Below are 516,597 nucleotides of genomic sequence, written 5' to 3' on the forward strand. Positions count from 1 at the left end.
TACAAGCCAATTCACTAAGATGGGGATTCTTAAACTGGGGTCAGGGCAGGGGGGTGGGGCAGGGAAACATGAGAGTCAGTGAACTTAGATAAGAAAAAAAATCAGCTTTATTTTCACCAACTTCTAACTAAATTTTTGTATTTCCTTCAGTTGTGAACAAAGGCAACAAAATATTCTGAGAAGGGTCCATAGACTTCATTAGACTACCAAAATGGTCTATGCTGCAAAAAAGCTTGAGAACCTCTTCTCTAAGACTGAAAGTTACAAAGAAGGTGCCTACCTGCAGTCATAGAATGTAGGACCTCCTTATACCAAGGAAATCACAGATCCAGGCCCTAATCCTAATCCTATCCCTATCATGGTATCAGGCCCATGCTTTCACAGTGGCTATATCCAAATGACATAATAATATGCCATGTTATGATGGGATTTCATTCTACTATCAATGAAGAAATGACCTCAGAAATCCACATATGTTATTTCCTATTTATCCTATATGTTGTCTCACTCAAAGTGAGAACTTGGAAAGACCTTAGCTTAAAGAGGCCAAGGTCTCCTACTGCATCCTCCTGGGCCATCTCCAGTCATCCTGATTTATATCTGGTCACTAGAACCAGATGGCTCTGGGGGACAAAGTGAGGCTGGTGACCTTGCACAGCTCTCCCTCACTCAAATCCAATTCAATGCAAGTCATGTCATCATCTCTCTGATGTTATGGTCTTCTTTGAGAATGAAGGACTTCCTATACAGAGCTTATTTGTACATATTTGTTTGCCTGTTTTCTCTTCCATTAGATAGTGAGCTCCTCGAAGGCAAGGAATGTTTTGCCCCTCTTTCTATCCCCACCTCCTACGACAGTGCCTGACACATATTAGGTGCTTAATAATGCTTATTGACTCACTGACTGACATCTGCTTACATATTCTAAAGGTGCTGCAGTTCACAGTCAGGTAACAAAAAGAGAATTGAGAATGGTTGTCTTGTTCCTTAGATGATTGCTTTGCTAACAAATAGGCCAGATGAGAGCCATAAGCCTTTTCAGGACTATGTGAGCACTGCTCTATGGTGGAAATGTGATTGACTGGTAGCTATGGAGAGCATGGCTGGGGTATATTCAACTACAGCTCTTAGAATCACAACCAAAGGATGGCCTACTCTGATCAGCTCACTAAATGTCAATGTTAGCTTTTATTTGTTTACATGAAAAGAGGTGTCCATCCCTCCATGAATGCTATTGGTCCCTCCCCCAGCATTCTGTCTCCATCCCAACCCCCACTCAAATCCACTTATGTTGTTTGCCTGTTTTCCATAGGGGTGGGTAGAAGAGAGTGAGTAAGAGATCCCAGTAAAGTGGGCTGCTCATTCTGAGGCCCATATATCTTTTTATTCCCCCAAGGGCAGCTGCCCAGACATGAATGCCATTAATTCCTTTTAGAGGCAGCTCTTTGAAGAGTGAGGACTTTGAAATGGGTGAGTTTTCCAACAGAGTTTTCAAATCATCCTGTTTTCAGATTTGTTTTCATTGATTTTATTGATAAAACAGCAGAGCTTACGAAAATGACGGGGTGACTTCATAAATCACTGTAGATTGAGGATGATAACCCATTTTCTCCAGCAGACCCAATTTCCCCAACCAGCTCAAGAAAGAAATCCTCATTTTGCTCTCTCCCAGATACTGGCCTATTTTCATGGAGGGCATCTTTCTTTCCATTCTAGCTAGATGGTAGCTTTTGCAGAAGAAAAAAGCCCTCTCTTGCTTTCAGAAAAGGAGAATAATGGTAATTTGCCTCTTTGTGAGAGTTTTATAATCACTTCCCACCTGTTGTGCCATGGGCCTCAAGGTACTCAACAGCAAAACAGCCTAGATGAGAAACCTCTTCAAGATGTACCAGGTCTTTGTAGGCTATGGAAGGATAATCCTTCAAATCTGTTAATTGGGGAAAAACAAAGGCAGAAAAGAAAGAGAGAGATACAGCAACAGAAACTGGCATTAGCAGATGTTTCTCAGAATCAAGAGCTAATTGGATGGATTTAAAGAAAAAAATAAAGATGCTTTGCAAGAGGGAGCTGGAGGAAGGAGTTGTGCCCATCTGTCTATTCTCCTAGGACATTGGAAAATGGCCCTTTTTCCCTCTCTCTTTTAAGTCGCCTTCAATTGCTACCAGAGGAAGAAGTTTTGGTAACAAGGAAGTAGAGGAAGGAATGATATTTAGATTTAGAGATGCCACGTGGGGCTTAAAGGTTTTTTGGAGTGCTGAGGGCTGGGAGAGGGGCCTTCTTTAGGATTGAGCTAATAGAATCATACTGAAAAAGTAAAACATGGCCTCCAAGTGTGACAGAGCACACACCAACTTCTCAATCCCCATGCCCTTTCTCCCTAGTAGCTACTTAACCCAACTACAAACTCTTTGAGGGCTGGGTCTATGTGTTACTCATCTTTGCATCCCCCACAGCACAACACACATAACTGGCCCTCAAATGACACTTGCTGGGTTCTATGGAATCAGCAACTCCCTTATGGGCCCATATATGCCACTGAAGAGTTTGGGGAGAAGGACAAGTGAACATGAAGTTCATAAATAACAGCAACAAGGAGTTGAACAGGCTAGAGTGAACTAAGGGAAGAGATGTGCTTGGTAAGTGATGGGGGCACAGAGAGGACCTGAAAAGGAGTGAGGAATATACAAATCCCCCCTCTTGACCTTGTGCGTCCCAGGGAGATAGCAGTGAGGAAGGCAGTACAGTCTGGCAGAGGGTGCCAAGAGGTCAGGTATCTTCAGGGGAAAGCTTGGCTTCGGTGAGTACCAGGCTGGGGTAAAGTGGAAAGTGTACTGACTCAGGAATTAGGGGATTTGAGTTCCAATCCCACTTTTGATCTGAATGACCTTATATAAAGCACTTAGCCTCCCTGAATCTCCACACCCTCACATGTAGAATGAGGCAGCTGGACGAAATGGCCTCCAAGGTCCTCTCCAGCTCCAGAGCAATGATCCTTTATAACTGTTAACATGAAGGTGAGTTTGACAATAGAGGAGAATTTCAAAGTACTCAGTGGAAACAGTGAACAAGATAGGGATGGGTAGGGTTTGGGCTCAGTTTGCCAAGCAGTCCCCATGGTAGTCAGTGCCACTGGTAATATTTACTTCACTCTGCTCTTTACTGTGACTGTGTAACTCTCCAGGCCTGGTGGAAATTTGTGTAGGTGGGACTGGGGAGAAGAAGATGTTTGATTGCTGCAGACCTCGGAAAGCATGATGCCAGGGACAGGGTTGGAGGTAGCATGCTTCCCCAGATGTGAGCCCCTGGGACAAAATCTGGGCTTCCTCATGTTAGTCCTGGCTCTGGGGATGGTCTGGTAGGGATTTAGACCTGGGAAGAGCTAGGCAAGGTCCAGTATCAGTGATCTAGGGGTTCAGCTCCTTGGTGAGGTCAGAGTTTTGAGACAATCTGTGTCTGGGAGTCAGGGATTCTGCAAGATGGAAAGGAGGAAAATAAGACTGAAGGAATCAAGTCAACAAGGGTGTGGAAACTAGAAAATCTATATAAATCAATTATGGGTGGTCTTCATATAGTTTGAGTGAGGTTTGAGATTGTAAAGTACAGTGCAAGAACAGGCAGCAATCTTCCTTTTATGTCATTTCTATTGCCAGGCAAAAGATCCTGGAGTGCATGGTTTGAGGTGGACTTCTAGTCATAGCTCTAGTGTTGAGAAGAAGGGAGGAGGCCCTGCTGTCAGGGCCCAAAATTTCCAGTCTAACTCTTACACTCCACATTCTCTAAGATGTGGCTTGGGATGTAGGGGTGGCTGCCAAGATAGTGCCAGTCCTGGTCAATTGCTTATGAGAGCACTGGGAGGTGAAGCACCACAAAGACGAAGCTCAAGGAAGGAGTAAGCAGAGAAAAAATTAAGCAAGGAAGCAAGCTTTATTGATGAGAAATACTCACAATGTGCAGGGGGGTGGACAGGGAGGATGGACATAGAAAAGATCCACTGGGATATTGGGCAGAATTAGGTGCCCCATAAAAGGTAAAACAGGGTAGATTGTATAAGGTTCTTATGGGGAGGAAGGAGGGAAGAGCCTGACCGTGGTCAAGGCCCAAGAAGTAGTGCTGATTCATGGGGGTGGGAATGGCTAGGGAACTGGTGGTTAGTTGATCATTGAAATTTCCTGCCACTAGGAGAAGGGGCTATTATTGCAGGCTTGCCTTTGACAGGGTGGCTCAAGGGATTGTAGCCTCCCCAGCATCTTCATTTGATCAGGGCAAAGAAACTGCTGAAGCTGCTATATGAGCTATGTCCAATCCATAGATATTGGATGGTATTCACTGGATTGGTACCTTTCGGATAACAGTACCAGAAGATGTAATATGATAACGATTCACGTTAATATTATGCTTTAAATATTACCAAACCTTTTCTCATTAGTCCTGTGAGACAGGGAGTACAAGCATCATTATCCACGTTTTATAGATGAGTAAACTAAAAATCAGAGGACTTAATTAACTTGCTCATAGTCACACAGATAATGATAGATCTAGTGTTGAAACCTAGTTCCAGTTCTCTTCATTCCCATTTCAATTCTATTTCTACCACATCATGTCTGTCTTCACGTCTCTTTCTTGTACCCAGGGAACTACATAGGATCAGGATAAGTTGGTGTGGGACGGATAGCTGGCTTAACATTTCCAAAAAGGCACCGCTGTTTTGAGTCCATCCTAGTGACCTTCATTCTGTTTGCGGCTGCTGCTCTTTTCAGTGAGAACACACCTTGGTTTGGCCTCTCCTGAAAAAGTTGAAATGCAATCTTTTCTGACAACCTGGAAGTAGGCAGAGAAAACTCCAAGTGCACCTAGTCCTAAGCCATTACAGTCTTTGAATCAAATTGATTATTAGGAAATGATACGGCAACAAAAACCAATAGATGGAAAGAAGTGTCCTAGATAGAGAGGAAGATGAATGTGGCGTGTTTCTCTGTCTCAGATTGTCCCTGACAGAGGATGATAGTCTAATATCTCACTACGAGGAGTCTAATATGAGGCCATAAATCACAGATGGCACCTTTTCAAATAATAAAACAGTCTGTCTTTTGGATAATAGATACCAAGTTAGGACATTGTGCTACTGAAAGGAAGCCCAAACCTCATCTCCAAGTTGTTTGCACTGAGTTATACCTCTTTGTATTTAATGGTCCAAGGAGGAAGAAAAAGGGAGGAGGCCAGCTAGGTACCCTTCATATAAATGTGCCTCATTTGTAACCTGGTGTTTAGTACTCAAACATTCAGGTAAATCAAAGGAGAATGTGATTGTATGTATCACTGGATGACATTTAAGCATTGTGGTGACATCATGGTTCTATCAGATGCAAGGGGTAGGTAATACAGAAGGCCTTCTTCATTTCCAAGGGCTGCTTGTGCTTAAAGGAGTTGCCATGGTAAAATTTTTGGGAGAGTTAAGTAATGGGAAATTGTATTCAACCTTAGTTTAATGAGAGAGGGCAGTCTGGCTCACTGGAGAGATAATGGGCCTTGGATTTAGGAGGACCTGGGTTCAAATACTGCTTCTGACATATACTGGCTCTGTGACCCTGGGAAAGTAACTTAACTGCTTAGTACCCACAGGTATCTCTCCAAGAGTATAAGTTACAGGGAATGTACTGACCTACACTGGTAAAGGAAGTTCCTCAGAGGGAGCTCCCTACTCCTCACAAGTCTAGTTAAAAAAAAAAAACAAAACCAAAAACCAAACAACAATAACAAAAACAAATACTGCTTTATTCTCTCATGATACATATAAATATTGATACAGAGATATATATATATATATATATATATACTTTTATATACACATTTATAAAACATTTTAAGATTTATAAAATAATCCTATGAGATAAGTTTGCTAAGCACATATTCTATGTACACCTACCTCCCTTGGGTGAGATTTGGGAGGGGATGAGACCCAATGACTCCCTAGAATAGGTAGTTGTCCTTCATATTTGAAAAGGACCAAAATGACATCACTATGTCAGGGTCAATGTACAATGTTTCTGACTATGGCTGATCAGACCAACTAGAGCTTGGAAAGCTCTACCACAGGTTGAGCACAAATAGGTGATGGAGTGCCAAGGCCCAACCAAGTGGAGGTAGCCATTGGAGGAGCATGTGGCATGAATTTTTAAACCTACCAATAGAATATATCCTTCAGGGGTGGGGGGTGGGAGTGAGCAAGTGGAGGGTGGGGTAGAATTGGATGAAACCAAGTCAAATTTAAGGGTGGGAAGAGACACCATTCTGATTGGAGAGGGACTGATTCCAACCAATCCAATCCAAGAAGCATTTATCAAGTGTTAACTATGTACAGGGCCCTATTCAAGGATATAACAAAAACATTTCTTGATTTCAAAGAACTTAAATCACTGAGCATATTCTATATGTAGTCAGATAAATAGGTAGCTAGGACCTGATTAGTGCGAAGAATGGTGAAATGGTCCCATTAGTCAAATCACACTATCCGAAGTTATAATTATATGTAAAATATGGTAATTGGTTCCAGCCTAATGGAAATACGCAGTGCTGGTCTGAATAATGGAACCACTTCTCTTGGGATTCATTATTTGAGCTAGAGACCTAGCAGTAACAATGAAAAACATTAGGAAAGGCTTTTGTGTGGAGCTGAGCCAAAAAAAGGAAGCTGGGGCTTCTCAGAGGTGAACAGGAAGAAGGGTCTTCCAGATATGGCAGATGGCCTGTGCAAAGGTAGGAAGGCAAGAGATGGGGTATAGAGTTAGGGGAATAGTAAGTAAACCAGCTCGGTTCAAATTGGGTCAAGTGGAAGGATTATTGTTCTTGATTCAAAGATGGCTAATGGCCAGGAGTCCAAGGGGCCCAACCCAAGCATCATCACAGTTTCAGGGGAATATTGAGCTTAAAGCTAGGTAGGTTTGCTAAGCTCAAGAGGGGCTCTGTAAGTGCACTGGGCAACTTAATTTATTTTACCACCCTGGATATGCTGGTCCTCTGTTGTACATGTATTCTTCTCTTGTGAATAAATCATTCTCAAACTCATAAGACTTCAAGTATGTGTAGGAAAGAGGAGCAGGCATTGGAGTCCAGCCATTCCTGCCAGTTTGGGGGTACAGAGTTTAGAGCAAAATTTTCAACTTCTGACTGTCTGCATTTTAGGTGATTAGGTTATTGAATTTCCCCCTTTCTAGCTGAGTGGGTCCTGAGATGTCTTGGTTTGGAGCTGAATCTCCCTCCCCTGCAAACCCTGGCCTTTCCCTCCCACTGCCTCAATGCTTCAGAATTATACCCTAATCCTTAAAGGGAGAAGAGTGGATTGGAAAGAGGCCTGGAACTGGGAGTCCAAGACCTTGGTTTGGCTTTCGGCTCTCACAGCTTCAGTCATAAAACTTCCATTTTATGGGACTCAGTCTCTGTTTATGAACCAAGGCATTAGCCTAGAGCTAGATGACCACTAATGTTCCTTCAACTGCCACATGCTGTGATCCTGACTTGGTAAGGTGGGAGGAATGGGGAGAGAAGGTTGCACCAGAGAATGGAAGATAAACTCATTCTTTGAAGCAGAGGCTCCTTCCTGTCCTGGTGTGGCAAGCAGAGGTGTGGATTTAAACAAAGGTGACTTACCAGGGAAATGGAAACCTCAGGGACATATGGGTGAATTCCAGAAACATCCCATAGAGGCTGAGCAGGTAAACACCTGTCTATCAGGCAGCACTGAAAGAGCTTGGGCTAGTGGTCCAGCTGGGCATTAGCAAGTCCATCCAATTTTTTGCTGCTTTGGAAAAAGCAAACAAGTCAAAATTTGAACTCTGTGTCAAGAGTTCAGATCCTGGTCTAGCTACTCTTATTTCTTGAGCTGTTGGCTTTATTCTATATGTCATATAGAGAGGATAATTCCTGTTAGGTGGCACAGTAGATAGTATACAGAACTTGGAGTCAGGATAGATCTGAGTTCAAATTCTGCCTCAGATACTTATGAACCACATGACCCTGGGCAAGTCACTGAACCCTCTCTTTGCCTCAGATTCCTCATCTGTAAAATGGAGATAAGAAGAAGACCTACCTCAGAGGGGTGTTGTGAGGACCAAATGAGTTAACATACACTTTGTGAACCTCAAAACATTATATACTAATTGTTGTTATCATTTCCCTATAATAATCATAATTTTTCCCAGGATAATGCCCTCTCCTGGACTTCCTCCTAACTACCCATCTTCTTAGACTAATTTATTGGATCATCACCTTTCTCCCATCCCATAACTCAGTGTCCCTAAGCCCCTGCACTGGGCTCTCTTCTCTTTTCTTTCTACATCTTCTCTCCCTGGATGATTTCTTCAGCTCCCATGGGTTCGATTATCATCTCTATGAAGCTGCTTCCCAAATCTATATATCTAGGCCTGGATGAGGTGTTCTACATCACCAATTGCCTCCTTGATGTCTCCTTGGCACCTCAAACTCAACATTTCCTAAAAGAAAATGACTTGTCTTTGCTACAAACCTTCTTTTCTTCTCTAATGAGTGTATTTCTGTTGAGGGCACCACCAACCTCCCACTCACTCAGATTCATGATTTCGAACTCTTCCCACTTATCAACCCCATCCCTCCTCCCATAGTCAGTTGCCAAAGCTTTTCAATTCTACCTCCATAACATTTCTCATATCTGTCCCCTTTGCCTTCTACTCATAGCCTCCAGCCTAGTTCAGGCCCTCATCTCCTCTCATCTGGTCTATTTGCAACAGTCCTCTAACTTACCATTGTGACTCCAGATAGATAGATATGTATATATATAGATATAGATATAGTATATACATATATGTATATATACACATATATATACAATATAAAATACAGCCTGGCATTTAAGACCCTCCATGACCTGTCTCCCACCTATCTTTCTAGCCTTATTTCATACTACTCACTTTCATGAACTCTATGTTCCAGCCAAACTGGACTATTAGTTCTTCTCCTACCACCTCCCTCCTCTAAGCATTTGCAAGAGCTGTTCCTTATGCATGGAATACAATCCCTTCTTCTCTTTTCTCTGAGTTTGCCTTCCAGGGCAGGCACATGTACCACATCTTCTTCAAAAAGCTCCATGTGGCATGCACCTCTCTCCTCAACCCACCCCCAGTGGAAGGGAAGTTTCTTGAGAGCAGGGATTGTTTCATTTTGTATCTCTTATCCTCAGCACCCAGCACAGTGCTTTCTTTGCACATTGGAGAGTCTTGGCTCTAATTTTTTCTTTTTGGAGGGGGGGAAGGCAATTGGGTTTAAGTGACTTGCCAAAGGTCACAGAGCTAGTAAGTGTCAATTGTCTGAGGCCACATTTGAACTCAGGTCCTCCTGACTCCAGGGCCAGTGCTCTATTCACTGCACCACCTAGCTGCCCCTGCGCATTGGAGAGTCTTAATTAAGGTTTATAGAATCAAATCAACTGTATATCTTTTGGTTCAAAAGGGAAAATATACATTAATTCATTTGAGCCTCTCAACAATTCTGTTACATGGGCAGTAGCTGAATCAGCACCCCCATTTTACAGATGGAAAACTAGAGATCAGACACGTCTAGCAACTTGCCTATAGTCATACAACCCATAAGGGGCAGAAATAGGACTCATATGGGGTCTTTTAACTCCAAGTCCAGTATACCACACTCCTTGTCACACAGGGAAGTCATTACAGGTCAGTATTTCTAGTGCTTTCCTAGTTAAAAATGCTCCCCACTGCCATGTTGCTGGTCAGGGCCCAGGTCCTTTGTCCACCTTTCAGCATTTCTCCTGTCCCACCCCTTCCCTGGGGATCCAGGCTGCTGTAGTCCATGACTCTGATCTCGTTTGCCATCCAGAAATAGCAGCTGTATTTGCTAGGACAGGGGCCCGATCACTGCTGCTGCTGTTTCGAACTCTATAATGAAATGGGGGGATGGGGATGGAATTTCATTTCTGCTCCACTGATTTACTTCTCCCTGATGCCTTCCCGATGGCAGCTTCCTGAAATACTCAAGAGCTTTGATGGATGGAGGGTGGAAAGAGGGGGGAAGGGTGGGTGTGCTAATTTAAATAGCTTGATTGGAGAAATTCAAGAAATCTTTGAGTTGGGAGGACAGGTGGAGATCTCTGAGTAATCAGGTGGCAAAGAGCTACCCCCTTCACTTTGTCTTTCTCTATCTCAAATCTGGAATGATCATCTCTGTGCCTGCCCTCTCCATTAAATAAGACACTGGATTATTAAAAACAGATTTTGAGGGAAAACAGGCCAAGACAATAGATTAGCGGGTACAAGTACCAAGGTTCAGAATTTCTGAGCCAGAAAGGGCATGGGAAATGGTTTCATCTAACCACCCCCACCTTCATTTTGCAGAGGAGGAAACTGAGAAACCACTTAGCCAGTGTCACATAGCTGGTTCATGATAGAGCTGGGGCTAGAAACCAGGCCTCCCAACCCCCACTAGGATAGGAGGATCCAGCAAGAAGAGTTATGATAGCATTAAAAAATGGACAGAATGTAAATTCCTTGAGGCCAGGGACTGTTTCATTATTTTTGTCTATGTCTCTAGTGCCTGGAATTTAATGTTTATCGACTGATAATGATAGTTCATCTCTGATAGCTTTCAATTCCTAAGCTTAGTTGGATGTAAAAATGTTTTTTATCTCTCATTATTGTACCTGCCTTATAGCAGGCAAATTTCTTATTTTCCCCTTCCTTGTACAATGTCTAGGCTCAGTCCCTTCTGCTTTCCAAATTTCTATTTGCCAAATGCTTGTCCTTCTTTCATACATATATCCTAGGAGGGAAGGCTGTATCGCCATTCGCATTTTACAGGGATAGAACCTGAGACACTGAATAGTGTAGGTGCCTCTTTGATTATATATTTAATTATGCCAGTGCTTATGGGGGCAGGCTTTTAGGATCATGAGTTTAGAGCTGAAGTGGAATGTGGAAACATCTAACTACTCTCATTTTATGGAAGACGAAACTGAGGCCCATGAAAGTCAAGTGACTTGCTCAAAATCATAGAGATACTAAGTGAAAGAATGAGGATTTGAAGCCAGGTCCCTTGACCCTCAAATCCAGGACTGTCTCCACTGTAGCATACTGTCATCTAGGAGGGGTATCTGTATCATTCTGTCCTGAGGAGGTCCTAAGAAAGAAGAGGAAAGGGAAAGGTATGAAGTGTGTCCCCAAGAAGCCTTTTTCCCTCCTCTCTAATCTTGGGCTATAATCTCTGAGGGTGAATGGCTGAAGAATTGTGGAACCATGGCGCAGTGTTTGCTGGAGATAAACATGTTGGGAAAGCTTAAAAAATCAGCAAGTGTTTATTTAAAATGCCTACTGTGCACCAGACACTGTGCTAGGCCTGGAGGTCTCAAAGACAAAAAATGAAGCAGTCCTTGTCCTCAAGGAATTTACTTTCTACTGGGAGAAATAAAGATGTGGTTAAGTAAGTTTTTTGAAGTTCCCAAAAGAAAATACAAGGTAATTTGGGGTAGAGGAGATCAGGCACTATGGGTACCAGGAGGCCTACATGGGGCACCTGAGTTGAGCGTTGAAGGGAACTAAGGATTCTAAGAGTCAGAGAAGAGAAACTGAGGCGGTCTGTGCCCCAAGAATCAGTTTTCCTCCTTGTTGGGGGAGCCCTGCCTCCTCCACAGATCATCTGGGAATTGCTTATCAGCAACACAGACAGTATTCAGCTAACACCTTAATGAGGGGAAGCCATGGAGACAGATGGCAGGCCTCAATTAGCAATGCCAGCACAACGGTTTTTCACATTGCCTCCCCTGCACCTCCCTTTAGTGTCCCAGGGAAAACATTCCATAATCTCATCCTCTCCCCTCCCTAGACTGAACCATGGGATCACTAGGAAGCCCCAGCTACCATACCTTTGGGACTTGTCCTGGCATCCTGCCTACTGAAGGGCCCAGGCATGGATGATGTAGAGGGTGTGTGTGTGTGTGTGTGTGTGTGTGTGTTAGAATGGGCTTATTAAATTAAACAAACATTTATTAGGTACCTACTATGTGCAAAGCAGTGTATTGTCATAGAGAGCTAGCCTTGGTGCCAAGAAGACCTGAATTCTAATCCACTTTGTGCCATAGATTCTTCATGTGACCTCAGTCAAGTTACCACTTCTCAGTGCTCTAAGTAGCCCTCTAAGACTACAGGTTACAGAGAAGGCATCATTCTGCATTAGTACAGGGATTTTCCTCAACCAGATGTTCCTTGTGTCAAGGAAATCACTACTCCAGGCCTATACTTAAATACAAGACACAATGCTAGATGCTGGGGATTCAAAGATAAATAATGAAACAATTCCTACCCTCAAGGAACTTCCATTCTGCCCAGAGGATACAACATAGGAAAGTGTTCTCTACTAACAACAGAGATAAGTCAGGGATAGTAGGGATGGGAATGAGAGCAGCAAATATCAGCAATGGTCTTGTGTAGGAAATAGCTCTTGTGCTGAGCCTTGAACAAAGGCAGAGAGTCTGAGAGATAGAAGTGAGGAGGGAGTGCATTCCAGGCATAGGGGACAGCCTATGCAAAGAAAGAGAGGTGGGAGAGATGGAATGTTGAATATAAGAAACAGCAGGAAGGCCAATTTGGCTAGAATGTGGAGGGCATGACTAGGAATAAGGTGAAATAAGCCTGGGGATTTAAATGGGAGCCAGAATGTGCATCATCTTAAATGCTTCTCCCAGTAGTTTGTATTTTATTCTAGAGGGAGCCACTTCAGATTCTAGAGCGGGAGAGTAACAGACTTTTTCAGCAAAAGTATTTTGGGAGCTGCATGAAGGACAGATCAGAAAGGGAGGAAACTGGAAGTTGGGAGAACAATTTTGGGCTCTGCAGGTGAAAGGTGATGAGGCCCACAGAATCTCAAAGTTGGAAGGAACCTCAGAGATAACATCTATTGCAACCTGTGTCTAACCTAAAATTCCCCCGTCAGCATCCCAATCTCAGTTGCAATTATCTAGCCTCTCCATCCAAAAAGGGGGAAACCGTTGTCTCCTGAAGTAGCACATTCTGTTTTGGGTTAGTTCTACTCTTTAGAAAGTTTTTCCCGACATAGAGTCTTAATCTGCCTCTCTGTCAAACCCACTCACCATCCCTCTTTTTACCCTGTAGGGCCAAGCAGAACAAATCTAATCATTCTTCCATATCACTGACCTTCAATTATTTGAAAACTCCTATCTTGTCATACCCAAAGTCTTCTTTTCTCCTGTGTCTGATTTCTTCAATCAGTCTTTGCCTGACAGAGTCAAGCATCCTGATTGCCTTCTCCTGGATACCCTCTAGCCTACGTCCTTCTGAAGATATGACAATGCCATCTGAACACACTATTCCAAATGCGAACTGATTAGGGAAAGGTACTGAAGAAGCCTCACCTCCTTTCAGAATACTATTTTTCTCTTGAAAACATTGAATTTGGGGACTGATGTGTCATGCTATTGACATTTCAAGATTTCCACTTACCACAAAACCCAAATGTTTTCTTCAGGAGCAGTTGTCTAGCCATGCCTACCCTATATAAAGTTGATTTTTTTCCTGAAGGGTAAGCACTTATCCCTATTTCATTTTGTCAGCTTTGGCCATCGTTCTAGTCTGTCACATCTTTTTGAATCCTGATTGTGTTACCCAGCCCAACATAATCATTTTTCTTTCAGCTTGGTGTCACATTCCCATTTGATGAGCATATACCCTTTTGATATTGCCCAAATCATTGATAAAAGTCTTGAATAACACAGAGTCAAAGGAAAATCTCTAGGACACTCCAATGGAAACCCCTCTTAAGTTGATATTAACCCACTAATGACAAGTCTTTTGGGCTCAGTCATTTGACCAGTCTTGAATTCACCCAACTGTACTGCCATCTACCTCTTCTTCTCTACCAGGAGGGTGTGGAAGACTTTGTTATATAGCCACCTTTCAGTTTCTTCTTGACACAATCTCCCTCTATTCCCAATTAGCAGCACTAGTGACTGCTCTGGTGCATATATAACTGAGAATACATACAATATTAAGAGCTGAAGCAATTTCTCTAAGACACCAAGTGATTTCTTCCCTCTTGGACCTGACATCAGAATGACACGAGAGAGAGATTATGCTACTTTCTCCTCCCTTTCCCTGATCTCTTTTTCCTATTAACTTCTGATGCCTCTCTCCCATATCTCTAGATCTTCAGCAGCCATCTCTCTCTCTGACTTTGTCTCTCTACTTTTTTTCTTCTTCTCTCTTTTACTCTAAGAGTTTATTAGTAGCTATTTTGAGGGGAGCTGATTAGAGAGGAGGGTATCATCATTATTACTTCTAATTCATCAAAGCCATCAGTCAGCTCACAAAATATTAATTTACAGTGTTCAATACTATTGGGAAGGGCGCTGAATTTAGAGGAATTGTGTGGCCCGCAACCTTGGGGAATTTACAATTGAGTAGGAAAAATGAAAAAGACACAGTTAATGACCCCTTCCATTTCTACAGTGCTTTTCAGTTACAAAGAGCTTTACATTAATAGTTGAATTTCAATTAATCCCACAATAACCCTACAAGGTAAGTAGAGCAGGTATTAATATCCTGGTTTTACAGATGAGGAAACTGAGGCTAAGAAGGTTGCTCAAAATTAAGTCAGTCAAGTAAAAAAAAAGCACTTAAAAATGATTAGTGTATGCCAGGCCCTGTGCTAAATGCTGGAGAAGAAATACAAGCCACGAGAAAGACATCTCCCACCCCCAAGCAATTTATATTCTAATGGCGGAAAATAACACATAAAAGGGAGTTAAAGGGGAAGAGGAAGGGTGCCCCAGGTGGGAACCTGGTGTCAAAATCTAGAGAATGAAGAATGGTTAGTCTGGATCCTTCCAAAACATGGAGGTTCCAGGAGAAATTCATTGAGGACACAAGAGGCCATAGGGCAGAGAGAGAATGAAGTTGGAACATGGCGGCAAGTGCAGAGAGTAAAGAATGGCTGGAGGTGTATAGCAAGTTAGTGGTAAAGTTGGGACTTGGACATAAGTCATCTGGCTGCAGGTGCAATGCTCAGTCCCCTGCATCTCTGTAGGGAGAGGATACACAGCAGTGTGTGGAGGGCTGGACTTGGATCCCAGAAGATCTGGCTTCAATCTGGCACCTACTGGCTCTTTCTCTGTGGACAAGCCACTTAACCTCCCTTTCTTCATCCATAATATATGGACAATAATATCTCTAGTACCCAGATCCCAGGGTTAGTGTGAGGTTGAAATAAGAAAATACATGGAAAATGTCTTACAATTTTAAAATTCAATATAAAATACCAGTTATTTTTATACACAACCACATGAAGATCAGAACACCTACAAAGACACCTAATAATCAGTATAAATCAATACCAATGATGTAAACCAAATCTATAGGTGCTGATGAGATTCAGATTTAGGGAGTACTTAATTAGATGGGGCTAATCAGAGAAACATTCTTGGAGGTGTTGTCTGTAAGTTGCAGTTTCCTCATCTGTAAAGTTAGGAGATTAGATCTGATGTCTCTAAAGCTGCTTTTCGTCCTAACATCCTCTAATCTATGAGTCATGGGAAAAGGCAGAGAGAAGAGTATTGGCAGGGAATCTGTAAGGAAATTAGTGTCAGCTGGTTGGGAAGCCCTGGGTAAGACTGGCAAAGGCTGTGTGGCAGTCCACATTTGAAGAGATGAAATTTGAAGAGTAAGAGAGGATGCATGACTATTAGAAGGTTTAAAGGGTGTACCCATTTTGAAGATGGAAAGGTTGAGGGAGGGAAAAGTGAATTGTATGTTTGGTCTCTGCAGAGGCTATCTGGGCCCTGGAGGGATAGCAGATGATGGAAAATACTTCAACTGTACAGGTGGAGCAGCAGCATACATTGACAAGTGGATTCTGGGAGAAAATCATCTGTATCGTTTCCCATCTTGCAAGGTAATTTTTAGAAATGTAGTCTATTAGGAAATTTCATTCTAAGAGAATGAGATCCTCACTTGGATCCAAATACCTAGGAACTGTGGATTTAGAGCCAAAGGATATGAGTTCAAAGCCTAGCCCTGCTGTTTATATCACCTTGGACAAGTCAATTATCCTCTCAGGGCCTCAGATATTTCATCTGAAGTAAAGGGGGCTGGACTGCAGGTGAAAGGTGATGAGGCCCACAGAATCTCAAAGTTGGAAGGAACCTCAGAGATAACATCTATTGCAACCTGTGTCTAACCTAAAATTCCCCCGTCAGCATATCCTTAATCAAGGGTATTTGAACAGCTTTCTAAGGGTCTATACATTTGGATGGGAAAAAGTTATATTTTTATTTCAGTATTATTGGTCTCCCATGTAATCCTGTGCATTTTATTTTAATTGAATGTACTAAAAACATGATTCTGAGAAAGGGTCCATGGGCTTCACTAGACACTGACAAAAGAGTCCAACACACACACACACACACACACACACTCTCAGAAGTTAAGAAGCCCTAGAGTAGCACTTAACATCAAGCTTTTAAGGTCTCTTCCAAGTGTCAATTCTATGATCTCTTTCCCTATCTCCCAAATAAATACTAACCCAAAGTTGGGAAGATGATTGTTGAACAATTTGCAAGAATAAGAATTGAATCATTAGATCTTAGTGTTGGAAAAGACCACCCTCCAAATTTCCATTAAAAGAAAGTGAAACAGAATTTATTGTATCATTAAGGTGCCAGACTTGGTTTAGTAGAAAGAAAACTGGATTCAGAGTCTATGTACTTGGGTTCAAATCTCTGCTCTATCACTTGCCACCATGTGCAAACCACTTAACCTCCCTGGGCCTCACCTCAGTTTTCTCATCTGTAAAATGGATGATCTCTAAGGCCCCTTTCAGCTCCAACATTCTCTGATGCAGTGAAACAATAATTAAAGATAGAAGGAAGCACCAACAGAGTTAACCATACAGAAAACTAACAGCATTGGAAGTACAGAATACTTTAAAATATCAGCAGATACAAAGGAAGACAAACTCCATGACAATACTAGGTACTTAGAGAGGATATCACAGCCGAGGTAGCACCAGAATGCTAATGAGGAGATTTCATGGCAGTGCTGCTGATATCTAGCATGCCATCGGGAGACGATGCCAAGACAAAAACTAGAGTGCTTAAATGGATATGAAACACCTGAGTTTAGCCCTGAGTTGGCAAAAAAGATTTCGTTAAACTAGGAAGTTGCCAGATGGCAGCCTTCCTCTCCTTGGTGGCCTTGCAGCTAGGCTCCTCTCAAGCCTGCTTCCCCCCAGTCCACTGCCTTCCCACCGTAACCTCCCCAGCCATGCCCTGCGAGCGTTCTGGAGTTGCTGTCATTTCTCTTCATTCTCTCTGCTCTTGCCTTAATTCAGTCCCATTCACCTGAAATCCACCAACTGGCTTCTTACTGGTCTCCCTCCAGGTCCTTACTTCTCTCATTCATTTGACCCATTGTTGCCCGATTAATTAGCCCAAAGCTCAACTCTGATCATAGGATCACAGGATTCTAGATTTAGTGCCGGAAGGTACCTTAGAGATCACTGAGCTTAATTCCCTCATTTTACTGATAAGAAAACCAAGGTCCAAAGAGGTGAGTGACCAGCCTAAAACGCCACAATTACAGAGTCTGTGGTGGGATTCAAATCCGGGCCTTCCTTACTCCGGGACCAACACTCTCTGCACTCAGTCATGCTGCCTCATCACACTCCTCTCCCCTTTGCTACTCTGAATGACCCAATGGATTCCCATTGACTATAAAATAAAATCCAAATTCCTGAGCCTGAAATTTAAGGTATTTTTTGTGATTTGGTCCTCCAAACATCTTTCCTCATCACAGGGAAGCCAGTTAATCTCTATGGGTTCCAGTTTCTTCTTTCGTTAAATGGGCATTATAATGACTACAATGCCTACTTTACTAGGTTGCTGTGAGGATTAGATGAAGTAGTATATTTACCTAGCAATAATAATATAAAAGGTAACATTTAAATTGCATTTACTATGCACCAGGTGCTGGGCTAAGTGCTTTATCAGTCTTTTCACATTTGATCCTCACAATAACTGTGGGAGTCAGAAGCTGTGTTATCTGAATTTTACATATGAGGAAGGAGAGGCAGACAGAGGTTGAGTCACTTGCCCAGGATCACACAGCTACTAAGTGTCTGAGGGTGGCTTTGAACTCAGGTCTTCAGGACTCCAGGCCCAGCATTTTATCCCCTGTGATACCTAACTGCCCTTTTCTTATAACCTATGCTCAGGTCAAACCAGACTGTCCACGAGTGCCTGAATGATCTCCACAACCTTACTCCCTATGCAGGTTTACATGTTTACCTAGGTTGCTCCCTCCGTTGCTGAGCTTTGTCTGTTTGATTCCTACAGATCCTTGAAGGTCCATCTCAAATGCCACCACCCAACAAAAGCTTCCCTGACTATACAAGCCAGAAGTGATCCCCTCATTCTTCTGAATTACATATCCCTTCATGTGTCGCTTATTATGGTTTCACATTTTATTTTACGTTAAAAATTATCCGTGGATATATCTTATCTCCCCTTACTAGACTATAAGCACCTTGAGGGCAGGAGTTGTAGCTTATTCTTTATCTTTGTATTTTTCACAGTACCTTAAACAGAGTAGATATTGTATTAGTGTTATGCTACTTCCCACTCCCCCTCCCCCACCAGGAACACAGCTCATCCAGAAATATGTTTTGTATGACTCCATATGTATCATGTGTCTTGCCTTCACAATAGATGGGAGAGGGGTGGAAGGTAGGAAAAAATTTGGAACTAAATATACAAATTAAATTAAAAAAATTGTGCTGCCTAAATTAACTAAACTAACTTAACTAAATTAACTACTAATTTCTAGGCACAAATGAACCCAAAAGTTCAAATTTACTTATAAATAAATTTCCAAAATCCACACCACAATCCACTCACAAAATACCCCAGTGCCCAGCCCTCTGCTAATGCTAGTACTGTAAGTAATACAGAGAAACATAAAACATGTCGCTCTCAAGGAAAGTATAATCTAGTAAAATGGCATTCTATGATGCAGATTCTATAAGATGCACATGACAAGTAAAATAGCTTCATTAAACAATAATATATGAGATAACATGAGGCAGCCTATGATAAAATGCTATATAAGTGAAACAGTTAATAGATACTTTCAAAGTTCAGAGGAAGCAGAGTTCACTGTGGGCTGGAATCATCTGGGTAGGCTCCATGGTATAGCAGTTAGGGGATAATAGATCCAGAACTGGAAGCTACCTCAGAGGTCCTCTGGTCCAATCCTTTCATTTTATAGATGAGGAAACAGGCTATCTTACCTAGGTGACTAAGGTCACATGGCACATAAGAGTCAGAGGATTTGAAGGTAGAGAGGAATGGGACATAGAATTCCAGGCAGATAAATAGTCCTGTACAAGCAAAGGCTTAGAGGCAGCATTCCATGGGTGGTGCTTAATGGACAATGTGGAGACCCACCTGACCGGACAAGGGCTTTTGTGTGGCAGGAGTAATTGGATATAGGATTTGAAAGGTCAGATGAGACCATATGGAGAGGCCCTTGAATGCTAGGATGTAGAGGATGCAGCCATGTCAGTTTCCACAGAAGCCTAGTGACAGAGTAGTACTAGAAGAACCCCAAGGTCAAGGTCTCTTGATTCAGTATCAAGAGTGTGTGGCATTAATGTGCCAGCAGTGACCACTTTCATGTCAACATCCTCCAGCTGCCTTCATCCTGGATTATCTTGGGCCTCACTGGGGCTGGTGGCTGCCCCTGCCTTCTGCTGGGGGCAGAGAGGTTATCTTCCTGCTTAGGATCCCGCTGTGCTGAAAGCCTTTGTCAGAGGAAATGAGGAAACTGGGAATTGCTTTGGGAGGGCAGCTGCCTCCTCTGTTTGATGATTTGGGGAGAGGCGGAGAGAGAAGCTGTTTGCTAATGGGATCACCAGTTTGTGTGTTCCCAGGGAAAGAAAGTAGAGCTCAGGGAAGCTTTCATCAAAAAGCCAATTCTTTTCCTGTCCTAGATGTGAACGGTTCCCTCCTGTGTTTCAGGAACTCTACAAAACAACACAGCCCTTTGATCCTGAGGGCATCTTGGGGACGATTAACTCCATCGTAATGGCTTTCTTTGGGCTTCAGGTAAGTGGAAAATAAGACTGATGATTGCAAGAGAAGGTGGAACAGTGTTTATGCCCCAGTGTAGTAGAGAGTAGCAAAGCCTCCAAACCTAGATTCCCATCCTCATTCTTACCCGCTCGGTGACTTCATCCAGGGTAAGTTAATTCGCCTCTTGGAGACTGTTTCCTCATCTTTAAGTCAAGTTAACAAGTATGGTAGCAATAGAATGCCCCTGTTTATGTTTATGCCCCTGATCTTTTTTGGTTTCCTATGCATTTAAAAAACATCTTATCACTGCTCTTTTCTTTCTTTTTCATATACTTACTAACTCATCCTTCCTCAAATAGAACTTTAGCCTCCCTTTTAACACATACTCATGTCAAACAAAACAACGCTTTGGCTGTATCCAAGAGCTCATTCTACCTATCTAGTCCATGACCGCTCTGCCAAGAGGTGGGTGGCATGCTTCATCAATGTCTTCTGAAGTCATGACCCAACAAACATGTATTAAGCATGTACTATATGTAGATTAACGAGTTTAGATAAGACACAGTTCCTGCCCTCACAGAGTTTACAATCTAGCACAGAGCTGACACCTGTACAAAGAACTATCATACATAAAAGTACCTGATATATAATTTTTGGACATGGCTAATGCAGAAATTTGTTTTACTTGACTATACATAATTGTTACAAGGATTTTTCCCCCAATTGAAGGAAGTTGGGGAAGAGAAAAATTAAATACTTGTTAATTTTCAAAAAAAAAGAAATTTGAAATGTAGAATGGAAAGGTATAAAACAAAATGTTATTTGATGGGGGAGGGGTGGGAAATGGGGAGAAAGGCCATTACAAAGGAGATCAGCAAAGGCTTACCAGAACAGTTGACCTTTGAGCTAGAATTTAAAGTATCATTACAAATTTAGCAAATGAGAGGTGGGAGAAGATGCTCTAGGCATAAGGAAGAGTGGAAGCAAAGGAATGAGGCAAAAACACAGGAATTGAGTGTAGTCTATTTTGATTGGACCATAAATAGCAGGGGATAAGTTTGGAGAGGTAAAGTAACACCAGATTATAAAAAGCCTTGAACGCCAGATAAAGGTGTTTAAATTTTATTCTATAAGTAATAAGGGAGCCACTGAAGATTTTTGGATAGGCAGAGAGAAAGAAAGGCATTCTGGGCTAGGCGAATAGCACAAACAAGTCTGGAGTCAAGAAAGAACACAGTATATTCAAGGGAAAGGGTAGAAATTAGCCTAGCTAGAACATAGACCAACATAGTGGTGGCTTAGGGGGAGACAAAATTAGGTAGGTAGAGTCTGGCTGGATGGTGCAAGGTTTCTAATGCCAGAATGAGAAATTGGGATACTACCCTGGAGACAGCAGGGAGTCATCAATGATGATGAGCTGAAACTTGATTTAAAAGCACAGACTGGTATAAGCATATGTCCCCACCATGTTGTGTTCACAAATCTCCAGACTCTAGCCCAAGGGGCAGTGATTTTTTTACTGTGGGTGACAGTGGCCATGGTGTTCAAGTCAGGATATATATAAGATGTTTCTCTTCAAGTACTCCATATGCAAAAGGCTCAACTAGATGAATGAGGAAAGAAGAGTAAACAAGGTAAAGCTTGTATCTAGGTAACTAATGGTCCTCTAGAGAACACTCGAGAACTCTTCTTCCCTGCTCTGTTCAGCATCAGTGGAAAATCACTCGAGTACTCCAAGCTCATCCAATGACTTCCCCATCAGCTGCCAGGGAGCTAAGATTTAGCCTCTCTTTCTCCTCAACAACCAAATTAAATGGTTCATAAGCAGCTTCCTGGTATTTCTCTTTTCCCATTCCCACCCCCTTCCCTTACTGTTTTGGTTCATGCAGTCAAGAATTCCACATTAATTTAAAGGCCTCCAGAAAAAAGTGACATCTTTTTCATTAAATGTTTCATTGTCTAGGCTAGGAAGATCAAAGGACCGAGTAAGATTTAAACCTGAGCCCCTGCTCCTTAGCCCAGAGCCAAGATATTGACAGATCCCAAAGTCCATAAATAGAGCCCAAGATAATCCTTTCCATTACCAGTGTGATCAAGGAATGAGTGACAAAACCAGGGTTAGAATTCACATCTCCTAACTCCCTACCCAGCATGTTTTTCTTACAGTTTATGAAGTATTCTTTCTCCTGATGCCCCAGACAAATCCCCAAACCATGAGAGGAAACATGGAATGGTAGAAAGAACACTGATTGGACTTGACCAATGCCCTTTAAACTTTTTTTATTGTATACTCCTATTAGTTAATTTTTTTTAGCACACTCACAATTTTAAGTAACAAGTCATTTACAATACTTACTTGTTTACTCATGTATAATGTATGACTGTAGCAATAATTATAAACATTATACAACTTACACAAAAATAGAAATTTTAGAAGAATGAAATATAGATGAAGTGATATTCGATCCTAGGGTCAGTAGGGAGCTACTGGAGTTTATTGAGTAGGAGATGCTATGGTCAGACCTGAGCTTTAGGAAAATACTTTTAGTAGTTGTGTGATGGACAGGAGTAGAGAGAGACTTAAGGCAGGGAGACTATTCAAACGCTATTACTATAGTCCAGATGAGAGGTGATAAGGACCTGAACTAAAGATGGTGTCTGCATGAGGAAAGAGATGGGATCTATGTGAGAGTTGTAGAGGTAGAAATGGCAAGATTTGAAAATTGATTGGTTATGTAGGGATCAGGGAGAATGAGAAATGGAAAATGATACTAAGCTAGTGAACCAGGGTGAGGTGAAGGAAAGTGCTTCCTTCAACAGTAATAGGGAAATTTTGAAGAGAGATAGGTTGGGAGAGGAGGGGGAAGACAAGGTAATGAGACAATCGAATCTGTCATAACCAATCAATTTCTGCTTACCCGGAGAAATTCTGTCCTTCTGTAGAGCTAGAGCCCATCCACTAAGGGGCAAGTATCTTCAGTAGCAACAAAATGATGGGAGGGTAGGATAGGGAGTCTGGCTTTTTCCCACTGGCATCTGCACAATCCTAGCTCAGAAGGAGCTGTGTGGTCACCTGTTCAGTGGGGGGAGACAGTGAATTTGGGGAAACGTTGGAGATTAAGGGTAAGTGTGGTTATGTTAGAAATAAACCCCTTAACTTGCTCTAGGGAGAAGGGTGGGATTCATCCCAACCTCTGATTGGTGAATCATGCACCCCCTTAGAGTGAAGACATAACTATCCAGTTTAGAACTCTTTGCACTAGATGATAAAAGACATGGTGACTAGGATGGCTGTCCTCCATGCTTGGAATGCCCTTCCTCCTCATCTCTGCCTCTCACAATCCCTTGTTTCATGCAAAACTTGGCCTCTTTTAAGGAAACCTTTCCTGATTCCCCTCACCCCCCCACAATGGCTAGTGTCCTCTCGCTCAAATAGATATATGTGCATATATGAATATACATAAAGTATTACATATATATTCTTATATGTATTAAATCTTATCCCTTTGGATAGAGTGTGAGTTCCCAGAGGGCAGGGGCTGTTTCATCTTTGTTTTTGTATCAATGGTGCCTAGCAAAGCGCCTTTATAATGATCAATTAATATAAAATTGATTGATTGATATAGAAAAATATATAACATGAAGAATGTCAAAAGATGAGAATGTTTATCTTAGAGATATGAACACTTATGGGGTAAGTAATAGCTGTCCTTAAATATTTAAAGCACTGTCATGATGAAAAGAGTGAACTTATTCTGTGTCATTCCAGAAGAGAGAGCGAGAACCAATGGATGGAAGTTACAGAGATACTGGGCTTTGGTTCAATAGAAAAACTGTACATTCTCAGAATTGGAAGAATCCTTAGATAATCTTGTCTAACCAATTCATTTTACAGATGAGGAAACTGAGTCCTAGGGAGGCTAAGTAATTTGCCCAAGGTCACACAGTGGCAAAGCTGAGACCAAAACCCAGCCCCGCCCTCTCTTCCTCTCTCTCTCTCTCTCTCTCTCTCTCTCTCTCTCTCTCTCATTCTCTCTCTTTAGATCAATGTCCTTTCTACTGAGTCATGCTACAGGAAGAACTTTCTAACCACTAGAGTTGACCAAGAGCAGAATGGTCTCATCTGTATGGTAGTGAGATTCCTAATTTCTTTGGTAGTGGGATGCCCATTAAATTCAAATCAATAAGCATTTCTTAACCGATGACTTTGTGCCAGGCCCCACACTTGGTCCTAGGGACACAAAGACACAGGTGAAAATAGTCCCCTCCTTCAAGAAGCTTACATTGTACTGTGAGGAAATCAACCCAAATGCAGATAAGAAGACAAAATATATATACAAAGGAGAAGAGGAAGGGCTAGCAAGGGGGAATAATAGCATGTAAGACAAGAGATATTTACTTTTTTGTGTGTGTCACAGACCCCTTGGGCAGTCTGGTGAAGCCTATGGACCCCTTCTCAGAGTCATGTTTTTATGCATAAAATAAAATACAGAGGGTTGCAAGGAAACCAAATTATATAGAAATACAGTTATCCAAGTATATCTACTTTTTAAACCCAGTTTCACAGACCCCAGGTCAAGAATCCCCAGTGTAAAGTCTGGATGACATAGGTGTGTTGGAGTCAGACCTTAGACAAGCTGAACTGGGAGGACCTGCCCAACTCTGGGATTCCAGCTTCCTTATCTGCTTTGACAGCTGTAGTTCTGGGCTTCATGGCTTGGTGGGCTGGCCCCTTCCCTGGACTGGCATTCAGCTGAAGTTGGCTATCGATAATTTACTGCTTCAGTTGGCAGGGGTCGAGGTGATAGGGAGTTTCTGGACCTCATCAAAGCTGTTCCCTGTCTAAAGCACCCAGGATCCTGAGGCGTTGGGCAGCCTGTGCCAGCAAGGTCAAACTTTGAACTCTGAGCATTTGGAGGGAGAGACAATCAGGATTGAGGGTGTCTCTTTTAGGGATATACTATGCTTGCTTGGTTCAAGGGGATTCTTTTATCTGAGGGAGGGTGGGAGGTAGCCAGAGTTTCTCTTGGAGAGGATTGTTGCTCCAAGGCTTCCTTCCATGTTCTGTGGAATATTAGGGGGGCCCTTGCTGATATGTTTAGGCAGCATCTACCCCCTTGGTTCTCTTCTTTCTCCCCCCTCCCTAATCCAGCAGTTACCTTTTCTAGAATTCTCATATATTTGCAAAACAAAAATTTCTCCTATTTTGCAAAACATCTTGTTCACTGTTCAGAATGCACTAAGGCCTTATTATCTGTCTTCAGCTAATTAAGAGGCTCTCTAATAAGCTAGAGGAACCTCAGTTAAGATGTCAACAGCAGTGATAGCCTCCTAGAACTACCAGCAACTTCTAGAATGTTAGAACTGGACAAGACTTCATTTCCTTGTCTGTAAAATGAAGGGATCGGACTAAAGGATTTCCGAGGTCCTTTGATCCTGGACTCGATAAATGACCTGAACGAGCAGAAGCTGGCTCTGCCTCAAACTGGTCACAAGCCCCCTAGACTGTGACAGGAGGAAGGGAGGAAGGTCACTAGGTCAGGTTGTTTCCAGTGGCACTGGCCTGGCTGTTACACAAATAAGAGGCTTCTTCTCTCTGCTGCAGGCATTTTCTCTGGCTTTAGCCCAGGAACGCTGGAATGCTCTCCCTCCTTAACTCTACCTGTATACTCCCCTGGCTTCCTTTAAATCTCAACGAAAATCCCATCTTTTAGAGGAAGCCTTTCCTTATTCCTCTTAGTTCTAATGTCTTCCCTCTTTTAATTATTTCCTATTTATCATATACATACGTATATATACAGATTGAAAAACAGAGATGGACAGAGAGCGACAGACAAAAAGTGGGGGAAAGAGAGAGAAGAAAGACAGAAACTGAATCAGAGAGACACACACAGAGAGAAACTAAGACAGAGACAGGGAAAGAGAGAGGAGAGAGAGACAGAGACAGATGGGGGAAGAGAGGAGAGACACAGAGACAGAGAGACAGAGAGAGAGTGAGAGAGAGAGAGAGAGAGAGAGAGAGAGAGAGAGAGAGAGAGAGACAGACAGAGAGCGCTTGTTTGTATTTACATGTTTGCTTGTTGTCTCCCTGATTAGATTGTGAGCTCCTTAAGGGCAGGGACTCCCTTCTGCCTCTTTTTGTATCCCCAATGCTTAGCACAGTACCTGGAACTTAGGTCCTTAATAAATTTTTATTGATCGACTTTTAGAGGCCAGCAGAGAAGAGGTAAGAGCCAGAAGTCCTCTCTTTCTCCCAACACAATCCAGGGGCTTGTAAAGGGCTCAAGGCAAAGGCAGCTTCTGCCTATCATTCAGGTTGGCTCTGATCTAAAGGTGCTAAGAGTGCATGGCCACTGCAGGCAAGGGAAATGTCACTAGATCAAGGGCCAGATGTCATGGTCATTGATGCCTTCAGTGATCCTGAATAAATCCTGTGCCTCCTCACGTTTTGTGTGACCTTGGAAAAGCCACATTTCCATGCCAAACGTTTTCAATGTGTTTTATTGATGCCCTTTTCTAAACATCACAACTTTTCTATCTATACCATCCTCCTCTCATCAAAGTATTCCCTTGAAACAAAGAAAAAAAAATCAAGCAAAGCTAACTGAGAGTACCATCCTCTGACAGTGTATATAGCACAATTCACTCATGGTCTCTCCCTGCTGCCTCCTCTAATCAAGGAGAGACATGCTTCCTCATCTTTTCCATGGGAGCCAAGATGGGTCATTTCAATTATTTAGGACATGCTTTGTTTTTGCACAATATGTTTAAAATGAAATCACCAGGAAAACAGAGGAAACCTCCCAGAGCAGGATTCACATCTGAGACCAGATTTTTCATTCAAGAAGCAAGTGGATTCCAAATAATGCTGAATTTCCCGTTAGCAACTCTTCCCTAGGGATACCATGGGAATGCATGAAGGCTCATCTGTGACATGGAACTCAAAGGAGGAGATAGTAACTAGGGCCCTCCTCTGAGAGCTCATTAGACAATCTCAATCATCACCATTCTGGGCTTTAATCTTCAGCCCTTGAAAGGGGTCATTTCTCACTCACCAGATACCCACCTGCTTAGCAGTCTTCTAAGCTGCCAAATCAAAGCTGTCCCCAGTTACTTCACAGACCCAGGATTTGTGTCTCCCCCATCAGAACAAAAAACATTGCTTATTTTGTTTGCTGGATTAGATTTAAATTGTTCCTCAAATATAAAATTAGGATTTGACTACACTGAATTCCTGGGAGGACCACCATCCAGGAGTCAGCAGAAGGAGTGGTCATGTGGCAGAAAGGGGGAAGGCAGCAGATGGACCTGGGTATCTGACCAAGTATAAGAGAGCCATCTGCATATCTTGGAGAGACTATGTGGGGTAGTAAATTGAGGACCAATCTTGGAGTTAGTTACACTTGGATATAGGTCTGCCTCTGACATACTAGCTATGAGACCCAGGTCACTTACCTTCTCAACGTAGTTCTCTACAACTCTGTGTTACAGACCAGTTACCAGTCTGATTCAATGAAGGAATTCTTTATACTGTTAAAAATACAGATTTAGATGCAAAAATACTTGTTTTTACTGATTTCTAGTCCATTGCCTCTCTGCCAAGAGGTGGGCAGCAGCTTCATCAGTTTTCTGAGGTCATGACCCAACAAACATGTTAAGCAAGCTCTCTATGTAGAGTAAGGAGTTTTGATAAGATACAGTTCCTGTCCTTACAGAGTTTCTAATCTAGTGCAGAACTAATTTATTTTTAGGTGTTTGTTTTCATTACCCATAATGGTTTAATGGTATGGGGCAGTGCCCCTTCTGGCTATTTAGTCACATTCCTGGAACCTTCATATGCAGACCTCTACATGAGCAAGATCATCCCCTACCAGTCCTAATAATCCTAATTTTACTTCTATATCCCTAGAAGTTACTCTTAGTGACTAATCTAATCAGGTCCTTAAACTTCCTAGTTTTTCTCATTGCATCTGTAATGCCAATGACTTAGTCTTCAAGTTCTAAACCCAGGTCTGACACTGACTAGCCTTATATGATACCATTCAGTCAATGTCCATTGTGGCAAGCTTTGGAGCCATTTTGGTTTTTTCCCTCTCCCTTAACTCCCCTCTCCAGCTGGTTTTCAAACCCATTTATTTCCACTTCTACACTAAAACACCTCCCATATTCTTCCTCTTCTCTCCATTCCTATGCCTACCATCCCTAGCATAGGCTTTCATTGATGCCTTTCCAGTCTGGAAGATGAACTCCTTGAAGGCAGAGACATATCATTATCATATTCATATTCCCAATGCCCAACATACTGTGGCTGCTTAATAAATGCTTCTTGAAGTTAACTGAATTGAATGGCCTTCTAATTGTCCTACCTATGGGAGTGTGCTGGAGTCAGTTTTAACCCTTTCTCACGAGAGACCATAGTTAAATTTTCAGTGTGAGCATTTACAATTTGGAAATCAGCAAAAACTGCACATCAAAGTTTGATTTATTGTTTTTTTGATTTATTAGACTCAAGAAAGTGTTAACAACACATATTAAATTTAAAAGTGGCTCTTGTGTACATTTCCCCTCCCAAAAAGATGGTTATTAAACATTTATCAAGACACTCCCTGCCTACCTCCACTCTCTTTCTCCTTCTGACTTATCCTGTCTTTACTCACAGATCTGGTCTTATCATCCTTCCGATCAAAACCATTTAATGGTTTCCTATTGTGTACAAAATCAATTCCTCATACTGGCATTCAGTACCCTTCAACAACTTGCACTGCCTTATCTTTCAAATAATAAAATCATAGAGCTGGAAGGGACTTGAGAAGTCATCTAGTACTCCCCCACCATTTTACAGATAAGGAACCTGAATGCCAAGGAGGATAGCATGCCCCAGTCACACAATGACTTGCCCAAGGTCACTGAGTAACAGAGGTGACATTCAAACCTCGGTCATCCCAAATATACATCTCAAACTGCCAGTTTCCCATCTCTCCCCTAACAATCACTATTCCCACACTATTGCTCAAATTTCATCTTGTCCTTGCTGAAATACTACCTGTGTACCCTTTAAGGCTCAGCTCAAACCCCTTGTAAAGACTCTTCTGATCAGTAAGTCATGATGGAAAAGTGTCACAGTAAAGTAGAAAGAGGACTGGCTTTGGGGGCTAGCTTTACATTTATGAGTCTGCTTAGGAGACCTTGGGTAAATAACTTTGTTTCTCTGGTGTTCAGGTAGAAAAGTAGTATGATATTGGAGAGACTACTGTCTCCAGAGTAAGAGGACCTTAGTTCAAATCCCACTTCTGATTCTCACTACCCTTGTGACTTTGGGCAAGTCACTTAACATCCCTGGCACTCAGTTTCTTCATCTGTACAATAAAGGGGATTGGATTAGATGGCCTCTGATGTCTCTTCTACTTGTAGTTCTATACTACTACTGTTTTTTCCTTCTGAAGACCTCAAATAGAACTTAATTTTCAATTCTTTTGTGCAGATGTAACTTATTTTGTATCCTGTTTTGTAGCATAGCACTTTCTAAGCTATAAACTTTATGAGAGCAAGGTTTGTACTCCTTCTCTGCATAAACTTTTCTACCACCTACCCCCACTGTGCCTAGCAGAACCAACTTTTAGTGACTGCTAAATAAAGGGTCGTTAAATGAACTGAATTATCAAATCCCCTAAAGTGCCTAGCCCAGGGTTGACTTTCATAGATCCTCAATATATATTTGTTGATGGATTGAATGAAAGCACTTTGAGAAGTATCTCCATTTTGAAAAGTGTAGCCAGCACTAATCCAGGCTTTTTGCACAAACTAAGTCTTCAGAATACATCAAAGAATGTTATTTTGACCCATTGGTCTGCACCAGGGAAGGCTGCTTGTATTAAATCTCTTGGGGCATCCATCTCTTCTGTCCTCAGAGAAAATCTGGGCATGTGACTCCCATCAGCGCTCTATCCAACAGCTGTGCTCCTGAAAAGTGGCTTGTCAGTCAAATATTTGCAAACTGTATTCACTTTTTCCAATTTACATAGTTTCTGAGGCATTTTATCTTCATTTCTATTGCCACAGTTCCTAAACATTTTACACTTTGGCTCTAGGTTTCTCTGCCTTGAAAGCCCTATTTGTGGTCTGTAAACAGAGGCATAAATACACTAGGAAACCTTCCATCATTTTAAAGAAGTAATTGCCCCTCAATTTTTCTCTTTTTGTAAGTTAAGAGTTTCAGATCAGTTTTTCATAAAGTATACTGTGGGTCCTTGAAGGCTGTGAGAGTGGTGGGCAAATGCTGGAGAGTTCTGAGAAGCTGGTAAGATTTTGAAGAAGGGCCCAACAACAGAACTGTGTCTTTGGAGGACCAGCCTAGCTCGGTTTATCTCTCATCAGACAGATGGCTACCAGGAGATGACTTTCCCCCTCCAAAGTAGTACATGAATTAGTATCTACTAGCAGGGGTTCTTAATCTTTTGTCGTGTCATGGACCCATTTGGAAGTCTGGTGAAGGCTATGGACCCTGTCACAGAATAATATTTTTATTTTTTCTAATTTATGTTATTTTTTCTCCCATTACATATAAAAATAATTATTTAATGTTTGGTTTTATTTTAAGTTTTGAGTTCCAAATTCTATTCCTCTTTCCTCCTTTCTTTCCCTCTCCCCACCCCAAGATGGTAAGGAATCAGATATAGGTTATATATATGCAATCTTGTAAAACATTTCCACATTTGTCATTTTATACAAGAAGACTCAAGAAAAAGAAAAAGAATGAAAGAAAGAATGTGAAAAACAGTATGCGTCAGTCTGTATTGAAACAGTATCATTTTTTTTCCTGTGGAGGCAGATAATATGCTTCAAAATATGTCCTTTGGGCTGATCTTGGATCATTGTGTTGCTAAGAGTAGCTAAGTCATTCACAATTCTTCATTGCACAATATTGTTGTTACTGTGCACAGCATTCTCCTGGTTCTGTTCATTTCACTTTGCATCAGTTCACGTAAGTCTTTCCAAGTTTTTCTGAAATCATCCTGTTCATCATTCTATTTGTTTCTTATAGCACAATAATATTCCATCACAATCATATATGACATATATGACATTCCCAATTGATGGGTATCTCTTCGATTTCCAACAGAAAAATATTTTTAAATGCATGAAATGAAATAGGATTACAAAGGAAACTGTATTGACATAAAGGTATAATTATTTTCTCCCATCCAAGTTCATGGATACTGTATTATAAGGGCAGAGTTTATAATTTCAAAGAGGATCATATATATGTCTGAAAGGTTCGGAACCGCGAGATATAAGGAATCTTCAAAGTAGGAGGCAGAAGAATCAAAGTATATATTTAGGCTCCACAGTAACCAACTGACAAACCAGCATCCCCATTTTGATATTTTGATCAAAAGCTTCCAGGCCCAATAAGTCCGCCTCACAGGAGTAACCGGGAGGCCACAGAGAAGCATGATGGTATAAAGCAAAATCATATACATGCTTCCCCTCTATGGTGAAAAGATTACCCACTGGCCTCAAGTCCTTGTTCAGCACTCCTCAATCCTCACATAGGTCAGCTCTGCTACCGGCAGCTCCTGCTTCAGCTTCGGCTGTAGCTGTAGCTGTAGCAGCCTCTGGCTCCAACAGAAGCTGTTTTTAACCATCTGGCTTCCGCAGGGGTGTAAGGTACGCCAGGGAAAGCACAGGTTCTTTCAGTCTGCTAAAGCAAGGTGAAGGGGTTGACTGGGAAAGCACAGGTTCTTTCGATCTGCTTAAGCAAGGGAAGCAAGGTGAAGGGGCTGACAAGCTTACTCCAATCCAACGTACAAACAGCATTGTTAGTTCAGGGGAAAAAGCAAAACTATTCAAGGGCACTTGTTGACTAAGTGCTAAGGAGCCCATTTTTGGTTAACCAACACAGATACCTGGAAATTTATCCATGGATCCCTGGTTAAGAACCATCATGCTAAAGATGTGTGAATGCATTGATAGAAGGAGAATATACACCAGTGAAATCATAAACCTGACAACCTAGAATTTGGAGCTGAATCTTATAGTATGGAATATAAGGATAAGGACTAAACTGTGATTTTATTCATAGAGGAAACTCCCAGGAGAGGAAACTCCTTCTCCCGGTGCAGGTCAGCACCATCTCTTTAACGTGTTGTAACAGAGAATTGCCTAGTTCATGGAGGAGTTAAGAAACTTGCCCAGAGTCACTCATCTATTATGTGTCAGGTATAGGAGATCTTCCTATTTTCAAGGCCAGCTCTTTACCCCCTTCACTACACTGCCTCTCTGAAGGCCACATAAGGATATCTGATAGAATATTGTAGAAATAAATATAAAAGTCCTTCACCTAGGTTCAAAAAGTAAACTTCCTAATTAGAAGATGAGAGAAATAAAGCTAGACAGAGCACCGGCAGAGCATCCCTTAAATTGTGATCTCCTTAACACTTTACACAGCAACAATATTGTACAATGATCAACTGTGAAAACTTAGCTATTCTCAGAAAAGCAATGATTCAAGACAATTCCAAAAGACTCATGATGAAAAATGCTATCCACCTCTAGAGAAAGAACTAATGGAGTCTGAATGAAGATTGAAGCAAACTTTTTTTTTTACTTTTTAAATTTTTCTTGTTTTTTTTGTCTGTGTTTTCTTTCATAAATGGCTAACATGGAGATACATTTTATTGTGCATATACAACTTATATCAGATAGCTTGCCTTCTCAAGGAGGGTGGAGGGGAGGAAGAGAGGTAGAGAATTTGGAACTCAAAATTTTTAAAAAACAAATGTTTAAAAATTTTTACATGTAACTGGAAAAAATAAAATATTTTTTAAAAAGAAAAAATTGTGATCTCTTTGAGGATAGGGTTGGCTTTTACTTTTCTTTGCATCAGTACTTAGCATGGTACCTGAAACATAGTAGGCACTTAATAAATGCTGTGAATTGACTTGACTGGGAGAGTAAAAGGCCTTGAGACTCAGCCATAGGTAAGAACTGAGGCTATTTAGCCTGGAGGAGATTTAGAGGAGATGAGATAGTTATCTTCATGTATGTAAAGGACTGTCATGCAGGAGAGGGATTAGATTGTTCTCAACAGAAGTTACAGGAAGGTAGATTTTGACTTGATAAAAGAAGGCAATTTTTAGCAATTAGAATTGTCCCAAACTATATTAAATACTAAAATAATCCCTAAACATTCCTAGGACCCCTCATTAAACCTAAATACTCAAATTTGCAAACAATTGCAATGTTTGCCCACCTTGTGTTGCTTGCATTCTCCCTGAAATGGTCCATCCAACATTGTGAGGGCCTTCCTCCTTCCTCTTAACGTTGCACAAATACCAGGAGAGCACATGGGTTGTTTACTTTGATATTATTCAGTCATTTCAGTTGCATCTGTCTCTTTGGGATCCCATTCAGGGTTTTCTTAGCAAAGGTACTAGAGTTGTTTGCCATTTCCTTCTCCAGCTCATTTTACAGATGAGGAAACTGAGGCAAACAGTGTTAAGTGACTTGCCCAGAGTCACACAGCTAGTAAATGTCAGGCTGGATTTGAACTCAAGTCTTCCTGACTTCAGGCTAGGTGCTTTATCTACTGCACCACCTAGCTGCCCCAAGATCTAATCATCATAATGTAACTGGCATTTTATAAGGTTTAAGCTTTGCAAAACACTTACAAGAATTGTATCATGTGATCCTCTCAACAACAACCCTGGGAGGTAAGAGCTATTATTATCCTCATTTTACAGATGAGGAAACTGAGACTGAGAGAAGAAGTTAAGTGACTCATCCAGGGTCACATAGCTCATAAGTGTCTGAAGTAGTTATCCTCTCAGTTATCTCAAGGGCTTTCACTCTCTCAGTCAAGTAAAATCAACAAGCAGTTATTAAGTGCCTACAATTTATATTAAATACTTTTAGGATTTAATTTGTATGATTAATTTATTTGATTAAATTAATTTTGGTTAATTAAATTATTTCAATTTAAGTAGTAGTAAATACTTTCCGTATTTAATATACTGTAGAAGAGCTATCATGATACCCTTAGATGCTCTTGTCAGAGGTAGACCTTGGGCTCATTGGAGTATTGCCAGAGGGCAATTGTGTTGTGCTTGGGACCTTAGCAATTAACTTGGCATCCTTAAATAAACCCCCACAGGAGCATAGAGGCATGGACCTTTGGACCTTATTCATTAAGGCAGTATGGGGCAGTGGATAGAGCTCTGGACTTGGAATCAGGATGACCTGGGTTCAAATATTGCCTCTGAGCCTTACTATGTGACCCTGGAGGAACTGCTTAACTTCTCTGGTCCTCAGTTTTGTCATATGTAAAATGGGGATCTGGAATTGATGGCCTCTATGGTACCTTCCAGCTCCAGCTCTATATTTATAATTTTACTTCACTCCCAGGCCATCAAAAGCACAACTATCTGAGGCTGTGCCTTGCCTCTGCCTGTTTGCAAAGGGGCCTCCTCGGTTTATCAACCTTTTCCTCCTTCCAGCAGAAAAGCAACCAGACCCAAACCCAAGGCATTGCTAAATAGCGATAAAGTCGAGAGGGCATGGGGGAGCCATGATGATAAACTTCTCCACTCCCAGGAACCTCAGAGATGGCTCATTTTGAATTCTCATCAGCTGCAAATGACATTAGTGACTAAATGCCCTTTGCAGGAGAATGGCAGCAGATAAGGAGTCTGGCACGGACCTTCCTTAACTCATTTACCCCCATTCTGAATGGCTGAAAGCATTTTTCATCTCTGAGATTGCTCCCTAATTCCAGGAGAGTTCTTGGTTGAGCACCCAAGGGCAGAGAGCTCCAATGCCAAGGGCTGCATATGGCCGGGGGATAGCCCCAGTTTTTGATGAGCTAGGGATATACAAAACCCAAATGAGAGGGGAGATAGGCTTTGGTGGGAATGTCAGTGCAAATCATGATACTATATTACTGCGCCATAGAATCAGAGATGTTAGAGCAAGAAGGGACCTCCCAGATCCACTAGTTTTAAACTCCTTGGTTTCACAGACGTGAAAACAAGGCTCAGAGAGGATATGCCACTGGCCTCAAGTCACACAGCTAGTCAGTGCAGCTCCATAGGGAAAGGATGCTTTATTACATGGGTATCTGGAAGGGTCGCTTTACTTAGAAGTCTGTTAGCTGGGCTAAGAACAGAAGGGCATCTTTCTCAAAGACTTAGGACAATCCATTTATGGTGGTATCTGGGCATCCTCAAAGTCTACTACTGAGCGGTATATTTAGAAAATTCTACTAATTTAGCACCTTTCTACACATCTCATTCTCACAACACTGAAACAGGTAGGACAAGTACTGTTACTGCCAGGCCACCAATTGCACTGGAAAGCCGTGTGTTATAGTAGGATTGGACTTGGAAGCAGAAAAGCTAGGGTCCAATGCAAAGCTGTGTGACCCTCGTTGGATTTAACTTCCTGTTTGTAAGTCTTAATTTCCTCAACCATAAAATAGGGATTTTAGAGGCAGCTGGGTGGTACAGTGGATAAAGTGCTGGGCCTGGAGTCAGAAAGACCTGACTTCTAATCCAACCTCAGACATTTAATAGCCATGTGACCCTGGGCAAGTCACTTAACCCTGTTTGTCTCAGTTTCCTCATCTGGAGAAGGAAATTTTTGCCAGTATGTTTGCCAACAAAACCCTAAATGGGTTCAGGAAGAATCACACACAACCAAAAAAATGACCAAACAATAACATATTGGTTACAGAGCTGGCCTTGGAATGAGGAAGACCTGTGTGTGTACAAGTCCTCCTTCTGCACATACAGGCTATGTGACTTTGGGCCAGTGATTTAATACCCCACTCCATCTCCATGAGAAGATTCTTGAATACTATAAGTCACAGGGATGGTGCTGACCTGCACTGGCAGAGGTACTTTCAACCCAAGGATTTCTCGATCTTGGTGAAGATCACAGATCTGGTCCTTTAGCTGTGTGCCACTGTATTCATGGCATTAAGAAATCTTGTGACTTGCCCGAAGTGTCATGGTGAGTCAGTAGTCAGAGCTGGGATCACAATCCAGATTTCTTGATGCTTAAGCTTTTGCCCTTTCCATTGGGCTACCCTGCTTCTGATTATGTTGTTGTTCAACTGTCCCAGTTGTGTCTAACTCTCTGTGACCCCATTTGGCATTTCCTTGGCAAAGATACTGGAGTGGTTCGCCATTTCCTTCCAGCTCCTTTTATGGATGAGGAAACTGAGCCAAATAGGGTTAAGTGACTTGCCCAGGATCACACAGTTAGTAAGTGTCTGAGGTCTGATCTAAACTCAGGTCTTCCTGACTCCAGGTTTGGTGCTCTGTCTCCTGCACCACCATACTTCTGATTATGAAAAGGGAATTCCCTAAGAGCTGGAGGATGAAGGAAATGTAAAACTGGTACACTTGGAAATTTTCTTTTTTTTCCATTTTTAAAAGATTCTAAACTTAGGAAATACCAAAAATAAGCACATTTCCATATACATTGTGGAAAAGCAAAAGATTGTACGTAAATCTGCAAATTCCTATTATTTACAGCTTGCTTTCCTTTTTAATTAGAATAAATTCTTATTCCTATTATTACATATTATAAAATTGTGATGAATTCTTATAATTGTATTTTTAAAGTATGACAAATTGAATATGCAATGCTCAAAGTTTCCCTGCTCATCTGTGATTTCTTATAGCTTCTCCTCGTTTTTTTAGGCAAAACCCTATCCCTAACACCCTCCATCCTCTCATCTCCCCACTCTTACTGGAAATAAAAAAGTACAAAACCCTTGTAAGATATATACATAGTCAAGCAAAACAAATCCCCCCAACTGGTCTTGTCCAAATGCACATATCTCATCATGCAACTTGAGTTCATCACCTCTCTATCAGGAGATAGCTACCAGGCATCATGATCAATTCTCTGGAACCATGGTTAGGCATTACTGTAACCAAAGTTCTGAAGTCTTTCAAAGTTGTTTTTTTTACCATGTTGCTGTTATTGTATAAATTGTTCTCCTGGTTCTACTCACATCACTCTGTATCAGTTCTTACTAGACTACCAAGGTTTCTCTGATATCCTTTTAAACATTTTGATGGCACAATAATATTCCATTACATCCATATACCACAATTTGTCCATCCTTTCCCAATTGATGGACAGTCTTTAATTCTTAGTTCTTGGCCATTACAAAAACTACTATAAATGGGTCATTTTCCTCTTTCTTTGATCCATTTGGGATACAGTCCTAGTGGTAACAATGTTGGGTCAAAGGGTATGCACAATTTATTGACTTCTGAGGCATATTTCTAATTGCCTTACAGAATGGCTTATGCCAATCTACAACGCAATAATGTGCCTGTTTTTCCCACAGTGCCTCCAACTTTTGTCTTCATTTGTAGCTACCTCCTGATAGAGAGGTATGCAACTCAAGTTGCATAATGAGATATGTGCATTTGGACAAGGCCAATGCGTGAATCTGTGTTGCTTGACTATGTATTCTTTGTTAATCTGATGGGTATGAGGTAGAGCATCAGAGCCGATTTAATTTGTATTTCTCCATTAGTATTGTGTGGTATTTTTTATATGGTTATCAATAGCCTGGATTTTCCTTTGAAAATGGCTTGTAGCAGGGCGCTAAATTTTTTTTCAATTAACTAGAATTCATTTCATTTCTATCCCCCTCTCCCTTCCCCCTGAAAAATAAAAAAGAAACAAAACCCATATCAAGTGTTCATAATCAAGCAAAACAAATTCTCCTATTGGCCACATTCAAAATTGTGTCTCATTCTATATATTCAGTCTATCATCTTGCCATCAGGAGGTAGGCAGCATTCTTCATCCCTGGTCCACTGGAATGATGGCTTATCGTGCTGACCAGAGTTCTTAAGTCTTTAAAGTTCTTTTCCTTTACAATATTGTTAAGTATACTACAAGTCAGGAAGATTTGGGGTTCAGATCCTGACACTAGTTATGTGGATGACCTTTGGGCAAGTTACTGGACTTCTAAATGTCTGTGTTTCCTCAACTATAAAATTATCATACATACAAATTTCACAGGGCTCATTGTGCACTACAGTGAGACCACATGTAAAGCTTTTTGCTTTACAGTATTCTAAGGTATCTCACGCCTATCCCCTGCCTTGTTCAACAAAGGGTGTGCTTTTTGTTATGCGGTATGAGTTCCATAAATGTCAGTTATTATCGTTAGTATATTTTCCAGACCTCAAAATGGCATTATGACAGGCAGGGATAACATGGGAATTTGAAATAGTGAACAGATAATCTTGATTCAAATCAGATCTTTTGATTTAAATGTCTTTTCCCCTCTAAGTATTTGTGATAAAGACATTACCCCTACAATTTGTTCATTCAGAAATACAGTCTCACAGAAGCCAGGGGAGGAAAGGTCGACAATATCAAGGAAAGCAAGTAATTCAAAATAGCTGAGGACCAGAAAAAAGACAATTGTTGTTCAGTCATATCTGACCCTTCATGACCCTATTTGGGGTTTTCTCAGCAAAGATACTGGTTTACTATTTTCTTCTCTAGCTTATTTTACAGATGAGGAAACTAAGGCAAACAGGGTCAAGTGACTCGCCCAGGGTCACATAGCTAGTAACTGTCTGGGGCTGGATTTGAATTCAGGTCTTGACTCCAGGCCCAGCACTCTTTCCACTGAACCACCAAGCCCTAATCATTGATAGAACAGTGTTAGAATTGTGATGAGAGAAGCCAGTTTGCATGGGGTGAAGACTGAGTGAACACTAAGTAAGTGGAGCAAATGTAAGATGCTTTTTTTTGAAGATTTCGTCATAGAAAGTAGGGCCATCTCTAAGGGGAGGGTGTTATCACACCTGTGCCCCAGGTTAGTAAATACAGTCAAGGCTAAATTTCCAAGGATAATTCGTTGAATAGAAAGTGGGCAGACTGTAGGCTGAACTGAGCTCTGTCCCTACCCCAGATCCATCCCCCATGAGCAGCCAACAAGTATCCCAGGACGTCTCACTCATCTCCCCTGCATTGTCCAGCCAAGGGCAGGCTTTTGGTTAGATAGTGTGAGTATAAGAATTCCTAGTTATCACTCTGATGGAGAGATACTTGTTGGTAGTTTGAAGGGGCAATGGGCTCTAGGGAAAGTTTCTTAGGATAGAGAGGCTCAAGCATGGTTGTTGACTGAAGGGAAGCAGTCAGAAAAGAAGAAGATTCTGAAGTGGTCAGGAAGAAAACAATCAAAGATGGAGGTCCTGGAGAAGAAGACCTGGGCTCAGCTTCTTCCTCTAATAACATTAGCTGTGTGACTCTGGACAAGTTACTTAATCACTGCGAGCCTCAATTACCCCATCTGTAAAATGGGGATAATAATAGTGCCTGTCTCACAGGTTGTTATGAGGAACAAATGAGATGTAGGACTAGCATTTCCCCACTTCCCCACCCTGGGCCTCAGTTTCCTAATCTGTAAAATAGGGGATAGCTTTAGATGACCTCCAAGATCCGTTCCAGCCCCAAACCCAAGACTCCATGTTCTTCTTGGGGAAGTAGGAGGTGAAATTATTTGTTGGGAGCTGAGAGCGGATTGGAGGCCTTGAAGAAAGAGGAAAAGATTTGGACCGATGGTGTCTGGCATTATGGAGGAAGTCAGTAAGAAAAGACTAGAACACCAAGTATTGATTGCCAAGTAGCAGTTAGTCCTCAGCTGGACATTTGCTCTTTTTGACAGCCCAACAGAAGTGCTCCCAGAGACCCCAATCCAATCATCTTCTCTCTGGTGTATCCATGAGCTTTTCTAACTCAGATGTGAGGAAAACTATGGAATTCCAGGACCACAAACAAACCAGATGTCTCTTTTGGGGAGTGGGCAGATGGGAATGGGAGGTTTAATGAAACCACAAAGGTACTGGATTTGATTTGATTAAACCTGTAGTGGTGTTTCTAGATGTCTATTGGAAAACATTCAAAGGTTCTCTGCCTGGAGCAGCACCTGCCTCTCATCACCCAGCCAGGAACTCCTCTCTTAGCCAAGTGGTAACACCTAGAGCTCTGAATATCTACTGACAGATTCCAGCTCTCCTGGCTGAGGGCATAAGGTGTGACGTTTCCTGGTTAAGACAGCCTGAGGCTGAGTAAGTGAAGGCTAGACAATGGAGGGCCTCCCCCCTTTACTCTGTGGCAATTCAGGGGCATATGACTAGACCTAGATGGGGTGAGTGTATACCCAAAGTTCTGAGGGAGGCAAGGTGGCTCAGTGGGTAACACATGTGAATTAGAGGGCCAGGGACATTACCTGGTAATAGGATCATACATTTACATATATATGTCTATTTATGTATGTATGTATGTATATATGCACATATATTTTTATTTATGTAGTTTTAAACACATAGATTATCTCCTTTGAGCCTCACAACAGCCCTAGGGGGAAATAGAGGCTTAGGTTAAATGATTTGCCCAGGGTCACATGGCTAGGAAATATCTGAGGCAAGATTTGAACTCCGTTCTTCCTGAGCTCAGGTCCAGGACTTCTGTCCATTGCATCAATTAGCTACCTCAAGGAGTAAAGTGATAACACAAGATTTGAACTCAGGTCCTCTGATTATAAACCCAGTGGCATGAGATCACAGTTTTAAAATGGAAAGGAACCTCAGAGGTCAGCTATTCCAAAGTCACTCCTTATATTGATGATGAAATCAAGGAACAGAGATTCAGTTTGCTCGGGGGAATGAGTAACGTTTAGAGAGAGGTTCCAGACCCAGCCTCTCACTCCGATCATCTTTTTACCATCCCAGTAGGTGAGACATTTCATCCCATACTTTGGGCTTCAGTATAGAGCAGAGGTTATATGCTGGTGTTCCTGCCAGGTTGTGGGGGGGGGTCTAGACAATGGCTGAGCCCTTCCCCAAGTCCCCAAAGGGTGTGACAAGTGCTAAAAATGATGTGCAAGTGGGAAAGGAATGAACGGTCTCTGCGGCTTCGGTTGGGTGTTTCCTGCAAGCACAAAAAGATGTGTTTGCTTGGCTGTCTGTGGAAAAGTGTCTGGAAGGAAACAAAAAACAAGGCCAGAGGGAAAAGAGGAAAAATAATAGCAGCAACTCAGGATGATTCTCACTCTTGGAAAAAAAAGAGTTTGCTACAAAAAAAAGCGCCTGTCTTTGGCCCGCTCTCCGGTATGGTTTTCCATAACTAACAAGTGCTTGTGCCCGCTCCTTGCCCCCCTTCCATTTGCTTAGTTGACAGGACCACAAGGAAGCCAGCTCCATATCAGGAGGCTGATATCACCCAGCAGGTGGCCTTTGTGCTGACCTTTCTCTCCTGCTCAGACTTGGGGAAGAGAGGCCTAGAATGGCTCTTTCCCTCGGCAAGTTTGAACGGGCATTGCTTCTGAGATTCTCTGCCCAGAGCTTAGAGGATCCTCCCCACCCTACCCCCCCCCCCCAGGAGGTTGGATATTCACAGAGCTTGAGTCGGTCTTGCTGGGCAGAAGCAGAGATGCTAAACAGAGATGCCTGAGGTCACTTAGTGATGGGAAGCCCCTTAAGACAAAGGAAGATTTTTCTGATTTCTTCTGGCACATTCCAGCTGCTGCTGATCAGCGTAGCAGGATTTGACTGGCTTTCTTTCAAAAACTCAGCCAACAGAGAACTAGGGGAATGAGAAAAAGAAATTGGAGGGGACTTTCCTTGGAGGTGTAGCCAGTGATACCATGTCCATTTCCAGGGGTCCTGAGGATGCTCTTTTATATGGACAAAAGGATGAGAAACAGGAACATCAATCGACGACATTTGGTCAATTCTAGTAAAAATCCAGCCACGTGAGGATTCCTGGGCCAGAGTGTTTTCCTCTGTGTATGATATTAGCCATCCACTTCAGCCTTTGTCATGTTTCAACAGACTTCATTCCTATGTGCCTGAATTCATACTGAAGGCATCACATCTTTCATCTATCTCTCTGGACCATTAAGAAAAAAAATAAGGGCTGCAAATTCTCATTTGTGCACAATCCAAGCCTTACCAAGACTAGCAGCTCTCAAATAATCTCTGCTCCCCCTCCCCCACACCCCTTACCTCTAATGGTCATCTCTGAATTGGAAATATGCTATTAATATCATCCGATAATGGTGGCATAACCTCAGATCCTATTAGAATGTGGGCTCCTTGAGAGTGAGATGTTTTTATTTGTCTTTGTATTCTCAATGAATAGCACAGGCATTAATAAATGTCCTTTAATTGCTCAGCAAAGTGTGCCCATTCTGAGGATGGGCAGGTATGGAAGGCTGGTTGAGTTTCTCCCCATCAAGAATGGAGGCAGGTCTGTGGGCCACTCTCAATTCCAAGACTTCTTGCCACAGTCTTCCACTCCACCCACCGTCCTGGGATCTTGGGTCCAGATTCTATTCTATGGCTTCAGATGGGCAGATTGTCCAAGAGATGATTGAGAGACTGAAAATATTTCTGTCTCTACTCCACTACTTCAGAGCCCAGGATGGAAAATCCGGGGTATCTGGGTTCTTGTCCTGACTTCATGATGAAATCATGGTGACTTTCCACAAGTCACTTCCCTTCATTGAATCCATAAAATGAGAGGGTTAGAGTTATGACCAGCAAACTCTGTTCCAACAGAAGCACTGTAGGATTCTAAGATTGGAGTAGATATTTACATGTCTTCTCCTCCATTACTTAGTGACAGGAAGCCCCTTAAGACCAAGCTCCTCCAGGGCAGGGTCCAGGTTTTTGCATTTCTTTATATCCCCCGAATTAAGCAGAATACCTGCTTGTTGATTGACTATCTAAAGTCAGGAAGCCCTTGTGCAAACCGATGATTATACTCCTGTGAGCTCTGAGAGTCATAATCAAACAAGGTAACTTGTGAATCGTTGTCCAACTTTGCCTGTGTGTAGAGCAGCTCTGGTCCCATGTGAGTCAGGCCATCACCCCATGATGTCACTGGTCCTCTTTGGCAGAGTCCATGTCTTATTTTTTCCCTGGATCCCCCACAGCACCTGGCACCTGCCAGACACTTAGTAGGTGTTTGTTGAACGAATGACAGCCAAAATGTATAAAAGAGCCAGAAGGACCCTTTGGAGAAAGAAGCAAGAGGCAGGCTGTACCCTGAGTATAAGGGAATGAAAGAGGAGGGGGCAGCCTGATGACCAAGATCAGACCACACTCTCTGCCCCGGCCCCCTCACTCTCCAAGACATTACATCTAGACTCTTCACCCCCTCCTCCTCTGGCTCTCTCTGGCTCTCCCTGTTAGTTTTAAAAACCCCCTCTCTGCGGAGCAGGAGGGAACAAGCTTGAGCCAATTAGTTAATCTATTTTTATAGCTCAGAGGGGGGAAAGCCTTTCATCGAGGTGTAATTGAGAAACGTGTTAATTGTTTGCCACTGACCTGTCTCTTTTCTCTGCTCCTTAGGGAGGAGAGGCTTTCATGTGTCCCAGGAGGCTCCCTTCCTCTTTTGTCTTAAACTATCAGGGAACCATTCTTGGCAGCTGGGATAGGGGCAGATTCCTGCTGGGAGGAGCCCCAGTCAAAGCCAGTCTTCCCTGCATCCATTCCTTCTTCCTTCAGCTGCAGAAGGGATGTCTTCAGCATTAGAGGCCTTCCTAGAAGTGGAAGAAAGGGAGGGGAGGAAGCATGCTTTCTTCCTGCAGAAATTCATGTCTTTTAGGCCTCTGACATCATTGTCTTTCCTCCTCACCCCTCTGCCCAGCTCAATTTGGCTATATATGAGCTTAGGGAACTGACCCTGGAGTCTCTAGTTGATGTTTTAGTAATAGCCACATCTAACTGGGGTATCTCTGGTATAGATTTGGTGCTGTGCCAGATCGGTCTACCAAACAGTAGTGACAAGAGAGGCAGGCACAGTCAAGGCTCATCTCAAACTTCATTTTTCTAGGAGGCCTTTCCCAGTCCTCCCAGCTCCCAGTGCTTTCCCTTCTGAGATTCCCTTCCATCTACTCTGCATATATCTTCTAGCTAGTTATTTATATGTTGTCTTCCAGAATGTGAGCTCCTTGACTATAGAGACTGGGGTTTTTGCCTTTCTTTGTGAGTCTAGACAGTAGCATAGTGCCAGCAACATAGATGAACTATTTTAATAAATGCTTGTTGACTGACAGATGGAGAGGAAGAAAGAAGGAGATTATTGATCACGTGTAACAAACCTAGAGCTGGCCATGCTACCTTCAGCCTCAATTTATGAACATTGTGAGTTTTTCTTTATTTTCCTGGAATCTGGCTGCCTTTCCTTAGGAGATGTCTCCAGAAATACGACTGCTTTTCCATACCAAAAATAATGTTCAAGTTAAGAGGATATATAGAAGAACCAGAACTTCTGGAACCGTGGAAGAAGAGCCAGAGAAGACTAGCCTTGAGTATGTGTTCACCCAACATCCATGCTTGAGAATCACAGAAACTTCTGCCACCCACTCAGGTCCTATGTGGCTATTCTGCAGTGAAGGACCAAGATCTTTCCTTCCTCTGACCATACTTGGAAAGAGAAGGTTCATGAAGGCTGCAAACCTTTTGAAGCTCAGAAGAATGAGTAGAGCTTTGAGACTCCACCATGGGAAATGGAAGGGGTGGAAGAGAACTCTGATTTTGGGAAAGGATGGGGCTTGCTGTAATTCTGTTCTCCCTATACCTGAGGCTTGATATTACCACTCTTATCCCAATCCAATTCAGTTGTTTAATTTCTGTTACACTATGAGGTTTCAAGTAATTTGCTAATAGCTGGATCTAAGAGAATGAAAGGAGAAGATGAACAAATGCAAGCATCTGGAATCTACTTGAGGAAGTAATAGGAAGCTAATGCATGGGGACACTGTGGACCCCCAACCCTCTCCTATCCATGTTACATAGAGACAAACTTTCCTGAAAAAAGAGAGGGCTATGGGATCTTCACCACTCCTTCTTCTGCCCTCCTTTTTACCTTGTTCATCAACTTCAATCCTAAATGGATCATACAAAGTCTTCAAGACAGGCTGATTGAATTCCCATGATGCCGGGCAGGCTATCAACTCCCCATTAGTGCCAGAAATAAAGGATTCTCTTCTGATGCCAATTTCTGTGCCTTTGTAGGACTTTGGATTCCATATCTTAGATAGAAATGCCCATCCACCTTCTTTCTTACCTATCCAATTAAATTTTTTCACATTCATGAGGTACTTTGTTTTAGAAAGTGCTTTCAACCAAACAATTCAGTGTGGTTGATTGTGAAAGTATCACCACCTTCCCTGTAAATATAAACATGAATTCCAGTGCTGGGTAAGCCACTGCTGATTACACTGGGAGGAGACGGGTGGAGAGAGAACAGGAGATGTTGGTCAAGTAAAGTAACCTACTCAGGGTCATATGGCTCATAAATAGGAGATGTGGTACTCAAACTCTCATCTTCTGGTTGTATCCAATGTGCTTTATACATTGCACATAAGAAGTACTTAATAAATGCTTATCAAATTGACTACAAGTATTTTTTTTCCATCAGGCAGTTAGGTGATGCTTTGGATGGAGCTCTGGGCCTGGAGTCAGGAAGACCTCAGTTCAAGCCTGTCCTCAGACAGTTAGTTACATGACCCTGGGCAAGTCACTTACCTGACTCAGTTACCTCAACTGTAAAATCAGGATAATAGCACCTAGCTCACAGGGTTGTTATGAGAATCAAATGAGATAACATGTAAAGGAATTTGAAATCGGATTGATTCAGTCTCAGAATCTTAATTCCATTCATTGCTTTTCTCAAAGCTAAGTTATGGCTACCCAAAGATGGAGGGGCCTATTCTATCCCCTAGCTACTGAGCTAGCTGCTAAGGCTCTCTTAGGTTTCTGGGTAGCTGGGCATGGCACCTAGGAATGGCCTGTCCTCTACAGCATTGCTGAGACCTGAGATGGCTTGATGCTTCTTGCCTGTGGGTAGTCCCAAGGTTGACTTTCCCTCCTGCCAAAGTGAGTCAGTCAGTCAGCACCATCCCCTGAGCTCAGATCAGGCAGATAGATTTGGCCTTAGGCAGAATTATGAAGTAGGCCAGACTGACCCTCCAGAGTATCTCTCCCTCTCCTAGCCAGATGCCCCGTCCCTGGTTAAGCCTAGCTCCTTAGAACCCTTATATCTCCCACAGAGCCTCATCCAGGCATGCCTTCCCTCTTCAGACCTCCCTGATACAGGCCTCTCCTTTCCCCCTTCCTCTCTTTTGTTCTATTCCCTTAAGGTCTAGTTCTCTGCTTGGTGACAGCTCACTAATCTGATAAACTCATCCATGCTAAAGTGATCATGGAAGCTAATGGGCGTACATTACCTTTCTCAGGCGCCATCTTGAACAGTAAAATTCAGATGCTGTTATAACCACTAATGAATGACTCCAAGGGTGAGGAATTTCGAGCTTCATAATAGACTAGCAAAGGGAGACATTTTATTGCTAGGCTGTCACCCATTTCACCCATGAGAATGGGCACCTCTGCTACAAGTCATCATGAGGGCATATATGAGAAATACAAACATGGTGCAATGAAATGAATATAGGATTTGGAGTCAAAATAGCTGAATTCAAACCTGAGACTTACTCTGCCACTCACTATCTATGGGCAAATAAATACCTTGGGCAAGTCTCTGGGTCTGACTTTCCTCAACTGTAAAATTAGGATGATGGATTGTACAACCTTTAAGGTCCCTTCCAGCTCTGAACCTAAGGTCTCATGATATTATGAACTTGGGAAGCACCTAGGTTATACTTGTCCCCTCTACCTCTGGCCATACCCACCAGAACTCTTAACAACTTCCTATGTCCTCTCAAAGTCAAGAATGCCATATACACCCAAAACTTCAAAGGCATGACTTATGTAGTATTGTACCTCTGGGGACACTGGACATTCAGAAAAGCTGAGATGTTGGTGCCAAGTTGTTCAGTCATTTTTCAGTCATGTTCAATTTTTTGTGACCCTATTTGGGGTTTTCTTGGCAAAGGTACCAGAGTGGTTTGCCATTTCCCCCTCCAGCTCATTTTACAGATGAGAAAACTGAGGCAAGCAGGGTTAAGTGACTCGCCCAGGGTCACACAGCTACTCAGTGTCTGACCCACAGCGACCTTGTAAATCTAAACAGATTGCTATACCTTGCAATGCCTTAGGCAGTTCTCTATGTCTATAAGTTGCAAAAGAAACTGCTAATCTTCATTGGTAGAAAGAGTCTCCTCACCTGGGTATTCCCTACCCAATCCCTTATCCTTTAAGGAAACACACTGACAGGCCCTGAGTCTCTCCTCCAGCTTCCTCTCACAAATCAGCTTCAGAACCAACCTAGCCAAGAAGCACTTTGTTTTGGAAAAAAAGAAGTCTGCTAATACCCATTTCTCTTCTTCTCTCTCCACCCCCCTCCCTTGTTTTCTTCCAATTAACAGGCTGGAAAGATTATCCTAATGTACCGCACTAAGCCATGGAGTATCCTGAAGAGATTTCTCATCTGGTCCATTCTGCTGGTGAGTGTCATGAAGCCTGATGCTGTAGAAAATAACAGGATTAGCCAAGATGCCAGGTTCCATTACTTATAATGGCCACTGTTCTTGCCCTGTACATTGTGCTGGTATTAAGAGGGAAAGAGCGGCCCCCTCCCTCCCTGTTTCCAAGAATTCTGAGCTGAGATGTCTATTGGAATTGGTGAGGCCTTGCCTGCTCCGGTCTGAGGCCACTGACGTTTTTCTCTGGGGTATTGTCTCGCTGAACAAAGCCTACAAGGCAAACAGGGGCAGCGTACATAGCGCTGAGAGTCCTAGGCTTGGAGTCAGGAAGATCTGAGTTAAAACGTGTCCTTCAAAATTTCCTGTTGGACCATGTCCAGCTCCCCCATATGTAAAGTGGTAACAACACCTCTGTTGTAGGGTGTGAGGACCCCATGAGATCATGTATAGAAAGTGCTTTGTAAACTTTAAAAAGCTATGTCAATGTCAGTACCAATTATTGTTAATATCATCATCATCATCATCATTATTATTATTATCTTGTCCTCATCTTTTTCAGTGGGATTTCAATAGATATGATTCTGGGCCAAGTCATCATTCCTTTATTTTCAGTATTGTACGGACTATTGCACAGGTGGATGACATAACTGCTTTTTGTAGCTGAATAAAAATATTAAGGTGTAAGGCACCCTATAGGCTCACTGAAAGCATCCTTAGACTAATTCCAGTAGCAAACAGGACAGCAGGGTTGATATGCACTTTTACCTGTTCCCACATGGTTTTGCTCTCCTCTGCTAGATGTCTGGACAGCTAGGTGGCTCAGTGGATACAGCACTGGGTCTGGAGTCAGGAAAACCTAAGTTCAAATCTGGCTTCAGACACTTACCAGCTATGTGACCCTGAGCATGTCACTTAACCCCGTTTATCTCAGTTTCCTCATCTATAAAATGGGCAGGGGTAGGAAATGCAAACCACTCCATTTTCTTCGCCAAGAAAACACTGAATGGGGTTATGACGCAGTCATGACCAAAGAACAAGCTAGATATCTATATTTTGTGAGTTTTTTATTCCATGTAACTTGGAGATAGAGTGTATCCAGTTTCTACATTTGTTTAAAATGTTTTCAAGTTACTGTTGCTTTAAATGAATCAATATTATATCTGAATGATTATGGGCATCAATGTGGTCTATAATAATGGTCTAATTCCAGGACATTTTATTTGTTGAGTTGTCCAGGTTATTTTGAGGTCTATATTTGGAATTTGGGTATTTGCTGTCCATCAGTCTGTAAAAGATTGTGAGTTTTCTGGTATATAATTCTCGTTAGCAGGACATTAGATATTTCCAGACTCACTATTTGCTTGCATGGTGTATATTCATCACGAAGTCCAGACTTCTTATGGGTAACCCTTCTAGGGATTTTCAGTGCCAATGACCTAGTCCTAAACTGCCATCACAAACCCCTCTATTTTCACAAACAAATCTGCATGACTTAGCCTTTGTTTTGGAATTTCTTGACAAACATATTTTTGGCTGGGTTCATAAGGATGTCATCAGGGTGGGGGTGGGGGACATCTTCCATTCTTTGATATCAGACCGTTCATAGACTCCATTCAGAGTCAAACCAACCACATTTGTTTACGTGTGGCAAATCTAGTGGTATATACCTGTCATCGGCATTTACTACTACTCAGTGAAGCTTTGTCTGCTTATTCAAAAAGTATTTCTGCATGGTTTTGACCTGTTTGTCACATTCTCTAAAAATGCCTATCAATCTTCATCAGTCCACTTCATCTGTACTTATGATTTGCCCACTCTACTGGTCAGAATCATTGACACAGAAGCCTTTCTGGCAAATAGGATATTGGTATTTCTGACATGTTCTGGTGTGTTTGTTGTTGTTGTTCAGTTGTTGCTGTCTCTTTCTATCCCTGTGGACCATAAGGTTTTCTTGGCATAGATACTGGAATGGTTGGCAAAGATGCTGGAATGGTCTGCCATTTCCTTCTCCAGGGGTTAAGTGATTTGTTCAGGGCCATAACGCTAATAAGTGTCTGAGGTCAAATTTGAACTCTGGTCTTTCTAACTCCAGGCCCAGCACTCTATCCACTGCACTACATAGCTGCCCATTTCTGGTGTATCTTGTCTCTTTACGGTACCAAAACACAGAGGAGCACCCTCTATGTCAAGCTGATGACCATATAAGTTTTGAATATTTCCAGCTTGTTGTCCTATGCTTCTCTCTCCCCCCAAGCCCAGCCTATTGTTAAGATTCATGTGAACGCTTACATCATCACACTGGTTGGGGTGTTACAATAATCCATGCTATCACTAGAGTCCAATTGGACCAAGTCTTAAGGTATCTGACAGGCTTCCAAAGCTAGGGGAGTAGTCTCTTTTGCTTGGTGAGTTCCTACCCTGGACCACCAATTCATGATCACTCTCAGCTCCTCCTCCTCCTCCTCTTCCTCCTTCTTCTTCTTCCCTCCTTCTCTATCTCTCCCTGCCTTTGTCTCTATGTCTCTGTCTCTCTATGTGTGTATGTCTCTCTCTCTCTCTCTCTCTCTCTCTCTCTGTTTCAGTCTCTCTTTTCCTTTGCAATTGTCCATTGTCCTCCCTACATGCCAGCATGTTCAGCTTTGAAAGGGTTATTAACCAGAAAGGATACTTGGATATTGTCTGCATTCATAGAAGCATAATATGCAAGATTTGTTGCATAGGAGGTTCAAATAAATATTTGTTGATTAATAATATTCAGTACAAATTTTGTGATAGCCCCATTGTGTTCTGCTCTGGTGAGACCGCATCTGGAATGTTAGGTTTGGTTTTTGGTGCTATATATTTGGAAGGACACCAATCAATAAACATTTATTAAGTGCCTACTGAATGACATACACTTTTGTAGGTGTCAGGGATACAAAGAAGACAGTGACAAGCAGGGAACATATCAAAGCAAGAAGATCGGAAAAGCAATTATATAAGAATGATCTGAAGGAACTGGAGAGGAGAAGACCTAGGGAATGCGGGATTGTGATAGCTATTTTCAAATCTGTAATAGTATGCCATGGAGGAGAGATTAGATTAATTTTGTTTTGCCCCAGAAGGCCCAATTAGAGTCAATGGATGGAAATTACATGGGCATAGGTTTCAATTCAATATAAGGACGCATTTCCTAACAACTGTCTGAAAATGGAATCAGCTAAATCATGAGATCCTCTGAAAGTGATCAGGCAGAGGGCATTTATACTTTGAATGAGGTTGAACTAATTGACCACTAAGGTCTCTGCCGACTCTAAGATTCTCTTAATGGTACAGATGATAAGTGCTACAGAAGTTCAGGTCAAATGAAATAATTAATGCAAAGTGCTTTGTAAACCTTAAAGTGCTACTCTAATGTTAGCTGTTATTATTATTGTTTTTAGAGAAAGAAGTTAGTTCAGTCTGGGCTGGGACAGTGATAGAAGCTTCTCTGAAAGAAGGCGGGTCTTGAATCGGTCCTTGAAAGAAGGGCAGGATCAATATTTTTAATTAACAGAACTAGAAAATTGAACCAGTGGCTGAAAGTGATGTCAATGCTAACCCCAAAAGTGGCTTTTCTAAGTAGAAGTTGATTAAAATTGTCAATAACCCAATAGATAGATTTCAGTTTGAGGCTAGCTAGGGCAGTATGAGGGTCCTACCTAGGAATGGAATCTTATAAATATGGCTAGATGTGGGATATATATGCAGTCACAGAATCCTACAGCAGAAAAGGGCCAGAAAGGCCACAAGTTCCTCATTTTACATGAAAAGCCCAGGGAGGTCAAGTGGCTTGTTGTGACTCACATGACAAGCTAGTGATACAATAGGAGTTAGATACCAGACCTTCTGATGACCAGTGTAGCTCTCCTTCCTTCATGAAGGAAGCTGAAAAACACCCACCTTCCAGGTATGTTTTTCGTCATTTCTTCCTCCTCCCTCCAAAGTTCACAAACTACTGCAAGGTTGTCTGAGAGGACTTCAGAGCTTAGAGGGCAGCCCTCAGAAATTATGGAATTGGGAATGGGGAGGGTGTATTGCAACAGGCTCTAATGGATATAGCAAGGAGCTTTAAATTCTGGGTCAATCCCTCAGTGAAATATATAAGAAAAGACCCCTTTCCCCTTTGGAAATTACAAAATGAACATATCTTTGGGCCCCTATAAACATGATAAGAGTTAGAGTTTCTTCTCCATACGAGAGCTTGGATTTATCACTTTACATTCTACATCTCACTCCTTCCTTTTTGCCTTTATAAATGCTCTCACTCACTGCTCTCCTCTTTTTACAAATATCTTTTCTCGAACCAACTTCTTACTCCTCTTTCCTCCTTCCCCAAGAAGCCAGCAATATTTAAGGCTCTGATGAGTCCTCTGGGGAAGTCTGTGGTCTCAATACTGAAAGCCATGCTATTCTCCCTGGGCCATGTCCCCTGAGGAGCTGGGAAATATGGCACTGCAGCCAGCTACAGCAAGGTTAATGAGAATGTGTTAAAGTCCACAGGCGAGGAGAGCAGATTGAAAACCTGACTGACCAAACCATAAACAGAGGTTAATGATGGATAACAGCCTAATGAGTTAGAGAAGGTATCTAATGGGGTTCCGGAGGGATGAATGTGAGGCCTGGTCTCATTTAACATTTTTATTAATGACCAGGGGAATGCACCATCTGATAATGAACTGGGTGGACAGAAGAATTCAGGGCAGTACAGGGGATTGGGCATGAGAAATTAGCACAAATGAGTGAGTGTGAAAAGCTTTGCAATGTGGACAGAGGAGAAACACATAAGAGCAGTGAGCATCCCAATAATTACTGACATTCATGTAGTACCTAAAGGTCTGTAAAGTGCTTTGCATACATTCTCCTATGAGCCTCACAACAAAGCTGGGAGGTAGGCATTGCTGAGGCGTTACTATCTCCATTTCAATAAGGAAATTAAGGCCCACAGAGGTTTCCTGATTTGCCCGTGTTCACACAGCTGATAAAGGTCAGAGCTAAGATTTGAACTCATGCTTTCCTGACTAAAAGCCCAATGGCCTTTCTTCTGCATTCCAAGCCTGCTCCTGGAAAATGAGATCAAAGCATGCATTTATTTAATGGCCAAAGAATGAATGGCAAAATAACAGAGGAAAAGAGAGTGTTGGAAAGCTAAGTCCAAAGGGGATAAAGATAGGAAGTCAAGATTTTGATGGGGTAAGTTACTACATGTCTGTTACGATCCTAGGGACTGTAAAGGTAACCACATCTCCACTACCAAATACTTTCCCAACCTGTTCCTTGTGTTTGAAATTCTTTTTAACAGAGTAGGATCACGGTATAGTTCAAAGAATGAAGTGAGGAGAGACCTGGATTCAAATCCTACTGTCAATACTTTCTAGTTGTGTGAACACTGACTGATCCTCACTTTCTTCATCTATAAAACGGGAATCATGATAACCCGTTTGCTTATCTGACAAAATGACTGGATGAGATAATAACTAGCTAAGATGATGTCTACAAAGTACTCAATAGACCTTAAAACACTATAACTCTCTAATGACACGGGTTAACTTAAGGCCTTCGAGAGTGGCTTTAGGTACTAAAAGGTTTAATTCACCCAGGGTCACATAGTCAGTATTTGTCAGAGGCAGGGCTTAACCCCAGGTCTTCCTGACTCTAAGGCTCACACTTTATCCACTGTTCCTTGCTGCCTCTCAAAGTAATCTATAAATATGAGATAATAATAATAATTACGAATCTCATCCATCTGGGGCATCTTGCCATTTGCCTTGCTGTTCACCCTTTCTTCTTACCTGGAAAAGTACCCTGTGGTAGCATCTGGCCACTATATGTTACATCCCTACTCTGTAGGGGACCTAATCTATTCAGCTTTGGACCTCTACTCTGGAGCAGAGCTGCCTTGATTGCTCAGTGAATGAATGAGTACAAACTTACTACATCAAGCCAGCCCTAGTTCATGCCCCATATCCCATTGAACTGTTCACTCTGAGGATTCAGTAATCTTGCCATCTGTGCTGCATGGGTTCTCTCTGTCACTCTTTTGCCACCTCTTACTTTGTAAACAATTCCTCAAATCAACACTACAATTGCCCTGTGGCACCAACTCATCCTTCTTGTGACTTGCCAAACCAAAACTTCCATCCCCCTATACATATGTACATACATACATACATGTGTATGCATGTATATGTATATGCACATGCACATGCGTATGTATACATATATATGCGTGCACATATGTGTATATGTATATATCTCTCTATATAAATATATAGTTTTCCCCTATCAGCAGACAGTAGCTCATTTTTGTCACTGTATTCTCAGCATCTAGTACTGTGTCTGGTACATAGTATACAACTAATACATAGAGGTAGCTAGGTGAAGCAGTGGACAGAGCACTGGACATGGAGTCAGGAGACCTGAGTTCAAATCTGGCCTCAGACTCTTGCTAGCTGTATAAACTTAGGCAAGTCACTTAATCTCTGCCTCACTTTCCTCATCTGCAAAATAGGAAAAAATAGCAACTATTTTCTAGGGTTGTTGTGAGGATCAAATGAAATAATATTTGTAAAACACTTTGCAAATTGTAAAGTGATGTAGAAATGCTGGCAATTATTATAATTTGTTCATTATCATTTTCTCCTCTTCATTAGTCTCTTTTGGGGGGATTGTCTTATCCTGAAAATAGAATCACAGTTCTAGAAAGTAGGACCTTTAGTGTTGGCCTTTATAAGTAAGATATTCTCCTGGAATACTTTCCAGGGAAGTGGGGTGGAGAATTTAGTCCAATAAGGTCTAAGCAGAAGGGATATGGTAAAGGAACGGGTAAATGACCCTACGCATCGTACTAATGAGAAGTTAATAAGGACTTCCAAAAAGATAGTGGAATGGGGAGTCAAAAAAAGGGATTAATCCTCTGGTCAGCTCTTTTAATAATAAAAATGTGCAGTCCCACCACAGGTCTTTGAAATATAATTTTTAAAACATAAAAATAACGAAAAAGTTAAAAAATCCAATGCAATGAAGAAGCGCTATGGATTAAAAATGCCAGAAGTCAAAAAAAACCTAGAAGGGAAAAAAAAATCACTGAAACATCAACATTATGATGAGAAACAGAAAATACTTCTCACCATATAGAAAAATGGATATTAAACATACAGATAGAGTTAGCCAAAAAAAATCACAAGAAATGAAAAAGAAACTGAGAAAAGCTAAAGAATTTTGGAATGAGATGATGAGGAAACTCAGCAGTTTAAAAATATGCATTAAAAACATGAAGTGATGAAAAGTAGAATTGCTTTACTGAAGGACAAAATGGCATAAGGAACAGAAGAAGCAGAAAAATGAGCCCAGAAATTAATTCAACTGTAAAAAGAACTGGAAGCAATGCAGATAAAAGTGACAGGTCTGGAGTACAGATCAAGGAGTGGGAAATATGAGAAGCATTAGGCTTCCAGAAAACGGTGAAGAAAATAATCTGACCACTGTATATCAGGAATTTATGCAAGAAAATTTCCCAGATGTGTTGAAAATTAAGGCTAGCTTGCAAAAAAAAATTTCAGAAGTTAGCAAAAAGAAAAACTGCCAAATTCATCTCATGAAGATGCAATATTAGAATTCAAACTACAATGGCAAAGATAGAAACAGTGGGAGAAAGTAAAGGAATAAAAAGGGAAACGTATAAAAATTACCAATTTTAATTTTGCAAGACTTTTCTATAAGCAAAATGAGTGACAGAAGAAGCTGGAATATGACAAACTAAGAAACTTTGATACTTTGATACTCTATGATCTTATGTTAACTCAATCCTCAAATAATTTTCCAGCAAAGTTAACTAATTTTTCTAAAAAGCAAAGCATAGATATTTAAAAATCAATGAGACTTTAAGTAATTTATAGAAAAGTCCTAAAATTTCTCTCTGAAAGAAACCCCTTCCTTTTAAACATCGATGTTCTTCTGGTGATATTATAGTGCTATTCATGGAATACTGTAATCTCTAAAGAATTAAAATTGTGCATCACTCAAAGGCATGTTAGACATAAATAGGTTATATAGTACATTAATTTAATGCAAAAATAGAGTAAGAGATAACATCAAAAAGATGAAAAATCATAAAAAAGAATTGGCCCAATCATTAAAGACAGTGAAGTATGCCAAATGGACAGCTCTTCTTTTACACTTATGCCAGCATAATGTCAAGAGATCAAGAAGAAGGCCTCTATCATACTAGATGGATCCCTTGTGGAAAACTTATTGGATGACATGGACAAGAGTTATACAAAATGATAAAATGTGGGTAGATTGTAACCAGTACTGTTGTTGGAATGTAATTGTCATATCAAATGAGCAGGTGAAAAGCATTTATCTAGCACACTGTATTCCAGAAATTGTGCTAAGTGTTGGGGATATAAATATAAATAAGTAGAACAGTAATTGCCCTCAAGAAGCTTACATTCCAATTAAGGAAGACAACACATAAAGAGAAGCTAAAAGGGGAGGGGTCCGCATCAGTGATGGCACGAGATCTTTGAAATATCAGAGTACACTCTGCACAAAGTTTATCTTGCCAAATAAGATGACTTCCCCCCAAACCTCCAACTGTTTACCATAGTCATATTTGTGGGCTTCCATGTAGTTATCAATCCTCGTAAAAATTATATTCTCAAAAGTCTCTCCCTCACTTTCCATTGCCACCTTACTGGTGGACTAGGTAGCTATGGTTATATAGTATATAGAGACATACTCTCATCAGTTCTTACTCACACATTGTTTCTGTGAAGTAATATGAGCTTTGTTATTTTCCCAAGTAACAACTGAGATGATTGATACAGTAGCAAAGGAGCCCACAATTGATTAATATCCTGCTTTCCCCATGTTTACATAAAATCAACCAGCAAAACAATATTGTACATAATTTGACCACTAAGTGGTATCACTCCCAAGCCACCAAACAAGTGGTTTTGGCAACAGGTAGTCAGTCCGCATGCACTGGCTTCCCCTAAGGCTACATCCCTACAGCTCGCAAAAGGATGCTTACGTACAGAATCTTAGAGAGTTCTCCCTCCCATCAGAGCCCACATGACTTATAGTACCCTTAAGACTCAATATTGATCTAGGGGCATGAAAATGAAATATCAGTGTGGAATATTAAAATTATCTACTCTTGGTTTGGTCTGTCTCCAAAGATTTGGACATGATTCAGTTCTCCTTCAATCCAACTGACTGTATTCTTTGTTAGGCAAATAATTCATTCTGTATTTGCATATATTTTATTGGACCATGCAAATTAAAAGCAGAAAGATATTGCTTTGCTCAATTGTCTCCCCTATACCAATTTCTAGCCTCTAAATCATGAGAAAGATTAAGGAGGGGACTGAATGCATGGAAGAAAATGTATGCCAGAAAAGATATCATTCTGATCTCCAAACCTGGAAAATATAAGACAAAACCAGAAAATGATAGGCTAGTATTATTGATGAATATCAATGAATATTTTATATGAAATACTAACAAGCATAATATAACAAAGTTCCTAAAAAGTATTCATTATGATTAAGTAATATTTATACCAGAATTCCAAAAGGGCTCTTGAATTTATTTTTTTAAAGTCAGTATAATGATAGCTAGCATTTAGATAGCACTTTAAGGTTTTCAAAGTGCTTTACATGTGGTATCCTTTGGTCCTCCCAACACCTCTGGGAGGTAGGTGCCATTATCCCCATTTTATAGATGAAAAAACTGAGGCCAGGAGAAGTTAAATGATTCACCTAGATTAGTTCAGCTAGTTAGTATCCAAGGCAAGATTTGAACTTACTTCATCCTGATGCCATCTAGTGCACCATCTACTATATTGCTTAACTGCCTCAATATATAATACAATAAGTTATATTAATGAGAAAGTCATAAATATAATTGTACATTCATGTAATAGAATACCACCATGCCATTGAGACAAATATATGAAGAATACAAAGAAATCTGGAAAGATCTTTATAGGGAAAAAAAGTAAAGCTAAAAACATTACTAACTATGGCAATATGAGAGAAAAAGAGAATAAGAATGAATAGTGGACAAAAACTATAATGAAGGCTAGAAGGGACTGAATAAAAACTTATGATACTTCTTGCATAGAAATTAAATGTAAATAATTGTCAAGCAAGTTGGATTGAATACATTTATCAATGTTAAGTCTTTAATTAAATAGAAGCAAAAGTTGAATAACAAAAATAATGTGTCTATCTAAAGACAACTGAGACTTTTCATAAAATTCAATATTAATTTATATTAAAAATGCTAAAAAGTATAGAAATGGAAGAATTTTTCCTCAACACACAAAAATGGATTTGCTTAAAACCAGGGGATTTGTAATGAAGAAATGGAATGGAGACACAGTTATCCTCACTGAAAAGAGGAGTAAAGCAGGCTTAAGTACTGGAATTATTCCTATTTGACATAGTTTAAAAATAGCAATAATGCAAGAGAAGGAAATTAAGGGAATAAAACTTGGTTAAGTAGTTATAATAGTTTCAATTTACAGATGTTATGTTTAGAAAATCCAAGACTCAAGAAGAAACTTAATTGAATTAGTAAAAGGGTTTATTTAGCAAGAGAGTATATACATGTGATAATTCAAACCATACTTTTTTCACTGTGTCAGTGTTTCTGCAATCTTATCCATGTGGGTACTTTCCTTCAGTGGTATGGATCACAACCCTTCCATGCCTTCTCATTCTGTGCAATCTGTGTTCATGTACTTTCCACATAGCATATCTCTCATTTCTTAGGCTTTCTTCTAGATCAAGAATTCTCAATCTAGTGACCATGAACTTGTATCTTTAAAATTAATTTTGATAACCATATTCAAATCTAATTGGTTTCCTTTTTAATCCTATGTATTTTATCCATTTAAAAACACTATTCTGAAAAGTCCACCAGACTTTCAAAGGGATGCATGACACAAAAAGTTAACAGCCTCTGCTCTAGGCTTTAAAAAAAATCATTCGTTTTCAGCTTTTCTCCCAAGCTTGGTGCCAGGTTCTGCTGCTTTAGTCACATCCCTGAAACAAGATGGTAAAGGTCAGAGTCAACGGATTTCACCATATGGGGCTCCTGGTGACCAGGGCTGCATTCACCTCAGGTTTATGTGTTTCAATATGATTCCACCCATGGCAAGTTCAAGAGGATTATCAAGGCTGAGAATGGGAAGCTGGCGATCAATGGAAAAGCCATTACCAAATTCTAGGAATGGGATCCCACCAATATTAAAAGGGAACTGAGTATGTTGTAGAGTCCACTGGAGTCTTTACCACCATGGAAAAGGCTGGGCCTCACTTGAAGGGTGGAGTCAAGCTGGTCATCATCTCTGCCCCTTCTGCTGATACCTCAGTGTTCATGATGGGAGTAAATCATGACAAATATGATAATTCCCTCAAGATTGTCAGTAATGCCTCCTGCACTACCAGCTGCTTGGCCCCTTTAGCCTACATCATTCGTGACAACTTTGGCATTGTGGAAGGACTCATGACTACAGTCCATGCCATTACTGCTACCCAGAAGACTACCCAGAAGCCATCTACTGATGGCTCCTCTGGTGAGCTGTGGCATGATAGGCGTGGTGCTGCCCAAAACATCATCCGTGCTTCTACTGGTGCACTAAGGCTATAGACAAAGTCATACCTAAAATGAGTGGGAAGCTCACAGGCATGGCCTTCCATATTCCTTCTCCCAGTGTATCTGTTGTGGAATCTGACCTGCCGCCTGGAGAAACCTGCCAAATACGATGATATCAAGCAAGTGGTGAAGCAAGCATCAGAGGGACCCTTGAAGGACATCTTTGGCTACACAGAGGACTAGTGACTTTAACAACACCCCCTCTTCTACCTTTGTTGCTGGTGTTGGTATTGCCCTCAATGACCATTTTGTCAAGCTCATTTCCTGGTATGACACTGAGTATGGTTATAGCAACCATATAGTAGACCTCATGGTCTATACAGCCTCCAAGGAATAGAGTAGAAAGCCCATGGACCTTCATCCCCAGCCAAAAAGAATGAGATCCACCTCTGGGGAGCCCACATTCCTAACCTATGTTCCTATACTGGGGATCCCATATCCCATTCACATTCCTGTCCCAAAGCACCCCTGTAGTAGGGGGAAAGCCTCGAGTGCTGTATTGTGTACCATCAATAAAGTCACCACATTCAGGGCAAAAAAAAAATATCATGGGTACTAATGTAGTTCTGGAGCTAACCATCTATCATCTCTTCTGCTCCTCACATGACTGTCTCCCCTATTGTCCCAATAATGAGTTTCTATGATGATCCCTTTTATGTCACTTCTTGCAATGCAAGCCATCATTGGTAAAATATGCTGTAATCTCCCAACAACCACCATGCATCTTTTCGGTGATATCTGGGTCACTCTTAGATTTGATATTTTTTTTCAGAATGCCATATGGCACCACTGGGAGAATGCATATGTTAAAAAAGATGGGTTTTTGTTTCAGATCCACCTTTGGTCTTTATCTAGAGTGATGAATCACTGGAGTATGAATAATGGAGAGTCATAGAGTTTCTAGTTGTCTATACATTGCTGACATCATGTAAAGAGTTATATTTAGTATAGACAGCTGCTCTGTAGCTTGAGACATAACTTTTTACTAATATCCCCTCCTTGTGACATTTTATATTTTTTTTGCAAAAAAAAAGGTATAGTCTATATTCATTTGTGTTGGGATAGTGGTAGTATGGTTTCTCTTTTATAATGGAATTATAGATACAGAATTGAAAGGGAATTTAGAGGTCATAGACAGAGACCAAACCCTTAATTTTAGAGATAAGGAACCTCAAGCCAAGAGGTTGAGTTGTTTGCCCGAGGTCATATAAGTGGTAAGTGCTAGAGCTGGGATTTGAACCCAGTTTTCTGGCTCCAAACTAAATCCTCTTTCCGTTACACCATGCCATGTACGATAAGGGAGACCATAGAAATCACACTGGTCTAAGGATCAAGACACCTAGCTATAGCTGATCTACCCCTTAACTTTTGTTGTCCTTGGTTTTCTTGCCTGTGAAATGTGAATCATTATTCATTGCCCTGCTTACTTCATTGGCTTGTTGGGGGAATGAAATGATATCATGAGTATAAAGGACTTTTAAAAGTATAACCATAAGATGGCATTGCTATTAGCCTTTCCTCCCCTTCAAACAGAGGTTCCTCCCCAGTGACTGTTCTCTTAATCAACTGGAGGGGCACGGGGAAGGAACGCTCGCTAAGATTCTAAAATTACAAAAATGATAAGAAGCAAAACTTGTCACACTGAGAGATCCTAGAGGGAAGAGGATGAAATAAGTACAAAATCATGCTGTCACGATTGTTTACCAAATGCTTCTTGGGTATTGGAATCGAGGCTGCAGAAGAGTGAGAAATCATTTTTATCTCTCATGCAGGATTTTAAAATGGAAACTAATTTATTTTTTCCCTAGACCATATACTTATCTCTCCGAGAGTATAATCATGGTCTAATCGTTGGGGTAAAAAAATATAATGAGCCAGGGGACTCTGGGCCTCAGGTAGGGAGGAGGGATTTCTTCTGTGCCTTAGGGAGGGGGAAGGGAGGACCAGTTAGAATCCCCTCAGCACAAGCAAAAGGGTAAATATAGCAGCTTCTGGAGAGCATTCTCTTTGAAATGGGTCTGGTCTTAGGCAGAGTCAGATAGTCAGTCAACAAGCATTTGTTAAGCTCCTACTTTATGCCAGCACTGTGGTAAGCAGTGGGGATAAAAAAGATAAAAACACGGTTCCTGCCCTCAGTCTAGTTAGCTTGCATTCTATTGGGGGTGATTACATGCAAATAACTGTACATTCTGCTTCTGCTATAGTGAGGTGATTTGTGCGCAAGAGGTGGCAGAAGGCCATCAAGGAAATGAGTAGTTGGGAAAAGGAGGTGGGTGAGTCATGTGGGAAGAATAAGGAATACCAGATGGGTGGCCCAAGTGCAACCAACAGAATGCTCCAAGACCTCTCCATCAGTTCCTATCCTTCCACTTTACAGAATCATCATCCATGCCTTGCCTGATAACCACAGCAATCGACCAGGGTCCTCTTATCTCATTACACCCAATTGCTTTGTGATCTCAAGAGATCCTATGGATTTAATTATTATCCCTGAACAGGTGACTCCCAGATCTGTTTATCCAGCCCTGGTATCTCTCCTCAGAACTAGTTCCACATTACCAAATGGATGTCCTATAGGCATCTTGAATTCCATATGTCCAAAAGAAAACCTATTTTTCCCCATGCCCAAAGTTACTCTCCTTCCTAACTTTCCCGTTCTCATAGAGCAGAAGTACTAGCCAACTAGATTAAAATGTAATTGGGAAATATTTAGCAAAATAAATAATACAATTTAGATAATGTTAATTTGTGGTTTTCTAGGTCAATAGGCATTCAAGGGATCTGTTTCTTTTTGAGTCTGATATCATTGTTATAGAGGACATGGCCATCCTTTCAATTATCCAAGTTTACAGTCTTGTACTCACCTGTGACTCTCCTCTAAGTCTTGATTAACATCCATGGTGTCATTCACATCCTTTCTTTTCCCTCCGCTCACATGGCTACCACCCTCATTCGGCACCCCATCACATTTTACCTGAATTAATGAATGACCCTCTTAATTGGTTTCCCTGCCTCTAATCAGTGCCTTCTATCATCTATCCTCCACATAGCTACCAAAGTGATTTTCCTAAAGTTTGGTCTGATCCTGTCATTTCCTTGCTCAAGGTGCTCGAGTGTTTGGTACTATAGAATAATATACAATGCTCTTGACTGAGCCTTTAAAATCCCTTATAGTCTGGCTCCAGCTTGCTTTTTCCAGGTTTACTATACATTATTTCATCTTATGCGCTCTCTATTCTAGCCAACCTGCCTTACTTGTTGCTCTCTGTACCTAAGTACATCTCTAGAAACCGTATCTTTGCATTCTCATGAATTGCCTTCTCATCTCTGCCTCCTAGAATACCTAAATTCCTTTAGAGATAAGGATCATGCCACCTCCTCCAAGAACTTACTAGTGCGTTCCCAATCCTTGTAATTACTTTTATATATATATGTGTGTGTGTGTGTGTGTGTGTGTGTGTGTGTATGTATGTATATATGTATGTATGTATGTATGTATGTATAACGTATGCGTGTGTGTGTGTGTGTGTGTGTGTGTGTGTCTGTTGTTTCACCGCCTACAGAAAGCAAGATTTGAAGGCAAGGACTACTTCATTTTGCCTTTATATCTCCAGTGCCCAGCACAGTGCTTAGCACACAATAGGTACTTATTAACTGCTTATTTCTTGCTTGGTAGAGGAAAACCTCCAGTGTATTGGTGACTCCGATTAATAGGATTTGGCAAAGATCTACACGAGATGAGGAAATCTAGGTTGGTTGTCTATCTGCCGCTCATAGAGAGTGGGCAACAATGTGGAATTCTTTTAAACTCCAAGGAATCTTACGCAGAACAATTTCTGTCCAATTCACTTTTCTTCTGCATAGCATAAAGGTTAGGTAACTTGACAGAGGTCACGATGTTCAATTCAGCAAACAACTGCGGGCAAGGTGCTGCACAAAGGCACAAGGACAAAAATGGAACAGCTCCTCCCCTCAGGAAGCTCACTTCCATTCTACTTATGTTCCACGAAGAGAGGAATGTAATCTTCTATTTTGTCTTCTGGTTTACTCAAAGTGCTTAGCACCCATTCTTCAATCCCTCCAAGGTCACCTGGTTACCATCAGCCTTCTTGCATACTCCACCCTCTCCTCCTTTCAGCTCTGTAATCATAATTAAATCAATTCAAGCACGCCCACTGGAAAGGGTGTGTCAAGCTCCTTCCTTATGGTTCCACTCACCAACTGTGGAACTTTCCAAACCAAAATCTCCCTCCCTGCCCACTATTCCTATGCACATGTTACCTCCCTGTATCAGAATGTAAACTCATAGAGGACAGGGACTGTCAACACTTTCATTTTTTGTATTCCCAGCATTTAATACAGAGCTTGTTAGCACTTAAATGCTTTTTTATTCATTCATTCACCCATTCACAAAAGTTGTGAAGAAAGGTGTCAGGAAAGTGGACTGGAACCTCAGTTTTCTAAAAGTATGAATTCTATGCTGAGGTCATTGGCAGGGAGCCAGAAGCGAGCAGTAGGTCGTATGGGTCCATGATCATCAGGAAGCAAGTAGACAGTGCCAGCAGAGGTGGGAGACATGTCCAAGGTCGCTAGATCCAGAGCTTTAGGATATAGGAGAGCAGAACTGTCAGTGAAGTGTCCAAGAAACAGTGATCCACCTAAAGTCCTGGTCTGACTGTTTATTCCGTAAACTCTGGTGGCTTCTGATTACCTCCTTGATCAAATACAAAATTCTCTAGTCAGCTTTATTTTTTTAGAAGCAATAGGGATTAAGTGACTTGCCCAAGGTCACACAGCTAGTAAGTGTCTGAAGTCAGATTTGAACTTAAGTCCTTCTAACTCCAGGGTCATTGCTCTATCCTCTGCACCACCCATCTGCCCCTCTAACTGGTTTTCAAAGTCTTTTATAAGCTGGTTCCTTCCTACCTTGCTAGTCCTGTTCCTCCATGTATCTACTCCAGTGACTCTGACCTCCTTGCCCTTCCTTAAACAAGACGCATCATTTCTTTACTCTGGGCATTTTCACTGCTGTCCTCCATGCCTGGAATGCAATGCTCTGCCTCCTTACTTATCCTCCTAATTTCCCTAGCTTTCTTCAAGACCCCACTAAAATCTCACCTTCTACATGGCACCTTTCTTAGCCTTCCATTCACCGAATGGGTGTTACCTCACTCAAAATGAGAACCTGAAAAGGCCTTAGCCTGAAAGGGTCAGGGCCTCCCATTGCATCCTGGGCCATCTCCAGTTATCCTGATGAATATCAGGCCACTGGTCGCAGATGGCTCAGGAGGAGAAAGTGAGGCTGGTGACCTTGCACAGTCCTCCCTCACTCAAATCAAAGTCAACTGCAAATCATGTCATCATCTTCCTGATGTCATTGTCCTCATCGAAAACAAAGGACAAATACAAGTCTATCCTCTGAGATTATCTCCAATTCTGCAAATATCATTTTGAGGGGTACACATTTGTTTGCACGCTATCTCCCCCATTAGATTGGATGCTCCTTGAGGACAGGGACTATTTTTGGCTTTCTTTGTATCACCAGTGCCTCATGCTGTGCCTGACACACAGTAAGTAATCAACAAATGCTAGGTGACTTGCCTTATTCAAAATAGATCTTGGGAGGAAAAGCTAGAAGGGGCCTTGTTGATCATGTAGTAGACCCTCCCAATTTTACAGAGGAGGAGACTGACTCACCAAGAAGCCAGATTGAACTCATCCAACTAACTTAATTCATGGAATGCTGTCATTGACCGTTTTAAAGATGAGAAACTGAGGTTCATAAAGTTTAAGTGATATTTCCCAAGTCATTCATTTAGCAAATATAAGAGCTGGTACTCAGTTCTGGAACCACAATTAAATTAACACTGCCCTTCCCACTGGAAAGGATGTGTCAGGCGGTCTACTTCCCTATGGCTCCAGCCACCATCCCTGTAACTTTCCAAACCAAAACATCTCTCCCTGACCACTACTCTTCCATAGGTATTTTCTCCCCCAATCACAATATAAGCTTAGGGATTCTGCCTCCAGTTCCAATGTTCTTTCTATTATTCTATATTATAAAATGTGGGAAACCTATGGAACACAAAATACAATCAGTGCTTAGAAGGGATACAGAGTGCCATAAGAAATCCAAGGAAGATTCCTTCTAACTGGTAGGATTTGGGGGGCAGAGAGGCAAGCATCAGAGGTAGCAGACTTGAACCCTAGTGGTCTGACTCCAGAGGCAGTGGTTCATACTTCTACCACGTCGCAGAGGCAGGACTTGAGTTTGGGCAATGGTAAGAAGGCAGATTGGAATAAAATTATGGAGGCCCTTGAATGACAAGCTAGAGCAGAGGTGGGGAACCTGAGGCTTCTAGGCCACTTGTGGCTTTCTAGGTCCTTAGGTATGGCCTTTTAGCCGAGTCTAAGTTTTACAGAACAAATCCTTTTATTAAGGGGATTTCTTTTGTGAAGTCTGGATTCAGTCAAAGGGCTGTGCTTGAGGACATAGAGGGCCAAGTGTGGCCTAGAGGCTGCAGGTTCCCCACCCCTGAGCTAGAGAATTTGGACTTATTTGGGGGGAGGAGAGTGGGCAGTGGACAGCTATTAAAGAGTTCTGAGCAAGAGGACGTCAAGACCAAATATAAAGTGTTAAATTAAATATGACCAAGGGCCAAGTGTATAGCAGATAAGTGCTATGGGCAGGCAGAGACAAGATCTATGTGAACTCAAGTTGGCAAGGAAGGCTTTGTGGAAGGTAATGAACTCAGACTGGACCCTGGAGGGCCAGCTCAACGTAATGGCTTTGGATTTGGAGCATCTGGATTCAAACCCTATCTTTGCTACTTATCCTGTATGTGACCTTGGGCAGATCCCTTCCCCTCTCTGAGCCTCAGTGTCCTAATCTGAAAATAGGATGGAGAGGGTCAGAAGAGATGGTTTCTGAGATTGCTTCCAAATGCTAAAACCCCATGATTAAACCTGGTAGGATTCAAATAGAGGGAGAGGAAGAGGAAGGCATCCTCAGGAGAGGAATAGCATAAGAGAAGGCATTTGAGGAATACACATGATGTGTCCTGGGAATTGTGAGGAGGCTGGAGTGGGGAGGAGAAGAGAGACCTTGCAGTCAGCCTAAATAACATGATGCCTGGTTCCAGGTGGCGTCTTCAAAAACAATAGCTTAATATGAGAGCATATTTGACCCTTAATGACAATCTTTCCCCATGTAACAATCACTGTTCCCCTTTCTACTTGACCTTGTTGGGGTTTTGGGAGTGTTAAAAACTAATAATCCTATTGCTGACAAAAGAAAGGGGGAAAAGTAAGTATGCTAGTGTGAATTACTGTTAAAGTTCAATATTCCATTATGAAAATGAACTATTGGAATCAGACAAGTGCTTACCTCAGCAGTTACTAGGCACTAGCACTTACTCTGATTTCTGTCTCAAAATCATGCAAATTTCCCTCTGTTTATATATCCCCCCAGATTCCCAGGTGCCCACTTTCCAAGTAATCAGTCTTCACTACCTCTGTGCTCAGCTCTTTGGCAAAGCCTAGGACCTGATCTTTAGGGACTGGCTGCTACAAAAGACGGGGAAGAAATGTTTCCTCAGAGCAGCCTTGAGGTCAGGTGGATTTTTGGTCAACAGCGAATTTTTTTTTTGGAAAATATGTCTTCTCTTAGGCCTTAATCTTGGCTTTGCAATGCAGAAGAAGGAGGACCTTGAACACTAGCTCTCTGCTGGCTGGTACTGAGCAGGCTTGGGGACTCCTTCATCTTTTGGTTTCTAGGTATGGTACAGTGGAACTCAGTGCCAACTTTGGAGTCAGAGGATTCCAAAGTTCAAATGCCAATTCTCCTTGCTACATGTGGAGCCTCAAACAAATCACTTAGCCTCTCTGGGCCTCAGTTTCCACACTTGTAAAATGAGAATATTTGACTAGATAACTTTTGAAGTTTCTTCCAAATCTAGATTTATGATCCTATAATCCCAAACCTCTCTCCAAAGAAAGCAGCAGCTTCTTTGGGTCTGTAATACATGTCCATAATCAGACCATATCCTGTGGAGTGAGTAAATTGTTCATTCCCAGAGCAGCAGTCCCTTAGGGAGATGATGATGATAATAATGATAGCTGACATCTCAATAGTATTTTAAAGTTCTCTGGATAACTTACATGTAGTATCATATTTGAACCAAGAATTCTAAGAGGAAGGTGCTAATATTATCTCCAGTTTACAAATGTGAAAACTAAGGCCCGGGGAGGTTGATGACTTGTCCATTGTCCCCACAGTTGGAATATGTGGGTGGGAATGGGGGGAGAGGAGGTTAGAGCCTGGTCTCTTCTATTTCCAAGTAAAACAGTCTTTCCACTGGATCATATCAGTGTAGTGAAAGACTGCTGTGTCTCCAGACTCCACCAGAAGGCTACACAATGAAACAGAAGGCCCATTCTTCCCAATTTCCCAAGTTAACAAGTATTTATTAAGTGCTTATTATGCACCAGGATCTGTCCTGAGTGCTGCTGATAAAATTACAAGCAAAAAGAAAGACAGTCCCCACCCTCACAGAGATTACATTCTAATACAGAAATTTTAGTTCACCTGTTTTTTAGTCATGTCTGACTCTTCATGCCCCCATTTGGAGTTTTCTTGGCAAAGATACTGGAGTGGTTTGCTATTTCCTTCTCCAGTTCATTTTACAAATGAGGAACTCAGGCAAACAGGGTTAAGTTTCCTGCCCAGGGTCACATAGCTAGTAAGTGTCTGAGGCTGGGTTTGAACTCAGGAAGATGAGTGCTTTCCTGACTCCAGGCCCAGCACTCTATCCACTGCACCACCTAGCTTCATTGCATTCCTACCCATGCTATAAGGCCCAAATAAAATGTGGCCTCCTCCAAGAAGCCTTCTCTGATAGCTACCAGTCAGTAACAACCTCTATAGTTGACAATGTATATATCACATTTCACTTCTGGGTTGAGAGATCCATTAGGACAAGAACTGAATCTCATCTAAATTTTGTAACTCTCCTCGTGCTCTGTACAGAGTAGGAGCTCAATAGGTATTTGTTATATTTGTTCAAGCATATATGGGCAAGTGGGCATATGCATGGGCATATCCAAAGAATCAAAACTGAGGGCTATCCAAAGAGTAACAAAATGGGTGTGAGTAGGCCCCACCATATTATCAATAAAGAAAACACCAGAAGTGATAGAAAAGAAACAAAAAAGTTTTTTGATCAGGAAAGGAAGAGGGCCAGTTATAAATGATCAGTGGATCACAAGGATGCTACATTGACACATGTGATGTCAAGAGACCTAGAGGAAGGCCCTTAGGAAGTGCGTTGGGCCCACCATGAAGGATTTACAGAATGGCCTGAATGCAGAGGATGAAGGGGGATAGATTTTGATCTGCGTTACTGGAGGTAGTATCCACGTTGATAAGACAATGTTTCCATTGAAATAAAAAAGTATCCTAGAAATACATTGTACATCATATTTGTTAAGCAACATTGCAGATGTTATGATCACATAGAAGTGCTCCATATCACTGGATTATGTGGCGAAGACATTTCCCAGGTGTGACACGCAGGCTATAATGATGATGGAGACATAGAGCTCATACAGGCCTGGAGTCAGGAAAACCTGAATTCACATCCAGACTCAGGCCTCTTCCTCTTCCTCCTCCTCTTACTACTACTACTACCACTACTACTGCTGCTGCTGCTGCTGCTGCTACCACCAACACTACTACAACTTAATCATCATTTTTCTGCAGATGTCTCCTCAATCTATATATCTACTTCCAATGTCTCTTCTGAGCTCCAGTTTTACAACTCCCAACTGCCTTTGGATGTTTCCAAGTGGATGTCTAGAAGGATTCTCAAATTAAATATGTCCCAAGCTCAACCCTCTTCCAATCTTCCTTATTTCTGTGAGTACCACTTTCTCTCCAGTAATCCCAGTGGGCACCCTTGCCACTATCCTTCACTCCTCTCTCACCTTTATCCTACATAGCCCATCAGTTGCCAAATCTTGTTATTTCTACCTCAACACTATGTCTTACACCTACTCCTTCTCTCCTCTTGTAGCTAACACCCAAGGTCAGGCTGTCACCAGCCCTTGACAGGACTGCTACAACAGGCTCATCACTGTTCTCCCTGACTCAAGTCTCTCCTCATTTTAATCCACCTCTCACACAGCCGTGGCTGCCAAAGTGTTTTTTTCAGAGTGCATATATGACCATATCATTCCCCAACTCAATAATTTCCAATGGCTCCCAATTGCCACTAGGATCAAACATGCATATGCTCTTCATACTGGTTTTTAAATTCCCCCACAACCAGGCCCCAATCTGCCTTTCAAACATCAGTCTACATTGCTCAAACTAACCTCTTGCTTTTTTGCAACCATGACACTACCTCTCCCATCTTCACACCTTGGCATTGGCTGTTTCCCATTCCTGGAATGCCATCCCTGCTCTGCCTCTTTGAATCTTTTCCTTCCTTCAGAACTCTGCTGGAGCACCACCTTCTACATGAAGCACTTCATGATGCTCCCAACTTCTAGCACCCCACCTCCATATATCACCATGTCTTTATTTTGTACAATCTTCTCTCTGTGCATGTAGCCCCACCGAGTCAAACAACAAATACTTATTGAGTGCCTACAACATGCCAGGAATGGACAGTCCTTCAGGACAGAGAATGTTTGACTTTTCTTTGCATCTCTAGTGCCTGGCACAGTGCTTGAATCATTACAGGCGATTGAAAATGCCTGTTCACCAATCAAGTAGGCAACCATGGTGCACTTAGCACCATACTGGGTGGGTGGGTTGTGGGTGGGTGAGTGACCCAAGGGCAATAGAAAACATGCTTTCTGTCAACAAAAGTAGAAAATCTTATTTCTCTCAATAATAATAGTTCACATTTATGTAGTATTTTAAGATTTACTCAGCATTTTTCTTTATTGCGGCCCTGGGAAGAAGGTAGAATGAGTATCATACTTATTTATATAAAGTATCATACTTTATTTATATAATTGAGGCTCAGAGGGCTAAAACTGTCTGCCCATGGACACACAACTAGTGGGTGGCAGGGGGATATCCAAAACAAGTTCTTCTGACCCCAAAAGGCAGTCTTCTTTTCAGCACCCTACATTGCCCACAAGACATTCATCACTGAATACTTATCTGAGTGCTTTCTGCTTCCTGGAGAGCCAATCACAACCTTAACCCTGGACATAGGAGGGTGTTATAATTGACCTCACAGAATGCATAATCTCCTTTGATATTCACAAGTCCATGGAGGCAGGGCAGGAAGTAAGAAAACTGAGGCTCAAGGAGATTTAAAGGCTTGTCCAAGGTCACACAGCTACTGCAAGGCAGAGCCCAGCTAAAAACTCAGTTTTTCAATAAATCAGTGCTTTTCCCATTGCACTTTTTAGCAAGACCAAATATGTCACTGAGGATCCATTTAAGGGTCTTCTGTTAGTTGGAGATTCGAGCAGCAACCCCTCCCTGAGAATAGCAGAGGTACCTCTAAGATGTGGTTGGCTTTCTGAAACAGCAGGCTCTCTCCTTCTGATGTCCTAGGTCTCTGTAATTGGAACTTGGCCACATTCCACATTACCTAAGCCCAGAGATTCCCAAGAGGAAGCCTAATCTGTGTTCACATCATCCATTCCCATCACCAAGGGGATGTGAACTGACTGCCCCAGTATGCAAGTCCCCACCCTGTTTCCAGATGTGGCAGAACTATCCAGGTGTTAGGAAATCATTGAGACATCAGGGAATCCTGAGACCTGAGATTTCTTTGGACAGAGACAAGTTTGGCCTAAGTTAGCTCAGTCAATCTTCTGGCCAGTCATCTTCTTGCCTACACCCCCACTTCCTTCAGTTGTCATTATTAACCAGGCCCATTGCACAAGAGATGAGGCCACCTTCTCTCCAGAGGAAGCTAGTTAAACAAGTAATATTAGCTGATGTTTATATAATGCATTAAGGCATGTAAAGCATTTAACATATAGTAATCCCATGTGAGTCTCACAATAGCCTTTTACAAATGAGGAAGCTGAGGCTCACAGAGTCCCCCCCCTGAACCTCTACTTCTCCTAGCTAAACATATCTAGATCCCAGGTACGATGGATAGAGTACTAGAACTACATTCACAGAGATCTGTGTTCAAATCCCATTTCAGACACCTATTAGCTGGGTTACCTTGGGCAAGTCACAACCTCTGTTTACCTCTGTTTCATCAACTGTAAAATGAAGAAAGTGATAGCACCTACTTCCAAGGGCCGTGATGATAAAATGAGATAATATTTGTAAAGCATTTAGCGCAGTGCCTGATATGTAATAAGCACTATGGAAATGATAACTATTATTATCCTTCATCCAATCCTCATGTGGCATGCATGATCCGAAGGTCCTCTAGCCTACTCTGAGTGCCTTCCAGTTTATTATTATTAATTATCATTACTAGAGAAAGATGTCACAGTCTATCCTTGGTGTCCCTTTTAAAATCTGAATCCTGGGCTAGACTAGCAAACACAGAGATGACAAGATGAACAGGGAACACCTACAGAGTCTGTGTCAAGATGGAACCCTGGGCTGAGCTGGGAGAGATCTAGGTCTGAATCCTGCCTCTGACACGTGGCAGCTGGGAGAGCCCAGGTGAGCCACTTAACCCCTTTGAGTTTCTGTAAAATGAAGTGGTTGGATAAGCTAGCTTCTAAGGTCCCTTCCAGCTCGAAACTCTATAGCCTACAGCCTCATTACCATCCATAAGAATGCGAAGTACTTTCGTGAGAAACGGAGTTGCCTATTTTGTTTAGACACTGAGATAACTGAACAAGGTGCAAAGGGTCAGGGAAGAGAGCTTAGAGAAGAACTTAGGCTCGATGACAAAAAAAACTTCCTAACATTTAGAGCTGTCCAAAAGTGGCCTGGGCCTTCTCAGGAGATAGTGACTTTCCCATCACTGGAGTAGTAGGATTTTTTTGAAGGGTCTGCATTGGACCAAATGGTTGCTGAGGATCCTCTGACTCTGAAATTCTGTGATGCTTTTTGCTTCTTCTTTCATGGGACCCATGACCTATCTTGGGGTTCTTAGAATCAGAGAGAGAGACCCCTCCAGGAAGACAGAGACCTCCTGGCCCTGACACCTTGCCCCTGAACTTCTTTCACATTGTGCAGACACATTAGCCCCAGAGGTGCAGCCCTTTAATGTATGAAGTTTGGATTCAGTCAAAGGGCCACACTTGAGGACCTAGAGGGTCACACATAGCCTCGAGGCGCCAGGTTACTCACTCCTGGAATCAGTAGATAATTGATCCACTCCTAAGCCCTCATTTAAGACTTGGAGAAGACCTGAATCATGAAGGGTTAAATTTCCCATTCTTTCCTGAGCAGGGCCCACAGTGGGACAGATTCTAGTAGTCTTAGCAATCAAGCTAACTAAGGAGAAAATTGAGTGCTATGGCTCTTCAGCCCAAATTTATTGATTAGAGAATAGGACTCCACTTTATCAGCTTAATCAGATTATAGGTTTGCAAGCAGCCCTTGGTTTGTGGGGAACGAGGTAGAGCTGCAGGCTGACCAAAGACCCCACTGGCAGAGAGAGACACACAGGGGACATGGGGGTGGAAATTGGAAATCCTCATGTAATTTTCCATGAAGACTAAAAACACATGGCATTAAGAGGTTGGATGAGAGACAGAGAAAACAAGAAGGATCGAAAAAGCCATTGTCCCCATTTGGCCCAAGTTCTTCCTGAGGGGCAGGATCAGTCTTCTGGAAATCTTAATCCTCTTCTCAGCCTGTCAGAGAACTACAGAAAAGATTTTGCCAAGGGCCCAACAACTCCACTCACAAAAATCCCAGAAAAAGCTGTGACCAGCTCAGCCTAGCCCAACCATAACTGTTAATGTTTTCCAAGACATTTTCACAGTGACAAGGATTTAGAGTTACAGAGGACCTTGGAGATTAATTAGCCTGCCATTTTCCTCAATTTACAGATGAGAAAACTGAGTCTCAGAGAAATTAAGTGAACCTCAGGCCCTCCAAATGCTGGGCTTTTCCTAATTTGCCATACTACTCCTCCAGAGAAGAAATAAAAAAGCCTGAGGGGAAAACACTTAGGCCCAGGTAGACATGATGACAGAGCATGAGGGCACTGAGAAGGGAAAAAATTCTTACAAAAAGGCTGAGTAGGTAGCGACAGATGTCATATCATTTGAAGGGCATTGAGATAGGATTTCCTGATGGTTGCTGTACCACTTTTTTGTGGTCCCTGAGATACAATCTATTCAACATATATAATATACATATACATATACATATACATATACATATACATATACATATACATATACATATACATATACATATATTTAAGCCTTTAATATGTGCAAGTAATGAGGCGGCACAGTGGATAGAGTGCTAGGTTTGGAGTCAGGAAGGCTCATCTTCCTGAGTTCAAATCTAACCTCAGATAATTTACTGTGTGACTTTGGACAAGTCACTTAATCCTGTTTGCCTCCATTTCCACATCTATAAAATGAGCTGGAGAAGGAAATGGCAACCCACTCCAACATCTTTGCCAAGAAAACCCCAAATGGGGTCACAGAGAGTCAAACATGACTGAACAACAACTACGATGAGCAGCCACCATGCTAAGTGCCAGGGATTCAGAGACAGGCAGCAACAGTCCCTCACATTCTAATGGGGCCCACAGACTCTAAATGACTCGGTACATCCAAGATACAGACATGGTAGATGGAGATAATCTCAGATGAGAAGACAATAGCAAGATGGGGGATCAGGGAGGTCCTATGAAGATGGGACTTGAGCTGAATCTTGAAGGCAGGTAGGGAAACTGTGAGATACAGGTGAGGAATGAGACAATTCTAGGCATGAGGGACTGCCAGTCAAAGTCATGGAAAGGGGAAATAAAGCGTTCTGTGTTTGAGAACTAGCAAGTGGGCCAGAATCACTAGATCACAGAGTGTGTGGAGAAAAGGGAAGTGTAAGAAGTCTCAAAAGGCAGGAAATACACAGACTTTCAGAGCTGGCAGGAACCTTTAAAATCACCCAGGCCAATCAATCCCCTCACTTTTCAGAATTAAGTAATAGAAGTAGTTTTCATTTGCATCGACCTGGAGAGTTAATAATATGCTTTGTGCAAGGGTTATTCCACTTCCCCTGCTTTTACATACAAGTAAGCAAAAGTGCAGGGAAGTGAAGAGAATTATTCAAGGTCACACAGGTAATTAGTGGCAGAGCTAGGATTAGGGCTCCTGGTCACCAGTATGTCCTTCTCTCTGTTTTAGAGATTCATTCCTTTGAGAATAAAGACTTTTCGGTCTCCTATTAAAATGTCACCTTTCCCAGAAGTGGCTCAAATCTTAGGGGGATTCCTTGGCAGCTGAGAGCAAGGCCAATGGAAAGAGGATTCTGGTTAAGCATCTGGGAGGGGTAGCTCAAGGTTAAGATGAGGGACATTGAGAGGGCAGGTGGGAACACCGTAGTCTTTACAAGGCTAAGGGCAGCCCTGATTCCTCACATCAAAAGGAGGGCCAGAGATGGCCAAGGGCATGGGCCTCCTTCTGTGCCTCCTCACATGCCTTGGCCCAGTTCCATCCCTATGTCTTTATCCTGCCATCGCTTCCTTGGGAATAAGTATTTACAAGCCCTGTCATGGTGCAGTTGGAAAGGGATGCAGCTTTGGATTTGGATTCAGAGAAACCAGGTTCAGATATTGACTGTGTCATTTAATACGAGCAAACCAAATATGGACCGATTTCATGACATTAGAGCTAAAAAAGCTAATGTAATCTTGGGCTGCAATTAGAGTTGTATGTCAAGCACAAATGGAGTGATGGCCTCATTGTATGCACTCTGCCCTGAGCAGACCACATCTGGGCTATCATATCCAATTCTTGGAGTCTCATTTTAGGAAAACCATTGACAAGCTGGAGCATATACTGAGAAGGACCAGGATGATGAAAGGAAAGGAAGCTGATCCACAAGATCATCAACTAAAAAAATAATGGAGATGTTCAGTTTGTTAGAAATAAAGCCTGGTGGTTTGTGGAGAAAGGACACTCTAGTTGTCTTCAGGCATTTGAAGGGAAGAGGGGGGATGTTGTGTTTGGGTACAGATAACAAAATGGGTAGAAGTTTCAGGAAGGCAGATTTTGACTTGATAGAAGGAAACACTTCCTTATAAAGCTATCCAAAAGCACACTGGATTGCCTTGAGAGACAATTAAATGGCCAATGGTAAATGGGATCTTGCAGTGGGGATTGCTCCTTGGATATAGATACAGGTAAGAGTAGATGGCATTTGAGATCACTTCCAACTCCAAAATGCCATAGTCAATCTTGACTAGGTGTTAAGTCCCTATGCCTGTCCCAGTCAACAGCTCAAATCGCTTCTCTCAGAGTAAGCATCCATAAATACACAAAGTTATGACTCATAATCAAAACTAATTCTACTTGACAAGGGGCAGCTGTGGCTCCCACCATGAAAATAGATCCCATTGTTTTGATCCCATAATGGGCCAGGAGGGGAAAGAGCAGGCAAGGGAGCCAGGGAGTAGGTTGTTAGTAAGATTGTCAGTAACACTTAGCCATGATGGATGAGCTGGGATCAGGTTGCCTCATCTTTAAGATGAAGCCATTGGATAAACTGGGCCAGGCCTACTCTGTGTGGTGGGGGTCTCTAAACTCCTCTTTGGAATTACATAACTCTTTCTCTGGCAGGCATCACTCAGCAAGCTATTGGCGTGCCAAGGAAATGTAAGCAGGGATATAGAAAGCCCACTTGAGTTAGTTCTCATAATCTAGCCTAATTGTGAGGAAGGAACATGCACACATTCTAAAGTTCTTTCTTTCCTCTAAAGACCAGCCTGGAAGACAGGAAGATTTAGGGGATTTCCAAGGGTCTCTTGGGACAGAGGCTGCTAGAAATGGAGAGAGCACCCATCCTCTTTAGGTGCTAGTCTGGGAAGCTGATAAGATGCACGAATAGAGAGCCTCTAACATCTCTGTCTTTTTAAATATTTTTTTAAAATTTTCTTTTTTTGGTTATGAACTCGAGAAACATCCCTGAATGTGAACAACTATGACACCACAAATCTCTATTGTATACAGCTTTTTCTTTAAATATATCTATTAAATTTCACATGATAATTTCTTATGTGTGTCCCCTTTTTATCCCCATATCCCCATGCTTATCCGTGTCCCCTTCTAAACTTCCTTCAAGTTTCTATATCTTTTGTAATGTTTCATTCTATATATCTTTTTGAATCTATCAGATAATTCATGAATTATCTTTTTTCCCTTACGCTTCTGCTTTCAAAAATCTAAGTAAATTAACCTGTGTTTGGATTTCAAAAATGTGCATAAACTTGATAAATCTTGCATTTTCACACCAAGAAAGCAAGCCCAGGCAAGCTTTCCTATGCTTACACAATACTGAGCTGAGCACCCAGCTTTTCTTAAGCAAACAAACAAAAACCTTGAGCTTTAGATCTAGAAATGTAAACATAAGAGCTATTTATAAATTTGATAATTACTCCTTTCTCTTAATGCATGGATATTTGTATTTGGTCAGAAAGTCATCTGAAGAGAGTAATCACATTTCCCTTAAACACAAGTGACAGTGGAAAGAGGTCTTGGAGTAAGGAAGACTTGGATTTGGCTCTTCTTTCCTTTAGTAATTCTCTGACCCTGGGCCAGTTACCTGATACTCCGAGTTTCAGTTTTCTCGTCATAAAATGGAGATGGTAGTGGGACAGTAATATTTTTAGTAGCCACTTCTCAGGGCTGTTATGGGAACTAAATGAGGGAATCTATTTTGCACCATAATAGTTTTTGCTTATAACAAAGCAGTTGTTCACATCTGGAGTATTGTATTCCCTTCTGCACACTACCCTGGAAGAGAGGTATTGACAAACTTGAGAGTAGCCAAAGGAAGGCTGCAAGGAGAAATAGACCATATCATAGGTGGAATGGATGAATCAACTGAAGATAACTGGTTTAGAGAAGAAAAATTTAGAATAAAATATGTATCTGTTATCATCAAATATTTAAAGGGCTATTATATGGAAGACGGATTTGACTTTTTATGTTTGTCCCCAAAGGGGAGAACTAGAACCAATGGGCATAAATGATATGGAAGCAGATTTCTGCTTAATATGAGGATTTGTGTCCACAAATGGAATGGACAGCCTCAGGAGGTAGTGAGCAGCTTATTTGTGGACATGCTTAAGACTTCAAGCCTAGATAACAGCTTCTAAGGAATCCAGGAAGGGGATTCTTACATTAGGGACAGGATTGAACTAAATGACTGCTGATGTCCCTCATGATGCTCAGATTCTATGATTCTTCATCCAAGTTTTCAGTGTCAGGATGGGACTAGAGAGCATGTATATCATAAATGTATGTAATATACATATGTATATAGATATAGATAATATGTATCTGTGTCTCCATCAATTCACGCAACTGTTCTTGCAACTGCTTCAAACTCCTTTCTTCTCCTCCTTGTAAATCTAATCTCTCTAACACTGAGCCCAGAATAGTCAAAGTAATCAAGGCATCAGACTTAGATGTTTCTCAGTTATTTCAGATTGATAGAGAGAAAAAACCTATTTCCCTGGATGATCAGTCCCAGTGAGGTCTGAATTGCAATTCTTTTAGGAGATCAAGAAGAATCAAATGGTAAGTGGTCTGTTTTGGGATATGCTATTTTCTCTTCCGTGTAGGTAGCAACCTCCAAAATGTGATTTCAGGAGGCCAGAAGACAGGGCTGCTTGTCAAATACTACTCCCCTAGCAACCTGTAGACATCAGTTCCTTTAATGTAAGTCCCTGAGCTATCTTATAATGGAAACCTTCCTGGGATGAGTCATTATAATATTGTATATTTGTTCAGGACTCAATGATTTATACAGAATTGCCCAGGGTCTCAGAGTTGGAAAAGACTATAAAGCCATCTAGGTCAACCCAAACTTGAGCAAGAAACTCCTCTACAAATTGTCCTGTTGGGAGTCAAGGTGAAGAGAGATGATAGAGAGGGACTTCAAAGGGCAGTATTAGCAAGGGAATTAAATGGCAGGAACAGAGAATTTAAAAGCACTGAGGAATTGTTCCAATTTCGCATTTTTTTGCTGGAGGGAGTCTGCCCTAGCAAACACAGAAGAGTGGTTAATTCTCCATTGCCCTATCCCTAAGTATACACTTTTTTATTGCCATCATTTCCTATTCCTTTTCGCCCATGTTAAAGATTTTACAAAATTCATAGAATTAGATTTCCAAGAGTTGACTTTGCAGTGGTCCCTATAGTCCCTTCTAATGATAAGCCCATTCAGTCTAGCACTTATTAAGTACTACTATGTACAAAGTACTTCTAAGTTTGGAAAACAAAGACAAATAAATATGAATATAATAAAGTAAATAAATAAATAAAACCGTGGAAAATAAAGACAAATAAAAACAGTCCCTGAACTCAAGGAGCCTACATTCTATGGGGGTGGGAAGAGATACAACATGCAAGATAAATAAATATAAAGTAACTCGAGGAGGAATCAAGAAAGGCCTTTCTTATTTAAAGGAAGCTAAGCATTCCAAGAGATCTGGTTGAAGACATAGTGCATTGCAGTCTGTGCAAAGGGAGAGACGGAAAATGAAATGCCAGGTTGGGGAACAGCAAAGAAGCCACTTCAGGAGGAGCACAGAGTATGTGAAAGGGAGTAATGGGAACCAACCCTGCAAAGGTCAGCCGGAGCCACACTATGAAGGGGTTGAAATTACAATGGAAGGATTTTGTATTGTATCCTACAGGCAATACAGAACCACTGAAGGCTTTTGAGTAGGGAAACAACACGGTCAGACCTATGCTTTCAGGTTATTTCAGCAGCTGTGAGGAAGATGCATTGGGGAAGGAAAAGACTAGAAGCAGGGAGTCCAATTAGGAGGGACTGCAATAGTTCATATGAGAGGTGAAGAGGGGCTGGATAAGGGTCATGGCCAGTGTTCTCACAAGCAGTTGTTTCTGTTTGGTCTGTAATTACAAGGTATCTGTGCTCCCTCTTCCCTCCTCGGTGCCTTTTGTTGTTATTTTCAAGGTGTATTTGAGGTCAAATTTCAAACCACCAGGCAGCCTTTCATCCACATCATGAAAGCCTTAGATTTCAAGTTGGTATCTGCAGTTTTCAACATGGGCACGTGACACATCCAGGCTGTGACATGCCCAGGCTGTTGTGCAGCTATCAGCATTGTATTGGGGGTGGAGGGAGAAAAGAGCAAATGCCCTTAGCAGGCAGAATCAATTAACAGCTTGGATTTCCTGAAGATGCTCAGCCTTGGCCCACCCCCACCCCCACCCCCCAAATGGGAGGAGAGAGGAGAAAATAGTGACTATTGGGCAAAGGGACCTGACCTTCTTTCCACACCCCACTCCTGCTGGAAGTTCTTGTGATGGATGACAGGCTGCTGGCTGCAACCCCTCCACAGAAACCAAAGGTGAAGGGCAGACAGACTTCTCTAAATCTCACCATAAGTTGAGCTAGTAAAAGCTTTGCATTAACTACATCGAGTAAGCATTCTGTGCCCAGGAGAGGAATAGAAATGCAGCTGCAGTTAGGCCTTGCTGAATTGGCCCCGGTGATTATTCAGTTTCTGTCATTTGGTGTTTGGAAAAGATCGTCTCATAAATCCAGATTTCAAAAGAGCAGAATGAACATGCTGACTTGGAAAGGACCAAGGGAAAAAACTCAAGAGACTGGAGTTTGGAGGAAAAGGCAACACATGTTGCCTCAACTGCTGGCTTGGGCAGGAGATCTGAAGGTACAGGGAGGTGATGGAAACTGCAAAGCAATCCAGAGCATTGCAAAGGCACAGTGTGGGGAATAGTGAATTCTTACCCGGGGCCATGTTTACCCCTGGCTCATCGGCTCAGTTTGCACCTTCTTCTTTCCACACCTCAGCTTTTTAATAATACCAGAAGATGTGTCAGCAACAGAGAGATGGAGCAGGGGGAGGTGATGTCAAACATTCTACAGATGAAGAGATGGAGACTCCAAGACTTTGCCCAGTGATTCTATGAGATGGTTGGTGATCTACTGACTGATCTACTGAGATCTACAATCTATTAAGTGATCTACTGGTGTGGTAGAAAGAGTGCTGGATTTAGAATCTGATTTAAATCCAAGCCTTGCTACTTTCCCTCTATGTTATGTTTCCTTAGTTTCTTTAGCTGTAAAGTGTTGGAATTGGACTGGGTGGCCTCTGAGGTCCTTTCCTGTTCTTGTACCATCATTCTAGGCTGTGCACACAATGCAATGGAAAGAAGACTAAACCAAGTAACAGTCTGAGTACTAGTTCTTTCACATTTACTGTGTAAAGTAGGCAAGTCATTGGATTACTGTGTAAAATGTCACACCCCTCACCTATAAAATAGGCATAAATTCCTACCATGACTAAAAGGGCTTCTTGTGAGATTCAAAAGAAACAACCAACACACCGTATAAATGTTTGCTATTAAGGTTGGCCAATCGCTTTATTTACATGAGCTCATTTGAACTTCAAAACAACCGGGTGAGGTAGGCAGCCCAACCATTATTATTTCCATTCTCATGGCCACACAGCTTAGTAAGTATCAGAGATAGAATTGGAACCCACATCTCGTCAGGATCACATGTTAGGGATAACCTTTTGTTGGAGAGAAGTAGGTTCCAGAGTGCTACTTTGTGGGGAAGCAAAGTGTCACCTATTACACCCATTTCCAGAACTTTGATATAGAATTTTCTGAGCTTTGTAACTGGTTGAGGAGGCGCAGAATTGGTGTCTACTAAAGGTTGCTAACAAGAGTTTTGTTAAAGATCTTATCTGTGGGGTTCTTTGAACCCAATTATCTATAGGTTTAGGGGTGAAAGCAAGAGTATAATAAGCAATTAAAATTGTATGGATAGGATAGTAAACAGCTAATCTGAGCACAAACAAATGAATGAAGGAATCAATAAATTCTGTCTCTAAATCGCCAGTGATATTACCAAGAGGTTGGCCTTGGGTTGTTCTCTTAAGTGAGACAACAGAGACCCTTAGCAGAAGTGTTCCGTTTTCTCCTTTGGGTTTATACTTATGAATACTAACTCAGATTTTATGGGTAGGGGTGGAAGATGGACATAAACTTCCAATATACAAAAATTCCAAAATGAAGATATAAGGTTTCAATTATTAATAAAGCTGTTTCTATATGTGTGTACATGTTTTCTCTAACATTCTCTAAATTCTCTAACAAGCAATGGCAATTCATTTCCATTTCCCAAGGAAGGTTAGCCCTTGCAGTTACAAAATTCTAAGATGCACATATAACCTAATACCTACCCTAAGGAGGATCACAGGACAAAGATAAAGATAGGCCTGGACACTAAGAAATGAAAGGGGACAGTCTTTAATGGGCCCTACCATAGAGGGATAGATTAGATGATCCTAGAAGTATCTTCTAGTACTAAGATTCTTTGAGTTTCCATAATTTAGAGCAGACCGAATATACCTTCAATTTTAGGCCCCTCACTTCCGTAAAATGACTTAGCTCTCCACTTTGGCATCTCAGTTCATTTGAAAATCTTCATATAGAGTGTACTTAAAGAGAAAAAAGAACAAGTGGCTCTAAGATGATCAGAAACACTTGCCAAGAAGCACTAAAATCAAAAGAAAATTATTTAGAAATCTCGATCCTTCTATCGTTGGCTTCCTCTTTGGAGAATGTCCTTTGTGACATGCAGTGACTTTCCTAGAACCATATTTGCTAATCCAAGTTGGCCCCTGATTTAGACCGTGTCTCTGCTTACATTCTTGTTAAGCAATGCCCCCTCTTAATTCACCAATCAATGAAAACACTTAAGAGTCCAGCATGGACATCTGTCACCTTCTCCACAGGCCAACTCCACCCCAATTTCCATGATTCCTGAAGTAGTCTTTTGCTTCTATAAAGCCAGCTATTGACCTGTTCTTCTTTTTGGATTTCTCAGGGGATTATCTCGGCTATCCTAACACTGGGCACACAGAATGAAGGATTTATTCCAGTCAATAAAAACCTCTGGTAAGCGCTTTTGAATCTATCCAGTGACATCATATGAGAAGAAGGACTATCACAACTTTTAGGCAAAGAAAAAAGAAGTGTAGTATGTTGCCTACTTTGCCTTCCAGCCTAGCTGGATCACTTGCTTCCCCCATGAACTAGACATCCAATTTCAGCCCTAGCTCCCTGCATTTGCACGCATCCTGACCCATGCCTGGAATAGCCTTTTCATTCCTGCCTCTGAACTTTCATCTTGCTCTAAAGCACAGCTCAGGGCTCACTTCCTCCATGATATATTTCCTTGTATTTACTTATTTAAGTACATTTTGCCCTCTCCCCCTGACTATTTAAGCTTTTGTCTCTTCCCCCTCCATCCACTAGCTAACACGGTGTTTTTCTACTCCCATGCAAGGGATTCATTCTTTAATTTCATCTTAGTAACCAGGGTCTCCTGATCAACAAACAAAAAGTTTGTTGAAATCCAGTGGTCCTTCCACTACACCACACTCCCCTGGCTCTAAGTCCAATGCTCCTTCCATAATGTCCTAGATGATACTATTTTCCTGGCCTCTCCATTGCTAAAAAAGATTGGGAGGGACTTACTAGGCTGGCTTCTTACTCAAGAACTAGGTAAAAGTCCTCTTCTAAGAATTGAGAGATGTGGATCCTATTCCTAACTCTGCCCTATGCCTGCAGGCAATTTGACCAATCTCTCTAGGTCTCAGTTTATTTATCTGTAAAATGGGGATAGTAATACTTGCCTGATCTACTTCACAGGGATGTTCTTTGTATCCATAAAAGTGCTCTGCAAATTACATAGCACTGGACAAATGTGGTTATGGGAGAAATGCTCATTCCCCGGAGACTCAAATCTCTGAGACTCCCATCAGTTCCTACAAATTGAGAAAAAGAGCTCATGTTTTTCAATAACCGTGTTCCATGGGGTAGCATCTTTTTGCATTCATGACTTTGCTACTGTAATAAGGTTTTACTTGAGGTTCTGCTAAATGCTTCACATGTAATTAAATGTCTAGGCATCAAGCTCCCTTATTAACAGCCACATGGAAAATTAACCTGCAGAACTCTTTCCCAGTGTCACTCAGAATTGCCTCTGAGTGATAACTAAAGGTAGGACTTTCACAAAGACTTTTCTTCTAAAGTCAGATATGTCACCCCATTCATCTTCACATCATCCCAGTCCTGTCCTAATCTGTGCAGATTCCCAGTACTAAAACACAACCTTTTGGAAAAGGCTGGTGTTCTCATCGACTATTTCAGCCTATTTTGTCTCTCTTGCCCAAAGCAGGAAAAAAAGCACAGTTCTCATTAATGTAGCCTTAACTTCTTTAAGAGATGTGGAAATTTAGATTGTTCCACCATCCCTTGGCATAATATTGCTGTGTGAGCCTTAAAACACGGGATGTAGCTCTTGATGGCCTTGTAGTAGGACAAATCAGTATATAGATCCTCTCAGCCTGCAGCAGAGACTCACACATGCTAGTGAAGGCCCTTCTGGGAGAGCTGGGACAGTAACTGATCACTGCATCTTACAGAAAAGTGGGAAAGGGGGGACAAACTCAGCCAAGAAATGGGAAGCAAATGATGAGTCCTCTTAAGAGCAATAGAGAGGAAGAAGGTGTTAATGCATACTGACAAGAAACCACTAGGGCCATTTGCTCTATTCAGATATTTTGGCAGCTGGAAAGAGAGCAGGGGTAAGTGTTGTAATGAAATATGTTCAGGCCCTGACATGACCTTAAGCTGTGATGTAGTTCCATCCTCCCTGCCAGGCCCTTCTGACAGGTTCACAAGTTCCTTTTTTCCTGAGGCATATGGGTTGGGAAATGCCCTCCCTTTACTGCTCCCCACCACCTTCCAAGAAGAAGTAGACCCCAGATATGGAAGGGGAGAGAGAATTACCCTCACTTGGATTTCAAACAGGGAAAGGCCCCAATCCCTTTCCCAGAAAGTACACTTAGCTCTCTTTTATCCAAGGCCCAAGTTGCTAAAATAGTCTAATATCTGGGGGATGGGGGCAGGATAGGGTAAGAAGCAGAGAGGACCTGAGGTCCTTAAATGGCTGAGAGTCTGAATTTTGACGTTGTCCATGAGAGAGGGAGAAACTCAAATGAGATAGAACAAGAGAGACTCATTATTTTCCTCCCTCACCTGCTCCCAGTAAAGTTCCAGGCTCAGAAGGAGGCCAGTTCCCACAGCATTCCCAAACTGGACACTCTTATAGGATAAATGCCTATTCTCCAAAGACTGAAGTTCCTGAAACTCCCATCAGTTCTTCCCAAATGAGAAAAAGAGCTCATGTTTTTAGTAACCATGTTCTATGGGGTATTATGGTACCATGGTACCTGCCTGGGAGGCAGAAGATCTTGAATCTGGTCTTAGCTTTGTCACTAACTAACTACAGAACTTTCACATTTTTGAGCCTCAGTTTCCTCATCTGTTGAAATAAGGATAATAATCTATTTTACACAGAGTACCATGAAGGTCAGATGGGATAACAGATGACAAAACACTTTTGGAATTGCAAAAGCCCTATGTGTGTCCTCACTCACACTGAGCATATACTTATATAACATTTGCACAATCTTTAGGTGAATGAGTGTGGCCTATATTTAGTAATCCCTAAGCCCCTGTTAGTAAAAGATTGGTCATTCCCCAGGATAGCAGGAAGCCAATTACATCACAGGAAATCATGGTGCTAGACGCACATAATCATGACCATCCCCAGATGACAATTTGTAGCAAGAACAAAACATGTGGATACAAATCAGAGCCAAGGCTGCCTGCTGCAGAGGTCCCCATGAAATGACATGTAGTCATGCTGGAGAGGAGCCAGGTTATTGCTTAATGGCTACAAAGCACTGCCGACCTCATCAAAGAAAGTACATGTCCCACATCCAAGGCCAAACTCAAGCCCAACAGGTAAATCTTTTTTTTGCCCCTGCTGCAGTTTCAGGACTGTAGACAGACCATATCTTTTGAACTCTCAGATCCCTTTTCCTGTCTTGCTTCAGGTACCTAGAGGCTGATTCCCCATAAGGATTCTGGGATCCACCATTCATTCATTCATTCAGCATCTATTATGTGCCAAGCAGTTTGTGAGTCAGAAAGTTGTCAGGTGCCATCCCTGAGCATATTTGGATGCTATCATCTAAGTCTTGAAATGATTTTGGAAAATTTTGTATACACTTTGCATTTACAAACTTGTGCATGTATTGTATTCTTCCAATAGGATGTTTACTCCTGGAGGGCAGGGACTATTTAATTTCTATCTCTTTTTAAATCCCCCAGTGCCTGGAATGGTGTCCTGAAAATAGTAGACTATTCACTGATGCTTGTAAATTTAATTAAATTGAGTTGAATCCCTGCCCTCAAGTAGTTTATAACTATTAATGGAGTCAAAAAAGAGGCACAAATACGTGTAGTGAAAAGCACAGGTTTAAAGAAAGTGTTTTGAGAGAGAGGAGTGTTAAGAGGAGAGAGAGACCACATTCAGTTGTGGATGGAGACAGGCAGAAGTATCAAATTATTCTTCATGGAGGAGGTGGGTTTTTTACATAGACCCTGAAGGATAGGTCAGATATCAATAAACTAAGGTGGGGGAGGGGGAAAGTGGATTCCAGGTGGACAGAGGATATAAGCAAAGATCCATATTTGGGACAGTGATTGGTGTAGGGCATGTAAGAAAAGGAAAAAAGATGGGAAGCCTGCTTCCAAGCTCATGGTGTAGCTGGAGGAAGTAAGGGTAACACACCTGGAACAATTCATTCCACACCTGATTGATCCACACTTGGATCACATCCTGAGTCACTGAATGTAGGTAATTTCACATTTAAAGTGCCAAGTGCTTGGCCAGGTAGTATCCAGTTCTGACATCTATATTTCCTATTCCCACCAGGTCTCTGTCCTTTGTCACAACCACCAGCTGCTTCTCCTTCATCCTGCTGGGCCTGCTGTATTACATCACTGATGTGAGGGGATGGTGGAGTGGCTGTCCTTTTATTTTCCCAGGTGATTTGCAAGGGGGAAAGTGTCAGCACATGGGGACTTTCCTCTAGGTTGTTTGTAGGAATGGTGGGGAATTTCCCTTTTGGAAGCCCTGGATCTATTATCCCACAGCTTCCAGTTAATGCATAAAATTTTGTTCTATCTCATGTCCAAGTTCCCCTTAGATGGAACAATTAATCTACCTGTAGGAAGAGAAGGACAAAATCCGAGACAATAGGTCAAACTTGTAACCAGTTGGACCAAAGCAGTTTGATATTATCTGGGGAGGTTTTGAAGAAGCTATTTAACAAACACCTGTAACCTTGAGTTGGACTTTCTAACCTGTCTTCAGGTGAGAATTAAAATCTGATGGGTAGTACCTCTTTATCCACTAGAATGTTGTGAAAATATAAAAACTAAAGAAAATGAAGAGGGAGAATTTATATTTCCCAGTCTTGGTGGCCAGAGGTCATACTGTATATGAAATTGATTAGACTGTATCCTTGCTGGTGATTGACCACCAAACAAATAATGATTGAAGGCTACTCTGCACTATACAACTCAGGGAGGGAAGGGAGGATACAGAAAAGTTTGACATTATCCCTACTCACAAAATTTTTATAATTTAATGAGGAGTGGGGGTGGAATTCAGTAAGCATTTGCTGCATGGTTATTATATACCAGGCACAGTATCAGGCCCTAGAGATACCAAGATGAAAATAAAACAGTTACTACCCTCAAAGAGCTTACCTTGCCCAGATGAAATTGTGATTTGTCCTTCATTCTCCAAGAGGACCATGACATCAGGGAGGTGATGACATGACTTGCTATTGACTTTGATTTGAGTGAGGGAGGGCTGTGCAAAGCCACCAGCCTCACTTTCTCCTCCAGAGACATCTGGGTCCAGTGGTCAGATATTGATCCAGATAACTAGAGACGGCCCAGGATGCAGTGGAAGACCTTGGCCCTTTTAAGCTCAGGTTTTTTCAGGCTGTCACTTTAAATGAGGCAACACCTATTCAGTGAATAGGCCTCTTCAAGGGATGGCCCCTTTAATCAAAAAAAAAAATCAAACTGGGAGAGGAAGACACTCAGGGTTACTGGCCAAAAGAGAAACAGTTGCTATTTGCATTCACTCTGAGACAGGAGGGCCCAAAGATAACCATCAAGTGGTACTTGCGCAGTGACCTATTGTTGTCGGATATCCGAAATTCAGAGTGATTTGGGTTTAAGGCTTTGTCTTTGAGAAAGAAATCTAGCCAGTAAACCCCAAATTAACTAGGTAGCTTTTGGCTATCAAAAATTTCCCTTCCTTTGAGCAGAACATCCTCATGTAGGGGGAAAGGAGAGGAGAAGAGAGGAGAGGAGAGGAGAGGAGAGGAGAGGAGAGGAGAGGAGAGGAGAGGAGAGGAGAGGAGACGAGAGAGGAGAGAGGAGAGGAGAGGAGAGGATGAGCTGAGTTGCCCAACTGGAACTGGCCAGCTAGGTCCCAAGTGGCAAAAAAATAAGACAAAGTACAGTTTAATGATGGAAGATGTACCCTCCATGAAAGTCTTCCTCCGATGCCTCTTCATGGTACACATGTGACTCTGAATTTTCAAAGACTGGAAGTTCTTCTAGATCCTACCAAACTGGGAAAGTTTTGAGCATGGGTCCAGTTATGGACTTTGCGTCTGTCGTTGTGAGACAAGGCCAGCTAAATTCTTAGAAGGTCATCACCAGGTTAACCAGAAGGTTATTCAGCCACAAGAAGTAGTGAAGAGCATTTGCTAAACAAGAACAATAATAATTTATAGTCATGGAGAAAGCAGTCACTCAGATAAAATTATAGATGCATCAAAATATAGAATATTTGCTATATCATTCTATGTTATCGTTGAGGGGTGGAGAAGTCAGTGAAAGCTTCACAAATGAGCTGGGCTTGTAAGAATCAAGAGTCCAGCCTTACAGCAGAGCCTCTGAAGAGAGTATAGGTAAGAGGAAGCAGGCACGTGTTGGTCTCCTTGATTGGGCATACCCAGACTATTCCAGGGCAAAAAAGAAATGGGAACCTGAGGAATCAGTAAAAGAAGTCCATGTGACAGAACAGAAATGGTGCTACATTTGTAACTGGAGAAGCTGTATTCACAAAGTACCAACTGCCACTTATTACCTAGACAAGCTATTTTCCCTCTTTCACCCTCACCCTCATGTTTCTCACATGTAAAATAAGATGGTTGCAGTAGATGACCTTCTAAGAGCTCCTCCAGTTGTGATGATGGGATTATGGATCTAGTTAGAAGGCGCCTCAGAGGGCATCTATTTTAACCCCTTAACTTTTCAGATGAGGAAACTGAGGCCCAATATGCACATACATACGTGTATGTATATGTATATAAGTTTGTATATATGTATATGTATACATTCCTATAAGTTTGGATTGCATTGGATTGCTTTGGATTGGATTATAGTAGGAATTCACAGTCCTTATGAATTAGACATGGGACTTTATCCTAACTGTTATTCCTAGAGGTTCATAAGTAATACTATTTCCAAGTAAATTTTTGCTGCAGGAAAGCGAAACACCGCCCCCCACCCTTTGAAATCCTGGGTTTCCCTAATATGAACAAGAAAACCAGAATAGGAAAGACTGCCAAAGATAATCACATGCATTATAGAAAGCACCAAGATGAAGAATCTCAAAGGACAGTCTTGAAAGTGGCCTAATAACTATCCTTCTGATTCCTGCTTTGGTACCTGCTATAGCTGAGCAGCCCCACTGGGAAAGCTCACCTCTTTGGGAGGTTGTTTCTTTGCTTTCCCATCAAGATAAGCACTTGGGGGTTTTTCTGTCTCATACATCATACATCATACATCAGCCCTACAAATAGCCCAAACAATTCTTTTGACTCCAAGTTTTAAAAGTTAGAAAATAACCAGGCTCTAACTCTTTCATGTCTTCCCCCTACTTTCTTCAGATGCTAGAGGTTATAGGGGTCAAATTCCATTTAGGTTCTAGGATGCTCTTCCTCTAGTGGCCTTCCTCCCCTGGCCTGCAGATGGGCAGAAATAATAGATGATGCTAAAGTTGCTGTCACTTTGTGGTTCTGAGACTTTGGAAAGGGAGTGGTGTAGGAACCAGATGGTAAATTAAAGCCCTGGTCTCTTTACCTTCTTGTTGCAGGAATGAACTCCATCTTGATTTATGTTGGACACTCTCTCCTGGCTGGCTACTTCCCTTTCAGCTGGGAGATGAAGTCACCTACTTCTCATGCTGAGCCCCTGGCCCAGGACTTGCTGGGCACAGCAATCTGGGTCTTTATCGGCTTCCTGCTATTTAGAAAGAATATTTTCCTTAAGATCTGATGACTGAGGGCCAGGCCTTGGGGGCACAGGGTTCTGTGGGTGAGCATCACTTGACTGGGAAAAAGCAGTTTTTGAGGCCATGGGGAAGCTGATTTTGGAAAGGACAAGTAGGAATTTGGTTGAGCCTTTGGCTCACACCCCAAGTGCCTTAAATCCAATTGAGTTATCTGTGCAGAGAAGAGCTGTCATTTCTACACGCCTCATTCCAGGAAAAAGTGTCTTGTGGGCATGAAGCCAGTCTGATCTCTGCTCCTACTTCTGAAATGAATAGAGGGCTTCAAGGTACAGATGACTTAGCTCTGGCAATACTAAGCCTGTAGGAACAGAACACTAGGACCTGGGACCACATTGCCCTCTCATCTGCTCCCTCTTTAGCAAAGAGCCCCTAGCAACATGCTCCGCAAAGCAAAACAGAAATATCCCAGACACCTGTTTCCAAAAGGAATCCTAGACCTGAATCAGGCATTACATGAATCATTTCTTGTTTTAGGAACAAGGCCAAAAGCTTCTGTTAAGGGTTGTAGGGAAAAGATCAGAGATCTAGAACTGACATGGACTTCATCTATTCCAATCTCATTTTTTTCTATTGTGAAAACTGATGCTCAGAGGAGTTAAGGGATTTGTACAAACTCATGTAGGTAGTAAATGACAGAATCAGGTTTCAAACCCAGAGTCTTCTGACCCCAAATCTAGTACTTTTCCCACAATGCCACAGGTTTCTACATCTGAGCCTTTTCTTTTCCTCTGTATCCCAGCCAAGGCAAGCTCCCAGCTACTTCTCTCCCATATGCTCTTTTCATGGAGATGCTGAATCCAAGAAGACAAACTATTTTCTTTGAAGGTTTGGGTATAATTCCAGCCCTCCTGGAGCCCTGTCCTACTGCTGCAGGTACTTAGGACCCTGTCAATTCTTATGATTCCTATGATTCTTGTCAACAAGATCAACCAGTGAGCATTAACTGAACTACTCATTCAATACACAGACCTGGGTCCCCATACCTACTTAGACTTCTATCCCCTGCTATTAAAGGACTTTACTTAGGGAGGCAGCAGGTATGGTAGAAAGACCCTGGGGCTAAAAGTCAGAAAGCCAATTTTATTTCTAGTTTTACCCCTAGATGAGCTTGTGACCTTGGGCAAACTGTACTCATAGAGTTGATTCCCACTACAACATGCCCAACAAGTAGTCATTCAGACTTCCCCTGAAGACCTCTATGAGTGGCAGAGGTGGGGTGGACTCATTACTTCCCAGGTTAATCCATTCCACCTCTGAATGGTTCTGATCATTAGGAAGCTTTTGCTTATGTCAAGAGGAAATCTGCTTCTCTGCTACTCTCCTCTACTCCTCTATGTCGCCCCCACCATTGCTCAAGGTCCTTGCTGTCATGCCAAGCAGAACAAGCCTGATCCTCTTCCACAAGACTACTTAAATGTTTGACTGTAGCTGAGACTTCATTCTCCACCCCAAGTCTTTTCTTCTCCAGACTAAACATAACCAGATCCTCCAACAGATTCTTGTTAAATCACTTAACCTTTCTCAGTTTTATTATTCTTCTCTACGAAATAAAAATAAAAAAAAGTTTGACTCTGATTTCTAAAGACCCTTCCAGCTCTGACATTCCGTAAGTCTGATTTGGTCTGAACCAGCCCTAAGAGAAAATATCAGCAAAAAGCACAGGGGATGTGGAGGCTGAAGGGTCAGTCCAGCCCCAACCTTCATCTTTTAAGGAAGCAGCAGGATGTTGGAGATGAAGACTCTGAGGCACTGGCCTGAGTTCATCCCTAATTCCCTGTTCAGTGTCTTCTACATCAGCCAGTTGTCACTTCTGATGTTTGAATAGCTTTTATTGCTTAGTTCTTGCAGTTTTCCTGTGGGCCTTGAGTGGATGAAGGCCCATCTCAGGTCTGAAATCCACTTCAGTTAATCATTCACGGGAAGGAAAATGGAGCTGTTATTAAAATTCCAATGGCATTTTCACTTCCTGCAGAAATGTGGATTTCTTTTTATTATTATTATGACTAATTGTGTCAGCAGTCAGTCTCTGCATGAACTCAGTGCCTATTAATATGAGCATTCCTCTAGTGAACTACTAGTGGCTGTGTGTACTCGAAGAGGAGAGAGTTGGGGGAGGGGAAGAAAGTGTTAGGTGTTTATTTATACAGGCATATACATATATTTCACTAATCTCTGTCCAAGCTGAAATATTGGCTCTTGGGGGTTCATCCACGTGAGTAAAAGTGATTCATTCATTATGTCAGGGCCAAAGATGCCTTGTGTTATTTGATTAAGGCTTAAGATAAATATGAATTGTAATCCTTGAAGTGGATGCCTCTGTTGCCTGTTGAGCCAGATAAAGCCCTCCTTTTCTCAGACCTACCAGCAATTGTGGTGTTAGAATTCTCACTGAGCCTAGAGGGATCTTGGAGCATCCCTCAAAGAGTGCCCAATAACTCCATCTTTGTAAAAGTAGAAATGAGTTTGCCAGATGCCCTCAAACTAATAGCAATTCAAACAATCTAGCAAGAACACACACACACACACACACACACACACACACACACACACACAGAGTTCACCAGTGGGTTCTGGTTACTCTGGAATAAAAATAGATCTGTTTATCCTGGGGAAGATGTATATTCAGTAGGCATCCTTGGAAATAAATAACAAGGAGAAAATATTCAAGAATCCTTTGGTTAGATCTTGGAGGATGAGGAATGGTGAAAAATGCAGGACATTCTCTTAATTTGACTGCTATCCCCTCTCCTTTGCAGTACCCTTCTTTCTCTAAAAGGGATCACCAGTCACAGATTACATAGAGAGGAAAGATGAGGAGGAGAAAAGTATCTCTAAGACCATTTCTATGGCTGAATGAGCAGGGTAGCTCAGCACAAATCTTCAGAGGGAATGGGTCTTTCCCATCTTTGGGCATACTCTCCTCCACTCAGAAAGTGTTTCTGTTTGTGAAAAAGGGAACCAAGTCCTCACAAGAAGGTGCCATGCCATTGCAAAACCTGATGTTACCCAGGCTCCATCACAGAATGGGCAAGAAGGGAGAGTCCATAAGCTTTGGACAAACATCCTGCTTTCTCAGCAGGTTAATCGGATTTTTTAATAAAAGACCACGGAAATGTCAGCAAGTCTGAGCAAACAGAGCCGATCTGGAGCTGCAAATTTCAGCTGAAGAAGAGCAACCTGATTTAAAAAAAATAAAAAAGACAAACCCAAATATCTGTTAACCTGATTTTTGTCTGTACTACCCTCCAGTAGAGGCCTCTGCCGGCATGGGGACTTTTAGAGGGTCAGAGACTAAAGAAAAAAGCTGCAATGATATTAACACATTAAGAGAAAAGGTACTGCCAAGGACCAAGAACTGACAAGCACTGTGATAAGGCAACCAGCACAGGGGAATAAAGGGCATCTTGCCTGGAGCTGAGCAGATGGGGTCTGAGTTAGAAGGAGAGCAAACACAAACTTTTAAGTTAAGATGGATTGGGCTTATAGCAGGGTGTCTGCAGATCACCATGATCCAAGGGCTAAGATAAGGAGGAAGACTATTTGCCAGAACACAGATTCAGGATTAGGAAGTTCATGTTAGATCACAGATTTGGAACTAGAAGGCACTGATTTGAAGGGACAGTGATATTGATGAGATTGCACCTTACCTCATAGAATCATAGAACTAGAACTGGAAGGCATCTCAAAGCCCATTTTTCAGATGAGAAAACACACACACACACACACACACACACACACTTCTCTGAAAGGAGAACAAAGGAAGGGCGGCCTTCTTCACCTAGTATGGACCATATGAATACCAGCTTATGTGATTTTGGTTACTTGACATCCCCCATAATTTTTAGAAGTTCATGGATTTATTGTTGCAAGATTTACTGAAACAGCGAATAGAGATAGCTTCGTCTTTTACTGGAACTCCACCAACCACACTGAATTGGTCTGAGCATCCTCCAGCAATTGCTATTTGCCAAAATTTGAGAATGGAGTTCCTGGGACTGTCCTAAAAGGGACCTGTGGGGAGTCCCTATGGACCCATGCTATATGGCTCCATATAGTAGGGAGGAAGAGGCAAGGGAAAGAACTAATTCTGCTTCATCTCTGAGTTCTTTACCCTGGTAGTATCTATCACCAATCTGCTGAAGCACTTCATAGCTCTCCGGTGGACATACTATTCAGAAGGTGCATTTAACAATGTGAAGAAACAGTTTGCCATAGCCCATAGCATGGTATATCTCACTACTGTCAAAACTATTCATCATGATTGGAAGTATGAAGCATGCAACTGGATATTCAGCTGATTATCTGAGAAAGACCAGAGATGGGAGATCATGTTGGAGACAGAAGCAGGGTCAAAACCAAAGATTCACAGCAAGATCCGAGAAGGAAAAATGATAAGAGAAGAGGCACATGCTTTAGGTGTCAATATTCCAATATTGGAGACAAATTATTGCTTGAACTAGACCAGGGCTGTCCAAAATGTGGTCCACAGGCCACATGAGGCATGCAGTGTGATTACAAGGCTGCCTACAAGGATAGAAATTTACACAAATGCTTTAGTAAACAAAGCCCAGCTACCACAGAGCTCTCATTAAAATGGCAAATCAAAGTACATTGTCTGTTGTTTCAATAAAAACCTAAGGTTGGACAGCCCTGAACTAGACAACACATGAGAATTTCATTCATACTCAGAAGCTACATGGTTATACAAGTTGTAGACTTCATTGTGTGGTGGCTTAAATAGATCCCATTTCTGACACTTTGTGCCTATGTGACCCTGGGCAATCCCTTAACCTCTCAAAACTCTCAACAACTCTCTAAAACAATAAATTATAGAGAGGTTCTGACCTACATTGGAAGAAGAAATTTGTTCATCTGGGGGTTTTATATACCAATGAAAGGACAAGTCCAGACCCCATTTCAATCTGTGTGGTGGCTCTATCTACTTGCCTTTTCAGTTGGGTAACTCCTCATGATTTTCTTGCCATCATTAGTCTTCATGGAGTCTAGGTGGAGGAGGCATCAGGTGTGCTCATAAGTCTATTAGCTGGAATACCTTCCATTCCTCTCCTTCATTGACTCTGCTACCCTTTTATAACATAATTTCCTATAAGGTAGGGCCATTGGGCTGTTGGAATGGAAAGCATAAACCACTGCCTAAATACCCTTAACCCCTAGCCTCATATACCCAGCCTCTCTCTTGTTCGGAGGCTGCTTGTAAAGGCAGAAGGTAAGACAAGGAAAGGATTTTCCACTAGGGGTCATCCAATTTATTAATTTATTTAAATTGTATTTATTAGTATTACTTTATCTTTTTAAATTTATTTATTATTAATCTATTGTGGCAACAGGGCTTATGTCTTGCCAGGAGAGGGAGCAAGTAAGCCAGGTGAAACAACTCATGGTGGAGCAATGTGGCCCTAAGAGGATCTAGTGTTCTCTAGGCAACTTTCTCTGTGTATGTATTTGTGTTCTCTTGTGTTTCTAGAGAAGTCTTGTGTTCCAGGCTCTGTTGCAAGCTGCCTGAGGTCTTATGTACAAAGAACATTTAAGGGCCAAATGATATTGGCTTTGATCAACAAGGTTAAAAACAGCTGTGTCCTTGACAAAATCTTCTGAGTGATTTTCACTCTTCTGGGAATTCATGTATCAGAGGTTGAAGAAACCTGACAGAATATTTTCTCAACAGGTCTCACAATAAAGCTGAGTACTACTTAGTCCTTCTAAGAAGCAGACCAAATCAGAAATGCTGCATTCCAAGTTGTTGTTCAAGACCTGGTCCATATACACAGTAGAAACAAAAAGGACAGATCTGGTTATGAACATAACTAACAAATTTATAGCCAAAAAATTTCCCTTGTTGTTTAAAAAGCCCACATGCCACAAGAGGGTATTAAGGGCTTAAAAGAATTTAGCCCAGTTTCCTCCCTATAAGGTCTTTATTAACAAATTAATTAGCCAACAAATGCCTGGCCAACTCTTGGTGAAAAGTTTTCCTGGGATGTTACATAGTCTCCATTATCCCTTGATCCCATCAACCATAAAGCAGAAGAGACAGCCAGAGGCTTGCAATCCAGTCCCAGGTTCACCTAGGAAAGCAGCACATGTCACTGCCATGTGCTTAAAGTTGCCATTGCTGCTGGGAAAGAGAGAGAGATTCCCCACCCCCTCCATGGATTTCTGAGAGAGAGTTTGAAGAATCCCCAAACATTTGACAGAGAACAAAACAGACAGGGGGTAGAATCACTCTTTAAAATCTATTGAGTGAGCTATTCCTCCTCTTTGGCAAAGGGCCTTCGTGCCCATTTCCCTTGCCCCTTCCCCCATCACAGGGACCAATAGAACCATTAAAAGATTGTTGTGTCAGAGCACATGTCTTTTTGGAAGTGGGCCAGGTCCAAGACCTATCTATGCATACTCAATGGGATGCCCCACACCCCAAGCCCTAGGCTGGCAGCTTCTTATTACCCCAACTATATATTGAGCAGTTAGGTAGCCTGGAGGAGAGGAAAGATCACTCTATATCTGGAGAACTGATTCTGGTCCTTGCATTGCTATTAAATTACCTTGTAACCATGCACAAAGCCCTTCAGCCTTCAAGGCCTCAAGTTTCTCATTCTCATTCTCAAAAATAAGGGAATGGGACCAATGATCCCTAAGGTCTTTTCCAGATTGCATGCTTCTGTGAAATAGGAGACTTAAACATGTCGCCCCAGGAGAGGAAAGCCAGTAGATCACGTGTAAAGTGAGGGGCAAATGCCTGAGAGCCAAGCTTTCCCTCAAAGCAATGTTGGATAGTCAATGAGGCTATTGGTAGAAAGGAGTTGACACTAAGGATGCAGAAAGGGGAGGTAGAGGTTCAGAATACAAACTTTGCCAACTTCACAATTTTGCCAAGAACCACATATGATGGGTACCCTGAGCTCACACAAGGGAGATATTGACATGTGGTTCATTTCATTACTGATGGCTCCTCCACAGGGTGCAGGCAGCTTATTCTTTATCTGGGTAGATGGATGACAGAGAACTGGGGCTTTTAACACTGGAAGCCTCATTTCTCTCCTGCGCTACAAATCTACTGTAGTGATATGATGGGGGTGGGGGTAGAGGCTGCATCTGGTGCCCACTGCTGCATGCCATTAATCAATATCTTTAATTACTTACATGTTTGACTAATAAAAATCCCCACTGACTAATTGATTTTCAGATCAAGCAAAAGACTCCATTTTTTAAGAAATAGAAAGGGTTTTTTTTTTCATTTAAAAGGGATATTTTATTTCTTCTGATCATTTTGGTGGGAAGGGCAAGTAGAGGCTGAGGAAGGGAAGGCAACCACAATTCAACCAAATGGAAAATCCCAGATTTTAAAAAGAGATTCTTAATTAATCAACTATTCAACTAACTGGTGGTCTGGCTGACCCAGATCAACGTGAGCCTTACAGAAAGCTCAGCTTTGTCAGAAAACAAGCCTTCAAGAGACAATTGTCCTAATTGATAACTGGGTTTCTCCTCTGGGGTGTCTCTAGTTACTGTCCATGCTCATCAATCACAGTCCTGCTTAGGCCCATAGGATAGACCTCAGCACTCACATCTTTCTCCTACAAATGTATAAATAAACAAAGAACTCAAATCACTGGCATCTCATTCTGGGCCAAGGATGAGGAAGTATTCGACTAGTAATCAAAGTTTTCTGACTCTCCAAACTCTCAGTTGCTTAGAAACACAAAAAGAAAGCCCATCTTGACGGCGCCACCCAAAAGATGGGAAGATTTCTACATATAGATGGTGTGATCTTCCAGATATTCCAACTGTTTGAAAATGACATGATACTGGTTATGTCAAGCCCCAGGACATTGCAGAACCTCCTGGACAAGATCAGTAATGACTCAAAATATTTTAGCCTAGTCATTTATAAAAGAAAAACAAAAGGAATGAAAAATATTTATTGTCCATGTTATGCAATTAGAAGGACAATTATCAAGCTCATCTCTTGGTATACATACATCTATACATGTATACATTTCAGTCAGTCAATAAACGTTTATTAAGCACATAATGTGTACCATGCGCTCTGCTAAACACTGAAGATTACAAATAGGGAAAAAGAAAGACAATCTCTGCCCTCAAGGAGTTCACAATCTAATGAGGAAAGACAAAACACAAAAGGTAGGTGAAAAGCAGTGAGGGTGGGAGATGGGGAGGAGAATGTACTCCATGAAGGTACCATGGTGGGAAAAATCAGTCAGAGAAGTCCTAAAGTAGAGCAATCTACAAAGAAGAGAAGGAAATGTCTGAGCTAAGCTCGTTTCTTAAATGGAAGTTTGGAGCAGATGGCTCCACCCTCCAATCAAAGAAGAGGAAGATAGCTGTGAGGTGGGGTACTAAGGCTGATGAGATATTGCATATGTGCGTATAACTACATTTATATATAGGTCTACAATATAAATGTAATGTGTGTATGTGTGTTTGCATATTTGACAGAAACTTAAAATGGATGATGAGCTGGGCTCATAATTATAAACAACGATGAATTATACTATAATTAAACAGGAGCAGAAAAGTAAGCTGGACTGCCTTTGAAACAACCAAGTTCTTTGAAACAGCTCCACATTTCTCCAGGAAGCAAAGTCCCATCCTTTTAATGCCAGCATTCTACACACGGCCATGTATACATTCTATACATGGCCATGAGTGATGGAACACCAGTCTCTGAAGAATAAAAATAAACATCTACCAGAGGGCAATGAGGTGCACAGTGGAAGTGAGCAAGATGTTACATTAAAAAAATGAGGAGTTATGAAAAAGAACAAGGCTGAGAGGACAGAACCAAGATGGCAGGGAAGCTGGAAGAAGCATAGTCCAACTCTTCTAACACACCTTCTCCACAAAGTTCTAGCAAATGCACCAGACCAAGTCCTAACTGGAAATCCAAGAAAAAAATCACAGTGCTTAATTTTTTCAGCCCGGGTTGGCTCAGGGGCCCAGACAGACAGTCCTGTGGACACTGGGGATGGTTGGGTGGATCCAACCAAGAACATGTATTCAGAGCATTCCAGTACTCGAGGACTATAAGAGAATGAGACTATACACCACGGCTGGATCAGAGCTACCATAACATTATTCAAGGTGCAGAAAAAAGCCCTTTTACTCAGTACCCAGTTTTGGTTCACAGATCCCGGGTCTACTGAGGAGGAGATCTGTACCCAGGGTTGGGATTTGCAGAGAGGTTTTGGGCTCTAGGCTGGGTACTGAGCAAGGAAAAAGTTCAGAAGTGAGCAATAGATGAATGCATGGTTCTGATCCCAAGAGTGAAATGAGGTCTCAGTTCTAGCCTCCATCCAAGTCTGATGTCTACAGTGGAACAACCAGGGTAGGAATTCCCTACCAAAGGGCAGCCTTCAGTTTTGTTACTCCCAACCTAAAAAGCTTCTTAGCTGACTGGTAGTGGTTGAGTCCAGCAGCAGTTTACTGGAACTTCCAACTAGACATGTTCACAGAAATATTATTCAGACCCAAACCTGGGTCTGAAACTTGCTAAGCTCAGACCATGAGGACTTTGCCCCAGATCACACCACTTCGGGAATACTGAACGTTTTCAGGTCACTCGTATGAGCTGTCCCTGAAATCCTGAAATAATGTAACAGTCAATACTACAATAAAGCAGGAGAAGGACGCAAGAAAGCAAAAACTCAGACCAGATAGTTCCCCTAGAAATACACAGAGCTCAGCCTTAACATAAAGACCAAAGTCAAACAGTAAGCTGGAAGAATAGACAAGCAATCCCACCATAAAGAGTTATTGTGGTGACAAGGATGCCCAAGACACCAACCTAGAAGAAGAGAATGACTCCATAATATCTATAGGCAAAGTCTCAAATGAAAACAGCTTTTTTAAAAAGAAAAAGAAAAAAAGAAAAACACAGCTTGGACACAAGTCTAACTAGAAACAAATAAGAAATCTAAAGAAAAAAATGGGTAAAGAAACAAAAGAAAAGGATAGAGAGCTGGAAGGGGCCTTAGAAGCTATCCAGTAAAAACTCCTCATTTTATAGATGAGTAAACTGAAATGCAGGGAAATTTAGTGATATAATTCAACATTGTAACATGGGTCCTCTAACCCAAAGCTAATACTTTTTCCCCACACTGGATTAGATTCTGATACTGATTGGTCAAATCAAGTATTCCTAACCCTAAAACTTCCCTGTCCATACACAATTTGTATTTAAGAACATCAGCTGAGTCAGTTGCCATTTTTGTCAACCTTAGTTGTTGAATTATAGCCCTGTGTCTAGTGTGGGGAGTAATTAATGCCAATTAACAGGGCCTAGAGGAACCCTTTGGGAAAGAGGTGGTTTGGTCCAAGTTGTAATCTAAGGAGAATTCACCTTGGTGTCCAACTTTATGCCAAAGCCAGAAAAAGCATTGGTAACAGTCACCATAGTTAGGAAAGTAAGCTCAGAATCACTACTAGGAAAGAAAGAAATTGGCAAAGTGATGATTTGTCTTACATCTATTGGTCAAGACAGCTTTCTTTTATGGCAGTGGAGTGCTGTGCCATGCCCCCTCCTGATTCCTGTTGTGTCTGCATCACTATAAGTCCAGACATTAACAAAAGCAAATACCCCAGACTCCTCTGGTAGGCCAGGATATTTCATGACAGCCTCCAAGCCCAAATCCAGCTCTCATCCCATGTTAGTTAAACAAAGGTTCTCAGCATCCCTGGTGAATCTGGCTTGCAACTAGACATTGTAATAAATCCCTATGTACTTACCTCTTTGAATTCTTTCTCATCACTATGGGTGTATCTCGGAGCTTGAGTAAAGAATCTTCTTCTCTGCTGAGCCCAAGACTCCGCCTGAAATTATACAGATCTCTCTCCTGGTTATACTCTCCCCATACTCAATCTGCTTAGGAAGGGAAAATTGCTAAAGACTTGGAATCAACCATGGTGATATATGAGAAGCAGGACCAAAGTAAGCTGGAAACTGAGCGTAGAAATACTGCCTGGCAGTTTTCAGACAAAGAAATCAAATCTATCTATAGTCATATGAAAAAATGCTCTAAATCGCTATCAATTAGAGAAATGCAAATTAAAACAACTCTGAGGTGCCACATCACATCTATCAGATTGGTTAATATGACAAAAAAGAAAATATGATAAATGTTGCTGGCGATGTGGGGAAATTGGGACAGTAATGCACTGTTAGTGGAGTTGTGAAATGATCCAACCATTCTAGAGATCAATTTGTATCTATGCCCAAAGTGCTATGAAACTGTGCATACCCTTTGATACAGCAATACCGCGGCAAGGTCTAAATCCCAAGGAGATTAAAAAAGGTGTGGGGGGAAGAACCTACTTGTACAAAAATATTTATAGCAGTTCTTTTGTGGTGGCTAAGAATTGGAAATTGAGGGATGCCAATCATTTGGGGAATGGCTGAACAAGATGTAGTATGTGATTGTGATGGAATATTATTGTACTATATGAAATAACAAACAGGGTGATTTTAGAAAAACTTGGAAAGACTTACACGAACTGATGCAAAGTGAAATGAGCAGAGCCAGGAGAACATTGTACACAGTAACAGCAATATCGTATGATGAAGAATGATGAAAGACTTAGCTTTTCTCAGCAATACAATGATTCAAGACAATCCCAAAGGACTCATGATGAAACATGCTATCTACCTCCTGAGAAAGAACTGATACCATCTCAATACAAACTGAAACATACTATTTTTCTCTTTCTTTCTTCCTTTCTTTTGTTCAAGTCTTCTTGTCCAAAATGACTATAATATGGAAATGTTTTACCTGATTGCACATGTATAATCTATACCAGACTGCTTACCATCTCAGTGAAGGGAGAGGGAAGGTAGGGAGGGAAGGATAGAATTTGGAGCTCAAGACGTTTTTTTAAAAATGTTCAAAATTGTGTTAGCATGTAATTAGGAAAAAATAAAATATTATTTAAAAAAGATATAACTACCGAGCAGAACTGTAGCTAGAAACTTTTTTCCTCTTGGGGGATATAGCAAACATGTATCTAGCCCAGATACACGTATTGGTTGCCAGTGGTGCCACTTTGGCCATCCAGTTACAAACAAGTTCTCTGAAGCAGAAATTTCCAAGGCAGTATCCTACCAGGTCTAAAGAATGGGACTTCTCCTGGATTTCCTTGGGCTTTCTATAATCTAACTGAGGTACTAATCTGTACTAATCCCGCACAGTGGACCAAGAACTCTCAAACACTAGAGCAAGGATGGAAATCTGTGAAACTTCAATAAGTGAATTTGGGTCCTACAACTCATTTGGTCACATAGAAAAGCAGATTTCTGAAAAGAGCTAGAATCAGATGGGGAGCAGGGACAAAGTAAGGGGTTCCTGAGCATGTCTCTTGGTATCCCTTGTTCTTGATTTGGATGTCTGTCTAGCCAAGGAGCAAGACACCAACACAAGGAAAAAAAAAAGAACCAGGCTTTGGGATATTGTAAACTCTGCTCAACGTTGCACATAGAGAGAGGCAGTAGGAAATACAACCATTCCATAAATCTTTACTTAGCACCTACTGCATACTCAACCTTGGGCTAATGCATAGTCATAGACTTTAAGGAGCTTACATTTGAGTTAAGAGACATGCTGTATGCACATGCAAAGCACAGAACCCCAAGGTAGTCAATGACAAAAACAAAGATCCTTAAGTTTGCAAAATTAATGTAGCATCACCCTTTGTGGTAGCAAAAACCTGGAACAAAGTAGGTGCCCAATGTTGGGAGGAAGGGCTGAACAAACTGTGGCATATGAATGGAATGCACTCAGAAAAGATGAAGATGCAGTTGTAGTGTACTGGATGGAGAGCAGCCTTGGAGTCAGGAAGACAAAGGGTCAGGTATGACCTCTGTCACATATTGGCTATATGGCCCTGTGTAAGTCACTGAATCTCTCATGACCCCCCAGACAACTCCCTAATGCTGGAAGTTTCAGAATGGGGGCTGAAATGCCTTGGAAGAAGGACTTTCTTAAGACATTGGAGGTTCAGGGAGAGCAAGGAATAGTTTACTTATCAGATTTTTGGAAAAGCAAAGAATTCATGACACAACAAGAGATAAAGAGCATTACAAAATGCAAAATAGATCATTTTGATTATATTAAATTGAAATTTTTTTATAAAAAAGCCAATGCAACAAAGATTAGGAGGGAAGCAGAAAATTGGGAGAAAATCTTTACAACCAGTGTCTCTGATAAAGGCCTCATCTCTAAAATGTACAGGGAACTGAGCCAAATATATAGGAATACAAGTCATTCCACAATTAAGAAATGGTCAAAGGATATGAACAGGCAGTTTTCAGAGGAAGAAATTAAAGATATCTATAGGCATATGAAAAAATGCTCGAAATCACTAGAGAAATGCAATCAAAACAACTCTTAGGTACAACATATTTCCTATCAGATTGGCTAAAATGACAAAAAAGGAAAATGATCAATGCTGGAGATGTGGGAAAATTGGAACATTGTTACATTGCTGGTGGAGTTGTGAATTGATCCATCCATTCTGGAGAGCAATTTGGAACTATGTCCAAAAGGCTATAAAAATGTTCATACCCTTTGACCCAGCAATACCACGTCTAGGGTTGTATCCCAAAGAGATCACACAAGTGGGAAAAGGACCCATATGCACAAAAATATTTATAGTGGCTCTTTTTGTAGTAGCTAAGAATTGGAAATCAAGGGGATGCCCATCAATTGGGGAATGGCTGAATAAGTTGTGGTATATGAAGGTAAGGGAATACTATTGTGCTATAAGAAATGGGGATGATACAGACTTCATAGCAACCTGGAAAAACCTACATGGCATAATGCTGAGTGAGCGGAGCAGAGCCAGGAGAATATTATACACAACCACAGATATATGGATTCTGTGAGGTCTAACCCTGATAGACTTTGCTCTTCCCAGCAACACAAGGTGCAAAGACAACTCCAAAGGACTCACAATGGAGAATGCTATCTACATCCAGAGAAAGAACTATGAAGCATGAATGCAGATTGAAGCACACTTTATGCTTGCCTTTTTTCCCTTTTTTTTCTCTCTTTTGTTTTTGTTTTTGGGTTTTTTTTGTTCTGTTTCTTCTTTCTCATGATTCATTCCACTGGTCACAATTCTTCTTCACAAATTGACTAGTGTGTAAATAAGTTCAATGAGAAGTTATATGTAGAAGATATATCGGATTCCATGCCATCTTGGGGAGGGGGGGGGAAGAAAATCTGGAACTCAAAATTATGTAGAACCGAGTGTTGTAAACTAAAAATTAAAAAAAAAGATTAAAAAAAGAAATTGGAGGTTCAGTCTGAGAAATTATAAATATGAGGAATTCAGAGAACTATGGAAATATGTATGAGTGTATGCAAAGGAAGGAGAATAGAACCAAGAAAACAATATGTATGATGACTACAGTAATGTAAATAAAACAACATTAAAAGGCTTTCAAACTCAGGTTAATTGAAATGCTCAATCTTGTTCCCAGAGAAAAGAGGAAAAAGCACACCTTCCTCTCTCAAGAAATGGGGAACAATGCTTACAGACTATTGAATGTACTGTCAAACACAGTTGGAGTTTGCTGAAATTGTTCTGTTCCAAGGAAGGATACAATAGGAGAGCATGTTGGGAAATGATTCCAATATTTTAAAAGGCAAGTGTCTTTTTTATTAAAATTTTTAAATTAAAGGCATAAAAAGTTATTAATGGGAAAAAGTGAAATAACAATATAAATCAGAGATTCTTAACCTGGGGTCTATGAACTCTTTTCTTCTAATTAATATTTTGATAACAATAGTTCAGTATAAATAATTTCACTTGTAATCTTGTGCATTTTGTTTTATGCATTTAAAAAAATGTTTTGAGAAAGTGCCGTAGGCTCCACCAGAATGCCAAAGGTGTCCACAACATAGAAAAATCTCAAGTGCTCCTGAGTTAGGCTAAGTGCCTAATGAATCATAGCGACTCATAATAGAGTAGAACAGAGGAAGGATAGATCACCGTGGAGACTCAAGAAGTCAGAAGAGGTTTTATGAAAGAGGAGAAGCTTTGACTGAAACATAGATAAGGTATAGATGGATAGAGAAAAGGAAAGAGGGAAGAGTGGCCTGGGTAAAGTCACAAAGGAAGGCATCAACATGGTGTGTATATGAGGGAGTAAAGAGATCAATTTAACTGAGGCCAGCATTTATGGTGGGGAGTCAGAGTAGAAAGGTAGATAGGGCCAAATTGCAAAGGTCTCAAGAAATTAGAACTTAACCTTTCAAACAGTGGGGAGTGACTGAAGATTTTAGAGAAGATGATGTATCTAGGGTCCTCAGATAACTCCCAATGTTTATGGGACAGAGGCTCAGATGGGTGCCACATCAGAGATATAAGCTTAAGTCATTTCACAAATGCTTCATTGTCATACTTATCAGAAGAATGACCTCTAGCCAATAAGGACATAGCCACAGTACAGAAGACGCCACTCACCACCAGTATGGCCTTCAGCACACATTCTCTGGCCTCTGTTTCCTTTCTCCTTTTATTTCTTCATTAGGGGCAGGTAGGTGGTGCAGTGGATAGAGTGCCAGGACTGAAGTAAGGAATTCATGAGTCACAATCTGGTCTCGAACAGTTACTACCAGGGTGACTCCAGGAAGACACTTTACCCCTGTTTGTCTCAGTTTTCTCATCAGTAAAATGGGGTTCTAATAACATCTACCTCCCAGAATTGTTATGAGGATCAAACGTGATAAAAATATTTTAAAGCACCTAGCACAGTGCCTGGCACATAGTAAGTGATATATAAATGTTAGCTATCATCATAATTGTCTCCAAAATAAGGGTGTTGTACTAGATTTCTGAGCTCTCTCCCAGGTCTGAATCTAGGAAACTAAGTATTATGTCTGGAGAGACACCGAATTCCCTGGTAAACTTTCCAGGGATTTGTGTTACATTGTGTCTGCAGGGGAAAATACATGATAACATACCTATGTGAGGGAAAACCTCCCAGGTATTCCACCAATATAACCATGCTCTTCCAGAATCCTTGATACTCACTGAGGCCTAAGTCCTCTTCCAAAAGCTATAGAATTGATGAGACTTCAATACTAGCTATCTCTGAACAACTGGTGTGGGGGTAAATCTGTTCAGGGCAGCTCAGCACTACTTGTCCAAGACTGTCTTGCCACTGCTGGTACTGCTTCAAACTCTCAGTTTCAGCATCACCTCTGTCCAGAGTGCTAACACATTGTCTAATGAGTGGAGCTAGGCAGGACCTTAAGACCACAAGATCACAGATCATCAGAGTTGAAAAGGAGCTCAGAGTCCACGAATTCCAGCCCATACCTAAACAAAAATCCCCTCTGCCACGTTACCAATAGCAGATCATCCATGCTTTCTTTAAAGACTTCTAGTGAGGGGAAGCCCACCACCTTAATAGGCAGCCCACTTTTAAGTAGCTTGTTAGCTTGTTAGGATAATATTCCTTACATGGACCTGAAGTCTATCTCTTCAACTTCCATTTTTCCTCCCAGTTCTGTCCTCTAAGACAAAGCAGAACAGAGATAATATGGGAAATTTTTTTGAAAAAAAAAAAACATAGGACTTGGTTCCAGAGGACTTTGTTTCAAATTCTGTATCTATAACTTATTGCTTGTAACTATGTGCAAATCCTCTTACTCCCTGGTTCCGAGCTCCTCATCTAGCCAATCAACAAGCATGTATTAAGCACCTACTACATGCCAAGTACTGTTGATACAAAGAAAGGGAAAAGACAGTCCCTACTCCCAAGGAGTTCACAGTCTAATGGGAGAGACAATGTGCTGACAACTGTGTACAAATGATAAGGACAAGATAAATTGGAGATAATCAACAGAGGGGCACACTAGGATCAAGGAGGGCTGAGGAAATGCTTCTTGTGGAAGGTGAGATTTTAATTATGACTTAAATGAAGCCAGGGAAGCTAGGAGGCAGACATGAGGAGGAAGAGAATTCCAGGTATGGGGGACAGTCAGTGAAACTCACAGAATAAGGAGATGTTCAAGGAACAGTATGGAGGCTGGTGTTAGTGGATTGCAGAGTATATGGAAGTGACTGTGGTATAAGAAGTCTGGTAAACTAAGAGGGGGCCAAGTTATAAAGGGCTTCAAGTGCCAAACAGAGGGTTTTATATTTTATCCAGGGAGTGACTGGCATTTAGTGAAGAGATGGGAAAAGTTATGGTCAGACCTGAGCTTTAGGAAGACAAGTTTGGCAAGTGAGTGGGCAATGAAAAAGAGTAGGGAGAGATTTGAGGCAGAAGAGACCACCTCAAAGGTTATTGCAATCATTAAGGTATGAGGTGGTTAGAGCCTATACCAGGGTGGCGGCAGTGTCAGAACAGGAAGAAGGCATATAAGAGAGATGCTGCAAAGGTTAAATCAATAGGACTTGGAAACTAATTGTATATGGAGGATAAGAGAGTGAGAAATTGAGGATGGCACCTAGGTTGTGGGCCTGGTGACTGGGAGGATTGTAATTCTACAATAACAATAGGAAACTTTGGAAGAGAGGCAGGTTTGGGGGAGGGGAAGATAATGCAAAGTTCATTTCTGGACATGTTGAGTTTAAGGCGTCTATGAGACATCCAGTTCAAGATGTCAAACAGACAGTAGGAGGAGTGAGTCTGGAGGTTAGCACTGGATAAGTAGATCTGAGAATATCTACAACATGCAGGATTGTTCTAGGTGGACTTTAAGGTCCATTCCAGCTCTAGATTTAGGATCCTCTGAGTCCAATCCTTCTTCTTCATGACAGCCTTTCAGATATTTGAATTAAGCTATGATTCCTATGATTCCTTCTCCAGGCTAATCCAATCACTCATTTTATAAATGAAAAAGCAGAGATGAAGTGGCTTGCCTAAAATCACACAATGTGAGGCAGAGTGGGGATTCAGCTCTTCTCAGCCCTTGATTTTGCCCCCGTCCTTCAGAAATGTTTATCTGGCAGTAGAGGACAGAGGAGGACGTTTCAAGGCCCACAAATCTGCTAGCCATGTCCAGCCCCCAAGACAGCCTTGCCCAGGTCCACATTCACATGCTGCTTATTCTATCAGGGAAAAATGCCTTCTTCAGTTGTTTTCAGTTTTCCCTTATCATGAGGAGCTCTCCTTAGCTGTGGCTCCCAGGAGTCTCATTGAGCAGACTGGCAGACACAGGCAGGAAACACCCTTGCTTTCCATAAGCAGTTTTGTCATGCTCCCAAGCCAGAGATACTTTGGGAACACTCTCTAGATCTCAATTCCTCGTTTATGTTGCGACTAGAAATACCGGGGTGGAAGAAGGAGTTACTAGAAGGAGAAGAGAGAGAAAATGACTGAAACGTGTGCATGATTATTGGGAGGAAGTGAGGAAGGATATATGAGTGTGTGGCTGATGGCCAGCTTGGAAAACAGAGGAAAGAAATCACAATGGGGAAAATCACTGGACTGGCCATTAATATCCTAGAAAGATCAAGTAATTTAACCAGTCTTACAGTCAGTTGGTAACATAGCTGAAACTTGAACTTAGATTTCCTGACTCCAAAATGCAGTGCTCTTTTTTTTGAGGCAATAGGGGTTCAGTGATTTGCCCAGGGTCACACAGTTACACAGCTAGTAAGTGTCTGAGGCCACATTTGAACTCAGGTTGTCCTGACTCCAGGGCTGTTTCTCTATCCCCTGCAACACCTAGCTGCCCCTCAGTGTTCTTTCCATTAGCTCCTTGAGGGTAGGTCAATGTCTTCCACAGAAAAACAATCCCAGAGCTTGAGATTTTGGCTTTATATTCCCAGCAACTAGTAGAGTGACTGGCACATAGTACTTAATAAATGTTTGTTCAGTTTGTTCAGTTCAAGTTTATTTGAATGAAACCCATAGACACTGATAAACGAGTAATATCTGAACAGCAGGACCTGAGCTGAGGTGCAATAGAAAGCTCTCCATCCCAGAACAGTGAATGAAATGAAAGCCATGGTTCATCTCCCAAGGATGGGCATCTAGACTAAGCTTTCCAGTTTCTGCATGGAGAGACAAAGGCAGCAAAGGGTCTTGCTGTCCTATAGGTAGCATGTGATGTGATGCAGTAGAATTTAGTCACTGGGTCTCAGCCAAAACCAGCCCTCCAGCTCCTTGCTCTTCCGTACTCACTCGCCACTGGCTGTCTGGGATGATACCACTTCTCGAATGATTTCACAGTGCTTAAGTACTGAGTGCTTTTCTGTCCAAGGAGCTAAGTGAGGTCTTGTCGACAGACAATTGGCTGAATGCTCTAATTTGCATCAATTGACTCTGTGCCCAGCCTCTTCTCTCTGAGAGGAGGAGTTTCTTGCCAACCATGGAGGGAGACAAATGGCAGGGGAACCATGAAGGATGATGGCAGGCTGCAGAATAACAGTCTTTGGAGTTGGGTCAGAGACGTCCCAGCACCTACCTCTGCAATGGCTTGAAATACTGCTACTATATTCCTGGTGGACACCAGTGGGAAGAGGACTGGAACTGACCTGGGCCAACCTTGTCCAGGAATGCCTCAATATGTGTAGCAGGGAAGTTGACAGCATCAATAAAGACAAGGGGAAGGTTGGCAGAATTCGGGGCAAGACAGAGTTACAAGAATAACTCAAGTTTCTATAGCATTTTAAGGCTTGCAAAGCAATTTATACACTTTGTATTATTTGGTCTTCCCAAGAACCCTGTGAAGTAGATGCTCTTAATAGAACTAATTTTACAAATGAGGAAATTGAAGCTCAAAGCTGCTTGTGATCACAGAGCCAGTCAGTGTCTCAGGTGGGATTCAAACACAGGCCTTCTGGACTCCAGGACCAGTGCTCCAGATACTGGCCACCCTGATTCTTTATGCCTAGGCAAGCTACAAGAAAGAGAAGCTTAGATCCAAGCCACTCAGGGCCCAGGACCTTGGGATGAGCAATTGGCCCATCAACATGGGTAGAATCAGCAGCAGTATCGATTAAGTACTTTTCCTACACTTGGCACTTTTACAAAATGAATCACAGAAGCATCATATTTTAAAGAGTTGAAAGGTACCTTACGATCAGTCTAGTCCCCTCAATAAGGAAAATGAGGGCCAGATAAGTAAAGTGACTTCCAAGATCACACAGCTAGTTAGGAGAAGAGTCCCAGGACTAGAATCCATGTATATTGGCTGAGGGCACTTCCCACTATATTATCCAGCCTCATCCAAAAAAACCCTCTATTTTCATTTAGCACATAGCTATGTGCTTAATAAACATTTGTTGATAAAGTAGAAAAGGAGTAAGAAAATCATGTACTGCATCATTAGACATCTTCGCTCTTTCCAATTCAGTTCAATTCAGTTTGATGCAACAGTTGGAGCCTGACGTTTCTACCTATTAAGTGCCAGTTAATGTACAAAGGATATAAAAAGAAAGCATGGTCCTTGCCATCAAAGAAGGTTAAAATTAAGAGACAGTAAAGACAAATTTTGAAGATGTTTCCACAATTAGTTGTTATTTCATGACATGGCTCTCATTTTCCTCTATGTTAAAATCAAGAAAAATGATAATAAAGATAAATTTCAAAGATCTTTCCACAATTTGGTGTTTTATGGCATGAGTCTGATTTTCCTCTGTATTACTTTCATCATCCTATCTTAATCATCTATCAGAAAAAGAGGGGGGCATAGGACATGACATCAAATGTCACCTCTGACGTTTGCTCTCGAGATATGATCTTGGGCAAATCACTTCTCCTCCTTGGGCTTCAATTTCCCCATCTATGAAATAAGCAGATGAGAAGCCCTCAGAGAACCCTTCTCAGTCTTCAGCTCCAGGGACCATTATGGGGTAATGCAAAGCAAGTCATGGAAAACTAGCATTTATGTCTTAGAAATAGTTGCAATCTTACAGATTAGGGAATGTTACAGATATAGCACATCCAGATTTCATCATGGTATCTGATAAAATCTTTAATGATGTGATTATGAATCATAAGGATAGATGTGTCCTGCATGATATGGTCTATATGATGATACATAGTACAGTTAAATAGATATGGAACTGGTTAAAATATAAATCCCAACTCAAAGGAAGAAAAGAAATAAACATCTATTAGGCGCCTAATGTCTCAAGTACTTTACAAGTATTATTTCATTTGATTCTCTCAATAACCCTGTAGGGTACGTGCTATTATTATTTTCATTTTACAGTTGAAGAAACTGAGGCAGATAGAGATGATGGGACTTGCCCAGAGTCACACAGCTAGTAAGTGTCTGAGGCTGGATTTGAGCTGAGGTCTTTCTAACTCCAGGCCCAGTGCTCTATCCACCAAGCTCCCTACATGCCTAGGAAAATCTCTAGTGGGAGGTGCCACAGAGCAGAATCCTAAACCCAGCTCTGTTCAATATTTCTATCATCAGTTTGGATGAAGTCCTGGATAAGAAGATTATCAGGTTTTCAAGTGAAACAAAGCTGAGAGCTACAGCTAATTTGTTGGATGATAGAAGCAGGTTCCAAAAAGATCTCATCAGGTTCGAATGATGGACCAAATGAAACAAGAAGGAATTAATATTGACAAATGTAAATTCCTGCCCTTTATTTAAAAAATTAAAAATGTAATACAAATATAAGATATAGATGAAAACAGCTCATGTGGAAAAGGTTGGATGGTTTTACATACATTGTGATACGACACCAAAAGAATTATGATGATCTTGGGTTGAATTGGGTTGAAAGTCACACTCTCCAGTAGTTAATGGTACAGGAAATAGTGTTGGAGTCAAGACGACCTGAGTTCAAATCTTGTCTTAGACACTTAATAACTGTGTGACACTAAGCAAGTGACTTGACTTCTGGCTACCTCAGTTTCCTCGTCTGTGGAATGAGGATAATAATAGCACCTACCTCTCAGGGCTCTTGTGAAAAGAAAAAGAGATAATATTTGTAAAGTGATCCACAAGCCCTAAAATGCTGTACAAATGCTGGTTTTCATTGTTAAATGTCCTTGTTATCTCACCTTTACATTGTAAGTTCCTTGTAAGGATTGTTTCACGATGTGTACTTGTATCACCAGTGACTATCACAGTGTCTGGTACATGGAAGACACCTGATAAATGCTCATTGATTAATTAATTAATTGTACTCTATGCTAGTCAGCCATATCTGTTCCTTTCTGTGTACCACATTTCAAGAGGGACATGGCCCACCAGAGAATGTCCAGAAGATGGGAACCAGAGTGACCGGGAAACTATGTCAGATGCTTAGACCGGAGAAGAGAAGATATGGGGGAGGGTGGGGTTGGGGAACACTATAATTCTCTTTAAATCCTGAGTGGACTTTTTGACCATAGGTGGATTTGATTTATTCTGTTAAAAGACTAGGACCAACAGGTTACTAGGCAGGAATGGTGCATCTAAAGGGACTTGAGAGTCATAGGAGACCTGGGTTTGAATCCTCCCTCCATCACCTATGCCACCTGTATGACCTTGGCCAAGACATTTACCTTCTTTGGGCCTCAGTTTCTTCATCTGTAAAGTGAAAGTGTTGGACTCAATGACCTTTGAGGTCCTTTTTTGTTCTAGATTTATGATTCTATACTTGTTAGCTCAGTATTAGAACTTTGAAATTATTAGAGCTGTCCAACCATTGAATGGACTGTCCTGTGAACTTGTTCTGTCACTAAAGGTTTGAGCACATTTGATGATTGCTTGTCCATATATTGTAGAGGAATCTTGTGTATGGTGTGGAGTACTAGACTAATTCATACCCAGGTCCCTTCCAAATCTGAGTCTCTATGACTCTGTGATTCTTCAGGGAGTATGATCTCATGATTGTTTGCCAGACCAGAGCAACAGTACCAGGGCAGTGTGATATAATGGAGAGAGTGTCAGATGTAGAGTGGGGAAAATCTGGATTTGAATCCTGCCTTTAAAACTTGGTAGCTACGTGGCCATGGAAAAAGTCATTCAGCCTCTCTGAACATCAGTTTCTTTATCTGTAGGATGGGACAAATAATACCACTACTACTTCTGAAGGTTGCTGTAAGGCTTAAATGAGGTCATCTATGTAAAGTTCTTCATAAAACTTCATAGCTACATACATGGTAATAAAAAAAGGATAGGGAAGCAGCTAGGCGGCACAGTGGGTAGAGCACCAGCACTGGAGTCAGGAGGATCTGAGTTCAAATTTGGCCTCAGACACTTGAACTTACTAGCTGTGTGACCCTGGGCAAGTCACTTAAACTGGTGTGCCTCAAAAAAAATAAGGATAGCAACCGGCCTTTAGCTTCCTAGGGGTTTCCAATCTAAGACAACACTGAGATCAAGAGCTCATATGGATCAGTGGGTAGAATATATGTGACTGTGGTTTAGCCCAGGGTTTGGCACACTGCATCCGGTAGGCCAAATCTAGACCACTGCCTGTTTTTTTATGGCCTGTAAGATAAGGATGGTTTTAACCTTTTTAAATAAAGGAGTTTACAATTTAAAATAAAATTTTGTTATATTTAAAATGGTAGGGGCAGCTAGGTGGCGCAGTGAGTAGAGCACCGGCCCTGGAGTCAGGAGGACCTGAGTTCAAATCCGGCCTCAGACACTTGACACTTGTACTAGCTGTGTGACCTTGGGCAAGTCACTTAACCCCAACTGCCCTGCCAAAAAGCAAAAAAAAAAAAAAAAATTTAAAATGGTATAAAAAAAAACCACCCTTAGTTTGTGGGCTACATGAAAGAAGGTGGCCAGATATGGCCATAAGGTAGTGGTTTATTGACCCCTGACTTAGATAAATATGCAAAAAAGAGAGGGACAATAAATGGGGTGGGGGGAGCAATTGTTGCAGTTGTATTTGTGAAATAGCCAACTGACTCATAGGCTGGACTCCAGTGCACCAATGGCTTATCTCAAAAGAATTTACATCAAGATAAGGTCAAAAGCACACAGAATGAGGAGGCAAGAATGGGCAGGGGCTTGTGTCTGCACTATATCTGGACTGTTGGTGAGCTCCTGGATTCTCTGACATTTCAAAGTATTTATTTAAGACAAGGAATTTCTGATTCCTTAGTTTTATATTTCATTGGGTTCTATCAATCAATCTTCAGACATTCAACAGGGCCTGACATAATGGTTAAAGGGGTGGCTTCTAAATCTGGAAGAATTTCGTTCAAAACCCACCTCCAATATGTCTTGGCTGCATGAACCTAGGTAGGTCTCATACCCTCAATGCTTCAGACAACTCTCTAAGACTGTCTGAGTTGTAGAGAAGGTGTCAACTAGCATTGGTGAAGAGAAATCCTCTACACCAAGGAAATAACGAGCCCAGTTCTGATCCCTTCTCCTACCTGTGTGAAGTACCAGACACTTTGTGAAGCACTCATTCTTTCTCTGAAGGAGTTCACCATCCATTCACAAACACTTAAATAAAAGGGTGCCTGGAGGAAATCTTTTCATAAAGCAATTACCTTAAGAGTTTTTTGCTTATTGGGATGCTCTAAAATATGTTCACCTGTATTCAATCAAAGGGGAAGCTGCAATGACCCAGGTGCCGCCTGGGGAAACAAATACACTTGATCCTGAATCAAGTAAACTAAAGTTGACCTGTGGAGCTTCGAAAAGACCTGTGACCTTTTCTTCTATACCTCTAAAATTGGACCATCTCTCTGGGCAGCAACCATCCTTTAACTGGTAATTTTTTCCCAGGGGCCTGGGTATAATTATCTGCCGAATTCCAATGGCTTCCTCCAAAGGCATCTCTAATCTACATCCTCAAACTGGAAGGTGATGGTTTCCTTTTTTGATCATTTAGTTTCTTTTAGTATTCAAGACTTCAGAAAACTCTGCAACTCTCTATTCCTTTGTAGCCTAACAGAGCAATTGGAAAGTCTTTCATGTGCTGAGGCTCTTTTCCTTCATGCCCACCGGTTCAGTTCGGAGCAGAGATGCTATCTAGTTCCTGCAAACCAGAAATGAACTCAGACCAAAGATTGGCTGTGTTGATAATAGACTCTCCTCACCTTTAATTTTTTTCCTGCTTCTTTAAGATTCTCAATTTAAAATGCAAATATTCCTTTATTGCCTTAGGGGAAGGAACTGACTGGGTTGCAGAAACCAACTGGTATTAAATGGTATGGTAGAATGAATAGTGGGCTGGGAGAGATTTTGAGCTCAAAGGGACCTTAGAAGCCATCAAATATAACCCCAATCAATTTACAGATGACGAAACTTTCTCCATTTTGCTGCACTGGCTTCTAATATTGGTTCTCCTACTAACTAGCTGCTAACAAGTCATTTCACCTTTCTGGACCTCAGTTTCCCCATTTAGAAAATGGAATTGAACTAGATGATCTCTGCATCTTTTCTAGCTCTAACGTTACATGATTCCACTCTGATTTTTTCTTGCTATTGCAACACGTACACAGTCAAGTAAAACATCCCTACATTGACTGCGTCTGAAAATATATGTAATTCTGCATCTTTAATCAATTGATTCTCTGTCAAAAGATGGGTAGCCAAGTTTCCTCATCAGATGTTTGGAGTCATGGTTGATCATTACATTGTTCAGTGTTTCAAGTCATTTTTTATAATGCTGTTGTCATCAGAGGCAAGCCTGGAACACTGGCTTCAGGACTGCCTTTAGCCAATATTCCAGATTGCCTCTATGTTATACAAATTTAATGGAATATTGCTGTGCCCCTCCCTTTACCAGGTGGGAACTGAGATCATATCCTGGATGTTTTAATTGTTTCTGGACAAGTCATATCACCCCTCCTCTGGGCTTCAGATTTCTAATCTATAGAATGAGGAGTCTGGACTGTCTCTGAGGTCTGTTCCAATTCTGTCTCTGTAACTTCTGGGACTCTAGTGTCATAACTTGGGATATACCTCACCTGGCCCATCATTTCAGGCAATCTATGGTCCCACAAACCATCCCTGTAACTCTATGGACTAAAGTAGACAACCCTGACTGATGTGGAAACAAACAGCACCCTAGAGGTTAAGAAGAATATTAAGGGTTGATTTTCTAGCACTTATGAGGCCACCCCTGAACTTGTGGGCATCCTAAAGTCCCTTTTACCCTTATCTTGAAATACCATAAGACTTCTCCTTATCTTGTAAGACCAAAAGAATTGTTTTTTTTCTTCTTTATCCTGTGTACCCCTGTCCTTTTTATCCTGTCAACCATTTTTTCATCCTGTCATAAGATTCCTTCTTGTCTTGTAAGCAACCTTCATCCTGTTTGTCTTTATCCTGTCCCCAATCTTCAACCCCCCTAAAAAAAACCCTAAAAGTACGTCATCATTATGAAACCCCTATATAAGCCTAGTTCTCACAAATATGAGGACCTTTCAATTAGCTTCTTGCTAATAAGGGCTGCATGCTTCATGTAGTAAAGCTGAACTCTCAGTAATTATATTAATCACTGTTGATTCCCAAGGAAAATGCTGAAATATTTCTCCCGTCTATCACTAAGATAAAAGCAGGACTATTGATGTGGGGGATAAGAAACAGGGCAGAAATAGTTGTTGTACTGGTCAGTTTGACTTAACTTTTTATTCAATGCAAGGGCAGGTTCTGGGTGAGTGGAAGGTTACATTAGGAAATGAGGAATGCACTATGAGACAGGGTCAGTGTATCAGTACTGCTTAGCTGTACTTTGCTGTAAGGGAAGATCAATTGTGTGTGTGTGTGTGTGTGTGTGTGTGCGCACGTGCGCGCACACACGCAAGCACTCAGGGCAGGGAGGTATTTGGAAGTGACACGAAATGTTAGCTCCAAAATTTATCAACAAACCACTATTTTAATTGGCCCCCAACCTACCTTTTCATCTTTATCTCCTGATATTTCCTTCCTTAAGCCATAAGCATTAGCCAATCAGGATGTCTTCTTGTCCCCCAAACATACCCTTGCATGATTCTATTCTCCCTACTCTTATCCATGCTTTATCTCCTTGCATTTCTTTCTCCACCTGGAATGGACTTTCCCTTCCCTAGTCAAAATCCTTCCCTTCCCCCCTGAATTAGGTTCCTTCTCCTTTTATATGTTGACAACAAAGTATTTCATAGCATTGACAGTGGAAAAAGACTTCAGACCCCATCTAGTCCAACTTCCTAGTTTTACAGCTGATAAAACAGTCCTGGACAGGTTAAGTAACTGACTCAAGCTCCTAAGTTAGAATGCAGCACAAATGAAATTCATACCTAGGTCTTCTGACTCCAAATTCTGTGTTCTATCCATTATATCACACTACCTCACCTTACACTTGCTGTCTCAAGGAAGAATCATAGATATAGAGGTGGTAAGGACTTTGGAGGCCATTGAGTTCGATCTCATTTTACCAATGAGGAAACTGAGGCTTAAGGAGGTTATTACTTGCTCAAGCTCAGAGAGGAAGTGGTAGAAGTGGTATCTGAACCTGGGCTCCCTGACTCCCAAGTCAATGCTGTTTCTTTTCTTTTCCATACTGCCTTCGTAGTTGAGGGTCACCATCAGTGACTCCCTATGGGTACAACTTTAGGGAGGACAGAGATGAGCTATGGGAGGAAGCGCTGGGAGAGAGGGAAGGTGGGAAAGACATGGATCAGTCACTACATTCTCAGAGTTTTCAGTTCAGGTGAGGACACAACATAGGAAACATTGGATGCTGCCAAACTGGATGTGTCAAGTTTGGTCTCAGGAACTGGAATGTTCCCTCTCCTTTTTAGAAAGGATTTCAGTACTTATTGTTCAGTCTCTTTAAAAAGTAAATGAAGTAATCATGCAGATGAGAGGAAGCCTGGCAAGATGGGAAAAGAACTCAATTTGGAGTCAGAAGACCTGAGTTCAAAACCTGATTCTGCCTTGGGTTACCTGTGTGAGCTTTGGCAAATTATTCACTTCTCAGTGTCTTCATCTGTAAAACAAGGGGTCAGACTCTATGAATTGTGAGCCCCCTTTCCAAATGGTGTATGATTAAACAGTCAATCTCATTCAAACCAGGAAATTTCTATGTGACCCAAGTCAAACTCAGGTGGGTCACATAGAAAGCACTTTTTCAAAATTATATTACCTAGAGATCATGCTGATAAGTACAGGGTCATAACTACAGGATATGTTCAAGGGTGAAATGAACGTTACTATGGAAAAACTGTCTTCCGGAATTTCACCCAAGACAATGATTTTTTTCAACCACAACGTTGCATTAAAATAAGTTGGCATCTGTAGAGGGGAAAGAACTTTAGATCTGGAATCATAACAGCTGGGTTCAAAGCCTGGTTCCACTACATATTACCTGTGGGCCGTTGGGTAACTCACTTCAACATGAAATTTTAAATGGAACCAGAACTGTTAAGAATTTACAAAATTAACTCCAACTTCACAATGGATAATTTTCAAAGGAGAAACTCAAATTATTAGTAATCATGGGGGAAATGCTTAACCTTACTAAGCATAGTGAGGCAAATTAAAACAACTTAGGGATACCACCTCATACCTATTAGATTGGCAAAAGTAATTTAGTACGTTGAGAGCTTCATTCACTGCTAAATGAATGAATCACAGAATCACAAATTAGGGGGACCCTGGGTGAAAGCCATCTGGTAATTTGCAGTAAATGCAATGTAAATAATAATACCCTTTGGCCCAAAAATTCTTATTATAAGAACATCCCCCCAGGATGTTATTTTGAAAATAAAAACAAAAAAGGAGTTACCAGTTCAAAGGTTTCTTTAAAGTCAGTTAGGTGGCACAATGGACAGAATGCTGGTGTGGGAGTAAGGAAGACCTGAGTTCAAATGTGATTTCAACCACTTATTAGTTGTGTGACCCCAGGCAAGTCAGTTAACTTCTGTTTGCCTCAGCTTCCTCCTCTATAAAATGGGGATAATAATAGCATCTAATTCCCAGGTGTGTTGTTAGGATCTAATGAGATATTTTTACAGCATTTAAAATATTATGTGGTACACAGCAGGCTCTATATAAGCTTATATTCCCTTTTAATAGCCATGATGGATTATAAGAAAAATTATAAGTCTAATAATAGGTGAATAGTTAAATAAATTGTGGTCTCATTAATATTATGCACTACTGTAATACAATCATGACCAACAAATAGGGAGGACACAAAGAAAAATGGAAAGACCTTTATGAAATAATTAGACTAGGAAGGATTCTTAAAACTTTTTTGTATGTCATGAACCCCTCTAGAAGTCTAGTGAAGCCTATGGACCCAGGCTCAAAATAAGGTTTTTAAGTTCATAAAATAAAATGTATAGGACTACAAAGGAAACTGACTATATTGAAATAGAATTATCAAAATCTTTTTTAAAAAGAAGTTCATGGACCCTAAGTTAAGCACCCTTGGCCTGGATAGTCTCCAAGTTATCTTCCATCTGCAAAGCTTTGATCCAATGACTCCTCATTTTACAGATGAGAAACCAAGGCGCAGAGAGATATAGTGATTTGCCCAAATCACAAAAGCTGTAAATATCAAAGGTGAGATTTCTACCCAAGTCCTCTCATTCCATTTGGACTATTCTTTCCACTACACTCTATGGTTATCTAGTTACAACTCAGTTTTAATTGGTTGCACAGTATTTAATTCATCATAGATCATTTTTTCAAAAAGAGAAAAAAATAAACTGAGGGAGTTGTAGTAGATGGGGAAAGGATAGTGGCTTCAAGTTCCAGCAGCTCTGATCCATTGCATCTTGCTGTCACATCTTCCATCAGCTTCCATGCTTTTCACAGAGGAGATTCATAGGCTTGGAAGCATCCGTGGAACTTAGTTTAGGCTTATGTCCCTACAGGGACCATTTCTTTAGCTACACGCAACCAGAAAGAGGTATATGGAAGTAACTATAAAATCTAGTACAAAACATCTTTTTTTCTGTACTGGTTATAAAAGTCAACATTATTGACAAATTAAATTACTATTGAACACTGAAACTCTCCTTTACACAACTGCCCTTCTCTCTCTCTTTTTCTCTTTCTCCATCCCTCCTCCCCACTGTCTCACTTCTAAAAGAGACCAAAAGAGAAGAGGATATCTAGAAGAGTTAGGGAGAGATATCATGGTGCTAAGGAAAGATTATGTCTCTTCGTCTGTCTCTGTGTCTCTGTCTCTGTCTCTCTGTTTCTCTCTGTCTCTCTGTCTCTGTCTCTGTCTGTCTCTGTCTGTCTGTCTGTCTGTCTCTCTGTCTCTCTCTCTCTCTCCTCTCTCTCCTGTTTCTGTCTCTCTCTGTCTTCATCTCTCTGTCTCTCACTCTTTTTCCTCTTCCTCTCCCTCCCCCCCCTCACATCTCTCTGTCTCTCCCAGCCTCTCTGTCTCTCTCTCTGTATCTTTCTCTCTCTGTCTCTCCCTCTCTGTCACTCTCTATTTCTATCTTTCTGTCTGTCTCCGTCTCTCTGTCTGTGTCTGTCTCTCCTCCCCCTGCCAACCCCTGAGTTCAAATACCAACTCTGCAGTGTACTAGCTATGTGACCTTGGGAAAGTGCCTTTATTAGGCCTTAGTTATCTCAGGTTGTTGGAACAGATGATCTCTGGTATCTCTTCCAGCTCTAAATCTGTGAACCTATGAATTAGTCCCCAATCTCTCCCGAACACATGGCTAATGCCTAGTAGCTAGTGACCAAATCATCAGTGGGGAGATTTCCAAGGCAGGGGGGGCTAGGACTCCTATGTCAGCCTCTTCAGGGCAAGGACCAATCTTTATAGCCTTAGTAACAATATAATTCGTGGCACATAATAGGAGCTAAAATAAGTCTTCAATGAACGAATGAGCATACTATTGCCTATAACATGGCATGTATCATAGTTAAGACAGTTAGGGAGGGAAGCTGGCAGAGTCATAATTAGGATTCTTAGAACCATGGCAAGTACCACAAGTTGGCATTGTTGTTGTTTGTCCTACATTCTCGAAGAGGACCATGGCATGAGGAAGGTGATGCCATGACATGCAAATGAATTGGATTTAAGCGAGGGAGCGCTGTGCAGAGTCACCAGCCTCACTCTCTCCTCAGGAGCCAATAGTTCAATGGCAAGATATAGATTCAGACACCTGGGAATGGCCACAGATACAGTGCAAGGAGGAAGCTGAAGCCACAGTGTTCTACTGAAAGTCACAGGGGGAACCTGTGACAGAGCCGGTAGGGGAAAATGCCCAGACCTCTGGATTCTCCGGCATCCTCCATCACATCAAGTTACCAGGCTTCAAACCCAGACCCCAAGGATTTCACATCTGCCGCTTGTACCTTTAAGTTTCCATAACCCCAGCTGCTGAGATCTGAGGCAGAACCAGCAACAGCTACAGAGTTGACCCCTAATGACAATCCCACTGTACAAAGAGGATACGCTTTGACCTTTGCCAAAGCATTTTGATAACTCTTGTCATTTGATCCTCAGAATAAGCCTGTGGTGGTGCAGTGGATAAAATACCAGGCCTGATGTCAAGAAGACTCATCTTCCTAAGTTCAAATCTGTCCTCAGATACTTACTAGCTATGTGACCCTGAGCAAGTCACTTTACCCTGTTTGTCTCAGTTCCTCATCCGTAAAATGAGTTGGAGAAGGAAATGCAAACAATTCCAGTATCTTTGCCAAGAAAACCCTAAATGGGGTCATAAAGAGTTAGAAATGACTGACCAATGACCATAAATTAAGTTTGGGGAAAGGAGTATAAAGTGAGTCTTTTAGTTGACTCATCATAGGGGAGGGTGGGGGAAAGGAGACAGAGACTATCGGATACTGGATGCTTCTAGGGAGGCTGCCAGAGTAGGCTGGGAAACAGAGCTGGGGGAAGGATTGGGAACTCACTCCAGCCCACCATCTGATAACTTTCTATTCTAACTTGTTATTCTTACCAGATGAGAGTTCCCTGAGAGGCTGTTCAACATAACAGATAGGCCATATCAGAGTCCTGTCTCTGAAGTATACTGACAATGTGACCTTGGGCAAACCACCTAATCTTTCATTGTTCTAGGTAACTCTATGATCACAGGTTGCAGACCTACATGGGTAAGAGAGGGTTTCCTTACCCAGGAGTTCCCTAAAGCAATTAAATCACTGATTCAGTCTTTATCCCTATCCTATTCTTTTGAAATAAGCTGCTGAAAATACCATTACTAGGTTTGGGTCTCAAAGAGATCATAAAAAAGGGAAAGGATCTACATGCACAAACATATACATATATATATATATATATATATATATATATATATACACACACATATATATATATATATATATATATATATATATATATATATATATATATATCAGCTCTTTACGTGATGGCAAAAACTTAAAAATTGAGGGATCTCCATCAATTGGGGAATGGCTGAACAAGCTGTGGTGTTTGGATGTAATAGAATACTACTGTACAATAAGAAATGATGAACAGACAGGTTTCAGAAAAACCTGAAAAGACTTAAATGAACTGATGCAAAGTGAAATAAGCAGAACCAGGAGAACACTGTACACAGAAACAGCAACACTATGTGATGATCAACTATGAATGATTCAGCTCTTCTCAGCAATGCAATGATCCAAGACAATTACAAAGGACTCACAAGGGAAAATGCTATCACCATCCAAAGAAAGAACCAATAGACTCTGAATACAGATTGAAGCATACTATTTTCACTTTCTTTAATTTTTTCATGCTTTCTTTCCTTTCAGTTTGTTTCTTCTCTCACAAATGACTAATATGTAAATACGTTTTACATGATTGCACATATGTAACCTTTATCAAATTCCTTACTGTTTTGGGAAGAAGAGAGGAGAGAGAAGGAGGGAGAAAAATTTGTAACTCAAAATCTTATAAAAGGAATGTTAAAAATTGTTTTTACATATAACTGGGAAAAAGAAAATACTGTTAAAAAAAGAAATAAGCTGTTGAAATACTATCAGTTCCCTCTAAAATTTTGGCTCCCTAGAGAAAATCCCTGATTGCCCTGCTCTAGTACAATGCTAGAGATTGGTAATGCTGTTTCAGGAAACATATCTATAACTTACTAGGATCTTTATGGGTTCAAGGACTGTTCTCATCTATGCATTGTATAGATTGTAATTGTTTGGTCATTTCAGCACATAGGGGTAAGGCTCAAGGGGACAGATTCACTCTAAGCAAACTCACAAGAGAATGATTTATAAATCCAAATACTAATTTTTTCCATTTGCAGTTAAGAATAACTACATTTTTTGTTGCCGGGGTGCTTGTGTTCACGCTCCAGGGCATCTATTTCCAAGTTATCCAATCCCGAGATGATGAGTTAGTAATCAGAAGATTGCTTGATTAGTCTGGAATGAGGTCAAAGAGATATAGACAATCTTATGGAATATTTCACCCAGGTGAAGCACGGAGAATTCTCCTAGTTTCATGGCAGAGTGTTCTTTTCTAGTGATCTGAATAATCGTGCATGTCAAACACAGTATCTCTTACCCTTGGACTATGAGAAATAAATACAGACAAATCTTTACTAACTCTCTTTTTTCAATATTTCTTATCAGTCATAAAAAGTATCTGTCAATAGCAACATTGCCTCATGGCAAAATGTGACAATTAATTAGATTTTAGCTTATCTTACATTAGTTACATTTTTAGATGTGATTTGTGAGCCACATTTTCACATTTTCTCTTAGGGCAGGTTATTTTCTGGGAAGATTTCCATAAGTGGTTAACCTCATACGTTTTATGCTGATCCCTTATGAGTTCCAATTTCAGAGGGTGAAATTTCCTCAGCATACACCTGGATAATACATCCCTTGGTGATTTCTTCTTCCAGTTACTAAGCTTTTGTGTCTTGCTGATGACTGCCAAAGCTCTACTCCAGGCTGACCTCTTTCTTGAGCTCCAGAACCATATTTCCAACAACCTACTGAAGATATCCTCCTGGATACCTGCGGTAAGGTCAGGATTCTCCCTCTCCCCACCCTCCACAGCAGGAATTAGTTTTTCCTAGAAGATGGCAGAACTGTTCTTGGGACCTGATTGGCTCTTGCCTCTCTTGATGTAGCTTTGTGGTCACTTAAGGGCATAAGGTGGGGGCCCCTCTGATTTGATTGATGTCAGAAAATTATGAATGTTAGCACACCCTGCTTTGCTGACCAGATCCATTTCTACAAGGAGCTGGGGGAGGTAATAGGTCTAGAAAAGATAAGTGCTACTGTATCCTTGTTGTCTACTTTGTGTTAGAGCTAAGTTAAACTCCTTTTGTTAACTATTCAGTGACTTACAAGTGTATCATTTCATTCTTAAATTTAACCTGATCAGAGTGCTGGTATAAGCCTGCCCTTTGTAATCCCTTATGGGCATCTCAAACTCAACATACTCAAACCTGAATTCATCATTCTCTCATTCTCTCCCCACCTCCCAAACCTGATAGATGATATAATAAATAAAAAGTTCTGAATTTGGAGTCAGAGGGCCTGGGTTCAAGAGGGCCAGCTCTTCTACTTACTATACATATGATGTTTGACTGCTCACTGAATCTTTCTAGGACTTGGTTTCTTCACTTGTAAAAAAAATGTAGGTGTTAAACTAAATGACCTCTGAGGTCCCTTCCAGATCTCGGTCTGATCTTATAACTCAAATCTATTTCTTACTTTGAATTTTCTATTTCTATTAATGGCACCACAATCTTTCCAATTATGTAGGCTTAAAACCTTGACATCATCTGCTGATTCTCCATCTACCCTCACATTCAAATCTATCCTACCCCCCAAATAGTTCCCTTCTTTTATCCATTTCCACAACCAACAACTTTGATTAGGTTCTCATTACCTCTTGCCTGGATTATTACAATAAACTCCTGACCAATCTCCCACCTGCAGTCTCTCCTTTCCTCCCCCACCTCGACCCATCTAACAAATAACTGCTAAACCAACCTACCTCATGCCCAGATCTGATCATATCCCTGCCCTCTCCCCAATCATCAATAACTCCTCCATTGCTTATTAAATATGGAATGCTTTAGCTCTCATTCAGGGCCCTCTATAATCATACTCCAAACATCTTTTTTGGTTTATCTCATACAAGATGAAGATCCCCTTCATCTTCTCTATAGTAAGTTAGTCTATTCATATTTTAAAGTACCTCCTATGTGTCTGGATATATAAAAATAGTCCCTGATTTCAAGGAGTTCACAAGCTAATGGAGGAGACCACACCCATTTTACAGATGAGGAAACAGGCTTAGAACTATTATGTGACCTACCAAATATCACACAGTTAAGTGTATGTTCTGAGGAGGTATTCAAACCCAGTTCTTCCTGATTCTGAGTCCAGCAATCTATCTTCTGTAGCTGTCCCATGTGCTATCTCATTTGATCCTTAGAACAAGCCCATTTTACAGATGAGAAAATGGAAGCTGGGACAGATTATGTGATTTGTCCTGGGCCAAACAGTTAATAAGGGGATGAGATAGGATTTGGACTTAGGTCTTCCTGAACCTAAGTTGAGTACTCTATCCATTACCAGAGGCATGCTGGAGCCAGCTCAAAATCTGCTCTTGGGAGCCTATTGTTAAATTCTAGGTGGAAGTATTTACACCTTGGAAATGGGCAAATGATACAAATTGCAGCTTGATTAGATCAACCTATTTGCTTTTCCTAGTACAAACCTGAAATTTTCCCATTTCTACATCTTTGTTCACACGATTTTCTACATCTGGTTAAAATCCTGAAAGCCTGTATCAAATCCTATGTGACCTCTATAATCAGAAATAAACTTTCCCTCCTATGACCTTCAATTCCCCCCTTTTAACTTGAGGACTTAGATTATCCAGTCCTTCCCTCTGCTAGAGCATTCTCTCTCTCTCTGTCTCTCTGTCTCTGTCTCTTTCTCTCTGGTTCTCTCTCTCTGTCTCTCTCTCTCTGTCTCTGTCTGTCTGTCTCTCTCTCTCAATCTCTCTGTCTGTGTGTGTGTGTGTGTGTGTGTGTCTGTCTGTGTGTGTCTGTGTGTGTGTGTGTGTGTGTGTCTCTGTCTGTGTGTGTGTATGTCTCTGTGTGTCTCTCTGTTTCTCTGTCTCTGTCTCTCTCTCTGTCTCTCTCTCTCTCACCCTTCCTCCCTATAATATCTCTCTCTTACCCTCTCTTCCTCCCCTCCCTCCCAAAAAAACAACAAAGGCACACTTAATAAATTCACGACTTGCCTTACCATTTCATCCTTCAAAAGATGGAGGAAACACCAGTGATGGCACCTGCTATTTTGACCAGTAAAAAGTAGTTGTTAAAATACAAATGAAGGAAAATTATCATTTCTTAAAATAAAGAGAAGAAAGCTGGGCATAGTTTGATATGCCTAAATTTTGAAATATTCACAGAAAGAATAGGTAGGAGCTTTTGGTCTAAAATGTGATAAAGAAATCTGAGGATGAATGGGAAGCACTAAAGAGTGAATTATCAAAGTTGTAAAAAAAAAAATTCCAGTGAGAAAAAAAGAGGAAGTTTTAAAAATTTAAGTATTTATTCACTTAAAATAACAAACCCATTGCATCTTAACATAGCTAACATTTTTAATGAAAATTTTTCCAAAGCAAAAAATAGTGAGATGAATGGCATTATTTACATAATTTTGCAAATCTCTTTAATGTCTGGCTCAGTAGAAGACAGCTGGATTCTCCTTCTGCATTCAGTTTGTTGTGATATTGCTGTTTTGGTTGAAGTTTTCCTCACCTGAAGAAAATCTGGACTCACACAGATATGTAGTTCAAAAAGTAAGTAGTATTTTAATAGGCAAATAATATCTTAGTGTTATTATGAAAATGTTTTGACTTTGTAAACCCCCTTCCTTTTTTAAATAATATTTTAGTTTCCCCCAATTACATGTAAAAACAGCTTTTAAGATTTGGATTTTTTTTAAAGTTTTGAGTTCCAAATTCTATTTTTCCCTCCCTCCCCTCCCCTCTCCCTGAGACAGTAAGCAATCTGATATAGGTTATACATATGCAATCATGTAAAATATTTCTATATTTCTATATCAGTCATTTTGTGGAATACCCCACAGACCCCAACAAAAATCGAAAGAAGGAAAGTAAAAAATATTATGCTTTAGTCTATATTCAAATAGCATCACTTCTTTCTCTGGAAGTGGAGAGCAATTTTCATCATGAGTCCTTCAAGATTGTCTTAGATCATCGTATTGCTGAGAATAGCTAAGTCGTCACAGTTTACCAACACACAATATTGCCGTTACAATATATAATGTTCTCCTTGTTCTGCTCACTTCACTCTGTATCAATTCACATAAGTCTTTCCAGGTTTTTCTGAAATCATCCTGCTTGTCATTTTTTTTTCTTGGAGAAGCAACCAGGGTTAAGTGACTTGCCCCAGGTTACACAGCTGTCAGTGTCAAGTATGTGAGGTTGGATTTGAACTCAGGTGCTCTTGACTCCAGGGCTGGTGCTCTTTGCATTGTGCCACCTACTTGTCCCCTGCTTGTCATTACTTAATGAAGAACTTTTTAAAGAGACCATTGGCGATGCATAGAGAATTCATCAACTGACTTCAATTTTTAAAAGACATATGGAGGTAACTGTAAACAATATAAAATACTTAGGAGTCCACCTGCCAAGACAAACCCAGGAATTATATGAATGCAATTACAAAACACTTTTCACACAAATAAAGTCAGAGCTAAACAATTGGAAAAATACCAATTGCTCATGGATAGGCCAAGCCAATATAATAAAAATGATGATTCTGCTTAAACTAATTTACTTATCCAGTGCCATACCAATCAAACTATGAAAAATTGTCTGATAGAGCATGAAAAAATAACAACAAAATTTATCTGGAAAAACAAAAGATCAGGAATGTCAAGGGAATTAATGAAAAAATACAAAAGAAGGTGACTTTGCAATACCAGATCTCAAACTATATTATAAAGCAGTAATCATCAAAACTATTTGGTACTGGCTAAGAAAAAGAATGGCATAACAGTGGAACAGATTAGGTACATAAGACACAGTAGTCAATTACCATAGTAACCTAGTGTTTGATAAATCCAAAGACCCCAGCCTTTCGGCTAAGAACTCACTATTTGACAAAAACTTATGGGAAAACGGGAAAACAATAGGACACAAATTAGGTATAGATCAACATCTCACACTGGGTACCAAGAAAAGGTCAAAATGGGTACATGATTTAGACATAAAGATTGACACCATAAGAAAATTAAAAGAGCAAAGAACAGTCTACCTGTCAAATCTATGGGGAAGGGAAGGCTTCATAACCAAACAAGAGATAGCATGACAAAATATAAAATATATAATTTTCATCATATTAAAACAGAAAACATTTTTACAAATTAAGCGATGCAACCAAGATCAGAAGGAAAGTTGGGAAACAATCTTTATAGCAAATATCTCTGATAAAGTCCTCATTCCCCAATTAATATCCAAGGATATTAACAGGCAGTTTTCAGATGAAGAAATCAAATCTATCTATAGGCATGTGAAGTGCTCTAAATCACTTTTGATTAGAGAAATGCAAATTAAAACAACTCTGAGATACCAAATCATACCTATCAGATTGACTAATATAACAAAAAAGGAGGAAATGATATAAATGTTGGAGAGGATGTGGGAAAATTAGGACACTAATGCATTGTTCATGAAGTCGTGAACTGATCCAACCATTTTGAGGAATAATTTGGAACTATTACCAAAGGGCAACCAAACTGCACATATCCTTTGATCCAGCAATACCACTTCTAGGTCTGTATCTCAAAGAGATCATAAAAAAGAAAAAGACATACATGTACAAAAATATTAATAGCAGCCCTTTTCATGGTGGTAAAATATTGGAAATTGAGGGGATGCCCATCAATTGGGAAAGGGCTGAACAAGCTGTGGCATATGAATGTAAAGGAATACTATTGTGCAATGGGAAATGATGAACAGGTAAATTTCAGAAAAACCTGGAAAGACTTGGATGAACTGATGCAAAGGTGAAATGAGCAGAACCAGAAAAAACATTGTACACAGTATCAGCAACATTGTTGGATGACCAACTATGAATGGCTCTTCTCAGCAACACGATGATCCAAGACAAGCACAAAGGACTCAAAAAGGAAAATGCTGTTCACATCCAGATAAAGAATTGCTGAACTCTGAATGCAGATCGAAGCATATATTTTCACTTACTTTGTTCTTTTTCATGTTTTTTTTCCTTTGATCTGTTTTTTCTTTCACAACTGTAACTAATGTAGAAATATTCTTTGCCTGATAGCACATGTAAAACCTGTATCAAATTGCCTACCATTTTTAGAAAAGGGGGGAGGGAAGGGGAAAGGGAAGAAAAGTAAGGAAAAAATTTGGAACTAAAAATCTTGTAAAAATAAATGCTAAAAACTGTCTTGACATGTAATTGTGAAAAAATAAAATACTATTTAAAAATTTTTAAAGGCATTATGGAGGCCATGGAATTAACAGTACATAATGAAAGATGAATATTCACTCTAAGCATAGCTAAAGCACAGAATGAGTTGAGGCAAGGAATGCAAAGGAAAACCAAAAAAAAATTTTAAGCTCCATTAGGGAAAAAAGAAGATCAAAGAAGGAAAAGGACTGTTGTTCAGAGTAGATGAAACAGTGATAAGAGATTGCAAAGAAAAGGCAGACCTTTTTAATTCTTAATTTGGTTTTTTTTTGGTTTTCTTTTTTTTTTTCTTTTTTGATGCCAAGGAGACTGATCTTTGAACTAGAAAGGATGGACCAAAAACTACTAGTAGAGATTCAAAACCCAAGATAAGTAAGAAGATAATTTAAAAAGCACTTCTTTGCCTTTGATGATTGCATGTCTATAGACCTTGGTGAACTAAATTCCAGAGTCCTGAAAGATCTGAATGATAGGGCTGCTGAGCCACTCACTGTTAGTGATCTTTGAAAATGTATGAGGTGTCGGAGGAGAGCGAAAAGAGCAAACATCCCAGTTTTTCAAAGGGCAAAGGGGAATACATTCTGCAGATTATAAACTGGTAACTTTCATTTGGACTCCTAGAACAAAATTTTTGATCATATTACTAGAAGCAAAATTGGCGTATAACTAGTAAAGGAAGTCATCATCACAAAGAGCCAGATTAACTTTTATCAAGAACAGGTCATGCTAGATTAACTTCATTTCCTTCTCAGCAGTATGACTACATGGATGGATCCAAGAAATGCTGTCGCTCATTTGCCCAGATTTCAGGTTATTTCAGTCTCATGTTATTCTTGTGGACAGAGATATGGAAATAGTTTAGTGGAGTCAACATGTGACTGAATGACTGGAGTCAGAGTAATTAGTAGTTGATGTCATCTTGGAGGGAAGCCTCTAGTTGAAATTCCAAGGACATGGCCTCATCTCTCGATGGCTTAGCATTTGTATCAATTATTTGGATGAAGTCATAGAGGGAAAGTTTTATCAAATTTATAGATAATCCAAAGCTGGGAGAGGTTGCTAATATTGTGGATGATAGAGTTCAACTTCCCAATAAGACCTTGAAAAGATAGAATATTAGGGTAAATTTAATAAGATGAAATTTAATAGGGATAAATTTAAAGTCCCACACTAGGTTAGAAATATATTTCAAATTAATAGGAAGGAAAAGATACGAATAGACAGAAGTTCATCCAAAAAAAGACATTGGTGCTCTAGTGTACTGCAAGCCCCACAGGAGCCAACAATTTGATATGGCAGCTAAGCAAGCCAGTGTCCTGTTGGGTTTCATGGTGAAGGAGCATAGTGCCAGAGAAAAGGCAAAAATAGTGCCCCTGAATTGTGTCCTGGTCAAGCCACATCTGGAGTATTTTGTTCAGTTACGGGCACTAAAGTTTAGGAAGGATATTAATAAGCTGGGGAGCATCCAGAGAACAAATAAGATAATGAAAAGCTTGGAGATCAGGCCATAAGCGTTCAAGGAATAGGGGATAGTTAGCCTGGAGAAGAGAAGACTTAGAGGGAACAATAAAGGGCATCTTCGAGGATCTGAAAGACTATTACATGGATTAGAAATTAGGCTTGATCTGCTCGGTGTCAGCAGGCAGAATGGGGGTCAATGAGTAGAAGTTGCAAAGAGCCAAAGTTAAACTTGATATAAGGAAAAAAAACTTCCCACCAGTTAGAGCTCCCTAAATGTAGTGGCAGGAAGTAGAGGTGAGGCTGGATGAGCACATGTCAATGGTGTCATAGAGGGGTCTTGGTCAGATGTGGCCTCAGTTAGATGGCCTCAGGGGTCTCTCCTAACTCAGACTGTGTGATTTTGAGAACTACCCCGGTACCTTGTACCGCTTACATCCCAGCTCCAGATAAATCTGTGATCCCATAATCCTTTCATAGTCTCCCCTCACTATAAGATTGTTAGCTCCCCAAAGGCAGGGATTTATGATAATCATCACTGTCACTCCCAGTGCCTAGCACAAGGTCTTTCACATAATATGATTATTTTCTAATTAAATTGAAAGGAAAGAGGAGAGAGAGAAAGGGAAGAAGGGGAGAAAAAGAAGGAGAAAAGGTTAGGAAGGAGGAGAGGGAGAAGGACAGAAAGAGGGAGAGGGAGAGAGAGAGGGAAAGGGGAGGAGGAAGGAGTAAATTATCTAGAAAGAAAAGTCAAATGTCCTCCTGCCTCCAACAGTATCTTCAGACGGCCCTCAGTGGCACCCACTTGATGGGTTACTTATCCCTTGTCCAAGGCATTCACTCCCCTTAAGACAAAGAGCCTAAGTATCACTCTTGAAAAGGCAAGGTTCAGGTTCTTGCCGGCATGTAAAAGAAACAATAAAGAAAGAATGTGACCAGCCTGCTAAAGCCTCCAAGTTTTTTCCTCCCTTAATGAGCACAGCTCCATATATTCAAAGGTCCAAGACAGCACAGACTAAAGAGATTTTCAAGCAAGTCCAGCTCATATTTCCTAATCTATATTGATTGTAAGAGTGAAACAAATGGTGCCAAATGTAAATCAGTTTAAACAGATCATTTGACCCAGAGGGGGTTAACTTATAGGTGAAGTCCCTTGTAAGTCCTGAACCTGATATTTTTATATTAATTCCTATAGTGGCCAAATTAATTTTTATTCTGCCGAATGTTATCTCTTCTTTATTGACTTGAGACATCTCTTCACAGTGTGTATCTAGTTAAATAGCAGTAATTCACTGGGTATTTCCTCCTCCCCTTCTTTCATAAGGTTTTTATTTAAAGAAATGAAAACCAAGCATGAAAAACTGGATGAATTCCTTTATTCTAAAATATCAGTCTCTAGATGGCTGTAGCCAATATCCTTTCCATCCTTTGTGAGTGTCATTTGAGGCTGCTCTGGGATCCTCATAATAATAACTGACATTTATCTAGTGCTTCAAGTTTGTAATGTACTTTACATATATTATCTCATTTGAACCTTTTGGTGGGTACTAGAGGTATTATCATCCCCATTTGACAGATGAGAAAACTGGGTCTGGAAATCACTTGCCTCCCCATAGCCATACTTCCAGTAAGCATCAGGATGTGAAGCCAGGTTTTGCCCTTTGCCAATCCCACGTTCTCTCCACTGCAGCTGCCAGGCAAGCTCCTTCCATGTGTCACAATCATCATGACATCATTATGACAGATTTTGTATATATATCACCCAGTTACCTTGCATATCAAATCTAACCTCCTCTGCTTCACTTTCATAGTTATGGATAGTCCAAGAAAGAGATAAAACTATAAAATGGCTCTCAGTCTTTAGAGCCCTTCTCTGCCTCCACAAAGATGTCTGTAGAGTGATGAAAAGCTACTAAAGGGTGCTAAAATTCATGCTTTTTTGACCATCTATGAAAATTGATTTTACTGTTGGCTACTCTGAATGCCAGATTTTTGTCTAACAACCAAGTTGATATACTTATGGAGGACCTGAGTCATAAGCATATTGACATTGTTCATAGAAATGAAACCAGGAGACATGTAGAAATGGTGGTTAAGTGGAAGGATGCTTCACGGGTTTTCCTTGGGGAAGTGAATAAAGGAGTTGGCAAAGTTGTCTTCACCACATATTCAAAGGCAGTAAGAAAAATCATTTCGCAAGATATTTGGATATCTTGTCTTGCAGTGCTCATAATGATTATGGGCAAAGGAACCATTTATTGTGTGAAAGGTTTGGAGTCTGATTTCAAATCTGAGGAGCTAGATGCAAATTCAAGGTCCTATATCCTTTCACTCAACCTTCTCTGGGCCTCAGTTTCCTCATCTGTGAAATAAGGGAGTTGTTCTATATAAGCCCTGGGGTCTCCTCTAGCTATTAGTCTGTGATCCTATGATTCTATATAAGAGAATTATCAAAATAACTGCAATTTATGCAGCACTAGTTGCATTAGAGCCCTGGAGCAGGGAAGAGAGTGGAAGACAGTATAGTGCAGTAGAAGAATACTGAATTTGTAGTCAGAAGCAACTGATGGCTCAGTGGACAGAGCACTGAACCCATGATCAGGAAGATGGCTTAAAATCTGGCCTCAGTCACATGATAGCTAGCTGTGTGACCCTGGGCAAATCATTAAACCTCTGACTATCTCAGTTTCCTCATCTGTAAAGTGGGCAGAATAATATCACCCACCTCCCAGGATTATTGTGAGGATCAAATGTGGTAACATTTGTAAAGAACTTTACAAATCTTAAAGCACTATGTAAATGCTAGCTATTATTACCTTCTGGCTGTACCATTTACTCTAAATGTAATTTTGGGTAAGTCACCTCTCTGGGACTATAGAAGAGCCCTAAATTTAGACTCAAAAGACCTGGGTTCACGTCCTCTGTCACTAATTACCTAGTCAACTTTGACTTAGGAATCTGATTATTATTCAGTCATCCTCAGCAGCACTATGAATAATAAACACCCAGTTACCATCTAGCTGTTCAGAATGAAGGGAGGGAGAATGGGGACTTGCTCCTCCCTCTCTTGGTTCCAATCAGGAAGGTGGACCTCAATATGTCAAGGTGACTGAATTGAGGAGTTAGTTTTCCATCATGAATGGGGCAGAACAGCATTCATTCAAAACTGACTTGTCCCTTGGAGAAGGAGGTTGACACCTTTGTAGTAAAGGAACCATCATACCTGACCTCAGTCCTTACTAGGCTATGTGAGGAATAGGTAATGGCCTATTTAAATACCCACTGAAGATGAAGTCCTCAATGATGTCAGGATGAGCAGATAGACCTGACCAAACATAATCAGAAGCACTTTGTGCCGGAGGCCGCATCATTTTAAAGGCACTCAGGAGCAGTTCTTGCCTACCTAAAAATTGGGAAGATGTTGAAAGGATGGAAAAGACCATAGAAAGTGTTACTGGTTTTTTTTAAGGAGACTAAAAGAAGACACTGGTCATTTACCAACCAATCCATGTAATTCCAGGTCCAGAACAGTGTCCACAGAGGTGTCAAACACAGGGTTCTCAGGCTCTATGATGACCACAACACTCCCCAAGATAGCCTGAACCAGATTAAAATATAATTGGGAAATATTTAACAAAACAAATAAAAATACAATAGAACAGAAATAGTGTTGATATATGGTTTTCTATTTAACGACTTCCCTTATCTGTTTGACACTATTGTGATATGTCATACCTCCTCTACCTAGTGATCCCCAAATACTTGAGAAACAAATATTGTAGGGTCTTCCATTTATAGTAGGGCATGCCTCAGCAAACAGTGGGCCTATTTCATTCTAGATTCATACCCCCATGTACTTCTCTGCCATATAGGTATACATAATTCCATTTAAAAGAGGGCAATAGGTCTATTTTTTTCACTTTGTACCATGCATACTTCTCTGCCACAAGAAACTCCCAGATATTTATGATTGGACAAGAGTTTTCCAACATGGAGAGACCAGGTACAAGCATCAGGGGACAAAACTTAGATTTTCAGTCAATTGCCCAATCAGGCTACAACCATACTGATTTTCAATCGCTCGCCAGTAGGTCAGACACACCACTTTAGCTCAAGGTCCCAGGAATAAGTGCTGTCCATAATAATTTGAACCATCCATACTGAAGAAACAAAGTGGATAAAACATGCGAATTATATACATCAAGGCAATGTCTCATTGACTGGGGAGTGGAGAAAGTAAAACAGGGACGCTAACAGAAATATAGGATCATAGCTCTATAAGGGACCTCAAAGATTATCTAATTCTACCTTCTTATTCTATAGATAGGAAATTGCTACTCTGGAGAAGTGACTTAGTCAACAGCACAGAAGTCAGTCAGCAAGAAAAGAGGGATTTGAACTCATGTTCTCTGACTAGAGCCAGTGTTCTTTGCAGGGGACCACACTGCTTCCAGGGACTTGTGGATTCATAGGTATAACCAATAAGCATCCAGAAAAAGAAATGTGCTAAACTAGGAAAGCATTTGGTGGGGGATGGAGGGTAGGAGGCGACCAGACCTGTGATTTCACTGATATTAGAAAATTACAGTCATAAAACTACCTCAACCAATGCAGATCAGCACCCACTCTGCGACACCATTCTGCAAGAAGTCAGGGGCACTGAGAAGTTGGTAACTTCCTAAGGAGATCTAGCCAGTAAGTGTTAGAGGTGGATTTTGAACTCAGGTCTTCCTGATGACAAGGCCAGTATTTCATACACTATAGCACATTGTCTTTCATCAGTTTATCATTGGTAAATAGCAATAAGTTGATGGAATTGACCATATGTGCATCTATGAGTGAGTGAGTGACTGTGTCTGTGTGTGCGTGTGCGTGTGAGACCATTACATCAGGAGAGCTCTCTTGTATTCTTAACAGGCTTAATTCTGACTGGTGTCTTTACAGATGCATGGGGTTTCCTACCTTGCTTTTGGTTCATTTGCAACAATAACAACAAAAAAAGCTCTCTCCCCACCCCTCCTCCAGCTCTACCCCAAGACTCAGCAATTAGTAGAGCTTATTAAATTTGATCCCATCAAGAGATTGAAATAATAAGAAGAAAACATTGAGTGTATTGGATAGCTTCTCTATGAGGGATTTCTGGAAACATAAGAGATGAGAAGGGCTCAGGATTAAAAGGTGCGGAGAAGTGGCCTCCAAAGGACCAGTTGAGTCATGAACCCATCAAAGTATTTATGTAACAAGTGCTCATCTCTTCAGCATTTCCTTTGTATCTCACCCTTCCTGCTATTTAGACCTACTTATATCGTACTTAGTGAGAAAAGGGGAGAAGATGAAACAGGAGAAGATGTGGCTTTTTTTTTTCAGCAAAGTTTTACCATTTGTTCTGATGGGAAATACATTCACAATTTTAAAAAAAATCAACAACAACAAAGCCCCAGGCTCTGTGGAATTTGTAGAATGTTAGGAAGTGCCAAAAGCAGATGATCTACCATTCCAAAAACTGAAGCGTTTGACTCCCAACAATCAAAAATAAAACATTACTAGAGTTAGCCTAATGCCTTTCCCTCCTTCACTAGAAACTGACAAGGCAAAGAGAGTCCCCAAAAGATGTATTATATTTTCTTAGCTGGTTTTAATTTATTAGCTGCCAGTTTCGATAAACAACCCTTCTTTAAAAGGTTGCTGTGCATTTCAGCAAAGACATCACACAAAAGCAATCTGGTTCCCACTAGGAAACAAAAGGAAGGAAAAGCTTTAGAATACTGTGTACCATTTAAAACTTTCAAAACCTTGTCTTCCCTTTTAGTTTCTTCCCCCAAAGTAGGACCTTTGGTCAGCCCCTGTTAACCCTTGGTGATGAAGCACAGGGAGAAAGACAGGGGAATGGGAGGCGTTGTCTAACAGAGGGACAACATCTGAACATCTGTACTGTGGACTGTGCTGTGGATGGGGAAACTAGTATAATGAGCTTAACTGATGCTGTCTATTTGTATCTCAGAGAAATTAATAGCTCCTGGGGAACTGAATCAACATAGAAATGGAAAATCAAGCTGTCTGTTGGTCACAGCTGTTGGGGCTATTTAAAATATGGTTTCAGTCACCCAAAAAGATGTTGCTTCTGTGGAAATATGAGCTCAGCAGGAAAAATGTATTTCCCCCTTCTCCATCCATGCTATGAATTTTTATGTTTGTTCCTTAAAGTATATTTATTTCCTTCTTTCAGGTTATAATTAGAAGAAAAGAAAGCTTACAGAACATAATTGTTTCTGACTTGTCTCTTCCTCCTCTGACTCTGTGTACTGATGTATGTCACCCCCCCCACAAATCAAGGAGCTCCCACCCACATTAAAAATGAACATTTGTATTTTCATTAATTCTAACAACAAAGACATCTGTCCAATCTGGGTATTTTCTGCCAAGGGAAGCAAGGAACTTATTTGTGAAGAAGCCAATTTTTCCTTCTCTCTCACTCTCTCTCTCTTCATTAAACATTATTGATGTCTTGTTTTTATACCATAATCATTTTTTCCAATTTGCCCCTACATACACAATACACACATATGCATGCACACATGCTCTCTCTCTCTCTCTCTCTCTCTCTCTCTCTCTCTCATACACACACACACACACACACACAAATACACACACTTAACCCTCTCAAGTTACAAAGAAAAACACTTAAGAGCAACCCACCAACATAATGAACAGGTCTGACAGTACATCAAACATTCTTCACTCTGTCTTCCTTATCTCTATATAGGAAAAGGAAGACTATTTCATTAGGAATTCTCAGGGATTGAGACTGGTCATTTCAATAAATCAGTGTTTGGCTGCCTTTGGTGTCTTTTTCAGTTACATTCTTGTGGACGTTACGTATGTTTTCCTTCACTCTGCACACAATTTCACACAAATCTTCCCATGTTCCTCTGAGTTCCTCATATTTGTATTTTCTTATTATTAATAGTATTTCATTAAGGTTACATTCTCCACTTTGTCCAGATATTCCCAAACAATGGTTGGCCACTATCTTTCTAGCATTTTGCTACCATTAAAAAAGTCTGCAGCTCTGGAGAAGAGGAGAAGCAGAGCTAAATGAGACAGTATCAAACTCCTGCAGCCTCAGCAGGCTAACTCCTTCCAAAGCTACGTCTTAGACCTTGAACTAAACAACGGACCCCAAATCCCACTCAAGCACAAGTTTAGGCCAGTACAAAAAAACCTACATAAACTAAATACAGTGATATATGCAGAATGAAGCTTCTGAGTGAAAATATTGCCCTTGTGAAATTACTATTCTCAAGCATCCACTTTATCAATTATCCAAATCAGCCCTGGTGCCCTTATACCTGTGTAAAGATCACCCAGTCATTGAAACCACAGACAACCAGTAAATAAACCAACAGATAATGTTGAATTCATTTCTTGTGGGAAAATGTATCCATACCTTTGAGAGGTACCGAAAGTTTAAGGTCTGTGTCTTCAAGGAACTTACAATCTAGTTGAGGAAATAATATGAAAAGGTAAGTAATAGTATAAAGAAATGTGTGTGTATATATATATATATAGTGTCATTGGACCATCCCCATTCTCTAAGGAGTTCTAGTAGCTTGCTTTAACCTCTAGGATCAAATATAAACTTGTCTCTTTGGCATTTAAGGCTCTTTGAAATTTGGCCTCTGCCCTAATATTTCAGCCTTAGTAAACCTCACTCCCTTCCATGTACTCTACAATTCAACCTTACTGGCCTACAGTTATGCCTTCCACATCGAGACTTTCCCTATCGTAGTTTTAATATATTGTGGGTTGGCATAAGAAATTAAATGGGAATTTGAGGGGAGTTTTGTGGAAGCCCCAGATGACACATGAAGGCAAGTAGATGACACAGAAAATGTTTAGAAATTCAGAAAAGCATAAAACAAATGTACAACAAGGTACTATAAACACCCCATGAAAGAAAAAGGAAAAAAAAGTCTTACTTCTTCTCTGGTATGAAGAGAGGGCCAAAAAGTTTTACATGGATTTTCTAGATCATGGGGGTGCTTTGCCCCTAGCCCCCATAATGTGTAATGAATAACTATATTTCCTTTAATAAGATACTCCATCTCCCCTCTCTCCTACTGGCTGTACCCCATGCCTGGAATACTCTCTCTTCTCAGCTTCATCTCTTATTTTTTTAAATTTCTTCAAGCCTTATCTTCTTCTGCAGGATGCCTTTCCTGGTTCCCCTAGATGCTAACACCTCCCCACTTTGGGTTACTTTATATACTCTGTATATGTCTTGTATGTGCCTAGATATTTGCCTGTTATCTACCCCATTTGAGTGCATGCTCCTTGAGACTAGAGAGTGATTTGTTTTTCTCTTCCTTTATATTCCCAGGGCTTATCACAGTCCCTGGCTTGTAGGGGATGCTTAATAGATGCTTGTTTAATGATTTAGGCAGAATGTTTACTAAAATAAGAATGATATAAATGTAGCATATTAAGAGGATGGTATACTTTACCCACCATCCCTTACTCCCCACTGATTCATTGCCCAAGTGAATGTCCTAGTATAGACTGGCTCTCTGCCTCTGTCTCTGTCTCAGTCTCTCCATCTCTCTGTCTCTCTCTCTCTTTGTCTCTCTCTGTCTCTCTCTCTCTCTGTCTCTCTCTGTCTCTCTCTCTCTCTCCCTCAGACCCCATCCAGAGGCAATGCTTCTGGAAAAGCACTCAATGTTAGATCTACCTCTACTTCTTCTTTGTTAACATCTCCCCTTTATTTGTTTCTTCCAAACAGTATTCCTAATAAGTAGCAATTAGATAATACTATTTATAAAAGATAAAGTTTTAAAACAAAGAAAGTTAAACAAAATTGCCCCTAGCCTAGAGGAAAAGTTTTCGGGCTCCCACAAAGAAGCTCAAAGGGAGCAAAGAGATAAAGAATTACTGCCTTGGAGTCTGTAGTTCTGTGGAGTTTCAGGAACACAATTTCTGCCTAGACATACCTCATGCATGATTAGTCCAAGCAGCCGTACTGCCAGAATCATGGTACCTTTTGACGGCAATTACCTCTTCCTGCACTTCTTTTCTTCCCTATGACTTCTTATAACTTCCTACTTCCTAGTTCCATGGGTCTTCTTCTCATTCTGTCAGGAGCTGTGTTCGTCCTTGATTCTCCCTCCTTATTCAGAGGCATGGCCCATCATATCTTATCCTTCCCTCCTCATTCATTTGAAAGTCCAACTCTTACCTCATAAAAGGATCACCCAACAGAATGGATTTTTAATTATCTTAACTCCTCATTGCCCAGCCCATTTTCTGTTATTAGGTCTGCAAATAAACAACTCTGTTACATACATAAAATTAGTGTGGCCTTTGTGCAAGACAAGCAAGTTCATAGACCTCTTTTTCTCTCTCCCCTGTAACATTTTAAATATTTATCCTATCCAATTTTGTATTATAATTTGGGTTAACATTGTCTGTATATCTGCCATATTTCCCCTGTTAGACTGTAAGCTCCTTGGGAGTGTCAATCACATTTTATTCATCTTTATATCTCCCATAGTTCCTTGCACATAATAGAAACCAGTGCCTAGAACTAGGCAGGTCATCAGAACTACCACTATCATCACCATCATCCACAATTTTATAGGTTAAAATTTTCAATGCACTTTGGAAACATGATCTCTTTATATTCTCACAACAGCCCTGTGAAGGGGGTATCATTATTATCTCCATTTTACAGATGAAGAAACCGAGGCACAATGAGGTTACATGACTTGCACAAGGTTACACAGATAATCCAAGTCCAGTGATCTATCCTCTAAGCCACATTGTTTCTCCAATACAACTCCTACATTCCTGGGCTTTCAATAATATAGGAATTTACCAATTTTCCCAAAATGACACAAAATCATTCTGCAGATGCTTATTTCTGCTTAAGACATTTCATTAGGTGTTTTGGGGGCGGGGACACATAACAGCATTGGACATAGTCCAACACTAGCTTAAAATCCAATTAGGCAAGTTAACATGAAAAAATAGGTAACAACATACAAAAGAGGATTTGGAACCAGACTTGAGGGTACCATAAACAAAGTTTTAAAATTGTACCCTTTGTCACTTAATATGTATGCAGATTTTCCGCCTTTTACTGTAGTACACTCAATTTGACTTGTGACAAAATAAAAATTTACCTGCCATGAACAATGGATTTTCCCAGTAGTTAAAACATACACATTTGGTTTTTTAAAGGCATATTATAAAGTAGTCTTTATCACGACACCCCACCCCTCTCCACAGCCATGATTGTCCTAGGTTACTGCCTAACATGCTTACTCTTAGTCCCAGCTAGCTTGGCCCCAAACCTTTCACGTCTGTCTGCTGTAAAAAGAAGCCTGCTGATAAAAAGGCGACTGTAACCATTTTGATCCAAGCCCTATATCTAAAGGAATCCAATCAAAGGAATGAGATAATGGCAAAGCCAGCTCCCCATTTATATATTGTTTTTTCTCTTTCTCTTAGAGTTGCATGGCTAAGTGCACCTTCTTTAAATTAGATTTTAGGTCTTTTGTTCTGGAGATCTGGAAGATAGAAATCTTTGGCTCTAGCAACCCTGAACCCAGGCAATCACTGCTTCAACAGAAAAGCTGAAAGGTCCGTGTATTTTTCCCAGAGCCTGAGAAAGAAGTTTATTTTTTCTCTAAGTAAATTGCTATTTCAATGCAAAAAAATCCAAAGGAAAGTCTCCAGTTGATTGGGTAGATCCTCCATGAAGCGTTTATGGACAGTACTCATAAGACGAGAAGGTGCGTAATTAGGTTGGACTTACTAGGTTATAATCTTGCTCCAGTGGAGGAAAAACCCAAACAGGTGAGATAAGGACTCCATGAAGGCAGCCAAGCAAAGGTAACAATTATGCCCCTTTATTTAAAGGGCCTCAGGAGCTTCCCTTTAGGGATTTTTGCCGAATGACCTTGAATCCATTCAGCATTTGTGGCTGACAGTGAAAAACCTATTAAACTCACATACCCTTCTCTTGGATCACTTTTCAAAATGTATTAATCTAAAGAGTGTTACTGTTTCATCTTAAAAATCCCCAAATGTCAGCACTCAAATGATTTATTGTGTGTGTGGGGAAATGGAAATGTTTTTTAAGTTCTCTATGGTTATATTCTAGCTGAAGTTTTTGGTCATTTCTTTCTATCAAAATATGCTTAAGGTGCAGCCTAGATTCATTTGGCAGAAGGTAGATGGGTAATAGAGAATGTTTGGCTTCTAGCTGGTTGGATGTGACTTCTACAAACCAACTTAAGTGTATTTAATTTGGGAAAATGTGAGTCATTTGTAGCAGAGTACACATATATTTCTCTGCCACTCACTTCTCAAGGACTGTAAGGGAGAAAAGAAAAAGAGAAGGGGCATATACCTGTTTTTACTTCATCCAGTGACGTTAGACAAACAACTGACCATTCCTGATGTCAGTTTTCTCATCTGTAAAATGAGATGGCTGAAATCAATAATTTCTAAGCTTCTTTTCAGTGCTAACAGTCTAGAAGTCTGTGAGTTTGGTTGGTTGTCTCAGACTGAGATGCATAGAGGATATAGTGGAAAGGATACTGGGTAAAGAATTGGGAAAGTTGAATTCTAGTCCGAGCTTTACCACCGACAAACTGTGTGGTCTTAGCAATTCACTTAACCCCGCTAGACCTCTATTTCATCCTCTGCAAAAATGACTATTACTTATAATATGATATATAACATTAATATAATATTCTATTATTATGTTATATAATATATAGTAATTTTAGATAGATAGATAGATACACATTTACACATTATGGGGCAGCTAGGTGGCACAGTGGATAGAGCACTAGTTCTGGAGTAAGGAGGACCTGAGTTCAAATCCAACCTCAGACACTGGGCAAGTCACTTAAACCTGTTTGACTCAGTTTCCCATCTGTAAAATGATCTGGAGAAGGAAGTAGCAAACCACTTCAGTAGTATCCTTGCCAAGAAAACCCTGAATCGGGTCATGAAGAGTTGGACACAACTGAAAAATGACTGAACAACACACACACACACATATACACACACACGCACACACTTCTGTAATCTTGTGGTTGGAATGGAGCTGTTCCCTCTTCTGCTTAAGTCATGGAGGATAGTGGGGTAAAAGCAGAGTAAGAAGTAAGATGATGGACAGATGCCTAAGGCAATAAAGGTCGAATTGACTCTTCTCAGCTAAGCTTTTGCCTTGTTATTCCTTAGCATACAATAAGAAAAGTATATGTAGAACTCACTGTCCCCTTAACACAAGCTACCTAAGATTTGAGGTATGTTGTAGTTCAATATCCACTGAAAATTAGAGATCCTGAGCCCCCATAGATGTGTATGCTTTTAGTAGAACAACCATAAGTCATACTAGTTCAAAGAAAAAAACATTTAACCAAACAACATAGCTAAATAAGTGACAAGAGCTTTCATACACCCAAGATTGGGAGTTGGCTATATTTTCCCACAGATTACTTTGTCACCAGTTAGGGACAGATATACTCAAGAAACATGTATGTGACTAGGGAACATGAATTAAGGGACATGTGTAGAAAAACCTATGAAAATGCTAAATGAATTTGAGTACATATACTAAATGCATGGCAGAGGCAACTCACAGCCTGACAACAAAAAATTCTTATGTTCTTAGAAAACTGCTCTTTCCACTGAGCTGAAATCTTCTGCTACCTTGCCTTCTCTGCCACACTAATCCCTGCTGGCTATCTTAGTTGACTTCTGAATATATCCACACACTTCTGTCTGGTACTATCAGCTGGTCTTTACTTGCAATTTTATTTCTTCTCCATAGGAGTACGGGTATTCCACCTTTTCAATTTATGGTCCAGAGGTTCTCATTACCCCTTTTGTGATATAGATCCAACCAGCAACAAAACCATTGTTTTATTACATGTAGAATTCTCTTTCCTACCAATCCCTGGCAGTTTTAGCAAGCATGGATATGACATAAATTCATAAATATTTGAAATCCCACATTCCCCCTTCCATGCTTCTTATGAATGGCCTGTTTCATTGTAGAGAATCTGTTGGTCCCTTAAAACCAGACCCAATCAGAGGGAGGGAATCCAGGGTCAGGGAGTGCTGAGAAGTTGTGAGTTTCAGAGTTGATACAGTATTGCAGGAAAATATTTTGCTAAATAAATTAACTCTTAGTACTTTCTAGTAATGTAGGTGCTGGAAATTAAAGGACATTCTGGGGTTCTGACTTTACCCACATGTATGTGGCTCCCTCCTGTTTGCCACCTGAAGATTGAGCCCTGCCTCCACTCTCCACCTCTCTTTTCTCTCATCTCTACTTCTCCTTTAGAAATCTCTCAGCTCGAAGGGAATATACATACATACATACATACATACACACTTATATACATATATATATAGAGAGAGACAGAGACAGAGACAGAGAGATAGAGACAGAGACAGAAAGAGGCAGAGAGACAGAGAGAGACAGAGACAGAGGGCACAGGGTGAGTTGAATATGAAGGGATGATATCTAAAAAAATAAAATCAAATTAAGGGATGAGAGAGGAAAATATTGAGAGAGGGATAAAGGGAGAGATAGAATGGGGTAAATTATCTCACATAAAAGTGGCAAGAAAAAGTAGTTCTGTTGGGAGGGAAGAGGGGACAGGTGAGGAGGAATGAGTGAATCTTGCTCTCATTGGATTTGACCTGAGGAACGAATAACATACACACTCAATTGGGTATCTTACCCCACAGGAAAGAAGGAGGAAGGAGATAAAAAAGGGGGGGGGGATGATAGAAGGGGGCAGATGGGGGAGAAAGTAATCAAAAGTGAACACTTTTGAAAAGGGACAGGGTCAAGGGAGAAAACTGAATAAAGGGGGACAGGATAGGATGGAGGGAAATATAGTTAGTCTTTCACAACATGAGTATTGTGAAAGGGTTTTGCATAATGATACACATGTGGCCTATGTTGAATTGCTTGCCTTCTTAGGGAAGGTGGGTGGGGAGGGAAGAGGGAGAGAATTTGGAACTCAAAGTTTTAAAAACAGATGTTCAAAAAAAAAAGGTTTTGCATGCAACTAGGAAATAAAATATACAGGCAATGGAGCATAAACATATATCTTGCCCTCCAAGAAAGTAAGGGAAAAGGGGATGGGGAGGAGTGGGGTGACAGAAGGGAGGGCTGACTGGGCAATGGGGCAATCAGAATATATGCCATCTTGGAGTGGGGGAGGGAGAAATGGGGAGAAAATTTGTAATTCAAATTCTTGTGAAAATTAATGCTGAAAACTAAAAATATTAAATAAATAAATAATGATTTATTTAGAAAAAATCCCTCAGCTCTTTGTTGTCATGTGTCCCTCCATAGATGAAGCATCACAGAGTTATCTCTGTGATGGGAAAGAAGTTCACATTTTAATACAGTGCCTTCCCCCTGCCCTCAGGGAACAAGCAAGATGAGACACTGGGTAGAGTGCTAGACCAGCACTCCGGATGACCTGAGTTCAAAGTCCTCATCAGACATTTACTAGTTGTGTGACTCTGGACAAATCACATAATTTCTGCCTAAGTTTCCGTATCTGTAAAATGGGGATAATAATAACACTTGCCTTCCACAGTTGTTGTGGGGATAAAATGAGACAAAAGTTGTCATATATTTTGCATTAAAGTAATATATGAATGCTAACTATCATCATCATCATCATAATCATCACCACCAAGCCCATCTGGAAGTGGGTCTATATATGAATAAAATGATAAGAAGGATTCGGGGAAAGCCCCCTCCCCAAATATCTCCCTCATTGACAGCTGGAATTTCATGTTTCATTCCTCTGAATTGAGGCATCATCCTCTATCAGTATGCAAGTACCCAAGGAATAGTCAACAATCAGTCATTAATATTTTGGTGTAAATTAGCTTATTAGATCTTTTCCGACAAACTGAATGCACTGGTAGAAATATTCTCTGGAAAGAGAAAGTGGGGAAACTAAGTCATGAGCTTAGAGAAGTGAAGCCTGGGTACAGTGGGGTAGTAATCACAAGACAGAACAAAAGCCCAGGTACATGGAGAAGGGGGATGGCATTCTAAAGGGGGAAAGAGCTACTAAAATGGAAAATGTGAATTTCTGAAGACAGACTCTGTTACAGAATGTGCCCTTCCAAAAACTATACGGAAATAATCAAATTAATAAGTAGTGACTTGTACTCCTTTCCACATGAATGTGAAAGAGGTAGACTTTGTAGGCCACTTGCCACCATTATTCCTTTCTGCCTTAAGTTATGGTTCTTAATGAAGTTCTAGCTTTCATATGAAGAAAGGAGAGATATTCAAAATCCTGGAGACGTTTTGAAGCTGAAGACTGATTGAGAAGTCCTAACCTTTTATGTAGAGACGAGTTGAGGATGTATTCCTAGATTGGTGTCCTGGAGGAGTTATTATAGGGCATTAAATGTATAACCTTCTTATTTATTAAACATTCCTGAAATAATTGTTGGCACAGCAGGTTTTGTCAACTCAAAAAGACCACCTGGGTCCAAAACTGCTCTTTAAATATCCCAGCAATAAATACTTAGAGAGGCTAGATGTGAAGGCATAGATGAAGGCAAGTGTGAGGCTGCCAAGGGAGCCCTGTTCTGGGAATAAAATGAAAAATGACTTCTTAATTCTGAAACTCTTATAGCATGTGCACTGTGGGTGAGTTAATGTTGCTGCATCTGAATTTCCTGCCTTTTCTGAATTCCAGTGTGTAATGTTACTCCCTACATTTTGAATGTTGAGTCCTTAGATTTATTTAGAAAAAAAGAAGGGGTGCAACAAAGGGGGCTACAGATGGAAATCTGCATTAAAATATGAACTTCTGAACCATAACAATGCTTCCCTATGTCTTGATTTTCATACCAGTTTCGCAACTAGTTTTTTTTGTTATGAAACCTCCACTCAAATTCTCTTCTTTATTATGACATGAAGGGGATCCCTAATTTTGCCAAGGCTATGCTTGTAGAGTACAAGTTCTGTCAGGTCCTACCAAGCTAGAAAGGCATCCCGGGAGTATGGGCCTGGGTAAGGAACAACCCAGCTAAGTTTGGAGAGCTCTGTGATGAGGTTGGCCTCTGGGCAATGAAATTTTGCAAATTTGCAAATCACAAAAATCATCTTCTAGGTTATGGAAGGGTCATCACATGAGTTGGTAGAAGGAGTAACAAGATCACTGACAAAAATCAGATTCTTGAATTCTTGAAGCTTTGAACTGTCTGCTGAAATGCTAATGAATTTTTAAGACATCTAGGATGGGGGAATAGATCTAAAATCTGGCTCTGCTAATGAATTGCTATGTGACCTTGGGTAAGTCACTTAATCCAGGTGTGTTTCTTTCTCTATATACTGGAAGGTCAGACTGTCAGGAGTTCTTAACCTGGAGTCTCTTAACTTGTTTGTGTAATATTTTGATAATTGTATTTCGATATAATTTATTTTATTCACAGTATGTGTTTTAATTTTGTGCATCATTCTGACAAGGCTTCATTGGCTTCACCAGTCTGCCAAAGGGGACTTTGACCCCAATACAAGGTTAAGAACTCCTGGTTTGATGATATGCAAAATCTCTTGTAGCTTTAATTTTCTATAATTCAGTTATGCACAACTCTGTAGGGAAACAGGTTGGCACAGTAAAGAGCACTGACTCCAGAAATCCTGCCTCTGACACTGTGTGACCCCGGGGAAGTTGCTTAACTTCTCTGGCCCTCAGTTTCCTTATCTGCAAAATAAAGGGATTGAACTAAGAGGCCTCTGAGATCCCTTCCAGCTATCAATCTATCATTCTTTAATGTGTTTATAGATTGGCAGTATAGTATAATAGTGTGCTGTACTTAGGACTAAGAAAAACCTGGGTTCGAATTCCTCCTCAGACATCTGTTGACTGCATGACTGTAGACCAGTAACTTAATCTCTTTCAACCTCAGTTTTCCCATTTGTAAAAATAATAGCACCTATCTCCTAGGGTCTTTGTGAGGATCAAATGAGCAAATGCATACAAATTACTTTGTAATCCTTAAAGTGCGATATAAATGTAATCTATGATGATTATGATTACAAAATTATCTGTCATTTTTACCCAGGAACTGGTGATCTTGAGATTATCCAGAATTTTATTTTTCTTTCAGAATGAGCCATAGACCAAGGCTCCATCCATACCCATATTATGAAATTCTACCATCTTAGAATTACAGAATCACAAAGAAATGCCATAAATATATCTAACTATGGGAAAGGTATGTCTTATTTTTCATTCATGCCTAGCTAACATATGATTGGAACATGTATTTTCCAGCGTTGAAAAAGGAGAAAGGAGGAAGAAAAGTAGGAAGAAAAATGGAGGAATGAAGGAAAGAAAGAAAGAGAGAGAGAGAGAAAGAGAGAGAAAGAAAGAAAGAAAGAAAGAAAGAAAGAAAGAAAGAAAGAAAGAAAGAAAGAAAGGAAGGAAGGAAGGAAGGAAGGAAGGAAGGAAGGAAGGAAGAAAGAAAGGAGGGAAGGAAGGAAGGGAGGGGGAGAAGAAAGGAAGGAAAAAAGGGAGGGAGGAAAGAAAGAAGGGAGGGATAAAGGAAGGGAGGGGGAAGAAGAAAGGAAGGAAAAAGGAAATATTGAAAGAGGAGAAGGAACAAAAGAAGACAGAGAAAGATTCACAGTTACAGAATAATTTGTTAGAAAGTTATGAGTGAGTAAAAGCAGGGACTTGTATAGGAAGTGTATATTGAACAATGTGATATACTAGGTTATAATTGCTGGTGCCTTTCTGATCAATAATACATGTTTTCAAAAAGCCTCCTGTTTGCATTTACACAATGGACAGTAACCACTGCAAAGAATCCATTAAGGTCTATTTTAAAAAGTGCATTCGTAAAAAGTTGTCTAAAACTGCATTACAAGGCAGATTATGAAACCTCCTTGGGAAATAAAAAGCCTGCCAGCCATGTTTGAGTTAAGACTAAATCTCCGTTCAGAGCTTGCTTCATTATTTCTACATGAATTAGCACTAAATGGTACAGCAGAAAATGCTGGATTTGTAGTCAGGAGAGACCCGGGCCCAGAACCTTTCTCTGACACTCCCTCATTGTACAACTATAGGAAATGTGTTGAACCTCTTCAAATCTCAGCATCTTCATCTATAAATGGGCATAATAACAACTTCTTTTTATCTCACGAGGTTGTTGTGAGGTATGTAAAATATGTTAATGTAATCTATAGGAAGTGCTTCACAAATCTTTAAATGATATATAAATTTTATTATAATAGATGGTTTTAAGTCTGTTATGAAATCCTGAAGCTAGGCACAGCGGAATCTCTACTCCTCTCTCCACTATAGAGAGGCCTAAATTTTAACAGGAAAAGGAGTACTTGCTTAATAACTGCTATAGGGAGCACAGACTTTCTTTTTAAAATGTATTTGTTTGAAACATTTATTTTCTTTTAATTTGAGTTCCAAATTTTCTCCCTCCTTTCTTCCCCTTGAGAAGGCAAGCAACATGATATCAAATATACATGTGAAGTCATGCAAAATATATTTCCATATTAGCCATATTCCAAAAAAGAACAATAGAAAGTAGGAAACATAAAGAAAGTAAAAAAAAGTCTGCTTCAATCTGCACTCAGAGTTGATCAGTTGTCTCTTTGGAGGCAAACAGCATTTTTTATCATGAGTTCTTCTGAATTGTCTTGGATCATTATCTTTATTAGAGTAGCTAAGTCTTTTCCAATTGATCATCCTTACAATATCGCTATTACTATGTACATTGTTCTCCTGATTCTGCTCACTTCTCTCTGCATCAGTTAATATGTATCTTTCCAGGTTTTTCTGAAACCATCTTGCCAGTCATTTCTTATAACACAATAGGATTATATTATATTCATATACCACATCTTATTTAGCCATTCCCCAATTGATAAGCATTCCCTCAGTTTCCAATTCTTTGCCACCACAAAAAGAGCTGCTATAAATATTTTTGTATATATAGACCCTTTCCCCTTTTCTTTGATCTCTTTGGGATATAGACCAAGTAGTGGAATGGTAGCATAGATCAAAGATCCAGGATTTCGTCTGTGGATACTTCCTTTAGTGACATAGATTGCAACTACTCCATGCCTTAGGAGTCATAGAGACTTTAGGGGTCATCTAGTCTAATCTTATTTTCTAGATGAAGAAACTGAGGCACAGAGAGGTCAAGCAACTTGCTCAAAGTCACACAGGTAGTTAAGTGGCAGAGCTAAGACTAAAATTCAATCCCTCTCTCTCTTTCCACTCATTCTGCTTCCAATGAATTGCTATGATCTACCTCCTTCCCTTCCTCCTCCACAAGAACAAAACAAAACAAAACAAAAACATAAAAACACCAAATGACTTCATGACCCACCTTTTGGTGATGAGCTTCTCTAAATTTAGCTCATCTGGCTCTCATAAGATAGAAATAAAGTCCATCAGCAAACCATTACTAGCTTTTTAGGACTTCCTAGTGTTTATATTCCACTGGTGGTGACTGCTGGAGACCGAGGTTAACACCACGCCATGAAGAGACATCACAGTATGTGGTAAATGCAAGAGACATGGAAGTCAATGACTGAAACAGAAGTTTGCAACTGGCTGCTGAACAAGTGTCTCATCTAATGTTCTGTGCTGTGGGTGTTTGATAGAGGTATTTGGTATTACTCTTGAGTGAATAACCAAGTCAACAGTACCAGTGCTACTTGGAAGGACATGACAATCTACTAACCTATGTATCTATTTTGAAGTCCTGTGATTCAAAGACAGGCTGCCTGGGCTGGCACATTCTCTCACTGTTACTGCTCTGGGCCTCCTTATGCCCACCCGTGTCATTCCTACCCTTCCCCTGTCTATGATCACCCTCTACCTTCCAGTTCTGTTATGCTCCATGAAACCTCCATTTTATTAACAAATGGTCTTTTGCTTTAGTCCTTTATTCTCAACCTCCTCCCATTTTGCAACCACAGAATCCTAGATCTCCCCAGAAAAGTCACTGTATTCCTGGCCACCCCCTCCAGTATGGAATATGCTTTCACTCATTCCTCCTAACACACTGACCTGGGAGGAGGAGTCAAAACATTGTTTTATCCTCATTGCCTCTTCTAGATCCCTCTCCTGGCATTTTAGTCTCGCTATCTCTTCTCTTTTGAGACTTGTCTTTTTAACTGGAGGTCTGTGAACTTAAAAATGTTTTTTTATAACAGCATTTCAATATAATTAGTTTCCTTCATAAGCCAATGTATTTTATTTTATGCATTTAAAAACTTTATTCTGAGAAGGGATCTTTAGGCTTCACTGGACTCCTGAACAGCTAATGATAAAAATGATAAAATAAGGTTTATGATTAGAAAAATATGGTTATGGTTAATACTGGTTATGTCAAAAAATAAGGTTAAGATTCCTTTATCTAGATTTATCACCAAATGTTATATGCTTTTCTCTGCTGATAATATGTGGTATTCTATCTCCTTTGTTTTAAACAAATTATTTTAATTCATATCTTTTATTTTTCTAAATCACCAAAATGTCTCCCAAAATTCTTCCCCTACCCCTCCCAGAAAGCCATCCTATATAAAAAATAATACTTTTAAAGAAAAAAGGGGAGAACAGGAAAACTGATCAAAATATAGGTAAAGTCTGAAAATACATCCAGTGTAGCACACCCATAAACTTGCTATTTCTGCAAAGACTAGGGCAAGGGTGTTTTTTTATATCTCTTCTGTGAAGCCACATTTATTCTTTGTGATTTTGCAACATTGACTTTTGACTGTTTTGTGGTAGTTCTTTCTGTTTACATTGTTGTAGTCATTGTGTATGTTGTTTTCTTGGCTCTGCTTACTTTGCTCTGCATCAGATTGTGCAAATCTTCCCATACTTTTCTTATTTGAAGTCGTAATTTCTTATTGCACTGTAATATGTCATTACTTTCAAAATCTGGATTATAGCCTTCCTCTCTGCCCTAACCTTCACTGTTGTACTAAGGGACTACAATTTAGATTTCATTATCTTCTCAAATACCTTTCCTCCCCAGTTCAATTTCCTCAACTCTCATAATCTGTTCTTTCACCCAATTCTACCACACACAAGGGTGCTCATACTCTTGATCTGATCTTTGCTCACAAATTTTCTACATGTACAATTCATAGCTGCTAAATCTTGAATAAGTGTGACTGTGATTCCTCAGTACTTGAATTCTTTCTTTCTGGTTACTCACAGTATTTTTCTTTCGATCTGGTAACTCTGGATTTTGACCATGATATTTCTGGGAGTTTTCATTTTGAGGTTTCTTTCAGGGGGTGACCCATGGCTTCTTTCTAGTGTGACTTTAGCCTCTTGTTCTAAAAGATTTAGACAATTCTCTTTCATGATTTCTCAAACTATGATACCTAGGCTCTTTAATTTGATAATTCAGTGATTCTAAAATCATCTTTCCTTGATTCATTTCTCTGTTCAGTTGTTTTTGATATGAGATGTCATACATTTTCTCCTATTTTTCCAGTCTTTGCACTGTTTTACTAATTTTTGTGGTCTCATAGAGCCATTAAATTCTCTTTGAGCCATTCTAATTTTCAAGATGTTTCTAGGGTGAGATTTTGTACCTCTTATATTAAACTTTAATTCTCCTTCCAAATCTTTCTCCCATACATCTAAATTCTTTTCCTTGAGTGCTTTCATTTTATTTATAAGACAATTTTAATTATTAAAAAAAACCTTCTTGCTTAACTTATTCTAGAATTCTAGTTGCACTTGTGCCCAAGCTATTTTTTTCCTTTGAAGCTTTGCTTGTAGACATTTCATTGTCTTCTCTAGGTTTGTGTCTTGGGCATCCCTGTCACTGTAATAGCTCTTTATGATGGCATTCTCTTTCTCTTTATTAATTTTCCATCCTTACATTTTGACTTCAAACTTTGTGTTAGGGACAGGGTCTGTGTTCTTCTGGAAGGTATGGCTGGGGCATGCTTGGTCATTTTTTTAATATTATACTGGGTTCTGGTGCTGCTTTCTTTGGGTATTGAGTATTGTGTTCTTCAGGGATATCAGGGGCAGCCCAGGCTAGGAACTTGAAAGTTTCAGTGGGCCCAAAGTAGTTTGATCCAGGCCAAAGTCTTACTGCTGCCTCCCTGGCCTGAGTTTTCTAGCTTCTGACCTAGCGCTAGGTCTGAGCAACACAACTGGGCTTGCCCCTGGTTAGAGCTCCAATATACTTCTGCTGGACTCAACCACTATTAGCCAGCTGGAAAGCTCTGCAAGTTTAGAGTGAAAGAACTGCAGGCTTCCTTTTGGTCTGATCTCTTTGTCCTGGTGTTCTGTTTTACGCTTCAGAATGACTGGGTCCTGGATCTGAGACCCTACTGTGCTCCTAGGGTCAAAGACACACAGATGCTGCTCACACCTCTCTCTGCTACTTGTCCTACAGTATAAAGCTATAGCTTTGTGTACAAATCTCACCTTTCCCTGGTCCACCATCCAAGGTATAGGTCCTTTACTCAATCCACACTGGGTCTGTGACCTAGCTTCAGAATATGACCAAGAGAGCTTCTAGTTGGGTTCTTGATCTCTGCACTGCATAAGGCACCTCTGTACTGGATCTAGGATCTTTTATTGCCCTAGTATACATCAGGCTCCAGTTCAATTTCTGAAAAGAAAGCTCCATAGTCCCTTCCCATGTCTTCTGACCTTTGTCTACCCATGACAGCTTGAGATGGAAAAATGAATCACAGTGATATTTCTTTGGATTTCCAAATCAGGATTCATGATGCATTATCTATCTGTGGATTATCTAAGGGTGGGGGGTAGGATTTGGACTGTACTTGTGAGGATGCTAGAATCAGCTCTTACTGTCTCACAAGAGCTAGCTGTTAAATTTTTAGTGCGAGCATTTATACCTTGGAAATTAGCAAAAGCTACAAATCATGGCTTGACTTATTGCTTTACTATCTAAACTTAAGAAAGTGATGCAGAAAATGTTAATACACATTAAACTTATAAGTGTGTCTTGCATACTTCCCACCCCCATCCAAGTCAGTTGTTAAAACATTTATTAGCACATTTGTAGCTATATTGCTTTCTTCTATTCCACCATCCTGATTGAGCTGCTTATAATCTATAACCTTGAAATTCCTCTACGAGATCCTTCCCCCTCTCTCTGTGCTTTAGTCCTTCTCAGTGTATTTTCTGTCCTTACAACAACCTCCAATCACTTTACCCTTTCTTGATTTTCCAGGCCATCATCACAGCCCTGCTTTCCTTCCTTCAAAATCTTGATCTTACAGTTAAACAGTTTAATTTTACACTGTCCTCTACATTTGAATACCTTCTTGTTCTATCATCTTTCATCCCTTCTCAAACACTAACCTTGATTTAGTCTCACCATTCTTTTCTTCCTCCCCTCCTACTCACAAGTTGATGAACACTGATGGAGATGGAGGAAATCACACAATCATGCTAAGGTCCGCTACATAGAGATGTTATCCTGTAACAACTGAGCCCTCATTGCCACACCCTAATTCTTGTTTCCTTCCCTGATGAACTCTCTGTCCTACTCCCCATGGTGTCTACTCCAAATCCAAGGAGGTTTCACCAAATATTCCCCTCTTCCCAACTTATCTTTTTAATCCATCTACCCCAATATCTCACTCTCCCTCTTAGAAGAGGTTCACTAATATTTCACTGGGGAAAACTGAGATCATCCATTGAGAGCTTTTTTCTTTTCCCTAATTCTATACTCAAATCACCTCTGCATTAAGTCCTATTATTTCCTCCTTTGCCATAGTCTCAGAGAAAAATGTGACCTTTCTCCTTGCAAACAATAATCATCTCTACTGGTGTTCTTGATGTCTTCCCTCATCTTTTCCAGGAGTTAGTCCTGTCCATCATCCTCTTTCTCTGTCTAATCTTCAAATCTTTCTTTATCCAATAGATGCTTTCCTATTGCTTGAAAACACTTTCTAATTTCCCCTTTCATTTAAAAGGAGTCTTTCATATGATTCTGCCATTCTTTCAAACATTCATCTTATGTACTACCTCATTTTTATAGTGAAACACCTAATAAAACTCACTTAGGTAAGCCACTTAACCTCTTCAGTAGGGATATTTTTACCCTAAAACTAAGATGACCAATTCTTTTACCTATATTTCCAGGCTAATGACAAGAGAATGGACAAGAGAATGTCTTCAGCTTAAAGGAAATTGGGAGGGGTATGGAAAAGCATTTTCTTTTTAGTGTGAAAGGAAAAAATGGAAAACAGTGTCTTTAAGAAAGAACAGGGAGGAGAGGGTAAGAACATGGAGTTGGCTCAGAAGGATGCTCCAAGTGTAAGGGAAATGTGGAAGAAGGACGATGTGGAGTGGAATGACTATGCAGATTCATCACTTTACTTTAAGTGACAATGGGTCTTACCTGAATAGCCTTTTCTTGATAGATAAGTGGTCAAAGGAGAGGAATAGCAAATAAATAACAACCATAGGAAAGATTGTGCCAACTCACTAAGAGAAATTAAAAATCAAAACAACTCTAATGTTTTGCCTCACATTCCACAAATTGGCAAAAGTGACAAAAGACAGAAATAATGAATGTTGTTAGAGGAGCTTGAGGAAAGATAGGCATACAAATACGCTGTCAGTGGAGTTGTGAATTAGACATTATGGAAAGCAAATTGGAATAATGCTTTAAAAAGGTGACCAAACTATGTGTGACCTTTGGCCCAGACATCCTGCTGCTAGTCTTATACGTTAAGGAAGTCAAAGAAAGACAAGTTCTTCATGTGGTGAAACATGAGCAGATACACTTTTTGTGTTAACAAAGAAGAGAAACAAAGTAAACGTTCATTGTTTGGGGAGTGGCTGAAGAAATTATGCTACGTAAATAGAGTATTATAGCACCATAAAAGATGACACATAAAGAATTCAAAGAAGTTTGGGAAAACTGATATGAATTAATGATGAATGAAGTAAATAGAACCAAGAAAATAATACTGTATATACAATGATTACAGCAATGTAAATAGAAGGAAAATAAGATGAAATTGAATGCTGTTATGATAATAATTTTCAAGCTCATCCCTAGAGAAAAACTGAGAAAATGCACCTCCCTCCCTTCATTGCAGAGCTGGGGGATTATGAATATAGAATATCGTATACACAAGAACATAAACTCATATATGCAGTAATCTATACCCACAGACGTGTTTGATATGCTGGTTAGTTTTACTGAGCTCCTTTTAACTTTTTTTGAAAACAAAAAAATGGCTCACTGGGTAGGGAAGAGAGAGGCTATACTAGGAGCTAAATATGACATAAACATAAAAGGTAATGAGAAAAATAAAATTTAATAAAAATGGATCTTATATTGACTTGTAGTATAGTTATTTGTATAAGCGCTATTTCCTCTCTGTAATCAATGAGTGTTAGAACAGAAAGAAACCTTAGAGATCTCACCTAACGCATTTATTTTACAGATGAGGATACTAAGGCACATGGAGATGAAACGACAAAGTCACATAGCTAGTAAGGAAGAACGAGGACTAAAATCCAAGTAGTTGGATGACAAGTCCAATGTTTATACCATGCTTGCTCTCCAGTTAGATTGTAAATTCCTTGAGGGCAGGGTCCGTATATGTCAAAATGCCTAGAATAGTACTTTATACACAACAGGTGTTTGGGAAATACTTGTTGGATGAATAAATGAAAGTATTTGGAGCTAAACAATTTTAGAATCATAGACTCTCAGATTTGGAAGAGATTATTGCCATCCCAACTGATATAGTAGTCCCTTCTCAACATACCTGATGAGTGGTTATGTACTTGAAGGTCAAATACTTTAGAATAGCTATGTTATTCTTCAAGAATCTTCAATTTTCCAGCCTAAATATTTCTGGTACTTTCTACTTATACCTTATATGATATGGTTTCTGGTTCCCCTTCCATTCTGAATGCCATTCTCTGGACATGCTCCAGTTTGTCAATGTTGTTCCTGAAACATGGTGCACAGAATGGAATACAATACTCCAAATATCTGCTCGAGGCAGACTAAAATGGAGCTATTGCTTCCCTAGTCTTGGATACCAGAGCTCTATAAAAACAGCCTTTGGAGCACATTAACTTTTTGGGATACCTCAACCTGCTGTGGACTTGTACTGATTTTACAATTCACTAACATTCTCCAAGGTATTTTTCACAAGAACTACTGTCTAGGTTCATCTCTTCCATCTCTTTTGAATGTGTGAACTTGTTTTTTTGAACCCAAGCAAAAGTCTTTACATTTATCTCAACTGAATGTCACTTTATTAAACTCGTCACTTTTTTTGTTGGGGTGTGGAGGGAATCAGGGTTAAATGACTTGCCCAGGGTCACATACCTAGTAAGTGTCTGAGGTTCGGATTTGAACCCAGGTCCTCCTGACTCCAAGGCCATTATGCCACCGAGCTGCCCCTAAGCCCATCATTCTAACCTGTTGAGCTCTTTTTAGATTCTAGTTCTTTCAGCCACCTTGCTTGCTATTCTTCCTAGCTCTGGTGTCATTTGTAAATTTGATAAACCTGCCATATATGCTTCATACAAGTCATTGATATAAATTTAAAAGGCACATGTCCAAGGACAGATTACTGGGGCTTTACAATGAAGAAATCCCTCCAGGTAAATATTGACCATTAATGTCTACTCTTTGGCTGCAGTCATTCAGCCAGTACTGAATCTACCTAACTGTACTATTATCTAGCACATCTCGTCCATAAGGATATCATGAAAGATGCTGTTAATGATCTGTGCTAGGTGATGCAATGGATAGAGTACTGGGCCTGGAGTCAGGAAGATGCATCTTCCTGAATTCAAATCTGGCCTCAGACATGTACTAGCTGTATGACCCTGAGTACGCTACTTAACTCTGTTTGCCTCAGTTTCCTCATCTGTAAGATTCGGTGGAGAAGGAAAAACTACTTCAGTACCTTACCAAGAAAATCCCCAGTGGAGTCATGAAGAGTCAAACACAACAAACATTTGAACAACTGCTAAGAGGCAGCATGATTAGGGTGGCTGGAGAACTGATCTATGTTTACATCCTGCTTCCAACACCTGCCCTCTCAGTATCTCCAAGTAATTCTCTATGAATGACTATATACTGTCAATTGCAACAGCAGTTGCTGGTCTACACTGGGGCAATTTTCTGACTGGGAGTTCTCTTCACAAATGAAATCACAGATCCAGGCTCCTATCTCCTCTCTCCCAAACTAACTGTAAAAAGGTGTCTAATGACAAAGGAAGGTCATATGGGGAGAAGTAATCGAGGCTGCTCAGCACCAACGCATAGTTGTGGCCTTCTTGGGCACCAGGTTCCCATCTTGTCTTGGAGAGGTAGAAGGGAGATTTCAACTGAGTCGAAAAGTCTGAAATGCTTATGAGCTTTGTTTTTTCCTATACAGTTTAATTTCTATAATCATGATTTTACGCAGTAGATGAATATGTGTGGTAGGGACTGGAGAGGAGAGAGATTCAATGATAAACATTCTGTACTGAATTGTAGGGATATAAAGACTAAAAAGAAAGTGTCCCTGCCCTTGAGGAGCTTACATTCTATTAGATGAACAGGAATTATTGTCATCTCATTTCATTCCTCCTTATTACCCTCCAGTTGTACTTCCTGAAATACACAATACATTGCATTATCCTTTAGGGGAGAATAAAGCAGAAATGGAAACAAAAACGGGAAGGAATAAAGTAAAGTATTCCAGAGAGGTTGGTCCAAACTCAGAATGAAAGGAAAGGCCCCTGAAAAATGAGTTCCTTTTATTCCCCTCCCACTCCAGCCCACCCCCAAGCTCTGTAGCAGATGAGCTGCATTCCAAAGGTGCTCAAAAATGCTTCTGAAGTACCTGCTGGAGCAAATGGATTAATGCACACAATAAACTGGGGCAACCACACAGTTCAGAAGTGCAAGTTTCTGAGAAACAATTCCCCAAAGAGGCCTTGGTTTAAAATGAAGCAAAATAAAGGGGTATTCTCCAAGAGACTCAAAGGGAGAGAGAAAAACAGAGAAAGGAAGGAGAGAGACAGAGACAAAGAGACAGAAACTTTTCTTGTGAGGACTACTTCAATAGGCCAATCAGTCAGTCAATAAGCAAGTATTTATTTTTTTGATATGTTTTTATTTATTTTGTTAAATATTTCCCAATTACACATAAATTTTTTAAAATTTATTTTAAAAAATTTTGAGTTTCAAATTCTCTCCCTCCTACTTCTCCCCAAGAAGACAAGCAATATGTCAATTATGCATATTTCCATATTATCCATGTTATAAAAACAACCAAGAAAAATAAAGTTTAAAAAAGTATGCCTCAATCTGCACTCAGAGTTCATCAGCTCTTTCTTTGGAGGTGGAGAGCATTTTTTGCCATGGGTCCTTTGGACCTGTCTTGGATCACTGTCTTGATCAGAGCAGTCGAGTCATTCACAGTTGATTACTATACAATACTGCTGTTACTGTGTGACAATGAACTCCTGATTCTGCTCACTTCACTCTGTATCAGTTCATATAAGTCTTCCTAGGTATTTCTGAAACCATTCTGCTCACCATTTCTCAGAGCACAATAGTGTTTTGTCACAATCACATACCACAACTTGTTCAGTCATTCTCCAATTGATGGGCATCCTTCAATTTCCAATCTTTGCCACCACAAAAGGATCAGTAAATATTCATTGACCAGCTACTGCAGTACCTAGTCTGTCCCATCCCAAGTCCTCTGGGTTATACAAATAGCCTGTTTTGGCCTTCTGGGTGTTTAGAATCCAGTGGAGAAAAAAAGTCTATATAACATGGAGGGGGCAGGGCAGCAAGTGTGATGCACTAAATGAGTCTGTAGCTGCTACAACATAGTGCAGAAGATCAAGCACTGACTTTGAAGTCAGAAGGCCTGAGTTTGAATCATATTCTGCTAACCATCTGTGTATTATACAATCATTGCGATAGACCTGCCTAAGGAACCTCAGAGGTTGCCTTGCTTCAGAGCTGGAAGGTACAGCAGAGGCCATTTAGTCTGTCTCATTTTACAGATGAAGAAACTGAGACCCAATAAGGTTGTGACTTGTCTTAAGTCAGGTAGTAACTATCCATTCCCCCTCCCCCTTACTTTATAAAGGAGGAAACTGAGACCTATTAAAGTTGTGACTTGTCTAAAGTCAGATGGGTAGTAACTATCCATTCCCCATTTATTTTACAGACGAAGAAACTGAAGCCCAGATAAGTTCAGTAAGTTAATTTGACCAAAGTCACACAGATAACAGTTGAGCAGCAGAGCTGAAACTCAAACCCAGGTCCTTTGATTCTCAGGGCAGTGTTCTTTCCACTGAGCTACACAACCTCCTTGGGCTTCAGTTTCCTCATTTGCAAAGTGAAGAAGTCAAACTAGATAATCTCTGAGGCCCTTTTCCAGTACTAATTCCCATGGTCCTATGAGTCTAAATGTGATCTGACAGGTGACAGGGCCATCCTCAGAATGCAGGAGGGACTGGGCACAGACTGAGTCACTATCACTCTCTGCCCAGGCTGCTTGTGATTGAAGTACCTGTGCTTCACCCCTGCCCTCTGCTGGATGGAATGCCTAGTCAGGTTCTTGTGGGTACACATCTGTGATGTATCTCTGATTGGTCCCTAGGGTCATCATCCTTAATGCAGAAGGAGAGCTCAGTCCTCCCTAAGCAATGACAAGTACCTGCCTGTTTGCATTTAGATACACAAGGTCCTCAGTGAAGGAGAAAAGCCAGGGAGGGCATGGCCCTGAGGTGAGTCTATCAGATAGACACGGCTAGGTTTCTGTGATAGCACTGAGCAGAAGGGATTTCCCTAGAAGGTAGTGATTAAGACTGCAAGGGGCTGAATAAGTCAAGAGGGGTTAGGACTTGAGGAGTTGGGGAGGGGAATGGAGGGTCACAAGCTTTAAAAGATGAAAGGAGAAGGGCCTTCAGCTCCCTTCCCTCTGGCCTGCATATTCTCCTCCTTTCCTCCCACAGAGAAGTGTGAGATCCTGTCCTGGCAGAGAATTAGTCTATGTCAGGAAGCTTCAGAAAGTATCATGGGGAGTGTGGGGATGAGCAGTTTACTGGTTTCCACCAAGTCTGGCTTGAATTGTGGCTGGTTTTTGTTCATGTTCCTTGTATCTGGGCTAAGTCCTAGGCAGAGATTAGTGGATAAGAATCTGAAATGGGGAGATGGTTCAATAAACTAGACTGGCTACCTCTCCTTTGGGGGTGGGGTTAGAGAGGGGAGGAAGTAATATCCCAGGCCACCAGGCCACTGGACAATGTGTGGGGGTCAGCAATTTCTGCTCTCAGAACTCCTTGAAACCTCCAAGCCAGGTAGGTTCCCTAACCTAGTCTGATGCTCCTGGGGCACATGCCTTATTGCCTCCCAAACTGTCATGCCCAGAGGACATATAGCTGCTCCAACAGCTAGGCCCTGCCCTACCTTTATGAACTTTATGGACTGAGTGCTTTGCCATCCTTGGGTAGAATGGACGGGGGCAGAGCCAACTTGTGTGTGTGCCAAAGCCTTGGAGCATTTTCTCATCCATCCTGCTGGCTGGCTCCTCTCACGGTAGAGGCTGATTTCACTTTGACTTCATATCTGCAGAGTGATTTGCAATGGCTTATTTAGTTCTGACTACACCTCAGTGAGGGAGGGGTTGGGGAAGTGCAGTCTACTGAAGGAGAGGGAAGGAGAAAGGGAGTCACATTGAGGATCCTGGGTCCCTCAGATCCCTCCACCCAGGCTTCAGTCTTCCTGCCACCCTGAAGAACAAGGCCCTTTCCCCCTTGGATTTGATCCATGGGACTGAGCCTGGGTTTTCCAGAACCTGCCTGGTTGGGAAGGAACAGCAGCAACTTGGGAAGGGAGTCCTCAGCACACTGCTGAGCCTTCTGGATCCCCATAATAATTTTAAGAGGCAGTTCCTAGAATGTACTTTGGGTGGGGAGCCTCTGGGGTTGGATTGTCTTCCCAGACAACCTCTGGTTACCTTAATTTAAAAAAAATGCCTTTTTTACATTACCAAGCAAGAGACACTTAGCACTCACTGCCATACTCCAAAGGTTGTATTTGGGCCTAGCTCCCACCTTCTACTTTTTTTATTATGTTCAGTACTAATGTATATGACCTTCCTAGGGTCCTCTGGTGCCTTATAGGAGCCAGACCCTCGGTATTCAAAGGATTTGTCAGAGAAGAGGAAGCTCTGGAAGATTCTACCTAGCTGAAGAAGCTTTGAGTACAGGGAGAGTCAGAGTTTCAGACTGTAAACCTTTAGTGTGAAGACCAGTTAAATTCAGATTACCTTATCTAAATGCTGGCAGTCACCGGGCAATGAATGGGGGCCGGTGGAGCACAGAAGCTCATGAAGACTCATAGTAAAGACTGAATGCAAGAAGTGTCTGTATCACCGGAATCCTGGATATTTGCACCATTTTATGGCGACGAGCCAGAGCAGAGGTTGTGGGTTTTTTTAGAGAGGTAAAATCAGGTTCATGTGGGTTTGCCTTTCAACACAATCCTCCCTCATTTGTCCCTGTAAAAAGTCTAGTTATTTTGATCATTCTGTGAGTGTACATGTCCCCTTCACTTTACCCAGTGACTGTGGGACCCATTCCACCTTAAGATCATAGGATTTGTAACTGGAAAGGTCGTTGACTTTATCGAGTCCAACTCTTTCATATTACAAGTGAGGAAATTAAGGCCTGGAAGGGAGAATAACTTGCTCAAGGTGATACAGACAAGAAAGGAACAGAATCTCAATGCAATGCTCTTTCCACTTCACTTTCCCAGGGCACATGCTTCTCCCCTGACCCACTAACCTCTCCACTCAATACTTTAGGGAATCCATGTTTACCATCCCTCTGTCTTTTTCTCCTCCGACCCAGGGTCCAAGAGCCTCATCTGCAGCCTTTACCCCGGCCTCACACCTCCATTTGCAGGACGAGCCACCCAGTTCCAGCCCGTCCAATCCCCTACTTATAAGGACCGCACCGCCGCGCCCAGGTAGCGATGCACCCGAGGGCTTTGCCCTTCTTGCGTCTTTCTCTTCACACCGGTTGGTCCATCAGTCCTGGGACCTGCGATCCCCTTCAAAGCACCTCCCCCCCCCCCGCCCCACCAAGGTAGAGGCGCTAGCCAAGCTGAGCTGCCCGCACCCCCGCCCCGCCCCAGGATCGTTCCTCTGCAGACTGCCCCCCCCACTTAAGTGCTCACGCCCCACCCTGCCTTCCTTACCCAAACCCCCAGGCAGCCCCTTCCCCAAGCGCTTCCCTGGCGAGCGCGGCAGCGCAGCCTCTGGGGGAGAAGGCGGCATCCCTTCCTCTGCTCGCCATCTCCCACTCCTCTCTTCGCTTCTGGAAAGTTGCGCAGCCAGAGCCGCGCTGAGCGCTGAGCTGGGCGAGAGGGGCCTCACCGGAGCCCAGACCACAGCCCTGCAGGAACGAGCCCTTGGGGGAAACGTAGTGGAAGGGGTGGGCTGGGCGCGTGGCGTGGGGGAATATGGTGAGCCCTCCCCACCAGGAGAAAAAGACCTAAGGAGCAGCATACGCAGGGCAGGGGCAGAGACAGCTCTGCCAAGAGCCTGCTAGCTGCAGGTTCACACCCTTCTCCTCCCTCTGCTCTGCTGTGTGTGTGTGTGTGTGTGTGTGTGTGTCCTTGTGTGTGTATCCGTGCGTGTGTCCGCCTGCATCCCCGCTCCCCACTCCCCGCCCCTCCCTCCCCTATTCTCTCTCCCCTCCCTCTCGCGCTCGCTCTCTCCCTCTCTCCTCCTGGCCGAATCGCCACAGTTCCCTGAGACCAGAAGAGAGAGCGCACCTCCCCGCAGATCCGCACTCTCCCCAGACTATGGGGCAGCCAGGCTGAGGCTGCCCAGACGGACCCTGCAGCAGCAGCAGCAGCAGCACCAACAGTCGCAGCTGCTGCAACAGCCAGCCAGCCACCCAGTGCGGAGACCCGCAGGCGGCCAGCGGCGCCTCTTGGAGGACGAACGCCCCGAGCCCCGGCCAGCCAGCGACTTGCCCGCCTGCGCCCGCAAGACGCACGCGTGCCCCGCTCCCTCGCTAGTTCGCTCTGTCCTCGGATTTACTGGCGGGGGAAAACGATGTCTCTCCCCGGGGGGCTCGTGGGGCTTCTCCTCCTTTGTGAAGGTGAGTGGTGCTCAGTTCAGTCAGTCCAGGAAGTTTTGTCTGTTTCATGAGACCCCAGATGTGGAAAGTGGGTGGTGGGAGAAAGATGGGAAAGGAAAAGATAAACAAGATGCTAATAATGCTGATATTTCGCTCCACTATTTCAGCTTCGAAACTAAGTTAGAACAGATGTGTATTCGCTTGCCCGTAAATTTATGGAGTGGAGCAGATGGATATTAAAGTGTGTTTCTATTTTAAGGTTGTGAAAGATGATTTTTCTCCTCCCCCCCCCCCCATGGTTTTAATATCAGCGAAGTAAATTGAGTTTAGGCTAATAAACGAAAAAGACTGAAAGATGAAAAGTTATTGGCTTGTAACATTGACGAGGTTTTCCACAGCTGTTGGGTTTCCAATGCAAACAGAAAATCATTGTATTTCTCTTATCTCCATATGGACATGTTTTGCTAACGTGTTTTTCTGATGTTCACGAGAATAAATCAGAATTGTAGTGTTGAGTGTTTTTTTTTCCTCCTCTCTCCTCCCCCAAGGAACATTTCTTAGACCTCTCTGGAGACATCAGAGCACAGGGAAAAATTTTTTGGTGGGGAGTACCTTTCTGGAAAAAAAAAAAACCCATTGTGGTTGTTGATCAAAAAGTGAGGGGAGGCTTGTGAGGTAAATGAAGTGTTTAGACTTTCTCATTCTCTGTCCTAGCTCGTAATGTTTCATAGATGACTAGAATCATCACAGCTGGGAAAGGGTTAGTTAGTCAATTATCTACTTCCTATTTTGATAGGCGACCGATATTTCCTTGGAATCAGTAACACCTAAAGCTGGGAGGATCTGCCGAACTGGGAGGGGGGGGGGGGCGGAGGGAAGAGGAGAAGAGGGAGGAAGAGAAAATGCAGGATGCCAATTTTTACTGTACATAATAAGGAAATACTGTCCTACTTTACAGCTCTATCAAATGTCTGATGCTTGTTTGAAAATTGTATCCTTTTTCTTGGTTGGCATTAGAAAACATGTATATTTCAGGATTACTGTATTGCCTGCTTATTACTTTTTGTCATAGCTGAATTGTCTGTCCTTCCCACCCTACTAGGCATTTTTCCTTGAGTTAATTTGAAAGTATATTTTGTAATTGGCTCAGGTAAGATTAAATACAAGTGAAGATACTTGATATATTGAAAATGTTTGTTTTTATGGATCAGATTTACTCTTTGATATCTTTATTCCCTTCAGCTGCCATTTCCTTTTTTCTGGGTCAGTAAGCTCATCCTTCAAATAAAAATATATTTCTGATGGCAAGTCTTAGCAAAGGAGGCGGGGGGGGGGGGGGGGCAGCGCTGCTGTTCATTTTAACTTGGTTTTCTTTCATAGTTTTTACTACTAGCTGAAAAAAAACCTGACTTAAAAGCACCTGAAAGCAAACCTTTTTGAATGTGTTTCCTGGAAAAACTGCATTGAGCCAACTTACAAGCATTTAGGCATAACTTTAACATCCCATGCCAGGGAATAGCTATTCCTCTTCAGCCCAAACACAATCACTTGTTTATTCTAATCAGTTAGGATCACAACTTGCTTCCTAATATTAAGGCTTCACCTGAAGAGAAAGGATATGTCTGTCTCCTCAGCAAGGTTGAAGAAGTTGGGAATAGTAAGCTGTAGAAATCCAGAAGTGGTCTTAATGACTCCTGCTTGATTCAAGAGGACCCTGGAGAATTTATTAAATGCTTCTTCCTTAAGTGTTAACTATGCTATGCTGATTCTAGATAGTATTAAACTTGAACCTCAGGTAGATATCTGCTTGCCTTAGTTTACCAATTGTAGAATCATTGGCCTTGGAGCCAATGATCTTGAGAGATGTTCTGATCCAGCAAACAACCCTACCTAAATAGTCTCCTTTGGGCATCCATTTTTATCTAATAATCTAATAAGAATTTCTTTTTTGCTGTCATGACCTCAGGCCCAAGTGTTACTTGTGAGCAGAATCTTACTGCTTTCTGTTTTAGTTTCAGTGGAGATAAAGGGGTCACCTTCTGTAAAGGCTCTTTAACTGCTCCCCCCTTTTTCTTTCAAAGACCTTTTGGTTGCCCTTCCATCTATCTCTGTTCTGAACATCCCTGTGTCTTTATTGGTGAGATAGTGAGACTTCTGTCACCTTGTTTTATAGCCTTGATTCTAGAGAAAGATACCCATCACCCTTAATGTTGATCCAGACTGGCTCCTTAATATTAGCAAATAGCCCAGCTGCAAATGAGGGCTTAGGGGAGGAAGGTTCGAAGACAGATCCCCCACATCGGGTGGAGTCCTGTTCTTAGTAAGAGAGATTGTTCTTAGAGCTGATGAGAGGTAGGCTCTCTGCTTGCCAAGGGGGAGTGAGAAGGAAAAGAAATAAGTATTGTAAGATTTTCCTCATAGCCTTTTCCCAATGACAGCCTGTCTTCACCCTAAAATGTTGTGTGTGTGTGTGTATTAGAAAAGCTCAGCTTTCTCTCATGAGCTTGGAAACTTTATTCATTTATAACCTTTGCTTTTCCTCTTAGCTGTCCCACCCAACTCTACCCCCACTAGGTGAACAAGAAAAGAGACACTTAGATTTCATCTTTTTTTTCTTAGACTTCCCCTGAATGTTTCTTTGTGGAACCTTGCTACATAGCTGAAGAGGGCAAAACCCCTTTGCAAACCCCAGGGGACTTTCACAGGGTGACTTCGGGCTTAGGGTCAGAGTCTAACCCCATAGGCAAAAGAAGCAGGAATCATCTTGCCAGGGTTTGGCCTTTGACTGACACGGGGAGGAAGGAGAGGCTGAGAATTTTAGCAGAGGTGTAAACAGGGATGTTTTTAAAGATCTCTTGTGACCCTGGGTGGGCAACTTTGTATTCACAGAGGTTGTATGTGTATTCTCAGCATCAGCAGCAGGAGAAATTGTTCTTCTGGGGAACTGATTTTTGATGTCCTCCAGCATTACTGATGCTTGAGGTTTGAGGAGTTAGCCAGCACAGGGTGGCCTGGGTCCTCTAGGAGAGCAAACCCTGCTGGCTTCAGGCTCCTATATCTGCATATTCATCTTTCTTGAACTTCCCTCTCCCAAGAAATCACCCTATTTTGATTTTTCAAGGTTAAACACACACACACACACACAACTATAGACTGTATTAACAAAACCCCATTCTCATCCACACAGATTCCTTCACTAGATAAAACACAAACACATTTATTTGCTTCTCTTTTTCTCTCCCTCCCTCCCCGCCCCGGCCCCCAGCTTTGCTTGTTCAAGAAATATTCCCTCGGTTTCCTGGTCAGGCAAGGTTGCAAAGATCAAGCCAGAATGAATCTTGCTTCAAAACTGAGATGGGGGCAGGGGCTGTGATGTTTTACTTGGCAGTGTATATGTGAGCCTCTGCTCCCTTGGGGAATCCGGGTTTTCCAGGGAGATGCTGTTTCTCTTGTTTATATTACAATAGGATATAGAGTATAGTCTAGGAGGTAGAGGACTGAGGAGTTGGAGAAGGAATCTGGGTCTCCCTTTTCCACTGCCACCTCCATCACAACCTGAGAGGAGTGGATTTTTCAGCTCTCTGCACCCTACCATATTGGAGTGGGGGAGTTAGAGTAAAGCCTTCCCATGCCTCCGAGATGCTGAGAAGCTTGGGAATTGGTAGGTTTAAAGGGGTCTTAGGGACTTGAGCTTAGAGTCTCTCTAAGGAAGGAGTGTCATTGAGGGAGGAATGATAGAGACTCCAAAACTTTGGATTTTGAGCCTAACCACACAGACTCTGTGTATCTGCTCACTTTTTAAGAACCTCAAGGTCTGGACTGAAAATTCCTAAAATGGAAAATCAACAGCTCTCCCTTTCTGGAACTTGGAAAAAATGGGGTGTGAGTGGGAAAGTGAAGTGGGTAGTTCCCTTCCCGTCCTTGCTAGACCCAGGATCATAGCTTTAGAGAAGGAAGGGACCTTAGAGGTCATCTCATCCTACCCCCTCACTCTACCATCCAGGAAACTGAGGCCCAGAATGGGGGAGGGGCTTGCCCAAAGTCTTGCAGGTAACAAGTGGCAGAATACAGGCTTAAAAGGAATGACTTCAAAGGCAGCATTTTTCCCACTGTGTTGAACTGCCTCCACCCTTGTGATGAATTCCCAAAGCCTCCCCGTAAACCCAAGGAAGTTTTTAGAACCCATCTACAGCCAGGGAGGAGACAAGAACAAAGTATCTGCTCAGTGCTGATGTGTTTCTGAAGCCAGGGCAGGCATGAGAAGGGGGATCTGTGATTGGGGTTACATAGAAAGCCTCTAAGTGGATCACAAGGCTTGACTGACCCCTTTGTGCTCTCTGAAGATTAAATTTTAGGGAGATCTACCACTTCCAAGGCATTTTAGGGCCATGGGATGTAAATAACTTTGGGGTCAGGAGATTTGTTTTAACAGAATCCCAAAGCCAGTTTTGGGGACATGTTCACTCATTCTCTCTGGCTTTCTGCCTCTGTCTCTGCTCTCTCTCCCTGCCTCTCTCCCTTCCTTTCACCTCTCCCCTTCTCCCCCTTTCCCTTCCTTCCCCCTTCCTCTTCCCACTCTTCTCCTCTTTTTCTCCTTTTCTTTATCTCCTCTCTCTCTCTCTCTCTCTCTCTCTCCCTCTCTCTCTCTCTCTCTCTCTCTCTCTCTCTCTCTCTCTCTCTTTCTCTCTCTCTCCCCCCTCCCCCCCCTCTCTCTGTCTCTCACCTTTCTCCCTCACTCCTCACTCTATCTTTGTCTCTTTCTTTCTCTGTCTCTCTCCCCACTCACCTCCCCATCCGCCAGGAGGGCATTGTTTTTACATTTGGATCCTGACCTGGGGTATCTAGTTGCACTTGATTATAATTCCATCTCCAAGCTGGCATAGATCATTGGATATGTCTCCTAATATCCCAGTTAGGGACTTTCCATATATTTTAATCCAGGGACACAACCTCTTGCCCAAGGCAGCAAGTAACAGGCTTGAGCTATGTTAGCCAATCGGTCCTTTCCACACAGTCCCCAGAGTCTTCCTGGTTGCTTCTTGGTGGGTCATCACTTGCATGTTTCTGGCTAAGGGCCTTTACGTGGGCCCTCATCAGAGAAGGAAAACTAAGGTTTAGACAGGGGGCCCAATTTACCTGTCTTTCTCAGTTAGTCGGAGCCTGCACTTGGCGCAGAACTGGGGCAGATCTATTCAGAAAAGAGGTATGGTTATGGAAAAGTTGTGTGTCAAGGGGTGAAAGCTCAGCTTCATTTCTTCAGAACATTGTACTAGGTGTCCCCAAAGTCTTAAGCTATCAAAGCTTAAATAAAGCAATTTATTTAAAGACATAAAATACCCTCTTATTTAGACATCTTAATTTTTTTACTCTCTCACACTTGAGGTTTATTAGAAAAATCTGATAATCTGTAAATACATACTTAAATACAGAAGCATGGACCTAAAGAAATCTTTTTTTTGTAAAAAAAAAATCAAAGAATTGTTAATTTAAAGTTTTTCTGCTGTAGTTAGCTTGGATTTTGGTATTTTTTTAAGTGTGGTCTACTTATTCTTGGCTCTGTGAGTGTTAGAAAGTAAGTAAAATGAGGAGGTTCAACTTATTGGTCTCTAGGGTTTATTCCACTTCTTACATGTAGTGTGTTAGTGTTACATGTTTGGAAGCACATCAGTATCACTGGTATAATGGGCAATTTGATCATATTGGAATTTCTTGGTGAGCTTCCTGTGGTGTTATGGATTGGGGAACAAAAGACAGCCAAATTCAACTAACTCCTGCTTTTCCTTCTACAGAGTGATTTCCTAGGATAACATATATATATATATATATATATATATATATATATATACACATATATATGTATATATCAGTTAGATAAGGCAAGATGACTTGAAAGACAATATTTGCCCACCCCAGAGAACCTTATATAATGGGGAATTCCTTCTGGAGGATCATTCTGCCACAAAATCTGGTGTCCTCCAGGGTACCGTCTTGGGCCCCTCTCTCTACTGTCTTCCCACTCCCTTATTGATATTATCAGACCCCTTGGATTCAATAACCTTTACACAGATGACCCCCAAATCTATATACATCCACTCCTAATCCCATCCCTGACTCTAGGACCTCATCCCCAAGGGCCTACTCATTCTCTTGACCTGGATGCCCCCGTTAGAAACTCAGACTCAACCTGTCCAAATTGCAAGTAACTCATACCCCTCCCCTTTAAACCCAAATCTTCTCCAAATTTATCTGTTTCTCTTAAGCACACCATGCTTCCTAGGTTCACAACCTCGATCAGATTTGACTCTTCCCTCTTCCTCACCCCATACCACATTCTGTCATTTGCCAAATTGTATCTATTCTACCTTGACAACAGGAACTCTTAATCTGTGTGTGTGTGTGTGTATGTGTATGTGTGTGTGAGATAGACCCCTTTGAAAGTTTGGTGAAGCCTATGAAACCCTTAGCATGATGTTTTTAAATGCATAAAACACAGAGGATTACAAACAAATCCAGTGTTGAAATATAATTATCAAAATATATTTAATCTCGCCCTAAGTTCATGGACCCCAGCTTAAGAACAGGTCATCTGTTCCCTTCTCTCCTGTCATATAACCATCATCCTAGTTCAAACCCTCATCAGAATTTATTTAGAGGATTGAAATCACCTTCTAATTTGGTCGTCCTGCTTCTAGTCCCTTTCCTCCCAAGTTCATCATCTACCACACAATTGAGAGATCAATATTCTTGAGCCATAGCTTTGACCATTTCAACCCTTGTCTTTAGTAGATTTCTTTTGCCTCTAGGATCTAACACAGACTCTTCTGCCTTCCGTTTAAATACCTTTACCATATAGCTACATTTGACTTTTGTGGACCTACTTTATATTGCTTTCCTTTATGCATTTTTCATGACCAAATTGCCTCGCTAACTGTTCCATTCTCGCTACCATATGACCACAGAAGTTCCTCCATAATGCCTGGAATGTTCTCCTTCCTCACTGCTGCTTCTCAGAATCTTTGCCTTTTGGTTCAATTTGGGTGCTACCCCTTATGGAAAACCAACTCCCCACATATTTATTAGTGTATTTCTTCCTCAAATTACCTCATATCTATTTGTTTATGTCATATGTGTATGTCGTAGATCCTTTTGAAAGTCTGATGAAATCTTAGAACCCCTTCCCAGAATGAGGTTTTTAAATGCATAAAATAAAACAGAGGACTACAAACAAATCCAATACTTGTTAAAAAAAATTCAAGTGCAAGCAAAGTCTTATAGATTTTGGTACCCTGAGACAAAGCCCCACTTGCCCTGCCCTAGTTGCTGCTCTGAAGGAGACCCAGAAAGCTGCTGCTGCTTCTTAAAGATGAGATGCTTCTTATTCCTTCTCCCCATTTTGCTCTGTCATAATGGACAGAAAGCATTGCTCCAATGAGAAGATGTGGGTTCTTGTCTTGGCTGGGCCAATAATAAGCTGTGTAGTCTTGTAGGTCATGTAGTCTTTTTTATCTTAGTTTGTTTATCTGTGAATTGAATATAGTAGTAACAGTAATAGCTAATATTTATATAGTCATTTAAGTTTTACAAAATGCTTCACATACTTTCTCATTTGAGCTTCTCATCAGCCCTGTGAAGTATATGCTACCATACCATTGTGCAAATAAGGAGATGGAGGCTGAGAGAGGTTGTTACTTGTCCAGGGCCACATAGACCTAGTAAGTGTCAGGCAGCATTTGAACTCAGATCTTTCTGTCTTTAGATCCAGGCTTCTATCTACTTCACCTACCAGCCACATCCTGTCCTGCCTAAGTCACAAGGTTCTTATGAGGCTAAAATGATATCCTGGACTGGTATGTGAAAGCCCTTTTGAAAATACTAATAATTTGCATTTACATAGTATTCTAAAGTTCAAAAAGTGCTTTCCTTGGATGAAATAAGTAGCATAAGAATTTTTCTCCCATTTTATATTTAGGGTCTAGCTACAACATTGTACAAATAGATGCCAAGAGTCAGTGAATTTGCCTGGACCTCAGTTTAATCATCTGTGAAATGAGGGAATTAGACTAGATGTCCTCGGAGGCCCCTTCCAATCCTAGAGCTGTAACCCTATGACCTGTCAGTTTGCACACGGGCATTACTGCGGCCAAATGCAGGTTGGCCTTGGAGAAGTGTCTTGGCCAAAAACATTGATTGCCCTGAGGCCGACCTGGTGACAAGTTTCTCCAGCTTTAGTTAGGTTGGCCTTCAGTCAACAGGCTTTGGAGGCTCGTACTCAATACCCTTCTTCTAGCTTTGTAGCCTCTGTCAGAGTTTGCATTCTATCAGCAGTCTTGAAGAATTCAGGGGCCATCCCCCTACCCCAGTGAGGCACTGGAATAGACATGGTACAGAGAAAAGAGTACTGGCTTTGAATTCAGAAAGCCTGAGTTCCAATCCTATCTCTGATGCCTACTTTATTCCCTGTGTTGTTCAGTCATTTCAGTTGTGTCCCCTTTTCATGACCCCGCTTGCGGTTTTCTTGGCAAAGCTACTGGAGTAGTTTGCCATTTCTTTCTCTAGCCCATTCTATAGATGAGGGATTGAGTCAGACAGGATTAAGTGACTTGCCCAGGATCACACAACTAGTAAGTGTCAGCAGCCAGTTTTGAATTCACAAAGATGTGTCTTCCTGGCTTCACTCTATCTACTGCACCACCTAGCTGCCTTTACTACCTGGGTAACCTTGGACAAAGCACCGTATCTACCTGGGCCTCGATTTCATTAGTCATAAAATAAGAACATCAGATTAGGTGGCCTCTGAAGTTTCTTTCAACTCTAGATCTAAATCTTAGGACTTCTATTACATATTATATACATGTATGTTACATACATGTATACACACAAATGTATACATGTACCAGTAGGAATATATCAGGAATAATTCTCTGTGTATATGTGTGTATATACACGTACACACACATATAAAATTTATTTTTTTCTGTGACCTGCTCCCAAGAAGGAGAGATGCTTAGGGATGACACTGTTGATCTGTTATTGGGTTTCCTTTTAAGTGTACCTGAAGAATCTGGTGCTTTGCTGGGAGAAGCATTTCTTGGTCCATAGGGCACCCTAATCTCTTCCCTTGAGAAGTCCCCCGCAGCAGGGCTAGCGAGCTGCCAAGCTGCTGACACATCTTGCATTTCCGGTAATATGGTGCTATAGATGCTTTATGCAGCGGGGTGTCTTCTGTATCTTTAATGAACCCACTACCGGGAAAGCAAAACTGCTGGATGAGATTCTGACTTAAGTTATGGCTACTGGTTGGCCTGCCTGTTGCTGGCTGATTCAATTTCTTTCTGGGAATCTCTCCGCATCACACAAGAGGGCCTGGTGCTCTCTGTCAAAGCTTGTGTGGTGATGAGAGAGGCAGGCAGAGTTACTTGATGGGCAGCAGTCTCACCCAGCTTTGTGTCTGACTTCCTTTTAGGGCTGACACTTTGTTCCAAATTTTCAGGGGGAGTCACAATAACAAGGAAAACAGTGGGGATCGTGGGAGGGGCTGGAGTTTGGGGGAGAACTCCTGGTGAGCTTGATTAGTTAGCTTAGCCATACTTGTCCTGGCATCTTAAACACAGCCACTTTTTTTTTAGAGGAGCTAGAAAAATTTCCTTTGGATCAGTCAGGTGGTGCAGTGCATAGAGCCCTGGGTCTAGAATCAGAAAGGAAGAGTCATTTTCACGAGTTCAAATTTGATCTCAGATACTAGCTGTGGTGACCCTGGGCAAGTCACTTAACCCTGTTTGCCTCAGTTTACTCATCTGTAAAATGAGTTGGAGAAATGACAAACCACTCCAATATCTTTGCCAAGAAAACCCCACAGGGGGTCACAAAGAGTCAGATGTGACTTAAACCTGAAACGAATGAATAACAACAAAAGAAAATTTCTTTTATCCTCCTCCTTTCCTGGCTTTGTGCCACTCACTCCCCTACCCCCTGCACAAATGCACACCTAGTATATACACAATGGGGTCCTTACCTTTGTCTACCATATTGTGGATGATTTGAGTGCTTAAGAAGCAAAACACTAGAGACATATGTGATCTTAGGGTCTTATACACAGGCACACTAGGCAGTCACCTGTGCTGCAGGTATAGCTATCTGGTTCCCCTGCCGCCCAAGAGAGCCTTTTTTCCCTGTAGCAAGTGTTAGCAGCACAATGAAACATCTGGGGAAACTTGCTTAGGGACAAGTGGAAAGCAGGGGCCACTGTCACCTTGAAAACATGTGTGTCTCCTCAAGATGCCAAATGTAGCAAATTGTGAAAGGATTTCCTTATTTGCTACTGTTACAGATGGCAGGACATCTGAGCTGAGGCCGTATCTCTTTACTGGTTCCTTGAACTCTGCTGATCTAGTGGGGTGCTGACTCATGTTTTTGATCAGACCTTGCTCCCTGCTTTGGACCCCTTTGCTTGGCACCACCTCCTGCCTCTGTGCAATTGACCTAATGCTTCTGGTCCCTCCCTAAGCAAAGACCTTCCAGCTCCAGCCTTTTCCTGAGCCCCATTTTAAGAATAGAGGAACATCAGCCCTCCAGCCCAAGGCCTCCCTTGGCCTTTGGATGGGGAGAATGGCTTCAGAGCAACATTATAGTGCTGTCCCTTAAGTGGTGCTGGTGAACCTATTTCCTAAAAGAGTACCTCTACCTACATGTAGTGCAGGAAGTCCACTCATTAGTCATTTCTTTAGTTATTGCTCAGTCCAGGCTTCTCTTTTAAAAAAAAAAAGAAGGTATAAGATATTTAGATACAGTTATTAAGTTAGATAATAGATATGAAGCACTTACTGAACTGTGATACACCATATAAATTATTATTGTAGAACATCAGAACTGAAAGTGACATTTAAGGTGAACTTCTTTGTTTTATAGTCAAAGAAATTAAGAAACTAAGGGCCAGAGAGGCAGGCCAAGGAGGAGCTGAAAGATAGAACTGGCTTGAAGTATTGAATTAGGGGAAAAGTGACTTTGTAGGTCACTTTCTGGAGACACTGGGCACCTAGTTGGGGATGTCATGAAGAAAGGAAAAGATGGAAGAACCAGGCAGAGGAGAGCAGGGGTAGCTAAGAACACACTGCCCGTCTTACCCAAGGTAAGCGTCTACATGCACGTGGGGGTAGGAGAGTCCAGGACAGTATTGAGAGATGAGGAAGGTGTGTCATTGCCCATCCCCCTAGATTGGCAACATGGTCTCTCCCCCGACTGTTGGCAGAATCAGTCATTACCATCTTCACTTAGGCTGTTTTTAAAAAATCATAGGCGAGCTAACAGCAGTAGCATTCCATTACATTTAAAAATCTGCTTGGATTTATCCTTTGGCGACCAACCTTTGTCTTAAAACAATGGGAAAAAATAATTGAGATAATGATCACTACCATGTGCTGCCCAGCTTAAGGGTTCTCTCTGCTGGGAGGTCTTTGGCCTGGGGGCTTGTTATCTGAACTCAACAATCTGAGAGCACCCAGTTGCCTCACTTCCCCCAGTGTGCATTCAAATAAAGAAGCTACTTTTGACCATTGAAGGCTCTTTCATAGTATTAAAAAATAAATAAAATAGATGGGGGGAGGAGATGTGTGCCCAAAACAGCTGCACAGCTCCTGGCAATCCAGAACCAGAACATCATCTTTGGAGTTACTTAGAAACTAGAACATTGTGGATCATTGGTGTCTCAGAAACCTTCCGCCGGAAGGATGCTCTGCTCCTTAGGGATGGGGAGGGAGGCAGGGACAGGAAGATCATACTTTATAGAACAGGCTTTGGAGACAAAATTTTCCCCACCCGGTTGCCTGATGGCCCTTAGCCCAGAGAGGCAGGCCAAGGAAGAGCTGAAAGATGGAAATTGAGGGCTTCCCACAGTCCCTACCCTGTGGTTTTCCTCATTGGCCTGTGTTCTCAGGAGGAAAAAGATTCAGACCTTCAACTCTTACCATGGATTCAGTTACTCATGGTTATGGTTTCTTTCTCCTGTCTAGCTCCCAAGGTGAGCATGCACCCAGATTATCACGTTACCTACCAGCTCTCTTTTCACCATTATCTTAAAATTGGTGAAGAATTTGTGTGTGTGTGTGTATGTGTGTGTGTGTGTGTGTGTGTGTCTTGGTGCCCTCTGCATTAGCCTGTAGACTATTGGTTGGTTGTTGTCCTTTGTACTTGAAGAGGACCAAAATGATGTCACCATGTTGGGATCAAGGTACAGTGTGTCCTGTAGACAGTGCCAGCATAGCGTTACTGGCCCCAGGAGAGGAAGGGGCAAAATGTATTATGTAACCTTGAACTTGTAGGAAGAGTGGAAAGAATGCTGTGCTTGAGGATCAGGGGACCCAAATTCTACTCTTTTGCTAACTGGTTTCGAGGTTGTGATGTGCATCTCTCACTTCCCCTGCTTTGCTCACCTGTCAGATGAGGGTGGTGGGCCCTGATAGTCCCTAAGATTCTTTTGCTGCTGGTGAGAGTGTGTGATTCATGCCTGCCCTTTCTTGACCTCAGGATGGGAATGAAGAAAGGGTAATGTGGCTGATGGAACCAGATAAAGGCTCTCACGTTCACCTTTGTGAATTTAAAGCGGAGTATAAACTGCTCTCTTTGCCTGCTTGGCTTTTGAGATGACATGACATAACTGAATAAACTAAATTTCTAATTCTGCCAAAGAAAAACTTTATGATGGGGGGGGTGGTTTTTCATCCACTTCTCTCTTTTGTAAATTGTGGGAATAAATGGAAAAAGTACTTTTTTTAGTATCCACGTTGCAGCAAACTATTATGATCACTTGTGATTTTGGGCTAGTCGTTTAACCTTTGTGGGCCTCAGTTTCCTAATCTGTCAGTTGAGGATGGTCATGCTTGCCTGTCACCTCCCAAGACTGTGGTCAGCATCCAGTAAGGTGTGGAAGGACTTGGCAAACTGTTAAAAAACCATACAAGTGATAACTTCAATGATTCCCATTCGGTCACTGCAGTCTCTGTGTGAATCAGGCCAGCCCAAGTTTGTCCTCCAAGTATTGCTATTTCCTTTGGGCCTTCCTTTCCCCATTCTTATTTTCTTCCTTTTCTCTTTTCTGGTATGGTACAGTGGAAAGCACACGAGCTCAGGATGCGGAGGTCCTGCATTCAAATCCTACCTTGGTTGCTTGGTGCCTTTGTGACCTTGGATCTACCTGGGTCTCATTTTTCTTACCGGAATTTTCTCAGCGGGGTTGGACCAGATGATCGCTGAGGTTCCTTCCAGGTCTAGAGCTAGAACCTTAAAACCTTTTCTTAGATGTCTTACATTCTTCTCTGAGGTCTAAATGAAGTATTTACCTTCCTGAAGGAAGATTGGCATTTTAGCATGGGTCAAAGGGTAAAATGAAGGTGGAATTTCAAATGCTGGGCAGCGCCCCTGAAGTCATACTAGGTAGTCACACTATGTATGGATTTTTACCTGCTCCTGCTGGGTCCTGTTTAAATCTTTCCCGGCTCTTCCTGGGATGGTTCCATTGACAGCCTAACCCTGTTGTTAGCGTAAGTGGCTTCACACCATTTCCCAGGAAGGAGCTCTGATTACCGGATGGATGTACTGGAAGGCAAATGGTCAGCTGGAGAGAAGCCCAAGACTGAGGCTGATAGTGGTGTAGTGGGGTGGGGTGCAGTGATCAGTGTACCCCCCTAGCAGAAAGGAAATGTGAAAGTTTATTGAGCTCATTGTGCTAAATGGCCTTTATTCTTCAGAATTACTTTAGGAATTGAGCTAAGTAAATCAGTGTTTCCTTTGATTGTAGGAAGAAAATGGGCTACATTATACCTAATGGTTAGCTAATGGCCTTTTAGCTATGTGTTTAGAAAACTAATTATAAATTATATTTAGCTGTTAAAACTTTGCCCCAGATTGGTGGCATGCCATGACTTAGAGGACAGGACTGGGATCCAGAAGCCTAGATTTTCTGGCTCCACTGGAGACTCGTGTGACTTTAGGCAAATTGCTTAATTGTCCTGGGTCTCAACTTTGCTTAATTGTCCTGAGTCTCAACTTCTATCTGTATAAAGTGGAAATGATAACATCTCTCCTTCTTTGTTCCTGAGGGTTGCTTTAAAGACTACTTTATTCCAACACTTGTGGGAACCAAGATTTCTTCGATGAGGCCATCCCCTTCACCTCTGTAAATCTCTACCCCTTATGTAGTTTTTTTTAAAGTTGCGGCCAAAAAATTCATCTTCTTATGGCCAACCTGATGATGAGCCTCTATGATTTAGCTGGGTGGGTCTTAAGAATCTACTAAGTTATCGGAGCCTCAGTTTCCAGATCTGAAAGTTAGTCATGAATTAAGATGATACTTAAGGTTCTTCCTAGATCCGAAATCATCTTTGTTATGATTTCAGATCATCAGGCATTTCCCTGATAGATAACAAGACTTTGGCAACACTGGTTTGTTTGTTTTAAACTCTGCCTGGAAAGGGTGGCTTGAAAGTTTCAAATATTGACTGTCAGTCTAGCAAGGTAGTAGACATTGAGCTGTGTCTAAAGTGATCCCTTTGATTTCACCAACTTCTGATCAGTGTCTCGACCTTCCAGGCTCCCATCTGTGACTAGAGCCCTACAAGCACAAAGGCCTGTTACTTAGCTGTCCTGTCTATTTATAAAACACTTCCTCCTCTTTTATGACTTATCCTTTTTTTTCCATCCCTTTTGTTTTACTCCCAGACCCTTAGTTTTGTTTAGCTAATACTTCCCCCAAAGCAATGCCAGAATGCATTAGTGTTCCTTCCCTGGTCCTGGTGTGAGGAAGGCAAAACTCAACTCCAAGCCACACTGTCACTGCCTGGGATGCTTCTGGGATGTGTTTCTTCAGGGGTACCAGCTTTTTCAGTTGTCAGAGTTAATGTCATAATGAAGGTGATAATAATTTAAAAATAGCTCTCATTCATATAGTCTTAAGGTTCGCAAAACACTGCATATGTCTCATTTGAAGCCTGAAAACAACCCTAGGAGGAAGGCATTATTGTTATTATCTTCATTTTACAGATGAAGTAACTGAGGCAGGTTATGCTTAACTGATTTGCCCAGGGTCATATAACTAGGAAGCAAGTGATTTGAACTCAGGTCTTTCCGATTCCAGGTCCAGGGCTCTATCCAGTGTGCCACCAAAACTGAAGCCCAAGGTAAACAAAGGATTGGTAAGAGAGCATACAGCTGCCCTCCAGGGAGTTCAGGTCATTAGGCCCAGAGCTCTCTCAATCCCTACTGAAAGATTTGATGACTACAGTCACTGAGCTGTTATCAGTGTGATCACTGAAAGATCTTTTAAGATCAGATGAAGACAGGCAGGTGTTGACCAGTTTTATAAAAAGGAGGGGAAGATCGAAAGGGAATTATGATTAATGCCTTTTATTCTGGAAAATTCTAGAAAATATTATTAAAAGGACTGGGCTGGGAACACTTAGAATTGGAAAGAGTAAAATGAAGAGTCACCAGGGCTTCATCAAGAACAGATGTGATTAACTACACTCATTTGCTTCTTTGGCAAAGGAGACGAAGTCAGAAAAATGCTGTAGACAAAATACACCTGGAATTCGGCAAAACATTGGATTTGACAAAGGCATTTAGTTAATTGTTGTGATTAGGACAGAGAGAGATGGGGGAGATCAACCAGTTAAGCAAATTTGTAACTGATTGAATGATGAGACAAGAGCAGCCATTAAGGGAAGTCTCAAATGGAGTTCTCCAGTCACATCCATGCAGCACTGGTTAACACCTTTACAGTATTAGTGTTTTGGATGAAGGCATAGAGGTCATATTTATCAGATTTGTAGATAGCACAAAAATGAAGATACGGCCTAGATAAAGATGGTGGAATGGGCAAAGAACATGTTTTATGAAACAGTCAGGATCCAAAAAAATCTCAGTAGGTTATAAAAGTCTGGAATAGGATTTCATGATGCAAATGTAAAATCCTGTACTTATTACTCGAGCACAAGATGGGATAGGCAGGCCAGCACCATTCCTTGGGAACAAGAATTGCGAATTTTATAGGATCATCAATTTCAAGTTGGAAAGGATGTTGGGGGGGGGATGATCTGGGCCAACCCCCTCATTTTACATGAGGAAACTGAGGCTCAGAGAATTTCATCAGCTTGCCCAAAGCTACACAACTGTTAGGTGGGAATCAGGAATTGAATTTCCTTTCAGCTTGTTTACAGAGCCTTGATGCTTCTTTCTGTGTTTGTGTACTTGGATGTAGGGGGCCATCTCCAGTCATCCTGATCTATATCTTACCACTGGACTCAAATGGCTTGGAGGAGAAAGTGAGGCTGGTGACTTTGCACAGCTCTCTCCCACTTAAGTCCAGTTCATGCTCAAGTCAAGACATAATCCTCTTGATGTCATGGGTCCTCTTTGAGAATGAAGAACAAACAACAACAACCTGGGTGTAGACATACACACGATGTGTGGATCAGCCCATATCAGTGTGAAATTGTTTGCGTCTTAGTTGATTCTTTATTTTGTTGTTGAGTCATGTAGTCATGTCCAACTCTTTGTGTCTATGGGGTTTTCTTGGCAAAGATACCAGAGTGGTTTGCTACTTGGCAAATAGAGGCTAAGTGACTCGCTCAGGGTCACACAGCTACTAAGTGTCTGCACCTGTATTTGAACTGAGGTTTTCCTGATTTCAGGCTCAGTGCTCCATCCATTGAGCCACTTAGCTGTGTCTCTAATTATACAAACATGCAAACTGTCCTCTCTTCTGTATTCTGCCATTCTGAGGGGGTTTATCTAAGGTAAATATTCATTGAACTTTTTCTCTACCTGAATGTAGAGTCTCTCCACTACCAGCATTATTAGCCTGTAGCACCTGGATCGGAAATACAACTCTGAGTTTACACAGGTTCTAGCTAAGTAGCAATAGGGCTCATGTTTTCACCCCGGGTTTCCTCTGGGAGCATCACAATTTGGCTTGCTTTGTTCCTCACCCGTCCCCCCCACAATAGGGAAAGAGCCGTTAGTTTCCTTGGAGGCATGCAGGCTGACAAGACAATGAAAACTTTATTTAACCCAACAAAAGATGACAAGTCATCTAAGCCCATAAATAGTTAAGGGTCTGCCTTCTGTAGCTACCTATGTACAATCTTCCAGACTTGGGTGCTACACTGGATTCTCCCCCAAAGGGGGAAAAAACACCAAGAGAAAAGAACTGAGTCTCTAGAGAATAGGCCTGCCTGATTTCTCACCTGCCCAAGTAGCACACATTGTCAGTTAAGTACTACATCTGGCCTAGATTTCAACCACTACCTTGGTACTGGTTCCCATAGTTCCTGGCTTTGGATCCTGTCTTTGATTTGGTCCAGTAACTCATTCTCTGCTTGGTACAGATCATCTTCTGCCACTTGGCTCCTGCTGCTTGCTCAGGTTCCCATAGGCCCAAGATAGGCACTGGAAATACTCACTACAACTGCTGTTGATTGCCAGTCCTGGAGAAGAGCTGTGCTGTGGTGCAGGCCTCCCTCCAGTATTGCAGATCTGTTTCTGCGTGTAGCTTCTTTCTGTGTGTCTGTTCTACTTCTCTTTCTCTATCCCTGGAATCCGCTTGTAGCCCCTTTTAAAATTCTAAGCCCAAGGATATAGTAACTGAGGTTAAGTTTGATGGAGTCAGGTGGTACACTGGGTAGAGAGCTGCACTTGGGGGTCAGAAAGATCCAAATTCAAATCCTGCTTTTATACGCTTGCTGTGTGACCCTGGGCAAGTCACTTCATCTCTCTGAACCTCAGTTACCTCATCTTCTAAATAGAGTGGAGTTGTTGGCCTCCAAAGTTCCTACCAGCTCTAAATCATGTCCCTTTGATTTTGTGAACTTTGCTGTCAGTGTCATGTCAGCTCCTCAATGTTCTCAGAGGACCAGTGACATCATGAGGATGATGTCTTGACTTGAGTGTGAATTAGATTTAAGTGAGGCAAAGTCATCAGCCTCACTCTCTTCCAGAGTTATCAAAGTCCAGTGGCAGGGCATTAATTAAGATGACTGGTGATGGCCTGGGTTGCAGTGGATGAACTTGGCCTTTTCAAACTAAAGTCTTTTCCAGGCCTCAGTTTGTCTGAGGTAATGTCCTTTCTCTGACGTGCTATGTTGTCTTATTCCTAGATGCTGGTTTATATCTTATTCCTAATCGGAGTTGCAGAATTTTTTCACTAGAAGGGACTCAGGCCTAGTTTACCACAAAGAAACAGGGCTGAAAATCAGGATTCTAGTCTTTCTTATGCTAGAGCGGTTTTGAGTGTTTGCATAGCTGAAGTTTAGAAGCTGTGAGATAATCTCAGCCTCAGTGTCTCTGGGTCAGGTGGGTAGAGTTCATCTCCAGGTCCCTGGCTACTTTTTGTCGAGGGGTAACAGCTTCAGACTCAGAGCTGGTCTTCAGCAGGGAAGATAAGGCAGGATGGCAAGCTAGTAAACACTGAACAAGAATCTGAGCTCAGCTTGGCATTTTCTATTTGCTGGTGCCATTGATTCTGCCTTCTCAGTCTATTTGCCTGGTCAGCTTGCTCTCAGGCACCTGCGTGACCTTTCTTGCCTCTCAAACAACTGCTTTGCACTAGACTTTCCTTCTTTTCTTGATCCTTAGCATCCACCTGAACCTTGCAGATTATTGTATTCCTTTGGGCTACCCCATTTCTAACACCTGTGGGTCTCCTCCTGCCTGGACAGATGCTTGTTCCTGGTCCCATTTGATCAGCTTTGTCTGGCTGTCTCCCATGCCCTGGCTTGTTGGGAGATTATGGGATCTAGGCCAAGGTTCCATTGACTTTTGGACAATGTTTTCTGATTTTTCTAAAATCCAATCTTGAAATGAATGACTGAATGAAAAAAGCTTTTAACCCTTTCCCCAGTGCAGAACACTATGTGTTAAATCATGGAAATACAAATAGATAAATGACATCATCCCTGCTCTTAAGGAGCTCACATTCGAATGGGGGAGATTACACATCTGGAAGATGCCACAGCTGGGACGGTAGTAAAGCCTGTTGGCCGATGTCAAGTAACTCAGTTTGGCTGTAGTGTAGAACTCATCTAAGTCCAGTGGCAAGACAAGTCAAGACATCTATCCAATTCACGTGCAAGTCAAGACATCACTCTCATGATGTCATTGGTCCTCTTTGATCGGTAAAACTGTATCCATTTTTTATATTAATCTATTTGATATTGTGAATGACTTTGGTGACAAGAACTTGGCCTTTCAGTTCCTCCGTAGCTGTGATGACATCGCACCACTGGGGTCGCTCCCCTGGAAGATGGTAGCAGGTCAGACTGGACTGGAAGGCCAGTTGCTTAGGGGCATTGCTACTCCTGAGGCTCTTGGGCTGTCTCCACTGGATTTCTGAGAAGAGTAGTGATTGTGGTTTACCCAACCTCCCTCATGCACCTCCAGGAAGAAGGAACGTGGGGGTGGGGCAGGAAGAAAGGGGAAGGAAGAACAAAGCCTTTTATATTTTTATTAGGCTAATTGGACACTTTTCATTTCACAAGAGTGTCTCTTTGGGGTAAATGAAGGAATATTATTGCAACAATTTTAATAAAATGTAAGCTCCTTTTAAGCAAGGGCCCGAAGTATCTCACTTTTGCTTTTGTACCCTCAGTGCCTGGCACACAGAGAGGAAGGAAACAAGCATTTATTATTTTATATTTATTTCACCAGGCACTGTGCTAATAAACACTTGACAAATATTATCCTCATTTGATCCTTACAACAACTCTTTGAGGTAGATGTTGTTATTATCTGCATTTTACAATTGAGGAAGCTGAGGCAGACAGCAGTAAAGTGAGTTGTCCCTGGCCACAAAGCTAATGTCTGAAGGCAGATTTGAACTCAAGTCTTTATGACACCAGACCCAACACTCTATCTACTGCACCATCTCACTGTTTCCACATGTTGGCTGATTGATAGGGAAAGAGTTTTTAATATTGACAGAATTTGCCTGATCTTTTACAGAGATTTCTTCCCTAGCCTTCTTTGTCCAGACCTGGGAGAGATGAAATTCCCACCCTGGCCTCCCTTATGTGATAGCCCAGCTGGTCCAGCCCACAGAGATCTCCTCTTAAAGGTGTCATGGGAGTCTGATGGTAACAAGGGGCCAGACTGACAAATACATCTGTTAAGGGAGCAGCCCAGCATCTCTAGCCAAGACCTGACCTAGCCCTGAGAGTTCGTCCTTTCTCTCCTGTTTGGGCTGTTAAAAAAAACCAGATTGAGATAGAAATCCACAATGTATGGGACAATTCTTATGGTTTCTTAGTGTCTTTGAGGTTCCAGGCCTGGATGTTTCCTTTGCCGGAGGTGTTGGAGGCAGGAGTTATTTGTTACCCAGAGGTAGGTCATTTGGAGACTATTTACTCATGTTGGACTTTTTTAGTCATTGGAGCAGTACATTCAGGTCTACTATAAATCATTGTCACATGGATGTTTCTTATAAGACTCTTCCTGTAGATTTTTCCCTAAGCACCTGGCAGGAACTAGAAAATATGCCTCTGAACACAAAATGAACAATTCTTTCCTTTCCCTCATCATATTGTATGTTCTGCATGGTTTGGGCCTCAAATGTGAAAGAGTAGAAGGCCAGCCAGTGGGCTTCTGTCTGGGAAGCTTGAACCTCAAGGTTCAAGAACATTTCTACTAGGAAGAAGAAAATATGGTCAATTTTTCTAACTAGGTGAGATCAATAAACCAGAAAGCATTTATTTAGCACAACTCTGGGGGATACAAAGAAAAAAATATCACATGAAATTGTTTCAGCCCTAGAAGCTAAATTCTACCAGAGAGCTATCAATGTTGATAGATTTATAAATAAGAGGATACATATGAAATAAATACACAGGAATCAGAAGGGGACACTAACAGCTGGGGGCAATTAAGAAAAATAAGTTAATCATGGTGGTACTTTAAATGAACCTCCAAGGGAAGTAGAAGTTCGCAAGTGTTACAGGTAATAAGGGAACATTACAGGTATGGGCGATAGCCCATTTAGAAATGTGGAAGCAAGAGATTGGAATGTTATATACTGGGAACAAGTGGGCCAATTTGGTTGGAACACTGAATAGTTGAAGGAGGTTGTGAATGGGCTGGGGGCCAGTCTTATCAAGAACTTTTAATTGCTAAATATTTTACATAAAGGCAAATGGTGAATTACTAAAATTTATTGGGCAGAGGGGTGACATGAATGGACTATGCTTTGGGAAGATTAATGCGGCTGCTATCAGGATGGATCATAGAGTGGAGAGCCTAGAGACAAGGGAGACTGGCTGGGAGGCTGATGTAATAAAGGAAGGTAACTTTCTTGACTCAGTCCTTTTCTGCCTGTGGCACATCGGGGAAGTCCATATCTTCCTTGGACCTAAGTTTCTTCATCCTTAAAATGATGATGTTGCCTTAGGTGATCTCTGCTAGCTCCAAATCCTTCGTTCTACTATTTACCATCTGCCCAGTTGGATTATGTCTGGGGAGAAAACAACAAAAAACAAAATGTATTCCTACATTAACAATCAAGAGGAAACTCACTTTGAACCAGGGCTTGATGTGATACGTGAAGTTACATTTTAGGCATGTCTTCTGTATACCTTTTATCTTACTGTAAATTTCACAGGAAATGCAGTGGTGGGATGTTCTCTCCTCATGCTTCCTCCAAGGGTAACCTGGTTGCCTTTAGCTTCAGCCCTGCCCCTACCCAGAAGGGTTATACAGGAGACCTTGGATTTCTCAGGGGCAGAAGCTGAGTAGAGCCTGTGTTTACTCTGCAGAAGGGTACATGGGGACAATCACTGGACTCAGAGGCAGAAAACAGTGCCTGGATAATCAGTAGTTGTATGGGCTGATTCAAGAATGGGGGAACCTTCATGAAGCCACAGGTGGCCCACCAGGTCCTTGGGTGTGAACTTTTAACTGAGTCCAAGTTTTACAGAACAAAACCTTTTATAAAAGGGATTTGTTCTGTGAAGTTTTGATTCGGTCAGAGGGCGGAACTTGAGGACCTGCAGGGCTATACGTGGCCTCAGGGCTGCCCACCCCTGGGCTAACGACTCAAACTCTTTGAGCCCAAGTGTATTCACCTGTAATCTGTCAGCCAAACAACATTTATTGAGTACCTATTGTGTTCCAGGCATAGTGCTGAGTTTTTGGGATACAAAAAGAGGCAAAAGACACTCCCTGCCCTTAAAGCATACGATCTAGGGAGAGATGATAATGATAGTTGTACTATTTTCCTCCTGACCCTGAGGTTCAGAGAGTTGGATCAAAGTCTTCTGAATTTTAAAGAGATATAGAAATCACTGGCTCCCTGCCTCTCCCTGAAGAACTGGGGGACTGGAGGAGAGGCGAGGGAATGCTCACAGGAGTCCCATGAAGTTTATTTTCTTACATGTAGTAACAACGAAATGCCTTAAGTAACTCTAATAAGTTGCAGAGTAGGGGCAGATCTGAAAAAATAAAACTAAAGGACCAAAAGAAGCAAACCAAACAATACTATGTGACCCTGGTCCAGTCGCTTAACCTTGGTGTTTCTCAAATGACTCTGAAACTTATGTAGGTGGGTGGTACAGGGCCTGAGTCAAGCTTCAGGAAGGATTCCACAGCAGACACTGAGTAAGTGTGGTACTGGGCAAGGAAGGACCTCTATTATCTTATCTGTAAAATGAGGAAGGGAATAGTAGTCCCTACTTCACAACCCTTTAGTGAAAATCAAATGAAATAATATTTGTGAAGTGTTGTGCAAACCTTGAAGCGCTTTACGAATGTCAGCTATTATAATTATCATAATAATCAACTATTTCATAGCTCTGTTGAATCTTTTTTTGTGAACTAATATTATATTTTCCAAAACAAAAAAGTTAGCAATAATGGCATATTTCACAAATCTCTTTGATGTTTGGCATAGTAGAAGACAGCTGGATTCTCACATCTTTTGCATTCAACCTGTGGTGGTATGTTGAGGTAACTGGGCAGTACAGTGGATAGAACATTGGACTTGGCATTAGGAAGACTTACATTTGAGTCCTGCCTCAGGTACTTATTAGTTTTATGACCTGGGCAAATCATTTAACCTCTATGTGCCTCAGTTTCCTCATCTGTAATGTAGTGATAATAATAGCACTTATTTCCCAGAGTTGTTAAGATCAAATGAGAGAGTGTTTGTAAAACATTTTATAAACCTTAATGTAATATGTAAATGCTATTATTGTTATTGTTAAATTATAATTGTTATGTAGTTAAAATATAGAGTATCCCAAACATCTTAGTGCAGTTTTAAGCTATTAAAGTTGCATTAAGACTTTTGGGACACAGTATATGACAAAATTCAGTCTTACACAACTATGGCCTTATAAAAACAAGGGACATTTTGATAGGTAATGCCTTAGTATTATTATGAAAATAGTTTTGACCTCAAAGACCCCCTGAAAGGGTTTCAGGGACCCTTAGGGGTCACCACCCTTTGAAAATTTCTGTCTTAGAGAATTGCCTGGGAGAACCAAGCCTTGCATGTGTCTCCCTCCCCTCCCCCAGCCCAGCCACAGCTAGTATGTGCTGGAGGGCAGGAGGTAGGGTGGGGTGGCAGAATTTGATCTCAGATCTTGCTGACACTGCCTGGCTCTAACTACTCCACCAAACTGCTTCTCCTTGGCTCTAATGATAGTATGATGATACCCCACCTACCTAAAGGCAGGCTGCTAGACTGACGAGCTCCTAAGGTCCCTTAAATCACTGAGACTGTAGGATGCCCTGACATCTTAGTATATTGTTTTAGGCAGCCCATGTGAGGGGATTCAGCTGATTCTCACAAACAATTTTTATAACATCCCCCAAAGACCTTAGCGGTCACGTTGAATCCCATCATTTCCCAGCTTTCAGAAACATAAGACTTGGTGTCTATATGAGAGGGAAAGGGAGATGGAGATGGGGCGAGTACAGAGGGAGAGAGGTGGGAACAAAATGGAGTGATTTTTAAAAATTCTTACCATGTATTCTCTCTCCCTCCCCATCCCAAAGCCTTGCAATGCTTGCCTAAGCTGCGGAGAAGGGGAAGGAGACAGGTGAGGAGAGAGAAGGGGGTGGGGTGGGATCTCTGGCTCTTAAGAAATGGGAGAGTATAGAATTAATACCAAAAGAGAACCAGACTAGCCTCCTCTCCACTTGAGACATCAGTGGAAACTGAGCCCTGTTGTGAATGAATAATAGGTCCCCTGCCAGTAAAGGGGCCTCATTCTGAGCTACAGGGAAAGCAGGTGGGGGAGAGCAGGTGGACTTGCATGAGCAAACACCTATGTTTATTTTTTGCTCAAATGGTTCTTATTAATGTGAAACAAAACAAAAGAGCCCGGCTCCTAAATCCAGCAGCCACCACCACAGCAGTGAGGGTGTGGTGACCATTGTCCATTGACATCATCGAAGTCCCTCTGGGAGAGGCATCATCCTGGGTGCCTAGCTCCCACATCTGTTGTCTCATGGTAAGCCTGCTGCTTCCTGGACCTGGGATTCAGGGCAGGTTACTGGGAGATGGAGGAGGCCTTGTTAGTGTTGTTATGGAGGTGCCATTTTCCCATCCCATTTCAGTGGAAGGGGGTACCCTCCCAACTCTGGAAAGATTCATACTAATAGGAAAATGGCAAGTAGAGTTCAGATGCTAACCTGTTGGTGAAAGTACCTTAGAATAGTTGTGAAATAGGATAAATGGCATTTCTAAAAAAATAAGCTGGGCCAGCTATGGGAGCAGGGGACTGGGGACTGGCACAGAGGGAGAAACAAGTTTCCTAGCCCTGTTCAAGAGAACATGACTTGTCTCTTAAATCTCTGAGGCTTTTCGTCCCTTCTCTCTAGAAGGAAGTGAGGAAAGAGCCTGAAATGAATGAATAAGAGAGAGACAGAGACAGTTATTGGTCCTATTCCCTAGAATTTTGCTGTCGGCCAAACTTGTAAGCTGGAGGGAACATGCCAGGTACTAGTCCTGTGGGAAACAGACATTTTCAGAATGCCAGATCTGAACTCAGTTTCCATGTCCCAAGGCCGTCTTGTACCTGAAGCTACATGACCCCAAGACTAACCAGGCTGTAAGCTCCTGGCTGTGCTAGCGATATTTTTCCTTGGTTTTCCTGAGTCTGTAGAAGCAGTTGTTCTCCTAGCCCTGAATTTCCTCCCATATTTAATTTCCTTAGCCACCCAAATCCCCAAGACCCTCTTTGTACCAGGTGAGTTTATCCTTAATCTCAGTAAGTGAAGAAGCGGGAGCCTTCAGGTGAAATCATAACCATAGGAGTCAGCAGTAAACCTCCTTTATAAGCTGAAAAGGGCCCTGAAGGTAGATTGAAAGTGAGAAACCATTCTCCAACTGAACTTCCTCCTTGCTGCCCCTCTTCCTGCCATCCCTGGAAGGAAGTGCTGCCATTACTGGCCAATGTAGTAACGATTCCAGAGAAGCCTGTCTTGGAAGGAGGATGGGGGAAGGGAGGGGAGAAGATCACACAGATTCAACTAAACTTTGGGATCCAGTTCACAAGCCCCACCTTTTAGGGAAACAGCTGGACCTGATGGCATCTTTGCCAAATAGAGTCTTATTCTCTCTTGATAACTCTCAATAAAGTATCTAAAAATAACTAAGCAGATACACTGTAAATGGATTATAGGTAATTGCACCGGCTTAATGTAGTCACAGTTGTATCAAGTCATGATGTCATCCCTCTTAAAGCAATTTTTTGCAGGGAAGTGCCCCCAAGCCCACATCATCTTGCTTCCACTGCTAATCGAGGGCTCCTTCTGGAGCGCTCAGCTCCTTGACTCTGAAACAAATCCACTCTGCCTCAGCCCTTTTATCTGTAACTGTTCTTCTCTTCCACCCCCCCCCCCATACTCCCCTTCTCTAAATGGCATTGCCATCGCAGGAGGAGATAGAGAATACCTTGGATCGTCTAATGAGTTCAGGCTGCATGAGTACAGTTGAGGGAATGTAATTACTTAGTCAAAGGTTCCGAAATCAGCTATGGGAAAAGCTATGAGAGTATCTGATCTGTCTCTTTGCCAGTGTAGTCTCTTGTTTGTTATTCATCCTCCAAGCTTCCCTTCCCCCCTTTATTCAGGCCACACTCCACCCTCTTCATGGTTGTCACTAACCAATTCATCTTCATTTGGATTTTCCCAGGAGCTACTTTCAGTAAGTGCAGTGAAAAGAACATTGGATTTGAAGTCAAAGGATTTGGGTTCAAACTCTGCACTTCTGGGACAAAATGGGATGCTTTATTGAGTCTCTAGCATATTGACCTTTGACAAGTCTCTTAACCTTGCTGAGCATCCATATCATACAAAAGTTGGGGGGTGGGGTTGGACTAGGTGAGCTCTAAGGACCTTTGTAGCTGAAATTCCCTAAGTCCTTGTAAACTAGGAAAGCTTTGGCTATTGTGTGGCTCTTATTTGAGGCTCAGCTTATCCAGAGTTTGAGTGAGGCATATCACTGAAATGTTGGGCATTGGATGATGATTGATTCTATATTTTATCACAGCACTGTATGACTATTGTGTGTGGTACCTTGTTCTGGGGGAAGTGGGGAAAAAGATAACTACTGCTCTCCAGGTGCTTACTCTCTTGTGGAGGGAGTTACTTCACTCAAAGTGAGAATCTGAAAAGGCCTTAGCCTAAAAGGGCCAGGGTCTCCCATTGCATCCTGGGCCATCTCCAGTCATCCTGATGAGTATCTGGCCACTGGACCCAGATAGCTCTGGAGGAGAAAGTGAGGCTGGTGACCTTGCATAGCCCTCCCTCAGTCAAATCAAAGTCAACTGCAAGTCATGTCATCTCCTTGATGTCATGGTCCTCTTCAAGAATGAAGGACAAACTCAACCTGTCATGATATGAGGTAGAATGAGAGAAGTGGATTGGAAGGTCAGACAGAGGAGATGACTTAGTACCTGTTTGACTGGCTAAGTCACTTAACCTGACGGTCTTTTAATGGCTTCATTTATAAAACAAGAGTATTGGATTTGGTGATTCGGTGATTCTTTGTTACCTTGTGTATCAACATTCTGTGGATTATGGGGTGGGGGAGGGGGGCTTTCTTTGAATCTAGAATCTTATGAAATAAACAACTAAGAGAGGCATGTAATCACATTGATATCACGTTGGTGAAGGCATGGATTTCCTAAAGCATTAATGTAAGAAGTTTGTTCATCAGAGCCAAACAATTAGGTGTTGAAGTAAAATATCATTTTTGGATATTGGAGGACGTTGTATCTCTGAAACTTCGCCTGTGTCCCCATTCATTGGATGGGTGAAATTAATCCTCTGACCTTTCTTGTGAAAGGCAGAACATCTTGTTTTGGTGAGAGCATAATGATGGGAGTGATTTGTGTGTGGGGGGGTTCCTTCAGATTTCCCTATAATTTGAGGGTCTTTTGATCTCTTTCTAACATTCAGAAATGTCTGATCCCTAGAATTCTGCATATTAAAGCTGCTTCACAGCTACCACTGACATCTTTTCGGACTTGGAAAGGTTAGAACATTGTTTGTTTAATTTCTTGTGATGAATCCAGATGTCTGTCTTTTGTATTATCCCTTCCAAAGCTACTTTACATTTATTCTGTGTGTATCTTTTAGTTACCTAATTATTTGCATGTTGCTTCCCCTATTAGAATGTAAGTTCCTTGTGGACAAGGACTGCTTTTTGGGGTTGGGGGTCTTTCTTGTATCCCCAGAGCTTACCACAGTGCCTGGCATGCAGTTAGGTGCTCCATTAAGGACTGATTCATTTTTCTCCACCACCCCCTTCCCTGTCCTAGAGAATTTTGACTTCTACTCATGAGTGGCCTTCAGGACCACTAACAAGTTATTCATGGACCTTTAAACCAAAGAACCTTGGATCAGTCTAGTGCAGAAGAATTCACTCTCTCACTGACAGTCTATTGATTTGAGGCAGTTCCTAAACGAGGAGCAGGACTAAATGAAACGGTGAATCCCAAGCTTTGGAGGCAACACCTTTTGGAACTTGAAGAAGTGAATGTTTCAGAAGATGACAAAGGCTTGGGTATGGGGAGATAGCCCACAAAACTGCCTACTTCTTTCCCTTTGGTCCCGAGTTTTAAATCCTTGCTTGGGCTTGAAGGCTGGCTTGATACAGGGGCCACTTTTTTCTCTTTTGATGAGAATCTCTGTGACCATGGCAAGGTACAGAAGGTGACTGGGGAATGATGGGGAAGTGAAGCAGGCCACCTTAGAAGTGGCAGTGTTGACATAGAGAAAGAAACAAAGCCAGAGGAGAAGATGGGAATGGCCTAGATTTTGATAGAAGAATGCAGAATGCATGAGAAGTCCAGCTCATCAAAATTGCTGTCTTTCAACAATATAAAACCTAGAGAGACAGGACTCATTTTGAGTGGTAGACTCTAGGCTTTCTCTTACCTTGCAAATAGTGGTGGGTGCTACAGGAAAAGGATGTTCAATCTTCTACTGTGGATGGCAATTGATAGCAGGGATATCCTCTGTCTAAAGCTGTGTGTTGTATCAAAAAAACTGCTGGGGAAGGAGCATGATCTATCCTTTAATAGAGTATATGTGGCTTGGCCTGAAGAGCAGCCAGTCATCCGGTCGCTCTCATGCTCTTTCCTCTTGAGCTTCAAGAAAAATTCAGACTTGTAGAGGGGAAAAAAAGCCCCAAATGTCCCAACTGGAATCCAGGAAATGGAAGTCACATTATATACTACTTGCTTTGTACACATGGATTAAAGGACATTTGTTCTGCTAATGGATTTTACTTCCTCTCCTTGTGTAGAATGACTGTAGTCCGTGTTAGTCTCATTAAGGCCAGTTGCCCTGAGAACTAATTCTGAAAGCAGAGATGAGGGTGGGATTGAATTTGAGATTGGTGGGGGGTGGGCAAGGGTGCAGGGTTCAGAGAGAGGCAAAGGCTGAATGTATGAGAAGAAATGGGATAGGGGACATTTTTGAAGTGGAGGAAATGAGTAGCACCAAAACCAGAGACTGGGCAGAAAATCCATTCTCTTTACTACACTGAGAGCCCCCTTATATGGGTCAATCAACAAAAATTTGTTAAAACACCTACTGTTTGCCAGGCGATGTGCTAGGTTCTGGGGATATAAAGACAAGATTGTATCAGTGCCTACACTAAGGAAATTACCATTCTGTTGACACGACAACATGTGCATATATCTGTGTATTCAAACCAAACACAAAACAAGTACAAGGTGTTACTTAAAGGGATTAGAAAAAAAATATAGTATAAGATAGCCCTGGAGTTGAGTTTAGAAGGCAAAATGACTGCTGTTTGTCCTTCGTTCTAGAACAGAACTGTAACATCAAGAAGGTGATGCCATGACATGCAAGTGAATTGGATTTAAGTGAGGGAGGGCCGTGCAGAGTCACCAGCTCCACTTTCTCCTCCAGAGCCATCTGGATCCATTGGCCAGATATAGAGCAGCAGGACTGGAGATGGCCCAGGATGTAGTGGGGGACCTTGGCCTTTTCAAGCTAAGGTCTTTAACAGGTCTCATAAATAGGTAAATAGAAAGAGGGAGTGCATTCCAGGCATAAGAGAAAGATATGAAGATGAGAGGTGGAGTGTCAGATATGAATAATATTAAGAAGGCCAATTTGGCTGGGCCATATCATTCATGAAAGATAGTAATGTGCTGTAAGGTTAGACCTCACAAGCTTGACTGGAAGGGAGAGGCAAAGTATTAGCCTTTTTTTTCCCAGATCAGGAAACTGAGACTCCAGTGACTTACTTAGTGTTGCTCAGGGAGTAGGAAGTAATGGTAGGAAGTAGTAGAAGGAATTAAGTAGAAATGTGGTATAAGGTTAATGGGGAATAAGATCTTCCCCACCCCTCAATAGGCCTCATGTGGAGCCCATTAAGGGAAGCTTTCTTGCTTATAGGAAGACTTGCACACCTTTTGTTAATAAGCCAGTTAGACATTGACTCAAGTTGTGATGCCTTCTGGCTCTGAGCCTAGTAGCTGAAAGAGTATATATTGTGAGAGGTGAGCTTTTGCTTTGGGTGCTTGCTTATGAGAAAGATGTTGTGATTGCCTGGTCAAGACTCTTAGTGGCCGTTTGTTCAGAGCTCCCCCACTCCTCAGAGGTAAAGGCTCTCTCGATTCAGTGGTGGGTGTAAAGCTTTGATTCAGGCAGTAGAGCCCTGTTTGTTGGTCTTTATTTCTCTTCTCTCTATTTCCTGTGTTTGTATTTTATGTAATTAAAAAAGAAAGATTGTTGACCCCAAAACAGCTAGCTTTCCTTAGTAAAGCAGATAAAAGAAACCTGCACTAGCAGCCATCCTGGGCATGCCAGTGTGGTTGTTATTACATGTGGGAAGGAAGTTGGGACTTTATTGAAGACTGAAGGTTTTCTACTCTCCTTCGTTTGGAGAATGTCACCATATGGCTTTATGCACAATAATGTAGGCCTCCAACAGTGGGTTACTTGCTTTTCATTTATTTTTATTTAATGCCCCTACAAGAAATCTGGTTTTAGGTCATTTACTCAATTCCCCTGCATCTTAGACTGACTGCGGGTTAATTATCCCAGATGGAGATTTCCTATGTGATCCTGATCTTTGATGTGCATTCCCCTTTATCCGCAGAGATGGCATTCTAATTTGCTGTCATCAGAGAAGTAGTTTCATTATTTTTACTGCAATAAAGAGAGATTGCATTGTAATAGTTGCACCTTTTCACCTAGCATACTTTATAACCTGGCAGTTATCAAGATGGTGGCTGAGGGCTGGGGTGTGGGGGTGATAAGAGTGAAGTTGTATGCTAATTGAGCTTATGCCTGGAGGGCCATCAGACTCATCATAATGGTCCCATGATTCCCCCAGCTGCTGGTGCCATTTCTCCCCAAACTACCTTGTCCTTATTTTTTATCTGTTCTGTGGATACTTACAGGTGTGCATGTTAACTCCCCTATTAAAAGATATACTCCCTGAGAGCTAGAGCTATTTCATTTTTGTGTTTGTATCTCCAATGCTTAGTTAAGTGCCTGGCACATAAGGTATAGGAACAGGGACTGGACCCATGATTTCAGCTGGTAACTGCTAGATGAGAAAACTACCTTGGCCAATACAGGTCCACACCTTAGCATCTCAGATGGTGACCTAGAGCCCAGAACAGGTTAAATGGTACCCAGGGTCAAACAGCTAGTATTTAGCACAAGCTGGACCTGAGCTCATGTCTTCTTATATTTAAGGCCAGCTTTTATCCACTACAGCACATAGGAGACATTTTTTAAAATGCTGATTGATTGATTAAAACTGATACTACCATGGATAGAGTGATGAAGTTGGAGTCAGAAAGACTCATCCTGCCTCAGATATTCACTAGTTATGTGACCCTGGACAAGTTATTTAACCTCTCTTAGCCTTAGTTTCCTCATCTGAAAAGCACATAAGATTGTAAAAAGTGCTTAGCACAGTGCCTGGCACATAGCAGGTGCCAAATGAATACTAGCCATTATCATCCTCATCATCACTGCAGATTAAACCAATAAACTAATGATCTGGAGTTTCATCAGAATAAACTGTATGTTTCTCAGGGCCAGCTGATTTAATGACAGTATTTGGGACATTTTGGTACTTGAAATGCCAATTTCGAAATTATTATTTTAAAAAACCAACAACCTAAAATACGGCTGGATGCTGTATTCAGGAAGTTTTAACTGATAAAGAAAGTAAATGTTTCTTGAAAACACTTGATAACTTTTCTCCCTCCAGGTCCATCTGGTTTGTCTTACCCCATTCCTTTCCATCTCTTTAAAACCTACTCATCATTTATGGTCCAGCTCAAATTTCATTTTCTCCATGTGGTCTTCTTAGAGTATCGTGAGTTCTGCTCCAGATGTGCTCTAAGGAAGAAGGTTCAGAAAGTACTGAATTATCCCAAGAATGGTTTCTGCTGACCTTGTGGAACATCCATCATAGCCAAAACTCTGTGACGTTCTCCACAACCAAAGACTTTGACTCAGGGAAATTTCATGTAGAAAATAGAAACACTCAACAAATACACAGGGTAAAAATACTAAGGAGCTCCTGACTGTATGTCCATACTAAATTTTTTTGCAATTAGATTTTTTTTCCCTTCGGACAGTACTCTGGGACCTTAGATTAAAAAATGTCAGACAGGGAACTATCCTGTACTTAGAGGGCTATTGTGTGGTGAGGTTGTCAGAGTAGCATAGACAAGTAGGAAAGACCCCAGTTGCCTCCATTCTCCCTCCTCCAGGCACATTTGTTCTGTTATATAGGGTTCTGCCAACATAACTTGATAAAGGCCAGTTTCCAGACACCAGCGGAAATCTTGCTTGCCATTACTCTACTAAAAGAAGAGAGAGACTGGTGTTCTCTTCAGGGCTGCTGGACACAACTTCTGCCTTCTGCCTTCCCCTTCCAGATCACGGTTAATGTTTTCTCTGCTGTGCTTAACATCTTGATGACTCCAAATTTTGCTGAGTTCCCCTCTCTAAACTTCTATTTACTATATGAATGTGCAATTTTGTACTGAATTGTACAGACTTGTGTTGTCTTCCACTTGCTTCGCTTGTATGTGACTTTTCCAAGTCTGTAAGTAGTAATTCAGGATCGGGGGCAAAGGTGTATATTTACCTGTTACAAGGGAAGAGGAGGAAAATTTGGGGGTAGCCACAAGAAGATAGCATAGGATCATGGTTTTAGAAATGGTCATCCAGTTCATCCTCTTCATTTTGAATATAAGGAAACAGGCCTGGAGATATCAAGTGACTTGTCTTGGGTCCTACATCTAGCAAGTGGCAGAACTAGGATTTAAGCCCACCCTCTCCAGTTTCAACTGTAACACTTTTTCCATTGAACTTTCTTGAGCAAGGCAAGGCCAGGCTAAGGAAGAGCTCACTGAGGTAAGGGAAGGCCTCAGGATCCCAACTGTGAGTATAGGCTTACTGAAAGTTGGGGAGTAGTACTTTATCCTTCAGGAAATCTAGCCCTTTCTCACATCCTGATTGACCTTCAATCCCAAAGCCTTTCAAGCAGGGTGCAGTTATGCAAGAATCAAGTTGTACACAGAACAGGTAGTTAGTTACCCAAGAGATGGACCTAGCCCTCTTGGATAGTGGGCATGCCGGCTTAGGTAATCTATAGAATCAGGTCAGTTGCTATGGATGGTAAGCCAGGAATCCAGGGATACTAGTGATCATAGCAGGTAGAAAAATCATTCCTTCAATAGGTGCCCCAAGTCCATGGTCCTCTTATTTTCTCCACCCTATTATTCAGACCCTTTTGCAACTTGTTTACTACTGTGATCTCCCTCTTGATGAGGTATCTTGGGAAAATTGCTAATATTAAAGCTTTTAAAGGTGTTCTGGCAATGGCTCTCCATTTGGCCTTGTATTTTGGGAGTTGAAAAGAATAGTTTTCATATCAGATACCTATGCCTTGCCTAGAACCTTCTAGGAGGTAAGGCAAACAATGCTTTATAATAATAATGTTTTTTACACTTTGGGCAGCTCCCTTTTTTATAGGGTTATAAACTTCGAAGCAAAATTTTTGGGAAGCATACCTGTAATATACATGCGGATAGCTCCTCTAACTTAAGTTGATGGAGTCCTTACCTTTGCTGTGTGATTTGTATGTAAATGGAAATTTTTTAACAAGTTGCTAGAACAGAGAAATGGGGGGATTAGTCTGAAAGTGTTGGGGTGGGACTTAAATGGAAGAATCTGAACTAACCCAGGAAATTAAATATCATACCATGTGAATTTCATTGAATTTAATGAAGTACAAATCTGTGTAGCTCACTGCCTAAATTCATTAATGTCTAGTCATTTTGCATGGTCTTTTGAATGGTTTTCACAGCAGAAGAAGCCCTGCCCTGGTTAGATGAGTGGTGTGAAAAACAGAAGGTCAATCCCCTTGGTGGTTTGGCTGCTTTTTTCTGATACCAACCAGTAGCTACTTTATTTGTGGGCACTTGTTAGGAGAGGATGTGGCACCTTTCAACTTTGGCACCTAGTATATGTATTATACATCTTCCTTCCCCTCCCCCTCTGCCTTTTGAGTACTAATGTTTTCTTCCAGGTAGACTATAAACCTCTTGAGTAAAGTTGAACCAATTCCTCTTTCTCCATTCTATGCACATATTAGTTGTTCAGTAAAGACTTGTTGGTTGAAGTGGATTGCTTTCTATGAACAGAAGTGTGTTAAGGCAGTCAGTGTAAGAAGGCAGCATGGGACAATAGAAAGAATACCGGCTCTGCAAGCAGAAGTTCAAATCCCATATCTGGTACTTAATGCCTGTGTGAAACTTGAGGAGTCACTAAACCTCCCTGGGCCACCACACCTATAAACTGTGCAGGTTGGATTGAATGGCTCTGAAGACCCTTCTGTGAACCTACAGTGTGGTGAAAAGCACTAGATTAGAGCACCACCTCTGCTAACAGCTGTATGACCTTGGGCAAATAAACCCTGTAAGAATATCTCCAGATTTGTAAAATGGAAATGGTAATAGCTGTTCTACAGGGCACTTGTGAAGATCTAATGCATTAACTAGCATTTATTAAGTACCTACTGTGTACATATGAGGTAGCTGGTGGCTCAATGGATAGACCACTGGGTCTAAAGTCAAGAAGACCTGAGTTCAAATTCAGCTTCAGACACTTCCTAGCTATGTGACCCTGAGCAGGTCGCTTAATCTCTGTTTGCCTTAATGCCCTGGAGAAGGAAATGGCAAACTACTCCAATTCCTTTGCCAAGAAAAAACCATGGATAGCTGAGTTAGACACAACTGAACCATAAGAACTATGTACATATGTTGGAAATACAAAAACTGAAGGAACCAGACCTTGCCTTCAAAGAGTTTCCATTCAGCCAGGGAAGATAACATGCACCTATGTAAGCAAATACAAAATAGATATAAAGAGATGTGAGGGGAGGTGGGGAGGATCAGGAAGGACCTCATGTAGAAGGTAGCTCTTGAGAAGAATCCTGAAAGAGACTAGGGATGCACTTTGTAAACTGCAGACACTGTCTATTCAAATATAAGTTATTAGGTTTATTGTAACATCTTCCTATTTTTTATGGAACAGCTTGTTATGAGAACAAGGCTGAACTGATTTATTGGGCAGCAACACCAACTTCTTCCTTGGGGCAGAGAGGATGAATAGCTTCCAAGTTCATTTTTGTGGGAGGGTGGGGAGGGCTGTTGAGAAATAGCATGGAGGGGATTATACCTGGGCCTTGATGTAATGCTATTGTTAAGAGTCCAGGTCAGGGAAAAGAATTTCTAAATGCAGTTATAACCCACGCAGTCTGAGTACTAGAACAAATGGATAGAAATTCCTGGAAGGTATATTTTAACTCAGTCCATAAGAAAGAATTTAGAAGCTCTGTCTAGAATAATAATCTTGGTATTGGGAAGGATTTCAGAGGATATCCAAACTCCTACTCAAATGGTGAATTCCTTCTCAACATGCCTAAAGAATAGTCATTCAACTTCAACTTACTGATACCAAGTCCAACTTTCATGCCAGTATCCCATGCTGCCTCTCTAAAATAAACTCTCCTGGTACAAGATGATGGGGCAGAGAAAGTTTTAGCAGAATGCAAGTTCAGCACTGGGGCGTGTCTATAAAAAGAGCTGCTGTGGTCAGCAGCATTGGTATCATGTCCATAATTATAGGGAATATAAAGGAAACAAAAGGGGAGATAATTCATCTCTTTGTCTCTGTCTGTCTCTCTACCAACCTCCTCACCCCCAACCCTTAACCATCTGTACCCTAGTCAGACAACATACATAGTTCTGGGTTCCATGTTTTCAGTACACTGACAGGTTAGAATTCATCCAGAAGCAAATGACCAGGATGGTGATGACAGTACCAATACAACCATGGATTCAGGGAGCTCCAAATGCTTAGTCCAGAGAAGGAATAACTTGGAAGTAGGAGGCACATCATACCTGTCTTCAGATACCTGAAGGGTTGTCATTTATACTTACTGAATTTGGTCCAGTGGTGAAAACTAAGAATAATGAATTCAGAATGGGGGAGTGCAAATGAGACCATGTTGACTGTGGTTTAGCTGGATGAACAAACACCTATTTCGAGTCTTATATAGGGCTCTCCTTCAGCCAACGACTAGCATCAGTGACCTTGGAGTTCCCTTCTAATGCTTACAATTCCCGATCTTTGAATTCCCTCCTCTGCATATGCATAGAGACAGTCCCAGTGTGTGACTGGTCAGAAATCACCATGAGTTCAGATGAGTTCAGGACAGAAAGGGTCACCGAATGAGTTCAGACCTGGCACTTGTGTGTCAGGGAGAACGGATGAACATTCCTGTCTCTGCAAGATACTGTCCATGCCCAGTGTTTCCATGTGGGCCATCCAGGAAAATTCAAGCTGGTCAGCCCGGAAGAAATAAGACTATGCCTGGAAAGGACTGGTGTCAGTATCAAGGGAACTTGCCTTTATGTTTGTCCAAAAATAACCAGATTTTTTTTGAAAAGTAATATACTTGTGTATACCTTCCCTTTAAATTTTTTTTTTCAGAAATCACTTCTGTCTGTTAAGTCACTATAGCATAGCCAAAGAAGATAGCAATGAGCATGTGGTCAGAATGAGAGGAGGCCCACAAAGGCAGTGACAAGTGAAGGAACCTAGTTCTTCCCCAAGTATTCTCTGAACTAAATTTCAGGATCTCAGAACTAAAGACTTCTAAGCCCTACCCTGCTGCCACCTTGTACCTAAGAACCTCAGGGGTTATGTCTAACATCGCAATTCTTTCTGCTTCTCTGCTTCTCATTCAGTTACCGAAATGCCACTTATGCCCTTTGAGAGGCTTCTAAGTCACCAAGACTAGCTAGAGAGCCACTTTGACTCCTTCCTTGTATTACTTTTCTCCATGTGTTCCGACCTTGAATATTAAATCACCTCTGGGAAGTTGCATTTTTAAACCAAATTTAGCATAGTCAGGAAACATCAGCAGACAAAAAGAGTCAAGTCACAAAAACATGGGTGCCATCTATGTGTGTCTGGAAAGACCCAGAGCTTTACAACTCATCCATCAAGGCTGACAGGAAATGGAGTATATACTTGGTTTTCAGAAACTCTTGTGGCAAGAAAACTTGTTTTTGTTGGCAGAAATTCTTGCAAAGCAATTCACCATGGGCCTCTTTGGTTGCTATTTTGCATGCGACTGGTAATTCTGACATTTTCATTTAAAAATTTTATTCAGCATCAAGCCTGTGGTGTTGTGAAGACTGATGCTATTGGTCAAGTAGCTGTTAATTAGCCACCAACTCACACAATAAGTGCAGTTAATGACCCCTTCTCAGGAGAAATTGCAAGACACTTAGCCTCACTTTTTTTTTAAAGAGAATGCCAGGAGCCTACTCTTATGATCAGCCTGCTCATTTTGCTTATAGTACTGTGAATCTTCGGGAAATTGCTTAGGTCCCTTTCATTATTATGAAATAATGACTATTAGAATGACAGGAAATTGTAGTATGTTGAGAGAGAATCAACTTCAGTCAGTAAGCCTCAAGTTGGAGGCCAGCCTGACAAATTCAGGGTGTATGACCTTCGGCAACTCTCATAAATTCTCAGTGCCATAGGCTTGAGAGAAAGTAAGTAGTGAAAGCCTTAGAAAAGGAGTTTTCTCATGGGGAGTTTCCTACAAAGAGCCCTGAACTTAGGGTTGTGAGACTAGGGTTTGAACCCTGGCTCTTGCTGCCTGTGTGACTGTGGACAAACCATTTAACCTTCTCCAGGCCTGCAAAATGAGGGGGATTAGAATAGATTATTACCTCTATGATCCTTTCTAATTCTAAATCTGTGGTCTTACATACCATGAAATCATGGGTTTCATTAAAAAATTATAATAGAGTGATAGCCTATGAAGTTAAAATACTTTTCCCTCTAAGAATTTCAGTTGATTAAGAGGTGATTAAGCCAAAATTGACTGGAATATTATTAAGACCTGTGATGTAATTATTGTGGTTCCTCCCTTTAGGGATGCAGCTCATAAATCCTCAGAAGTGTGGACGATAGACTTGGTGAGATTCTGTGACTGAAAAAATTCACGACCTGATGGGCAAGCTTCTCGAGATGAGCTTCTCCAAATTTAGCTAGATTGATCTTTGGGCAACAGAGACACAGCCCTTAATGACATATTGCCCACAGCGGCAGTCTTTCCACCTTGGTGGGACTTGGCAGAGCTTGTCCTCTGCAAGAAAGCATAGACTTGGAGAGGCCAGGGTCATGAATGTGGCACAGTGAAGTGCTGGAGGAGGAGAGCCTAAGTGAAAGAATCTGAGCTAACCCAGGGAAAAGAGTGTCTTTCCATTCGAATTCAGTTTCATGTAATAAACTAGCATCTGGGTAATTCATTGCCTGTATTATTTAACACTTAACTTGCTTGGTCTTTTCAAAGTTCTTTTGTGAACATTTTCTAAGTTTTTGGACTTAAGGGCATATTTCAAGGTACAGATATTTCTGAGGTATAAAGATTTAAGGATTTCCTCCAGTGGGGACTTGTGGGCTAGGGGATAATGGTCAGTCAGTCAACAAGAATTTTTTAAGTGCCTACTATGTATCAGGCACTGTATGAGTGCTGGGGATGTAGAGGAAGGCAAAAGATAGTCCCTGCTCTCAAGGAGCTCACAACTTGACTGGGGAGACAACTTGAAAACAACTGTGTACAAACAAGATATATAGGGGATGATGAATTGGAGATAATTGATAGAGGGATGGCACTAACTTTTTTTCTTTTAAATGGTATTATTTTTTCAAATTACATGTAAAGATAAATTTTTAAATTATTTTTTATAAAATTTTTGAGTTCTTTCCTTCCCTAAGACAATAAGCAATTTGATATAGGTTATATATGTTCAATTATGTAAAACATATCACCCTATTAGTCATGTTGGGGAAGGTGCTGGCTTTAAGAGGGGTCAAGAAAGACTTCTTATAGAAGATGAAATTTTGACTAGAACTTGAAGGAAGCCAGGGAAGCCAAGTCGTCTGTGCCAAGGATGATGACTTTCTCTGTTCTGTAGCGGAAAAAAGCCTGAAGGCAGAGCTCTAGAGATAGAGGTTCTAGTTTCTCCCTTCATTATGTTTGTTACTTGTTAAATGTGATTGTGGGCTAGTGACCATTGTTTGTGCATTTTTGTTTTCTTATCTGTAAAAGGAAAGGGCCGACTACAAATTCTTTAAGATCTTCCAGAGCCAGAATTCTTGATTTTATTCAAACTCTTTTTCCAAAAGGCTCATCCAAAGAACAGTGATATGGAACTTGATATAATCTATTTATTCCTTTCTCATCCCAGTGACACTTGGAATCAACAATGCTGAAGGGAGGATTCCATCTGTCCAGTAAAGTGGGACATCTAATTCTGTTGGTTTGGACTCAGAACTTTAAAGGAAGCAGAGATAATTAAGTAGCCCAACAACCCTGGGAAGGTAGAGGGATTTAGCAAAGGAATTCAGTTCAATACTTAAGTGCACATTATGTCCAAGGTCTGATGTTGGGTGTGGGCAATACAAACCAAAGGAATATGCTTTCTATCCAAAGGTTAAGGACACATACACAGACAAGTAAATACAAGTCAAATGGAGGAGAAAGCACCAGTGGCTAGATAGTGGGAAGAATTCACATTGAGGGTACCACTTTAACCTGAGGCATTAAGAAAGATAAGGATTCTGAGAGGCCCAGATGTGGAGGGTGTACACTTCAAGTTTGGCAGACAATCTGGGGGAATGGATAGGGGTGCGAAATAGGATGCAGGCAATTTTGGTTGAAACATAGAATGTTTGAAGAGATTGTGAGAGGAGAGGCTGAGGAAGGAATGATGTTAAAATAAGCTTGGTAAGTTGGCTGGAGTCAGATTGAGAGGGGCTTTAAGTATGAGATTGAGCTTGTATTTTATCTTAAAAGCAATAGAGAGACACTTTTGAGCAGGGGAGTGATGTGGTGAGATAAGTGCCTTTGGAAGATTATTTTGTCAGTTACGTGGAGGATATATTTTGAAGGGGAGAGAATAAAAGTAGCGAGACTGGTTTGAAGGATATTGCAGTGATCCAGGTGAAAGACAATGAGGGACTGAACTAAGGTATGAGTGGAAAGTAGGAAGGAGAAGACAGATGGAAGGGGATTGAAGACTTGACAACTGATTGAGCTTGAGGAGAGAAGAGTCAGAATAACTCCAGTATTATGAACTTGCACGATGGGAAAAATGGAGGAGTTTTCAAGACAAATATGGAGGTTTAGAGGAGTGGGTTTGGATTGAGGAGATAAAGGAGAGGTATATGGTATGGTCTGAGAGGTGCCGGAGAGACATCTACTCCGCATACTTCCTCAACTAAGACTAGAAATTCTCTGGTTTGAGAGTCATTCCTTTGGGTTAAACCTTAACCTCTCTCTATAATTTTCTTTTAAATGTGAATACCCTTTGAAGAGGTAATACATTTAATATGAAAAATCTTGGTGAGAAAGTGTTTATCCAATTTTTTTCTTGTTGGAAAAGATGTTTGCTGTGTGGGGGTCCAGTGTCCCTGATTTTGTAGATGAAAGGGAGAGGAATGAAAGAGGCCATGGGAAAGCTGAAAGGGGGCAGAAGAGTTCAGAAAGGGAGACCAAATTTAACGCTTAAGAGTTTTGTACATGATTGCCTTTAGTCATTACATGTTTGTGTTCAAACGACTCTGAGCCCTGGGTGAGAGTATCCTCCAGCTACCACATGCCCCAGAGAGACGAAGAGCCAAATGAGACTTGGAAATTAATCATCAGGCTTTCTCTGGGTGGTCATTACCTTTCCAGCCAGGCCTTGCCCTGGGAGAGAAATTAATTGTAACTCTAATTGGCAGTTTCCTTCTCAAAGAAGCGGAAGGAACTGCCAGAAAGCCCAGTGATTACCCAGGCCAGCAGCTGGAGAAATCAGATTTAGGAGGGAAAAGTTCATCATTCTCAAAGAGAGACAGCACAAGCCTGGTCAGTGGATGCTAGTGCAAGCTTAAGTTGAGAGTTGAATCCCCATCCAGAAATTCCACAGTGTCCTCATGACTAAGGCATGATTCGGTTCAAGTCATTTGTCCGCCTTGCCCAAGAGTGGGGACAGAGCTCTGAACTGAGAGTTGAGAGTCTGAAGTGACCTAGGCTTTAGTACGAGCCCTACTATCAAAGTAGCTGTCTGATCTTAGGCACATCAATTCATCTCACACAGCCAAAGTTTTGTTTTTGTTTTTTTCGTGAAGTGTGTTTGCTGTTCTTTATTTTCTTGAAGCCTCAGTAGCATCAAGATATGTCACTAGGTGGGGATGTTGCAGACTCTAAAATTGATAGAGTGGGAAAGGATAAAATCACCCTCTCCTAGGGTATAGTATTTCAGATAATATTTGCAATATTTACTTAGCACTTAGTACTTCATGTACTTTATGTACTATTTGTAAAATGCTTAACACATAGTGCCATATGCCTGGTATGTAGCAGGTGCCTGATAAATGTTTGCTTCCTGCCTTTCTTCCTTCCTATCCCTACTGAGTTGTAGAGTGTGGGGCCTGCTAACAGCAGCCATCTTGGAGATCTGCCACTTGGAACTCTGCCTGTAGACCTCCACCTACTATTTGGGAATCCTAGAATTTCTGAGATTTCTTTCAGGTAAAAATTTCTCTGATTTCCAGGGGCATTAGGAGGTGAGGCTCAGCCAAAACATGGCAAAACTCCACGGAGACATAATCTCATGAAACACTTAGGTAAATTTCAGCAGTATGGATTGCTAAAGGTAAACAGACATCTTAGATTTTACTTCCTAGGTCCAGCGAAGTTAACTTCTAAATGCCACTAACTAATCCCAACAGATAACATGAATAAAGGATATAAATAGGTATTTTTCAAAAGAAGAAATGCAAACTATCAACAACTATATGAAAGAATGTTTGAAATAACTAATATCTCTATATAGTGTGCAGAAGTCTGTTGAGAATAAAGGAGCAAGAGGCTAAGTGAAATTTCATAATTTAAAATTGGAAGGGATCTTGTCATAAATTCCAACTGGTTCAAATGCTCATTCAGTCTTTATTTGAAGAATTTCAATGAGAGGGAGAACCCTCTTCCTCCAGGGGCAGTCCATTCTTCTTTTGGATACCTCTGATTGTTAATGAGGTTTTTTTCTTTACGTGTAGACTAATCTCCTCTCTGTACCTTTTGCTTATTGCATTTCTTTCATTCCTGCAGGGAAAAATGCCCCCAAAATCTTAATTGTTTTGTCATATGATATCCCTTCAAATACTAGATGACAGTGATCTCTTCCACCCAAGAGTTTTCTTCTTTAGGGCGAATCTTATCACATGTCATAGGCTCCAGTCCCCATTTCCATGACATCTTGGTTACACACTATTGAATATATTCCAGCTTGTCCATGTCCTTTGAAAAAATTTGTATCCAGAACTGAGTACAGTAATTGAGATGTAATATGACCAGGGCAGAACCATGTAGGATGACCACAGCAAGATTATCACCATTGTCATATCACAGAGTTGATGCATTCACTGGGCATACAGTCTATTAAAAACCCAGCTCTGTTTTATATGAACTTTAGTTAGCTGTACCTCCATCCCTCCGTTCTTTGTGACTTCTTTTTAACCCAAGCATAGAGCTTGACAGTTACACCTATGAAATCCCTTCATTTTTTTAATGTGGTCTCTCATCCTAGTCTGTTGGAGGTCCAACAGTTATTGAACAAGTTGACTCCTAATTTGTGACATCTCTAAATATGATCAGCACAGAGTAAGAACCCTCTGCTCTAGATGTCCAGGGCATTCCATTAGACTTCAAGTTAACATCTACTAATCAATCTTGGTTATTTTCATTCAACCAGTTGTGAATCTACCCTTTTAAAATTCTTCCCTGAAATCCAGTTGTACTTTGTGGTATCCCTCTGAGATAAACTCTTTTAAATGAATGACTTAAGCACTTATTAGGCTCTTACTATGTGCAAAGCACTGTGCTAAGAGCTGGGAATACAAATAGAAAAGCAGGCAGTCTCTGCTCTCAAGGGACTCCCATTTTAATGGGGGAGGCATATGGAAGATTTCAGCTCCAAGTCGGATGGAAAGGTCTCATCAACCTGAGTGTACAAGAGCAAAGCAGATGTAAATGACTCTTCTTTAATGCTATTTCCAGAGATAGAATCATCTTTTAGTAGTCTATATTTTAATAAGTTTTTATTCATGCCTTCTGTTTCTTACATTATCATCTGCTCCCAGAGACCCATCCCATATAACATAGTGTTTTTTAGAGAGGAGGAAAATCAGTACAACTGATCGTTACACTGAAGAAGCCCCCTAATCATGTCCAATGTGTGACACTTGTGGACCTCTCACTTTCACAGAAGGATGAGTTGGGGGTATCCTCTCATGTATCTCTTCATTTATTTCCTCCTTGATCTTTGTAATTTTTCTACATTCACTTTTGATTTTATGGCATGTAATTCTTTTCATTTATGTTGTAGTTATTGGGTACGTTACCTTCTTGGCTCTATTTACTGCACTCTGCATTAATTCATATAGATTTTTCTATGCTTCCCTGTGTTCATCATACACATCGTTTCTTACAACACAGTAACATTCTATTACATTCATGTACCACAGTTTGTTTAGCCATTTCCCAATTGATGGTCATTTACTTTGTTTTCAATTCTTTGCTGTCACAAAAAGTGCTGCTATAAATATTTTAGTGTATATGGGGAATTTCTTATTGACACCTTCTGTGGGGTATAAGCCTGGTAACAAAGTATGGTTCAAAGGGTATGGACGTTTTTGTTATTTTATTTGCATAATTCCCACTTGCTTTCCAAATTGATTTACCATTTTACAACTCCACCAACAATATGTCAGTCTGCCTTTCAACCTTCAGTAACTATTACCATTTTGGGGTCATTTTTTGCCAATTTGTGGAGTATGGGATGAAACCTTGGGGTTGTTTTGATTTCTCTTTTTACTAGATATTTGGACACTGATAAAAATCATATCAGTTTCTGATGTGGAACCATTTGATAATGCTAAGGACTTTATTTTCTGCGTCTTCAATAGATATGGCTGTAGTATCCACAGGAAAAGTTGCAAGATTGCTTCTCCACAGGGATTGCTTCCCAAAATGTGGGCTGCAGGCAGTGGACTGAAAGCATTGCTATTCCCAAGGTTCTTGGAAGCTCAGGTCTTGGTCTGTCTCCATTGGGTTGCAAGGAAAAATGATGGTCAAAGTGGTGATGGTGGTTTGACCTACTTTTGGTGTATGTTGCCCCATTGCTACTTCAGTATGCCTGGCTCTTACATCCTGTGAGTAACAATTGATTGGTAGTAGGGATAGATGGCTCCTTCTCCAGAGGAGCTGTTCCCTTGGATAACGACTGGGAGGGCCAGTCTGGAAGCAAGATAGGTGGTTTGGGGGGTACTGTCACTCAGAGTGGGACTCATCTATTCTGTTGAGGAATAAAAGAGAACAATGTGAATACCCAAGGAATTTAACACTATGAGATATAAAATCAAGAGATTGCTAGATGTATTTGCCACCTCCACATATGTGGCCAAATAACTTCTTTTTTTGGCAGTGGCAAATAACACACAGAAGACATTCAGATATTTATTAAGTTCCCAATATGTGCCAAGATCTATACTAGGCACAGGAGATACCAAGACAGAAAAGAAGCACACTTTGCCCTCAAAGAGCTTATATTCTATAAGGAGACTAAATGTATAAATATACAAAAATATAAAATAAGTACAAACTTTTTTGTGGGGAGGAACTATTGTGAGTAAAGTTTGCAAAGGCTTTCAGTCCCATCTAATGAACCATTATTAAATACCTATCACATGCCAGGCACTGTGCTTTCACTAAAACAACCTTATTAGGAGGTATTACATTACTGAAATTGTCTTTATAGTCATCTCCCCTTTCCCTCTCATCTTCAATGTCTCCCTACCCATTGGTTCTTTCCCTGCTGCCTACAAACATATCCACATCACTGCCATCCTTCAAAAAGACCTTACTAGATCGTACAGTGCCTACCAGCTGTCATCTTTTATCTTTCCTCACCTTCTTGGCTAAATGTGAAAAAGCCATCTATACTCTATGACTCTACCTCCTTTCCTTTCATTTTCTTAACCCTTCTGCTGTCTGGTTTCCAACCTCATCATTTACATGAAAATTACTCTCCCACCTTACCACTAATCACTTAATTGTCAAAGCTAATGTCCTATTCTCAATGCTTATCCTTCTTAACTTATCCTGTGTAATTTGAAACTATTGATCACCTCCTGGATACTTTCTCTTCTCTGAGTTTCTCTTCCTATCTGTCTGACTGCACATACCATTTATCCAGGTCACAGACACTGACTGTGGATGTCTTGAAAATCCTTTTCTCTTTTCATGTCAAATAATTAAATTCTATTTTAACTTAATTTAATTTTATATCTTCTCTTCCTTCTACTGATTGAGAAGGCAAAAACCACCCACCCTTTCTCTAGAAAAAAGCAAGAAAAAGAAAGAAATGGAAGAAAATACGCTTTAGCCTGCACTATCAGTTCTATTTCTGCAGGAGGACAGCACATTTCATCATGAGGACTTTGGAATTGTGGTTGGTCGTGTCAATAATCAGAGTTGCTAAGTCTTTCAAAGTTGATTATCTTTAGAATACTGTTGTTACTGTATGAATTTTTTTTCTTGTTCTACTCACTTCATTTAGCATCAGTTTTATACAAGTCTTTCCAAATTTTTCTGTAACCTTCCCTTCAGTCACTTCTTACAGCAAAATAATATTCCATAACATTTGTATATCATAACTTGCCTCAGTTTTCAAGTCTTTGCTACTAAAAATAGCTGCTTTAAATATTTTGTATATATAGATCCTTTCCCTCTTTTTTGGTCTTTTTAGGGTTCAAACCTAATAGAGGTATCTCTTGATTAGAGGTCTGCATAGTTTAAGAGCTTTTTGGATATAATTCCCCATTGCTTTCTAGAATGGGTGAACTAGTTCACAGCTGTACCAATAGTGCATTAGTGTACCTTTTTCCCCCGCATCCCCTCCATCTTTAGCCATTTTCCTTTTCTGTCATTGTGGTCAATATGATAGATGTGAAGAAGTTACTGAGAGTTGTTTTAATTTGCATTTCTCTAATTATTAGTGATTTAGATTTTTTTAATCTATTAAGAGCTTTGATTCCTTTCTCTAAAAACTGCCTATTCATATCCTTTGGCTATCTATCAATTGGAGGATGGCTCTTATTCTTGTAAATTTGACTCAAATGCCTATATATTTTAGAAATGAGAACTTTTCAGAGAAACTTGCTGCAAAGATTTTTCCCCCAGTTCCCTGCTTTTCTTCTAATTTTAGCTGCATTGGTTTTGTTTGTGCAAAAAAACCCCTTTAATTGTATATAATCATCAAAGTTATCCATTTTACCTCCTTTGAACCTCTTATCTTTTTTTTGTCATAAACTCTTTCTCTATCCACAGACCTGATGGGTAATTAACTTTGTGCTTCCCTAATTTGTTTGTGATATCATTCTATATGTCTAACTCACATATAGATTTTGAGTTTCTCTGGTAACAGTGTGAGATGCTGATCTACTGTTAGGTTTCTGCCAGGCTACTTTCCAGTTTTCCCAGCAGTTTTTGTCAAATAGTGAGATCCTGCCCCAATGACTGGGATGTTGGTTCTTATTGAACACTAGGTTACTGTGCTCATTCACTTCTGCATATTGTGTACCTAATCTGTTCCATTGGTCAGCCTCTCTATTTCTTTCCCAGTACCAAAGTGTTTTTGACAATTACAGTTCTTTAGTATTGTTTGAGATCTTCCTTCTGTTTTTTTTTAATTGATTCCCTTGAAATTCTTGATTTCTCCCTTCTCTTTTCCTTCTTGTTTTTTTAATTGATTCCCTTGAAATTCTTGTTTTCTTTTTGTTCCTCCAGATGCATTTTATTATTTTTTTCTAGCTCTGTATTTTTTGGTAATTTGATTGCTATGGCACTGAATAAATAAGTTTATTTGGGTAGTACTGTCATTTTCATTATATTGGCTCAGACCACCCCTGAGGATTTACTCTTTATTTGTGCAAAGTATTTTATAATTGTGTTCATATAGTTTCTGTGTGTTTCTTGGCTAGTAGACTCCCAAGTACTTTATACTGTCTGTAGCTGTTTTACATGGAATTCCTTTTTCTATCTCCTGCTGCTGAGTTTTGTTAGCAATATATTGAAATGCCAAGGATTTGTGTGGGTTTATTTTATATATCCTGCAACTTTGCTGAAATTGTTTTGATTGGTTGACTCTCTAGGGTTCTTTAAATAAACCATCATATTATCTGCAAAGAGTGATAGTTTGTTTCCTCATTACCTATGTTTATTCTTACAGTATCTTTTTTCTTGTTTGTTGCTATAGCTAGCATTTCTAGTACAATATTACATAGTAATTGTGATCATGGCCATTTTTGCTTCAGTCTTGTTCTTATTGGAAAGTCCTCTAGCTTATCCTTTTTTACAGATAATACTTGCTCTTGGTTTTATATAGATACTACTTATCATTTGAAGGAAAGTTCTGTTTATTCCTGTCTAGTGTTCATAATGGGAATGGGTACTGCATTTTGTCAAAAGCTTTTCTGTGTCTGTTGAAATAATCATAATTTTTGTTGTCTTTGTGCTTAATAAGGTCAAGCATGCTTATAGTTTTTACTAATATTGAACCAGCCCTACATTCCTAGTATAAATTCCATCTGATCATAGTGTATGATCATTTTGATATAGTGTGGTGATTCTCTTGCTAGTATTTTATTTTAAAATTTTACATCAGATTTCATTAGAGAAATTGGTCTATAGTTTTCTTTTTTGATTTTTCCTGGTTCATGTAGACATACCATATTTATATCATACATAGAATTTGGTAGGATTCCTTCTTTGCCTATTTTTTCAAACAGTTTATGTAGTATTGGAATTAATTGTTCCTAATTGTTTGGTAGAATTCTGTTGTAAATCCATCCGGTCCTGGGTTGTTTCTTTTTCCTTAAGGAGTTAGTTTATTTATGGTTGGTTCAATTCCTCTTTCTAAGATATGAGTATTTAAGTGTTCTAGTTATTGTGTTCTGTTAATCTGGAGAATTAATCCTTTTGTAAATATTCATTCTTTTCTTTAAGATTGTTAGTTTTATTGGCACAGAGTTGGGTAAAGTAATTTTTAACAGTTGCTTTTATTTCATCTTCATTGGTAGTGAATTCACCAGATTTTTGATACTGTAGATTTGAATTTTTTTCTTTTTTTAAAAAAAAATCATGTTAACCAATATTTTATTTTATTGGTTAAAAGAAGCTCCTAGTTTTATTTATTAGTTTAGTTTTTTAACTTTAAATTTTGTTGCTCTCTCCTTTGATTTTCAGTATTCCTATTTTGGTGTTTGGAGTTTTAAAATTTGTTATTATTTTCAGTTTTTAGTTGTCTACCCAATTTGTTCAGCTACTGTTTTTTCTCTTTTATTGGTATGTGTTTAGAGATACAAAAATCAGAGGATCTGGTCCAAATCCTATTACATATGATCTGTGTGACTTTGGGCAAGAAGCTTAATCTTTCTGGACTTTGATTTCCTCTACAAAATTGGGAGATGAGGTGAGGGTAAAACTATCAGAGTTTTTCCAAAGTCCCTCCAGCTCCTAAAACTATGATCCCTGACACGATACGTTATTGATATGGGCTGTTAGCCAAGAAAATGAAATGGCTTCACAAGCCTGAATTGGACAATATCATATTATTCACATTCTTTCTCTGTGCATGTATGTATGTGTATAACATATCCAGCTATCAACTGATTGTTTGGTATTGGTGCCCTCCTCAGGATGGTGACCTCAGTTGAAAATGCTTAATGAAAAGTGTAAAAACATCACTGACTTTTCTATTAGAACTTTTTCCCCTTGTTTCCTCTTCCCCTCTTGTAAAATTGTTCCCTGAGAAAAGCAAGAGCTGAAGGGAGAGAAGGATGCTTCCAGAATTAAATATCTTGTCATGGTGGCCCAGTGTCGTCTAGAGAAAGTAGAGCTGGAATGAAAAACTTCTGTCTTTTATTATAGTAACTGTCATTTCTAGGATTCTTGGCCAAAAGAGAACAAATTCAAAAGAGAAACATCAACTGTGTGTGCAGTCTTATTCCTCCCTTAAAAATGCATTGAAGAATCCTGGCTTCCATAAATTTCTTCTAATATGATATTATGATATGTTATATGATAGGAGTTACAAGGTTATGAGTTAGTTGGAAATGGGGGCTTCAGAATCCTTAGATTTTGGAAGTTAATCTTTGTGACACTGTCTACTTGAGGAGGGCTAGGGGCAATTCAAGTGCACTGATAGCCACTTCTCTGAAGGGGCTATAGTAATCTAAGGTCCATGTTCCGAGAATATTTTACCCACCAGATGGTGGGCAGGATCTCATCACATACAAACAAAAGCTTGATGTGAAATGTAATACAAAAAAGCAATGTAGAAACAGTTTAATAGAAATTTTAAACTGCCTTTACTATGCTAGCAATGAGTTAAAAAAAACTTGTTTAAAAAAAACTTTCTACTCGTTAAAAAAACCTAGAAGACTTTATCAACAATGTTTTAAGTTTACACGAGTGTTTTATCTTCTATCATTTTTATAAACTATAGATTCTCTTTGTCTTTGGCCAAGTTTTATCTGTCAGTCTGCAAGTGGATCGATCCTTCTGTAAAAATAGTAGCCTTTCTTTCTCCTTGCCTTACCATGCAAATTGCATATTATTGATAGATATACCCATATTAAATATAGAGAGGCTGACCTAAGTATTCTCCGTAAGATGCTAGAAACAGCTGGGGGTCTCTATAGTAGCTTCACAGCTTCAAGATTTTCTGAGTTTCAGGTGCCAAATACGTGCCTTGGTGTTTTAGCCAGGTCTTTCAAATGCCTTAAATCCTGGGGAGAAGACCTGCATCCTCAAAATGATTTTTTAAAAACCCTCTAAATTCCACTGATCCCTTTAAGTAGGCTGCCATCTAATCTGACCCCCTCTGAATATCATTATTTCCTGCCATGTTGACATCCTGAGTCATAATGATTAAAAAGCAGGTCAAGGCCTCTGACTCCTAAATGTATTTTCACCCGGACAAACCACCTGAAAAAGTTAGGAGGGGTGGAATGATATCTTGGGGGGGGGCATGAAAACATAGAAACAGTAAATAGAACTGGGGCTTCACTAAGTCTTGTTTGTGGGGACAGTTCCAACTGCTGACATAAACAGCAACAAGCTGCAGTTACTACCCTGAAGCAGCTGCTATGCAGTAACATTAAAAACACATTCCACCACATTTACCGCCCCCCCCCCCCAATACACTAGAATTTGTCTTTTGCTAGCCAAGTATTTCTATGTTTTGTTTTCCATTTGTGGTGGTGTGAAAACAGAGAGAAGCTCCAGTAGTATGAAACTGTACATTAAAAATAACTTTCTTGGGGGGGAGGAGTTACTCTAAATATATACTGAGCCAATATGAGCCAACAGTGTTTATGATGAGAGAGGCAGCAAAATTTTATCTTTTGCAAAATGAGGGAGGGAAAGTGAGTGGAGGAGTTGTAATGTGTGGAACACAGGGCATGGAAAGCTATAAAGCATTTAAAAATAGTTCAGTGCTGTGAAAATGGCTGGCTGGGACTGCATGCACTTTTATTGGCTAGCAAATGGGAAGGTTAACAGCAAACAAGAGTCCAAGATAAAAGAACTAAAGTTCGTGATCAGGGGTTGGGCCAGGCGTGATGGAGAGAAGGACATTCCCCCAAGAATGCTAAGGGGAAAGGAGGGAAAAAGAGGGAGACCCTCTCTGGATATTTGAATACTTCTTCCAGAGCTATGACAGATATCCAAAATTGAATATTAGTACTGGGGAAATGTTGCAGCTACTTCTCCTTCTCACCCCAACCAGCAGTCCTCAGTGACGGGGCTTGGCAGTTCAGACCTGGGTTCTGTGGGCTATAGGAATCACTTAAGCTTCCACCAGAAGATACTTTTGAAAATCCCAGTTAAGTGACAGTAACTATGTGTTGGAGCATCGATAGGCAGTCTCTGGCCAGAAAGAAGAGGAGGAGAGGAAGAGGAGGAGGGAAAGAAAATTATTTTGGCATATGACTGGTAATAGATGATGCAATGAGGATACAAATATAAGCAAACATGACAATGTTTACCCTCAAGAGGCTTGCATTTTAATGGGGACTTCATCATTTAAAGGGGAAATAACCAATTATGGTACACGAATACTATTTTTTCTGTAAGAAATGTCAATCTGGGAACCTTGTGTGAACCAATGCAATTGAAAGTGAACAGAACAGAGCAATTTATATGATAACAACAAGACTATAAAAACCTGCGACTTTGAAAGACTTGAGAACTGATTAATGTAATAATGACCAGCCTCAGTTCCAGAGAACTGAGGTTGAAGAAAGGTACTGTCATCTTGACGAAGACATGATAGTTCCATTTTACAGAATGAAACATACGTTGTTGGGCATGGACAATGTAGAAATTTGTTTTGCTTGACTATGAATATTTGCTACATGGTTTTGTTTTTCTTTTTTCCTTCTAAATTGAGGATTGGGGTGAGAGAGCATGAAGAAAATGGATGAATGAATGAAAAATAGAAAAAATAGAATGAAGGAAAATGACTGATTGTCGATGGAAGAAAAAATTAATGAGAGGAAGGGGGTGGTTACTCATAGATAAAAAGTCCAGAGAGAGCGTCCAGGCATAACTAAGGTGAATTATGGCAGGATGGCTGGGGGTCTTTCTTTAACATGGTGGTTGCAGCAGGGAGTTACCAGTGTTAGGGCTGCTCTGTGCTTCTCTCTGAACCTAAAATTCAAGCCCCACTCCTTCAGCTATGATTCAAAGAAGCAGATCTTCCTGGTTCAACTCCAGTGTCAGGACTAAGAACAAATTGACCTTCTATGCTGGTTTTGAAAAACACAGCCCTCCAAATTGCTGGAGAATACATGGTAATAAGCTCAGTCCTTGAGAGAGATAAAACACTAGGCTTATGCTTGGATCTGTCCTAAGCAGAATTCTGCCTCTGCAACATGTGGTGGCTAGGCTCATTTTCTCTTGCATGTGTGAAGATACATATTTCCTTCTGAATCCCAGGGAGATATAGTTGGATTTTCATGTCGCTGGGAGAACAGTGTTTCTACACAGGTCTCTTGTTTGCCCATGTAGGGGTTGGGGAAATCAGACAGGGTTCCTGAGATAGTCAAGTTATTGGTCAATAATGAGTATTTACATGGTCACTGACTTAGATAAAGGAGGGGTGTTAGAGGTGGTCTAATCCTGCCTCTTCATTCGGTAAATGAAGGAATGAAAACTCACAGAGGTTGAGAGACGTATACAACATTACCAAGTTAGTAGCACATACTGCCACCACCCTGGCACAGCTCCTCATCTCCTCACCCTGAACTACTGCAGTATCCTGCTGCTTGCTTTTCCTACACAGGTTTCTCACTGCTCCACTCTATCCTCCACTGAGCCACTCAGGTGATTTTCCTAAAGCATAGGTCTAACCATGGCACCCTCCAGTTCAGTAAATTCCAGTGGTCCTTTATCACCTGCAACAATGATGTCAAATTCAAACTACATATTGATTCAGGAAACCACAAATGAGCATTATCTATGTTATATTTTTATTTATTTTGTTAAACATTCCTCAGTTACATTTTAATCTGGGTCACAAGTTTGATACCTCTGACAGACAGGATCATATACAAAATCTTCTGGTTTGGCATTCAAAACCCCTTATAACCTAGCCACATACTTCCCACCTTTCCAATCTTCTTACAGAACCCCACTCCCACTCAAACACATACTCTTTGATCCAGGGACACCCGCCTCCTTGCTGTTCCTTGAACAAGACACTCCATCTCCTGACTCAAGTCATTTTCCCTGGCTATCCCCCATGCACGGAAATCTCTCCCTCTTCACCTCTTGGCTTTGTTAAGGATAACGGCTCTCTTCAGGTTCCAGCTAAAATCTCACTTTCTAGAAGAAGCCTTTGCCAATCCCTCTTAATTCTATACTTTCCCTCTTATTGATTATTTCCTCTTTATCCTGTGTATAACATACTTGGACATAGTTGTTTTATGTTGTCTCCCTTACGAGACTGAGCTCCTGGAGAACAGGGACTGTCTTTTGCTTTTCTTTGCATTCTCGTTGCTCAGCATAGTGCCTGATAAGTGCTTAATAAATGTTTATTGACTGACTTCAAATCCATTTTTTCCTCTGACCCATTCGATGGTGACCTCAGGCCAGGCTACCAGACATAAATACATTTCTGAAGGCTTGCCTCCTTCTAGTTGTAGCATTGAAAAAGTGTTTTAACTATAAAAAATTAACCCATTAAGATGTCTTGATGCCAGGAATAATGAGATCAAATCCTTCTCCTGATATCTACTGGCTCTGTGACCATGGGCAAATCATTTAACCCATCAGTATTCTAGGCAACTCTAAGACTGTCGAGCTGCAGGCCTGCATTGGTAGGAAAAGTTTTCTGACGTGGAAAGTTACAAATACCAGTGAAATCACAAATGTATCCCAAGATGCAGTATTATTCCTATGAGGGTTTTTTTTAACTAAAATTATGATAGCCAAGGATGAGACTGTATGAGTGGAGCATTGTTATAATGAAAGATTTATGAGATCTTAAAAGGTTAAAAGTATATTTGAGTATCTTTCAAAATAGCACATCTACACAAAAGATGGCTTAATATGCTAATTTTTACATTAAATATTTTGAGATTGCTATTAATAATGACACAAACTAAACACCTCTAACAAGAGGTGATGACTCAATTGAAATGGAATGGATTAGAACTAAACCTTTTTTTAAACATACAGTAGGCAGCACAAGAATGTTTGCTAAAACTGACAATTAATTTACATTTGGCAGGACTGAAATGGTCCTATCTACTCCTTTCTGAGACAGCAAATAAATTAAGTTGTCAATGTAGATTCCAAGGCCAAAAGTCCTAACTCACAAAACCAGAAAATAATATATAGGTATGGCATTCACCCTGATAATTGAGATATCTCACTATTCATTCTGCATACCCCAAAAGAACAAGTTACCATCCCTTATGATTTTCTTCTAGGTACTCAGGTTCCTGCTTTGCATTTTCTTAGAGACCCATTAATAAGTGTAGTCATGAAAATCAATTCCTCTTTCTCTTGCCTTCCCTATCTCACAAGGGCCCAATAATGAAAGCCTCAAACCTGTTTTTAATAACCTAAACTCTTAATACTTAAACTTTTGAATCCAGTGAGTAAAAGATTTCTTCAGTTTTTACAGGCCAAGTCCAACAGATAGGTGATAAAAATAGGGTTCAAAGCTTAGATTTGAAGTTCCAGTGGTGGTGGGGGTTAAGTAGGATTGACACATGGGATGGAATACCAGAGACACAAATGATAGACAATTAGTAAAATGCCAACTGAATCTCCCTCCGGTATGTACTAGTATTAGGTAGAATTTGGAGCCCTATCTCCTCCTTCCCCTTTTCCTTAATGAGTGATCTTATTATAGATACTTAGGGGTAGAATGCCATTGTATCATATGAGAAAAATAAGGGGTTCCTCTCTAAAGAACCTTCCAGATAGCCCGTTTTCCTCTGTGAATGCCATTCAGCATAATGGAAAAAAATCTAACTTTCCCTTTCATCTTTAAAGACTTAAGTGAGATATATGGGAAAAGCTCTGGACCTTGAATCAGGAGAGACTCAGGTTCAAATTACAGCTCTCACACTTCCTAGCATAGGTTACCTAAACTCTCTGACCCACGTCAACCAACAAATCAATCAACAATCATTTATTAAGTAGGTACTACCTTCCAAACACTATGAGGAGCACTGAGTATACAAGGAAAACTAATAATCTCAGCCTTCAAAGAGCTATATTCTGATGAGGGAAATGCTGTGTAAATAGAGTACTGGATTAAAAGGGAAATCACCAGGGACTGGAAAGTGGTACCAGGAAAGGCATCCCAGAAAGGTTTAGTGCTTGAGATGAATCTGAAAGAAAGCCAAGGATTCTAAGAGTGAGTCATCTAGCATTTATTAAAAGCCTACTATGTGCCAGGAAGTGTTAGGAAGAAGTTAAGAGTAATTGCAGGATGTAGAGAGACAGGAGACAGGATCTTATATGAAGACCAGCATGCAGACCAGTATGGCTGGATCTGAGGGTACATGAAGGAGAGTAAAAGATGAATAGATAGCCTAGGAAGGAAGCAGATTTTGAAGAGCTTTAAATGTCAAAGAAAGAGTTAATGGTTGATCCTAGAAGTAATCAATATTGATGTTTGAAAAATAATGAATTGACAGGGTCAGGCTCATGCTTTGAGAAAATCTCTTTGGCAGCTGAGGAGGCAATGGATTGAAACAGAGAGAAGGCTTTGATGCTGGACATCCAATAGTCAAAGTGAAAAGTCATCGTATCATACATACAGAGCTGAAATGGATCTCAGAAGTCAATGATTCCCTAATTTTGTGCTTGGGGAAACTGTGGGAGAGAAAAGTTAAGTGATTTCCTGAAGGTTACCTGGCTAATAAATGTCTGAGGGAGGATTTGAATTAAGGTCTTCCTGACTTCAAGTGAATACACTCTACCAAAGCCTGAACTAGTATGATGAGAGTCTGAAGTTGCAGGGGGATCTGTGTGATTAAAGAGATGGGGGTGAATGATGTCATAAAGAAAAAAGCTGAAAGATTTGTTAATTGGACATGTGGGATAAGTAGGAGCAAGGAATCAGGAATGATAGAGGTTGTAAATCTGGGTGACTAAAAATATGATGGTGCCCTGAAGAGTAATAGGCAAGTTCAGAAGCAAAAGAATGTAATAAGCTATTAATGATAGTGTTGCTCCCAAAAGGTGATAAAGAAGGTATCAGCAGGTACCAAACCATAGGCCTTGCTTTCTCCTCTGTGCCCATTCTTGGCTCTTGCCTGTCTTTGTAGAGTTATTGCAGTCTGTCCTTGCTGTTCTCCATCCATGATATTCCACTTTTGAATTCTGCATCTTGGCACATAGTATCTGGAATACCTGGGATGAATTACATCTAAGGCCTCTAGTTTCTTCAAGGCTCAACTCAAGCTGTACCTCCTGGAACATCTGGCCTTTCCTGATCCCTTCATAGCCCCTCCCTCCACATTGTTAAGGCTGTTCCTCTCCTCAAATGTGCTATTACTTTGTTTATAGTCAACTGATGATCAACTTTATATAATACAATCAACTTTGATAAGGAGTAAATATGTGGACAGATTTGTGCTGACAAAGGCATTTACCACTTTCATGGAGGAGATCCTGAGACAAGTTCAAGGAGAATTCTTTCTAGACATTGAGATCCTTCTGATGTCCAGGTTTGTGGTTGGCCTTGTGCTGATTGCACCAGGCCTGTGAGATCTCTTGTCATAAAGAGACCAGCCTAACATTGCACAGAAGCTGACAGACGGACACCAGTATGACTTTGAATATGCCAACATGACAAACCTCTCGTGGTTCAGAAGATCAGAGGATGATGGATTTAGAACTGGAAAGACTCTCTGGGCCATCTAATTTTACCCTGTCTTTTTTCACTAGAGGAAACTGAGGCAAGCAGAAGTTAAGTGACTTTCCCAGTGTAAGTGTTTGAGGCCAAATTTAAATTCAGGTCTTCCTCACTCCAGATTTGGCCTTCTATCGTTTGTGCTAAGAGAGTACTTCATAATTGATGTAGAAAAAATCATTTGAAATAGACTTAGAGTTTTTGTTTTAAAAAATTACAATTTTTATTTTTAGTTTCAAATTCTTTCTCTCCCTCTCCCTCCCCCTCTTCCACTCATTGAGAAGTCAAGAAATATGGTACCCATTATAGAAATGAATAGACTTAGATATTTTTCCTTTTTTTAATTTAAAATTTTTATTCTTAGTTCCAAATTCTCTCTCTCCTTTTAGTTCCTCCCCCACCCGTTAAGAAGGCAAAAAATACAATTCCTATTATGTATATGAATAGTCTTAGATTTTTCAAGAGCTCTATTTGTCCCTGCGGATCATGAGAATTGTTTGTGTGGTAAACTGGGAGTATAACTCTAGATATCATTTCCTGTGGGTTCTTTAGATTTCAGGTTATCTTTCTTTGGAGCCTGTCTACCTCACAACTAGGTTAATTTGTTATCCTTGGCCATCACTCCACTATGTGTATTTTTTCCCTTGTTAGAAAATACGCTCCTGGAGGGCAGGGAATCTTTTATTTTTATATTTTATTCTCAGGGCTTAGAATAGTTCTGGGCACTTAGTAAGCACTTAATGAATGCTTCTTCATTTATTTGTTCTCGGAATTCCTACTTGGTGTCCTATTTGTCCTACTTGTCTTAGCATTTAACCATTCTCATAATTTTTATCAGTTTTATTTCAGTATCTGCATTCATAGCTAGATAATAAGCTTCTTTAAGGCAACCATGTTCTGTTATATTTGTCATAAGGTCATTGTCCTAGGCATACATTAATTGCTCTGTAAATATGTATTCTAGAATTTCCAGTAAATATCAATTGGTTTGCAAATACAGAGAACTCATAATATCTGCTTGGGGTAAGCAGTGGCAGCAACCAAAAATAGTGTAGCAATTGGTTACCATTAGACTATAACAAAGTAATTTTGTTCCTGTTTAGACGGTTCACCTAATCCAGCAGTTCTCAAGGTTTTTTGTCTCAGGCCCCTGAGACAAGAATTTTTAATTCTTAAAAATTATTGCGAACCCTCCCCCAAGAACTTTTACTTATGGGGATTATATCTATTAACATTTACAGCATTAGAACTATAAACACCTTAGTATTATTATAAAAACAGTGTTGCTCTCGTGGATCACCTAAAAAGGTGTCAGGGACCTCCAGGGGTCCTAGAGCCAGTCAATCAAGAAGCGTTTGTTAAGTGTTTCATTAAGTGTGTCAGACACCATGCTAAGCACTGGGAATATAAATGGAGGAAGTCAGTTCCAGCCCTCAAAGAGTCTAATGGGGGAAGACAACACACAAAAGGTAGCTGAAGAGAAGGAATGGTGGGAAGAGGAGAAGGTACCTGACCTGGAGGCTTGGTGGAGAAGTCAGAGAAATCTCGAAACAGTGCAACCAAGTGAGAAACACGATATCCCAACTGAGCTCTCTTCCTAAAGGGAGCTTTAGAGTTCATGGTCCCATTCTCCAATCAGAGAGACAAAGAGGAGTGATGAGGCATGAAGTACCAAGGATGATGAAGTTCCTCACCTATGAGTTCTCACTACCAATAAAATCACTGGTCGGGTCCCTTTCCCACCATACAAGGCATGTTGCTAAGAGCCTGGAATATAAAGACCCATTCCTTAAGGAACACAGTACTTTCCAGCCCCAGTGGAAGTAGGAGGTGTAATGTTGTTGTTGTTCACTCGTTTTTAGTCATGTCTGACTCTCCATGACCCAATTTGGGGTTTTCTTTTGGCAAAGAAACTGGAGTGGTTTGCCATGTCCTTTGCCAGCTTATTTTAAGATGCAGAAACTGAGGCAAACAGAGTTAAGTGACTTGCCCAGGGTTACAAAACTAGTATCTGAGGCCAGATTCGAACTCAAGAAGAAGAGTCTTCCTGACTCCAAGCCATGTGCTCTATCCACTGCACCGTCATAGCCACCCAGAAGGTGTAACGTGAACGTTAATATGTACATGATAATTGGAGGAGGTCAGCAGAATTCACTAATAATCAGGGAGACAGGATTTGGGATTTCACCTGTCTGAGAGCAGAAAGTTTGAGTCTCAGCCTGGTTGGTTTTCTGTTTGCTTTTTTTTTTTTAATTTGAGGGGTTTTTTTTTGAGGGCTTGAACTGAAAAGAGTTCTTTAAAAATTATCCTTGGGAACAAAGGAACAAAAATACGCACAATTTTTATTGTTCTTATCTTAATAGTTATTTTTTGATGTTAATACTTAGAGAGATTGGATGTAGTGTAAAGAGCTCTTGATGTGGGGTCAGGAGACCCTCTCTGGGACTGTGAGCAGGTCATTCGATCTTCCAGGCCCTCCGTATCCTCACCTGTAAAATGGAAATTATTCTAAGCCTACAGAGTTGTTGTGGTTTGTAAAGGAATTTTGTTTGTAAAAAAGGTTTAATTCCTAGGTAGCCTTTGTCAGTTTTGAGGGTCATTATCCCAACTCCCATTTGACCAGGCAGGTTGGGTCCCCAAAGCTAGGCCACTTCATCTCCCCTCAGGGTTGTAGGGGGAACCTGAGGGGTTAAGGGGGTCTGTCTTTCTAGTGCTATAGCTTGAAAGCCCCTCCTAGAGTTATGACTATTAGTTGATACTCATTAATTAGAAAAATTAATCTTTTAAAACAGTGTATTTACTAAGGTGGTATAGGAGGAACAATTGATACAAAACATTAACACCCCCCCCCCCAATAAAGAAGCAATCTAGACGAGTCTCTCATAAGTGCGTACAGAGTCTAGGTCTAGGAGAAAGTGATCTCAGTTTAGAGTACATGTGACAAGAGGGTAACTCACAGCTCCTTGAAATCGATTCATTTGGTAGAGCCCTCCAGACCTTCCCTTTAGGAACTGTATAGTTTTTCTTCTGGGCTCAATGTAGAGCCTCAAATCTGTATCCAATCTGTCCTTGGCTCCTAAAGCAGGCAGTGCCATCAGCTGATCTGGGTGGAGATGCTGCCAGGATGCTGATGGGAAGATGGAAAGTCCAAAATTATCTGGACTTACGAAGTTCAAGAGATCTTCCTCCGGTCAAGGGGAGTGGGGAATAAATGCTAAAACCAAGGTGGAAGCCCAAGGATCTTCTCCTTTGTGCACAGTCAGTTCTGTCTCATGGGTTTAGTTGGAATTTGTTCCCCTGTAAGGCACCCCACTTCTCCCTGGTTAAGAACTAGATCCCCAGTTTTTTACAAGGCCCCCAGTGTTACCAAGCCCCTCACCTTGTTGAAACGGATTTCCTGTCTTGCCTAGTTAAAATATGTTTGATTGACTCAAGGAGGCATCCAGGCCTTGTTTATACCTAGATAGTAATCTAGATGTTCTTACCTTATAAATGTATCACTTCCTCTAAGTGGAATGGAATGAACTGATTGATTTGGTCTGTCAGTCAATGATGTAAGTGAACCTTTATTGTTATTATGAAAGTTAAAGCGTTAGGCTGAAGGGCATCAGCAGAGCTACACTCTTAGCAATTTTTTAAACTGCATCTTTGAATTCATCGGTTTGGAGGGATTCCTTGTGAAGAAATTGACTCTCATAATGTACATGCTCTGAAATTCTTCGTGAGCTGCCTAGAGCATTGAGTGCTTTGAGGAAGGTCACAGCGCCAGTGTGTGCCAGTGACAGGTCTTGAACCCAGATCTTCTTGGCTCTCAGACTAGCTCTCTCTACCGTGCTGCTTTTAATAAATTTTAATAGTCATTGGTTAATATTAGCCAGCTGATAGACATGTGTGTGCGTGTGTGTGTGTGTGTCTGTCTGTCTTTCTGTCAGTCTATCTGCCATTTTAGGAAGCCTGGAAATTCAGGCAAAGGTCTGATATTCCAGGGCTCAGAAACCCTGCCTAGAACTAGAAGGACCATGTGGGATCACAGTCAGAAATACCACCCTGACCAGCCTTGCATTTCTCTCTCTGCCTCATTCTACCCGAACTTGTATTCTCTTTTATCATTGCAATCTCCAGTGCTTCTATCACTGTCCTCAGCCTATTGGCAATGCTCTGGCCTTACTTTTCTTTGTCCACTCTCTTGATCCTTTGCTTGACCAATCCAGTTATATATCATCTTCCAACTGTGTATAATCTGTCATTCCTCATATTGGGATTCTCCCTGTCACCCTAGACATCTACCTTCTTGACTTGCCTTCCAGAGCTACCAAATACAACTTTAGGAAAAATTGGATTCCATATCCATTTTTGTTAATCATCTTCAGCTGGGCCCTCACTACTGCACAGCGAATCCCTATTTCTCTTCCCTCATTCGATGTTCCAGGTGTTCAAACTGTTTTTTTTTCCATATGAGGAAGCTAAAGTTCAGAAAAGTGAGGTGACTTCCCAAGGCCACACAAGTAGTCAGTGTTGGAGCCTTTGACCCTAAATCTTTGTACCCTCTACCTCCTTACAGAGAAAACAAGAGACTATATTCTGAGAGCTCACTCTGTATATGTCCTCTCCTCCTTTTATCCAGTTTCTAAGGAAGAGATGGCTGTTCTTCTTGATAAAGCCCATTCCTCAATGTTGTCATTCAGACTTATTCTTTCTCATCTTCTCCAGGAGTTTGCTTCACTGATCATTCTGTCTTTTATCTTCCATCTCCTCTGTTTCCTGGCTTTCTCTTTGCTTCCTGCAGATGTGCTCTAATATACTCTATCCTTAAAAATCTGCACTTGACCCCGTCATACTTACTGTCATGCTGTCTTCCTATGTCTTCTATCCTTTTCACTGACCAATTCCTGAAATTGTATGTATTCACTGCCGTCACCTCTTCATCAGCCAGTCATTTCTGAGTCCTTTGAAATCTGCAATCTGAGACTCACTCAACTACAACTCCTCACTCCAAGTTATCAACAATCTTGTAGTGCATAAGTCTACTAACTTTCTTGGAGATCTTATCCTCTTTCACCTCCCTTCAATTGTTGATACTGTTTATCTACTCCAAGACACACCCTCTCCCAAACGCTGAATACTTTCTCCTTCCTTGGCTTACATGATATATCTGTCTCCTGATTCTCTTCCTGTCTCTCTAGCCGTTCTTTCTCCGACTGTTTCTGAATTACCATTCTCCATCTCCTTCCTTTTTAACGTGGATATTCTGTAGGGCTCTGTCCTGGGATCCCTTCTCTTCCCACCCAAAATGTACTTTCCTTAGAGAATTCGTCTCTACACTGGTGATTCCTAAGCCCATATATCCTGCTGTGATCATTTTCCTAAACTATAGTCACACATTAACGACTTCCTGCTGGATATTTCTGTCTAGATGTTTTATTGACAACTCAAGCTAAACTTTTCCAAAATAAAATTCATTGTTTTCTCCACTAAACATGCCCTTCCTCCAAATTTCTCTAGGATTCTCCTAGTACTAGTATTGTACAACCTTAGACTCTTCCTTGACTTTTCCATCTCCATCACCACCATATCCCAGCATTTGCTGTATCTTAGTGATTATACTTTTGTGATTTCTCTTGCTTCTCTCTCTTCTTTTCCCTACTCACACAAGTACTCCTCTTAATTTGTCCGTCATTTTTTTCTTTCCTGGACTACTGCCATCATCCCCAACTGTTCTCCCTTCCTCCATCTCTCCCCTTTCCAATCCATCCTCCCAACAGTCTTCCTAAGGCACATGTCTGAGCTTGCCACTTCCCCATTCAGTGGCTATCCATTACCTGTTATATGAAATACATACTCCTGATCTGGGACTTAAGGCTCTCAGCCATCTGACACCCTCTTCACCTTTCCAGCTTTGTTTTCACTTGCTTCCATTCATGAACTCTATGTCCTACCTGATTTGGACTATTCGTCACTCCTCAAAGTCCACATGATATCTGTGCTCTTATATAAACTGTTCTTTTGATGGAAATAGACTCCATCCTTAGCTCCACCCTTCTAAATATTGGTCATCTTCCCTGAAGGAACAGCACAGGGGACTATCTCTCTCAAGCCTTCCCTAACTATCAACCCAGTTTTTAGTACTTCATTCCACTTCGGGTGACCTTGTATTATACATATCTGTGTGTGTGTTTTACATCTCCCCAGTAGAATATAATCTCCTTGAGGACAGGGGCTTTTTTATCACTCATGCCTTGAATATAGTAGAAAATGCTTATTAAATTGGAATTGAAAAGTCATCTCAATCACTTGCCCTGGTGATGATGAACTAAGGAGTGTCATTTTTGCTGAAGAGGCACATTTTCTGCACATAAGTGCCCAGAAATATGTATTGCTTTAAGGAAACTTTAAAATGAGCATATGTTAGCCATGCAGTTTTCTTAGGCATTATAATTGGCACAGTTCTCTGAGAAGTTTGTATCTTTCAAAGTTATGTAAATAGGATAATTTTAAACGTACAAAGGGATTGACTTACTAAAGAAAATATTTCCTCAATCACCTAATAATTTTTCTGATGTACTCAAATATTTGTAGACCATACTTAAAGCATTCTCCACACTTGTCTGTGTTTGCAGTTACTTGTCTTGCTTTCAGTCATGTATGAAGACCACATGCTTAGGCACGTGTTTTGCTAAATTTGCTATGATTGGGGAAATGATGGTGCTGACCCAGCCATGCTTTCCCATCTTTTCTCATCCCTCATTTCTGTGATGCATCTTTGAGAAGCAGTTGATTGGGATTAGGAGTAGAGCCCTGTGCTACTGGGACTGAAGGTGCTCTTAATCTGTCCATGAGCAAAAATGTCCATGAACTTTTAAAAAAATTGATAACTATATTCCAACATAATTGATTGGCTTTTCATCCTATGTATTTTATTTTTATGCATTTAAAAATAGTATTTTAAGAATAGGTCTATAGACTTCACCAGACTGCCCGGGGCACCATGACACTAAAAAAAAAGCTAAGAACCTCTGGACTTGTGGAAAGCTTAACAAATCCCTGTGAAGATGGAACTCGGGACCTTCGTCTCATTAGCACAGACTTTAAGCAACCGAGCTACCCATCTGCCTTTGTATTTTTGTGTTTATATGACTAATGTTCTTTGTAGGATCGCCCTGAGGGAAATCCCATTTAGAAAAAATAAATCTTCCCTTGGGTGGTCCAAAGGATTGGAAAACAGGATTTGGCTTCTCAAAGCAGACAGGGAAGGTCTTTTTGGGTAGAGAGCCTTTCTGGCCTGGGGCCAATGGAAGGGGGTACAACAAGAATCCACTCAGTCACTTTGGGGAAGGGACCTGGGGTTAAGTCCTTGGAGCTCTTGGATTGTTAGACACCATTGTGTGAAGTGGAGCTCACTTTGCTTTTCTGAGCTATCAGGGAATGGCAGTCCTTGGAATCACACCCATTCAGCACCAATGCCAGGAAACAGAGTGGTGTGTGTGTAGGGAATGGGGAGGAAAATGTCCTGATGTTTGGCTTTTAAAGATCCACTTGGTAAAAGGAACCTTTGACAAGGGTGATGATCTCTCCTTTTGCTGTTCGCTGAGGAATGTGATACCTCCTATTCCTCAGATTTGTTGGAAATGGTGTTGAATTTACCAGGATGGCTCCTTGGGATTAGGAAGCACTTCTATCCACTTAACCTTCTCTTCCTTACACCCTCTGGAACAGGACTTGTTCTCATGACCCCCATCAGGGACTCATTTAGTTAAAAGTCCCAGGGCAGGGAAATAGGTCAGGTTTAATTAATCAGAACTAGTAACAATTGATCAGGATTGAAATGTGTTGGGAAATATGGTTGGTTCATCTTCAGTGAAAGCTGACTGTAAAAGCAGATTATTTCAAGTGGACCCGGGAGATGGATCAGGAGGGCTTGATACTGGAAGGACTATAAGGATATATAGGAGATATGTTCCATAAACTGATTTTTACTATGGGTTCCATAAACTGATTTTTAAAAATATACATATTTTTATAACTGTGTTTCAATATTATTGGTTTTTTGTAATCTTACACATTTTATTTTATACACTTAAAATGTTATTCTTAGAAGAGGTCCTTAATTTTCACCAGATTGCCAAAGGGGTTCATGACATAAAAGGGTTAAGAACCCCCAGTTTTGTCCAGCTCTTTTATTTTCCAAAGGACAAAAAATGAGACTCTGGTATCTTTGCGAGTTTGGCCATCTTCATTCAGGATCGGGTTCCTTGAGTTTACAGAGAACTGAGCATTAGAAATTCATCCTTTCAGATGTCATAAACATAGCCTTTGGACCCCTTGATCTGTGGTGCTCTCAGTTTCCCCAGCATCCCTCCCATTGAGAAGCTGGGCTCTGCAGTCAGATTCATTATTAGCCTAACTTTTCAAAGGCTGAGGCTTTAAGGGGTATCCGCTTCCCGGCTTAAAACATTGAACAGTGGTCTGACAGCTCCCTGGAGTGTTGGAAAGGGGAATAGCAGCTCTTAATATTAAAGCACTTTGGTACGAGAGGGGCTCGCTCGTGTCATTATCGTTTGTCTGGCATATTTTCAACCATCAACAAAGAAAGTTTTCATTGATTGCTTCATATCGTAAGGAAGTGATGATCCTGCTGTCTTGGCTTTTTATGAAGCCTATGAATCAGGGGGAATGAAAGAGAGGGTGGAGGGAGGGATTGGACAGGAATGGGTGCATTAGAGTCATAGGTAATTTATCCAGGGCATGTATGTGCTGGGACATTGGGACTATTCACGCATTAAGGAATATATTACAGGATGCTATGGCAGGACACCTTAGCTCCCTGGTCTTGGCAAGTGTATTCTGTATGCAGAAGGACAACACCCTATGCCTCCCCGCAAGCTTCATATATCCTCAGAGGGTCAGGATGAAGGGTATGATTCCCCAGGTGAAAGTGTCAGAAGCTGATAACAATACCCTGTGTATAAAGATTTGCATAGTGATTTATTTCATTTGCTCCTCAGAATGACAAAAGTAGTAGCTAATAGTAAATAACATTAATATTAAGGTTGCAGAGTGCTTTGTACATTGGTTATTTCCTTTATATTCCCAACAACACTGGGAGGTAAGTGCTTTTATCATCCTCATTTTATGGTCAAGGAAACTGAGGCAAACAGAGGTTAAGTGATTTGCCTAAGGTCATGCAGTTGTGAACTCACAGTCTTCCTGATTCCGTGTCCAGCACTCTAGCCATGGTACCACCAAAATGCCTTCTAATGCCCTTGACAAGCAAGACTAAGTAGTACTACTCTAAAAACCATTTCTGTCTGAGAAGACAAACACTAGACACATCACCAGGGTAACTGATCTCTCTAGAAGCCAAAAACTTACACCAGAAGTAAGGAGGGAACCTAGGATTCCAAGACCACAGGGGCATAGCCGGCTGAGACACTTACTGTGTCCATCTCTCAATGATGCTGAACTGCTCTAACCAGCTTCAAAGACCAACCCTCTTCTCGTGCTTCAGTCTCTTGTGGTTTTCACTGTCCCGTCCTGGACCATATTCACAGGTATCTTTTCCCTCAGTTAGTTCTTCTATAATGCTCCATTTTTTCTTACTCTGTTGCTCCAGAGTTTAAATGCTGAATGGTTGGTGAGCTGCTGAACACATAACTTTGCTACCATAATCAAAATCTCTTTATGCGTGAGGTTCCACATCTCATCAGAATAATAGTCATAGAATAAGCCACCTAGCATAATGCATAACCACTTTCGAGTCAGGAACACCCAGGTTTGAAACCTTCTTCTGAAACATACTAGTTGTGTATCCATACTGTGCAAATCTCTTAACTTTTTAGTACCTCAGGCAGCTCTCAGACTCTAAGGCATGGATGAATTGCTGAATTATTTGTAGAAGAAGTTTTGATACCAGCAGTTGACTGTACTCATGAAATTACATGGTAATTCAGTACTAGAAAAAAGGAAAGAACTGGAAGGGCCCTTAGAGCTTTGCTAGCAAATTTTTAATAACAGCCCCCCCCCCCCACCAAAACAAAAGTATGCCCTATATACTTTTAAGTTTAATTTGCATTACTATCACATTCTCCCTTACTCTCTTAAGTCCAGACAATTAACAAAAATAAATTAAGCTCTGATTTGTAACATTTGCCAGTTATCTCTTAGGAGCTTGCCCCAGGTAGCTCCTGCTCACTCTGGAGTCTTTCAAGATCACCGAGTTCTGACATTGCATTTTTGGCATTCCCAAGATCACACAAATGGTCAAGCCAGAGTTCAAACCTAAACTCAGATCTTTGGTTTCCAAGCCCAGTGTTCTTTCCATTGTGCAGATGTGTAATTGTTTGTGGGGGGAGGGTGGTTTTTTAATGGAGTTTGTGTTTAAATCACATAATCCAGTTGAAAACCAAAGAAGATAAATGATTAGTGTATCCTTTGCCAGTGGATTTGGCTTCCTTTCACTGAGTTATTTAGAGACACTAGATTTAGTTTTCCAGTATTCTGGGTATTTTCAGATTACCTCAAGAGTGCTTCTAAACCCAGTTGGTTTTCATTCATCTCAAGAAAAATACATGCATATAAAGCAGCCTGGGGTGTGGGCAGATGAAGGTTCAGGTGGAGTGGCAGGTACTCTAGTCAAACAGTTGTAACAGGCTATAACTCCCCCCAAAATTTTGAGTCTTCAGGTTTAACCACATCCTTCTGCATTCACAATAAGGAAGAGCAGGAGAGAAACTGTTGTAACAAGCTTTCTTCGAAAGTAGCTCATCAGCCTTATCTGTATCTTAGTTAATCTTTCAGGTGAATGTTACTAGATATAGTGCTGGGCGCGGAATCAGGAATACCTGGGTCCAGATTCTGCCTCTGCTGTGATAGTTTGCTGACGTTGAGCAAGACACTTAACTTAGCCAAACCTCGTTTTCCTCACCTGTAAGAGAAGATACTATTACTGGTTTCTGAAGTGCTTTATATGCTTATTTTGAAGACCAAGTAAAATAACTTCTCATGAATGCAAAGTGTTTTTCAAATTTTAAAGCACTCTTTAAATGCTAGCTTTTATAAATATTCCTTAGATTGTGTTTCTCTTACCCAAAAGTTTGTGAGCCTCTTTTGCTGAAATTGGACATTGGCAGATGAGGCCCACGAAATCTCATTGACCCAGGTCCTTAAGCAGAAAGTAACTTGATTAATATAGAGAATTAAAATATGCAAGGATTACTCTAGGAAAAGCTTTAGATCAAAGATAAATACACAAATAGATATTAATCAAAAATTAACCTCATCAAATAACATCCTTGCATGAGAATTTAAATGTAAATTTTAACTTCATACAGTAAGGCAAGAACATATGTTAAAGGGAGATAGAGGAGGGTTAAGGCTCATGACTGCAGACAGACATACAGAAAAGCGGAGACTAAAGTAGAGGCGGAAACTTGACCAGAAAGTCCCTCTCCAGGGAGGTAAGTGACATTTATGGAGTGCTTTATTTAGAAGGCATTTTACCTAGATAGTCTCACTTGATCCTCACAACAACCTTGTGAAGTATAGATACTGTCAAGCTTAGGACACTGAGGCTCAGAGAGGTTTAGCAACTGGTCGAAAATCACACAGCTAGTGAGTGTCAGAGTGGTATTAGAATTTGGGTCTCTCCTGTAGCAAATATATGACCAAATTCCCATCACACATAGTATCAAATACCATTTCTGTTTGGCATTGAAAATTCTTCACGACTAGGCCTATTACTAGTTTTCCAGTTATTATACATCACTCCCCTCCACGGGGCCTCTGGTCATCCATACTGGATCACTTGCTGTTTATCACACGGGATGCTCCAGCTCTCATCTGTGTTTTCCTATTTGTTTTTGGTCTAGCTGTTCCCCATCCCCAGAATGTTCATGTTCCTGACCCATGCCTCTTGGAGACCCTGAATTTATTCAAGACTCAGTTCAGATACCGCCATATGCAGGAAGCCTTTCCCAGGCTTCCTCTCTCTACCAAACCCAAATCCCAGCTGCTAGTGCCTTCCTCTCTAAGACTACCATCTCTCTAGTCTATATGTACCTTTTATTTATCTGTCATCTTCTCTATTAGACTAATCTTCTTGAGGGCAGGGAATGGTTTTTGCTTTTTTTAGAATTTTGTATCCTTAGTTCTTAGCACAGTGCCTAGACTGTGCTGAATAAATACTTTTGAATTGCTACAAGTCCAGCACTTCCAAGTCCAGGACTTTTCCCATCATCCCATACTGTGTCTCACAGATTGTTAAAGATACCTTTCCCAGGTCCATAGAACTGTTCTTGGGCAAATTGGACCTCCAGGTCAGGTGAAGAGAGAGATGTTTTTCCAAGCCTACAAAACGATGGAGTGAGCCTCTAAAGAAGCCCACCCAAGGGAAAGAATATACAGGAAGGGACAGCAGGGTCCCTCTCAGTCCCTCAGAAACCCATCTTTTAGCAGCCACTGGGGAGAACAACTTCCTTCCTTCTAAGCCCATATTAAGCCCTGCCCCTGTTCCTTAGTTCTTCCAGCTGGCAGTGTACATGCAGGTCGTTATATTCTTGTTTTTACATCATGAGAATGTGCTAATTGCTTTTTTAAATGAGCATTTTCTGTACTTTATAATAATTGCAAACATTTCTGTATCTTCACCAGGTGAAAAGCCTGTTATTCACAATTCCCTTGTAAGTTTTGTAAGCTGCAGCTTCTCTATTTAGCTTTTCTGTGTTTATAGGGAGAGGAACCACCCACTTTTCCAAGACTAAGCATGGAGGGGTAAGAAGCATACATTTAGTGTGATGTGCCTGTGCTTACCCTCCCCTAGTAGGACCCTTTAAGCTCTGATTGCCTTGATTCTTTTGGTATTATCCAATTTGTAGTTTCTGTTACCTTTACTTAGCTATGTCTAAGGATCAGCTTATTCCCTAGAATTTCATAACTGCAGGTGTGATTTTTCTTTTGGGGATGTAAGTGAATTCTTATTTGTGCTATAAAATATATGCACACTTATACGCATTTTAGACATAGCTGTAACTAATAAGTGAGGCCATTTTTCCCTTGTTGGGGTCTGTATGTCAATTCTCCTGCCACTCACCAAGCAGTTCAGAATAGCCACTGTCCTGTATGCTAGGCACATTTGTTGCTTTCATCCCTAAAACCGGTAAGGAAGACATCAATCTGTTTCCTCAATTATTACTGCATGGCTTAATGTCTGTCTGATTCCAAATGGCCCCACAGTACCTGGGATCCTAGATAAGACCCTCCATGTCCTCCATGTTAGTCAACTGTGTGAAATGTCTAGATTTTAGCAAGCAATATCTAGCTCTTAGCAAGAAGTATTCCATTCTTACAGAGTCATGCATCTCAAGAAATAACAGCACTCAAGAAGCCTAGAACACAGATTTGAAAACAGAGATAATAGGTATCACCTTTCTCTTCACAGTTCACCATCTTGGAATCCCTTGGCATTTCATAGAAGGGGATGTTTTCAATCAGTGACTGCTCCAATTTTTTCTTATATTGGTATTGATTTATTTCCTTCAATGCCAATATAAAAAATGTTTCTGGGTAACTATTAGCAAAAATACGCTGGAAAGTTGATTAATAGTCAGAGATTTTGTGGCTTAGATTAGGAGGATTTAGCAAGGCCAGGTAGTAAGGGGCTTGGGCTCAACCTAAGTGCACCAGGAATATTCTTTTATTTTTATCGATATCTTTTATTTTTTTACATCACCTTTCCCCCCAAACAATAGCCTTTTCCCCTTCCTCAGTCAGAAAGTGATCCCTTATAATGAAGGATAAAAAGACACTTAAATTTAAAAAAATCAAATATCAATCTATGTTGACAATATGCAGTGTCACATAACCTTGGTCCCCCCTCTGCAAAGAAGAGAAGGAAGAACCTTTGTTTCCCTCTTCCTCAGAGCCAAGATGAGTCCCCAGAGTTACACAACATTCAGTTTTATTTCTTTTTATCCTTTTCGTTTACATTGTTGCCGTCATCATGTACATTGTTTTTCTGCTTCCACTTCACTTTGCATCAATTCTTCTACAATCTTTATATTCCTTGGTTCCAATCATACAGTAGTGTGCTACATTTTTATGCTACAATTTATTGAACCATTCCCCAGTCAAGTCATTCATTAGTGCCATTATTATTACATTTTACAGATAAGGGGACTGAGGCTCAGAAAGTCAAAGCTGAGACCACACAGTCAGTTAATGGTAGAGCCAGGGCTATAATAAGCCTGGTGTTCTGTCTAATCCTAAATCAAGTGCTGTTTCATCTGTGCTCTGGTGTCTCTAGCTTGACATTCCCTTAGCATTCCACAAAAGCAAACATTTTCAGTTAGTGAATATGCATTAGTGTGTATATACTTCTTTCTATACCAATGTGAAATATCTCATGGTGACCATCAGTGAAGATGGCTGCAAGGGAAACGGCAGTTAGAGATATTTTGTTACCCTTAGTATGGCTAGATTAAGAGGATTATTCACCAAGGCCAGGTGGCAAAGGTATTCAGGGACTACAGAATTGGAAGTATACTTTGGGGTCTGTGTCTACAGCATCCCATCTAGCTCTTAGCATACCAATGAAGAGGAGGCCTGGAGCACAACCCTAGTGAGTCTGTACCACTACTGGCTGACCCAGAGTGAGAGCATCTGTTCATTGAGTTTGCAGATGACACAAAGCCAGGAGGGATAGATTACATCCTGGGTACAAGAGTCACCATTCAAAAGGATCAGGCTAGACATCAGTGTGTCTGAAAAAGGACTGGGGATTTCAGTGGACTGCAAACTCACTTTATGAGCTATTTTGATATGGAAGCCAAGGAAGCTAATGCAGTTTTAGGATGCATTAAGAGAGGAATTGCATTTAGGAAAAACGAGGTGATGGCCCCACTGTCAGACCATATCACGAGTATTATGTTCCATTTTAGGCGCCATTAGGAAGGACACTGATCAGTTGGAGAACATCTAGGAGATGGAACCCAGACTAGTGAAGGGCCTCTAGATCATACCACATGAGGATTAATTGAAAGACCTGGGGATGCTTAGCCTGGAAAAGAGAAAGACTAAGAGGAGACATGAAAGCTCACTTCAAGTATTTCAAATGCTGACACATAGGAAGAGGGAGTACTCTTGTTTTGCTTGGCCACAGAGGGCAGAACCAAGGACAGTGGTCAGAAGTTGCAAAGAGGCCTGTTTAGGTTTGACTGAGGGGAAGCTAGATGGCACAGTGGATAGAGCGACCAACCTGGAGTCAGGAAGACCTGAGTTCAAATTCTGGCTCAGATACTTACTAGCTGGTTGATGCTGGGCAAGTTACTTAACCCTGTTTGCCTCAGTTTCCTCATTTGCAAAATGAGCTGAAGAAGAAAATGGCAAACCACTCCAACATCTGCCAACAAAACCCCCAATAGGGTCACGGAGAGTCGGACATGACCAAACAACAAGGCTTGACTGAAGGACAGACTTGCTAGTGATTGGAGCTGAATTTAGCCCTGCAGATTCTGGGAAGTCCTGTAGAGCTGAGGGGGCAGAAGCTCTCTAGACAGTGTGATAGAGTCTGGGGTAGCAGTAGGCCCTCCCTTGGCTGCTGTGATGACCAGTGTCCAGAATGAGAACAGCTCAAGTTTATATGCCATCCCTAAAGCGTACAGCACTTTCCTCACAACAATCTGGGGACATATGCAATGCAAAATTATCATCACCTCCATTTAACACATGAGGAAACTGAGACTTATGGTAAGAGCTGGAGGGAACCTCAGAGATCACCCTGTCCAACTCCTTCATAATTTTTTAGAAGAAGAAACTGAGTTCTAGACAGTTTTAATTTAATTAAGAAACTCAAGCCTTCTGACTGCAAGTGACTTGGTATCCTCTCTGAGTCTTACCACCTTAACCTTTTTAGCCAACCTTCTTCATGTGCTCTATGGAGTCTCTCATTGCCTACTTCAAACTACACCTTCTCACCCTTGTTTGAATGAACTGGATCATTTAAACTCATAACTCATGCTTCATAAGTATTGATTGTGGGGTAGGAGAAAGAGCACTGGCCATGGTATCAGAGGACCTGGATTCAAGCACCACCTCTGACCCTACCTATGTAACTTGGGTGAATTGGTTAATCTCTTGTACCTCATTTTCCTAATCTATAAAATCTAGGGTTGAGCTACATGACCTCTGAGGTCCCTTCTAGCTCAGAATCTGTCAGTCAATAAGCATTTATTAAACACCTACTAGGGGCCAGGCATTGTACTTAATACTAAAAGGAACTATTTTTATTTTGTGATGGAAACAAGTTGAGTTCGTATTATATGAGGTATGATTGAAGGAATTGGGGATTTGTGTAGCCTTATCTGTCTTTGTTTATTTTTGTAGAGCTATCAGGGAGATTAGATTTGTTTTCCTTGGTCCCAGGGACAGATCTAGAAGCCATGGAATTTATAAATAGGCAGATTTGGTGTTGATTTAAGGAAGAATTTCCAAATGGTTAAAGTTATCCTAAAGTGGAGTGGCCACTTTAGAAGAGAGTGAGTTTGCCTGCATGAGACGCCTTTAAGAAAAGCCTGGATGATCAGTTGGCCATGTTTTAGAGGGGATTCTCATTCAGATAATGGTTGGGCCTCTGTATGGCCTTAAGGGTCCCTTCTAATTGTATGATCCTCTGATTCTCTCAATTCAGTATGGTTAGCCTGATGTGGACAATAAAGGAGGAGTGTGACTTTTAAATTCCAGGAAGGGCATTTAAACTTTGCTGAGTGTATGCCAACATTTTGGGAGTTCAGTCAGTGTGTGAGTGTGTTGAGAAAGAGAGAGAGAGAGAGGGAGAGAGAGAGAGAGAGAGAGAGAGAGAGAGAGTGAGTGTGTGTGTGTGTGTGTGTGTGTGTGTGTGTGTGTTAACCAACCCCGGATGGAATTATTTGATATGTAATAGGAGAAAACTGATTCCCTAAGGGTTGTCCCTAGAGATTGCAGGAGTACTGGATTTTGGCAGTGAAAGAAACACATCAAGAAGCAATTGAAGAAATCCTGCCCATGGAAAAGAGGCCCAATGGCCGGGCCATTTCAGAGTGATATAGTCAGAGTACAAAGCTTAAAGGCAGGAGCATGGGACTTCTTGGGCTTTTGTAGCCCAATTGGAGCTATTAATATTTCCCATTGGTTTTAAATTCAGTAAATATTTATTAAATCATTGGACCCTGGGGATTCAAAGACACTCATCCAGCATTCTCTCCCCATAAGAAATGTACACTGTTCTCTTTTAGTATTTGGCCCCCAAAGCTGCTAGAGTTCAGATGGCAAATCATGAGCTCGTAAATCCAGACTCAGAAGGGGCCTTGGAGGATCCTGCTCTCCCTTTTCCACAAGATGCCATTCCTGCTTTTAATTTGGGGGGAGGTTCTGAATGAACCTTACTAGGACCAAGAGCTTAAGGCTTTTATGTTTCAGCTTTTATTTCAGTTCAAACCCCTTATTTTATAGATGAGGAAGCTGTAGCATCATTGGATAATTTGCTCAAGGTGTCAAAGCAAGTTAGGATTCAAATCCCCATGACTCCCAAGTTCCAAATTTCCAGGGTTTGTCTGTTTTTGCCCTCTACATAATGTTTTTAAGAAGAGTAAGATACTGGTAGAAACTAAAGTGCAGGTCTGATTATCCCACCTCTGCACTCTTACTCCCTTCCCCATCCTGCCCTATTCAGTAAACTCCAGTGACTCCTCATTACTTCCAGGATCAAATATACATTTGTTTCTCTATATTGGCATTTAAAGCCCTTCACAATCTTCCTCTCTTTCTCTAGCTGTCCTCTGTGCCTAGAATCTTTTCCCTCCTCACCTCTGCTTCCTGGCTTCCCTGGCTTCCTTACCCCCTTCCTTTCTTTTTTATTTTAATTTTTTTTTTTACTTTATTCTAAATTTAAGAAATGAAACGAGCATTTCCATAACATAGTAGAATAAAAAAGATGATTGCACATGAAACTGCAAATCTGTTGTGTACAACTTACTGATCATTTTAAATATACAGGGTGTCCCTAAAGTCTGGACACACAGGCAAAAATGCATATTTTGAAATATTTGGAATATTAACAGACCTTAGCCCCTTTGACTTCTTTTTCTGGGGTATGGTAAAGGAGAAGGTGTACTCAATGAAAATCACAGATGCAGCACACTTGAGTGAACACATAAAGAGTGAATGTGCTAAAATTGACGGTAATGTGGAGTTACTGCATTGAGTTCACGTGAATCTTGCAAAGTGCATCAGCCTTTGTATCACGCATGATGGAAATCATATTGAAGATGTTATTTGTTAATATTCCAATTAAATAAAATGTTGTTCAAAATTTCATTCATTTCATTTCTTGAAAATATGCATTTTTGCCTGTGCCCAGATTTTAGGAAGACCCTTTTCTCATATACGATGCCTCTCCCAAGCGTAGCCTGCTCTTCCCCCTGCCCTGTGCCTTCCCTCTGAGATCACCTTCCATTTACACTATGTATCTCATATTTTGGTTTTTTTGTATATTGTTTCCCCATCAGAATGTAAGTTTTTTGAAGGCAGAGACCTGGTTTTTGCCTTTCTTTGCATAGTGCCTGGCACATAGTAGGTGTTTAGTAATCGTTGTTGACTGACTAACTGATGCTGATTGGGGAAGGGGGAGAGGAATTCTCTTGATGAATACAGTTGTGGTAATGACCTATGATGGTAATGACCTCGGTGTATCCTACCCTGAACTCGACCTGTTGCCTTATTTGCTTGCTCCTTTGCGTGGACGTTGGTTAAACTGTTCATCTCACTTCAGGTTTACTAGGTTAAGGTGTTTGCTTCCTGACTCTTGTACAGTTGTTGACATTTCAGCTCTATCTGACCACAGCCAGCCCTGGACTCAGCTTGTGATTAACCTCTATAAACTGGGTGAATTTGGCTTTGTATGGAGGAAGCCACATGGATGGTAGGTTTGGGAGAAGGAAACCTAGATTTGGGGGATCCTTCCTCAGACTGTGGCACAAAGGCACCCATGGAAAACTAGGGAGTAATTGTCCGGAGCCTCTTCCAGGAGTGTGGCCCTGCTGTCTCCATCGCAGTACAGTCACAGTAGTGCAGTACACACACACACACACACACACACACACACACACACACACACAGAGTTATATATACATTTATACATACACGCAGAGAGAGGGAGGGGGAGAGAGAGAGAGAATACCAAACCTGCATCAGCTCTCCTACCCACAAGTAATAATGATGGTAATAATAATAAGTAACATAACATTTATATAGTGCTTCAAGTTTGCAAAACACTTTACATATATGATATCATTTGATTCTCACAACAACCAATGAGGTAGACGCCGCCAAGACGGAAAAGTTGTGATTTGCCTGGTAAGCTTTTAAGGTGGGATTCAAACTCAGTCAAGGCCAACTCTAGCCACTAGGACCATTTACATGCCAATTAAAGAATGGAAGTAATTGAAGCACTTTCTTTTTGAGGCAAACAAAGTTAGTATTATAGAAACATTCATCATCTCCCATAGACTTTAAGCCAAATGTTTATTTATGCAAGCATTCACACACCTAGTCAGAGCCAACACAAATACACATACACATATCCTAACATTGCATTTGAGTAGTGGCACACACATACCCTTTGGCCTGAATTCTTCCCACTGTGGATGGATGGATCATTTCTTGAGGCTTCTTTTTCTTTATCATGGCTAGACAGACACATGCATCTTATTAACAACCCCACTCCTTTCCCTCTAGCCCCCACACACCAATCTGTCTCTAGTGCTCCATAAATGAAAATGCCTGTTAACATCTTGCTCCCAGAGGCAGCTGGGGGAGTATGGCCTTCTCCTGAGCCTGGCTTTCAGTTGGAGTAGAACTGTTGCCTTGAGGGCAACCTAAAAGACAGAGAGAAAAGCCCAGACACAGACTCCCATCACACTCTGTTGTCTGGGTGGTGATGAGCAGAGGAAGTCTTTCTCCTCCCATTGGCTTCCTGGGTAGGGGCAGTGAGGAGACAGTCCTGTGCTCCAGCCAGTCTGCCCAGCAGGGAAAGGGCAGCTTTTAGGCCTGTTTTTCATTTCCTATCAAAGAAGAGAACATTAGGAAATTGAATGTTAAAGAGATTCTTCTGGGTCATCATAAAAATGTCATCTGCCTCACTCAGTTGTTTATAAGGTAAGCTGAGCCCATAGTTCGTATTGTTTTAAGTGAGTTTCTTTTTCATGGGCCCCACCCTCCATTCTCTACAAGACGCCTTTTCTGCTTTTAATTTTGGGGAGGTGCTGAGTGAGTACAGACTTTAAAATTTTATTATTTTTTTTGCTAGGAGCATAAGCTTTTATGTTTCAGCTTTCAAGAAACCTTATCATCTGTGGCAAAAGAAGTGGTGCAGCTTCATATAGTCTAATGGAGTTACAGGGGAAACTTCCCTGCTCTGGTCAGCACTTCTATGTTGGGTCTGCCTAACAGGGCCAGGGAGGGTTGGGCTGGCAGTGCTTACTCAGCGCAACAAATTGGTTGATGGAGCCAATTTGAGAAACGTAGTCTTCATCTTCCAGTTTGATTCAGCAAACATGAAAGTACTTATTGTATGGATAGAGCAGGATCTCACATTCATCTTTGACCCTGGGTAAGTCACTTTACCTCTGTGAACCTCAGCTTCCTCATCTAGAAAATGGCCATAATAGCTCTTACTTCGCAAGGGTTCTTTCAAGGGTCAAATGAGATGAGGTATATGAAGCCCTTTGCAAACCTTATAGAAACATCAGTGATGATGATGGTGGTGGTGGTGATGATGATGATGGTGATGATGCTAGGCCTGAGAGAGATAAACCATTTAGATATAACACCCATCCCTAACCTCATGAAGCTTAGGTGAAAGAAGATGATACAGAACTCTAGTTACTTTCCTTTTCCTCCGTGCCCCTTGGGATTTTCTTCCAGCCAGTTTGTGTGTGTGTGTGTGTGTGTGTGTGTGTATTTCCTGTATGGAGCTGTAAACCAAATAGAGGTGAAATATTTTTGGAGCAAACTGTTGATTACAAATACTTTGTGGAACATAGGAGAAAGTAGCTGGGAAAGAACCAAACTTCCGAAGGACTTAAAAAAAAAGAAAGGTATTATTTAATTACAAAATAATGATTGGCTTTATTGCATGCACAAAAAATGAAAATCAATACTTAAACTTGCAAATATGCTGATGGATTTAAATCTAAAGATTAATGTTAAATGAAACTTCATGGTTTATGCATGGCGGTATGATTTAATGCAGTCATTAATTTCAGTGTTTATTGTCTGTATTGCAGCTAATGGCTGATATGGATGTTACTTCTGGGGCAAGATAATGTTAGAAATAATAGCTCAATGCTTCAGATTTCTGAACCATAGTTGTACTATCTACTGCCTGAGGTCAGGTTCTAACAGTCTTATTTTGATGTTCTGATTAGTGGCTAGTTGACAGGTACTGTTAGTCCTCCTTGGAGTGCAAAGTAAGGGGATTGCCCTCATTCCTCTGACCCCAAGAAAATCTGAAGAAGAAAAGGCATTAGTGCAATAGTACTTGCAGCCTTACATAGGTAACATGATATGAGAAACGTGGTTTGGGGGATCACTGGACTTCCCCAAATTGTGAGAACACGCAGCTTTGGGGATCATTGGACTTCCTAGGCAGGGCCAAAGTCCTGAGGAAGAACCCTGTGATAATCCCTAAGGAAGACTGTACAGACCACAGGACTCCCAGAGGAAGACCAAGTGGTAGCCCCCCCCCCGTAATCTGTGGGGACCACAGGGCCTCCTAGGGATCAGACCCTAAGGAGGACCCAAGTGATGGCCCCTTAGGATGGTGGTAAGATCACAAGGCTCCTAAGACAGGGCCAGAAGTCCCAAGTGATGTCCCCTTAAGAAGGCTGTGCAGACCACAGGGTTCCCCAAGGGAATCTGGAGTGGTAGCCTTCAACACTGCAGTGGGGATCACAGGATACCCCAAGGCAAGATCTGGGAGTAAGTCTGGCAAGCTTCTGCTGCTTATTGTTTCTCTTCACTTGACCTTAAGAAGATCCATGTGATTTGCCCATTCTCACACAAAGAACTCAAGACCAGAGTGGGCAGAGAAAGGTACTTTATCATGCTCCTCAAGAGAGCGGGTGTACTGCTTACAGGAATACTCATACCCATACAACTGCAGGAGCAGGGGTAACTATTCCCTCCACTCCTGCTAGAGTTATGGTTAGTTTATAATCTTTGTTTTTTACATAGTTTTCCTGGGTTATACAGTTTATCCAGGTAGGATAATAAGGATACAGAAGCAAAAGTGAAGTTAATTAGATTTTCCTTGTCTTAGTTTAGGATTAAACGATATTCTTTTACTTCCCCTACTTTCCCTCTTTAACATATGCAAATTATGCAAATCAGTAGGTCTGGATTCTTGACCAAGACCAGACCCTAGATAAGCTTGAACTGGTTCAAGTGGGTTTGGCCTCTCTAATTCCCCAGACTGCCTTCTCAAAAAGTACTCCCATGTGTACAAGCCTCTGACCTCTCACCTGACCGACCTTGAGGCCTGGTTTCTGCTAAAGCTGGGGTGGGGGAGGGCAGAGAAGCACACCTTTAGTTCTGTGGAAACAAAACTCCTCCTCCCATTTCTTACAATTACTATACAAAGCTTGTATTTTCTATGGTTCTGAACAAGGAAGGGAGCACACTCTGACTGATGTGCTTTGGTGTCCTTGTCTCTCCTCACAATGGATAAAACCATGAGATGGAGATTTGCTGCTACTGAGAATGAGAATGGAACCTGGCTGCCCTCACCTGGGATTCTGGAGCAGAGGGAGATTTTTCAGAGATCTGTGAGTCTAGAACATGAAGTGGACCACACTCAAACTTTATCTGTCTGGAAGCAAGGAATGGGGCATAATTTCCTTACTCCCAAGTTCTTTTCTCTACCTCAGAAACACTTGGGGAGCTAACAGTGGAATACACCTCTATCCACTGAGGTGGAGGACTCTGGGTGTGGAATGTGGAATAGGCTGTGAAATATTGTCTCTTTATCTACTAATTAGGCTTTGATGTTTGGGGTCTTATTTATTCATTCTTTTTCATAAGAAGGCTTCAGGGATTAAGAACTCACCCCTGTCTCACAGCTCATAAATGTAAAAGATGAGATTCAAACCCAGATATTTCTGATTGCAAATCTAGAACAAGGCCATCCCCTGTCTCCAAGATCTCTTCCAGCTCTGAAATTCTATATTCTCTGGGTAAAAATGTTGGTAGGAATCACATACCCCCAAATCTGACCCTCTTCATTTTATAAATGGCAGATGTGGAAGACAAGAACAATGCTTGTTTAAAATGTAAACTCATTTGCAAAACATTATAGGAGGGTTTTTGTCTCCAAAGATAGCATAGAAGGGAAAACAAGTCTGTTGAAAGTTTGACAAGAGACCCAACTAAGCCATATCCTTTTAAAAGCATTTGCTGGTGAAATAAGAAAAATAACAAGCAGATGAAAAATCGAAGAGGTCTGTAGTGGTGCTTTTTTAAGTTTCAAAATGTTAACGATACTTTTTTATTTTTCTAGTGCCATCAATTCCAGATGTTTGCCTTTTCCCCTCCTCTCCCCAGCAAGCCATCCCTTGTAATGAAACATAAGTAATAGGCAAAAAGGAACAGTGGAGGTCAGCAGATAACCAACACATCAACCCAGTCTGACCTCATATTCCATATTCTACATCCGTAGTCACCTACCTCCTGCAGTGTTTCCGTAGCAACCTGTTTTTATCATCTCTCCCAGTGGGTGTCCTCCATTTGGACTTCCCTGATGATAAGAAGAAGTGATAAGGACTCTGAGGAAAATGAAGTCATGAAGAGCACCTGGACCTAGACCAAGTACACACAGAAGAAATCTATGCTGGGGAAAAGATATTTGAAAACACTGAGGCATCAATGTTTTAAGCTATATGAAAGATGGAAAGCTACCTCAGGATTGGGGGGAGGAGAACCACAGGCAGGACCATTACCCCAGCTCGCCCAGCTAAAATTGAGAAGATATTAGCAACTACCAACCTGTGCTTTCTAATCATTTATGAGAATAGCATATAATCAGGGACATTGTTAATGAAAACATGAGATGAGAAAAGGTAGATTTTCTCCCGCAGACCACACCTTCCAAGTGACCTAAACCAACTAGAAAGTGGAGAGAATACAAGAACCCCCGTGTTTATTTTTCCTTATCCCTATTTCCCTCCCAGCTGATAGTGGAGTTATTTCATATTCATATTGTATCATTTTGTATATATATTTTATGTGTGCATGTTGTTTCCTCCCTTGGAATATAAGAGGATGACAGGAAATGCTTTAATTTTGTTTTCGTATCATTGTCAGTACTACTTGTTGCGTAATAACTGCTTAACAAATACTTGTAAATTGATTGATAATTATAAAAAAAAAGAGATTACACCATAGGACAGAATGCAGCTTCAAAGGCTCTCTTCCCACAAGGGAGATGATTCAAGATTGCTCAGTTTAACTGAACTTTCCTTAAATGGTTCTCTGTCACTTAATAGATGTTAACCAAGGGTGTTTGTTGCTACCGTATAAAATATCCTATGTTGTGTCTGTTTAGTTGTTTTCAATCCTGTCTTTTTGTGACCCCTATTGGGGATTTTCCTTGCAAAGATGCTGTAGCGATTTACCATTTCCTTCTCCAGCTCATTTTACAGATGAGGTAACTGAGACAAAAGAGTTAAGTGACTTGTTCAGGGTCACACAGCTAGTAAATGTCTGAGGTTGGATTTGAACTTAGGTCTTCTTGACTCCAGGCCTGGAACTCTATCTACTGCGCCACCTAGGATATCCTATGTAAAATAAAAATAGAAAAGGGATTTTCCGTAGAACTGTCTTTCAATTGCTCTTGTTTGCCGATGATATCATAGAGATGATTTCACAGGAAAAGTCATTCATATGAATGGAGAATACCCATTGTCCAGATTATGACATATAGTAGGAAAGGTGGTTTGTTGAATTAGTCCGACAGCTCCCATATCTGGGCACTAGGACACGGGGTAGACACTGACCTTGGTCCTAAAATGAAATGGGAGAAAAAGACTGGGCCAGATGATACATTTTGGAAATTGCATGGCACTTCCAATGATCCCAGGTCACTTCCTGAAGAAAAAGGAGATACCAGTCTCCTTTCAATGATATTTCATGGTTATCAATCTTGGAATACAAATTTCTCAAATCAAACCCTAGGGCAATTGAGAGACGCAGGATGAAGAGTATGATGATGATGGTTAAAAAAGACTTCAACATAAATATTATAATGGCCTCTCTTCAGGAATTAGTATCTCTTGGCATGATATTGAAGGAGACAGGTGGGTCATGTGATTAAGAGGACGATCATAGATGGTCAGCTGAAGTGCCCCAGTGGTGTTGACAGGATGATAGAAGAAAGCATTGGGTGTTTCAGGTAGGTCCCCACTGGAAGTTAATGGGAAATTGAAGACAGCAATGTATGGGATGGGAAAGCATGAATGAGTTATGATCTCTACTGTCTAATCATCTTATTTGACAGATGAAGAAACTGAGGCACAGAGGAGATGTAGTGACTTGCTTAAGGCTACACAGAAGGTCAGTGGTAGTAGAGTCTAGATTAGAAGTCAAGCCTCCTAACTCCTAAGCAGGTATTCTTTTTACCATGATTTCTTGGGTGTTTCCATCTTCTTCTATTTATTCAGTAAGATAGGATCTCTGGCCAGAAGATGGAGAGAAACATTAAACCGGTCTAGTTCAAACAAAGGAACAGACTGGAAAGCATTTTAATTTTATTTAAGTTTGTTTCTGCTTACTATCATCATCGTAGCCATATATATGTTTTTGGCAGGGTTGCATTTCATGGACCACAGGCATTCTGTTTAGCATTGTCTTTGAAAGGCATTATAGGTACAATGTGGCATTTGCAACATTTTTACACATGATCCTAAGCATGAAGTGCTGTTTATTGACCAAGTCCATGAAATTCACATATCAACCCATAAAACATGGGAAAATCTGCAAACCAGCTTTTAGGATATGAAAGGAAGGGGACCCCTTTGGAGGGTAATGGAAGGAGTATTGTACTTTGAGGACCTGGTTTTGAACTTTGGCCCTGCTTTATGCTTGCATAAGCTTGGGCAAATTACTTCACTTCTCAGGACCTGTTTCCTTATAGATAAAATGAAATTGGACTAGGTGATCTCTAAGGTTTCTTTTGGCTGAAAATCTGTTTTTTTCCCCTAGACCCCTTTCCCTTCAAGCTCTCCCTACATCCCCCAATTCCATTGAAAATATTAGCTGCAGAACTCTCAGATTCTCAAGACCGTCCCTGAAAAATGCTTGACTGGAATTGCTTACTGTCTTAGGGAGGAGGGGGAGGTAAGGAAGGGGAGGAGAAAATTTGGAACTCAAAAATTTTTAAATGAATGTTTAAAATTGCCTTTACATGTAATTGGGGGAAAATAAAATATTTAAAAAGAAAAACAAAGGAAAATATTTGGTTGGGCAGATGATCTTTCTAGGGCTCATGAAAAATTATCTCCCCTCCCCCATCCCACCCCTTGTCCCTGCTGTGATTTCATGGGTGATGAGGAACTCAAGAGAACCAACATGGCATAGCTGATAGAATGCTGTCTTCAGAGTCAGGAAGGCTTGGATTCAAATTTTGCCTCTGTTCTGTACTGCCTGTGTGACCCTGGATAAGTTACACTGTAAGTACCCACAAGAAACTTTCAGAGACTTGAATATAACATGGGAAATCTGCAAAATAGATTTTAGAATATGAAAAGAAGGTGGTTGTGGGTGTAGGAAAAAAAGGATCGAGGATTTCTAATGACTTGTTTATGTTTTATGGGCCCATATGCAAATTTCATGGAGTTGATCAATAACCAGTACTTTCTGTTTAGAATCATGTATTAAAACATGCAAATGTGATGTTGTATCTGAAATGCCTTTCAAAAACAATGGTAAACAAAATGCATGTGGCCTATGAAATGCAGTCATGTCAAAAACTGTGTATGGCTAGGATGATGATAGTGAGCAGAAGCCAACTTCAATAAAATTGAAATGTTTTCCATTTCCAAGAAGTACAGATCTACATTGGGAGATGAAATTACTCAATGGGATCTCTCTACATTGATTGAATCACAGATTCATTTAAAAAAGAACTGTGTGTGTGTGTGTGTGTGTGTGTGTGTGAGTGTGTGTGTGTGTAAATTCCCTTCAACAAGGCTGGTTGACAACACTTGGAGAATTGCTGAAGGCACTGGGAGGTTAATTGACTTCTCTGTGCTCGCACTGCTACAGGGCATCAGAGACCACACTGGAAAACTCGGTCTTCCTGACTCCAAGGCTGGCCCTCTAATCAAACTGTCACACTGCCCGTCATGGAAGTAATGGTCAAATTAATTCCTTAAGCTTGATTGGGGTAGCATTCATAGATGTGTTGTTTGTCCTTTGTTTTTGAAGAGGACCAATGACACCACAGTACTGTCTTGACTCACATATGAATTGGATTTAAGTGAGGCAGAGTTGCACAAAGTCATCAGCCTCACTCTTCCAGAGCCATCAAAGTCCAGTGGTAAGACAAAACTCAGGAAGAGTGGCAATGACCCAAGATATAGTGGATGACTTTGGTGTCTTTGATGTCTAACCAAGCTCTGAGTGCTCCAAAGCATCTGCTTCAGCTGCCTTCATGGCCTTTGAAACAAATTGTTCTCATCTGCCTATTCCACTGGGGAAAGTCTTCACAGAGGGGGCAGATATCCCCCAACTCACTGATGGGTCCGTAGGTTACTCTCAATTCTTAAATTCATAATTGGCCCAGAAAACTGGGCCTGCATTAAGCATTTTCACGTGATAGATATATATAGCATGGAAGTGACTTTAGAACCAAATCATTTATTTTCCACTCCCTTTCTGGGTGATAAGCATCTTAATCCCGGGGCAGAATCCTCATTTTGCTTAAGTTCTTAACACTTACTCAGGCCCCAAGCAAGGAAGGGTGGGGGTGGGGAGAGGAGAAGGGATGAAAAGTAGTTTCAAGTGTCAGGTTTAAGAAGTTTACAGAATTGTTGGGGGAAACAAGTCATGAATACAGAAAGTGGAGAAGACCCTGCCTTCAAGGAGTTTACCATTTCATTGAAGAGTAAACTATACTTATGTGAAAGCAAAAGTAGTAGTGTGTGACCAACGTCAAATGAGTAGCACAGACACTATTATTAAAGTTCAGTAATGGATGAGGTCCATATATAGAACGTATACACTAAGTTCCCAAAATCTTTTGTCATTTGTGTCCCACCACTACATTTTAATTAGCCCCTCCCACATTTTATAGCATCACTCCTTTAGATTTGCCTCCCACACTTGCTTTGTCCAGTTCATGATGTTTTTGACAGAAGACCCCTGACTTTCCTCCACAGTATGAATAGCCTTAGCCTGTGGGGGGTGGGGAAGTATGGCACCAAAGGCCATCTTGTTAACACATTACTACCATTGACACATCATGGTTACCCTCTGTAGAGAGAGCTGATAGATTAAGGGAACTGGAAGAATAAGTTGAGCTAATAAACAGATATTAGAAGACCCGACTGATAAAGGAAACTGAGGAGCCTTCTAGGAGAGCTATGAATTCTAGTAACCCAGTATTTTTTCTTGAGATTCTTAGAGTTGGAAGGGATCTTATACATGATCTAGTCCTACTTCCCATCAATGCAAGAATTCTTGTTGAGGTAACCTTGATAAGTGGTGATCCAGTTTTTTTCCCCAAAATTGAATTTATTTTTAATAGTATTTTTCCCAAAATACATGTCAAGATAATTTTTAGCATTCATTTTTACAAGATTTTGAATTCCAAATTTTTTCTCCCTCCCTCCCCTTTTTCTGAAATTTGATATAGATTATACATGTGCTATCACTTAAAGCATTTCCAGTTGTAAAAGCAAATCAAAAGGATAAAAAGCCATGAAAAATAATAAAATAAGTGAAAAAAAATACATTCTAATCTGCATTCAAAGTCCGTCAGTTCTTTATCTGGATGTGGACAGCATTTTCCTTTGTGAGTCCTTTGTACTTTTCTTGGATCATTGTGTTGCTGAGAAGAGCTGAGTCAGTCATAGCTGATCATCACACAATGTTGCTGATACTGGTAAAATGTTTTCTTGGTCCTACTCATTTCACTTTTCATCAGTTCATATAAATCTTTCCAGTTTTTTCAGAAATCTGCCTGTTCATCATTTCTTATTGCACAATAGTATTACATTCATATATCAGCTTGTTCAGCCATTCCCCAATTGATGGGCATCCCCTTAGTTTCCAATAATTTGCCAACATGAAAAGGGCTGCTATAAATATTTTTGCAAATGTAGGTCCTTTCCCCTTTTTATGATCTCTTTGGGATACAGACCTAGTAGTGGTATTGCTGGATCAAAGGATGTACACAATTTTATAGCTCTTTGGGCATAGTTCCAAATTGCTTTCCAGAAAACGTATGTTTGGGTCAGTTCACACCTCTACCAACAGTGCATTAGTGTCCCAGTTTTCCCACATCTTCTCCAACATTTATCCTTTTCCATTTTTGTCATATTAGTCAATCTGATGGGTATGAGATGGTACCTCAGAGTTATTTTAATTTGCATTTTTCTAATCATAAGTGATTTTGAGCACTTCTTCATATGCCCGGAGATAGCTTCGCTTCTTCATCTGAAAACTGCCTGTTCATATCCTTTGACCATTTAGCATTTGAGGAATGGCTTATATTCTTATAAATTTGACTCAGTTCTCTATATATTTGAGAAATGAGGCCTTTATCAGAGACACTTGCCTTAAAGATTGTTTCCCAGCTTTCTGTTTTACCTCTAATCTTGGTTGCATTGGTTTTGTTTGTACAAAACCAATTTTTATTTTAATGTAATAAAAATTATCTATTTTACATTTTATAATGCTATCTCATTTGGTCATGAATTCTTCCCTTCCCCGTAGATCTGACACGTAGACCATTCCTTGGTCTTCTAATTTACTTATAGTGTCACCCTTTATATTTAAATCATGCATCCATTTTGACTTTATCTTGGTACATGGTATGAGATGTTGGTCTATGCCTAGTTTGTGTCCTATTCTTTTCCAGTTTTTCCATCAGTTTTTGTCAGATAATGAGTTATTATCCCAAAGGCTGGGGTCTTTGGGTTTATCAAACACTAGGTTACTATGGTAATTGACTACTGTGTCTCATGTACCTAATTTATTTCACTGATATACCTCTATTTCTTAGCCAGTACCAGTCAGTTTTGGTGATTACTGATTTATAATATAGTTTGAGATCTGGCATTGCTAAGTCACCTTCTTTTGTATAATTTTTTAATTGATTCCTTGATATTCTTGAACCTTAGTTCTTCCAGATGAGTTTTGTTGTTATCCTTTTCTAGCTCTATCAAATAATTTTTGATAGTTTGATTGGTATGGTACTGAATAAGTAAATTAGTTTAAGCAGAATTGTCATTTTGATTATATAGGTTACCCACGAGCAATTTATATTTTCCCATTTGTTTAGATCTGGCTTTATTTGTGTGAAAAGTGTTTTGTAATTGTGTTCATATAATTCCTGGATTTGTCTTGGTAGACAGACTCCCAAGTATTTTATATTGTTTATAGTTATTTCAAATGGAATTTCTCTTTCTGTCTCTGGTTTCTGGGTTCTGTTGTCTGGTGTTGTGCTGAGGGGGTAGGATGGGCTTGGTTCATGCTGCTGGAGGCCATAGAGATCTGGCAGGTTGCCTGGTGCTGAGCCGGGGTCCTAGTGGTGGTATCTGGCATGTTCTGAGGCCTGTGGGGTGTTACTGCATTTCTACGGGGCTATACTGAAGCACATGGTGGTCTGGTTGCTGGCAGCTGGGCAGCTGCCCAGAGCTATGCTGAAGCACATGGTGGTTCTCAGAGTTGGAGTCTGCCCATTCCCCTGACTATGCTGAGGCATATGGTGGGGGTGGGGGTTCCTAGTGTTAGTGTTTGTCTCCTCCACTCACTACACTGGGACTCAGGATCTACCACTTGTTTGCCGAGGTGGGGCTAGCCGCTGGCTTGCTGGGATGCTTTTTGTCCTAGACTGCACTCCCCTTTGACCCAAGTGAGATAGACCTTCCTTCTGATCTTCCAAGTTTCTTGGGCTCAAAGATTTTTTCACCCCATCTTTTTGCTGATTCTGCTCCTCCAGGATTTGTTTTGAGGTGATATCTTATGGTTGTTGGGAGGTGTATATGGGAGAGTTACAGCTTCCTCTACCATCTTGGCTCCCAGAAGTCCAAATGGTCATCCAGTTTTTGTTTGAATACTTTTGTTTGGAAAGATCACTGCCTTTTGATAGGCCAACTGTCATTTGTTATTGGCTAACTGTAACTTATTGGGTTAGAATATTTTACAGTGTCCCTCCTATTGTTTCAGATCCCTTTTTGGAATTTGTAAGGGTACAGATACTAAGTGCTTAAATGAAGAAATCGAATATAAACTTGCTCATCAGACTGAGACTATATCATCAAAGAAATGGATGATTGAAACAGGAAGTTATGTTGGTCCCATGTTGAGAAGAAGGGGTAGCTGGTAGACAACCCAGAATTCCAAATGAAAGGCAGACATGGATGGGTTTCACTGTTGGAGGAAGTACTGGCATCAGTGTGATCAGAGATTCATTGCTGTATTAGGGTGCTGAGCCCCAAATAATCCCCCTGTAACTTAGACTCAATGTGAGTTTGCCCTTTTGAGAAACGCAAAAGTCTGATCTGCCTTTCACATGTTGTTGTTGTTAAGTTACTTCTGTTCTGTCTGACTCTTTGTGGTCCCACTTGGGATTTTCTTGGCAAAGATACCAGAATTGTTTGCTGTTTCCTTCTCCGGCTTGTTTTATAGATGAGGAGAGTAAGGCAAACAGAGTTAAATGACTTGCCCAGGGTCAAATAGCTAGTAAGTATCTGAGACTGGATTTGAGTCAGGTCTTCCTGACTCCAGGCTGAACGCTCTATGCATTGAGCCACCACCTAGCTACACTGCCTTTCACATGACATCCCTTCAAATATTTGAACACAGTAACATAACTTCCTTGAGTCTTCTCTTTTTCTTATGGTAAAATATCTCCTGGCCCTTAAACCATTCATCCTTTGATAAGGGCCTGAACTTCTCACCATCCTGTTTTCTCTTGGTGCTTTTCTTTTGATCAGTATCTTCTTAAAATGCAGTCTGCAGCCATACTCATCACAGACTTCCAGGACTGGACTGCAAAGTCCAGAACAAAGTGGAATTGTCCTTCCCCTACCTCTTAGCCCCCACTGCCTTCTAGCAGTACAGTCTGATATTACATTGGCTTTTTAATTAGCTGTGTCCCATTGTTGGTTCACATGGAGTTTGTGATTGACTGAGCCTCCTCTGTATTTTTCAGACTGGTTCTCCTAGTAAGTCACTTCACTTTTGTTTTGTGGACTTTGGTTTTTGAACCAAAATGTACTTTGCACTTACCTTTATTTCATTTTGTTGTCTTCAGCCCATCTTCCTGCCTGTTGATAAATTTTTTTGAAGAGGGGAAGGCAAGGCAGTTGGTGTTAAGTGCCTTGACCAAGGTCACACAGCTAGTAAGTGTGTCAAGTGTCTGAGGTCGAATTTGAACTCAGGACCTCCTAACTCCAGGGCCAGTGCTCTACTCACTGCACCACCTAGCTGCCCCTGTTGATAATTTTGAATCCTGATTCTTCTGTGTAGAGGCAGTTAGGTGGTATAATGGTTAGAATGCTGTGCTTAGAGTCAGGAAGTCCTGAATTCAAATTCTGCCTTAGCTATATGTCACTCTTAGCCAGTCATTAGCTTTACACTCAGTCTCCATTTCCTAATAGCTCCTGCTTCATGGGGTGTTATAAGGATCAAATGAAATAATATATGGAAAGTACCGTATAGACATTATTATTAATTATTTCCAATATACTAGTTACCCTCCTGAGGTTTTGCCATATAATTAGTCAACAAGCATAGCTCTATATGTGTTCATCTAGAAAATATTGAACAGCACAAGGTCTGTTTAGTGGGTAGATAAAATGGGGGGATGGGGTTGGGGGGAGGCCTAACCTCCAATTCTTGGCATCTATCTGAAATAGCTGTTCTCATCAAAGCTGATAATTTCTCTGACAGCAAATGATTGTTTGTCCTGAGTTTTTCAGTTGCACCGAAAGGCTCATGTCAAAAAGATTCATGTTCACTCTAGCCTTTAATTGCCAATTGGCAATAATAAGTGCCCAAGCAAGGAACTGGGTGCCCAAAACCCACAGATAATTGATTGCTGAAATCTGATCCTGTGCTACAGATGGTGCCTTATTAATAGCAAATCTCAGTTTTTCTTCCCTCTCATATTATCAACAGCTTCTACCTAGCCAGTGTCCTGCCTTTAGAGTTGAAGCTTTTGAATATAATTATATCAGCAACATGAGGGCTCATTTTCCCCAAGTGATAAACAGATAATGGTCTCCGATGAATTCTGTACCATAGGAGAGAAAGGTTAGTTGTTTATGACTTGTAGCCTTCAGAAATGACTTGAAGTGGCTTAAAGACAATTGGGCTGGGCAGATTGTGTATAGCATTGTCTATGTTTTGTGAACTTGATTCACCAAGTTTCTTATTTCATTCATTTCCTTTTTAAACATAAATTCCAATGTTCTTGAAGGAGAACTCAACTGCCATTGTGAAAAGTATCCCAAATTTACCCTTCCAGCCCCTCCCCCAAGCCTCTAGAATGGACCATACATGTGCCCTGGGGGTGGGTAGAACTTGGCCCACAAGTAAAGAAATGAGTCTTAGGGATGTTTTCTGGTAGTAATTCTGAAGGGCATGTGTTTGATTAAAATAAGCCAGTCAGTCAGTAAAATACTATGAAGAGCTCTTCTGTGAGCCATGTAATCTGAGTGTATTATAACAGTATGGAAAAACCTTAGCTTTTGGTTTTCCCCCAACCTTTGTTTCTGTTTTTTGTTGTCCTTGTCTTTCTCTGCTAAGTTGTTTCTTCTCTAACCTTGTCTCGTCCTGCCTCATTTACCCTTTATTCATGCCTGTAGCTTTTCTGCAGTTTCTCCCATTCCCCAACCTTCATCAAGTCACTTAATTTCTCTGAGTTTGTTACCTTCCTTCTAAAATTAGAGTTTAGGGCTAGTTGGCCTTGGCCTCTCTTAGTTCGCTTCTAGTTAAGACAAAAACCTGTCATCTATGGACCCTCTAGATCCAGAAGCTTCTGGTCTACAAATTTCCAGTCAGCCAGCTCATGGGTGCTTTTCTCCCTATGACCTCTGGACCAGAAAACAATTAGACCCACCTGAATGGGATCTCTTCCCTTCATAAAAACACATGGGCAGCTGTAATGTAGGAGTGACCTTGATCCTAGTGCTGCCTTTATCCTAGAGCTAGCTGTCTGAGCCTCCCCAGGAGTCTAAACAAGAATTTGAGGTAAATGTGTGCCAAGGTCTAGAACAGTCTTCTCATGCTAGACCATCAAGTGGGTTCCCTCTTCTTTCAGTGGCTCGAATACCATAGTTCCTGAGGCTCTCAGGCGGTATCCCTGGTTATAATCCTTCTCCATCCCTTCCTAGTCTCCGTGTCAGGGAGTTAATAGGCTGCCCTGATTTGGAGGTGTTCCCAGCCCCATTGTGAAGGGTTCATTGGCCTATGTCCTGTTGACTTCCTCTTGGTGGCACTGATTCCTGCTCCTTTGGGACCCTTCCTCTTAAAGAGACCAAGTGAAAGGAACTAACTTCTCCAGTGGTTCTTTATTTAATCCTACCAACAAACCTTGATAGTGAGAAGAGAACACAGAATTTATTTAGTTCATTCCCTACCTGATCACGAATTCTCTCCACAACATTGTCTAACAAATAGTCATTTAGCTGCTGCTGCTATGAGCTCTCTGTTAATGAAGGAACTCATTACCTCCTGAAATAGCCCATTCCACTTCTGTTCAGCTCTGATCATTGCACAGTTTGTACTTAGGGTCTTGCTGGAAGGGATCTTAAAGGTCACTTTATGTAACTCCTTTGTTTTACAAATGAGGAAGCTGAGGCCCAGGGCAGTTAAGGGAATTGCACAAGGTCTTGCAGACACTAAGTGAGGGGGGTGGGATTTCAGCTGGATTAGCTGATTCCAAAACTAATCCTCATTCCACTCTCCCAAGATGCCCCATTTCAAGCCAAAATCGGTTCCTCTGAAACTCTGCACCCTTGGCCCTGATCCTCCCCTCTGGACTTGGTGAACAAAGCCTGTCTAATCCTTCTTCTAAGAGCTGTTGTTGTTATTCAGTCATTTTAGTTGTGTCTGACTCTTCGTGGCCCCATTTGGGGTTTTCTCAGCAAAGATACTGGTTTGCCATTTCCTTCTCCAGCTCATTTTACTTATGAGGAAACTGAGGTGGACGGCGCTGGGTGATTTGCTCAGGGTTACACAGTTAGTAAATGGCTGAGGCTGGATCTGAACTCAGGTCTTCCTGTCTCTTCTGAAGCATTGCTTTGAGATCCTTCACCTTGGTTTTCCTAATCTGAACATGCTCCAGTTTGTCAATCTCTTTTTGTAAATATGGCCCTCACAACTGAGCCAAATCTATTCTGGGTTCTGTGACCCAGTAGGGTAAAGAGACTGGACTTTGTGAGTCAGAATCTCACTGCTTTAAAATTTTCTCTCAAAGGAATGTCCCTTTTCACTTTGCCTTTCCACTGTCTGTCCTCCTAATTCTTCCTCACTGAATCCTGTTTGCCTCAAAACATAGCTTAAGCACCACCTTTTACCTGAAGGCTCTACAGATCCAACCCCAACCCTCAATTTCCTTGTGCCTTCTTTACCTTGCCTTGCCCCGCCCCCATTGCTTTTTATTTATTTACTGTGTACTTATATGTATAAAGTTGTCTCCCTACATAATGTCCTTGAAGGCCTGGCCTTTTTTTTCATCTGTATCTCCAGCACCTAACTGGGTACATAGCAAGTGTTTAATAAATGCTCATTGAATGATACATAAGCAAACTAAGCCTCCACCTCTTCCCTAGAGCAAAGATTCTTAACTTTTGGGGGATCATATATCCCTGCCTACTGAAACCTTCTGAAAATAATGTTATTAAGTGCATAAAATAAAATACGTAGGAAGGAAATACATACAAAGGAAGTCAATTATATTGAAATATAATTATCCAGATATATATATATATATATATATTTAAATATTAAAATAAAAATTAATTAATTTAAATTTTTTTTAAAAGTTCATGGGCCCCAAGTTAAGAACCCCTAGAGGGCTTCTGGTATGCTAAACCCAGCAATGAATCTGCATGTATTCTGGGAGACCAAATTGTTAGATTCTGAGACATGTGGACTGCGATGCTGGAGAGACTTATCTTTTGGATCAGAATAGTAAGGCAGAGGTAAAATGGCCTCTTTGGGGCCTGCGCCAGGGATAGTGGATTATTTCCCTGAGGAAATCCTGCAGATTTTTAAGAATGAGTCTCAGAAGGCTCCCTGTGTTGGGGCACAGTGGACCTGTTTTGCTCTGCGTTATGAAGAATCAGTAGATTTCAAATAGGAAAGCACTCTTTACAATTAGAAAAAAATTACAGCTTTTGAAAACTGAAGGAGAGGGGCACAGTACTGGTTTGGGGCTAAAATATCAAAGGGCAAGAAAAATGGTGATCTATTAAAGACCAATATTATGCAAAACAAAAGATTAATGCTTAATAGGCAAGCTAATCACAACAAGACTGGTTTTAAATGGAGCAGATGATATCATCTGAAGTAATTATTTCCAACTCATCATGGACCAGGAGCTTCAAAGGACAGAAGTGGAAATTAAATTAAAACTAATTCAGAGGAGACTATATGAAAGGGTTGGGGGTGGGGAAGAGTAGAGAGGAAGGGTGTGTGGATTAATGAAAGTTCTGAGTAATCCAGGAGGACTGATGGTTTCAAGGGAGACACTGAGGGCATTAAGATAATGAGCCAATGAGAAAGAAATTTCAGAAAATTGGCTGGTTGTGTCAGGAGAGGAATCTAGGAAGCAACTGATAGGTAGGGGTAGTGTTGGTGTTGGAAGTGCTTGAGCTCTTCACGATGCCATTCTTAGCAAAACTGGTTCCCAGATTGCTACCCCACCCGTCCATACGGCAAAAGAGTTTTGGGATTCCATAAATCTGAATAGTACTTAACAAGAGATAATTTCAGGTACTTCACCTTTAGGTACCATAGCTTGGTCTGGGAATCTAGAGATCTGGATACCAATTCAAGATCTACAACTAGTGTGCCTTGTGACTTTGGGCAAGTTACTTTCACTTCTCTGAACCTCAGTTTCATCATTTGTAAATTGAGGAGGTTAGATTAGGAGCTTTCTAAGACCATCTTCCAGCACTAATGTTCTGTGATTCAATTTGAGAGTATGCTGTATTTTCTCCCCGTGCCCCCCACCCCACCCCCCTCCTGGGTTAAGTGACTTGTCACACAGCTAGTAAGCCTCAAATGTCTGAGGTCATATTTGAACTCAGGTCCTCCTGACTCCAGAACCAGTGCTTTATCCACTGTGCCTCAAAGTCTCTCTTCTAATGACTCTTATTTGATGTTATATTCTATATAGCATCCCTACACAAGCAGTAGGTTTTTTTCCTCATTTGTAATACATTGGGGTCATTGGTGAGGAAAAAAGGACCTCAGTGGCCAGCTCGTCCAAAGAATACCTAATGAAGAATTCCCTTTGTGAGTTACCTTAAAAGTCCTCCCAGGAGGGGAAATCCACTCCCTCCCCAAAAAGCCTATCCTGTGTTTGGGGACACACACACACACACACACACACACACACACAGTAAATGGAAGGTTAGCTCAGAGGGAAGGCACTGGCTGTGGGAGGGTAGGGGTTGTCTCCCCTGAAAGAGTGTAAACTCCTTGTAGTAGGGATTGTTTCATTCATTTTATTTCTATTCCCAGCACCTAGTAGAGTATCTGGCACATGGTAGGTGCTTAATAAGTGCTTATTGGTTTATTAAGTCCAAATCTGCCTTTGTGCGATTTCCATCCATTATTCCTAGCTTTGCTTTCTAGGATCAAACAGAACAAGTCCAGCTCTTGACACCTTGACAGTCCTTCAGATAGCTCTTATATGCCTGTGTCCCCTGCCTGTGGCATCTTCTTAAGGTTTAATACTCACAGTGCCTTCAGCTGATATGAACTTAAGAGAGTGCTTTTAAAATTCTCTAGTGAAATGTGGGCAGCTAGAGGGTGCAATGGATGGAGTACAAGGCCCGGAGTCAGTGGACCTGAGTTTAAATTTGACCTCAGATACTTCCTAGCTGTGTGACCCTGGGCAAGTCACTTAACCCTGTTTGCCTCAGTTTGCTCATCTGCAAAATGAGCTGGAGAAGGAAATAGCAGACCACTCCAGTATCTTTGCTGAGAAAATCCCCACTGGGGCCATGAAGAGTCAGACACAACTAAACAACAAAAAGCAATATGTGAGCTATTATTATTATCACGGCTGTTCTCTTATTTTTCAATTCAACCATGAAGTAACAAGATTCACTTTTTAACCAACATATCAGACTAATACTCTTAGATGGATCTGTGATCTCATCAATCTGAGTAAAGCTGCCAGTGGTTTATGTCATGATCCATCTTTCCTCCTTATCCTTGGCTACTCCTACCCAAGTCTTATTGCAAATCCTCCCCAGGGGGTCCACCCAACAATTTTGGGGGCTATCTCCCTTTATTCCGACATTGCATAGATGTCAACCAAGCATAAGGAAAAAAACATGCTTTTCATTCCCTCTAGCCTTTCTTTTCTGGTCATACATGACTCTGATGGCATCCTTTATGTTGTCCCTTCTGAGTATTTCCTTGCTGGTCATAACAGAAATTATAAATCTAATGAATGTTTTCACTTCATGGTGGAAAATTGGAGAATGCCTGGTTTCCTTTCCTAACTCTGCTTCTAACTTTCTGGACTTGATCACCGTGCCATGAGTGCTGCCATCTTCCCTCAGCACTAGGGGTGTTAGAATCTCCATTTCTCCTTGGAGCTTTCTCCTCTAGGAATATTCCTCTGCCAGCTGCCGTTGGTGAGATCTTCCTGGGACCTCCTGGGTTTGTGGAAGGGTTCAAGTTGTCCAACCTGTACTGCCTTCCTGTATCTAGTTCTGACTTTCTCAACTTTAATTCCGTAGTCCCACATGGTTATACCCCTCCATGTTCAGACTTCTTTTTTGTGTGTTGTCTTCCCTCATTAGAATATTAGCTCCTTGAGGACAGGGACTTTCTTTTTGTTTGAATTTGTATCCTCTGTGTTTAGCACAGTGCCCTGACAAGCGCCCAACCAAATACAATTGTTTCAAACCTTTCTGCAGTTTAAGCTGGTTTATGAACTGTACAAAAACAAGAATCTCTTACTCCCATTATTAAGTATAAATTGTATTTCCCAGTGTGACTACCCTCATTTTTTCACTACACGTCACTCTTAATCATCTTTGACTGGTTCCAAAAATAAAACCCAGACACATAGGATGAAACTGTCAACCACTGAAGAGCAATCGATACCGACAGACATCACTGGAGGCTGTAGAGCTAGTTCTCAAATTGGGGTTCCCATAAGGTTTGGGGCAGTAGTAGCATGGTTGGAACAAGAATGTAGCTTCCCAAAGTGACTCTTTTATGCTTAGCTATCCTATTTTATGTATTATAGTTCATATAAATGACTTTTCCAGCACTTACCACAGTGCCTGGTATATAGTAGACACTTTATAAATGTTTATTGACTATTTTGAAGACAATTCTAATCTGAATGTGCAAGTTCTAATGTTTGTTTTGAAGTCATAGGTCATGCATTATTTCTCTGAAAAGAAAGCCATATTTCATTAATACATCTATTGAAAAAGAGGATGATATATTTCTTTGTTAGAAACTTTATAATCTGACATGTATATGTATATGAATGTGTGTGTATATATGCATATATATGTATATATACACACATATATCTGGGCATACAATCTGTTGTTGTTTGCTCAGTTGTTTTCAATTGTGTCCAACTCTTTATGACCCCATTTGGAGTTTTCTTGGCAATGGTTTTGCCATTTTTTTCTCCAGCTCATTTTACAGATGAGGAAACTGAGGCAAGCAGGGTGAAGTGACTTGCCCAGGATCACACAACTTGTTAAGTGTCTGAGGCCAGATCTGAGCTCACGAAGATGACTCTTCCATTTTCCAAGCCCAGTGCTCTATCTACTGTGCCACCTAGCTGCAGTCTAGGAAGTCAGATAAATAAGAGGATTATGTAGGAAAAATCACGAAGCACTTAATTACGTGCTAGGCACTGTGCCAAGCTCTGGGCACATAAACATAAACAAGACAGTCCCTGCCTTCCAGGAACTTCCATTCTAATAGGGATAGATATTACATAAAGGATAATTGGACAGGAAAGAAGAGGTGTCTGGTGCGCAGTCAGTAGCATAGTATGGAGCTGTGGAGATGCCTGAAGTGCCCTGGAGGACTTGATCAGGACAAGATGAGACAAAAGCTCAATTCTCACAGCTCTGCTTTCCAGGGGGCAGTGTCTGAGACTCCCAAGAGAGGGACAGGACGATGGCTGCAGTGCAGGTAGCATGGTACGGAGATTGAAAGTGATGCAGAAATCTGGTCCTAGGGAAAATAAAATTAAAAATCACCTAGCCAAAGTGAAAAGGTCTGTGAACACATGCACACACATATATAAATGTTTGTATACTATATAAGTATATAAAATGTGTATATGTTTATACATACTTAGGTATATGAATCGCATGGCAAAGAGAGAGGAAAGGAGATGGAGAATGCATACAGCTGTAGGGAACCTGTGGCCTCGAGGCCAAATGGGGCCTTCTAGGTCCTTGGGTTGCAGCCTTTTGACTGAGTCCAAGTTTTACAGAACAAATCCTTTTATTAAGGAGATTTGTTCTGTGAAGTTTGGATTCAGTCAAAGGGCCATACTTGAGGAACTAGAGGGCCACATCTGGCTTTGAGATCACAGGTTCCCAACCTCTTGTAAGATTAGGAGAGAACAGCTTGACCTGAACTCAGACAAGGAATTGGGAAGGAGTCTGGCAGAGGGAGTGCAGAAGAGAAAAAATCAGCCAATAGGCAAGCCTGGGTTCCTGGAAAAAGCCAGTGTGGAAGGGATTTTAGTCTAATCTTTTTTTTTTGTTTGTTTGTTTTAGTCTAATCTTAAGGCAGCCTTCCTAGGGAAGTAGACAGCTCCCAATGGGAGCCATTAGAAAAGTGTGACTTCACCAAATGTCCTTGTTTGCAAAAGAATCTTTAAAAAAACCACTCTGCTGTGCACATAATATGACCAGATCATCTCTTTGTTTTTAACTCTTGGTACAGTCAGAATTTTCTTACAATCAGAACTATTTAAAAGTTCTTTTGAGTTCTTGTGGCTCAAACAGCTTTTTTGGATGAAGTTTATGTTACCTTGGTGCCCAAAGTGCCGTAATGCTTTGCAAACCTTAAAGTACTTCAAAACTCATAGTATGATTGTTATTGGTATTTTCACCATCATAATCATTGACAATAAAGAGTAATGGAAGGTCTTGGGGAAGACCAATGGTGGCATGATTAGATCTTGGACTATTTACCTCTCATAGATAGGCATAGAGACTTTAGGAGGGAAGTGTGCTAAAGTGTCTTCTCTGTTAGGGATAAAATTTAAAATGCCAATGCCTCATGGGATTAGCATTTGAGTGTAAATGAGGCCTTGCACCCTTACTAGCTGTGTGACCTTGGGCAAGTCACTTAACCCTGTTTGCCTCAGTTTCCCTGTCTGTAAAATGAGTTGGAGAAGGAAATGACAAACCGCTTCAGTATCTCTGCCAAGAAAACCCCAAACAGGGTCACAAAGAGCCAGTCATGACTGCAACAACTAAACCATCGAGGTTTCATTAAGGTGCAGTTGGCCAGTAATATCAGCAAATATAATTATTCCATCTTGCCCTATTTTGCTAAAGAGGGGGTGAAGAGAAGAAGTCACTGAGGTAGACTGGCCTAGTTTATTGGACTTGGATTCAGAACAACCTGGGTTTTAATCCTGTCTCCTATGCCTGGAAAATGGGAGAAATACTACCTGCCTCCCAAGGCAGTTGTTAGTGTCACATGAGATTATGTACTGTACAGTATATATAGATGGAGATATTATATATGGTATTTATAATATACATATATGTATATACACACTATACATGTGTGTATACTATATACTTGTATGTATATATGTATATACTATTTCCATATGTATGCATATATATGTATATATCACTTGATGTTATTGCTAATATGGGATCCTAAGTTGGAGCTGGAAGGTCTGTCTGTGAGCTGCTTGTCATACTCCCCATTTATCTGTATCACCTGCTTCCCAAAGTTGTTTTGAGGCTCAAATGAAATGACATGTGTAAAGTGTTTGGTTAAGTTGGTTGTTGTTATTTCAGTCTCTCTCACCTCTTCTTTTTTTCCTCCCCAGCTGCATTGGGCCTTTATTTTTCCCGGGACACTTACTCAGAAAAGATATATGTCGACGAACCTGCTGGAACGCCCCTGCTCTACGTTCATGCCTTACAGGATGCCAGAGGGGAGGTGCCCCACTTCCGCCTAGGCCAGCACCTCTATAGCACCTACCGATTCCAGCCACACAAGAACGACTGGTTCCAGATCAATGAAGACACAGGCCTTCTCTACCTCAACCAGAGTCTGGACCAAAGGGCCTTGGAGAAGCTGAGTGCCCGAAGTAAGTAAGGGCGGTGACTCAATGCAATTCAGCAAACATCTGCCAGATGTTCCAGGTGCTGAGACTATCAAAATGGAAACAGTGCCTGCCCACAGGGAGCTTACAGTCTAGCAGTAGAGATAAGACGTCCACAGATAACTGACACAAATCAGAATACCATAAATGCCCAAGAGAGCTATAAACAGAGGTTGTGAGAGATTTGAGGAGAGGGCAGTTGCTTTGAGCTCTGGGGATTACAGAAGGCTTGGTGAGCCTGGAAGGAAGGGGACGATTACTATGAAGAATGATGAGGGGGAATCATTCTCAGGTGTGAGTGACAGTGTGAGCACAAGCATGGAGGTGGGAAAGGGCAGGGCAAGGGGGAGTGAATAGATAGTTTTGCTGAAACACAAATTGGGAGCTAAGGTGGAAAGGCTGGTTGGAGGGCAGTTTTTAAGGGCAGCTACTGTCTTCACTCCCAAAAAGAATCTGGGTATTTTTGGGAAATCCAAATGATTGGGTGCCTGAAGAAGTACTATATTGCAGCTGATAAGAGTCCTCCCTGGCTTTGGGGTCAGAAAGCCTGGGTTCACATCCCAGCTCTGCTGCTCACTCTGGGCCATCATGTAAACTCTCAGGGCCTCGGTCCTTAGTCATCAGATGAAGGAATTGGACTACATGGTCTCTGAGGTCCTCTTCAAGTGTTAGTGGCCTCCCTTTCAAACTCCTTTGTATTTAGATAGATGGATGGATTAAAGTATTTAACTACTTTACATTTATCCTCATTATTCTGTGTGTCTTCCACTGCTGTCTCCTCTGTTAGAACATAAGCTGTCTGTGAGTACAGGTACTCCATCTTGTGTATTTATATTTCTAATATCTAGTACAGTTCTTGGCATACAGTAAGCATTTTATAAATGTTTATTGATTAATAAATAGGTCAGAAGAATTGGAAATAAAACTAAAAATTCAAATCTACTGGACTACTCGGTAAATTTGAACTGGCTTATAAGACAGTAATTGATTAGGAAACAAAACTCTTTCATTCACCATCAATTAGTCAGTCAGTATTTATGAAATGCCTACTATGTATCAGGCCCTGCACTGTGTGTTGGAGGTACAAAGACAAAGGTGAATCAGTCTCTGCTTTGGAGGAGTTTATGTGCTAATACAGAAAAGAACAGGAATAATTGGGATGAATGGATGGATGGATGGACGGATGACAGGTGGGCAGACAGACAAGCAGACAGATAGATGTATGGGTGGATGACAGAGAGATGGCTGGAGAGGAATGGATGGATGATAAATATAGGTAGATGGATGGATGGACAGAAAAGTCGATAGAGAGTGATGGACGGACAGATCAATGTATACATAGGGAGAGAGATAGGTAAGTAGATAGATGAGACAGAGATATAGCTAGATATATGTTAGTTACAGGATATGGCTTTCATAAATAAGTGTGTACCATGTATACATACATTAAACAAGTTACCCACAAATCGCATAACCCCTTGCTATGAATTCAGCGTTGTCCTAGGTATTGGGGGAGGTTAAAGAAAAGTCTAGAATTACTCCTCAGGAGTTTGCTGCCTAGTGGAGGAGACAAGAGATTATAAATAGTATACTAGGTGGAACTTGATTGGCCGTAAGCTTTGTAGATATTCAGAGGGTTGGCTGGAAGGTTCAGGGTGGAGGTGAGTCTTGAATTGGCCCTTGAAGAATGGGTAGGAATTGGATATGAAGTTCCTTGGGCTATGCAAAAGAAAGTTTTTGTTCCCATGGAGCAAGAGTTTGGGGCAACCCTGTGGATATTGCCCTTTAAACAGATACGGATCCTATCTTCTTGTTCCTTAATGCATTTCATTTGCCGATGGATATAGAGTCAGAGGAGAGACAAAGCCCCTGGGCCCATCCCCTTGACTACCCATGAAATGCCAAGCTCCCCTCTCTCTAGGTGTGATCTGCCCAGGTGCAGTGAGAGCAAGGACTGAATGCCATTTATACTGCACCAGTGGGGACTCCCAAATGGGGAATCAGGATAAAGGAGAAGAGACAAGTTTGGACTTTGCTCTTTTCATCCTCGTATCATCTGGATCGTCACAGTTAGTATTTGCACAGCTGAGAAAACTGTGGCACATCGTATCTCAGCAGGGTTGAGGATACTGAATTTACTGTGTGTGGCCGTGGGTTTCCTGCCATGTTGTATTTTTTTTCATTTTTTAAAGTCCTTTAGCTTCTGGCACAATCAGGGAACATGCAAACTATTCCTAAGAGAGACTTAAAAGTGTTATTAAGCGTTGTCAGAAGCTGGCTAGATTGCCAAAGGCTGGCCTTCAGTTGGCGGTAAGCTTTGGAGTTTTGTCAGTTGATGAAAGAGAGAATGTTCTAAAAACCGTGGATGAAAGTGCCTTCAATTTACAGTAATAGTTTAATTTGTAGGACATTCTTTTAGAGGGGCTTTCAGGGTCATTATGCCCTCACTATAATAGCCCCAAGAGGTGGTGAGAGCAAGGCTTATTATCTCCATTTCCTAGGTGAGCAGAGATGCCCAGGGAGGCTAAACAATTTCCAAAGGCCACACAGTAAGTTCTGGTAGAGTACCAGAGCTAGACCCCAAAGCTTGTGCCCATTAGGCCAGTGCTCTTGCCCTTCGACCTTGCTGCCTTCCCTTCCGTCACTGTCTGGAAGATGAGCCTTTGCTATTGTTCAGTCATTTCAGTTATGTCCAACTCTTTGTGACCCCATTTGAGGTTTTCTTGGTAAAGATACTGGAGTGGTTTTGCCATTTCCTTCTCTAACCTATTTTACAGATGAGGAAACTGAGGCAGACAGGTTTAAGTGACTTGTCCAGGGTCACACAGCTACTAAGTATCTGAGGCCAGATTTGAACTCAGGAAGAGGAGTCTTTCTGACTCCAGGTCCAGTGCTCCATCCATTGAGCCACCTAGCTGCCCTAAGATGATTCTTATCTGTGTTCTTTCCACTGCGAACTAAGCCTATTTGCTATTACTTGGGCATATCTTCACCCTGCTTTGTTTTGAAACTCTAGTCTTACTGCCTTTATAAAGGTGGACCTGGGTCTTATCTCTTCTCTCTGCAGATGGAGGACTTCCTTTGCTCACCATCTACCTTCAAGTTTTCCTCTCACCCAAGCCATTCCGGGAAAGTGATTGCCACTGGCCAAGCTGTGCCAAAGTGATGCTGTCTGTCATCAATACCACCATGCCATCCTGCAGCTCCCTGAAGCCCAGGGAGTTCTGCTTTTTGGAGACGGGGCTCTCATTTCGCATCAGGGAGAATAAGCCACCGGGCACTTTCCACCAGTTCCGTTTACTTCCTGTGCAGCATCTGTGCCCAAATATCAGCGTTTCCTACCAGTTGCTTAGAGGTGAGAATGGTGTTTCCTGGGTACCTTCTCCCCACCCATTTAAGATAATAGAGACTTTTGAGAGAATGGTTAACCACACTTAGCCTGCCAGGGGGCACGGAACTTAGAAGTAGGAGACCCAGATCCATATTCTGGCCCTGTTATTTCCTATTGAGTGACATTGGTCAAGTCAACTCACCTCTCCGTGCTTCAGTTTCCATCATGAAAATGGGGATACTACAGGTACTACTTACTTCCCATGGGTATTATGAGGATACTGCTTGTAAACCTTCAAGTACCACAGACATGTAATGAACATTACAAGGTTGATGGGGTCAGAGGATTTAGAGCTGGAAGGAGCTTAGAGATCATCTTCTCCGATCCCTTCATTTTATATGTGAAGAAACGGGAGCCAGAGAGATTGAGACCCAGCTTCACACAAGCAGCAAATGGCAGGGCCATTTCAACCCCAAATCCTAGGACCTGAGACCCACTTTTATTTTATCCTCTACTGTCTTGTCCTGATTATGGTTGTGGCTAATGGAACCTAATCTAGAAAGCATTTATTATGTGCAAGGTAATAATCATGATAATAATAATAAAATTAAAATAATAAAGATAACAGCAACATTCGTCCTAATAATAATAGCCGGCATTTGTATAGCACTTTAAGATTGGCAAAGTGCTTAATGAATGTATTTTTCATTTCATTCTCGCAACAGCTCTGGAAGGTAGATGCTGTTATTAATTCCCATTTTAGAGCCAGTAAAGCTAAGAAAAGTTAAGTGACTTGCCCTGGGTCACATGGCTAACAAGTGTCTGAGGGCAAATTTGAAATTAGATCTTCCTGATTCAAGGTCCAGACCTCCCACCATGCCACCGATGGATACAAAGACAGAACAGAAATTCTGTTCCTGCCCTCCAGGAGCATATATTCTACAGAACCTGATATTCTGTTTATTATACTTACACAAGAACATCAGGGCCCTCTCCTCCTTGCCTCATACCAATGGTCCAGCTAACTCAGGATATATATCATTTCTTATAAAGACGCTAAAAGATGATTTTGGAAAATCATGATTGTCTACCCTGTTGTCAGCCTCCAGGTTAAGAACCATCCCAATGTTCTTAGCTCTGCTTAATATACCACTCTCTAAATCTATAATGCACAAGTTTATCTAAAGCCTAGATGGCCAGAGTGCTGAACAGTTAGAAAAACCTGAGTTTGAATCGTTCTTAAGTCATTAACTAGCATAAACTAACATCAGTTTCCTCATGTCTAAAATGGGAATGATAAGAGGATCTACTTCACTGAAATGCAAAAAGATCAAATAAGCTAACATGCAGGATGTCTGGCAAACCGTAACGGCACTATGCAAATGCTTTGTTGTTGTTCGGCCATCTTAAAATTGGGTCTGAATCTCTGTGACCCTTTGAGGGGTTTTCTTGGCAGGGATACTGGGGTGCTTTGTCATTTTCTTATCCAGCTCATTTTACAGATGAGGAACTGAGGCAGACAGGGTCTGGGGCCAGATTTGAACTCAGGTTTTTCTGGCTACCCACTGTACCACCTAGCTTCTTTAATGTAAATAAAGAACACATAAAAATCAGCTATCAATAATAATACTATTATTATTAGTAAGAATAATAATAAGCCAATTTGTATACTCAGGCTGTGTAGCCACTTGGAGTAATATACTTTATAAGTTCCTTGAGTTGAATACTCAGTACCTTCCCTGTTCAAGGTGCACTGAGAATATGGAGATTTTTTTTACTGATATAGCACCAGCCTTAATGGATTTTATATTTATTTTAATTCCTTGCATCAGAGTCCTTGGCCCTGGCAAATGCTGCTGTACCAGAAATTTTCCCCCATGAAAATGACAGAAACAAACATCCATTACAATCTGCTTTGACACTGTAACCCAAGGACCACTGGAGCATCCCCTGAAGATGAACCCTCACATTCTGTGTTGTCTTCCCTCATTAAGATGCTCGTTGAGAGCAGGAACTTTGTTTTCTCTTTGCATCCTCAGCATTTGTTGTTGTTTGTCCTTCATTCTTCTAGAGGGCCAATGATGTCAGGAGGGTGACATCTTGATTTTCAAGTGACTTGGATTTAAGTGAAGCAGATGTGTGCAAAGTCATCAGCCTCACTCTCTCCTACGGAGACATCTGAGTCCAGTGGCAAGACATAGTTCAGGATGACTAGAGATGTCCCCAGATGCGGTGGGAGACCTCAGCGTTTTCAAGTCAATACCTTTTCCAGGTCTCAGTTTGTCTGAGGCAACCTCCATTCAGTGACTAAGGCTAGGTAAAAAAATGAGGCAAAGAACTTTTGCACAGTTAAGAAAATCTGGGAAGGAAAGACCCACAGGGTTTCTGGCCAAAACAGAAACAATTGCTATCTACACTCACACTGAGCCAGCAAAACCCAAACAGTGACCAACTGAGGCTTGGGTCGGGGACCATTATTGGCCAGTCGTTGAGAGCCAGAGTGATTTGGGTTTAAGGCAAAGTCAAGTAGCTCCACATGAATCTGAATGGCTTTATCAATGCCTGGTTTCCAGAGCTCTATTTCAAGATATTTATATTCTTTGTAAGGTCTTTCCCAGGTCTCAGTTTGTCTGAGGCAGCACCCATTTAGTGATTTAAGGTTGGGTAAAGTCAATCAATCAATAAACATTTATTAAGCACCTATTATGTGCCAGGTTGTACATAGTAAATGCCTAACATGCTTTTTCCTTCATTCACAGGATCAATAAGGCAGTTACACAAATAATGAAATCACAAATTGGAGTATGGTTAAATGCATAGGAGGAGTGAGAGTGACATGAGAGATCCAAGAAGAACCACTTCTATTTAGGGGAATCAGAAAAGCTTCATGGCAGAGGAGGTACCTGAGCTAGGCTAGGAAAGAAAACTGTCTCAAAAGACTGAGTCTGTTCCATGCATAGAGGATAGCACAGGAAGGTGGACAGGAGTTGGAGAGAATAGGATGAGATTTGCGAGTTAAATAATTCAGTATAGCTGGAGCAGAGTGAAAGGGAGGAATAAAATAAAGCCTGGAAAAAGTCCATTAGGGCTGAATTGTCAGAGGGCCTTGATTCCTAGGCTGAGGAGTTGGGACAAGACGACGTCTGCCCTGGACAGGCAGTGGTTAAGAAGTCTGTTTTGGAAAAAGGAAGTAGTGTGATCAGACATGTACATTTTGTATATACATATGTACATACATATATACACACACACACATCACATGTGTACACATATACACAAAATATGCATGCATGTTATATGTGAATGTGTTACATATGTATATATACATTCATATTTAATGAACACTATATATACATGTGAGATACACACACACACACACACACACACACACGCACACGCACATTATGAATGTAGTACTTTTCAAAATAAGGTGAAGGATTAATTGAAAAGGGGCAACGTGAATCAGGGGACCAGTTAGGAGGCTGCTGCAGTATCCATGAAGAGCAGCTAGGTGGCATAGTGAATAGAGCACTGGACTTCCTGAGTTCAAATCCAGCCTCAAGACACTTACTGGCTGTATGATCCCGGGCAAGTCACTGTTTGCTTCAGTTTCCTCATTTGTAAAATGAGCTGGAGAAAGAGATGGCAAACCATTTCAGTATCTTTGCCAAGAAAACCTCAAAGGGGGTCCCAAAGAGTCAGACATGACTGAAACAACTGAATAGACAGTATACATGAAATGGAAGGGGGTTTGGATAATAGTAGTGACCATGGCAGTGAAATTGCAGGAGACAGATGTGAAAAATGAAGCAGAGACAGACTCAGTAGAACTTAACAAAAGCTAAGAAGTTATTGGGAAAGAAGAAGAAAGGTGATGTTTCTATCCTATTAGGTAATTGGAACAGGAGTCAGGAATATGGGCAGGATTTAGGGGGGAAGAGGATGGTCTTAGAGATAGAGTGTCTCCGTGAAGGAAACTTGATACATTGTAGTATCAGACTTGGAGCCCAGTAGACTTGAGTTCACATTTGGTCTCCCCATGTTGGCTGTGCAGACATGGCTAAGTCGCTGAGCCTCAGTTTTGTCATCTGTAAAAAGGGAAAAATGTAACTTCATGGGGTTATTGTGTAAAATGCTTTGCAAACCTTACAATTCCATTTGACTGTCAGTTGTTTGTACTAGCTTTCGTATTGAAATTATGAATAAGATCATTTGCATGTTAGATGGCTTTATCTTCATTTGATTTTTAGTCTTCATATTTAGGCTGCTGCCTCGGACATTTTCGTTATACTTTCTTAGATCTTATTTGCCTTAGCACTTCCTTTGTGAGGATTGGCAGCCAGAATTAGTGTCTCTCATGCAGACAGTAGCTTTGTACTTCTGCTCCTTCTTCTCCTTTCTATCTCCCTCTCTCCCCCAAACAGTGAGAGTACAGGAATGAGCCAGGTTAGATAGCCAGCTGGTCTCTTCAGTCCCCAACATTACTCCCTCCTCGCCCCTCCCCCCCAACCCAATCAGAGGCATGACAAGGAGATTTCTGCATCTGGTGGACTGGGTGGGGCACCATCCTCCCCCCTTGCAAAATTTTGCACTAATCCAGTCATTCCCTGTCTTTGCTTTGGTAATTAGATGAAGACCATCGCTTCCATTCTGATAAGGTCACCATGGAGGTCAGCATGAGGGACTCTCTGGACCGAGAACAAAAGGAAAAGTATGATTTGGTTGCCAAGTGCACAGTTCGGGAAGGTTCACGGGAAGATAACGTGATGGTACCCTTCCCTGTGACTGTATATGATGAGGATGATTCACCTCCTAGTTTCCCCAATGGCATCAACACAGCCAATGCAGTTGTGGAATACAAACGGAAAGAGGTATGAGAGGTTTGTTGGGGATTCTGGGAATGGCATCAGACAACATTCTTAGAGCCTAGACCAAGGAGTAAAACTAGATAGTTGAGGCAGAGAGTGCTGGATTTGGAGTCAGGAATACCTGAATTCCATTCCTGTCTGCCTCAGTCAATTACTAAGCTGTATAACTCTGGGCAAATAAGTTAAAGCTTTTTGTGCCTCAATTTCCTCATCTGTAAAATGAGAGGCAGACTCAGTGGCCTCTGAAGTTTCTTCCACCTCCAAATCTATGAGATGATGATTTACGTTGATGACGGTCTTTTCCAAGTCATATACCAGTGGGTTTTCTACAAAGATCTTGCTTGATTCTCTTTCTACCATGCCTGCCATACCTATCATGCCCCTTTGGCTGAATTCTAAACCAGAGAGGGACAAGGCAGGCATGGATAAATGAATACACATACATGGGACCTCGTGCACAAACATGCTTCCCCGTGGCCACATTCCAAATTGAAAGCAAAATTATTTAAGGGTGTCCTTTCTGTCTGTTGGTTTGAAGTTGGCTGTGCCTTTTCCTGCCTTCGTTATAGCATAGTTGATCCAGAACTGACTTTCTAGATGCAAGTCACAGTGATGATGTGTTGCTGTCATGGCACAGAACTCCCTGTTTTCCTTAGCTCTTGCTTGTTTGAAGCTTACTCCAAACCATGCTTTCGAGCTGAATCTTTATTTGCTATTAAGAAGAGGGATAAGAGAATAAGGGATGGGGGGCAGCACTCTTCCAAAACTAAGGGCTCCCTCCTCAGAAGATAGCTAGATGGTGCAGTAGATAGAGCGCTGGGCCTGGAATTAGAAAAACTTCTCTTCATGAGTTCAGATCTGGCCTCAGACACTTACTATCTGGATGACTCTGGGGAAGTCACTTAGCTCTGCTTTCCTCAGTTTCCTCATCTACAAAAAGAGATGGAGAAGGAAATGGCAAACCGCTCCAGTATCTTTGCCAAGAAAACCCCAAATGGAGTCAAGAACATTCGGATACAACTGAAATGACTGAACAAACTAACTGAGAAGCAAAAAGATCTAATAGACCATGAATTTAATTAAAGTGCAATTTTAATAGTAAGACAAGGAACTCTTAGACCAACTCTCATCTTCCTTGACAAGATACCACCACTTCCCTATATCTAAAGCAGGTGGCTGAGGGCAAGAACTTTACCCACAGGATCAGGGCTGGTCTAAGACAAAATTTTGAATCGACAAAATTGGTTTTATACCAGTTGTCGTCACTAGGTGGCATGATGGATAGAGCATTGCACTTGGAGTCTGAAAGAACAGTTTTAAGTCTTGCCTGGGGCATTGTAACTACCCGCATGGTCCAGGCCAAGCCATCGGACTTCTCTGTGTCTCTCTTGCTCTTCTGTAAAATGACAAGGTTGGACTCTTCCGAGTTCTCTTCCTGCTTGAAATCTATGACTTTATATAATTATGTGATAGTTGCTCACCTCTTTAGGCCTATTCTCTCCCACCCCACACAACCATCTTGTGTCCCATTTTAAAGCTCGTAACTAGTTGTCAGTTATTAACTAGTTGCTGAGTTATTAACTGCTCATTTGGTTGTCAGCTAATTAAGGTATGATCCTTCCTTTGCAGAAATTTGTATTTTGTAAAGAGAACTTTTAAGAATTGAAAAGTCTGTAGCAGGTAATGAATGGGAACCTGCCATTCCAAAGTTTTAGAGGTCACCAACTTTTTCAGTGCCTTTGCAGGGAACTGTGGATACTTAAGTCCCAAATTCTTTTCACTCTGGCTTAGAAGCCAATTGCAACCTATTGTATATTTTCAAATTATTCCGGGGAGGCCATAGCCCAGGGGTAGGAAATCTGCAGCCTTGAGGCCATGTGTGATCCCCTAGCAGGACCACAGTGGCACCGCCCTTGAGGACCTAGAGGACCACATGTGGCCTCGAGGCCGCAGATTCCCCATCCCTGACATAACCCTTTTCCTAGGAGTCCTTTTAAGACAAGCCATGTTCCTTGTTAGCAAGGTGGTGTGGTCCTGACCTGGGTTCCCCATCCTGTCTCTACCGCTTAATACTTATGCAGTCTTCCACAAGTTCCCTAAACTCTCTAGGCCTCAGTGTCCTCACTGGAAAAATAAAGATGTTGGATAAATGAATGAATGAATGAATGAATGAATTAAATAAATGATAAATGGTTTCTGAAGTATCTCCCTAGGTCTAGACCCATTGATCCTGCAAAGACCACCATGTTGTCAACAAGAGGCATTGGGTTTTTTTGAGGGGGGGGTGGTGTCACGGCGTAAAGTTCAGCTTATGGAACCTGGGAACTTTAGAGGTAGATTATGGGGTGTGTGTGTGTGTGTGTATGTGTGTATATGTGTAAGAGAGAGAGAGACAGGAAAGTTAGGTTGGGGCCAGGTTGTGTAGGGCCTTAAAAGCTAAAATAAGAGTTTATATTATTTAAAATGTAGTAGGGAACCACTCCCTTCTGATAAATTGTCCCACATTTCCCTTTTCTGCTCCCTACCTCCCCTCAGGAATTCTCATGAAATCATACCTTATCGGGAGCTTTATTCCCAACTGTTTCATTGTTCTTGTAAGTAATAGACCATTAGATCTGTTGCTTCTAGGGAGGTGACTGAATTTTGGAAAATTGCTGCCCTCTATGGGGAAAAATGAATTCTAGCAACCATGATTAGAGTTCTCTAAGCCATAACATGAAAAGGATTCATATATTTTAAGATCTATAAGGGATCTTTGAGGTGTTCTATTGGAAGCCATTCATTTTAGTGAGAAAGAAACTTGAGACCCAGAGGGGTAAAGCAACCGGATCCGCAAGGTCATGTAGCTAATTAGTGACAGAACTGGAAGATAAGTCCAAATGTGAAGTGAGAGGGCAAAGAATAGCCCATGAAAAGAAGCAGGAAGAGGAGATAACCATTTCTTCATGGTCCCAGTTTCATATGGCCATTCTCGGTGGTAGGTGGGAGATGCTAGTTTTGACTGTACGAAAGCAGGTCAGAGAGTCCTTCTATCCTTCCAAATCCCTGCCCTCTCCTCCGTAACCACTCTTATCTTGTGCTTCCTCATAGGGTACAGTATTGGCAGTGCTACAGGTCTTTGATGAAGATGTGGTGCCATCCTCTGGGGACATCCCAAGAAAGTACATACACACCATGCTAACCAGTGACCCTAGGGTCACTAAGTTCTTCCGTGTGGAGCACTCACCAAATGAGACCTCTTACAGCTCTAATGGAAGCCGTGTGCGGGCAATGATGCACGACTACAGTAAGGGGGACCAGGGGGTAAAGATAGGAAAGAGAGGGAGGTGGGAACATTTGGGACCCCATCAGCTATCTGTACCTTTCTAGGCTACTGACTTGGCTGAGTAACTGATGCCTTAGAACAGATAAATGAAAGGAAGTAGGAAAATGGACCCTAGCAGATTCTATCAAATGATCTCATTTGAAGAGGTTTTAAACAATATATTTAATGCCCTGTACTGCTTTGGTGCATAGATTGCATTTAGAAGATGAACCTAGATCAGTCATGAGCGTGTTTAAAAACATACCAGAACTCTCCCTTGGCGAGGGGTGGAGGCAGGGAGGGAGGGAGGTGGCAGCTTGGCAAGCCACTCTTTCCAAAGATGCTGCCATATTTCTTTTCTCTTTCTTTTCTTTTTTTCTTTTCTTTCTTTTTTTTTTGCATTTGACTCTAGAGATCACAAAGCATCGTTTGGAGTATTTTCCTCAATGGTGGCAAATCACCATGTTCTGAAGGTGTTTTTGATTTTGGGGGGAAAAAACCCCAAAAATCAATTAACACCAACATTAATGGAAGTAGTTGGGCTGATGCAGCAACTGGGATCCTGAATACAGAGAGGGGGCATTTGAAGGAATCTGGGATGTTGGAGAACAGAACACTTGAAAGGGGACATGGGGACATGAAAAAGTTTTCTTCAGTCATCCAAAGGAGTGTTCTGTAGAACAGGGATTGAATTTATATCAAAGATCTCTGGAGGGAAGAAGGAGGTCGAAGCTGTAGAGCCTACAGTGGCTTACAGGATGAGATCTAGGAGCAAGGGGGCGCTGGAATCAGCCCCTACTGCTTTGTTAGAACTAATTGTTAAATTCTCAGTGTGAGCATTTACACCTCAGGAACTGGCAAATTCTGCAAATCAGGGCATCGTTTATTGTTTCATTGATTGTCTATCCTTAAGAAAGTGATGGAGAAAATGGTAATGATACAGATCAGGCCTGAAAGTGTGTGTCTTGTGTACAGTATTCCTTTCTTTTCTTTTTTTTAAAGAGCTGTTTTTGTTTTTAAACATTTACCAGCATACCACAGCCAGTGAGGCTATCTAGTCTAACTTTATTCTGAACAACAGTGCCCTCCACAACATACCTTACATGTTGCCATCCAGCCTTTGCACAAAGATCCCAGGTGAGAGGGAAACCCATTATCCCCTGAAGCACCCAGTCCTGTTGGGAGTTCTAATGATCAAGAAGTCTCTCCTTACATTAGGCCAAAATCTGGCTCTTTGCACCTTTCATCCATCCCTACTCTGTGGAGTCAAGAAGAAAACAATTTTTTTTCCATGTGTTAGCCTTCGAATGCTTGAAGGCAGCTTCCCTCCAGAGTCTTCTCTTCTCCAGGCTAACCATTCCCAGTTCCTATAACAATGTCCTAAGGCATGATCTCAAGGCTTTTCACAGTCTTGGTTGCTGTTCTCCAAGATACTTTGTAGCAGTGTAGTATAGCTGAATGAGTGCTGGGCTTAGATTTCAAGAGAGCTGTGGGTTTTAACATCACTTCTGACATTTACTAACTGTTGGACTATGCATAAATAACTCAATCTTTCAGCATCTCCATTTCTTCATCAGTATGATGAGGATGTGATATCTCTAATACCCTCTGAGGCATTGTGAGGATGAGATAATGCAATGAATGTAAGGGGCTTTGAAAATATTAAAGAACTATATAAATATTAGCACTTATTTATTACCAATATTCTTTTAAAATGAGGTACTCGTTTGTGGATTGACTGTCTACAAGAATGTTAATCATTTTTGCAGAATTGGTGCTCAACCAAAGCGTCCCTATCACAGAGAACCATTCGTTCCAGCTGGGAGTCCTGGTGAATGACACTGACTTACAAGGTCCTGGAGGGGTAGTCCAGCTCTATTTCAATGTGACCATCCTGCCCATCAGCATACGGTTCCCAAACATCTCCTACTCCTTCTCAGTAAATCGGAATGCTCATCGATATGCACAGGTGAGTGATGCATGGGCTATTTCTCATGGGGAAAGAAGGAGCCTGGACCACATGGGCAGGGGGAAATAGGAAGACAGCCTATCTGCCACAAGATAAATGGAGTCCTTGGTAATTGACACATTCTGGAAGAATTCACCAAGTCTCATTTGGAGGATTTCTGGCATGCTTGTTATCATGAGTGATACAATAGAGGAAGTAATCCCTGTTCTCAAGAAATTTGCAGTCTTGATGGGAAAGAGAAGACTACAATGAGAGGGCGATCCAAGATGCCTCATACACCGACAAACGTGTTGAAATACTCTGGGACGTCAGGAAAGGAAAGATCAGTATAAGTTGGCATGATGAGGAATATTGATTGTGTTCCAGCCAGAGTAACCTCTCCCAACTTTTTGGTCTCTTGCTGAAAGGTTCTTGCATTTCAGGAAGCTAATGTAGAGTGGCAGAAAAAGCCCTGAGTGACACCTGGCTTGGAATCCTGGCTCTGACTGAGCTTGGGTTCGAACATTTATTAGCTGTGATCCTGGCCCACAAGGCCTTTTCATTTCTTGACCCTTTGTAGTTTTATCTCTTAAACTGGAAAATGTGGTAATGAATACTTGGTATAGTTCTGAGTAGAACACTTTGTAAGTTCTAATGCACCATATAAATGGGACGTAGTTTATTTTAATATGCTCATGAACGTTACCATTTGCTGCTTCTGCTTTCTAATCTTCATCTATGCCCCCCTGACCCAGTCCGTATCTCTTTCATAGTTAACCCTTTCCCCCTTTGTTTTAGTTCCATTCTATCTGAGTCCATTAATAATGTCTCTTGGTAGTGCCCACAGAGGGTTGACATTAGCTGAGGGCATATTGCTGTTGACTTTGTTAGGGAATTGGAGGTAATGTTTGCCTACTGTCACCAGAAGGTAATTGAAATAAGTGTTTATTACAGAGGGGGTGGAGTGAGGTGGGGGAAATTCCACTGGTTAACCAGAGTGTTGGAATCGGGTTTGAGGGCTGGCTCTGGTACTTGGTTAGTTCTGGGAGCTCAGACAAGTCATTTAACCTCTAAACTTCTGTTTCCTCATCTATATAAAATCGGGGTGCTCTGTACAGACCCTCATAAGGTTGTGAGGAAATCTTTTCAGCTTTAGATCAGTGATCCTTATTTGGAAAGCTCTGTAGCAGTCAAGAGTGGGGACCTACAGCCTTGACGCCACATGTGGCCGTTTAGGTCCTTGGGTGTGGCCTTTTGACTGAGTCCAAGTTCTATGGAACAAATGTTTTTTTAAGGGGATTTGTTCTGTGAAGTTTGGATTCAGTCAAAGGGCTGCCCTTGAGGACCTAGAGGGCCACATGTGGCCTCGAGGCCACAGGTTCCTCACCCCTGAGTGCGGTAGATAGAGCGCTTGGCTTGGATTCAGGAAGACTTCTTCATGAGTTCCAATCTGGCCTCAGACAGTCAGTCTGTTAGCATTCATTAGGTGCTTAGGGGACAGGAAGGGAATAGCATTTACATAGCATGTGCCAGGCACTGCGCTAAGCACTTCTGAAAATATGATCTCACAACAAGCTTGCAAGGTAGATGCTATTATTATCCCCTTTTTACAGTTGAAAAACTGAGGCAAACAGAAGTTAAGGTTCTTGCTCAGGGTCATATAGCTACTAAGTGTCTGAAGCTGAATTTGAATTGTGATCTTCCCTGGCTCCAGGCCCGGCGCTCTATCCACCACACCACACCACCAGCTGCCTCTAATGTACTAGACATCATGTCAGGTGCTGAAGACACGAAGACAAAAATTAGTAATTCCTGTCCCTAAGGAGTTTTCTGTCTTTCCAAGCACTCACATACAATTATACTCACATATAATTATATGCATATGTAATTACATGTTGTATTCAAAATAAGTACAAATAGGTTTAACATTTAAATTCAAATTGCATTACAAATATTATCTCATTTATCCTCACAACAATCCTGGGAGGTAATTGTTATCATTATCCTCATTTTGCAGATGAGGCAGACAGAGGTTATGGGACTTGTCCAGGGTCACACAGCTGGCTAAGTTTCCCGAGGCTGGAGTTTCCAGCACTCTGTCCACCTGGCTGCCCATTATAAATGACATACAAGGCAGTTTAAGGAGGGAGGGTCACTAGAAGTCTGGAGCAGGAAAAGTTCATGTTGAAGACAGTACTTGGGCTGGATTTTGAAGGGAGTAAAGCTTTCTCTGATGCGGAGTTGGAGAGGGGGAGTTTTCCAGGCATAGGGGGTAGGCAGCACAAAGATAGAAAGAGGGGACATGGAATGCAATGTGAAATAGAGCAAAAAAGCCAGTGTGGCTAGTTAGCTGAGAGCAGAAAGGAGGTTAATATGTATTATGAGGCTGGAACCATAAGATGGCTTGTGAAGGGCTTCAAAAACCAAGCAAAGGAGTTTATATTTGATCCTAGAAACAATAGGGAACCACTGGAGTTCATTGAATTGGGGAATGACATAGTCAGACTTGACCTTAAGGAAAATAACTTTGGCAGTTATGGGGAAGATGGATTATTAGCGTGGGATGGGACTTCAGGCAGGGAGGCCGATAAGGAGGCCACTGTAGGAGCCTCAGCCAAGGGTTGGTGGGGGTCTGTGTGTGTGTGTGTGTGTGTGTGTGTGTGTGTGTGTGTGAGAGAGAGAGAGAGAGAGAGAGAGAGAGGGTGAGTGGCGAGAGAGGGTGTAACACAAGACACAAGAGATGTTATGGAGGTAAAACTATTGGGCCACTGATTAGATGTGTGTGATGAGGGAGAGTGAGGAGGCAAAGATCACTCCAGTCTTGTTTCTCCCCGATCATTTCCTTTACCACCACTTCTCCAATGCCATTCTTCTAACCACACCAACCAAGAGTCTTACCATTGCCTTTTGGCATTGCCCTTTTGGTGACTCACAACCTTAATTCTTGGGACATTGTGGCATTTCATGATTTTATCCCTATATCAGCTTCCAGAAGAATATAGATGCTTTTTTTTAAGGGGCCTTTCTTTCAGGGAGAAGCTTGGAGTCTCTACAAACACTGCAGTTCCCCGACTATAGTCTGGCCTTTTCTCCTCAGCCTATTCAAAATGGCCCTAGTCTTCCATCCAAAATATTCACACGTACCTATTTATAGATATTTATACATATACATAGATGTAGATTGCTAAAGCTATGTAGATATTTATCTATATAGATATACATACATACATACATATATGTGTGTACAAATAAATATATATTCTCTGTTGTGTGTATGTATATGTATGTATATGTATATATGGGGAATATATATGCACATAATATATTTCATTTGGAGAACTGTTCAACGATTTTCATTTCTCCCCGAAAGAAAGACCCATTTTAAAAATATCATTATTCTTCTTGAGATACTATGCCTATCTGTCTGTCTGCCCATCTCTCTCTCTCTCTCCCTCTCTCTCTCTCTCTATCTATCTATCTAGAGAGATAGGACAGGCTCCATGGGCTGTCCCACCACCTTCCTGTCAATTCTTCATTGACATGCTTGTTCCTCTGTGGGTAGTTAGGCTGAACTCTTAAGCAGTTGTGGGTCTGATTTAAGGAGTTGCACAGCATTCAAAGGCTTGATGCAGCCAGCATGATGTTACTCCCAAGTAAGAACACTCAGAGGGCCTTATCATCTATATATAATTTCTCTTTGATTTGGACTCTGATACTACGTGTAACACCAGGTTTCAGTAAGTCAGAACGAATCCCTTGAAGTGGTTGCATTATTCAAATTTGTATTGCATCATTCTATTGGGCTAGAACCAATTACCATGTGTTACATAATTATAACTTTGAATAGTATGCATTCAACTACATGGAGCCACTTTAGGCTTCATGATTCACACTAATTGGAGCTCATCAGTATTCTCCTTGATGGTGGCAAATAACTTTGGTGTGCATATGTCTCCCTTATTTATGTTGCTATTAATTATCATAATGTTGCTGCATGCTCCATTGAACTCTATGCAATTTCAGGAGACCTAGGGGAAAGCCTCCCCACTGTGTTGGGTGGATTCCCCCATGGCAGAGAGGTCAGAAATGAGAGTCACTCAACATGGGTGGGCATAAATAGGCTGCAGTCTTCTCCAGTGGAAAGAGCATTTATATGGAGGAGATCACAGATCCAATGATGTACCACAGTATAGTTAATGTGCCTGGAAGATAACAAGAGAATTTTCAGGAGCCCAGGCTATGCCCATTCTCCTTGCATAGGGACGTCAAGATTGCTGGGATTGAAGTGGAAAAGGCCTCTGATCCATACCACTGAGGCTGTTTTATCTGTATTTCTAGTCAACCCCATCCTTGTCCTGCTAGTTATCAGGCACGTGTGAAAAATAACCTCTTTAGGCTATGTTATCACCCCAGCCAGTAGGATGGTAGGGATGAGCACCAGTGTGCTTGAGCTCGTAGTGTCAATAGAGTCAAACCCTTTCTCCAGGCAGAAATCACCACTACCCCAGAGGTGTCGAACTTGTGGGCCAGCCAGAACTAGATTAAAATGCAATCTGTAAATGCTTAACAAAATAAATAAAAATACACTACAGTAGAGATCATGTTAATTCGTAGCTTTCTAAGACAATATGCAGCTACTGGGATCCATTTCTATTGGAGTTTGACCAAACTGCTTTAATGAATTCTGGCTGTGATTTTCCTCTGTTTCATAGTAGGTATTTTTTAAATACTTTTGGACTAGACTGCTATTTTTTGCCCATGGTAATAAATAGCAGGACTAGGATTCAAACCCAGGTCCTCTGCTATCTCTTTAGCTACATCTACTCAGTGAAGTCTTTTTTTCTGATATATTATGTTTTTAGGCTCATGGGGCCATAGATTTTGAGCTAGAAGGGATGTTGTGGGTCATCTGGTCCAACCCCTTCACTCTAAGTGTTTTACCCAAGGTCCTAGCTGGAATTTGAACCCAGGTCCCCTGACCCCCCAAATCCAGCTTTTATTCTACTGTACCATATAACTTTCATTACCTTCATTTCCAAGTAGGTCCCTCCCCTTCCCCCATCCAGAGAACCATCCCTGTAACAAAGAATAAAGGAGGAATGGTAGGAAGAATGAAGAATGACAGAGACAGACAAAGAAAATTGGAGACAGAGAATGGAAAAATACACAGTTCATCAAAACTAACCAACACTTCAACCAAGTATCACAGAATATAGAGCATTCCACACTGATTTTCTTCTACCTCTGTGAAAAAAGAGGGAATTTAATTTTTTTCGTCTCATCTTTGGGGTCAAGCTTGATTATATTATACAGCTCTGATTTTTGTTGTTCTTTCAAACATTTAAATTGTTATCAGTGTGTATGTATTTTTTTCCTGATTCTGTTTAGTTGTAAAGTTTTTTTGCTTATGTTGCTTTTTTACATTTAATGGGGCCTGGAATGCTTCCCCAGATCTTGCCAAACAGGTCTGGGTCTTTAGTCTGTCTCTGGATAGTTTTAATAACCACTACAATCTATAAACTCTCCTTAGATTATTGAATGAATGAATAGGTGGGCACTTAGTGTGTGCAAAACACTGTGCCAAGCAATAGTGATACAAAGAGAAAAAATAAGAGAGCGCCTGCTTTCCAGGATCTTATGTTCTAATGAGAGATAACACATATGGAAGGTTTAAGCTGCAAGTCAGATGGAAAGGGTCCAACGTCCTTATCAGGCATTAAGTTGCTGCTTCCTTCTCTTTCCAACAATGGGAAAATCCAAGTGTTGAGGGAACAAAAAAAGGTAACAGAGGACTCTATCCTCTCTTTTTTAGTTCCCTATCTCTTCTTTCCCTAAGGGAAAATATGAATTACTTAGACTCCTGAAGACTGTTGGATTTTCAGCCCCCATGGCACATGGGAGACACATTGCATTAGAGCAGGGGGAGGATCTGAGGGTCCCAGACCACAGCTGTCTGAGAGAGTTAGGCTTGCTCAGCCTTTCTCCTTCAGATCCCTCTCCTCTAGCAGAGACCGTGTTTGTGGCCCACCCACCTCGGCCCCACTTCAGCTCTCATCCCTGGAAGAACATTGAGTGGTTTAGTCACTGTAAAGTTCTAATTAGCCAGTAGGACATTCCATCAGCTGAGTCACTACCACCCTGCACCTGGGATGATGCTTAAAGTCTAAGGAGATGCTGCTGAGATATGTTGGTCTTGGTCCCCATAGGCGCTGCTTTCTTATGAGTCATGTGTAAGATGCCATTTGAAGCACACCCATGTGGCCTCCATCAGCCTAAAAATGCACATCCCTCTAGCTGGTTTTCGAAATTCTGTAAGAGTTGAAAGGGCCTTCAGGGGTATCTAGTCATAGAGTCACAACACTTGGTTTTTTTGTTTTATTTTTCGTTGTAAATAACATTTCAAAAGTAAAAAAAAAAGATAAAAAATAGAATTCTGTAAGAAACTATACACTGCTGTGTATAGCTTTGGGTTTTATTTTTTTTAAAGAATGAACGACACTTAATAAAGTAGTAACAGAATTGACCTGTATTTGCACATCTTGTTTTTCTAATGTGTATTTTTTTTGATGTCATGCAGTTAGTAGAGCACTGGGCCTGGGGACAGGAAGACCTGATATCAAATTTGGCCTCAGATGCTTACAAGCTCTATATAACCTCTGTTTACCTCAGTTTCTTCAGCTATAAAATGGAGATAATAATAGCACCTACCTCCCACGGTTGTGAGAATAGAACAGGATTATATTTGCAAAGCACTACAGGAAAGCTGGTTTTTTGTTTTTATTCTTTTTATCGTATATGTGTCTTCCTTCTTTTCCCTGTCACCCACACCCACATCTTTCCCCCCGCCCCATACACTCATCCCATTGGACTGTAAGGTCTTTGTGACTATCATTGTGTCTCAGAGGACAGAGCAGAGAATCTTGCTTACAGCAAACATGTAAGGCTTATTTGTTAAATTTGATTGATAAAAAATAAAAAGCTCTGACTCTAAGAGTGAATTGGTATGCTATTATATCATAGGAAATTAGAAATTGGAGAAATTCAGAGCAGCGTGGGAAGAATTGTGTGAAGTGATGTAGATACTGGGAACAGAACCCAAGTGAATAATATACACAATAACTATAGTAGTTCAAATGAAGACAACACCAAAGGGCAGCCAAACTCTGGTTAACTGTAATATCCAAGCTTGGCTTCAGAGAACAGATGTCAAAACATGCTTTCCACCTCTCCCTTGAGGGATAGGGAAACCTGTAGATGAAGAATGTTGCACATGATGTCATGGGTAGTCACTTTTGTTTAATTATGATTGTTACAAGGTATGGGGAAGGAGGAATATATTGGGAAATAATTGATACAAAAACAAAATACATCAATTAAACTCTAAATAAATGAGATAGACTAGAAGACTCTCTGAGACCATTTATGGTTCTAAATATGATTTTTCAGTAGTTCAGGTTGCCTGCTGTGTGCCCTTTAACCTGTTGAATATTGAGTTTTTGCTATTATTATGAATTATAAGCAGTTATAATTGTAGGCAGTTAAACATATTTTTCTTAGTGCTCCATGTTATCTAGACTTGTAATGTTCTCAAATTATTCCTTGAGCCTAGATTGGAAAAGTTTGCATTGAAAACTGCAAGGAGTTCCATGGAGTAACTATAACCTACAAACTCCAGTCTCTCAGCGTTAACTGCACTGCTCTGAGCATCGTCACCTCCCCAGAAAGCATAACAGGGAATCTGTTTGTGAATGATACCTCCATGCTGCAAAAGCCAGAATGCACAGGAATGAGATACGAGGTGTTTGCAACAGACAAACAGAGTAGGAAACAGGTGAAAACAACGCTTACTATCTCAGTTGAAGGAAATTGTAAGTATGCTCCTGGGACCTTTGCTCTCAACTTTCTTTTAAGTACTTGTCATCCACCCATACCATTCACATGACTGCATTGTAGTGAAATTATTCATATTTTTGTAATTTCCCCAACTGCATTGTAGTTTGCCGCATGAGACTGTAAATTCCATCTTCAGCATCACACTCTGTAGCAATCTTCATGATTTTGTGAATTTTGACCCAATATCTTTTCAACTGTTTAGACTGATTTTTTTTATATCTTCTACAATATCTTATATAAGGTACCAAAATATATAGGCTACTAAAGGTATTTGTCAATTAATAAGCATTCATTAAGCACTTATAATGTGCCAGTGTATACTGTACTAAACGCTAGGGTTACAAAGATAAAAACACTATAGTTCTTTTCCTTAATGAGCATATATCCTGATGGGAGGCATGCTATATAAATAGATAGGTGTGTATAAAACATGTTTAAATCAAATACAAGGTCACCTTTTAGGGAAAGACACTAGCAACAGGAGGTGGGGTGGGGAAGGGATCAGAAAAGGACTTTAGTAGAAGTTGGAACTTGAGTTAAGTCTTTAAGAAAGCCCAGGATTCCAAGCATGGAGGGTGTAGTAGAAGAGCATTGTAAGCTTATGGGCAAGAGAGGGAAGATTAAAGCATCATGTCTGAGTAACTAACAGCAGTTAGGAGAGTGTGGATAGACAGTGGGAAGTGTGGAAGCGAATTGTGTACAAGTAGATTGGAAAGTTAAGAAGGGGCCAAGTTATAAAGGGCTTTAAATGCCAGACACAGGATAATAGGGAGCTGCCGGGGTCTGAATAGGGTCAGATCTGTGCTTTAGGAAAATTCTGTAAATGCAGGAGCGAATAGAAAGAGATGTGAGTCTATGAGATCTACTAGAACACTAAGGCAATAGATGATGAGCTATTATGGTGGATGCATGAAGAAAGAGAAGGGTGTATATATACATATAATAAACGTTTTGAAGATATCAACAAGAAGTTTGGCAGCCTACTGGATGTATCAGGTGAAGGTGAGAAAGTTCAGAGGGAGGGATGTTCAGAAGAAGGTTGGAGAGGAGGAGTTAATTAATTCTGTGTTACCTGTTGAATTTGAGATGTCTATAGGATATCCAGTACAAAATATTTAAAATGCAATTGGCTATGTAAGGCTGGAGCTCAGGAGAGAGATGAGGGCTGGATGTATAGATTTGGGATATAGAGATAAGAGTTGAACCTGTGGGGCCCTCTTGTGGTACATCCACATTTAGTGGAAATGATGTGGATGATGATCCAGCAAAGGTGACTGAGAAGGAGCAGTCGGACAGACAGTTGGAGAAGTAGGAGGAAAGAGTGTCATGAAAACCCACAGAGGAGAGAATGTCCAAGTGGAGAGAGTGGTCAGCAATGCCAGATGCTGCAGGGAAGTTGGGAAGGATGAGGACTGAGAAAGAGGCTGTTAGATTTGGCATTCAGAAGATCATTGGTAACATTGGAGAGGGTACTAAAAGATGAATGATGATGTTGCAAGCCAGATTGCAAAGAGTTAAGAGAGTAAGAGAATAAGTGTTGGAATCAGGGGCACATGCCTTTCTTTTTTTGGAGGGGGGAGAAGAGGCAGTTGGGGTTAAGTAACTTGCCCAAGGTCACACAGCTAGTAAGTGACAAATGTCTGGGGCGGGATTTGAACTCAGGTCTTCCTGACTCTAGGGCCGGTCCTCTATTCACTTCGCCACCTAGCTGCCCCAGCACATGACTTTCCTAAACAGTTTGGCAGAGAGGGGAAGGTTTTGTTAGTGGGGATTGCTAGTAGGAATGGTAGGATCTAATGAGAGTATTTTTGAGGATGCGGGAAATAGGCATGTTTGTAGTCAGCAGGGAAGGAGGAGATCGACAGGAGAGACTGAAGATTAGGGATGGGGAAAGATGGGTAGTGTGCTGGAGAAGATGGGAAAGGGGGATATAAGATCAAGTATAGAATTTGACCTTATTGAGTAGAAGGGTCAACTCATCATCAGAGACTAGAATAAAGCAAGGAATAGTGAGTCAAAAAATTATGGGGTGAGAGGAGAAGAGAAGAGGGAGATCTTATCTGTTGGCCTCATGTAAGGTATAGTCCTCAGCCAAGAGGGTGACAGGAGGGATGATGTGGGAGGTTTGAGAGAAGAAAAAACTTGAAACATCCACTTTGATGTGTTGGATGGAGAATCAGATAGAGAGGAATCTCTTAAATTCACAAGTCCTTTCATTGTAGAGAGGTTCATCCATTGCAATCTGGCTTCCAAGCTTATCACTCAACTGCTACTGCTATCTCCCAGCTAACCAATCCTTTGTCTTTCAGCAGTGAGGATAAATAAATACTGGATAACAAAAATGTGTAGTGGGCCTAGTCAAAACAGTTGTGTGGCATCCTCTGAGTCCATTCACTAGTAAAGTAGTAGGGGCAGTGGAGGCCAAAAGTGGGAACAATCTAGGGTTAGCATCTGGCAAGGCTCCAGAGGGAACAGGACACGGGAGCAAGGGATTTGAGAACAGATAATAGTGTCAAGTTGAACTATTGAATGGAATGAATGGAACCCTTTTGATTTACTATTGGAAACAGTGCCCGACGTTTGGGAGGCAGTATTAAATGTCTTCCCCTTCTCTGTTCCCTCCTGGTAAGCAGCATTATACAATATTCTGTCTCATCTCTGTGGTTTTTCAGAGTGCCCCCATTCCTGGAATTCACTCCTTTCTCATTGTTGCCCCTCTTAGAAACTTTAATTTCCTTCAAAGCTCAGCTCCGACACTCCTTCCTTAGTGAGGCCGTCTTGATTTTCCCAGTTGCTAGTGCCTCACCACCCAAAAAAACATATTTATTCTGTATGTCTTTGCATACACTTATATGTGTACATGTGGTCTTGCCCAATAGATTGTAAGATGTTTGAAGGCAAAGACTGTTTCTCTTTGTACCCTTAGCACCTGGCCAGATGCCTGGCATATGGTAGATGTTTAATAAATATTTATTGGGGACTTTAGTGAACCTTTTCTGAACATTCTCAACTGAATTATCTTCATTAGAATCCAGGTGAATTGGTTTCAGTGTCTCTTGACCTGAGCTTGGTCAGTGTCATCTCTTGGTAGACATGGTTCTTGACCTGGAAGACATTGAAAATCAAAGGATAGATTGCTAACTGGAGGCCCACAATTAGTACCATGCTTTATGTTTTTGTTATTCCCACAGTTTTCCTTGAAGAGGAGGGCTGTCCCATTTCATGTGCCGTGAACAAGAGACGTTTAGAGTGTGAAGAGTGTGGTGGCTTGGGCACCTTGATGGGCACATGCCAGTGGAGACAGGGGGATGGCAAAGGTAAGGTGTCATTACTATTTGCATTGTTTAGTCAATCCAGTCAGTAAACCAATTAATGTTTACTGGGTGTCTGGTATAGGCTAAGTACTGGATTAGTTTCTGTGAGGGCAGATAGGCCATTGATTTTTTTTTCCATTGGTCTGATCATAGAAGGAATAGGAAGGATTCATTGTCTTTTACTTGTTCAAGGGAAGCTGAGACTTAAGTTGGGACACAGGTGGAATTTTATAAATAAGAAGAGATTAGGATGACATTTTTTTTTTCATTTCAGGAAGACTCCTGACTGGAGTCTTAGCCTCAGAAAGGAAGATGAGAGGGGAAGTGTTTTGCTTTATTTTCCCTTTCTCTTTGATTCTTTGGAAGGAACTGAGCTAGCAGGGAAAATGTGGGCCAAACATTTAGTAGCAAAATGGCAGTTACAGAAATCTCCTGCTGGAATTCAGAATTAACATGTAGGGATGCCAAGAACCCTGGACTAGCCATCAAGCAACATGATTTCTCACCCTGATTTGCTGTTCTTTAGCTGTCTGACCTTGGACAGGTCTCTGCCCTTCTCTGTATCTTGCTTCTTTATCTCCAAAAGGAGGTGATGGGGCTATTTGAGGTTTGAGGATTCTGAATAAATCTATCAAATAGAAGGTGGCCAAGAGCATTTGTTCTATTTCTAGGAATTTCTAAGAACTATTCGACATGCACACCAAGCCTCAAGACTTGTCCCGATGGCATCTGTGACGCTGTGGAAAGTCGAGATCTTCACATCTGCCCTCAAGATTGCATACGTATGAAACCCTTGTAGACCATTTGTCCCCCAGAACATAGCCCTGGTGGCCTTTCTTGATCTCATGTGCATTTTTGCCCTTGCTTGGTGGTTCTCTCTGTCTGCCCCATCATTCAGTCCTATTCAGCAAATATGTATATGAGGGATATGCAAATGGAAAAAAGTCCCTTACCCCAAGGAGCTTCTAGGCTAATTGGGGGTAGAGAGGGAGGCATGTGTATACAAGTATCCGTGATGCATATATTCATTTCTTAACAGTTCACATGCTAACCTACCTTTAAAAGGCCTCCCGTGTTGTGTTTGCTTCTCTCTGCCCCTCCTCCCCAGCCCTCACCCAGGAGGAGATTGAGTCTTCTGGAGTCAACATTAGTCTAAGAACCCAGAGACCAGGATTATTTCCCTTGCTTTTAACTTCAACTGCGTGACCTTAAGTCACTTATTCCTTCTGTGACTCAGTTTTACTATTCTGCCAAGTGGGGATGTCATTCCCATTGTAATGAAAGCTAGAAGGGAATGCCTTGGAGCTCTCTGGAGCCCAGCTTCTGTGTAAATATTGGAGTGGCAACTTTGCCTATGGTGAGCTGTCATCCCCCATTTTGTTGAGTAAAGCCCCTCCCTATGTGTCTTAAATGGAAGAGCATAGCTCCACACCCATGACTAAGACAACATGTGTTTCTTGTGTCTGTGTCTGATTAGGGGGAGACATTATTGGTGGTCATGAAAGAGGGGAATGGAGGGGAATCAAGGCTGGATATGGAGTCTGCAACTGCTTCCCAGAAGAAAAGAAGTGTTTCTGTGAGCCTGATGATGATAAAGGTTAGAACAAGGAGGGCAGCACTGGGGTGGGGGTGGTGTGGGATCTCCCTCCAGCCCTTATCCCTGGACAAGCCACATGGATGGAAGAGACATTGCCCTCCTTAGCAGTAGTAGCCAGCTCTCAAATGTAAGGAGAATCACAGAGGGAAGCTTCAGTCTCTTTAGGTGCCCCAATCTACAGGCAACTGCCGAAGCATTCAGGCTAAACACCAGATTGAAATGTTTATTAATGATTTCCATATCAGCTGTTCAGTATGTATTTGCATATATGAAAGCCATACTGATGTCTAGCTTTCTCACCTCCTTAACTAAGCACTTTCTGCCTTACCCTGGGCCTGTGATTCCTTCTAGGGGAGATAGAGAAGTTTGACAGCCTCTTACTGGACAGCTTTTCATCTACTTGTGACCCAAAAAATATTTATTAAACTGGTGTTCACCAAGACACCAGGGCAGGGGTCCAGTCCTCTGTCTGTGATAGAAAGTGTTTGTTCCTGGATGATGTGAAGTTAGGGCCTGGCATATAGTAGTCACTTAATAATTGCATATTGACTCCTTCACCACAATGACAATGGACCCCCAATGTATAGCATTAAAAGTACTGAGAAAAAGTTTTTATTCCAGCATGACTTTAGTTAAGCATTCACTATAAGACTCAGCAATTCACATTTATGAAGTTCTTGAAGGTTTACAAAGTCATATCCTCATGACCCTATGAGGTAGGTTTGTGTATATGGTCATATTCTTATTTTGGGTCCTGGAAAGCTTAGCCTTGAAGAGTTTTTCTTCAGCTTGTTTGTTTATAATGGTGTAGCTTTTAAATCTCTGCTGACTGGAATTTGAACCCAGGTCTCCTGACTGCCAAAGTCAGCACTTTTTCCACTACATTATGTTGGCTTCCTAGCTAATGGTATGGCTTAAAGTTCAGATAGTAAAAGCCATAAGAGGACAGAGGAGAGAAAAATCAGACTTGGGCCTTGAAGGATGAGGGAGACTCAGGTGGGTGCGAAGCTCTTAAATGAAAATAGGACAAGACCTGAACCAATAGTGTTCAGAAGAACTGTTCAAACATGTGAGGCTGTTGTTATGTTCCTAAGAAATCAACACCTGGGAGTTTCCATTTTCTGTCTTCCAGAGGTAGATAGTCATGAGGTAGAAAAGGGCCTAACAGGAGGGAGACCCAAATAAGCAGGAATTGCCCAAGCCAAAAGTTACGTGTTAATGGTTATTATTATTGGCTAAATATAACTTACGTGAAGGTTGAATTTAGAACCATGCTGAAACAAGAAGACTTTCCTGGTCCCACATGGGTCCCACATTTGGGTCCCATGGTTATTGCAGTGATCCCAACATACTGTGAATAAAACACTGTCCCCTTATGCTCTAACAGATGGAAGCCAGGCCCCTTGGGTCTCTTGGTTTGTACATTAGGCTTGACCAACACTTGTGTTGTTAGTCATGTTCCAAACCCTTAGGGCCACTGGACCAAAGCTTTCATAATGACACCCGAATGACATTTGTTTTCCTTCATGGGAAGACGATAGTAACAGAGCTGGAGAAGGAAGGGAAAATTCCACTCGGCAATGTCCGTTTTTTTTCTGGCTCCTACAGAACACTGACCAAGCAGCTCAGGAATGTTCTCCTTCATCCTTCTTGATTTCCCCCCCACCCTAGCCAAACATTTTTTCCCCTAAGTTTTGCACTATCATTGTGGGAAATGCTGTATGACCCAAGGGCGTGTGTGTGTGTGACTCACACCCCTCCCCATGCCCTTTGTATACAGACATATGCATACACACATGCGTGCACACACACACGCACACACTCATGCAGAGAGAAATTTGCTATAGTAATGTGAAAAATGAATACAAGCCAGGTCAGAAGAAAAGAGAGAGGAGGAGAAGATGAGCTACCATTGAAGTTTTAGAGCTAGAAAGGAACTTGGAGATCAGATTGTCCAAATCCTTCATTTTGCGTGTGAGAAAATAGAAATTCTCAGTGGTTGGGTGATGTGTCCAGAGTCACACAACTAATCAGTGATAGAAGTTCCCTGATTCCCAGGGCTGTGCTGGTTCCAGTACACCACAGGGATTCTTTCCTTGATTTACCTCAGACACATCTCCTCGTTTAGCCTTGGGCAGGATATTTAACATACCTAAGTCTTTTTTCCCCACCTGTAACACTGGGGGGAAGGTTAAAGTAATAGGAACCTTGCAAGATTGTTTTGCACATCAGATGACATAATGTTTACGAAGTACTTTGAAGACCTTAAAGTGCTAATATAGACCACTCTATGGGTTGTTTTTTTTTTGTCTGGACCTGTGATTTTCCTCAGTATATTAAGTTCTCAGTGAGGAATTGCAGATAGGCAATACTCCTAGAACTTGTACAGAGTTGCCGTAAATATTTTAGAACATATAGGTTCTTTTCTGTTTTCCCTAATCATCTTGAGATGACTCACATTCTTACAGATATGACAGAGTTTTTCATATATTTGAGATATGAGACCTTTATCTGAGAAACTGTCTATAAATTTTTCTCGCAATTTTCTGCTTTCCTTCTGATCTTGGCTAAGTTGGTTTTATTTATACAAAACCTTTTTACTTTGCTGTAATTGTAATTACCCATTTTACGCCTCACCCTACTCTCTATCTTTTGTTTATTCGTAAATCGTTTGCCTTTCCTTAAGTCTGATAGCTAATATGTTCTATGTTCTTCAAACTTTCTTGTAACATCTCCTTTATATACAGGGAAAAAAATCGAAACAATTCAGTCATATGAAAAAATGCTCTAAATCATTATTGATTAGAGAAATACAGATTAAAACAACCTTGAGATTCCATTTTACATGTATCAGATTGTTCCAGGCACTCAGAGGCCACAGGGTCACACAGCCAGTGTGAGTCAAAAGCGGGTCTTTCACATGGGTCATCTTAACTCAGAAGGCAGATTCTGCAGCCTTCATGCCACGCTGTCTCTCAAAGGTCTCTATACACACCAACAATTGGTCTAGAACTCAGAGCAGGGGAGCACTAAACTCCTTTGCCCTTCCTTCCCACAGAACCGCTTTGTGATGAAGTCTGCAGGATGGTCATTGCTGTCGCCATCCTCTTCTCCTTTATCTTCTCTGTGCTGCTTTCTTCCTACTTCATCCGCCGCTACCACAAGAACTCCCACAAGCCACCCATTGCCTCTGCAGAGATGACCTTCAGAAGGCCTGCTCAGGCCTACCCCATCAGCTATTCTTCGTCCAATGTTCGCCGGCCATCCCTAGACTCCATGGAGAACCAGGTCTCGGTGGATGCCTTCAAAATCCCTGTAAGATTTCCTGTGGGGTTAGAGTGGACAACTGTGTCCAATCTGTGGGTTCTGGGGCTGTGGTAGATTTTCTGTGCTTGTGGTTTGCTTGGTACGAAGGAGCTCAAGGTTGTGGGACTTAAGTTGAGGGAAAGAGAAGCCAAAGCTGCTCATTTGGGTACAGATCAAATCTCAGGTTGTCCTTTTTCTGATCTTGTGTGTTTGTCCTGGGAGTTCTCAGGATGAAGTCTATTGGGGGATCATCATGGGATTATAGATTTAGAACGCAAAGGGACCTTAGAGTCCATTTAGTCCTTTTTTGACATTTTACAGATGAGGAAACTGAAGCCCAAAGTGGATAATTAACTTGTTCTGAGACATATTAGGCAGTGAGTAGCTAGCTGAGCCAGGATTTGAACCCACATCATTTTACTCCTATGGCACATTGCCTCATAATGGCACCTGAACACTAGCTCTGGAAGGGACCTTATACATCATTTGTTGTAGCCCCTTCTTTTTGCAGATGAGGAAATGGAGTATTTTGCCTCAAGTGGTAGAGCCAAAGTTAAACGCGGATCTTCTGACCCATGGTCCAGTTTCCTCCTATTACACCACACTGCAACCAAGCAATTAAGGCTGGCTCTATCTACATCAGTTTCCTGCCTATTTGAATAAAGCTTACAGAATGAGTTGGATATCAGACTGAAAATCCCAGTGCTATGGTATTGAAGCTTCAGCTGTTCTTCCAAAAACAGTCTTCTGCCCCACACCCCATGGTATGGTGTTAAGCAAGACTTGTTCCAGGGAAACTACAAATTTTGGCTTTAACAGAGCAGTCTGCCAGGAAGTCTGCAGCTCAGTCCCCACTGCCACCCCCACTCTGGCCTCAGTGCTATTGCTATTCAGAGACAGGAATAGGACAGACAGTACTCATCTTCCCATCTTTCTTTGGTTAATTTCTTTGGGAAATCTCAGAAAAAAAGAAAACAAATTTACCACAAAGATGCAAATACCAAATCAGTCCCTGATGCTTGTGAGACTAGTAGGCAAAAACACACTTAAAATACTGGGTTTTATCCAGACTCTGGAACGCTGCTGGGAATGGGACCAGCAGAGGACTCTGGGTCTAGGGGAAACAGTTTCCTTATGGAAGAAACGCGGAATCAGTAACTTATAGAAATACCAGTGTGAGCTTTAAGTGGAAAGAAGACAAGGTTGGGAGTCGGGAGATTTAGAGGTGGAAGGGAGGGATGTTAGAGACAGACCCTTCTTAGTCCAGTCCCCTCCATTTGACAGATGAGGAAGCTGAAGCCAAGCAAGTCCAAATGACTTGCCCAAGTCTTTAATGCCCATTCTGCTACTAATTAGCTGGGTGATATTAACACAGCTGACACCCTCTCTTTGCCAGCCTCCTGATCTGCATGCTGAAGATAATAATGCCAGCCTTATCTACCCCACAGGCTGTTTGTAAAGCTCTAATGAGAGAATACTTGTCAATTATAAATGACATGTATTTAATGATTTAAAGTCAGCCGAGTGGTCTATCAACATCATCTTATTTGAGTTTCATAGCATCCTTGTGAAGCAGGTACTGTATGGATTATTACACCTATTTTACAGGTGAAGAAACTGAGACGAGAGGTGAATTGGCTTGCCCGTATTAACATAGTTTAGTTGGTGTCTGAGGCAGGATTTGAACCCAGGCCTTCCTGATTCCAAGTCTGACATTATTGTATATGACACTATGCTGCCCCTTCCTGTAGAAGTGCTTTCAAAAAGTGGGATTGTTATGTCTCCTCTGAGCTGCTTAGACCTTCCTCCTCCTGGCTGTCCTTTTGGCCTAAATCACAGCCCTATGGAGTAGAATTGGATCCTATTTTCTATCAGAAATCATTGAGGTATGAAGGGAAGCTCACCTCAGCAGAGGCACCCGTGTATCTGAGGCCATGTGCCCACTTCTGGTGCTCATTCCTTGGTGCCAGATTTGGAATCTTCAGAAGTCAGTTACAATGTTGTTTTGTCGCGAGCTTTGACCCTGGGTGCTGTGTCCTGTGGGGCAAATAGATTACATTTGTTAGGCAGCCCTAGAGGCCTCTCAGAATCCAGATTCATTGGCCTTGCCTTTGCCCACTCGCAGCCCTCCCACCTTCTTTGCCTTGGTTGCTATCCCCATTTTAGGTTCCAGACTGGTTTGAGCCTGTCCAGTGGAAGTTTGAGTCCCAGGAGAAATTTGGTATTAGCACAGTGCCTTGGTCTGCAAGCTCACTGCCTGAGTCAGACACCACACTGGACAAGTTGTGTAAATGGGTAGCGGTTGTTTTCCAATTTAAAATTTAGCCCAAGAACATTTCAGTTCCAAAAGCATTAAAATGTGTGGTAAGGATTTCTTCAAAGGCAGAAAAATTTAGAATCTTAAAAACTTGTGACAGCAATGAACTTGGGATTCATTTTAGGACTTATTGGAAACTCTCTGTGTGTTCCCCACCAACCAGGCTAATCGTTTCTCTGTCCTGGAAGACTTGTCATTATTCCTGTTGACCTGGAGGTGCTGTTTACAGGCTGTCTCCCAAGCTTGATGTGTTTCCTATTGAATTCCAAAACGATGGTCAGTCTTTGGAGACTCCTTGCCAACTGGAACACTGTCTCTTTGTGGGCAGGGCTGGAATAGTTGATGGATGGGGTGTCTCTGTGGCATCATAGTCTTTGTTTACTTGGATTTCTTGCGCGTTTTTTAGATCTCTCACTATCCTATGGTAGCAACGATTTGACCTTTTTCCCATAACAGAGGATTGATTATCTATGATGAATATCTCTAATTTGTTGTTCTTTTTAAAGAAAAAAAAGTTGAGATAGTTTGCAGCAGGGTTTCACAAGAAAGGAAAATGCATAAGTAGTGTTTGGGTAGGCAGACATTGTCCCCAGCAGCAGCAAAACTATGTCCTCGTTTGGAGTAAAAGTAAAATTTGGTTATTGAGTTAAATTTTACAAGCCTTTAATGAATGCCTACTATGTGAATGAACATAATGGAATGATAGTCTGTTGGATAGAAACAGAAGATCTGAGAAGAGAATAAAAATTTTCAGTAGAGACAAAGCATGGTGTGCTATTGAAAAGTGTTGCACTTAGGGTCATGAAAGCCATATTTAACCTGGCTTTTGAAGCTTGCTAGTTGTAACACCGACCAAAGAAATCTCCTCATCTCATAACACTTACCTCATGGGGACATAAATAATAAAGAATAATGTTTGTAAATGACATTTAATATCAACTACTGTTGGCAGGTAGCATGTATACACACGCGTATGTGTATACACATATTTTATATATAATTTTTATAATTCTATATTTTATAATTATATGTAATTTACACTATATGTGAGATATATGTGTATATGGTGGGGGTTTTTTTTGTTTTTGGTAGGGGTGATGGGGAGAGATGTCCAGATTAGTCATAACAGACACCGTGCCAGTGTTAGAAAGCCCTGGTATGGAAATGCCCTCCATTAATGCACATCAGAACTTATGTAACTCCAAATCTTAGAGTTGCGTGAGACAGTGAGGAGTTAAGTTTAAATGACCTGCCCCCGGTTCTAGAGCTACTATGTGTCAGAAGTAGTACTTGAATCTTAGGTCTTTCCTATCTCCAAAGCTAGCCTTCTATCTACTTTTCCTCTCTTGGCACATAGCAGACATTTAATACATGCTCAGTGAACGGAATTGTCAGTAACTTACAAAAGTAAAGAAATGGTGAGAGAATGCTTACGTACAATCAGTGAGTTTAAGTCACTAGGTAGGCCTTGATGAATTCCATCCGTGAGTCCTGAAAGAGGTGGCAGATGTTTGCTGAGCTGCTTTAGTGATCTTTGAAAGATGATAGATGCTATAGATGTTCCATAAGACTGCAAATGATAGATGTTGTCCAGATTTTGAGGAAAGGGAAGATAATGGTATCTTCATACCGTAATGCAGAGAGCTTGACCTGGATTCATTTGACCCATTCCAGAACATATTACTTAAGGGGTTGTTTGTCAACATTTAGAAAGGGAAATTGTAACCACTGAGTGCCAATATGACTTCATCACAAATAGGTTCTGCCAGAGTAACTTTGGTTCCTTTTTTTTTTTTTAGACTTGGGTTACTAAAATGATAGAGACAGATAGAAGTTAAGTGACTTGCCCAGGGCTTACGCAGCTAGAAAGTGTCTGAAGAGGATTATTGATGTTGTCCATTCTGTCCAACAACCATGCAACGGTATCACCCCCTTCAACTTGCCTACCAGCCAAGTATGACTTCAGAGTGGAGAGTTGGTTGTTGATTCCCAAGGGCATTATTATAGTTATTCAAACTTTCTGGCATGGAGATTATTTCTTTATGGCATCTCTACAGGAAAAGTCAGGAAAATCTATATAGGCAAAGGAAGGAGAATGACAGTACAGCTTGGGGTCTGCGAAGATGAGAAGACCTTTTATACCCTGTGCATGCATTTGTTATGTAGTAGAGCTGGTGCTACCCGAAGGAAGCCCCAGGGGAGCTTCTAGGAGGAAGGTCTTTGTTTTGCTTCACTTTTTGTAGGTGAAACTCCCTTACAATGATTTGGTGTATGTACTCTTCATATTGGATCCCAACCTCTTCACCAAATTTCAGTTGATACTAATGATTCTAGTTTGAATTATGCCTGTTAGGTAGGCGATTTACAACATTTCTGACAGAATTCCTTCTCTGCTCATCAACCCTCTGGAAAGTGATGGGCATAGGTATTTTTAAAACTTGTTGTTGGCAGTTATTTCGTAATTTTTATTTTCCTATCATCACCTTATCCTTTTTCTCTCCTCTTGCTTTTCCTCTCTTCTCAATTCAGGAGGATCCAAAGTGGGAATTTCCTCGGAAGAATTTGGTTCTTGGAAAAACCCTAGGAGAAGGAGAGTTTGGAAAGGTCGTCAAGGCAACAGCTTTCCGACTCAAAGGGAAAGCCGGCTACACCACTGTGGCAGTGAAAATGCTGAAAGGTACCTTCCTGTCCACATACTTTTAAAGATGTTGATTAGCCACCCCTGACTATAAACACACTGGTAGGATTTGGATGTGTGGATGGTTTGGAGGCAAGCCCTGCTGCTCTATGCCAGGTCCCCAGCTGCTCTTCCTGAAGGCCATTTATTTATATTCCAACATTTTCTAATGAGAGGGAATTCAGGTGGTGCCACAATGATGTAAGCCATAGTTTCCATTGGCCTGAGCTTAGGTCATGCAAGGAAACACCAAGATGCTTCCAGGATCAGGAGTTTTATTTTTCTACTCCTGTAGGGGAATACACTGGTTAAAATCAGTCTTTTATATAGGCAGCTCTGCTTGGAGCAGATGGTGATTGACTCTTACTATAGAACCACCAGGAAACTTCCAAGACACCGAGAAGCTCTATTGATCAGAAATGTTAAGTAAGGTGACATTGGCTGTGATGAGAACCAGAATTCACATTCCAGGGGAAATATTAAAAAGGATACTCATCATACTCCTCCCTCTGCAGTTTTCATTTGCTGGAGAATTCCTAGTTTCAGATAACACATTTGATTGAGGTAGAGGGAGTTTAGAAAACAAGACACCTGAAGTTGCATCTGGTTAGTACAGAGAAGCAAATAAGCTTCATTATTAAAATTACCGTAGTTTAAAGAGTACTCAGTGAGCAACTTCTCATGCATCCTTAAACTTAGAATAGCATGGTAAGGGAAATTTATTTCCAACACAAAAATAACCCCTTACATGACATTTTAACTAAAATGCTCGTTGTCTTTATGAGTTTGCTAAATACCTTTAGACATTTACAAGAGATTTGAGTGATTTCATCACCAATAAAACAGGACTGAGTCAGTCCAAATGGATGGTTACAAAATAACGGCCCTTTATTCCAGGTGATTTAACATTTGATTCTTATTGCAATTAGCTAGGGCAGAATTAATGCCAGCTGGGGAGAGATGGGATGGTGTGCGGAGACCTAGATTTTTAAGTGTACTGTTCTAATAAATTAGTGTGGCACTTACAGTAATTGCCCAGCTGTTAATGAATTTTTGTGGCGCACGAGAAATCACCATCATAAATGCACCATAAAAACTTGTCTTAAATAAGGTCATGTTCGAAGGAGTGATGGCAACTGCCAGGACAGGGATTTGTTTATAGTTTATTGGGGTTTTTGACTTTCTCAATCACCACTTGACTGTAATACTTGCCAAAAGTGGGCTTGGGAGGGTGAGAGGAAAAAATTTCCACTCATTTTCCCAGCATGATTTGTGCTATGATAGATGTTGTCACAGGGATGCTTATTATGAGCAAAGAGTGCTAGTTAAACATATAACTCCAGCATTTTTAGGCACTAAAATCACTTACCATTGCTATTTACCTTTCAAAAGACTAACCCTCACATGGTAAATGAGCTCATACCTCACTTTCATGGAAAGCCAAGACACAAAACTCCCTTTTCCAGAAAACCTTTAAGCAACAGGAACCTTGCAGAAATCTCTTGTCTGAGTTTGAGTGGATAGACCTCTAACTGTCAAACATACAGTATTGATCAGGGACAAAGAGCAGTCAACATAGAAAATTATGGCAGAAATTTGCATGTTGGTAGGTTGGGATGACAGCAATGCAAAGCCCAAAGATGGTGGCAAAATCAGCTTGTTTTTCGATACTTAAATGTTTAAAGCATTGGTATCATTTTGCCCCCTCCACCGAATCTTCCTGCTATTTATGTTTTTGTCTCGAGATAAAGGCAATTCCCAGTATCAAGGTGATAGCCACCAAACATGTGACTCCTCAGTAGACTAACATCATCTCGGGCTTGTGAAACAGAGGGGGACTGGGCTGGATTGGGAAAGATCAGAGGAGCCTGGTTCTTAACCTGCCCTGTTTACAATGCTTTTCAGAAAATGCCTCTCCGAGTGAGCTCAAAGACTTGCTGTCAGAGTTTAACCTGCTAAAACAGGTCAACCACCCCCACGTCATTAAACTCTATGGAGCCTGCAGTCAGGACGGTAAGGATTCCCATGTAGAATGGTAGTAAAACAAATAGAGAAATCATACTCTTGGATGGAAGCTGGAGCTTTGAAATGACTTGGCAGGTGAATTTTAAGCATCTTTCTCTTGTTCCATCTCTCTCATTCTCCATTTATGCTCTGCCCTTCCCAATCCTCCTTTGCTTTTTCCTCTCATTCCCCCCTTTCACCCTCATTCCAGGTCCCTCATTCTCTTTCTTCCCTTTCTCTTCTTTCTCTCAGGACAGAGAGATGTATCCCTAGAGCTCGCTTGGTTCATGGAGACCTAAATTACTTTTCACAGATACTTGACATGGGCTTGCCTTTTCCCAAACCAATAAAACAAAGGGGTTATTTCATAATTTCTCAATGGCTTATGCTGCCTTACGCTGGCAGATGTTTTTTATCACTCAGCGTTTGGAGTGACTTTTCCTTTACCACGTAGACAACGGGTATTCTTGTGCAGAGTCTATGGGCCTTCAGTTTGTGTGCGCGTGTACACATACATGCACACACACAAACATATACAGACAAGCTAGCTCTGCCAGCTGTATTTTCATGGGCAAGCTACTATTTAGCCCCTCTTGGCCACATTTTGGGTTTCCTGCTGGTAATCTATGGTCTGTAGGCTGTATGATGTCAGTGCACATTTATAATTCTGTTTCCTACAGAAACCAAAATGCAAGCTACGTAGCAGTTGGTGTCATTTAACTAATGTCTGATATTTTATATAGCTGTAGAAAGATCCATTTATGAATTTCCTTAGACCACTTCTGACAGGAGCTTCTCCTCATGTAGTATAAGATGATAATGTGGAAGAGCAGCACATAGAAGAGCAACGTACAAGGCTGTGCAAGAATGGCCCATATCTTCGAACCAAGCAGCAAGCATTTATTAAGTACTTTCTGTATATCAGAACTATATTCAGCATGAAGATAAACATGACATTGTCTATACATTCAAGACACTTAAATTCTTTGGGGAAAAACAATGTATATACACAAGGACAGATAAAATATATACAAAGTAAATAAAGGGTAAATTGAGGAAACCCTATGAGCTGTCAGGATTAGGAAAGGTGTCCTGGGAGGTGGCACTTTTCGCTAAGCGTGGAAGGAAATAATGTTTTCCTTATGTCAGAGACTCCTTTGTCAGGATGTCAGAGAGCTAGCTATATGGTGAGGGTGCTCACTGCACACTGGTTATGTTCATCAAGAGTCAAAGAAATTACAAGTAAAATGTGCATTTCCCTCTAGGAAAAAGAGACACTTCATTCAGTCATGTATCTCCCAGACTGTGAGACTCTCTGCATAAAACCATAGAAATACAGAACACCGCATACAGGACCCTTAGAGATCATCTTGTCCAACTCCTTCATCTTATGGCTAAGGAAAGGGGCCCAGAGATTGTCCCAATAGTCACTGGGACAGTCTGCCTGAAGTTCTATACTTGAGTCTGCCACTGGAGGCCATCTTCATTCACCTAGTGAGGAGGAATTAAATAATTATGGCATCTGCTCCAAGGGCTGGGGCCTGGTAGAGTCCATAGCTGATACTTAGCTCTCTCCACCCTGAGGAGTCACATTCCCTGAAGCAATCTTTCTCCATATTATGGGGTTAGGGGCATACAGCCCCTACCCCATTATCTGGAAAATCTGCACGTAATGTTTTGGCCTGACCTTTGTACCAGGGAAGTCTGAATTATTATGGCATTAAAAGCTAAATCGTGTTGATATTATATTATGCTCTACATATATTTTATACATTTCTGAGTTTCTAAAGTTTTTCTGTGTCATCTGCTGGTCTTCATATGTCATCTGTGGCTTCTGCAAAACTCCACCCAAAATTCCTATTTAATTCTTTATGCCAACTCGTGGTATGTTGAAACTGAAATGGGGAAATTCACAATATGGAAGTGATAACTGTAGTTTGTTCTTGTGTGTCTCTTGGCTTCTGATTCCAATGTTGCCATAAGCAGCTTCTGTTCTGGAGGATGCTGCTATCAATACTGCTGGGGCTCCAGCTATTCCAAACTTTGGACATTTACATGGTCATGAACTTCATGATCAGTTCTGTTTCTTGATACTCAGTTGCCCAAGATTAGAGCATAATGAATGTAAGAAGTGGAGGTGGCCATATATTCATAGCCTTCATGACCAGGACCAGGAGGCAGACAGGGCATCTGGAAGAACAGAGACGGACCCCTCTTCTTTTCTTAGGAGTCCTTCCACTTTCCCTCAGCACGTCTCTCTCTTTCTCTGCTGAGAGGCACCTTGATGTAATAGAGAGCTGGCCTTTGAGCCTATGAGGAAAACATGGGTCCTAGGCCCATCTCTGATGCTATCTGTGTGGCCCTGTGCAAATCACTTAATCTTTAAGTGCTCTAAAGAACTCTCTAAGGCTATAAGGTGCAGAGAAGGTGCCAGTCTTGTAGGAAATTCCTCACCTGGGAATTTACTATATCCCTAAAATCACAAGGCTAGTACCTATCCCTTGTATATGGAATACATGCACATATACATACACATATACACATATGTGCACATATACATATATGCACTTTCTACACACACATATGTAGAAATATATAGGTGTGTATATGTGTATTTCTATATGTATGTATATATACACATATACATGCTAATATGACTACAACTTTGCTTCCACTCTCCCAATTTCTCCCTTCTGGGGCTAGACAACCAGACAAACCAAGTCCAGTCTCTTTTCTGCAAGACAGCCCTTTAAATACTGGAAGAGAGTGTGTCATGTCCTCTTGGAGTTTTCTTTTCTCTAGCCTAAATACTCCCAGTTCTTTCAAGACACCTTCAGGTAGCATGGCTCCAAAGGCAAGGGCCTAGGAGAAATGACCTGGATTCAGAGTTGCAGTAAAGTTAGGAGGTCAAGTAACAAAGTGAAGTTTGCCTCTGGCACTCTCTTCTTCCCATTTCTATGTCCTTTGCTCTTCCCGTGCCAGGCTCCCAGTGCCCTCGTATTGTTCTTTATTCCTTTCTATCTGGGAGAAAAGTGATTTGACATAATTAATATTAAGGTCTTAAGGACTTAATGTATATGAGAACACTATACTTAACTCATCCCCCTTCCCTCCTTCCCTCCCCTATCCCTGCTCTCTCCCTGTGTCCTCCTCCTCCTTCTTTCTGTGTCTGTCTCCCTCTCTGTCTTTCTCCCTGTCTCTCTCTCTCTCTCTCTCTCTCTCTCTCTCTCTCTCTCTCTGTCTCTCTCTCTCTCTCCCCCTCTCCCCCCCTCTCCCTCCCTCCCTCCCCTTCCTTCTCTCCCTCTCTCCCCCTCCCCCTCTCTTCCCCTCTCCCTCTCTCTCCCTCCCTCTCTTTCCTTCTCTTCCCTCTTCTCTCTCTCTCCTTTCTCTTCCTTTCTCCCTTCCTCTCTCTCTCTCTCTCTCTCCCTCTCTCTCCCTCTCTCTCCTTCTCCCTTCCCCCCCCTCTCTCCCCCTCCCTCCCTCCCTCTCCCCGCCCCCCCCCCACACACTTTGTAATGGTGAAACATCAGACCCAACTATGCCTTTCAAGCTTTTTTATCCCTTTAGTGCCTAGCACAGAACTTTATATTTGGTAAGAACTAAGTAAATTTGTTGATTTGCTTTGAGACATTGGAGGATGTATATTTCTGGCACATCCAAATCACATTATAGGAATAACTTTCTAGTTTGTCAACACATAGAGGCATCCTCGTCCTTGAGTATGCCTTTGAGCTTAGTTCCTTCCACTCACTTCATCCATCTCCATAACTAACCTGTATCCTTTTGCCCTTTAGGACCTCTCTACCTGATAGTGGAGTATGCCAAGTATGGTTCTTTGCGGAGCTTCCTCCGGGAAAGCCGGAAGGTGGGACCCAGCTACATGGGTGGTAATGGCAACCGGAATTCTAGCTACTTGGACAATCCAGATGAAAGGGCTCTGACCATGGGAGATCTCATTTCCTTCGCCTGGCAGATTTCCCGAGGAATGCATTATCTTGCAGAAATGAAGGTATCGTGCTTACAGACTAGTCTTGCTGGGTCTACAGAGAGAGCCATCCATAAATGTCATAAGTTTGTGCTTACCCCTATTGTAATCAGCATTGTTCATCTCATCACATGTCATCTCCTGGATTATTTTGTATTGGGGAGTTTTTGTTGTTGTCATCTTTTTCTTCTAGCTGGTCCACCGCGATTTAGCAGCTAGAAATGTCTTGGTGGCTGAAGGACGCAAAATGAAGATTTCTGATTTTGGCCTTTCCCGAGATGTTTATGAAGAGGACTCCTATGTCAAAAGGAGCAAGGTAATTTAGTCAGGGATTTGTGAAACTACTTAAGCAATTGTAATACTTGCCATTGGAAAAATATATGCAGTGATGGCCAGAAAGTTATTCCTAGCATAAAGGGTAGCGTAAAGAAGGTAGACCTGATAATTGTTTTGAAGCCTAAATATAAGGATCAAGTGTTCTAACTCCATTAGGCTACTTGCCTGCGCTTCAAAAATGGAAGTTTTCTTTAAATGTTTAACCTGAATGCAGGTGGTGCTTAATGGGCTTCCATTAATTGGAGACAACCTTGTCCGGGAAGGGCCAGTTGGTTCCAAAACACAATTACTTGACCAAGGGGACATACTAAATGTGGGGTTATTTGATATATTTTGTATAATGAAGGAAAGGAGAAAGACTCTAAGATGGTTTTGTTTATCTCCCTTATCCTTTTAAACTGAAGGGAGAAGAGTTACATTTTGCCCTTTAAATATAATCTTTTATTCTTTGCTGATCACAAAGAAAATACTTTGAAGTACATTCATGTTTCCTCTAAATGTATTTTTAGTTATTATTTACTTTTTTAAAAATCACTATTTCTTTTGAAGGTCATCTAGTGCTGGTTTTTTTAAAAGTAATTTTCCTCTTCTCTTCAGTTCTTCATCTTGCTTTTTCAGAGGAAAAGGTCATAATATTCTTTCTGTGTAATTATAGCTGTTAGCTAACAAGAAGCTGAAATAAAATAAACAAGAGGTGATGACTCATACTCGGTAGAAAGTGTTGTGAAAGTTTTTATAGGAGCAGGAAACTTTCCCCAGAGGAGGCAGCCTGAGGATTGAAGTCCAGTCTGGTCAATGCAGGTGAAAATGATGTGCAGGAAGCTCCATGTCTAAGACAGTTTCATCCCTCACAAATAATCTCTTTTTTATTTAAAAATATTTTATGTTTCCAATTGTGTATAAAAACAATTTTATCATTCATTTAAAAAAAATTTGAGTTCCAAATTCTTTCCCTCCCCTCTCCTCCCCTCCCCTCATTGAGAAGGCAGGCAATTTCATGAGTAATACATGTACAGGCATGCAAAACATATTTCCATATTAGTCATGTTGTAAAGAAAACAGACCAAAAACCTCCCAAGAAAAATAAAGTAAAAAAAAAGTATGCTTTAATTTGTATTTAGACTCTGTCAGTTCTTTTGCTGGAGGTGGATTTTTCGTCATAAGTCCTTTGGAATTGTCTTGGATCATTGTATTGCTGAGAATAGCTAAGTCATTCATCATTCTTCGTCGTACAATACTGGTTTTACCATGTATAACATTCTCCTTGTTCTGTACATTTCATTATGCATGGATTCATGTAAGCCTTTCCAGGTTTTTCTAAGAGTATCCTGCTCATCATTTCTTTTTTTTTCCTTTTAAATTAATTTATTTATTTCTGGTTTACAACATTCAGTTCCACAAGCTTTTGAGTTCCAAATTTTCTCCCCCTCCCTCACAAACAATCTCTCTTTAGTTCCAAATGACTTCTGGATTTCCGAAGCTATATTGAATTCTCAAAATGCTATGCTATTTTGTCATCCTGGGAAATCCTATTGGTTTACCAACTTCTTCAATGTAACCAGATGCATTTATCTTGCTAATTTTATTTACACCTACTGCTCAGGTCCTAGCTTTTAATTTCCCAGTAAAGGAAATGTTTTCAATAGCTTTGGGGCAGTGTGTGAGTGTGTTTGTGTGTGGGGGGGATGTACAGTAAATATGCAAGGCATGATGAGTGTAACCTATCTCTGTTACATGTAATAAGTGTCAGCATAGCATAAGCATTAAAAAGATAATGTTTCTTCATGATGCTAGTGATGAGAACCAGAAAACAGAGCTATGTGAAATATGCTTTTTGCTACATGGTGCCAAGAGTGGACTTTTTTTTATTGTTGACTTAGTGAAGGCAATAGTTCTCTTTCTTTGAGCTCTGGTTATGTCTTTATCAAGCTGTTGCTACCAACTAAATATAAAGCAATATGAAGAAACTCTGCCTGTTGACCAACTAATTGAGGGTGGTTCCCTCGCCCCCTGCTTCCTTTATGAAAGGAGAAGAGTATATTTATTACTGTAAAAGCTTTGTATCAAAAGAAAAAATAATTAGATTGCCTGGTGACATGGGCAGCGATACCAGCCTTCCCATGTCACCACTCAATCTAGTTACTGCCAAAATAATCCCAAAGTCAAAATTGAATATGACTAGTTAAGAAAAGTATCGGGGGTGTAATGGATAGAATGCTAGATTTGGAGTGTGAAGACCTATCTCCACATCTAACACTTATCCTCCCTTAACCTCGGTTTCCTCAAATGCAAAATGTCAATAGTAATACCTATAGGAGCTGTTTTGCTGAGTTGCTAAAGAGGCTCAAATTGGGGGGGATGATTAGGTAGGTAGGTGGATAGAGAGATCAGAGAGATAAAGGGACATTGTTTACTCTGTGCCAGACACTGTGCTGAGCATGGGGGATTCAAGTACAAGCAGACAAGACAGTCCTTGCCCTCAAGGAGCTTATATTCTAATGAGGGAAGACCACATATAAAGGCAAAGAAGATGACATGTAAAGTGCTTAACCAAATTTGTAATGCTATATAAATGTCAATATTATTGAAATCCTCAAAATGATTTTTGAGCAGAAAATATTAACAGTGAATGCTGCTAGTAAAAAAATCTACATTGCCTTTTTATTTTAGTTAAAACTTTGTGAATACTTTGATTTATAGACATTTTACATGTTGTAACTGGTAGGTTCCTAAGTCTTGACCAATGTCTATGGAGTTCTGAAATCCTGGTAGGGAGTACATTGGCTGGTCAGTTGGACTTGTATACAGTATAGAATCAGAGAATAACAGAGCTCAAAGGGGCTTTAGATATCACAGTCTGACTCATTTTCTAATGGAAGAAAATGAGACTCAAACAGACTAAGGGATAGCTCAATTGAGTTGAGTCATTTTTTCAGTCATGTCTGACTCTTTGTGACCCTATTTGGGGTTTTCTTGGCAAATATACTGGAGTGGTTTGCCATTTCCTTTTCTAGCTCATTTTACAGATGAGGAAACTGAGGCCAGTAAGCTTAAGTAACTTGCCCAGGGTCACACAGCTAGTGTCTGAGGCGAGATTTGAACTCTGGAAGATGAGTCTTCCTGATCCACTAGCTACCCAGATAGGTCAGTATCACATGGTTAATAAGTGGTAGAGCCAGAAGAGGACCCCAGGTCTGTTGATTGCCAATGTCTTTTTCCCCATTTGCCTTTACACTTATTTCCTCCTTGCTGTCATACTTCTCCCTATTAAATGGGTTCTGTCTGGCATAGGAAGTGATATGTGGCGGTGATAATCTATTACTTTGATGCTGCTATGCACTTGACCATCTGAACTACTTTATGGGATCATAGATTTAGTTGGAAGATTTCTTAAAGGACAACTAGTCCAGCCCTCTCATTTTATGATTTAGAGGGAGGTATGCTGCTCAGTGTGATCACCAGGACTATCTTTTCACAGGTGGCAGTAAATCTGAGCCCATTTCTGGGAGTGGGGTGAGGTGGTCCAGAGGCAAATTAGTGGTAGAGTTCTGAACAGTTTAAAGCAGCCCTTTTCTTTTCTATATTAGGCAGAGCCCAGTGCCCCCCTTCACTCACTCACCATGTTCTTTGTCCTACTTTGCTGTTTCTTTTAGACAAAGATTGGTAAATGATACACTGTGGGGTTGAGGGACTATACAGTTATCCCTTCCATATCACAAATTTGCCCATCACAGTTTTGATATATTATGGATCAGCATAAGAAATTAAATGGGAATTTGGGGGGAGTTTTATGGAAGCTGCAGAAAACACACGAAGGCCAGCAGATAACACAGAGCTTATGACCAAATACTTAACCCAAATTTTACAATAAGGTACTGTAAACACTGCATAGAAGAAAAAGAAAAAAATTAAGACTTCTTCTCTATTATGAAGGGAGGGCCAAAAATGTTACATAGATTTTTCAGATTGCAGGGGCACTGTGCCCCTAACCCCTGCAATGTGTAAGGTATAACTATCTTTCAGTTCCCTACTTATTCACATAAGAGGCAGCTGGGCACAATGGAAAGCCCTAAACACATTGTGACATTGACCACATCATTTCTTAGGATTTGGGTCTGAGTTTCCACATCTCTCAAACATATGAGCCTTGGTTTCCTTAAGTGATTTGACCAAGGCCACACAGGTTAGTAATGACAGAACTAGAATCTGAACCCAGGTATTGTGACTCCAGCTCCAAGACTGCTTTTACTGCACCATGAAACAAAGCTTACAGAGATTCTCCTGAGCTGGCAAAATTAGATTGGATATTTGAGTCACTTCTCAGTTAGTCAATTAACAAGCATTTATTTAGAGTTTACTTTCTGTCAGGCTCCTCTAAAAATCATTTCTTTGTTTGTTTTTTAAACCTGTCTCATGTTAGATGTCTAATATTGCAGAGGTTACCCTACTCATCACATATGACATTTCCACCTAGAACTTTATCAGTTGTTTATGAGCCATATTAATGTCTTTGTCCTTTTTTTCCTCTTATAGGGCCGGATTCCTGTAAAGTGGATGGCAATTGAGTCTCTTTTTGATCATATCTACACTACCCAAAGCGATGTGTAAGTGCGTACTTGTATAGACTTCTTAGTGAATCTAGCATATTCACTTAATACACCCAGGTGTACCTTGACTACAACTTTCCTGTTACATGTGGTTGGGTCTGTAATGAAATAGACAGTATAGCTCTAGAAGTGCATAACCCATCATGTTTTATTTCAATTTTTGGTCATGCATCTGAGGTATGATAGGCAACTTCATGGTAGATAGCTAAATTTCTGATGACCATCAGTGGGGTACCTGAGAAGTGAGGTAGGGGTCTCTGATCAGTCTCTTCCATCTCCAATACTAAGACCATCTTTGTGAGTGTTCTGGGAATTCAGTGACAAATATATAGTTACCTTTATTCTTTGCCATGAAGCCTTTAGAACTAGGCTGCTGGTCAGATTGCAAGAAGCAAAAAGAGTTGCATCTCAGACTAAAAATAGTCTCTTGTTAGGGGAAGAGTGTGTACTTTTGAGGTCCACAAACACTGTAACATTTGTGGAACCCAAATTCTTAAGGTTTCATAGGAGAATGGGCCATGAAAAGGGATGAATTGTCCAATAAATGAATACACTTCGAAAACAAGAGCTGAAATTAAGATTTGTTGTTATTAAGTTAATCATCTTTGAGGGTATAGGGCAGCCATTCAGATTAGGACAGGTGCTCACAGATTATGATCCTTAAATCTAGAGCTGAAAGGAATATCACAGGCCATCTAAACTAAGCTACTGATTCTTCAGATAAGGAAACTGAGGACAAGGAAGATTAAGTGACTTGCCTGAGGTCATCTGGCAAGTCATTGGTAGTAAGTGTCAGAGACAGGATTTGAATTCACATCCTCTAACTCCAGAGACATTTCTTTTCCCTCTATACTGTATTATATCCTGAGAGTTGGGACAGCCATTTTCTGAGGCTGACTTTCCTTAGGGTTGGACATCTTCCTTGTGATTTAGTATGAATGAACAATAGTTGAAGGTTGTCTAAAATATCCTGTAAATCATGTTTGAAACAATTTAATAGAAACTTTTTTTTAGTTAAGTGGTTTGTGGTAAAGTAATTTTTTATTTAAGCAAATTCAATACTTATAATTTCATTCCATTTTCCTCTGTAATCATCAACTTTGTCCTAGTTTTGTTGATTTGAAGAGGTTTGGGGTTTTTTGTACTCGAGTGTGATTTTTGCCAGGAATCCCCCAGTTGCATGGGCTTCTCAGTTTTCCCTCCCCATTACCACCAAACAGCAGCAGAATCAAACAGGTATCTAAGCTCTCAGTGCTAACTCTCATGTTCCTCACTTGTCTTTTTTTTTTGCCAGCACACATGGACTTGCTCTAACACTGCATTTGTCATCCGGATTCTAGCTGGTACAGTCATTAATCACAAACACGGGCAGGTTTGGGAGCAGGCTCATTTTGAATGTTCTGTGGATGACACATCTCACATTGTTGCATGATTATTATTTATTATAATTATTGAAGGAAGAGAGCAGGGGAAGAGTGAAAGCTAGAGCAAGGACAAGCTTTTGCCCTGCTATTCAAAAAGATGGCATTCACAAAATCAGAGTTGAATTGTAAGGAATCTTAGCAGTGTAACCTAGAGGTGAGAGAAATCTCTGCTATTGTTCATCCTTCACTTTTGAAAGAGGACTGACGACATCACTGGTGATGCCTTGACTTGCTCGTGAATTGGATTAAAGAGAGGCAGAGTTGCACAAAGTCATTAGCTTCATTCTCTCTTCCTGAGTCATTGAAATCCAGCAGCCAGACAAAAGTCAAAACAATTAGCAATAGCCTGGGATGCAATGGATGACCTTGACTACTTGGATGTCTGACCAAGCTCTAAGTACTCCACAGCACCTGCTTCAGCTGCTTTCGGAACAGATAGCTCTCATCTTCCCATTCTGTGGGGGAAAGTCTTCACAAGCTTGGTATACACACCCCCTAACTCACTAACCGGTTTGAGTTCTGTCAGTTACTCTCTTACGCTCAATCTGGTTTAGCCTCTCTGCTGAGACAGATTACTGGTGTCTGGTCGTGGCTCATGTTGCAGCTTCTTGGAGCCACAGGTGAGAGTTGAGTGAATGAAGTGGATACCAAAGGCAGATGAGCAGCCCTGGAAAGGGCTCAGCAAACCCTCACACCAGAGGCACTAGTCCTCCATGAACATGCCATATGCCCTGATGTGTGACCATCTACCTTTTGTTGGAAGACAGCTGAGCATCTCGATTGTGCAGTAGTTGTAGCAACAGACTTGGAGACAAGAAGATAGGAGTTCAAATCCTGACTCAGACACTATCTGTATGATCCTGGGCAAGTCACTTACTTTCTCACCTTCTTGGTTTCCTCATCTTAATAAAAGGCCCTGACAGGGTTGTGAGTGAGATAACATATGTAAAGCTCTTTGCAAACCTTCAAGCTGACAAAATGCTAGTTATTATAATAATTATTATTAAAAATAGACCTCCAATGAAAAGGAGTCCCACCTACTTTTGGACAGCTCTTATCGTTAGGAAGTTTTTTCTAACGTCAAGCCTAAACTGGCCTCTCTGCGGTATCCACCCACTGCTTTTGGTTCTATGCTCAGAGGCCAAATGGAATAAAACTCATCTCTTTTCCCCGTGACAGCCCATCATATATTTGAAGGGAGCTCTCATTTTTCCCTCTAAGTCTTCTCTCCTCCAGGCTAAATCTCCTCAGTTCTTTCAAATGATTCCCGTGTAACATAGACTTAAGTCATTTCATCATGCTTGTTGCCAGCCTCTGGGAGATCTCTAGCTTCTCCACAACCTTTTTATACTGCGGTTCTCAGGTTGAACATCACACAGTAGAAGCGCATTCACCTTCTGATGGTGCAGGAAGACATTTGCCTCCTTATTCCTGGGAGTCATGGCCTCTCTTAGTATAGCCCAAGATCCCATTCATTTTTTTGCCTATTATGTCACAAATATCACTCATTGAGCTCACAATATCCTAAAACCCTCCAGATCTTTTCTAAACTCATGGTCCACAATGCTTTTCTATGTGGGGGAGGATAAGTTATTTTTCTTTTTTTTAAAATTTATTTTTCATTTTCAACATTTGCTTTTATAAGATTTTGAGTTCTAAAATTTCCTCCCTCCCTCTACTCCTCCCTCTCCAAGATGGCATGCAATCTGATATAGGCTCTACATGTATGATCATGTTAAACATATTTCCACACTATTCATGTTGTGAATGAAGAATCAGAACCAAAGGGAAAAACCACAAGAAAGAAAAAAACAACAAAAAAGAGCAAATAGAATGCTTTGGTCAGCATTCAGACTCCATAGTTCTTTGTCTGGATGTGGATAGAACTTTACATCATGAGTCTTTTGGAATTGTCTTAGATCATTGCATTGCTCAGAAGAGCCAAGTCTATCAAAGTTGATCATCACAATGTTGCTGTTACTATATGCAGTGTTCTTCCAGTTCTGCTCACTTCACTCAGCGAGGGAGGATAATTTCTTGAAGCCAAATATGACACTATGTAATTCTCCCTGTTGAACTTCATCTTAAATTTAACCCATTGCTCAAAATATTTTCATATCCTCTCACCCAGTGGTTCAGTCTTTCTGACCAGTTTGTGTCATCTAAAGACCCCTGCAAAGACCTGTGTCTTGAAGTTTACCTAGTACTTCTGGTCAAGCATGGTGCATGCTTCCAATCATATTCCTTCTTGCTGTGATCCAAGTCTTCTCTGCTTTGTTCTCCTGAGAATTGTACACAGCACCATGCCTCATGTACCTTTACCTTCTGTCCTCTCTGCAGTCTTCCTCACTCACCTCCTCTAAACAATTGGGTACATGTTTTCCCCTTTATCAGGAAGGGGTTATTCTTGAACTAAGCAGAGGAGGGCAGGAAAAAATCTGTTCTATTTGTGATAGCAAGCCAGACTTTCAAAATGCCACTCTTTTCTTAGAACTGTTCTACTGCCTGGGGCAAAGTAAGGGAGAAGTTAACTTATTCTCCACCTTCTCCTCCCCTCACCTCCAAAGGTAACTTGGTGTCTGTTGTTAATTACAATGTTGCAAAGGATTCCTGAAGAGGCAGGCATTTGATACATCTTTCTGTGAAATCACTGACTGTTCAGCCTTCTGACATTAATGGTCTTTTATTTTAGTTAGGCTAGATTTTCTTGCCATATAGCTTATTAGAATATTTTTGTGGTGGACACAGAAGTCAGGTAGCCAGCTCAGGAGTTTGGGAGAAGGGAAGTCCTTGTCACTAACATTTTAGCATAAATGATCCCAAGGCAGGGGGTAATAGGATTTGTGAATGAGGTGTTTTCTGGACCCCAAAGTCCTAGAAACTGGTTGCGCAGCTTCCTAATGATTTGATGTGAATGATTAATAGATTTCTTGATAGAGGGTTTTTCCTTTCACCCAAGGAAAACTTTCACTGCATAACTGGCAGTGTCTTTTTTTCTTACCTTCTGAGCTCTGCAAAGAGAATTCCATCAATGATTTTGTACAGTGTCATGGAAAGAGCTTTGGATTCGGAATATGCAGAAACCTGGGCTCAAATCTGTGTGGCCTTGGAAAAGTCATTTAACATCTTTGGGCCTCAGGTAAAATAGGAAGGGTTGTCCTAGCTGACCTCTAAGGTTTCTGAATCTAAGGTCCCACAGAATATTTAGGAACACGTCTTATAGGTGAATAGGGACCCCACAGATCATCCTTCCAGTTCCCTTACTGTATAGATCAAGGAAACTCATTCACAGAGATTGTTTGATGTCGCTTGGGTCAAACAGCTAGTTAGTAGCGAGCAAAAACAGAACTGGTGGGCTCTGGAATATAAAGAAGCAGACCTTCCTGTTTTTTTAAGCATAATATTAAAACCAAAGTATCTATACTGTGGCAGGGAATCTGTGGCCTTGAGGCCACATGTGGCCATCTAGGTCCTTTTGACTGAGTCCAAGTTTTACAGAACAAACCCTTCTATTAAGAAGATTTTTTTCTGTGAAGTTTGGATTCAGTCAAAGCACCACACTTAAAGACCTAGAGGGCCACATGTAGCCTTGAGGCTGCAGATTCCCTACCCCTGATCTAGACACTTTGGACTGATCCTGACTTACAGATGAATCAGAGTTAGTTATTTAGTCAGTGAAAAAGCTTATATGTGGGTGTTAACACATCACTCAATCCAATTTTTTTTACAGCTAGGGCAGAAATTCCCAAGGAATGGTGGCTGTACCTTCATGATTGATAGGACATGGATAGTGTACAGACCTGTTTTTCTTACAGATGAGGTCATGTTAAGGGCTGTGATGTGACTTCCCAAGTATTTTGTTTGAGAGTTAGGAGAGGGTATGTGTCCACACTCTACAAAAAGCACAATGTTATAGTATTTCCTGGCTATTTGAACCACTTGGAGGACTTGCTTTTTTTTTCCTCAGGTGGTCATTTGGTGTGCTTCTCTGGGAGATTGTGACCCTAGGAGGAAACCCCTATCCTGGTATTCCTCCTGAACGTCTCTTCAACCTTCTAAAAACAGGCTATCGAATGGAGAGGCCTGAAAACTGCAGTGAAGAAATGTGAGTATAATTTGATTTGATTCATTTATTTTTATTCCAGAATTTTCAAGGAGGAAGTAAACTATTACACAAAATAATTAGCAGATGTTACTATACTGCTCTGATTAATTATGAAAGAACTCTTATACTTTGGTCACTGAGCAAGTCCTGTTTGGACACATATTACAGACTGTAGTTTCTCTGTGTCAAGATCATGATACCGAGTGGTATCATTTGAATTTTCCCTAGTACTCAAGGAGAGCTGCTGGCAAACAATTGTAAAAGAAATTCAGGAAGAACTGAAGGGATTTTTAAAGGTATGTGTACCGTACACATTTGGGTACACATTTTATGTCCCTTTAGCTGCCAGCCTCTCAGCTATTTTTATCTTCAAAGTAGGAGCCTTTTACTTACCTGGTGACATTCACATATCATCTTTATTGTATATTATTTGACCAATTCCTTATGGATTGCATTTGCATTGAAGTGAAAATCATTCAGCAAATTATTGAGGAAAGATTCCAAAATGTTTTAGCAAAGTCCACAAATGGTATCAGACTTCAAAATGGCATGCTAGAGCTTAACTGGCACTTTGTGCTTATAAAGAGCTTATAAATGCCAGCCAAGAACTACACGTGGCTGATTGAAAAGTGTGCTGCTGAGAATGTGCCCCTCAGTGCCCAAGATCCTGAACCGTAATGGTTTTTAAAATAGTTGATCAGTTTATAATGAGTTTTAATAGGCTGAGTGATTGAGTAAATAGAGAGCTGGCCTCTAAGTTAAAAAGAATAGAATTTGCTGAGCAAATAAATAGAGCGAGTTTCCTCTTTGAAAAATTGCCTATATTGCTATATCATCATTTTAAAGGTGGAAGGAACCTTAGAGGTCATTGAGTTCAAACATTTCATTTTACAGATGAGGAAACTGAGGTCCAAAGAGATTAAGTGACAAAGCCAGAGTCCCGTAGGTAGTGAGTAGGCACCTAAGGTGGGATTTGAACCCAGGTATCCCTGATTTTGCATCTAGCACTCTATGCACTATACTTTGTTACCTAGAGTAGGCCAAAATAAAGAATGTACTTTAAAAGAAATGAATGAAAAAGGTAAAATATTTGAAAATTATTACCTGTGGATATGGGGATTTAAGAAATCTATCCAAAGCCATCCTCCTACTGTCATTGGTTCACTCTGTCTCTTACAGGTACAATCTGATGTTGCACTGCTGGAAGCAAGAGCCAGATAAGAGGCCAACATTTGGGGAAATCAGCAAAGACCTAGAGAAGATGATGGTGAAGAGCAGGGTGAGTCCACTTAGATTTTTGGCTATCTGACTCTAGGTTGATTTTGACATTTAAGGATTTCTAGTTTTGAATGATCTATTGCCATGTAAAATACCCCCTAGCTTGGAATTTCAAATTCAGTTATGAGAAATTGGCTCCTTTAATTACCAAATGACACTTGTACTTTGATCACTGAGCAAGTCCTGTTTTGCACATGTAGTTTCCCTGCGTCAAAGTCATGACATCCAGAGGTATCATTTGAAAATTCAAGCACTAACAATCTAACTAAATCAGTCTTGGTGTGATAGGGGAAGCTAGAGCAAGCTTTAGGTACTTTGTTACTTCTTGCCTTAAGTAATTGAAGTGTCTAAAATATATTAATCTCAGCCAGGTGTGGTGACACCTGCTTGTAGTCCTTGCTTACTAGGAAGACTGAGGCAGGTGGGTCACTTGAATTCCAGAGTCCTGAGTTGCAGTATGGCTAAAACCAATCAGGTATCCATACTAAGTCTGGCACCAATATGATAAACCTCGCTGGAGGAAAGTGCCACCGGACTGCCTAAGGTAGGGGAGAAATGGCCCATATCAGAAAAACAGAGCCAGCTAAAGCTTCTGAGCCAAACAGTATCAAGATCAGGTCTGTGAGTAGCTGCTGTACTGCCATCCTGGACAAGATAGGCCCAGTCTGAGAAAACAGAAAGTTCTCTGCTGGCCTGACTTTTAGTAATGAAGGTCCCTGAAATTAGCTAGGCTGATCCTTTGTTGACAGAGATACAAACCACCTCGAAGCCAGTATTTGGACCCTGTTCAGGATTTCTAGGACCTTGGAAACCTTCATTCATAGTACTCATTCAACAACAAGCATTTATCAGGTGCTTGCTATGTGCCAAGCATTGTGCTAAGCACGGGAAATACAAAGAAACGGGGGGAAAACAGTTCTTTCTTTCAAGAATCTCCCATTCTAATGGGAGAAGAGTTGGACACTGAAAGTTTAGAGGGTTCTTTATTATTAAAAGTTTTAAAACACCAATGGGACATTGCAGTAATACTAGTTTCTTTAAAGAACAGCTAAGAAAATATCAAATATATCTGGCAAATCTTTGCATATCTATTAATGTATACTTTTATATGTTATTGGGAAACACTTGCAATTTATATATACAGACACATATAATACTGTTATATACTTATTGGAAAACACTTGGCAAAACATGAGTGATTTAAATGAAACATTCTAAGGAATTTCTGATTCTTATGTTGGTGACCCAAGTATTTGTAAAGGAGGTCATGCAGAAAATATCCTAAATGGTTATAGCATTTATTGTTCTACTTTCTGTTTGGGAAAGGCTATACTTACCATTGTTTCTTTTATTGTGACCTGCCTTTTCTTTCACTCCTCCATTTTGTTAGGATTACTTGGATCTCGCAGCTTCCACCCCATCTGACTCCTTACTTTATGACGATGGCCTTTCAGAAGAGGAGACACCTCTCGTGGACTGTAATAATGCTCCCCTCCCTCGAACCCTCCCTTCCACATGGATTGAAAACAAACTCTATGGTAGAATTTCACATGCATTTACTAGATTCTAGCAAAACACGTATACATACACACACATACACAAAACCACTCCTGATTTTATTTTTTCCTTCTGCACTGTCCTCACACTCTGTATCCCTTTAAAGAGTGTTTCTGGTTTGAATGAAATCAAAGTTTGCTTGAAAAGCTTTTTTTGTTTGTAAATGTTAAACTTTGCATTAGGTTTATATTTCAGGCATTTTGCAACTCTGTTTAAAAAGAAAAGGGATGTGAAAATAAGTAAAATTACTAAATAGATATAAGAGAAAAATAGATCAGGGACATATTCTCAGGGGAGGTTTTAAACATGGTAAACAAATCAAAGTATACATTTTGGGGGGATGGGGTGGGAAAATGGGATCCATTATATCAGATTAATGTACCTGTAATTTAACTGCTTGGGCAAATCAACTGGATTTTGGAAAGTATTTGCTTTGAAAAAAAAAATGAAAAAGGTTCAGCTCAATTTGGGAATGGGGCCCAATATATTTGAACAGTCTTGTCTCATACAATATGAATGCTTCACTCTCTGCTCTTATATACAAGTGAGATGACTAATAGGCAGAGATCTGTGCTTACCTTGAGATGGGACCTTAACTTAACTTGGCCTGTCTAGACAGCAGGAGAAAGTGGGCACTGCTCTTAGAGCCTTCAGAAAGATAAAGCAGTGATGGCAACTCTGGAAAGTAAAAGCAGTCCACTGTTTTCACATCCTTTGTGTTCCTACATAGCCTCATGATACTATCATAAAAAGCTGTAGCAGGTATTTTGAAAGAAGAATATTCTAGCATATTGTGGTCGTGAGATGGACAGTAAATATGGTTCTTGCCAAAACTCCTACTTTTTGCCTCCTGATTAGGTTCTCTAAAGATTATTTTCTTGTCTTGTAATTTTGTAATTTTAAAAAAAACTTGAAGTGGAATTTTTTTCACCGAGTCTTTTCCATTTTTCAGCATATTGGAGCTATGATTTGTAAATGACTTTGGATTTAGCATAGAATCTAGATGTGATATCTTGCAGGCATGCATGCTTCTCTTAGATATCCAAGGTCCTTATCCCTCGTGGAATGAGCAGAAGTATCTGGTAGTTCCATGATGACTGCTAAGTAGGCTTATTTTAGCTTTAAAGCACTTTCCATACCAAAAAGAAAAAAACAAAAACAAAAAAAAAACCTTTTTGTTGCAATGACCTGTTTGGGATAACATCATGCTGTTTTCCTTTTTTGTTGCTATTAAAATATAAGTTTTGATACTGGGAAGCTTATAAAAGCCCAAGCCAGTAGTTCCTTTGGAGTTAATTTTATCAAGAGAACTTTTGATTTTTTGCCCATTAGTGCAATTTGTGTTTCAAAAAACTGGAAAGCTAGAATAATTCGTGTATTTGGTGCAAAAGTCAGAAGTTTGGTTTTGACAACAAAGGGAGTTTTGCCAAGGGCCTTACTGTCTGCACATGAAGTTTTGGTTCTTCAGTGCAGAAAAAATTATCTGTTTTCATTTTTAGGCATGTCATACCCGAACTGGCCTGAGGAGAGTCCTGTCCCACTCACAAGATTCGATGGCACTAACTCTGTGTTTTCAAGATATGCAAATGATAGTGTATATGCTAACTGGATGGTTTCACCCTCAGCGGCAAAATTAATGGACAAGTTTAATAGTTAAAATTTCTTTGTGAAAGGTAATGGACTCATAAGGGGGAAGAAACATGCAAAGAATGGAAAGTCCGCTGGCTCGTTCTTTGTGCAATTTAAACTGGTTAAGCCAACGTTAATTTTAGAATTTTTTTGGTAGTTTTTAAACTGCTTTCTTAAATGGCTTTACTTAACCGATGATTCCCTCTTCTTGGGAAACATATCAAACTGGATGAGAACTCTAGTTCCAGTATTTTATTAACTCTTATTTTTTACTCCTCCTTCCCCCACTCAGCAGAAAGGTCCAGTTTGGTATCTGATTACTACGTAATGAACACTTCATGCTTACAATTTTTCAAGTCAGTTATTCACAGGAAAGGGTTTTAGTATATAATCATTGTTTTTGAACCACTAAATTTTTTAGGTTGCCATTAAACAAGGCAACATGAGAAAAGCATGAAGCACAAAAAATGTTCATAAAAATATTGTTCGAAATTAATTGCACCTGTTTGAAAATCAGAAGGTTAGCAAAAGCTTGATGCTATAATGAAACCCTGTCATGGGGTGAAGAGAGAGCAGGAAATCTCAGTACAGAATTATCTCAACATTTGAGATCCTGAAAATTTATTTTACAAAGGTGTTATCTTTTCTTAGCAAAAAAAAAAAGAATTGTTTTTATCAGATTAAAACTATTCTAACTTTTAGCACAATGGAGAGAAGTTTGATACCAGATATGCTATATATAAAGACTGATGTAAGTGAAGAGTGTTCACAAAACCACAACATATTTACCATTACATCCATCTTTACTACTATTGCATTGTTCCATAATCATGATTTCTTCTATTAGTACAGTGTAGAAAATACAGGGTATTTTCAACTGAATATGTTCCAGATTTCTCTCAATGATTCTGAATGGCAGAAGGGACCTTCTCAGCTTCCGATCCCATCGTATGCTTTCAATACATAACGTCACTATCAACATAGCTTGGAGTAAATTGTTCGTCTTGCAAGTTATGAGTAGCTTAGACTCACGTTCAGTTTAGTTTGTCCAACAGTTTTATTACCAGCTTCTTTATGTAGGAGGCATTCTAGCTAGTTATGTTAGAAGTAGCATTGACAACGAAGAAGAGTTGCTGCAACTTGGAACGGGAGATGATACAGTTTCAGTAGAGTTCAGAGGATGTTTTGGCTCTTATAGAGCTTCCATGAAAAGGTACATGGATGGACTATTTTTTTTTCTTGTATTTTGTAATTTAAAGCTGCTGTAGAAAGAGTTTTTGTTCTCTTAAAGTATTTGAACTCACAAGCAACTTGTTATATAATTCAGTGTTCCTGAATAGTCATATTTATTCAAAACATGGCTCATATGTTGTAGTTTACAATTTGTAAGTCTCTGTGGGTATTATTTTGTTGTCAGCACCATATGTTACCAGTATGCTCATATCTATCATTTCATAAAGGAGAGTCGGGTTGCCAAAACACTGCCTGGTCTTTAGATTTCAAGCACTGTGATAGGATTTAAAATAGTTTTCATAAGAATACTGTATTTTATAAAAAAAAATTCAAAAAAGCAGTACTATTTTGGCTTTTTGGTTTGACTGAAAGAACTAGTGTTGTGTACATGGGTGAAATATATATCATATGTGTGTGTATGTATATATATATATACACATACATATACTCACACTCTTAAGGTACACAGGAGAAGAATGGAAATCTGACTCAAGATGTTACAGAGTCTTGAGTTTATGAAATTTTGGAGATATACTGTGATGATTCTCTTTGAAAAAGCTGTTGTGGCTAAATGTTTGCTTTTTCTATGTTTTATGATAGCTTTATCAAATAGAAAAATTAAGAATAGACTCTCTAAATAGTAAAAGTGCTTCCACAGTAAAGGTGAATTACTGTAGTAAGTCGATCAGCCCTATCAGAGGAAGAGACAGGAGGATTTTCAGAACGTACTGGTTGATGGATGTTGTTATCTCTGGCTTCATGCATCGCCTGATGTCTGTTCCTGAGCTGGGAAAATATTAAGATTTGCCAGTTATGTTGGTCATGATTTATCTATACATATGCACAGGAGGACTTACCAGGTACTGAGTAAGAATCTCAGTTATTTAAAAAAAGATACTTACACTCTCATTACTGAAGGCAATTATACTATGCTGATTTTGGTTTGTTCAGTTTTTTTTGCAATCAAGGTGAAAGATTAACCAATTTCAGTCATCTAAATAAAAATCATGTACCATAAAATTGCAAACTTCCTTTTTTTACATTCCTAGTTTAAAGGTTTTAAGTTATAAAACCTTAGGAGTGCCAAGTTTACACAACCACAATAGAATTCAGAATAGAGGCTTAATGGGAAACATTTTAGTTATAAAAATCACTTGAAGGCATGTCACAACTGACATCTTAACACACAATTTATCCAGCCAAAGAAAAGCATTTTTTGAAGAATTTTGTCATATGTAAAAAAAACCACACATTTCCATGTAGAGTTGTTTATTAAAAACCTTCATAATTATCAGGCATTCAATTGGCCACTTTTTAGCCCCTCCCTCCCTCATTTTGGGGAATAAACAGAGCAGTTGTAATCTGCTTCATATTTACTCATTTTGGGAGCAAACAGAAATAGTGGGTCTTTTGTTTCTTTTCCAAGGTGGTGGGGGGTGAGATGGTATTAGAGAGACATATACGATATATAAGACATATAAACACAAAAGGTCTCAAGGACCAGGTTGAGATTTCAGCCTTAAGTTTGATTTAAGCTTTAGCTTGAATGTTGAATTCTGACATATCTATCTTCCCACCTGGTGATCATGAATTAGAGATGATTCTATATCAACCCTTTATTAATCTCTTAGCAATAAACGACATTGAGAAGAATCAGTTGAAAACATACATCCCGTACTATCAATTGGCTCCTGTTTGTGTGTGGAATGTTTTGTTTATATCTCATCTCCAGAGTACACATGAAAAATAAGGTAACTTAAGTAGGGGTTATCAGTGTGTCTCTGATGTAGCTGTTCCTGATGTCAGTGCTCTGGATCTGTTACCTGGTTTCTCTTCCAGTCAGGACCCCAGAGGCAAGATATGGAGATCTTGGGTATCATTGATTTATTAGTTCCCTTTGACTTTTGAAAATCTCTAAACTCATATATTACATAGTTCCCCAGGCAAAATGAACTTGAAGAGGCCTTTAAAGAATTAACAGAAACCTATGAATGTAAATATGAATTTTAGAAAGAGATTACACCAGGAGATTACTAGATCCTGCATGCTCCAAAACTAAGAAGACTCCCCTCCAAAGCTTAGAAGCCAGCAGGTGATATGGAGTTGTATGAATTGCCTAAGGGCAGCAGAGTTTGGCAAATACGTTATCTCAAAAGATATTAAAAGGAAAAGCACAAACTTCCCCAGGCTAAGTAATCCTGACTCATTTCAGACAAAAAATTTCTTGATTCATATCCTTTGTTTTGAGCTATAATACATAGAAAAAACTACTTTTGGGATTGTGAAAACAAGTCTAGGAAGCTTCCTACTTGTAGCACAACTTCAAAACACTATTAACCCAGGGGAAAAAAATTAACTTAATACACATCCAACAAGCATGAATGCATACAATCACATAATATGTCAATGAGCTTATATGTACATATATCTTTATTATCCATAGGCCTTAGAGGGAAAAGAAATACCAATCCATACTAAAATATATTGACCTTGAAACTGGTACCACTTCCCCTTATCCTTCACTTAATAATTCTCTAGTGAAACACATATACCTCAATGACCTAAAAAATGCCTTCGAAACTGTTGGTTTCAGTTTCCTTTTTGTGAAAATGGATTAGAGTTAGGTTTGCCCCACTTCTCTAGAGAGTGCAAATACAAATCATCATAGCTGGATGGCATATTAAGAAGAAACCTGATTTGTTAACAGAGAAAACTGCCATTTTTCTGTAGCTAAGTTCTGATTTTTTATTTCTAAAATGTTTGGACTATTTAAGAGGAAAGAGCAGATATCTTTGGCTCTGCTGCACTAATAGGCTTTATTTGTTGGTGTTAATGCAGCAAATTCTAGAAATGCCCAAGGGAAATCTAGTGGTTAACATTAGCATTATAATTTTTAAAAAATACTCTTGTCAAGCAGCGGGAGCATTAGAGAAGGTTCACTGGTGCATTAAGTATAGGAAATTAGCTTTAAAAACTGTCTAAGCTACATTTGACATGTCACATGAGAAGTCCCACTTGAAGGCAAGTTACCACCTCATGACAACATGAGATGTCAAGGTATGATTTTAGGAGATGATCTCTACAAGACTATGCTGCACATCTGCCTATTTTCAGATAGATTGAGCACTCAGAGTTTAGTAAGATACTTCAGGTGAGCTATGGAAGGAGTATTTTATAATTTTTCAGGTGATGAGAAGTTGGGGGGGCTCAAACATAGGATACATTAAAATGCATATGTCAACTTTTAAATAAAATATTAAAGTTTGTTTTAGGTGTCTGTTTTTTTTATTATGTCTATAAGCAATAACATACAGAGAAAACAAAATACTAGGCTGTAGTTTGGTGACATTGTGCCATATTTAAACACCACCTGGGCTTTGCTGGTATTGTTTACTTTGCTGTGTGAGATATTGAACAATGAAGATTTTTTTGTGTGTTTTATTTTATATCAAGTATTGGAAGTTTTAAAATTCTGTAAATTTGACATTTTCTTGGAAGAATCATAACTAGTATCCTCATACAGTTTTTTTTTAAATTTCACTTCACATAAGGTAGGTACCAGCCACATATGCAAATTTAACATTCATCCTAAAGGGCTATTACCACATTAAGTAGGGCTGGTAAATCTTGACTAGTAGGATGACTACCATGTCTCTATACTTCCAATGGCTTTGTACAGCTACCTAAGAGTAAATGTCTAGCCTCCTTTTCACTCCCTACTTTTTTCAGGATGGATTTTCATTCCTGTTCCCTCCCTTTACATCTGTCTTTGTAGTGGAAGGAACTCCTTGTACTCCAAAGTCTTGGAGTCCTAGAGAAATGAGCCTGGAATTTTTTGCGTTCATAAAGGGAAGAGTGCTGACTGGGAGGACTCTGGGAGCAACTACTCAGTGCCAGGCCAAGATTTGGCTCCTCTGGGAGCCAAAATCTTAAGACCCATGAAGAACAGATTAAATGCATTGTATTATTAATGTCTATAAAGGTCTTTGCATGTGTAAATCTCTTTAGGATTGCCAAGCTCTGGAGTATGAGGCCATTTCAAGGGTTTGGCAGCTATTATTTGTACCCAGAAAGGGAAGGAACTATTGAGAACAATTAATTAAAAAGAGAAGAAAAAAAAGAGTTGGGCTAATTGCAGAGATTTAGGTTTATAAAATAATTTTCTGAGCTGTGAGAAGTAAAAAGAAACATGACTTTTTCAGGGAGTTATAACAATTACCAACATTCTGTAATACCCAAGAGTCAATAGCCAGAAAATTAGAAATGAACCTTGTTTCTCAACTGTAAAATCAAATGCAGTAAAGTATGTGCAGTATAAAGGAACCACGTTACACGAATGTCTCTGTCCTCAATTTTCCTATGTTCAAAGTAAAACAATTTCTTTTCAGAGTAAACATAGGAATATCAAACTTTGACCTTCCCTCAAAAGATGTCTCTCTTCACCTCTCAAGCCCATGCTGCTATAATCAGTGCATAGTATTGCTTAAAACAAATTCGTACAAGAAGAGCTATGTATACCCCATGTACTCAGGAGATAGTTTGTATTAAATCCTACCCTCCAAGGAACACTGACAAATATGGGCCAGAAGAAAGGATAATTGTTTCCTGACCCCTTGTTTAATAAATAGAGAGCTTGGGGCAGCAAGGTGGTGAAGTGGTTAGATCCCTGACCCTGGAGTCAGGAGGACCTGAGTTCAAATTCAACCACAGACACTTAAATGTATGATCCTGGACAACTCACTTAACCTCAATTGCCTCTAAATAAAAAATAGAGGGCTTAATCCTAAAGAGGATTAGGAAAGAGTACTAGGTCCTATGGAAAATGAAAGACCAGAGATGGATTCTAGTCCTGGTTCTGTTGTGTGACCTTGTGAGAGAGAACTTTGACGGAATGGGATCATATGATCTCTGAAGATTACAAGGTTCTTAAATTTAGTTGTATATGGTATGGACCCCTTTGGGAGTCTAGTGAAGGCAATGGACCTCTTAAAATGATGTTTTCAAATGGATAAAATAATGGGGATTACAAAGGAAAGCAATTATACTGAAATACACTTAATTTTCTTTTAAATTCACAGATCCCAGGTTGAGAACCTATTCTAAATTCTGAAGAGGAAATCTATAAAAATTAAAGTTTAGTACCCCAAACAAAATTCTACAAGATCTGTAGATTTGATCTGAAACATTAGATACCCTGAAAGAGAAGAGGACTGGTTTAGTAAGTGTCAGGAACCTAATGAACTTGCTTTATGTGCATAATTGAAGTCTTCAAAGCTCTGGCCTGAAAGTGTACGTGTTTGAAATTGATAACCTTTCTTCCTAACTTGAGCCAGCCCATTTCTTCAAGTAAGACTGATCTACGATGCAGCTACATTTTCTTAGTTGAGATAAGTCTAAATGAGAATTCTTCCATATATTTCATATGTGTTATAGATACCAAGATAAGTTTAAAAAAAGGATTTGCCCTTAGGGAATTTTAATCACAATAATGGGTTATGACATTTTCATAGATGAGTAAATTATAAGATAACATAAAGGGGGAAAAATGCTAACATCTAGGATTGGAAATAGGGACTGAACTGGACCTTGAGAGAAGCTCTGTAAGGATTCTAAAAGGCAGAAGTGCAGAGAGTGCATTTTATTTAATGTTAAGAGATGACAATTTAACATTACAAAGGGAAAAATAAGCATCCCTGTCTTTTTTTTTTTAAAAAAGTCATCAAATCATTTCCTGACTTTGCTTTAAAAAGGAACTAACTTATGAAATAAATTGTCTTTTGATTATCATTAAAAATAGCTCATATAAACCTCTTCAAGGTTTACCACATGTTTTGCTCACAGCATGTCATGAGATAGTCCAGGTACTATTCCCCTCATCAGAAAAGGAAACCTGTCCAGAAAGGTTTAGTGACTTCTCTGTGATCATACATGTAACAAATCTTGGAGCCAGTGCCAAAACTAAGCTCTTATATCAGCATTCAAACACATTTTCTACTACTGTATAATTTCATTCTAAATAAACTAAAGATTTGTTTTTGTCATTTCATTTTCATTGCAGAGCTTGTTAAAAAAAATTTAGAAAGGCGTAACAGGAAGGCACTATAAAACTTTAAAAGGTTATTAGTGTAAACAAAATCATTTCAATAAAACAAGTACTATTTCCTAGGACCTGAGATCAGAGTCTCTTCGTTCTGCCATATATAGCCACATGGGTCCTGCTTCAACATTAAACATCATGGTTTTCATCTGGTATAAATTTATACTTCAAAAAAGAAAGGAAGAAGGAGAAATCAACTGTGCTAGGCAGTGGGCAGGAGTCATCCTTTAGGGGACTGCAGCTAGCCTCTCATGCAACTTCAATATTCTCATTTGCTTACAATGATGTTGTTAAGCTTCATTTTATGTTAGGAGGAGCAATGTGTCCAGTAAAGTCAATTGAACTTCCTTTTTTCATTTGTCTTATGTAACTGGTTTGATTCAAAGGTTATAAAGCATTAACTTCCTGAACCAGGAATTTAGGATTCCTCTAGGTCTGTTATGGAAATGGAGACAGTAAGAAAGACTTTTGCACAAAGATGTTTTTTTCTTCAGTTTAACCATTAAATCTTCACATGATGCCTTTAGAGGTTGCTTTTATTTTTTTTTGGACCAGCAAATTAAAGTGTAATGCAAAATCAAGCTTGACCTTTAGCTAAATGACAATTGGACGTCAAACAAGGTGAAGAGTTCTAGAATTTAAACCTATCTGTTCACTGCTCGTGTAGATTCTAGTTAGCCATCTTTGTTCAGCTGTGGGTGAATACTTCAAGAATCCAGTATTTCAATGATGTAGTTATTCATACCAGCAATGCAGATTAAAACAAGTAGTTGTTACTTTAATCAAAAATTGCATGCAAAATTGATAGAAAATAACTTTAAAACATAACGGGATAACGAATTTAGGTAAAGGTAGAGTTCTTTTAGGGACCATGAGGTGGTGCAGGGTACAGAACACTGGGCCTGGAGTCAGGAAGACCTGAGTTCAAACCCAGGTTCAGACAATAGCCACGTGGCTCTGGGCAAGTCACTTGGCCCCTATTTGCCTCAGATCCTCATCTGTAAAATGGACACATGCTGGAGAAGGAAATGGCAAACCAGTATCTTTGCCAAGAAAACCCAAGGGACTAAGTCATGAAGAATTGGACATGACTAAACAACTGAGCAACAGCAGAGTTCTCTTATATTTTCATCTTGGTCAGAGCAATTTAACAAGCCAGCTTATACTTTTTAAAAGTGGTTAATCCTCTAATGTATTTAACCACAACTTTCTAACAATTCCATTTTAAAGAGGTATTCTGAACATTCTAATAAAACAAAGTTGTTGTAAAATGTTCAGTAACAGCCCTACATATGTACATTTCAAGTCAGTTTTCTAATATTCTTCCTTTGTGATGTATTTAAATTGGTACTGTACAGTACGGTGAAATGAAACTAGACCCTATGTTTCTTGCCTGTCATCAGGATTACTTTAATACATCATTAGGTTTGTAGATCATGAAAAAGATAGGTAAGAACAAAAACAACTGTTACCAAAAATATGAATTGTTTAAAAAAAATTTTTAATCCTAAACTTAAATCTGGGATGGTGAAAAAAACTTGATTAACAAATACTCTCTAATGTTGACTCCTTTGTTAAATCTCTTTTTAACCACCAAAACACAAAATATAACTTTGTAAATTAATTCTGAATATTGTCTAGCCAAAATGCAATAGAAATGCCATGAGAGAAATAATATATATACACATGAGTTGTACATAGTTCTTCTATGTTTGGTTCTTAACAGTATGCTAGAAAAATAAATGTTTGCCTTGACTTTGCTTTCCCAGTATTGAGAAAAAACCAAATTGTCATAGAAAAGAAACAGTTTTATTATCAACTGTGTAAAAAGTTTCCTGTACATTGTACATTTTTGCAGTTTCACATAAAGATTTTTCTGCTCCTGATGTAGCCAATGCAATAATATGCAATAAATATGTTAATATGTTAAAATGACAGACTACTCAGAAAAAGGACTCATTATTTTTCAGATATACTATGTAATACCAAAAGCTTAGTTTATCAGATATTTTAAAAACAAATTCGCCCATGTATTTAAACATTTTTCTAAACCTGAATATAGATATATTCAGTTATTCAGGTATTCATGTTGAGTGTTGTTTCCAGCACCTGACAGACATACCTCCCACTCAATTTTTCTCTCCCCTGTGGAAGGTTTGAAATATACAAAACTATGGTAAATATCATAACTAGCTTCTTTTGCTTTACTAGCTAAGGGTGGGAGGAGAAAGTCTTCATTCTATTACCTTGACAAATGGAACTATGTCTTACTAGTTTACAAATGCACTCCTATATTTGATTCTCCATCACAACTTTAGGAAATCATCAGAGCTTCCTGAAAGAGATCAGAGGCTGGCCTTTGTGTCTTTGCCTACTTACTCATCTTTAGTTGTCTCTAATGATTTCTGAACTCAGCCCTGCCACCAACTAATTGCAACCTGGGGAAATTTGCATCAATTCTTTAGGCTCAAGTTTTCTCATTGGCAAAATCAGGGGCTTGGCTTAAATTATCACTTAAAGTCCTTTCCAGTTCTAGTATTCTATGACTGTGAGCAGCTATTTACCCACAGGCAGTTCTCCTAAGCAACTAAAATCAAGCCCAAGTCTTAACTATATGCTTACCGAATGAGTGAATGAAAGATTCTATATAGGCTTAGGGATACAGAATGTTTCCCAAATGAATTTCATGCCCAAAGAAGGAATATAGAAAACAATTGCAAATTTAAACTTGGAAACTGGTTTCCAAGTTTTATGATGATTTTTCCCCAGGCAAGCCAGTTCTCTATTTTGCAAGGAAGAAAAAGTCACATCTCTTCATGTAACTGATTACAAACATCAATACTCACTGAACAGTTCCTACAGTCATCCTTTCCTCTTTTTAATAAATGCTATTGTCTCTAACTCTCTGTAATTACAAGGGTTTTTTAAAAAAATTTCTAAAGAATCTAAAATTATCACAAAATGAATGTTCAGTGGTAATGATATAATTTTATCACATTAACTTCCACAAAATGTGAGAGCAGAAGAGGAGAGGGGAAGAAGTTGCAAGGTGTGTAATTTGAAATCCAAATGTAACTCTTAGTACTATTCTCATTCTTGCTACATACATACATATATATGCATACACACATAGGTATATATGGGTGCGTACATATATGTATGCATATGTATGTTTACATACACAAACACATACATGTAGCATGGTAGTGGAAATTATGGTTTGTTGGAAAATGTCAAAACCCTCTCCCTTCTATTCTTCCAAGAACACATATACACATATATGTACGTATGTATGTGTGTGTGTGTGTATTGTAGTAGAATTGAGAATCCAGCATTCACTCCAGTGTATTTCATGATCTTCTTATATATGCCACCTAACAGGTATACTTAACTTTAAGCACTAGACGTGTTCCTGCAAAAATGAGTGTAAAATAGATTTCTATAAGTTATATCATATCTTAAATTGATTTCAGAGACATTTTTCTTCTTTTTTAAATGATCATCTGGCAACTTTTCTTTAAGTTCCTTTGTACACCAATTTATTGGCCAGGAACGGCAATGAAATCATTAAATATAAGGAAAGAACTACTGTTTAAAGGCATCCTTTGATAAATCCTTTTGTAAAGGGAGTTACAAAATATGATAGTGATTCAATTATGAAAAATTCCTCCCTGTGACAAAAATAGCCTTTCTAATGTGGGTGAAAATTAGCTTATTAATGTATGTTTATGCTGTTTTTAATATTCATCATAACAAGCACAATTAAGAACAGTAACCTTGATCTTGTAAATAATCAAGATCCCCAGGAATGTGATTATCAATCAACTAGATTTTGCATCCAGCTCTCCACCCCCACCTCCACCCCACCATCATTGTGTCATTGTTACATTTTGGATTCTCATCAAGTAGCAGGACCCATTCAGTCTCTGGCATGGCCACACCCCGTTTCTCACCTTCCCTATATGTAACCTCATTTATCTATCTTAACTCAAGGTTATAACTTAAACAGCTTAATTACATTGATCAATGTAGAGCAAAATTGGAAAAAATTAATTGCGTGTCATTTAGCTGCCACAATGTATTTTATCCCCAGATTCCTCTATTCCCAAAGCAGAACCCCCTTTTAGGCTGGAGTCAGCATGGTTTTGTAATTTTCTACAGCTTCATCCAGCAGCACATGAACAGACGTGAAGGAGGTCCATGGTGGGAGTAATCTGAGGCTGAGGTTTGACAAGGCAGGATCCATGAGAGAGCAGAAGACAAGGGACTCAAGTGTAGAGGATGGTATACAGTTGAACTGATTCCCCAAGGGGTCAAGATAGAGAAAGGAGGAGAGGAGATGCCTGGTGATGACTCGGGAAACAATTTTGGCTGAAGGGATTGAAGGTCACAGTTAGCATGAAAAACAGGGTTAGGGATAGAGAACGATGATAAGGATGATAAAGGATTATAATCAGATAAAAGAATTTCAGTGTTCATGAATGTTGAAGTGAAACACTTGTCTATGATGATGAGATGGAAGATATGAGTATCATTGTGGGTAGCTGAGGTAAACTAAAGGGATGTTATTCAGTCATGTCTGACTCTCTGTGACCCCATTTGGGGTTTTCTTGGCAAAGATACTGTAGTGGTTTGCCATTTCCTTCTCTAGATTTTACAGATGAGGAAACTGAGGAAAACAGGGTTAAATGACTTGCCCAGGGTCACACAGCTAGCAACTGTCTGAGGCTGGTTTTGAATTCAGGTCCTCCTGACTTCGAAGCTGGTGTTTTGTCCACTGTGCCTAGTAGCTGCCCCAGAGTAAATGAATATGCCATTGAAAATGAATAGATTGAGGAACTAGGAAGTTATGGTATTTGAAGGCTAGTATCACTATATATGTTAATAATGGGACTATGCACTAGGCACTGAACTCATTGAGGAAGGAAGGAGAATGTGGTCAAGGATCTTGATTGTTTACCAGACCTTGATCTTGTTTGTTATAATCTTGACTGGGTAATAAGTTTGGACTGAATGTACCTTGCAGGAGGAGAAATTATGGAATGGTTGCATTCTTTGTAATCATACTCCAAGTGCCTTGCGTATTGCCTGGCACAAAGAGGTGCTTAAAACCTATTTGACTCATGGATGGGAGTCAGGAGAGAATTTGGAGGTAGCAGTTGGAGGCAAGTATTCTAAATCCCCAACATGACCAGTGAATCACAGTCTGACCAAAAGTGCACCCCTGACTAGAATGTGTGGCCCAGAATGCAGAGAGATCAGAAGGGAGCCAGGGCTCAGTAAAAGCCAAAACAGGGAGGGACTGAGAAAAGAAGAAAGTTTTAAGTTGAAAGCAAGTTTGTTAATTATGGAGGAGGCATTCTAGAGAGTAGTGGAAGGGGCAATTAGATCTGGAGACACGAGGAAAGAGTAGGATTGAAAGTGATAGGAATAATGGAGTAGGAAGAAGGGGAGGGACACTTGGCTTTATACAATGACAGGGATTTAGAATCACAGAGTTGGGGGAAGTCTGAGAGCGAGGGTGTATACCAACTATGGAGAACAGTGGAGAACAAAGGTCTTCGTTGAGGAACACAAATGACCAGACTATTCAAGGACCTCCCTTGAGATCCTGCACATCCAAAACCAAAATTGAGTTAGAAGAAATGGCTAAGTAGGGGGAAGGGTGAGAAAGGAGTAGTTTTGAAGAGGAAAATATTCTGTGCTTATATTTGACAGAGTGGTTTTTAACTTGGCAGGTTTAAGGGGAAAATGTCAGAGGCCAATAAAGTCCACATGGTACAATTAGTCCTAGATACCAAAGTAAGACAGTGTATCAAGGAACCAAGCTTTGCTGGAGGGTAGAATTATCCTTAAAAACCAACTAGTGAGGATGCCAGATTGAATTGAAGTGTAGAATAAGAACTGGGCATGATGCGCCTTTCATTTGTGCTAGCCAAGCCAATCTGTGGCTACACTGTACTTATCCATGGATAAGATTTCCCAGTTTTTAACTCATCCAGGATATGTGTTTTCACAACATTATTGCTTTTCTATAACCTGTGTAGAAATGACCCTGCTAAAAGAAGAGTCATAATTGTTCTGTTCCAAAGGAAAACACATTTCTTGATGCAATTTAACAATTTAAAAGGTATACTTCTCTGTTTAGCTGGTCAATTTCTCTAAGGAAGATACTTATTTTTCTGTCTATAATGTACATTCACATTATTCTAAAGTTTAGAATGGGGAAGCTACCTTAAAGATGATCTAGTCTAAGACTCTCATTTTGTAAATAAGTAAACTGAGGCCCATCAGCAGCCCCATCCATTTAAAAGATGAAGAAAATGAAGTATGGGGAAGTAATAAGTAGTTGCCACATAAACAGTTTGAAGTTAATCCAGTAACTGCTACACCACTTGATTTGCATATTTTCTTCTTTCCCATATACAAATGTTAAGCAAATAGCATGCTGTCCAAGTTGTTACGTGTTGAATGTGTATATATTAACATAGACATACATATAGCATATGTGTATTATAATAATGGGAAAAGCTAAAAAGATAGAAAATGTTGAAATGGTGAGTTTTATGACTGAGCTAAGACCATTGCTAGTCTAAAAGCAAAGAAAAGTAACCTTGGTGCTCTGATTTCATGTCAGGTTACTTAAGTAAAAAGGCATTTGGCATGTTACATTTTGTGGTAAGGAAGGAGGGGAGTGAAAGGAAAAAATGGGTAATATTAAAAGCAAAGAAAATCCAGGCCACTGCAAAGGCTAATTGGTTAAAAAAAAAGTAAGAAACTTCAAAACAGAAAGGAAATAAAAAATATTTTCATAAGGCTGGAATTCTATGTACTATATATTAAGAAGTTGGATTTTTAAATCCTTAAAAATTAAAGCAGTCTAACTGCTTAGATTTGGTTCAATGGAGAGATCTTATCCCATTTGACTCCTACTAGATGAAAATTAGTCTTACTGTTCTTATTAAATTATAATTAACCAATGATCCAAGAAGCAAAAAAGGGCAGTTAATTTAAGAATTCGAATGAATGAGGTATTAGAGCAAAGTTTGGATCTGTCCTTCATTTTTGTGTAATTACTTGCCCTCTGAGTAGGTCATGGTTTACTGATATATGAATGAGTATAAGTGTTCATTGTTGGCAAGCACAGGCTAGAAGAAAATCTTATTAATAGGAATTGTAGGAAGAATTAGATTTATCAACAGAAGTTTAGTTTGGCCAACCCCATGACTTTGTTTCTACTAGAGTTCAGTGGATTTGCTGATGGATGTGTTATATAACTGATGTAAAATGCAATTTAAATTTATATACATGTATATACACATATGTACATATATATATAAATGTATATATATTGATAAATATTGTGCTCTTTTGTTTCGCCTTCCTAAAGACACTAATTGCTCTAAACCTTTAGCTAGTGTTTCCCCCACCCCCTTCTCCCCACTCTTCCCTATTTACCATTCTTGCCAAGAGAGGAGATTTCAATGTCCCAATGCATTCTATTGATAGACTAGCTCTTTCAGATAATGCTGTACCTCCATAAGGTCACCATGCTCCTGAGTTTGTTCCTCGGCCTTACAGATTCAGAAAATATATTTTATCAGTTCATCAGGGGGTGATCAAACTTTAGACAGTTAAATCATGCCAATTAAAGTTGTGAGAGACTGAACCAGAATGCCCATTTATTCATACAGAATACACACACACACACACACACACACACACAGCCAGGACCTCACTAAGCAGCTCTCCATCTTGATTGATAAGCCCCACTAAGGAGACCAAATCTTAGATTAGAAGGTCACTTGGAGAACATAGAATTAGGGCAAAGGGAACTGACTCAATAAGAAATATTTCTATCAAGCTAAGGGAACCTGAAGAATTACAACAAAGACCAAACATAACAGTTATTAAGGCCCTACTATGTATAAGCTATACAATCCCTGCCCTTAAGGGGTATGAAGCAGTTTTTATCCTCAAGGAGCTTACAGGAGGATAGGAATAATATGATTTTAATACTTAATATTACCAAAATGCATTAGAAAGTATCAAAAAAGTATTATGTGAGGTCTGAGAGGAATTAACTGTAGATTTCAGTAGTCTTCCTGGAAAAGGTGACATTTGACTTGAGTTTTAAAGTATGGGTAGGATTTTCACAGTAATTCCATTGGGGAGATGGGCCTTATAATTACAGAGAACAGTGTGAATAAGAGAATGGAATACAGTCAATGTTCCAGGGGCACAAAATAGTGCAGCTTGGCTGGAGTGTAGAGTACATGGAGAGTAGTATCTAAAGCTGAAAAGGTAAGGTAGTACGTTGAGTTCTAAGCAGAGGAATTTGATGAGCGCTAAATGTGTCTTCCCATTCTCCTTTTCATACATAGCCTCTAAGAGAAATACAATCTTTCTGCTTGGACTGATCATTGTGCAGTCTCTCTTCTTACTCTTCTTGATTTCAGTTTGTTTGTATTTATCACTGAAGATAATTTTCCATTGATTAGAGTTTGGCTATTTCTTAATGACATGTAAGGAAACCTCCATAAACTTATTAGTAAACATTTTCCAAATTACTGCAGGAAGGGTTTCTTAGATTTCCTGCGTGTGGATTCCTGTTGGCTTTTCTTTCAAGAAGGGTGTTACTTCTTGAACTTGTACCTTGTTCATGTGCTTCATCTTACTTTGGGACCCATAATCCTTTGCCCAATGACTATAGTGCCCCAAGAAAACTTTTATTACCTTATTAAAAATCCTACTAGAAACTTAAAAAAATAGAAACTAGAAACTAAAAAACAAAACAAAACAGAAAAGTGATGTAAGATGAACACCATGCACTTAAAACTTTTAGAACCATTAAGGCATTTTCAGGGTTGATCATTTACACTTCCTACTTTCTGATGGACAGCTCTTTTTAAGATGGTGAAGAGGCTTTAGAAATCCATTGACTTTCAGGACTAGGTAGCAAGGAACCTTTAGCTCTTGGTAGGAGATCTCATAGCAGATGATCATGGATTTAGACCTGGAAGAAACCTTGAAGGTATCAAGCCCCCAAAAGTCAAGTGGTTATCCCAGGACAACACAATTAGTGTCTAAAGCAAGAATTGAACCTAGGTCTTCCTAATAATAAATCCTGTGCTATATACATTAAAACCAGTCTAATTTGAAGAGACTAAAGGAGCAGCTGGGTGGTGCAGTGGATAGAGCACTGGCCTGGAGTTGGGAAGATCTGAGTTTAAATCCTACCTCAGATAGCTTGACACAACCTAAAAGTGATTATGTCCTGGTATAGTCCAGGATGTATGTAAGACCTGTCTTTAGTTCAGCATGTTAAGCCCCCCTTCTTAGGAGGGGGGACTTCTATATGTGTACATCATTTCCCTCACTCTGAAATTTCATTAAACTTCTGTTTGTGTCCTGACTCTCCTGTCTCTAGCCTTCTCTGTTTGGCTCCAGCCACCCACAGGTTAGAGGCTGGATGGGTCTAGCTGACAGCAACTTGAGCTAGGCCCCCAAGGATTGGCAGGATTTAGATCAAGTCTTTTGAGGAAACAACTCCTCAAATCCTGCCTGGTAAAATAGGCAGACTATGTAGAAAAGGGCCCAAAGGGCAACTTACTAGATAGAAATATAGAGAAGTATATATTTCTCTCTATATACATATGCATATATGTGTATATACACACTTACACAGGTAGATAGAAAATTAGACATACAGGCAGATAGATCAGTAGATGACATAGCATAAAGGTGCATGTGTGTGTGTAGCAACAATTCAGCTAGCAGCTGTTGTGGGGTATAAGACCGAATAAGACTGACTAGCAACAAGAGCTGCCAGCACAGATACTTTGATCTGCTTTACTAAGGAAAGTAACTTTAAGGGGTTAACAATCTTACTTTAATCACACATACAAATATTACTCACTTGGTTCAGGAGGAAAAGCCAGCAACCTGAACTTCAGAGCAAATACAAATAAATTACAAACAGAGACAATATAAACAGACCAAATCCCAATTTATAGTTATCAAAGAAACCATGAGTCTGGGTTAGCAAAGCCGGGGGGCTCTTAACAACAGCTTGCCTAGAGTCACACACCACTCTTTCAGTGAGTAAGAGCCCCAAACAAAACATCTGGGTTTCTTCAAAGGGGGTGGTGGGAGGTGGGGAGCGCTCCTTAACTGCTATCCAGAGTGGCCACACTGAAGCTCTTCCACCGAGTGAGAGCCCCAAAACTCAAACACCATTCTTGGATCTTACATACCTGACTCAGGGCCCTGGGGCACTTGATTACCTCAGAGCTGAGAAGCACTCAAACAAACAGTGAAAAATCCCATTCAGGGTGTGCGAAATTTAATCACTAGTACCACCAGATACAAATCAATGACTCCTGATTGTTTTAGTGCAGAGAAACATTCCAAGACAAGATCCCACTTTATCTGCCCCCATTCAAACAAAGGCCAGAATCATTAAAGGCACTTAAGGGAAGAACAGCAAAAAAAGCCCACCTTAATTACTGATACAGGGTGCACATACCACCATGAGATAAACCTAGCAAACAAATGTCCAACTTTTCCCTTCTCACCACCTGTCATCCTTGGTGAAGTTGGGGGTAGTGAATTGGGACATGAGGTGCGAGCCTTCACTCACACACACTCACTTACTCTCTCTCTCTCTGTCTCTCTCTCTCTGTTTCTCTCTCTCTCTCCCCCTCCTACCTTGGCCTCCCCCCTCCCCTTTCCTGTACTACATTCGCTCTTTCTCCTCCCCCTCTCTTTGTCCTTCTGTTTCACTTACCTTCTCCTTCCTTTTTTCTATCCTTTTTCCTCTCTCATTATTTTTCTCCCTCTCTCCCTTCATATATCTTTCTCTCTTCTTTCTTACTTTCTCCCTCCCTCCTCCCTCCCTCTCTCTCCGTTCTCCCTCCCTCTCTCTCCCACCCCCTTTCCCTCCCCACTTCTCTCCTCCCCACCAGCCTTCTCGCACCGCCCCTCACCTCCCCTCCCCTCACTGGGCGGTTGACAGTAGGGGGCGGGAGATGAGTGTGGGCGCGGCTGGGCTCCTCGCAGCTTTCTCCAGCCGGGCTCGGGGGCCGGCTCCCCGGCTCCCCGCGGCGCCGGCGTAGGCGTGGGGGTGGGGGCAGCGCGCGCAGGACGCAGGACCCGGGGGGTGGTGGCGCGGGCGGGCGCGCGGCGGCCTCATTTCCTCGCGCACACAGGAAGTGGCCGTTATTCCGGGAGGCGAGGCGGCTGAGGCCGGGGGTGGCGGGAGGAGTGGGGGGGAGGAGGAGGCGGCGGAGGAAGTGGTGCCTCCGGCCCCGCGGCGGGGGCTCTGCAGCAGCAGCCGCCGCAGCCGCCGGCTCCGGGACGCTCCCTGCGCCCTCCCGCAGTCTCCGCCGCTCGGCCTCGGGGCATGTCCTCGCCCTCCTCTCGCTCCACAGGCTGGGGTGAGTACCAAGCTCTGCTCCGGCTGGCTGACAGCCCGGCTCCCGGCTTTGCACGCACGGACTGACTGCGGGCTGGCGCCGGGAGCGCGGCTGCCCCGAACCCGCGGAGCCCAGGCTGGGGACGTGCGTGCCCGGGCTCCGCCTCTGCCCTCTCTTATAGACTAACTTTATTTTATTATACTTTTGCAACATAAAAGCATTCATTTTCTCTCTTTCTCACCCGTTAAAAAATCCAGCGCCCACCCTCCGGAATGATTTCTGCTGCGGAGTCATTTCGAAAGAGCTTGGGCTCCTCCGAGGAGGGCTGGGCTGGGTGTCTGGAGAGCAGCAGGGCTGCCAGAGGAGGAGTGGTTTTTGCTTGAGTCTTAGTGTTTCTTTCCTATCTCTAGGCTTTCCTCCCCACACTCTCCCTTTGCCACACTTTGCAAGTTACTTGGTGATAAACTGTTACCACTCCGGACAACATTTTGCTATTCGTTGAATACAATGTTGCATTCTTTTCTAAACGATCCAAACCCAGAAACTGCACCTGAACAGTTAGTTAAAAATAGCTTATTTCAGAGTTTGTAGGGTTACTCCCCCACTTTTTTTTTTTTAAGAGTCGAAGACATTTGTTGAAATTAGCGCGGGGAAAGAGAAGACTTTTGTGTGTGGGTAGATGCAGAATTAAGTCCTACTCCAAATCCCTAGCCCTTCTTGTCGTGGAGGAGACCTGGTTCTCCAAAGTGAGGCTTGGTAGGTCCAAGCCTCCTTCTGATTGGTGTAGAGGGGACCGTGGTTTCTTGGGAGACCGATAGTGGCTAACTGGTCCTCCTAAAGCTGGTACGCTGCCCTGAGTGCAGCTCCTGGTTGATGGAATGTTTGTCTTTAGAGGATCATCCTAGCAACGTCCTGGTTGAGGAAATGTCTGTCTTTGGAGGATCATCCTAGCAATGTGGTTTAGCAGTTCACCACCAGGTTTACTACAGGATGGCCTCAGCAAGTATTGAAGATCTTTCAGGAAGTCTTTTGAGAGACTATGAATTGGTGGAGGCAGGTAAGTAGCATAGTAGATTGAGCTCTGATCTGAGCCATTCACTTAACATCTCTGCCAAAATTTCCTTTTTCTTTAAAATGGGGATAATCCATTCAGTTGCCAAATTTTGTGATTTGTAATCCAGATCATCTCTTTATTCTTTCCCTTCCTCACTAAATTGTTGTGATAAACAAAGTTTTGAAAACCTTAGATTGCTAGTGCAAACATTATTTTGTTGTTCTTGCTATTGCCTGTCTAGAAAATCGCAAATCCTTCTTGTGAAGTAAGCTGTTTAAATTTAGGTGATGAGAGAGCATCTTGTATTCATGGCAAGATTAGGGATGTGATAGGAATTGAAACCTGCTGGTTTGTTTGTTTGTTTGTTTGTTTTTTTAGCTTAGTAATACCTTAAGCACCTGTCTGTATTTTAAAGTTTGATCTTATATTGATTATTACAGTACAAATTTAAAAGAATTGTGCTGTATGCATTTTAACTTTCTGAGAATTGTTATGGTGGCTGTGTCTTGCTTCTTGTGTACCAAGATGAATTCTGTTTTCAGTCATGTTTTCCTTGTAGCACATTATTAAAAAACAATAGCTCAGAATATGAAGAGGAAAGTTTATTTTTCTACATAAAGTAAAATGTGAGGGTGTCTGTTAATCTCATTAATTTATTTTGTACTTTATTTTAGTTGTGTTTAATTAAGGGGGACTGTGACTTGAAGGTCTTTCTGAGGGCTGCTTTCCACTATTTAATTTTGGCTTAGAGAATGTTAACAATGATGAATACATAAGTATCCTATCATTTCCTAATTCAGTCCTAGCTCAAAGTTGTGGAAAACTGGGATTTCCAAACTTTGGATTGTATACCTCTATTAAAAAAAGAATTGATTTTGCACCCCCCGTATATATATATATATATATATATGTATGTATATATATATATATATATATATATATGTGTGTGTGTGTGTGTGTGTGTGTGTGTGTGTGTGTGTGTATGTGTAATATTCTTCTTGTTGAGTCATTTTTCAATCATGTCTGACTCTTTGTGAACCCATTTGGGGTTTTCTTGGTAGAGGTACTGGAGTGATTTACTATTTCCTTCTCCAGCTCATTGTACAGATAAGGAACATGAGGCAAACAGGTTTAAGTGACTTCTCCAAGGTAACACAGCTAGTGTCTGAGGCTGAATTTGAACTCAGGAAGATGAATCTTTCCAACTTCAGGCCCAGCACTCTATCTGCTGTACCCCTTAGCTTTCTCATATATGTACATATGCATATACACACATGTACACACACATACATATGTACACATGTGCACACACAAACACATCTCCCATACCTGTATTGCCATAACATACAACTATTAGGACACTATTGCAATTTTGAATCCAGGTGTGAGGTGATGAGGGCCTGAACTGATGTGATGGCCATGTGTAGGGAGAAAGAGATGTGGAACTAGAAATGACAGGATTTGACAACTGAATGGATATTTGGAGTGAGAGAGAGTGAGGAGTTGTATTGCAAACTTGGATGAAAGAAAGAATGAAAGTCTGGAAGAGGATTCGAGTTGTGGGGAAAGAGAGCTTCTGAAAGTCTGAGATGTAGATCACAACCTCTCCATCCCTATTCATCCTGTGAGACTCTGGGCTATCACACCTAAAACATAAAGAGGGAAGGATAGGGCTCTTATCAGTCAGGGCCCAGAACTCAGAGCTTGTCCTTGAAGCAGAGAATCCATCACAGCTGCTATATAGTGATCTGGAGGAAGGAGAGTGGGGATGGGTGGGTGATAATGTGTGGGTGATGGTTTCCCAATGGTATTTGTGGAGCTGGTATTGTGGGCATCTGGGTAGTGATTAGGTTATAGCTGTCCTGAGGGATAGAATCTCTGCTTAAAAGACAGCGAGGAAGTTGGGGAGAGCTTACACAATGAAGGGCAGGAGCAGAATTTAAGTATTCAGGGATAAGGGCAAGTATATTTGGGGATGAGTTAAGGCCCCTATATTGGCCATGATAGGGAGGATGGAATGTATAGTCTAGTACCTTGTTAAACCTATGTTATAAAAGCATCGGTATGGTTGGCTGGCAGATATTAGTAGAAACTAAGCATTTACTTCCTGAGATGATGATGCTGTGAGAGATTGCAGAGGAGCCAGGCTCTTCATTCCCCTCTCAAAAATAACAAACATACAACCAAAAAAACATAAGAATATTAAAAATGTGTTGCTTTTAAGTCATTTCAGGTATGTCTGATTCTTCATGACCGCACTTGGGATTTTCTTGGCAGAGATATTTGAGTGGTTTGCCATTTCCCTCTCCTGCTCATTTTACAGATGAGGAAGCTGAGGCAAACAGGTTTAAGTGACTTGCTCAGGGTCACAGAGCTAGTTAAATGTTTGAGGCTGGATTTGAACTTAGGTCTTCCTGACTCCCGACCTGGCTGCTCTACCTGTTGTGTCACCTAGCTGCCTATTAGAACCTACTAAAAGAGAAAATATGGCAAAGAAGAGGTCAGACATAATTAAAAAAAATACTATGGAATATATGAAACATAGCCCAAAGCACATGCAAAAATGGTATCTTGAGATATCCTGAAATAGATAAATAACACATTAAAAAAAATAAGGATAATTAACACTGACAAAAATATCCCAAGAGGAAATAAAGGATGAACTTAAAATTATAAGGAAAAATTACCTATCCAGAATTAGAAGATATTAAGAAATATTAGGAAGAAATAATAGGGGAAATGACAAATATGGAGAGTACAATATTAGAACCTGAAAAAATAAAAAAAATCAATAGCAGGGTTATTGAGCCAGTGAAAAAACAAGATTAGAAAATAACTTTCAGTTCAAAACCACCTGCAACCAAAAGACAAAATCAAAACTTTAATCAAAACTTTTTTTTTAAAGCAGTTTACAAGTAGCAAAAAAAAAAAAAAGAAAAAAGAAAAAAGAAAACACAAAACCCACAGACTTGCTGACATTTTTATTTTGGTCTTGCAAAATATGTTATATAAATTCTTTTTTTTTTATTGTCATAGGAGACCTGTAAGAGATTTCACAGCTATTATTTTCCACATTTTACAAATTAGGGAACTCAGCATCTGAGAAGTTAAGTGAATTGCCCATGCTCACAAGTGTTGAGATTCTAGATTTGAATGTAGGTCTTTCCTATTCCAAGTCGAGGGCTCTTTCCATTTTATCAGGCCTGCATAACTTGCAGCCTGCAGGCACTTATGGCCCTCCGGCAGCTTGTAAGCTGCCCCCAGGCTGCAAGTTGTGCAGGCCTGCATTATACCATACAAGTATTATAACTGTACAAGCATTTTAAATGCTGAACTACAGTTCAGCAGTCATTTAGTATGCACCTGTTAGGTAAGATTAGTTTAGATAAGACACAGCTTCTGGCCTCATTGCTCCTATGGTGTGGTAGAGAAATGACACACTTCCATAGATGTATTTCTCTTTTTTTAAGGTTAAAGGAAGGTTTCACAAAGGTTTATTTTAGAACCATGGAGGCAGCTTTTCAATGAATCCACTACGTTATTGAATGAATGAACATGCATTTCAGTTACATGGAAGAGGACAGAGGAAAGGAGAGTGGAAGGAAAGAAAACAACCATGCCATTCCGCAGCATTTTATCATGTTAGATATGTATTTATCTTTAATCTTTAAGAAACTTTAATCTTTATTACTCTACTACGTTATGGAATCCCTTTGTAATTGGAACAGGTATTTCCCAAAGATAATGTTAAGGTGGCTATCTTGAAGCAGGTGGTAAGATATGGTTGCTGAGGACTTAGCAGCAGCATTTTGTTTTCATATCCAGAGCAAAGGGTAGAGGATTTAAAAATAGACCAGCATTCAAGAGATTCACTCCAACTTTAATGTTTATTACATTTTCGCCCTGAAATTCACAGAGAACTTCCTCATTTTAAAAGAGGAGGCCAAATATATAAAATAGGACTGTTGCAACCAATTAAAGATCTGCCCCATAGAAACTGATGGGAGTAATGCAGAAGGGCAGGAGCCACGTTCTTGACTATGGCAAGTCAGAAGCAGGCCCCATAACCAGCTTTCGCTTGGCCAAGTACTTTCCAAGTTGTACAGTATGTAATAGGTTTTGAACTCTTAATACAACCTTTTTCTTTTGCAAAATGAGAACACATTGAAAAATATATCCTTAAACAAGTAATAGCAATAACATAAAACACAACTGAAGATGTAATGGTTAAAAGAAACAAGTGTTTTGGTCGATATCCATAGTGCTGCAAAGTGCTTTTGTCATTTAATAACAAAAGATATAAATGCAAATATAAGCAAATCAATTGCCCCTTTATATTAGCAATAGTACTCCTTCTCCATTAATTAGAGAAAGAAAAAAAGGTCCACAGTGTCAAGGCCTGATCTAAGTCATATATGCCTCCTTGTTTCTAATCTGATCATCAAATCAACATGTAATTTCAATGTCTTTTTCCTAAGTGAGTTTGATTCTCTTAAGATTGCTGACCCTATTCAATAAGCATCTGTTGTTTCCAACATACAAGGTGCCAGGCTAAGTGCTGGGGACAAAGAAACAATTCAACTGATGAAGTGTAACAGAGAGTCTCTGAACTCAAGGAGGTTGTCTCATTGGGGTTGGGCATAGGGAGGAGGAGACACAATAAGACACAAAAAGGTATGGTACGAGGTGGAAGGTTATGAGGGAGATTCACAAGAGGGAATATTTGAAATAGGTCTTTAGGAAACTGTACAGTGATTAGCCACTATCTCCTTTATCTCCCCTTTCCATAATAAAATATCCATGTAACTATAGATAAAAACTATAGACTGTGTTTTCTTGCAATTTGATAGAGGAAACTAAAGGAGAGCGGTTTTTTCCTCTCATTTATCTGACTTAATGAAGCCTTGCAGATAATCACTTGCCTAGTACTGGTAGTGGCTGGCTTATGATAAGTGGCTGGCTTATGATAAGCCCAATGATGGACACAGAATTCTACTAATTTTGTTAATTGTAAATTGCAGTGGTAGAAACAGTGATGTTAAAAACAATTGCATTGTTTGTTAAGTTTTGAGTTCTTATGTGCAAAGCTGGCTGAGATGAGGTTTAAAAATAAAGATGATTTTACACTATATAGTCATAAAATACTTTAGACATTGGAAATTGAAGGCAAAACTAGCCTGTAACAGAAATGGAATGGGGGTTGTATTGATAATAAAGGCAAAAAATGGCATTTTGGAAGCCCTGCAGGGCCAAATATCCCAAGGGCCATACCAAGGATGTGAGCATTTCTTACACCAATTCAGGTTGTAACCTGGTCATGCCTTTTTGTCCAAGTTATTACATATATCCTCCATTTGCAATATTTCTTGCATATCAATGTAACATTCGGAGTATTCTGTTACCTTTCACTCTAGCTAAAAGACCAAGCTATAGCCTTTTTAAAATATCACATGTGTCCTTTGTCTTTTATGAAACTTTTCATTCATTAAATCATTGTTGGAAATCTATTGTTGTATAGTTACAGCCTCTGTTTTTCCCATTCCCTTTGAGTTATCTAAAATTTTAATTCTAAGATTCTGGCATTCCATGATTCTCAATCATATAGCATTACTGGAACAATATTGCTTTTTAAAATATAGGCTTTTATGGCAGGAAATACATTAAGATCTTTGAAAATGCTACATAATTTCCTAAGTGCAATCTACTTTGTTATCTTCCTATTCAGTTGAGAACCCAGCTCATCATCCCTCTGCAGTGATAGTCCAGGATATGTTTACTGATTGGATTAACTCAATGAGTTACCCATCCAGCTGTATGTTATAATCTAGACAATAGCTCATTTTCCTCTATGTGGTGTTTCCTGTGTGTCTTCCTAGTCCAATCTCTTTTTTGAGTGGCTATTGATCTAATTGAGACCTAATTGATATAATAGATATTTCAAATCACTAATAATAAAAGAAGTAAAAATCACAACAACTGAATTTTGACTTCACAATCAGCAAATTGTCAAAGGTGACAAAAAATGAGAATAGTCAACATTGGAAAGACTAATGGAGATTGATAGACACATGGACACATTGGTAGGAGCTGTGAATTGGTCCAGACATTCTGGAAAGCAATTTGGATTAAGGATAAGGAAATGACTAAAATGATTTCTGAGATTCTTATGTCTAGGTATATGTCCAGAGGAGGTAAAAGAGAAAAAAATGGCCCCATAATATATCTACCATCCATAGCAGCCCTTTTTTGTTCTCTTTGTAGCAGAGAACTAGGAAAAAAGTAAATTGTGGTACAGGGATATAACGGACTATTGCTATACATTAAGAATGAGAGAGATGCAGTATTGCTGGATGAAAAGTAAGAACCAAGAAAACAATATGCAATGACTACACTGTAAAATAGTATGCAAAATAGGGAAACTAAGCAGCAGTGGAAATGAAAAGAACCAAAAACAATATGCAGGATTCATGGTGACTTCAGCAATGCCCATGGAACAAACCAAGAACCCAAAAACCAAAGCCTTGTAGTTATAATGACCATATTTGGTCCCGAAGAAGAATTTCAAAAGAATACACATCTTCCTTGTAGAACTGGGGGACTATTTGTATGGAACATTGTATAAATGGAACATCGTATAATACTGTGAGAGTTGATGAGTTTTGCTGAGCTTTTTTTTTTTCTTTTACATTTTTTGATGCTTTTTGAGTTGGCAATATATAAGGGATATATTTGGAAACGAAGGTGATAGAAAAACCAAATGTAAAAAAAAATGAAAAACAAAAGTGTTTTAAAAATTTTTTAAAAGGAGACAAGCAAAAGTCTTAGAAGAATATTCAAGGACAGTGGTTCCCAGTGTATTTTGTCTTTGAACCTTGTTCAACAACACCAAAAAGTGTTGTGAACTCCCAGAGTAGTTTAATATAGTACTTGTGATTTTTTTAAAAATTCATTCATTAAGTTCTTAGAATAACTACCATGATCGCTTTTGTTAAATACTGCTCCAAATTAAAATTTGTATTACATAATTATAGTTATTAAATATAAAACTTACCCAGCTGATGAAAATGAATAGGAAGCTATGATATAAAATGTTTACTTTTCTATTGGCTAATTACAAGGGCTTCATTAAATGTTAAATATATGTAATATTCAGTTGCATTTATTGGTTCCTTTTCAATAATGTTTATATATAAGCTAACCTTTGTAAGGAAAGAATTTCTTCTGATATGATATTGATTGGTCTTCTACCACTGAGAAATCAGTTACACTCTCACGGACACTCTACTGATCTATATTGTAAAAAGTTTATTTGAAAATTTGCTAGATGGAAGAATATGAACATAAGCAGAGGATAAGTTTAAATCAGAAAACAGCCTTAATTTTGCAATGAGAAGCAACATGTTATTTATTTATTTTTTTTTTTTGCAGAACATTTGTGATGGTCCATGATGGTTTCAAGATGACTTGTAATGTGCATGGCCAGAAATTCAGATTTTCAAACAGCCTGATATTTTCTCTGAAAGAATGCACATATTCTTAACATCTTGATCACTTGATTACACAGATGATGAGGTATGATTACAGGGTAACAGAGGAGAATGAGGGAGCTACTCATGTAGCTCCAGGGTACATAATGTAAATGAGGGTATGTGAATGTGTCTGACAATTCATTTGGAATCAGTTTGCATTCAAATGTTGAACCCTTGTAGCAGTTTGGAAACAATTTGATGACAGGCTGAGAAACTGCAAGAACATTTGTTTAGTCAGAAGTTGTCAAGATTTGATATAATTGCTTCATAGACACTAAAAGTGTTGTGGATAAGATCAGGATGGTTTTGAATCACTGCAGAAAAAACTTATAATGCTATAAAACCTGCACTTGCTTGTTGTCACAGAGTAAAAGTATATTTGTTTATCTATCTTAATTGATTCTCATGCCAAGCCTTCTACAGGCTTATTTTCCCTTCCACTTATATGTGTGTATGAATGAGGCGGGGCAGGGGAGTGGTGTTGGTAGGGGTGGAGGGTTGGTGAGGTAATATTACTTCTGTAACATTTCACCTTTATTCTCTGAAGTGTTTTGTGAATGACCTTGTACTCTAGACCTATATTGCCCTTGGAAAGATGGAAATTCAATTTAAAAAAAGATTTTTTAAAGTATCTGATAAAACTGGACCTGAACAAATTATTTGCTTCTTAAACACCCCAGATTAAAAAAAAATAGAAGAAATACATTGATCTCAAAGAGAATAGGTATAGGTCTCCTACAAGAATGTGACAAGTAAAAAATGTAATCACAATAATGCAAAAAAATAAACTGCTGAGAACTTTTGAATACAAAACAAAGTGTAAATCAAAAGAATCCACAGATGGCCTTTAGAAACAAGCCCCATGCTGCAGACTGCAAGCTACATAGTGGTTAAATTTAACTGTTGCAATAATTCTATAAGCAACCATGAGAAAGACCTTCAAATATAAAGGAAAAGAAATTCCAAATGACAATACTATTTTGCAACCACAAGAAACCAAAAGAAGGAATGGAATAATGTGTTCCAATGAGTAAAGGTACTTAAGATGTAGCCCAGCCTATAAACTTAGCCCAACTACTAATGAAAAAAGATGGAAATTCAATAAAAAAGTTTTTAAAAAAGTATTTGATAAAACTAGACCTGAACAAAAAGAAAATAGAGATGATAAACAATGAAGAGAATGAAGGAAAGAAGTTTTGTTTTTTTTTTTGGAAAAAGGCACAGAATGTGAAATTTGAAAACTAACAAAACTAGCTGACGGAGAGGAGAAGAAGGGGGATTCTACCTGATCACCTAATTGAGACAAAAAAAGAGAAGAATTAACTAGATAAAAGCAAGAAAGCAAAAGGAGCTAAGAAATAAAACTTCAAAACCAGGGAAAGTTAGTTTTGTTGTCTTGTATTGAGGTACAAGAAGACACTTAGGATAACACAGTAGCGACAGGAGATTTCAATACCTTTCTGTCAGATATATCTGACAGATAAAAGAGAAAATGTAGAACTGAACAAATTCTAGAGAACAAGAGCTAAAAGACTTCAGGTGGCTTTTAAGTGGGACTACTAAAGAATGCACATATGTCTCAGCATAATATTGAATGTTTACAAAAATTTAGCATTTATTAGGGCACAGATAATTTGCCAACAAAATAAGCAGAAGAGGTATCAAATAAAAAAGAAATAGATAAATTGTTAATTAAAATCCCTATAGAAATAATAAACTAAAAAGCTGGGTTCTTTGAAAAGACTTCCCAACTGGTTAAACCTTTAAAGCAATGTGATTAAAGAGATTATGACAAGAAACCAAATGAATGAAACAGCAAATGAGCAAGGTGAAGTCACAGCAAAACCAGAAGAAATAAAAAGAATAATCAAATGCGAACATACACAGTTGTATGCTAACAACACTGAGAACACAAAAGAAATAGAGGAATACCTTCAAAAATATGAACTACAGAAAAACAGAAGGCCAAATAGAGATGTTTTTTCATTCTCAGAAAAGAAAATAGAACTACCCAAAAAAAATCTGGTCTTGGTAGATTTATATTCTATCAAACCTTTAAAAATAATTAATATCCATGCTATATAAATTATACTCAAAAGTTGAGAAAGCCCTGTGCCAGAATGATTTTATGAGTCAGATACAGTCCTAATACTTATACAAGGAAAAGGTAAAACACAGGGGAACTATTGATCAATATCATTAATGAATATTTATCCAAATATTTTAAATAAAACCATATCAAAAAACTACAGCAATTGGTCCAAGAAATGAATCATTTTGACTTAATACCAGGGATACAAGGATGGCTCAACATTAGGAGGATAATGAACATAATCATATTAAAAACAAAATATCCAACCCCACATCATTATCCCAATAGATACTTTTTGCAAAGTACAGTGCTCATTTATGCTAAAAACCTTAACATCTTAAAAATATTTATCTAAAACCAAAAGTAAGCATCATATGCAATAGGTATATACTAGAACATTTCTCAGTAAGTATAGGAGTGAAGTGAGGATGCCCACTTTCTCTACTATTATTTGATATAGTTCTGGAAAGTCTAACAATAGCAATAGGACAAAAGAAAGAAATTAAAGGCGTAGATATAGGTAAAGAGAAAATACCATCTCTATTTCCTAATGATAAGATGGTTTAATTAAAAAATCCTAGGAATCTTTCTAATACTGAGATGGTTTACTTCAAAAATGCTAGGAAATCAGCATAATATTGATGATATGGCTTCAGTAGAGGTGCTACTAACCCCCCCCCCCCCCACCAAACCCTCAGAAATCAGTAACACACAGTGCACAGCACTCCAGCACTTAGCACAGTGCCTGGTGCGTAGTAGATGTTTAATAAATGTTGATTGATTAATATAAAACTAAAAAAATCTGAGACAGTATTAGAAAGGGACATCTCATTTTCTTCCCCCCATGGGGGAAAAACTATAAAATGCATAAAATACCTGGGGTTTAGTCTACCAGAATATACAAAGTGATCGTATATGTTCAGTTAAAAAATAGTTTTTAAAAAATAAAGAATAACTTAAATAGCTAGAGGAAATAATCAGTGCTCATAACAATATAATAAAAATTATGATATTACTAAAGTTAATCTATGGTTTTTAATGCTGTTCGAAACAAATTATCAAAAGGATACTTTATAAAACTTGATAAAATAAGAACAGATTTCATTTGGAGAAATAAAAAAGATCTAGAATATCAAGGGAAATAATAAAAAGAGTAGGGACAAAAGGGAATAGCACTTCTAGACCTCAGACTTCACTATAAGGGAGTAGTCATCAAAATCATCTGGTATTGGTTAAAAAAAAAATAGAGGACTAGACCTATGGAACAATACCAGACAAAGAGAATCACCAAAATACTGGGGAAACTGGGAAGTGGTCTGGCAGAAATTAAGGTTAGACTGATACCTTACACCATATTCCATGATAAGTTGTAAATGGTGTGTGGCTTTAGTATTAAAGATCATGTTATAAAATAATTAGAAGAGAGGTATATCATATACCCCTCACAGCTATATGTATGGGATGTATTCTTAGCCCAATAAAGTGGTAGACGCAATTAATAGAAGATAATATAGATGTTTTTAGTTATAGTGCATGAAAGTGAAATGCTTCTGAACAAACAAAATTAATGCACCTTGGTTGGAAAGTTGTTGAATGGGGGAAAAAATCTTTGTATAAAATTTCTCTGATAAGGATTTGGTATCTAAGACACAGATATAATTAACAGAATCATCATCATCTGATTAGTGATTTGGAACATTATTTTATATGGTTAATAGTTTGCAGTTTGATTGATTGGAATTATGCAGATGCAATAACTAAAATGTCCATACCCTTTCAGAGATTCTGTTACTAGGCGTATACTCTAAAAAGATCATTGAGAAGAAAGTCCCCACATACACCCAAATATTTTTGGCAGCACTTTTTGTGATAGCAAGGTATTGACATCTGTTTTGTTTCTGATCAGTTGGGAAATAGCTAAACAAATTGTGTTACATGAATGAAATGGAATATGAATTATGTTGTAAGAAATGATGAGATGAATATAGAGAAGCCAAAAAAGCTATACATGAATTGTAGCATAATGCATCTACATAATGATAAGGAAAAGAATAACAGCACAAAAAAAATCAAAAGTTAATGCTAAAAATTATAAAAACCAAACATGACTCATAGATATGAGAGGACATCCATACCTCATCCCTTGGAAGAGGTGGGAGGACATACAGATATTTTACATTGTACATATTTTTCAGACTTTTCTCTTATATTGATCAGTTATGCTGATTTTTTTCCTCTCTTCCTTTTCATTCCTTTTTGTCTGTTAAAAATATTATTTGTTACAAAGAATGACTCTGATAGAAGAGAGAGGAGAAATATGGTGGGAAATTGTGGTGATGTAAAAAAAAAGCAAAAGACATTAATAAAAAGTTATTTTACAAAACAAAGGAAAGGGGATAAGGCTAATGTATTATGCTTATCCATTTTCCATTTTTCTTCACCTTTGAGTTGAATTGGAACTCTTCTAACTACATAAAGTGTTGTCTTCTTTATTCCAATTTGGTGTTGATTGTTACTGCACACAGAAAACTAATTGTGAATTGACTATCATATCTGTAAGCAGTCATTTCTTATCTTTTATGCTAGAAAGTAATTTTTGTTTTCAAAATTTTGTGGAGTACTTGGCATGTTCAGCATTCTCCTTGAAGGAAGTATTTATGATATATAGTGGTGAAGTTTTTTAGTGTTCCATGGTAAGCCTTTGAACCTTTCGTGTCTTAATCCTTAAGCATTTTTTTTCCCAGTGAACTTTCTGTTTTCTCCTTTGTCAGCCCCCTTTTGTAGGTTGTCTTTCCCCATTAGATTTTAAGTTCCTTGAGGGCAAGGATTATCTTTCTTATTTGTATCCCCAGTGCTTCACATAGTGCTGCCTGGCACATAGTAGGTGCTTAATAAATGTTTATTGAATTAAATTGAATTGTCTACCTTCAGACTGACACCACCAAACAGCAAGGCTTATGTTGATTTAGTTGTAGGATTTTATCATATTTTTCATAGATTTCTCAGCATCATCCTTTGTAGAAGTTGTTGCTACATAGGCACTCACCACTTGGAATGACTTTTACATCTTGATTGTATTCTTCATTCATGGTTCAGTTTAAATGCCATGTCCTTTATGAAACTGTCACTATTCCTATTCATTCACAATGATCTTTTTTTTTTTTTTTGCCCCTGTAGCATGTATTGTGTATGTCATATATTTGGTACTTATTGCCTTAATTTTAATTTTTTCTCATGCATTTCCATGTGCCTTATTCACTAAGGATTTAGTGTTTATTGATCATGATGACAATAGTGGTGCTTGCCTAGCCTATGTTTCCTACTCTCTGACTTGGTAATTTATTACAATTCAGTTTCAAGCTGCGTCCTTGAGGGCTTTGAAGCAGTAGGATCAACAACTGGAGGTTCTTAGCTACAAAGAAGTGAAGAAAGGTTTGAGGAAGTACAAAGATCTTAAAATGATAGAATGGGATTCTCTAGACCATAGTATCTATCACATTCTGAGCTGGAAGGTGCTTTAGGGGTCTACCAGCCTCCCCCATCCTCCTTTACAAATGAAGAAACAGACTTGACTTTTGTGTGGTCTCTCAGGTAGTATGTAATAGAGCCAGGATTTGAACCCAGGTCCTTTGACTCCAAGATTGACACTTTACAGTACCAAACCACCTCTTTTCAAATGAAGGGAGAGGAGAGGGTAGAGGTTTGTATATTAAGTTGTGCTCAACTTCATCTCCATTATTGGTGTTTGAAATTCAGCTATTTGAAAGGTGCAGTCACATATGATTAGAGTACATAATTTGTACTGGACTGACAACCATCAGCACCATTTACTAGGTCAAATGCCTAAAATAAAAATTAAATTAGAGATTTTCTTAATGTTGTCAGAAGATAACATAAAATTTTTGTGAAAAAGTCACAAAACAAATGCTTAGACATGCACTTCAGATTTAACCATCTTTTAATCAATACTGGTTACCCTGTCTAAAATATGGCTAACAATTTTTGAAGTACATCTGGAAGTAGTTTATGAGAAAAAATGAAGAAAAATTTCTAATACTAAGCACCTTTAGTAAAACCATAGCTGATTTTTCTTAAATTTTAAAATTTTACTTTTCCCTGTTTTAATTATACATATGTTAAAGTATTGTTTAGGTAGAACAGGATAACTTGATGTCAATTTTTTCCTATTTGTATAATTACTTCTTAAAATAGCTAGAGTTAATATGAAGTACCATTACAGGGTTATTCCAACATTTTTTCTTGGCATTACAGTTTTTCCAGCTACTGTTTTTTCATTTTTCTCTTTTACAGTCCCATTTCATTTTTGTCTTTTTCTAAGGATTTTAGTATGTGTCAAGGTTAAGTTTTAAGTTTAAAAAAAGAGGAGAAAACATAAATTTGCTCCTGTTTATATCAATGAGTCAACAAGTTTTTATTGAGCAACATATAGTAGAAGTTTAGAGGAATATACATTTACACAAAACAAAAGTTAAAGTGAGTTGATTATTTCTATATATAGAATTACATCTATTGAATTCAATACCATTTTTACTAGAGAATATTAGTGGGATACAACCTTAGAAGAACCTGTAATCTTAGTTTAAAAAATAGTTCTTTGGGGAAAAAAAGTGCTTTTAGTAAGGTTTAGTAAAGTTTTTGCCCCTGTAGCATGTATTGTGTGTGCCATATATTTGGTATTTATTGCCTTAATTTTAATTTTTTCTCATGTATTTCCATGTCATGTAGGATCCTAGGGATGAACCTCCTTGCATCTGGCAAGGTTAGTTCTTCAAGAGAATATTTCATTTTTCAACTAGAACTTACTGGAAGCCTTTATAGCTTGGCAGAGTAGTGTAGTGGATAGAGTTCCAGGCCTGGAGTCAGGAAGACCTAGGTTCAGATTTGGCTGTGGACACTTACTAACTGTGTCACCCTAGGTAAGTCACTCTTAACTTGGTTTGCCTTGGTTTCCTCATCTGTACAAAGAGATGGCAGACCACTCCAGTACCTTTGCCCAGAAAACCCCAAATAGGGTCATGAAGAGCTGGACATGACTGAAAACAACTGAACGGCAGCAGCACAAATTGTTACTGCCATAGCTTTAAAGAGCCCAGGGTCACCTCTATGCCATGGGGAGGCAACAGGGTAGAACCTCTGCGCTAAAACTTTTTAGTCCTACTCAAAAATCAAATTAGATATTAAAAAATGTGTCTGAGGCAAATGTAAATGAGAGAATTAACTTTATCAGGTTGCTTCATTAGTAATAAATGGTTAAGCCTGGCAAAGTCTTTTCTGTTTGCTATTTTAAAATCTCAAAGATTTAATTTCTCTTTAATTTCATCTTAATGAGTTTTCCCGAAAGACACACTGTGCAATATATTCCTAATTTATCAATCATTTAAGTGACAGTGTAGTAGATAAGGGCCTGAATGTTTAGAATTTCACTGTAGAAGTTTTCTTCTAATTAGATATCTCCATTTGCCTCTTGCCATCATGGAAGAAGTGGGAACAGTAGAAGACTAAGTTACAAGTTGGGCTAGCAGTTTCTCACCCCCTTCCTCTGCTTCACCCTGCCCTACCTCCCACTTCTAATAGGGACTATCTAGTAAGGGAGTAGCCAGCAAGATAGCACTTCTTTGGAAGAGTTCATTTGCCCTTTCCTAAATTCAACTTTCTTCATCCTTAGAAACAGAGGGGAAAATTTTCTGATTTAGAAAATGGCACCAATCAAAGAATTAGGGATCAATTCTGTTTAGGAATAGGGATACCTTTATTTGAAAGAGGTTTTATATGGAGTTAATGGGAATTAATAGAGAAGCTTTTATGTCCTAAGTACTTGATTGAAAATTTTCAGCTTTATTCTATAGACAGTTTTGGTCTAAACCATTCCAGACTTGAAGGAAAATTGTTGCCATGTAACACAGTGGAAAAAATTATGTAATCTTATAACCAAATAATGTAGTAATCATATTCAGGTCTTCGGACATTAAAATTTCCTTAATGTGATTTCCAGATGTCTGTATCCTTTGTAGTTCTAATGTACAATTTACTTTTTTTTCCCCATTTAACTTTAAGGTTTCTTCAGTTTGCTGGTTTGAACTATAGCAGCTGGTGGAGCTAGAATATAAAATGCATGATTTAATTTTCCTGAAGAAAGATACCACACTGTCCAGTAAGAAACGATTTAGATTGTATCTTAAGTAAGATAATAAGGAAAATAGCTTTTAAAAGTTTAACTCTAAAAACTGTTATCTGTCATAGTTGGGGAATCAGATATCCTAAGTTATTGAGTATTCTAAGTTATTAAGAGAGTTACATCGACTATATATAGCTTGCTAATTTTCAAAGAATAGGATTATACTAAAAGGCATTTAGCAGTAAAAGTCTACTGATATAATTTAATATTTAATTAATTAAAAATACGTCTTGGGATCTTCTAGTACATTGGTGTTAGATAGAAATGGGGGCCATTAAACATACATAAAGATCCCTGTGAGCAGAAATATGTGGTTAGAAAACCACATATTAACATTATCTGTGTTCTATTGTATTTTTATTTATTTTGTTAAATATTTTCCAATTACATTTTAATTTGGTTTGTCTATACTCAGGTCTGTTGCAGGACAAATATTTGGCCCTCTGTTCTAGTATCTTGGAATTATCATTATGAATACCAGTTATGATCATGATGTATAGAGACTTGGAAATCTTGATTATTAGAATTTGTTAAAATGCCAAATGATAGTTTACTATTTTTGTAAAGTATATTTGATTGCCTAATTTCCCCTTTACTTAATAATAAATATTACTCCTACTATTGACTGTTGTGTTTAATGGTTTCAAAATACTGTATTTTGAAACTAAATTTTTTATTCTAATTTTTGTTACAGGCAAATCATCACCCATATAATACATTTTATCTGACTTGCTAAATCACATTGCATTATCTCTTTTGGACTTTGTGGTAACAGACAGTACAGGAAATGTTCGTTTAATCTTACTGTATCTGCAAAAAATAATTACAAATGTGTAAAGATAATTTTTTGAGCTGCAACAGAACTAATGTTTGCATCCCTTATAAGAACCGTGGTTTTATTCATCTGAAAGATTTTGATGGTGATGTTTCTCTAAAGCATGAACGAGAAAAGAACTTGTAGCATTGGGAAACTACATATTGATAAGAATGCCCAGAAGGGGTTTAATGCTTCAAGCCAGGACCCGTTGGCTGCTTTTGGGTCTTGCCCTGCTGTGTATTTTGATACTATTTATGTACCTTCTTGAGTGTGCTCCACAGACTGATGGCAATGCCTCTCTTCCTGGTATAATTGGAGAGAATTATGGTAAAGAGTACTATCAGGCTCTCCTACAAGAACAAGAAGAACATTATCAAACTAGGGCATCTAGCCTGAAACGCCAGATTGCCCAGCTCAAGCAAGAATTACAGGAGATGAGTGAGAGAATGAGATCATTGCAAGAAAAAAAGAACACTAGAGCAAATGGTCTGGGTTATCAAGGCACCAAAGAACAAATACCTAGTGATCTTTTGGAGTTTCTTCATTCTCAAATTGACAAAGCTGAGGTAGGCATAGGAGCTAAACTACCTAGTGAATATGGTGTCATCCCCTTCGAAAGTTTCACCTTAATGAAAGTCTTCCAGTTGGAGATGGGTCTCACTCGACACCCAGAGGAAAAGCCTGTTAGAAAAGACAAGAGAGATGAGTTGGTAGAAGTTATTGAGGCTGGCCTGGAAGTAATTAATAATCCTGATGAAGAAGATGATCAAGAAGATGAAGATGCACCAGTTGGGGAAAAACAACTATTTAATGAAAACGATTTTGTAGAAGGTACAGTAAAAATTTATTTATTTTGTAATGTGTGGTTTTTCTCTGTGATGTTTAAGTAATAATGTTGTATATTGCTAATATAAATCATTAAGCTGCTCATATCAGTGATACAGTTGTTTTGCATCAACAATGATAGACTTAGATATTTCAAGTCATTAAAGTATATTAAGTAAGTAGTAGAGGCTGTTTTTTGTCAGTGGGGGAAATATATATTATGAATTCAGGAACCTTATTGAAAATTGAATACTACTTTATATGGTTTTTAGTATGTATATATACATATATAGACTCTAGTATAAGGTAACAAGAGTCAAGAATGCCAGCATCTAAGCTTAGTAATGAATTACAGCATGATCTTGGGAAAACTTTTAACTGTTATCTGTTTTACAATGTGTAAAATGGATATGTCTGTATAGCCTTACCTGCGTATAATGTTTGCAAAGTTTTCAGATTTAATAATGTAAATTATGTAACTTCTTCCCCCCTAAAAAATGGTCAAATACAGAATAACATTTTTAGGCATCAAGAAATCTTGGCACTTTTTTTTAATAAAATAATTAGCCCTCAATTCAATGTTTTAAAAAATTTTTTTAATCTGTTACAATGCAGTAACACAATACTTAAAGGTAAGAGCAGCAGGGGTGCAGCCAAAAAGAGCACTATACTGAAAATCACACCTGGATTTGTTTCCCGGCAGTGTTGCTAATTATTGACTTTTAGGAAGTGACTTAATTTGGTTTTTTTTTTTCATTTATAACCTGAGGAGGTTGAATTGAGTGATCTCTTAAGAATTCTTCAAGTTCTGACATTTTGGGATTTGTAATGGTAGTCATGACTTTCAGGATAAGTCTCTGATGGCAGGGGCTACATCCCATGGTGCTTAACACTTTTTTTCATGTAATACATTCGATAAACATTCAGTCAAAATTCATCTTCATCTGAGAGTCAATGTGGACTCAAATGAGGAGTTGGTTTCTAGTGCCAGCTTAATCATTAGTTAGTGGGAGATGTTGAGTCAATCATTTTATATCTTTGGGTCTTAGTTTCCTTCTCCGTAAAATAGGGATTTTTAACTGCTTTTGTGTCCCGGGCTCTTTGGCAGTGTCGTGAAAACTGTGGGCCCATTCACAGAAAAATTTTTGTCACCTACGTTTATAATTGAATGAAATGCCAAATTTCAGTTAGAGATGAGTAAAGTTCTTTTCCTATCAGAATTCAGTGATCTCCCTGAAATCTAGGGTCCATGGGACCCACATTAAGAACCCCCTCCTGTAAAATGAAGGAGCTGGAATAATGCCTTAGTCCCTTTCCAGATTTAAGATTCTGTGACAGAGTAGCAGTGCACATTGCCTTCTGGTTGTTGTTTTGCATGTTGTGATGGAAGAATCCTCAGACCAGAATTTAGGAATTGTAAATTTTAATGCCAGCTCTGCCTTGCAATGTGACCTGGAGTAAGAGTTCTAAGAAGATCCTTCAGCTCCCAGTCTGGAATGCTGAGTCAGCAGCCCTCTGAGTTTTAAAACGCTTTCTTATCTGTAGCTGGACTGAGAGAACTCAATTTCTAAGACTTCCAGCTTCAGAGGTCAGTGAACTTAGGGAAGGGGTTATAGGACCTTTAAATTTCAGAGTTGGAAGCAACTTTAGAGATGTAGCTTCCTTGTTTTACAGATGAAGAAACCAAAGACCCAAAGGTTTTTGACTTTTCAGAGGTCACATGGGTAGTAAAGAGGTAGCTCTCAGTTTGGGATTGGACTAAATGAATCATCTACCCAACTAAAAGTAATTCATAAAGTTTTAAAACCAGTTCTTATAAACATCGTTTTCATATATGCTTCATACATTGAGAACCAGAAACAACCTTGGAGGTTATCTTGTCCAGCTGAAGCCTAGAGGTATAAAAATGTCTTGCCTAGGTTCATGCAGGTAGGAAGTGACAGGCAGCATCCAAGCCCAAGTCCCTTGACTAAAAATTAGCACTGTTTTCCCCCAATATATGACACTATTTTAGAGTACAGGTCTACTGACTCCCACGCCAGTGTTCTTTAATAATAATATACTAAATAACAATTTGCAGGGATGCGGAACCTGTGGCCTCAAGGCCACATGTAGCACTCTAGGTCCTCTAGTGTGGCCCTGTGACTGAATCCAAATTTCACAAATCCCCTTAATAAAAGGATTTGTTCTATAAAACTTGGACTCAGTCAAAAGGCCACACCCAAAGACCTAGAAGGCCACGTGTGGCCTCGAAGCCACAGGTTCCCCACCACTGAACCTTTTTGTGATGATCAAGGGTAATTATTATGAACATTCTTTATTATATTTTGTTATTATGCCCTTAGAAGTTATTACATACAGCCATTTGTCCCCTTCATTAAATGGCCCTGGACTAAACAGTGTTCTGGCTAGTGTTTTAATCATCTTTTCCTAGTATAGTGGAAAGAGAACTAATCTTTTCATAGGCCCTGAGTTTGAATCCTGGCTTTGCCACTTATTAAATGGCATTGAGCAAGTCACTTAACCTTGATAATCCTGTTTGCCCATTATCACATGAGGAGAGTTGAACTACATGACTTCAAAGGTATCTTCCAGCTCAAGAGTTTGTGACCTTATTCTTTTGTGATCAAATGTTTACTGATATCTTTTATCATGACTCTCAGTGAGTTCTTCCTTTCTCCCTTTCTCATTTGCTGTCTCTGGCCTCAGCTATTTGCCTGATTCCTTTTGTGGTCCTGGAATCCTTACCTATGGCAGAGCAGGCTATCAGTGCAATTCAAATAATTGAGTATGTTGCATAAAATTAAGTCAGATCTGTTTGAGAAAGGAAAGGATAGAATCTTCTCATCTGAAATAAAGTAATAGCCTGGGTTCTGGCTTTGTTGAAACACTTTTTTTCAGTGGGATAGGAGGCAGGTGACAAAGGGTTAGGTATGCCGGTCCTTGGAAACTATCCCAGCTTCTAGATTGAAATCATCAATACCCTAGTCAATACCCTAGTAAGTGGTGTAACTACTTAAATGAAATTCTGTTTTTTCTAGTGTTTCTGATCCCCTCCCTCTTCTCCAGTGGTATGTTTAATGTAAGGTCATTGAAAGCAGGAGTTGTATCTACCTTATTTTCCTTTGTATATTCCCTATTGCCTATCATAGCACATTACAGTACAAATTATGTATAAATAATTATATTTAAAGAGAAAAGATTATCTTTTTGAAAATTTTCAAAATATTCCCCTAGGAAAAGTGATTAAAGAAATAAATGTCTCAAAAATGTTGATGGCTTTATCTGTTTTTCTTCCCTTACTTGAGTTCAAATGGAGAAGCCATTTCTGGTGACTGTTTTGAGAAATTTAATAAAGGCCTACTTTTTAAATTCCATAGCACATTCTAAGATTTCATCATGAAAGGAAATCTTGAAAGTTTTACCTGCTTCTTCAAAATAATTTCAGGGAGAAACATTGCTATTAAAAAAGTAGAGGCAGAGTTCTAAATTTTGTATGGAGGATGTGCTATGTGTCTTGGCAACAAAGTATCCAGCTTCTAAAATTTTTATTACCTAGTGACTGTCTTTTGATTTTTCTTAGGTATAGATTTCTTCAGGGTGAATGGATATGGCTCTTTGAGTAAATGCTTAATTAACTAGCCTTGCAGATTGTTTCCAGAAAATCTACCAGCCCTCATTATTCTAATCAGTTTCAGCAACACTTAGCTATGTTTCAGGGATCCTATCTCTGAGGGTGATGAATATCAGTATAAAGTAACAGTACTCAGTTTCAGGCATGTTACATTTTTAATGAAAATTCTTAATGTTTAGTTGTCAAATTTCTAGTCTTCCACCCCAGCCTCCTACACTTTAACTTTTTCTATCAAGGCAGCTGTAATTGCATTTATTATTGACCTTGAGCATTGGCTGATTTGGAAGATGTTTTAACTTTCTCAGTTTGATACTTTTTGATGGTTTTGTTGATGGAAACTGTTAGGTGGGAAGGTACTCTTAATTGCTAAGAGGTGTGTGTGTGTGTGTGTGTGTGTGTGTGTGTGTGTGTGTGTGTGTGATACAGAAGGGTACTTTTGGCATTTTGGAGGGAATCTCTTAGTCCTTAGATAGGAGTAATTAGGAATTGCTTCCTTTTTTCCTGTAGAATACTATAATTATACAAAATTAATCTATTGTTCAAAATAAACCAATCTGATTATACAAGTAGACCTTGTCTTTTCTTCCTAATTAAAATTAAGACATCATTTTCTTCCTCTCCCTGGCATACTTAGGAAATTGTAAACACAACTGCTGTACTGTTGTAAGATAGTACTATATATTTTCACAAACAGGTGCTGAGGAAATGGAAGGTTTCACAGTATTTTTTAAAAATCCAGATGTTGTATATCAAGAATAACAAAAGGAGTATATATGTTTATCTTTCATTGCAATTAATACATACAAGCTTGAAGAAAATTGGTGTTTTTTTTTATTATCCTCATAAGTCATCCTCTAGTGTAAGAAAGATTTAAAAGGTGAACATTTGTTTTTATGGTATGCAATTAATCTCCCTTTTAAGCACTAGTGTGCTTAAATTGTAACTATGTTTAGTTAGATTATATGGATTAGCTCACATTATTATTAAAGTAACTAGGTACTAGAAATTCAGTACTGCTGGTATCACTTCCTAAAAAGACTGTTTTTTAAAAAAATCAGAAATCTCCACAAAGAAAGGAAAGCTAATCTTGGTGTTAATAGTTTACAATTCCAAAGCAAGAAAGTATAAATTTCAGTTTTATGTACGTTCATGTATTTTAGGCCTTGTACATGTATTTAATTTGGTTTAACTTTATCTTAAGTGTCAATTATTTCACTTGATTTCAGGTACTTAAAATTCTTCCTATGAAGGAGATTACTTAAGAATTGTATTTCATATGTATGGACTATAAATATTAGTGAGGCAAATATTGCTGTGTAGCCTTTTGAACAGTTTTTTGAAACTCACAGATATGTATATGCACATAAATGAAATGTATCATACATCTTTTTTTTGGTAATAAAATTAATTTTTGGTAATAAAAGTGAATTATTACAGGTTTAAGGAAGGCCAGAATTTGACTTTGACCAATAATTATATAGCGATACTAAGGACTTATACATGTAAAGCATCCTTATTCAGAGGACTAACTCATATTTACCTACTTCTGTCAACTACTAAAAACTCAGTTTCTAAAACCTGCTTTTGGTGATGATTGGAGAGGCAGAGAGTTGTTGGAGTATTTGGAAATAGTGGTTTGCTGTGGCACCCAAAGGTCTCTGGTATTTCGTTTGTATATTTAGAGAGTTAAATGGATCCATGATCACCTCAGTGTGGATAGTTCTCACACTGGTACACATTGAAACCCATCTCTGTTTTCTCATACTGTTATTTTCATCCAGATCCTTTCATGGGAGAATGTAATCAATGTGGTAGACGTTTTCTTTTTGGTCTTTTGATATTTCATAGCTACCAGTGTAACACTTGGACTATCCATCTATGTACCCACAAGTTCAGAGCTAGCTTTTGTGCCATTTCTTGCACACAGCTTTGTCATGAGTAATTTGCTGTAGCCTATTTTCACCCACCATCTATCTTTGTATTGCTACTTGGGTTACCTATAATTCTGATTCTTTTGAGATTGTGTTTTTCCATTGTGTTGTCCCAGGTATCATTGAGAGATGTTGAAATTAAAAAGGTACATTTCAGTGTCAGGAAACAGCTTGATATATAGTACAACTTGTATAGTATAGTATAAGCTTGATATATAGTATAACTAACTCATTTTGCCTCTTCCTATTCAAATATGGACTGCCCATCTGCCCTGTCAATTTAAGGTATACGTGCTGATGGACTAACTCAGTGAGTTCTCCCCCATACTGCACTTATTTTATAAATAAATAGCTAGCATTTTGTTAATGAAAATGTAGGGCTTTACGTGCATCTTTAGCAAAGATTATCTTAATTAATTCAATGTATTATGCTAGTCAGATCTTCCTTTCGGATGTAATGTCATCTCACTTACTAGCTATAACTTAATATATACAAAATGGAACTCATGTATTCCTTATAAATCTACCCCTCCTTCATACTTGTTTCTCTTGACACTATACCACTGTTTTCTCATTTACCCTTAGGGTCAATCAAAACTCTTCCTTCTCTTTCACACTGATTTTCTGTCTTCCCCCTGCCCTTCCTCAAAAAGCCAGTCAATTAGCAGATCTCATAGATTCTGCTATCACAGTATGTTTCATCTGCATCCTCTTCTCTCCACTCATATAGAGCTCCCCCTCTCCCTACCCTCCTTCAGACCCATACCACTTTTTGACTGGACTACTATAATCATTTCCGAATTTAGTGTTTTAGCTTCTTCTTGTTCTTGTCCTTCTTGTTCTTGGCTTTCTTGTTCTTGCTCTTGTTCTTGTTCTTCCTCTTCTTCTTCCTATCCTCCACACAGCTGTTAAAAATTCTCCTTGGGCACAGATGTGAGCATGTCACGACCTTGATCACAAAGCAGTCAGTATTTATAGGATAAGATACGAACTCTTTAGACTGGCATTCTAATGGCCTTTTCTCAGTCCTTACCCTCCTAACCCTAACCCTAACCCTTTGACATTGTTGCTTAGCCTTCTTCTCCTTCTCTCTAGATTTTTCTGACACTCTTCTCTCCTGAGTCTCCTCCTACGTGTCTGATCACTCCTTCTCACTGTCCTTTATTGGATCTTGACTCAGGTTCTGCTTTCTACCCATGGGTGTTCTCCAGGACTCTGTCCTAGTCCCTCTTCTATGTCGCTTGGTGATCTTATAGGCTCCTCTCTATTCAGTTACCATGTCTGTGCTCATGGTTTGTAAATCTTACCTAGCCCTAACCTCTTTGTTGACCTCCAGTCTGTCACCTCTAACTCCCTGTTGGACATTTAGAACTGAATATCCCATAGACATCTTAAACTCAGCATATCTACACTGAACTCATTATTTCCCACCGACCCCCAAACCCTCCCCTCTGCCTAACTTTCTTATTACTATTGAAGGTACTGCCACCCTGCCAGTCACCTGGCCTCTCAAGAGAGTTGTCTTCCTGGACTCCTTACTCTGTCTTTTCCCCTGTATCCCATCTGTTACCAGGTCTATTGATTTTAACAACATTTCTCAAATATGCCTCTTTCTCTTATCTGACACTGCCACCTCCCTGCCCCCCAATTCCCAGTACAGGCCCTCATCACTTTGTTTGGACTATCACAGTAGCCATCTGACTTGTCTGCCTGCATCAAGACAGTTTATCCTCCACTCAGCTGTCAAATTAATTTTCCTCAAGGAAGAATCTGACTGTTACCCCTTTATTCAGTAAACTTTAGTGGCTCCCTGTCCAAGATCAAATACAAAATCCTCTGGTATTCAAACCCTTCCATAACCTGCCTCCTGTCAGACTTCTTATACTTTATTTGCCCCCTCCCCCAAGGAATTCTGTGTGATCCATGAAACTGCCATCATTGCTCTTCTCTAACAAGAAAGGCACTGGCCCCTAGGCCTCGAATGCTCTCCCTCCTCTCCATCTCCTGACTTCCTTCAAGTTCCAGATAAAAGCTTCAGGAAACCTTTCCTGATTCCCCTTCATGCCTTCCTTCCAAGGCTATTTTCAATTTATCTAGTAAATGTCTTCTTTACACTTAGTTGTATACCTATTCTTTCTCCCCCATTAGACTGTGAACCCCTTGAAAACAGGGATTTTTTTTAACCTTTCTTTGTATCCTTAGTGCTTATTACAGTGACTGGCACATATTGTAAGTGCTTAATAAATATTTAGTGATTGATTCGTATTTAAGGGCTTCCATATTATGGCTCTTGCCTTCTTTTCCAGCCTTATTTCACATCCTTCCTTTTCATGAATTCTACATTCCAGCCAGACCAGACAATTTACTATTCCCCAATTTTAATCCTTCATCTACTACCTCCATGTGTTTGTACAAGATATCCCCTACGAATGAACCACAGGCTGTCCTCTTTTCTGCCTCTTATAATCCTTGTTTTCCTTCAAGACTAGGCTCAGCTTCCACATTGTCCATGAAGTCTATCACTTTCCCTCACCTTGCCTGCCACCCTCCCTCAGCCAATTAGGACTTTCCTTCCTTAATTTCCCCTTTACTACATCTATTTGTGTACATGTTACATCCCCCATAGGATGTTAATTCCTTGAGGGAAGGGACTGTTTCTTTTTGTTTGTTTGTTTCTGTATCTCCAGTGCTCAGCACAAAGCCTTATTTGTAGTAGCTCCTTAATACTTTTTTTTTTTTTTGAAACTTGAATCTTTCATGTGTTTTAATTTCTCTGTGTGAGTTGTTAGGCCAATGTCTTTTGAGAGGCTATGGCTCTCTTTTAGAGGATCCTGTAGTTTTCAGTACAGTGAGTATAATGTCATCCACAAATTGGGTGCATTTGTAAAAACTGATCACTCCTGGTGTGTCTGTGTTCCGTTTGTATTTCGTGCAGGGTGTCCTCTGCTATGGGGTGAACACTTTTGGCAAGCATCTGTCTTCCTGTTTTATTTCACTCATGTTATTGAGAATTGGACTGTTGAACAGTTCTATCTGTATTTGCAGTCCAAGGAATCTTATGTGATCTTAACATTTGAATCAGAATAGCCAACATTTATGTAGTGTTTTAAGTTCCACAGAACATTTTACATGTGATAGTAGCTGGCATTGTTGTACCACTTTAAAGTTTGCAAAAATGCTTTACGTGCATTATCTCATTTGAATCCCACTACAATGATGTGAGCTATAGGTACTACAGGTATTATTATCCCCATTTTACAGATGAGGAAACTGAGGCTCAGAGAGGTTAAATGACTTGCCCATGATCACCCAGATAGTAATTGTCGGCGGGATTTGAACCCAGGTCTTCTCACATCAGTCCTGTGAGGTAAGTATTACAGGTGGTATTATGCCCATTTTACAGATGAGGAAACTGAAGCTCAGAGATATTAAGTGACCTGCCTGTGCTCACACATCTAATAAGTGTCACAAACAGTATTCAAACCTGGGTCTATCACTGACTCCAAGCCCAGTACCTATCCCCTCTCCCCTGCTGCCTCCTAGCCCCAATCCACAGTCTTCTTACATGTGAATAGGAAAAACCTTGTTGGAGTAGATCCTTTAGGGCTGAATTTTGCTCTGCTTTGCCACAGACAGTAAATGCAGAGTATCAGGGGTTTGTGTTTGTTATGTCATGGTCAGTTGTATATGTGGAAGATAATTGTTTGCCCTCATCTTTCCTGCCCGTGTTTTCCTCATTTGTGCAGAGACTGTTTTGAAAGACATTATAGAGATGGAAAAAATTAGGCATATGTGTTGGTAGGCACTAATATTTTCTCATTTGCCATTTATGAGTATTAATTCCATGTGTGATCTTTCCCATTTTTTAATTTCCCTACTTTGAGACATACTGATAATTTTAACATTGTGGACTGATCTCCTTCCTTTCTATATTTGGTTAGGTCTTGCTAGACTTCATTCTCCTGAGTACCATCTCTACCACGTAATGTATTGACCATAAGAAACAGAGACAGTTAACAGATATTTATTAAAGCCCCAATGGTGCCTGCCCTCAAGGAGCTCACATTCTTCTGGATGGACACAACATACGGATAACCATACACTGGTTATCTGCAGGAAAAAACAAAAACAAACTGAAGGTGATTTCAAGGGGGAGATAGGAACCAGTGACCAGGAGAATGAGGAAAAACCTCTTGAAGGGGATAGTACTTGATCTGAGCCTTGAAGGGAGCTAAAGGTTGTACAAGGGGTACAGAGGCACAAAGATTAGTGTGAATGTTGTGTACAGGGAATAGCATGAGGGGGAATATCATGTAGTAAGCCTGGACAGAGGCTCTGACCAATGAAAAAGAAGAATATCTATTTTATACTTAAAGCAATGGAAGCTACTGGAATTTTTTGAGTTGGATGTTGATACTAGACCTATGCATTAAGAATATCTTTTTGGCAGTCATATGGAGGATGGATTAGAAAGGAGAGACCACCACAGCAGAAGGATAGAGATAGAGAGTTGAATAGGGACCCAGGAAGGACAGGGCTGAGATATATGATGGAGAGTATGGGGCATGGTGGTAGGAAAGGGAGCTTTATTCTAGACGGTCTCTAATTCCGAATTCAGGGATTCTGGGGAAATCAACATACTTTTGGGTAGCTGTGGGAATCTTGAGTTGATTATTATTTCTTAAAAAAGTAGAAAATGAGAAGAGATAGGAAGGCCTGGGAAAAGAAAAAAATAACAAGAAACACTATGTAGGCTCTGCTGTCTTGGTGGGTTGGTTTGCCATGAGGAATATTGGTCCGTGTTTGAAGTGAGGTTTGCCTTACCTGTTGGTCAATAGCCAAGGCAAATCTAACTTAGGATGAGTCCCAAAACACAAGTAGATTAACATCCTCAGGACTGGGGAACAGGGTCTCTAGAAATCCAGAGTTGCTATTCCTAAAAGAAAGAGGCAGGTGGCAGAGGGAAGAAAGCCTGATGTCAGAGCAGAGTGGTTGGATGGGATGAAGCTCATTCTGGAGATGAGATAGGCAGTGAAGGGTAACAAATCCTTGGATTTGGGAGCTAGGAAGACCTGGATTCAAGTCCTGCTTCGTAACTAGCTTTGTCACCATGGACAAACTCTGTCCCAATTGATTCCCTAAGACTTGCCCTACCAAGTCATAAATGATTTGTAATCTTTATTGGTGGAAGAAGTTCCCATCCTGATGAAGTCATAGATCTTTCTAGGATCCTCTAACAAGCAGAGTACTGAAGTGCAGAAATACCTCAGAGATGTTGAAGGTTCAGTTCCAGACCACTGCAGTAAAGTGAGTCACATGAATATTCCAGTTTCCCAGTGCATGTAAGTTATATATAAGACACAATGCAGTCTACTAAATGTGCAGTAGTATTATGTCTAAAAAACAATGTACATACCTTAATTAAAAAGTATTTTATTGCTAAAAAATGCTAACCATTATCTGAGCCTTCAATGAATTGTAATCTTTTTGCTGATAGAGGGTCTTGCCTCAATGTTGATGGCTGCTGACTGATCAGGGTGGTGGTTGCTGAAGATTGTGGTAGCTGTGGCAATTTCTTAAAATAAGACAGTGACGTTTGCTGCCACAGTTGACTCTTCCTTTCATTTGAATGCTTAGAGGCTATTGTAGGATTATTAATTGGTCTAATTTCAGTATTGTTGTGTGTCAGGGAATAGAGAGGCCTCTGGAGAGGGAGAGAGATGGGGGAATGGCGGGCTGATGGAGCAGTCAGAACACAAAACACGTGTCGATTAAATTTGCCGTCTTATGTGGATGTAGTTTATAGTACCCCCCCCAAAAAAACCAAACCAATTATAGTAGTAATACTAAAGATCACTAATCACAGATCACAAAAACAGATATAAAAATAATGAAAGAGTTTGAAATATTGCAAGAATTACCAAAATGTGGCAGAGACTTGATGTGAGCACATGCTGTTGGAAAAAATGGTGCCAATAGACTTACTCAATGCAGGATTGTGACAAACTTCCAGTTTGTAAAAACAAAACAATAATCGAAGTATCTGTGAAGTACAATAAAACAAGGTATGCCTGTATTGGAGTTCAAATGTGGAGGTTTTGCTGTCATTGAGTACAAGAAGAGATAGCAATAAAAAGTCTTACATATCTGTTTAATTTCACATCTACTTGTCAGATACTTGCAGCTTCATATAGAGTGTTTTTGGAGGGTTTCAAGGGTCTCATGCCAAGCTTTTTATTCCATTCCATTGCTTTTTGCTCTCTTATGAGGCATCAGTGTTTTTTGATCTTCCTTCAGAAGGTTTTACAAGTTACCCTTTATTCTAAATCAGGATTGCCCTTGGCTGCCATGTTGTTACGATTTGTTGAGAAGATCAAATGCTTGTTGGATTAGATGACTTCTGGGTACCTTTGACTGCATGGTGGCATTTGCTTTTAGATCAGTGATAGTTACCCAGGAAATGGTAATAATAAGAGTTAGTGTTTTTCCTTTTTTCTATTTTTTATCATCAACAGGTTATGTATATAGGGTGTATTGGACCTGTTGTAACTGAACATGTCATCTTCTTTATCATTTCTTAAATTTGGTATCATGATTTTAATTTGAGCTTTAATCATTCAATACTTTTAACTGCATAGAGATTGCTGATTCTGGAATTGCTGCTACATCAGCACCAGTCTTTTCTTGCTTATTAAAATAGAGTCAGCTTCTTTGTAGTAATATTTGCTTGCTATGTTCAATTCTTTTTGAAGTTCTTTTTGAAGAAAGTATTTGTAATATCCAGGCCTGAGATTTCTGAGTGAATAGTCAGCAAACCTTTGTATTCTTTCATTTTCTTAATCTCTAACCACATTTTTCAGTGTTTTTCACTGGCCTCCTTGGTGCCCATCTTTTCATGGAAACCATTGAGTATTGAAGTATATATTGACATAGTTTGGAGTATCTTGCCAAGTTATTTGTAGAATTTTACTATTTGTTCATCTACTGCTACAGATTTTGGTGCCCAAGCTACAGCTATTTTAATGGCAGTGCTCTTGCCTGTGCTTTTCATGAACACTATAAAAGCAAGATGACCAAGTATCCCATGAAATGTTTCTTGTTTCCTTGTTATATGATGAAACTGATTTTCTTAACTACGTTATTAAATTATCTGAGAAAAATTTGTAAGCCATCCTGATTTCAGGTTTTATTTATAATGAAAGTCATATTCTCTCTCTCTCATATGTATATATATATATTTACATACATACACACACACCAGTTTCTCTTGAGTTATATCTACTCATGGAAATCTTTTATTTAGAATACCAACAGCCAAAGTGATGTTTATAGATGGAATAAAACTGTGATTTTTGACAGCCACTGCCCTTTTTGTTTCCTCACTCTGAATGAGGAAGCTGAAGGGGACTCTAAAGACGGTGGGGAGGGACATTTTGTGTCTTTATCTCTTTCTTCTTTGATCATGGCTGAAAAAAAAAAGAGAATTCATTATCTAATATACAATCTTCTGTTTTTTTTTAATTTAAAAATTGATATATTTTATTTTGATACAACAGATACTTATCAAGAAATGGTCAAACAAATCCTTTAAAAAGTACCAATAAAACAGACTGTTGATGGTTAGTAGAAAGGGAGGGGTGTGTCCTTAAATTTTGATAATAAGTTGTTAACATTATATTTGACTAGAAACTTGTACCAGCCGTCTGCTAATAATCATTTCTGTACTTAGGTAGTCTGAGCCTTGGCAGCAGACACTGTCTGTAGCTAGCACCATACATCCATGAAACCTTTCCAGCTTGGTAGAGTCTGCCAGAACCCATGCTCTGCTGTCAGAGTTCTTGCCACATTGAGTGAGGCTTTGGCAAAAGAAGGAGGGAGGGAATGAAGGTAGGAGGGAAAGGAGGAGGAAAGGAAACAGACATTTATTAAGTGCTTATTTATGTATCAGGCACTAATCTAAGCCCTGGGGATACAAAAACAAAGAAAAAAAGTTCTTGCCCTTAAGGAGCTTACACTCTAATGGAGAGAGGACAGTAGACAGAAGGAAGTTGAAAAAAGGGAGAATAAAGGTGTCCATTTTGTAAGGATTTGATCGTATACTGATTTTGCCCTTATGAGTGTTATGTAAGATATATATACTTCTGGGTCAGGATTTATTGAGCTTAACATGAATGCTTCCTGGCCTGAATGAATGCTATAAGGATTAATGAGATTAAACTGCTTTACCTGTTTTGAAACAGGATTTGTCATGTTGCCAACATTAAAGCAGTCTTGTCCCTAATTTATGTAATATATAAGAAGAATTCTAATTGTTTTGACCCGTGGGTTAAAATTTAGTACTATTTTTTGGACTTTATGTTTGCTGGCTATAGAGTGGCTTTAATATTCATGAACACAAATACTATCTAAATACTGGTCATTGATAATTATTTGGAATGTATTTTACATATCATATAATGGTTTCTATTCAATGTATTTTCTTTTATAGAAGACACATGTTGAGACAACTTATAATTTTGTTAGTTATTGACTGTTTAGCAAATTTTAATATTGTACTTTTAGATTTAGAGAAAAAAAACTCTTTAGGTCTGTTGCTTGAAAATTCAAGTTAAATGCTACCATTTAATCTTCAAATTTGACCTGATTATGCTTTTCTCTATCTTTTTTTTCCCTTAGGTTATTATCGTACTGAGAGAGATAAAGGGACACAGTATGAACTCTTTTTTAAGAAGGCAGACCTTATGGAATACAGACATGTCACTTTGTTCCGACCCTTTGGACCTCTTATGAAAGTAAAGAGTGAAACGATTGACATTACCAAATCAGTTATTAATATCATTGTACCTCTTGCTGGAAGGACAGAGGCATTTGCACAGTTTATGCAGAACTTCAGGTAACTGTGTTAGGATTTTAAGGAATCCATATCACTGTCTTAAAAGGAACTCTCATATTCCACCTTTTGTTTTTCTGCTTTGTCAGATGACTTGAAGTCATAGAATATTTATGTGACTTGCATCTATTTATGGTATTTGAGTAATAGTATAACTGATGATGTAGTAATTCTTGCATACATTGAAATGTCTTACCTCAAAAGCCAAGTTTGTTTTAGTTCCCATCATTTGAAGCCTAGTTCATTTTCTTGATGAAAATCTGATTTTTTTTCTGCTCTGATTTTACTTTAGAGATGTATGTATTCTTCAGGACAAGAGGATTCACCTTACAGTGGTATATTTTGGTGAAGAAGGTCTATCTAGAGTCAAGATCATCTTAGAATCAGTTTCTCGGTAAGCAAGTCAGTAATTAAAGATACTCAAATATGAAAATTTGCTTATTTTTGAATTGCCATCTGGGTTCTCTTTTTTCGTACAGTCTAAGCAATAGTCCTTGTCCAAATAATAGTTTTTTCTTCCCCTATGACATTCTGATGTATCTTTCTCTTTTTACTTATTTTGATTTTCAATTCCCTTGTAACTGCTTTTGTTTTATCTATCCAAATCTGAAGATAAGAGAAATTCTCTTTGATAGAGAAGCTAGAAGTACTTTGAAACTCTCTACCCTCCCTTGCCTCCTATTATACAGTACTCTTGTGGTCCTCTTCTCTCTCTGATGGCCTGTTCTGTCCTCTTTGGTGATTCTTCCTCCCATGCCCTAAATGTGATTGTTCACAATGTCAGCCAAATGCTTCCTCTCTCTTAGAGATCTCATCCATCTCTATGAACTCTCCCTTTCTTCATTGCCACATCTGATTTCTCTCCTGCCTCTGGTGTTCTTTTTCCCAAACAGCCACTCAGCATTTTCAACTGCATTTCCCATTGGCACTTGAAAGTCAACCTGTTTAAAACTGAACTTGTCTTCCTTTTCCATAGCTCTGCAAAAGTTTCTTTAACTAGCTTTTCTCCTTCATCTATTCTCTCATTTCTTCCAGTCCTCTTTGACTTCTTTTTCAGCACCTCACTTTCCATTCCCAGTGCCACTTCTTTCATCATGCTTGGACTATTGCCCTAGCTTCCTAACTTCCCCCCTTCCCCACACATTCTTGCCAGATCAGTCATCCTGAAACACCACTTGACCATTCGATCGTATGATTGTAATGCTCAGAACTTTAGTGGTTCTCAGTTGCCTACAGGATTGTTTATAGTCATGACTAGCCAGGTTGACCTTAATCTACCTTTCTAGTTCATATTTTCCATTATTCCCATAGCAGTTCCTTACTTTTTGTGTGTCATAGACTCTTTTGGAAGTCTGGTGAAACCTAGGGACCCCTTCTCAGGATACTATAGAGGTCAGTGAAAATAAAGATGTAATTGTTTTTTTCCTCATTCAGGTTCATGGATCTGCTGTGAGATCTGTGTATCCCGGATCATGAACCTTTGCCCTATAAAAACTTGTCGCACTAACCAGACCGATCTACTCAATGCTTTGGAATATAGTTTGAAAGCATCTTTGTCCCTTTCCTGAATGCCCCTTTTGCGGACGGCTTTACTTTCTGACTCTTAAAAGCAAATCCAACCCTTTAAGTAACACTTAAATTCTTCTTCTTTGAGCTTCAAAGTCTTACTACGTTACTCTTCTCCCAAATTATCTCTTCTTTCTCTGAACTCTTATAACGCATTTACCTTTTACCATTTATTTGCTATGATTTTTATTACTTAATATTACAGTTATTTTTCAATTTTTACAAACCTTATTTCCCCAATTTTATATTAAGCCATTATAGTTCATGAACTTCTTCATACATCTCACAGTGCCTTTCATGTCATAGTTGTTCAACGAGTGTTGAGGTCAATGAAATTGGTAATATCTCTTTAGTCCTCAGGGATATGGTTTGTCGCAGATGCAGGTGACTTGAACTCATTTGGGGGAAACTAGGTACTCTTTTGCTATATACTTGTTTTTCATTGCCAAATTAACATGGTTTTTAAAATATATATACATATATATATACACACACACACACATAAAATGTATTTTCTCTAAAAATTGACTTGGGAAGTTGTATTATAGGTTTGTTTTTTTAAAATTACATCTTCTTTTGTCTGTTTTTCTCTCAGTGAAGCTAATTTTCACAATTATACATTGGTTTCATTGAATGAAGAATTTAATCGAGGCCGAGGACTAGATGTGGGTGCCAGAGCCTGGGACAAGGGAGAGGTCTTGATGTTTTTCTGTGATGTTGATATATATTTCTCAGCAGAGTTTCTTAACAGTTGCCGATTAAATGCTGAACCAGGTATGTAAAACCTTAGTAAATTGAAATTGAAATTTCAGAGTATCTGCATATTTTGAATCAAGAGAATTTTTTATATGGAAAATTTTATTGCCAAATTTTCAGTTTTATATGCAGTTTATAGTAAAATTATAGATCCTTGAACTACTGAAGTGAAATATATAGGACAACTAGAAAAACGGAAATATGATAGGCAATTGAAAATCTACAGCATATCCCCAAAGCTAAAACCTGAAGCCAAGCCACCCAGTGAACAGGAAAAGGATCTTTGTTAGAAGGATAATTGGTTAATTGGTTGGTTGGCTGTTGCCCTTCGTTCTTGAAGAGGACCAAAGTGACATCACTATGTTGGGGTCAGGGAAGGTGCTGTGCTCTGTGAGCTAATGTGACATTTAGAGCCATCTCCATTCCAAATGTTCATATGGACTATTTGTGCCCGACCCATTGTAGAGCCTTCCAAGCTCATATTGGTCTGATCAGCCCCAAGGATAATAGGTATGCAGGATAGAACAAAAGGAGACTTAGTGGTTGTATGATCTCATTGTTCTCCTCATAAGAAAATAGTCATCTAGTATTTACCTACTATGTGCCAGGCAGTGTCTGAAGCAGAGGTACGAAGAAGAGCAAAAAACAATCTTTGTTCTTAAGGAACTCACAATCTAATGGGAGAGGCCACATGGAAACAACTATGTGTCAATAAGGTATACATTGGAGGGAGTCTCAGAGGAAAGGTACTAAGATAATAATTGTTATTATAATAGCTAGAGTTTATATAACATTTCTATGTGCCAGGCACTATTCTAAGTGCTTGATAAATATTAGCTTTTTTGGTGGTCAAAATAACCCTGAGAGACAGGTGCTGTTATTATCCCCATTTTACAGTTGAGGAATCTGAGACAGCCACAGGGTCTTGCCTAGGGTCACACAGCTAGGAAGTGTCAGATCAGATTTTAACTCAGATCTTCCCGACTCCAAACCCAGCATTCTCTCCACCATATCACCTCCCTACCTGACACAAGGAGCACATTCATGGCTTGTAAAACTTCAGACTGAGTTGATCATCATGCATTCATTTAGCATCTGTTATGTGCCAGGTACTATGTTAGGTGTCACAGATACAAAGATAGAAATCAAACTGACCCTGTATTTCAGGCACTTTCATTCTATCAGGAGAAGCAACATACATCCTATCGCATAAATACCCAGTATGTATGCAGCACATACAGTGTTACTTGGAGAGGCTAGGAATTCCCAGAGGCAGCATTGAGGGAGTACATTTCAGGCATGAGGGACTGACAGCTTATGCAAAGACACAGGGACAGGAGCTGGAGTGTCATGTACTAGGAATAATAAGACCAGGTTAACCGGGGCATAGAGTATGTGAAGAGGAAAAATGTGTAAGCCTGGAAAGATAGGGTAACAGAGGGTAACGGATTTAGGTCATTGAGTATCCCTCCTTTGTTCTATGAAGGAAAAAACTGAAGCTGTAGCTCAGTGACTTGCCCAGGTTCATACAGCCAGCATGTGTTTAAGGCAGAATCCGAATCCCTGTCAACCTGACTCCAGGTCCAGCCTTGTGTCCCTTAGACCACATACGCTGTAACCAGACTGGGAAGGGCTTGAAATATGACATCATGGAGTCTCTGTTTGATTTTTGTGGTGTTATGGACCCCTGGACCTTTTTGAGTGGGGAGTTATATGGTCAAACTTGGAATTTAGAAATATCCCTTTGGAGGGTTGATAGTAGTAGAAAGAGACTTGAGTAAGGGAGACCAACTAGATCACCGTTTCAATATTCCAGGTGAAAGGTGGTAAAGCCCTGAAGTAAGATGGTAGTCATGTGAATGTAAAGAATGGGATGAGTGTGAAGACTAGGCATCTAATTAGATCTGGGGGATGTGGGAGAATGAAGAGTTAAGGATTACTTTGAGACTGTAAAACCTAGGTGACTAAGGATAGTGGTGTTCTCAACAGAAATAAAGAGGTTTGGAAGGAGGGAAAGTCTGTTTCAAGCATAGTAAGTTTGAGACACCTATGGAGCATCCATTGTGAAATATTCGAGAGGCAGTTGTTAATGTAGGATCGGAGCTAGTGAGAGAAACTGGACTGGATATATAGTATGCATAGGGATAATAACAAATTGTGGGAGCTACCGAGATCACTGAGAGAGAAGGTACAGAGAGGGGAGAGAAAAAAAGAAGGCTGAGGAGAGAGTCTTGGGTTACACCACAGTTAGGGACTGGGATACAGATAATGATTTTCTTTAAAAAAAAGTTTTAGTTTCAGAAGTCATAGGGATGGTGAGTGGAATTGTAAAGTAGCTAGTGGACAAAGCTTTTTTTTTTAATCTTTTTCAACTAGTGTGGATTTGATTACAGTTCTTTGGAGCAAAATGTGGAATATAATGAGGGGGTATATGTATGTCAGATCACACTTTGCCACTAACTAGTCTTAAGATTTTCCATGAATATTATCATCTCTGGGCCTCTGTTTTTTCATCTGCCAAGTGGATATAATGATACCTGTCCTGTCTACCTCACAGGTTGTTGTGAAGTTCAAATGATAGAATATATTAGAAGCTTTTTTGATGACTATAAAGCCCTATGCAGGTGGAAGATAATTTGTATTTTTCATATCGGATTTTCTTACCAATATCTATACAACTTAAATTCCTTTCATGGTATCATCTCAAGTCCTGAAAAAGCTATTTAATATCCAAAGAATACATGACGTACTTTGCAATTCCTGTGGAGATAAGCATTTCAGATTCCCTTCTTTTCCATCTTCTGGTTTCCATTAGGGCTATATTGGTCTAACAGTAGTTCTTACTTTGTGATCCTATTATTTGTCCTACAAACAGTAGTCCTACTTGCAAAGTTTTTTTTTTTAATTTACTACCTTTGCTAACATTTGATGCCTTTTTAGTGATTTGTTTTTAAAAAAGCGCATTAACAGCACTTATTTTGTCTGGTAATTTTAGAAAATTAGTCTGAGTGTCTGGGAGGTTAGCACTATGTCAGAGGCCCTTTCTCAGGGACCAAGGAGAACATATATCTGGGGTATCCCTCAGCCTGCCATTGCCATGGATGTTTTGCTCTTTCTGAAGGCTGTGATGTTTTTATAGAATTAATCAGTGTGATGCTGGAAAGAATATTAAGATTTTTTTCTTCTGAAACTTCTTTGATTCTTATAATATGGTGTTTTTTATTTTAAATTCACAGGAAAAAAAGTTTTTTATCCAGTGGTGTTCAGTCTTTATAATCCTGCTATTGTTTATGCCAATCAAGATGTGCCACCACCAGTTGATCAGCAGTTAGTAAGTGTTGCTCAATTATGTTGTGGCATGTTTAAAGATACTTCCTTGTTTTCTAAAATTATTTGTAATCTCTTTGTTTTTTATTCTGATCAGAAAAAGTTGGCATTGGTCCGAAACAAATCCTATGTAAATAGTTCTTCATTTTGTTAAATGTCTTGAAATTTGCCAGTCTTAAATATGTTTTTTGCCAGATGAAGTGAGTTTCAAATAATTAAGAACAACTCAAATTTTAAGTAAAAACTATTCAGTATTTATGGAATCTCAGTGAGGTATTTGTGGTTATATCAGAGTATTGCTTAATGCTAATGGTGATATGTTTAGTTTCTTAAATGCAAATTTCTTTGAATGGACTTTGGCTTTAGATATTACTACTCTGAATTTAAAATATTCTAGTCGCAGCTTTTCTGCTAATTTCCCTAAGTCTTATTTTTGTTCGAGAAAGAAAATAGTTACATTTGGAGTGTTGTATTTGATTTGCTTTTCACTTATTTTTGTGTAGTCAAAATTCAATTAGCTATTTTATTGATTAAAATGAAAAATGATTCAGATTTATTATTAAAGGTCCACAAAAAAGACTCTGGATTCTGGCGAGATTTTGGTTTTGGAATGACTTGTCAATATCGAACAGATTTTCTGACTATTGGTAAGTTACGTTCAGTCAATCCATAACATTTTCCTTAATTTTTAAGGCTAGAGTTTCTGTGACCATTGCTGTCTGACCCCTTAACTGTGTTCACTTTGACGTCAAATCTTTACTTGTGTTTGACAGTGTTTTCTTATTGAAATAGAAATTTCTGTTTTCAAAGAAGATACTGAGGTTGAGAGGCAGAGTGTGGAAGGCATATAAAGGTTATAGTATGGAAGGGTCAAAAGGTAAAAATCCCTACCTCTTAGAAGAGGACATTGGTTTATAAAGTGTCACAAGGATTTAATTTATGTGGAGGTTAATTTCTTTAAATCTTTAATCTGTTTAAGTACCTCAATTAGTTTTGGATAATTGTACAAAAATGAGTTCTTGAATACTATTAATGTTTTCATTGAATTCATAATGTTGTTATTCAAAGAACTCAACAGCATTACTATGCAGGTAACACAAATTTAGTGGCAAAATTCTTTGCATTTTTAGGTAAATTCTATTGCCTATTGCTGTAGAGGCATGAATGATAAGGTTTTACATTCCTTTTATCCAGTGGTTGTAATTAAAGATAACAAATTAGGGAAGTGGTATAATGGAGGGAGACTTAGGTTTAGTTCAGGTTCTGTTAGCTCTGTATCGGGCAATTCATTTCAGCATTTTGAGGCTAAATTACCCTATGAGTTAGGCCAGATGATTTTTAAGGTCCCTTTTAGCTTTTTAATCTGCAGTGGTCAAAATAATTCATCCAGCTATCATTAGCAAAAAAAAAAAAATTATAAACACTGACACAGAAAAATAACTAAACCTTAATAATGTTGACCATAATTTTGTTCAGTAAACTGTAAAATTGGTTACTAATAATATCAATTTTGATTTTGCAGGTGGATTTGATTTGGAAGTAAAAGGATGGGGTGGAGAAGATGTTCATCTGTATAGAAAATACTTACGTGGTAATCTTATTGTTATTCGGACCCCAGTTCCTGGTCTTTTTCACCTGTGGCATGAGAAGCACTGTGCTGATGAGCTGACCCCAGAGCAATACCGTATGTGCATCCAGTCAAAAGCCATGAACGAGGCTTCTCACTCACACCTTGGAATGCTTGTCTTCAGGGAGGAAATAGAGACTCATCTCCATAAACAAGCATATAGGACAAATAGTGAACCTGTTGGATAAACACACCATGGTTTTAATGCATTATAATATGAACAGCAACCAGCACTATTCACTTGCCTTAATTAGTTTACAAATGCAGTGCCTCTCTCAAAGAACTTTTTATCTTTCAGATCTTTCTGTGCTCAACACAATTCAGTTACCTGAAATGAGAAGAAAAAGCAAGTGTTTAATTGAAATCCCTAATTTTGTGAGAAAACAGCAGCAAAGAACAACTGCCCAATTTGTTCAATGAGAATCTAATATTTTCCACCCAAAGTTCTTATGCTGTCTATCTCAGTTGTGGTACTGTGCTTTTTAGACATGACTTGATTATGTCTTTGCATTTGATCAGTTTAGGTTATCCTGCTGATGGTATTAGTAGCATATTTATATTTAGAAGAAAGCAGATTGTTTTCTGCTACCTAGTAATGAGGGGCCATTCTTTTTGTGTCTGAATGAGATCTATGGTCATCGAATCCTTAATTGGTCTTCCTGAGAGAATGAGAAGCCAAAGTAGTTAGCGCAGGAAAATTGGCTCACTGTGGTCATTCCGCCAAGTACAATAGTAGCAGAGATTGGAACTTAATACCTTTGAATCAGTTTATTGCTTTGCCCACAAATCTCTGTGAGAAAATGTGTGGCAATAGGAAACTCACTGAAAAACTTGATTTTAGGTGAGAATACATGACTGGATTAGATATGTAACATTAATGTGCCATTACATTCTTAATCCTCACATTACAAAGTTAGTAATCATATAGGAAAAAAGGTAGCTGCACTATTTTTATATTAAGGAGAATAAAGTATATCAAGAATTTTTGCATAACAGCACTAAGGAATATTAGTTGAAAGGGACTTTAGATATCATGTAGTTCAATACCCTTGTTATACAACTGAGGAAACAAGTAATTTGCTTGAGGACACACAACCTAGATAAGTGGAAGGCAGGACCAGGAACTAGTCTCTCTGCGCTGTCAGTCCAATCCTTTTACCCCCTCACTTGCTGCCTCCACAGAAAAACCTTTCGTTATGTTGGTAAATAAATCTGTATGAAGCCGCAGTTAGTGTATACACGAACAGCATTTGCTTATATAAGCTAAGCAAAAAATCCTTTGGGTGAGTTTCAGAATGTTTAAGGACTGTAAATTTAAATGAATATGCTTTTAAAAAAATCTTTCTATCGCTATATATAACAAGGGAAACACCAATTTAATAATGCCCATTTTCTCATGTATGTTGAAAGGTACTGTTTCTATAGGAAAACTTGCTTGTATAGTCTCTTTGGGTTGATAGGTTAGAACTTCACAAGAAATGACACAGTTTACATGCAGTAAGACTTCATTGATTTGGAATAATAGAAAAAGATCAGTGTAATATGTTGAATACCAAATAAATATTTTAAAAGATCCATTTTTTAAAGTATAAATTATAAATGGAGATATACATGAATATTACTAATGAGGCATAATGTAATGATTTAAAAATCACATTTACAAGAAACCTTATAATGTATCACAAATAATTACTGTGACATAAATTGTTTTATTTGGAAGTTGAAAGTATGTCAAAGGAATGCTTAATTTTTAAAATCTTTTGTTTGAAAAAGGTACTGATTTTAGATTGGATTCCCCTTTTTTTCAGTAAGACTGTGAAAATTTAAAGGAAGAAACATTTTAACCTCTTATTAAATAAGACTCATACTGTATTTGAATTGTTACAAATTCCAAATTAGTGGGGTCTGTTAAGCTTTACTGTACTTTTGATCAGTGTTTAATTCACCTCTACTTGAATGAGGTTGGATTTAGGCATTTAAGATATGGGATAAGATATACTGTTAAAAAATTATTCTGGACATCCTTTGTACATAAATTGCCTGTTATTTATTGTGAAGAGCAGTGTATTATGGTATTTAAGATGAAAGAATGTAATCATTTGCAAAGGTAAGCTGCAACTGTTTCTTTTTGTATGTCAGAATTAGGTACCTTTTCTGCATTTGAATAACTTTTTATTTAAGTATGAAAATTATGAAATGGAAACATTACTATGTTTTCATCATTGTACGGTACCAGTAAAGTATTTTTATTACCAACATTGGTCTGAAAGATGTGATCTTTTAAAAATTTCAACATAAGCTACAATGTTTGCTTCCCACCCCCTTTTCCCCCCAACCAACAACTGAGAAATACAGGAAGATGGAAACTCTGTGCTGTTTTAAGGAGATAGTCAGTCAAGCTGCTACTCAGATATTAGTCACACAATGTATTTAGAAGATGATCTGTTTAGATCTAGAAAAGATTGTAAAAGGCCTGATATAGTCATTTACTCATTTAGTTATTGGCGAAGTGAGTCGTTACTAATTTTCCCCGATATGTGTTGTTTGAATATATCAAATGTCGAAACATTTTGTTATACAAAAATTTCATCGTACTGATGATTTTAAAGATTCTTACCATATTTCTATTCAAGATTTGACCTATACTTGCCTTCATTCTCCTTAACTTTGCTCAAAGAACCTCTGATCTTTGGTCACATGCTATTGGATGAAGGTTGCTACAACACTGTGCCAATTATAAAATATTTCCTGGGGTAGAAACAACCTTGCTGGTAAGGATTAAATATGGAAATATGAGGTTTGATAGGATTATACTGAGGTGTGCTATAAAACAGAGGCCTCCATGGGAAGGTTCATCTCAAACAGGAGAGTATATCTAGTAAAGGTAAATGTCAGAAAATGCATGCTTTAATTGCTGTATCATTAAAGTAGTACTTCATTGAAATTTTTAAAAGGCTAGAATTTTCATTGGGACTGATAGTTTTTCAAAAGTTTTTGAGATGGGGTTATAGCCAGAAGAAAAAAAAAGAAAAACAATTTCATAGTTACTTGGAGGAGATAGGATGCCTAGAGGAGTATAAATTTCAGGCTTACATAATTACTAACTAATCTAATTTATAGAAAATTCGTTTGTTTTTCAGTTGGTTTGTTTTGCTAACTCTTATAATGGATTTTCTCCTGTACCTACATGTCACCATAGAGTCTTTGAAGTTAGGGACTGTGTTTGACATCAGTCAGTATACAATAGGTCCCTAGTAAGTGTTAATTGAATGAATGATTGCTTCTCATTTGGCAGTGGCTACTAAAAAGTTCTGAATTTCTCTGACTCAGTCTATTATCAGTTTTTTTTTTTAACAAAACAATTTTTGACAAACTCCATTAAGTAGTGGAGAAGCTTGCTGTTAAAAAAGTTTGTAATTTTTTTTGTAATAATCACCTCCAAATTTGTTTTCTGTCTTGTAAATTTTGCATGAATGAGGTGCCATACCTATAGTTCAACTATGTTAATGTTAAGTTATGCAGAAATTATCCTGTATTTATGTCTTGAGAAATAGCAGTTCTTCCATTGATTGATTGGACAGTTAACTGAATGAATGTTTGCTACAGGAAAGATGCTTTTGCTGTAGGCACAGAATTGCTGCAAGAATAGCATAGAACTCTTAGATCTTTCACCAGAGGGATTATTAGTTTGCTTACTAAATTAAGCCTGTATTTCTGGTTTCCTTTTTCTTTCCTTTCCTTCTGTAATTCAGCGGGCTTGTAGATGTAGCTTGGACTACAGTTGTGATGAAATTGTCGAGGTTCCACACAGAGCATGAGGGTTTTTACTTTATATCCATAGATACTATATGCATGGCTGTTTGAAAACAGCCGTTTTCATCAGTGTTGTGTAATGTTCTGTTTTGTTTAGGGACAATTCTTTGAATTGAATTGAGTGTGGTAGAGTTAAAGAAAAAACTAAATTGCATTAAAATGAATAATCTTTTAAGGCATGACAATGGTTCTTTTTTTTTTTTTTTGGAGGGGGGAAGGCAGGGCAATTGGGGTTAAGTGACCTGCCCAAGATCACGCAGCTAGTAAGTGTGTCGTGTGTCAGGTGTCTGAGGCCAGATTTGAACTCAGGTTCTCCTGACTCCAGGGCCGGTGCTCTACTCACTGCGCCATCTGGCTGCCCCATGACAATGATTCTTGATGTACTTTATAAGTAATGCAACAACTTTGAAATTGTTGCTCCCCTCAGTAGCTCATTCAGTATAACTAAATCTAGCAAGTCTTCCTGTTTCCCTAACCAACATTGAGGCAATCATGTGCCTGTTTTAGATGAATTTGGAAATATTCTGATTTTGTCCACCAAATCTAGTCTGATAAACTGGTTTGATTTAGTGACTGAGAATGTGAGAGGATAAGGGTAACAGAACATACTGCCTGGTGCCACTTAGTCTAGGTTAGAGCACCATCTGGAGGACTAGAGAGGCATGACAAGCAGCTAATAGGGAGGGACTTGGGGAAAAAAGGAAGAAGCCAAATGACAAAACAATAAATATCTTCATAGGGCCTGGTCAGGGAAGAGTCTTAATTCCTTTATATTTCACTTTAGCAAAACCTTGTTCTTGGTACCTTAGTTGGGCAGATTAATCTTAAAATTCACAGGTTAGTTAGTGTAATCCATAGCTTTACTTTCTGTTGCTAAGAAGAGTTGGCTGAGGACTGGAGTCTATTGTTGCTGAACTTCTGAATCCCCAGAAAGACCTATTCCTCATTCACTTGAGCTGGTTGCTGGATCTTCTAGTGACATGGATAGCAGTTTGATTCCTGAATGCCTCAGAACAGGTTCCATAAATTAGCAGTCAAAACAGTCCCATGTTTTGCTCTTTAAGATGGGCTCTTCTGAATGTTTAGATGTACTATTTCCCAAGTCTTGGTCTTGCAGGTATGTACAGGCTTTTGTCTTTGCCACTCAGGGTATAATATAGCATCTTTGTTAAATGTTCAGTATCCCAGTTGAGGTGATGGAATGACAGTTTTTAGTCGTAATTCCAGATTTCAAAGCAATATTTATTTTATGGAGAGTGGTAATTACAAACAGGTACAGTTTTCTAATTTAACAGAATTTGACTATTGTAAATAAACTGTCACATTTCCCTTACCGGAGTTGGCGGACAAGCATTTATTAATCAATTACTACATGCCCTGTACTTTGCTAAGTGCTGGGGGAAAAAAATCCCTTATTAGCAAATGTTTGCCAGGGGGTTAATAGTTAAGTCTCTTATTTTTTTCCTTGTGCTTTTCCTCTGTAAAATTTTTATTGTTCTATTTTGTTGTCTTCATATCACCATAATTTCTTAATGTATCCCTCCCCTTCACCCAAAGAGCTATTCATTTTAGTAATGAATAAAAGAGAAAAAATAGTTCAACAGAACTAGCCATCATATCAGCAAAGTCTAACAATATATATGGTATTTCATATTTGTATATAGTGGTGCAGTGGGTAGAGTGCTGGGCCTGGAGTCTAAAGGACTTGATTCCTGAATTTAAATCTGACCTCAGATACTAACCATGTGACCCTGGGCAAGGAATTTAACTCTGTTTGCCTCAGTTTCCTCATCTGTAAAATGAGCTGGAGAAGGAAATGGTGAACCACTCCAGTATCTTTGCCAAGAAAACCCCAAATGAGGTCACAAAGAATTGGCCATGACTGAAAACGACTGAACAACAACATATATCCCCCTCTTCTGCAAAGAACGGAAGGAATAACGTTCTTATGACTCTTCTCTGGGGCCAAGTTTGATCATTATAATTATGTAGCATGCAGCTAAGATTTTCCCCAGTTGACCACTTCTTTTCTTATTATAGTTGGATAAATTGCTTGTGCAAAAGCTTTTCAACTTAGTGTAGTTGAAATTATTTTATATTTTGCGATCATATCTATGCTTTGATTAAGAATTCATCCCCTATAATGAAGAACTTGAAATAAAGAAAATTTTATTGGGGCCTTGACTAAACAAATTATACATGAATATCAAGCAATATTCGCATGCTATGACAAGTGATGAACATGATGACTGCAGAGATTCATTGAAAGATTGATGGGAACTAATGCACAGTGAATAAGCAGAACCAGGAAAAGAATATACAGGACTACGGCAATGTAAATGGAAGGAATAACAAAAATAAAGCAGTAGGAACTGAATACTATTGAACGGTAATGACCAAACCTGATCCCACAGGGCAACTATGAGAAGACACCATGATCTTTTATAGAAGCTGGAGTTCATAGGTATAGGACAACAAATATAATGCTAGACTTTCTGTATGGATTTTTTAACTTTGCAGAATTTTTTTCCCTTTATACTAATTCATATATAATGACTCTCTAGGACAGGGAGGAGAACTATAGTGAGAAATATAAGTGATTGAAAATGTATACACACACACACACACACACATACACAAAAATTATTTTTAAAAAATATTCCCCACCTAGCTAGTGAAAGATACCAGATCTGGTTCTCTCTTTTTTAATGGTATTAACATTAATAATTAGATCATGTATCCATTTTAAACTTATTGTGGTGTTTGGAGAAAGTTGTTTATCAAATTGCTTTTTAGTTTCCTGAGCAGTTTTTGTAAAAAAAAAAAAAAGTTATTCTTCAAGTAATTAATGAGTTTGTTGTATTTGAGTTTATTGTATTCTGTATTGTTGGTCTTAGTTAACTGTTTCTAGTTCTCATCTGGTCTGTTCTGCTGATTCCCTTTCATATTTTTAAATCCATATGAAATAGTTTTTATTACTTCTTTACATTATAATTTGAGTTCTGGAAAAGCTATTCTCTCTCATTCCTACTTTTTTTCATTATTTCTCTTCAGGTTCCACCAGGTGAATTTTCTAATTATTTTGTTTAGCTCTTTAAGGTATCCCCTTGGTAGTTTGACATAGCATTAAATCTGTAAGTTAATTTAGCTAGTATTGTCACTGTTATAATCTTGGCACTCAGCTTTGCAATTTCCATCCTGAGACTGTGCTGTTGTAATTAATGGGAGTCCACTATATATTGAGGTAGCCCTAAACCTAACGATCTTCTTGCTCTGAAAAAAAAAATCAAATACTACTACTGCTTTTGAAAAGGACAGGTTGGCTCTGTTGTTATATTCCTATCTCTGTAACTTCCCAAACCCAAATACCCCTTTCTAAAGATCTTTGGCCTATTTGTGCTGTTTTCCCCATTAGAATATGTACCCCTTGGGGCAGTGAGGTGGCGCAGTGAGTGAGCACCGGCCCTGGAGTCAGGAAGACCTGAGTTCAAATCCAGCCTCAAACACTTGACATACTTACTAGTTGTGTGACCTTGGGCAAGTCACTTAATCCCAATTGCCCTGTCTTTCCCTCTCCAAAAAAAAAATACCCCTTTTAAGATTGGGGATATTTTTTGGGGGGGAGGGATTGGTATTTGTTTCTCCTGTGTTTAGTACAGCATCTGACACGTGAGTAATTATTTTTCTCTCATTTGTTCATTTCATTCATTCATTCAAATCTTGGTAGATGGACTCCCAGATATTCAGTGCATTTTGAAGTTATTCTGAATGGGTCTTCCTTTCCTATGTATCATTACCAAAGCTATTTATTGTTTCTTTGATGATTCTCTAGGACTTTCCATGTAAATTATCATGTCATAATCAAACAGGGATAGTTTCATCTCCTCTTTTCCTAACTTTATGCTTTCAATTTCTTTCCCTTAGTGTTATTGCTAGCATTATCCTGCTGAGAAGTGAAATGAATAAGTAATTGATTTGAAAAATAGCAGAAAGTAAGCTTTCTCCCATTTTGAGAAACTGTCTTATTCCCAAATAATAATTTTTTAATGGAATCTTCTAATTGGCATTGAAGACCTTAATAAGGAATGAAATCTATGGTATCTTGAAAATTTTTTTGATATATTTTGTTTTTACATTAGATTTACAAATTACCCCCTTGGGGGAGAAATCTTTTTTTGTTTCATTTTTATTAGTAGTTGTATTTTTAATGCCCAATTGCACATTTATGGGGAAGACCTGGCTTTACAGATATTTATCTGATGAAAGATCTGGGAGGACTTCATTAGTGATACATACCAGCTAAATTTCATATAGACCCTTAAATTTATCATAGTGCTTTACATTCATTATCCCATTTGATACATGTAACAACCCTTGAGGCTGGGTGGTTATTATGCTTATTTTACATTTGAGAAAAAAGGCTGAGAAAAGTTCAGTGTCCTGTCTAGGATAACACAGCATTTAGAATAGTGTCTGGTGTTAAGAATGACACAACTAGTGTCAGAGGCAACATTCAGACTCAGGTTTTTCCAACTCAAATCCCAGTGATCTATCTGCTGTACACTCAAACTGAGTCAGTTGATTACAAGCTTCCTGTGCATCAATATTATGATGACTACTGAAAATTTGGGGCCACTAGGTGGTGCCATACTGCATAGAGTGCCAGGTTTGGAGTCAGGAAGACTGATCTTCCCTAGTTCTAATCTGGCTTCAGACACTTACTAGCTGTGTGACCCTGGGTAGGTCACTTAACCCTGTTTGTCTCAGTTCCTCATCTGTAAAATGAGCCAGAGAAGGATATGGCAAACCACTTTATCATCTTTGCCAAGAAAACCCCAAATGGGGTCATGAAGAGTCGGACACAACTGAAACAACTGAACGGCAACCAAAAATCTAAACCAATTTGGCCTGAATGAATACATGTTCAGTGTTCAGATCACAAGAGGTCATATATGATTCTCCTCCCTTGGTTAAACATTTGTTCAGTTCTAGATAGCATATTTTCAGCAAGATATTGACAAACCAGAATATATCTTAAGAGGACAAGAAACTAACATGAAGCATGGCGAGAAAAGAATTAGTGATCTTTTTCCTGCCTATCATATAATCTAACTACTAAACTTTCCTCAAAGCAAAACTTAGGACACACCTATGAAACTTAGACCACATTGTTTTTCCTTCCTCTCAATTCTACTTTAATTCTTTTTTGATTTGTAAAATTTTATTTTTTCCCAATTACATGGAAAAACAATTTTTAACCTGGTTTTTTTTTTTTTTTTTTTACAATTTTGAGTTCCAAATTCTCTCCCACTCTCCTCCTCTCCTACCATTGAGAAGACAGTTTTATAAAGGTCATACATGTGCAACCATGTAAAACATTTCCATATAAAACAGCCAAAAAACCCAAGAAAAATAAAAAGTAAAATTGCAATATGCTTTAATTCTGCATCAAGATTCCTTCAGTTCTTTCTCTGGAGGTAGATAGTATTTTACATCATATGTCCTTTAGAATTGTCTTGGAACATTGTCTTGCTGAGAGTAAGCCATCACAGTTGGTCACTGTACTGTTACTGTTACATTGCTGGTACTGTGTACAGTGTTCTCCTGGTTCTGCTCTCTTCACTTTGCATCAGTACATGTAAGTACAGGTTTTTCTTAAAGTATCATTCCTTATAGCACAATACTATTCCATCACAATCATATGCTACAGCTTATTCAGCCATTTCCCAATTGATGAGCATCCCCTCAATTTCCAATTCTTTGCCATCACAGAAAGAGCTGCTATAAATATTTTTTTATAATAAGGTACCTTTTCCTTTTTTTAATCTGTTTTTGATACAGACCTAGTAGTGGTATTGCTGGGTCAAAGGGTAAACACAGTTTTATATCCCTTTGGCTATCGTTCCAAATTGCTCTTCAGAACGATTGGATCAGTTCACAACTCCACCAACAGTACAACAGTAAAAACAATAGTGTTTTTCCCACATCTTCAACATTTGTCATTTTCCTTTTCTGTCATATTAGCCAATCTGTTAGGTGTGTTGTGGTACCTCAGAGTTGTTTTAATTTGCATTTCTCTAATAGTGATTTAGAGCATTTTTACATATAACTGTAGGTAGCTTTGTGAAAAATCTCTTGTAACTAAGTAAAATAAGTAAAATGAATAGTTCAGTGAACATAATCTTAAAGTGCATATAATATTCTATATCCGTGGCACCTATATCCTGTTATTTTAAAAAAATTAACAGAAATCTATTTTCTCTTACTTTTCATCCCATTGTAAAAACTTTGTAACATATATAGAAAAAAAATTATACTAATGAGAGAATGTGAATTTATATACATTTCTCATTCTGCTCTCTAAATCCATCATTTGTATAACATTTTTCATAATTGGCCCACTGGAATCATGAATGGTCATTAATAGTTCTTAACAGTTTTCCAAGTTGTTTGTTTTTACAGTGCTTTTGTTATTGTATAACTTGTTCTTCTGGTTCTGCTTACTTCACTCTGCATCAGTTCATGTAAGTCCACATCCTTTTGAAATCATCCATTTCCTTCCTATACCATAACTTATTCAACCACTCCTCAATCTGTGGGTAGCTACTTACTTTCCAGTGTTGGACTACTACAAAAAAGAGCTACTATAAATATTTTTTGTAAATGTACACCCTTTTCCTCTTTCCTTGATCTCTTTTGGGTGGAAGTATAGCAGTGGTAGAGCTGCTCAAAGAGCATGCATTATATAGTAACTTTTTGTGTATAATGCCAAATTGCTTTCCAAAATGGTTTTATCCATTCCAGGATTGTCAGTAGTGTGTCAGTGTGCCTGTTTTACCTCAGCCCTTCTATTATTTTTTCTTTTTTGGGTGGGGTGGGGACTCATCTTTACCACTCTGATGAGTAAAAGGTGAGGTCTCAGAATTTCTTTAATTCATGTTTTTCTGGTAGTAATTTGGAGTATTTTTTCAGATAGCCTGGGTTACTTCCCTTGGGAATTACCTGTTAGTATTCTTAAGCTATTTATCAGTTTGGCAGTAGCTTTTCTTCTTAGGAATTTGAATCAATTTTTTTATTTATCATTGAAATGAGACCTTTATCAGAGAAACTTACTACAAAGATTTTTTCCCAATTGTTTCCCTTTCAATCTTAGCTTTGTTGGATTTGTTTGTATAAAAACTTCTAAAATTTTATGTAATCAAAATTATCCATATTATCTTGTGATTCTCTTTATTCTTTGGCCATGAACTTTTCTTCTATCTATAGATCTGATAGGTAATTTCCACCCATATATCTCTAATTTGTTAATGATATGACCTTTCATATCTAGGTCATGAACTCATTTGGAGCTTATCTTTGTATAGGATGTGAGATGTTGGTATAAGTCTTGTTTCTTCTGTACTGTGGTTCAATTCTCCTAGCAGTTTTTCATAAAATAGTAGTTATCCCAGTAGCTGGGGTCTTTGTATTTATGTAATATTTTTGCTTCTATATGTTGTGTACCTAGTCTGTTCCACTCAGCAATTATTTTTAACCAGTATCAAACCAGTACCAAATTGTTTTGACAAATACTGCTTTGTAATCTAGTTTCAGATATGGCATTGCCCCCAAGCATTTCTTTTCATCATTTCTCTTGAGATTCTTGACCTTTTTGCTCCCAGTGAATTTTGTTATTTTATTTTCTAGTTCTATAAAGTAATCCTTTTACAATATGATTAGTATAGCATTTAATAAGTAAATTAATTTAGTTAACAGTGCCATTTTTATTATTGCTTATCCTACCCATGAGCAATTAATACTTTTCTATAATTTAGGTCAGTCTTTATTTCTATAAATTATTGTTTGTAGTTGCATTTATAGGGGCACCCAGGTGGTGCAGCAGATAGACTTCTGGGCCTAGAGTCAGGAAGACTCATCTTGCTGAGTTCAAATGTACTATGCTGCTTCTTTATATAAAAAACACAGTGATCTATTAAACTTTCACTACTTTTATGATGAATGCAAATTGTATAGATGCTTTTTTCAGGTTGTAGGGTATCATTGTTCTTAAAGCTTTAATCAACTTTTAAGAAAATGGAGACTAAGGGCTACTTATTATGAAGCAGACTTTTCTTGTTCTTTTTGGTTACTGTTTTTCACTCATTTACCAAATAGGAATGCCTTTCTCCATTTTGCCACACTATTTTTATTAGTAACAATAAAGTTAACCTCAGAATCTACCAATTTTAATCACTTTCTTTGAGGACATGCCTGCTTTCTGAAACTTCAATACAAAGGCTTTTTCTGAGCCCCGCCCACTTACTTGATCTTTTCTCTTAAGTGCTTGGAGAAATATGAGTTACTTCACTAGAACTTTTTATTTGCTTCTTACTTAGAGGGGCCAGGATTCAAATCTAGTACATCTTTCCAGGGTAGTTTTCTTTATATTGTTGTAAAAGTCACCACAGACTATTGTATGTGGTCTTTTATATCATACTAAGTATCTAAAATATTTTTGAATCCTTTTTCTCTGTTGATTCAGAATCATTGGGTCCCCAAGTTTTAATTACTTACTAGTGAGTTTCCCCCCTCCTGTTTTATCAAGCTATCATGTAGGCTGATATGTATATATCTTTCTGAGAGGAATATGGTAGTGTAGCAGCAGCAGCAGCAGTAGTAATGATAATAAGCATTTATATAGTACTTTAAAGTTTGTAAAACATTTATTTGTTTTGATTCTCAACTCTGAGAGGGAGGTGGTATTATTACAACCATTTTGCAGATTAGGGAACTGAGGCTGAGAAATCAAGTGATTTGCCTAAGGTCATATAGGTAGTAGGTTTCTGGGGGTCTTCTTGATTCCAACTCTAGCATTCTTGGCACCATGCCACCTACATGCCTGGATAGAAAATCAGGAGATCTGAAGGCTATGTCTGACTTTATCATTGATTTGGTGTGTCTTTGGGAAAAGTATTTCAGTTCTTTTGGACCTTGGTTTTTTCATCTTTTGAATGAGGGGTTGATCCAAATAATCTTTCATGTCTCTTTCAAGTCATGATTCTTTATTGCTAAGATCTGTAAGAAGAACGAGGTCAGGATCTTTAAGGAAATGGTAGATTCTATATTACTCTAATTTATTTATACTTGTTGAATAAGAGACCTAAGAAAAAACATAAAGGTTTTTAAACCATTCCCTAGTGTGGAGTTGCCTCAGCTGGAAAATATCTGTCCCCCAAATCATATAATTACAGTATCTCAAAGGTGGAAGGGACCTCACCATCCATTTAGTCCAACTTGTACCCTAAAAGAATTCCTTTTGCTATAGACCTGACAAATTAACATCTAGTCTTGTTTGGTAACTTTCAGTGAATAGGAATTCACTGCCTCCCTCCTAAGGCAGCTCATTCCTCTGCGGAATAGGTGTTATCTGGGAAGATTTTCTTTACTTCACATTTAAATGCTCTTCCCATTTCTCTTAACTATGGCCAAGCAGAATGAGCCTAATCCTTTTTCTTTATGATAGCCCTGGAACTGCTTTTTTTTTAAAGTACATATCATTGTCTTGTCTCCAGGATAAGTTATTTCAATTATACAATCACCTCTCATATGACATGTTCAGGGTCTTCATTCTTCTGGTTGCCTTCTAGACAGTCTTCAGATGATCAATTCTATTCCTAATATATATTACTCTAGTTGTGTTCTAACTGGGGAAGAGTACAGTGGAAAAATATCTTCCCTAGTCCTGTACACTATTCCTTTCTTCATTTAGTCTAAGGTTTCATTGATTTGTTTTGCTGCCCATGTCATCATAGCAACACACTGTTGGGCTTGTAGTCCACTCACAGCCCTAGCTCTTGTTCAGAACTATCTAGTCCCCTGCCTCCAATATTGTACTTTATTGTGAACTTGATTTAAAAAAAAAAAGCCCTTGTAATACAACTTTTATCGCTACTAAATTTCACTGCGTTGAATTTGGCCTGATATTTTAGCACATTGGGATCTTGGAAGTCTTATGGTTGTCTATATTTTCTCATACTCATGGTCAATCCAAAGGTATTAACAAGAACTATGTCATTCCTGACTGCAGATTACCATGTTTCTCTGTTTGCCCCTGAGTCTACAACTAAGTTATGTTTCTGTGACTGTTTTTTTTTCTGCCCAGCCTGCTCATTGTACCAACAGCCTCACAACATAGTGTCTACTTGGGTGTCTTGTCTAATAAATAACAATAACAGTAATAATATCTGAGTATTAAATACATGTTGATTTGTAGAATGTTTTTGCAGAATTTCTTTACCTCCTTTGGAATAGACATTAGTGTACAAGCTGCACTAATTTTCATGGACCTTTTTTCTCCCAAGTATCACGAACACTATAATATGAGATGATCAAATTCTCAAGCGATGCTTCCTTTTACTTCTGGATATGTGATAAAACCAGATCTACCACTTCCAAGAACCCACATGTTCTTCTGTTGAGCTGCAAAACTTCACTTTTTTTCTGATGTCATTAGTAGTAAGGATATCAATGTAGACATTGAAGAAGGATATCAGATTTTGAGGACCGACTGTTAATGGTTATAAATTGTCCAAAAATGTATGATTCTTAACACCCTTTTACTCCCTTCTTGCCACTTTGCCACCATTACTGCAGTAATGGGAAGGATCCACTCAGTAGTACTGAATGCCATTTTGTATTTGTTTTGTTTTCTTTCATAGGTTACTATGACCAAGTAATTCATCATTAAATGTCCAATCAACTGATGATGTACTTAACTAGGCTGGTCCTTGGGAAACAGACATGGTATATAGCAAGGAACATATATGAAGCTTTCTAAAATGGCAGTATTTGCAGGAGTTTGCACTCCATGGGGATAGCTTTTGAAAAGCTACAGCAGTCATGATTAGTCACCTCATTGCCATTCTAGAGCATTGGAAAAGGACTTTGGGGAGGCTTGAAATTTTAGTGTCTTTTTAATCACTTGTCAAATCCATTTTATTTTTATTGCTTGGGTTAATTAATCTTTAAATCTTAATTGAACATAATGAGGCTAGGTCTGTACGTGGAGAGGCAGAAGAAATACATCCTTGCAGAGTTTATGATCTAATTAGGGAGGTAAGATTAATACATGACTGGGGCTTTGCCTTGAATGATGGATAATATTTATAAAGAAAAAAAAGCAATGTGGGGCAGTCTCTGCTTAGAAAAAGTCTGAGCAAAACTGTGGAGGCAAAAATGAGCACTGCATGTGTTGGGGTGAGGTGAAAGAAACTAGTCATGATAGGCAGTTCTCTCAGGGAATGTTAGCTCTAGGCTAGCTTTCCCAAAATGCAGTTGAAGCAATGACATTTCCCAATGACATGCCATCTTCATCACCCACTTATTTCTCAATTTTTCTAACCTGACTACTACATACTACTCTGCTAAGACTTATCTTCTCTAACATTACCAACAACTTTTTTTTTCCTCTAAACGCTTATATATATATGTATGTATGTGTGTGTGTACACACACATACATACATATAGCACTTTTTTATACAGCACCTTATTTATATATAGCACCTTATGATTACAAAGTACCTTATATACATTATCTCCTTTGCTCCTCAGAACAATTCAGTGAAGTGTAGTTAATGCAAGAATTATTTTTTAAAATAAATTTTATTGATATCTTTTGCTTTTATTTCACTTAGATTTTCAGTGTATTTCTCTTCCTTTCTCCTCCCTAAAAGCCATCCTTTATAGAATAAAGACTCAAAAAAGAAAGTGAAAAGTTCAGTAAAACTAACCAATATATTAGAAGATGACTGATGTGGTGTTGCACACTGATGGCCTCAGACCTCTCAGCATAGGAGCAGTGGGAGACAACTCACATCTTTTTTTTATAAACCATTCTCAGCCACTATAATTTTGAAACCCTCAGTTCTGACTTTTGTTCTGTATATTCACATTGTCATTGTACGTGGTATTTTCATGATTCTGCTTATTTCACTTTGTGTTAGTTCATATAAGTTTCACATACTTCAGTATATTCCTTGTCTATTGTTTCTTATAGCATAGTCACAGCCATAAATTCATTTTCCACATTTTGTTCAGCCCTTCCCTAATTGAGGGGTATCTGCTTTGTTTCCAGTTCTTTATTATCACAAAAATACTGTTATAAATATTTTGGCATGCATATGACCTTACCTCCTTGGTGGATATGCTGAGCACTAGAGGAATTTCTGGGTAAAAGGGTATGAGCACTTTAGTTATTTTCTTAGCATAATTCCAAATTGACTTCCAGAATAGTTAATAGCTCCACCAACTATACATTAGTATTCCTGTCTTTCTATAATGCCCCCAACATTGACCATTTTCATCTTTTGTCATTTTTGTCAATTTTCTAGGTCTCATATGAGGTGAAACCTCAGAATTGTCTCCATTTGAATTTCTCTTATTAGTCATTTGGAGAAATCTTTCCTATGTTTGTTAATTGTTTGCAATTCTTTTGAGAATGTTTATATCCTTTGACCACTTATCTATTGGGAAATAGCTTTTGTTCTTTTGTATTCTGGTAGGCATCTCTACATCTTGGATATTAGTCTGTTATCATAGATTTTGTACAAAGACTTTTTCTCCTTTTACCACTTCCCTTCTTATCTTAATTGCATTGACTTTACTCATGTAAAAGCTTTTCAATTTTATATCATCAAAATAATCTATTTTATTTTTTGTAATATTATCTATCCTCTATTTGGTAAAGAATTCACTCCTTATCTGTGAATGGGATATGGTCTGCTTCTTTTCTGTTTCTTATGGTATGGTATTTAATATTTAGGTCACACTTCCATTTTGAATTTATTGTGGCATATGGTATAAGAATTCAATACCTGGATCACAGTCTTCCTCTTCTCTACCTCAACCACTACCATTGTACTTGGGGAAGTTAGTAGTGTGATGTCCTCTTAGACATCCTAATTTCACTCTGAGGTGCATTCCCCGAACTGCCCACTCTTTGTTCACTGGCTATGTCCGTTCTTCTGCTTCTTCACCTTGGGCTTCAGTCTACTTGAAATTAAAGGCTGCCAGATGAGGGAGGCAGAAGCATCCATAGGAAGGCATGCCACAAGGTGCTATATCCCTTCCCTGGCCTTAGCTTGCTTAAAGTGTCTCCCCCTTCTCCGGTGTGGAGCATATTTTAATGCAGCCCATGAAAGGCTTCCTCTTCACAGGCCAGTTATAATTTGGAAACAGCTCTCCAGACTGCTGCTGGTCCCTGGGCTAGTTCTTGGGATGTCAGGACCTATACTGCCACTTTCTTCTGTTTGCACCTAATGAAGAGAAGCCCTCCTACCTTCCAAGGGAAGCTGTTCCCCACCACTTGCCTGACCTCTATTGGCAATGACCACACTTCCTGACCCTTTTCCTGGGGTAGCCTTCCTTCAAACTATACAGTCCTATTGGGATAAGGGTGGTCTAACCATACCTATTGGTGATAATCCCATGTCCCCTTCCTCTTCAACCCTTGTTGAGGCACAGACCAGCAGAGGACCTTGTGAAGATAATGGTCTCTGAATCTTAGCAGGGAGGAAATAGTGCCCTTAGATGTTGGTACCTGGAAAAAGCCCTAGATTCACCATCCTAGTTAATAGTTTTGTGTTCTCACATGACCCTTCTCTTCCTGATTTGTAGTTTTACTGAATGTATAACAACATTTTTGTGACTCCTTGATAGAACCAACCACACTATTATTCTAATGCCTCTCCTCTATTGATTATCTCTAATTGGTCTTGTATATAGCTTTTTTTTGCACAGTTGTTTACTTGTTGTCTTCCCCATTATACTGTAAGTTCCTTGAAAACAAGAGGTTTTAGGGTTTGTTTACATCCCTAGCACTTAACACAATGCTTGGCTACTTACTGACCAATGGTTATTCAAATTCCAAAATGTCATTTCCTCATGAGGAAAAACTTCCATCTTCCTCATTCTCCCTTCTAACATGAATATAGAGTCATTTTTTTTTGAGGGGGGAGACAAGATTAAATGACTTGCCCAAGGTCACACAGCTAGTAAGTGTCAAGTATCTGAGGGTGGATTTGAACTCAGGTCCTCCTGACTCCAGGGCCAGTACTTTATCCACTGTACCACCTAGCTGCCCCAAAATGAAACAAAAAGTCCTTTAGGACAAAATATAGAGTAGGAGAAAACATTGCCTTTTCTCATGTTGTTCTGTGATCTTAGTAGATAAAATTCTAGTAGAAGCAAGGCATATCTTGCTTTAAAGAATTGATGATGTTCAACAAAATTGGTTATAAAGTTGCATCGGTAAGGTAAGATTCACGATATTGGTGGTGACCATGAATATGCCTGTATAGTTTGGAATCACAAAGTATAAGAGACTCTCTGTATAGAAGGCAGAAGAAATAAAACATTTATTGAGACAGCAGAGGATCAAATCCCCAAACCAATAACTCCAGTTTGACATAGCAACAATTTTATCCCCAAACCAGTAAGTCCACTTCAATGTAACAGCAAGGAAATTAAAACACAATATCACAGCAAGGAGCTAAGCCATCCCGTAACTTTCCCCTCTGTTAGGGCCTTCCTGTAAACACTCACTCACAAATCCTAACTGCCTGCTTGTCCTCTCCCACAATTCTGAGAACTTGCAGTTCTGGGAGCCCTTGCAGTTCTCTCTCTCTCTCTCTCCCTGTCTCTGTGTCTCTTGTCTCTCTCTTAGCTCTTCCAGTTCTCTCTGAGCTTAATTGCTACCCTCAGGGTGTGTGTGTGTGTATATATATATATATATATATATACACGTATATGTGTATGTATGTGTGTGTATGTGTGTGTGTGTGTGTGTGTGTGTGTATATAAATATACATACATACACACACACCCTTTTAGGGCCTGAGGGCTTCACACCTAATCAGCAAAAGGGTCTGGGCCTGCCTACAAACAAGCCTCCCCTAATCAAGCTTCCCTTAACTAGCTCCACCTGAGGCCTATTAAATGGGTGGGGAAGAACTTTAATCACATTAACACCACAAAAGTAAGTTACTGTAAAATGAATTTTAGTTTCTCATTGACTTTCAACATAAAATCCAAAACATTCACCCCTCAAAAAATCCCCAATAAATTTTAAAGTTTTTGGAAAAGAGGGAATGTGTGGATGGTATGAAGATTATGATGATAATGGCAATAAGAAGGAGTAAAAGGACTGTTCTATCACCTTGAGCCCTCTAGAAATTTAGTGATTCAGAGGAGTGGGTGATAGGGAAATAAGCTTAAAATTAATCTATATGAGGTTAATTAAAGATTAACTATATTTTAATTATTATAGTGTTCAGTTGGCTAAGGAAATTGAGTTTCAGTTTATCTGGAAAATTGGGATAGTTCTTGTCCTTCCTGCCTTACAGGATTGTGAGGTCAGCCTTAGAGCATCCCAAAAATCTTATCCCCTTAGTTAGCTGCTAGATCTTAAAATTGGGATAAGACTTTTGAGACCCCCCCACCTTCTGCAAAAAGTGTAAGCTATTTATTTTAAAATAATAGGTCTTAGCTTCAAACTCACATGGGATGGATAGTTTCTGTGCACTATGCCATGGTCATCAGCTACAATACAACCCTTGGTAGATGGGTTACAGATATTTGATTTTGGTTTCCAGTGGGACATTGAGAATGGCAGGATTAGCCACGTATCTGGGGCACTACAGGAACATCTCCAAGGGCATGTTGCTACCATTAGTAAATCACTATATGAATAGCATATCTAAATCAGTTACAGTGCAGCATGATGGGGAGCACACAAGTATATGTAGGGTGAATTTGTGATGCTGAATGTATTCACAATCTTTTTAGTTATGTTTGGCCATGATTCATAAAGACTTATAAACCATCTGTCAGCTCCAGACCACATTTCAAAGTGCAAGACTAAAATTTAAGAATTAATTCACTGATTTCCCAAATAATTTTAGCAAAGGGAAATTGCTAAGGCATCTGTAATGTTTCAGACACAGACAACATCATAAGCTAGATCTGTTTCACTGTGTCTTGTATTAGCAGTCCTATGAATGACATTGGTGTCCTATCTATACAGCTGAAGGGTTTTTGTTTGTTTATTTGTTTGTTTGATTTGGGGGCCAAATGAATGTGGCAAACAGCCTTTTACTGTGAGAATAAGTATTCTGATATGCTGAGGTATGAGTATGTGATATCAGGAGCTTGTTTTAATGGAAAGATCATTAGGTTTGGGTCTTGAGTTTCAGCTTTGCTATTACTTGGGCAAATTCCATCATCTCTCTGGGCCTCACTTTTATCAGTTGTAAAATGAGAGGGCTGAATTCCTACTAGATGGTTTCTATGCTTCCATCTAGATCTGACATTCTATGATTGTATCATACTTGAGTCCCTGGGACTTAGTTTTATGAGATGCCTGGCGTTTGGTGGAGGAGGGCTAGATGACAGTTTTGTTGATCTTGCTATCCATGCAAAATAGTGGTTAGTTAATTTTTCAAAGACAGAAGTGAGAGCTTGCTTAGAAGATGAAATGTAATCATATTCATTGTGAATTTATGGATATTCCACCTCCATTTGCTATTTATCAGCAGTGCCTGGGTTATTGATTCATTTGAGAACAAAGGAATCCTTCCACGGCTCTGATTTATAGCTTTTGAACATTCTACTTCCCTTAACCAGTCAAAGTGAATGCTAATAAATCCCTATTTTTGTAAGGACTGGTATACACCGACACCAGCAGCTGTTTAGTCCTTCTCAAGGACAAAAAGAATGCAAGATGGCCACGTCCAATTGCTTGTGTTCTTGAACAATGGGGAGCTTGCTGCATTTGGCTGCAACTTGGGTAGTTTTGAGGGTTAGGACAAGAAGGAAGAAGAGCTGAGAAGATAGAGAATGTACTTTTTGTGAAGCTAGCCCAGAAGCTTGTGGAGATAACTAGCTTTTGTTTTTATTTTTGTTTTCTTAGCCTGTTTTTTAAAGTAGCTTTGAAAAGACCAACATTTGTTTTAGATTACCAAGGGTAGGGGGAATTAATGATTTCTTTTGGTCACTGTCCATTGCTCTTGGTCTAGAAGCTTAAGTGTATGTCTGAAGAAGCAGACAAATTTGTCACCCGCAAGCTCAGATTCAGTAAAAACCGAACCCCAAAATGAGAAGCTTTTGGAGAGGTTGTAAAGGAATGAGGCTCTTTGCTTTAAGTGACTTTGGGTAACTCACCTCTCTGAGCTTTGGTTACAACATCTGCCAAATGGAGATAAAAATGGAGATTAAAAAGCCTCAGATGGCTGTTCTGAGGATAAACTGATAGGATGGATGTGGACATACTTTGAAAAGTGTAAAGACTACATATGCAAAAGTAAGGTACTATTAATATTTTAGTTTCTTCTGGACTAAAGCTTAAGACCCATAATGGAGCAGGGAGTGCATCAGGCATCCATATGTTTTATTTCTTCTTTCGAGGCTGCAGTGATGATTCTAGGTTGTCTTCTTTAAAGGGTATTTAATAAACAATTCCCCAGATCATTCATTCATTGAAAGGACACTATAGATATATAAGGAGAGGCCAAGGTCAGCATGGTTGAAACAACTTGTTTTTTTTTTTTATTGATGCAAGCACACCCAGTCACACACAGAATATCCTGCTTTTATGGTACAGCTTTATACTCTGTAATTCATCTTAGAATAGCAAAACACCTTATGTAAGTAAGGAATGAATGGATCGAACTGGGAAAAGAAAGTAACAAATGGAGACACCAAGTCTATTTCAAGTATACACTAGAACTGATCGACCAGGGAAGTGCACATTTATGTGAAAGCTTTTTAATACTTGTACAGAAAGTGGTCTAAAAATGCATTTCAAATATATATATATATTTTCTTAAATTTTAAGCATCCCTTTCTTTATTTCAAATACATAAACAAAGCTGATATACAATTCCTTTTATAGTGTTTGACAATATGTACGATCTAGAATGTCTCTGAAAAGTGCAAAACACTGTAATAATACAGTATAAATATTCTTACTCTACCACAGGGCTGAGAATTCTGTTCTTTAGCACAGGAATATAGCAGCAGATCACAAAAACAGTCACCTTCCCTCTCCCCTCTCCAGGCTAGTCTTGCTAAGCTAGCCCCTCCTACCACCTCCTACCATCTGAGCATCTGATTTCAAGGCATCTATTCAACATTTGTTCCTCTTTCGGTGCTATGGGAACGGGAAACAAACAAAATACATCTACCTAGCTTTTCCAGTTTTATTCTCTGGGAAAAAATGAATGCCTAGAAACAAAATCTATGAGGAAAGAAGATGTATTTGAAGCATGGGTTTATAGGAGATCATCCAGCTATATAATGGAGTGAAGTTGATACTTCCTCATGATTGATAAGAGCCAAGGTGTACTCCTTTGAAGTGGATATGGGGGACATAATTTACTGCTCTAATTGGGGATATAGAAAACATTTTCTAATAATGGGCAGTTTTTCATATGAATGGAAACATTTGTCAGTGGTTTTACTAGTGTTTAATTTTTCAGTGTCCCAATTAAACATCTATCCGAGAACAGTTGGAAGGAGGGAGTAATGATCTAGTATCATTGGCTGACAGAAGAGCCTAATTTTCACTTTGCACTCACTGGGGTTCAAAGGATGGCCTGAAATGCCACAGTACTCTGGTACTATTTTCTTTCTTGCTATGATCTTAAAAACTGACATCTGTTTCGCATCTACCTCCCTTGCCTTATTTTAGATTTACGCTTTTTCCCCCTCTTTTCTCTGAAAGGCTCCTAGAAACAATTTACCAGACATACCATTAGGGAAAATTCTGTATCTAAGTGTATAGTTTGTAGATTACATACAAGCTTGTTTCCCCCCTCCCAATAAATCCCTGATAAAGGAAAATGAAAATGTAAACTACCAACAGCCCAAACTCAAATAATCATCTCCAGAAGCATTCAGTCATAAAACTCCTCATAGCTTTAGCAGTTATTCCTTTTTTCTAACAAGGTCAGAAAAATGGAGTGCTGCCCTTTTGCTGTTTTAGGTAGGTATGCTCTAGTCCATGTGCCTGCCATAATATCTCCCCACATATTTACAAAGATGTAGCTGCTTTCTGGGTCTCCATCCCTCCTGGTTTGAATTTGCTTACTTCCAGCTTGAAAGGAATAGGTACACTAGACAATTTCAGTACCTTATAAGGCACTACCGACTTTAGAGAGACACTGCTGTAGAGACTGTCTGATAGGGCACTGAACCTGTGCAGTGTTCAGGTTGTATTTGGTTGGGTTTTTAAATTTTATTTTTCTTAAGATGGAAGTAATCAAACATGGAAAATAAAAATCTACATTTTATTAGATTAAGACATTACCATGGATACTCTCTCCCATGATAATCCCCCCATGTCCCCTAACAGGGCCCTGCCCTGATATTTAAAATAAACAAAAACCTTCATTTTTTAGGTGCCTTAAGGTTGATGCACGAAATATTTATCCTTTTTTCCACAAAAGGTATATACAAAACAGACCCCAACCAGTGAGGTCTTGCTCATCTCAACCCCTTTTATCATTCAGGATAAAAACTTGGTTCATTCATGTGCTTTTTTCCCCTCCACTTCTATATGCTGCACCCTGAAATTTCAGGCTCTGTTAAGGAGAGTTGTCCTAAATTTGGAGAAAAAGGAAAAAATATATTAGGCAGGTGGTAAGAGCACTCATTTTCCATTATTTGCAAATTAAATGTGAGATGTAAATAAAAGGGCACAATACCAGAAATAAGGTCATGTCTAAGAAAAGTGGTAGATCTATAACAGATTACATATTAAAGGAGAAAGTTGGGATATTTAGATTATATCTCTGACCTCTGATACAATCGGGGAGGACAATACTGATCTCCTATAAACCATTTCTAGGTGCCTTGGTCAGAATCCTTAGGTAGATAGACCATAGGGCTAACCACAGGGTGTTTATTGTCTTTCTAGAATCTCAGAGGTGCAAATGACCTAAGAGGTCCTCTGGTCCAACTCATATTTGAAAAAGAATCCCCTTGACATCAGACTTAATGTAAGTGTCCATTTAGCCTTTGCTTGAATACCTCCAATGATGTGGAATGGCTCCAATTAGTAGGAAGTTTTACATACGAATGGCTGCACCTATTAAAGGTTTTAAAAGATTCTATTTTTGCTAATTTTTTCCATTTTCTTTGAAGCCTAAATTTGCCTCTTTGACACTTCTATCCGTTGCTCCTACTTCTGACATCTGGGACCCGGCAGCACAAATGTATCCCCTCTTCCAAGTGATAGCCCTTCAGAGACACACAAAGATGTCTTTCCTGAGTCCCTGCTAGAATCTTTTCTCAAGGCTAAACATCTTCATTTCTTTCAACCAAACCTCATATATCCCTTTGCTATTCTGGTTGACCTCTGTTGGACCCTAAAGCTTCTCAGTGTCCTTTCTAAAATGGGACACCCAAAACTGGACACAATACTCCTGGTGAACATGATCCTCTCAATGCAGCCCAAGAGTGCAGTAGTGTTCTTGGTTGCCATCTCATACTTTTGAGTCATTTTCTTAAGTAAATTTTGCATACCTGAGTGTCTTCCAGCTGTCTTTTTCCATATGATTTTCTGGACCTTCACTTTCAAAGGATGCTACAAAGAGAGCTGAAAAAGGAACACTCATTAGAACTGGGTGCTCGCATATTTTTCACCAAGCTCATACTTTTCTCTCCAGCATCAATTCAAACAAGGCCATGAATCCCTCCCCTCATCGTCCTTTGTGGCAGGGGGGAGAGAGTAAAAGGTATGAGGAGATTTCAGGACCAAGAGCTTAAATTAAATTGCTTTACAACTGGGTTGGGAAAATGGGAGTTGTTTCACAAGGTGGGAATTATTTCAGTAGGCTACATCACACATAGGACAATAATCTGGGGAGAGCCGTTCCACCTCAGGCTATTGACGTGGCACTGACATATAACCACCCTTCCTTTAAAGGTAGGAGCTGAGACAGATGAAAGATTTTACCTTCTTCGCTGTAAATAGGTGCTGTGAGTAAGTAACTCTGGATCTTCTTATCTTTCTCAAAAGGACATTCCACTTGTTTCCATGTCATAAAGTCATGAATTTGTCTGGAAATCTCCCAAAATTTCTGCAAAAAGCAAGAGTCAGTCAATCAATAAACATTTATTAAGCACCAAAAATATTAAATGATGAAGTGTGGAGCAAAGTATTCCCAAATAGGATTCCAGGGACCTGGCTTCTGTTTAGAGCACTGCTACTAATTTGGTCTATTTAAAGTTATTTAACATCTGAGTCTTTCTTTATCAATCAAATAGGGACGATTGCCTCTATATCACATGGAGTGTCTGTTGTTAGGATTGGGTGAAATAATCAATATGAAAGTATAAACTTGTGCACATTTGATTGCCTTTTCCTTTTGTGGGTGTGTGTATCTCTTTCCATACTATTTTGTGTCTAGATTGGTCTACTTGATAGCGTGGGGAGTTTGGGCTTGTTCTTAGAAGACACTGGTGTTTACATGGACATAAACGGTTAAGTTAAAAAACTGAGCACTGGGAGGCAGAATTATCTGCCAATGGCTGACAGCTTCCTTCTCTTTGTAGGGGACACCTTAGCCAGGAAATAACAATTTTCTGATTCTGGGGTTTTAGGGTTACTACAGCTCTAATCCTTGTCCTATCCTGTGATAGCAAGGAAACAGACTATTGAAATTAAGTTTCGTCCTGAATCACGTCTTTGGGAAAAGCATAACCACCATTTCTTCAGCTATGAAACTCCTCTCTCTCTCTCTCTCTCTCTCTCTCTCTCTCTCTCTCTCTCTCTCTGTGTGTGTGTGTGTATGATGGTGGTGGTAGACTAGACTCTTAACATCCCTTCCAGTCAGTAATTTTAAGAAACACCTCATCTCATTTCTCTCTGTGTCTCTCAATACTAGCTTGGCATTCAAAATGTACCTCTACATCTGACTCCAAACTAAACTCCCCTTACCTCCTCTCTGTACACATTCCCACCTCGCGACCTGTTTCTTTCACTGAGAATTGCTTTCCTCTCTTCTCCACATATCCAAATCTCGTCCATCCTTCAGGACCCAACTTGAGTCTAACCTACTCCACAAAACCTTCCCTGACTACTCAAGTCCATATTGTTGCTATTGTGACCTCAAATGGATTTATTTAGATCCTTAGGTCACACATCCTCAGGCCAAGTCTCTTACCTATACTTTCTCTTTCACTTTTTATCTGTGTCAAATTCTTTTAGGATAAGGACTCAGTCATATATTTCTCTGACTCCTTTAAAATATCATGCACATTATTATTATTATTGGAGGCATTTGAGGTTAAATGACTTGTCCAGGGTCAAATAGCTAGTAAGTGTCTGAGGCCGGATTTGAATTTAGGTCCTCCTGACTCCAGGGCCAGTAAGCCACTGTGCAACCTAGCTGCCCCGCATTGTGGCGTCGATGTTGTTGTTCAGTCATTTCACTCATGTCAGCCTTTCCTTGGCCCCATTTGGGGTTTTCTTGGAAAAAATATTATAGTAGTTTGGTATTTCTTTCTCTGGTTTATTTTGCAGATGAAGAAACTGAGGCAAACAGGGTTAAGTGACTTGCCCAGAGTCACCCAGCTAGTAAAGTGTCTGAAGCCAGCTCAGAGCCCAGAAAGATCAGTCTTCCTGATGCCATGCAAAGTGATCTATGCACTGCAGCGCCACCTAGCTGCCCCAGCTTCTTTCTGGCACCACCCCTACCTATCTCATCTCCCTCTGCTTTTTATTTCTGTCTCCTTCTAGCGCCATGCACCAACTAATTGTAACAGAGCCACGGAATCATGGACTGGGGACTAGATTAAAAAAAAAAACAAACTGGTTTCAAATCCGCATGTGACATGTACTAACTGTGTGACTGGACAAGTCACTTAACCTCTCTGAGCCTCAGTTTTCTCATTTGTAAAATGGGAATAATTATAGTATCTCCCTCATAGGCTGCTTATAAGCATCAAATGAGATAATGTTTGTAACACATTTCGCATACCTTAGATTGCTATATAAATGTGAGCTATCATTATTGTTATCATCATTATTTTGCCTAAAAGACTTAGAAGCTCGGTAGTACAGTGGAGTCTGGAATGATCTGAGTTCAAGTCTTGCCTTAGATCCTTGCTAGCTGTGTGACCCTGGGCAAGTTCTTTAATGTAAGTCTCAATTTGAGGGGGTTGGACTTGTTGGTTTCTAAGGGCCCTTCTAGCCCTAAATCTATCATCCTCTGATCCTAAAAGGACCCTAGAGAACATTCCTTCGAACTTTCTCACTTGTCAAATGACAAAACTGACCTAATAAGATGAGAGTTTTAAGAGATGCAGATCATGAATAGCAGTGAATTCGTGTCCAGGTCTTCTGACTTTAAACAGTTGTATATCTACTATGTCACATGGACATTCCTTCATTTCTTTCCCACCTTTGGTCACAGAATCTACCTACTCACCCTTCCCTCTGCAACCCATTCCTCCCCTTTTCTCTTTGTCAAATATTGCTCCTTTAGCACCTAGCTCATCTTACCTCATATCAAAGGCTTTTCCAGCCCACAGTGACCTCTTCCTTCTTGAAATGTTAGGTTTACACTTAGGGTCAGGTCAGTGGCCCCCATCCTGGGACTTGATTGTTTCCTAACTGACTACAGTGTTCACTGTCCAGCATTATGATAGCTACTTTCAGTCTTATTAGGGGTATTGTAGAAGTGATCAATGTGTTGAGTAAGGGTTGTTCTAAATCACCTCTAAGATATCTTCCAACTCCATTCCACCCTCCTCCGCCTATTATATACACCATGTATATTTCTTACTGAAAACTCTCTGGGCTCACCTTGAAGTTTATTTGGCCATTTGGCAGACGGTTAGTGTGTATTTTGTGCAGGAAGTAGATGTCCTTGATGAAGAGGTTGAAAACTGGGATGACTATCTTCTCCCTGCTACTGTTGGCAGTCTGAGACCTCTGGGCAGCTCCCTGCAGGGCAGTTCGATAGTTACAGAAGTTGCTGGACGGGTCCATGTGGTGCTGCAAGTGGGAAGGATGGGACATGAGCCAAATATCCTTCTCTCAAGGTTTTCAAGTCCTATACCTCAAGGTTTTCCCTCCTCTAGGTCTTTTCATGGCTGAACACTTTATCCCCCCTTTCAGTAACCAGTCAGGACTGACTTATGGAAAGACATTCTAATCTTTTTCTTGAAGAAAAAACCAAAGCCAAAACCAAAAACCTAACCTTGGCCTGATCTCAGATACTGCCACTAGAGGGTAGTCTTTCATTGTGAATCATAGGATCTGGCTCCATAATAAAGGAAGTAAGAAAAGCCACCCTAAGAGAGGAAATGGAAAAAGAGAGAGAGAGAGACAGAGAGAGAGAGAGAGAGAGAGAGAGAGAGAGAGAGAGAGAGAGAGAGAAAGAGAGAGACACAGAGAGACACAGAGACAGAGACAGACAGAGAGACAGAGAGAGAGGGCAGGGGAGGGAGGGAGGGTCTGAGACACAGAGACAGAGAGAGTGGGCAGGGGAGGGAGGGAGACACAGAGACAGAGAGAGAGATGAGAGAGAGGGAGAGAGAGAGAGAGAGAGAGAGAGAGAGAGAGAGAGAGAGAGAGAGAGAGAGAGAGAGAGAGAGAGAACCACTGAGTATACAGAGGATGGGGATTGATGGGGATTTCCTGGTATGAAGTCAAAATAGTTGCTAGGGAGACACAGATACAAAGCTGGCCTAGTCAGTGATGAAGCAGATAAAAACCTTCAGAAATAGACTCCCCACTTCATCATCTATCTTATTTAGTTTCTACCCCTGGTCCCTAGGGACAACATAATACTCTCATGAGCTCTCCTATCAGCCTGTCATCAACACTGGCTCTCAAATTCTTCCTTTACAGTAGGTTGTCAATACTGATGTCATCTTAAAGTGTCACCCTCCAATGTCATTTGCACATTAAGAATGATCAAAAGAAATGAAGTAGTAATGGTGGAATTTCCAGCATTATCTATTTAGAAGAAGAGGCCTGGGGGTAGAAGGAAGGAGATGAGAGAATTTTAAGCTGCCTGTGTATTCTTCTTCCTTTTGTCCTAAAAACACAGAAGATGCCTATGGATGCTTCTTCTAGGCTAGGTTACTAAAATGTCAAAGTCAGCATGTATGGAGAGACCCTTCGAGACCTTCGGGTAGGGAGACCATGGTAGCTTGCTTTCTTGATGCCTGGCTCAGGCTTCATCATATTCTAGGGCACTACAACTTTACTATTAGGTCTTTCTTAAGCACCATGCCAAGTAACCCAGAACATACCTCCAGCACATCAAATTTAGCAGTCTTGACTTTGGACCATGTTTTCTTTAGTCGTGCCACTGGACTCAGGTTCATACCAGCTGCAAGAGGGAGAAAAGCACCAAGGAATCAGCTCAAGAGACAGTTTTCCAATGAAAATACCACTATAATCTGTGAAGGGATTATTGTTTCAATTCAGAGGGTTCAGGTGGGAGAGAGGGAATGACAAAGAAAAAAAAATCCCCACAGAACTGGAAGAATGAAGAGGTTTCAGCTTAGCTCAATGATCAGTTAATACAACCTGGCCTCCCTGAAAGCCCTAGTCTTAGAACTGAAATGAAAGGTTGAGAGGTTTTAAGTGTTGCCAGAAGGTGGCAGGGTATGGTAGGAGGGCCATGTACTCACAGATAATGGCCATCATGGAGTTAAAATTCCCAATGTTGAAACATTCTCTTGCCACATCAATGAAGAATTCCACCATTCTTGTCCTTTGCTTCTTTTTTACCACCTGAAGGAAAGAAATAGCTTCCAGTTAAGTCTTTCAGGAGGCCAATACATTCAAACTACAGCTGCTACAACTTCAGCTCTGTGACACTAGGAAGGAATATTGTAATTAATCTCTATTTTCTCTCCCTGAGATGCCTCTATGGAGACTGATTAGAGGAGTCTGAAGGATATGAAGTTCACTTGTCTTATGGATATATCTTTACAATATATTTATAGTATTGGTCCAAGTATAGGCCACATGGCCTACTCACCCTTCCCTTCCCCACCCCAAATTCCTCCCACTTTCTCCTTTGTCAAATAGTGCCTTTATAGAAAACCTGACTGTGGTCTATAAAAGGGTATTTTTTTGAGCATATGACATTTTTCACATTCAAATATCTCATTTTAAGACAAATGGACCTATACTAGATTTTTTAAAAAAAATATAACCAAACCTAGACACTGTGATGTTAATATCTAAGCATGTATTCACAGTCCCAGAGGTGAATAAGCATGGAGATTTCCCCAAAAGTCATTTCTCCAAAGTGAGGAAGAAGGGATCATTTTAACAGAAATAGCTCAGCCCTCAAAAATCATGGTCCAAACAGTATTCTCGAAGGAGCAATCTCAAGGCCAGAGAGGAAGCAGGGAGGGTCAGTTTGAATTTATTTTTCCAGGGGTGGGGTGTTCCCCAGGCAGCCCTCCCCATGCAGCTGTAAAGTGATCCATCTGGCAGCAGGAAAGTCTCAGCAACTTCCCCCTCACCCCAACCCCCCCCCCCCATGCCCAAAGGTTAATTTCTAGGAGGAGTTCTTAGCATCCTGGACCTAGGAGCTACTCCATCCCGGCTGCATGTGCCCACCTTCATCTTTTTGGCACCAAACTATCTTAGGGGCTGTGCAGGATAAACACATTAGCCCTCGAGTGCTGATTCAGGTCTATTTTGTCCTGTTCCTTTCCAGTGATGTGATTTCTGACTGACACACTCTCACGCAGCATCCACTGTGTGACCACAATTGGACTAAGCCCATGGGAGAGATGAGAAGTATAAAAACACAGTCCCCTCCTTTAACAAATTCATAGTCAAGTTGGAGACATAAAATTCACATACCACTCAAAGTAGTGCTACATGGCATGCCATAAAGTGCCCCAAATTCTATAGAATCAGGTCCCTAAATTCTTAAAAAAGGGGGGGGAAGCAAAAGGAAATAACTGATAATAACAACTAGCCTTATATAGTGCTCACTGTGTGGCAGCCACTTTCCTTTCCTTTCCTTTTTTTTTAACTTTTTTTTTGGAGGAGGGAAGGCAGGGCAATTGGGGTTAAGTGACTTACCCAAGGTCACACAGCTAGTAAGTGTGTCAAGTGTCTGAGGCGAAATTTGAACTCGGGTCCTCCTGATTCCAGGGTCGGTGCTCTACTCACTCCATCACCTAGCTGCCCCTTGGCAGCCACTTTCCAACTATTATCTCATTTGATCCTCACAACTCTAGGGAGTAGGTGCTATTATTATCCCTATTTTGCAATTGAGGAAACTGAGGCAAATAGAGGTTAAGTGTCTGACTCTTTGTGACCCCATTTGGGGTTTTCTTAGCAGAGATACTGGAGTGGTTTGCCATTTCCTTCTACAGCTCATTTTACAGATGGGGAGACTGAGGCCAACAGGGTTAAGTGACTTGCACAGGGTTGCACAGCTAGCAAGTATCTAAGGCCAAATTTGAATTCAGGTCTGTCTGATTCTAGGCCCAATTTATTATGCCACCTAGCTGGGCTATGGTAGACAGAAAAGGCAGAAATTAGGGTGGGCTTCTTTATCAGGGGAGACTTCCAGGAGAAGGTGGAAATTAAAAAATTGAGTTGTATCTTCAGATGAGTATGTTTTGACAAGTAGGGAGAACATTTCCATCCTTGTGAATATAGAAGATTTATGTTTTATTTATTTTTTCTTAATCAGATAGTGGGATAGGAGACAGTCTGCTTACTTATAGGATGGGATGGTATATGTCATCGAATATGGAAAACTGCTCTTATTCCAAGCACCGATCTGACACACACAACCACTTACCCTGCAAATCTCTGTGGCCACCAGCATGCTCAGGCAGTTGAACCAATTATCATAGGCCTCTAGGGTATAGGTCTTGGTTACATCCCCACGGCACTGAGAGATAAGAGATCAGAAATAAGTCCTGGGCCTTGAGAAGAAAAGAATTCAAAACTCTTTCACTTCATCACAAGATGTAATTCTCCTGGCCTTACCCAGGGAGAGTGGCAAGTTTCATGTGAGGGGAAAGGGCCTTTTGAAAAAAAAAATTAGTGGGGGTGGAGTTGAGAATGAGAGAGAGAAGATCTCCGCTGTCAAGCAGGAGCTCTTTCCCACTCAGGTTCCCATGACTCTCATCTGTTCTTTTTGGAAACAAGAATCGTAGGATTTGTTGTTCTTGTATAGTATAGTCCCTATCTTGCCTCAGTAGGCCCCTTTTCCCCAGGCAACTATACAGGAGTTCTCCAGTTCTGACATCAAACCTGATTGCACCATCCTAGTGATTCCTTCAGGCCTAGCTAACAAAGAGGCTGGATGTCAATGAGTGGTGGAGTGAGCCTGAAAGGTTTTTAAATGGAGGACAAGGGCATTCCCATTAAGTTAAGGAATTAGCCTTTGCCTCACCCATTTCTATCCCACCAGATATGACTCATTTGTCTTCCTTGGTCTTGGTTTGATGTGTTTTATGGGGTCTAGTAATGTTACCCAAAGAAAGATATAATCCATAACACCAACCAATGTCAGAGGTCAAATTAAAAACCTACTAATGAGCAGAGGAAAATGTGTATGACTTTTGATATTTTGTTTCTGGGTTTAAGTAAGGTCTTCTGTGTTCTCCTGATCTCCTGTATGTTATTTAAAGCACACATAGGAATGAGAGTTAGGGGAAGATCTCTTTTGTCCAGGGAGGGGACCCAATCTTTTCTGTACTCTTGCTTCTAAAGTCCATACACCTAGAGCTGGAAGCAAGCATTCCTTCTATTTAAAAAAAAAAAAACTGTGTCATTTTGAGGAGGGTCGGCGTGGGGGAAAGAATAGCTATAAGCCTGGTTTTAAACAATCTCTGCACAGCACAAGAATAAAACCTTCTCTTGGGGGTCTGAAGGAAAAGTTCCGTGTAACTCAATTCCAAGTTCCTTCTTAGGTCTACAAAAAGCAGGAAGATGGTCCCCAAATTATTCACGTTGGTTAAAAAAAAGACCCACCTTGTGATTATCTAGAGAGTCCATGTGGCTGACTATCTGCATCAGGTCCTCAGGGTAAATGTTGCTGACTCTTTCCTGGAATGGAAATGGGGAGGAAAGAGATTAGAAAAGATGATGTGGCTGCTTAAAAAAAGATAAAAGAAGAGCTAATAAAATCTAAATATGCATAACTAGATGCATGATGTCCAGATGATGGGTGATAAAAATTCCAATGCACTCTATACTGCTATGATCACACCCTGGGGATATTGTGTTCAGACTTGGGCAGCACATTTAAAATGGTCCCTGAACTTAATGACTGGTATATTCAAAGGGACCAGGCTGGGAAATAATCTGTAAGTTAGGAGAGATTTTTGAGGGACTTTACAAGAGGGAAGACTTAAGGATGTGCATTGTCTTCAAATACCTATAATGTGGAAGAATGATTAGAATTAATTTGAGGTTGTCAGAGAGGGAAAAACTAGGCCCAAACATAGAAATTACAGAAAGGAAGATTTCTCAGTAGAAGGAATAACTTTCTAACAATTAGAGCAGTCCAACCATGGAACAGACTGTCTTATTAGAGAGCCCCCCCCCCCCCCATCATTGGATATGTTTAAGTAGCTGGATGAGCATCCATTAGGATTGTTGTGAAGAGGATTTATGCATCAGTAGGTGGGAATGACCTATATGATCCTCAAGGTCCTTCTGAGTCTGTTTACTGGGGTGTTCAGAATAATTCACAATTTCAGGGGCCCACTCCTTCCTTATTCTGTGGCCTGATACTCTTGGGACAGCCAAGTCTGAAACTGTCCAACTCCTAGTGATGTCCTCAACCCTTAAGAACCTTGCATTTAATTTCTTCTCAGTGCCATATGCTTTATGTGGGTTGAGAGTCCTTAAGTTTTCTTTTTCTCTTGTTGGGGCTAATTCTTCAGAGGTAAAACATTATTGTTTCCTAAAGTAAATCTCAGCATAAAGCCCAGAAGCCCCAGAAATGCCTCTCTCCACTCTTTGTTGAAACCCTTTCGCATAGCATGGAGCTATCTGGGGGCAGGCTACATGAGGCATCATCTTCACTTTACTTTTTCTATGGACTGCCTATATTTCTGATCCAGTTCTGTTGATTTTAATTGTCTTTTCAGGCATTCATAGTACTGAATCTTGTATATATATTCTGTGTTATAGACCTATAAATGTAGAGACAGATATGGATGATAGAGACAGAGACAGATATAGAAATAGATGATATAAATGTAGACATAGATATAGATGCTAGAGATAGATATAGGAATAGATGATATAGATGTAGACATCGACATAAACACAGACATAGACATGGATATGAATGAACTGAATGTGAGAAACTCATCCTCAAAACTTTCTATGCAGGTTTTTTTTGGGAGCTAGAGGGCATACTGAGAACTATAACCTTGAAGTATTATAAGCTGGGAAGAGAGCTGGGGAGGAGGAGAAGGCAGAACACTAACCAGCTCTATGTGGGTGAGCTGCTGGGCCAGAATAAGTGGGTCACAACACACACTTAGGATATCCTTCTGGGCCGCCTGGGGCTTTGACTTCAGGATAGTCCCTTTGTCTGTGACAGGCTGGCGGAACTTCTCCCTTATCTCCTGGAACTGGTTCCTGGTGGTAAGGGACAGGATGAGGTTCTGGGTCATCTGGGTGATGGTTGCCTTCACTGTCCCATTCTCCTAAGAGAAAAGGGAGAAGAGATCCATTAATCCATTAGAACTCCTTGGTTTACCCAGATTCTCGATATAGTAGATAGGACACCAGGTATGACCACATCACCTTCTATCTGAAGACTGTTAGTGATCAAAAGCTTTGTTATTACATGTTTATTAGTAGAAGGAGGGGGGTTGTCCCAGGTGCCTTGGAAATCTCTCTCTAATTTTTTCCCCTTTTCTCCTCCTCCCCAATATTGCCACCTTCACCAAGACTCTCATCACCTCAGGTTTGGATATCTAGGACAGCCTTCAAATTGGTTGCTCTTCCTTAAGACTTTCCCTGACTAATTCATTCTAGATAAGACTGCTTAAGACTTTCCTGAACTGAACCTATAGTACTTCTCTTTGTTGACCATGCCAGATTGAAACCTTTTAACCTACCTCTACTTTACCAGCCATCTCTCCCACTATTCCCCAACATAGAGCATTTAATCTAATCTATTCATGATCTCCTTGCACATTTCATACACATTCCAGATGCTAAGCCTTTGTTTATGTTCTCCACTTTACCCCCTGTAGACTGCCCACTTCTCTACATATCCAAAGTCTACCCAACTTTCAAGGCCTAATTATCTGACAAACTTACCCAGATTATTATTTTATTGTTATTCTTTGATATTGCTAATTGCTCCCTTCCAAAACCATACAACTGAGCACTTTAATTACATATATATCATTCTGTTTCATGCATCTATTATTTGTCCTCAGTGAGACTGCAAGTTCCTTCAAGGAAGATATCATCATCCTTTATCTATCACAGTATTAAGTGCAGCACTAGATATATTGGTACTCAGTAAAAAGTATCAGTCAGAAAACGCATACTGTTATCATTATACTTTCCTCTGCCAACACTACTACTACTAATAGCTAGCTTTATATATCATTTTAAAGTTTATGAAAACTTTACACTATCTCACCTGATCATCACAACAGCCCTGTGGGTATTATTATCCCCACTTTGCAGATGAGAACATGGAGTCTCCAAAAGGGTAAATTACTTGCCCATGGTCATATAGCTTAGTAAGAGTCAGAGATTGGCTTCCAATCCCACATGCTCTCCTCACTATATGAGGCTGACAACTATTCTACATGCTAATGACCACAAGCTGGGGGATAAAGGAGAAGGGGACCTTGGGGAATAGGAAATGGAAAGACCTCCATCAGTGAAATTCCCTTCCTGCTTTGGAGGCGCTTGACAACAGCTGGTACTCTGCCTGGAGCGGGTCATAGAGCTTCTCTCTTATCTGTGTGCATGCGTTTTGGACAAATTCCTGAAGCTGACCCTCTCCAGGGACTGAGACTGTCAGGAGTCAGAAGCACGCTCAGTGAAGCTCAGCAGCTAGTCACCACCTGTCCTGGCAGAAGGCCAGTCCCAGCATCTCTCCTGGCAGAGGAGGGAGCTGATCAGTGGTAAGCGATGGAAATGGTGGTGGGAGAAAAAAACAAAACAAAACAAAAACAATGCAGCCTTCCGGAAACAGAGGGCCCTCCTGTGGTTTTTATACTAAGTTTAAAAGTGGAATGTGATATGCTATCTATTCCCAGAGTCAGAAAATGAGGTAGACACCAAGCCATAATCAGAATTGAGTTCAATCTCTCTTATGTGAACAATCATCATTTAAGCCCATGTCCTTCTTCCAGCTGTTTGGCATTTATTTGCTTTGGATTCTAATGTCCCTCGGCCAGAAGCATCATTATCTTGACAACGTTTTGGGAGGAGCTCAGGTCTACCTGAGGGCGGTGGCAGAACTGTCAATTCTCTACCTCCAATAAAACAAGCTTTCATATTACATAGCAGTGGGTTCCCCAGGCAAATAAAAAAAAATGATAATGCAGTCAGAGCTGTTTCATCAGGAGGCAGAAATCAGATTATAATAAAGAAGTAGCTATTTGTAAACTGTTATGGCACTTACCATTTTTAAAGGAAGTTATATTGAATGTGTTAGTGTATGGGAAACCCGGAATTGTGGTCTGAGATACTGGATGAAAAAAGTGTTCATGGGACGGGGCAAAGGGTTTCTGAAGACACTCTTTTTCTCTGCTTTCTGCTCCCTTGAGGCTAACCTCAAAAATGAGGGGAAACTTTGGAAAAATGAATAAAAATTCCCAATGAATTGAACTCGAAGCTAATTCCAAATGTCAGGAGTCAAGCCCAGTGACTTATGATTTAGCAAGGGATCAAATGCCTGTTATTAATGAGAGAAGCTGTGTTGTAGCAGTGGACAGAATCCTGGACTTAGAGTCACGAGTGGTCTTGGGCAATGTTTCTTCCATTGCAAAATGAAGATAATCATATTTGCAGCATCTAACCTCTCCCCCTCCTCCCCCTGCAACAGGATTGTTGTAGGGGTCAAGTGAGCTAGGTATATAAAACCGTTCAGTGTTCACAAAGTGCTAAACAAGTGCCAGCTCTCAACAAGATGGTTTTGCTCCTCTATTTCTTGAATCACTTCCTCTTGCACATGGTGGTGATTTCTTTTTTATAGCTTTGTTCTTAAAGTGGCTTTGTTTCCCGCCTCCCTGGAGGTTTCCCTTCATAATGATTAAGGAGATTCCTTTGCTAGCTTTAAGCCGATTCTTTTACCTAGTGTTGAAGGACTTGGCTTAGAGTTTGTGCGTGTGAGAGATGGGCCTCGGTCCCTACTCAGCAAATGGTATCTCACAAACATGCCCCACTGTGCCTGGGAGCCTCGCTGAGTGAGCTGTCAAGAGCATCTGCCCGCATACCTCACCTGCGTCTCACCTACGTGGGTGCTGGGCTGCCTAATTTGCCCTGAATCTCTGTTTATTTGGGTCCAGCATTTCCAACACCCCAGAGTTTATCTGTTGTGAGCTTTAAGGTGATGCCTTCACGTAGGATGACTACTGACTTTCTAGCTGTTGGCTGCTTCTACACAGCCATCCTTCCTGAGGCTAAAGAATGGCAAAATCGAGCAGGCAGCAGCTGTTAAGAATCCCAACTCACATTTGTTTGGCACTTGCAACTTCCTCATAACAACCCTGTGAAGTGGGGAGGGCAATGATCATTATTCCCCTTTAAGAGATGAGGAAACTGATAATCTGAGATGTTTAATGACTGGCCCAGAAGTGAACCAGCTGATATGCCAGGTTCGATTTGAACACTCTTTCTGTTATTTCACAGGTGCTGCTGAAGAATTCTCATTAGGAAATTTAGTTGAAAGGGATGAATAGCTATCTTATCATTCATGTCAATTTAAGTCACTGAGGACCAGGCACTATTAAGTAAGCAGCCAGTTTGAAGAAGATATAATTTGTTGTGATAATCGGTCCAGAAAGAGCCTTGGTGGCAAGGACCCTATTTCTTCTGTTCCCTCCAGAGCCCATGCCCCATTGGTTCATTAGGTGAGTCATACCTGACATGTCCTTCTGTATGTCCGCTTGAAGTGGCAGACTCTTCCCCGTACAGACTCCCTCTACTCCACCATCCCCAATGAGGCTTCCCTTTCCATGCTGCTCTGATGGCTCCTGGCAGTCATTATCAGCATCCTTTGAACCTGATTTCTCACCTAAACCAGTTTTTGGTTCCCTCTTCCCCTTGAATTGAGCTTTCCCTAAGATCTTCAGGTTTTAATTCCTGAAATCAAAATAGTGTAGTGGAAAAGACCTGAACCTTGAGAGGCCTTAAGTTCTACTCCTGATGCTGCTACTGAGTCACTGTGTGATCTAGGGGACATCACTTAACATGTCTGAAATTTGATTTACTCATGTGTAGAATGGCCATTACAATGATAGCTCTACCCTTCTTTACATGGGGAGGTAAATTTCGGAATGCTGTGAAAACAGCTTATTATAAGTAGAAATGATTATTTCTGCATGCCTATACTTCTAATAATGATAATAATAATAACTAGCATTTGTAAAACATTGTAAGGTCTGCAAAACTACATATTTTATCTCATTTCACCCTCACAACAACCTTGTGAAGCAGATGCTATTATTATACCATAATAAGTGCCTGAAGCAGGATTCAAACTCTGGTCTTCCTGACTCCAAGCCCAGTGCTATTCATTATGACCACCGAGACCATCCAGAGGTTCTTCTGGCTCTTTGACATTCTTTTCCCATCCCTTCTAAAGCTTTGCAAAGTGTGTTATATACAGTGTTGGAGCTGCTTCTATAGCAAAAAGAAAATGCATCGGGAATCAAGGAACCTAGGTTCCAATCTTCCGTCAGCACGGACACCTATATACGCCCTAGGAAGAGTCCCTTTAACCTTTTGTGTCTTAGGGTCTCATCTATAAAATGAGGGCATCGAACTAGATATTCTCCTTTCCAATTCTAAATTCTGTGATCCTATGACCTCTTACTACTTTCATGATATGGATTTTGGATTGTTTTTTGAAAGGTAGGGGATTAGTTGAACTGAGTCTCCCTAATCTCTGGCCCGGTCTCAATCATTGACTCAGTTTTGGAAAATTACCCAGAAGACAGTTTGTGACCATGGAAACAAAGGCTTTCTCTATGTGACCCTATTCAAAGCCACAGCCAGAAGACCCTGTATACTGCCCCTACCTCCCCCACAGCCCAGCAAATCCTCAGGAAATTCAGGTGCTTTGTTTTCCAAATGACCTGGAAGGCAAGGAGAAACTGGGTGGGAGATTCCCTTACCTCATCACACTGTGTGATTTTGTGAGTGATCTCTTTTAGTTCCTTCATGACCTTTTCATCCTGGAAATCGTAGGGGAATGCCTCAGTCCATTCCTTCAGGAGCTGGATAATCTTGGCAGTGAAGGACTTTAGCTTGGCCTGAGAGAGAAAGGAAGAAACAGAGACAGAGACAGAGAAAGGCAGAAAGAGCGACAGAGAAAGAGAGAGAAAAAGAGAAAGGGAGACAGAGAGAGAGAGGGGGAGAGAGAGAGAGTGTGTGTTATGATGATCCAGTGACCTTAGAGCTGGCAGACCAGTGATAGGGAGGGGCTTGCTTGGAAGTCCTGGCTGAGCTGGGCTCAAGAGGTGCTGTGAGCAGTGACAAATGCTGGTGGAAAAAATAAAAATCCACAGGAACCAATTGCTTAAATCAATGGTATCTCAGAAGTATGTTAAGCCACATGTACACACTACAGAAGTGGTTGAGCTTCATTGTTACTAGGCAAGAAAAGCCATGGAAGATCTACTTAGAAGCAATGTGTGCAAAGCTTTATTTTGTATGTGCTCCAGACTATCTCTTTGTGCTTAAGAAAAACTACAACCCAGGAAGACAACTCTGTACATACTCCTCCTATACGTCTAAACAAAATGCCTTTGAAGCAAACTACCAGGTCTTGTCCAGGTGAAGTATCTCAGTGCCAGGAATGAAAGCTGAGGGGAAAGCTCACACGTAACCCAATGATTCTAGTCTGGCTAGAGTTATATGAACCCATCTTTTAGAAGCAGTGGTCATCTGGTAAATGTTTAATGACTGGCTCTCCCAAAAAATGAATATGTGCTTGACACATTTTAAGCTTAATCTGCAACATTACTAACATTTTCTCTATCAATTTTTTAAAGTCTAGACAAAATAATAAAATCAAGGCTTGATTTGGAGTGTCTTCTAATTTCCAAGTTACAACATTCTCACGCTGAAAATTTAACAATCAGCTTTCACAAGCTGGTCCAAGCTGGCTCTAGTCCCCGTTTTAGGGGCTTAGGCTACTGTTCTTTTTGTTCCTGCAAAGGGAAAAGAAGATAAACTCTAGGGTAGAGATTCTTAACTGTTTTTGTGTCATGGATCCCTTTCCTGAAGACTGAGGACCCTTTCTCCAAATAATATTTTAAAAATGCATAAGCTAAAACACACAAGATCACAAAGAAAACCAATTATAGTGAAATACATTTATTAGAACACTTTAAAAACAAGTTGATGGACCCAGTTAAGTCAACAAGCCAATTTATAATATGCCTACCATGTTCCACGCACAGTGCTAAGTGCTGGAGACATAAAGAAAGGTAATAAAAAAACAGTACCTGCTCTCAAGAAGCTCTCATCTAGAATGGATTCCTTTGGGCAAATCTGGATATAGGACCACACTACACCTCAGTTTTGTCATTTGTAAAATGAAGAAATTGGACTAGATGACCTTTTGGTTGCCTTATAGCGCTAAATCTATTACCCTATGGTTGGTATTACTAAGGAAAGGGAAAGAGCTCTGAGGAGAAAAAGAGGGGATCAACTTTATGAATTTAGCACTGAAATCTCTAGGTTAGGAATAGAAGCCAGGTCCACTGAATCTAGGTCAGCTTGGCTATCCACAGAGAACTGGGAACTCTAATGATTCAAGTCTGTGATAGTGATTTAGTCATCCTTGCTAAGGGGAGGATAAGGAAAGGCTGACACATAAGTGTCTAGATAGGAGGGTGTGTTAAGTCCTCCTGATCTTTGCATAACAAGCTAGCTACAGTGGCCAAGGACTTTAGTTCCATGCTTAGCTTTCCCTTTGAAGGAGGAGACAGACCCATGGTCTACAGTAAGGTTTTGATGATGGGTAATTTTCAGCTGCTGGAAAGGGAGTTAAGGGCTGACCTGCTAGGAAATCAAGTGACTGGCAGCTGTGTATTTATGTATATCTCCACTAGATTAGAATGATCCTTCCTGACCTTAATAACATTGGGCAGAAAAGGCTGGTATTAGTTAGGGACCACAAACATTCCATCACAGGCCTGAGGGTATGGTGAGGGCATCTCTGGGGCTGGTGAGCCAGAAGAAGAGCTTTAGAAAGTTTGGCTTTCGGGCTGGAAGTTTAAAAGCGTGCTGCTATTACAGAGAATGTGGTGACTAGAGAGATGTCAAAGTAACTATTTTCCAGTCAAATTTCCCCTGAGATTAGGGACTTCCCACCAGGAACTCTTAGCGTGCCCCTGTTCCATGGAAATCCGCAAACTCATGACATGTCATAATAGCAATATCTCACACTTATGTAGTGTCTTAAGTCTTGCAAAGGACTTTAGATGCATTATATCATTAAACATCATGGTTCCCATCATGGATTTATGTATCACTTTTAAATCCATTTATACTTCAGCATCTTTTTTTCGGATCTTATTTTCAGACTTTTAGATCTTAATTGGTTTATAATTTTGCCACTCTGAAGGGATTCGTTTTAGCCCATACTGACCTTAGATACCTCGGACAGAGGTGGATGTCAGTTTCCCAAAACAATAAAATGGAACCAAAGCCATTTCTGGTAGCAGTGAGTTAAAATGATCCCTTTTTCAAGGTTTGGCTTGAGGCTTGAAATGTAAATGTAGGCTGCTATTATATATAATTTGGTGTCAGAAGAGATACAGAAGGGGAAGATGGGAAATCTTTGTCTAGTGACCAGTTCTCAATAAACTACTGCATCTGTTGTTCTCTGCAAGTCATTTATGAAAAGGCATCGGGCCGAAGCGTGGGCCAGTGGGAGGATGGACTTGGGGGAGGGGTAGAGGAATTTCACTAATGACCAGCACTTTGTTAGGCAGCTGTTTCAAGCATCCCACCACACTGGCATCAAAGTTCTTCAGTCATCTCTCATTCACATGGGCCATTCTACAGTGTCACCCACCCAATCTCATGGCCTTCCCTAGCCTTCTGCCCCAAGTTCTGTGGCAGGCTATTATAACTGTTCTCTTGTCAGAGAGGAGAGTGTTTTCTGTCTTTCCTAGATAATATTGCCTTCTAGGGTGTTTTTATTCCATTTGCCTCCATCATTCAGCCCAAAATCTTTGAACAGAGCTCTGAACTTCTCTCCCCTGTTCCCCTATCTCTAAGGAAGCTAAGGTCTCAGAAGTATGTTTTTTCTCCCTATGATTGTAGATTCAGTGTGCCATCCACTGGACAATCAAGAAGGCCTTAGTTATCTTGACTGCAAAATGGGGTTAGCAGCAGTGGTCTTGGTTGTGAGTAAATGGACATAAGGGACATCTGAGATAATAATGGATTTAGGGAACATGTAATATTTTCTGGAAAACAGATAATTGAGTAGCTCTTCTTCCATCACCATAGGGACCAAAAAAGGTTGGGAAGGAAAGAGCAAGGAGTTAACTATAGCTCTGCAGCAGAAAAATGTATTGACTTCTTCTGAGGTGTGTATGTTGCCTCAGGCTCCAAAGTGAAACCCATGCCTTAGCTGATAGGTTAATGGAATAACTTACTAGTAAGACAGTGGTAAGATATACTAAATAAATTAGTAGTAAGATAAGGGAAGGTCTATGGATGACAGGATTGGTATGGTGACTTGGTGCTTTATTGGAAAGAGAGACAGAGAGTTAGAGACAAAGATGTAGATACAGAGGGAAATAGAGAAAGACATGGAGAGAGACAGAGACACAGAGAGACAAGAGACAGACAGACCCACACAGAGACCTAAAGAGAGGGGAAAGTCCTGACCCTGAGGATTTTATCTTGCACATAATCAGGGAGATCCAAATGGGCTTAGTTTCTGGAATCCAAGTTGAACTAGATGAGAACAGAAGGGGAATTAGGGATTTAGGGCTAAAGCCTGGGGTTTTGAGCTGACTCATCCTCTACAGCCTAAGACTCTTGTTCACTGAGAAGAAGCTATTGTCTTCTTCAGATCTGGAAGCTCTTGAGGCATCAAGATCTCACATTTACTCTGTGTACAAGTTAGAAATTTCCATTTCCTATCTATGATCTCTCACCATTCAGTTAAAATGTTTGCTTCCAAGTTGGTTATCCTGAGTACCACAAACTCAGTATTTGGCTTTCTGACAATTACAAAGTAGAAGTTCATTTCAGTCACTATATAGAAACCAAGCCATGGTAAACAACTCCAAGAGTTAAGTGTATTGAAAATTCCTGTATGAACCAAGAAATAGGAACATTCCTTTTAGGTTTGCCATAATTGGCTATGACCTGTAATCAGTATGTGGGAACAAGACCGGTGCCTTTCTAGGCTTTGGAAAGAAAAATACATGGTTACAATGAAGCAAACACAGAGTCCCTCTTCTACTGTGTGTCACTGCATCCCATGGTACGTTAGTAGGGTCACTGGAGTTGATGGCATTAGAGTTCTGAGGTGCTTTTTCTGCCCCATGATTGAAAATCAGTTTGCCTTTAAGCATCCATGTCAAAGGTCAGGATAGGAATGCATTCATTCAGAATCCACTACACAGCTATTTGCTCCCTTCACCAAGACTTTTGTGATTTGTCCTCCTTCAAAAGACAATTTTTTGAGATTTAAGCAACGAAGAACTAATTGTGGCAGAGTGACTGAAATGTAACTTGGAGAAAAATGTGCACCCCCTGTCTCTTTCTTCTTTTCTCTCAGCTCCATGGTTCCTGGGGGAGAAGGCTCATCACTCCCAAAGTATATGGACATATTGCTATTAAAGGCAAGCAGGGTAGTTCACTTAAAAAAACCCCAAACCAAAATCAGCTCTGTGAAAACGTTATTTGTCAAGCTGCCTGACTTGCTGGGATAGTCCCTTCATGATGGCATCCAGACCAAGGAAATGGTAAGGACTCTGTCCTCTATGCCTTGCCCAGGGTTAGCCTCCTAACCTAGACCCTTTATAATCAGGCCATCAGCCAGGCAGGCCCTTAGAACTCTATTTTTGGAATAATTTCTTTCTGAGTCATGAACCCTACCCTGAAGGGCAGATATTTCTTTCTTGCTTATGGGTTTGACTGGAGAAGCCAGAACTGTTGGACTATGAAAGGCTTAAACTTTGAAGACAACTGGAAACAAGTCACTATAGATTTCTGGAGGCTTTAAGTTCTAATATCCTATTGTTAAAAAAACAAAAATAAAAACCTCAAGCTGTCTGAAACCTTCAGGATAAGTGACTAGAGAGACCAGCTCCTTGCTATCCCTGGGGCAGGAATGTAGTTTAACCATGTGGAGGTCCATAAAACTAATACTGGACTCCCCTGGAGAATACTGAAAGTCCTTGATCCTAGCATAGAGTGAGAGGCAATTGTGCTACAGAATGGAAAGAATAATTGCTTAGGAGTCAAGAAATCTGTGTCAAAATCCCAATTCTGCCACTGTCATTGGTCCTGAGCAACACAGATTTGACCATGTCATTTTCCTCCTTAGAAAACTCCAGTGGCTCCCTATTGCTCTTTATATTATAAATGCTAATGCCTATTTGGAACATTTAAAGCCCTTTGCAACCTGATCCCACTCTACCTTTCCAGATTTATTATGCATTGTTTTCCTTCGTGCACACTCCAGTCCAGCCAAACTGGCCTTCGGATGCTCTGTCATACATGACACTCCCTCTCCCATGTCTTTGCCTATGTATTGACTCTCCCTTATTCCTGGAATGCACACCCTCTTTAATTCTACTTTTTAGAGGCCCTGGCCATCAAGTGACACCCTCTGCATGAAACCTTCTCTAACTGCCTCCCACCCCTGCAGAGACTCCTTCCTCCAAATTCCCCTGCCTCGAAATGATCTTGATTCTATTTTACATATACCTATATACGTACATGTCTTCCCTCACTCCTTGAGGTCAGGGACTATTTTATTTTTTCTTGGTATCTCTAGTGCTTGGCACATAGTAGGCACTCAATCAATGTTTCTTCATTGACTGATTTTTTAAATTTTTCTGGGCTTCAGTTTTCTCAACAGCAAAATAAAGGGGCTTTAGTGGATGACTTCTAAAGTTTCCTCTGAATCTTTCTCTAACTTTGACTCAGCCTATGACTGCTTCAGTTTACTTTATTAAATGCAATGTTAAGTGAACTTAATCAAAGACCACTGTGCTCAAAGTAAGCTGGAGAGATGAATTAGGACAATGTCACTCAAAGCTTTACCTTTTCTGTCTCAGCCTCCAGCTGCTGCTTCTGCTTGGTACAAATCTGGCCCACCTTGGCCAGAAGGTCATATGGAGGGATGAAGATTCGGGAGCTCAGGAGGAAGGTGAAGATATAAGTCCTCTGTCAAGGTGGGGAGAAAGAAGAAACAACGTTTCAATACTTGGTGGAAGCGATTTCCCCAGTGGTGATGAATAAAACCCCACGTCCACTTTCTTGAAATGAGCCTTTTCTGAATCTAGTCCAATGGTCCCCAAAGGTTCTGTAAGATCTTCAAAGATGTGCCACAAATTTTATGAAATAAACACTTGCAACCTCAGACTCAAGCTGCCTGACTCTCATAGCAATGCAAGATTTCTTGTGGCAAAGAACAATATGGTGCTTTAGGAAAATAAAAGTTTAAGATACACAGATCTTTTCAAGTTCTAGTAGAGAATTCAGGCATTCTAATTCTTGGTCCAGGGTTCTTTCTAAGTCAAGTGCACTCTACCTAACAGTATTAATCAGTTTTACAACCACAATTTTAGGTGAAATGATGTTACAGGGGCAAAAGAAACAATGTTATAAACTTTACAAATGAGTCATCTGCTGACCAGCATTACAGTGAGCCTCTATAACTTTATGGCAGGATTTGCTTATAATGTATTCATGATTTTGCAACATGACATTGCTCAGGGCAATTTTATGTATAAATGGCTGCATACCACATTGTCTGATGTGAGAGGTAGTCTGCCAGCTCTTCCTAGCAATGAATTTAGGTCCTTCTCTATGGTTATGTTAGTATTTCATGGTAACATACATTTTTAAAAGCATTTATTTGACAACAGGGGGCATCCATTCAAGCATATTCCAAACAGGGCCACCTTAGTTGCACAAATGTTGTTTTTGGAGGGTCTGTTAAGTCCAGAAAAAGCACTTGTCTACAGGAAATTTAATGGTGGAAAGGTTAGAGAGAGTATGTTGTTCAGTTTGTGAAAAAGATGTGTCCCAAATGGAGTACTTCAAGTGCTTTTTTTTTTTTACAATCATGAAGTGAATATGTTTTATTTTAATAGAAACAAAGTAAGCAGAGGCATAAAACTTGACACTTGGGTTGTCTGGATGTGCTCAAATAGCATCTCTGTCCAAAGGACCGTGTCATTTGAAAAACACTTGCCAGTAGAAATGGAGCCAGTTACTCTAATTTATAATTTATAGTGAGACCTTCTGTTGCTTCCCCTTAGGTCCAAAATAGCTAGTTTAAAAGCAAGCAAGAAAATTTGCATGAAGCAAGTTAGATCTAAGATGTATTTCATATTGAGCTTTGCTGTGAGCCACCTACCCATCAGAGCAAGAAAACCACATCATGACTGGAGCAAACCTCCCACTCACTGCATCTGATCCCTGCCGATGGGTGTTACTTAGCAACCCTTGTTACTTGCTGGGGTAGGGTACAAATACCCACCAAAACACCAACCAAACTCTGTGGGATGAGTGGCAAAATGAGTCATCATAAGCATCATAGACCGGGGTTTGTGATTTAAAAAAATGAACTTGGGAACTTTTTAATTTATTCATCTGTGTTTCCATCTTATGCAATGTTCACAGAGAATTTCTGCTTCTGCTAAAGAACCCTTTGATTTTACAGTTAGGTAATTCCCCCTTTTTACTAACAGGTGTTGAAAATGTGACCTCTCTGTTTTGCTTCTAAGTGAACAAGGTACAGTTGTAGTATTCAATACGAATGCGATTAGTAAGCCTTTGGTATAGAGGGATTTTTTTGTCTTTTTATTTTAAGCATAAACCTGAAAGAAGTGACAGATGAAACCATAGGAAGGGCTGGAGCCCATGGGGCAGTTTTCCTCTAGACCAAGAGTCTTTGTTCTTCAACAGAAGAAAGATTGGAGAAAGAATACTACCACAACCTGCCTAGCAGATTGCTAGGAACCAGAGCAAGAATTAGACACAAGGAAGGAGAGAGGATACACGGATCAGAGGGAGACATCCAGGAATCACTCTGGTGAAGTTGTTACAAATATTCTTAGTGATTAAAATGGGCTGAGCTAAGTTGCCATTAAGGGGCAGTGTGTCATAGTGAAAAGACTCCTTACCTTGTAGGCAGGGGAGATCGGGGTTCAAATCCTGGCTCCCACATTTACTACCTATGTGATCGTGAGTAAATCACTTAATTTATCTGGGCCTCAGTTTCCTTGTCTGTGAAATGAGGGTAGTAATGCTTATAGTAGCTGCCTCTCCAGGTTATAGTGAGGATTAGATCCCACAAGAAAAATACTTTGTAAATCTTCAATTCCTATAGACATGCCATCTACTGGATACAATTACTATCATTGTAGAATAGCTTTGTAATATCTAGAAACTTTTTATGCTCTTGAATATTTCCAATCGACTAAGGAAGTAGCTGTATTTGAGGGATGGAGATTTATTGAGGTGAGTCCTTTGGCCACAGAAGCACCAGATATGTCTGTACAACTTGTACATGGGGATGACTCCCCTACTCCGAATACTTTGTTCCCTGAAAGAAAGAGTTGAGGTGTCGTCCGAGGTGCTTGTGCTAAGCCTGAGAAATCCCACCAGCCTGCTTTTACTGGTCACAAGGAAAAGATGTATCTTCTATGTCCTATGGCTGAAAAGTGAAGCCAAAGTGGATGATATCAGGAGACAGTGACTTCTAATACTTGTTACCTTTGCCCCAAGCCTTCACACCAGGGCATGGAAATTAGGTAGCCTAGTACGTGGTGGCTATAGTGCTGGACTTGGACGCAGAGACCCTGAGTTCAAATCCTACCTCTACAATTCCTGGCTTTGTGATTCTGAACAAGTCACAACTTCTCAGCCTCAGTTTCCTCATCTGTAAAATTGGGATAATAATAGCAGCTACTTCCCAGGAATGTTGTAAGGATTGGATGAGATTATATACATACATATATGTATATATATATATATATATATATGTATATATATATATACATATATATATACACACACACATTTTACAAACCTTAAAGGGCTATATAAATGATATCGATTCATTTATTATTATTACTGTTTTTGTTGCTATTAATATTAATGTTAGTGCCCTGAACTAGGTCCTTTCCCTGGTCTTGAGTTCCATTCTATTTAATTACTTAGAACTTTTCCTGTGTTTTCCTGTGACTCCATGAGAATTTAGCGGAGAAATCACCAAGCTTATGAGGGAAGGACATTGTGGTTTTTGTTGTTGTGGTGGTTAGTTCTTCGTTCTTCAAAAGAACCATGACATCAGGGAAGTGATGCCATGACATGCAAGTGAATTGGATTTAAGTAAAGGAGGACTGTGCAAAATCACCAGCCTCACTTTCTCCTCCAGAGCAATCTGGATCCAGTGGAAAGATATAGATCAGGATAGTTGGAGATGGCTCCAGATGCAGTGGGGGACCTTGGCCTTTTTAAGCTAAGGTCTTAACAGGTTTCAGTTTGACCGAGGCAGTGCCTATTAAGTGATTAAGGCTGGTAAGAAATGAGGCAGAGAATGGCCTTGTTTATAAAGAAAGTTAGGAGTCAGAAGAAAGTCCTTTGATAAGATGAGTTCAAAGAATGGCAGAGGTTGCTCTGGGCCTGTTCCTTCTGGGCCACCTCCTTCTTTCCCAGACTCAAGGGATATTTGCCCAAGGGCTGATGGGGGCACCTGCATGGATTGCTCTTTTTGGGGAAGGGCTGGGTGTGGAATAAGGAATGAAGCCTCGAAGCCCTAGTTTCTGGAAATTGCCTGCTGCTCTAGTTCACTTACTTGTTTTTCCAAGCAAAAGGTCTTTGTCCCTAGGGGAGCAAGAGGAAAGATCTTGCCCATTCTAGAAAGGGCACATATTCGAGTGACTCCAATAGGAATGTGGAAGAGGAGGATTGTCAAGCCACTGCGCATCTGCAATACTAGTCCTTAGTCACTGTGAAATGCCTGTCATTAGAATGGGGTTCACTGGTGGGCTCTCCTTTTTCATGAGGTACTTCTTACTTTCTCATGACTGTTATAAAAGCTAACCGCTACCCTGGATTAAGACTTCTCTTAAAACCTTTGGACTGGCTCTTCTTTTCCCTGAGCCCCTGCCCCTAACACCCTCAGGCAGGAGTAGTTCAGCAGTTTAGGAAAATGCTGTTTAAGAAAATCCTGTAGTTTTAAAACATTTTTTTTCTTGACCTTGGGTATACCCAGTCTCCTAGTTGGTGTCTGACTTAGGTTTTGCAAGCATATTGGCAATCCTCAGCTCAGTCATCCCTACTGCCCTGATGGGGCCTAGGTCAAGAGTAAGATGGGACAGAGTATTTTGGGTCATCCCTACCAGAAGTTAGGTGGTATTTTGGGACATGTCAGCATCTGATTTACTAATGTAATTTGGCTTCTTCTTACTCTCCTCTCCTTAATGAAAGAGGCTTTGACAAAGCTCTGTGTACTCAAAGGAGTTAAATGAAAGAAAAAATGTGCTTATCGCCTGCCTCCTTCCCCACAGTGACTGTGAAATGGTGGCCATAGTTATCACTCACAAAAGCCAACAGGTATTTGAGAAGGGCGGTGGCATGAGGGAGAGAAAGAGACAGAAAGGCAAAGGAAAGAGAGAGAGAGAAAGAGAGGGAGAGAGGGAGGGAGAGAGGGAGAGAAAGGGGGAAGCCTACACAAATACTCAGCACTCAGAACCGATCAACCCAACACAAAAGGAGTTAGTGCTTCCTGAGTGAAAAGGCAGGCAAATACCACTGATGTCTACATGGGTTGCTAAGAGACATCATCAATTAAGAGGAGGAGGGGGTGGGGAAGAAAAGCCAGGGACCAAAGAGGGAGCTATTACTTTATATCCCAAGAATGTACCGATGTTGTTTGGAGATGAAGGGGGGGGAATGGGGAAAGAAAGTTTTGCTTTTGCTCCCCCTGCTCAGTCTGTATTGTACAGGATCTGTCTGCCATGCGTCTTCAGACACAACGGTGGCAGGGACCAGGACATTCCATTCCTACACTCCAGCACACAGAATTCCATGTACAAAACAAAGCTCCCAATTTAGACACAAGCTCATACGCTATGCCTGTTGCCCATCTGCTCAGACCAACTTTCCTGAGCTCACATCTGATAACCCATCCATCTACTACCACCACCACATGGTCCCCTTACCCTTCCCTTTGGTTCTAGGACTTCCCCAAAGAGGTTAGCGTTCTCTCAATTATCCAAGAATCAAGGATCCAGCTTGTCTATCTTTGTTTCTACTTGCTAATGACTGCTATTCACCATTTGGGTTATTTTTCTGCCTCTGTATCACCTCTAAACAGGTAGCGGATTCAGGAAGGGAAAAGAGATGCCATGTAAATCAGAGTACTGGTCCCCTTAGCAGATGCTTCTGTAAAATAGTTGGGCTAAAGTAAGTCTATTGAAGATTTTGCTCATCTAGGGGCTCTTCAATTCCTAGGATCACAGATAATTAAGAGGAGGTTATAATGTTTTATACCCCCATCATCCCTGGAAAATTGTTTGGTTCCTGGGGGCCAAATACTGTTGCAGCGCTCAATGAGCCTGGTTAGTGTTGTGAGCAGAGAGTGAAGGGCATTCTCCTTCTTCTGCATTGCTGCACCAGCACTTATCTCCCGACATGACAGAGAAGTGGAAAGGGGACTGGAACTGGAGGAAGGAGAGACCTGAGCTATAGGTCACTTTCTCTTGGTCTGCCTCAGTTTCCCCATTTAAGTACCTATTATGTCTGGGGTGGGGACACACAAAGTCAAAAATGATACAGTCTCTAACCTCAAGGAATTTACATTTAGGAGTGGGAGGAAATGTGTATACAAAATTAAGCACAAAATATGTACAAAGTAAATAAAAAGTAATTAATAGGAAGAAGGGGAACAAGCATTTATTAAGCACCTATTATGTGCCTGGCTCTGTGCTAATAGCTTTGTAAATATTATCTCACTTGATCCTCACAACAACTCAAGGAGGTAGGTACTGTTATTATTCTTATTTTACTGAGGCAGACAACAGTTAAGTGGCTTACTCTGGGTCACATAGCTGAAGTCTTTTTGTCTCCAGGCTCCATACTCAACTGAATGTGTACCACCTAGTTGCTTTTGCTAGGGAAAAAACATTAGCAATTTACTAGTTATGAGATCTGGCTAGGCTCCTGCAAGTATCGCCTGAGCTGAGCTGCAAAGGAAGAGAGGATTTCTACAAGCTGGAAGTGAGATGGGACAGTCTTCCAGGCATAGGGTACAGCCTGTGCAAAAGTCTGGAGATGGGAGCTGGTAGGTCATGAATGGAGAATGGCAATGAGGCCAGTTTGGCTAAAATGTAAAAGGAGTAAAGGAGAAGAGCATGCAATAAGCCTGAAGAAGGTAAGCTGAAGGCAAATTGAACCAAACAGAAGAGTTTTTATTCTAGAGACAAGTGAGAGCTCTGGAGCTAACTGAGCTAGGGAGTGGTGTGACCAGACTTGTTTTTAAAAATCAGATTTCATTGACAGAGAGGCTGTGCAGTATAAAGAGCTGACCCGAGAGTTAAGAAGATCTGGGTTCAAGTCCTGTCCCTGATAGGACTATTCCATATCACCCTGAGTAAGTCACTTAACTTCTTTCAATTTGGATGATGCAGTGGATAGAATTCTGGGTACATGTAGTTTGGCCCTTACAGGTTACCGCATTGCATATTTATTTGTTCTTTAATATGTAAATACTTTACTTCTTCAACTATCTTGTAGGATTTCTGAGGGAAGGGGCCGGGTTTCATGTTTTTTTGTTTCCTCAGAATACCTAGGGCAGTGCCTTGAACATAACAGAGGAACAAAAATTTGATTAGGTGAAAAACTGCTAGAGTAGCAGTCATTTAACAGTGGGCTAACAATTGGTATCAAGAGACTCCAACGTGTGGGAAATTCGAGGGGAAGCCAGAGTTGAAATGGCAGCCAGGACGGCCATAGTGGGGGGCTTGGAGAGAGAGGCAGTATAGAAGCCTCAGTGAAATTTTCTCTTCATCCTTAATGTTTCCTTCTCCCCTTCAAGGCTGGCACTGATCTTTCGAAATCCGTCTTTAATGGAAACTCAGCAGAGAGTTACAAATGGCAGAATCACCATCATTAAACCAGTTCTGCCACACTCCCAGTTTAAAAGATAAGGACCAGAATGGGTGCTGATGTTCTGAAAACACCCAGTGTAGTCCTGTCAGGGGTAGCTATCAAACTCGAGGTCTTTAGGAACGTGGAAGGACTACTCAGTGCCACCAGGATTTAGTGGAGGAATAGACATAAGCAGGCACCATGGCATGAATGGGGTGTGTGTGTGTGTGTGTATGTGTGTGTGTGTGTGTGTGTGTGTGTGTGCATGTAGTGTTTTCTAGCCTGGACTTTTATAAATTCCAAATAACCACTACTCCCAGCCAAAAAAAAAAATAATAAAGGAAAGTTGTGTTCAGGTTTGTGTATGAGAGGGAGAGGAGGAATTCCAGCGCTAGAGGTGGAGGAGATAATCTGGGTGTGTGGTTGCATACCACCATCACTAGGCTGGATAGAACTTTTTAACCTCAATCTTCTCCTTCACTTAAATTCAATAAACATTTTTGAGTACCTACTATGTGTTGCCTACTGTGCTAAGCATTGGATCTGTGATTTCATTGGTAGAGGAAAGTCTGAAATGAGGGAACCTCCTCAACTAATGCAAGTCAATACCTTCTCTCTTACTTATAATATTTGGGAGTTACCTGGAACACTGAGGGGTTAAGTGACTTGCCAAGGATCACACAGCCAAATTATTAAGGGTAGGATTTGAACCCAGGTCTTTTTGGCTCCAAGGCTAGATTTTTATCCACCATGCCAAGTTGCCACTTTTGGAAAGACTTGTACACAGATGCATATACACAGGTAGGAGGAAGGTGGATGCTAACAATTGGGGGGGATGATAGAGATAAAGCAAGGTTTCTTTAGAGTTTGGTACCTAAGCCCTTGGGCAGCAGGTAGAGTATTAGGGTCAAGATGAATGTGTGAATTTTGTTTGATCACCTTTTACTCCTATGTAGAATTCCAGGTCAGAAAGCTTCTTTCCTTCTGTGGATTGCCTCTAATGTCAAGGAGCAACGGATCTTGGGTCGAGTCACAGAATTCCTCCAGCCAGTATGGGCCTGAAGGAGGTTTTGTGGAATGTGAACTTGCTTCTGTCTCTCAGGTGGGCTGACTGAAGGACAATTCCAGGTGGTACCAGAATTCTAATGGGAATGGCTCTGGGATTCCTGCCCTGGGTAGGAACCAGTTTCAACTTCGTCTCAACTCAGTGCTTGCCAAAGAAACGTCCATCTCTTTCTAAGTTTTGCCTCATGGCAGGATTAGGTAGCACCCCCATTAGTCCCAAGGAGATGTCCAGGCCCTACCTACCTGTGTTTTAGGAACACATGAGTGATTAAACTATACCAGCTCCAGCTAATCTCAAGCAAGGCTTCAAACTGGGCTTTTTCTAAAATGATAGTCATGACACATACATATAAACCAAACCCTTTCTCCCCCAACCCCCCATGCAGCAGTCTACTTACATCTGGATAATAATCCACGGTGGGGACCAGGTGCTCAATCAAGGCTTCTAAGGATCCAGAGATAAGATTCCCATCCTGGAAAACAAGGTCTCCACCACTCCGTTCTCCCATGTCTGGCTGCACCTGTCCACTACAACTAGACCCAAGCATACTGGAGAAGATTGGTGTCTGGGGCATAGTTTCCTGGGTGGGGGGAAAAGAAGCCGTAAGACATCTCAAAGACTCTCTTTATGTGATCTTCCTCCTCCTCAGGTTGGCTGGCTGTGGGCATTGTACAGAAGCTACATATTTGAGTGATCTCAGAAGGGCTAGGGGAGGGAAGAAAAAATCCAGCCACCACCCACCTACAAGATGCCTTTGTGGCTGAAGTGAAATGCCAGTTCTCGGGTGGACTGCTAGGCTCTCTTTTTCTTATTTCTCATATTAAACAAGTGAAAAATTTCTTATCTCCCTGGGACTGTTTTAAAGCTAAAAATCTCCACAGTCTGGGACTCTAGCTCCTCTGAAATTTGCAGATTGACCAAGCAAGCAATGCTGTGGGCGAGATCGCTGGCCTCAGCTGCTTATTGAGCAAGTGATAAACTGCCACTCTTTGAGCAAAAGACCAGATGTAGACAGAATGTGCCCCTATCTGTCATGCCTGAGGGGGAGGGCTGATCGCAGGGGAGGTGGTGGGTCAAATTCATAACTGTGGTTTGTTTCCCTCTGAAAACCCCTACAGAAAAAAAAAAACATAGGAAAGCATTCTTGGGTGGTATTTTCTTGGAAAGTGACTACTGCATTATGGGAACCCAATGTGTATACTTTGCTTGTCTTCTGCCATGGAACTCCTGGCAAACCAGTGCATCAGAATCTCTACTCGAACAGGTAACATGGGGCCAGGGTTTGAGGTGGACTATCACATAATTTCAGAGTTGAAAGGGGCCTCTGAGGCTATGTAGTCCAAGAAGAATCCCCTTTATAAGTATGTCTGACAGGCGGCCATTTGGCCTTTGCTAAAACACCTCTGCTGAGGAAGCGGTCCTGATGCCACCTTTTGTCATTAATAAAAGATTCTTTACACTGAATTGAAATTTACCTTTCTACAGCTTCCATAGAAACACAGGGATGAGAAGATGGTAGGCTTAAAGTCACATGATAGGCTGAATGAGAGTGGGGACTAAAACTTGGGCATTTCATAGGCACGTGCCCAGCCCACACCTTCAATCCTGCCCTTGTGTGGGAGAGTAAATATAGCATTCTAAATATGGCATTTATAGAACAGACAATAGACCAGCTCACTACCATACTCTGCCTCCTTTGATCCCTTTTCCAGCCATCTTGCCATCCTCGTTCTGCTGTCCCTATTCCCTTCTCCCCACTTCTCAAAGGAAATCTTGGGAAGTACTTTTTTTTTGAGTGAAAGGGGCAACCAGTCTGGCCAAGTTCAGATGTTTACAATCCCATGGTAAGTTGTCATTCCAGCTTTGTTTGCCCTCATGGGCTCCTCTCCAGCTAAGACTCCAGTTTATGTAAAGAATAAAAACTGAAAGCAAAGTGTACTATAAATTTCACTGCCATCATGGAGTAGGCTGGGATTTCAACAATATACTTGGCTCCATTTGCCTTCAAAGCCTCTGTCTCCTTTTCCCACTCCCCTCTAGGCGGTGTTATTTTCTTGGCTCAGTCTGTGAAGTTCACCTTCAAGGAGATTCTGGATGCTGTTGGATGAGATGAATGGACCCAACTTGTAACATGTCGGAATAACTCATTACATATTTGAAGAGCCCACAGTCTCATCTCTTCCTTTAATCTGTTCCATGAGAATAAGAATTTCCACTTTGTCCCACGTGATTTTTTAAAAAAATGTACTTGAACCCAAACAGCAAAACAATAAAAACAGAAACTTATATGCCTAACTGAATTGTTATTTCCTTAAAGTCCCTAATATAAAATACATTCAAGTGTACTGGAAATTGGGAGAACTTAGTAGCAAGATTTCTTATTGACCTCCTCTGGGATCTTAATATATCTGTGCCATATTATTTTTCCATCAGCCTGTGGAGGGAAGCTAAAATACTTTCTCCCAGGGCCTTTGGAGAATAGTCAGTCAACAAGCATTTATTAACTGCTTACTATATGCCAGCCATAGGGCCAACCTCAAGACGAATACAAAGATACAGACAAAATCAAACAACCCTCAAGGAGATTATATTCTAATGGGGAAAACGACAGGCATATTTACAGGTCCATACTAAATAAATACAAAGCAAATACTGTGAAGTCTTAGGAGAAGGTGCACCTTGGTAGCAAGAAGGATGAATAAGGGTTCCTCCAAATGAGGGAGGGGGCAATTGAGGGACAATTGAGTTCATTCTAGTTATAAAGAACAGAATTAACAAAGGCGCGGACTCAGGAAAGTATGGAATGTATCCAGGAGGCAGCATATAATCCAGTTTGGCAGAGCTTGGGTTATGGTAAGTAACACAGACATTGCCCATCTCTGGGTGGGTTTTTATCTGGCTACCTTGAAGACTTCTCTAAATCAGATGAGTAAACAATAAGGAGCAGTGAATTCTTCAAGATGGTGTGGGAATTCCCTCCACCCATACAGTTATAGATTATCTCCAGAGTAGAAAACCCCTTGCATACACGATTGGAGTGACTTGCCCATCAAAGACAATCAAAAAGAAACGGACTACACCTTAAGTGTCACTGTGTAAGACAAATAGTAGGTACTTAATAAATAATTGTTGAATTAAGCAAGGGTCCAATGAGGTCTAAGAGGCCATTAGCTTGGGTAGGATTCTCTTTTGTGGATGCAACTCTTCACCCAGACTGATTATAAATGTTGGACTCAGCAAAACCTACAAACTGTGGTGTGTCACTCGTGAATTAAGTGCTTAAATCTGCGGTACGATTGTAAATACTGAGGGACAACACCAATAACAACAAATATTACTATTACTACTCTACTACTACAACAACAAACAACAACAACCACCACAGACCAGGCACAGGGAGCTACCAGTCACCAGAAGGATTTGAATCTGAGCCCTCTGCCAGCCCTCTCCCTCTCCCTGTCCCTGGAAAAGCAATGAAGGTGTTAAAAGCTATAAACATTTTCCTTGGTTATCAGAGGAACAACTGGATATCCCCTCTGCCCATACTTATTCCTACTCCAATCCCAGTTCTACCTGCTTTAGGAGTCACCAGACTCAGAGAAACTGTTTGATAGTGGAAGCAGTCTGTGTCTCCACTCCTGGCCAAAGAGAGTGCCCCACAGAAGTGAAAGAGAAACGGAAATTTTTAGATTTCATTTATCTATGGACTAGAGGGGCCATGACTTCTTTTTAAAGTTTCCCAAGCCTGGTCTTCCTCCAGGCTGGTCAAAAATGTAAGGAAGTCACACAAGTATATGTGTGGGTCTTTTAAAGTCTAAGGAGTACACTGGAAGGTCTGAAAGTTACCTTCTGAGCCCACTCACATGTAGAAAGTTGAGAATACTCTTGTTCCTCTGTGGCTTTCTGGTCAGTTTACCAACATTAGCCTAGTCATGTTCTGACCAAGAAAACTCAGATTTAAGGGCCATTTCTACTTAGGTATAAGGAGTCTATGCTGAGGCCATGAAATACAAGTCAGAGGATTCTCTCATCTACTCCCCTAAACACATGCCTTAACAGTTTTATGGGAGTTGGAGGCAGGATGTTTTCCAATCTCCTGGCATCTAGACCTCCCCCAAAGTAAAGAGATGGTCTTACATGGGGCACGAGTGCAGGTGAGCCTAAGCAGATGTTTCAGCTATTTGTCACAGTGCAGGGCAGTCAAGTACTAGTATCTCCACCTCCAGAGAACTTCCATCTCACTCAGCCTGCCTTTACTTAAAACCCAGGTGACTAAATAGGCTTTTGTAATCAAATAAAAATGCACAGAATGTGGCAAATGCCACATAATGACATGGAATGTGAAAAGGAAATATAAGGAAAAAGCAAAATACTTCCTTGTTGCATTAACACAGGTGTGTCTGTCTCCAGGAACCATAAGGGCACTTGTGGCATCAGGTCCTCTCTGAAAGGACAGGAGACCTAGACACACACTCCTTGACTCTTCTTAGGTAATTGGGCAGTGATTAGGGCTCGCACAATCATCAGTCCAACCCACCACCACACTTTGGGCTATCTCTATGCTTCACGATCAACTTGGACAGGAAATGAATGAGTGCTAATGGTGCAGTCAAGAATAATGAAATCCAGTTTAATGCTACCCAGGTATTACTGGGAAATAACCTACCTTCCTGGAAAATATAAGCAGAACGTCCTAGGCTGCTTGCTTAGGTTGAAATCTGGAAGGAAGAGCAATAAGGTGGAGGATGGGGGGAGGTAAAAGAGTCCATGCCCAACTCTTTATCCTGCAGCTGGGGGGGTCCCACTTAACTGGGAGTTTGAAGCCCCTATGGCTTATTGAGCATGGGGCTTCTCAGAGAAAATGTAAAACACAAACAACACTGTCAACATACTAATGTGACTCTGGTGACTGTATTCTTGGAAGCAAACAAACAAAAACTCTTCTTTCCCAGCCCAGAGAATACTGCATCTGTTACTATAAACGGTGGCTTTCTAGGGCATACACTGCCTGCTTCATCACTCCTGTCCCCTTTCCTATTTAACTCCTTGGTCACTGGTAGATTTTCCCTACCCAAAACCACCCACTGTGAAGGATCCCTTCCTGGGTGCACAGAAGAAGGCAAAAATACAGTCAGCCTGTTTTTGGTCAGTTACCTTTTACTGTGTGCAGTTTCATCTGCTTCATCCCCAAGTAAAGAGACACATAAATTAAAACACTTAACTTTAGCAGATCTGCACAAGGCTGGGGTTTCTTAACCTTTTTTGGGATATCCTTCTTTAGCTGTCCATGAAACCCTAGTCAAGGAACCCCTTCTCAAAATAGCATTTTAACACATGAAATAAAATACATAGGATCACAAAGGAAAGCAACTACATTGAAATATGATTATCAACATTTTCTTTAAATTTCATGAATCTAAGAACTTCTGGCTTAGAATGAACAATCTTCCTCTGTCCCCCAAACACTGAAGGGTGCACGATTATCTCTCTCTCTGCCAACTTCAGATTCACCCTGATCCTGCGCGGATCAGCTTCTCTAGCTGATCCACTGAGCTCTCCGAAGCCGAACAGGTCACTCACCAGGATATAAAAGTTCTATCCCCCTGTGACACCCTTCCATGATCCAGGTAGATCGCCCTGGACTGAGGGCAGCAGGCTCCAATAGATAGAATGCTGGACTTCGAGTCAAGTTATATTTCCTATAACCACGGGTAATTCACTCAGCCACTTGCCTTTTACAGATAGGAAAACTGAGGCTCAGAGTATTGTACTAGATGGCCTCTCAGGTCCCTTCCAGCTCTTATTCTAGGATCTTAAGATTTTCTAAACAGCCAGGGCAAAGATACCAACATCCTCAAATGCCAAGGAAGCAGGTGTGCGTTAGAGCCAAGGTCTTTTCCGGGCAAATTCTGCCCATTGCTGCCTCACTCTCTCCCTGACCAAATACCAGGGGAAATCTAACTAGGCTTTTCATCCGTCCTCAGCAGCATGGAGAATTTTAGAAAGATCAGAGGCATCTCCGACTGCCCCAATCCTTTTGTTTCCCTTGGGAGGCTTCCGCAACTGGGGGGTGCCCTTAGTCAAAAGCCCAGCCTCCTTAGTTTTGTTATCCAGACTCATTGCCCGGTGCCCAAGAAGAGAAAGGAAAACTTACCCTCATTGTCTTCTGCAGTATGTACATAAAAAGCCTGTGATCAGGCAGCAAAAAAACTCCGAGTGGTGACCAGGGGACAAAGAGGGAGCTTTAGGTTGTCAGCACTGCGTTCCCCAGCTCCAGCTGGCCAGAATCATCCCCTTATTCCATCCCAACCCGGGTTCCTTCTCCTTGTTTGTTGTGGTGATTCTCCGGCCCTTCTGCTTGTCTGCCTTCTCCGCTTCCCGCCAGCTTGGCTCTGATGCGCCCCAGGCTCTTTGGGGTAGAGAACAGAGAGCCCGAAGCTGACGTCACACCCTGTCTAGGCCTGTGGTTGGCTGAGGGGAGGGCTGCCTGATTCAAAAGCAGCCGTAGCAGAACTCTGTGGGGTCCGTGGGTTGCAGGCACATGCCTCCGCTTGGTGGGGATGCTTCTGCTACTGCTGCTGCTGTTGATAACGATGCTGGGGGAAGGAAGCTGGGGGAGCCCAGATTTTCTCTCCCCTTTTTGGCAACCGGAACCTGTGCATCAGGTTAGGCAACTCCTATGAGCCTCCTCCCCCCGTGGCAGCCTGGAAGAATAAAAGGCATTTCCACATTCCTTATATGGCTCAAGAATAATCTTCAGGAAACGAGAGAGGAGAGAGATCTTTTTCTGCTTTGATCTGGGTCTGTCTATGGTAAGAAAAAGCCCAGGACTTTCAATCCTGTGGTAAGATGGATTCCCCACAACCTTCCCAAGGAACCTCTAACCTATAAGGTTGCCTTGACCAAAGCTCCAGAGAAATTTCCATTTCACCTCTTGTCGCTTTCAGATCTTGTGGCCCAGAGGGCATTTCAGACTGAATGGAAAGCCCAGTCAGCACCACCATCACCCCGAATTTCTCCATGTCAGGTTCTCTCTGCAAAGGAGACAGTTCTAATCCCTTCTTCCTCTCTTCACTTTGAGAGTAATCTCTAGTAGGAATACTCGCCCTTCCTTCTGCCAGCATCTCAAAGTGCCATCCTTCTCTGAACTAAGTCCAAGTGCACCCACAGCTTGGCTCAAGACCCACCTCCTTCCCCTGTACATTTCTGCTTTCCTCTCTAGTCCATCTGGTCTTACCTCTCTTTCAGCTGTTTCTGAATTCTAGGGGAATTAGGCTAGGGAAAACTTCTTATTTCCTTCCAGAGCAGAGGAGGGGGTGGGGGCAAGAGAGACCCCCTTCACATGGACTCTTGTGAGATATGACTGTTCTACTCACTTGGAATCAGTGCTATTATCTGCTTTCCCTGACCTCCAGGTGGCTCGCTGCACTTGCCACGTACAAAAGGTTAACCTGACTCTGATGCCAGCATCAGGACAGATGTCAAAGCCATTGGCTGTCCTTGGTATCATTCATTCTACAGCTAGATCCTAGCAGCAAGTGTGCCCAGTTTTTTGGACTGAGTGCATCCTTAGCATGTTCCCTTAGCCAAACTTCTGACACATTCCCTCTCCACCCACACCTCTAAGTAATATTGTTTTTTACTCTCATTATCTCATCCCCAGGCCTTTTGGAGTCTGATGTTACCTCCCCCACTCCTGACTCAGTAACCACAACCAGTACATCTTTCATTTACTTCAATTTAACAAACACTTAATAAGCACCTACATATAGTATGCAAGGTGAAAGAGCCTCTGTAGTAAATAGAAAGCAAGCTTTGGAGTTAGAAAGATCTGGGTTCAAGGGCTATTTCTGGCACAGATTATCTGTGTAAGCCTGGGCATGTCATTGAAATTTTCAGTGTCTCAGCAACCATCAAAGTATAAATAAGTAGCAGAAAAGCTGCTGATCCGCTTTGGTAGAGGAAGGTTCCTCATAGGGAATTTCCTTGTTGAATTCTTTCAATTGTGTCTGACCCTTTGTGACTCCATTTTGGGTTTGGTTTTTTTTTTGGTCGATACTGGCTTGCTATTTCCTTCTTCAGCTCATTTTATAGATGAAGAACTGACGCAAACAGGGTTAAGTGACTTGTCCAGGGTGGCACAGCTAGTAAGCATCTAAGACCGGATTGGAACTCATGAAGATGAGTCTTTCTGATTCCAAGCTCAGTGTTCTACTCATTGCATCACCTAGCTGCCCCTGAGAATGTCCTACACCAATGAAATCCCAAGTCTGGATTGACACAAATAGTGGAAGGCATCATGGTTACCCTTAAGCTAGGGATAGAAACAGGAAATATTCTTTCCCTCATGGAACCTGTGCTTTACATGAGGGGATATAACCAGGGGTGTGCTAGACTCAAGCAGGAACCAACTAAGGAGAGCTGATCATTAAATTTTCAGTGTGGAGATTAACACTTTGGTTAGCCACAAAAGCTACAAATCAAGGCTTGATTTATTTTTTATTTGGTTGTCTAGACTTAAGAAAGTGATGGAGAAAATGTAATGAAGATTAAAGTTATTTACAGACCTGGTTGTTACATATTTACAGCACACTCCTGGTTATAACACATACATAAATGTATACACACATATATTTGTGCATACATATGTGTACATATAAAAATATAATACGAAATAGACTATTATAGGGAAAGACAATAAGAAATTTAGGTGAGGAGAAAAAAACATTTGAGCTTGGGACAAGGGAAGGAGGGAAAGAGAAAGCTTCATGGAAGAAGATGGTACCCAAGTTCAGCCTTGACAGTATAGCACTTCAAAAGACATGGATGAGAAGGGAATGGAGCCTAGTAATAGAGGGGGGATATTCTGTTTGAATGTATGGGAGGCTAGGATGAGATCAGGGAATAGGAACATAGATTTAGAGCTGAAAGGGAACTAAGGGACCACTTGGAATTTTACAGATAAGGAAACTGAGGCACAGAGCAGTTAAATGACTTTCCCAGGGCATATCTGGAAGTGCTAAAGTCAGGAAGACCTTGATAAAATCCTGCTTGAAAGTTCAGTGCTCAATCCATTTTACCATCCAGTTTGACTCCTATGTAGAATGCATGAAATAAAGCTAGAAAAGTAGAATAATGATAATAATTAGTAATAATAATAAGTCTAAGGCTAGAAAGGAACTCAGAGGCAATCTAGTTCATTTCTCTCCTCTCACAGATAAAGAAAATGAGGCCGGGGAAGGTAAGTGACCTGATTAAGGTCACACAGGTTTTAATCATCAGAGGTGGGGTTTGAACAACCCAGGTTGTCTGGCTCCAGAGTCAGCAATGTTTCCACAGTGTATCCTGGTCAGGGGATATGGAAGGAGCTTTAGACCTTTACCACTAGGTCCCCAGAGCATACTACTTCCCGTATCCTAGGATTTTGAATTAGACTACATTTAATTCAACCACCTTTTACAGAAAAGGAAGACCCAGAGAGTTTATACCTGGAGCATGATTATGCCAATTATTCAGACCACAACCCATCCATTCCTGTGCAACTTGTGGAACTTTTATCAATGTCCTCCAATAAGTTCTTCACAAGGGGTCCACTCCAATCTTTCTGACATTACGAGGGGACCAATGGAACACTTGAATTGTCCACTTGTCATTCTTTGCCCTCTCCAAATGATCAGCCAATGGTTTCTAATTTTCCATTTCACCAATGATGTCTTCTATTCCTATCTTCAGAAGCTCCTTAGGTGTTATGTGTTGTTGTCTGCTCAGACCTGCTATGCTCTGGGTCTCCTTTGCCATCTCTGTGATATTTCTTTTTGAGTCTTTGAATCTAGTTATATTTCTTGTCTCATTGGCACATAGGTCACATAGCTAGTAAATAGCATAGACCTGAATGAAGGTCTTCTAACTGCGATAATTAACCGGGACAAAGGGCACCATAGCCAGAAAACTGGCAAGGTATTGTTTCAAGTCTGGTAGTATGCTTTATTTGTTCAAAACTAATTACCTGCCTCTCTTCCCACTGATAATTGAGTTTCTGCTTCAACTTTCTCTTTGAGTATGGCTAAGTATCTTTTGTTTGTATAAGGGCTTGGCAGGAACCTGCTAATTGCCCATCAAAGGTAGCTGAACAAAGTAGTCATATCAGGAGAAAAGGCAGCAAGCCTTCTATAAATATATAAAGCTTTACTCAGAGCACTGCTACCCCCCACCCCCGCCCCCCCACCCTGCAAATGAATGCCAGTACTAACTGGAATGGCAAACAGGCATTTTGGCCCTGAAGAGCTACTAGAAGGAATAACAGAGGATTGACGTTCCTGGTATGTCTGGAGCCCAAAGCAAATTTTATAGTGATCCCTTGAAAGTGTGTTGTATTTGTGTTTCTGCCAGAGGGAAGAAAGAGCTATGAAAGAACAAAGTACCAGTTGGTCTCCCTCTGAGTGTAGAAGGTGACAGGGCAGAAAGCATTCCTAGCCACACTCCAGCCTATTGGAGAGAATGACACGTTCCTTAAAAAAGAATGGAAGTTCTTTCAAGAGGCAACAATGAAGAAAAAGAATCTGAAGAGGAATTCTAATCCAGATGATAGGATCATAGCTTTAAAATGGAAGAAATCGTTCATACCATCCTTCTCCAATCCCAGTCCCACACTCATATTACAGATTAGGAACCAGAGAATAGGATTCAAAACCAGATCTCTGACTCCCAATCTAATGTTATTTCCTCTGCACCATGCCGGTTTTCATGGTGGAAGATGGAAGAAATGTGACTCCATGAAGGAAGGGGGGAAGAAGAAGGAGGAGGAGAAACACTTGAAGGTACATAATAGCTATGAGGCTTCCTCCTGTACCACCCAGCTGCCTTCGAGGCAGTTAAGTGGTGCAATGGATAAAGTGCTGGTCCTGGAATCTGGAAAATGTGAATTTAAGTTTTAAGTCCAGCCCTGGACACTTACTAGCTGTGGGACCCTGGGCAAGCCACTTAACCTCTTCATGCTTCTATTTGCCCATCTATAAAGTGGGAATAATTAAAATAGCACCTAGCTGGAAAGGTTATTGTGAAGATCAAATGAGATATTTCTAAAGCATGTAGCAAAGTGCCTGGAACGTAGTAAGCACTTAGTAAATACTTATTCCTTACTTCCCTTCTCTCTCCCTGTAGAGCGTGATCCCAGAGAGTATGGGGAGGAAACAGTTTCTTGTGCTCCAAAGAATGATGGTATGGATTCAGAAGTTGCTCCCAGGAGAGAATTTACCTGGTCATGATCAAAAGAAGAAGAGGCTAGTACCTGTGACATGAAGAAGTGACTACAAATTTGTCAACCTGTCACAGTTACTAAAGACGGCTGTGGTTTTCTTTGGATACGTATCTTCTAGACTGTGACAGAGAGTCCTCTGAGGCTTTTCAAAACTGGCACCACTACCCACTGTGATGATTCATAAGGGAACAAATGATACTGTCAGCAGGAACTTAGAAAGTGTCGATAGGTATCTTTGGCCTTCCAGGACAATAAACTAGCCATTAAGGGGCACAGGTGCAATTTCCACAAATGATTTTTATTGAAGTTACAAGCTTCTCAGAAGAGAAGGACAGATATGGGACATAGTTAACAAGATGGTACTATCTCTCCTTCTGGGGTAGGAGTGTCCATAGGTGTGGGACATTGCATATGAGGTTAGATTTTTTGGTGTGTGTATTGATTCATTTTACAGATTTTTCATCTTCCTCTTTTAAAAAATGGCTAAATATTATTTGTTATAATCGTTTAGATATATATGTATACAGACACATATATATGTATATATATATACATGCACATATATATTCTGTGGGAGATAGGAGGGGGAGGGATACAAGGGAGACCTCTAGGGAAAATAAAAACAAAACCTAGCAATAAAATTCTTTAAAAGAAAAAAAGAAATGGCAAATTAAAGAGAAAAAAAAAAGATTGTGTCTGGTAGTGATTGGTTCCTGGATCATAGATTAAAATATGGTAATCCCTGGCTCTTGTCTAAGGTTGGAAAATGTCTAACAAAAGTCCAAGGAACACATATTTGCTTGGAGTCTTACAAATCAGATTAAGAGTACTATAAACTGGAAAGGAAAAGAGAAAACTGCCCATGTGTCCGCTTAGACACATACCTTGGAGAAGTTACATCATAGCAGGAAGATTGTCAGTAAAAATTATGAGCAATTCACATGAAGAAATACAAAAAGAGCACTCCATGGATAAAGCCTTTATCTTGGAGGTTTATACACAAATGCTAAAAGCAATATGTATAATGAACAAGGTCAAGTAGAAATCCTGATTCAAGGAGGCAACTGACTCTGTGTCAATCAGTGAGATGTGGTAGGGTGTCTCACAACTAGAATATGGCTATGGGAATGTATGCTGTTTTTAAAGGAACAGAGTAGATAAAAGGGGCAGTGGACTGGCATTAAATACTAAGAATATGTACTCTTGTGAAGAAATCCAGGAACGGGAGTAGGGCAGCATGGTAGAGAACATTTGGGTGAGAACTAGTGGAGGGAAATATTTTTTGGTATCAAACCACTGGGACAGGAGGAAATAGATTAGGAGTTTGATAAACACATCACAGACATAGGCAAGGGGGTAGAGTATATTGGTGATAGGGGAAGGGGGTGTCTTCTACACTATAGACATATCCTGGCTCTTTTGGTCATAAGTATAGTAACTGATATTGACTTAATGACTAAATAATTCCAATCTTCAAAAAGGTGGATAAAATGATGAAAACAGCAGCTACTCAAGTCTCAATTCTGATTAGTATAGAAAGACTCCTTGATGAAGTTGAAGTGATGGAAACGTTCGGACAGATTGGCCATTCCATCTTAAAATTTGCCATAGAGAAAGAAAGGAAAGCTATGAATAGTGTGCTACATACTATAAATTTGGGAAAAGCATATTTCATAGTTTTGAGAAAGGAAAATGTAAGAGCCTGTGGCCTAAAATTCTGTAGGGGAAGTCAGAATTTAGTTCTAGGGGAATTTCCCAATCTTTTTGCATGAATGACATGAATGCAAATAAGTGTCATGAGGAAGAAAGACTGTCCAAGGATGTATGGAGAATTTGTGTACAAACAAAGATCATAAAATGGCACGTATAGAAGATGGAAGCAATGTCAAATAAAGGAGAATGAATACAAAAAAGAGGTAGGATCCTATAACAATAGGTTCAAGAGGGCTAAAACTCAGAATGAATTGAACTAATTAGGAATATAGAAGAGCAAAAAGGGACTCCTTTACGTTAGGAGCAATAGAGACAGAATCACCCCTTGAGAGAGATAGCAACTGTGCTTGGTTTTTATTTTTCTTGTGATTTTTATGACAAGAAGAATGATCTTTGGAATGAAAAATGAAAGAATATGATGGCTAATGGGGAGTAGAAATGAAAGACAAGTGAGATTATGGTAAAGGAACATCTAGTTGCCTTTAATGAGTTCAAGTTCATGAATAGACTACTTGACAGAGTATTGGAAGAAGTAGGGATGATGATGAAGAAGAAGAAGAAGAAGAAAAAGAAGAAGAAGAAGAAGAAGAAGAAGAAGAAGAAGAAGAAGAAGAAGAAGAAGAAGAAGAAGAAGAAGAAGAAGAAGAAGAAGAAGAAGGATATTCTTTCAGAGATTTTTGGAAGATCATGGTTAATAGGAGAAGTCTTACAGATTTGTAGACAGGGAGATGTTGTCCTTTTTAAATGGAAGGCAGTGAGGTTTGAAAACTATAGTCTAGCAAATTTGACTTTTTGATTCCTTGAAACATTATAGAACATATTATTTAAAAGATGAACATTTAGAAAGGGAAGCAGTGATTACTATGACCCAGAATGGCTTCACCAAAAGAAAGACATTCTGGACTGACCTCACTTCTATCTTTGACTGACTTATTGGATTGGTAGATCAGAAAAATGGAACAGAATTACTGTATTTTTAGGTGGATTAGAAACTGGTTTATTGATTGGACCCAAAGTGTAGCAATTAGTTGGTCAAAGTGAAGTGTAGATTTATAGGAAGAATATCAGATTTGGAATGTTCAAACTTAGATTTAAATCTGCTACTTATTAGCTATATGGCCATGGGCAAGCTTATTTTTCCCTCCAGACACTGATTTCTTCATGTGTGAAACAAGGCGGTTTGAACTAGATGGTTTCTAATCTTCCTTCCAATTCTGAATCCTATGAAACTATGAACTTTAGCAGAGTGCCCTAGGGATGTATACATGACCTGTTCTAATTTGTATTTTTATCAATGTCTTGGATGATAGCCTAGATGGCATTCTTATCAAATTCTGATTCTAAGATGGACAGGATAGCTAATATGCTGAGTGGTAGCATTTGGATAAAAAATAATTCATCAGAGTTTCAGTGAGCTGAATCTAATAAAATTCCATTTAATTGAGATAAATGTAAAGTCCTTCATTTGGGTTCAACAAATCAAGAGGATAAGAATGATAGGGGAGGTTTAGATAATTCTTTGTGAGAGAGCTTAGAGTTTCTATTGGATTGTAAGCTTAATATTCCATCAGCAATGCAACAGGGTTTCTATAAAAAACTAATGTGATCTTGGGCTGCATGGAGAGGAATAGGGTATAGGATAAGGGAGGCCATAGTCTCACCACACTGTGCCCTGGTTAGCTAACATTTGGAATACTTCATTCAGTTCTGGGCAAGGCAAAGGGGGTGGATGGCAACAATGGTGTGGTCACAGGGAGTCCACTCATATCAATATCAGATGGAGGAACTAAGGATGTTTAGTGCGGACAAGAGAAAACTCATGTTATGTCTTTGTTTATTGGAAGGGCTTTCATTTGGAACAGGGATTAGGTTTCTTTTGCATGGTCACAGACTAAAAAGCTAGGGGGAAATGGTTGGACTTATAGAGGGGAGCATTTATTCTTGATTATGGTGAATAAGTTGTTCTGGGAAATGGTAGTTTTCCAAACACTGGAGGTCTTAAAAATGCAGGCTGGATGGCTAGTTATTAAGAATGTTATATAAGGAATTACTGATCATGCTTGAATTGTGCTAAAAGACTTCCGAGATTTCCACTTTGCATCTGCTGCCCTGCCTGGTTTCAACTCTGTAAGATGCCCCTCCCAGGATAAGCTCATTACTTCTAGCTTTACCACCATGTTGCTAACTCAGCCTTGATTGACACCACCTCCCTCAGCCTCCTCTCCCCTCTGACTGGGAAGTTGGAGGGCAGATTACCAAAACTCCTCCCAATGTCATCCTTTATAGACTCTCACTATAAACTGAACTCTCACTCATTCTACTTTGCTTCTGTTGCTCTGCCTAGTTTCAATTCCATGAAACAAGATACCCCATATTGTCATGTCTCACCCCCCTCACCCCATTTCTTGACTCTTTTTGTGGGTCTTCTCCTTTAGTTTGTGAGGGCACGAAATGTCTTTCTTTTTAGTCACTGCATTGTCGGCACTTAGCATAGTGCCTGGCACATAGTAGGTGCTTAATAAGTGTTTATTGGATTGGATTTTATTGGATGCATTTCTTTCAAATCTGCAATTCTCTGATTTCCAAGGTCAGTGTTCTACAGGCCTATGACTCTAAGGCATCTATATCTAGGCAACAGGGAGCTAATGAAGTTTTCAGAAGGAGAGTCACATGTCAAGACTTACGCATTTGTGAGATTAATTTATTAACTGTGTCAAACATCATTCCTATCTTTGGGAAGAAACAATGACATTGAACCTAGACTATTCACTTTAGAAAATTAGAGTAAAGATATAGGTGGGAAGAGGCATGTTGGTAAACATTCAACAAGCTCATATACACACACATATATATGCACATATAAACATGTGTGTATATATGACATACTTTTAAGTTTTATTTGCATTATTAGTTTATTTGCCTTAAGTTTAAAAAGGCCTAAAAATTTGGCTTAAGTCTAAAAAACATACAAAACAATAAATCAAGCCTTAACTTGTAACATTTACTGATTTCTAAGGTATAAAAGCTCACAATGAAAAATAGCAATTGATATGAACTGGTATGAGCTCACTCATTTCAGCACATCCCTGGAAGTGACCCACTTCGTTCACTGGTAGCATAGATCATCCTCTTCTCCATAGGTTTCCAGTAGGAAGAAGGGCCTAGTGTGAGAGCCGAGTTTGTGGGTCTTTCCGGGTCTTACTGATGTGTTTTGCATTTTTCCCAAGTCTTTCTGTACTTGAACATAATATACCTTTTCATCTCACAGCCCAGAGAATGCTAGCCTAGGGAGACTTCCCAACATCCTCTGGTGCTTTAGGAATGGGCATAATCTATAGATTTATATACACTTGGAATATGGGCATAGTCTCTATGTCTTTGGAATTTTTCCTAAGAGAGCCACGAGGCAGTTTTCTTAACTCCTTGTAAAAGATGATCTGGTTTCCAAACCCAGGACCTCATGCTTTTTTACGAGGGCCTCAGCTTGAGTCAGACATGCTGGTTGAAGAAAAGGGCTGAATGGAGTCTTGGGATGAGAGCCAAAGAAGCTGCTCCCACTACTTTCTCATCAGTCCCTCTGTAGCCCTGGAGCCCAAGGCCTCGGGCTGATTACCAGCTGAGGTTGGAGAAGAAAACTCTGCCTTGTGCTCCTGCCTTCGGCCCTGCTCTCCATCCCATTTCCCCACCCAGACAAAGCCCAGGATTGCTCTTTGGTTGTTTACTGCCTATCCTGTCTGGTAAAAGGATTTGAAATGGCAAAACTGCCCTGGGCCTCTTCAAATACTAACATTTTGTACCTCTATGTTTCTTAATCCAGGAAATCAGACTTCATTCACTGACAAGATGTAAACACATAGTTAACATTTATACAGAACTTACCATGTGCTAGGTAGGCACTGTGCTGAACACCTTTCAATGATTATCTCATTTGAACCTTACAACAGCCCTGAGAGGTAGGTTCTTCTGTTGTTCCCATTTTACAGATGTGGAAAGTGAGGCTAACAGAGGTTATGTTCCTTGCCTAGGGTTGCATGGTTAGTAAGTATCTGAGGCTGGATTTGAACTGAGGTTTTCCTTATTCCAAACACAGCACTCTATCCACTGTACCACATAGCTTAATCAAGAAAATCATTCTTGCATTCACCAAGTACTTACTGACCACCTCCCGTACTTATAGTACTGTGGTAGGAGCTGTAGGGAAAGATTTCATTTATTTACTAGATATTATTTAATACCTACTATGTATAAATCTCTGTGTTAGGTAACTGTGGGGGTTACAAAAATGAATGAGACATAGTCTCTTTTTTCAAGTAATTCATAATCTAATAGGTGGAAAATGTACGTAAGCACCCATTGTTCTAGGAGCATCTAGTCTAGTTGGGGAGTTAAGAGACAAACAGCTAGGTAGCACTTGTAGTGCTCAGTACTGTAAATCTTGTCTTAACACCTCCGTAGGGCAGTTCAGTGGCTCAGTGGATAGATTGCCAGACCTGGAGTCAGGAAGACCTAAACTCAAATGTGGCCTCAGACACTTACTCGGCAAGTCACTTAACCCTGTTTGCCTCAGTTCCTCATGTGTAAAATGATCTGGAGAAGGAAATGGCAAACCACACCAGTGTATCTGCCAAGAAAACCCCAAATGGGGTCATGAAGAGTCAGGACTGAAATGACTGAGCAACAACATCTCTGTATAAGCCTACTTCTCTCCTCTGATGCTGCCACCACCCTGGTGCAGACCCTTATCACCCTGGGCCGTTGCAATAGCTGCTGGTGGGTCTACCTGCCGCAAGTTTCTTCCCACTCCAGTCCATTCTCCATTCAGCCACCAAAATGATTTTCCTAAAGTACAGGTCTGACTTTGTCATCACCCTACCCATAAACTCCAGAGGTTCCCCTTTACCTGCAGGATCAAATAGAAAATCCTCTTTGGCTTTGAAAGCCTTTCACAACCTGTCCCTACCTTTCCAGTCTTTTTACACTTTACTCCCTTCCAGGTAAGGACAGCTACACGGTGCTTAGAAAGCACTGAGCCTGGAGTCAGGAAGACTCCTCTTCCTGAGTTCAAAAGTGAGCTGAGACTTACTAGCTGTGTGACCTTGGGCAAGTCACTTAACCCTGTTGGCCTCAGTTTGGAATCCTCTTCTTCACCCCTGCTCCCCCACCCCTGGCTTCTTTCAAGATTCAAACCCCACCTTCTGAAAGAGGCCTTTTAGACTCCCCCTCCCCTTCTTCACAGCTAGTGTCTTTCTTCTGGAATTATCTCCCATTTATCCAGCATAAATCTTGTTCGTACATAGCTGTTTGCATGTTGTCTCCCTCATTAGAATCTGAGTTCCTTGATGGCAGGGACTCCGCTTTTGCCTTTTTCTTTGTGGGGGGAAGGGGTAAACTTAGCACTTAATACCTGGAATATACTAGGTGTTTAATAAATACTTGTTGATTGATTGACTAAAGGAAGTGTTCAGGGTAGGTCCTTCTAGAGGAGGTGCTACCTGAACTAGATCTTAGTGGGGCTATGCCATTTAGAAAGGGAAAGGGAGGCTCTCTAAGTTACTTCCCAATCTTTCTTTAGGATTAGAGATTCCTAAGAGTTTCCCCTTGCTGCCTTCAGGCTGGAGTGCATTCAGCCCAAGTGAGCCAGGTAACCTACCTTGCTAGGAAGCAGTAATGTATGCATGCCCTAAGACTTACCTACTCACTGTGGTATTTCCCTCTGAAAGACATTAAAGGCCAGCACCTTCTAATTGAAACCTAATCTGGCCAAAATCAAATGAAATGCAGATCACAAGGATATAAGACTCACTAGTCTACTCTGATCTTTTCCCTCCCTCTCCATTCTTGGGACTAAGTAGGAGGTGGGGAAGAACACCTGCTGATGGTGGGGCGGGGGAGGCGGGGAGAGATGGGGAGGAAGTGAGGAGTTAGGGCTGGGGGAGGGGAAGGGAGAGGATGGTGGAGAGACCAGCACATGTCAACTAATTTAATTGGATGCACGCAACAGGTTCAACCAGAATAGAGGCAAACTTGCCTTTTCTACATCAGCTGGGGTGATCTTATCTGGGGCTGGAAGTCTGAGTAATCAGGCTGGTGGTTGCAAGGCTTCAAACATAAATACATATTCAGTTCACTTGCACCATAAAAGCTCATGGGTGAGAGTTTGCAATAAACAAGGGCAGCTGCACACATCCTGCCCCAGAACTGAAATGCTAATTTCTTGAAGATCTGTTTATTCCTCTCTGGTTAGGGACTAGTCATCGAGGAAAGGAGTTGTGGATTAATTGGGGAGGGAGAACGGTATTTTGATTCTCTCCCTCTGGTACAGTTCTGAAATGGTTTTGGAAGGGGCAAAGAATTCCCTTCTGAGCCCTTCAAATAACTTGTGTGGCCCAGCTTTCTATGGGACAATTGAGAGAACCACCCCCAAGCAAGGTGTAACTGACCCTGAAGAATCAGAGAATAGTTCACTTCCAAACAACTCGAACTAATGCCTGCATTTTGATCTGAGTATAGACCTGTCTGAAGGGCCAGAGGGGATTTTCTAAGAGAAGTGAAAGGCAGGCAAATTGTGTGGGTTAAGGGAAATTAATCTTTCTTTAAACACTCCTATCACTAGGTCACTACTCAGAAACCATCAGTGGCTTCCTGTTTCCTAGTACGTCAAAGCCGAATTGATCTGCCAGGGTTTCAAGATCTCCCCTCCGTACTTATTCCCACATCACCTTAACGGGGATTGTCAGATGCATGATTTCTTTCATCTATGTAGATATTCCCTTTACAGACACAGATGGCGACTCCTCCATGTCTTACTCAAGTTTCATGAGTTGTGATTAAAAAGAAAATCATCATCTGGCAATAGACAATCCTTTGACAATCATCCTCTCTGAAATTAGCGAGGCTAATTTTCCCCACAATTGTAAAAGTGTCCATTTCTAGACCCATACTTGAACTTCCAGAAATTGGGCTCCATTTGAATAGCCTATGGGAGCCCTTGGTCAGTCAACCCCTTACCATGGAGCATCCAAGCTGGATTTTAGCGGAAGCTTCCAATCCCATCTCTTACTACGCTCTAAAGTGAATCCTCCTCTTTAATCATTCTGATATCCCCACTTCCCTCACTGCCTTCTCCACCCTAGGCCATACTTTCATGAAGGCTGATTGTTCTCTTTACCTGGAATGGCCCTTAATAATAGTTGTCAATTATATAGGGGTTTGTAAAGCTGCCAAGGGCCAGTGAGGTGGTGAAGTGGATAGAGCACCAGTCCTGAAGACAGGAAAAGCTGAGTTCAAATGTGACCTGAGACACTTATTAGCTGTACGACCCTGGGCAAGTCACTTAACCCTGTTTGCCTCAGTTTCCTCATCTGTAAAATGAGCTGGAGAAGGATATGGCAAACCACTCTAGAATCTTTGCCAAGAGGATCCCAATGGGGTCACAAAGAGTCAGACATGACTGAAAAGACTAAACAACAAAAGTTGCCCAGGAACTCAATCTAGTTGAGCCTCACCAGAACCCCAGGAGGTTGGTACCGCAAATATCATTATTTCTATTTTACAGATGTGGAAACTGAGGTTAAATGACATAGTAAAGGTTAGAGGCAGCATTTGAACCCAAGTCTTCTAGACTTGAAGTCCTAAGTACCATGAACTACACCACATTCCTTTTACATCCTATTCAAACACTAGGCTGCTTCAAGGCCCAGCTCAAACCCCACTTTCTCCATGAAATCTTCCTTACCTGCTGCAGCCTTCATTGATACCTATCTCCTCTTACAGCACTGACAATCTGAACCAATACCATTTAGCACCTACACACGTATCGCCTTAGAACAGTCATTGTTATTTCACATCTGTAGGGCTCGAGGTCCCAAGGGCAGAGGATATAAATCTGACCTCTAATATACTCCTCCCCTCCTCCCAGAAGTAAGCACAACCCCAGTCACATGACAGGTTCTCAATAGACAGTTTTTACATCTCAAACTCCTATGAATTTGTGTATACATTGGAGTCATTGGAGTAACTGGAGCCATCCTCTTTAATTGCTTAACGGCTTGTTTTAAGAAGTGAAACTCAATCTCTGAGGTCCCTTTTCCCTGAAAAACCATGTGAGTCGATACTTTTAATCAGGCTTGTTTCCCAGCTGTGAGCTCTCTTATGACCAAGTGTAAGGAACAAAGTGGTTCTGCAGCACTTTCTCCCCCTGAGGATTGTTTGCGCTGAGCTCTTCCCGCTTGGCATTTGGGGAGCTGTGTATGCTTGAGAGACCCCAGTGTGAACATCAGCCCCACGAGCCTTGTACAGAGGACTCTGATTGAGCTGGCCTTCAGTCTGGTCACAAATTGAATAGATTAAGAGCGAGTGTGCTTAACATGGGGCTGTGGCAGCTAAGATGTGTGCTTCATTCATTTTAATTCATAGACTGCAACTACAGTCTGGAACCTCAGTCTAATGTTTTCTCCCCTCCCTTTCCCCCACCTCCCAATCACAGGATTTCAGCCCTGAAGGGACCTCATAGATTGTCCTGTCCAAGCTCCTCATTTTACTGAGGCCAGAAAGATAAAGTCACTGGTCCAGTGTTATTCAGTTACTTACTCACAGAAGTAGCATTAGAACTCAGATCTACCAGTGTTTCCGACTACTTTACCCTAGCTGAGGGTCAATACGAAGACGCCACTCCCAACAAGAAAACCTTTTGGATGAGTTCTAAGATGGATTCATCTAAGGCTGAATTTCATATTCTAGAAGGGTCAATCAGTAAGTCAGTAAACATTTATTAAGCACCTACTGTATGCCAGGCATTGTGCTAAGTGCTGGAGATACACAGAAAGGAAGAAAAACAACCCACTGTGTATCAGCGCCCTGATACATAGTAGGTGCTATACAAATGCTTCTTCCCTTCTCTTCCTTTTCTTTCCCTTTCCTTCTTTTCCCCTTCCATGGGATCATTGGCATGGTGACAGCCAGGGAAAATGCATGGAAGTGTGCTATAGGCAATGAAACATGTAGGTCATTCATTGGGTAAGAAACTTTGTGTAAACAGCATCTTCCCCTAATATTATGCTTGGCATCAGTTAAGTCCCTGTGTAAAGTTGATTTCCTTTTCCTTCTTGGCCCCCACCTCCAAATCTCTATGTGTCTATTTACTTTTCCTATTTTCCATTCTGAGAGGACCAGAGGGACAGGAGAGCCATTCTTAGTAAACAAAACGAGGCAAATAGGGAAAGGCTGAGATTGCTTAATGGTCTCGTAAAAGATGCAGACAGCTGAGGTTGCTGCAAACAATTTACTTAAATGTACTTGGGTGAGGAATATAAATTATTTTGACTCTAGAAAAAACATGCAATTACTTTGCTATCAATTTGCAGTGTCATCCTATGCTAAAACCTTAATTATAGATTGTCTCTATGTAGTGCACTTATAAACCTTTTCAATTAAGCTGTACCAGCACTGGTTGGACACATCCCATGGAGACCATGGAAATGGCAACTAAATCCAGACTTCAGTCAATAACAGAGAATCCACTTGATTATACTTCCACCATCATTGAAATCTTATGTAGGAATAAAAAGGATAGCTGGCATTTGTAGTTTGCAAAATTCTTTATAAATATTATCTCACAACAACCCTGGGGAAATAGGTAATATCATCATCCTCACTTGAGATAACTGAGGCATAGAGAAGTTAAGTGACTTGCCCAGGGTCACACAGCTAGTAAATATTTAAGCTCCTGTTGGAACTCATGTCTTCTTGTCTGAGTCTAGATTTGAACTCAGCTCTTTCTGACTCTAGCCAGGCACTCTATCCACTGAGCAGGCAATGACAATGAGAGAGGGAACTGGGGGAGAAGAATTGAAAAACTGAGTTCAGTTTGGCTCTTGGGACCATTCTCCAACACACAATTGCCAGACTTCACTGAACAGATTCTTCAGGCCAAAAGGTCTTAGTTTATTGCTTGGTGTTTACAAAATGAAAGATAGCCCGGGACAGCCAGTCTTAGAGTCAGGAAGACCTAGGTTCAAGTCTTCCCTCTGACACATACTAGCTGAGTGACTGTGAGCAAGTTTCTTCACCCTTTGGTCCTCCAGACAATGCTCTGGGACTAAAAGTTACTGTTCTGCTTTGGTGGAAGGAGTTTTTACTTCAAGACTTCCCTATGTTTATGAGGTTAGGAGATAATGAACATAACTCTCTTATTGGAGAAGCTGAAAGCTAAGATGGTGGCTATTCTTTCATGTGGTCCACTAAGGAGGAGAACTTGGACCTTTCAGAATGCCAGCTCTGATGAGGTCTGTTAAATGGAATACCTCCTTGAATCATCTGAGTGATAAATTTGCACTCAGAAACTTTAACTGGAAATTAGGCTAAAGCCTTACCATAGAGTTCAGTCAACTTAAAGAGAAGAAGAAAAGGGTGTGGGGTTGAGAGGAATAACAGAAAACTAGCTGCCCCACTCTATTCTCCTTCTATCCATTTATTGAGGCAGCTTGTACTGCAAAGAGCACTGGCCTGGGAGCTCCAAGACCTCATTTCTAGTCACAGCTCTTCCCCTAGCAATCTGTGTGACTTCGGATAAGTCTTTTTACTTCTCTGGGCCTCAATTTCATCATCTGTCAAATAAGGGAATAAGATTAGATGATCTATAGGTTTTCTTCTAGCACCACTGTCATTTCCTACCTTTGGTCCCTGCTGGGCTTATAAAGGAGGCCACATCATTCTCTCCTTACTCAATCCCATATAAATGAACTCAAAGACCAAGCCTCAGGATTGTCACGAGTGTGACCTGTTGGTGAATGTTACAATAATGTCTGCCATCTATAGTCACCCTATACCTGTGCTTAAGCTGCCTGGCCCAAATGTATCCTAAAAACCTCATTGACTCAAATGGGTCCCAATATTGTTCTTGACTTTCAAGTTGTTCACCTTTCAAGATCCTTGCCATTTTCTTGGCATCCCTTCCTCTCCCTTCAGGAGCTTATCTTGTGTTAATAGAATCTCAGCTCTGGAAGGGGCCTTAAAGGCAATCTAGTTCAACCAGTAGCTAAACTGAAGCCCCTCTGCAACTTCCTTGACAAGTGGTTTTCTGGCCTCCATACTAATGAGGAACTCATTATATCTTAGCCCACTTTACTTTTTGGCAACTCTAATTGTGAAAACATTTTTCCTCTTATAGAGCCAAACACTTATCTCCCCGCAGCTTCCATCCTCTGTTCCTAATTTGTCTTCTAGCATCAAGCAAAAACCCAAGCTATTTCCTGCTTCTATGTTATACCCCTTCAAATATTCAAAGACATCATATTGCCACTATGTCACCCTTTCTTCAGGCTAAATGTTCCCACTGCCTTCAACAGGTCTCCAGTCCTCTCACTATTCGGATCACCATCCCATGGCTATGCTTCAGCTTATCAATATCCTTCTTTAACCACAATACTCAGAACTGAACTCAATAATCCAGGGATTTGCTCACAACTCTCAACTAAGTCTTTACTAATGCTAGCTGATAACTAAAGAGTTTCTCTTTCCAGGCATTATGCATTTTAATTGTGAAGGCTTAAAGACCACCGATAGCCACATATACTGAAAGAAATAAATCCTGAATGGTACAGTATCAGACACTATAACACTATAGCTCTTTTAAGAGCCTTAGACTGTGTAGTCAGAATAAGAACTTTCAGTTCTGCTACTAACGAGTTGGGTGACATTGACTTATATTGGGGAGTTACCAACTGGCACTCATGAATAATATTAGGTGAAAAATATACGTGTATATATATATACACATACATACACACACACATATATATATATACACACATATGTGTATGCATGTATATACATATAATACATACACACATGTTATATATATGTGCATATATGCACGTGTTGTGTATATTCACATAAACATACAAATACCTGTATATACATATACATATATGTATACATACATACATACATACATATATACACACAGACACACAGAAACTTAACTGGTTAGTGGAAGTTGGGGTTGGGAGAGTGAGTCCATAGCAGATATGTGCTCTAAGTAAAAGGAGGGGGTTGGACCAAATGACCTTTTAAGGCTCGCTCTATCTCTAAATCTACGATCCCATATAATTACTCAGATCCACTGAAGCTCTAAGAGTCTAGGAAGGGGCTCTGTTCGGGAGTAGGGACACCTCTATAGCTGTGTGTTCTGAAATTTGACACTGGCTGTTGAGCAAAACCCACATTTGGCCACAGTGGGGACAGGAGTCACCTTTGGAGGACTCTTTTCACAGCACGTACCTTCTCTTGCTCCTTGGACCCCTTCAACACATAATGCCGCAAGACTTTAAATATATCTGTGGAGAGTTTCTGGTTTTGAGAAGTATGTGGGGGTAGTTGTTTCTTTTAAACTTATTCTCTTCACCCTTACACTGTTACTAAGACTCCCTAGCAAATTCTGCCAACAATGTGCCATCTCACCCTACTGCATTAGTCAATTAGGACAAGACAGGGCCCATGTTGCCAGGGTGCCCGGGCATCAGTGCCCTTGGGATAGGGATGGGGAATGGAGGGGAGGGGAGAAAAACAACCTGCATGCCTGCCTCTGTCAATCTCTTTGCAAGTGGTATTTCTGTAGCTGCACATGGGCTTCTATTTTTTAACCTACTCAACAAAAACGGAGGCTATATTTAGCCCAGCAAGCTGCAGGGCATCACAATTAGTAACTGAAAATTACACATCTTGCTAGTCAACCTTCTGTTGGCTGGGAGAAAGCATGATTGTGATTGTTTCAGTGAGGAAGCGATGTTTCTAGCTATGTTCCCCAGCCCAACTCCTAGGGCAATACATATTGCCAAGGTCCTGGTTTGTATAGCCCAATGTATTTGCTGGTCACTCTCCATCCCTAGGGGGAATTCGGTGTATTTGGAATATTGTTTCCTTGGTCATTTTCAAAAGAAGATAAATAATGCCAGGACATAGTAGAAATAACCTTACATTTGGAGTGTCATGGCCTGGGTTCAGATCCTGGCTGTATCACTCACTGTGTCAGCTTGGACCAATCACTTAATTTCTCTGGGCCTCAGTTTCCTGATCTGTAAAATGAATGGGTTGAACTAAATGATCTGTTATGTCCTTTTTAGTTCTAAATCACGTGACTAATGGTAGAATGTAAGCTAGTTGAGAGAGGGGTCATGCTACTTTCATATTCGCATCCTTAGCAACTTACTCTGTTAAGAAATTATTGTTGATTGATCTGTGAACATGGAAGTCTTTGTGGAGAAAAAGCTGACAGTGCTTTCCCTTCCCTTATCTATTGAAACTCAAAAACTGAGAGTGGAACTATTAATAAACAGAGAGACTAGAGAAACACAAGTCCTGTCTGAGGTGAAGAAGACGGCATTACTTCTAGATGACTCAAAGGATTGTTATTGGAGGGTGCTCATGAGGTTGAGAGGCGGGTCTCCAGCAATGGCCAGAATCCAATGTCTCTGGGTTCTAACATCCTACTTTCTCACTGGCGACCACTTCGAGACAGTTATCTCACTGGACCTTGGGGCCTCAGCCATGCAACAGGAAACTGCATTGCTATATCTTCTCTCTGGCTTAAGAAGCAAGGGCAACTATACAATTAAGACCAGCTCTTTTAGGATTGATAACTCTGGAACCTGCGGCAGTTTGTTTCTCTAGCATGGAAGAACTGACCTCATGCATTTTGGGTTGACTTTTGGAGGTGTGTCTGCTGCTATTTCTTTTTCCACTTCAATGCATGAATTTGCATGCCCAACAGAACTTGGCCTGGCTTCTGCTTAGCTGTGTCTGATGAAGAAATAAATGATCCTCTACTCCCAAGGATGTAATTCATCCCCTTCACAAGGTGAATGCTTCCGGGGAGCAAGTCTCAGTTTCAATTGCCAAACTTCATACATTGTGCAACCTTGTGTGCCCTAGAATCTCAGAAGCAATTCTCAGAGCTAACATATGGTTGCATCTTACCTTACACGGAAAATATGTTTCTGAAAAATTGCATGTAATTTGTCTTTTTGTAAATCAAATCACAAACTGAATCCCATTTTCAATGCAGCAGGACAGCCAGGTACTTACAGGAATATTGTGATGACATGGAAAGGCAGTTGGCCTCGGTAGTCACCTAGTCCAATCCATACCTAGGCAAGAGAACCCTCTCTCTGCTGCAATGGTCATCTGGTCTTTGCTTGAAGACTGCCAATGAGGGGGAGACCAGGACCTTCAAAAGAAGCCTACTCTACTGTGTCTTTCTTTACATTAAGCTTCTATTTGACTCTTTGCAATTTCTACCCATTGATGCTAATTGTTTTTTCTGGCAAGATGGGTCAAGTTACTTCTACCCAGTAGTATGCTGGTAAACGTTTAACAACTGGCTCTTCAGGAAAGAAAAATGTATACATGACACACCTTTCAGTTTAATCTATATGATTCACATTTTCTCCATCATGTTCTTAAATCTGATCAATCCACAAAACAATAAATTAACCCTTGACTTGTAGCATTTCCCAATTTCTGACATGTAAATGTTCACACTGAAAATTTAACAATCAGATCTCAGGAACCCACAGGAAGTGGCTCTAGCTCACCCTTGCTTCTACTCACATATCTTAGTTCACTCCAAAACTAGTTATCATCAAAAGTCTGCTCCCTCTTCTATATGATAACCCTTCAGATTGTTAAGGATAATATTTTCTCCCTAAGTCTCTTCAGACTAAATATCCCTATTTCTACTGAATGATCTATATATGACATGGTTTTAAGTACTGTCATCATCCTGGTCACCTTTCTCTGGGTATTCTACATGTTTTCAGTGTGCCTGCTAAAATGTGGCACTCAGGATCGAACACAATACTCCAGACTTGATCTGACCTGGGAAGGGTTCAGTGGGATTAACATCTCTCTTAATCTAGATTACAGGGCAGCTAGGTGGCACGATGGATAGAGTGCCAGCCTTGGAGTTAGGAAGACTCATCTTGCTGAGTTCAAATCTGGCCTCAGACACTTACTAGTTGTGTGACCCTGGGCAAGTCACTTAATCCCTGTTCGCCTCAGTTTCTTCATCTCTGTAAAATGAGCTGGAGAAGGAAATGACAAACCCCTCTACTATCTTTGCCAAGAGAACCCCAAATGGGGTCACGAAGAGTAAGACAAGACTGAAACAACTGAATAACTTGAGCAACCAATCTAGACACTACATTTTATTAGTTAAATCTAAGATTGTATTAGGCTTTCTACTACAAACTTCTGCAAAATTGGGTATCCCCCATACTGTTTTATGTAGCTGTTTTGTTTTGGTGCCTAAATCTATGCCTTCACATTTTTCTCTATTAAATTCCACTTTTGTTTTTTCCATCAACTGAGTCTGTTGAGATCTTTTAAGATACTGATTCTTGTATCCAGATAGTAGCTTTAGTCTTCATGTCCACCAATGGTTTTGTTTATTTGTGGATTTGATATAGGTTTATCTAGGTTACTGGTAAAAATGTTAACTAGAACAAAGTCAAGGATAGAGCCCTGTGGAATCCCACTAGAAACTTTTTATTAGAGTCTAGTGGTTGGCAATGATTCGTTTATAAGTCAATACTTTTAGACCTAGTTTTCAACCAGCTACAAATCTGCCCAACTCTACTACCGAGGTTGGACGCTTGTGAAGTTATCCTGAGAGAATTCATTAAGCCTTGCCTTTAAGCATCTTATCTTTTAAAGATGCAAAAATCACTAGGAGTGGCAATACCTTAGTTATGGCCACCTCTAAGGTAATAAAAGTAGCTCATAGTCAGCTAAAAGCAAAAACAAGACACAAGGTAAGTAGATTCATCCTGGTAGAGAGAAATCATGGCACTAGAAAGGAGGATTGGGAAGGCATGAAAAACTGACTTCCACTGTAGATCCTAGGATCCTGCCATTTTATAGATGAGGAAACTGAGGCCTAGGGCAATGAATGACCTGACTTACCTAATGTCAACCTGCTCTTAGCTTTAAAGAAATCAACTGCATGAGAGCTAGAGGACCAGCTTCGGTTCTGTGCCTGTCTTCTGGCTTAAGTTGTTCTTGCACTAATTCGAGCAAAGTCTGAGAGCTTGAGTTGGGAGACTCTAAAGAGTGCTGGGTTCTGGTCCCATCTTTGGTTCCAACTCACTATGTGACTTTGAGTCAGCTCACTTTATCTCTCTTGGCCTCACTTCCCCCTCTTTTAAAACAAGGAGGCTGATCTATAAGGTTCTTTCCAGCTGTAGCTGGGCTTTGGACTCACGTAAATATTTTTGGTGCTAACCACAAAGGGTTCTGTTCAGAATGTAGTAAAAACCAGGTCATAACTACATGAGATAAAGGGTCTCCTAGGTCACCCACTGCAAAACTGAGGCTTTACTGTTCATCTGTCAACTGTCAGGGAACAACCAATAGGCAACAGGCCAGGTGTGCATAGCTATGGTCAAGGGTTGTTCTAGCCATTTGGGATGTGGCTATGGGGATGGCAAAGAGTTAGAATTCATTTTGGTCCTTGACAAACTGAGCTGATAGCTATGTCTTCTTAGAGCATTAAGGACATCTTGACCTGAGTCTGGGCCAGTCTATTTTCTGTACCTTTATTTGGTGCTATCTTGTTATTTTCCATTTACCTTTGTTTTGGTTCTAAAATGGAAGTTCACTGAATTTGAAGAATGTATTGGTCCCATACTGGTCCTGACCTTGAAGAGGAAGTGTGATGTTAATGAAAAGCCTGAGACTTCTTTCAAACTTAGTTCTTTATCTTAATGAGGGTACTAATAGCACCTACCACACAGACTTTGTGAGGATCAAATGAGAAAATATTTGTAAGGCACTTTTCAAGGCTTAAACTACTATATAAATGTTAGCCATTATAAGCACAATTATTATTCCTAAAAGACCATAGCATTTAGTATCAGGTCACAGGGCTCTAGACTCAGTTCTGTGACTAGCTATTCAACTTTTGGCATCTGTAAAATGAGGCCAACAAGTTTTATCCCATCGTCCATATAGAATAGTCATGAGGCCTTGATGAAGTAGGTAATTGATGTGAAAGTTTTTTAACTTAAAAGTATCATACATACTTAAAGTTTAATAAGTATTTCAGAGCTGTCTCTTGAACCCTAGTCAGTGGAAAATCCTCTTTTACATTTTGTCTTCATCCTTCTTGTTATGTGGCTCATTTCAGCCTTGCTGACTGAACCTAAGCTCTTTGAAGAGAGGAATTGTTCCATTTTTGTCTTTGGTTTTCCAACATAGACCCTTGAACATAATAAGCTTTTTGTTGAATTAAGTAAGGAAAAAACAGTAGTAAGTGGTCTTCAGGATTTGGGAATTTATGGGCCATTTCAATGGGTCATGATAATCCATGAACTCACTGTTATCCTATCTCTGAGTCTAGACACATGCCATTGGAAAATCTTCCATAGAGTTAATGGGGGAAGAAGGTACGGCTGCAATCAGTCAAACAATCATTTACTTCTGATGAGATAATAGCGGGGTGAGGCGGTGTGTTTTATGAACTCTCATTAGGATGGTGGAGTGGAAAGAGCAGGGAATTTGGAGATAGGAGACTTGATTACAGTTCTGGCTTTCCTGCTTCCTACCTGTGTGACCTTGGGTAAGTGACTTTAACTCTCTGGTCCTCAGACTCCTCCCCAATAAGATGAACAGACTAGACCAGAAGTATCCAACATGCAGCCTGCTGCAGCGCTCCTAAGTGAGGCCACACCAGATTAAAAGGTAAGTGGGAAATATTTAATAAAATAAATAAGAATACAATAGATATAGATCACATTACATTTTAAAAATAAAGTCAATATGTGGCCTGCAAAGACCCTTATGTACATGTTAGTGGCTCCTTTTTCTATTTGGGTTCGATACCATTGGCCTAGCTGATCTCAAAGTCCCCTTCCAGCTCTGAAAATGTAATCTGATGATCCTAAGTATTAATTCACATCTGATACTGTCATATTTGAAAGATTAGTAATGAGAAAGGTGGTGGGGTGTAGTGGGTGTGGAAATGGTCTTAGAGCCAAGAAGATATCCTGATCCATACTAATTGTGTGACCCTTGGCAAGTCACTTGAATTCTCAGTGATCTAAATAACTCTCTCTCTCTCTCTCTCTCTCTCTCTCTCTCTCTGTGATTTAAGTGAATTGTCCAGGATCACACAGCTAGTAAAGAGTGTGAGATCAGACTTGAACTCAGGTCCCCCAGACTCCAGGGCCAGTGCTCTAACCACTGCACCACATAGCTGCTCCCAGGAAACACTCTTAAATCTATAAAATTGCAGAAAAGGTACTGACCTACATTGATGGAGAGAGCTTCCTCATTACTGAACTCTCCACACTAATGAAATCATTCTCTAGCTCATCTTTGTCCCTAATAATGTTCTAAGCCTGTTCGTGGCACATGTAGAAAGATCCTTTGGGAATACGGTTTAAGAACGAGTGCATTAAATAAGAGTTTAGGAAATCTGTCCCTGTCTCAAAAGGAAGTAGAGGAGGAGGTGGATGACTTCCTTTCTTGGGGTCCCTTAACCTGGATTATTAGAGAGTTCAGGTGTTTTGCAGGGAGGGGCTGACCAGAGTTCCTATGAAGAAAAAGCTTCCACAGGATGATGATACCATGGTGTAGTCACACATCCTCCCAGAGGTGGCTTAACTTTAGTGATGGTGGAGGAAATGTTTCTCTTGGAAAACAAAGCTCTGGGGTTCCATGGGAAATGCGGCAGGGCTGTAAGGAAGAAGCAGAAAGTTTCAGATCTTCTACTGACTTTTTAGTGTGGTTGTTTTCTACCTGCTTTGGTCAGCAAATCAAAAGCGTTGATGTGAGGGGAATGGGAGGTTACCCTTCAGGGGAACAATGTGAAAAGAGTTCTTGCAAGGGCAAAATGTCACATGTGGGCCTGGGCTGCTTTGCTCCTATTGGGAAGGAGGGGATGGGGAGAAGCCCCATGTTGCACAGAGACAGGCAGGTGACCTTGAGTCTGAAAGCTGCAGGGCTGAAGGGAAGCAGAGAGGGAGGGACTCCCACCCCCTCTAATAGATAGTGAAAGCAGGGCTGTGCCTGAAGCTGGTTACTGGAAGAGGCTTGGCCATGGAGACCTTGCTTCCAGAAAGTTGCTCTATTGACTGATTTCTTCCTGTTCCCATGGTACTTTTTGTTTGCAAAGGCCTTTATGGCATTTGTCCTTAGCTTATGAGAGGGAAGTGGATGACAGCAGCAACCCCTTTTCTTTGAGACCCAGGCAACTGTTATGTTTTGCTCAAGGTCAGGACCAGGGAATGTAACCCAGGATTCCCTACTCCTAGCCCTACGGAGCCAGCCTGACTGACCTAAGAGGCTGCTGGTTCCACTTGTGTAACTAACTAATGTGGGACTGATTTCACTGTGATCTAAAGTATGACCCTATCTACTTCTTTGGTGGCACTCAAAGGAAGCCAAGGATTCCAAGAGGCAGGAGTGTGGAAAGAGTGAATTTCCTGCATGAGGGACAGCCAGTACAAAGGGATAAAGATGTTATGGAGTGACATGTGTGAAGGGGTGTATGAGTGCTCAGGAGGACCAGCACCTCTGGTGTGAGGGCTTGCCAAGTTCTTTTCAGGGTGGCTCATCCACCTTTGGTGCCCACTTGATTCACCCGATGCTCATCTGGGGCTCCAAGAAGCTGGGCAGATGAACTAAATCAGGTTAAGGGTAACCAAGGAGCCTCAAACCCTTTGCTAAGTTAGCGGGCTGTCTAACCCAAGCATGCGAAGACATTCCCTAGTAAAATGGGTATATGAGAACAATGTTCCAAAGGCCACAAAGGGAGCTGAAGCAGGTTGTGGAGTGCTTAGGGCCTGGTCAGACATTAAAGATACCAAGGTCATCTACTGCATTCCTGGCCATTGCTAGTCATCTTGACTTTTGTCTTGCCACTGGACTTTGATGACTCAGGAAGAGAGAGCTAGACTGATGGCTTTGTGCAACTTTGCCTCACATATCAAATTCATGGGCAAATTAAGGCATCACCCTGTGATATTGTTGATCTCTTTGAAAATGAAGGACAGACAACAACAATCATGTGTGAAGAACAACAGATGTGCCAATTTGTCTGGAAAGATAAGTTTGGGCTGGGTTGTTTAAAAGCTTTAAAGGTCAAACAGAAGGGTTCATATATGCTCTTAGGGGTAACAGGTAGCCATTGGAGTTTATTGATTAGCAGGATGACATGGTCACACTTGTACTTTAGGAAATTTACTTTGTCAGCCACTTGGAGAATGAATTGGAGTTGAATGAGACAAGCCAGAGAGACCAATTAGGTGACTCTTGCTGCTGTCTGGATGAGAGATAATGAAGGCCTAAGTGAAAGTGATAGCAATGTGATTGAAGAGAAGAGTATATATGTAATAGATACTGTGAAGATAGGAATGATAAGATTTGGCAACTGACTGGATATGTGGAGTGAGGGAGTGAGGCTAAGGAGTCAAGGATGGTATAAGGTTTCAAATCTGGATGACTGGGAAGATTGTAGTACCCTTGATGGTAAATAGAGAAGTTCAGAAGAGAAGTGGATTTGGGGTGGGGAGACAATGAGCTCTGTTTTTGGCATGTTGAATTTAAGATATCTATAGGCTATGTAGTTCAAAATGTCCCCGATAAGTATTGGGCATTGCGAGACCAGAGCTTAACAGAGAAACTGATTAGAAATAGATCTGGGAGTCAACTGCATAGAAATGATGATTGAACTCATGGAAGGTGATGACACCAACAAGTGAGAGAGTCTATAGAAAGAAGAGAAAAAGGCCTAGGGAGTACAGTAGCAGTTGCTGGACATGACATGGATAAGGATCGAACAAAGGATACTGAAGAGCAGAAAAGAAGCAAGAAAGAGGGTACCATGAAAACTCAGAGGAGAGAGTATCCAGAAGAAAAGACTATGGAAAAGTCTAAAAGAATGAGAATTGAGAAGAAGCCGTTAGATTTGGCAATTAAGGGATCATTGGTAACTTTGGAGCAAGCAGGTTTAGTTGAATGATGAGGTTAGAAGCCAGACTGCATGGCATTTAGGAGAGAGTGTGCAGGGAGGAAGTAGAAGCCACCAGTCTAGACAACATTTCCTCTTCAATAGTTTGGCTGAGAAACAGAGGGGAGATATAGCATGATAGCTATAAGGATGTAAGATCTAGTGAGGGTTTTTTCAGGATGGGAGAAGGATGTGTGTGTGTGTGTGTGTGTGTGTGTGTGTGTGTGTGTGTGTGTGTGTTTAGGCAGCAGGGAAGGAACTAGTAGATAGGGAGAGAACAAATAGAGAGAATGATACTGGGAAAATCTGCTGGAGAAGATGGGAGGGTATGAGATCCAAGAATGCTGGCCTTGACAAGGAGAGTTTATTTAGCCAGATCCTGAAGTAAAGGAAGAATAGTGAGTGATGCTGTCAATGAGGGAACTCACTGTCCATTATTTTGGAGTACTTGTTCCTCAAATATTCCTTGTGCTCTCCCTGTATCTAAGTCTTGGCTCACACCGTTCTCTCACCCTCTGCTGGGAATGCCTACATGATATACCTAGAAGCAGCTATGTGGCATAGTGAACAGAATGCTGAACCTGGAGTCAGGAAGACCTGAGTTTGCGTTCTGCCTCAGATTCTTACAAGATGCGTGACCCTGGGCAAAATCACTTTAACTCTCAGCCTGAGTTTCCCCATCTATAAAATATTAATGATAGTATCTACCTCACAAGACTATTGTGAGAATTGCATGAGATGCTACAAGAAAGCACTTTGAAAGCTTAAAATGTTACCTATATGTTAGTTATCATCATCATATCATCATCATCATCACCTGCCCTTCAAGTTAAGACCCAGATTACAATGCTTTTCTTCAGAACTTTGTCGACCACTCTCCCTTCTCTGAACTTCTGTAGTATTTACTGTCATCTCCTTCTGTATGTATGCCCTATGGTAGTGTAATTTACCTCAGAGGGGCAAGGGCCATGTGGAATGTAGAATGTTAGACAGATTTGAAGGTTATCTAGTCTATAACCTACTCACTTTACAAGTGAGAGAACAGGTGGCCAGAGTGATGAAAGCAGGAGTGTCTAGGAGCCAGCTCTCCCGTGGGTGTGAACATTTACACCTCAGAAATCAGCAAATGCTACAAATCAGGGCTTGATTAATTGTGTTGATTATCTAAACTTAAGGAGTGGTGTAGAAAACGTTATTAATAATGAAGATTAAACTTTAAGTCCTGACTTTTCAGAGTGTTGGTTGTTAAACATTCCCCAGCACATCTCTGGATGAAAGTGACTTGCAGGTCCTTCTAAAAGGAAAGGAACCTGATACTTATTTATCAAATCTCTTAGGCTTGATTGGGATCTATGATTTCATTGATGTGGGAAGTTCTGGGTGTGCAAACTGCCTCCACTGAGGCAGATGGGCAAGTCTGTAATTTACAATTTTAAAGAGTTACTTGGGGGTACTAAGAGGCTTTGCCTGTGAAAACCTAAAGCAAAAGGTGAATCTGGGTTTTCCGGATTCTCAGTCTGCTCCTCTAGCTCCTACTCTATGATGCCTCTTAGCCTTAAGGCACAGTCCATGTTTATACTTCCACATTTGAGTCTGTAATTTTTGTCATTATGTGCACTCATGATTACAGCCCCTCTATAACTTAGATGGTCTTTAAGAGTTGCAATGGCTGAAATCCATCAGTCTGGAGTCAACTTGGTGAGGAAGGTAGTCCTTATTTAATAAATTTTTCATTCATTTGATCTAAACTTAAAAGGGTTAGAGCCATGAGACTGGAGCTTTCTGAAGACTATTCAAGTCTGGGAAGGTAAGGAACATTTAAATCCAAGGACTGGCAAGAACATAATCTTGTTCATCTTGTCTTCAGGCCAGAAAGCACCCAAGATTGAAGAAAATCTCTCCCATTTTTCAAGGCTTTCAAAGGAGGAGATTCCATGGATTTGCTTGGTGGCCTGTTCAAAGTAATGCCTGAGAACACTTGATTCTCCTCCCCCACCTTCTTTAATCTCTTTATTTTTCCCCCTAAGGTTGCAAATACCTCTAAATTAGATATGTGTCAGAATGATGGACACTGGGCTCAAGAATCCAGATTTTCTGGGTAACATCAGAGATATATCATATAGGGGCAGATGTCAACCTCTGGAAAGCACAGAAGGGGGATAGGAATTGGGGAGGGGGGAGTTGGAGAAGTTCAATAAATATCCACCGTGTCCTTTTCTCAATGAGAGGGGCAATGATCTCAGTCCAATAAGCAAAGAAAACGGCTTCCGGAAACCCATTTCTCTATGACCCTGGGTGATAACTGTGGGATTCACTCACAAGATCCTTGAGAAAAGGCCTGAGACCCAAAGCAAATGACCCCAGCTCTGACTCAGCCTCAGATAACATAAGGAAACTATAAACAGCTGCATCCTCTTGTGTTCCAGCCTATCTGGAAATATTCTTACCCTGGGATCCAGACTCCCTCACAAAATCTACACACGTATAAATAAAGAAAACTTGCCCAGTGAAGTAGAAGAATTGACAGCAAGGAAATTATTTTGAGCTTTTTTTCTCTCCTTCCTCCACTCCCCATCCACTCCTCTCTCCCCCAAGCACCCCTTTGCTTGTCAATAGCCTGAAAAATTACATGCCTATCTGCCTGAGCTTATCCATCCAGAAACTTGTCCGTACAGGTGAAATAACTGCAAATCTTCCTCTCTCTGATCAAAGTCAGAGCTTCTAGGCCATGCTTGTCATGGCACCAGAGTCAGTGTCTGGAGAGCTGGTGAAAGGGTATGGTCAGTGTTTGCCCTGGGGAGGGGATGGTGGAGAATTGACCCCCAATCAGGTAACTCCATTTTTGTCCTGTAACAACAATGTTGCTAGCAGCTGCTGTGGAGGCAAAAGACCAATAACAAGACCAACAACAAGAACACACAGGAGGGCTGCTAGCACAGGTTCTTTGGGTCTGCTTTCCTAAGGAAAGGGGTTTACGATCTCACTTTAATTAAATGTACATATATCATTCACTTAGTTCAGGGGAAAAAGTCAGCACCCTGAACTTCAGAGTAAATATAAACAGATCAACAGACAGGCTTTGTCTGATCACATACATAATTACCAAAAAGAGAAGCACCAACGTCTGGGTTTTCAAAGCCGGGGGTGCTGCTTCAATGGCTACTCAGAATCTTGTCATCACCACTCTTTCAATGAGTGTGCCCCCAAAGGTAAAACTCTAATCTCTGAGCTTATATATACTTCTTCAGGGACAAAGGGCATCACAACCATCACAGCAATGCGACTCTAATCCATGTGACTTAGTCCTTCTTGTGACTTAAACACTTGTTCAGGGTCAGAGGATGGAATTAGGCCTTCCCTTGGTGTAAGCAGGTCATCAAAGACTCCTGATACAATCAAAGATTCCTTAGTGCTGAGAAGCACTCCAAAACAAAGACAGCAAAAAGTCTACTTTGCTTGCCATTACATTTGAAAAGCAAGACTCATCAAAGGTACTTGATTATCTCAGCATTCCAAAAGAGGAAACAGTAAAAAAAAGTCGCACCTTAATTACCACTATACCTCTCTGCCAAAATTAGCCTCTATTAGCTGGCTGATCACTGGAATTATATCTGCAGAGTCTTGGGCCTTCATCCCTGATCCTGGTTACGATGCCAATGTCCCTGGAAAGGGGAATGAGTGTTTTAAGCTGTCATCAGTTTCAAAGACCTCAGTGTCAACGATCAGAACAGGTTTGGGTAGGGGAAGGGAAGTAGAACATGGAGGAACCAAGCTTTTGAGGAATAGAGGAAAGAGTATAGAATAGGTAGGCAGCAGTCTCCAAAGACGTTTCTCTGACTTCACAATTTTTTCAGAGGTCCCTCCTCTCTTTCTATGGTGTGACAAAGCTCCCTGCAGGGCCACCTCAATGATTATGCCTCATATTCAAGACTAAAATCCCATCCCCTCCTCAGACATTCCAAAGCAAATCCTGATCTATTACAAAGCAGGAGGTGGCACATGTTATGTGCCAATTAAATCAGTGAGGGTGGAGGATGGATTCTGAGGAGGCCATCTCCAAAGGACTGCAGGCAGACAGTCTCTCCTGTCCCTTTCCTTGCTTTCTTTAAGTAGCTAAGCTTGCTTTCATTTCTCACAGGTTATTCCTTCATGCAATCTATTTCTCACAGATCTTCTTAACTTGAGGGTCACCCCTGAAGAGATGATTGAGCAATTTTAATTATTTTTGGGGTGTGTGTGGTTGTTCCTATCCAAGATACACATGTGAATAGTTGGTCAAATATTCTAGTGTCTTGTAGTAAAAGGAACAGTTGAATAGAGGTTAGAAGATCTGGACCCCAGCTCTTATATTAGTTTGTATGATACTAGTTGTGTGACTGCCTGGAATTTATAAGATCAGCATTTTGGAGATCTAGACATAGAAGGGACCTTAGAGGACATTTGTTCCAATCCTCCAATTTTACAGATGAAGAAACCGAGGCCCAGAAACATTAAGTGACTAATCCAAAGTCACACAGATAGTCAGAAGGATCATGGAATTAGAGCTAGAAAGGACCTAGGAGGCCCAAGACAACCCCTTCCTCATTCTTCTTACTAAAGCTGAGGAAACCGGGCACCAGGTAAGTTCAGTAATACCTCCAAGATCACCCAGGTAGTAAGCATCAGAAAGTGGGATATGAGCCCAGGACACAGAATCACTGAATCTGAGAGTTGGAAGGGACCTCAGTAGCACATACAGAAAAAAACCTCCAGGTTAATGCCCCGCCCCTGCTCCCAGCCAATCACAGTGGGCATTCTTTGTATTATATCACAAAGTCAGAATCCAAATCCAGGTTTTCCACATCCCAAATCTGGGGCTTTTCCCACTAAAGTCTGCTATGTCAGTATTCTCATCTGTAAAATGGGCTAATAGCACCTCCTCTATCTTACCTCATGGGTTTATTTTAGGGAATACATATTATAAAATACAACATAAATGTGAATCAGTTCAATAATGAAATGCTGTGTTCTTTAATCCACTCTTGGCCTCTTTTGGCCTCAGTTTCCTCATGTCTAAAGGTGTTATTAGCATCTACCCAACCTGTTTCCCCGTGGTGTTGTGGGAATCAAGTGAGATGATGGATATGAAAGTATTTGGAAAAGCATAGAAAGGCACACATGGACAATATTATTGTTGTGGTTATTCACATGTGGCAGGAATTGCACACCACACTTTGTGCCCTCTCTGAAGTCATCAATTAAAAGTTTCTGCACTTTGAATAGTATGGAGACAAAGGTGAGATCAGACAGTCAGTGAACTGCATGCAGGAAAGGAAAATGAGGATAGAGAGGATGTTAGAGCAGAACAGGGCACTTAGGTAAGGTTAGGTAAAGCCTAATGTTTGCTTGGGGTGGGGGGGGGGAGGGTGGGAAGTATATTAAAGCCATAAGCTGCGTTTTTCTCCAGAGCTTGCACAGGTGACCAGTGGCAGAGATAATGTATATGGAAGAGACCTTGAGAAGGCATCTGCTCCCTGGTCCTGCTTCCAGCCAGTACTGCCCTTTAATCTCACTTATAATCGTTTCCCCAAACACCACAGTAGGAACAAGGCTGAGCCCATCTGTCAGGGAAATCGAGTCAGGGTGGACCTGTTGGGAGTCATCATTCTGTCCTGCTTGGCTCGGAGCTGCAAGTGCTTTAACTCTTTCCCTGCCGGCTAGAGCCCTTTAGACGAGAACATGGGTTCGGGAGGAATATTCCAGCTTTCCTTGTGAGGTTCTCCCCTCCTCCTACCATTCGCCCATCCTCCTTATCTTCCAGTGATCCCCAACCTCGAACATTCTGCCTTGCCTGGGAGCTTTCCAAACATCTTTGCCGAGCTCTGCCAATTCCAAAGAAAAAAAGGCCCAGCATCAATCTTCCCTCGCCACCCCTGTGCCCTGTGACCCACCCAAATACTCTGCCAGTCCAGCTGGTCACGGTACCCCTTCCTCCAAATCTCCCAGCTCTGACACTGCGATCCGGCGGTTTGGATCCTTGCGTACGCAGTGCGCCCAGGGCGCTGTCCAGGCACTGAAGAGGAAGGAGCCGGGACCCAAGGCAAAGGATCTTCCTAACCCCCAACATCCTCTACCGGCACTGCGCAGCTTGGCCCCAAGCTCTGGCAGCCAGCCTGTGGTGGCTCCGGCTCCGTCTACGGCTCTGGCTCCAGCTCCTAACTGGTCTGCGCCGGGTTTGGGGGCACGGGGGTGGGCGGGGAGTGGAGCGCACAGCGGACTTACCCGGCTTGGACCAGCGCTGCGGTCCTGGACAAGGCTGAAGGAGGCGCCCGCAATGCTCTGCTCCCTAACCCCACGCTGGCCAGCTGGGGTAGGGTGGGAGCTGGCGCTGGGAAGCGCTTAGCCTTTGCGGGTTCGCCCTCCCCCCACGACTCAACCTTGGAAGGATGGGCGAGTCTGACCCCTCCTTCCCTTAGCGCCCAGCTTAGCGCCTAGCCTGTGACCGGCGGCTCCGTCCCTCCCTCCCTCTCTTTCTTGCCTTCCCTTCTTCCTTCCTTCCTTCCCTTCCACCCTCCTTCCTCCTTCCTCGGTCTCTCCCTCCCTCCCACCCATCGCCTCCTCCCCCCAGGCTTCGGCTCACGCACTGGGGACCCGATGCGCTCATGCCTTCCTCTGCTCCCAGACGTTCCGAGGATCTGGGTCCGGGAGGGAGGAGTGGGTGGAGAGAGGATGAGGGCGATACTGTAGGGAAGAGGAGGAAGGGGCAGAAGGGGAGCCTCTCCAAGCCCTTTCTTAGGGCGATTGGACAATGTTTGGCTTGGTTTATTTTCTCTTAAGAGCGCACTTGCATCCAGGAGAGCAGTGCAAACCTTCCCATGCTCCCACCGCAACTTCTCCCAAAGCACCAATTCTTTGGGCTTCATCCCCTCCCACCCCCCTTCTAGCCAATGCCAACTTGTAGAGAGTAGGAGTAAGGAATTCTATCGGGTCCCAGATTTCGCCTGTGTTCTCTCCTTCTGCCCAGGGCTCAGAGTTTTGGTCAGCGGAAAGACAGTCTTAATTCAATAAGAATACGGGGAATGACAGTCAGGCGACCTAGATTTCAGTTCTGGCTCTACCCTGACTCGGTGCGGGACATTGGACCTGTCTTTTAAACCTCTCTAGTCCTCTGCTGCTTCATCGGTAAACAAGGAGGTGCAGATTAGGCCTTTTGGCCTGGTCCTCTTAAACTTCGGTGATTTATTCTTACTGGGATCATACTTTATCTAAATTGTGTATCAGACTCAGTGCCTAACTCGGTGCTCTGTAGAATAAGCCCCTAATAAAAGGTCGTTGAAAGGTATGAGAACAAAGGTTTTAGGAAGCAAAGAGGCTATGTCATCTTCCTTCGAAATCAGCCTCATTCTGGACATGTAATGCCTCCTATCTCTTTCCCTCACTCGCTAGGCCTGGGTTCCTAATTCCCCAGCATTGCTTGGCCTGCCTGAGTGATACTGTTGGACAGTTTCTGGAAGGCACCAGAAATGGGAACTGGTTAGCCTAAACTGCTTCCCTTGGTAGAACTCTGTCTTCTGTTGGTCAGCATTGTTTGGGATCTACGACTTTGGACAAATTACCTAAACCTTTTGGAACAGTTTTTTCTTCTGTATAATGGGCAGATTACAATATAAGATCAGTAAATGAGAACTCGGGTTTTGACCTCTCCAGCAATATCAGGAAGAGAGAATGAATAGCACCCAGTAACAAAATCAATCAATAAAGACTTATGAAATCCCTGCTCTGTGTCAGGAGCTATGATAAGCTAACATTTATATAGGATTCTTTAAAAAAAGGGTTTGTAACATGCTTTTCATATATAATCTCATTTCGTTCACACACACACACACACACACACACACACACACACACACACACACACAAACCCTTCAGAGTAGGTGCTTTTATACAGATGAAGAAATTGAGATTTAAAGAGGTTAAGTGACCTATCCAGGGTCAAACAACTAGTAAGTATCTGAGGAGGAATTTGAATTTAGATGTTCTTCCTTCCAAGTCCAGAACTGTAGCCACTACCAAGTATAATATGGGCTGTCTTCAAAGTCCCAGGATGCCAGCAAATGGGGCAGGGTTTCTAGGATTTCCTGGTCACCATTGAGCTCTCTCTCTAGCTTTTTAGCAGCATAAACAGTGCAGATTCCCTTACAGACCACCAGGCAAATGTTCATTTCAGGCTTGGATCATTTCAAAGAGCTTTGGAGTGAGAAAGCATCTTAGAGATCATTTTACCCATCCTGCCAGGCCTTTGCACAAAACCTTCAATGGCCATTTCATTGGCAGGAGATGCAAATACAAACAGCTCAGCCTAACATTTACAGCTGCATTCAAGCTGACCCTTCCTACCTTATCTTACACCACTCTCTAGTTTGAGAGTCTATGCTCCAGTCAACCAGACTCTTTCAAGGTCAAACACATGATGATTATTCCTGCCTTTGCATATTTTCTCAGGGTCTCTCAACAATTATAATAGCTAGCAAGGGGAAGCTAGGGGGTAGAGCACTGGCCCATGAGTCTGGAGGACCTGGGATCAAATGCAGCCTCAGATATTTACTAGCTGCGCGACCCTGGGCAAGTCACTTAACCCTGATTGCCTCCCCCAAACTCCTCCAACAATAATGGCTAACATTTATAAATTTTGCTTTAAGGTTTGTAAAGTATTTTCCATATATTTATATTATCTGATTCTTACAGCAATCCTTACATAGGAGGGTCTGAGAGATTAGTGAACTTACTGGTCACAGAGTAAGTAAATGTCAGAGGTGGGACTTGCACTCAGGTCTCTGCTGACTGCAGGATGAATATTTTCCATACTACACTATGCTGATTTATGATTTCAGCTGAATTCAAGTCCGCTGGGGGCCACAGGAGCTTTGAGGGAGCTGCCTTTTCCTCAAGATTGTTCTGCACCTGCAGAAGTAGGAAGAATGTGGGAAGTGTCTTGCTCCTCTCTTCTGATAGAGAATGGATAATGTTTTTTTTTTTCAAAAAAAGTCATTATTATCTCCTCCTTCTTCATTCCTTTAGACTTAACTGGCAGTTTCTCTGCAGAATATTTTTGTTTCTAATCAGAAACTGGCAAGTGATGAATTTTCCTTTCTGGTCCATGTGTATGTGAGGAGAGAGTGACTACCTTTAAAGATCTTTGGGGTCCCTTTTCCCTAGTCCAGGGGAGAAAGCTGAGGCATGAGGAGGGTGGTGAGTGAGGGATGGTGGGAGGTTGTGTTTTTTCCATGTAAACAAATCATTAAGACCTAATATTCCAAAATCCTGAACAGGAAAGACCTTATTTAAACCAATTTAAACTCTAGGGCAGTACAGACATTTGTCTTATGTTCTGTTGTTGTGGGGGGTTAATGGGTCATGGGTCAGAGCATTAATCAGTGACTGTGGAGCAGAAAAGAGATGCTAACCCTGGGTGAAATATGAGGCTGCTGTCATGGGAACAGGAGCACAAGCAGAGCCTTCGAAAGGCGCCTTCTTGACAAAAGCCACCAGTAAGCGGGAGAAATTCTAATAATTAAAGCTTTGTTCCATATGCATGATTCAATTTTTTTCCTCCTCTAAATTCTTTTTCACTCCTGAGTACTGCTTGAATTGACTGTGGGAATCACAGTGTCTCCTCTGAACTCCCCTAAACATAAATTCAGCAAAGCCTAGTTATTCATTTTTATTTCTGTTTTTCCTTTTTTTTTCTTTCTCTCTAGTAAACCTCTTCTACTGAAGGCTCTGGGGACGATATCGAGTTGTCCATCAAATGCCATTTCATTATTGTGCTGGCTGCTGCTTATTAAGAGTGATGGCAATGAAGCAGGTAGGATAATCTTCCGGCTTTCTGAGGATCTCTAATGGCTCACCAGCTGCCATGCAAGACCTTTATGTTTATCCCCTAAAGAATGGATGAATTCAATTTCCCATTATTTGGACTCTGCTTTAGTTTTACACATACTGTCTCTTGCTCTGCCCTGAGGTTGATTGTATCCAATTCAACAGGTATTCATCAGATACCAATGCTGAGCTAGTCTGGACCTTGGCGATCACCTAGATCATTCCATCCATTTTACACGACAGAAAACCAAGGCTGAGGGAGGTACAGCAAGGTAGAAATTAAGGTGGAGCTCTGGGATTTGATTCAACGATATTGAAATTTAGTGGGGGGAGGGGCACCAACAACACTTTCAATCCTTCAGAGACATGGGCAACTGAAGTTAGTGTCTAGTTAGCAAGAACATGGGCAAATAAAGGAGGGATTTATGATTTTTTTAAATACGTGGAGCCCCTAGTGTGGGAACTCTGATCACCAAAAGTAGAATGACATCCCATCTCTGATTTAGTGAACAAGTTTTAGAGAGCTATCTGAGGCACACAAAAGTTAAATGACTTGCCTAGAATCACATGGCTCTTAAATGGTACCAGAGGTGAGATTTGAATCCAGCTCTTTCTGAATCCAAGCCAATACTCTTATCAACTAAGCAATTTTCCCTCTTAGCTAGCAAGTCATTACAGTAGGAGTCTTTGCCATGGTGGTTGTACCCTAGATCAACTCCTCCCTGTCTAGGCCTCATATTTCTACTGATCTCTCTAGACTCTCTAGCAGTGACTTTATGATGCCTCTCACCCCCAAAATAAATTCATTTGTCTTCCCAGAAGCATATTTAGTGCCACTTGCAAAGGGCCAGAAATTTCTAATTGTGGCTTTGCAGAGAGTTAAAGTGATCCCAGATCTTATATAGTTTTAGTTTCTACCCTGAAGTTCTGTGAAAGAAACAAGTTCTGTGAAAGAAACAAGTCATACTGTATACCCGCGCACAAAGCATTTACCACTTTGCATTATCCTCATATTAAGTGCCAAAATGAGTGATATACACGTATGAGTTGAGTAAGAAGTTAGAGAATGAAGAAAAAGAATGAAGATCTGTATAAGCAAGAAGATGCAGTCTGGGTAGAGCTGGGCATGGCTGCCTAGGCATAAAATCCTAGCTCTTAAGAAAGGCTGAGCCTGGGGGATTTCTGGAGCTAGAGAGTTCTGAACTGCAGTGTGTATGTTGACTGGATTTCTATACTAAATTTGTAATTATATAGTGAGCCCTGATAGTAGAAGGACTGCCAGGTTGTCTAAGGAGGGAGAAACTACCTCAGAAATGGAGCAAGTCAAAACAAAACTATCCTACAGATCAGGCATGGGGTTAGGCCATGAATAGCCCACTTTATATCCAATTTGAATGAGAATGGAGAGAAGAAGAAGAAGAAGAAGAAGAAGAAGAAGAAGAAGAAGAAGAAGAAGAAGAAGAAGAAGAAGAAGAAGAAGAAGAAGAAGAAGAAGAAGAAGAAGAAGAAGGAGATGGAGGAGAGGAGGAGGAGGAGGAGAAGAAGAAGAAGAAGAAGAAGAAGAAGAAGAAGAAGAAGAGAAGAAGAAGAAGAAGAAGAAGGAGAAGGAGAAGAAGAAGAAGAAGCACAAGAACAAGAAGAACAAGAAGAACAAGAAGAGAAGAAGGGGAGGAGAAGGAGGAGGAGGAAGAGGAAGAGGAGGAAAAGGAGGAAGAAGAAAAGGAGGAGGAGTCATGACATGAGGAATGATATCAAGAAGGGAGTAAAAGCATGAAACATTATAATCCTCTTGGTGATCCATTTCTAATTCACTGAGATTTAGGACTTGGAGATTTTTAAAGTGTACAAAAGTGTGTATGTGTGTGATTATTTTTTGCTGTTTATTTTTCAACAAAATCTAGTAAGACTAAGTAACGTTTTCACTTTCAGCTATCTTAATTTGGCAGAGGAGGGGAAGAATGAAGGGAATGTATTAACATGTGATTTTGGAAATTCATACAATAAATTATAAAGTTTGAAGGTAACTTAAGAAGGCTAACCCCTGTCTATTGCAAGAATATTTCTTCCTATATAAACTAGGCCATAATTGACCATTGATACCACTTGATTTGGTGAAGTTAAAAAGTAAGGAGTGTGTATATGTGTGACAGAGACAGAGACACACATGGACAGAGAGAGAGACAGAGAGACAGGGAGACAGAGACAGAGGGAGACAGAAAAACAGAGACAGAGGGAGACAGAGACAGAGAGACATAGAGATAGAGACAGAAAGTCAGAGACAGAGAGAGACAGAGAGACATAGATAGAGACAGAGAAACAGAGACAGACAGAGATGGAGACAGAAAGAGGCAGAGACAGAGAGACAGAGAGACAGAGAGTCAGAGGGAGAGTATTGGGGAGATGAAGAAAAAGAATAAGAAGCTTTGTTATAGGAATGACACAAAAAGTGCATCCCAAGTAGTATCCATGAATCATTTTTGTCTTTGTCATCATACATTGCATGTTGGGAGGCAGAGTGAGGCTGCATGGTACAGTGAATGGAAAGCTGACTTCTGAGTCAGGAAGCTATAGGCTCTAGTTCTGTTTCTGTTACATTCTGGCTGGGTGACCTTGAGCAGTTCACCTCCCATCTCAATCCCGCCCTCTGTCCACAATATTTCTAAGACTATGGTGTAAAAGTTAAATTGCTGATCTGCATCGGTGGAGGGAGCTTCCACACTAGAAGTTCCTTACAATGATGATGCTTTATGTCACAGGTCTTGACTCTCAGTGGGGGTAAAATGAGCTCTTACTATATGGAAGCCATTGTCAACAATTCATCCTAAAATATGCTAAAATGTGAACTTCTGGATGAGCTGTTTGAGACTCCACTAAGGAAAGCCATTTAGTGCAGGCTTTTCTCTGAAATAACAATTCTCTTGAGTGCCAAAGGGCTCTCTGTTAGTGTCTGGGGGTTGGCAAGTGTGCTGTGAAGCAAAGGACCACTTCAAATGAAGCAGAAATGCCCTTTGCAACAAAACGTTAGAGGACTTGAGGGAAGATGTTGGCATCTTAGATACCATTTTAGCACTGTACCCAAAGACAGGAATATCTGTCATTAAGAGAGGTCATTTGGGAAGGGCAGCAGCCATGTTGCCCAAGTGGGCTGAATTAAGCTCTTGTGTTCCAAATACCACTTCTACTCAAGGTTGTTTCATATGGACTCTGGAAACTGCCTGGATGGCATTCAACCCTGGCAATAGGGAAAGCAGCTGCCATCAGAATCAAGGATATAGAAAAAGAAAAATCCCCTATGTTACCTTGAGTGAGATGAAAAATAATATTTTTCAGAGTTGCCCCTTGACAAGGTATAGCAGCTGCTCAAAGGAAAATTGTGTAGAGGATCAAAGTTTCAAGATTGTACAAAGAAACAAGCCTTGTTTATGTTGGGGCAAGGAAAGTTGTTGGAGCTAACTTTTATTTTGTTAAGAGATTGTACTTATCATTTCCTGTCAGGCTCCAAATACACACAAAAGGCAAGGATGCTATTTGTATCAATCCAAAGGGGACCAAGTGCATGTGCAGACACAGACACACACACACACACACACACATACACACACACACACACAGAGTCAGTATTTTTTCACATGGCATCTTTGATGCCCAGAAGAGAAATCTGTCAATTTGCTCTTTGAGGGATTTATGAGCAGCAGGGCCACTTTATGTACTTAGAATGTGCTGTATACCCTTTTGAGAATGGGGTCCCCTTTATTTTCTTAATGCAATGACACATTATAAAAGATATCGTGGAGAGTGTGCAAGACCAGGAAGGGAAGTGAGCCAGTTACAGTGTGAGAATGAAGGATGACAGCATCACTGGCATCTATGGAATATGGAAAAAAAGCAGAAGAAGGTCTTCAGTGTGCTGGGCCCATCCTTCAGGAAGAAATTTTGGAAGGACCATGTACAAGAATAAAGCATGAGAAAGTGTGGTTGTATTGTGTTCTGCATTTGAGGGAGTGTCTGCTGAGATGAGTAGATGGATCTGTTGAAGAAATGTCCATTGGAGTATTATAGTAAGAGTCAAGTGGCACACCCACGTCTCTTGTTCTGAGCATTGTAAGTCTTTTAATGCAGCCTAAGTTTGCAAGTTTTTTGGGAACCACATTATTACACCATTGACTCATACAGAGCTTGCAGTCTACTAAAATTTCTATTTTAAAAAATCTCCCTATGTTAAGAGCAGATCTATCTATCTATCTATCTATCTATCTGTCTGTCTGTCTGTCTATCTATCCATCTGTCTACCTATCTATCTACCTATCTGTCTCTATATCTGTATCTATCTCTCTATTTGCCACTATACAATGTTTTAAAGCAATGCTTCATAAACTTTTTAGCTACAGATATTTCCATAGTGTTTGAGTCATCAAATGGCAAGCTGTGACTCAGCTATACATTCTCTAGGTGACTTTGGGTCATAGAATCACAGAACATCAGAGACAGTGGTCATTCAGTCTAGCCCAAAATAGAACAAAAATCCCCTTTATAACATTCCCGCTTATCTGATGCTTGCTTGAGCCATTGATCTTGAAGTTTTAAAGGGCTTAAAGGGTTGTAGAGGTCATAAGGTAAAAGGATCACAGATTTAGAGCTGGAAGGGAGCTTAGAAGTCATTTAGTTTGACTCTCATGTTCTCCAGATGAGGAAATTTAGGCTCAGAGGAGCAAAATGACTTACTCAGGATCACACAGGAAGCAAGTGGGATTATCTAGCATTTTTCCTGTATCACGCAGGGATCCCTGATATGACAATCTTGATGGCTGGTGATTTAGATTCCCTGGAAGATTTTGAGCAATGGGGAGCTCATTATCTCATGAAACATTCCATTCCATTGCTGGACAGATCTAATTGTTAGATAGTTGTTTGTTATGCTGAGCCAAAAACTACTAACCTAAAATTGCCACCAAGGGGTACTAGTTTTGCTCTCTAAAGCAATACAGATAGAATTGAGTTCTTCCTTTGCATGACAGTCCTTCAAATATCTGAAGAAAGCCATCATGTTCCATCGAAATATCTTCTCTTACTAGACTTCTTTTCAGCTAGTTCTCATTGGTTATGGTTTCCAGATTCCTCATCACCCTTGCCAACTTTGTTTGGATGACCTTTGTCTTGTAAATGTCCTTCCTAAAATATGGCCCTGAGAACTGAAAGTGATAGACTGACCGGTGCTGAGTAGAGGGGTTCCGTCTTATAGTACCATGTCACTGTTGTACCTCCCTTGTTCAGGATGTTATACTTTTATTAATAGAATATACCAAAGTTTGCAATAGCATAGTTAAATTTAAACAATTAAAGATTAAAATAGCACTAAGACTTTTAGGACACCTTCTATAGTTTAAGATCAAATTGACTCTTTTGGTCCCCATATCATCCTGTTGACTTACGTTGAATATTTTTTTGGAGGGATGAAGTAAGGAATAGAACTATAATTTCACTCATAATAGGAATTATTGGTGAGAAAACTGCTTCTAACCATTTAGATAGATCTTGCTCTTCTCTTTACAATTGGAGAGTTGCCTGAAGCACAGAAAGACTGAATGACTTGCCCAGGGTCACATACCCACCATCAGAAGGGTGCTCCACTTGAAATCAGAGCTCTCTGATTCAGTGGTCAGGTCTGTCATTCATTTTTTCATAACAAATTGTTGGCTCATATAGAGCATAGAATCTGCTAAAACTCAGATTTTTGTCTTTTTTAGAAAATGGAGCTTAGCAAAAATGAACACAGGTGCTGGGGTTATTTGTGATCATTTGTCTGAGAGACATCATCAAAGTAGCTCTCTTCTAGGATAGGTTACTTGCACTGAATTGCTCTCAGGATTTGACTATTTGAATGTCTGTCCTGTTGATAAGAAATTATGTATTTTATATTTACCTACTTAAGAAAATATTGTGTTAAAGAAGGCCTTACTGCACAAGGCCCTGGGTTGGTAAGCGGCCTGTGGCAGCTACCTCTAGGTATCAGCTCCTCAGGGAATGCTGATTAATGCAAAGGCGATGATATTTCTCTGGCAAACCTTCTTAGCCCTCTTGGCTCTGTGTGGTTTGGAAGAAAGAAAGCAGCTGCCTTACCTCTAAGTAGCTACCTGGTACAAAGTATGATTTCAGGACAAGGAGAAAGGTCTCTTGGCTACCCCCTAAAATACCTACTTTACTAAACTCATTATTACTTGAAATCCCACTATTAACCATTTATTCCATGGGGTTAAGGTTCACTCTTTCAGAGACTATTTGAATGAATGAATACACTTATTAAATGCTGAAAATAGGCAAAACCTTTCTTTCTTCAGATATAAATCTCCTTGGGAATAGGAAAACATTGAGTCTCTAGCATTTGAATGTGAATTCATCAGGGCTTCTGTGATTAGAGGATGAGGCAGCAATATGGTTCTAGGTAATTGAGGTGGGAGTAAACAGGGAAAGGGTGGGAAAGGAAGGTGGGTGTGTACGTCAAAGTCAAGATATAGTTTAATGATGTCACAGGACGACTCTAATCCTAGGGGTGGGGCTTTTGATTCTCACTGGGGTGACATCAACTGAATGGAAGAATGAGGTTGGGTAGTCAAGATGGGTAGAAACAACTCTGACATTTGGTAAACAAGATGACATTTGAAGGACTTTACCAGTGCCTACTCACAGTTTTGAGTTGGGCTGTGGCAGAGTGGGTGAATGTGATGTATGTGTGGGGGAGAATGGGTAGAGAGGGACCACATCAAAGAAGGTTTGCTGAGATATATACAATGTAATCTGTCAAACGGGCCTGTTGGAAAAGTCCCCTTTAGTTCCCCAGCTCTGCAAGTGTGAGCTCAGAGAGGAGGACTAGAGAATATGGCCTTATGGAGAATTGACTGAATTTCCCTTAGGGGAGCATTGAAGAAAAACAAATGGGTTGGACTTTGTTGGCTCTTTTCTGACCCAAACCAGGTGCCCCAGGGTCTCTAGGTGTCGTTTGGGACCCAGATGTCAAGTACATCTGTGCACAATTCAGCCCTTAATCTCAAATACACTTAGGGTGATACTTGATAGCTCACAGTCTGTCTTTATTTGGTTTACCTGCTGCCCTGGGGACAGTAAAGATCCTGGTAACATGAGGAAGGATAAACATTCAAAGCACAGGGGGTGGTACCTGCTGGGTGACGCATCAGTGGGTTTTGCTTCATCATATCATTTTTAGAGGCTTGTTTTATGGACTAGGGATGTCTGCTGGTCCAGCTCTGGTTACACAGGCACTGGGGGTATATTGGGAATTCAGCAATTCAAATTTCCTAAACAAAGTATTATATACAATTTTGGAGATAAAGCCTAGCTAAACCTGTGGCTTCCTTGGAAAAGAGAACTCCTTCTACCAATACAGATCATCACTTTCTCTGAAACTAAGAGTCTTAGTTGTTGAGAGTGCTCAGGGTTTAAATGATTTGTCCAGGGTCCAGCTAGTATGTCTCAGTCTTCCTGTCTTCCTGACCTGCTTTCTATCCACTATACTGCCTCTGACCCTAGAACACACCAACGTGAAAGAGTCACTCAACAAACAAGCATTTATTAAATGCTGTCTATGCACCAAGAGTTGTGTCCCTGCTCTCAGGAAGCTTTCCTTCTACTAGAAAGAATAATTGGCCTAGGCCCCAGAAGACCAGGCTGTGTCACTAACTGGTGACCACGACTTCTCTAGTCTCAGTTTTCTTACCTGTAAAATGGAGGGGGGATGCACCTCCAAAGCCTCCTCTAGCTCTAAAAATCGTCCTGTCTCAGCGATACGTAAACACATCAAAGCTTTGGTTAGCTCTTATTTCATAGGATTTTAAAATTCAGCATGTGGAGCCTTAGAGACCATCTACTCCAGCCCCTTCATTTTACAGACGAGAAGACTGTGTGACGTGGAGAAGCGACCTGACCCAGCTATGACCATCTAGATAGGCAAGGACAGAGCTGCAACTAGAACACACATCTCCTCACTCCCCAGTCATCACTCTGTGTGATACCTGGTAACTTTCTTTTCTATAGGCCTCTGCTGTTCTGTGCCTACCTCTAGCTGAAATCACTTTGGATTGATTACTTCCTTGTATTTCCCCAGAGAGGGTCTGCCAGGCCCTTCACTGGAGAGAAGCTAGGCCTCAATCTTTCCCCTTTGTGTAGAGTGATTGAATTAATAAGAGGAGACCCAATCACCTTGGCGCCTTGGTCCTCTTTATTAGCTCTTTGCTAATGACTGAGGCAGAGACGTTGATTTAGTTCCCTAACGGGAGAAAAGTCTGGTCAGTGAGGTGAAGGGGCAAGAGGCCAATCCCTAATCCATTAGTTCAGGAAAGGTCAGAGTAGTCCCCAGAGAGGCAGTGAAATTTCCTTGCTTCCTTCCCTTTTTCTACCAAGGCGGAGTGCTTCAGCCTAGCCAAATCCCACTCATCCTTCAAGACCCAGCTTAACCCACCTTCTCTGTGTTTACTTCTAATAATGGCAGGATGGAAGTGGCAGCTGGAGAAGCAATGGGTCGATAAGTACTTATTGGGAGAAGGAGCATGGTATAACAGATAAAGGCACTGAATTTGGAGTCACAGAAGCTGGATTTAAATCCTGGCTTGGCTACTTATCCCCTGGGTCATTCACTTGTCCTCTTAGACTCAATGTCCTCTATAAAATCAAGGAGTTAGATTAGGTCAGGGCTCCCAAATTGTTTTGTATGTCATGGAGTCCTTTGGTGGAGTCTGGGGAAGCTTATGAACCCTTCTCAGAATAATGTTTTTAAATGCATAAATAAAATACAAAGGATTACAGAGAAAGTCAATTATGAAATATAGTTATCAATTTTTTCTAACTTCAGAGACCCCAGATTAAGAACCTTAGATTATGTGATCTCCAAAGTCCCTTCTGGCTCTAAATGCCATGGTTCTATACATTTCATACTCTGTTCAGTGTTATGTAAGAGATAAAGAAGCATAAAACATGGCTCTCTGCTATTAGGGAGTTTACAATCTGGTTGCGAAAATAAGATATACAGCTGAGAAGATTTCTAGTCCCCTCTTCTAATTAAAAGTCATATTTCTATAGGTGAGAACCATCATGCTATGGTAGATAGCACACATAGCACAGTGCCTGGTGCTTAATAAATGCTCGTTCCTTCTCTCCGCACCCTTGGAGCTGAGAAGACCTGCCTCTTACACTTATTAGCAGTGGGACCCTGAATGAGTCCATGCCCTAGGCAACAATATAAGTCACAGAGAATGTGCCAACTTGCCTTTGTAGATGGAGTTTCTTCATCTGGGAGGACCTCATATCAATGAAATGATAGGCCCAGCTGCAACAGTATTATCATCTATAAAATAGATATACTACTACTTCGTTGTTGGCTGATTCTTTATGACCATATTGGGGGTTTTCTTGGCAGAGATCCTGGAGTGGTTTACCAGTTTCCTCTCCAGCTCATTTTACAGATAAGGAAACTGAGGCCAACAGGGTTAAGTGACTTGCCCAGGGTCACACAGCTAGTGAGCATCTGAGGCTAGATCTGAACTCAGGTCTCCCTGACTCCAGGCCTGGTGCTCTATCCATTGTGCCAGTTCATGTCATTTAGTGGAAATAACATTAGATTTGGAGTGTGTCTCCTCTATTTGTGTCTTGGCTCTGCCATTCACCACTGCCATTCATCTAGTCCCTTTACTTTTGGGGGCCTCAATTTCCTCATCTATAAATGCAAGGGTTGGATTCAAAACCTTTCAGGTTCTTGCAGCTCTTAGCTGTCTGATCCTATGAACTTATGAAAGAACTTTGTATGTGTAACAAGCTTTAGAAATGTGAATAGAATGGAAGCTCCCTGAAGAGGCAGGTATGGTTCATGTCTCTCTCTCTCTCTCTCTCTCTCTCTCTCTCTCTCTCTCTCTCTCTCTCTGTCTGTCTCTCTCCCTGTCTCTCTCTCTCTCCCACTCACTCTTTCTTTCACACACACACACATACACACACACACACACACACACACAAACACACATACACCGTCAGGGCTAAAGGAGTATAGAGCAGGGATAGAATAGTTTTTGCTGGAATACTAAGAGGTTGGGGTTCTAGAGGCAGAGACACAGTAGGGGAGAATTCACTCTGATGGGCTGAGCAGTTGGCTTGAACAAAAGGAGAAGGGGAAAATGTATGTAGGCACCAGTGACGATGAGAGTAACCACCAAGGGACAACAGAGCCTAGGGTTGGTTGTCTGAGATGGGATTTGAACTGAGATCTTCTGGAACCCAGGTCTAGTGCCCTGTCCACTATTCCATACTGCTTTTCTCATTCACAAGTCCTGAGAACTTGGGTCGTGTGAGGGAAAGGAGCACTGATCCATAGATTGCCAGCACTGGAGAGGCAACAGGGAAAAGGCAAATACCTTGCCTTGCTTATCTCTCTCTCCTGTTTTCCCTGTTCTCTATCCCTGGCTGTGGACTAGGTCAGTTCCATTTGAAGTGAGGCTTTTAACACCCACGAACATGCTGTTTCTGAATCCCATTTTCAATTACCCATATTTTCAAAAATGAGGATTTTCATAAATTGCTTTGGAAATGTAAATGGTACAAGCAGAGCTGTCTCAAGCATCATATTAATCCCATAAGCCTTCTGCTTCCTTTAGAAAGGATGCTACGTCTCTCCCCCTGTCTGAATCCCTTGGCACACCCTGGCACCTACAGGACCCTGCTTAAAACCTCACTCAGGGACAGCTGGAGCCAAGGCATCTGTGTCTAGGAGCCAGGCCCTCTCTGTCTAGGAAAGTCTTCTTGCGGAGAGCCTCAGTGATCAGACAGAGCTCTTGTTACTGAATTCTTGAGGAGAACCCTTTGGACTCTGGTTACAAGGGCTGCCTACTTGGCTCCCTTGTCTTACTGGGCCCTGTTGTCTGCTGCATGATGGATGGGCCATCCTCGAATTGGCAAAGAGCCGCTGCCTGCCAACTCAGGTTACCTGATTAGATTCCTGCCTGAAAACAGAACCTTGTGTTCAATAAACAGGCACATCACATTGGCCTTTGTTCTTACCAAGCAAAAGCTCACCTCTGACAGATGGAGGGACTTAGGAAGAGGTGTGTCTTATTTTCTCTAGGATATTGTTTTCTCTCCCCTCTTTTACCTTTCTCCCCTCCTTTAAAAGCAATACAAAACAGAAGTATCATGCCATGGGGGCTTGCTGTGCCAACAGCTTACACTGTCACAGACGTTCCTGGTGGAGCAATACAACCTGTTTTCTCTTCCCTTCCCTTCTCTAGTACAGCAGTGGCCCAAAGGGTTCCCACCTGTCTTCAGATATCCTTGTAGGCCAGCCAGCTTGCTTAGCAAACTAATATAGGTGAGAGGCTTGATCTCGGCAGGATGCACCTTGTCTTGTGCTGTGGCTGTGGATCCAGATGGGACAGATGCTAAGCTAGGAGTGCTGGACCCACTTAGTCTAAAAGGGAATTTTTTAGTCATTTTCTCCTTCAAACTGAATAGGTGATAGCCAAGGTTCCTTCTAGCTCTAAATCCTTGGTCCTGTACATTTCTGATCAATCCTTGTAACATTGCCAAAGCTGAAGGATTTATTTAAAGGGCTAAACCTGCTCAAATACACCTCTTAGAGTAAGCATTTTACCCTCAGATTCACCGACTTTCACAATGACAATTTCCTGGAAGAGATTCCAAAATGTGATTAGATGTGATATTTGAAGATAATGAAACTCACCTGGCTCTCGAGGAACATTTCTTATTCTTAATGGCCCAAGACTCTTCTGAACAATTTCTCTCTCTCTCTCTCTCTCTCTCTCTCTCTCTCTCTCTCTCTCTCTCTCTTTCTGTAATGATCACAGAAGGAAGAGAGTGGCTAGCCAGGCTCTCTCTGGGGATTCTCTAAATATACCCAGGGGAAATGGCCAGTCCCACAGGGGAGGAAACCCTCCCGCCCACAGACTTCCACTACGCAGGGAACATGTGCCATTAGTAGTCTGTGGTGGTGATGGGGAACTCCGCTAAAATCCTCAACTTTCCCTTCTGATAGCTTGCTGATAGGCTATCTTACTTAGGGACTTGTCTGATCCCGGCCAGTGACTCCTGAGTTCTCTCCTCCTCCCGTCCCCAAAGTGGAAGAGACTGATGAGAATATCAGTATCAGATCATAGGAGGTTTAGGTTGAAGAAATACCTCCCTTTCTTTTTCTTCTGCTGAGCCAGCTTAAAAGCTATTTTCATGAGTTTTTTTTTTCAGACTCAAAAGTACAAGTTTAGCCAGCAAAGGTTTTGCTGAATCACTTTAAAAGGTCACTACTACACTTTCCTTTAAGCCTGACAGTTACTGAACAATTCTCATAACCCATCCAGGGTTGAAAGCTTTTTTGTAAAGGTGTGATTTCCTCAACTTACATTCCACTCCTCCAAGCTTAACAAACCCTCTTCTAGTTGAGTTCAGAGTCCAACTTTTATGATCCTTTTTGTCTTGACTTCTGTCTTGCCAATGAACTCCGATGATCCTGGAGAAGAGCATGAGGCTGATGACTTTTCATAGCTCTGCCTGCCTCACTTAAATCCAATTCACTAGAAAGTCACCCTCATAATGTTATTGGTCCTCTTGGATAAAATGAATGACAAACAACAACACTCTTCTTTAGCCTTCTTCTTTTAAGATTTTCAATGGAATAAAACCGTAGTTATTTCTTATGCTAACTCCCTTATTTTACAGATGAAGAAATTGAGGCCTAGAAATGTTAATAGACTCATCCAAATATGCACAGATAACAAGTTACAAAGTCAGGATTTGACCTCGAATCCTTTGGTACAGGTGCAGGGTAGTTTCCCTTGTTTATCTTAGTGAGAGCTCCTATCAGGCCAATAGAAGGTTACCCCACAAGTAGAGCCAGAAGGGATCTTAAAAATAATTTAATTCAGCCTTGTCATTTTATTTAAGGAAAAATTGAGGTTCAATGGTATTAAATACTGTAAATTCTTAAGGGTTGCATAAGTAGTAAGTACTAGAGCTATTTTCTCCCTCACTTCCTTTTCTTGCTTTTTCTTTTCTTCTTTCTCCTCCTTGTCCTTCTCTCCCCTTCTCCTCCTTTCCTCTCTCCTTCTCTTCCTTCCCTATTTCTCCCCTTGTCTTTCCCTGTCTATCTCTCTCCTTGTCTTTCCCTGTCTATCTCTCCCCTTTTCCTCCTTCCCTGTCTATCTCTCCCCTTCTCCTTCCCTGTCTATTTTTCCCCTTCTCCTCCTTCCCTGTCTATCTCTCCCCTATTTTTATTTCATCTCCTATTCCTTTTTTTCTAATCACTGCAGGTGAGAAAACTTTGGTTCAACGAGGGTACCTGCCTTGCCTCTGGGTGTATCAGAGAGGGTTTGAACCCAGGATCTCCTAAAGCTAACTCCAACACTCTGCCCATGGCTCCAAAATCCTACTGCATTAGCCTTGTTAGAGAAGTCTTCCTTCGATGCCCCATCAGGACATGGAGATGACTGGATTGTCAAAGGCTGTGCTAGCCAAGTGAAGGGGCTGGCAGTTCTACCAACCTGGAAAGACTGCCAGTGCAGACCCAGTGATTGACTGTCCCTTGAACACCAGCCAAGTGAGACTCAGAAGCTCATCAGCACAAAGTTGAGTCGAGTGATTATTTTTGGCCATGACAACTCATGAAGCTGTCCAGTAAATCATGAAGAAATTGTGATCTCCCTTCCATCCCTGATGAGATTCCACTTCCTTTGAAGTCTTCAGTTGTGGTGTTGTAGCTCTTGTGGTAATGGCCAGACTTTAGGCCTCAGGTGGGAAGGGGCACAACTATTAATTTGCTTCCACCGTTCACCTGTCTCTGCAGGTGCTGGACCCTTTGTGCTCTCCTGTGTTCTCTCCTCCCACACTCCCCAATCCCCAAATGAGCTAGGTGTGTGTCATTGCTATTCAGAAGTAATCAACTCCTCTGAGTGCTCTAGGACAAAGCTTTAGATTTCCTTTAATGATCAGTGTTAGAGTGGGAGGGAAAGAGGGAGGTTAGTGGGCATCTGGCCAGCGAAGTCCCCCTTGCACATATGATCTGAGGGACACCTGAAGGCCCCCATCTACTCCAGTGGAGTGTCTGATTTTTCACCAACAGAGATTGGCATTATCCTCTATTAAAAAGTGAAAACTCCCTCCTCCCAACCCAGTAAAACATTGTACATAGTAACAGCAATATTGTCCAATGATGACCTGTGGATGACTTAGCTGTTCTCAGCAATGCAATAATCCAAGACAATTCTGAAGGACTCATGATGAAGAATGTTATCCACCTCCAGAGAAAGAACTGATGAAGTCTGAATGCATTTTGAAGCATACTTTTAAAACTTTCTTTATTATTCTTTGGTTTGTTTGTTTTTGGTCTACATTTTCTTTCACAACTTGGCTAATATGGAAATATTTTGCATGATTGTGCATGTATAATCTACATTAAATTGCTTGCCTTCTCAAGGAGGGGGGAAGCAGAGAATTTAAAAATGAATTAAAATTTTTTGTTTACATGTAATTAAGAAAAAATAAAAAGAATAAGAAAAAGCTAAACCGCTCACCCTGTGGAATGGGGGTACACTATTAATAAAATTTGATAATTTAAGATAAGTCTCTAGGAAGGACTGGTCTGGGTAAGCGGCCCAGGGAATGAAGGATGGAATAAGGGTGATACCTACCTGGAAACAGGGGCTCATTGGAAAAGAAGAATGACTGAAAGAGGCAGCAGTAGGTCCCATAGACCAGTTTCACCAACTTCCTCGTTTCTGTAGAGTGACAGCTCTCTCTTCCTCCAACCTACCACCCCTGCCCAGTGCCAACTGTCTTCTTTATTGCATAACAAGGAGATCCTACTAGTACACTCTGATCATAGACTTATGGCAAAAGAATAATCCATAATCTTCACAGATTCTTTAGAAACATATGCCAGAAAAATATGAGCTAGAAGGGACCTTCGAGATGAGAATGCAAGTGAAAAGGAAAAATCAAAGAACATCAAAGTTTCAAGCATGGGAGACTGGGTGGATGATGGTGCTCTTGATAGAAATAGGGAGGTCAGAAGGAGATCAGGTCTGGGGGCAGGGAGAGATAATAAGTTCAGTTTATGACATGTTAAATTCTAGATGTTGGCCAGATAATCAAGTGGAGATTTTTGTAGCTTGATGGACATGTGGGTTCAGAACTCACAAGAGGGCTGAGGCCTAAACTTGGGAGGAGATAATTGGAATTGTGGCAGCAAATGAGATGCCCAAGGGTGAGAGTGTATGTAGAGGGGGAAGAGGGCTATGCCAAAGAGATAAATTTGGAGAAACATCTAGCTTAAAAGGCCAGGAAGAGGGCATAAAGCCAGTGAAGAAGAGAGGAACTAGTAGAGATGCAGACTGCTCCAACCAGGGAAGACTGCCATCTTTTAAGCAAGGGTGTAGAGTGTATCCACAAGACTCTGGTAGACAATAGTATCAAATGCTTCAGAGAAGTTATATAAGATAAGGACTGAAAAAATAAGAAAAGAAAGAAAAAAGAAACTGAGGCAAAGAGAGAAAAAGGTCAAAGAAAACTAGTGTTGGAATCCAGGGTTTTCAATTCCAGTCCAATAATTCTGTTTCCACCATATCTGTCAGCAAACAAGAAGTCTGGAGGTCCTATGTTTAACACAGAAACAGAGAAAGAGAAGAGGCTGTACGGCATGCTGAATAGACAGATACCAGCCAGCCACTAGGAAAAGCTTGGTGGGAGGTAGGTCAAATGTTCCTAATGTTCCCTAGTGTACTCATTAGTGCCAGTGCATTTGAAGATCGTGTTAGAGCCAGATCTGATACTGCTGATCTCTTAACTATGATTCTACTTCATTCTGGAGAAGTCAAAAGCAACTGTATGTGCTGTGTCTTCTCTCTGTGGATTGTCTCCAGGTCACCCTTCATATGTGCTGTTGGTACGTGGTTGCTTGCATCTTGTCTCCTCCATTAGATCAGGAGCTCCTTGGGAGCAGGGACTGTCTTTTGCCTTACTTTGTATTCCTAGTGCTTCACATAGAGCTTGGAACAAAGTATGCTTGTTCACTTAACATAATAATAATATTAAAAACAACAACTAACATTTATATAGTCCTTATGATATACTAGGCCCTGCGTTAAGTGCTTTACCATTATTTTCTCATTTAATCTTCATAACCCTGGGAGATAGGTACTATTATTATCCCCATCTTAAAGATGAGTTAATTGATGCAAATAGAGATTATATGACCTTCCCAGAGTCACACAACTAGTAAGTGTCTGAAACTGCGTTTGAACTCTGGTCTTCCTGACTCCAGGGCCAGTGATTGGATCTTCTGAATCACCTAGTTGCCAATCGACAGTAGTCAATTAGGGAGATTGAGACTGGGGGCTTCTTCACTGACTGTGATCTTGATATTCTATATTTCTTTGTCTCTGAGTGGGAGAATTTGTAATCTTTCTTTGGGATTCACTTCCACAGAGCTTAGAGATGGGGGAGGGGAGGGGTTTGCCTTATGTATTTGTGCTGAGGGAATTGAGGAAAATGAGCAGGAGTGGACACTTGGTCCATTCAATCTTTATGTAGGTTGTGATAACATTCTGGTGAGTAACCAAGCCTCCCCAGGCTACAGATGTAATCAGTCTCTGTTGGAAAATATTTAATGGGTCCAGCTAATAAGAAGAGCTCAAGGATGTCTGACCAGGGTTTTCCCTACTATTACCCTAAGAGGTGGTAATGGATAGAGCTGACATTTCTTTGATTGCGCCACATTGACATATGCATTAGAGATCTATCACATCCAACTGTGTCATTTTATAGATAAGAACAATGGGCCTTAAAGTGATAAAGGGGTAAAGGTGACCTGCCTGACCATGACTTGCCAGCAAGTTAGTAGAAGAACAAGACTAAAACCCTGATCATATCTCTTCCCCCCACCCCTAGAACACCCAACTGGTTAGTTGGTTGAACATATTCAGTTTAGGGGGAATATTGAAATCATTGACTCTAGTCCTTGGGATCATAGATCATAGGTCTAGAGCTCAAAGAGAACACAAAAGCAAATAGGCTAATCCTCTCACTTTACAGATGAGGGAACTGAGGCCTAGAGTGCCTTAACCCAAGATCCCACTTATTTTGGTATTGTGTAGAGGCAACTGTACAGAGGCATAAGCATACAGAGGAAGTTGGGAGGTGGACACTGGAGCAGCAGAGGAGGGTCCGTGAAACAGGAAAACCTGTTTTTACTGGCCAACTGGGGTCTGTCCCCAGTAGAAACTGGGGAGAGCCACATATAGAAAGTTGGTGTACAAGGCCAATGAGGCGGCAGCTTTCTCCTTTGGGGGGAGAGAGAGAGAGAGAGAGAGAGAGAGAGAGAGAGAGAGAGAGAGAGAGAGAGAGAGAGAGAGAGAGAGAGCATCTTCCCACAATGCAATTGGTCTGTCACGGGCTCTGGCCTTAAAGCAACAAAACAAGGAGCATAAAAAAGTCCTGGCAAGCTTTGTGGGCCCTATAGAAGCCACAGCCAGTGCAAAATGAAACTGTACTTTTATTTTTAGAAGTGGAAAATCACAGCTCATGGCAGTGACAGCAGGTGGCTTGTTATCACCATTCGTTTGGTTCCTCTTTCTTTCAAAGTTGGACTATATTCTGTGGCATCAAAAGATTGCTCTTAAGCCAACGCTTCTAGAATAATAATTCAATAATTATGATGATGATGTATGGTTCATGTTTATATAGTGCTTTAAGATCTACAGGATGTTCTCCCCTGAATAGCCACGTGAGTTGGCCAGTAAAAACAGTTCTTCCTGTTTCACGGATAATGAAACTGAGAGTCACCAAAGCTATCTTCCTCTTTGCCTATAAATGAGAAAACAAACAAACATCTTTTTCCCTTAAGCTGGTTGGGCCAGAGTTTGTTTGTTTTGCCCATAGGCAGGGTAGGTGGCTGCCTCTGTGATATATCTAAGAGCATGGGAAGAATCCCTTACTCTTAAATATTTCTCTCTTCAATCTATCATGGGTCACTGGAATTCCATGATTAGCGATTCGTTCTTATAGGCTGAGGCATTATGCATCCCGGGGTTGCTTGTTAAAGTCCAAATGCCCTTGGAGAGGCTAACACATTAAGCCATTATCCATACTTCAAAGATCTAAGGGTGTTCCCTTCAGATCACAGCCCCTTTATAAACTAGGAAGCTGTCTTCAAGGATTATGGTGTCTGAGAAATTCATCAACCCCTGGCCAACCTGATGCTGATCCCCTCCAAACAGCTAGGGTAGACATGTGGTCTACCAGCAGTTCCATATTCAAAGCCTTTCTCACTCCATATTATAGAATCCCAGAATTTTAGAGTGAGAAGGAACCTTGGAAGCTATCTCTTCCAAGCCATACAGAAAAGAATCTTTAGGATAACATGCTGGACAAGTGATTGCCCATTTGTTGCATAAAGACCCGCAGTGAGGGGAGGGGGAATCCACTACCTTCTGAAACAACCCCTTCCCCCTCTGGATCACTCTCATTGTTAGGAAGTTTGTTGTTTCTTGAAGCCTGAATTTACTTCTTTGCAGCCTCTACAATCCCCCATCTGACTCTCACCTCCTTGGCAGTCTGATTTCCTATTCCTTCTGTTTCTATGCTCCTCACTCTGGTTAAACTGGCCTGCTGGCCTTTCTCCCTGGCGCACAGCATTCCATTTTCCATCTTTGCACAGGTGTTCCTCTGTGTCCGGCATGTATTCCTTCCTTGCCCCTGCTTCAGAGAAGGTCTGGCATACTTTATAACATGACTCAGGTGCATACCTTCTACATGGGGCCGTACCTCGGTCTTCCAGTCAACAGGTCTCCCTCGACCTTATATCACTTTGTATGTACTTCCTTACAGTTCCTAGATCTGCATATCACTTTGTATGTATTTACTTACAGTTCCCAGATCTGCCCTGTAGGGCCAAGCAGAGAATTTCTCTAGGAGAGACTTTCAAGTTCTTGAAGACAGTTCTCACTTTCCTCCTTTCCCCCTCCTCCCTTACCCCCATTCCTTCTCTGGGGTAGGACCTGGGAGAGTTAGGGTCTTAGTGGGTGAGCCTTTGGGGACCCCTGGGTCACCTACACATCATGATGGGGCATCTGAGTGAGATTTTAGGGGAAGAAGCCAACTGTATTGACTAGAGGAGAACCTACCTGTCAGCTGTCTCTCAAGTTCCTGGAGAACCAAGGAAGACCTGAGTTCAAATTCAGCCTTGGATACAAAATAAGTATATGACCCTGGGTAAGTCACTTAACCCTGTTGGCCTCTGTTTCCTCATCTGTAAAATGAGCTGGAGAAGGAAATGGCTAACCACCTCAGTATCTTTGCTAAGAAAACCCCAAATGAGGTCACCAAGAGTCAGACAGGACTGAATAACAAGAAGAGAAGCAGAGCAGCTATTTGTCTTGAATCTACTGAAAGCCATTATTATTTTACTGCAAAATGGATTTAGTAGGCCACCTAGCAGGGCTTTAAGGGAACAGGACTTTGGACAGTTATTTTATTTTATATTTTTGAGACTGGGTCTCTATCTTTCTCAACTGATGTGGCCACTTTCATGACTGGCCCTACTGCCGATTGCCGTGGGACCTTTGAGCTGCTCCATTTCTGCACTGGGCCAGTTTGCCCTCTCGTTAGGCAGCCTCGCGGCTTAACTATGTTAAAACTGAATGACACTGAAAGTTTCCAGCCACAAATGCAGACAGTTTTGTTTATAATTTTGATCTGGTTATTCACTCAGGAGAAAATATAATTCAAGACAACTGAGTGTCTACTACGTTCGCTGTGTTGCTGTAGGTACCGCGGGGGATTTAGAGCTGGAAGAGACCGTGCAAGACAGCATAGTCAAACACTTTCATTTTATAAATGTGGCCCAGAGTGGTTTAGTGACTTGCCCAGAGACATTCAGCTGGTAATGAGCATAGCTAAGACTCAAACCCAAGTTTCTTGATTCCTGGCTCAGTGCTATTTATACCGTACGGCTCCACCCTTTGTAGAGGTAAACACCCAATCTCGGCCCCAGAGAAATGTACAGTCTTGCTGGGGATATGAAATTATATGTGTGTAACAGAGAAAAGTGATAGAGGATACCATTATATACTCAAATGAATGACATACACTTACATTTTGCCCATCTCTTTGTCCCTTAGGGAACCTATTAAAAGTGCTCAGTGGAGGCAGGCTGCCTAATATTCGGCTTTGATTTGTCCTTGGGCAGGTATACCAATATACTTACTGAGTGGGAAAACTGAGGCATACATGTTCCTGGGCTATCTAGGGCTTGTTGAACATGAACATGGTATAAACATATGTTGGTCCTGCCATGTGTGATGTAGATGAGAATTCACTTACTCTCAGATTATGGAATTACTGCCACATCCCCATTCAGTCTCTGAAGATGAGAAATGGCTTAATAGGAGGTTCTTTCACACCCACCAGCCCACCTGGAGCAAGCTGAGTAGGCCTGGGAAAGGAGCCCTTCTGGCAGAAACTGAGCCAGGCCCACTGGCCTGGGAGGTAGCTGTCGCATCTCTGGGCAGTGGCCACGGCTTTCACATGGAGACAGGTGTGTGGATAAAGGGAAATGAGAGAGATCCTTGTGGATGATACTCTCATGGCAGCAGCTGTTGCAGGCTTTCCTCTCTGTTTCTCTCCCTCTCCCCTTCCATTCTTCTCTTCCTCACTTCTGTATTGGTTTCCATATCATGAAACCTGGGGGAGTCATGGCGGTGCCATAGGGCTGTAGTGTCAAACTCAAATAGAAATGAGGGTCATTAAACTTTAGCTTTAAAATGTAGCATTATCTATGTTTTCTTGTATTTTTAGTTATCTTGTTAAATATTTCCCAATTACATTTTAATCCGGCTCAGGTCACACTGGGGAGTGCTGCTGGCCAGATGAGGCTGTCCAGCCGGCTACATGTTTGACAGCGCTGCCATGGGGCAAATATGATAGAAATGTAGTCGAATAGCACAGTGCCTGGCACAGAGTGGGTGCATAATGAATGCTTTTCGGTTTAACTCAATCCAACCCCACGTTTTAGGACTGAGAGCTGGCTTGAGATCTTGATTTTGAGCTCTAAGGGGCCCCATGCTTGGGATTTTGCTCTTGGATTTTCTGAAGGACGTGGGAGATAAAAGCATGAAGGAAAAGAGGGTGCCAGAGTGGCTGAGGAAGAAGCTTCTGAATTCCCTGAATGTTATCCCCAGCCAGCCACTCACACACCCTGTTTACCCTGGGAAGAGGGGGGAGGTCTATTTTTTTTTAAGGAAATAGGCACCTGCTTGGGGGAAGGGAGTGGGTGTATTTCTCTGTCTCTGGCATTTCTAAAACATCTGGCAGAGTGTTTCTCTGGCTGCAGTCAGACTCCGGGAGTGCTGTTACCAAGTACACTGGTTTCCCTAGCAACAACTTCTACTGTTCTCTGGCCTTCTGGTGACTTGTTGCTTGAGCTGCTGCTATTAGATAATACCATCAGCCTTGCCTGAACTGGGTACATTGGCTGCAGCTGAAATGGTTTATTCTTGACCTTCCCATGTCATCTGTTAAAATCCTTCCCTTCCTGCAAGGATCAACTTGAGGGGCTACCTCCTTTGTGAAGCTTTTTAGCCCAAATCCATTTCTATCGATTTCTCGTTTTGTACCTTTCCTTTGCATGTTCTGCCTTGTGGCTTAGCTATTTGCGTCCATGGTTGGTGACCATTATTAAAGTGTAAACTCTTGAAGGGCAAGGTCTATCATTGTTCATCTTTGTGTAGCACAGTCCTTCGCACAGACCGGCTTTGTTGGATCATAGGTTTAAGCTCTAAGGGACTTTAGAGGCCAGCTAGTCCAGTCACTTACTTTTACAGACGAGGACACTGAGGCCAAAGGGCTGAGGTGCCTTCTTCATTGCCACCCAAGCAGTAAAAGGCAGAAATGGCATTTCAAAAAGATCCTGTCACTCTATCTAGGTGTAACGTTCTTTCTATTGAACCATCCCACCTAATAGACCATTCTGCTTACTTTTTGTTGAATTGTACCAAATCCATCAATTTGTTACCAGTCTTGTTCTTGAATAACTAGGTGGGCTTCCTTCTGCCAATAAGCCAACTCTTTATTACTCCATTATGAATGGAATTCATGGTCAGTATGAGGAGTTCTGAAATGAACTGTAGGCTGTTTGGTGTTAAGTGAGTGTGCATAGAGTTTTGAGGTATGTGCAGGGGTGGTGAGGGAGAGAGAGAAAGGGAAAAGGGGACAAAGAAGGGGGAAAGAGACAAGATAAGGAGGTGAGGGAGGGAGAGAGAGAGACGGAGAGAGAGAGAGACAGGGAGAGAGAGCGAGAGACAGAGAGAGAGAGAGAGACGGAGAGAGAGAGAGAGAGACAGGGAGAGAGAGCTTGGAAGGAGAGTGAAGAAGGAAGAGAGTCAAAGAGACAGGGATGGGGCAGTAACTAAGGTAAAGAAAACAAAAACAGATATTGGGGAAAGGGGAACAGGAAAACCAAAGCTGGCACAGGGTCTACTGCTGAATGTGTAGAATTAAAGTCTAGAGTCTTGGTTTGGGTTCCCATTTTTTCTCTCACACAAAGCATGAAACTGGGTGAGTCATAGAATCTTTTGGAAAGAACCATAGAGTGAATCTAACCAACATTTACCTGAATTGAGAGATCTCTTTACCGTATCTCTGACAGGCAGTCATCATTCATTGTCTGCTTGAAAACTTTTAGGAACTGGAAACACATTACTTCCAGAGGTAACTCTGCAGGAAAGTGCTTCCTTATATGGAGTCAAAATTTGCCTCTGCATAGGTTTCACCCATTGATCCCCATTCTGTCCTCTAGGGCGATGAAGAAGAAGCACCAGGAGAAATCCGTTATCTTTCACCCTTGTACAACCTGGCATGAGCAGCCTGGGAGGCTGTTGTAGAGATTCCATATGGAGGTGAGATCAGGATAGGTTTTCTCTATGGTGCTTGAGTAGCCATTGCATTCGAGGACATTTCTGGTTCTCAGAAGACTTTCTTGCTGAAGCCAGAATAGACAAGCTTCAGAGAGATGGTGACTCTGCTAATAATTGCATGGGTTTTCTTTTATCAGTACTTTCTGGTTCACTTGGCCAGAATTCCTGTTGGCCAAATGCAACACAGGTTTCAGGAAGAGGAACCGATCATCTTCCTCCCAATTTGAATGATAGAGTGACTTCATTAGAGTATTACCTAGCAAGCCACTTTGCATTCATTTTCTTATTTGATCCTCACAACAGTCATGTGAGATAAGTTTATTATGACCCCCATTTAATAGATGAAAAAAACTGAGTCTGAAAAATGTTAAGTGACTTGTACACAGCTGGTGTGTGTTCAAGGGAGGATTTGAACTCATGTTCTCAACTCCAAGTTCAACGCTGTGTTATTGGCTGCCTGTTATAAATTGTGGCTCTATTGTAGATAATAGATCTAGTATCTTAGAGGCCAGATAGTTTAACCCTTTCATTTAACAGATGAAGAAACTGAGTCCTTGAGATGTAAAGTGACTTGCCTAAGATCACACAGTTAGGAAGTAGTCTAGCTGGAACTCAAACCTGAGTTACCTAACTCTAAGCCCAGGATTCTCACCATTATTTCTGTGGTTAGTTGAGGTCTAAAATAGCTCAACTTGAAGATGTGAATTTTCAGAATTGGCTGCTTCTCGCTGGGCTGCTAGATTGGTACTTTGCTTGAGAAATGTTAGACACTGCTGTTCTGGCTCCCTTTCCACAGATGTTTAACTTTTTGCTAGATGAATTCAGATTTATTACGGAAAAATCAGAACTCTACTAGGTGCTTGAAAGTTGCTTTGTGTATTCCCCTCTTTTATTTTCCTTAGCTTTGCTGGGGCAGGGAAACGCAGGGAGATTCTGTTTTCTCAAAAGTTTTCCAAGGAGTAAAGACACAGTGCTATTTCAAGGGGTGTGGGACTCCCCACTCCCATCCTATTTGAAGGCTACAATTTGATTGTCCTTGATCTGATTGAAGATACTTCTTCATGGAAATTTCATGTCCATAGTGAAGGAGATGACAGTTCTGCCCATGTTAGACTACTTCAGAATGATTCTATTTAGTCCAAATAGGATGGTGAGGGCATTGGAAACCATGCCATACATGAATTAGCAGAAAGAAATTAGAATATATAGACTGGAGAAGAGTGAGGATCAGAGAAGAACTCTCCTCAAATATTTGAAGGGCTGTCAAATGGAAAAGAAATTCTGCAGAACTAGGACCATTAAGTAGAAGTTATAGGAAGGAAGATTGTTGTCCAAAAAATGGGAAAACAAGTAGTTATATCCAAAATTAGAATGTGTGTTTGGGGGTGGGTGGATGTGGGTTGAGTAGAGAAGTAAGTTCTACATCACTGAGTGACCCTGCCACTTGCTATCTCTGTGACCTTGGGCAAGACACTTCACTATCCTGACATCGTTTTCATCATATGTAAAATGGGAGATTTGGATTATATGACTTTGCAGCTCTGACACTTATGGGTGTTGTTGTAGTGGGAATGGGATTGAACTAGATATCCCTTTCAACTCTAAGATTTTATGATGCCTTAGGAAAATGGGCTGTTTGGGATTTTAATGAAGAGAACTCAAGGTAATTGGAAATGAGAAATCAGTGTCTGTGAGAGAGCAGCCTTCATGAGGCTTGAGCTGGCCATTTAAGGATGGTGAGAATTTGCCTAGGCAGGGATGGGGAGCAAATCCTGCAGACTGGGCCAGCAACGAACAGGTCACAGGTGAGAAGATTTTTGGTGACTTTACAATCATATATTTTCCACTTCCTTATATTCCTTTATTTCCCCTTAGTATTTTTCTATTTTTTCTTCTCCTTTCCTTATTTCTTTCCCTTCCTTTCGTTTTAAATGCCAAATTTTGTTGTTATTCAGTTGTTTTCAATCATGTCTGACCCTTTGTGACACTATTTAGGATTTTCTTGGCAAAGATACTGGAGTGGTTTGTTATTTCCTTCTCCAGATCATTTTACAGGTGAGAAAACTGAGGCCAAGTTAAATGATTTGGGAAGGGTCATATAGCTAGTAAGTGTCTGAGGCCAGATTTGAACTCAGGAAGATGCATGTTCCTGACTCCAGGTCCAACACTATGCACTGTGCCACCTAGCTGCCCAAGTACTAAATAGAGAATTTTATATATGATCCTGGAGATGATAAGGACCCACTGGAGATTATTGAATAGGGGATGACATGATCAGACCTGCACTTTAGGAAGATTATTTTGGCAGCTGAGTGGAGGACAGACTGGCATGGGGAGAGGCTTGTGGCAGGGAGACCAACTTTCAGGTTACTACAATAGTCCTGGCATGAGGTTATGAGACCCTGCATTAGAATGGTGACAGTGTGAGTATTATGTCTGCTAAACACTGGTTTTGCCTTTTTCCTTCCCTCAGCACAAGCCTTCTGGACCTTGTTCTCAAAAATCTCCCCCTCACCAGCCTGTCACTGTACTTTGAATTCTACTATTAGAGATTATTTCCTTTGGATACATAAATATTTGAAGGTCTTTCCAAATCCTTTATTACAATGCCAGTACTCACTGGATGGAAGAAGAGGGGAACATCTTTGTTTCCAAATCTGTTGGCTAGGGAACCCTGGGTAGCTATGACAGTGTTGTAAAACTGTCTACCAGACCATGTGTGCTGCCAACATTGTCAGTTAGTCATTAGGTACTTTCTAACCAATGGCTAATAGAAGTCCAGCTACTCTCATTTGGGGTCTATGAGTTTTTGACATGATAAAGGCAGTACCTATTGACAGGCCATGACTGTTAAACAGCTAGACTAGAGCAAGGGAGTGGATATAGGACAAGGTGTCTTGACTGGGCGGGGGGTGGAAGATGGAGAACATAAAAGACAAATATGAATCCCTGCCCCCCAAAATGCAAAATGCCACACTGCTATCAAATTACCAAATTTAACAAGTGTTTGTCACATGCCAGGCATTGTGCTAGGCACTGAAGATATAAAAATGAAATAGTCGTTGCCCTCTAGGAGTTTGCATTCTATTTCATGAGGACCAACATGTTTTTCTTCCAGATTTTTCTAGTCTGGCTCTGGTTCTGTCCACTAGATTGGGCTAATTTTTTAAACTTAATTTTATAATTCTAATCTTGGACACCAAAAAATGGAACATTTCCATAGTAGTACTAGTAGAATATAGAGGAGTAAGAGGATTCTCTGTGAAACCATGAATCTCCATGGTGCCCTTCTAGCTTTAAAAAAGTATATAAAAGTATATAATAAATTCGATATACACTAACTGTGCTGAAAAAAATGATGAAAGGGATGGTTTCACAGAAACTTGGATAGACTTATATAAACAGATGCAGAGTGAAGTGAGCAGAACCAGGAGGACAATTTATATAATAATAATATTCTAAAGACGAAAAACCTCTGAAAGTCTTAGGAACTCTGATCAGCAAAATGATTAACTGCAATTCCAGAAGATTCATGGTGAAACATGCAATCCATTTCCAGATGGAAAGGGGATGGACACAGAGTGCAGATTGAGCCATATTTTTTTGGGGGGGGGAGGGGCATGGCCCATGTGGTAATTTGTTTTGATTGAGTATATGTGTTTGTGATGGAGTTTGTTTTTCTTGCTTTCTCAGCGGAGGAAGGGAGGACAAAGTGGAAGGGAGGAATTCAAACCTGAAAGTAAAATAAAATTGAATTTAAAAAATTCTACACATTACTTTTAAAACTGCTTTGCTTCTCTGTATTTCCTAATATTCTCTTCTGTGCATCTGAAAATGTTATAATAACCCTCTTTTTTCACAACACTATTTCTGAGAAAAATAAGGGGGACAAAGTCCTAATAACAAATAAGTCTAATAAAACAAAACAGGTCTACACAGTGGTCATGTGTAAAATCTATGCCTCTTCACCTTAAGTCCACCTCTTTGTCAGGAGGTAGGTAATATGCTTCAACACGGGTTCTCTGGAAACCTGGTTGGTAGAGATATTGCTTTGATTTGAGTTCTTTCAATATTGTTTTGGATAGTGCTATTTCAATGGACTTTCCCACTGGCTCAGGAGTCAGAAGTCTGGCCTGCCTGAGGCTTACTACCTATGTGACTTTTGGTGAGTCACTTTAACTCTCCCAGCCTCATTTTGTCATTTGTAAAATGTATGTGTTGGACTAGATTGACTCTGAGGTTGTTTCCAGATCTAGATCTAGAGGCCTGTGTATCACTTTCCTTCTCCCATCTCCATACTCTCTTCCATGCCTGGAATGTATTCCCTCTCTTCTGTATTTCTTAGAATCCCTAGCTTCCTTAAAGGTTCAGGTCAAATACACACAGCTAAATAAGGCTTTGCTTGGTTCCCCCTCTCTTTTTTCAGTGTTCTCTCCTTCCTAAAAATCATTTCACATTTTTGTTGTGTATACTGTATATTTAATTATCTGTTTATGTGTTGTATGTCCCCCACCCCCACTTTCCCAGTAGAACATATGCTCCTTGAGGGCACGAACTGCTTCATTTTTGTCTTTTTATTCCTAGCTCCCTGTACACAACGGATTCATAACAAATGCTTGTTGAAATGAACCACCATCTTCTTCAGTGATTTTTCCCACCTTCTTTAACTACTTTAAATGGACGTTTCTGAGCTTTTCCCTCTGTCCTTTCAGATATTCAAAATAGCTGTCTTGGGCTTCTTCTTGTGGCATTGATAATAAAGCCTGCATTCCCTGCGAAGTGCACTTTCTCAGCCTACTCGTGCCTGCATTAATCATCCTTTTATCATCCTAGAGGGAGCCCATTTGCTCTTTTTCCAGCATCCTTGTGTTCTTATCTTCTTCCTGCTTATCCTTCCTTTGAGAAAAATGTTCTAGACAGTATTTGATATCTTCCAAGGACTATTGTTACTCAGACACTCTTTTTTCATTGAATATGTTTTGTTTAGACGTTTTTGCTTCTTTTTGATTTCCTGGGTGATTTCTGCAGTTTTCTGCTTCTCTATAGCCATTTGTGCCCTAGAGTCATAGAATCTTAGACCTGTGTTCTTAAAGGTAACCTATTCCAACCCTATCTTTTACAGATCAGGAAACCAAGATAAGATAGTAGAAGTGCCTTGGTTGAGGTCACAAAGTTTGTGGCAGAGTTGGCAACAGAGCTTAGCCTCCTGTCTATATTGCACTGGTTTTCCTTGTTAATAAGGTAAGGAAAAATAAGAAAACTTGCTTGGTGACAAATTAATTCTTACGATTTCCCCATATCTAAGTTAAGCCAATGGAAACTTTTGAAAGTAAGGGGTAACTGTTGGTGTTGTGTGCCATGCTGAGCTCTCTTTTTTCTAATTTTTATGTAGGCTATTATTTTGCTATTTTATTATATTCATGACTTTAAGAGCATTATATAACAAAAAGAACATTACACTCAGAATCATAAGAACTGGGCTCTACTTCTGACAATAGCATTACGTTGTAAATCACTTCCCTTCTGTGGGCATCAGTTTCTTCATCTGTAAAATGGAGGTGGGAAGAGGGGCTTGGATGAGCCAATCTCTAAGGTCCTTTCCTCGCAACTCTAAAGTCCTTTGATTTCTAAACCTCTGCTCTGAAATATAATTGTGTGAGGGCAATTAAGAGCATTGTTTTTAGTGTTTTCTCTGGGGATGCTGTCAGTCTTGGGCACCTTTCTTAGTCTTTTCTTAGCCTGTTTGGCTGAGTTTACAAAGTGAGTTCCAGGCTTCTTTCTTTAGGTAAGGTGATAGAACCCATCTTGCAACCTTGTCTAGAGGCCATATTGAATCTGGAATTATCCTGCTTATTTTAGACATTCTCCAGAGAGGTCGAAGTATGACAAACACAATAAAGTTGTGGCCTAATTTATTCATCCCCTTCACCTGGCATTATGAAAATTACACAAATTTTTGATGTCGGACAGTTGTAAAAGTTATACATTGATGGGCAGTCTTTTGGATGACTTGGGGATTCATGGCTTCCATAACCACCAAATAATTCCTGTAAATGATTTTTGTGATTCTCAAGTCATTGTGAAGGCAGTAGGATTGGATCCAGAAAGCCATGTTCAAATCCTAAATCTGTTATTTACTACCTCTGTGACCCTGCCCAAGTCCTTTCTTATGTTTGGGAAGAGCTTTCTTATCCATGGCAAACAGAGGATGTTGGATTGGATCACCTCTGAGGTGCCTTGGAGTTCTAAATCTATGATTCTATTATCCTAAGTCACCTTTTTGATGCTTATCTGGAAAATGAGTCAGTGGGACTAGATGCAATGGCTCTGATGGGCCAGGTGTTATGTATACTAGGTGATGAAGATGCAAAGACAAAAAAGGAGGTAGTGTAGCACAATGGAAATAACACTGGCTCTAGGATCAGGGGACCTAGGTTTAAATCTTGCTTTTGGTGTCTACTAATTGTGTGACCTTGGGCATATCACTTAAATGGCCCTGCCTTAGCTTCCTCAACTATAAAACTAGGGGATTGGACCACATGGTCTCAGAGGTCCCTTCTAGCTCTATATCTATGATGATCCTATGGAACAGGCCCAGTCCTAAAGGAGATTTAATTCTACTGAAGAGTGGAGAATAAAGTAAACACAAAGTTATATATATATATATATATATATATATACATATATACATATATATATGTATAAATAATGTAGCATTTCTAGAGATGTATACATACATATAGTACTTTTGGGATGCAAGGACACTAATGATTCAGAGACATCTCCACTCCAGATGTTCATATAGGCTATTTGTGCCCAACCTATGGTAGAGCTGTTCAAGCTCTATACCTTGGCCCCAACATAGTGATGTCATTTTGGTCCTCTTTGAGAACAAAGGACAACAACCAACCAGATTCAGATAGGCTTCCTATGGGAAGTGACTTGAGCTGAGATTTGTGTGGGAAGTCAGGGAATCTATGAGACCAAGGTAAGGAGAAGGTGCATTCTGGGTACAGGGGACAGTTTCCACCAAGGCAGGAGATGGAAAGTTGTATTTGGGGAACAATAAGCCTAGAGTAGTGTTCTATGAATGAAATGAGAGTATCATACCACAAGCCTTGAAAGGTAAGCCCTAATTGTGATTGGCTCTAAATTGTGAAAGGCTCTAAATGCTAGAGGAGTTGGTATTTTATCCCAGCAATAAGCCAGAGCTTCCGGAGCAGGGCATCAGAGCTCTGCTTTTGTAACATCAATGTGATTATTGTGCGGAGGGTGGATTAGAGAGGGGAGACTGGAGTTAGGGAGATGATCTGAGAAGTAATAGCAATGAGGGATGAGACAATAGGATGGAAAAAAAAGAAATAAGGGTGGAATTGACAAGATCTGATAACTCTGGAGATGAGAGAGAAGCTGAAGATGACTGAGGTTTCAGGCCTGGGTGACTGGGATTCTGGCAACGCCCTTCACAGAAAGAGGTAACCTCGAAGTTTTCTTATCACACTAAATCTATAATTCTATGGTTGTTCAGTCCCTAATCTCCAGACATGGCTGTATCTAATCAAGTAGTTAACCCAACCAACCATTCAATCAAACAAGAAGTATGTATGTTCTTACCCTGTATTGCCAATGTGACGGCAATGCCCTTCTAACAACACACAGTTATGTTTTTTCAATGAAAGCCAATATCTGCTTTTCTTGGATTTTCTCTTTTCCTACATCTGGAGCTCTGTTGCGTGCTAATTGATTGGTTCTGAGTGTCTCCAAATAATTGGAAATTAGATCCAGCGGCCATAAAAGCATAATAATCGTTTATGTTGAATTTTCATCTTTAAAAAGGCCATTACAAAGTCATCTGTGGCCTATTATGGGATTAATTTTGTATTTTAGTTTTGTGCTGCTTCCTCAGTGCTGGGGACCATGTCAGAGAAATTGGAGGGTTTTCTCTTTCCTCTCACCATGGACAACTCTGCAACTACAGAGAGCTCAGAAAGGTCTTGTAGATGGACAGCTCCCTGGGGATTTCAGAGCTTGCTAAGTATCCAGAGGGTGTTTTCCTAACAGGAGCCACAACGCACTTTACAGATGTTTCCTCATTGATTTTTCACAACCCCCTTGTGAGACCAGTCTCAGTTTTATAGATGAGCATATTGAGGCTCAGAGGGAAAAATGAAAGCATGCCATTCTTCATATATGAATGAGCAATCAGCAGACCTCATGCTTGGAGGAGTGTTTACCATAGTAGTGTGGGGAGGGAGGGGGAAGAAGGGGGTCATTTTGAGTCATCCACACTACCTCATCCTCTGTTTCTTGTGACCAAGGACACGTGCTTGTCAGTGAGCTGATTGTTGTTGTTGGGAAGGGGGCACAATTTATATCCAAGTAACACAGTGAGATTCACTGGCTCACACGGGAAGTGAACCGTTGGCCTTCACTCTGTGTTCTAACCTAATGAGTTAAGCAGCCTAAGCTAAGCAGAAGGTTCAGAGGAGCTGGGAGGTTTACTTGGGTTCAGCTGGTGACTTCCAACTCATGACTTTCTACATTAGGCTGGAAACAGAGTGGGTAGGTTCTTGCTACAGTATTATCACAGTTTGTCATGGTGACCTCAGACCTTTCTCTCCTTCTGTGGTGCCTCCTCAGATACTCAGTTCTTTCCATTCCCTCTCCTCTGCTTTTCAAAATTCACTTTGAGAACAGGCTCCCCTATCAGTCATTTACCCTTAAGTATGAGTGTGAGTCATGTTGTCTCCTCTCCTAGGGGCACTTGTACTTTCAGCCATCCTCCTTCTCCTCTTCCTCCTCTTCCTTCTCCTCTTCCTCCCCTCCTCTTCCTCCTCTTCTTCTTCCTCCTTCCCACTCCTCCTCTTCCTTCTCCTTCTCCTCCACAACCTCCTTCTCTCCCCTCCTCTTCTTCCTCACCCCTCCTCTTCCTTCTCACTCCTCCCTTCTCCCTCCCTCCTTTTTCAGAGTCTTGGACCACCTCTAGTTTATAGGAAGAGTGGGTGGGTGAAAGAATGAGGTCTAGCTAAGTCTTTCACCTCCAGATTCCTCTTAAATTTTGAATTTTCTTGTGTATGACTTTCTCAAATGCAGTACTAACCTAGCAGGTGATGAGGGGTCAGGGGTGGCCCAAGTGAATGGTGAAATTGGCAAAGAATACTTTAGGCATTCCAATTCCTTTTCTGGGCCCTTTCTTCCCACCCTCAAATCTCTCTCTTCTTCAGTCCTGCTGTGCTCTGAAGTTGCCTTGGTATCCTTTTGTTATTAGGGAAAGTGAAACTTTGTTCAAGTTAAGGTTTTAGTTATTTGTTGTTGCTTTAAGATCCTGGAGAGGTCAATACTTAACTTAAGGGCATCAGGGCCTGTCTCGACTTGACCCTCCCCACAGATGGAGCCAAGTGAATATTGACATGTGGAGTGTCTGAGGATCTCCAAACTTGCCAGCTGAGATATTCCAGAGTGGGTGGTATAAGTTTGGGAACTGAGCACGAGTGTGCCAGGGAAAAATCATGCCCTGGGGCTTGTCTGTTAAAACACAAACAAAAGAGGTCAGCAGTGGGTCATTCAAAACAGACTGCTAGCTCCCAAATACCCTGTATGGGACGCACCTGTGTTAAGACATGTGGTGGATACATCAGTGGAAGCATTAGGGGACTTTCCCACATCCTTCAAATTGGACCATATAGTGTTCATTATGTTTGCGTTTCAAGTTAACTCAGTAAGGTTATATGTTCAGTACATTTCTCAGTTACCTATTAATAACATTCTTGGCATCACATGTATACTGGAAGGGACATTAGAAAGCCATCTAATCTGACCTTGTCAGAGGCAGACATATTTACTGAGAACAAGACCTGTTGGTTTTCTGCCTTTGAATTCCTAGCTCCTAGCACAATGTCTGCTCAGTGTGTGTGTGTGTGTGTGTGTGTGTACATATATACACAGACATATAATATATTCAGTGTGCTTAGGAAAACTCTTGTTGAAGTGACTAAATAGCCACATCAGGATTTGAACCCAGGTTCTTGGCATTTTAAAACCAGTGCTCCTTCCCCCTCTCCCTCCCCCATACCACACTTCCTTTCTTCTTTGGTCAGTTCTCCAACTGGCTCATTTCTGTTTACTCTGGATGTGCTAGATTCTGGACACAGGAGCTGAAAAAGCCAGTGCTCTAGAGAGTGTGCCTTATGTGATTCATCAGATGTGTTATTAACTAAATAGCTAATGCCCTAACTGTGCTGTGCCCCTGACTTCTGGTGCTCGTGTTTGGTTGGTACTATGGTAAACAGGCTGGCCACCCAGGGGTTGGCTAAATGAATCTGTAATGACTTCCCTAATGACCTACTCAGCAAAGCCAGGTTCGGTTTTAATGGAGCAGGTTGTGACCCTGACTCTGGCCTCTCATCCTCCACCGTGGGCCTCTACTCCTTACTCCGTACCACAGTTGTCAATGTCACTCCATCTGAGATCCAAGGACCTGGCTGGGTTAGAAACACACTGCATTAGAGGAAAGTGGGTGGAAAAGGGATAATGTAGTGACTCAGGGCTGGGGGCAGTGGCAAATGGGAACAGATTGTCAGCCTCCCTAGAAGAGGCCAAAAATGGCTTAACTGGTATCATTTCCAGCCAGGGGGTAGAAATGTGCTGCCACTCCTCGGATCATGTGGTAATGCAATGATTACCCAATGCTCTGTGGGGAAAGTGCAGCATTCTCCACCAAAGCCAATCGGCAACTGTGGGGAATTTTGGTCCTTTCCAAGAAGGGAAAAACCTGATAACTCATTTTACGTTTTGCCAATTAGTAAATATCTCCAGATTGGAAAGAAGCCTTTAAAAATAGCCATGGTTACATACACAGCTCTGCTCAGTAGTCACATACATCTTCTGTTTTCTCCATTACACTTTCAATTCATCCAATTCACTAATTGCCACCCATAGCTGAGGGCATCCTCTCTACCCAAATGACTGAAAATCTTTATCTAGGTTAACTTTGAGTGTCCAGATAGGGTATGGGGAAAGATCTGGATCTGTCATCCTATCCACATGGGAATTCCTTCTTCTGATGCAGTTGGGTAACACCTCTACAAATTTAAATCTTAAAGACTTTCCTAGGGGTACTTAGAGGCTAATTAACTTGCCTATGGTCACACAGTGTGTGTCAGTCAGGACTTGAGCTCACGTCTTTCCGACTCCAAGGCCAAAGCTCTATCCACTAGCCCCACTGGGTTAACAGTTAAGGTAAGTTCACAGTTTCCAGACAAAAGACATAAGTCCAAAGGGAGCCATGTAACCCACCCACTCAAATGTGAACTTCCAGAGGGCAGGGAGAAGGTTTTTGCCTTTCTTTGCATCCCCAGCATCTAGCCCAGTGCCTGGTACATAAGTGTTTGATTTGACTTGGCATCTCTTCAGCTTGGCCAGGAAGGGTGATTACTGTCCACCATTACTGCTGATTTCCAATTGTATCCTAAGAATAACCTTTCATTCTTGTCTCCAGGAAAGCCTGCAGTAATTACTGCACAAAGTACTCTGAAATTGTCACAGGGGTTTTATAAACTGGAGAAGAGAGGACAATTCCCTGACCAGCACTATTAGGTGGGTTGTTCCAATACAGTTATTCCTTTGGGTTCTTGGGATGAAGGATCCATGAAATGGCCATATTATTAGAAAGAAGCTGACCCTTGAAAGGGACAGGTGATTTGACTTTGCAAAGACAGAAATTCCGCTGGAGTTCACAGTAGGAACTTATTGTGTGTTTTGGTTTTGCTTTTTCTAAAGCATTTATGCTAAAACCCCAAAAAGAAGAGAAAAGGGAAGCAGTTGCCATGAGAATCATCTTCCATTTCGAGTGAAATCTTTATTTCCCCCTTTTAGTGTGTATGTGTGTGTGTGTTTGTGTGTGAGGCTGATGAAATCAGCGGAAGCCCACAATGTGACAATGTCTCTCATTCATGTCCAATTGTGTGGGCAAGTTGCTGAATAAATTTACATGAATGATAAACAGAATCCAGGAAATCAGGGTAGATTTGGAGCTCCTAGGGATCTCTATCTACCATCTCTATCTTCCAGGATGTTGTTGGTCTTGTGTTTTTGTGGAGAGAGAAGTGGTCTGGGGCTTTGGGGTACAGTTTCTCTCTTACTGAAAATATTTATCAAATGCCTCCTCTGATAAATAAATATAATTATTAATAACATTAATATTAATATTACATAGACACTAATTTATGGGAGGAGTCTGGACCAGTGATTTCATTAGTTTAAGGTATTTCCAGTATGGGGATGTACAAGGGTCATTCTGTAATTTAGAGCCTTAGGGAGTTATTTGGACATTGTGAGAAGTTAAATAACTTGTCCATGATCACACAGCTGGTATGTGTTAGGACTTGAACCCAAATATTCCTGATTCCCAGGCCATTCCTTTATCCATTAGGCCTCTTGTTAATATTAATTTCAAATAAACAATCATTTAATAAATTCAGTCATTATCAGGAGGATGCAAAGCCATTTATGTGCATGGGTGGAGCCCTAATGAAGATGGAAAGATCCCTTCACATTAAGCCTTGGAAGGAGCTAGTGATTCCAAGATATGGAAATAAGAAAGGAGAGTATTCTAGGCAGGAGGGACAGTGTGTGCCAAGGCATGGAGGCAGGAAATAGAATATCATTTATAGGGGACATTCAGTAGACCAATTTGTCTGGCACGGAGGGGATATGGAGTGCAAATGTGAAATCAATCTGGAAAGATGGGTTAGAGCTAGATTATGAAGGGCTTTAAATATCAAAAAGAATTTGTATTTGGTCCTACAGATAATAGGGAGCCCCTGAAACATCTTGATCCTGGAAGTGACATGGTCAAACTTGTGCTTTAGGAATATCACTTTGACAGCTGGGTAGAGAATAGGTTGGAAAGAGCAGAGACTAGAGGCAGGGAGGTCATTTAGAACATTATTGAGAGCTGATGAGAGTTTGAATTAGCCTGGTAACCGCTGAGTGGAAAGAAGAAAATAAATTCAAGAGATGTGGTGGAGGTAGAATGGGCCAGACTTGACACCTGATCAGAAATGAGGGGTGAGAAGGAGTAAGGCCTTCAGGATGGTTCTAATGTTGTGAATATGGAAGGGTAGTGGCCTCCTGACAAGGAAGTTAGGTAGAGGGTTTTTTTTTTTTGCTTCGTTTTGTTTTGGTGGGGGAAGATAAACGAGTTTTGTTTTTGCCATGACGAGTTTGAGTTGGAAATGCTTAGAGGACAATTGGGTAGAAATGTTAGTGATTTGGGCCAGAAGCTCATGAGAGAGGGTTGAATTAGATCATTATATAGACTTGTTTCCCTGAAAAGAACACAAGCTCTTTGAGAAGGTTTGATTGAATTGTGATATCTAAGTTTTCTTCCAGTTCTTACATCATCTGAAACCATTCCCTCTATGTCCAGTGACCTCACTGTGGCTCAGTTCTGATTCTCACAGAGTGAAAATAAAAATGCCATTTGACTAGTATACAAAAGATTCTGGAAATACTAAGGTGGGCATATCTGAAATACTCTGACCGCCCTCCCTAAATGAAACGTCTTGGTCGTACTTTGGTTTTGTCCAAGAAAGATGACCCTATTGAGTCAAGATCATAATCTGCAACACCATCTCATTTGTTGAATAACACTAGGACTAAACCTTGGGTCCAATTATTTGTCTCAGAGTTTGGGGAAATTCTACTAATACATCACTTTCCTTTCCTAGGAGTGTGTCGGTATTCTGTCACCGGTATTACTAGTCAACCCTGCTTTTATTTCAATTCAGTAAACATCTAAGTGCCTATCATATATAGAGACACAAATGAAATCATCCCTGCTCTCAAGGACCTTACATTCTATCTATAACCCAAAGTCAATCTGCCAGAGAGCTTCCCAAGTGAGTGGGCTTTGGAGCCAGCTCACAGGATTCCTTAAGCCACTGGCTGTTTGAGCCTCTTTGCATGCCAAAGTACATCTGCTCCTTTAAGCCTTCATAGAAACCTCCCTCCTATGGAATAAATTGGTTTCTTAAGAAATAGATTAATTTCACATGAAAGCAGGCTGAAAAAAGGCTACTCATAACTCGTTCAGTGTTCCTTCAAAGGATTGTCTTTCATAAGTTGATAGACCTTTACTTTGTTTTTCCTTTTCTGTGCTACTGGCACCAGACATTTGTTATCTTTGGAGAACAGATTATGATAAATAAAAGCCCCCAGTAACATTGGTTAGAAGGGGAGAGGAGAAGAGAAATATGTAGACTCTTCTCTGTAGAAAAGCTTTGTGGGATTACATTTGCCTGTGTCATTGGCCCTGAAATTCACTCTAGACTGAACTGAAAGACAAGGAGATGTTAACTTCCATCTAAGACATTCTCTATTCATTTGTGAAAAGCTACCCTTGGTTGTTGGATTTAGGGAACTTGGTGTTTTTAAATAACCCTTCTACGTGGAAGATGATACTTCCTCTTTTTAAGGGGAAAACCATTTTCTTTCCTCTCTCGCTCCCTCCCCCCAACAAACCCCAGCTATTGGGAAATCTGACTGAAATTGTTGCACATGAGGATGCTAGGACATGAATTTTAGGTACCAAGGGGCTAGAAAGGAGAGAGAAATGGACAGTGGCTGGGCTGACAAGGAAGTCACAAATAGGCTTGGATGTTTTGCATTTCTTTGCATTGCTACCTGGTCAATCAGTCTTTAGGATTTTTAATCTTCTAAAGTCATTTTTAAACCAGTGGAAGTTTGCAATCTACAAAGAAAGAGGAAAGGGGGTATAGGTCTATATTAGGGATCAATACCAATCCTTGGCAAAAATCCCCTTGGTTTTTTTATCCTGTCATCCTTTCTCCCCCATAAGTCCTCTCTATTCTTAAATGGTTCATGGTTGGAACTACCCCAGTTCTTATTAATTTGCTGGCCAATGAGAAGACAACTCCCACACCAGAGGGTAAAGTGCTATTTCACATTAATCAATCAAGCATTCAAGGAGCATTTATTAAGCACTTACTATACTCTTGGCACTGTTTTAAATACTGAGGATATAAAAAAAGGCAAAACAGTCCCTCCTTTCAAGGAGCTTTCAGTCTAAGGAGGGAGACAATATGTGAATAACCACATGTATATACAAGATCCTTCAGAAGGAAGGGACTGGGCAGTGGGGCAAGAGGAGAACTGGGAAAGGCCTTTTGCAGAAGATAGGCTGTGAGCTGGGTATTGAAGGAAGTCAAGGAAGTTGGGAGTTGGAAGTGAGGAGACAGAGCATTCCAGTCATAGAGGACAGACAGCATCAGAGCAAGGAGTGAGGAGGAGGAGTGTCCTATGTTAAGTTCTGCAAGTAAGGTAGGTTAGCCAGACTGTAAAGTATGGGGATGGGAAGTAAGTGTAAGAAGATTGGAAAGGTAGGAAGGAAGTAGGTTGTGGCCTTGAAATGCCAAATAGAAAGCTTTATATATGATCCTGGAGGTAATAGAGAGACCCTGAAGGCTATTTACTGAGTAGTTGTTGGGGAGACGTGTGTGTGTGCATGCGCATGCACACGCGCAAGCATATATGTGTGTGAGATATGATTCAACTTGCACCTTAGGAGGACAATTTTGGCAGCTGAACAGAAAATAGACTGCAGTGGGGGAAGACTTGAGTCAGGAAGAGTGATGAAGCCAAGTTACTTGTAGTATGCCAATATCTGTTTCAGCTTTTAACACATAAGGAGAAGCAGGGAGACCTACTTAGGTGGGCTTACATGGATGAAGAGGATCCAGAGGTGGTTCTGGGGCTGCCTAGAGCACCTTTCTACTCTCCTTCATTCTTCTTTCCCTTACTTGCATCTGGTCTCATCTGATCTTGGATATGTGAAAGTAGTGGTAAGGTTCAACCATTCCTATGATATTCCTAGCATTAATCATTAATTATGATAACCTAGCTAAAAGTATTCTCTCCACCTTCTGAAGCCTTATAGCTCTTTGTTCTGCTCACGTGGCACTTATTTTAAATCATCTTCTATCTTGGTTATGTAGGTATCTGTTATTTCATCTTTGCTACTAGACTGTAAGCTTTTTGTGAGGGCAGGAACAGATTCTTTTTCAATTCACCAAACAGTAAATAAGCACCTACTATATCTATGACTCTTGTGTTAGGTGCTGTGGATATGAGGGGAAAAATAAGGCTCAGATGATTCCCTCAAAGACGTTACAATCTAATATGGGGATAAAGCATTTACACAAAAAACTATACAAGACAGTATGCAAAGAAGGTCCTGGTTGTGAATAGTTAATAGCTAGCATTTCTATAGTGCTTTAAGGTTTGCTAAGTACTTCACTGATCTTATTTGATTCTCACAACAACCCTGGGAGAGAGGTTTATTACTCCTACTTTACAGATGAGGAAACTGAGGCCCAAAGAGTTTAAGTGTCTTGCCCAGAGTCATACAGTTACTAAATGTCTAAAGCAGTATTCAAATTTAGGTCTTCCAAGTCCAAGTCCAATGCTCTGTTGTTTCAACGATCAGGCTAGCAGCTATTGTGGGGGGTGAAAGACCAACACAAGCCCAACAACAAGAATGCTACCAGCATGCTGCAAAAGCCCAGGTTCTTTTGATCTGCTTAACTAAGGAAAGCAACATTAAGGGGTTGACAAGTTTACTTTAATCCAGCATACAGACATCATTCACTTAGTTCAGGGGAAAAAGCCAGCACCTTGAACTTCAGAGCAAAATACAAATTACAAACATCAACAGACAGACCTTGTCTGATTCAAATCCCAATTCATAGTTACCAGAATTTAACAAAGTCCCAATGTCTGGGTTTACGAGCTGGAGGGCTCTTAGCTACAGCTGCCCCGAGTCTCCACGCCACCAAGAGTGAGAGCCCTGCGCAAATAGCTCTGTCTTCTCTTCTTATACCATTTCAGACGTCATCAAACGTCATCTGAATGACCAGAACTTAGGCTCCTATGATTGGCTCTTGAGTTATCACCTCTCCTTAGTACCCTGGGAGCTTTACACCCACATAGGCTTAGCACCTAATAGGGGTTTGGGTCTACGGCTTAGCACCTAGTAAGACTCAATGAAATATACTGAATTAATACAAGGAAACAAAAGCCAAACTCTTCAAGGGCACTTGGTTGAACCGAGTGCTAAGAGCCCATTTTGCTTACCAACACATCTGTCCACTGAGCCATTTAGCTGCCCCAAGGGTCCTAGGTTCAGGTCTTGCCTTTATCGTATACTGTGTGACCAGGAGCAAGTTACTTAATTTCTTAGTACACTGGGCAATCTCTCCGGCTATAAGATACAGAGATGGTTACAGTCTGTATCTGAAGAAGGCATTTCCACACCAGGAATTCTCTAGACTGATGAAATCACAAGTCTGGACACCCTCTCCCCCCTCCAAAATAGTACAAGAAGGTTTGCTCTTCATATTTGAGTGCTGCTATAACATGGATGTCTGTTACTACCTTTTGAAAAAAAAAAGGAGACAACATTGTTTGGGGGCTTATTTTCCCAACAATACTCCTTTCATTCTCTCTGCGTATTTATCACGTGGCTGCAATTCACATTCCGCCCCCTAATATAGTCTTCTGTGTTTTGTCTCTCCCTTTTGTTCTCTTTTTAGAACTGTCCCGCATAACTTACTGCACTTTCTGTATGAATGTCTTTGAGAAGCTCTTTGTTTAGAAAAACCCAACTTGAGGAGGGCAGCTCTCATTTCCAGATATCCTCTAATGCATTTTCCCCCTCCCGCCGGAGCATTTACCCAGTGTTTTTCTTCTCAAAATCTGTACTTGATGTGTTTTGTTTCAGGTGATCCAGCCAGCTATAACTTGTAAATTAATATTTTTCCTCAATCATCTGCAAATCAGAGCCATCTGCACTAATGTACTCCTCTGGAAAGCTCTTTAAAGGTAAAAGTGATTACTCGGTAAATGGATTTTTAATCTCTTTTTAGATTAAGCTCCTTGTGAATTAGCTCATCTAGAAGGTGCTGCCTGCACTGCCAAGTTGCTGCTGTGGATCAGAGACCTTCCTTTGCTAGATCAGCAGTGAGCAAGGAGGGAGTTCCCTCCTCAATCTGCATAGGTTGAAGACATGATGGTTGAAGAAGCAGCACCAGGCAGCCTTTTAGACATGTTCAAACTTGTCAAGGGGCAGCTAGGTGGTGAAGTGGATAGAGCACTGGGCCTGGAGTCAGGAAGACTCATTTTCCTGGGTTCAAATCTGGCCTCAGACACTTATAAGCTGTGTCATCCTGGGCAAGTCACTTAACCCTGTTTGCCTCAGTTTCCTCATCTGTAAAATGAGCCAGAGATAGGAAATGGCAAACCACTCCAGTATCTCTGCCAAGAAAACCCCAGATGGGATCACAGAGAATCAGGCACTACTGAAAAACAACTTAACAAAACTTACTAAGCTATACTAATGTCTTCACAGCCCCCCCTCCCCATGGGGGAATAGTGGTCTTCTTTTCTTCTAGATGTCAGCCAGGAGCCCAGAGATGCCAGACCTAGATTAGTAGGCTCTGCTTCTGAAAGTATGGAGTCATAATGAGATAATTAAGAAAAATAGAAAGTGGTTGGTTCTAGAGCAGGCAGGGAAGACTTTATAGAGGTGGTAGACCTTGTTCCAGTCCTTGCATGATGGGCTTTCAGGGCTAGAATAAGACACAAAGGAAGTCAGGAGAGATGGGGATTACCAATCTTTTTGGCCCAAGGTCTTGTCTTAAGTCTACATGAAGGCAAATCCTATATGTTT

The 516,597-nt window shown here is 40.6% G+C and overlaps 4 protein-coding genes across 8 annotated transcripts in view; 3 read left to right on the forward strand and 1 right to left on the reverse strand.

The window, feature by feature from the left end:
- LOC118828694 (heparan-alpha-glucosaminide N-acetyltransferase-like) overlaps window positions 1–89,663 on the forward strand; it is a 378,901-nt gene extending 289,238 nt beyond the window's left edge. Inside the window, exons 13-18 of the mRNA XM_036735519.1 lie at window positions 15,816–15,942; window positions 20,066–20,152; window positions 47,499–47,576; window positions 82,264–82,334; window positions 86,230–86,342; window positions 89,482–89,663. Of these exons, the coding sequence (XP_036591414.1) occupies window positions 15,816–15,942; window positions 20,066–20,152; window positions 47,499–47,576; window positions 82,264–82,334; window positions 86,230–86,342; window positions 89,482–89,663 (658 nt within the window). The remainder of the gene's footprint in view (window positions 1–15,815; window positions 15,943–20,065; window positions 20,153–47,498; window positions 47,577–82,263; window positions 82,335–86,229; window positions 86,343–89,481) is intronic.
- A 73,694-nt stretch (window positions 89,664–163,357) lies between these two features.
- On the forward strand, window positions 163,358–320,866 carry RET (ret proto-oncogene). Of its 2 annotated transcripts, none has more exons than XM_036735459.1 (20): window positions 163,358–163,695; window positions 262,855–263,118; window positions 266,201–266,488; window positions 271,094–271,335; window positions 274,423–274,618; window positions 276,406–276,605; window positions 284,194–284,452; window positions 287,669–287,794; window positions 288,463–288,573; window positions 289,269–289,388; window positions 292,447–292,703; window positions 297,541–297,688; window positions 299,594–299,701; window positions 303,487–303,701; window positions 303,871–303,993; window positions 308,547–308,617; window positions 314,012–314,149; window positions 315,329–315,428; window positions 316,818–316,965; window positions 318,484–320,866. In XM_036735459.1, exons 1-20 carry the CDS (start codon window positions 163,650–163,652, stop codon window positions 318,639–318,641), a joined length of 3,318 nt encoding a protein of 1,105 aa, XP_036591354.1. In that variant the 5' UTR covers window positions 163,358–163,649; the 3' UTR covers window positions 318,642–320,866. The 2 variants fall into 2 exon arrangements, with proteins under 2 accessions (XP_036591354.1, XP_036591355.1); XM_036735460.1 differs by having other exon boundaries at window positions 316,818–316,905.
- Window positions 320,867–337,201: 16,335 nt separating this feature from the next.
- On the forward strand, window positions 337,202–379,862 carry CSGALNACT2 (chondroitin sulfate N-acetylgalactosaminyltransferase 2). 3 transcript variants are annotated; one of them, XM_036736035.1, is made up of 12 exons: window positions 337,244–337,381; window positions 338,253–338,417; window positions 345,843–345,986; window positions 352,782–352,815; window positions 354,111–354,207; window positions 354,926–355,879; window positions 370,115–370,331; window positions 370,621–370,722; window positions 372,490–372,668; window positions 375,887–375,981; window positions 376,543–376,624; window positions 377,500–379,862. In XM_036736035.1, exons 6-12 carry the CDS (start codon window positions 355,219–355,221, stop codon window positions 377,790–377,792), a joined length of 1,629 nt encoding a protein of 542 aa, XP_036591930.1. In that variant the 5' UTR covers window positions 337,244–337,381; window positions 338,253–338,417; window positions 345,843–345,986; window positions 352,782–352,815; window positions 354,111–354,207; window positions 354,926–355,218; the 3' UTR covers window positions 377,793–379,862. The 3 variants fall into 3 exon arrangements, with proteins under 3 accessions (XP_036591928.1, XP_036591930.1, XP_036591929.1); XM_036736033.1 differs by lacking the exon at window positions 352,782–352,815 and having other exon boundaries at window positions 337,202–337,381; XM_036736034.1 differs by lacking the exons at window positions 338,253–338,417; window positions 352,782–352,815.
- Window positions 379,863–398,978: 19,116 nt separating this feature from the next.
- RASGEF1A (RasGEF domain family member 1A) lies at window positions 398,979–486,642 on the reverse strand. Of its 2 annotated transcripts, none has more exons than XM_036736024.1 (13): window positions 486,614–486,642; window positions 431,445–431,627; window positions 422,920–423,042; window positions 416,790–416,927; window positions 411,903–412,124; window positions 410,434–410,508; window positions 409,253–409,345; window positions 407,106–407,208; window positions 406,722–406,801; window positions 405,265–405,456; window positions 402,412–402,535; window positions 401,979–402,051; window positions 398,979–401,053 (listed from the first exon to the last, which is right to left on the reverse strand). In XM_036736024.1, exons 1-13 carry the CDS (start codon window positions 486,629–486,631, stop codon window positions 401,029–401,031), a joined length of 1,449 nt encoding a protein of 482 aa, XP_036591919.1. In that variant the 5' UTR covers window positions 486,632–486,642; the 3' UTR covers window positions 398,979–401,028. The 2 variants fall into 2 exon arrangements, with proteins under 2 accessions (XP_036591919.1, XP_036591918.1); XM_036736023.1 differs by lacking the exon at window positions 486,614–486,642 and adding an exon at window positions 437,202–437,441.
- Window positions 486,643–516,597: the final 29,955 nt, after the last annotated feature.

Source organism: Trichosurus vulpecula, chromosome 8 (assembly GCF_011100635.1).
Source record: "Trichosurus vulpecula isolate mTriVul1 chromosome 8, mTriVul1.pri, whole genome shotgun sequence".
In the NCBI taxonomy this organism is placed as follows: Eukaryota; Metazoa; Chordata; class Mammalia; order Diprotodontia; family Phalangeridae; genus Trichosurus; species Trichosurus vulpecula.

What these genes read in the sequence shown, in the direction of transcription:
- RET (XM_036735459.1), top strand. Translation starts at nt 163,650, where the DNA reads ATGTCTCTCCCCGGGGGGCTCGTGGGGCTTCTCCTCCTTTGTGAAG. An exon ending in CCTATGTCAAAAGGAGCAAG is followed by an intron (nt 303,994 to 308,546) that starts GTAATTTAGTCA and finishes TTCCTCTTATAG; the next exon opens with GGCCGGATTCCTGTAAAGTG. An exon ending in GAAAACTGCAGTGAAGAAAT is followed by an intron (nt 314,150 to 315,328) that starts GTGAGTATAATT and finishes TGTCTCTTACAG; the next exon opens with GTACAATCTGATGTTGCACT.
- CSGALNACT2 (XM_036736033.1), top strand. Translation starts at nt 355,219, where the DNA reads ATGCCCAGAAGGGGTTTAATGCTTCAAGCCAGGACCCGTTGGCTGCTT. An exon ending in CCGATTAAATGCTGAACCAG is followed by an intron (nt 372,669 to 375,886) that starts GTATGTAAAACC and finishes TTAAATTCACAG; the next exon opens with GAAAAAAAGTTTTTTATCCA. An exon ending in AACAGATTTTCTGACTATTG is followed by an intron (nt 376,625 to 377,499) that starts GTAAGTTACGTT and finishes TTGATTTTGCAG; the next exon opens with GTGGATTTGATTTGGAAGTA.
- RASGEF1A (XM_036736023.1), bottom strand. Translation starts at nt 437,228, where the DNA reads ATGTACATACTGCAGAAGACAATGAGG. An exon ending in ACTCTCTAGATAATCACAAG is followed by an intron (nt 409,346 to 410,433) that starts GTGGGTCTTTTT and finishes CTTATCTCTCAG; the next exon opens with TGCCGTGGGGATGTAACCAA. An exon ending in TGGCCACAGAGATTTGCAGG is followed by an intron (nt 407,209 to 409,252) that starts GTAAGTGGTTGT and finishes TCTTTCCTTCAG; the next exon opens with GTGGTAAAAAAGAAGCAAAG.